General features: G+C 39.9%; 38 protein-coding genes and 2 non-coding genes across 78 annotated transcripts; 13 read left to right on the top strand and 27 right to left on the bottom strand.

Moving 5' to 3' along the window:
• Positions 1-16474: 16474 nt before the first annotated feature.
• On the bottom strand, positions 16475-27794 carry pygma (phosphorylase, glycogen, muscle A). The gene is made up of 20 exons (XM_039778469.1): positions 27552-27794; positions 25652-25753; positions 25449-25527; positions 25202-25305; positions 24856-24987; positions 24646-24757; positions 24470-24552; positions 21965-22108; positions 21674-21766; positions 21294-21440; positions 20404-20567; positions 20123-20237; positions 19930-20031; positions 19363-19510; positions 19082-19140; positions 18837-18978; positions 18452-18659; positions 17274-17408; positions 16973-17039; positions 16475-16791 (listed from the first exon to the last, which is right to left on the bottom strand). The coding sequence occupies exons 1-20, from the start codon at positions 27792-27794 to the stop codon at positions 16642-16644; spliced, it is 2529 nt and encodes an 842-aa protein (XP_039634403.1). The 3' UTR covers positions 16475-16641.
• A 12192-nt stretch (positions 27795-39986) lies between these two features.
• LOC120543925 (neurexin-2-like) lies at positions 39987-166552 on the top strand. Of its 19 annotated transcripts, none has more exons than XM_039777333.1 (23): positions 39987-40321; positions 61660-62798; positions 63792-63812; positions 69443-69472; positions 69714-69725; positions 76064-76365; positions 83932-84093; positions 88970-89399; positions 90067-90450; positions 91192-91395; positions 94092-94118; positions 98616-98735; positions 98823-99204; positions 101642-101832; positions 102599-102772; positions 103835-103954; positions 147621-147802; positions 155856-156027; positions 159002-159091; positions 160803-161131; positions 162603-162687; positions 163622-163663; positions 164462-166552. In XM_039777333.1, the coding sequence occupies exons 2-23, from the start codon at positions 62096-62098 to the stop codon at positions 164776-164778; spliced, it is 4479 nt and encodes a 1492-aa protein (XP_039633267.1). In that variant the 5' UTR covers positions 39987-40321; positions 61660-62095; the 3' UTR covers positions 164779-166552. The 19 variants fall into 19 exon arrangements, with proteins under 19 accessions (XP_039633267.1, XP_039633269.1, XP_039633268.1 ...); XM_039777335.1 differs by lacking the exon at positions 164462-166552 and adding an exon at positions 163976-164075; XM_039777334.1 differs by lacking the exon at positions 163622-163663.
• A 3600-nt stretch (positions 166553-170152) lies between these two features.
• LOC120543861 (pecanex-like protein 1) lies at positions 170153-195099 on the top strand. Its single transcript, XM_039777200.1, is given in 37 exon segments — positions 170153-171829; positions 172837-173045; positions 173147-173252; positions 173522-173561; positions 173737-173832; positions 174107-175855; positions 179603-179732; positions 180069-180238; positions 180589-180646; positions 180767-180932; positions 181015-181172; positions 181407-181560; positions 182163-182195; positions 182338-182509; positions 182800-182910; positions 183060-183173; positions 183263-183348; positions 183350-183354; positions 183804-183909; positions 184023-184115; positions 184231-184381; positions 185085-185229; positions 185641-185818; positions 186057-186165; positions 186270-186399; positions 186515-186573; positions 186671-186886; positions 188052-188305; positions 189180-189410; positions 189562-189665; positions 189762-189909; positions 189999-190229; positions 190457-190731; positions 190823-190992; positions 192487-192893; positions 193568-193661; positions 193664-195099. Coding segments are annotated over 37 exon segments (6861 nt in total). The 5' UTR covers positions 170153-171676; the 3' UTR covers positions 193714-195099.
• A 1837-nt stretch (positions 195100-196936) lies between these two features.
• zgc:165604 (uncharacterized protein LOC792578 homolog) lies at positions 196937-202647 on the bottom strand. The gene is made up of 7 exons (XM_039777199.1): positions 202336-202647; positions 201110-201264; positions 200606-200672; positions 200341-200472; positions 199007-199162; positions 197982-198104; positions 196937-197880 (listed from the first exon to the last, which is right to left on the bottom strand). The coding sequence occupies exons 1-7, from the start codon at positions 202469-202471 to the stop codon at positions 197684-197686; spliced, it is 966 nt and encodes a 321-aa protein (XP_039633133.1). The 5' UTR covers positions 202472-202647; the 3' UTR covers positions 196937-197683.
• Positions 202648-206178: 3531 nt separating this feature from the next.
• Positions 206179-206270, top strand: LOC120544786. Its single transcript, XR_005636586.1, has one exon. It is a non-coding gene; the product is annotated as a small nucleolar RNA SNORA17 (small nucleolar RNA).
• Positions 206271-206566: 296 nt separating this feature from the next.
• dlat (dihydrolipoamide S-acetyltransferase (E2 component of pyruvate dehydrogenase complex)) lies at positions 206567-214610 on the bottom strand. The gene is made up of 14 exons (XM_039778051.1): positions 214356-214610; positions 212542-212643; positions 212336-212460; positions 212087-212243; positions 211216-211342; positions 210792-210973; positions 210512-210647; positions 210316-210383; positions 209653-209766; positions 209225-209332; positions 208993-209111; positions 208231-208393; positions 207934-208070; positions 206567-207843 (listed from the first exon to the last, which is right to left on the bottom strand). The coding sequence occupies exons 1-14, from the start codon at positions 214608-214610 to the stop codon at positions 207714-207716; spliced, it is 1923 nt and encodes a 640-aa protein (XP_039633985.1). The 3' UTR covers positions 206567-207713.
• Positions 214611-215233: 623 nt separating this feature from the next.
• Positions 215234-228696, bottom strand: LOC120544596 (dixin-like). Of its 7 annotated transcripts, none has more exons than XM_039778463.1 (21): positions 228425-228696; positions 227525-227654; positions 226318-226443; positions 225742-225973; positions 225393-225485; positions 221346-221440; positions 221138-221220; positions 220434-220520; positions 220061-220114; positions 219846-219896; positions 219637-219741; positions 219412-219465; positions 219198-219269; positions 218835-218876; positions 218639-218704; positions 218136-218282; positions 217827-217890; positions 217645-217741; positions 216919-217027; positions 216670-216749; positions 215234-216587 (listed from the first exon to the last, which is right to left on the bottom strand). In XM_039778463.1, exons 1-21 carry the CDS (start codon positions 228485-228487, stop codon positions 216578-216580), a joined length of 1860 nt encoding a protein of 619 aa, XP_039634397.1. In that variant the 5' UTR covers positions 228488-228696; the 3' UTR covers positions 215234-216577. The 7 variants fall into 7 exon arrangements, with proteins under 7 accessions (XP_039634397.1, XP_039634394.1, XP_039634398.1 ...); XM_039778460.1 differs by having other exon boundaries at positions 218136-218285; positions 228425-228695; XM_039778464.1 differs by having other exon boundaries at positions 218136-218285; positions 221346-221434; positions 228425-228695.
• Positions 228697-229386: 690 nt separating this feature from the next.
• Positions 229387-255577, bottom strand: LOC120544469 (cilia- and flagella-associated protein 54-like). The gene is given in 58 exon segments (XM_039778249.1): positions 229387-229725; positions 230047-230167; positions 230377-230523; positions 232255-232412; positions 232851-233010; positions 233367-233493; positions 233623-233777; positions 233943-234109; positions 234657-234798; positions 235330-235377; positions 235735-235854; positions 235950-236036; positions 236129-236314; positions 236478-236544; positions 236655-236825; positions 237031-237118; positions 237351-237560; positions 237676-237837; positions 238186-238315; positions 238679-238814; positions 240114-240313; positions 240555-240764; positions 240886-241037; positions 241110-241282; positions 241518-241715; positions 241819-241910; positions 242373-242475; positions 242710-242836; positions 242913-243002; positions 243365-243482; positions 243715-243837; positions 244224-244346; positions 244489-244644; positions 244857-245004; positions 245105-245147; positions 245150-245222; positions 245571-245759; positions 245870-245962; positions 246064-246261; positions 246604-246737; positions 246980-247223; positions 247382-247510; positions 247711-247766; positions 247959-248100; positions 248364-248501; positions 249052-249137; positions 249549-249663; positions 249808-249920; positions 250058-250138; positions 250321-250513; positions 251293-251394; positions 251607-251720; positions 251931-252074; positions 252910-252968; positions 253173-253338; positions 253661-253810; positions 254652-254757; positions 255307-255577. Coding segments are annotated over 58 exon segments (7785 nt in total). The 5' UTR covers positions 255453-255577; the 3' UTR covers positions 229387-229549.
• A 1077-nt stretch (positions 255578-256654) lies between these two features.
• LOC120544720 (alpha-crystallin A chain-like) lies at positions 256655-258763 on the top strand. The gene is made up of 3 exons (XM_039778672.1): positions 256655-256917; positions 257276-257398; positions 257490-258763. Exons 1-3 carry the CDS (start codon positions 256738-256740, stop codon positions 257679-257681), a joined length of 495 nt encoding a protein of 164 aa, XP_039634606.1. The 5' UTR covers positions 256655-256737; the 3' UTR covers positions 257682-258763.
• A 541-nt stretch (positions 258764-259304) lies between these two features.
• mia (MIA SH3 domain containing) lies at positions 259305-260917 on the bottom strand. The gene is made up of 4 exons (XM_039777082.1): positions 260563-260917; positions 260044-260177; positions 259774-259884; positions 259305-259690 (listed from the first exon to the last, which is right to left on the bottom strand). Exons 1-4 carry the CDS (start codon positions 260678-260680, stop codon positions 259667-259669), a joined length of 387 nt encoding a protein of 128 aa, XP_039633016.1. The 5' UTR covers positions 260681-260917; the 3' UTR covers positions 259305-259666.
• Positions 260918-261198: 281 nt separating this feature from the next.
• Positions 261199-266934, top strand: bicdl2 (BICD family like cargo adaptor 2). Its single transcript, XM_039777079.1, has 10 exons — positions 261199-261327; positions 262019-262514; positions 263325-263540; positions 263790-263906; positions 264634-264780; positions 264994-265140; positions 265366-265440; positions 265857-265939; positions 266022-266136; positions 266246-266934. Exons 2-10 carry the CDS (start codon positions 262269-262271, stop codon positions 266408-266410), a joined length of 1311 nt encoding a protein of 436 aa, XP_039633013.1. The 5' UTR covers positions 261199-261327; positions 262019-262268; the 3' UTR covers positions 266411-266934.
• On the bottom strand, positions 266430-271416 carry si:dkey-71l1.1 (uncharacterized protein LOC569883 homolog). 3 transcript variants are annotated; one of them, XR_005636400.1, is made up of 11 exons: positions 271092-271413; positions 270381-270580; positions 270177-270244; positions 269973-270065; positions 269767-269868; positions 269545-269650; positions 269239-269361; positions 269035-269111; positions 268839-268941; positions 268512-268745; positions 266430-268396 (listed from the first exon to the last, which is right to left on the bottom strand). XR_005636400.1 is itself a non-coding variant. In XM_039777080.1 (10 exons), the coding sequence occupies exons 2-10, from the start codon at positions 270562-270564 to the stop codon at positions 268606-268608; spliced, it is 996 nt and encodes a 331-aa protein (XP_039633014.1). In that variant the 5' UTR covers positions 270565-270580; positions 271092-271413; the 3' UTR covers positions 266430-268605. The 3 variants fall into 3 exon arrangements, 2 of the variants coding, with proteins under 2 accessions (XP_039633014.1, XP_039633015.1); XM_039777080.1 differs by having other exon boundaries at positions 266430-268745; XM_039777081.1 differs by lacking the exon at positions 269239-269361 and having other exon boundaries at positions 266430-268745; positions 271092-271416.
• Positions 271417-271478: 62 nt separating this feature from the next.
• Positions 271479-274888, top strand: fdxacb1 (ferredoxin-fold anticodon binding domain containing 1). 2 transcript variants are annotated; one of them, XM_039777076.1, is made up of 6 exons: positions 271479-271593; positions 271801-271993; positions 272079-272235; positions 272739-272942; positions 273061-273219; positions 273305-274888. In XM_039777076.1, exons 1-6 carry the CDS (start codon positions 271531-271533, stop codon positions 274563-274565), a joined length of 2037 nt encoding a protein of 678 aa, XP_039633010.1. In that variant the 5' UTR covers positions 271479-271530; the 3' UTR covers positions 274566-274888. The 2 variants fall into 2 exon arrangements, with proteins under 2 accessions (XP_039633010.1, XP_039633011.1); XM_039777077.1 differs by having other exon boundaries at positions 271479-271993.
• A 105-nt stretch (positions 274889-274993) lies between these two features.
• Positions 274994-283222, top strand: alg9 (ALG9 alpha-1,2-mannosyltransferase). Its single transcript, XM_039777078.1, has 15 exons — positions 274994-275178; positions 276963-277098; positions 277262-277396; positions 277698-277768; positions 277926-278014; positions 278372-278507; positions 278610-278697; positions 279434-279539; positions 280630-280752; positions 281426-281580; positions 281700-281829; positions 281930-282077; positions 282187-282316; positions 282408-282538; positions 282850-283222. Exons 1-15 carry the CDS (start codon positions 275039-275041, stop codon positions 282971-282973), a joined length of 1842 nt encoding a protein of 613 aa, XP_039633012.1. The 5' UTR covers positions 274994-275038; the 3' UTR covers positions 282974-283222.
• Positions 283223-283259: 37 nt separating this feature from the next.
• On the bottom strand, positions 283260-289473 carry layna (layilin a). The gene is made up of 8 exons (XM_039777075.1): positions 289199-289473; positions 289055-289075; positions 288536-288833; positions 287590-287747; positions 287464-287508; positions 287275-287337; positions 287046-287142; positions 283260-286365 (listed from the first exon to the last, which is right to left on the bottom strand). The coding sequence occupies exons 1-8, from the start codon at positions 289272-289274 to the stop codon at positions 285660-285662; spliced, it is 1464 nt and encodes a 487-aa protein (XP_039633009.1). The 5' UTR covers positions 289275-289473; the 3' UTR covers positions 283260-285659.
• Positions 289474-293832: 4359 nt separating this feature from the next.
• LOC120543879 (complement factor B-like) lies at positions 293833-307902 on the bottom strand. The gene is made up of 18 exons (XM_039777239.1): positions 307747-307902; positions 306925-307131; positions 306660-306845; positions 306371-306547; positions 304892-304978; positions 304532-304671; positions 302750-302894; positions 302506-302634; positions 301932-302042; positions 298815-298952; positions 298093-298199; positions 297692-297824; positions 297310-297448; positions 296950-297026; positions 296670-296773; positions 296208-296337; positions 294899-294948; positions 293833-294737 (listed from the first exon to the last, which is right to left on the bottom strand). The coding sequence occupies exons 1-18, from the start codon at positions 307802-307804 to the stop codon at positions 294561-294563; spliced, it is 2295 nt and encodes a 764-aa protein (XP_039633173.1). The 5' UTR covers positions 307805-307902; the 3' UTR covers positions 293833-294560.
• A 2872-nt stretch (positions 307903-310774) lies between these two features.
• On the top strand, positions 310775-318538 carry chek1 (checkpoint kinase 1). 2 transcript variants are annotated; one of them, XM_039777237.1, is made up of 14 exons: positions 310775-310923; positions 311167-311232; positions 311644-311758; positions 312125-312233; positions 312879-312943; positions 313026-313095; positions 313188-313376; positions 314575-314679; positions 314768-314851; positions 314936-315014; positions 315103-315271; positions 316705-316836; positions 317112-317213; positions 318018-318538. In XM_039777237.1, exons 2-14 carry the CDS (start codon positions 311168-311170, stop codon positions 318111-318113), a joined length of 1380 nt encoding a protein of 459 aa, XP_039633171.1. In that variant the 5' UTR covers positions 310775-310923; position 311167; the 3' UTR covers positions 318114-318538. The 2 variants fall into 2 exon arrangements, with proteins under 2 accessions (XP_039633171.1, XP_039633172.1); XM_039777238.1 differs by having other exon boundaries at positions 311145-311232.
• A 262-nt stretch (positions 318539-318800) lies between these two features.
• LOC120544337 (hemicentin-1-like) lies at positions 318801-340588 on the bottom strand. The gene is made up of 17 exons (XM_039777986.1): positions 340570-340588; positions 340397-340528; positions 339711-339986; positions 331971-332255; positions 331639-331896; positions 331263-331553; positions 330648-330998; positions 330120-330404; positions 328999-329274; positions 325077-325361; positions 324868-325002; positions 324374-324664; positions 323752-324105; positions 322424-322546; positions 322299-322323; positions 320766-320866; positions 318801-318946 (listed from the first exon to the last, which is right to left on the bottom strand). Exons 1-17 carry the CDS (start codon positions 340586-340588, stop codon positions 318801-318803), a joined length of 3633 nt encoding a protein of 1210 aa, XP_039633920.1.
• Positions 340589-345238: 4650 nt separating this feature from the next.
• On the bottom strand, positions 345239-353166 carry LOC120543552 (V-set and immunoglobulin domain-containing protein 10-like 2). The gene is made up of 11 exons (XM_039776654.1): positions 352898-353166; positions 352423-352698; positions 351915-352190; positions 350674-350919; positions 350342-350599; positions 349966-350256; positions 349336-349689; positions 347972-348094; positions 347855-347879; positions 347622-347722; positions 345239-345743 (listed from the first exon to the last, which is right to left on the bottom strand). The coding sequence occupies exons 1-11, from the start codon at positions 353145-353147 to the stop codon at positions 345598-345600; spliced, it is 2346 nt and encodes a 781-aa protein (XP_039632588.1). The 5' UTR covers positions 353148-353166; the 3' UTR covers positions 345239-345597.
• Positions 353167-357253: 4087 nt separating this feature from the next.
• Positions 357254-375377, bottom strand: nectin1a (nectin cell adhesion molecule 1a). 2 transcript variants are annotated; one of them, XM_039778468.1, is made up of 11 exons: positions 374945-375377; positions 363264-363376; positions 362067-362325; positions 360600-360717; positions 360159-360340; positions 359946-360063; positions 359317-359468; positions 359066-359198; positions 358909-358972; positions 358456-358594; positions 358215-358327 (listed from the first exon to the last, which is right to left on the bottom strand). In XM_039778468.1, exons 1-10 carry the CDS (start codon positions 374994-374996, stop codon positions 358499-358501), a joined length of 1287 nt encoding a protein of 428 aa, XP_039634402.1. In that variant the 5' UTR covers positions 374997-375377; the 3' UTR covers positions 358215-358327; positions 358456-358498. The 2 variants fall into 2 exon arrangements, with proteins under 2 accessions (XP_039634401.1, XP_039634402.1); XM_039778467.1 differs by lacking the exon at positions 358456-358594 and having other exon boundaries at positions 357254-358327; positions 374945-375375.
• Positions 375378-383365: 7988 nt separating this feature from the next.
• Positions 383366-387899, top strand: bud13 (BUD13 homolog). Its single transcript, XM_039778153.1, has 10 exons — positions 383366-383528; positions 383691-383778; positions 384271-384355; positions 384442-384720; positions 385261-385568; positions 385660-385768; positions 385969-386107; positions 386228-386409; positions 386508-386589; positions 387483-387899. The coding sequence occupies exons 1-10, from the start codon at positions 383389-383391 to the stop codon at positions 387574-387576; spliced, it is 1506 nt and encodes a 501-aa protein (XP_039634087.1). The 5' UTR covers positions 383366-383388; the 3' UTR covers positions 387577-387899.
• Positions 387900-388664: 765 nt separating this feature from the next.
• On the top strand, positions 388665-390414 carry snrnp35 (small nuclear ribonucleoprotein 35 (U11/U12)). Its single transcript, XM_039778155.1, has one exon. The coding sequence runs from the start codon at positions 388844-388846 to the stop codon at positions 389546-389548; it is 705 nt and encodes a 234-aa protein (XP_039634089.1). The 5' UTR covers positions 388665-388843; the 3' UTR covers positions 389549-390414.
• A 1024-nt stretch (positions 390415-391438) lies between these two features.
• si:dkeyp-69c1.9 lies at positions 391439-394795 on the bottom strand. Of its 2 annotated transcripts, XM_039777689.1 has the most exons (5): positions 394469-394795; positions 394141-394313; positions 392837-392932; positions 391721-391994; positions 391439-391642 (listed from the first exon to the last, which is right to left on the bottom strand). In XM_039777689.1, exons 2-5 carry the CDS (start codon positions 394235-394237, stop codon positions 391528-391530), a joined length of 582 nt encoding a protein of 193 aa, XP_039633623.1. In that variant the 5' UTR covers positions 394238-394313; positions 394469-394795; the 3' UTR covers positions 391439-391527. The 2 variants fall into 2 exon arrangements, with proteins under 2 accessions (XP_039633623.1, XP_039633624.1); XM_039777690.1 differs by lacking the exon at positions 394469-394795 and having other exon boundaries at positions 394141-394413.
• A 1454-nt stretch (positions 394796-396249) lies between these two features.
• Positions 396250-414604, top strand: arhgap42a (Rho GTPase activating protein 42a). Its single transcript, XM_039777688.1, has 24 exons — positions 396250-396613; positions 399408-399503; positions 399593-399654; positions 402207-402278; positions 403785-403886; positions 403985-404095; positions 404615-404719; positions 405313-405442; positions 406163-406263; positions 407432-407541; positions 407661-407739; positions 407850-407889; positions 408011-408073; positions 408184-408258; positions 408392-408476; positions 408556-408614; positions 408777-408882; positions 409188-409347; positions 409439-409589; positions 409978-410694; positions 411165-411327; positions 412572-412643; positions 412829-412908; positions 413951-414604. The coding sequence occupies exons 1-24, from the start codon at positions 396460-396462 to the stop codon at positions 414037-414039; spliced, it is 2982 nt and encodes a 993-aa protein (XP_039633622.1). The 5' UTR covers positions 396250-396459; the 3' UTR covers positions 414040-414604.
• A 409-nt stretch (positions 414605-415013) lies between these two features.
• Positions 415014-426360, bottom strand: trpc6a (transient receptor potential cation channel, subfamily C, member 6a). Of its 2 annotated transcripts, XM_039777686.1 has the most exons (14): positions 425915-426358; positions 424633-424964; positions 423616-423748; positions 422601-422901; positions 421662-421847; positions 420570-420734; positions 420211-420454; positions 419904-420131; positions 419082-419346; positions 418441-418636; positions 416163-416363; positions 415899-415955; positions 415474-415549; positions 415014-415307 (listed from the first exon to the last, which is right to left on the bottom strand). In XM_039777686.1, exons 1-14 carry the CDS (start codon positions 426088-426090, stop codon positions 415141-415143), a joined length of 2727 nt encoding a protein of 908 aa, XP_039633620.1. In that variant the 5' UTR covers positions 426091-426358; the 3' UTR covers positions 415014-415140. The 2 variants fall into 2 exon arrangements, with proteins under 2 accessions (XP_039633620.1, XP_039633621.1); XM_039777687.1 differs by lacking the exon at positions 415899-415955 and having other exon boundaries at positions 425915-426360.
• Positions 426361-438581: 12221 nt separating this feature from the next.
• On the bottom strand, positions 438582-444287 carry angptl5 (angiopoietin-like 5). Its single transcript, XM_039826432.1, has 8 exons — positions 444069-444287; positions 441480-441651; positions 441208-441311; positions 441030-441123; positions 440495-440598; positions 440288-440408; positions 439167-439352; positions 438582-439021 (listed from the first exon to the last, which is right to left on the bottom strand). The coding sequence occupies exons 1-8, from the start codon at positions 444120-444122 to the stop codon at positions 438702-438704; spliced, it is 1155 nt and encodes a 384-aa protein (XP_039682366.1). The 5' UTR covers positions 444123-444287; the 3' UTR covers positions 438582-438701.
• Positions 444288-448316: 4029 nt separating this feature from the next.
• On the top strand, positions 448317-458833 carry LOC120544403 (transcriptional coactivator YAP1-like). 3 transcript variants are annotated; one of them, XM_039778105.1, is made up of 9 exons: positions 448317-448708; positions 449029-449260; positions 451292-451485; positions 452310-452464; positions 454279-454380; positions 454592-454692; positions 454886-455004; positions 455413-455513; positions 455866-458833. In XM_039778105.1, the coding sequence occupies exons 2-9, from the start codon at positions 449057-449059 to the stop codon at positions 456045-456047; spliced, it is 1158 nt and encodes a 385-aa protein (XP_039634039.1). In that variant the 5' UTR covers positions 448317-448708; positions 449029-449056; the 3' UTR covers positions 456048-458833. The 3 variants fall into 3 exon arrangements, with proteins under 3 accessions (XP_039634039.1, XP_039634041.1, XP_039634040.1); XM_039778107.1 differs by lacking the exon at positions 454279-454380 and having other exon boundaries at positions 448333-448708; XM_039778106.1 differs by lacking the exon at positions 448317-448708 and having other exon boundaries at positions 448928-449260.
• Positions 458834-459456: 623 nt separating this feature from the next.
• On the top strand, positions 459457-471270 carry birc2 (baculoviral IAP repeat containing 2). The gene is made up of 14 exons (XM_039777319.1): positions 459457-459481; positions 461218-461281; positions 462946-463891; positions 464011-464291; positions 464783-465085; positions 465420-465708; positions 466630-466729; positions 466865-466943; positions 467051-467099; positions 467410-467652; positions 467790-467888; positions 469197-469352; positions 469667-469708; positions 470097-471270. Exons 3-14 carry the CDS (start codon positions 463798-463800, stop codon positions 470288-470290), a joined length of 1929 nt encoding a protein of 642 aa, XP_039633253.1. The 5' UTR covers positions 459457-459481; positions 461218-461281; positions 462946-463797; the 3' UTR covers positions 470291-471270.
• Positions 471271-471928: 658 nt separating this feature from the next.
• Positions 471929-474459, bottom strand: rpl23a (ribosomal protein L23a). The gene is made up of 5 exons (XM_039777320.1): positions 474330-474459; positions 473092-473272; positions 472632-472808; positions 472223-472292; positions 471929-471993 (listed from the first exon to the last, which is right to left on the bottom strand). The coding sequence occupies exons 1-5, from the start codon at positions 474397-474399 to the stop codon at positions 471979-471981; spliced, it is 513 nt and encodes a 170-aa protein (XP_039633254.1). The 5' UTR covers positions 474400-474459; the 3' UTR covers positions 471929-471978.
• Positions 472972-473043, bottom strand: LOC120544780. Its single transcript, XR_005636580.1, has one exon. It is a non-coding gene; the product is annotated as a small nucleolar RNA Z17 (small nucleolar RNA).
• A 1080-nt stretch (positions 474460-475539) lies between the features above and the next one.
• Positions 475540-482155, bottom strand: ddx52 (DEAD (Asp-Glu-Ala-Asp) box polypeptide 52). 2 transcript variants are annotated; one of them, XM_039778581.1, is made up of 15 exons: positions 481987-482155; positions 481487-481739; positions 480593-480732; positions 480274-480459; positions 479812-479955; positions 479428-479539; positions 479255-479327; positions 478349-478552; positions 478170-478260; positions 477933-478055; positions 477697-477847; positions 476964-477039; positions 476394-476465; positions 475939-476256; positions 475540-475708 (listed from the first exon to the last, which is right to left on the bottom strand). In XM_039778581.1, exons 1-14 carry the CDS (start codon positions 482071-482073, stop codon positions 475944-475946), a joined length of 2025 nt encoding a protein of 674 aa, XP_039634515.1. In that variant the 5' UTR covers positions 482074-482155; the 3' UTR covers positions 475540-475708; positions 475939-475943. The 2 variants fall into 2 exon arrangements, with proteins under 2 accessions (XP_039634515.1, XP_039634514.1); XM_039778580.1 differs by having other exon boundaries at positions 475948-476256; positions 481987-482154.
• Positions 482156-482734: 579 nt separating this feature from the next.
• On the bottom strand, positions 482735-493636 carry heatr6 (HEAT repeat containing 6). 2 transcript variants are annotated; one of them, XM_039776955.1, is made up of 20 exons: positions 493323-493636; positions 491993-492100; positions 491713-491853; positions 490969-491084; positions 490609-490723; positions 490412-490513; positions 490140-490304; positions 489798-490042; positions 489338-489512; positions 489052-489258; positions 488678-488777; positions 488182-488576; positions 487928-488050; positions 487634-487720; positions 487185-487319; positions 486422-486544; positions 486176-486300; positions 485987-486083; positions 485572-485776; positions 482735-484768 (listed from the first exon to the last, which is right to left on the bottom strand). In XM_039776955.1, the coding sequence occupies exons 1-20, from the start codon at positions 493617-493619 to the stop codon at positions 484194-484196; spliced, it is 3636 nt and encodes a 1211-aa protein (XP_039632889.1). In that variant the 5' UTR covers positions 493620-493636; the 3' UTR covers positions 482735-484193. The 2 variants fall into 2 exon arrangements, with proteins under 2 accessions (XP_039632889.1, XP_039632890.1); XM_039776956.1 differs by lacking the exon at positions 487185-487319.
• A 1038-nt stretch (positions 493637-494674) lies between these two features.
• Positions 494675-496605, bottom strand: dynll2b (dynein, light chain, LC8-type 2b). The gene is made up of 3 exons (XM_039776954.1): positions 496459-496605; positions 495560-495704; positions 494675-495472 (listed from the first exon to the last, which is right to left on the bottom strand). The coding sequence occupies exons 2-3, from the start codon at positions 495689-495691 to the stop codon at positions 495335-495337; spliced, it is 270 nt and encodes an 89-aa protein (XP_039632888.1). The 5' UTR covers positions 495692-495704; positions 496459-496605; the 3' UTR covers positions 494675-495334.
• Positions 496606-498189: 1584 nt separating this feature from the next.
• srsf1b (serine and arginine rich splicing factor 1b) lies at positions 498190-502503 on the bottom strand. The gene is given in 5 exon segments (XM_039776953.1): positions 498190-499728; positions 500306-500478; positions 500576-500663; positions 500666-500780; positions 502020-502503. Coding segments are annotated over 5 exon segments (744 nt in total). The 5' UTR covers positions 502214-502503; the 3' UTR covers positions 498190-499554.
• A 516-nt stretch (positions 502504-503019) lies between these two features.
• On the bottom strand, positions 503020-508213 carry pigs (phosphatidylinositol glycan anchor biosynthesis, class S). Of its 2 annotated transcripts, none has more exons than XM_039776951.1 (12): positions 507973-508213; positions 507052-507191; positions 506812-506923; positions 506640-506729; positions 506439-506530; positions 505783-506023; positions 505518-505660; positions 505321-505435; positions 505067-505212; positions 504789-504889; positions 504492-504702; positions 503020-503715 (listed from the first exon to the last, which is right to left on the bottom strand). In XM_039776951.1, the coding sequence occupies exons 1-12, from the start codon at positions 507989-507991 to the stop codon at positions 503437-503439; spliced, it is 1689 nt and encodes a 562-aa protein (XP_039632885.1). In that variant the 5' UTR covers positions 507992-508213; the 3' UTR covers positions 503020-503436. The 2 variants fall into 2 exon arrangements, with proteins under 2 accessions (XP_039632885.1, XP_039632886.1); XM_039776952.1 differs by lacking the exon at positions 507973-508213 and adding an exon at positions 507758-507904.
• Positions 508214-510916: 2703 nt separating this feature from the next.
• Positions 510917-519224, bottom strand: aldocb (aldolase C, fructose-bisphosphate, b). The gene is made up of 9 exons (XM_039776860.1): positions 519073-519224; positions 514775-514891; positions 514368-514579; positions 513773-513827; positions 513511-513671; positions 513264-513347; positions 512970-513144; positions 512145-512344; positions 510917-512038 (listed from the first exon to the last, which is right to left on the bottom strand). The coding sequence occupies exons 2-9, from the start codon at positions 514884-514886 to the stop codon at positions 511946-511948; spliced, it is 1092 nt and encodes a 363-aa protein (XP_039632794.1). The 5' UTR covers positions 514887-514891; positions 519073-519224; the 3' UTR covers positions 510917-511945.
• Positions 519225-520147: 923 nt separating this feature from the next.
• On the bottom strand, positions 520148-528835 carry rskrb (ribosomal protein S6 kinase related b). The gene is made up of 13 exons (XM_039776859.1): positions 528522-528835; positions 527092-527382; positions 526893-526976; positions 526434-526502; positions 525824-525893; positions 524917-525024; positions 524595-524635; positions 523159-523186; positions 522790-522879; positions 522523-522611; positions 522107-522217; positions 521845-521958; positions 520148-521639 (listed from the first exon to the last, which is right to left on the bottom strand). The coding sequence occupies exons 1-13, from the start codon at positions 528549-528551 to the stop codon at positions 521403-521405; spliced, it is 1362 nt and encodes a 453-aa protein (XP_039632793.1). The 5' UTR covers positions 528552-528835; the 3' UTR covers positions 520148-521402.
• A 642-nt stretch (positions 528836-529477) lies between these two features.
• Positions 529478-536781, bottom strand: cct8 (chaperonin containing TCP1, subunit 8 (theta)). Of its 3 annotated transcripts, none has more exons than XM_039776855.1 (16): positions 536617-536781; positions 535938-536028; positions 535739-535818; positions 535315-535464; positions 534749-534929; positions 534561-534622; positions 534344-534481; positions 533815-533993; positions 533524-533590; positions 533343-533430; positions 533118-533233; positions 532755-532826; positions 532434-532598; positions 531941-532060; positions 530733-530861; positions 529478-529749 (listed from the first exon to the last, which is right to left on the bottom strand). In XM_039776855.1, exons 1-15 carry the CDS (start codon positions 536674-536676, stop codon positions 530757-530759), a joined length of 1674 nt encoding a protein of 557 aa, XP_039632789.1. In that variant the 5' UTR covers positions 536677-536781; the 3' UTR covers positions 529478-529749; positions 530733-530756. The 3 variants fall into 3 exon arrangements, with proteins under 3 accessions (XP_039632789.1, XP_039632790.1, XP_039632791.1); XM_039776856.1 differs by having other exon boundaries at positions 530737-530861; XM_039776857.1 differs by lacking the exon at positions 530733-530861 and having other exon boundaries at positions 536617-536779.
• A 2306-nt stretch (positions 536782-539087) lies between these two features.
• LOC120544627 lies at positions 539088-545239 on the bottom strand. Its single transcript, XM_039778523.1, has 5 exons — positions 545085-545239; positions 542496-542819; positions 542020-542327; positions 541819-541914; positions 539088-540139 (listed from the first exon to the last, which is right to left on the bottom strand). Exons 2-5 carry the CDS (start codon positions 542802-542804, stop codon positions 539980-539982), a joined length of 873 nt encoding a protein of 290 aa, XP_039634457.1. The 5' UTR covers positions 542805-542819; positions 545085-545239; the 3' UTR covers positions 539088-539979.
• A 1535-nt stretch (positions 545240-546774) lies between these two features.
• On the bottom strand, positions 546775-550275 carry tmigd1 (transmembrane and immunoglobulin domain containing 1). The gene is made up of 6 exons (XM_039778522.1): positions 550133-550275; positions 548967-549048; positions 548522-548812; positions 547593-547880; positions 547385-547488; positions 546775-547291 (listed from the first exon to the last, which is right to left on the bottom strand). Exons 2-6 carry the CDS (start codon positions 549025-549027, stop codon positions 547280-547282), a joined length of 756 nt encoding a protein of 251 aa, XP_039634456.1. The 5' UTR covers positions 549028-549048; positions 550133-550275; the 3' UTR covers positions 546775-547279.
• Positions 550276-550675: the final 400 nt, after the last annotated feature.

Here is a 550675-nt window from a genome sequence, read left to right as displayed (position 1 = left end):
AAAAATCTTTTTATCAACTCATATAAAGTCTTGGTGTACATGAATACATATGATAGCCTCAGAAATCAAAATAAAATCAGAATAATGTCCAAATTCAGACTGATCAAATCATCGGATCTGTAAAAGGCCTTACCTAGACCCCACTGTCCCTGAGCGTCAAGAAAAACATAAAAACATCTGAGGTCTCCATGTGTATCCCACAACAAAACATTCTTCAAACAATTTTAATACGAAACAAATATAACACAAAGTATATATCCATTGCAGCTCCTTTGCAGTGTCAAACTTCCAGTGTGATGTCGATGGAATCTGAACATTCATCACTGTATCCTTGTTCAGAGTTCTCCAGTCCATTTTATTGTCCATATTCAAGTATCTGAATCCCCTCTGCACATTACCCCATATGCTCTGGAAGAAAAGAAAACACCAACCAGTATCTTTGCAAAACAACACATAAAAGAAAATAAAAGAAAATATCAAAATTACTATGAATGGATCAGAAATAATATGAATGAATCACATATGAATCACATGAATCACATTCCATTTCCCCCCTTTGATAAATAAAAAACACTAAACAATATTTCAAAGAAATGTAAAAATGACGACAAAAGCAAATAAAAATGGATATCTTTCCATCAATACTCCTAGATTTATCCTCAAATGATAGGTTTCAAGATTACGAAAGTGTGCATTGTCTCTCTTCACTGTTTATTTAACAGATAGTGGGTGTAATAGATCTCCTTATGTTAAACACCCCTTCTTTCAACCTCATCTACTTGACATTCCTGTATAAACTGGACTGAGGTCGAAAAGTAACATGACACACAGCAATATACTAGCATAAAGCAATGTAGCCACCTTGCCACATCATAAAATTATAACCATGCATATGGTAGTCAATACTGAATTCCCAATTGCTCAATGCAAGCATTAACTGAAATTTAGACTAATACTTAAACTAACATCTCAACACATCAGTGTAACATCTTAAACTGTGAAACTTATCCTAAACTCTTCATACCAAGTCTACTCGCAAATGTAATGTGCAGAACAATCGTTCCTCTCCCTTAACATTGTTTCTGTAATTAATAAGCCAAAATTGTAATCTCTATCAAAATTCAATGAATTGCAGAGCTTCACTCTGGAGTCTTTGTAAGTTATTTTACCTTCTAACCAAGCAGGCTTCAGTAACACCACTGCAACTTATGCAGAATAGTGAAATTCAAATCAGATTTCTAAACCTCTATATAAATGACAAAAGATGCTGATCCATCATATAGCTGTGATAACTGGTTTCCGTTCGCGAATCTGTACTTAGAAAGAATAATATGAACAGATTACTGGTACACTGTAAACAACCAATTAACCAATGCAAAAACTTTTCATTTGACTAAGATATATCTGAGTGGAAGTTGTCTTATCTTTTCTCACATTATTACTGTTACTATTTTCATGCATCCCATATGGTCCTAATGACACTCGTGATACACCTTGCCCTTCTTTTTGTGTTAAAGATAAAGGTGCATTTACAAACTACATCCAAGAATGGTTTACTGATGTTAATGTCAGGCTATTTTTACTAATAGTCTCACAATTGTTTTAAGCTTATTTTTAATGAAAGTTTGAGAACAGCACTCTCAATCTGCTGTTTGTAACAACTTTACATTAATCTAATTCAAATTTATACATGAGATCACTTCCCAATAAATTATCTGTGCAGCACTCAAATAATAGAAGTATATTCAAAAGTTGCTTATGTCATTGGAGCACAAAAATAAAACGAGGAAATGTTCTTTTAACATTTCCTAACACACCAACTGAAATAACATGTTTGTCACTAATCTTGTTAGAAGCTGTCACAGGTCATTTAAAATTTAATAGAATGTATATCACCAGGTACTGACAAAATGTAAGATTTTCATACCAAGTTGCTTAATTTAGAGGCATGTCTTAACCCTTCATATAGATGTGTTCACATAGGAGTAACTCTATTTTAAAAAGTAGAAATAATTACTTCTTTAGGGTATATGTATTTTCAAAATGTGTGTGTCGGTGCATTACCTCCTTTCTATGCGTTGTTATGCGTTGATGCGTCGATGCGCCAGAGCAAATCCGGTCTCTCTCCCCTCCTTCTCTGGTCAGTCTGCAGATGTCCACGCTCATCTGTAGGAATCTGTACCAACTTGTGACTGTCCTTGTCCTCAATTGTTGGATTTCTTTCTGGCCCTTATGACACCTCCTTTCAGATCTTCTGGGCACCTCTAGAATCCTGGCTCCAGACTCCTATGAGGGTTCACCAGTCCTACAATTGGCCTTAACTGGCCCCTGAATCCTCTTCTGTAATTTCCTCTAGGATTCCATCCTGGTATATTGCAATCACGGGCAAAGTGTCCATCCTGTCCACAATTGAAACACGCTTGTGGAGATTGCATAAAATGCGGATTAAGTCTTCGAGCTCATCCTCTTCCTCTTCCTCTCCAGTTCTGCATATGTCCAGAAGCTGGCCGTGGGTATATAATAACTGGAATCACTAATGGTGGCTGTTGATTTGGTGAACACTGATTTTGCATAACCAGTGCCTGCTTCTTGTCCTTCTTATCTCCCACCAGCTGCATTCGATTGAGTTTTCTGGGAGTTTCTTGGTCTTGTTCTTTCTGCTCATGTTCCTTTCTCCTATATAGCTCTACTTGGTGAGCTATATGATCTGTATATGTACCTGTTGTCATACTTCCAAGTCCCACTACCTCTGCCAGTTTGCTTCTCACTGGGGAGGGAAGCCCCTTCTGTAATTTGGTTCGCAAAACTGACTGCTCCAGTTGACTTGCACCTGGATCGTTTCCGGTAATATTTCTCCACACCTGATAAGCTCTCGACACATAAGCTCTTGGCTTTTCTTCTCGTCCCAATGGCTCAATTAGAATATTGTCCGGATGCACATTTGTTGGATACATATTTTTCAATGCTCTCCACAGTCGACCTCTACTTGCAGCCAACAACTCAGGATCATGTACAGCAGTTCCCACATATCGATTGAGTCTAGCTTTTTGTAGAATTTCTTCCATAGCTGGAATCCCAATGAGATTAGCCAAAAGTCTCTTAATGTCTCCTATGGCATACTGTGTTCCCATCAACATTTCTTCCAACTTTGCAATCCAAGGATGTGCTCCATCTTGAAGAACAGGCAACTTATCAAGAATATCTGACATATTCTGTTCTTGAATTAGCACTGGAAGCATCTTCTTACTTGTCTTCCATTTTCTTGACTTTCTCTCCACTTTTTGGGATCCTTTTTTCAGCAATTTGTCTCTCTGTATCTTCAGCTTCTCATATTGCTCTTCCAATCGCTCCATGTCTCTTTCAATCTCTTCTATGCTAGACGTTGCAAGATGAAATCCCACAGCTCCTCTCCTCTCCAAATCTTCATCACTGTCTTCATCTATTTGTGGTGTAATTGGTAGCGATGCTGTAATGCTATGTGGAGAGGAATCCGCTGACACTGTTTCTTGATTATAAAGGTTTATTTACATCGAAGAAATCAGCATCAATTTACAAGCTCTGCAAAGCTCGGAGAGGACCTGTTTTCCCAATTCTCCAGTGGTCCTCTGGCTTTCTTTGTTTGAACATGGTATATCTATTCTTCATAACTTAGGGTGGGATCGATAACTGACCAATGGCTTCAAGCCAACTGGCCTTCTTTTCAACATCGTGGGGGCACCATTGATAATACCTTCCAGATGTCTCCAGAGAGGTGTCCTCTGAAAGTAGGGCAAGGTTCATCATGCCATCTTTGTTACCAAAAACTTAAGACAAGTTTATAAAAAGTCTGTTAGAAGTCCAGATACTACAGGACAGAAATCAGACTGGTTTGATGTGACTGAATTGACACCATTGGGATTGCATTGCTTCACTCAGTCAGTCCCTTCTGTTAAACTGGCTGGAATACAGAGCTGTGCACGACTCATAGCTGTGTAAGCAAAGAGGAAGACTTAGGGAGGACCTCCTGTAAAATATGAGTTATTGCACTCATGTAACTTTGTGGCTGAAGAAGCAGTCAGCAAGAAATATTTGAAATTTTATATTTCAAGAAATGTGTAACTAACTTCACATTACAAATTAAATGTTACAAATCATCTCAGTGGTTCCCAATGTTTGTGGTCTGAGGTACCCCCACAGTACTGTCAGATGAACTCACTTGCCCCTTCATTGATACCCAATGTATCTTCTAAATGTATAACACTCATTACTGTATAAAAGTGGATATTATTAATGTTTTCATACTTGCTGAAAGGCCAATATTTAGGTTGGTTTGGTCATCAGTCATACTATTTCATCCACTTGGACTGAAGCAGAATGGTTCAACCATTTATCCATTACTTTTAGCTAACCATTTAGCCACTTATGCAATACTGTTAGCAAATCATTTCAACTGTTAATTCAATTCAATTCAATTTTATTTATAGTATCAAATCATAACAGAGTTATCTCGAAACACTTTACAGATAGAGTAGGTCTAGACCACACTCTATAATTTACAAAGCCCCAACAATTACAGTAATTCCCTCAAGAGCAAGCATTAGCAGTAGCTATTGCGACAGTGGCGAGGAAAAACTCCCTTTAGGAAGAAACCTTGGCAGACCCAGACTCTTGGTAGGCGGTGTCTGACGGGGCCGGTTGGGGGTGTGATGAACAGTGGTGATAATAGTCACATTAAAGATAATGGAACAGTGACTTCGAAGGTAGTCGTTGTAGGTCATGTCATAGCAGGGCACATCGTGTCATACTGAGTAGTGCAGTCTCCTATACCGGATCCTGACTACTCTGTGCGTATGAACATCACAGCAGGGCGTTGTGGGATGAAACGTGGCGCTGCAGAGCATGGGTGGATGCGGCGGACGCAGCAGGACACGGCTGGACATTGCAGGGAAGAAGAAACATAAGGACTCCGGGGAGTAAACTCCCCAGAGCTAGGTTAGTAACAAGCAGTTCTGGGACAGGATGCATACAAAAGGAAACAAATGAAAACATTGATGAGAGGCTGTACTGGCCTGCCTCCCTCTACTCTCACTATATTATTGATTATATGATAAACAAATCTGATGATTACAAAGAGAAGCAGGTGGGCCGGGTTAGGCGGACGCTGCAACTCCTTAACTATAAGCTTTATCAAAGAGGAGAGTTTTCAGTTTACTCTTAAATGTGGTGACGGTGTCTGCCCCCCGAACCCAGACTGGGAGCTGGTTCCAAAGGAAAGGAGCCTGGTAGCTGAAGGCTCTGGCTCCCATTCTACTTTTAGAGACTCTAGGAACCACAAGTAACTCTGCATTCTGGGAGCGCAGTGCTCTAGTGGGACAATAAGGTACTAAGAGCTGTTCTAGATAGGATGGTGCTTGACCATTTAGGGCTTTGTAGGTCAGGAGAAGGACTTTAAAGTCAATCCTGAATTTTACAGGAAGCCAAAGCAGAGAAGCTAATACAGGTGAAATATGATCTCTTTCTTAGTTCTCATCAGAACACGTGCTGCAGCATTCTGGATCAGCTGGAGAGTTTTAAGGGACTTATTTGAGTAACCTGACAGTAGGGAATTACAATAGTCCAGCCTGGAAGTAACGAATGCATGGACTAGTTTTTCAGCATCGTTTTGAGACAGGATATTCCTAATTTTGTCAATGTTACGAAGATGAAAAAAGGCTGTTCTCGATGTTTGTTTTAGATGGGCGTTAAAGGATATATCCTGATCAAAAATAACTCCTAGATTTCTGACAGTAGTGCTGGAGGCCAGGACAACACCATCCAGAGTAGCTATATCTTTAGATAATGAAGTTCGGAGGTGTTTAGGGCCCAGCACAATAACTTCAGTTTTGTTACAGTTTAACATCAGAAAATTATAGGTCATCCAGGATTTTATATCTTTAATACATGCTTGAAGTTTAGCTAACTGACTGGTTTCATCTGGTTTGATTGATAAGTATAATTGGGTGTCGTCCGCATAGCAGTGATAGTTAATTGAGTGTTTCCTAATGATATTACCAAGAGGAAGCATATATAAGGAGAATAGAATTGGTCCAAGCACTGAGCCTTGTGGAACGCCATGGTTAACTTTAGCGTAATTGGAGGATTTATCATTAACATTAACAAATTGAGATCGATCAGAGAAATAAGACTTAAACCAGCTTAGTGCGATTCCTTTAAGTCCGACTAAGTGTTCCAATCTCTGTAACAGGATTGTATGGTCAATAGTGTCAAAAGCAGCACTAAGATCTAGTAAAACAAGTATGGAGACCTTTGTCTGCAGCAGTTAGAACGTCGTTAGTAATTTTCATTAAGTCATTAGTACTTTTAGCTACCTGTTCAAACTTCCGTGCTCACTTACATAGGGTTCAGGTGTCACAGCTGATATATTTTAATCAAATCATAATTTATTTATTTTTTCAAATTAGTTAAGCTACTCCTCAACCTTTCCTCCGATTGGGAGGGAATCACTGGCGGCGATTCCCAACAAGGGGTACGTGTTCCCCAGGAGGTACTTAGTGACTAGGTGTACATGGAAAAATTGAGTAGCTCAATTTAAAAAAGAATAGAAATTGAAACATCTAGCTTCTGCCACTATACATGGTAGTAGTAGGCTTTAAATTAAAACATCAAGCTTAAACTTATCAACTTAGCAATATCCACTTTTGTATAGGCTTAAAAATAACGTGACCAATACACAAACTGCAGTGAGACCGTGTTGAAATAACAGTGTTAAAAAATGTTTTAAATCAGTTAAAAATTGACACATTTGGAACATGACTGCTGGTGATGAAGTACTTGAGCCCATCTAATATAGCTGAGGGAGTACATATGACAAAAAGGTTGGGAACCACTATTCTAGAGGACCGCAAAACCACAAATGGCAACCTCATGGAAAAGTCAATTTTCAGCTCATTTATGACCACCAATACACCTGAGCCCCTAGAAGCCTGTGTGTTAAGTAACTGTTGGATATTAAGAATATTTTAAAGAAGTGAACTGCATTTTTCTGGCATACGTGGTCTAAACTTAACACCTTCAACCCTTAACATTTGGAACATCTTAATAATGAATGACAAAACCACTTTTATCAAGATACAGCCGTGAAGTGAAAAACTTGTTTGATGTCTCCATTATTAAATTTCTTCATACTGAATTCGGAATACTGCAAGAGAGTCATTCAAGAATCCATGTACAGACTCACAAAGAATCTACAGTGTGGGAATGTGCCAGTTAAACATTTAAAGACTGTGGTTTATTTTACTTCTGCAGTTATCTAAAGCAGATAGATGTTTGATGAGAGGTTGGACTTCAAACAGGTCCCTCATTTATTGTTCAGTAATCATTTACTTTAGTACTAAAGTTGTATTTGATTAAGCATGGCATTATTTACGGTTTTCTTGCACAGCACGGATTGCACTGGTATTGGCTGATCAACCATTTCATGTTTCACAATCATTGGTTCATTCACAGCGGTGTTGCTCTCCATTCTAACCAGTCACATCACACTTCATCTATTACTCTGCTCATAATCTCATGCCACATATTTTGTTGTTGATTTTATTCACCTTGATACTTAGTGATCCTGATTTGAGACATTCTTATAAACATGAATTTGATCCCAAATGAGTCTTTTACAATGTATTTATTTACAAGTTAATGGAGCTTTATAATAGCTTGTGAGAGTTACTGACCCCAAGTACACGGAATATCAGAGTACTGTGTGTCTCACCAGGTCCGGTTGGTTTTACTCCTTTCTCTTACCTGCCACCTGGCATCAACAGTTTCTCTAACAGGCGACTCAAAAAAACAAAAAACTACTATCCTTTAAAAAGCTTTCTATCCACAGTACAGACCACATGAGGATGTTTCCAGTTGTTTCAGTGACTGGAAAAATTCCACAATCCCCTAAATAGCAGGTGTATATTGAAAAATGTTAATAAATTCAAATAACCATAAGAGTCACAGCCCTGAAAAATGTCATGACCCTGGCAAACATCTGTGCCGACAAAACATAATTAAGGCTGTAAAACAACAACAACACCGTTGTAATTCTTTATGGTGATGTTCATTCATTGTTAAGGAGTGAAGTTCCTGGGTGGATGCACTGTACTGCAACAAAACGTGATAACAGCTGGCATTCAGACTTACTTTACTCCTCTGACTGTATCCAGTCACCAGCATAGTGGATAAGAATGCTGCCCTCACTGACATAGTGCCAAAGTCCTTTCTGCTGCGAAACTGGGTCTTGTGCGATTGGTGTTGTCTGCTGGGGCCACAGCCTTAACACTGTGTTACGGCCTCCATTTAAAGAAACAAACCAAGGCAAAAAAACAAGCTTTATTAAATAATGCAAAAATATTCCCAAAAGTAGCAAACAAAGAGAAACAAAAAAGGGACTGGAGACCCCGGCCAAAAAGAACAAAAGATGGGAAGACGCTGGACCAACCTTGCAATGGGCCGTCGCTCCCAGTGTCTCCCCCTAATTAACCTAAAAAGGGTAAACTAATCCTAGAACAAACAAAAGAGACGAATAACTGAACTACTGGTAATCTCCAGCCCAAACTAACACAAACTAAAATAACAACTCCAGCAGCTAATGGTGTGTTCTTTTTGTCTTGTAATCGCGACTTGTAGCTTGAGTGTGACGTCACATCCATGTCGAAAAAACAAATAACCGCGGGTTGTTGCATTCTTTTTGTCACAAAATACTACGAGTCGGAGAAAAGATGGATTTTTGTAACATTTTTAGTAACATTTAGGATTCTATTCACCCAGTTATTGACATATTACACAAATATATCTCACAGTTTGATGCATGAAAATTACGTTTTGATTAACGTTAACGTTAGGCTACTGCTCTGCTTTCTGCTCAAGACTCGGCTTAAAGCCATTGTTGTCATATAGCAACAGAGCGTCTCTAGCCAATTTCAGCTGCACAAGCTACAAAATAACTAATTAGGCGATATTTAACTCATAAGACTGTAGCGACATGCCTATAGGTAGCAGTATACAGTGCTATGTGTACAACTTCTTCATTTGGTTGCAACAACGACAAAAGTGCTTAAAATTGTAGAAAACCACAATGTTTACTACGTGTGATGCACGACGTAGCCATCTTTGAAAGTGAACTCGGGGTCCTCTGAGTTCAGACGACTTGACGAGTCGTATATACGACCTCGGTGGCGTTCTTTTTGCAACTTCCGGTTCGTAACTTCGGAAAACGACTCGTAGATTGACTTCGGTGGACAAAAAGAACGCAACATAAGTGTGCATGGAGGTTGGGAAACACAAACCTGCCTGTGGAGAAAAAAAGGTGAGGAGGAAACTCCTCACTAGTGTGCTGCTGGTGTGCTCTCCATGTGCCCCTGTCTTTTCACTCTCTGCCTTCTTATCACCTTCCCCACTCTACCTGAGCACTGATTATGCTCAGGTGTGCAACAGGCAGAGGGAGGAGGGCAAAACGAGGGACAGAGAGAGAGAGAAAGAGAGAAACAGAGGGAGAAAACAACACACGCACACAGGCACATGTAACAACCTGTATCCCTCGTTTTTGTTGGTGTTGCACCACTGAACTCTGCTCTACATTGTTCCATTATTTGCCTTATTTAAAGCTATCCACTTGGTACCTATAAGCCCTTCCCAAGATTTCTTTCAGAATTTTAGCAGCCTACGTTCAACATTTCTCAGCTGAGATTATTTCAGAGGAAGGGAAACCATTTCATGGTTATCTCACACACAGATAATGAAACATATTTATTGTCTTACTTAGGCTAATATAAACCTGTTATGAGGTTTATTCTGTATCTGAGGTCTATTGAGATATCGGATGAATGTTGACTTAACACTTACCTCAGCAGTCTGCAGCTTGGTCACTGCTGTCCACTAATTTGACCACAGATTTTATTTTTTCTCTTTTGATTAAAGATTTTTTTAAAGGAAAGGGGGGAGATAAAGGGGATGGCACACAGCAAAGGTGTGTATGTGTGTATTAAAACTTAAAACACACTTTGTTATGAGCCCAGGTTATAGGTCTACTGTAAGTGGATTTGTTTGCAACTTTGGCAAAATCAATAATTTACATAAAATAAAATGTTACCAAAGTATATTGACAGGGTTTGTAGACCATAGTTAAAATGGCCATTTCTTGAGTGTGATGCCTGGAAATACTATTATTACCCAATAATAATTCTCTTAGCAACAAAATGCATTATTAACTGATGTTGTTGATTTCCATTTTCCTGGCATAAGTGGTCTCAACTTGTTTGATGTCTTCATTATTAAATTTCAGCTCCTGGCTGAATACTGCAAGATAATCATTCAAGAATGTCATGTCTTGTCTCTGTGTCAAGTTTTTGTTTTAGTTTGTTTCGTGTTTTTTGTTTAGTTTTCCATTTCCTGTTTTATTTTGAAACTATGTGTTGCACCTGCGTCTCATTGGCCCCCCTGTCTTGTGTATTTACTTTCAGTCTTACCCTTAAATGTGCAGTATACTCGCCGTTCCTGACCAAGGGGGTAGGCGAGCCTCCACAAAGCGTACTTGCTATGGCGCCATTTTGATGCTATCAAGCATCCCCTGCCGTTAGCATTCCATTGACTGCCATTCATTTTGACAGCGAATAACTTTACATCTGAAGCAGGGGCGGATCTACAGGGGGGCAAGGGGGGGCAGCTGCCCCCCCACTGTAGGGCCTTGCCCCCCCAGCTGCCCCCCTAACTTTGGCATTCAAAAAACTTTGCTTGTAAAAACAAACTGCCACTATGTGCACAGGCTTCTTAAAACATTGAAACAAACAATTAATTTATATTAATTCATAATAAATAATAATTGTAGATGTAATTTTAGCCCCCTGCCCCTCAAATACTTGCACGCCCCCTGCATCAAACGAGGTACAGCTCTACACACACAGTCATGTTTTGGCCCTGCGGTGTGTTGTTTGTGTGTGTTGGTTTTCGGGGGGAGAAAGAGGGGGAGAGGGGGGGCCCTCTCCCGGGGCCTCTCAAAGTGACGGGGGGGGGAGGGGGGGGGGGGGTGTTCCGCTCTCAAAGTGAAGTCTGTTTCCCCAGGTGAAGTTAAAACACACGTTTCATCTAAAGTTAAATTTGTAATAATTATAATGTCTGCTAAAGGCGAAGTCAGTATCAACAACAGCGCGTCTGTTAGCCAAAAGTCAAATTGCTCCCTCGTGGGTTGTAAGCGCATTCTGCTGTTTGATTAGTTTGATTTCAGTAAAGACAAGAAGAGCATAATACAGAATATTACAAACTGGCATGTTTGAATTCATAACGTTTACAGAGGGTCGGCCGTGCGTGCCATTGCGTTACAACACATTACACAGTGCTTGCTGAGACCGATCATTTGTATATGATTAGTTAAGGAGTAGGCTACTATAAAATCCACTTCCTCTCACATATCACGGCAATACGGGCTGCAAAACAAATTAAACCAGGCAACATACTTTACTGTCAAACTGGGAAAACAACAAATACAACGGGATTAAGAAGGCTAGTCTAAACATAACTGATGTGTGCATGTAATAAATCTCGTCTGATGTTATGTTTTTTAGGCTACTTATTAGCTACAGGGCCATACAGTGTAATGTAATACAAGAATAACAAGAGCTTTTCACATCTTGACTTTTGCAGGCCAGAGTAGCTGGAGATATTAGCTGAAGCCTAAAAGTGGGGATATTGCCAGCCAAGAAAATCCTGAGTAGTGCACAGGAGGAAGAGGAGGAGGGAAATGAAGAAGGAGAAGACAGTAAACTGGAGAGACCAGGCAGGTCAGAGCAGGAGAAGACCACAGAAGGAGATGCAGAAATGAGTGAAAGAGAAGAGGGAAAGGAAGAATTGACTGTGAGGGATGAAGAGGAGGCTGCAGGTTCAGAGAGAGGGACAGAGGCAGAGAGTGATCAGGAGGATGAAGATGACAGAGAGGAAGAGGAGGCTGCAGTAACCCCTGGACCATATGGTTGGTTTATATTCTCCTTACATATAAATTGCAGTACAGTAACATAACATGTCCTGTGACATGATGTGTTTTCAGTTTTTGGCTATTTCCATTCTGTTGTATATGTTATAGGGTTAGATATGTAAATATTTACATATACAACAACAGTTCACTCTTCTCAAGACACTTTACAGATAGAGTAGGTCTAGACCACACTCTTTAACTTACAATGACCCAACAATTCTCCCAAGAGCAAGCATTTGGTGCAACAGAAACATCAGACATATCCAGGGTCTTGGTGGTCGCTGGTTACATACAGATGGATACAGATATAGAGAATTATGATTCATAATAATGGTAATTATAGTAACAAAAAAGATAATGGAACTATGAATAGAAATAATAGTTGTAGCAGTTTAGGGTGTAGCAGTTTAGGGCATAGCAGGGCGTTGCGGGGCGTAGTAGGGCATATCAGTTTATGTATGAGGGTTTCCATGTACCGTCTTCCCCTGCCACCCTACCAAGATCTCTTGCTACCCCTTTGCCCCCCCATGTAAAATTTTCTAGATCCGCCACTGATCTGAAGCGTTTAAAGACTCTGTTTGTTCATTGTTTATTTCTAAAGAAACACGACAATGTATAAAAGGCTCCATTACCTTGTATTTTACGTTATGACTCCATAGCAGGCATTTTTGTAAAAATAGGCTAACAATTGTGTCATGACCACGCGACTTTTGTTAAGAAATCTCTAATAGAGACGTGATCGTTCTGATTTCTGAGGAGGAAGGAGAGGCTGGGTCGAATTGAAAGTTAAGCAAAAGGTTTAATAAAACAACACGGTGAAAACGACAGTCAAAACACAATCAAACATAAAACACTGCCAGCAGCAGACTGCAGACATGCTTCCCCTTGTGGGGACACAGATTGCAGCCATGCGACATGACAAAACAATACGCTGTAAACAGCGGACTTCAACTGCTTCCCTTGCGGGGTCACAGATTGAAGCCCTGAGACCTTCCCTGGATTCCACATTTATTCCCTACACCTGGGTGGTTCCTCAAATGAAATCTTTCCCTATTGGTCAGAGGTCTCTCAGATTAAGGACACACCTCTGATTAGATTAATTCCAGGTCACAGACAAAGGTCAATTATCATGGTAGTGCTGATTATATTCAAGTTTACAGAGATACACATTTTCTTTGTTCTAAACAAGTCTGGCCCAACAGGGGGTGGCTCCCCCAAAACAGATACAATAGATCTCCATGTGTGGAGACAAGGAGCTTTCTCCTGTATGCTAAATGACTGATATGACCTCTTCTGATTCTCTAGAAGCTAGAGAAGGTGTGAGCCAGACAAATGCTGATTAGTGTAGTTACTTGATTAGATTTAGCTGCAGGCCCCATTAAACAATGTTTTCAAAACATAAGTATGGTTTTAACTTTTTACAACCTAACACTTTCTGTCCATTGTAGACAAATTACCGTACAGGCAGAAGAAGCTCGCAGGCAGTTTTGACTTGCATTAGCTGTTTAAGTTTAATTACTAATGTTTACTAGCATTTTAGTTAGCAATAATTAGCCTGCCTATGTTATCTCCTAACATATACCCACGCTCTCCATCTCTGCAAGATTGAGAATGATTGAGATTTCTCTTGGCACAGCTACCAGAAGACTTACAACTTTCAGACAGGTTGCTCACGTCACATTTACGTCGTCAAGCTCAGTTGGAGGCAGCCATCACCGGAAAAGTGCTTCTAATAGACTTCTCTCCTCTCCGTGGAAATCTACGGCGGTACTTTGTCCATTCATTTTACTGTCTATGTTCCTGACCTGGTGCACGACAGTGTGACGTCATGGGAGCGCCGTAACTATTTATACATCCATGATTTATACTCGCGCCTGGTGGTTGCAACACTAGTTGCAGTCTTCTACTGAACAGAGGTGAGGAAAGGCTACCAAATTTTGCTATTTCTACAGACTGGAAAAAGAAGAAAAAGGTAAATAGTGGTGGAACTGGCAGCAGCAGCATTGACGTCAATATCAACAGTGGCTAAGATGATTTTGGAGTCAATGGATGAGGAAGAACAGCTGCTTTTGAGCCTGCTTGCAAAGAAACGAAGAAAAAGAAGGTGTAATGTTCATCCTTTGAATAACGCCAGACATAAAATCAATGAGTTCAATATCCTCGTGAAACAAATGAGGATGGTAGATGAAGAGAAGCACTTTGAATACTTCAGAATGTCTGCACAACGATTCAATGACCTAATTCGTCGATCAAGCCTTTCATTCACCATAAAAGAACTCATCTTAACCCAGTAAGTTTACAAGAGAGACTTGCAGTCACTCTTAGAAGCTTGCCCTCAAACTCCTCTATGCTTCCTGTTTCTGACCTCTGATCTCCTACTTACCTTAGTTGAGCATTTGTGGGCCAGTTAAACAATAAAAGGCTATGGTTTATTTTACTTCTGCAGTTATCTAAAGTGGATAGATGTTTGATGAGAGGTTGGACTTCAAACAGGTCCCTCATTTATTGTTCAGTAATCATTTACTTTAGTACTCAAGTTGTATTTGCTTTAGCATGGCATTATTTACTGTTTTACTGTTCCATATTTATACTGCAGTTTAAAATACTTAAAGGTATACTGTATTGACTAATACAAAAGTAATCCCTCTCAGTCATCACTTATGACCCATTAGAAGTGTGTGGTGGTGTCTGTATCTGCAGAGACCCTGCCTTCTGCCTCTATTTTATTGTGTGTAACCCTTAGCCAACAACAGCATGCAGGGTGTGCAGCTCGTTGTCATTCCCAAACCTCCTCTTTGCCCCTCAGTGTCTCATATCGACGCACAAGTCTAACTGACATAGACACAGAGAGACAGAAAGGATGAAGCTCTGCATTCATTCATCAGGCAATGTGGCACGTTCCGCGCGTGTGGTTGTGTTTTATTTGTTTAGCGCATAATCGCTGCAAAACAATAACAAAAGAGTCTTTTATATCTCTGATTAGTGCTTTGCACAGGGCTCCATCTCTTCATTTAGATGTGGAATGTATCTGTGTGTACTGTATGTGTGCATGATGGAAAGGTGTCTTCAGATGTTTATATTGTATCATGTCTTGTTGATGATTACTGGAGGGTGACCATACCGATTATTTTTTAATCTTGTTATATGTTGATTGTTTGTGCAGGCGATGCAAGACAAATTTCTGTGTGAACAGACAAAAGTTGTATCTAATCTCTCTTTCTCTTATCTTATGTAGTCTATAGTTCACTCGACCAGGGGCCAACTTTGAACAGTCTGTTTACAAACAGTAAAGCCATAATGACTAAATGTTCTACCTTTAACCCTCGTATTATGTTAAGGTTCAATTTGACCCATTTCCGTTTTTGTGTTGCTCAAAGTACTGGTTAACCTATCTTTTTCTTCATGAAATCTTATGACATTTCCTCATTTAGGGTCATAAACTTGTCTGACCCGCAACATCATCTGTATTGTATAAAAAGACCCAAAATAAATATCTCTCTTTGATGCCCTTTATTTTGATTGCATTTATTTGCAATTTGACTGGAGGATCTTTCAGAGACCGAGGACAATGCTATTGACGATCCGGATCTTTCGAGCAACAATGTCTCTGGAGTCATTTCATGTGATATCTCGGGTGTTCCACAACACCAGAGCTGGTTGACGTGAAAGAGACAAACTAGCTGCAATCAGAGATGTAAATGATAAATGGGACGAAATTGTACCTGTCTTGTACAATCCTGGTCCCCATGTCACTGTGGACGAAAGCCTTGTTCAATTCAGGGGGCGCTGTCGCTTGCCACTGCCAAGTATGGCATCAAAATATGGGCATCCTGTGATGCCAAATCTAGCTATGCATGGCATATGCAAGTGTAAAACAAGCACCTTGTGTGAAATGCAAGAGTTACATCTGCAGAGAGCACACAGTTACACTCTGCCCATCATCTGGAGAGTAATGGAAATGTGAAAAGAATATTTTGAGAAAATGAGACAAGTTCCATGAAAAAAGATTTTGTGATGAGGAAAAAATGTTCATTAAATAATTGCTAAATATAGTTTTGGAATTAAAAATGTATTGCATTTCTCCTTTCTAAATGTTCATGTGATGTAAAATAAACTCCTTATTGGTTTTACCTGATTCTTTGACTGTTTTGAGTGTATTTACACCGTACAGGTCATTTTGACCCGTAACATCATCAATGTAATTTTTTTTCAACGTAATACGAAGGTTAAATAAATCATCTGGAAATACCTGGCTTTCCCAGAAATAGAATGGGAACAGCTAGAAAAAGTCACCCAGGCTGTCATTGTATTTAAGATTTTTATTCAGAATGGGTCTGAGTGGACATACAAGAGTTTATATTTTTGAATAAAAAAATATTACCAATAAATTCACAAAGCCCACCACTAAACTCTTTATCCACTGTAACCTGGATATTGTGAATATGCAGGTATGAAGAACGTAAACTAAGCCAGAGTCAAGAGTTTGTGTAAGACACAATGTAGTAAAGCGGAAGCATTTAATGCTAATCCCTTTTAGACACAGGTTTTTTGGGGGCTTTTACCAGACGCACAGTATCTACCATATGGGTTCTTAAGGCGTCCGTGTTGCGATACAAGCGGGGAAAGTTGGGGTGTTGTGCCATCATGTGGACAGTTTATTGCTTATCATCAGGGGCGGGGAGTTTCTCAAGTGTGGGCTCCATGCCCCAGATCTCACGAGCATACTGAGCAATGGTGCGATCACTGGAGAATTTGCCACATCCGGCAATGTTGTAAATCACCTTCTTGGTCCATTCCTTGGGGTTCTGATGAGAGGATGTAAATGATTGATAAAGTTAATCAGAGTATAATAACATCAGTAATTAATAGGATTAGTAGCTCTGAGTCCCCTTCCATTAGTGGTTTGACTCATAATATACTAATTAAAGTTCTGCTATAAATGCATAAAAGACCCACGTGGTTTATGTAGCTTTTTAATGAACATACCTTGTAAAGAGCATTGACTTTCTCCTGGCATTTGATATAGTCTTCATAGTCAGCAAAGACCTTAAATCTGTGCATAAAAGAATGCAATTAACTCAATGAATAAGCTATATAATGCAATGTGAATGCACATAGTGTTTGTGTGTGTATGTTAAGTGTACTGAATGCATGTGTGCATGCAAAAGACTGAGTTGTTTTCTTTTTTTTCTTTTCAGGCACCAGCATGCAAGTTTATACACATTATTATTTGTAAGTATGTACGCATCTGTGCGCCTCAGGCTGGTAATATTAGATGTGTCTTTACCTGTCATGATGCATCAGCATGTTGACAATTTCCTTAAACAGGTCAGGCTGCTTTGGGCTAAAGAAGCCTCCAGCAATCTGGTCAATAGCCTGTTTTAGCTCAGGCAGGCGGTTGTAGTACTCTTCGGCGTGGTAACTAAGCAGGACCAAAAATAAACAAAATGCATGTTCAAAAAAAACAGAAGCACAAGCTTGTTGCTGTTGTAACTGGCTAATTAATGAAGATGTGGTTGTCAGTGCCTATACATATATAGTATCAACAGGTCAACACAACAAGGTCGCACCTTTTAGTGTGAAAAATCTCAGCTTGGGTGGAAAAAACACTTGACGTCTGGTAAAATTGATCAACACCAAAACCTCTGTGAGAGAGTGTAAAGCTGCTGGATTGTCAGAGCATGTGGTGCTCACTACATTCATATCAAAAGGTCTTGACAGTTGGACTATCTTTGAGATATTTCACTAAATGAATCTGATAACAGGTAACACACTCGGTTCTTATATGCATATACATTACATACTGTTGTGGCACAAATGAAAAGACAGGGATGAATTCTTTTTAAGTTTGTAGAAAACATATTTGGGGACTTGCAGCTGTGTATCACCTTGCTCAAATGTGAAAATCTGTGTGGTGAAGAGGCAATATCACACGCTGAACAGGTTTTATTAGCTACAGAACAAAATACGTTTGAGGTAGAAGTGCAAAATGTAAATACGTTTGCACTTATGGAGGGCAGGGGCGAGGCTAGAAGGGGGGCATGGGGTGGCACCGGCCCCCCGTGAAATATGATTCCCCCCAATCCATTGGGCTAGAGTGCTGTCAATCTGACAATTGTGATTTCCATTGGATCAGAGTCACTTGTTCTGCCAATTTTCCCATCTCTTGTCACATGACCAATTAATGTTTCCATGATGACTATCCACAATTCTGATACCATGGAACCAGCACTGGAACAGTTTTTTTTTTTTATGTGGCAGACTGAGCTTATAGAAAATGTTTATTGTATTTGCATATACAATTTCTTTTTTAAATTAAAACAAGTGAAATTAATAATGAATGTGATGTTCTATTTAGCAGAATTACATTGTGTTGTATCCATCCAATATTTCCTAAATTTCTAAGCCCCCGGGCCCCCCATGACAGATTATTGGAATCGCCCCTGATGGAGGGTCATTCCTTACCCTTTCTTGTCAAGTGCATCAACGTCTTCCACCCTCATGCCAAAGATGAAAATGTTGTCCATGCCGGCCTCCTCGGCCATCTCAACATTGGCTCCGTCCATGGTACCAATGGTTAGAGCACCATTCAACATGAACTTCATGTTGCCGGTGCCAGAGGCCTCAGTGCCAGCTGTGGAGATCTGCTCTGACAGGTCGGATGCGGGAATGACTGAAAAGATGACATAAGTTGAGGGTTGATGACTCTAATAAGCATTTTGCGTTAAAATAAAATAAAAAAATACTGACTGGGCACAGCTGCAGAGGAGGAAATGAGCAGGATGATGAGCATGAGAACAGATACAAAGAGAGAGGAAAAAAGAGTGGGAACAAAAAAATTGGAAATTACCTCTCTCTGCCAGTGTGACTCTGTAATTCTCCAAAAAGATGACTTTGAGACGGTCCCCGACCACAGGATCATTGTTGACCACCTCGCCAATAGCTGTGATCAGGCGGATAATCATCTTGGCAGTGTGGTATCCAGGAGCAGCCTGCATGAAAGGAAAAGTTGGAGAAAGCGTGTTAAATGAATTGATCCTGAATTGTGAGGGTAAGTTTGTTTTTAAAGCCCAGTTGCTTGCTTAAACTACAAACCTTTCCTCCAATCATGATAGTTCTTGGAGTCCACTGCTTGTTAGGCTCCTTCTTGATGCCTGGCGGAGATATGAAGCGATTACAGGAGTTGCTTTAAGTGTGTGTGTGTGTGTGTCTGTTCAGGCTCTGACACAGACACGCACACACCACACACACACACACACACACACACACACACACACACGCACAGACACAATCTGCCCTGAAATCATTCTAAAAACCACAGTATTATGTGTTATTAGTATAGTTGAATTGAAAAGATTGCTCTTATGTGCTCTTACGGTTATAGTAGGTGATGATGTGCAGACAGTTCAGCAGCTGTCTCTTGTATTCATGGATTCTCTTGACTTGTAGGTCAAACATGGAGTTGGGGTTGATCTTCACCTTATAGTGCTCCTCCAAGTGGACAGCAAACTTCATCTTGTTTTCCTACTTTATCCAAACAGTGACATTATATAAAACACAACTTCAACTTGTGTGGTTAGTTGTATGTGCCAAATAAAGACACATTCAGAATTCTGGAAAAACAATTCTATAAGATACAATAGAGAAACACACAACAACATATGCCATGTGTCAAAGAAAACAAACTCTTTGACTTTCATATATTGTGCAGAGGCGGCAGTAAAATCTGTTACTGGAGGCTGTGATCACAGCTCTGCAGGTTGGTTCTGCTGCCTGATTGTATGTACAGTAAAAACATGGACTTATCTGGGCATGTTACCATTAAAAGGCAATGATTGCTTTGCGCTATTGCCAGCTATAATAAAGTCTGACTATCTAATCATGAGTATCACCTAACTCACACATAACTGTAATTGCAAAGTTGAGATCAAATAATACTTCACCTGCTTCACTTTGGCAACATCACGAATGAAAGCCTCATCATTCACGTACTTGCAGAGACCCTTCAGCTGGTCGAGGTCACGGATGAAGTCCTCACCGATTCTCTGTTAACAAAAAATGCAAAAAGAGTAAATAAAAGCTACAGGTATTCACAATGTTGTTTATGTAAAGTGTGCATGTTAAAACACAGCTAACCTCGGCGATGACCTCAGCCAGCCCGGGGTTGCACATGACCAGCCAGCGTCGAGGAGTGATGCCGTTGGTCTTGTTTTGGAACTTATGTGGCTCCATTTCATAGAAGTCCTTGAAACTGCAGGCAGTGAAGCATCACATAAATCAGAAAACACAGATGATGCAGTAGCCCATGAAATCATAAAGACCTGGGGATTAATGAAACAAATACTACAACATACATGTACTGTATTTCTGTGATTTAGCACTATAGAATATGAAAAATGTTTATTGTAGGGACATACACAGTAGCTTTGAGGATGTCAGAGTGAATCTGGGCCACGCCGTTGACAGCATGGGAACCCACAATGCACAAATGGGCCATGTTGATCTTCTTTTGTCCGCCTTCCTCAATGAGGGACATGCGGCACAGACGATTATGATCACCAGGATACTTGGCAGCAACTCTCTGCAAAGTTAAAAAGAAGCAAAACATAACTCATAGATTCTGTTTTTATTTTTGCTTGCTGAATGGTAGATTTCCATTCCCATACATATTAAAGTAGGTCAACACGGATATTCTAGAAAAATATCAAATGAGCAGCAAGAGGACAATTTCCATCAGTGTGTAATGAAACTCAGTGTATTGTTGAGCTACAGCTTACAAATCCTGCCCACCCCTTCATGTCATAAATATTTATCCGTCCATTCAGTAGGAACATGGGCTATTCATTCTGACAGATGTTGCAATTAAAAGCAAATAAAAACCATTTTGTTCTTTGATGTACAGCCTTTAGGTCCTCATGCTAATCTTTAAAGTCATTCCTTGCATCTTAATAGGTTTTTCTGTGGTCTCTTCAGACAAAATATCAAATATCAGAGTTATTGTGCTTCTTGTTTATTCTGCTTTTCTAGTCTCACGTTGTTTAATTTCAATTAAACTCTTTTTACTCTGTAAAAGTCCCACTTTAAAATTGTATCCTCACCAAAATTCGCTGATTGCACCAAGCGTTGACATCATCCACCTACCTTAACTTGTACATTGTGTTCAACCACACAGATGAAAGTACAGAGGGCAAGACTTTATTACTATATTGCAACTAAAACACAGGGAACATAACCTCTGCTGCCATAAATACACATTGTATGCAACGCATTATGGAAATGATAACATGTTGCAATGTGCGATACTAACCTCCAGGTGGCGACGGTTGATCTCATATATAATTTCCAGGTGACGAGGCAGCAGATAAGCAAACAGATCGACTGGCCAGCGCTCCAGAGCTTCAGGAAGTACGGTGTGATTGGTGTAGGCACAGGTGCGCACACAGATGTCCCATGCCTAAACACCAGCGAGAGGAAATACATACATTTACTGTGCAAGACAGTATGATGATGGCGGTAAATAGTTTATAAACTACACTAAATTGTAAAAACACTGTACCATGAAGCAAAGCAAGAAAAGTATCTTAAACACTAAAATGTGTTTGAAAATATGTTGAAAATTTGAAAGATAAAACTATGAAGCTATGAGAAATTCAGTTTGGCTGGTACACCAGTGTTGCTCTTCCTCACCTTTTCCCATTCAAGTTTCTCCTCATCAACCAGAACCCTCATCAGCTCAGGAATAGCCATGGCTGGGTGAGTGTCATTCAGCTGGATGGCAACCTGAATATGCAGAACATTATTAAATGTCAAAACAGAATTCTCCTAAAATACAATAAAACCCACCTACAGTACAACCTGTTCAACACACAGACAGTTCAACACACCAACAAAGGCAATTTAACAAAAGCACAGAGAGAACATCAGAGGGGAATCTTTTCATTTGTGACACAAACTATTTTGTTGAGTTTTTCGCCTCACCTTGTCAGGCAGTTTGCTGAAGTCTGTGCGAGCAATCTCCCTGGAGCCAAACTTAGAGACCTTGAAACGACGGATGATGTCTTGCAGGGTGGCAGACACCACAAAGTATTCCTGCTTCAGACGGAGCTCCTTTCCTTCAAAGAACTGAGGATAAAGACACATATATTTGTCTGTTTCTACTCTGCAGGCAAACATGAATAGGTTTTGTATTCATTAAACATATCCTTTAGCATATTAGTGACATGTATTCACGCATGGACAACTAAAATCTTTCCATTTTAATGAAATAATTACCCAAACCTTATGTAACAAGAAAGTGGTAGCATAGAAGTAGCTCTATATCAAATACCTGTAGTATAATTTGCATGCAGTTATAATCATTTTAGCATAACATCAAACACCCATCAATTAATATACAGTTGTATGCTAATGCAATTAATGCAATTAAATCTGTGCATACATTGTGTAACATTTCCTCCAACAATTATTTGAGATATTTATGGAAGTTGAATTCAGTTTTCTATGTTTTGACGCAGAGCAACCTTAAAAAAATAGCCAAAATAGAAGAGACCACTGATGTGATTAAGGCAAAGTTTTGTTATCAAATAGTGTGTATAGTAAGGGGATTTAAAAAAAGACAGCTCAGGAAATATTACCTTTGCCCCACCTCCTGGAAACAGAAAAAGTCTGTGTTTTAGTGGTAGTAATTTAGAAATGAATGTGTTTCTGGATTAAGGCATGACATAAAAACCGTCGGTTGCTGCTGTTATTTATCATTATTTACAATTTTGGGTCAGTGGCTGGATATATTAGCCTATTGTATAATTTTAAAATTATGTATTTTAATTGCGCTTGCTACAATCCGCATGCATGCCCAAAGTCTTGCCCTGGGGCACGTTCAATCTCAAAGCGGTGCGCACTGTTTTGCTACGGTTTCCTGAACAACATGTTTCCTCGGAACGGTGTGTGCAACAGGCTTTGAGTTATGTTTTCTCGTTTGGTGGGTGTGTCACAGGTGATACCCAATCAGCGGAAACGTGTATGTAAACTCGTGGTTAAAAAGGCAGAGCACTTGCGCACACAGAGTGTTCAACGCACCCCGTTTCAGATTTTTTTTTAAACAAAACACGTTTTGCTACGTTTTGTCGGGGCTGAACGTGCCCCCTGGCATTGAAAGTGGATGGCGCAGGCCGATTGCCCCTCTGCAATTTGTTTGGCTGTTTTCCAAGTAGTATACTTCTAGAAGGTTGTATTTCCTATAAAAGAAGATAGTAACTACGGTCACAATAAACACAATAAAAAATGATCTGCTGCAGGACAAATTTGAAAGTCAGCCGCGTATATTGTTATAAACCAAAGCTCTGGTTAAAAAAATCTCAATTAACGTAGAGTGGTTCTCCAGGACAAAATTTGCTAACTGCTAACAAGCTATAGGTTGTCAGCGTCAGAGAAGACGCTTCTTCTGCTTCCTGTGTGTTATTCGGAGGTGATGTCAAGAACGTCTCAAGCATCTTTCTGAGAGGATTACCAAACATGAGAGCAGCAGGACTAACGCTGAGAAAGTGGGCTTCCTCGGCAGAGCACATATAGCTAGCAGTTACCCAAACTGCCAGTATACAAACAGGGAATTGAGCAATGTAACAGCAAGTGGAGAACAGGTATGTGCTCAGTCACCTGTTCACCTGTGTGGAAAATGAGAAATACAATTGTGTCAAAATGTAAAATTCTGTTATTTTCTGGTTTTGCATATGTGCAAAGTAGTTCCATCTAAAAATTATTATTTCCATAATGAACTAATCTATGGGTTATTGTCAATTAGTGTCAATTAGTCTGTTAAAATAAATAAGGAAACATGTATTTGTTGCAAACCCTGATGTGGTGTCTAGATATGAAACTGAGAAATGCCACATTGGATGAAGTGGAACCTTTCTGATTTTTTATTAGTTAAAATTGTTGAAAATGTGAATTCTGATGAACTATGAGTGAATCAACTAATTGTTTCTGGGTTTTCTATATTGTTAAAAAATAAACTATGATAGAACAGCAGTCTATTGTAAAACTGACTGAACTGAATTTAAAAAAAAGCTTAATATCTGGCCCACGACTGTTTCTGCTCTCTCTTGCACAGGCATAAATTACCAGACATGACATGAGTTATAGCTCAAGCTAGATGGTTATCTCCCAAATCCTCCCTCTTGAGCCTTCAGGAAGTCAGCACATGGTGGGCAGTTCTTATGTCAGCTATAAAAGACATCTTCAGAGGAAGCTGAAAAAGCACACAGTGGCTCTAGCTGAAGACAAAGGACTAGTGGGGGTCCAAATTATGGAAATCCACCTGAATTAAGATGAGCCCTACAGTCATACAGGAGCCTTACAGTCGACAACCCCTATAACGTTCAACATTTCTTATTTCTTCTTATTTTCTCTAATCCAGGTTTACATGTGCATGGCCATCCTATGAGTGCAGTTTGGGTGGATGAAAAGATAATAGACAAATTTTCTTACATTGTCGTTGGGATACAGCACACGGGAGATGTTCTCAGCCAAGTTTCTGTCCAAAACAGCTTGAATGTAGCCACCGACATTGACTGTAAAAGAAAACAAACATAAAATCTTTTCATTCAAGCTCATTTAACAGCTGTAGCATGATTTAAAATGTTTGATGTCTGCCAGACACATACAGTCTTTTAGGTTAAAATCGCAAGGCGCCTTCGCCGACCACAGCCTCATGGTGTTGACAACGTTGTTTCTGTAGCCGGGGATAGGGGTGTCATATGGCAAAGCCAGCACTACCTGTCAATACCATCACAGGAAGAGACATAAATAAATATATCATCTCAGAAGGTGTCTATTACTATTCATATTAATGCACTTCATAATCATATTTTCACCTGAGTGTCAACCCATTTGACACCATCGGGGTGATGCTCTGTCCTGCCATAGAAGTTCACTGGACGCATGTACTCAGGACGTGCCTTTTCCCAGGGGTTGCCATAGCGCAGCCAATCATCAGCCTCCTCAACCTGGATAATAACATATATTTATATTGAGGGGAGAAACACTCATTAGTGGCTTTTGAGCTGAGCCACACATAGAAATGATAATGATCACAGGGTCATGATAATGGTAAATTAAAGAAATTCAGCAGGTGATTCCAGGTGAAAAAGAGACAGTAGCAGCTATTAATGTGCCTTAAAACAAGAATATACATTTTTACATTTGTTTTTCATTTCTAACCTGCCAGCCATTGATGATTTTTTGGTTGAAGATACCGAATTCATAGCGAATACCGTAACCATAGGCAGCCAGACCCAGTGAAGCCATAGAGTCCAGGAAACAGGCTGAGCACCAGGGACAGCACATGCAAAAAGCAAATCAACATTTGACAAGCTTTTACATAAAGTTATGCATTATTTATTTAGTCAGTCAACAGTGGTAAACATTCTTTGAATTTATCAAATATGATGGGTGAAAAGATGCTCACCGGCAAGGCGTCCCAGGCCACCATTTCCCAAGCCAGCATCTTCCTCCATGTCCTCCAGTTCCTCCATGTCCAGACCCAACTACAGAACACAACAGAACACAACATGGACTCATGAAACAGTCCTTTTGAGATGCTGCTCCTTTTACAATGGTTGGAAAAAGGACATTTTTATAAGAGATACAAATGAAGGGTCTTTGTCTTACCTGGTACATGGCCTCATCACAGGCGTTCTCCAGTGCGAGGTTCACCATGGTGTTTTGAAGGGCGCGGCCCATGTAGAACTCAAGGGAGATGTAGTACACGCGCTACAGTTTGAGAAGAAGGGGAGAAACAAATGAATATCAAAAAACTGTACAGAAAGGTCTCCACAGTAGCATGATGGGTACAAATCTGTGAAATCATATGCCAAATGTCACAATAACGTCCACCTCAGACTTCTAAAGAAATCATCAAGTAAATAATTTAGCATCATGGTTAGGAGTGCAAAGAAATGTGCCACCTGAGCCTGTGTTTAGCCTTTGCCATTTAGTTGTTATTTCCCCCCCCCCTTCAAATATGGAGGGGGCGGACACAGGCTTAGGAAGAGAGGCAGAGATGGGAGAGGAGAAGGGACTGGGGGACAGATTGCTTTGGTTGTTACATAACACCAACATTTTGGCCTGGGCAAAAATAGCTCCTGTAGAGGTAGCTATAAAGGTCAGCCTGAGCCTGATACCCTTTCATTGTGGAGTTCAAGTCTGGAGTGAAGTGTTTTTTATAGATGTCAAATAATAATTAATACAACTGACAGAGCCATATCACTGAGTAGCTAACAGGATCTTTTGAATTATATATGACTATATGTTCCAAATCGTATCAGACTTCAAACCCACTTTCTTGTCATTATGCTGATTAGATTTTTTTTTTTTTTCAAGAATGCATATGAGCATTGTGAAGAAAAAAATATTGTTGGTGTAAATTTGCAGTACATGATCTTACAACTCAATCCTGAGCTTGGATTTCCTCCCTCTTTAAGGTTAATGTTTAGGCCTTTAAGGGATTCACCTTTCAGTCTAGAACACTGGAACAAGGTGATACATTAAGGAGGTCAGAAGGATTTTGAGTTAGAAGTTGCAGCCCACCGACATCTGATCAAACAGTTTCTGAAGAGAAGTAAATGTCTCCCTACTGAGCTTAATATGTAAGGGCTTTGGCACTCAAGTTAAAGAACAATAACCCTGCAGAATAAGCCGAGAGGTGCAGGGAAATTTTCTTTTTGTCCATGTTAAGAAATGAAAAATCTTTTTATTTATTCAGTAGAGATGTTAATGATCTTGCAAGGAGATTTTTTCCCTGCAAAGTAAATGCAATTTTCACTGTCCTTCTGAACCTTCTATTGTGATTACACACAGTTTGGTGTGATATTTTCCAGCAATGGTTTGCAATTTTGCTGCTTTATTCTAGTGACGTCAGCTTCCTATTGTTGTTTTAGGGTTCTTTCTGTAGCTGTTGCTGAGATATAGCTTTTCTGATAGAGTATGTGGCTGCTTATATATAAACTTGGATCCCCTCAGAGGCAGGGAGAGGTTTAATGTTTCAACACACTATAAGAACGGCAGCATACCAGTAGAGTGCTAAGAAGCCCCGATGAAGTTTAAATGCCATGACCTTACACTGATATCAGGCTGTTGAACGTACAGTTGAAGAATATAAATCCCTTGCTCTTTGATAAAATATTTGTGAAATGTTAAAAGTTATTTTATGACGCAGTATAAGATTCAGCTCATGGCACAGAATTATATTAAAAACAATTAACTTAGTACCGGACAGGCAGTGAGGTCACAATGCAACAGACTTCCATAAATATCCGGAAGTGGTGTAAACCAGTTCTTAGATTAAATTTAGTTGCCAGTATTCCCCTGTTCTTTGTATGCGGAAAACTGATAGTGAACCAAATGTAGTTTACTTTATCACAGACACAACATGCGATACTGTTCATGCCATTATTGGCATTAAAAGAGTAACACCTTTTGAGAAATGAGCCTATCAGTTAGTTAATAAATCTCTATATTCATGGAAATTGATATTACTGTAAATCTTGGTGCTGTTATGACTTTCACTTACTTTGGGATCTTTCTCATAGTAGTGCTGCTGGGTTCTGATCCACCTGCCAATCAAGTGCTCCCGCACAGTGTTGGCAAGAGCAAAGTAGTAATCCCTTCTGGTAGCCACATTTCTGTCCTTGACCAGCGTAAAGTGGAGATGTCTGTTGAAATCTAGCTTCAATTGTGAAATGTTTTCAACGCCGGCGAGGCCTCGCACTGAAATCTGTTTCCTTCTATCATGGTCAGACAAGGGTTTAGACATGGTGGCACGAGTTGTAGCAGCTCAGGGCTCTGACTATGGCAGAGTGTAAACAGTAAGACAGCAAGCACACACCACAGGCCCGAACACACAGCAAGAGAGGCGCCCACAGCACAGGCTCAGGTTCAGCATTTTAAAGGCATCACTATAAATATTAAGTAGAGGGTGGAGCAGATTGTATAGATTAGGGAAAGAGTGGGGCATATGTTGAGGATAGAGGTTTGAACTTTTAAATCAAATATATAAGACTGGCAGCACTACATGACATCTTCATTTACTGTACATCTACAGCTTTAATAATACAATGAGGATTAGGAGCTACTCTTTAGCTTTTTTATTTGATTTACACTGGTCAAAACTTATAACTTAACACTTCAGTCAACTTGACCAAAGCAGTACAAACAATCTGAATCTCACTATTTAGCATTTGTATTCTCTGTCATACCTTGTATTTCACCGTTACATAAAGTATGGATGTGGCATTTACAAAGCTGACAACCTACAATGGCTTGAGTGATCCGGCATTATTCATTATCATCATTAAAATAAGAACATGACCTAAAATCAGAAAATGATCTTTTTCTACCTCTCTACTGCCCGCATGTGCAAAGAATTCTCTAATATTGTAGAAAGGAACACGTACTGGTGATAATATCTGGCAGCTACAGAGGCTAACTTGTTTTTCTCTCCATAGTTGGCAGGGGTACCTTGGCCAACAGATGGTAATGATATATTAGATATTTTTTTTATGTATTTTGTTGAACCTAAAAAGCAAAGCACTGCAAACATCAGCTAATTTTCATATTGTAGGATGACACTATTAAGTTTATTTATAGAGCACTATACACTCTAAACACAGCTTAGGCTGACCAAAGTGCTGTACAAAAAAGCACTAAGGTGCTGTATAAAAGAACATTAAATGTGAAAATAAAATTAAAAAACAAAGAACACACTAAGATAACAATAAGCAGCAATTTGCAAATACAGAATTATAGACATGATAACACTATATTTATAGGATTCTGCATTAGAGGGGATGTATTTTGTTTTAAGAATCCACACTGCTTTAGGACTCACTCTGCTCTGAAACCCGAACAGCAGTGTTAGAACATTTAACATTTTAATGCTACTGTATCACTTCACATGTACTTTTAAGTAGTGGTGCTGTAAGTTGTTATAAACCAGTGATCCAGAGTCTATGTAGATCACATCTGTTCAAGAGCCTGGAGCAATAACGGACACAAAAGCAGCCGCAGCAGAACTACTAAAACCCGCTCTATTTTCAGTTATCACTCTTGCGAGCCAAACTATCTAAAGTCTTGACCTTCTATAAATAGTAACTCGACCCAGTCCCAAAGGCCATGATATTTGAAAGGCATATCTTGTTAATGTCAGCAAGAGCCGGCAGACAACACTAGTGTACTACTATGAGTCGGACCACAGCATAAGGGGTAAGGCAGTGTTTGCGGAGCTCTTTTCAGTAGGATGCAGTGCTGCACTCTTATCATTATCTTGTTAAAAGGGGGGTTCTGTCTTTGGAATATAATTGGTTAAAAGCTGGATGAAAGAGTGACTGTTACTTTAATGTCAAGACTGGATTGGACTGCAATTTGGATAAATGTTGACAGAATAAGTACTGGGAGTAACATCACATCTTTCGAACCATTTGCCGCTCTGTTGTATATTTGGAAAAGATGCAACAACAAAAAAAGCTAAAATGCTACTGACACACACCACAACTGCATCATTTGAAGAATTTTTAGAACTTACACAGTATATAAATACCGTCTACACCACTTACTGTTATGTTCCTTTTAATGTTCCTGCATACCAAATGACCCCCACAACAGAGAAACCATCACACAACAGATGACAGAGATTGAAGCTGGCATGCCCCCGATTTGTCCATTATGATGAGCAAATTATGTTCTTACATGTCTACTGGCTGTTCTGTCAAATATTACATCAAGCATTTCAAGACCACACTGACTGAATGAATGCACTGCCTGATGAAAACTGTGAATAAAAGCCAACAATATTCTCGATGCGAAGGCAAATTTTCAACAACAAATGGAGTTGTTAGGACAGTTTAGCCACTGAACCACATCCATGTGCCAGCCCAATGTGACCAGTTTTTTTTATGATTTCTTTATTTTATATGTATCTGTCTTTTCAGCTCACACAGTTATTTATGATCTCTACATCATGTAATCAGGAAGACATGTGGAAGTTTAATTAATTTAGATTTTAATTTTACTCCTTGGAGAATATTAAGTCAATTAACTGTGATGTTAATGAATGCTCTGATTGTCCAACAGTGACTACAGTTATTCAGGCGCCTGTGTTGTCAGGCAGGCATTAGAAAAGGGTGTAGACAGCAACTGATTGACGAGCTATAGGCGGGTGCCAATTAGGATTTACAGTATGTGGCAATTTACAGTTTCTCACATTTTTTTTTGCATTAAACATGTGTGTTGTTTTTTCATCACACTGCTTTTTCTTATCAGATTACAAAAATAGTTAGACAGTATGTGTGCAGGCATAGCAGGGAGTAAAATAGGGAATAAAAAGGAGCTTTTGTGTTGACTTTATGTTGACATTTAAGATTGGGTGTGGAGTTTCCAAATATCTAATCATTTTCATAGCAAGCATCGTTTAGCTCTGATTGGCTACTAATTTCATTGCAAATTCGAGTTTGGTGGCATATGGCTACAATAAAAAATGTGTCTTGTTTTCTGGATCTTTTATTTATGTTAATCATATACGTAAATTAGTTTTTAAAACAAATTTTAAAATAGGTTTTGGGTTCTTAATGTATTGATCGGGTCAGTTTTTTTGTTTTAGTTTTTTGCACTAAACAACAAATGCTGAGGAGATTTTTGTTTTTCTTTACTCTTAAAAATATGAAGCTGACATTACAGTAAATCCTCCCTTCACACAGTCATAAATGTATCTGAAAGCTGTCACACAGGATAATGTGTTACATTCACAGGTGCTCATCTGGCACCTCCATGTCCTAAACATCACATTGCAATGCATCCTTTTCATAAGCATTTATTTTGTTTTATTTTTATTTTTATTGATCCTTTTTCTTTCTTTTGTCTCAGTTCATTGGTATTCTTGCATCTGGCTAGCTGGTGGTGAATTCAGCTATTTCCAGGTGAGGAAAGGAATACATTTTTCATCTCCACAACATCAGGATTCAGGTGTCATGGGATTGGCTCCAGAGGAAGCAATGCATGAAAAAAATAGAAATGAGACTTGTCAGATTGATGTGAGATCCTGTAATAAACTAATGGGAAGCACAGGGCATGTGGTTCAGTGAAAACATGCCAACATATTCTAAATAAGGTCAGATGGATATTCAGACTGTACAGCAGCTAAGCAGCCAAATAATGACATCTCAAGTTGATCTGGCTGTAGTTCTCTCTTGCCTCATTCACACATTGACTCACTGACATTGTTACACAGTCTGTTGGTGGGAAAGCTGTTTCTTCTCCTTTGCCTGAAGGAAGGGAATGAGCATCTTTGTTTACATCTCCCCAAAAAGTATGGACTTAAAGGTCCAGTGTGTAACTTGTTTAGTTGTTCATTATCAAAATCTGTGTTGCCCATTCACAAACTTGTCCTTTTTCATGAATATTTACCACCACCATCAATTCCAAGTATTCCTTTTGGCTTGAAATTTTACATTTGCATTTGCGTGAACTGGGGTAGATTCATGCGCCATCTTGAACTACGTTAGCCGGTAATGGACATACAGGATATACTGCTCCGCCTTTTGCGTTTTCGCTGTCACACGATAAACTCACAGGTGCTGCTAATGCTGCTAATGGGTATTGGTTTCTTCCCGGCCCTGGCAAGTTTGAAGAAGGAAACATGGAGGGACCACACATATTCAAAATCCAAATTTCAGGAACAGGAGTCTTCTTCTTCGCCCAGAAAAAGAAAAAGGATATGGAAAAGAGCAAGAGACCAGCTTTTTGAAGCGTGAAGGCTACCGTAGCTGTAATATGTACTTTGAACTGCGTGGTGCAAGAGAGTTGATAGCAATATATGATCTCAATGCTAGATGGGAGAAATTCCCACACAGTGGACCTTTAAGGTATTACACCTATACTTGGCACACATTCACTTCTGCACATGAGTCTGCAGCAAGCAATTGTTCCTAAACCTCAGTGTTTTCTTATTATAATGTATTACATTTAATTAAGTTACGTAGTTAAAAATATGTTCTAATAAATGGTAAAATTGGAACTTGCTCAATTAAATTTCATGCACGTGAAAGTGTTTATCTCCGTATACCCCGTAATGATTTTACAATAGTGACAGACAAGATAAGTATTTTTTTGTGGAATACAATTTTATCTCAAATGGTGGAAAAAGGCATTTGATTGCATTCACACTGAACATTTCTGTTGAATAGAGTTAAAAGGGTTTTGTGTTTGCAGAATACCAATCATCTGATTTGCATTGCATGTCTTGATGGCAATAAATCACGGCACAGCTGGTTCACAGGGACATTGTTAAGTTGCAGTGTATTACTCGGGTCAAATGTTGTTTTTTTTTCTCACTGTTGAACCTGTCAATATGGGGCCAACACAGAAGAAATGCTGTCACCTGGTGGTAAATCTGGTAATGTCAAATTGGAAACCACCAGCTTTGTTGTGTATTAAGCAGACTGGATATGACTAAAAAGCACTAAATGGTAAATGGACTGCATTTAAAGTATACAGCGCTTTTTTACCGGACAAAGCACTTTACAATGTTGCGTCTCATTCACACACACACACACACACACACACACACACACACACACACACACACACACACACGCATCAATGGTGGTAGGAGCAACTTGGGGTTTAGTGGTGCTTCATTTTACTCATGAAGTTTATCTGTGAAAACGGATGTCTAATCTCATCTATGGCTCTGAAAGAGGTTTTAAAAAAATAACCGTGCTGATGGTAAATTAAAGACTACTAAATTAATGGGAAGTGTATGATCCAGCTATCAATGTTTTCTAGGTATCAGAATATTTGATAAAGCTTACCCAACAGTCAGTCTTATTAGCACTTTTTTTTTTTAAAGGGGTGATAGAATGCAAAACCGATTTTACCCTGTCATAGTTGAATAACGACAGTTCGGTGGGACATACATAGAAGCTCAAAGTCCCACTGACACCCCTTTACTATGAAAATCTCATATTTTGAAACTGCCGCTGAAAACGGGCGAATCCCAACAAAGCTGAGTTGCTTTCGCAAGCGTCTCAAAATCCGGAACCTTAAGAGAACAGTCACGCCCCAATATTTACATAGGCTACACAACTGACCTGAGATCAGGTAGTCTTCTGAATCTAGCTAGGTCAAGCAGATCTCTGCTATTCCATTACAAAATTCACTTCTGAAACTTTTTTATGCGAGAAATCAACCATATAAAGCTCAAATATTAACATAAGTGTTAGCTAAGCTTTGTAAGACCTTGAGGAACCTATAATATTCATGCCGTGACGAAATTCAAACTGTAAATATACTTTAGTTATGCGTAAGTGAGCAAGCTGCGACATTTCTCCATTGTAATGAATGGGACATATAGCAAGCAGCTGCTCCACCTACAAAGAAGCCTTGCGTTCATAAAAATGCCTTAAAATCAAATCGGACACAACGGTTAGCTTTATAAGACATTGGGGAATGATGTTGTATAAGTGGCGTGACGAAATTCAAACTGTAAATATAATTTAGTTATGGCGACAGTGTAGCTAGCTAGCGCCGGGTATTTCCCCATTGTAATGAATGGGACATATAGCAAGCAGCTGCTTTCCTACAAAGACGCCTCGCGTTCATAAAAATGCCTTAAAATCAAATCGGACACAACGGTTAGCTTTATAATACATTGGGGAATGATGTTATATAAGTGGCGTGACGAAATTCAAACTGTAAATATAATTTAGTTATGACGAAAGTGTAGCTAGCTAGCTGCGGTATTACCCATTGTAATGAATGGGACATATAGCAAGCAGCTGCTCGTCCTACAAAGACGCCTTGCGTTCATAAAAATGCCTTAAAATCAAATCGGACACAACAGTTAGCTTTATAAGACATTGGGAAATGATGTTGTATAAGTGGCGTGACGAAATTCAAACTGTAAATATATTTAGTTATGACGAAAGTGTAGCTAGCTAGCTGCGGTATTTCCCCATTGTAATGAATGGGACATATAGCAAGCAGCTGCTCCACCTACAAAGACGCCTTGCGTTCATAAAAATGCCTTAAAATCAAATCGGACACAACGGTTAGCTTTATAAGACATTGGGGAATGATGTTGTATAAGTGCCGTGACGAAATTCAAACTGTAAATATAATTTAGTTATGACGAAAGTGTAGCTAGCTAGCTGCGGTATTTCCCCATTGTAATGAATGGGACATATAGCAAGCAGCTGCTTTCCTACAAAGACGCCTCGCGTTCATAAAAATGCCTTAAAATCAAATCGGACACAACGGTTAGCTTTATAAGACATTGGGGAATGATGTTATATAAGTGGGGACGCAAATTCAAACCGTAAATATATTAGTTATGCCGGCAGCTGGCCGCGGAGCCCGTAGTGTGCAGTATCCACAAAGGGTGACTTTGCCCTGGGTATGGAGCCCAGCAGGCTGCCGCTTTCTCGTCAGACTGTGTGGAGCTCCTAAAGTCCGACACGTCTTACCAAATTTGCAATTAGCCATCAATTTTTGTAAAACGGCCCATATTTCAGCTTTATATAGTTGATTTCTCGCTTAAAAAAGAAAAAAGTCTCAGAAGTGAATTTGGTAATGAAACATTGCAGTGTCTGGAATATGAGATTCTGTCGCTTCTCTAATGTATGTGTATTGGGGATTCGCTCAACCAATCAGCGCGCGTCTCTAATGTCTGCGTATGGCAAGTCGCTCAACCAATCAGCGCGCAGCTCATCTAAATATTCATGACCATACCATATTTGGAAGAAAAGCTCTTGTTACAAATAGGGCCAAAACATGAGTTCTCCTAATAATAGAGAAGTCATTGCACATTTTGTGATGAAACCATGTTTTGTCAGAGAAGCACAGGAAAATGTTCATTGGATATTTAAGGGAACAGACAAATACCTAGGAGTCCATATAGACAACAAACTGGACTGGATCAAGAACTCTGGAGTACTCTACAGGAAGGGCCAGAGTCGCCTATATTTTGTGAGGAGGCTAAGATCCTTGAACATCTGTCAGACAATGCTGAGGATGTTTTATAAGTCTGTGGTGTCTTGAGCTGCACTCCTTAAAGATAGTGTCAGAGAGGAGGATGCTGTCTAAAATACGCTCCATCCTAGACAACTCCTCCCACCCACCCACACAACACACTGGTCCATCTGAGGGAGGACGTCTTCTTTTGTGCGGTCGCCATGTTTATAAATGAGGCCCCTGGTCTTGGTCTTGTCTTGGTCTCAACCCCTCAAAGTCTTGGTTTTGTCTCAGTCTCCATACACTCTGTTCTGGGTGATGACTTGGTCTCAGTTTAGGTGGTCTTGAACACAACACTGCTATGAGACCTTACTTGCACCACACTACTGCTGACTTTATGTTATCTTGTTTGTTTTTAATATTAACTGCTTAATTATACTGAGCAAATTGCTTATACTGCACAGCAGAGTGCTTCAGAAGAAATGCACAAGCCACAGGAATGTTGTGAGCGGGTGGAAGAGTTGTTCTTAAGACACAACGAATAACTTAGTTTGCTGCAGAATCCCAGAAAGCACGTTCAATAACATGCATGCTTTACTTAAGTCCCAAGGGCTTTTTCATAATACAAATGTTGCTCAATATTTTATTGCAATTGTGGATAGATACAGTAGCCCTCTGCACAACAGATATGCAACTCTATTTTCTCATGTAGGCCTCAGAACTTTACTCTGCCTTAGTCCAGAACAAAAAAATCAATAATTTCCTTAGACAGGTCACTAAAACACACACACAAATGTTTGGTAAGGTGTTTTGGGGGTAGAAATACCACTAATGTTAACAATAAAAGTGTTTTGGCCAGGGTATGATTGTGTCCCAAAGGGAGGGACAAAAAGATAACAGCTGGGTGAACATTTTATGATTTAGTGGATAAAAGTAAAACACACGTTTCTGTTCTCTTTGTATTCCCATTTCATTAGTTGATTACAGCAGCCCTGAAGTGCAAACCACCACGGCAAAAGAGAAAATGCATCAGCAATTCACAAAACACAACAGCAAATCGAAAACACAACAGCAATTCACAAAACACAACAGCAAATTAGAAAACATAACCTCAATTCACAAGAGCAAAAGAGAAAACACAACGGCAATTGGTCAGACTCGAACCGGAATAAGTACATATTGGACAATGATTCTTCGTCGCTGATTGGATGCACTGTCTGGCAGTCTGCGACAAACGGAAGGAAGTACTGCTTCTTTTGATTTTTCATCAGACTGCATGCCTTGGATATTGCTGCCGCTCACTGGTCGGGGTTATATTACAGTTTGTAGTGTACAAGAAACAGCAGTACTTGCTTTTGCTGTGTTAAGCGATTTGCTGTTGTGTTGTCTGTTATGCCATTGTGTTTCACACTTCAGGGCGGCCGTAGTTGATGCTTTGTTGCACAGTAGTTCTGCTCTGCAGGTTTTGTTTAAAAACATATCACCAAAGGCCTCATAGGAACCATAAGTCTAAAAGCTTACAGACATGCTAGCGACTCTGTCAGGTGTGTGTGTGTGTCTTCTGTGTTCTAGAAAGTGTGGACCCCTCCAGTCGACTCTCCGTCAGCTCTGCAAAATGTATACGACGGCGTGTGTGTATAATTTCATTTCATCATTTAATAATTATTTATTTTAATTATTGAAGTCACACATACTTCTGAAATACACCCACACTGACAGCTTTTTGTGTTTAACACACTTTCCCCAACATGCAGTATATCATGATTAAAATCTAGTTGCAACAGAGTTGTTGGCAGCTAAAAGTGTCTGAAGTGTGGCACAAATTTCTCTTATAGACTCTATTAACAATTAATTGAGAGGGCAAACATGAAATGGTAACCAAACTCAAACTTACAATTCAAAGCATATACTGTACAGTAACTGCATAACATATTGTCTCTTAGCATCAATGTAGTCTGCACTGCCAAATCATAATACAGGGCCAATAGTCGCAGCTGAATCATCGTACAGATATTGAAATGCAGACGGCTAAGGAGAGAGGCTAAAGGTAAAATTAGATAAGATGGCCACGATGAAGACAGGAAATTCATACCCACTCGACCTCTGTGCTAAGTAGAAGCAGCAAACCATCATGGACATTTAACCTCTAAAATGTGTATGAACTATACTCTTTAGAGGAGGGTTTGAAACAATCAGCCCTCTGATGAGGACATTAATTGTTTGGATTTCAGTGCACTGTATCTGAAATGTGACTGGCAGGCAGATGTGTTGTGGACTTATTCATGCATTTCTGTTATTATGGTAATATTTAGATTTTTGTTTTTAATACCAATACATGTGGCCACAGAATATTGTTGAAATATTACTACTTGGTACACTTATGCACAAACTCACACTGTCTTTTCTGTCATATTGAAATTAAAAACATTAATAAATTGAATTCCCACCATTGTAAAATGATAGTGTTGATTTTTAGCAGTGAGGCTTTTGAAATGTAGCTGTAAATTCAGCTAACTAACCCAACTGTTCAGCCTGTTCGCTCAGGCTGAATTGTTTGCAGGCAAAAAAAAGCATTTCAGAACATTCATTTTTCATACCTCATCCTCAGATTCAAGATTGCTTTGATTTTATCTATCTCACAAGGAAGGTTTAGACCCATACTGGTTCACCTTAACAGGCTTTTAGGGGCTTTGTACGAATGAGACAACTGTCACTGATAAGTCAAATATTTTACACTGACTTCACAGCATATCCTACACGCCTGCTTATACAACAACATCCCTATAATGCCATAATGAGTCCAAACTTAACATAGACAGAGCAGCTCAGATATTAAGCTGGAACAATCATCCAAAACATATAATTTCCCCCAACGCAGGTTAAAATGGTTACTGTATGTTCTCCGGCACCAGACTTTTATTGCGCTTGCATCCCCTATTTTTTTCTGCATTTAGTAGCAAATCTTTTTGTTTATATTTTTCCTTTTAATGTGTTTTATGTCTTATTTCTTATCTTAAACATTACATTACATTTGAGCATTTTTTACAAGAGTAATAAATGTTAAGCAATGTTTGTTAGGTCCTAAAAGTTTACCATTTCAGATATTCCATTTTACATTTCCACTTCATGAGAAAAACAACTTTTTAATATAATTTCCAAAGTCCAAAACATAAATTCAATTCATGTTTTAATTGCTACAAATCTTAAAGGTCCCATGGCATAAAAATTTCACTTTATGAGGTTTTTGAATTTGGTTCGCCCATGAGAAAGAGAGAGACATCATGGCTTGCAAACAAGCAAAGTGGCAGTTGGTCAAGGCCACACCCCCACCCTCCATCTTGTCCCCCTCCTCAATAGCATTTAAAGCTACAGACACAGAAATGGTAGCATCTAGCAAACAGGATCTGTTCGGACCAATCAAATTGTCGGACAGATGATCAACAGTAACAGAATCAACCACGTCACCAAAGAACGCTTGGGTTGCACAACAGGTGGCTGCCGCAGGATAATTGAGATGTGTAGATTCCACCATTGCGTCTGTTACAGACGATATCGACAGTGCATTCATTTTAAAATCCTCAGCAGAGGAGCCTCAACAACTGCCCGAAAGCACGGTATCGTTATATGGTGGAGCTAGATAGAGAGTGAGTTAAGAGAGGGAGCGCCCAGCGGCGTTAGAACAAAGCCGTGAATCAGAGAAATAAAACGTGTTTTCGCCGATTCATCTCTAGAAATGCAACTGTAGCAAGCATGTCACTATCACTAACGTTATCCACATTCATATTTACACGCAACAAACGATATATCTAGCTTCAAAAAAGTCTAAAAGTCGGAAGTTAGAACGAATGCATTGTGCAAAGAGTGGTTGCTATGGAGACAATACACAGTGTTGAGTTATGTTTACGGTTGAGTTGAGTTCCGTTGCTCTGATTGGTTGTAGGTCCATCCAATGAATGCAGAGGCATTTTTTTTCCTGGTTCGGTTGGAACACGCCCCATAATCACAGCCCAATGGAGCGATTTCAGACTCACATTCTGACTAGAATCTGAGTAGGACCACGTCAGGCTACAGAAATGGCACAATGGGGAAAGCTCATTGTGGGACTGGCTCTAGTGGCTGCAATTCTGCACCAAGGCTGAATTTCGGGAAAGAGACTTCAGATACAGTATTTGGGGACCACTAAGGCCTATATAAAAACATCCAAAAAGCAGCATGTCATGGTACCTTTAATCTCAGCAGCATCCCCTTGTTCCATCTTCCCTGTGATTATTGTGATGGGGGAGATCCCAGGGTGGCCGTAGCATTTCCTGCATTTGTAACTCTAGGGGCTATTACAAATAGCTGACCTCACAATTACAGTTTAGCTGTTGCTCTACCAAATCCAAATTCACGTACATCACCTACCTCCTACTGGGATGATGGCAGCCAGGTCATTTCATTGATAGAATTTGAGAAGGTGTTCTTATACACTTTATTTTCTGATGAAACTAATGCAATTAGAAGAACTGAATATGACAGGCTACTGCTAGTCGAATGACATCATGGAGACACACCTTGTCAGACAGGTTAAATTACAAATTACCGTATAATGGCCGGAAGTATGAGTCATTGAAGAACCATATTGAGTTTGTCCTCAGTAACGTGGAGAGGTTTTTAACAGCATCCCAGCAGCTGGTGAATCTTGCCTCGCGCTTTGCTCAAGGACACTTCGGCAGCACGAAAAGGGTGGAGTTGACGAACCTATGTCTCCCTTACCACTAGGTCCCCATTAAATAAGATGCCACTCCTATGTTGAGATGCTTTATTCTAATATGGTACTAGGATAGCCTACCTGCTTTAGCCTATCTACCAAAGGTTACGATTCTGTGGTTAAACGCCGTTTAATCCTCCATGGCAACGCTGCTGTTAGTTTAATGGGGAGCAGGATTGGTCAACTGCAGCTGACCGCGCCCTCAACCCATATAAGCTACCTACCAAACTATTACCATCAAGTGTCGGGGGACTGACGGCTCTGCTGCTGCTGCTGCTGCTGCTGTTGCTGCTGCCGCTGCTCTCGGTGCGGCGGAGGAGAGAAAGCATATTTGTCTATACGGAGAAGCTCTGGGCTTCCCTGCCTGTCTGCCTCCATCGACACAGCAACATCTAAAAGATAAGAAGACTATCCTTTCTGAAGACAGAGGTCGCATCTTCATCTGCCGCATTCATCTCTGCTCAATTTAGGATTCCCCCCCCACACACACCTTCCTCTCTTTTGTGCTTGCGTTTGCCTGGCTGGAATAATCAAACCCCTCGCGCCGTAGCCTATACCCATGTGTCGGATCGCTGGATGATGCACAGGTAAATGACTCCGCACACCTCCTACACAGAGACGACCTTATGGATAAGGTAATTAGCTTTAACGGGTGCTGCGCTAGAAAGCTACAAGATAAGCCATACCGTATCTTTGTGTGTGTGTGTGTGTGTGTGTGTGTGTGTGTGTGTGTGTGTGTGTGTGTGTGTGTGTGTGTGTGTGTGTGTGTGTGTGTGTTTTCAATGTCTGTGGTCCGGAATTGTTTGCATTCTAGTTCGGGGGATATTGGAGCTGCTGCTCACCAATTATTGTCACTTGTGTTGAGGTGTCTTTTGGAAATGTAACTTAATGCAACCGGAGATAATGAGCTTTCATCGACCATCTTTGTTATCAGTGTTTACAGTCAGTTGAGGTGGGTGGACGAGAGGTTTCCAAATCCTACACGGTTGCAGTTGAGGTCGCTTAATTGCGTGCCGGAAGACATGTCTTGTGGTTGGGCTACAGCACCTACAGCGGTGGCTACTCCTTTGAATAAAAGCTGCAGCCCGGGTAGAACTATGGAAACGAACCACAAAACCTATTGTTTGATATCGCCAGATGCCACATGCCGGTTAGGCTAGTTTTTTATTTATTTATTTATTTTTATTTATTTTTACAGTATAGTCATATAAAAGTGAAGTTAAGGTGGTCTTTGAGTCATGCAGCATACAGGGCCCTTGTGACTGTTATGCTTGAGGTAGCCTATTTATTATTGAGAGGGATTTCATGTTCTGTGCCAAAGGATTGGGCAGTTTAAAGATAGGAAGCAGAGAGACAGGCACAGAGGGAAACAGTAGTTGAGTCAAGCAGCTGCCACATCATCTGTCTGCAACAAAAGAGGCTTTACCATCTAAATATTAACCTTTAAAATCTGAGGGGTGGGGAGGTTGTGAGCTGGAAAGAAAAGGTTTCTTACCTGTTTCTTAAAACCTGCAGCCCAGTATCCACACCCCCATAGGAAGCTGTTACCTCCATGCAGCAGATTATTTGGCGCCAGTTCAGCAGGGTTGACCACTGAGGAGGTGGCGTGGTTCAAATTAAAGCTCCAAAATACAACATGCTTTAAAAAAAGACACAAATATTAGTCAGTCCTCCACACTCTTGTGTATTATAAGTGGATACATGTGATAAGTGAACGGAGTGAGACCGTTTATTTAATTGTCGTCTATTGTTCTTGGATTGCTTAAATTGGTGTATGGACTTTCAATATTATAATATTCAAGGATGTGTTTGTTTTATTTTTTGACTGTCTACTTATAATATTGCTTGAAATAGCGATGAGTCTATGGTGGGAGGTGCCCAAGATTCTGAGCTAAACCCCTGCACATCTCACATACATACTGCTGCCCTTCCTGCACCTCTTGTAAACCTATTTGCTTTGCAAATTCTACTCCAACAGTAACACTGCACATTTTGTTACTGACTTCTCTGAGCAGGGAAACTGAAACCTCTGTATTCACAGAACAGGCTACTAGCTCAGATTTCCCAATCACCTGAATTAGGTGACCCCCTCTGCTTGGCTACTGTTGCTTACTATCTTTCAGCACCTCACTTGTGGACAGCGCACAAGTGTTGCATCTTAGATCCGCTGCACATTCTCTCATTGCCACTTGCTGTTTGGCTAAACTCTTAAAATCCCTGCCGGTTGAACTGACCGACTCATTTAAATGCTGTTGCATTCTTTAGTAAGCCACTTGGCGAGAGTCACATTGACAACAAGGAAGTCATGGCTCGCAATGCTCAAAACATGAACAACATACTTATGCAATGTTGAGCATGTCTTTTTTGTGCATATAGTGTCGTTATTGTGAAATGTTTTAGGCAGCAATACAACAGCAGGGTGTCTCACAGTCTTGGCTTTTTGTTTTCTTTTTGCTATACTGCATTTTGTATTCCCCTTGTTCATGCTTCATTTCTGTTTGCAGCTGAGTACAATTCAAGTGTTTATTTTTATTTTTCATCTGCTCTATTTTGACACAGGATACGCCTCTGCCAAGATTTTACTCACCATACAGTATTTTTGGTGCCTTCACTGCCATCTTTACCATACTTGTCTTGCTATGGTCTGACTCACAAGACATGTGTCTTCATCCTTACAATGAGATTTAAGGGTTTGGGTAGAGTTAGCATTTTTTTTTAAAGATGAAAAAAATGGCATCACTGCTTCTCCACACAACAACTAACAAAATACTACTAGCAGTAATATTGACAATAATATGTCTAATAATGTTATAGCTTTTAATAGAATTAAGCTGCATAGTACATTATGCTACTTTACATACAGCTTAATGATTGAATGTCTTTAAGCCATTATCCCGTAAAGCTGCACTCATGTGACTTTTACATTAGCATAGCAGCTGCTGAGTTTGGAAAGGAAATCGTATTTGGAATTAAGATATCTGGTACCGAGCACCAGCCAATATGCAAAGAGAGATGGATGACTGGATGACATGAAGAAGGAGACTGCTTGAAATAACGACGGGGCAGAGTTGTGTGTGTGTGTGTGTGTGTGTGTGTGTGTTTGTGTGTGTTTGTGTGTGCGTGTGCATGTGTCACAGCTCCACAGCTTCAGCATGCGTACAGAGGAAGTGGAAGGTTACAGATATTGTGTAGCATTGCGAATTGTGTCGCTTCCTCTCTATCATACCCCATCAAGGTCATATCCACAGACTGAAAGTGGTGGCCCTGGCCTTTTCCACTCCTGGCTCTGGCAGAGGAATGGGGCCCGCGGACCACTGCTGCTTCTAATCAGGGCTGACGCGTGACTCAGTTGCATGCCAGCTGCACAGCCAAACAGGGATTATGTCCCTGGATGGTGAAGACAAAAAAAAGGTCACTGTTGAGATCTTTGTCTCTCTACACCTTTGGCGAGTTTGGGTTATTTAATTGTTTGTGCATTATTTCTAACAAAATACTTAAATAACTGAACTCATGCACTCAATACCAGTCAGATAGCTGGGAGCCTTATATTCAGGGTTGTAACACCAGCAGCACACTGTTGGTTAAGTTACTATCTGGGTCATTGTGCCACTTGTTTTAAAGAGTAGATAGAAGTAAAACAGTATTAAAGCTGCAGTGCGGGGATCTTTCGTCTCCCCTCTCTGGCAGTGAGAGTAATTACACAAACACTGTTGACGCGTGCTTATGACGTATACCTGCAGGAGAGCTTGCAGCATATCACCCGTCCCTAGGAGCGCTTTCTTTTACTTTAATCCTTTCTCTGAACTCTGAGTTTTTTATAATCTGGAGCATCCCCTCCAGAAACTTTTTGTGGATGCTTCCTAGCATTTTCCGCCATAGCTTCCGCTATACTCCAAGCTGCTGCTCCATCACTCTGGTCCCTTCCCCTCCCCCCCCCCCCCCCCAAAAACAACCCCCTTCCCCCCCCTTTTTTTTTCCCCCCCCCCTCCCTTTTTTTCCCCCCCCCTTAACCCCTTTTTTTATTTTTGAAAGTCCCAGCTGTAAAGTCCGTATATGAATAAGAATAAGAAATCGGCAAATACAGTGGCAACAGTAAGGGAAAAATTGATTGATATCATTATATATCCTTGAAATAATAGTCAGTGAAATTGCCAGTTATTTTCACCACAGGTGGTAAAGTAGGTGGAATGGAACGGAAGGTGGTCTATAATTTTCTGTGAGCAGAATGCTACTCAGGATTCAGTAAATGTTGCGACATTGGAGCCTGTCATACCGAGAGACCTAGTGACAAAAATGTTCTTTGAATAGCTCAGCTGTGATTTATGAAATATGTGTATGACAAAAATGAACCAGATCAAATTTAACTTGAGACAGTACAGTCATTATGAAGAACACACAAAGTTTCTTGTGTATTTATTTCCCAGTTTATTTCATTGATGCAATGGTGCTCAACTTTAAATGTCCTTAATTGCCAATTTAATAGTTATGAAGTCACACATATGATAACTCAGAAAGCAGCACAAGACACAGACAAACTGAAATGAAGCAATGTAAGTGATCATAATCACACAATGAGTTCTTAGAGTGCAGATAAAATCCCCTGAAGGTGATATTTAAACTTAAGATACATGACCCAGCAGTTAAAGAAAGTAGCGTTGTCTTTCTGTTCCATTCATGTGTCTTTTGCACATTCAGAAGTGTTGCATTGCATTGCAAATGTAAGTATTTCAGCTCATCCATTGTTGTTACTGTGTGACAGCATGAGAAAAGGTAGCTGAAACTGCACTGTTAACCAAAATATGCCCAGGAAGCATAATCATTGCCCTTAGAGATATAAAACACAATATCACCCTGTCAGGATATACATTATGCAGTTACAGTGCTGAGAAGATGGCAACGCAACAAGGCCTAAATATTACTCCGCAGCACTGTTAGGGAAAAGCTGTTCTAATCTGTATGCTCTAGTATCATTCTGAATCTGCATTTTTACTTCAATACAAGTACAGCTGGGCGGTGTGATATAGGACTAGATATTCTCTGTAAGATTTTGCTGTACAGTAACATCATGATATACTTTGTGTGTTTTCCTCATCCCAAAGGCTAAATTACGACTAAGTGTCCCAAATTGGGGAGCTTAATTAACTGTGAAAGAACCAGTCTTCCATAAAATATCATCACATTACTGTATGTTGATAAATAAACATGTGCAATTGCCAGTTTTTTTTACTAAAACACCGTTGACATGAGAAAGGTCAAACATTCACCCCGACTGACTGTCAGCCTGTTAATATTCTTTATCTACATCACCTCAGCAACTGCTAACTTTGAAATAAATAAAAAATCCTGACTCCAGTTTGGCCAGTTGAAGCACTTTGATTGAACTTAGCTCAGATCTGTTGCCAGGGACTTCTGACGGGGCTGCCGAGGTCTTACACTATCTTAGTTTCTGATCGCTCAATGAATCTTTCTCTTTCATTCCAGACGTTACTCTCACCGGCACGGGCATTCATCTTTTTGGGGTAATATCCATGGGACTTGGTTCACAATGAAAGGTAGCTTGTGTGTGGGGAGAAATAAGAGCAGAATACCTGGTCGTAAGAGTTGAAATTGTAAGAGCTGAGGTTAAAGGAGCACAGTCCTGTGAGCTTTCCTTTCTCCTTCCTTATCATGTCACATTAAGGCGGATGGCAGATTTGCGTGAATGCAATTGATCAGTGAGTGGCATATCAGGCTGGGCGTGGATCAAGAGATTTTTAGCAGCTGCCTGGCTGTCCATCCATCACGCTGATCTCTGCTGGGCCTGAACCGGGCCTGTCACACTTAGATGGCCAACTGACTGCAGCATAGGGGGATGGTGTGGTAAACACCGGGACAGTCATTTATTTCAATTCACTCTGTGTCTGCAGGCATCCCTCATGGGGAACAGATTCATGCTAATTCGTTATAGTATGCATCGGAAATCTCATCTAATACTGCTTTGCAAAATCAATCTTATCCTTGCCCGAGGCGGCTTCATCTATAAAGGCGTTTGTCTCGTGTGTCCTACCTGTGTGAGGAGGCTCCATGCCGTATCGGTGTCAGCATTCATTGGGTCTTAGTGGAGCTCTCTGATCCCAGCCAAGGAGCTGTTACCCAAGATTAACCCAGGCTGTTATGTTGCATAGCTGCTGAATAAGGGTGTGTGTGTGTGTGTGTGTGTGTGTGTGTGTGTGTGTGTGTGTGTGTGTGTGTGTGTGTGTGTGTGTGTGTGTGTGTGTGTGTGTGTGTGTGTGTGTGTGTGTGTGTGTGTGTGTGTGTGTGTGTGTGTGTGTGTGTGTGTGTGTGTGTAAAGAAGAGAATCAGAGAATAGGATGCTTGCTTGCTTGCTCCCACTCTCCGTTTTGTCTGGTGGCATCCTCCTCAGGATGAGATGTGACAGCACTGGATGATCTAATCATGGATGTCACAGCATAGCTGCTTATTAACTGAGATTTCAAGGGCAAACATTCCCATCATTAGTAGTATACTGTATAGTCCTGAGTGATGGCTCCTGGTAATGTCACTGAAGCACAGGAGGGACTATTTGTCTCATTAATTTTTTTTGTGCATATATTGTGTTTTTATGAGGACCTAATTTATAGAACACACATTGATATGTAATGTTCAGGATGAAATCTCAGTTGCAATTTAAGTATTCTCTGAGAGTTGAAGGGGAAGGAACTGTCATTGATAGTACAGATCATTTGCTTTCATGATGGTTATGTTTTAGACTATTTGCATACTCAGAGTCCTGGAGAGGCAATCTGAAAGATCTGCACATTTATGAAGTTTCACAGTAACAGAAGGGCTTCATTGATCTTTGATATGTGTACTGTAAATGTGATTATATAATATATATTATATATGTATAAAAGATGTTATCCCACATTACGTGTCTCTGAGCTACAGCACACTGTTGTTTACCGACTTAATAAGCTCAATAAATGCTCTTAATATTTAGATTTTGTCTTCTGCATTAAAAGCTAACCTCTGCCTCGTGTTAACTGAGAAGGGAGAGCATTTTTGTAGTAATTAAAATCTATTAACAATAATCTAATTATTTTTATAATCTTTGATGATAGAAATTCATTGTGCTTGCTGTCTTTCATTCAGCCTTGCTGGTGCCATTGCTTTACAGAAATTACAGTCCATCAGTATGTTGGTCCAATACTTTTGTCCAGAGAGAAATATTTAGATTAATGAATTGACAGAAAGGTTAAAAAAGAAAAAAAAATATTTTGATAATTTCAAAAGGTAATTAAAGTGCTCATATTATGCTCATTTTCAGGTTCATAATTGCACTTAGAGGTTGTACCAGAATAGATTTATGTGGTTTAATTTTCAGAAAACACCACATATCTGTTGTACTGCACATTGCTGCAGCTCCTTTTTTCACCCTGTGTGTTGAGCTCTCTGTTTTAGCTACAGAGTGAGACCTCTCACTTCTGTACCATCTTTGTTGGGAGTCATACATGCGTAGGCCTGTCACGATAGTCAATAAATCAATTAATCGCACGATAAAAAAAATGACCTCGATAATCTTTCCGGCCGCGATAATTTCCATTTGCATGCTTGTTTGTTTTTCTCGTCTCTCTCTACCAAAGAGAATGGAGGACCACTCTCGGTTCCTTAGCGTAACGAGGAGTGAACCCTCTTGTCAGTCGCATGGTCTTTGTGGGGGCGGGACTCCTGGCGGAGAGAGAGAGAGAGAGACAGAAAACGCTAGTTGAGAGTTGAGGAAGGGTTTCCCGCAGAACTTTGCAGTTAAGGCCACGTCAAAAAACTAAAAAGTATATGAGCGATATCAACCGTGTTCCTCGGCGTCCCGTTTTCTCCCTTTCATTTCAAACCACACAGCTGACAACCTGCAGGTGAAGGCGGTGGAGACAGGCTCGGACATACAAGCGGTTTCAGGAAAGTGGCTGCATGTGTCCGACAATGCACAGAACATTAACGGTACAAGCTTACCACTGTCCGCGGACACGAAGTGTGTAAAGTATGTCAGAGGGTGTGTGTGTGTGTGTGTGTGTGTGTGTGTGTGTGTGTGTGTGTGTGTGTGTGTGTGTGTGTGTGTGTGTGTGTGTGTGTGTGTGTGTGTGTGTGTGTGTGCGCCCCACGAAGCTCCGACCTGCAGAGGAGCAGAAGCCGCACCTTCGCCAAAATGAAGACTGAAAAACAGAACTATTTTGGTACAAACATTTACTCGCCGTGTGGCAGATAGCCATATAGATAGACTGAATTTATTAATTATATATTATTTAAATTTAATATTTAGTGTTAAATAATTGTAAAATGTAGTACAGAGTCTGCAGTCTATCGCACAAAGACTCGAGGAATGCAGCAAACCTTTGACAGCCAGTAGGCTATGAATTGCCTGGTAGAACATGTCACAAACGGCAATTCCACAACTGTACATCAGCGTGAAAGACGACATACTAAAGGAGATCAAAGACATATTGTGGATATTTAAAATGTCTTCCAGTTCCAGTGTTAAATATTCTTTAGAAATAAAAGTGTATTGATCTTTGAAAAAGTGTACCTGCATTATTATGCCATTATCATTAGATGCAAATTGGTCTCTCAACGACAATATTATCGTTTATCGCAATAATTTCTGGGACAATTTATCGTCCAGCAAAATTTGTTACCATGACAGGCCTATACATGCGCAGTAGGTACTGCTAGTTTGTCAGTTGTAGTATGAGGGCGTGCCATGCTAGCAGCTAGGCGAGCATTATAACGTGTGTTACAAAGTGATGCACGTTTGTCACGGAAGTAAAGGCTGGACTACAATAGATCTGTTTGGAGCAGTTTGTGAACAGTGTTTTCTCTGTAAGTCCCTTTGGGGTGGACTTTGGGCTTTTTCACTTGGTAAACCTATAATGTGCACAAAAAGATATATAACACAATAAAGGAAAGGGGAAAAGCCAAAAAGCACAATATGAGCACTTTAATAATTTAAGTCATTTTTCAAGCAAAAAAGGCCAAAAAGCAATAGTTGCAGGTTCTCAGAAGTAGAATTTGCTGTTTTTCATAGCCCTTCATTATAGTTAATATTATATTTTTTTACTGATATTGAATGATGTCTCTTTGGGCTCTTGTGTTTGTTCACTAATTCCTTTCCTTAATAGACCAAACAATTAATCGAGAAAATAATCAGTAGCAGCAGCCCTAATTTCATTGTGGAAAAAAGGCAACTTTCTAATCCACTTGAATGAGGCAAGTTTGGCAGTGCAGCACAGGTGCCAACACAGAAGGGTCTGGTAAAAAAGAAATGCAGGGTCGCCTGGCAAAACAATTGAACCTAAACACAGCACAGTCATCCAGCAAGTCGCTGCATTGGCCAGTTAAATAAATGCAAGGGCACGCCCCTGGTAGATTACTTTGTTACGTAAACGTATAGTATTATAAACCACTGTGCAGTGTTTTGGCATCTGAGAACCCTCCAAATTCTCAAATCTGTTAATCAAACTTCCTTTATTGTATTTCATGTTTCATGCCATGAACCTGAAGCAACAACGCAGGGCTGATTTTGGTCTGAACACCCGCTTCAACAGGAAGCATTTTCCTGAAATAGCACACTGTATCATCAGAATATCAAATGCATTTTTGAGACTTTTCCCACTCATTCCTACTTTGGCTTACCTGTGTGAGATTGATAGTGTCTGACTAAATTGCGCTCCATGCCATCCTCTGCCTGCCGCACACATCACTCATGTTATTTTGTGCTGAAACAGAGTTGAGTGGGTGGCAAACGGACGTGTCTTTTTGAAAAATATAGTTGAGACAAATATTTCTGTTCAGTGAAGATCATGTTCTGTGTGTAATAAAACACTGATGTATGAGTGAATATATTCAATGTTGGCAGTCAATATGCCATGGCTGAGCCCTGTCTAATGATGTTTAGGACCCTTTGTGCCTCAGCTGAGCTCCTGCTAGCCATTACCCGACCACCACCACTGAGCATGATAAGGGTGGTTCACTGATCCTGCTGCATTGGATAGAGACTTTGATTATAGCAGGTTCATTTTGCAGTGCACAACCATATAAACTGGATGCTGCCTGCTGTCTTGTCATTTAAATCACATTTTTTGCTGTGGGAACCCAACCGAATTGGATCTCTGTGGAAAGCATTTCAAATCATATTACAGCTATAGCTATGCAGCAAACATGTGCATGCATTCTATTCTTTACTACGCCTACACTACATTTACATTTACCTAATGAGGGAACTGTGCACAGTACCATGTTTATGCTTGTAGCTAGTGTTATGTAGTTAGCTAACTAATTACCTGGCTTGCTGGTGTGTGAAAATGTCAGCTGTTACAGTGCCCTGCGTCACTGAGAAAATGGAAACTCTTGTTCTGTTGACATACACTCACTGTATAGTATATTATAGATACTTTAAATTGGTTGTTGTGTCTGTCATCAAAGCCACAGCACCATAGCTGCTCATATTTATCACACTTAAATCTACAGGTGCAGTTTTTCTTTGTATGCCTGTATCTGTGAGCTTTTCCAGCAAAACAAATTGGCAGCTTGTGAAGAAACATAAAAGGCGCACGCGTGCACGCACATGCACACACGCCAACAGCACGACCATGACCAAAATTTTTTTTAAAACTGTTTACACGATTGTTATTGTTGAATCTTTAAAATTAAAATCCATATTTTCAAAAGGCTACTTTCATGTCACTGATATAAACAATTTGTGGAGCACAAGAGAGTGCCGGTACAAACATATAATTTTCAGCACTACAGATATTAAAATGGTTATAAGTCTCTGTAAATTATGCAACATATAAATCATCAGAATAACAGCTGATGCAGAGATATGAGTAAACGGTCAAGAAGGGGATCAAGTGGATGATGAAGATGAAGATGAGGATAATGACGGCTGTGTTGATGATGAAGACTACAGGCCTGATGGAAGGGGTGATGATGCTGCTGATGCAGATGTTGATGATGCCAGTGATTATATCTCTTAATCTTGCAGCTGAACTAAAAAGCATTCCACAAATGCAAAACATCTGTGAGAATAATATGCAGAGAAAATCACGACTAAAAGCAAATGTTTATAGCTGGGTATGGTTTGACATTTTTCATTGCCGGTACTACCATGATGCTTTAGTTTGGTACCAATACCAAAATTATTTATTTTTCAATACCTTGGTTTGAAGAATATAAATATGTTTTTTCTACAAACAACCTTTTTATTTAACAAAATAGACCAGAATACCAACAGAGCAGTAGTAACGGGAAATTTCGATATGCTTATTCGCTGTCCTGCAAAGAGTTAGTGGATTATGTGCCTGCTATTTCTTAGTCTTTACCAGTTGCCTGGCAACCAGTGGAGACTTCAGGAAGTTACTGGTCCAAGAAATAGTTTGTTTCCCCTATTTCCAGTCTTTGTGTTAAGCTATGTTAGCTGACTGCTGGCTGTAGCTTCATATATATAATCATACAGATATATAAGACCTTTCCTTCAATAAATTGCTGTCTAACATTAGCAAAAGATCAAAAGATAGTACAGTATCTGATCTATCACCTCTCAACAGTTTGTTATATTTGATCCTACAAATACATTTTGTTCAGCACTCAAAAGTATTCAGTTTCAATATCAAGTCCTAAAAATCTCAATAATATTAGACCTTGTTTTTCATTTGTGAAAAATGATTCATCTTTTATCAAACAGATGCAGAAACACATGCCACTGACCATAAGTCAAGATCCCACCAGGGTAGCATCAAATCTTTCATTTCCTATAAAACAAGGACAATGGCCAGCTGCAATAACTCATACTGTAATATTGACACCACTTAAGAGTTAACACACAAAATAACCAATCCATCATCACTGATCGAACAACTCAGCCGGCTCCCTCAACCCTACCTGCCAAAGAAGATACATTCTCACCAAAAATAAATAGTAAATGTCATCTATGAGTAATTAAAGTTTAAAGTATCACACCAGTTACTATAGGGAAGTGCATGTCCATCATAAAAGATTGAGTTATTCCAATGAAGTTGCCTCCAAAAAAAGATTGAGGAAAAAGTAGAAGGAATAAAATGTAAGATTCATAAAGCCAGGAGGAGAAGAGAGTGTTGTTTGATACATTTGAAGTTGGGACACTAATGCACTGTGAAAAATATCTCACTACTAGCACTGAGAGCCTGAAACTGCAAGCCAGATGCCCACAGGAATCAGGAAACAACATCAGTATGTTCCAATTACGACCAAATAATCACACATTCCTACATGTTATGTGCAAAGTTTAAGAAAGGGAATCACAGCATACAACAGAAGTTGCGTGACAAAAGTCAAGGTGACACATAGAAGAATAGCATCGCCATTGCGGTAACAGCTGAATTTTTAGATGGAAAATCTCAGCTTTCAAACACGTAATACTTTACAGCTTCATGACTTCTCCCTCTTTAGACTCACTTTTAGTACAAACCTGTTAGATTGTTCTATGACACACACACACACACACACACACACACACACACACATATATGTTTTACATCTGTAATATTGTAATGCATATTTATAGCGAAAAAACATTTTCTATGTTGTTAGCATAACTTTGGATACATTTGCAGCACTCATATATAAATAAAAAAATAGGTAATCTAAATGGAGGAGGCAAAATAGGAGCTTGAACGTCTCACAGTTCAAGTCTTGAGATATAATTAAGTTAAAGAAAACGTCTCAGCAAGGCTGCATTCACTAAGAAGTCGCTGGCATGGAGAACACAGACAGAATTTATTCCGACCTAAAACCCAGCAACAACAGCTCACTGAGGCCGCTTTTATAGGCGCCTAGTAAACAGTCTAAGAAGCTTCAGCTGGGCTCGACTGAGGTAGCAGCTTGTTAGAGTGATCCCACACAGCTGAGCAGCCTTCTGTGGCTCCATCCTGGGTGCTGCAGGGTGGAGGGCGGGTGCTGTCCTTGTAACGGTGCTGTAGATCCCAAGGCAGTATCAGTGCCTGAGTGACAACCCCCTACTGCCTTTCGCTCGCTTATATTTGCATGTGTATCCTATTTATATGCTCTACTTTCAATGCAGCAGATTTAACTGTTTTTTTTTTAACTGCCCAGAACCTCTTGGAGCTTATAGTGTACATGTTTGAAAAATTCATTATTCATTAATTATAGTGATTGTTATATTTATATTGTTAGTGCTCTCAGTCAGCCTATTTTTTTTACGGTATATACAGTATGTCATTGTTTATCCTCATGAATTTGCAATACTGTACACACATAAAAGATATATGTGAAACATGCTTTCACGTGTGTGTACACGCTTGCTTGTTTTGTCAAATCAGCTGTCCAAAACCTAAAGATACTGTATACAGTTTAATATCATATTCAGAATGACAATGACTTGCTTGAAAAATTATATGCAAATAATTGATTTTTATAATAGTTGAATCGATTAATGCTCTGTGTAGTTTTGCAGTCCCTCCAGGATTTTGCTGCCTTTTTTGAGATTGATGCGGCCCAAAATGCCTGATTTTGCGGGAGCTTTTGTAAAAAATTTCGATAAAAGTTGCAATGTCTTTTGTATGTTTGTTGTAATGAAGTTGCGGGAGATAGTGAAAGTTGCAAAAGAGTTGTAATTTTTTTTTTTTATAGTTCTTTAAAAATAAAAAATAAACTTGTTTTGGTGAGAATAAAACTACTCTGGGCTGAGATTTCCTAGTAACCTTACCAAAAAGTCTCAGGATGGTGCAAATGTTGGTATAATATGAAAGTGGTTGGTGGATTTAAGACAAAAAAATTATAATTTATTATTGTTAGTTATTTTCCTAACCTGGCCTGGGACACACATTCACACGGTTTGATAAAGCACTTATTAGACTTTAACTTATCATTGCACTTACAATAACGAGCGCAGCTGTCAAAATTGCGAGTCGCACCAAATTTGCGGTGATTGGTTGAATTTGCGTGAATTGGCACGATCATGACATCGCGAATCCTGGTGGGACTGGTTTTGGTTTCAATCAATCTGTTACTCTACATACATTATTTGTTACTCAAGCAGGCTGCTGTATTGCTCCTCATTCAGTCCACTAATAGATAAACTATCGTGGAGTCTAATGAAAACTGCTGATTGTGGGACTTAGTGTGATGATTGAATATGGTGGTGGAGGAGAAACAAGAAGGTGGAGAGGAGTGCGGTACCTATCAACGTATTTGGCACAGCCCTCGAGGAACACAAACCGTGACCTGCCAGTGAGATCATATCACATTTATGGCATCAAGCTGCTTCACCTTGATTTTATCTCTGTGTTGGTGTGTATGGCTTTAAAAGCCTTGATGGGCTTATACCAGTAATGTCTATCTATTTATTTATTTATCAATATTTTATCTGTCTGTCTTTCCATGTGTCTTTCAGTACTGTATGTATCTACTCTGGGTACAGTACAACAATACAATACACGTACAACATGATGAAAAAAGAACACTGAGTCACTTTGAAGGTGCTTGGAAAGATTTGCATTGTCCGAACTATGCAAATCTTGAATACAATTGGCAGTTTTTTCTTTTGGAAGACAAAATGCTGACATGTTGTGGAAGTAAGGTTTGGTGGAGCATTGATAATCTTCCAGTCACTCTCTTTGTCTGCTGTACATCAGTACCTCTCAGTGTGCTGAGCTGACCCAGAGTCTCCTGAAGAGAACAACTACAGTTACTCAACTACATTCACAGTGACTACATTAGCTCTGATATTTTAAAGATTCATGACTAACTGTCTTTGTACTCTATGTTTCACCATAGAGGAGGAAAACGTAGATGCAATTAAGGGAACTGAGATGTACCCTACTGTCTCCTGGGGACCACAGATTAAATATGAAGAAGTAAATACTTTCTAAACTAATTTGGAGGCAGGACAATGTTTTATCAACGAATATTCTGAATTATCAGCAGGACTTTGAACTCTTACATGTCCTTTACACTTCCTCTCTGAAAAAAAAAGTGCATGTGTGTGTGTGTCTCTGGGTTATTTGAAGAAATCAATTCCCAGTTATGCTCCGTAATTAGTAATACATGCAACTAGACAGATGCGTAAATGATTCATAATGAGAATGCAAACAAAGCAAAAGTGGGTTTTTTTCCGTCTTTGTCAGCTCTACCATTAAAGAAAGCATAAGCTAAAAAATGTTGAAGCATTAAAAAGAAAAATGTATTAAAAAAAATTTGTTTGGAGACAAAGTTCCAAGGCAGCAACCATAAATTGCGTATGATGTCTTTAATCCAATTTTTCCATCAAAGACAACGTCTAAGTGTATGTAGGTCAGGCCCATCTTTGTTCCATACCGGGCCAAATTAGATTTAAGTTTTTAATTGGTTAATTAAAAAGTGTGTATTATTATTGCAGTCAATGTCCCTGCATATGATTAATAGTAATACGCTCTTTTCTTGTTTAACATGAAATGCTTTCAATGATTCAACGGACCATTTGTCTCTGATGTCTCACTCAGAAGACACGTCTGTTCTGTAAATCGTACAAAGGGCTGTGAACTTGAGAAGCATTAAACAGGCACACAGTTATATGACAGCAATATATCACCAATATTATAAGCACATGGAGAAAAGGACCACGACTGTTGAAATTTTTCTCATTGGCCATGTTTGTGCAACACAACTCAAAAATAATCTAACAGCATAATCTGACAGTTAAACCTAAAGTTAGCTAGTTTAGTAAACCACTTTTCTAATTTATCTAGATAAACCTTTCTAGTTTGTCTGTCTGTCATTCCGTGTGTCTAGCTGTACTGTATTTATCTACAGTGTACAAATGTTGTACAGTACAACAATACACGTACAACATGGTGAAAAAAGATTAATGAGTCAGTTTGGAAAGGCAGTTGGAAAGATTTCTTTTGCAATTTCTGCAAAGTCCAAACTATTATATTTGCCAAAAAAAAAAAATATATAGCCAAAATGCTGACTTTTTTTTGTAAACCTTTCTAGTTTATCTAGAAAAGTTTGGCAATTTTGCTCAAAGTTAGTAAGATAGGACGTATATTGTACACTGAAGAACACTGGGAAAACAGAAGTAAGTTCATAGGGCAACAACAATAACAAAGCTGGGGATGGCTCTGCTTCTTTAGGAAGTTTATTGTAAAATCTTGAGGTACAATAGCAACTGATGTAGTTCCTTGAAAGTTAATCAAGAGCTGTGTCTCACCCCATCAGACAAAATAGTTTTTTTTCTGTATTATATATCATGTAGAGATATCATTAGAAATGTGTACCTCTCTTTGTCATCTAACATCCCGAAAACATGCCCTGTTTTGCTTCAAGCATCAATCAGACTATGAGCACTAAGGTTGAGGGGGTAAAAGATTACAGAGGTGTGGTGAGAAGTCATTCCCTGCAGAACAACTTTTACTCAATGCACGTACCCATTACAGAACCATACCTTGAGTAGATTGGGCGTGCGCATTGAGCGTGGCTTTCCTGTCGTTCGCTCCTATAGACCTATTGGAATTGCTTTTATAGTCTTGCAGGCTCCATTTAGAGAATGACGAGGTATTCAACCTCCACTGGTCCTCTAATAGGAAAATTGATGAGTGGAAAGAATAGAGCTAAACAGCTGGTGAACAATAACCATGTGGTACATTGGGTACAAATGCTGCATTTGTCTACAGTACAGTGTAAGCCTAGAACCTGCTTGGGTAAACTGTAGACTGCTTCAAGACAAGAAGAACTTTAGCTCTGTCCCCAGACTCAAACAGCATACTGTAAAAGGCCTCTGTAACAAAAAATGATATTATATGTGGTATGGTTTAATCAAACAATATTTTTAAACAGCGTTATAATATTAAATTCATACAGTAACTGCCATAGTAGCACATGTAAACATTCTAACGTAATCCTGCATGTACAGATTGTTATATCAGTTCATCGTTGCTAATATCTGTCAGATTTATCAAGCGTGCATGCGGCAGAGTGAGTTTATCAATTGAGCCACTGTCCACTTCCTGTTTTGCATTCTCACCTGTTTATCCACTTGATTCTACAAAGCAATACTGTGGGATCACTCACTGACTGTGTTAACTGAAACGTTACTAAGTATCACACTACGACCCCTGTTGTTTGATGTGAGCCATGGATTCGAGCAAAAACTGTTGACTCCCATTTCCTGCAGCGTTGAGTCTGTGATTTCTACACATGCACAGTCAGTAACTGTTGAACCTGCGGGCCCTCTGTCCTTCCCCAGGGTAGCAGGTTGACTCTAAGTAGAGCATTCATGTTGAATCACTTCAGCAGTGAGATAGATAGATAGATAGTCTTTATTGTCTACTGAGGAAATTTGTTTTCACAGTCTGTACAGGGCCTCACAAATACATACGTACACATAAAGTAAACAACTTCACCCCAATCACCCTGTAATGCACAGTTCCCTCCAGTCCGTTCCACTGGCACCCCTTGCGGACAGCATACAACATATAAGTAACACTCATACACACACACATAACATTCACTGCTGGTGAGCTTCATGTAGGGATGATATGGCAGAAGATACAAAACTCTTACTGTAGCGGACCCGTCTCCAGGTCAAGGATCTGTATCTGCGTCCTGATGGAAAATCAGGTGAAAAATCAGCCCCTGTATTCTGCAGAGGCCAACAGAACTGCTTAAATTAATCATTTCAGATATTTTACAATGTTGTATACACAGCAGTGTGTATCAGGGGTGCTGGCGCGGTTTAAACAGGCACCCAATGAAATAATAATTAATTTGTGTCCCACCACCAGATTCTGACCGTGGTGGGTAATTGTTGTTTTTAATGAAGAAACAGCATGTTACCCAGTAAGGAAAGCCATTAAATGTAGAGGGGACAGTGTAACAAGCATAAAAGTAAACACCTTCATACAAGTTGGTACATAATTATTATGTGATTAATAGTGAGTCCTATGTGGAGAGGGGAGCAGCTGACCCCGGGACCACCCACAATTTGAGCTCTCTACCATATATTTCATTGGATTGTTATTACTTTTTGTATAGTCAGTATACCAGTGCCATCAATTCAATAGGCTAAACAAAAATGTTAAAGTCAGAAAATGTTGTTGACACTGCACTACACTTAAAAGTGCAGAGAAACGACATTGACGGGCTAGCATCGCAAAGCCCCTTTGGGAAACAAGCCTTTGTATGTTTAATCTGCCCTGTGTGTGTTAGCCTAATAGTCCCTGAGATATTCTGAGGGTTGGTGAAATTCCAAAGATAAAGACAAAAGTAATACAGAAGAATAAAGAATACAAACAAAACGCTCAAGTTTTAATTGGATTTCGATGTCGATGTGGCCCCTGTTCATCTACTGTGTTTCTTGTTTTGGTAATTAGACCTTATTTACCTCAGCTTTTAAACAAATCCAGGTGGCAGGCTCTGCTAGGTTAGGACTCGTTGTTAAGAATTTTGGTTTGCTGACTTGACTGTGTAAACACATTTATATAGAATATTTCACAGTTTGAAATGGTTCCCTTATTTTATCTCATGTCAGCTCATTGCGACTGAAAATAACCTTGACCTTAAACTGTTTGTTGTCTACAAATATGGTTGGTCATACTGTGCACTTGTTATATGCTGTATAATTAAGGATTCTTAGAATATTCTTAGTAATATGTCATTTATCATCATCACCCATGTGGATATCTCTGCTCCCACATTATGATGCAATTATGAGCACACATTTCTGTTAATGAGCTTCCTAATAGGAGTTGCTGCAAAACAGTCATCATGTGGCAAGGACATGAAGCTGAAAGCACCACACGCCTGCCTTTCTTTTTACATACAATAACACTGTGTTGTTTGTCTGACTCAAAGCAATCAGGTTCTGAGAAGCATATCACACACCATACCTGACCCTGGCAAATTGCAATTCATCCTGTGAAGAGGGTGTCAGCTTTTTATGACCTTCCAGGATACAGCTATTCCCATGATAAAGCCGTCTATCAGAAGGGTTTTCTCCCACCCTGGAGCTTTCTGATATTTTAAGGAGAAACTTTGATTTATTTGCTGTGATGCACTCTTTCTTGTGACATCTACCTTTAGCAAATAAACCCAACTGTGGCAGTCCCTCATCGGCAGGAGACCCAATAGAGGCTGTAATTTCCTGCAGACTCAAATGTATATTATATTTCTCTCCGTGTCAGAGATGAAATTGGGCCAAACTTGCATGAAATACTTCTGCTCCTAGTTGAGACATGCCTCTAAATGAGAGAGAACTCAGTGTAACATAACATAAAGATTACTTTTGTGAATCATTGCAAACCCCCGAGCTTTACCTAGACATTATTTACAGTAAATTGTATTTATTGTAGACTGATGGATTGAATCTGAGTGGATCAATACCTTGTATGTAAACTGCTACAATATCTGTATTCCTTTCTCTTTCTGAGGATACAGGGTGACTTTGGTACATTTTGTTAACGTCAGTCCAACATTCAGTGTAATCCAGAGGCGTCGTTAGGCCTGGCCGTCCCCGGCTACAGCCCCAAATTTTATGAATAGCCCTGGATCTCTCTCTCTTGCGACTCTCTCTCTCTCTCTCTCTCTCTCTCTTATTTTTTTTATTTTATTTTTTTACAAAAACAAGTATTCTATAATAAAAAATGCCCCAGAATGCCACATGCAAATTAAGAAAACAAGTATTTTCCAAGACACTCACATTTTTTTTGTAGAACTCATGGTAGAACTGTAACTTGTCCAGTTTATTTTTTCGAGACGAATAGAACGGGTAGCTACGTGCATGGTTCGACCATCATGCCGGATTTGTTGCTATCACCTAGCAACCGTCTCTAAGTGAGGAAAGCTGTGAAAGGTCTAATTTTCGGAGGAATCATAGCCTAATCTAATACATTGATGCCATCAACGCAAAGTTTAGGAGAGCAATACTAATGATTTAGTTTGAAGTTCCCGTGACGTGACTTTTACAGTCTGTGGTTCAGACTCAAACACAAGGAGCTCTGAAGCAGACCTGTGCGTCGCTTAGTGTCCACTCTTGCTGTAAAAATAGAGATGAGCAGTGCGCCATCCATGGTCTGTGCAGCTTCAGGTTTATAATGGGCGCGCTCTGCTGTGGAGATGCTGCGGCAGATGTGTCGCGTTTGTGCTCCGTGTATTTCTGCTGTAGTTTCGGTTTTCCACCTCCGATGTAGAGCAGCGTGCAGCCACTTCCCTAAACTTTAGCTCATTCAGAGACCAGAGTCTCAAACGGGGCTCTGTGACTGTCAGAAGGTCTGAGATCTACCTTATTAGCAGAGCAATCACGTAATGCGCAGCAGACTATGGTGCAGGCAGATTATTTTCTGAAATATAGTGAATTTATTCTTGTAATAGCCTATTATAACTTAATTTTTCGATTTGAATTGCATTCATTTTATTTAAATGGGTTCGGGCTAAGCCCCCAACCTCCTCAAGTCCTAGAAACGCCCCTGGTGTAAACCCTACGTTCTAAATCAAACTTGTGAGTTTGATCATATGTGTGATGTATGACATGCGGTATATAGGCATACTTGAGATACAATGTTGTTCCACTCTTGTGCAAATTGGTTGTATAGGATTACAGCTGCTGATATTGCTTTTGATCACTTAATTGGATCACACAATGGTATAGCTCTTTTATATGTTTTGAATAGGTTTTGGGTAGCAGTTAAGTTCTTTGGCACAGAGGCATAAACTATAAAAGGCTGTGGCTACACAGACGACTCTTGTCTGTAGAGTAAATTCATTATTTGCTTTGCACTCTGTAGAGAAGTTGTTGTTAATAATGAAAAGATACAATCATCCATTGAATACAAATGGTGTCTCTTAGAATATGTGTAGTTTCCCTGGACATAATTCCACCAGTTGTAGTTTTTAGCCTTTCTGAATGGTAATAATGAGCCAGGGCAGTTCCCCTTTTTAGCTAAGGCTAAAGACTGATGCATAACTTTATTTGTGTGCTTAGGCCTGGGAGCTGCACCCTCTTTTGTTATCACCAAGTATTGAATTTTCTATTTGTTTGTTTGTTTTTAACACAGACTTCTTCCTTTTCATCACTCCCAGCCTCTGGCCTGTATGTGTTGTTTAGCTGTAATGTCTTAGCTTTATCGCAGGGAGCGCAGAGGGCTTAAGGGGCTCAACATTACTGAAGTTAGTGAGGCCATGGGTTGTACCAAAACAGCTATGGGGGGGTTTTTAGGAAACAGACTGTTTTCCACCAGCTTTTGGAAAGTAGCACAGTTCTTAGCAAACCAGTGAGACCCTCTGTTTCCCTTTCTGGATGACATGAAGTGGGGCGCCAGGATTGAGATGCTACTTGGTCCAAGCATTGTGTTTGAGGGCCTGTTGATGGAATATTTGGGCTGCAACCATGATCATAATGACAAGCAGCAGTCAACAAGTTGTTGGAAATGATCTATAAAAATGTGAACCACTGGTGAATCGTGAATTCTTCATGACAATTAAACCTGGTAACACTTTATTTGAAAGTATCGACATAATCGTGACATGACACTATCATAACTATGACATGACACTGTCATGAACATATCATAAACGTTATAAACAAGTCATAAACGTTTATGACTTCTGTCATTAAGTGTCATTCAGTTTTTGTCATGACAAGTTGACATTGTTTGGGCTGTCTTGATTATGAAAAGTTGACATTAATCAAAGTGACATTACTAGAAGTTGTCTTGGTCATGACAAGTTGACATTAAATTTGTTACCTCTCTATCAAGCTAATTTCCATTTTTCCCTCTCTGCTATTTTAATGATTTGTAATTCATTTTTCATGTAATTCATAATGACTGTAGATTATTTATTTATTTATCTATCTATTTTTTGTACAATCAAGTGTTAGTAATCTTTCCAGCTATTCATTACACATTCTTCTTTTATGTCTTAGGATGTTGGGAGGCTGAGAAGAATGGAGGCTGTACCTAAGCTGCATGCCTAGCTTACCCATGGATAACTGACAGGAACAGTGCTGGATGGAGTCAGGAGACTGGATGGCGAAGACGAGGAAGCGCACAGTATTGTGGATCACTTGTGTTGTTTGTTCTCTTTCTCAGCCGATTCAAAGTAGATGCAAAGTGTTCTGCAATGTCCCTCATTTGTTCACTCTGTCACGTGTCGCCCATGGAGAGATGGCAAAAAGAATCAGGATAGACAGTCAAGGCTAAAAAAACTCTTTTACTGCATGTGGGAGTCTTATTTCTGCAAAATTTAAGGCGATAAAAAAAGAAGTGTAGACACTAGATAACATTTCCTCCTCACAACTCTGTTGGATTCATATTAATTAGAGACCACAGGGGAGCCAGTAGTTGTAAATAGTAGCCATCATGGGCAGGTGTAAAGGCAAGGCTTCCTCGTTACTGTTGTTAGCTGGGTTTGTGCTAACAGCAATAGCTTTGGAATATGAGGGCGTTCCTGGTCAGTGGACACGCTATGGCCAGTGGGATGCCAAATCAACAGGTGAGCTCAGCTTTATTCTGAAAACCAACATCAGCAAAGCCCTGGTGCTCTATCTGGATGATGGAGGGAACTGCGACTTCCTGGAGCTTCTGATGGCAGATGGGAGGCTCCACATGCGCTTCACCATCCATTGTGCAGAACCGGCCTCCCTGCACACCGAGACGCGAATCAACGACCTGCGCTGGCACAGAATCCTTCTCTCTCGTAATTACAGAGAGACTAGGCTGGTGGTGGACAACGAGGAGAAAGCAGCTGAGGTGAAGTCTAAGAGAAAAGAGATGGTAGTGGCCAGTGATCTCTACGTAGGGGGCATCTCACCTGATGTGCGTCTCTCTGCCCTGACGTCCAGCACTGTTAAATACGAGCCGCCATTCCAGGGCCTTATAGCCAATTTGAAACTGGGGGAGGCATTACCATTACTGTTGGATGGCCAGGCTGTTCATAGTGATTTGGAGTACATATGTGACACACACTCTCCGTGTGGCAGCAAAGGCCTGTGCTCCGTCAGCCAAGGAGAGGTCCTCTGTGACTGTGTAAATACCAGCTACAGGGGAAGGTACTGCCATGAAGGTGAGAGAATTATCCTTCCTACTATTAAATGTGTGGTCCTTCATGATCTGTTCGTCAAAGGGCTTTTTTTAATGCTAATGTACTTTTGCTACTGAAAATGTTTGCCGCCTTTATGATTAGCCTTAGCTTACACATAGTAAAATAAATGTCCCATTCAAGTATATGGTCTAAACCCTGATTACTGTAGTATCTAGAAAATAATCAATAAAGCCCAATTTAAAGTGACCCAGGTCAAAGTATACCACAGAAGTACTTAAAGGCTGCTTGGGTGTGTGAGTTCAGCTCTCTCAGCAATTATCTTCACAAGTCATGGAGGATAACAGCTGCTTAATGTGATAGACGTTTTCAACGCAGAGACATTTAACAGGCTACCAAATGAGTGCTATTTTCATATTCTGGAAAGTCTACAAAACAGTACGAACATACACTTGGCATTTTTAAATCAGCTTTGAAACGTCTTGTTACGTATGGACAAGTAAAATGGAAACAAGTGATTAATTAAAGATGTTTACCACTTTGCCAAAAGACATCAATTTTCCCTCTTATAATAATACATGTTTGGCTTGGAAGCTTGGCAACTTTCTTCCCTGGCTAAAATGAGGAGGATTCTGGCAGGCATTCCTTCATTTAACAAGTGGACTCACAATGATGCATTAGAGCAGCTATACACCCTTATATTAACCACTAATACATTGTTTTCATTAGGTATGCCTTATTGCAAAGTCATCTAAAGCGAGAAATATTCACTAACAAACCGTTGAAAGACATCAAACTTGCACTGGACTGTGACTCTTTCTGTGGTTATATGTCACAGATAAACAGATAAAGTGATATACCACTATTATTGTCAGTGATTTTAATGCTACAACTACACTACTGAACAACTGACCACACTTACATGTTTCCGTCAACATGCATGTTTGGTGGCATGGAAAGAGGCATCAAGGTTAAGCGAAACATTAAACATGTCTGTGTTTCTTTATTTTCTTGCAGCTGTCCTGAAAGAAGTAGAAGGTAAGACAGTGCATTATATAATGAGCATAACGATGAGCATAATTTGTTTTTCGTGATGCACTTATTTGCAAAGGCTAATACCACAGCATCAGTGTTTGAGAGTGTGTTCGGTTATTATGAGGTTGTTATTGTCGGTTTGGACTGCAGTTCTGACATCCAACAAATTAAGCTGAAAGGAGATATACTATCACTGGTCATGAGGTCACTGTGGAAAAAGCGCTTAATGTGTTGAATGCTCATTGTATATAAAATCATTGTGCTCAAGGTGACTGGAGAGGTCTGCAGAGTATGTGGGTGTTGCACAATATGGGGAGCATTCATATACTGCATTATAAGGAAAAAAATGACTGTACAGACATGCTTTGTGTTGTTATTTATAACTTCTGAATTTTTCCTCTCTCTTTCCTCATCTAAAATACTGTTTTAAGGTCATCATGCCATCATATGGCATTATGCTCTAAGGTCAAATATGATGGCATCCTTTGGCATAACATGGCTGATTACTGAGGCCTAGACATTCATTAAATTGTAATAGTTTTTTTTGCACAACAATGTTTTTTCATAGGTGCATTTAAAATTAGGAGCAAATCTCCTTTGGCAGGAAAAAAACATTTCTCTCTTATCGGCAGCATTTTAACTGACCACCAATATACGGGATTGGTTTCTAATGAGGTGCACATACTGAACGTGAAATCAGGATTGAAAGTGAAGAGGGAGATTGGTTTAGTCGGCATCTGAGCGAAACATCCATCTCCCCAGTAAGGACTGCTGGTTCTGGTGAAAGGGCAGCCAACAGGCTCAGGAGACCAGTGCAATGTGCACTGAACCACTGCACATTATAAATCACTGTTACTGACTCAAAAGGCACCGACCCATGCACACCTGCTCTCCGAAATCCTGCTTGTGACACTTACGTTTAGCATGCAGCAGCAAAATAGACCGAAGGTTGCAAAATGTTATTGTCTTCATGTATAGGAGCTGTGCAGAGTACAAGCAGAAGGACTTTTACGACAACCCACACAAAAACATTGGTATACATAATGTTAGATGTATATAGATTCTGTATTTAAAACAGCACATAAGTAAGACTTACGGACTGTGGTATATGGTTGTATGCTTCAGTGACAGTTAATAGGTTTCATCTCGACACTTCCAAAACAAGCATTAATCATTCTTAATAAGAGCAAAGATGGCATGGATCTGCTCACAGCAAAAAGGCAGGCATTATTAAATGACATGCTGCAAAGAGAGCAGATCAGAATGTTTATTGGATTAAAGCTTGACATAGAGACAATCCCCAATGCAGAATGCATGAAAACAACAATGACAACAGCAAAATCACTCTCACCAGATGCCTTTTTTTCTATCCTTCATACAACTCCATGTGCTATTTGGCAGCAAGTCTTTGATGTCCTTGCAGTGACAGAAATAGACGAATCCATGCGTTCGCTCCTATCCCTAGAGATGGGAAAGATGGTAACCCATATGCTATATTTGGTTTTGGCTGTGGGTTTTAAGTGGTGTGGGAATTAACTTTATTTGTCTGAGGAACTGCTTTAAGGCAGTAAACCTTGGGAAGTGCAGGTGAGTGTTCTGAGTTCCACAGTATGCAGCACGTGGGCACCCGTTGATCTGTTCGGACAAAGGCCATGGCGGGGCACGCTCTAATGCCAAAAGACTGCAGCATCCTCTGATGTTTTGTGTGCAAAAAAAAGCAGGTCTGTGAAAGAGAGATAAGGACAGCCACCTAAGATACAGAAAAGAGAGAAATCTCTCTAACACATAGGCAAACCTTACACAACTCTCTCTCTCTCTCACACACACACATACACACACACACACACGTGTCAACTGAAGCACATTGTTTTGCTTTTTCATGTGTAAGCACACAGTGATGACACACTAAGAACTACAGGGATGATAAAGCAAGTATATAAATCTAAAGAAAGCACACAGCTGGTCCTTGTGGGCTTGCATCTTTCAGCAGCATTGACCTTGGTCTAATCCCTCATTACAACAGGCTCCATAATACTGTAGTTTTCATGGAAAAACAAATTTGCCAAATCCTAATCCTCGTGCTGTGACTCTTCTTAGATGCCCGCTAATTAATGTCACAATAATAACTGAGAGGTCCTTCAACATCTGCATTTGTTTTGTTTTTTTAGTATATTTGTTTAATTAAAGTTACTTAGAAAGCAGTGTTTGTCTTGTTAGAAGTATTTCAAAAAGTCGAGGAATTATGAAAAATTAAATCAGGATTGTGCTTTTCTGTAGCCCCACAGACATTTTATTTATGGAAAGTTTCACACCCTAGAATTTGTATTATTCATGCTAGTTTCTTTCAGTGACAATAATACAGTATAAAAAAAGCCTTGATAATTGTAAAAGGTAAAAAAAAAAAAAAACTTACATAAGGATAAAATCTGTAACAAAATAGGGCAGAAAAAGGAGGCTATGAGATTTAAAGGTCAACACAATATAATGAGGAAAATCATGCATGTTATATATTGATATAATAAAAGAAATTTGGGTATGGCAAAAAGCACTATTAAGAATATCATCATAACACTCATGTATCTGTCATATTTCCCCTTGCTTTTACTGGGCCAATCCACACTGAATCACATGAGACAGAAAACTTCAACCCTCTATCATTCAGGTTTCAAACCAGCGCTAACATCGTTAATTGGGGCGTGACCAAAAGTGCAACAGGCCTGAAGGTTTGGAAACACTGAGTTGATTCATTATGGATTTACTCAAGGTCGGCAGATGTAGATGAGTAAAGGCATATGTCGCATTACTACTAAACAATTGCTGTTCTCAATCCCTTATGGAGTATCATGATAAAAAAGATCAATAACCTCACACCCACAATGTGATTCAGCCAGTTCACAGATTCCAAACAGCCCGGCTAGAACAGTGGATTGTTTTGTAAAAACATACTTGTTTTATGATGAGGCCAAGTTAAAAAGATCCTAAAAGCAACATGCTAACATTTTAGTAAAATGAGCTTCCATTCCCATGGTTATAACTCTTTGTTTGCCCTGAAACTATTCTTATACTGTTAAGGTTGCCTCTTATTAAAAAAAAAAAAAAACTGGTAGATTACTCTTAGGAAAGGCAGTTTATTTTTATCCAGGCTTTACCCTCTAATGGGACTCTACAGGTCTAGCCTGTTATCTCTGCATTTCCACACACTGAGATTTGGGTGTAACGCTTAGCCAAGTAAGAAGAGCATATTGTTGGGTGGCTGCCCCTATATGAGGGCAGCAGCAGCACCACTCTTCATCCACTTTTTCTTCAACTCCTTGAATGACAACTAGATAGTCAAAGAAGACATTGTTGGCCGAGGCACTTGTCAAGTGCTGCCTGCCCTGGCCTGTTTTGGTCACCGCATTAGTCTCCATTAGTCATGGATGCGGGTCAGTTTTTCCTCACCCCCGTGATCAACAAAAATCAGAATCATCATAGCTGTGAATCCTTTGGGTTTAAACTCCTTTCTCCAGCTCCACAGATATCACCAGAGTGAAGGGTTGGACTGGGCATTTACCAATTGACGATGGGAATGGCCTCTATCTTTGTGACTGCTTCTTGTTATTAGTTGGACTATGGTAAACCTACTCCTCCACAACATGGAGGGAGATTTTACCAGAAATGTATCTTGGTGTCTCAGCTGTTGGTGGCTTACAACCTGGCGCTGCTGGGTTTATCTTTGTCACTGTTAATAACAAACAAACTCCCCTTGTAGCCCCTTGTTGCTACTGCAATGTCCTAGTTCTGCTGAGTGATGTGCTTTCTCTTTTATAGCAGAAGCATGGGCAGAAGATACAGACACCAGCAGAAGATGAGCTCAGGTCCAGTCAGATCTTAGTACGTCTGGTGAGAATGAGATGAGTGGAGGGGGGATGTAACACTGTTTATGCCTTGTTTAAACATACGTTAGCTTGTCATGTAGAATGCGGAGCCACAGTGGGGTGCAGACGGCAGCTCTTTGTCTGCAGCGTAGACAGGGTTGTGGTTGAATCCTGTCTAAGAGGCTCAGTCACTGGCTTTGCAATGACACACTGTATCAAAAGCCTTCGTGTTGGCAGGCAAGGACCCTCCCAGGGGTAATCATTTCCATCCCACACCAAGAGCTGCAGCATGAACAGCCTTGTTCAGTGGAACGTGTGGAGGAGATTTGTACCGACCTGCCTCTTCGTAAGATTTTACCTCATGACTGAACTGGGACTTGAACTGTGAGTGAGTGACTTGCTACATGAGTCTTAGAGTGCTGATGCACTGATGAGAGCTGTTTGTGTTGGCTGGCACAGTGGGGCTTATGTACTCAGCGGAAGTGTTGCATTGTGTCATTCCCATCTATGCAATATACTAATATATTAATAACTAATATAATAATATATGTAATTTCTGGATGGCGTTTGTACATATTTGACTGTGTTTCTTTGTGTACAGGACATATACGAGGAGTGAGAGAATTAGGCTGGCAGTGAACACAAAACTGAATCAAATTTAGCTTTGATCACCACAGGGTGTGCAGGCCGACCAGCTGGACTTTTATACACCGTCACCTGCAACTGCTCAGCAAAATCATTTGATAGGCTGCAGTGTATTTTCAGTTTGCTTCCATAGATTTTATGGTAGTTTTACTATAGCTTTTCTTTTTTTTCCCAATATGAGGATTGCAATACTGTACTCATCTGCAGTCCAAGAATGCTCCATTTTACTATTTAGTTTGGAGTAAATGTCTGTCTGTCTTACTGTGTAAGCGTGTTACTCCATTAAGTCCTACAAGTGTTGGCCATTGCAGTTAGCCCCTGTGTTCAGCACAGCAACCACAGCACCACCTTCTACTTGACAGAATATGGAGGTGAGACATTGCATTTTTGTCTTGGCTGGCTGCTTTATGATAGTTTATTCAGTGAGGCTTTAACGCAGTGCAGCATCAAGTCGCAGCTCCGTTCTGATTTTTCTTCATTTCTTTCAGAAGTAAAAGGTTAGTTGTGGCAGATCATTAGCAGCTGACCTGTGACATGATGGTTGTTATGTAATCCTATCAGTGTTCCACCACTTAAACCTATAGAGCTCCATTAGATGGTAAATCCTCTGTGAAATAGAGTGATGGTCACTACAGATTTAGTGAATAAGGACTGGTATGACTTCTGCCCTTTTATAAAACACTACCATATTGAATGTTAAATAGGCTCAAATAGATCTGCCGACCACTTACATGCAAATTTCAGTGAGTCGAGACGAGTGGCAAAGCCTATAGTTCACAGTATTATATACGATTTATATATATCTGATACATCTCGAACGCTGTCTGCATCAAGTAAACATACAGTATGTGTTCCATTTAGAAAAAAGCATCTGTGTGAGCAACTACCTATAATGGTTGCACCAATCAAGATGTTTTTTTTCTCTCCTTGCCTTCCCTCTACTCCCTTGAGATGTCTGTCTGTTTTTAGTTTGATTTCCCCTTTATATTTGAGTTTGAACTTTGACATCCGTTCCTACCCCAGGATGTCTGTCACAAACTGCAGTCCAACATTGTGACAATGCTTTTGTTCTCCCAAACCTCTTTATGAACTTCCTGTTTTCGTATCCTTTTTTCTGTTCTTTCCCTCAAGGTCTGGCGCACCTGATGTTAAACCGCCAAGGTATGGGGTCTATTGGTTTGCTTTTCCTTCCCAGCCACCTGATCACAACATTTCCCTTCACCTGAAATCATTTTAGTTAACTGTGCTGCACTAATATTTCCTCTCCTCTTTTTTCATATACTTGCCTATTCGTTTTTTGCTTCCTGTCATGTTATACTCACTACTCACTCAATCTTTGTCCGTCAAACCCTTGTCCTGACCACTGACTGAGCTACTGGAACATCACCTTTGACCTCTGCAGTTTTTCGCCAAGGTAATGCATCTATGCTCAAAGCATCTCTTCGGTTTGGTTTTATGATGTTTTCAAAGGAAATAAACCGGTGTCGAAAGTAAAGATTAAAGGTTTTTCATGAGAATGATGTCTCTCAAGTACCGCACAGAAAGCTGTTTTTTGACTTTTCTTATTGATATACGTACAGAATTATTACTATACATAATATTATACAGAATTTGGATTTTCAAAATTATTTCTACATTGCAGTAGTGTTAATATGTTGCATATTCATGTAAGCACAGTTTCAAGAAAACAGTTTTCAAAGATGGAGGAGATGTTTTTACGTACAGTAGGATTCTTTAGCCAGTAAACAATTAAGAGTCAGAAAGAGAAACTACTGTGATGTCCTGTTCTTTAAAAAAAAAAGATCTAAAAATAGCTATATCGTTTTGGACACTGTTTTAAACTCAAGTACTGTATAACATCCGAATTATAGACAAGCCATGGTACTGTGATGTAAAACCTTGGGAGAAAAACTTTCATTCAATGCAATATTTTAGCTGTGTGGAAGTGTGGGGTGACACACATACATGACCAACATAAAGACATTGTTTATAATATAGAAAAGAAAATATTCATAAAATGAATTCAACCAACACTGTCGACTGTTTATCAAGTCAGGAATTTTGAAACTTAAAGATTTAGTTGACTTGCCGACATTATTAGTTATGCACAGTGCAAAAAGCAGAGTATTACCAACAGTTACAAAGGTTGTTGGTTTTTAATTCAGAGGATTAAGGGCATTTGGAAATTTAATTGTTAAGCATCAGTATGCAAAGATTACTTTAAAGCAAATGTGTACTTCAGTGGTTGGTGTCAAACTGTGTAGTTCTCTACAGAATGATTTAAAGGGTTGTATAAATATTTTTTCAGTTCAAGTAAATGTATAAAGTAAAAATACTTACACTTCATGAAGTTGTCAGGAAATCTATCTTCTTAGTTGATGGTGAATTATTGTTTATGGCTCTTGAGTGTTCATTTTTTTCACGTTACTGTAAGTATTGGCTGTTTTATTGGTTGTGTGTGTGTGTGTGTGTATGTGTATGTGTGTGTGTGGGGGGGTGGGTGGGGGGGGGTGTCTGGAGTTGTGAATTACCATGAGCAGAACAAATAAATGAAATTAAATAATATAGAGATGCACCGATTGACCGGCTGGTGAACGGAATTGGCCGATTTTCACGTGATCAGCCACGACCGGCGACCAGCTGGTCAGTCTGACATATGCCGATTTTTTGCCGGTCAAATGCTGTGAATAAATAACATTGTAAAGGCTACCATACACAATGCATAGGAATTATATATAGGCTAGCAAATAATAACAATAAACCCACTATTAATTACATTATCTTAATGCAGTGTAACTACTTCAGCATGTAAATAATGCACATAAAATACAAACGTGAGCAAGGGCGTTCAACAATCGCCATTATATCGAATCAACAGCCACATGCAACCTAGCTAGCAGGTGAAGAACACAAACAACGAAATCACCATGATGTGAAAAGTGTGAAAAATGTGAAAAAATATAGCACTTTAGATGTGTGTGAATTTCCCACACCAGGAGTAATTTATTATATTTAGTTCTATTTTATAGCAATTGATTATCTGTTAAAAGAAATTCTATGTTCTATGCAAAATGTAACATGTTCTATTACAGAAAAGATAGAAAATAAATATTTGTGTGTGCTATAGAAAAAATGAAATCGGAATCGGCTAAAATTGGTATCGGCAGGTCAAACTTAATGAAAAATCGGAAATCGGAATCGGCCTAGAAAATTGTAATCGGTGCATCTCTAAAATAATAGGTAAAACACTTTGACATTAGAAATCTACTGTATTTATGGTTTGTGTTTTCTGCCACATATTCCGAAGTTCAGACAAAAGTTACCATCCTGTCTCCATGGCAATCAATGTTGTCTCTAAACATAGAGACTAGGCTTTATGACCCACTCTGACAGTATAATACACTGCTCAAGTTCTCATCAGCACATTTCCTCTTCCGCAAAATGTTAGACTATTATCTAGAGATTAAAAAAAAAAATGTTGGTTGAATTTTGACAAAATGAAACTCGTACACGGTTTTCTAGAAAATAGTCTAAAGCATATTTTTTTGGTTATTGCTACAGCTCCTGTATTAGTGACTTCTTTTTACAGGTTCCTAGAAACTATATTCTTTCATTAGGAGATTCTGTTTTTATTTTTGACCCAATCTAGACCTAAAAGTATATATTTTATTGTTATAAGATGTCTGATGATAAATACCATAAATAGAGTTGTATGTTATCTTTGAATTACATTGTTCCCACTCCCATGGAACACAAATTGGTGAAGATAAAAAAGAGTGTGTGGCAGGACCCTGGGTGTTCTCATAAACATCTTCTGGTGTTGAGCTGATAACACTAATATTGAGGTAATTTACAGTAGATGAAAAGGCTTAAGCGAATACTTCACAGTATGATTACACCAGTTTTTCACCCACTATAAATGGTGCAGCTTGAGGCGATACATGACTGTGACATTATAGATTAAGGTCTAGATTTTTTTGGTTACTCGCTTTGGGACAAACTTGTTCATGTACAGAAGTAGTAATCAGTCTTTACAAGGCCAAAAGATAATGTTCAATTTAAGCTGCTACTTTAATTGATGGGTATGCTGACAGAATAATGCAGTTGTGTATACTGGGTATTAGAATAATGCTGCTGTATCAAATATTTAGTAAGTCGTACAGTAAGTGCGTCCCAAAGGCTGTCCACAATGTGAGCTGTCATGAAATTAGGCCTAAATGTAATTGCTCCATTTCATGCATCAATAATAAGAAGAAGTTGGTAATTGATTGTTGAATGAAGTTCAATAGAAATAAGCCTCCAAGCAATGCTCCGGCAACAGTTAGCAACCTAGTAATGTGCATGTGACTTCACTGATATACATAAGGCATCACAGTTTTATTCAGCCATTTCATGTTATTACAAACAAATGTTATTAACTTTGACAATATTCCAGCTTTAGCCTGAGGGGACACTAAAGGGAGTAGTCTGATTTAATCTGAATTGATTAAGCCACAAATAATTTCAAACCAAATATACACCACAGTTGTCCCCTCATAGTTTATAAATAAATTAAGAGCATTTCGTAGACTTTAGGAAATCCAGAAATGACTGCTTGTGTGTGTGCTTCTGTCCCAGAATGTTTTGCTAGCATGTACACTACACACAGATGTACTGTAAATGGTGAAATTATTCAGGCACAGGTGTAGCTCATTGACCACCTGGAGTCCTAATGCACGTCACTGCCTCCAGACCAACGGTAAGCTGCTGCCCCGCTATCCACATGCCCACACTGCCTGACTTACAGTATGTTTGAGTGCAACCACCCGACAAGGGACTCCTCCGCCCCTGAGCAGGAGACAAAGTCAGCAACTGCCATCTGCGACCTGGGCTTTTGGACCACTTAAAAAAAAAAAAAGGAATCAACTGCAAAGCTTAATATTAATGAGCAATCCACATGTGGTGCAGCCACTGCAGCATGGTTGCAACAGAGACTGGAATAGGTGGGCTAATAGGAAGAAGTAGCAGATAATTTATTTCCACCAGATTGCAAGACCCTCTTCCTCTGAAGTGTTTGATGTGCATCATGCAGTGACAGCAGCTAATGCATGGCTCTGGGCAGTACCTTTACAGATAATCCTTTTTGGACATGGGCATGGGGGCAACACCTCCATTTTTGTAGCTGTGCACTTCATTGGATTGGCCATGGGCAGCGCCCCAAGGACTCACCAGTATTAGTTTCCTGAATTTAGAGGGATAGGGTGCAAGTAGATAGGAGACCGGAAGAGAGGCACGGGTAGCACAAAGCAAAAGGATATGAGAAGAGAAGCAGGGGAGACATGTAGAGATTGTTGGCGCTGCCATTATATTCTGCTGAGCCTTCTTTTTCTGTTGATATGGGCATGCATTTGCATGGAGAGATAGTTTGGCTCAATTGTCTTATCAAAGGTAAAAGGTTGATGGCTCTGCCCCCAGTCAGCAGCAACATATGCAGTATACAGTGCTAAACTGCTCCAGCAGCATCTCATAGCTGGTGTAGTGACTGCAGCCAGTGTCTCTTATGGCATTTCCTCTGAGTACGAGCCAAAGTCTATCTGGTGTCAGAGCAAACAGCCATTATTGCCTTTTTCACAAGCTGGTAAACATTGTTGCTGCAGACAATGGGCATCCTCTTAGGTAAGCAGGAAAACAGAGATATGGCGCTCTGCCTTTCTAACCACCCACACACTTCCACAGGTCTGCCAGTGACGTCTTCATTGTAGAAAGCTTGGAGTGACGGAGAGCACAGGATGTGCACAGGATATGATGCAAACCCTCTTGTTATATGGACTGTATGAGAAAGCATTTCTAAGATATTAGATTAGATTGTAGCTTGCCTGTGGGGTTAGTAACTGCACATGTACAGTAAGCACTTTGCTAAATTAGGCCACAATACTTCTGGTGTCCCATAATCTTATTTTCTTAACCACTATGAGTTGCCTTCAGTGTTCACTGCACTGACTCTGCTGCTGCACTTACAGTAGGTTTATATTTCACCTACAACATCAGTCAAAAGCTGAACTTCACATTTAGGCTCAACATCAATAGCTAGTTGGTGTCTGCTCGGTAGTTGAGTAAGTACACTACTCAAACAATAGGGACTAATGGGACCACTGATCCTGTTGGCTTAGGTTGGAACCAGAGTTCAGAAGCCGACATTTCCTTTACAAAACAAACAACAGGCTTCAGGGACAGCTTATCCTTCTAGCTTGAAACCGCTTGTTCGGTATAGTTTCGAGGCTGTATCTTACAAACAAGCAAAGGAAGGGGTGTCTATACTGGCTTCAAACAGCCCATTCATCGGTTCAAGAACTGTGTTATACAATAGTTAACATTACCCCTAGCGTTCAGTGCAATTAACTGTGAAGTTTACTGTGGATTTCAACATGATTCAGATTAAAAGTGGTTGTCAGAATGTGTTCAATGTGTGCAAGGCCTTAGTAAAGTTTTACTGTTCAGTATACAACAGGGCTGAGACTAATCAATACTAATTGATGCCAAAGTTGTATGACTTTTTGACTTTTTTGTGGTGTCAAGTTCTGTTTTCAAGAGTTGGCTGCTGTCTCCACTCAGATTGTTGCATGACTTCACAGTCACAAGATTTACAACTTGCGCCGAAATTGTTTAGATTTTCCAAATTCATATGGTTTGTATGGTTTCTATGTGTAAAATATATCTGTCTATTATGTATCTATATCTTTAATATATCTTTTTATTTTATTCAAAATCTCATTTTTTCATCATTAAGCTTATTTTGGCAATAATCTTATGTTGGTAATTATCTTCTTGTTAGGTGCAATCATTATTGCATCATTGTTGAATTAACTCTCATACCATGAATGATTTTGTATAATGTGTAAAGATTTTTGACACCACATGCACATCGATAGGGTCGAAAGTGAAATTCCAAGAAATGATGAAGAAGACAAAAATATTCCTTGCTCTGGTTAAACCTGAAAACTACTTTTATTGGAACAGTCGGGAAATGTCAGATTTTTCTGTACATTTAACATCCTTACTGGAAATTCTTTGAACTGCGGGTGTTAATTAGAGGTTTAGCCAAAGCTTGACACATTTATATCATCATTTTTAAATGACATTATTGAATAAAGGATGGTATTGTTCCATACTTATTGCCAACATTTTTTATGAAAACACCAAAACCGACTCTACTTAAAATGGGAGCAAATTGTGCATTTGTTGGGGTCTAATTTCAGCTGCAGATTTGATGTGCTACTGAGTATTTACAGAACTAGAAGAAAAGTGTATGTGGGCTCGACTCACAGTAAACTACAGTGCCAATGTTCATTGGAAAATGTCACCCAGTGTAACACTGTGGCTCACTCATGTGTTTGTATAGAGGTATGCGGCACAGAGAAATATGCAACATCAGGCTTTGGCTACACAGACAGTAGGATCAGTTTATTGTTGGTTTTGGTCTTTTCATGGGATTTGTTGTCAATAAGAAAATCATTTAAAATGTACAGTGATTTTGTAGTATATGTGAATAGCTCCACAAATACGTACATGGTCTGTTCAAGTTAGTTTTGGTGATAGTGAAATATTTGTTGAATAATACTGTACTGCTTGTTGTCCACTCATTTTAGTCCCTTTTTGCTCAGCAAAGCCTTACCTATCTGGACATGTCACTATAGTAGTGAACTGCAGTAGGTAAATCAAACTTAAGCCTGATGACTCAAACAATTATCTAAGATGTTTCTCCTCCCCTCTTAGGGCAGGAGGAGTCAGTGGCCACCTTCAAAGGCAATGAGTTCTTCAGCTACAACCTGTCCCAGACTCCCATTCAGAGCAGTTTGGATGAGATCACGCTGTCCTTCCGTACCCTGCAGAGGAACGGCCTGCTGCTTCACACAGGGAGGTCAGCCGACTATGTCAACCTGTCCCTGAGGAACGGAGCGCTGTGGCTGGTCATCAACCTGGGCTCTGGTGCTTTTGAGGCCCTGGTGGAACCTGCCAAAGGGAAGTTCAACGACAATGTCTGGCATGATGTTCGAGTGACACGCAACCTACGCCAGGTGTGTATACATCCACTGCCTGTGACTTGCACCTTACTTATGCTAGTCACAAGTCAGTACATAATTATCTTTAACTTTTGGATCAGATCGGTGGTCCAAGTACTGTAATAACAGTCCCATGCAAGCAAGGTTTAGGTACTAATAGTCCTCTATCAGTGTATCACACTCACAAAGACTGTTGGCTTCTTTTGAATGTGTAATATTTCTGCTCCACTGGACCCCCTATCTTGCATCTTCCACATTCTGATACATACCACAAGCTCATATTAGGCTGTTGCCCTCTTTCTCATGAAATAGATTGTTTTGGTGGAAATCACTGAGTACTTTTATAATCAGGCAAGTTCTGTTTTTTTTCTGCACCCACAAGACTGCTGTAAAGGTCTTTCTACCTCATTGAAAGAAAGAATCAACTCATACAGCAATATCCATCACATTCATGTATCCTGCAGCAGTGCTGAAATCTCTGCAGCCTTTTGTTTTTTTCTACCTTTACAAAACACTAATTCTCGTACAGATTTTGACAAACTGCCTAACAATTGCAAATGCTACTTTGCATGAGTTCATGACAAATAGAGCAGAGCTTTTATATAATTAATTAACAGTCATTGCATGTGTCCAATATTGTACAGCTGTGCCTACTGTACTGGTCTGCAGCCAAGTACAGCTTGGCCCTAAGGTTTCATTCATTAACGTTGTCCTCTGGACAATGCATAGTGCTGAATTTCCAAACTAATTTACAGACTGCCAGGATGTGTCTGCGTTACATTAAATGTTACCCTGCTGGCTCTCTTCTTTCACTGCAGTCATTCTACAATTAGTTCCATCATACAGTACCTTAAAGATCCACTAATTAATGTTCTATTAACACTGAATAATGTTGTAATTTATGTGCAATGTGAAAGGAATTGTAGATTGTAGATAGATAGTTTGAGCTTGCAGATTGTGTTTTGTAATGTATTTAAACAGAACTCCAAATGCTAATGTTACTCTTTTTCTGGTGTGTAAACAATTATTTGCTGTTAAGATTTAACAACTTGTTCCCTTATAGAAGCCAAGAGAAATATTTGCAAATTTAAACCTGCAATAACAGATTTTTGGTGAACACAACATTGGCATATCTGTTAAGTTGATGTAGAGAACTTGTTAACAGTTGCTTTTTTACACATCCAGCAGTTAGAGAGCAACATAATCATTCATTTGGAGTTGTGTTTCTGGTCCAAGTCCAATATTCACTCTCTCGTGGTTGTGTTTTTGTTCTCCTCCAACCCTTGAGAAAAATAGCTGGCTCCACTATAAGCAGGTTTCCATCCAAATGTAGCTCACATTTTAACTGAATATTTCAGGAAAATCAGTAAAAGAAAATGTGAATGTTTGCACGTTTCTATCAACTACTGATTTGCTAATGTGAGGACTTGGATTATCGAGATAAGCAGTAGGTCGCTCCTTGTATTCACCATCTAGTTGCTAACTGTGTCTGTCTGCCAGTTGGTGCTGAACTGGTAATGTACTATGGGTTTTTAGAGCTTTTAGAGACAAGTCACACCACTGAGTCCAACAAGAGCCCTGTGAGTCATTTATAGCACAATATTAAAACCTTGAGGAAATTGGTCTTCTGAAAGCAAAAGGAGTCCAAGCATTTTTGTGCCAAATAAAGTGACCACTTAGTAAATTTACCTGAACCATAATTAACCTTAATGTGTTTCTATAGAATGAGCTTTGCCATGTGCAATGCATTTAAACGTTTGATTTCATTGCTAAAGTAGGACTCATTTTGTATCTAACACTCTCATCATCACCAATATATTCTGAATCTGTCACATTAAGCTGCATATAAAGTTGCATCCTCCTCCACATCTATTTCCTTACCCCGGCTTGCAGAAGAGCGGCAATCCAATGCTTACAACGTCACTTATGCTTTCAGAAATGCATTTGATCCCTGTGTAAATTGCTTTCCCTTTAGATAAGTTACCCCACTGACATGTAGATAGGGGAAACTGTAACTCCCAAGAGAGTGCTGGTGGAAACATTATGTTAGATCCGGTGGTGCTTTTCAGGCTAGAATTCCTCCTATTACTATCCAGCCCCCATCTGTCTTTTTATGCCTCTGCACTGGCGACAGCCTTGGCCGAAGGCCTTACGTTTTTAGGTTTCCCATACATCTGTGCCTCCCATTCTCGTAAACGCAATATGTCAGAAAGGCCTTGAGGGCATTTCTTTAAATTTGAAACAAATGTCCACTTGAACTCAAGGATGAACTGATTAGAAGTTGGAAGTCAAATGTCCAGGACACTGTGACCTCACAAAACCCGTTTTTGACAGTAACTAAAAAAATCATACGTCAATCATGACAACATTTCACATAAATGTCGAATAGTATATATGATAAAATGATGCCATTTTATATCCAAAATGTCAAAGGTCAACTTCACTTTGACATCATAATGTTCTGCAAAAAGACTTTTCTGGCCATTATTCAATGCCGTAACTCAGGAATAGACGGGGAGATTGTGACCATATTTGACATTTGGTTGGATACTGAATTGGTGACAATAATCTTGAAACTGTGGTGTTGTGTATATCTTCTGTGCTGCCGGGTAGAAGATGTGGTTTTGCTGGTATTAGACTTCAGGTGATTGTTGCACCATGTGATGTAGCTCTCTATCAGCCCTGCCTTCTCCTCTGTAAAAATAGTCTCTAAGTGAAGACAGCATGTTTCTTACCGAAAATTATTCACTGACATCTTACATGTCAATATAGTGATAACTTTAATTTCTCTAAAAATACACTTAATACCTTTTTATTACATTCCTTCACAGTCATTACTACATAAATTATACGAGTCTGGACAGATATGGATGTAAATTGCAACTTGACTGGTTGGCGGAGGCATACAACCGCAAGGTGGTAAAATAATTGGTGCTCATTCTGTTGGCTTTTCTGACCCTTAATAATCATACATCCACCTATTTATGGGCCTTTACTGTACACACTCACACACAATACACTAGCATGCACACATATTATCCTAAATATTGCATTCAATTCTCACAGTTAACTCTTGAGCTCCACTAACAGTCATAAATATATGTTTGCCTTTAATGAGCTCTGTGTAACCTCGGATGAGTAGAAACCCAGGAGAAATTAGGATGAAAGGTCAGTCTCAAATTGTTCCAGCCAGAACTGGATCCTGAATATTATCCTGCTGTGTGCTTCTTATTAATGATGTTTTTTAATTCAATAGTTACCATCACCTCTGATTTTGAAATGCCGGTAAAGTAACTATCTGGGGTGTCAGGATGTGGTGTATTACTCATTATTAGAAACTGGTTATGCTTTTGTAGATGTTGTGGAGTGAAAGAAAAAGCTGCATCAATCAGTTTCCACTATGGATGGTAAGATTCACCGATTCGCATTGGTGCGCCTACATAAAAGCGCATATAAAAAAAAAAAGTGTACACTGGATACATTTGGGGATGCATCATTTCTAACATCTTTGCACTGGTAAAATTCAATTTATTTATATAGAATTATTAGTAGAGGTCCTATGTCTTTGTTTTAGAAATGTGACCAATAATTTGATATTAAGATTTCTTCCTCCTCTCTATGACGTTAGCGAGTGTGCGGTTATGTCTTATGCGTGCCAACCATAGACTGTTAATATACAGTCTATGGTGCCAACTGCTGAGGCATGTCACAACAGTGTTCTGCTTAGTCCTGCCCACTGTGCTGTGATTGGCTAGTACTATTGACCTACTAACCCTAACCCGGTGTTTGTTTACAGCACCCTGTAACTGCCAACAATAGTTAAAAAAAATTACATTTGTAAGCAGTTATGAGAGACCTGTTTGAAAAAGGTTATTTTTATTTTGTATTGTTCAAAAAGAAACTGCTTTCTTTCTGCTCACTGCTGAGTTAGCCTACCTTCTGAAATAGCTTTAAGCACATCCATCTGCTGGCAGACAGTTATGGCTCATTGCACTATATGCTTCATTGGCATTGTTAATCCTGAGCATCTTAAACTGTTAATTGTGTAAAGTGTTATAAAAGTGTAGTGTACTGTTAACTGGAGACTGACAGAGAACACTACAAAGGAGTTGTTACAGGTCCAAGTGGTTTTGTTTTTAAGAAAGAAACAACTTAAATGAGATTCTTGCTTACTCAGTTGCAGTTCAGATTAACACCTGTAAAGTAAAAATGGCACTTTAACTATTGTTATTGTATTGTTGTGTTTGCAGGTATTCTTCTTCTTCTTCTTCTATTCATCTTCCTAAGAAATCCATGTTCCCATACAAGAAAACTCACCAAACTTTGGACACAAGTGCAGTTCTATGGCAAACTTAATCAGTGCAATTTGTGTGCTAATGGTCTGGATGGTGGCGCTACAAAAGCCGTCTAAAATTCGAAACTTTAAAAATTCATAAAAAATCAACTGCACATGCTACACCGTCACAACTTATGTCAAACTATAGCCGAAACTATACTCTGCTTTTACCCAGCAGCAATTTTTAAAAAACTGCAAAACTTCTTAAACCTATCTCCTCCCACATTTTTGGCTCTAATGACACCAAACTTTGGAAACTTTATCTCCAGACTGTTATCAACAAAAATAGTATTCAGATTTTTGACATATAAAAAACATTTAGCCTACAGTGCATTAAAACGTTTTACTGCATACAAATACTTTAATTTCTTCCAAACTAAATCTTTAATGTTCACGTGAAAAAAAATCTCAATATTTAGAGGTCACTTTAGATTTAGTTTGCCAAATTTCTGAATTTTATCTCAAAAAGTGAATTTCTAATTTTTTTTTTAATTGTGTCCTCATCCACGCCATTGCAGTCAATGCAAAATAGAGCATCTTTAAACATCAGTATTGATCTTTGTGAAAATACATTACAGGCATCTCGATGTTGTCTTAACCAAGTACACAAATTCTCTGAATTTTCTAGTGAGAAATGAATTTTTGACAGTAGTTTAAAATCCTGCATGCTCATGCATCCCTGCCCATTGTCTACTCAATGCCCTGAAGCCAGTGGAGTCATCACCCAGATAATGGCTCACTGAGATCAGTACTTGCCTTCCGACCCAGATGTTGGGACTTCAATCCCCCAGGGTTATAGGGTGACCATCTTATACCTAATCAAACATTGTGCTTTGGACACCTTCCCTGCATGTTATAGATTTTTATCACACCTGTCTGAAATGATCAGCTCATTGGTTTGTGTTCTGTGTCACGGTGTACTCTGGCATTATGCTTTGGGGATTAGACACACAGGTTTCTTACAGGAGCTGTATCTCAACAAGGTTGATACTGGTTTTCAGTGTGAGAGGTTAGGAATTCAAATCCCCTACGCACCACTCACCAACCCTCACTTAAACATTAGGCCTGTTCCTTGGCCATACTCAACGGATGAGCAGGAATGTCTCTGTTTGGCACTTTTGCTGACAGAATCTTTGTTTATTTGCTATTTTTCTCCTCTTTTACATCCACCGCCTTTTTCTTTCCCTCCTCAAAATGCTCGGACCCGACCATTGCTACAAAGAAGCTATAATTTAATTTACTGTTTGGTTAGGAAATAAAATCTCACATTGAACTGCATAGCATCATTCTTTTGCATCGCGTCAAATCACATCGTATCGTGTTGAATCGCATTGTTGAATCAAATCGGGTCGGATCACACTGCATCGCAATAGGGGATGAATTGTATGGCATCTGTAGTTGCTGCATATGTATTGTGGAAGAAAAAAAATCTTTCAAGTCCAATTATGTGGCTGGTTCAGATAAGTTATATTCACTGTGCAGTGGAGATAGAAGTTCAAAAGAAGCTGTAGAATTCTCTTTGCCCAGAGGGAGTTTTCTGGCCAGAATTGTATATTGAGGTACAGGAAACAAGAGGTAAGGTGTGGCCTGGTCAAGTCTCTCAGAAGACACTCAACTCACAAGTGTGTCTGAGTAGATTAACATAGGCTCAATACACGTCTGTTTCACAAAGCAACAGAAAAGACAATATAAGGATAAAACTATTAGGTAATACATTTTCTTCTACAGTATATTTAATGTATCAGGTAGTTGGCAATGCATCAACATGCATATTGCATTGGCCTCAGACCGGAGATGCACCTCCCTTCTTTCCAGGCATGAAAGCACTTTGGTTTTATTGATGTGCAGTTTCATCAACCCACGTCAAGCCCTGCCATTGTCCACTGTTCAAGCCAGAGATACTGAGGGCTTCACCACTAGAAAGAAATCAATTCCTGCCAGTACCAGTGAATGGTGAGGCAGGACCTTGTTTTTTGACCTGACACCTGAACATACCCTGTCAAGTCATTCTTTTGTCTCTGATCCTCTTGCTTTCAACATATCAGCGATTTGACAGAATAACCACCACAGTTTTCACAAAGTTAAGTTCCTGAGATACAATATAAGGACTTTTAAAAATCAGACCGCTTGATCATAGGTCCCAGATTTTTAATGATTTTTTTTGTGTATGCTTACTGACACCTGGCAGGGTGATTATCATCAGTATGTTGGGAATGAGGCCAGACCACTTTAGCTACCTAAGTCAAGGTCAGTTGGATCTTGGGGTGGTGTATTTTTTATCCAGATATGTAGCTCAGTGCCTCCTTCATCTTTATCATCCTTCTCTTTTAGTATAAATCATCCCATTATGTGTAATGTCAATTCTTCCCACAACATGTTATATCGCAATTGCTTAAATGCAAAATTTTCTCCATGGAATTTCCAAGTCAAAATTAAAATGAAAAATTATCATTAAATGTGTAAAATATAAGACAACTAAAGTGTGTAGTGAAGGTGCAGGGGCTGTTAATTGAGGACTGAATGAGAGAGCAGTTTCCTCTTTCTGACATATGAATTGGTCTTTGATATTTTTGCAAACTTACTGGCCTGATTTTGGCGAAAGATTTTATGCCTGACATCTTATTAGAGTGAGTACAGTTTATTAATTATCTTTTCGCAGTAGATTTTCCTGAAAATTGAATTTTCTTTTCATCACAATGAAATCATTATTGTTTTCACCTATTACCTCAAAGTGGGAGCTGTTACATTTGTAAAGGAATACGTGTCAACTGTAGGCTTATTGTCATGGCAACAAGCATATAATTTCTTCTTCTACTGTATAGCCCTATTCAGTCATTCATTTCCTTTGTCTCTGTGTACTGATAAGACTGATATGGGAATAGTCTCGTTTTGTTGCTGCCAGTACACAAGCAACATAGCTTGCCATATTGATATCTTTAATCTCAAATTAATTGAGTACAATGTAGCATTCATATTGATTTGGAGCCAAAATATCAGTAGAAAGAATATTTATGGTATATTGTCTCCACTGCAATCCTGCTAATATATCAGAATCAGGGATCATCTGAGATTAGTCAACCCTTCAAAGCTGATCTTGTAATTGCCTTCAGTATCTTACATTAAGGCAAGCTCAACTAGAATCAAGAAATGAGGTATGAAATAATTAGAAAATTTCTTTCTGTCTGACTTAAAATGTCTTGCAATTTATTTTCCCTTATATCGTCCTCTCACAATGGCTCCTCTAGGTGACGATCTTGGTGGATGGGATTCTCACCACCACCGGCTACACTCAGGAGGACTACACCATGCTGGGCTCTGATGATCTCTTCTACATAGGAGGCAGCCTAAACACAGCCGACCTACCAGGCTCCCCGGTCGGCAACAACTTCCTGGGCTGTCTAAAAGATGTGAGTACAGCTTGACCTCGGTCCCAGCAGAGGACTGGAAACACTATCCTACCCTCCTTAGATAGCACTACCCCTTCCTATAAGCAGAGCATGGTCTGCGTATAGAAAATCACCACTCACATTTGTATCGATTCTCCTGTTGTAGGGTGTTTGAAGGAGAAACATTCAGCTGCATATGCGCTGTGCAGAGCATATGCATTTATAGAGTCCTGCGGGAATCGCTTTGAGAACGTAGCACTAATATACATAAGAAACAGATGCATCTTCTCATGTTCATTCCTGAAATACCAGTCTGATCTTTTCATCACTATTTCCAGATTTTTTTACTTTTTAACAATGGCCTGTACCTGTCACATTGATTATCTTTAGCAAGTAAGCTACGATCATGTACTCAGCATCAGAATTATTATAGACAAAGTAATGAATAATGGATAAATGCAGAATTTCAGCCTGGGCTTCCAAATGTTTAATGAAGTGAGCAATCTCATAAAAATTGAATGACATGCTTTGTGCCTTAAAAGTGAGAGAAATGCATTACCAAGGATGGATTAGGAGGAGACATGACTAAAACAGGCAGTAGTTTGAATTAAAATAGTGAAGTGTAAAGTAGCATAAGCGTCAGAGTGGCAGATCGTTGTATATATATATATATTTTTTCTTGGTGGAGTCAATATCGAGCTCAAACAAATGAGTTTTCTTCTGGCAGAGACACTTACGTAAAAGGATATAAGACCATTTATTCCATAAATGCTTATAAACTGTTATTAGGCCCTCCGCTTGATCCCCATTAAATCCAGCTGCATGGGATTCAGTGGGGAGTACAATGCACCAAGGACAGAACAGACACATCACTTAGAGGATACACAAAACGCACAAGGCAAATAGACTAGAAATTGTCTGACTAAGCTAGCAACAGCAGCAGCAAGTTGGAGAAAAGTATAACAAGCAGCAGCTTCTTTAGAGTATGTGTGAGAGTTTGACATATTATAAAATCTGTCGGATAGTCTTCTTAAAAGTAGATTCATGACTTATTTGAACATTGTTGGAGATGTTGTGCTTGGCTTCAATGCTCTGCTAGAACTAGCGTGAAAAGATTTATTTTTATGTTTCAGATTTTCTTCTTGGAGTCAGTTTGAAAAAGCACTTTCACAGTTATGACACTAAAATGGAGAAGTTATTGACAAATTATTTACATCTATGAGGTTTAGCTACACTGGAGCTCTAGGGATGGCAATGTCATTTGTTCCACCAGACTGAAACATCTTGCCACCAATAAATGGATTGCCATGAAATTTAGACATTTGCGGTTCCCCAAAGGATGAATCATACAGACTTTGATCCCCCAATGTTTCCTCTCGCACCACCACGAGGTTCACATTTTGGTTTTCGCTTAACAGTTAATCAAGGTTGCTAGAGGATAAATTCCTAATGGCTTTAGTTATCCCCTGACTTTTCATCTGGCGCCATAATCAGGTCAAAATGTATTTTTGATCAATACTTTGGTATGCATGCCAGATACTTTTCCATCAGCCTCAGCTGTCCTTTGGGTTTTGTGCTAATGACAAATTTTAGCATGCTAAGCTGAAATAGTGAACATGGCAAATACTACCTGTTAAACATCAGCATGTTAGCATTGCCATTGTGAGCATGTTAACATGCTGATATTTGCATTTTGCTCAAAGCACTGCAGTGCCAAAGCACAGCCTCATTTCATTTTGAATCTTGTAGTCCACACAATATACAGATATGTAATTCTGTAATTTTAACTCCTAATATCCTGATAGCCAATAACAGCACTGTTGCACTCTAATAGTAACAGTATTCTTTTTATTTACTCATGTTGGCACAAGGTGGTGATTACTGTATGCATGTTAATCTGGGCTCATTTCACATTTAAAAAACAGCAACTTTACTCACTAATTATATTTAGTAGTGTGCCTAAATTTTTGTAAATGCCTCGGCTTTTTAGACAGTGGGGGAAAGTTGCCCCCCAAACATTTTTTTTATTTCCTACACTGGTTATAGTATTAATAGAGTACATGACAACAACATTTTAAAGCACTCAAGCGTTAACTAAATGATTTTTAAATAGAGTGTCTACTCTGCAATGTGAATATATTGAAATTAAATTTTGATGTTATTTATGGACAGGTTATTGTCCCAGCACACTGCCAATGCTGCAACCCCCGCTCTGTGGGTGGTGCGGCTGCGACTGGTTGTGGTGTTTAGACCTACTACTGCTGTGCATAGTCACACAGATGTCTTGTAGGCATGCATAGGGAGAATATGACAGGATAAAGAGTCATGAGGATAGGATGACAAACCTGAAAAGTCCCAGTAATGAAGGTGAGCAGTGGCAGAGGCAGAGCTGATCAAATAGGATCAGCTCTGCCTGTGGATCCAGGAGGCAGGTTCAGAGACGGGTCAGTCTAAGCCAGCGCTCTGAGTTTGGCGATGAAGTAGAGGAACAAAGCTCTGCGGTGAATGGAAAGAATTTCAACACACATATTCATCTTAATCCATGGGGGAGGGAGTGAATACAATATTTATTGTATAAGCAGTGCATCTATTTAGGGGGATATCTGTCTTAACTAAAAGTAGAGAGTTTGGGATATGACTAATCTCCCAAGACGTTGCATGATAAAAGATGTAAGTGCTTATGGGTGGGGAGAAGCCATCAGGTTCATCAGGTACAAGAAAAAGAATGGCCACTTTCAGACGAATGTTACGACTACAACAACTGTAGGGGAGAGATGAATTTGTCTTTGAAGTCCGCATCTTATCGGTCTGTAGAATGTGTGCCCACAGGATGTCCCACACTGCATCATTAGGTCCCTCTAATTTAATGCTTCGCTCACATGTTTTTTTAGCAGCAGAGAGAGTTGTTATTCAATTCAATTCAATTTCAATTCAGTTTTATTTATAGTTACAAATCATAACAAGAGTTATCTCAGGACACTTTACAGATAGAGAAGGTCTAGACCACACTCTATAATTTACAAAGACCCAACAATTCCAGTAATTACCCCAAGAGCAAGCATTTAGTGTCGACAGTGGCGAGGAAACCGAGGAAACCTCGGGTGGTAATGACATCTTCCTTTTAGGGAGAAACTTAGGACAGACCCAGGCTCTTGGTAGGCGGTGTCTGACGGTGCCGGTTGGAGGTGTGATGAACAGTGGCAATAATAGTCACAATAGTAGTTGTAGTAGTTCATGGTGTAGCAGGGCACTGCAGAGCATTACAGGGTGTAGCAGGACGTAGCAGGACGTAGCAGGACGTAGCAGGGCACTGCAGATTATTGTTATTCTTCACCGTTTCAGCATAAAAGACATAAGGGCTTTGTCAATCAACACTAGAGGAGTTTTATTCTTGTGTTTCGGGATATTCTGTAATCCTTGTAACATACAGGCGTCTGAATTAGTGAAATGGGATTCCACTCCCTGTATTGTCCTTTGGCTTGTGTAATAGCTGTGCAGAGGTCACAAAGTGCTTTTTTTGTAGCCATTTTTGCATTTTTGTTAGAAGTGGTGTTGCTTGTTGTAATTAATGGCCGTATATATCTGCCAATGCGCTGTCTTGATTGACTGTGTTTATTTAAAAATTGCCTGTTACACTCATTTCTCGATGGTCAGTTTCACCATCTGATTTCACTGCTTAATTAGTCACACTGAGGCAGTGTGAAGTGTGATATTGGCTCAAATTGCCTCTCAGCTCTGCTGTTAGTCCTCTGCGCAGTGTGGTGTGTCACCTCAGGCAGTCGCAGAGTGGAAGATAACAGTGGGCTTGGGGTGACTTACAACTGATACAGAATGAGACAAGGATTGCTGTCCCCTGCTGTGCATATTGATGAACCCAGAATGAAAGTAGAAAATTATACAATAACCTTACAGAGAAGCCCACACATGCATTCTATTGAAGTATGCATTCAGTATAATCAGGGTATATTGTAGTATAAGTGAATACTTAAAAAAAGCGTTTTGTATATCTCTCTGTTGCCTGTGATTTATCTATATTTTCAAATCAATAGCCATACAATCCTCAAAGACAGAGGGAGGTCTGTTCACTGCAGCCAGAGTGTATAATCAGATTTTTTTACCACAGTTTACAGGTATCTGCATCATGAGCTCAGCAGTGAAAATGAATACTCAAGCTTATGCCCTCTTACATTTACTAAATTTGCCTATTAAAATAAAGAATTGTGTTTTGTGCTTGTGAAAGATAAAGTCCACCTCTCTTCCATCCACAGCTCTTTCAGTTGTGTAGGTGCTATGTCTGTGATTCCTCCTCTCCGAATGTAATGATTATTCAACAGTCAGACCTATTGTACGTTCCTTAGTGACTCAGCTAAATGCCTAAAATGTAAATATTTGCATTTGCATCTAAATCTAAATGCATTTCCCAATGTCAAAAGCATTTAGCTCTTGCTGCCTTCTTGCTTTTGTTTGAGTACCTGTAAAATACAATGCGTACAGTTCTATATGCGCTCTCAATGTATGTTAACCGAAATAAAATGATTCATCATCTTCATCATCAATCGCTACATGGACACACAGCACGAGTCAGGAACAATCTCAAAGAGAGAGTGCGATGTGTGTCGTGTCATTTGTGGTTCATTAATTAATGCATTAACTGCCTCTGCATCCGTTTAATTAAAGGTGCCAGTTTATTGGATGTAACTCTGGATATGATTATCAGGACATTTTTTATCTGAGTTCAGGGATGATTCACTGTGTTTTCTGCTGCATGTTCTTGTGAATGTTGCTGTGTCGTATCGTATATATCTAATATGTATTGATGAGTAATATTCAACCTTTGCACTGAATTTATTGCTCTCTCCAGCTGTCATGTCATCACAACATCTCCCTCTCTTATTAGGTGGTCTACAAGAATAATGAGTTTAGACTGGAGCTGTCACGACTGGCTGAACAGCGAGACCCAAAGATCAGTATCCATGGTGACCTGATATTCAGCTGCGAGGATGTGGAAGCCCTGGAGCCGGTCACTTTCGACACACCGTCTGCCTACTTGACATTGCCCAGGTGGAACACAAAGAAGACAGGCGCCATATCTTTTGACTTCCGCACCACAGAGCCCATCGGCCTGCTGCTGTTCAGCCATGGCAGTCTGCAGGGCGTACAGTCCGACAGGAAGCCCAGGGCTGACTTCTTCGCCATGGAGCTGCTGGATGGATTTCTATACCTGGTCATGGATATGGGCTCTGGCAGCATCAAAATGAAAGCCAGTAACAAGAGGCTTGATGATGGCGAGTGGTGCCATGTGGACTTCCAGAGGAGCGGACGCAACGGTAAGAAAATTGTGTGTTTGTGAAGGCAGGGGAAGCCTTCTGTCTGCTTCTGTTACTGTGTTTCTCCAGTTTTAGCTGTGGAGCAGAAAAGGTTCCAAGCTGTGAAACCGCCATATGCCAGCATGGATCCAGTCACATCGGCACGCTCTTGCTTTTTATTCACTGCAGTGACACTTGCATGCATATTAGGTTTTAATTGCAATGATATTTTCAGTTGCTATAATCTATGTATGACATTCAGAAATCTGTGTTAACCTATTTCACAAGTGGCCAATTATACAGTCACCCACCTCAAATTGAGCCGTATTAGTACAATCCAAATGTCTGCTTTATTAGTAGAAGCCAAAATGCACTTAGTTCCTTCTATTTCTTCCTACACATTTCTATAAATACATATCCTTCCTTTTCAAGCAGGGTAATATGTCCATCTTAACTTTTCTAGTGAAGACGGTTAGTTTTAGCTCCTGCTTTTGCTCACAAAAAAAAACTCTGGCAGTACAGTTTCTTAATCCACACTCTTTAAAAACAAGCAGAGACTAAAGCCCACTTCCTCTATCTCACAGTTTGTTCTTACTTCTCACGTAGCATAACCCACACACACACACCTGTCTTCATTTTCAACAAAAACATTGTGTAAGTACAAATTGACTCACTGCCCGCCCTACAGGCTTCATCTCGGTGAACAGCCAGAGCATCCCCTTTTCTGCTAATGAAGGCAGTGAAATCCTTGACCTAGACGGGGATATGTATCTCGGAGGTTTACCTGAGGATCGCCAAGCACTCATGCTCCCCCCTGAGGTATGGAGCGCCTCCCTCAGCCTAGGCTACGTGGGCTGTGTGAGGGACCTCTTCATTGACGGACAGAGCCGTAACCTGTGGAGGCTGGCAGAGGTTCAGAGCGCCACAGGTGTCAGCAGTTTCTGCACCAGAGAGACTCATGTCAGGTGTGCAAGAGACACATGTGCCAACGGCGGACACTGCAGAGAAGGCTGGAACCGCCACATTTGTGACTGCAACGGTACCGGCTACCTAGGTCCCAGCTGTGAGAAGGGTAAGAGTTTCTGAAACGGATGGTAGTGGATGGGAAGGATAAGTAATTTTAAAATGCTGCTGCAAAGCTTTTAACACCGGTATTTTATTTATAAACGTAGCTGTGTAGTGGCTGGAATGTGCCTGCACAGATGGAAAAAAATTTAGATACAAAGAAAATTCATTCATCTGGCCTTAATGCTCTGGCCTGCCAAACAATAATAATTGAATTTACAATTGCAGTATGATATTTATTTTGTATTTAATGCATAGTAAATTACAGTATTTTCCTACGGTATAGTGATTTATTAATGAATTGTCATTATCATGAGGTTGCCAGTGCTATGGGTGGTTCATTAGAAATGCAGTGCTGGCTCTGCAGAGTGATTCGGCCTGAATCACTCTGCATTTACCATGCAGATGGTTTTCCCACAGAGAGGCCAAATTACACAGATCCATTGGCAGCTAATAGTATGAGGGATATATGAAAATCCCCCTTGTATTGCACTGTGATGGGTATAAATCCTTAAGAAATTTGATTGCTGCTGCTGTAATCTCACCGCTGTCTTCGCATGCTCCAGGCTTTTTCTGCCATCTGGTGCGACTGATGAAAACTGCAATCTAAAATGATATCATGCCGTATATCAGATAAGCTTGAATTCAGGCTTCATTCCATAAATGCCACTTTGTGTTTTTAATTTAGTGTTGTGATTTCCTCTGGGGTTCAATGTCTGCTAACGCTTCCTCTTCCTGAAATCCATAGAGGCCACCATGGTGAGCTATGATGGCAGCATGTATCTCAAGGTGGTGCTGCCAAGGACACTACACACAGAGGCCGAGGATGTGTCCCTCCGCTTCATGTCCCAGAGGGCCTTTGGCCTGCTGATGGCCACCACCTCTCAGCAGTCAGCGGACACCCTGCGTCTGGAGCTGGACGGAGGCAGAGTGAAACTCACTGTGAACCTGGGTAATGCTGCTGCGGCAAATGCGAGCAGATAATACCAGTTGACCTTTTAGGGCGTGTCACTTAGCTAGAGTTCTCATGATATTAGTTTTGTCTCAGACTCTCCCATATCCATCTTCATACACAACAACTACAGTTGCTTAAAAATATAAGCACATCAAGAAATATGTGGTGGTTGTGTCAGATTTATTCAGTGTAGTTATTTATATATATATATATATACATATATACTGTATCTCACAAAAGTGAGTACACCCCATTAAATACAAACTTACAAAATCAAACCACATTCAAAAACAGAATAGAAATTACAAAAAAGACAGCAACCACAAAAAGCCAGAATAGCCAAAGATAAATACAATGATGTGTCAGCCTATATCATAAAAAAAGCATATGGATAAGGATACCAAACTGGGTGTCACGCAGTAGGGACCTTAGCTAACTAACAGGAGAATTAAGGTGTCTAATAATTGGGCCCCAGGTACTCTCAAACTTTTTATGAAAACCATGTGTGTTGCTTCAAAGCCTATCAAGATGTATCTCTGAGACTCCCTAAACCATCTGGAGAAACAAGAAGGGCTGGTAGTCTTCCATTCCTTGGGGATTATCCTCTTTGTTACTAGCATACCAAACATAAGGGTCTGCTGTACAGTATGTGGCAGTGCAAGAGAAGCTTTGGAACAACAGAACAAGCAATTAGTGCATCAGGTTCAATCTGTTTACTATGGACATTGTGTTTATATAGAAGCCTATTGGTCTTAATCACTACACCACAATTATTAACTATTTGGCTACCAGGACGCCCCAAAATACAGTACCATATTTTGTACAGTAAGAGAATTATCACCATATCATATCAAAATATAATATAGTAGAAAACAGAACAACTGATAAACATATAACATATAAAGAATGCTGTATCTAAATTAAAAAAAAACATTTTGAAGAAGTCATTTTTTAATACAAAAGCTATGAAAAACAAGGGGTTTAATGCCTTTTTAAGCAACTATAGGTGTGTATATTCTGCCTTTCTCTCTCTCTCTCTCTTTCTTTCTCTCTCTCTCTCTCTCTCTCTCTCTCTCTCTCTCTCTCTCTCTCTTCCTCACTCCCTCCTTCTGTCTCTTTTCAGTTCATCCAGGGGTCAGGTCCCATCTGACCGTCTCGGCTCTTTCAGCCCTTCAATGGCTTGTCTGCAGTTCAAGGAGAAGGCAGTCAGAGACCAGACCCATCATTACGCTGAGATATTACCACTTAGATTGCTCACACCGTAGATGTGACCATCGTAGTAGTTCCCTCCCCTCACATTTACTGGCCTGTCCAGTTTAGAGTCGCTTCGCTGAACAGAGGGTGCCAGTGATGGACACACACTCACACACGCATACACACCTGCAGCAGAAAGTCACTCTGGTCTCTGGCTGTCTGTATCCACTGCTCTGTGATGGTTGACAGCTTGAGAGCACTCCTCAGCAGCCACATGACTTACACCAATATATTCATATACAGTTGGATTAATTGGTTTAATTATTCAGAACATGCAAATTATGAGTGGGTGAATCCATTTTGAGGCTGAATGTGAATATTGCAGATGGATTTAGAAGGCATTAGCTGTTGTAGACATGAGAAAATGTTAGCAAAGCATCACAATTGTGCTGGTGTCATTATTTTCACGGTGTAAGGTTCATTGTGGCTGCAGGTTGTGCAAATCGCCCTTTTCCTCTGTATTTAATTTGAAACAAATAGTACCATGGATACTGGATAATTTCAGTTAACAGCACTTTGAGTTCAAGAGTGAAGACGGATCAAGGTTTGGGCTTTTGAGTAGAGGTGCATTGGTACAAGACATATTAAAATACAGATTAATGACCTTCTCAATAGTATTCAGTGAAATAAATCAATCCCATTAGTGTCTGTATCACTTATGAATGCATGTAGATTGTCCTAAACAGAAATAATATAAGAGGCTTTACATGGAAAAAAATTTAAGTCTTTTCATGGAAAAAAGAAAAAAAAAAAAATACTGAGGTGATTAGATCTAACAGGAAACTACATTTATTGCAAATTCTTCATAATCCCAGTAATTGCTCTAATTTAAGTATTGTTCAGTAGCCACTCTCACCCGTTCTTTGAAGTAAATTCATTATGCTCCTTTGGGTGATAAGCTTTAAGATGCTTTATTTGGTTTCACGTGTTGAAATCTTGTTCACCTGTTCCATTTTTGTTATCTGTTTTGAACAATTTTCCTCGGAGTGGAGCATGTCCGCTGTATTATCCCAAAGCATGCATCAGTAAAACTATAAGTCGCGGTATCTGAAACAGTCAAATTCCTTTGCAGACGCCTGAATGTAAGCAGCCGTATCCGAGCCAATAACGACGCTAAAAATAATAGGCTACTGATGCACTTCCACTTCTACGGTCAATAAAACTCTTATTGAGCCCAACTTTGATCTGGTCTATTGTACTTCCAGCAGTGCCAGACACATGCTGAGCTTTTCCTTTCACTCACTGGTCCTTTTTCTGATGTTATGTACACTACAGGGAGGAAAGTGGCGGTTTAGACTCTCGAGGCTGTCCCCGGATGGTGGGCTCTGAAAAGCACTGAACTGTCTGCAGAATGTACCTTGAAGGATGTGAAATATTCTCCTCTTTTGTGCTGTTCTTTTTTTCTTTTAATCTCACCATCTCACTCTCTCTCTCACCAGATTGTATCAGGATAGACTGTAATCTCAGTAAGTGTCTCCTATGATTATTTACTGTACCATGATTTAGAGAACATGCAATGTGTAAGGTAACTGTGTAATCATATGCCTCTTGCTCTATTCCCTTATAAAACACAATTCCCCTTGTTTAGCGTTGCCGTTATGCTACTCCCAAGCATCATTACAAAGATAAGAACAGAAGACTTCACTGTTCGGCTAAATATAATTGGATCCTTTTGCTCTACACTAATGCAATCCACTTTTGTAGGTACAATTTAAACAACACATATTCTTAATAATCACTGGTGTAGTGGTTGTTGATAAGGTGGGTGTACTAATAGGTAGATGGGTAGGTTATGTAGGAGGAAGTGGGTATACTCTCCTATATATTCCATGGATTTTTGGCTGGAAAAAGAGGTGGGTATACCCCATATACCTGCGTATATCCTCCACTACACCACTGGTAATAGTCTTGTAATCAAATGTAGCTAGATTTTACATAAAGTAGCCTGCTGTTGTTCTGCCATTGAGTCTGCCATTAATTTGCTTGCAACTAATTTGCTTACATAGCTGATTGGGCACAGTTCAAGTACAATCAGCAATTATTTGCAGTGAGAAAAGCAGCACTCAGTCTCAATTTAAAGGGGGAAAATTTAGATTTTATTACTACGTAATCACACTGCAGTGGCAGAGCTGAGATTGATTTAAAGGTTAGCCTGATATCTGATCAATAGATTTAATATGAAACATGAAACATGTTTTTGAGAGAGTACAGTTTGTTGTAGACTTCCCATTTGAGAAAAGTACATGTTGTGGAAAATATATTCTTTATCTAAATTAAATCAACAGATGTCAGTTTTTATGGCAGAATTTGAATACAGTAAGTGTCTGAGTCTAACTACTCAGTCATACATCAAACGGCACTTGCTATTTTACTTTGTGATACCACAAAGATTTTAATTGTAAGAGGCATCCTGGACCATATGTGCTATAAAATCCATGATAACCAAGCTGGATAAATGTACTGTATAAAATGTCTAAAATCCTTCCACATGAGAAATTACTTTTAAAAAAATGACTGAGAACATGACAGCAAATCATCAAATACATTTTCATGAGTCATGGGATATTTAAATAAGTGCAAATCATTCCATTAATTAAAAGGCAGATAAATGCCAAAGGCAGATCTTCCTCTGTATCAACAGAATAGATTTTTCTGGTGGTGTAATGGAGTGGTACTCTAGGGTTGTACCGCGGTGATGTTTGAATTTATGATTTAGATTGTTGCTCACACCTGATAGTGAGAGACAGGCAATTTAAGTTTTGGTTCAGTGCAGTGGGAGAAAGAGATAAAAGCTATTGGCAGTGGAGAGGTGAACGACTCTCTGATATAGATCATCCATTACAGAGGAGGCTTATGAATGCTTATAAAAGTTATCACTATAATCGAGTGCCGGCTGAAAGCTTGTTTCCACCCCTCATGTATGAATAATTCCTCGATTCTCTGAAATAAAACGTTTAACTGTTAATGTTCAATTTCTCAATGATTTGCAGCCTGAATAAAAGTTATTATATTGTATTTATGCTCACCTGAGATGAAAGGAGCCCATTGCAACAACTGTTTATGTACTCTCAAACATATTTTAACATTTAAGCATGTACAATAGAAAAATCAATAACCTGCAGCCTGTGCTGTAATTTTGTCTCATGCTGATCTATTGATCTAGTATGCTAATTTACTGGCTATAAAGCAAAGGGGGACACTGTTACAGTTAAAACAGATTTAGAGCGCATATGTGAGCCTATGCAACAGTCAACTATATTGAATGGATTACATTGTTTTTCTCTGATCGAGGTGAGTAGTGTTTGTGCATTCATGGGTGTGTGAATGGTCAGACAGGAGTGAGGTGTGAACTGTCTCTGTAAACCAGTCCCAATGACCCACCTGCAGGATTCATTGCACTCAATAGAAAGTAAAATATGCAGATAAATAATTATGTAAATACCCAAGAGAATATGTTGAACATGGCTTATTAAAAGAAGCTGTAAATCCTTAATTGACTTAGATATCTGCCCAAGAAAGTGCCCTCTCTGCCAGCAGATGGCATTGTACCATCATGCACGGTCCACAGAAAATATGTACTGTATGAGCATCTCTTTGTGTGCAAAAAGAATCATCTCCCTGATCTATTATGCTGTATATATGCTACACCAGTGACCTCTGACGATCTTAATGCTGCAGATGTGATGATGGATGGCTTGTTAATGGATTTTATGGTTGATATTAGAAAATGGAGCCAAATTTAAAATTGCAGGATTATCTGCCTACACACTTTAAACGATCATCATTTAGTGAGCGCTACCATTTGGGAGAATTACAGTTAGACTCATTGTGAATTTTAAATATCCTAGTTTCAACTGCCTTTTAAAGATTGACTTACAACTTGTTTCAGATTTCTTAGGTGAGAGATCTTGCCAGTGTAGCTTATTTCTGAAGGAATCAAAGAGACAGCCCATCTGCAGCAGCTGCTTGGAAGCTGTCAGTGGGACGGTAATAGTTATAAGAACCAATGTTGCTGCAATGCTCTTGATTCATTCTCTGGAATATGGAGAATAATGTTACACAACACACTTTTGAAATGAGGCATTTGTCCTACAAAATTACAGAATTACCATAACATGCTTTGATTAACACGCACATCCTGCGTTCAAAGTCTTGGCTCGCTCATAATGCTAACCTGTATATCTGCACCATGCCTTTGAAGTTATCCTTCTTTGAGAATATGAATCAAATTAAATTTTAACTGAGGATCAAACTGGACAAAATAGACCCTTTACATGGGCAGCTTGCTCTCGAGCCTCTAGAAGCTGAGCTTGAGAAGCGAAGGCACTTTGAAAGGAGCCCGCATTTCAAAGGATTTACAGTCAGATGTCCGTGTGAATACATATTATATTCCATCATTTTACTACCCACTGCAGTGTTTGAGATAGAGCACTATCACTTATATGAAACGCAGGCTGCACATTCAGTTTTACTATATGTGCTTTGTTTTTATTTACTGAGACATTCAACATTCTTTATGACCCCACTTTCAAATCAAATACTACGACAACAAATAATATGATTAGTTGCACAAAGGATAGTAAATGTTTTGTGCTACGTCAATTTAGCATTAATGCAACACATACATAGAGATCCTCTTTTTGATTATGCACATTTTCCTTCCTTGTCAAAACCTGGAAACTACATGACGCACAATGCAACTCAACAGCCGACACTTTGGTCGGATTTGAGGTATGTTATGTTAGCAGCTATAAATGTAGCCTCAAGCGTAGACGAGGAGCGGGCTACAGAGGTCTCGTCACTTCTTTCTAATTCCACACCTCCAGATGTTCTTTTCTCCGTTCATCCTCAGCACCAATCGACACTGACTCAAGTGACATCACTTGAGGCAACTTATCAGACTTTGCATACCTCTGGAGCCACAAAGGCTTTATACAACTTTTTCACATAGAACATTAGTACTCACCCAGACCTGTGAACAAACTTCAGGCACTGACATTAGATAGCAGGAAAGCTCCTCTCTGAGAAGCACAGATAAGATAAATAGTCCCCACTAACTCTTTTCTTCTCTCATTACAGCAAATCTTGTCAGTACCTCTGTTTTCATGGTGGAGATTTACAAGATAAACATTTCTGTTTTGTGTTGGACATGACTCCAGCGAGTGGTTTGTTTTTCATTATCCAAGTAAATCAGTCAAATAAAGAGGGAGCAGGATTTGATGCAATTGATCCGTCTGGTTTGTGTAGTCGATATACAGCAGGTGGATGGTGGTATCATGCGGTGTGCTGCAAAGACACTTGATATGCAGCCCTGGACAAAGTCTCCAGTCACCATTTTTATTTCCCTCAGGATGAAGTGTTCAGAAACCAGTTGATGTTTTCCATTTATTGCCCTCTGTACGTCCCCTGTAATTCTCCTACACCCTGAGCTCAATTAGACAGACAAACCCCTAAAGGCACAGTCAGCTTAGGCATGGCCAATTAGTTTCCCAAGCGATGTCAGAACTCCTTTGAACTGCCGTGTCGGCCTGTTGCATAGGCACTGATTCGGGATGACGGTGCTGCAGTTGCAAGCTTCTGCACTGTGACCTATTTTGAAACGAGCGAAAAAAGGCAAGGGATAGTGCAGAAATTAGATACCTACCCAGTAGACATCAATCGAATCACCCTATAATTAAAAAGCATGCATCACGCTTTCAGTACAGAAATAATTTTACACATGTCGACCATTCAACCTGCAGAATAAGAGCTACTACTGCAGTTTCTTTGTTTCATTCCCTCCCTCTTCCGCTGTGTATCGAGTGAGTGCAAAGTATTGGTTGCAGGTGAATGTTGGCGGCTGCATTTGTGTGAGTGGTTCTGCAAGTGAATGAATGCACCCTAAGTAGAGAGAGCTTCATGTGGATTGGGTGTATACTGAGCTGATGTGGTATGATTGTCACTTGACGATTTCCTCCTCTTAGGCAAGGGACCAGAGGTACTCCTGGTAGGCGAGAAGCTGAATGACAATGAGTGGCACACAGTGAAGGTGTTGCGGCGTGGGAAGAATTTGCAGCTCTCTGTGGACAATGTGACAGTGGAAGGTATATAGTAGGAATAAAGGATCTTTATTCTTGCTTACAGATATTGAAAGGCATTTGAAATCTAAACTGCGTTTTTTTATTCCTTAGGCCACATGAAGGGCGCCCATACCCGCCTGGAATTCAGTAACATTGAGACGGGAGTCATGACAGAGCGGCGTTTCATCTCTGTGATGCCTTCCAACTTCATTGGCCATCTGCAAGCTCTCTCCTTCAACGGAATGCTCTATCTGGACCAGTGCAAGAACGGAGACATCTCTTACTGCGAGCTGAATGCTCGATTCGGCATGAGGCACATTGTGGCCAATCCTGTAACTTTTCTAGCGCAAGCCAGCTACTTGGCCTTCTCCACCTTGCAGGCCTACGCCTCCATGCACCTTTTCTTTCAGTTCAAGACCACCAGTCCTGATGGCCTGATACTTTTCAACTCTGGAGATGGTAGTGACTTCATCGTGGTGGAGCTGGTCAAAGGGTAAGTGCTGCAGTTTTTGGACTGAGCTGTAATCTACATAGAGGCTTGTGCTGAGGAAAGATAGAAGGGGCGATTTGGGACAGGAACAAATCCACTTCGGGATTGTTCCGTTGCCGGTGGAAATTTTGCCGTATGTCCTTCTTTTCGGCCAGATGTCCGTTACCTTCCGCTTTCTTTGTGTTGGAATTTTAAACTCTGGTGGATTTATGAGGACTATGGTTAACTGCTCCTCAGATCTCTGCAGGGTAAATCCAGACAGCTAGCTAGAGTTTCCTGTTGCACGACTAAAACAACTTTTGAACCTACACATTCCACCAAAACAAATTCCTTCCCGAGGCTATTTTGCAGAGGCATCGTGGCTCCAGACCTTAGGCCGGTTGCACACTGGACGTGTTGCGCGAGCTTTATATTTCGGCTCCCATGTTAACAGGTTAGAGCTTACACACTGCCTGCGTGAGACTTGTGCCTGCTAGAAATAGAACCGACGCCTATTTTTCACGCGAGACGCGAGCGTGTTGGAAGCGTTTCCAGGCAAAATAAAATAGGAAAATATGTTTATATGTCATTTAGACACGAATGCATATTAATAAATGACATGTTGATGTTTGAAAGCCTCTAGGTTTTGATATAAATGCAGATATATGAATGTAATTTTAAAAAAAAATCGATTTTCTAATATTGCACCTGTCAATACAGAACGAAATATTCTGTAGCCTATTTTGCCGTCAATACTGCCGACGTTGTCTTTGCTGTAATCAAATCAGTATATATTTATGTTTAACAGGTATTTCATTTTATCAATGAGAAACATACATGTGTCCAGACAGGCTAGCAGCAGCAGCGCCGTGTCAGACACGTTTCTGGTGTGTAAAGACATAGAAAAATCCACGCTGCTGACACGCAGCTGACACGCAACAGAAACGCCACGCTCACGCCACGCCGGCAGTGTGTAACCGGCCTTACTCCATAGCGCTGTGGAGGGAGGTCTGGCAATGTTTGACTATGCAAAGCTGAAGGCATATAAATAGTGCTTTTTCTACTTTTCTTCTTTATTGGGCTAAAAATTACTTAATCATTCAATCCATCAGCCTGGAGTAGCCTAGTGTAGATATACACAAAATAGCTTTAAAAGCATTTGTTCATCACAAATAACTGTGTCAAAGTGAGAGAAGCAGTTCGAGGAAGTATGAGTGCAAAAACAATAGCTGCCATTACCACAGTAGTACAGGTGCTATTCTCACACTCAGACCTACTCAAAATCATTTGGCAACAAATATGTTTGGAATGTTTTATTCATTGTAGATAATTTCCGTGACAGAGAGCGTAGCAGAGAAATGTTGTAAAAAGAGAGCAAGCAAAGCAAAAACAGTTGTTTCCCACTGTCAAACCTTGCACATAAAATATCCCAGTAAGCAATTAGTCAGCGGGACGCCTTGTTCAGCGTTGGAGCCTGCAGCAGAAGCTTGCACAGACAACACAGACGAAAAATGGCTTCCAACACTTCTGTCATTGTTCTCAGGCTGCTCAATGTTCAGTCCCTCCAGAAAAACGCGATTATGCGATCGCATAATTCAATGCATAATCAGCCAAAGTCCGCATATTCATGCCGCATTTTTTAAAATATGCCGCACTTTCGCCGCATAAATTGCCGATTTACGTGCAAAATATGCGGTACTTGAATGATTTCATAATCCCCGCATTTTTGTTGCAAAAAAGTCACATTTATCTAAGCAGAAAGTTGAAAAAATGTTGCGTTTACTTCACACAAGAGCAGCCATTTTCCCCTGTTGCCATGGGAACGTTATGAAGTGACGTAATTACGCGACGTGAACATCATCGAAAAGCAGGTGTTGGAGGGTGAATTTGACATGCACTTTGAGTCTCTTAAGCTGGTATCTTTTTCATCAAACCACAATTTTTGCAAGTTCCCGCATTTTTTGCAAGTTCCCACAATTTCATCGCATAAAATTGCATAAATATCCCGCATATTCCATCGCATTTTTTAAGAAAATGTGCCGCATAATCAAGGATTTTTGCCCGCAACAATCACAAAAAACTCCGCGTTTTTCTGGAAGGACTGAATGTTTAGTGTGAAGTGAAGCAGCTTTGTCATGGATGTTGCTTATAACTTTGATTCAAACAAGTGTAGTTTATGTTCATCAAATATAATTTCAACATGATGATATGCCTTAAGCCTTGCCGCATGTGTTTACGTTCATTCGCTGTTATTTACTTGTACATCAACAAAGAATATTTCTGACTTTGAGCCCCCACAGTGGTTATATTACAAAACAGGATAAGAGACAGAAGCACACACAGCTGGATGGCTAGAAAAGTTTTAAAAATGCTACACTATAATCACATAACAGCCTATGGTATGTGGCGAAATGATATTACATACGAAATACTGAATGTAAACATCTGCATTGTCCTGTAGGTACATTCATTATGTTTTTGACTTGGGAAATGGGCCGTCGCTAATGAAAGGAAACTCTGACAAGCCACTTAATGACAACCAGTGGCACAATGTGGTGATCTCCCGTGACAACAACAATGTGCACATCCTAAAGATTGATTCACACACTGTCACCCAACACGCCAATGGAGCCCGCAACCTGGATTTAAAAGGTAACTTACCTCAACATTCATAAGTATTTTATGAAAGGACACAATTAATACTTGCTAACACCGAGCATTCAGTGTTCATGTTCGTTCTGTAAGATTTTGCATTGTGAACCAATCACACTCCAACTCTAAAATTTGCATTAATAATAATAATATATAATTAATTTTTTTAATTTTTTGAAGGGGATGATTACAATATTTAATGTTTTTTTAGGATAAATCTTAATTTTCATTTGTTTGTTTTTTGTTCTAATATTACTCTAACAAGAATGCAGACTGTCATGTAACAGTTGTTAGGAGTCTGTTTTCTGAAGCCAGAAAACAGAAGTTTATGTTGACATTGTCAGACATGTTTAAATTCAATTATATGTTTATTATTGAGGCCACTGGGCTATATTATATTAAGTGGTATTAATAAAATGTTTGTCCATCACTTACATGATGAGGGGAGAATATTAGAAACACCTCTGAATAGTCAGGTCCCCCACCAACCATGACCTCAATGCTAAAACACATACTTGATTGAACACCTTGATGACAGTCAACACAAACTGAACATTATATGCATCTTAAAAGTAAAAAAGTTGTTTTGGATTGCATTTGATTTACAGATACTAAATAATACAGTGTATACTGCTCATGTTTGCACTCTTCCCTTTACCATGTGCATTGTCTGTGGAGCAAACCTATATTTCAGAACATACACCAACACATACTTGGTTGTGGCAAATTAAGTGGTTTTCTCTTGACCAACTCCTGTATCTAACAGGGGAGTTGTACATTGGTGGTGTTGGAAAGAGCATGTACAGCAGCCTGCCCAGGTTAATAGCATCCCGGGAAGGATACCAGGGCTGCCTGGCATCCGTGGACTTGAACGGAAGACTCCCTGACCTGCTGGCTGATGCTCTTCACAAGGTGGGAGATGTGGAGCACGGCTGTGGAGGTGAGGCCAGGAACACGCTGGGAAGTAGGAATCATTCCTGTAATCTGATTTCCTTGTATTGGAGCAGAGTGAAATTGAAGGAAATCCAAGTGACTGCTCACTGAAAACTAATTACACCAAATTTGTTATGGTATTAAACAGCTTTGTTGAATGCTCCATTACGATTGGCCAGTGAACACATTCTGTGGTTTTATCATTTCTGATTATGCACACTAATATGTAATACTATCACTCTGTAGTCAAGTCCAGCTGCTTTTGTTGAGTTCTAATCAAACAAGAAAGCACTCATTAAAGTACAGAGTTATGCCATATCATATAATCTCCCCAGGCAGCCATTGCTTTTACAGGAAACATTAGACAGGTTATTATGACAGAGTAGTTATATGAGTATACCCAAAGTTTGGGTAAAGGTCACAGAGTCTCCAAAATCAATAGATGTCTTCCTCTTTGGAGCATGACTGAGCAAAGTCAGCTTTACGCCAGTGTGAGTTATCGGTAAGGAGATTTGATGATTAGCAGATGGTTGTTGCCCGAGTGAGCTTAGGGTTTCCAAAATGTATAAACTAAATTATAAATCCTTCTCTTGAGGCTTGAGTGAAGTTAGTGAGTTTGGTTTTTAGGGAACACAGTGTCAGATCAGCAGGCAAACTGTTCCATTCTTTAGGTGCATAAATATTGAATGCCATCTCAGCGGTCTTTTAAAGTGCTCTCTGCAATCACTTTGTGATTGTGCACAGATTTTTTCTTTTTTTTGATTTTTTTAGATGAAGTGGTCACAGTGAAACAAACAGACAGACAGATATAGTCAATCACATTACCTCTGATATTGTGTGGAGGTAATTGGTAACCAGTAAACAGTTGCATGATACAATAGCTGGTTAAATAGCTGTCTTAATTCCCTTAATACAATCACTTCACATTAATATTTCTGTCAAAAGATGACTTATTGTGCAGTAATGTCTGGCCCACCGTTACATATTAATTCCCTTTGCATAGTCATAAAGATGCTTAAATAAAGTGGGAGAGAAGGCACCTGGTAAATCTGCTGTCAACACCCTGTAGGTCCCAGCACCACCTGCACAGAGGATTCCTGCCATCACCAGGGAGTGTGTCTGCAGCTGTGGGAGGGCTTCTCCTGTGACTGCACCATGACCACCTATGGGGGGCCGTTCTGCAGTGACCGTAAGTGCAAGTGTATTACGCCTGAATGGGTTGAATGGTGGGGAAAGTCTACTTAAGTTTAAATCTTTCTCTGGTCTCTTTGGGGTATATTATGATAATGATCAGAAACCACAGTTGAATGATTGGATGACAAGTGAAAATATCCGTAAAATATGAATACCTTAAAGAACATTCAGTCAGACTTATGTTGGTTTAAAGGCTGAAACAATGAGCGACAACAGATGTCATTGTAGATTACACCAAACAGTGAGCTGCTCACAGTGGGTGTCTGGGCGGCTCGATGTTCACTGGTTGGCCAGTCTTTCATTGGTATTTGGGAAAACACTGTATCCCCAAAATTTTAACTGTTCAAGAAATAAGAGAAATTCATTTTTCACATTATCTAAATCAGTGGTTCCCAGCTCATTTTGGCTTGTGGACCCCTGAAATTACACAATGTCTACTTGTGCCCTCTCTTGACAAGTTTAATGCTTTTCTTTGATTATTTCCTTTGAAGGATTTAAAAGCCCTGATAAGGCTGAATAAATATAGTATAGAAATAAAAATAGTAATTTTGTTTGTGAAATAGTATTTCACAAACAAAAGTGATGAATTCAGGGGAGTCAGGAAACTGAATTTCATCTAACTGAAATATTTCTTTCTTTCTTATTCCTTTAATGATCATGTGGCTCCTCATTTGCATGGTGACATTTCAGATGAATCTGCCCTTATAACTACAAAACCACAATAGTGACATAACTTTGACAAAAGGAAGAGCACACATGATGCTCTCAGGGATTGATTGCCCATTTCAAGCACATGTCTATAATGTGCAAGTAAATTTTCTCACTGTATTGAAATGAAACCAATTTCTGCACAACTTGGTGATGTATTGTATTTCTGACTTGAGTAATCGATGGCATGCTAATTGCAGATGACACGTTGATAACCCCACATTTCAAAAAGCTCCAGTCTGATTGCTGATCCGCCTTAAAGAGCCTTCTATGTCCAAAATAATAGACCCGACTTTTAACAAAAGCTTTTCATACTTATAATAGCAAGAGATTAACATTAAGCGCATTGGTCCAGTGGTCACGGTGAGTTAAGCTTCATTTGCTGCAGTCATTTAGAATAACTGCAAGAATTGTGCCTTTGTGATAATCATTATTGAAATGTGCTGTTATGCAGATTTGTTTTAAGAGAGAAGTCCATTAAACTCTGTAGGGGGGCTATTTGAGGATAATTTGATAGTGTGTGTAAGAAAGTAATGTTTGCAGGAATAAGATATCTGGTATTTACTGTACAGTATATGTAATTTTATAGATGAGGAGAATCTAAATATTTAAAATATGATAATATGATAATAATAATAATAATAATAATAATAATAATAATAATAATATAGTCTTTATCTATTATTATGTCTCATATAGTCTTCTCACTTACAGTTTGGTCCACATAAAGCCCTGAAAAAGTGAGCAAAAAAGTTCCAAAGCCATCCGAGAATTTAGCAAATCCAGCAAAACAATGTTTACATTTTACCACACAGCTGACTCACAACAAGCTCTTTCACAGTCTGAATATGCAAACTCTATTCTAACAAGTGCATTTCCCCATTGTGGTATGAATAAAGTATTATCTAATCTAATCTGAGTCTCAGAGTCAGTAAATTTGGCAAATTCTGCTTTGAGTGTCACGCAATTGCAAGTTGAAAAACATGTTTCCCATGTTTTTGGTTTGGCGCACAACTAGGTGGGCCAAAATATATCGTAAATGTGAATGTGCGAGGGGCCGGATTTGGCCAGCGGGCCTTGAGTTTGACACGTGTGCTCTACATTATCCCGCTTATCATACGGCTACTTACTAAAGAAATCTATAATTTTACACAAAATATTGATTTTAAAATTATTTTATTGATTTAAAATGTACAAATGCATTTCAGAAACAACAATAATACAATATAATCGGGAGGGCGGTAGAAACTGCAACACCAAAACTTTGTATCGTTGGAAATGGGATTATCAAATTACAATTTCAGAAATCACAACAGTTGCTCTCCATCATTGTTTCAATGGAGACGAGCAAAATAATTTAATAATAATAATAAGTATTTTTTATTTATTTTTTTGACAAAACTCCTACAGTACCCTATGTCTTGGATGATTAAATGCATTGATTTTGCAATGTATTATCTCTTACAACTTTGTCCACTTTTAATCACTAATATTTGTAGACAGTGAGCTTTGTTTTAATACAGTCCATGACTATCTGCACGCAGATAATAGTTCATGTCAGCTGTGTTTTGTCAAAGCAAAGCAAGAATCAAGAAAACACGTTGATCTTTATTAAACTTGATAATGATTCCCCTTGAGAGAGGTTACATGTTGGTATGCAGTTATTCAACCCCAATCCTATTTGATTTTTTATTTTCTTTCTGTAATTGCAGCTAGTTTGATGCACATCACATCATCTAAGCCTGAATTTTAAACAGCCTAAGGCTAAACTTTCATACCATTCCGTCTAACAAGGATTGCGAACATGAATGTATGTACAGTAATATTCTGTTGTCAAAGACAGAGGCAAAATCTAGCTGTTTGTAGAATATTGAATACATATCTTGTCGGTTTTCAATGATGTATGATTCAGTTTTAAATACAAAATGCTTGGACAGGAGCTGCCAACATATATTTCAAATGCTCCATGTTTATGTCCCACAAATGATCTGCGTTTACTTCTGATTACAGGGCTTTATTAAAGCAGTTCTTTAAAACAGAGTGATCTCCTCTCTTGCAATTGTATGGGAAACTCCAGGATGTATTCTTGCATTTACAAGACTGTTATTAAACAATTAACAGCAAAACAAATAACATTTTCAAGAAAAAAACCATTTCATTGCAGTATGTTTGGTTTTCATCCAGCAGCGTTCAGGGAGGACTCTCAATCATCCGGGTGGTAAATGGCATTGCTGGCCGATATCAAAGGTCAAACCAATACATCAGTCCAACGCAGAGGAAATAACAAGCCTCATTCTTCGCATTGAGCCATCATCAAAGTCATTAAAACAAATAAATAATGTGACAATAATGTGAAAACACAAACAAATATGTAGGCAGGACAATGATTTTGTAACCATCAGTATTAGTTGGTACAGCCTGTCTCATCTGTGCCACAAACTGCTGCTTGGTTTTTCTTGCCAGCACTAAAGCCTAACAATCTTATCATCCTGCCTGTGTCTGTGTCCTATTCCAGAAGGTCAGCCAAATATTCTAAGAATTAAAAAAGGAGAGTTGTGTACTTTACTGACTTACTATTTTTCAAAAATATAACCTCATAAGAAACAAACCAGAAGTGTAGAAGCTTATCAAGCAACTAAGATTCCTTAGTTTATTTGTGCTTCAGTACATTTGTATTCATATACAGGAAGCAATTTACCAAGTATGCCACAAACATCTGTGCTAATTACCTCCAGGTCATCGTTTCATCACCAAAGTCACCCAGATATACAATGATGTTCTGTGCTCAATTTCCAGAGCTTCTTTCTGTAAACATATGGGGAGTGTAATTATTGGTTAACCTCTGCAGCTACAGATGATTATTTGTCATATTCATTACTTTCTTGTGTGTGTGTGTGTGTGTGTGTGTGTGTGTGTGTGTGTGTGTGTGTGTGTGTGTGTGTGTGTGTGTGTGTGTGTGTGTGTGTGTGTGTGTGCATGTGCTTGCAAGGATTGTATGTACAGTAATATTCTGTTGTCAAAGACAGGCAAAATCTAGCTGTTTGTAGAATATTGAATACATATCTTGTCGGTTTTCAATGATGTATGATTCAGTTTTAAATACAAAATGTTTGGACAGGAGCTGCCAACATATATTTCAAATGCTCCATGTTTATGTCCCACAAATGATCTGTGTTCACTTAACAACAGGCCCTGAGAGAGACACTTAGTCTTAGTGCAGAGATCTTCAACAGGGGGTCCGGGACCCCTAGGGGGTCCTCACCGTTACTGCAGGGGGGCTGCCAAATTATTGTTCATTTCCTGAAAGTTTTTAAAAATTTTAAAAATCAGCCTATTTGTGAAAAAGGCCCCACTGAATATTGAAGGATTCAATGTATGTTTGACATTAAAAGATGATTCATAAATCATGCCCACAATTATTATTTTAATAGCTTAGTATTCTATGCACTAAAGGCTTTAGGCCGCCCTACATATTATTGAAAGACCCAGTTTAATATGCAACTTCGTTTTATACAATATATGTATTAGGGAGTCCCTGATGTGTCTCTCTCTCTCAGCTAAGGGGTCTTTGCCTTAAAAAACATTGAAGACCCCTGTCTTAGTGTATTTGACTATTCCTGTCATAACGAAATGTACAACACAAAACAATTATTTTACTTAACTTCCATTTAGCCCTTAAGAAACAGTGACAACTGTGACACATGTATTGCAATACAGTGTTAAAAGGGGAATGGGAAACCACTGATTTTAACTTATTGTGACACAACTGTTCCTGCCCCTTTTGCCCCTCATCATCTCGTCTTCCTACCCTATCACAACCATGTGAGTCCACATTAGCGTGCCACACATTTTACAAACCTATCAAATTCCACGTGACACAGCTTTACTTAACCACACTTGTACCTATCAGCTATCTGCAGAGTGGAACCCATCGTGCCATCAATTTGTAAGTCAACATTTCCTTTGAATTGTTTAATACCTACGGAAGTAATGCAGACTGTAAATTGAGCCTGTAGCCTTCAGGCATGCGGGCAAGGTACAGTTATATGGCACTAGACAGCAGCTGTCTTCCTTCTTTCTTTTGTCATATGGCAGTTAGCAAGCATTGTATCTAGTTTTCATTTTATTTGTGCCAGAAACTACAATGGTTTTCCATTTCCTCAAAGTAACTGGATGAATTTTGTATTATCAAAGGATTCTACACTGTAAAACATAGCAGAGGCTTTGTTAAACCCCTATGCAGACTATATGTACTTGTAATTGTAAAATAAAGCAAATTGTAGTCTAGATATCTAGAGCTCTCCTCTTGCTGTTGGTACTATACATTACAAATATAAGAACATTTTGAAGATGATTGTTTTTGTGAATATTAATGGTTCTTTCTGTAGATCTATAACCAAAAATTATAAGACCTCAATCAAATCCCATTTTCCCTTTGACCTTCATTTCAGGTGGAGTCATTCACGATTATGAATGTGTCCCAAAGGCGACAAGGATAATCCAGGATCAGGTTCAGACTTAATCTCGCGCCCCGGGACTGAGGCTCAAGAAAACACATTGCTGTTCATAACATGGTGGCCTACCCGAAATAGACTTGTGAGACACTTCTGAGTTGGGCCATATGAAGTCAGTGGTCTGGATCAAGCAGACATGTACAGTATGGCAACATAAATATATCTTTGTGTCCATTTAGACATACTGTTATTAAAAGATTGGAATTTGCTCTCACTTACAGTTAGTTGTGTATACAGACTTTGTAATCACAGCATACTGTACACTATGCTTAATTCCTTTGTAGTCTCAAATCTCTTAAATTACTTTGCAGACTTGCTGTAAACAGATGTAAGGATACATAAGGATTTATGATTAGAAATTGTTACCATTAAAGAGGCTATATTGTGTTTGAAAGAACAAGTATGATGAAGTGGAGGTGGACGCAGTAACCTCCCATAGCGGCATTGATTACACAGTCTCAACCACTCAAACGTCAAATTCAGTACAGCTTGTGCAAAATGATACATAAATTGAGCCTTTGAAAAACTGGCAGTCTGTAGAAATAATAATCTAAATTGGTTGAGTCAAGTTTCTTGATTATATTAAATGTTGAGCAAGTTAGGCCCATTTGACCGCAGGAGTTCATCATGAAAGAGGATTTGACCTTTCGTTGATTTTCTACAATTAACTTCAGGGGGTTCAAGTCCAAGTCATGACTGAGCTTGGCCTCCTTGCTTAATGTCACATAATGATATTGCACCTACATGTATCCTTACACAACATCTTGCACTTAACTGCTGCATTTAGAACTGAATTATTCTTCACTCAGCCACTTAATGCCATCTAGGTAGAAAGAGTTATTGTTGGTGGCCCAGTTCACCTTATTAACACCCGCTCTGAGGTGACAGTGTGCATCTGTAGAATCTGAACACCATAAGACTTCTGAGGGCAATTAAAATATGTTGTGATAAGCATTAGTTGGTTCTACTATTAACCTTTCAAACAAAGACTTTGTCGGATCACAGTCTCTGCCTCTTAAGTAACACTACCAATTGAACCACAGAGTAGTCTCTTGATAAGTGAAACATTCATAGATAGAGGCTTTCAGATTGATTACAGTAGTGGACTCCATCAAAGTCAATTACCTTTCCTAACTTTGGAAAAAGGGCTCTAATTCATCATGGATGGATGGATGGATGGATGGATGGATGGATGGATGGATGGATGGATGGATGGATGGATGGATGGATCAAAGCTGATTTTCAAATCAACATGCCTAATTAATTTATGCATATAGAAATCCTGCAGCGTTATCCAGACATCTGATAAAGTTAGATGTTAGGATTTTTCCATTAGTTGCCATCGCCATCACGTCAGCCACCTGGCTTTGTCAGCTTTGTTCAACATAGAGGTAGTGTATCCCAGAAAAAGATAATCTCTGCCAAATCTCTGCTCTGTGTGAGTCATATGGATACTCCGGGCCTGAAACTGCTGGCGCAGCTCCTCGCTGTTACATCACGGAAGTAGAAAAGCTTGAGCATTGTGAAATTGACTGGTAGAGCTTACAGGGTTATAAAAGTGAACCTGTGATTAACAGAAAGCACTGCTTTAATCTTTGCAATTCTTTTCCAAAATAAAACTCATTCAGACTCGTCTTCCCGTGAAATACACTATTCAATTCAATTCAATTCAATTTTATTTATAGTATCAAATCATAACATAAGTTATCTCGAGACACTTTACAGATAGAGTAGGTCTAGACCACACTCTATAATTTACAAAGCCCCAACAATTCCAACAATTCCAGTAATTCCCTCAAGAGCAAGCAGTGCGACAGTGGCGAGGAAAAACTCCCTCTTGGGAAGAAACCTCGGACAGACCCAGGCTCTTGGTAGGCGGTGTCTGACGAGCCGGTTGGGGGTGTGATGAACAGTGGCGATAGTAGTCACATTAATAATGGAACAGTGACTGGATGTAGCGGGAAGCTGCAGGGTTCAGCAGGACGCAGCATGACATTGCAGGGCATCGCTGAGCTCAGCAGGGAGTGCAGCAGGACCACGGCGACAGCTGCAACCAGGATCTTGGTGCCAAGGTTCTCCAAGGAAATACGCTGGGGGAAAAAAGCATAAGGACTCCGGGGAGTAAACTCCCCAGAAGCTAGGATTAGTAACAAGCATTTCTGGGACGGGCTGCACACAAATAGTAATAGTAATAGTACCAGAAATAGAAAGGGAGAGGAGAGAGCAGCTCAGTGTGTCAAAGGAAGGAAGTCCCCCGGCAGTCTAGAACTATAACAGCGTAACTATAACAGGTAACTAAGAGAGACAGGTCATAAGGAGAGGTAGCTTTTTCGGGCTTAGAACTTCCCCTGCCCGCGGATCTGGCTTGGCTGGCCTGCCTCCCCTACTTTGTTATGTATTATTAATCTAACAATTATGAAGAGAAGCAGTTGGGCCAGTTAGGTGAACACTGCAACTCCTCACTCCCTAACTATAAGCTTTATCAAATAGGAGAGTTTTAAGTTCATTCTTGAATGAGGTGACAGTTTCTGCCCCCCGAACCCAGATCGGGAGCTGGTTCCATAGGAGAGGAGCCTGATAACTAAAGGCTCTAGCTCCCATTCTACTTTTAGAGACTCTAGGTACCACCAGTAACTCTGCATTCTGGGGAGCGCGCAGTGCTCTAGTGGGACAATAGGGTATTAGGAGCTCTTCTAGATATGATGGTGCTAGACCATTTAGAGCTTTGTAGGTCAAGAGAAGGACTTTAAACTCAATCCTGGATTCAACAGGAAGCCAATGCAGAGAAGCTAATACAGGAGAAATATGATCTCTTTTCTTAGTTCTTGTGAGAACAAGCGCTGCAGCATTCTGGATCAGCTGGAGAGTCTTAAGAGACTTATTTGAGCAACCTGATAGTAAGGAATTACAATAGTCCAGCCTGGAAGTAACAAATGCATGGACTAGTTTTTCAGCGTCGTTTTGAGACAGGATATTCCTAATTTTGGCAATGTTACGAAGATGAAAAAAGGCTGTTCTTGAGGTTTATTTTAGATTGGCATTAAAGGATATATCCTGATCAAAGATAACTCCTACATTTCTAACAGTGGTGCTGGAGGCCAGGGCAATACCATCCAGAGTAGCTATATCTTTAGATAATGAAGTTCGGAGGTGTTTAGGGCCCAGCACAATAACTTCAGTTTTGTTAGGGTTTAACATCAGAAAATTATAGGTCATCCAGGATTTTATATCCTTAATGCACGCTTGAAATTTAGCTAGCTGACTGGTTTCGTCTGGTTTGATTGACAAGTATAATTGGGTGTCATCCGCATAACAGTGAAAGTTAATTGAGTGTTTTCTAATAATATTGCCTAGAGGAAGCATATATAAGGAGAATAGAATTGGTCCAAGCACTGAGCCTTGAGGAACCCCATGGCTAACTTTAGCGGCATTTGGAGGATTTATCATTAACATTCACAAATTGAGATCGATCAGAGAAATAGGACCTAAACCAACTCAGAGCAATTCCTTTAATGCCAACCAAGTGTTCCAATCTCTGTAACAGGATTGAATGGTCAATAGTGTCAAATGCAGCACTAAGATCTAGTAAAACAAGAATGGAGACAAGACCTTTGTCTGCAGCAGTTAAAAGGTCGTTAGTAATTTTCACCAGTGCCGTCTCTGTGCTATGATTCTTTCTAAATCCTGATTGAAAGTCATCAAATAAACTATTGCTATGTAGAAAATCACATAACTGATTAGCAACCACCTTCTCAAGGATCTTGGATAGAAAGGGAAGGTTAGATATAGGTCTATAGTTTGCTAAGACCTCAGGATCCAGGGTGGGTTTTTTCAGAAGAGGTTTTATCACAGCTACTTTAAATGACTGTGGTACATAACCTGTTAATAGAGACATATTGATCATATCTAGTAATGAGCTGTTAACCACAGGTAATGCTTCTTTGAGTAGTCTCGTTGGGATGGGGTCTAAGAGACAGGTAGATGGCTTAGCTGAGGATATCTTTAACATTAATTGTTGAAGGTCTATAGGATAAAAGCAGTCTAAGTATATGTCGAGACTAGTCTTTATTTCTAGCAACTCTGCGTTTAAAGGTGAACCGTTAGAAGTTGAGTGTAAAAGGTGATGAATTTTATCTCTAATTGTTGTAATTTTATCATTAAAGAAGCTCATGAAGTCATCACTACTCAGAGCTAGAGGAATAGATGGCTCAGTAGAGCTGTGGCTATCTACTACAGGTCAATGCCTGACCACTCACTGCCTTTTAACAGCTTTGTACCATATTAGCCATGAGTGGAAAACTGTTGACATTACATAGATGTGAAAAGAACACTTGAGGCAATATAGCCCACTTATTTTGGCTTCTCTGTCCTTCCAGTTTCTCACATTAAAAACACGTCTTTGTTCTCTTATGTGTTGTGTTTTAAAGGATTTTAAGGGGTTTTTATTATGTCATATAGAAATTACGATTCAGGTACCAAAAACACTAGTTTTACCAGTATTCACAGAAGAGCTACCGTATCAGTAATCAGACTGGATGTTTTTTTCAATCCATTCCAACAATGTTTGATAGAATGTTTGACACTCATACTGACACTGACGCAATGACTCATACTGTTCATTATGTTGTGCTGTTAAGGAATGAATATAATTGCATGTGCAAAGAAAAACTGATGATGCTGTTTTACCAATGGTGCAGAATTTGTGTAGACTCTGAATGAGATTTGAGTCCCAATTATGTTTAATAAATAGCAATGGTAGGGCACACAAATAGTGGAAGGGATTACTGAAATAGCTTGCTTCCACAAATTTACTAAACTGTGGTTGGTATTTAACAAAGAATGTGCTAACTGTTCTATTTCGTATAGGCTTCGCCCTCTAAGCCACGCTATGGGTTTATCCCTTCGCGCATGCACAGTCGTGAAGATTTTCTTTCCCGCTCTTGCGTGCCGCACGGGCTTCAACTACGTCCGCAATTACTGTATAAAAACAGGGCGGACCCGTTGCTCTGCTCCCACTTTTTCTTCAAGCAAGAGCAGTTATGAAGAAGGTAACGAAGACTACCAGCTCCAGCGGCGTCCGCCTCTACCCTTCCTGCGAAGCCTGCTACATCTTCGCGCCGGACCTTCACTTCTCCTGCTGTTTTCCGCTCTGCCCGCCTCTGCCTTCTAAAGAGCTTCAACGGCGGGCGGACGCTTTTCTGGCCTTTGAGACAGCTGGACGTTGCCCCCGGTGATAACCCAGCGACTGTGGGGCTGGCTGCTGAGCGGGAACGCTTGCAGAGGTTAGGCTTGCCACCTGCCGTGGTGCGCACCATTCAGAGCGCGAGAGCTCCCTCTACAACAGCGTGTTACGCGGGCGCTGTTGGTCCGCTTTCCAGCGTGCCGTGCACGGAGAGGGGTCAGACCCCATATTGTGCCCCCTGCCCGTGGCACCGACGGCTATGGAGAGAAAACGTTTTTGCGCACCCCTGGTAAAACGTTTTTGAAAGGGGTCAGACGGCAGAAACCCGCCGCGGCGTTCTCACGGCCCCCAATGGGATCTGGCCCTGGTAGTCCAAGCTCTGGGAAGCCCCCTTCGGAGCCCCTGGCACAAGCCCCTCTCAGGTTGCTGTCTCTAAAAGCGCGCTCCTCCTTGCACTGACATCAGCCAAGCGGAAGTGAGCGACTTATGTGCGCTTCGTCAGTCTCCGTCCTGTCTCTCAATCAGAGGGGGACGGAGCGCAGCCACCCTACAGCCCAAACCCTTCCTTACACCAAAAATTTTAACAAATTTCCTTTCGGTCGAGGGTTTTTCCCTCCAGGGTTTTCCCCGCCCATATAACAATCACAGTATGTTTTACGCACGGCGGACATAAGGTGGACACAGCAGCTGTTTGTTCACTACAGGGAACACTCCCAAGGGGCGGCCCTGTCGAAACAACGCCTGTCCCACTGGCTGTGCGAGGCTATCACCCAGGCCTATAACACGGAGGGGGCGGAGCCCCCCCAGGGCATTCGGGCACATTCTACACGTGCTCTGTCTGCATCGACAGCCCTGTTCAGAGGCATGTCAGTGTCCGAAATCTGTGCAGCGGCCTCTTGGGCATCTCCATGCCCTTTCATCCGCTTCTATTTGCGGGATGTGTCTGAGCCCTCCCTGACTCACTCGGTCCTCTCTTCTCACAACGACGAATGAGGCCCCGTCTGTATAATTGTATATATTATGTACATATGTATATGTTTTGTCACTATTATACAATCACGACATGTGCCGCTTTATGTTTTCTTCTGCCCCCTCACCTCCGTCTGGGAGGAACTTGGGCGTCCCATAATTATCAATCATGTATTTCCCTCATCAATCATGCACGCCTGCATTCTCGGCTTGGGCTTTCAGGCAGCTAACAGGTCGTTGCCAACTATACAACGATAGTTACCTTATTGTAACTCCAGATTCTATGAGTATAGGGGTAGTCCTCTAAGATTAGGGCCACCTGCTCCTATTGCATTAGCTGAAGAAAAAGCTGATGTTGGGAGCAGAGCAACGGGTCCGCCCTGTTTTTATACAGTAATTGCTGACGTAGTTGAAGCCCGTGCGGCACGCAAGGGCCGGAAAGAAAATCTTCACGACTGTGCATGCGCGAAGGGATAAAACCATAGCGTGGCTTAGAGGGCTACGCCTATACTCATAGAATCTGGAGTTACAATAACGTAACTATCGTTCTAACACAAAACAGGCAGAGAGGACAACAAATTAGATCTGATGTTCCTTAAAATGGGAGAAGATGGCAAGGCAAGGCAGCTTTATTTGTATAGCACATTTCAGCAACAGGGCAATTCAAAGTGCTTTACATAAAACATTAAAGAGCAGTAATAAAGAAATAAAAAATGACTAGATAAAAAGTTTCACAATTTGGGAATTAACAAGAAATCATGAAAATCAATAAATAAGATGTAATTCTCCAACTATACCAGTGCCATAGCAAATGATAGGTTTGGTATGTGTGCATGCAAATGTTTGAATGTATCTTATCTATTCTAAGGGGTCTCATAGTGAAGCCTAGCTTAGAATGTGTAAATCTATTATGAGTTTGGGTACAACTTTCACACAGAGGAATTTGAGCCAGGAATGGGAGAATCTATTAGGAGCACGTGCCATAAAAGGTGAAGTTTGAGAGTAAAACTTGTGCACTGAAATAGATGTCTCGTGCTGTGTAAGCACAAAAAGAGTTTAAAAGGTATTCACTATGATGTACATGTGGTTCATCCTTGGGCAGACGTGTCTGTATGCTCATGGTTGTCCCAGTGTCATGAAAGTTTGTTCACTGTTTGAATAAGTTTGTTCACTGTTTGAATAAAGCTGCACTTGATTTGTACTCTTCGGACTGGTCGTCATCTCTGAGGTCTCCCTACATCATTTCTGAGTCATCACCCGATATCAGCAAATACCTTTTTCCCCAGTACTAGTATTCCATTTGCATTACCTCTTCAGTGTGGAGATCAAAATAATATTAAATATTCAAACTATATTTCCTGTACACTTGATTAGTGATGTCACAGTTGAGTAGTAGTAGTTGGTATCTGAGTTCAAGCTCTCTTTTATATATATATATATATATATATATATATATATATATAATATATAAATATATATATATATATATATATATATAAAATGTGTGTGTGTACATATACTCAGCAAAAAAAGAAACATCCTGTCACTTTCAACTGCTTTTATATTCTAAGCAAACTTAACATATGCAAATATTTGCATGAACATTAAAAGATTTAACAACTAAGACATAAACTGAACAATTGTGATTAACAGAAATGGAATAATGTGTCCCTGGACAAGGGGGGGGGGGTCAAAATCAAAGTAGCCCTCAGTATCTGGTGTGGCCACCACCTGCATTAAGTACTGCAGTGCATCTCCTCCTCATGTACTGCACCAGACTGGCCAGTTCTTGCGGTTGTTGTTGCCATCCTGTCCATCCAGGTGTGATATTCGGATGTACCGATCCTATGCAGGTGTTGTTACATGTGGTCTGCCACTGCGAAGACGATCAGATGTGCTTCCTGTCTCCCTGTAGCGCTGTCTTAGGCGTCTCACAGTAGGGACATTGCAGTGTATTGCCCTGGCCACATCTGCTGTCCTCATGCCTCCTTGCACCATGCCTAAGGCACGTTCACGCAGATTAGCAGGGACCCTGGGCATCTTTCTTTTGGTGGTAGAAAGGTCTCTTTACTTTCCTAATTTTCTTTTAACTGTGACCTTAATTGCCTACCGCCTGCAAGCTGTTATTGTCTTTTCGACCGTTCAACAGGTGCATGTTCATTAATTGTTTATGGTTCATTGAACAAGCATGGAAAACATTGTTTAAACCCTTTACAATGAAGATCTCTAAAGTTATTTAGATTTTTACAAAAGTATCTTTAAAATACAGTGTCCTGAAAAAGGGCCGTTTTTTTTTTTGGCGAGTTTATATAGTGTATATATGTAAATATATCAATTACATAAACCTGTGCTTTTTCTACTAGGACAAGCCAAGATATCTGCTGTGAAAAAAATGTAATTGGCATAGCACAGTGTTACAATCAGGACAGAGGAAATACATGCCTTTTCAAAACCTGCATGAGATGCAATTAGAGTCTTTCACACCACCAAGTATTACTAATAGAGCGCTCACAAAGTCACTCAGTGTGAGCACCACTGTCTGATCTCTTCTATTCCCAGTGTTGTTTGTTGTTTAGATAGTAATGTTCTCCTCTATCGCTGCCCCACGGGTATTCCAAACAGAAAACTGTGACTGAATGGATTTCTGTTCAGCTGAAAATGTTTGAAGTGCTCATGTTTTCATTCACCTTCGTATATGACTGTTTCTCTTGGTTAATACAATAAAAAATATATTGCACGTTGCTTTAACACACTTTACTATTACCATACTTTTACGTGCTACACTGTGGGTTTCAATTATATTGCATTTTCTTTAACAAGTGGTAGCAAGGCACTAGAGTAAGCTATTACATCACGTGTGGTTAGTGACGTGTGAACATTTTGTAGATAGCAACAAAGGCAAGATTGGTGTATTTTTTTTACTTCCTGAAATTAAAGCTGTGTTGAGCAATTTTGACGCTCTGCTAATCTGCTAAAAGCAGGTATTACTCCGGATTTCCACTGAATGCAGAACGTCGGCTCCGCTGCGTGACGGCTGCGTGCTCCGCCGTCCGTCAATACCTACTAGGTCCGGATTTGTTGCGGCACGGCTGCGGCCATGACTGAGTCGCGAATTCACGTAGAATAGAACCACAAAACCAACAACAGTTGGCTTCCATCCAGAGGAGTAGAGGGGAAACAACTCTGTGCTGTGTTTTCAAGGAGTAGTGCAGGGAAATATGATCCGTCGTGAGCACGGTGTATTTAATTTTGTTTCTGTACTCGACTTCCTGTCCCGCACTATCAGCCGTGTGCTGAATTGCTGCAGAGCTCTCCGGCGTCCAGCAAAAATAGAAGCGCTGCGTATCTGCTCCGGACCACCGGAGCTGGGACGCAGTCGGAACGCAGCCGTTCTGCAGTCAATGGAAATACACACATTGACTTCAATGGAAACCTAATGACTCTGCCGCCGTTCCGCAGCCGGTGGAAATTGGGGGTTAGCTGCATGAAGCTGAGAACAGGGTTGCTGATTCACAATGGGATCCATAGTAACAGTAACCCTTTCACATTAACAGTCATTTGATTTAATTGTACTGTATATACAAAGAATTTTGCATGATGGAGCTTTACGTATGACAGAAGAAGTATTTCTCCATAGATTTAAATAATAAATACAATCATACAAGAACTATTGTATAGATTTCCTTGTATTATGGCGCAGACATTCATGGTCTTTGTGAACTTTGGCTTGCCCAATACTTTGGTTAATCCATCTAATAGTTCTTCTTTACAAGGAGATTTACTTTACAGCCTCACAGAGCTGCTAGCGTGGCTGTTGACGCTTAGTCTTGTTATTTTAAGGGTTAGGATTAAAGGTATATTTTTCACTGCAAACAGTGTAGGAACCCAGTGTTTTAATGCTCTCATTAGCCTCAAGAATTCACATCATCGGCAATCAGTAATTCATTCTCCACAAATAAACCTCAGCTCACTCTTTAAAGCCACTTGACATTACTCCCCTGACCTCTTACAACCTTTGGGTAAAGTGTCACGGATCAGGATAATTTAATGCCAGTTGATAGCTCATTAGAATGCAAACAGACACGGGCTTCGCTAAGCTATGCTTAACAGATTGGAAAATACAAGCCACACTGCCAGTTTCACTCAGATATGCGACAGGTTATTTCATGATTAGTTATGGTCTCTTATGACTCACCCTGCAAACACTGACTGCAGGAAACGGAGTTCAATCTTCTGCCAATGTCACACTGACTAACAGAGTTAGGAGACATATCCAAACCTTTATAAAACACACTACCCTCACTCACAAGGAATTCAAACAACACTTACATTGTCTGAGATTGGAAGTTACACGATACACTATAACATCACTCTGCAGCAATTTTTTAGTTCCACATCAGGCTTTAATTGGCTTTTGTCAGGTTCCTATTCTAGTATGTCAAGGCTAATACTTCTTAAATAGTGTTTATCTAAGATGTCTGTGTATGCCAGATACATTGTGAATTTAATGTATTATAAGTATTGCTGAGCTTACAGCACATAGTAATTACATTGACTACATCTTCTGCAGATCCATTTCAATACTGTATGTAAGAGTTTAAACCTGTCAGCAGGACTAACACTTTTTTCTTCTTTTTACCAAATACATGAAAACAACTACTTCTTAACTTTCTGTAAAGTGATATGATAAGCTGATTTTGTTAGAAGTCTTTCCATAGTTAGAGGTTGCAGTTTAGTATCAGTCGTCACTAATAGCACATACATTCTTTTAATTATTTTAGGAATACGAATTGTTCTAATGTGGGAAATAAAGGGAGATCTAACTTTGGTAGTTATTGTAAAACATAAGTGCATCAGTATCCTTGCATGGCTAAATCAAATACACTTGATTGTTCAGGTAAATCAATCCGCCCACTGGTCTAATTTTGCCTCATATTAGGTTTATTCAATAATACTAAAATACTTCACCTGGGAGAATTCACATATTGAGTGAGAGCACTTATTAAACTCATACTCATTTTGTGTCATATTCACACGTTGTATTAAATGCCTGCATTGTTAAAAGTAACCGACTCTTTTCTGTTGTTCTCAACAGCTCCTTCAAGCAGAAAAGACTCATTATGATCAACTGTACCAATGTGAATACTGTACCTGGTAGCGTGAAAATATCAAGAGAAAACGGCAATCATAATCAAATTACAATTTAAAACTATACAGACACTCACATCCTTTTCTGGATTTATATTTGTGAAATTGTAAGTATGAGCTAAATAATAAGAAACAATGTTAAGTTTGGAGGAGTGCAAAACGTGTGCAATTTCCAATTAAAAAAAAAATTCTCCTTTTAAAATAATTTAAAATAAATAAATATAAAAATAATACATGCAAGCCACAGCAAGTTCATAACAAGGTGCAGCAATTTAGGCTACTGGCCCCAGAAAAGATGTACCTCTGATTGGAAAGATGACACCGTTATAGTAAGTCTTGGTTCGCCTATACAGTTTTGCAGAGTATTTACTGTTTCTACATTGTTCATTAGTGTTTGCAGTATCTGTCTATCTATCCATCTATCTTTCTATCTCTCTGTGCATTCATCCACCTATATATCCATATATAATGGTATGGCTGGTTGAAAAGCTCAAATAATACACAACAAGTACTGCAAAGGGAAAGTGAGAACAAAAATACAGACAGATATATTCTCCCAGCTTTATCTCACTTTGTGTGTCAGAGGTAGACTGAGGGGAAAGCCTCTATTGCAGCATCATAAGTAAACAATAAAACTGAAAGATTCCCTCAAAAGAGCTACCAGAAAGGCTGTATATCAGTCTGAAATAGCCTTGGTGTGATGACCGATTTAAACAGCCATAGGCAGTTTCAGACTACATAATAACAAAGATAAGAGCTGGTCAGAAGAACAGAGTGTCATATCCACAGAGGATCCATTTGCATCAGAGAGAAGAGTTTCATTTTATAATAACAAGCAATTTGTTAAAGAGGGTATTTAGAAATAATATTCATATAAATACCATTTATTGAAAGAATGATTTTTCAAAATTGTTTTGTCACTAACCAAAGAAGTAACAACAATCATAATATGACTGCAGGTCAAAATAACCAAGAGCTAGATATAATTGTGGCATAAATGGTGTAAAAGTGGGGTCAGAGGCTCGCCAAGAGGCTCAGTGCTTCTGCACATTAGTGCTATGGGCGTGTAGAGATACACGATAAAGTCTAAATTGTCTCACATTGGCAGTTAGTGCCTCTGTTTATTCTTACATTTCCAGGATGATATTCCCCAAAGTGTCCCTAAGGTACTGTCCAGTTTTGGGGCTAACATTATGCAAGGCTTGATTACAAAGTGGACAGCTCCCACCCTGCTCTGACTGCCCCTCTGTGCCTCGCTCTGCATGGGAAGATGGTGGGATTCACTTGACACCCAGACCACGCAGCAGCTGAGCCTCAGATGAATGCTAGTCTATGCCGGTCCCGGGGGTTCCTAGTCCCTACTGCAGGGGCTGTGTGAGAGGAGAAAGGTTACATTCAGTTTACATCATAAAGGCTAGATGCACACACAGAGGCCTTCAGAATCGGGGTCTGCCATACTCTGGCTTCATTTCTGTTTTTCTTTCACTCTTAACACTCACAGACACAGTGACTCTCACTTATACATCATTCATTCGCAATTCTTCTCACAAAGTCAGAGCTTTTACTCTGTTTGGTGTGTGTGATGAAATTATAACCCATTGTAATGAAGAATTTAGGAAGAGAGAGTGGATGCAATGCGGTGATGCCATTGTGATTGTCTTGAGCCTGTGTCGACACTCTGGGTTGAGGATCCTCAACATCCCTTCATTTCAAACTCAACATAACATCAGCAACAACTGGTGGCATAATTGTAAATCCATGTTTCAATTTTATTACCATAATCATTGTTTATATTGGATTACATATGTCATATACTGTATAGGACTTTACCTCTAAAAATAATAACTCTGTCAGTTATTAAAACAGGTCTGTTATCAAGTTTTTAAAGCAACATGACAGAATTTACAGATCTTTAAAGCCAGATCATATCACCTTAGTTTACAGATGTATTGGAACTGCAAAATGATTTAAAACATACGCTAAACTGCATCACTAATGAGGATTAAGATAAATCTAACAGAAATATGACCAACACATAAGATACATACAGGTTAACAGACATTCAGCCAATTATAGATCATAATTTTAACTGATGTAGTGGTGATATAGTTACTTTTTAGTCCTTCTTCTCCAAGTCAGGCACCTAAGTCATTTATATAAAGAAAAATGTTGTTACAATTGCATACTATATTATGATGGTACATTTAGTACAATAAAGATTTGTTTTCCTGATGTGCCTGGTGCAAATGTCACCTTGGATTATTGCTGAACATTCTGACTCACAGGCGAAAAACAGCCTCACATGCAGTCGATACAATTGGACTGGGCTTGGCATAGCAGACAATACATAACTCTTGATATACTTCAACATAAGATAGATTTCTATACTTAAGGTCACAACTGTCATATTTTCTCTCCAGACACAGCAACTGGCTGCTACTGTCTTCAGCTGCTGAAGCTGTGTCTGTGGCCTGATAAAAGTCCATGCACTAATCCTTCACTTTCCCCAGCCCACTTCTGTAACCTATTAAAACTCACGATCCATATGAAATTGGCATTTAGCAGATTAGTTTATGGAAAGAGGACATAACAAGGCACTCAGACGGCTGAAGTGTTCTGCACAGCAGTAATAGTCAAAGCCATTGTAACTAACCCATGTAATTAGCAGACTTGTAGATAAATGAAGGGTTTTACATGTATGTCAAACTTTGTGGTGACACTAGAAGCCTACCTTGACTACTTTAAGTACACCTGATGAGGTCCATGTGATGCTGTAAATTGATTTAAAAAAATAAACAAATACTTATTTTTATGTTAATTTCAGCAAATCCAAGGCAAGTTTATATATATATATATATATAGCACTTTATTATAATTAAACTCAATGTGCTTTACAATGTGCTTGTGTAAAGACACACCCACCCAAAGACATTATGATGCAATTTGGCCTAATATTACCACATATTTATTGTTATGATTTATTACCATTATTATGATTTATTACTATGATTGCAACAAAAAGACCAAACAATATGCAGTTGATCTACCATCATGGGTCAATAGGAAGTAAGTGTAAGAAGTTTTGTCTGCAGTCTATACTGTCTGCAACATGCTGTGTGCAATATTCCCTCACCTAGGACTGCAACCACACTAACTGTATCTGCATGTACACAAGCTAGAGTTACTTTACAACAGAGCAATACTGTATGTGGGCTGGATCTATTTTTTCTTTGCATTTGATATATATGCTTTGCAAATGCACTGGTGATCTCTGTGTTCCTTTATCTCTCTCGCACACAAAAAACAAACTCTTCATTCCCTGCCTTTTATTTCTCTCTGTCTACCCCTTCTCTTTGTCACGTCCTCTCTATTCCTGGCTCACTCTCTGGTCATTGTACAACAAAAACTTTACATTTTCTTCTTTACACCCAATTCACCCTTGGGCAGTGATACGATGCTAATTTGCCTTAGTAGTTTACATGGACTATCCCAAAGCCATGTGGGCAAATACACAGTATAGATAACTACCTTAATTTGGTATTACCTTCAGCCAGATCAAATGTACAATAATATGTTAATTTATTTTGCATTTTCACTCATTGTGAAGTCCTTAGCTATTCAATAAATACACTTGATGCCCACATGACATGTATATACAGACTTATATCACTGCCCGACCTGATGACTTGATTGGAGAGAGTTTTCCATGGTTTAGGATCAGCACTATACTTCCTAACCCTAAATAAACAGGCAGTAATACAAACAGTAAATAAACTGCAAAACAAGTTAAACGTGCAGGACATAACTTTGCCAAGGCTGTGTAATCCTCTAAACCTATTATTAATACAAAAAATGTTTGCTAATTTTTACTGTGCATCTGAATCCAGATCTGCAGCAAAAGTTGCTACCTGGTTGCAATGGTATCGTGGGTGTTTGTCAGGGCATGGCTGGATGGTTGCTTACCAATCTTTAGCTCTAAAAATATATATTTTTTAAGGGTATTTCTAGATTGTTTCAGGTGGTTGCTATGGTATTATGCATGGTTGCTAGAGTGATTTTAGAGAGTACCGTTGGAGAGATTCATAGTTCACTATCCCTCTCTACTATCAGGTTTGGGATAACCCTTCATTTAGGCGAACCCTCCATGCAAATGGGTTGGGGTAAACAGAGTGTCGGTGTGGTGGCCGGAATAAGACTGAGGCAAAGACAGACTGACTTGAAAGTTTCATCACCATGGAGAGAGACACAGAGAAACTAGCAGGTTGTTTCAATAATGGTTTAACAAGCCGTTTACTTCCCCTCTGCACTTCTTCTTGGGTGAAGTTAAGTGATGTTAAGTGCAATAGAAATAAAATTTATTTTTTTGATTACTGAAGACACTGATTAACTTATCTGATGATCACACATTGCAATCAATGATTCTCAGTAAGTGCAATGTTCAGTTAGAACATCATAGTGAGTCATCACTAAATAGAATTTGTGATAACTCATTTTAAATCTTCCACTTCCCTCCGACGTATGGCATTAGGTAATATCAATTGCTGAGGGGAAGTAAAAAAGGACATGAATACAAATTAATATTGAATACTTCCTACTTCCTAACCCTCTACTTCCGGAGCCCTTGATTGAACCACATTCATTCTTATTCATTTTGATCTCAACTATACACCTGTAAAGTTTCATGAATGTTTCTTGCACGGTTGCGACGTTATCGTGGTGAAAGAAATCTGGCTGCAGACATATAAACGCCTGGCAAAGTACTCAAAACCACATCTGTGGTAGCTCCCGCTACAGTAGATGTTTCCAGGACCACATTTTCCCATGATGACACACACATACACACACACACACACACTCACACACACACACACACACAGACAGACTCACAAGGTAAAATCAATACCAGTGTCCCTGTTGCGGCTGGAGTTTATTATTTAGGGGATATTGAATGAGTGAAAGAATGAGCGAATAAATACATAGGCCAAGGTTTAACTGTTGGCCAGACCCATGGTGTTTAAATGTTTCTCCCTTGTTCTTCCTATGGCCAAGTGCAGTAATGACAGAAATAATGACCCAAGGCAACAATATTGACACAATCTTAACTCTCCAATTATTCCAGCAAAATACAAGGAATGTCATGTACAGATCTGCACCCAAACCTACTTGTTCCTTTGTCCATGGACTAACTTTCCACCTTTCAGTATTTTTTTGATATGCTGTTAACAAAACCAAAAGTAAAAGGACTAACATAACCTTGGCAGAATGAGTTATAAAAAGACTAGTTGTAATAGAGGATTTTTAGAATATAAAATATCTCTTCAGCCAGTCAGTAATAAGGTAATTTATTTAAAAGCTTTGGGACAAAGGTCAGTTTTCTGTTTACTTGGGGGGGTTACCGCTAAAAGGCCTTGCTTAGATTATAAGAAGTACAAAAAGGCCTCAAGAAGTCCACAATATGCTGGGTCATTGTTTGCAGTCCCTTAAGTTAATGCAAGACTCTTAACAATTTCAAAACATACTTGGAGCAAGTAAGGGACTGTTCGTTATTTATTTCAGGGGCCACCGGAGGAGTTTTGGGACCTTTAGCCAAAATAGACATGACCCTCCCCTCACCAGTAATAATTTTTCAATGACCCTCCAAAACGATTTGGAAAAAAGGCATGACCCTCCCCCAACAATTTATCAATACCTTCTGCACTGGTTTGCACTTGGTAAAGATATGCAGATTCCCATTGGGTTTTTACAGCAATGACATACATGACTAAACCTCTGCATTCTCATCTTACGCATCACACCGTTATGGTGTGGTGGCCATTTCAGTAGATTTACTCACTAACATTGTTGTGGAAACACAATAAGCATGGAAACTAAATGCACACTTCCTGCATTACTGCATTACTTCAAATACTAAGTTACTCTTCTACTAAACAAGTATTCACATGAAATAAAACAATAAAACATTGAGACCATTCAGCAAAGGACACTGGGGAACATTCAACACACAAACTGGTTTCTATGGACTCGTCACTAGGCTTCCTCCACTACGCCGTTTAAACAAAGTGGAATACACGTAAGTCCAAATCTACACAAAACCCGCAATCAATTAGTAAGCTGATATCAAATGTGGCATTTAGGAAATCTTTATTGCAACCTTGGCACGGTAAGATGTTCAGACTAGCAACATTCATTTTCGTTTTTTGTGTCCTGCTACTCACATCCTCAGCCAGGAAATATTTTTTTTTTACTAAAGCAGTATATGAAATCAGATGTATTACCTACCACCATTTAGTTGTTTTGTGTTATTTAAGATATTTATAAAATATCTGGTCATGCCAGACGTAATTATTCCACTCATTTTTTAAACAATGCAATTACCCGTTTCAGCCACCAGGGGGGCAGTGCTCCCCCTGCCCCACAGCAAACTCATGGGTCAGACCCATCTGGTAGCGAAGGAGGGCACATACAAACGTTGGCACTCCCGCCCCCCCCCTTCTGGACTAAAAAATGTTGGATGACCCTCCCCTCAACAAAGAATAAAAAGACATGACCCTCCCCTATTTTCCTCCAGTGGTCCATTCCATAAATACCGAACTGTCCCTAATGGGTCTCAAACAAAGAAGTAATTTAAGCAGATTATCTGGTCTAAAAACCTTGAACAAGATTTTGTGATGATCACACATTGAAGGTAATAAATGTATATATTAGTGGGTTTTACTTTAATTGAATCAGGCATGGCAAACCAAAACAATATATTATTCACAATAAGGCCCTGGCAAAAGATGGATTTCATCTAAAATTGACATCAAAATTACATCATCAGGCAATTTCTTGTGATTTAAGTAGCTACTTTAGTAAGATGAGAAGATAGCACAACTTTTCACTGTGATGGCTGACCTACTGATTTCTAAAATCTCTAGTCTGTGGATATCACACATAATCATTTATGAAGGGAATCATTAATTTATGAAGTATCATTGTGTAGTAACTTGCTAGGAAAAGAGATACTCAAAAGACATTACAAAGGAAAGAACTCTGTGTCCAATTTTCCACCATATAAAGTGAAGATTAAGGTTCTGGATAGAGATAGTATAAAAGGCACACAAAATAAAATCTCTATAGAAAATCCACAGTGTGCAAAACAAACTGAACACATTATTTTACAAGGCCTAAATGTATAATATAACAATGACTATGGAAAGGCTGGTTTGCAAATCTTGATAATTGTAGTCCAGCATGAAGTATCATCATTCTCGACGTTTTAAGGTTAAGTTTTGACACCTATGTCCATCAGAGTTGTCAACCATAGCAACAGTAAAATCCATCATGCATTTCTGCTGGCACTTTCTTTATTGTTAAAATAATGAGTTAGACAAGTAGATTGACGCAAGCCAATAACAAAGACAGGGCTTCCTCTTTGGCCAACTATCATGCTGATGCCTTTACAGGCTCAATCATAAAACTTTGGCTCCAGAGTGAAGAGGGGAAAACACCTCAGCCAAGTACAAATTGTATTGTCTTCTGTGGTGACGGCCCACTTCCCTCAAGTCCTGGCTCAGGTATTACTTTTGAATGCCATGGCTAGACCGGGAAATAGACAGTTCAAGCAGTTCCTCTCACACTCATGTCTTTTGCATCAGTCCAAAGCACAGAACATTTAGGAATTGTGGTTGGTCAAATTCAAGAGACTATTGCTCTTCTCTCTTGTTAGTGGGTCTCTCTCTCTCTCTCTCTCTCTCTCTCTCTCTCTCTCGCTTTCCAGGAGACATGCTGAGGCTAGTAAGCTCAACTAAACAAGCAAATGGAATCTATTTTTGCCGGCGCCATGTGCAGCCAACAATATGCAACCTACTGTCATATGCAGTGTCTTTTCAGTGGAGAGTGCACACAGTCTGCCAAGACACCGAAATTGCTATAAAAAAGTGGGAAATCATGTTTACTCAAGGTGTGAATCGGGAGGAGTCCAGAAGCTCGCCTTAAACCACTGAACTCTGAACCTTTTGTTTAGCCAGATGTACCTGACCTCTTTTAGAAATATGAAATCTCCATAAGTTTTCATATTGTTGTCAGGTCTGCACACAACATAATCAAACAAACTATGAAATAAGTAAGCAGTTCTGTATATGTTTCTGTTCTGCTAAATTATTTTCTGCTGATTCTGCCTCCTATACTGTTTATACATATATTTCTATCTGCCGGTGGAACCATTGTGCATTTCAGAGCCTTCATATTTTTCACTCTCTCTTCTTCCCTTGCATCGTCTAAGCCAGGCTTATTTTAGGTGTTGTCGTTTTTAGCCTAATGAAATCAACCAAACATCACAACTGCAGGCCATGCCTTTCAGAGGATGCTCGCATTATGAGTAATTAATCTGAAAGTGCTATGATTAATCCTGCTACTTTACCCCCTGGGGCGAGATGGGAAAAATCTTCTCTCACAAATCCTCCTGGGAACAAACAGTGCACATTTAGGTCTCTTAAGTCTTTCAAACGCTGCACATGTCTTCTCAGATCATGTCATTTGCAAGTTTGCAGGCCCCTTGACTTGTACTTTTTCTACATAGAAATTTAAACATGTTCTGCTCATTGTTTCTGTACTATATATTCCATACATGCAAAATAATTTGATTATGCAAATGCATAGAGATCTGCCAAAGTTCTCTATGAGTCGAGGAGGAAAGGTTTAAAATAGCCTGCAGGAAAAATATAAAAATGCAAATCAAAGGTTTATTGGACTGGATATCTGTAGAAGTCGCAAATATAAGACATTCTATTTTCAAAATCTAGAAGTCAATTGGAATTCAATCAAGAATAAAGCTCATCCTCAAATACATACCACCATACATCAAATGGGTATTTGATGTGTATCCTGTATGAGGTTTGTCTAAGAGCTGAGTGGGATGCCCAACTTATTAAATAACCAAGGACAAGACAAGGTTAAAAACACCCAGCCTCCCCCTTCTTGTTGTCCAGATAGCGTGGCTTTCATCATGTTGAGCAACCCTCAAGCACGTAAATTGATTAATGCAAGCCTTTCATTCTAGACAGCTCACACCAAGATATCATCGCTGCCTAGAAAGATGCTCACATGCTGGAGAGCCTGACACTGGCTATTAATCATTCCACTTCAACTTCTCATACCTAGTCCTCCTGGTTATGGGAATGAAATGCTGGTTTTATTTGCACATGATTGTGTGTAAGTTTGAAATAATTTCTAGTACAGCTGAGGGCAGCTGAAACTCGCTGAAGCTTTGACAGTAGAAATACAGTAAAACTGACTTTTCCACTATCAGAGGAATATTCTGAATGCTTGTCATTGCGTTCCACACCAAATGATTGTTACTGTAAATGTGTTGACATGCTATAGCCAGGAAATGCTCTGCTGTTTGACTAAGCTGGCATGCACTTCCCAAGCAATAAGATTTACTGAACAATATATAGAAGAGGAAACACATAAAGGATTTAAATCTCCCTCCAGTTGGACAGATGTGAAGAAAAAAATTCACAGCTTGTTAAAATGTATTTATGTTCATAATACCAGCAGATGAATGTCTACATGCTGCTCAGGCACTTGCCATTCTAGAGTGTTATGCACTCACCCCTCCTCTGTTCTTTTTGTTCAATCAGCCTCGCCCCCCCACCCCCCACCCCTGCTTGAGTAATGGCCTGCGTCGCCTTCTTGTCACTATGAGAGGTGGTGCTGCATGGCTTGCCTCTGTCCTCCTGTTTCCATACGTGTCCTTTCAACCGACTAGGCAATCCCAGCTGATATCTCTATCGACCGTGATTTAGCTGATATCGCTGCAGTCTCCCTTCCCCTCCCTTTACTTCTCCCCCCTGCAATCTATATCCCTCCCTGTTACTCCCATCTCCTCTACCTCCGATCCCTCCCTACTTTGTCTCTCCTTTTCCGATAATGTGTTTATCCTCACAAGTGTCAATATACTTCCAATTCAACTTGCCATCATATTTCCCAACCCCAAAAACACGAGCAGCTTAGAAATTGTCAGAATACCCCTGAACTCCAATCAGTCACAGCTAGGAATAAGTTCTGCATGGCTAAGCAGCATGAGGGCAGAGAGCTACTGAGCTCTCAAACAAAGGGGTGTCTTGTATACAGATATGAGGTGAACACATCAGGCAGAGAGCTAATTGATTAGTAGTGTTAAAAGTTATGGAATGCAATGCTGGGAAAAGGCTTTGGAGGCACTGCTTTGATTTTTTTTAAATGGATTACATACCATAGCCTAAAGCTTCCTCAGTCTAATGTAGTGAGCTGCATTATATCTTTTGACAGGTATTTGTGTTTCTTTTATCTATGCCTATTGTAGCTCTCAAGTCTTTATGTTAGGAGCACATCCATACCATACCCCTGTGTTCATTCTGTAACAGCTCTGACAGCTCACCTAAATCAGGCTCCTCCTCTGCAGTATGATTCCTACGTGTTACTGCCAGGACCTGCAAGCCTGTGCGCTGTGAATCTCTAGCATTTATTTATTCACACAGCCCATTTTCTTGCCTCACTATTTCCCTGTGTCTTTGCGTCGTGGCTGCCTGTTTTCTCTTTCGCTGTCTCTTCCTGTCTCTCCCTCCCTCCTGCTATCGCTCACAGACTCGCTTTCTCAGACGCACACACAAACACACACACACAGAGGCACATGCTGTGCCTCGCTGGATCAGAGCCTCTGACTACAGTATGCCTTCAGAAGAGCTCCTTTATCTCGCGTTCATTAGACCACAACTCCAAGCCAAGATTGTTATTGCGGGGGTCCAGACTGTCCTGGAATTTCACCCATCCGGGAGTCATTATGATACGGCGGTTCTTTTTAATTAGCATAATTTTTGCTGCAGCAGTCCAAGGCAACATCTCAGTGTCTGCCAGCCAAGCCATCTCATCTGGGGAGAATCACCTTCCCTCCTCCAGAGACAGACGCATGCAGCTGTCACGTTAACCGTTTCTCAGAGGCAGTACACCACAGATCTGGTCGAGGTAACCGGAGAGGAGAAAGGAAAAAAAGGAGCAGCAGTGAGGGGAATGCAGCAGTAGTCTTTACTGCATGAGACTGAGCAGGTGGACCGCAAGAGAAGGATCATACATGCATTTGAAATAGAAACACTCTTGTGTGGATTTCTACCACACCAGAGGTTACCATTTGCTGGATTTGCTCTGTCTGTGAGAGAGTGAATGAGGAGCTACTGAGAAATTATTTATTTATTTTCTGGAATTTCTCCTTTACTGCGCTGCTGCAGATACTGCTCCCTCTCTCCCCCTCCTCTCTCTCTCTCTCTCTCTCTCTCTCTCTCTCTCTCTCTCTCTCTCTCTAACTCTCTCTCCCCCTCCCTATCTCTGTTCTCTTCCTTTTCCCGGGCTAAAGGGGAACAAAAGCACTGGTTCCTGCATCACCTTTCATCGCTGCATCTTCACTCACGATTATTTTTTATCTCCTTGTCATTTTGCTTAATGAAATGATCCAGTTTCCCACGGAAGCGTGTTATGTCTTCTACTGCGGTGGAGGGGCACTATTCTTAGTGGGCAGGCTCAGCTGCCCTACAGCTCTACCTGTGGGTGATGGAGACTCTTATCAGAATTCTTGTCACATGAAGCTCTTTCCTGCTACTTTTCATGCCTAAATATCATGGTTGAGCAACATGCCCGTTTGAAATCACAGGCGGATTCATCTCCATTTTTTATTTGGATGTGTATCTTTTCTGCATTGTGGATACACTCTGCTCCCTTTCTGAAGAATGTGCATTTGATGGTTTTCAATGAGGTTTTAATGCTGGCTTTTCTATGCAGTAGACATCTTGTCATGACAAAATGTTAGTTGGTTGCTATTCAGTTTCTTCCACAAGAACAAGAACATTAATTGGATTGTGACTGCTTTCTCGACATCCTTTTTTTTGTTTTGTTCTTTTTCTCACAAATTCAAAGGATATTTTTCCACCATCAACCAAACTAAGGGATTATGAAAGAAATGGGCCCAGATTGTCACTGAGATGCCCTGTGGTCTTCAAGTTGAACTGTCAGAGACCAAAGCTTGGCCAAGTTGTGTGTCCTGGGCCCATGAGGATCTAATATACATGGGTAGACTCTTCGCAGCCACCCTTGTGCTTGGACAGCGGAGCAGCTGGTTATGCTGTAGCCTAGGCATGGGCCTAAGTTATTGTTCAAGACTAGCTTTCTGGTTCACCTTGCTTACTCTACTCCCCATCCAGACTGGAACAGCACGTGTGTCTTCTAGTCTCAGCACCACGCACCATGTCCACCATTTTCACAATAAGCATGGCACTGTTCCTATTGCCATCAACAGGATGCCTTTTCTTACCAGAGGGGGCCATGGTAAGACATTTCCCTCCAACATTCTCAGCTTGCTGTTTGCTGCCTCACTAATGCATCATTTTGATCATGATTTTTCTATCTGACATTTGTGGCATTTTATAGGTAAAGAGGGTTTAGTTGTTTCCATATATTGGTGGCACAATTTGTGTCGCTTTTTTGACATACAGAGGGATACTGGATCCTTCACTATCTCTATTATTTGCTGCAGCCTCTGTGCATCATTAAACTCCTTTAGCCATCAGTATCAGTAGTGGTTGCTCTTTTCCCATGTTGCTTTTCAAGATGCTTCTGCACCAGTAGAGCTGTGTATTTTGCAAATGCACATCAATAGCATGATGAATCATCATTGCAAATCTCTTAATCTTTTTCCATGTGATTCTTAATTGTTTAAGCAACGTAATGCACTCCCTGTAATGGAGCCAGTTTTGTGTCAAAGGTGATTGCTACAGTACACTGTAATTAGTGACGCATAACAATAGGCATAAAGCGATTATATGTACAGTTAGAGTGAGCGATGAAATAGAAACGATCTCTTTGGTTTTCCATGTGTGCTAAACGTATATAGAACAATCATCACAGGATTTATGCCAACCATTTTTCCACGTCTTGATAATCTGTTCTACATTGTACAATTTCAACTGGGAGATATGAAGTATTGACCTATCCTCAATAATCTGCATCAAATTGGCCACTCTACTTGAATTGGCTCCTTCAAAGCGCTGACACCAAAGTCATTGCTCCCTTTTGTTTGTACTTTGAAATTTCTGTCCAAAGACTCACTTTTATGTCCTATAAAAAGATACCTGATGGATTTGTAGTGTCTTTTTCACCGCAGCAGTGTTGTCAGTTGCAAAAGGGCTACAACTGTGATGAATTACATCTGCGCTATTATAGCCATATCATTCTGGACCAGGCTTTTACAGGCACGGCACAGCCTGTGATCAAACGGGCCTTAAAAAAAAACACTTCAAAGAACTCACTGATAAATTTTCAATTACCTCTATTGTAGATTTTTTTTACTCTAGGTTGTTCTGATATATGTGCTTCAGAGCAAGAAATTCAATTTACTGCAAATGATATAGACAGTACTTACAATTCACAAGTCATGTCCACCATGCCATAATGCACTGTGTAGAAAGCATATTCAGATTGGTTAACATTGATTGACATAATGTTCTGAGTTATGTAACCGTTATTACAGAAGCATAAACTATTTAAATAATAAATCCAACTTTGAATTTATTAACTGTCGCAAATGCCAAAATTGTGTCAACTAAGCTATAATTTTTGGACATTTGCTTTAATTTAACAGATATGCATGTGTGTCGAGGCTAGCCAAAGACTTCTGGAGGCCCCTGGGCTATGGCTATTTATAGGCCACCTACCCTGCTGCAATGCCTCACACTCCTCATCCTAAACACAGGTTATTGCATGTATTATTACACTATTCTGGTTACAGGATACAGGATATGGCACGCTCTTACACAAACACAGGCTGGTTCAAATAATGAGCACAAAACATTCAGAGTACAATATGTTTGTGGCGAGTCATCCAGGTTATAGAACAGCCAGGAGCACGAAGTAAAAAACAGGATCAGTCGCCAGTGAATTAGTACTTGGAGCTGCAATGATTATTCGATGAATTGATTAGTCAATTGCGAGATATATAATCTGCAACCATTTGGATTGTTTATGAATTGTTTAAATGATTTTAAAGTCATTTAACCAAAAATGCTAACCAATCTCTGGTTCCAGCTTCTCCAATGTGAAGAGTTTCTGAGTTTTTATATCAATTTAAACTAGTGCTGTCAAACGATTAAAATATTTAATCGCGATTAATCACATTAATGTCATAGCTAACTCGCAATTAATCGCACATTTTTATCTATTCTAAATGTCCCTTGATTTCTTTTTGTCCCATTATTTTTTCCCATTTTAATGCTCTTATCAACATGGAAAAGTGGATTGCCTTGCTTTGTGCTTTTGTCGCCTGGCTTTGAGGGGGCGGAGAATTGGCATCAGCTGTGTGCTTGGTCATCAAGTGGTATTTCAGACTGGTCGTGCTGCGATGATAGCTCAATTCACAACGACAAAACACACAGATCACTTTGGTCTTGTCAATGGAACCATTTGGCAACTTTTTAAAAGTAAACTTTCCATTCAGAATCTTATTGGCATCCATTTTGGCGTCTCACGCTCGCCATCCACTCAAAACGTAACGTTAGCCTACTACTCTTTGGCCGGCTCGCAAGCCCAAACAAGTGTGTGCGGTGTGCCTGTTGTTTTGTTTCCGGTCTAGCTAGATCCAGTGTGGTGTTGTAGTTGTTCTAACCTTACTAGTTGTTGCAACAGCATGTGAAAAAAACTACAAAGTTTGCTGGGCCAAAAAGAACGTTAATCTCACAATAAAAAAATGAACGCTGTTAAAATGGGTTTGCATTATTAATCACACGTTTAACTGACAGCACTAATTTAAACATAATCTCTTTGGGTTTTGGACTATTAGTAAGACAAAACAGGCTATTTGAAGCAACGCATTCTCATGAACAGGTCCGTATGATATCATACGAAAATGTATGCACACCCACACTATGATATCATACAAAATTAAGAGACCGCCGGCTGTTCATGTGACGCCGGCTGGCTATTAGCTCCATGACGCCGAGCGGCAGTTGCTAGTTCTTTAAGCCACTACAGATGATGCCGCCTACAGACCTCCGTTGTATCAGCGGTAAATGGTGGTTCAGTTACCTGAAAATAGGTGACTTTGAGCCGGGTACGCGAACTGCCGGTCGTTTCGGCGGACATTACTGTTAAATTTAGTCCACCAAATATGAAAATTAGGCACCAAAACGACCAGTTAAGATTAGGAAAAAGATTGTTGTTTGAATTAAAACACTCATAAGGAACACGCATTTCCAGGGTGAAAGGCTTTAGTTTTCCCCAGGAAGCGTACTTGGCTCTCTGGATTGAAAGTCCTGTATGTTAACCCCCAGCCATCCACCCTGACCACCTCCCTATGCGGCCAGCCACGTTCTTATACAGCGGCCGTCAATGTAGTGAATACAGAAAAAAAAAACATGGAATGCTTACGAATTACAGTGCTTAACTTTTCGTAGCTTTTTCAACGAATGGTTCATGATTAGGCTGTTTGAAGACATCACCTTGAATTCTAGGTAAATTGAGATGGGCATGTTAAAAAATTTTATGTCATTTTATAAACCAAATAGTTAATCACTTAATTGAGAAAATATACTGCAGATTAATCAATAATAATAATAATTTTTAAAAATTGGTGTAGTCCTAATTTGTACCTTTAAAATGTCCACCTTAACCCAAATCCAAGTACAAGACACTTTTTATGGCTCAGTGGCCATTGGTGCATGACAGTTTAGCAAAGTATGCCTTCAACATAATCACATACAACACATTTACCTCATAAAAATAATAATTCATTTATAAGATTTCTGATGAAAATCCTCTGAATTCTGATGAAAAAGCCCCCAGTTTGCATTTCATCATTGTGTACTGTAGCTCAAAATGTTTTGGCAAAATGGCTACAGTAGCAATCTGGGTATAATAATAATAAATAATCTGGGTTGTAATTAAAAAGAAATGATGTTTCCATGTGCCAAACAAAATACCCTACATGGGTGCACCAGATATTAAAAAAAATTATTAAGAATGTTAACACATTGACTGAAGGAAGCCAAATCCCAATTTGAGACACATTATGCAACGTGCTTACTGTCCTCAGTTCATATTCCAACCCTGCAGTGCCGTGACTCTGAGATTTATTTTTTATTTTGTGTGACCATCCATAACTAGTTGTGGGAATATGTTAAATGCAATGTTGTTTCAATGCAGGTGTTTTTTTTAACTTACCCTTTAACAACTACACTGCAAAAGAAAAAGCCAATAATACAACCCTCAGTGCCAAAAGCCTTGGATTTTCTCAAATGGAATGCAGGAAAGATTGCACTGTAGCTGACCCCTTATCACACCCGCATGTTCAACACATTCTGTTCTCCAGGGCCCCCATGTTGGTGTAAGAACTGTCTGGCTGTGGCAGCTAATGCTTCCAGAGAATTGTCTCAAGTGTAGGAAATGATTTAGTGAGCTTCTTTGAATGATGATATCTTTGAGCACAATTCAATATTTATTTAACAGATTGCACGTTACCCTTAGATCAATGCATTAAGTGTAAAAAACTGCTTGTCCAGTGTCTCACGGCAGTCGGACGAAACGCAATGTTTATTTCAGCTGCAGAAAGGGAAAGCAAAAGGGACAGGGGCATCAGAAGGTCTATCAGAGAGGGCTCTATTCCCTCTAGGTCACATATTACATTACCCTCAAGGATTATCATTAGGCAGGCCTGCTTGTCATTTTGAGTTTTTGCCAACACGCTGAGGGTGAAACAAGTGGACAAAGCAAAGGACAGCGTGTAAGAAAATTCAGAGACCAAGGTAACCACTGTGGTGCTCTAGATCTGCAGCAAAGCAGAACAAACAGGGGAATGTGAACCGAAGTGAAGAAAGCATTCGCTGTAATAGATAAAAGATAAACTAAGACACATAAGAAATGCAAGGGCTGCATTCTTAGCAAAATAGCCAGCAGTGGAAGAAGTACTCAGATCCTTTACCCAAAAAGTACAAGTACAGAAAGTAAAGTACAGAAGCATTATAAGTATCCAAAGTAAAAGTACTGTGATATATTAATGTCTTGATGACACATAAACACATTCACTTTAGAATTTAACTATTGGTGAGAACTTATTTTTTGTTCTCTATGACCTTGTTGTGTATTTTTTTAAAGGAATACTTCACCCTCACAAATGATCATTTGTATATTAATTACTCACCCTGTGTTACCTTGAATTCTTGAAAAGGCTTTGTTTTTCACACATACCTTCACAGTGAATAAAGAATCCAGCAACTGAGAAAATTCTTGATGAATTGGAGTAATAGGGGCCATGTCATCAAAAAGCCCATTAACTCTCACACAACTTGTGCAGTATAATCCAAGTCTTAATCCACGCTTGGACAGGGACGTGAGTAGTGCGCCTGAGCAAGCATGAGACTGTTTATGCAGAGTTTTAAATAGTAAGGTTTTAGTGAAAATGCATGTGTTTAGGAACTATTGAGCATAAGACTAACTAAGACTTGGATAATACTGCACGAGTTGTGTGATAGTTTGTAAATGGATGTTTTGATATAGCCACTATTACTTCAATTAATCAAGAATTTTCTCCATTTTTGGATTCTTCACCATAGAGGCATGTGAGAAATTCTTCAGGAATTCAAGGTAACACCGGGTGAGTAATTTATATACAAATTATCATTATGGGGGTGAAGTATTCCTTAATTAGCACATTAAGTTGCATAGTCTTCAGTGTGGTTGCAGATGTATATGGGGTGTGGTAAGAGACCTGCAGTGTCTGCTCATATAGAATATTTCAAACAGGCAACACTTGAAAGCAATCTTCTAATTAATAGTAAAGGATGGACTTGAGGTGTGTTGCATGGCAAATACAGTACATGGACGCCAACACAGAGAGGATGTTCATAGTGGTCTTTTAAAAGATGTACAGGCGTGTTACAGTCATATCTTTTTCAGTAAGTACATTACAGATTACATTGCCCTGCTGTACCATTATATTGCATTGTAAGCCTCTGCTTCCATATCAGACATCTTGTTATTTAGATTCTGACTCTATTATTGTGAAGGAACAAAGTAATCTAATTGTTCCCCATTTTTTGAAAATGTATTAAGCTACAATAGGAATATTGTTAATGTAAAATTGCACCCATTTCACCAGAAAAAGTCATGAAGTGGGGCTGCAACAGAGAACATTCCACCTACTATAAATATAACCTCATAAGTTTTTGGTCTCGTAACATGCTGAAAATCTTGCCATCTCTGAGTAAAGAAGAGACGAGCCAAGAATACAATGTATAAACGGCTTGTAAACAGTACCGCAGAAGTGCTCCATCAACACCTGCTGCAAAGTGATTCTAGAAAACCTCTATAGTTATTGTGCAAACAAAATGTAGGTCTGAGGATTGTGCAGTGAAATCACTTTACGGTACTTAAGGATATTGAAGTCCTTAAAGTTCTCAAGAAAATAATCTCTTGGTATAATTTGGTTTTGCCAAAATGCAAAACAGTATCATGAGTGTTCCTTTGTTTCCAGTATATAAGCAATATAGGGATGCCTATCACTGCTTAATATCTTTTTAGGATCTCAGAAATCTGATTTGTCATTGGGTATAAAGTCCCCTGTCGTTAATATTAAAGTTGTAATCTTTAAGGTTTCAGTCCAAGGTGAGCTGGCCACACCTGTGGTCGCCATGTTAACAAGTGTGGTTTAACACTACAGCAAACACTCCTTGAGCAGCTACCTTGTCAGAAATACAACAATTACAACCCAGTCAAACAAACTCACGTTGTTTTTTATAGATGCATTTTTGATTGATAATTACAGTTGTTTGCTTCGCAATAAAAGCTACCCTGTGTAGCTACCCTTGAATGCTTTGAATGTGAAACAGCAGTTGTAGGAAATGTTCAGGAAATGTTAACTTTGCATAAGCAGTAACTTAAAAGAAGACCCCACCATCTTAGCATTGCACTGCTATAACATTGTCAGACTCATGATGGACTTGATGTGTTTTTTTTTTTTATAAATATCAAAATCAATGCAGCAGAACCAGATATATCATCTTTCTTATTTCACACATTTAACAATTCGGTCAGATGTTTGGGTGCGTTATCCTAGTAGTAGTCTGGCTTACCCGATGTACAATGCTGGGATAAAGCCTGACATCCGGCACCATTCTCTTCCACTTCCGCTATCTGCACGTTCTATTTTGCAAGGCCACGGTCACTGCATCCATGGCTTAGCGCCGACAATTCTGTTTGGTTTAAAGAAATGCAAACAAGCCAGAGCGTTTTTTTTCCATTATCCTAGAATAATAACTTAAATAATTAAATATAATAACAGTGCAGCCAGACCATACTCCAGCACTGACACAGCGCCGTGGAGATACTGTAGGTCTGTAGCCTTGAGCTGCTAGCATCAAGCAGAGATGAAGAGCAGGCTACAGAGGTCTGGTAAACTAATTTCTTTCAAACTCCACACCCCCACATTTTTTAACTTTAAACTCTTCAGTCCCAACTGGCATTTAACATATCAGATTTAGCACAGCTCCTTCTGGAGTCAAAAAAGGCTTTATACAACAATGTTCACGTGTGGCCGTACTTCCCAAGACCTGTAATCGGGTTAGGGTTAGGGTTAGATTAAACGGTCAAATTTGCAGAGTTGCCATTTAATAAAGCTCTGACAATAAGGGAGTAAACAGTAAACAAAGAGGCTGATATTTCCGTGTGTTCATGGACATCGGAAACATTTTTCCCAGTGAACACGTCCATTAACATCACTTCCTGTGGGAATCAGAGGTGGGAAACTCGGGCTAGATTTTGCTAACAGAGTTTCCCAGTTAGTGATGCATTGTTGACAACTGACGTTTGATGTAGGTGACTTTGGTTCACTGAAAATATTTCAATGACAATAAACTGTTTATTGTGGACAAACGCCTCTGCCAAGAAACATACACAGACATAACATGTTTAAAATTATTCATAAATAGGCCTATGTATAAAAAAACAACACCTTATCCGTGTCCTTTCCCAAACAAACACCTGTCGATGTGCTGTTTGTATGCTTGCATAAGAAAACAGCAGCAAATCTTTTGTTATTGTGGCCTCCATGTTTTTACACACGCATCCCGACCATGTGAACGCTGACAGTCAGAAAAACAATGTAATCACGGGGGCAGTCCCTGTTATTCCCAGGTGGCATGAATGCACCATTAATGAGATAATATTACGCTTGATGACACGCTACATATTTTCCTGTTAATTCTTTGGCCGTGTAAAAGTGGGAATGGCGGACTCCGCCACTAAGAATGAAAACAAGTCGGCTTTATATTGACCTAATCAATGAATGTAAATACATTTGAACGACTTTTGAGGAATAAACTACAACCATATAGTATCGTAAAAATCTTAAGGATTATAACTTTATTTTTTTATTGATTTTTGAGTTTAACAGACACACCAACAACAGAAAAAGTATATATTCATATATATTTACACAAAAACATACAACAGAAAAATCCCACCCAAAACGAACAGCAGACGCTGCATTGTCTTCAAACTAAGTTCAAAGAAGTAAGCAGAAAAAAATTAAAAATAAATATATATAGTATATATATATATATATATATATATATATATATATATATATATATATATATATATATATATATATATATATATATAATAACAAACTAACTAGTACTGTACAAGAAATAAGTAAAAAAAAAAGTAGATTAAACCAAACAGTGAAGTCAGAGGAAGGAATATAGTGGTCTCCAAAGTCTCCAGAATCTGTCGGAATTATGATTGAGGTCATAAGTCAGTTTCTGGGAGAAGAGACGATATCTGTGACAACCACATACCGACCGTTGGGCTTACGGGGCAGACCACCTCAGTAATATATTTTTTTAAGCTAGAAATAAAAGAATCATCAACAGATAGTTGGTGTCCGTGTCAAAACGCTTTTCCGAAGTATGGTTTAACAGATAAAATAATAGGGATTATGTAACTGTTTACTGATAACCTCCTGGACCACAGAATTAACGTCTTTCCAAAATGTCTGGATGCGGTCACATGGCCAGAACAGGTGAATAAATGTACCCTTGTGTGTTTTACATTTATAACAAAGATTTGAACTGTGGGGAAACATTTTCTGGAGGCGAACAGGTATAAAATAAGTCCTATGGAAAAACTTAAAATTTTGTTCATGTATACAAATCAAAGTACATTTTGGGAAGATTCTATTGCAAATCTTGGTCCAATCTGCAGACCTAAATGTGACCTCCAGAACACGTTAAATGCAATGAATTTTTAATATACAATGTGCAATATTTGTGCTAATACAGTTATAGGCGGGAATATCAGGAAAGACCAGCTAATTTAGCTGACAACTGACACAAATATTCCAAATATTCTGTACAAAAATTCAGAGACATAAATCTGAAAAGCTGTAAAAATGAAGGCCACAAGTATTCTTGACATAAAGGCTGTTCTGGTGCATTTTTGGGAAATTACTTTACGACTTTTGCAGTAGGAGGAAGCATAAATGCAGTATTTCAGAATTGCATTTAAGTTCAGTTTCACCATGACCCAAATCATCTGAAGGTTGAGTGGGAGAAACTTTAACGTTATTATAGAAGAAGGGGATCATTTGAGGCGCTCTGAGCTGCAGACGTTCAATTTGAGAACTGACAGTTGGATACATCTTGCTGATCGAAAGAAAAGACAGCAATTGAACCATAATACAGCTGAAGTCTGCATGCGCCAGCTGTATCTGCAGTTATTTAAGATTCACAAAATTGTCAGTGTGGCTTTTAATTGATCCAATTCAATTGATTTGATTGATTTGATTCCTAAAGTCTCTGTTCGCTGTGATGACACTTTCTAACTTGAACACAATATTTTAACTTGAAGACCGTATGTCCTCTCTGTCAGGCTTTACACTGCACCATTCATTCTTATCATTTCACTGAGCTGTATTTAATAGACCATGGAAGATGTGTGCCTTAGATACCATAAGTCAGACGACAAATTCAAACTTAATATCTCTCCATAACTCCCCATTTCTGCAAAACTGCTCACAGTTTAGAGATGAATGTGAGTTCATATTCTTGAACCTAAATTGTGTAATTTTTTGAGTTGATTCTTAGCAAAAAAACCTTTGTTCTTTCACAAATATGTACTCATTCATGTGTAATTACTTCCACCAAGTAATCAAAGAATTCTCGTAAGCGTAGAATCTGACATTCAGAATCATTCAGAATACATAGGAACAACTCGCTTGAATGACGGCAGCCATGTAGCGCCTCCATCTTTAAAATACATTAGCCAAAGAGGGACATACCTCAGCATTTCACACTCTTACACCTATTGGCACCATGACAAATGTAAGGGGGAGATTACTCGCCAGGGAAGCGAAAAAGAGAATTAAAACGACAACGTGACAGGCAAAGCAACAAGATCAAAGTTAATATTAGAGTGGCTAGAACAGCTGCCTGTAAACGATGGAAAGAGCTAATTTCGGGTTCGGCCACCGTAGGAGGAAGGGCTAGAAAGAAATATTCAGTTGGTTATCATATACAATTTCATCGCTAGATGGGAGAAATTCTTACACAATGTAGCTTTAATCAATCAGTTTAGATTTTCCAGTAGAGTGTCCTTGTTGAACTGGCTTTGCCTAATGCCTCCACGGTGACACTTCTGTCATTTTTCCCTACTGGAGGCTGTTCAGAAATGTTTATGACTGTGAAAAACCTTGCCCATATATAACCATAGGTGCACTCAACTACAAACATCTCTGTAATCTACTAGTGTGATTCACTATCTCCAGATAATGTGATTAAATTGCTATAAGAGTATGAGTAATTTACTGTTCGTTCCACTGCTGCTGTTTGTAATGTTACAGCTAATACTAGTGGCCATTTGAATGTGATGATTCTTTTCCAGCCTCTAAAATGTCATGATCAGTATGAGAGCTAATACTCTCTCACAAACTCAGGCCACATGAATTGTCCGATTCTCTACAACAGGAGGCTCAGTGGGCGCGTTTAAACCTTTTCACATCAAAACTGTTATGTGTAATGCAAATGATCACCAGCGTCTCAGTGTATTTTGCAAGTCCTATGAGCATGTTGCCTCGTCTCTGGCGTATTCAGCTGGCTGAGAGTACAAATGAAAAGGACAGGATGTTTGAGTGGGTAGCATGCATCTTGGCTCAAACAAGGAATCCATACTGTTGAATTTGTTGCATAGACATCTAGAAAGACAACAACATCATGCTTGCTTTATAGAAATCTCTGAGCTGCATTTCCACCATCAAAATGTCTATAAAAAGCAGATGAACCTATCATATCACCATATAATTCTGCTGCTCTCTGTAATATATTAAACCAACAAAAGAGCTTTAATATGCTTACAAGTGAATGTTTACAGTGAATATGTTAACGCACCACCTATATTATATTCATGAATAATGGCAAGCATCAAGAGTATAACAATGCCTGTGTACAGTATAATTAATTATCAAGGTTCCCAGTGATATACAGCACACATTGCAGTTGAGAATCTCCAAGGGAGCCCCATTATTCGAGCACAGATGCATTGTATGGCCATGAGAGCCGGGCAGAGCACTCCCGTGAGATAGACGGCAGAGAGAGAGAGAGAGAGAGAGAGAGAGAGAGAGAGGGAGAGGAGAGAGCTGTTTCAAGGGAAAGAACTGTGATGTTTATGGTAATAATCTTAACAAGACTGATTTAGTGTCTGCTTTATTTGATGCAGGTCAGAGAAAAGAGCAGAGATAGGAGGAGACAGAAGATAGAGGCAGAAAGGTGTAATGAAATGCTTTTACGTTATGACTAATGCAGGTGTTACTGCTGTCTATAGACAGATGCTTCTGTAATTTCCTGCCGGTGCATTAGTATTCAATATTTTATGATGCACATTACAAGAGTATGTGTTACCTCCTATTCACCCTTTGACCTTTTCTTCGTGTGCTCATGTTCCTACAGAACTGCACAAAACACTACAGTTCCCATGTTCATTAGGTTGTTGTAGTGAGGTATTTCCTTGACAACAGAAAACCTTTTTCTATACATTGGAAGAAATCATTTTCTAAGTTCTTAACAGTGTTACGAAAAAATAACGTGCAATTCATGGTTTCACTTGTGCAAACCAAAAACACATGTAGCCTGTAGATAACTAGTATATCTGGTACATATCCGACTTGGCACTTACTAGCAAGGCCGTCCCTGAAATTCAATCAAATACAGACGCTTCACATCCACGAAGACCGTCAGTGTAATTAAACCCAAATTTAATTGTTATGGCGTAATACCGTCATTGCATAGTATTTTAATTCTCATACGGCCAACTTTGTATTCATACAACCATCTTGATGACGTGAAAGCTCGCAAGTTGTTAATATGGTCATTTTTCCAACTCTACCATCATCCCATATCATGTAAGTGCATTATCACATGTTAAATCATATGTAGTAGATTTTTTCACATGAGATGTCTTAGATTTCACATGTGAAATATCTGAAAATTGTTTCTGTGTATGATATGATCAAATGTGAATTGGTGGTCCACATTTAACATGTTACACATACATTCATGTGTGGTTTTTTGTAATCATTTTTGTAATCTTTTTTTTTATCATAGCTTAGTTACGATCAAAATGATCCAGTTTTATAATAGTGACATTTTACTCACTACATTGCAGAATGCAATGTGTGTAATGATCTACACCAGCTTTCAGGCATCTAAAATTGGGTACAAAAAGTTCATAAGGTTTGATTCTCCTGAGTATCCTATTTAAATTGATGTTTAAGGCTATATTGCACGGAGAAATTGGAAATGACACCAGATGTGAAATTGGGTCTCAAAATAAGGTGAATGACCACATTATGGCATGCCTGATTTTTTGTTTGGTTTCACAAGAACAAACAAATCATGAAGGGTTGTACAGTGTAATGAAATGCAGTATTATAGCCTGTGTAAAGCTCAATGTTTGATTTTTGTTGTGATTGTTGTAGTGCAACATACATTATCAGCATAATAGTATTTGATGCATGGCTGTTTTATTAGAATTTATTAAATTGTACATGGGTGCATGATGTTGTGTCCAAAAATCCATTTCAAATCTGTGTAAAAAGCAAAGAGGTCTATACTCAAGTGGAAAGAAAAGTGATTCATTGAGCAGAAATGAGGACAGACTAAGAGGCCAGAAGCAGATAACATTCACAGAAAGAAACCACTCATTGAGACTCCCTGACGTCACTAATATCACCGACTCACATTTGACTGCAAATCAAAGACGTGAAACCTCAGTGAGAAAAATTTGGTTAGAAACAAATGCCGTCCTTTCAATTAAAGTCAAAGTCAGTACAAGGTGTTTTCAAGTCTTTGGATTAAGTGTTTAATGTTAAAAAGGCATCCATCCAGAAATTGCATCCTGTCAGTAACAAGCCTGTGTGGTGAGTGCCCATTATACTGAACAGAAGAGTACTCAAGTCTTCGTACATGGTTAAAATTGAGGTTACAATTTTGTCTCAAGTGTTTTTCTGTGCTTCACTTAAGACATTCAGGAATTGAAGAAAATCTGTTGTAAAAACAACATTTAGGTCTTAGGTGTTGAAGCAAACCCAGAATAACATGTATTTGTGATGTATTATTAAAGGTACTGTATTTGTTGTTTCTCATGTAACATATTGACTATGCATCAATAGGAGCGTAATGTTTTCATCTGAGGACGGCAGTTTGTCTCTCTGTTTGCAGTCAATAACACCTGCAGTCCGAAGCCCTCGACACTGAGAAAGCTAACTTTGACTCAACTTAAACTTGCATGGACTGCATTAAATGGAATATAGCTCAGATTTTGTTGCTCTCACACAACACAAATGAAATTATATTGCTAATTCATATTTAATGAACAGTCTAAGGTGACGGAGAGGTTAGCAAGAAATCATATCACATCATGAAAAGGTGTCTAATTTACAAGCTGAGCAGCAAATGGATTTTAACACAAGCCTGCATGGTTTTTCACAGGGATTTCAGTGATTCCAGCAGGACTTGTAAATGAAGAATTAACACCAACTCATTCATCTCAAGACCTGGAATCCTTCTGAGTGCATATGAATAAATTGCATGATAAAAGTTATCATGCAAGTTGGAAGAATTTTAATCAGGTTTAGGATGATGTTTTTTCACATTAATCATTTCCTTTTTCACATTTTATATTAAGCAAATTGGAAAGTAAAATCTTAAATTATTAGGAATCCCATTTACCTGGATGTTGCATGGATGATGTACCAGCAACAACGAAGGTCAAAAGGTCAAAACATGTAAACAAGTGTGGGCGCCCCCATAAATATAAAGCACATAAACAAAATAGCTTGATAGCGCTTAATTACTGCAGATGATGTTTGACGAAGAGGTGAAGCTAGAGGTGAAGTAGAGACCAGGCGATTGATAATTACACTAAATGATAAATTTTTCATGTTAGGAAATAGTTACAATACATTATGAAATTTTAATTCAATGTCATTTATAGTGTAAAATCACAACAGGAGTTATCTCAGGACACTTTACAGATAGCGTAGGTCTAGACCACACTCTATCATGTACAAAGACCCAACAAGTCCCCCCAGAGGAAGCATGTATTGATGCTTTTATGATGGTTAATGTGAAAACCTGTTTAAAAAAAAAAGAATTATACACATTTGAAAAGCTGTATCTAATATGTCCCATCCTGTATTATGTGCTTAATTCTATGAAATCCTAAACTATGCCCTCATTTTTGGATGTCCACAGTGTCGGACCCAGCCTCAGTATTTGCAGTGAGAGCCATGTGGAATCACAATAAAACTGTTGTCATTTGGTTACATCTGTGAATGTAAAGCTTCATCATACTTTGCAAATTAGGCTACTTAACTGTGATTTAAGAGTAAAGCAAACCCTTTTAATAAATCCTGGTTTCTCTCTGCCTCCTGCATTATTTTGACAAATGAAAGATAGTGTCTGTGCAGTGGGGAGGAGGGTTAGTTGGCTGTGGTGAGAGGACAAATCTAAATCTCATCTTCATACTGGCCATGGAACTGAAAAAATATACAACAAATCTTTTTTCTCCTTCTGTCTTTTTTTCCCTAGCTGGGACCACGTACATCTTTGGGAAAGGGGGGGCTCTCATCACGTTCACCTGGGCCCCGAATGAGCGGCCGAGCACCCGAGCCGACCGGTTAGCCGTGGGCTTCAGCACTCAGCAGAAGGATGCCATCTTGGTGCGAGTAGAGAGCACCCATGGGCTCGGAGACTATCTTCAGCTGCACATAGTAAGTATGGGAAGCAGAGTTTGTGGCTTTAAGCATAACTGTCACTATTCACATGATCTTAGGCAATACTATAAATAGTTGTGCACATTCCTTTTCTGGTTTCCAAACCCATAAATCAGGAAGCTTACATTTCCAAAATGTAACAGACAATCAATGTAAGAATGACTGTGCAGAGATTGTCAGATATGTTTAGCCTTTTATTTTAAGTTCAAAATCATGTTTTGAATATTTGAGGGCAGACATAATTACCTGTACAGCAAGTCACAAATTGAATAGCACTTATGGTCTTTCCTATTGTGCTATTGAATGTATTACTCTGTGAACAGGGACACAAAGAAACGTTATATTTATAATTATAAAAGCATGTGTAAAAAAAAAAAAACAACAACCCCAAATTATATTAGATTTAGATTCAACTTTATTGTCATTGTGCAGAGTACAAGTACAAAGACAACGAGATGCAGTTTGCATCCAACCAGAAGTGCAAAAAAAGCATAAAAGTGCAACGTGATATACAAAGTCTAGACAGGTGGAGCATAGGCAGGACAAGAAATATTTTGCAGTGTTATAAGAGCAGAATACATACGGCTATGTAATATGAACAATGTATGGACAACATGTACAGATATGTGCAATGTAGCAGCAGTGGCATTATACTAGTAGTAAGAATAATATTGATATAGATTTATGCAGTGTATTAACAGAATATATAATAAGAAAAACAGAATAAATATGGCTATTCTGAATTAACCATATATACAGATATGTACAGTATGTACAGCTATGTGCAGTGTGCTTAGTAGGTTAAATTGTCACCAGGATGCAGAGCTAGAGTTCAGTAGGGTGACAACCGCAGGAAAGAAGCTTCCTCTGAACCTGCTACCTCGCGGACGGGAGTGGGGTGAACAGGCTGTGGTTGGGGTGGGAACAGTCTTTGATGATGCTGCGCGCCTTACGCAAGCATCGCTTGCCCTGTATGGTCTTGATGGAGGGGAGTGAGGAACCGGTTGGGCAGTTTTCACCACCCTCTGCAGTGCTTTCCGGTCATGGGCAGAGCAGTTGCCATACCAAACTGTGATACAGTTGGTGAGGGTGCTTTCGATGGTGCAGCGGTAGAAGTTCACTAGGATTTGAGGAGACAGGTGGACCTTCTTGAGTCTCCTCAGAAAGAAGAGACGCTGGTGAGCCTTCTTGATCAGGGTAGAGGTAAATACTTAAATCTTGTGAAAATCAGGACATTGTGAAGTGGGCAGCTAACTGGAGCAGTGGAAACTAGTCCACTCTGTCTGCAAACACAAGATAACAAACTTCCAGATCATGTTCTACCATTGTCTACATAATGCCTGAGCATATCAGTGAGCAACATTATTATGAGCAATATTTTTCCAGTTTTGGGGCTTACGCAGCTGGTGACTAACACTGAAATCATTTTAGATTTCTTCAGTTTTCATATTTAGATTGCTCTTATGCAATTTGGGATAGTACAGCTGAAAGTATAGTGTCATACAAGTATTGTCAGTAGCAATAATGTAATTTAAATGTAAATTAAAAGTGTAGAAAAGTAGAATAGACTGCAACAGTAAAAAGGATTTGGAGAAAGTTGTTTTAACCAAAATGGGGGAAATATCATACTGTCTTCCTAGATATGTTGATAAAGGCACAAAAATACTTTCTGGTATAGTACTGATGCTGCAATATTGATTAAATGAAATATTAATCTCTTATTTTTAAGTTTTATCTTGAATGTGCCTTTATTCTAACTTGGCACAGTGTTTGTCACAGCTTGTGTGATTCACTGATTAATGGCGCCTGAGTCCAAACATTGAGATAAAATAGGAACAAATAAATTATTACCACAAGATAGAGATACAATAGAGCAGTAGATGATTCAGAGATGCTTTCTGGTGATAAACACGTGTGCCTGTCAGTGGAACCAAGTGACTCCTCAGCAGCTGCCAGCAACTGTGTCTTTCCTAAAGGGAAATCAGCCTTTTTAGCATGTAGCCACAGGACAGATGTGCCATGATGAAGACCAGAGGGGAGATCTGTCAAACGTCTGTGTGTGGTGTAATAATTAAAATCACACCTGTTGTCAAAGCACAGGACAAAAATTGCAACTGGAGTTGGACTCTTATTAGCAGACACTTTGTTGTAAAGAAAGCTTCATAAACTCACAGATCCTGTCCTCAAAAGCAGAGCATTTTCTGCATATAATATTCCCGAGTTATTATTTCCAAACTGCACTGAACTGTTTTAACTATTTCTAACCTCTTAATGGCGGAAGGAGGAGTATCTCCAAATGTATTTTTGGCAAATCTACTGAGAGCATTTAAGGTATTAAATATATAAAACAAGCATGATTATCTTGCAATAGCTGAGCCCATGTACACAAATGAATCCCTGTGTTCATGCATTCACACACACAATCTGAGCGGATGGAATCGTAGCATAATTAAATCTGTGATATTAACAATAAAAAATAAAAAATAAGTTTGTATCTTCACATAAATATAACTGGTTTTGAAGTTAATATGCATTTGTTCAAAAAGCAAGACTGTGTTTTATTTTCCCGTAACAACATGTATTTACATAATCCTATCTCTCTTCTTTGGTGCACCCACACATCAAGCAATGATATTGTTTTATTTACTCTGTTTTAATATAACTCCGAAGTGGTAGGGTCTGCAATCGGGAGCTAGAGTATGAGTGTTGTGGGTCATGCTGGATTACATCAGCCCTGGCCTTTTAGAAGTCTACCAGATAAGCCCAATGTTGCAGGATGAGGTTTCCATGGCCCCAGGCTAACCTGTTAAACCAAATTTCAGGGTTTGGATGGAAAAATATATCTTATCCCCCTCGGACGGAAACAGAAATTTCACTTATCATTAATAGTGTCTTCCAATCCAATCCAGTACATATTTTGATATTAACTAATATTCTTGCATTCACTATTTCAAGTTGGTGTTTTATGATAGTTAACTGTGGCCTTCAAAAGAGGGAAGCTAAGGTAGTATAATATGGACACTGATATGAAAAAAATTTTCACGTATTTGTGCCTGGTTTAAGAATCTGGCTGCTGCATTTATCTAGACATGTTTGGTACAAATATCCTCCCCTGGATGTTTTCCTAACTGTCTCATTTAAATTGTATTTCCAGTTTAAGAAGTGTGAAACTGACCTTGCCAGGCGCCTTGGACTGTTGCTAGTAAATGCAAAGGCTGCTGCCTGCATGCAAAGCCAGCTGAAAAGATTTTCTGCCAGTATCCGCCAAGCCCTTGCACCCTGACAGATTGCTTGCTTTGACACCTTATTACTGATCGGTGGAGAGGAATCAAAAAGAGTTCAGATGGTGTTGAAGTCTTTTTTGGTTTCTCTAACTAAGCTTCATTAAAATCCCACCTTCTTGTTTTGTAGGGACCCAAATTGTCTTTTCTTGTAGTTTATTTATGCATATAATTAATTCCACATTTTATCAGTCTAGAGCTAGGCAATATGGAAAAAATCTAACTTCACGATATTGTTGACCAAATACCTTGATATCGATATTGCGACGATATTGTTGGGTTGACAATTGGTGCTTACAAAAAAATATTTACACAATGAGATTTTTGATAAATAATCATCATTAATTTGTATATAATAACTAAGTGGGTAAAGGCAAATAATAGAAAAGCTAGAACAGTCTGGTAAATTAAAAAAATTACATCACTTTACTGTAATCCAGCCATTAAAACCAGGAAAGACAACACTTGTGTCATATCACGATATTACGATATCCAAAACCTAAAACGATATCCAGTCTCACATCACAATATCAATAAAATATCGATATATTGCCCAGTCTGTTTTCTTCCTCTGCTTGCCCATTGAAGAAGAGGAAGACTGTGGAAACTAGGTGAAGACAGAGAGAAGTGGTACTCTGGTCAAAATAACACTGGCCACAAGGGAGAGTTGAAAATAGTAAAGGAAACAAATGATATATGAGTTGTATGTGCTACAGGGATTTGGGGCTTTCAGATGAGGTGCCTGAGAATAGAATTCCCTTCTTATAATCTTCCTCGGATATCAAGCTTTCCATTCAAAACCACAATGTGAGGAATAATCACAGTGGAACTTTATTAAACAGGGTAAATCATGTAATAAAGGAGTTAAAACTCTTCCTTAATAAACTACCTTAACAGTCATAATAAATGTGGGCACCTTGTAACAAACAGAGCCCTTTCATTGAATTTGAAATGCTTTTGATTAACAGATATGACTATTAGCGCAATCAAGATAAAACGTCACATTAGTCTAGCGCTAGATTGATCATTTAGAAAAGATGATGTTTTTACAGCTGCAAATGTAGTGTTTATAATTCTTCATTAAAACGGCAAAAAAGAAATCATCACATCATATATAGAAGATTGCTGTGTTACAATGGCCCCATGGTTAATTGAAACTGGAACTTTGTGGATGGAACTCCACATAAACAAGCTTTAAAGACCAATTACTCTGTACAAAAAAAACAGACCATATTCACCAGAGAGTACATTAGAGAGGCTAACACTACTTTCAAATGGTCATGTTTTTAATGAGTGACTAAAAGCTAAAACAAAAACAGAGGATTAATTGTGAAAAGTTATGACAATTAGAAAAAGCAATGTTTCACGGCAGAGCTTAAAACTACAGTAGAAAGGATGATGAAGTTAATTAATAATACAGTAAGCTGATAAGGTTTTGGTGGACCTCAGTGATTCCTTAAGTTGATTTCTTATGCATTTTTCGAATACGGAAGTCTTTCTTAATAAATATTCTGCCTCACACTATGTGGAAACGCTTCACACAAAACTCATGAATCTGTATATTTCAGGAGGGCACTTTCATATTTCAAAGGCAGAGCTCAATCTGCCTTCTGTGTGTGCTCCACATGCATTCATTTTGGGTTCCTCATTTCAAATGTATGATAGATAAGTTAGATACAAGACTGCATGCTCTGCTTGCTAAATGTTATATCTATAACACTGTTCATTTTGTGATTGCAATCAGAGTTTTTCCCCACAGCTGAAATACATTTTACAGTAATAACTAGATATTTTTTTAGATATAACTAATTTCAGAGAAAAAAAAATAGGTGCCTTTGATCATTTGGGAAATGTGTAACGGTTCAAAGGAAATAGAAAACAGCTCACAATTTAGTGTGAGGAGAAGTTTTTTTCATTATTTATAACAATCTGTCATTTTCATCCAGTAATCTGCTTTAAAAAGAAAGGAGTAGACACTTGTTTTCCACTCAGAATTAAAAACATGTTTGTATTTATGAGGTTCCTTTTATGTTACAGTATGCTATGCTGAGTTTAATGAAGAGAGAATAGGAAAGATAAGAAGTCTCTGAATTCCCAATACTATAGATGCAAGCTACCAACTGCTTCTGAGGAGAATTCTCCAGTAAAGTAGAGAGTCAATAAACGTATCAAATGCAGAGAAAGACAGTTGGCTGGTAGCAAACTGAGACAGACAGATGTGCTTGTCTTCTTAAAAGAACCATGATCTATCCACCCTGTGCTCGGTTTAAAAATGTATCAGGTCGCAGTGGTATTGCATCATAAAAGAATTGTCAATACCATAGAGCTTTTGGTTTTTCTTTTTCATCTCATTAAAATTGTATCCATATAATAATAAATCATTTTCCCAAATATGAATTAGAGGAGGCTGCAGCTGAATTTCAATCCCAGACTGAAAGCTCCGAAAGGAAACAGGGAATACTCCATTAGAGCTGATGCCAAAACAGCTAGGTGGGAGACTACGTGGCTTTTCATGAGGATATGCCTGACTAGCATTATACCCAAACACATGGGCATTAAGAAAAAAGTGACCTGGAAAGGCCAAGCTTTTGTTTACTAAAACTGGGCTGCAGCAGTGTTGCTTTGCCAGCTGTCAAAAGGTGCTTTGGGGCTGTTTGGTAATCATGCTGTAAGACTGAGTAAGCAAAACAGAAGCAACTCTTTTGTTGAAGAGTGTTCTGGCCCTGGAGATGTCAATTGTTGTCCAGAGTATATGGGTTGATTTTGACTTGAGGCCACACTACCCTGTAGTTACTTAATGAATACTCATCAGTTTGCTTCATGGGAAGAGTGATTAAATCATAGGCAAACTAATTGCTCAGCATGTGCAGGATATAAGTAAGCAAGGAATGCAATAGAGATTTCTTACAGAAAATGTAAGGAATATTAAATGTAAATAAAAAGGTGATAATATGGTTTCTTAACATTCATTTATAAAATGTGACTCAGGAGTCTCCCATCCTGCTGATTGCCACTAACCTACAGTAACACTGACTTTAGTTAACTCACAGTTTCATAGTGAGTTACTGTGAGTGGGTAGACATTTGTCATAGAGGGGTTTTATCTTCTTTTTGATTTGTGTGAATTTGATTATCCAGCTTCATGCACCATAAATCAGTCGCACATTGCCTCCTCCTGGGTTCATGACAACTTTCAAGTGATTACAGAATTCAGAAAGACAATCCAAAGAGCCATCCACCTGCTGCTAACCTTCAATATGAAGGAGATAGAGCTCCTTTATATGAAATAGGTTGAAAGTTGATTTCTCGTGCTTAAAACTTATATTATTAATTGGACGTTCAAGGTCTCCGAGGACACTTCACACTTCTAACACCAACTGTGTCAGTATGAATAATTATTTTAAATTCAAAAGGTTTCTAGAAGGATTTTACATATGATTAGGGGGTGAGAGCAAAACTTTGAGACAGGTTTTACATCCCACAATAGCAGCCACCATCAAGGAAAGAAAAGAAGTATTTCTGTCTACATATTTGAACTTCTGGTCTTTCAGTGAGTAATGCAATACTTAAAGAATGAGAGAAAGGGAACAATCAGTTATATTAATGTGTGTAATATGTCAAGAAATGTGTGGATGGTTCTGAAAGAAAAGCCAGGGAATCCAAATGTAATGCAAGACCTTTGTGCAAGACCCACTGTGGTAAATATTTATGTCTATAGGGCCAATAAATATTGTGTACACCGGGTGCCATGCAGGACCAGCAGTCTGCAGGATTTCATTTCAGTAAAACACTATACCAGCCAATTTTACTGTTTACTTCCTCTCCTCTTTCTGCTTGAAGGTGTGATATAGTGCAGCTGTGAGAGGAGAGGTTGTTTAAATAAAAACCTGCAGACTCGTGGCCCTTGATACTACACAGCTGAGTGAGGGAAGCTACACAGCCTGAAAGTCACTTATTATTAATATTGTGTATAGTAATGAGGTTTTATTTATGTGCACAACATGCTATTGTGCATGTGAGACATACTCTACAACAGGCACTCATTGCATAACCATTTGACTGCCTGTAAAATGAGTACCAATGAATTACATTGTCATTTGCTTTGTCGACCTGGTACTGTTGCACCTAACCGTCAGGCTGACAAAGGGTATTCTGTGTCAAACTGTAATGACTGACGAGCCACATTGTAGGTTTTTATGTTATTTGTATTTTACAAAGGCTATTGCTTTCTAACAGTTTGTAGATAGTCAGCAGAGTTGAAGTGTAATGTTGTGCTCCTACTGCTGCAAATTCATGTGCTGTTTCTCACGATATATCCACACATTAGCACCTTGACCTTGTGTTGCATTTAGAGAGACTGCAAAGCAGCAAATGTACAAAGGCCAGACAGGCACAGAGACCCCACACACAGTTGGTTTCCAATGTTTCTTATTAGTGCCACCCAAAGGCTGGCTTGAGAAGCAGCTTTGATCTTTGAGGAAGGTTGGTAGTAGCAGGGAGAGGCTGACGGGGAGAGAAGTTGGTCAACCAAAAGAGATGCAGAAGGATTCTGTCAAGAGTGATCCACATCAGGAAACCTGAGCTGCCTGCTGAGGGAGAACGATACTGCACCCTAAAGAAAGAACTAAACATACTGTCCATGTCACAAAAGATACGCTTGTACCACTTAGATTAGATTTCTGGCTGAAAACTAATAGTCTGCACATTTTTAATAATTATGTTATGACATTTTTTTTTCATTTGTAACATTCATTCTTTTTTCACCTGCAGGATCAAGGAAAAATTGGTGTCATCTTCAATGTGGGGACAGATGACATCGCCATTGATGAGCCTGCTGTCATGGTAAATGACGACAAGTACCATGTAGTACGCTTCACACGCAGCGGTGGCAACGCCACTCTTCAGGTGGACAACCATCCAGTCATTGAGCGTTATCCACCAGGTAAGACTGATGGGACAAACTGTGTGGTTATACGATACATAGAGAAATGGCATGGAGCATCTGGATTAGCGAGAGAGGATTGCATGTTTGCCTATCAAACCTTGAATGAGTACTTACAAAATGTACTGTTTGCAAAAAACTGATTGGCAATTTACCCCGTGGCTCATTTTAATTCAGCTTTCCCGTCTAGTTATTTCATCGCTCTATAAGCTATCTATTAAGTTGCCACACACATATAACTGGACATGCCATATTGCATAAACAATATAATAATCTGAAATTGATACATTTGCCTCAAGCTGCCTTGCTAAGTATATCTAGCAATGAAAGGATGTTCATCAGCAGCTGTCCTTTTTGCAGACAGTTTGGCAGATAGGTGGGTAAGGATGTAGCCGATGGGGAAAAGATCTTCATTTACAGTAAATTAAAGCAGCATCTTCCCTCTAAAATTGGCTTTTCATGAGGATATGCATGTGGCCCAAGCGGCATTTTGTAGATGTTTTTGGAAGATGTAATACAGTATCTGTGTTCCAAGCACAATATAAGTCTAAAATAAGTTGTTATCAATCTACCAGCCTTTGGTCTAGGTTGAACGGTGAATATGTGGCTATTAATTCAGCTGATAAATTCTTGTTGACATTAACAATTTTGTAGTGAAAGTGCTTCCATTTACATTCCGTGTAGTGTCCACTGGCGTACACTAAGCTGGCCTTTCCATGATGACTGTTTTACATAAGCAGATTGATGGATTTGGCTGAATGTATACTGTATTCTATCTGTTAAAGAGCTTAGACCAAAAAAGCACAAGTCATATGTGAGTTTTACATTTCAATGTTGTCTTTGGTGTCCAGGTAATTGTTAGATGCCAATACGTAAAATACTGTACATATATACATCATATATACGAGGATTAAAGTGTTATCTTATTTCAGGTGTGATCATGTCCTAAGCAACATATGAAATTATCAATTCCATATTTGGAAATTATATTGGTACATTTTCTTCTGGCTTATACATTTTGGAAAAGTTGAATACATTAATGGCATTGCATATTAAATGTAGACTAGATCTGCATAAGCACAAAGGCAAACAAACCAAATGAATGCATCTTGCACACACAGATTTTTACTGTCCAAGAGGTGTAAAGCTCACCAACCTTTGTACACTCATACCTAATATACACATACACCAAAAAACTCCACATACATAATGTGATCACAACCAGCTGTGCTTTAACCTGCTGTGAACCAATCAACCAATTAACCTTATTTAGAACAGGTGCACCAGCTGGCATAGCGGTAGGAAACCAAGTCCCCCCTCTGCCTCCAGCTAGTGCTCACAGCACACATACACCTGCCACTGTTGTACATAAATAAAAAATTGTGTAATGGTGATGGCCAAGAGTGTTGTGTATACACTCTATGTCAGCTTCCACTCAGTAATCAGTGTTTTTTTTAAATGACAAGGGTACTTTTGCTGAAAAGGGAGTGTATATCGCATAGTTGAGTAAAGGAGACATAACTGATTTTTTTTTTGGCTTTAAATGGGCATCAAACATATAGTATATAACATCTTCTAACATTTGTGTGAAGCAAAAACACAAGGTCACTGCCTGCAGCTCTCCAAAGGCTCAATGAATGCTTCACTTATTTTAAAACCTGCTTTATATTAAAGCTTACAGTAAAAATATTGTCTAGGTTAGCTTTCCTTTAATTGTCATGCACCGTCATGTACTGTGCCTGCTTTTCCATGTTGTGCTGTAATCCTAATCCTTTATTTATTTGTTGTCCAACAACATGGCTGACTTTAAGCTGCTATGTATTCCCTTAATCATTTGTATCTGTTTATTTACATTTTTATTCAAAAGATGTGGGTTAAACATGTTTTCAGATAACCTGTTCTTAATCTCTAAACTTTACATTAAACAAGGCACCCGACACAGTAATAGTAATTCATAAATAGTGTCAACAAGAATTTACGAGTAAAGTGAGGACCATGTGGCTAATGATCAACAGATCTTCAGTGCTAGATCAGTATAATACTGAATGAAAAGTATTTATGGCCCTTATTAACTGGGCAATTCATACTGTCAAAGTTTGTGTCAAACAGTATATTTCATGAAGTATTTTTCATTCCATTAATTACTCTTCTGTTTTGCATGTGTTAAATAGAGAGTTGAAGTCCTGCCCCACTTGAGAGCAGCTTCGGTCCTATTAGCCATGATTCCACAGTGTAGTTTTGCATAAATAAATAGAATTCATAGATCTTTCCCAAAAATGTGTTATTGGTGTTAGAGCTAAATGTTTATCCCCTACTGGACTTGTTAATAAAGTCTGCAAATATTGTATGAAGGCATATATTGTTTTTTAATTCAACAACTACAGCTCCCATGAGTTTTTTTATATAGACATGCTGTCAATATCTCATGGGAGCTGCAGTAAAATATAATGTCTATCACACAGTATATTATAAAAAATACATTGTGGAACAAAAGTGGGGTGAGACTTTGGCCCTTTATACTGCTGTTCTTTATGCTGCTGTAACTACAGAATGTGTATCACTGTCTAAATGCATCAACTGTTTTCCTGATTGTCTTTGTTGAAGTGGCTGATTTTCTTAATGCTTTCTCATGTTTACCTGAATTAACCTTTTTTATTTAATACAGTACATAAAATAATCTTACATTTGACTGTTATTGGTATACTTTAGATTATGCTTTTCTTAATAAATAGCTAAATAACTCTAACTAGCGTAGCACATTATAAATAGCCTAAACATTAATCTAATTAGCTTTAACACTGTTACTCGTAATAACTAGATAACACTAAGTAAATCCCAAGTTTCTTTTAACTCACAGCTGGGTTAAAATTGATAACTTGTTAAACCTGTTAGCTATTATAACACTGTTTCTAACCATGTGATCTTTCAACTTGCAGACTTTAACCTTTAATCTGTCTCTCCAAATTCTTTGAAGGACACTATGATAATGAACGACTGGCTATTGCCAGACAAAGAATCCCATACAGACTTGGTCGGGTAGTTGACGAGTGGCTACTCGATAAAGGTAAAAATTAATTGATTAATTAATTAATCCTTGAAATAACTACTAAATAACCTTTCCCCATGAGAGGTGTAGTGCCAGAAGACAAGGGTGACAAGGATCAAGTTGCCCAGATGTATACATACATTTTAATTGGGCTTTCTATTGGCTATGAATTTTGATTTGAAGTGGAATTCAAAATAAGTGTCAAAGCGAAGGGGTATAGCCTACTTGGCATTTATTCTTTGTCATCCTTACATCTTGTGGAAAAACTGCACCTTAACAACGATTTTAAACCGATTAATTAAAAACACATAACCCTTGTCTAACCCTCTATCGTCCCTCTTAACCACTGTGTGTAATTAGATACTGTGTGTAAATATTCTACAAAAAATCATTAAAATGCTGTGTACCAGTGAAACTAACATGTGACGTAAGTTGGCCAGGTCTCTTTCCTCCTAAACTGAACATTTTAAAATATATCTCCTGGATGTGATCCCTCCAAATTAATTTATTTTCCCTTTCTTTTTCCCTGCAACCTTGTATTGCCATACCTTGTACAACAATGTCAGTAACCACATCAGCTTCCCAAGCTTAATTTGTTTTGCTGCAATTAAACAGCCCTCACAGGCTGTTAAAGTAGATCACTGTTTGCAGCCAATAACTTTGCTAATAAGTATTCAGTGTACAGAAATCGGCCTGTTACTGTACTGCAGTCCATCTCCTCTGATTTAGCGCTGCTTCACTGAGGCTGCTGACAGTGGTGCTGTTAGATATCATTGCCCCTTTCAGGAGGTGAAACAATTGGACTAGAGGGAGCCTAGAGCAGACCATGTACCAATGGCCTAAAGGCTGATGAAGTTAGTGAAGGGTGGGACATTTTTATAATACACCCATCACTTCAAGAAGCAGTCATAAGATTTGCATCCTTGCACCATCTGTTCTTGAGTTAAGAGATAAATATATATCCTGGACAAACATCTGCTCTTTTTTCCCAACTGATGAATAAAAATAAAACACTCTCTGGTCAGTCTCTGTTGTCTTAAATGAATGTATTTATTAAAGTACTGGTACCAGTAAACATACTCCATGCATCAGATGCTGCGCAGAGTCAGCTTGCTAAGCCCCCTCACCACTAGCTTAGTTATACCAAAGCTGCCTTGAGAACAAGGTTATAAAGAGAGACATCTTCTTAAACCCCCAAATCCAGTCAGAACCAAGCATACTGTATCTCAGGAAATTGAGACAATCTTTATGACTGGACTGTCTGAACATTCTCTTACGTCAAAGGTTGCAATGCCCCTTTTTAATTAACAGAATAATTTACAGTGATTCAGCAATATAACATATATACATTTCAGTCATTTTCTACCACACCTACAGGCAGTTCGCTAACAACAGTAATAATTCAAAATGACTTCCTCTGTTCTATAAAAACACTTAGACTAAATAGGCACCTAAACATATAACCCTCCTCTGATGGTTGCAACCTGCATGTATAATGTTTAAATCTAAATCACAGACTTGCTGATAACTAACCTTCCCCTTTTAAAGTTAACATCTAATTGAGTTTTAAATAAATTACTAAGTATTAATGTTATATATAATCACTAAAGCCCACCTGGTTCAAATTGTGTTACTGTGCAAGCTCTGCCGTATGACTTCTGTATGTCTGCTCCACTATTCTCTCCCCTTTTCCACCTCTTTCTCTCTCTATGTCTCTGTCTAACTTCAGGGAGACAGTTGACCATCTTTAACAGCCAGGCAGCCATTAAAATTGGCGGTCATGACAAGAATCGGCCCTTCCAGGGTCAGATATCAGGGCTCTACTACAATGGTCTTCAGGTGCTCAAACTGGCAGCAGAAAATGATCCCAGCGTGCAGGTGGAGGGAAACCTGCGTCTTGTCGGGGACTCGCTCTCTGTGTTGACCACAGACACCACCTCTGCCACCCCGCTGGCAGTGTCTGATATGTCTACCACAATCATGGAAACCACCACCACCATGGCTACCACCACCACCCGCAGGCAGCGGTCACCCAGCTTGAGGGAGAGCATTTCAAAGGTCAGAGAGAGTATTTAAGGAATTTTTCTTTTTTAAAGAACTGGATCCTAAGTAATTGACAGCTGGAGGTTAATTGGTTTATAACTTAGATGAGGGTTGTTGTCACCACTTTTCCAGGAGCTAAGTGATGGGACAATCGGATAATAAATCTGATTCCTCGGTTCCTCTCTACACATGTAATGGCCCTTAACTTTGGAAAAAGAAAATCTAATTCCTTCTTTAAAATTGAAACGTTTTTATTTAAAGTAAAATATCAAAAATCCTTAAATTGGCTTCTTTTTCTGATTTTAAAGTCATTCAGATTTGAACAGCGGAGTCTCAGAGGAAGATGAACTCTGTGTGTATTGTGCAGGTGTTGAATTGAACATTAACAATCATCAGAAGGAAAGTTATTCTGTTTTTTTTAATCAAGACAGAAGTTGCTGTTAAAGCTTAAAATAAAAACACACCACGTGCTAGTCTCAAGCAACAATTACCTCTTTAGAAATGCATCATCACTGCACACTCAAAGGATTCTGATACAATGAAATCATTATTAAAATCTATTTTCCCTTATTGAAAATGCATTATACATAAATGCCACATGTGATAATGATTAGAAGGTTAGGTTTGATCCTATGTATCTGATCTTGAATTCATCACATAATTCTCTTTATTTCCAAGTGTGCTAGGATAATAATATAATAAAACATTCATGTTACAATATATTTTTGAACTAGCACAGCTATAATTAAAAAAAAGGTTTTAGTGAACACAGTTGAATTTCACACATTGAGCAGTCACAGCTTCTAGACTGGTGAACATACCAACCACTATTTCAAATGATTTGATTTTAATCCAAATGCTGCAAACCTGCCAAATTGAAAGGGTTTCAACAGTTGTACTTGGAGTCCTGACGTTTTCAAAGACAAATCCCCTGCCTCTCCTATTAAAAATACAGAGTGCATTTTTTCATTACATTTTCTCTTGTCCAGTTTCCCTAAAATTGCCTTCTCTGTATTTTCAATTTATCCAAGTAATCCATTTGTGAACCATTTATTCCTCGCTCTGCTCAGGTATTCTGACTCCACTGTGCACACTAACATCCAGTTTAGACATATTCACTGATTTAGTATATAATAATTTCTTTTTCAATATTTCTATAAAGGAATTGTACAAAGACCAAATTATAGAGAATTAAAGAAAACATAAAACATTTACCCTACTGAAAATTTACCCTCCACCAGCAGTACTTTGTTCGTTTGTAAACACATGAAGTTGGCCACAGGGGTGAAAGATAAAAAGCAGCTGCATATGGGCACATTTTGGATTTGTAGTCTTACTCGTGTTGCTCCAAGCAAAAACACAAAAGTGGTACAGTGCTGCATACTGCAGTTTTTCCTTAAATAGGGCAGCCAGCAAAAAAATCTAGATAATGGGAATGTGTTGTATATTTGTTGAAAACAACAACTTTTCTTCATTTTCCTTTTAGCCGCAGAACTCTGATGATATTTTGGTGGCATCAGCCGAGTGTCCAAGTGATGATGAGGACCTGGAAGAGTGTGAACCAGGAACAGGTGGGTCAGCCATGGTGAAAAAAGAAATGGGAGTAAAGCTCTCATCCAACAAGATTGTAGAAAAACCACACTGACTTCAGGCAGCCATCGTTATTTTTTAAATTTTCTATTCTCCCTCTTCAGTTTCATGTTTCTGTAGCTGTCATTTACTCAGGGGCTTGATGAATGTTGTTAAGTTAATAAATGACTATGTTAAGTCACTGAGGTAACACAATGGTGATTAAGCCTGATGAAAGCCCTTGCATTTGCAGTACTAAGTGTGTGTGTGTGTGTGTGTGTGTGTGTGTGTGTGTGGGGCAACATACCTCGGACGTTCACAAGCTGCACCTGCAATTACCGCTTATCACCATAGGTGTTGACAAAGACAACGAAACAGAGATCTTCGAGATTGTAACCTCAAGTCATGTCTGTAACTCACCAAATTGGACAAAGAAAATCTTTATGAGGAGTACTCCATACATTAAGAGTGGAACACAGTAGACAGTAGATCAGGCTTGTGACAGGAACAAGCTGTGGAACTTAGGAAGGAGTCTGCCCTTATTATGGGTGCCTCAATTATTAATATGACCTTATCAAAATTGTTTGTTGTTGACTGGCCCTGCAAAGCGTGACTCAAATAATGATGGAAGAGAACCTAGCAGCCATGAAAAAAAAGCGCAGAATCAAATGTCAACGCATGGCGTATACAATATATATACATATATACACATACATAGAGCTAAATATAGGGGTTTAGTTGGTGAGTAATCTATATCCAAACAGTGATTAAATATATACGGGACACACTGGTTGCTTTCAGTAAGCCACAATATTCCATGTGTGATTCCTTCATTAAATAACCTGTCTGTGATTTCTCTTGTCACCCCTTAACCCCTGCATACTGCATGGCGATTTAATTTACTGTTCTTTTGTCTTTTATATGCTCTTCATTCAGCTGCCGCCTTTCATGGGTCATCTTGTATGTTTATGTCTACATGTGAGCTCTTTAATGTTCTTGCTGTATTGTACTTTGTATTATGTTTTCATAATGTTACACAATCAAAATCTGCACACCCAAACATTGACTCCATTCAAGAATCGAGAACTGTACACGTCGTTCAAGAATGGTGGTTTTGATTTGTTTTTCTCTTCATGTGCCAACTATTGTATTGATATTGACTGATAAGCCAGGTCATTTTAGTTTAATTTTTCAGTAATATTCTACATAATAAACATTTTAAATTTAAAAATTTAAAATTTAAATCCTTTTCTAATATAGGATCCCCTACCTTTTCTGTTTCCTTTCTAGGAGGTGAATTAGTGTTGCCTATTATAACAGTGGATTCCCTTGAGTCCCCATCCATCGCCACCCGTTACCCCGTCATCCCTCCTCCCCCTACCCTCTTATCCCCACTTGAAACCACCAAAGAGTCCCTGATACTCCCTCCTCACCCTTCCTGCCCCCCGGACCAGGAGGGCTGTGGTGACCCTGTGGAGGTCTCAGCCTTCGGCTCTGGGGAGATGACGGAATCAGATGACGAGGACTTTTACAATAATAACTCCCCAATGGTCACTGACAGGACAGTCCTTCCTCCACCTCCCACCGCTGGTGAGGGTGGAGTCCAGAAACCCCGCCCCCTACCTCCTTATGTTCCCACCACCAACCCTGACCAGCTCCACATCCCCGCAGGCAAAATGAACACCCGTGACCAGGTGCTTCTGCCCCCTGTTCCTCCATCCTCCCGAAACACACCAGGACTAACTTACCCCCCCAATTTTCCCCATGTGCCCACAGCCAACCCCACAGCCTCTGACGAAAAGAGCCAACCCGGTGCCGTGGAGGTGATCAGGGAGTCCAGTAGCACCACGGGGATGGTGGTTGGTATTGTGGCTGCTGCTGCTCTCTGCATTCTTATCCTCCTCTATGCCATGTACAAGTACCGCAACCGGGACGAGGGCTCCTACCAGACAGACCAGAGCCACAATTTTGCCAACAATTCCACTGTGGAGGGCAACGGAGCAGTGGTCAAAGACAAAAGCACAGGAACGGCCTCTGTGGCCAAGGCAGTCACAAAAGGCAAAAAGAACAAAGACAAAGAATATTACGTCTGAGAACAGAGAAGGAGAGAAGTGTGGACTGAAACAAGAGGATAAGAGAGGATGCTGTTGTTTTGCTCCCAGATTTTGTCAGGTCGACCATCAGAGAAATTTCACAGGCCACAAAAAGCAACTGTACACAAAGCAATGCTTGCTTTCAACAGTTGCATTTTTCTCAAAAGTCAAGTTTGCCCAGCTCCTAATAGTGATAAAATCCTCATCTACAGTACAAGATCGGACTCATTCTCTGGGTCACAATATGCACCCAGTCTGCATTCACCAATTCTTTGTTAGTGTATCATTTTTTTATGTTTTCAACAAGCTTGGAAGAGGCATTCTCACTTTTGGCTTTGTATATAGCATGGTACAGTAAAGAAAGTGCTGAGAACATCCAGACAGATTTGCCTAAATGTTTCTTTGTACTTCTTTGTAATGCTCTATCTCAAGTCTCAATATCCCCGTTATGATATATGAGGCAGGACCAGCCAGATATTGAATTTTTATGGTAGGTGAGCGGAGAGCACACCAGTAGTTCTGACTACACTCGAAATGAAAGCCCTTATATTTGGATAACACATCATCTCTGCAGCCTCCATGTTATGTTATGTGGTTTTCAAACTCCCCAGTCACTCTGCCCCCATCCACAAGAGATGGTATTACAGTATGTTGCCGGTGCAGTATCGTAAATGAGGCATAATATTTAGCTCTCCTGGAAAAAAGACAGCATTTTAAAGGGATTATTAAATCACCCACAATACTCCAGCCAGTCAACCTTATAGTATGATGGATCAGAAACATTATTTATGTGAGATGTCACAGTCAGTTTTTCATGCCATTCCAAGTAGGGATAATTGTGAACAGTCAGTCTACACCAGTGAAGGTATTTCTCTGTAAACATTGCTTGTATGTACATATAGAGGTTAGCAGATTGAAAAAGCATTGTGTACGCAGGGGAACAGGCATAAAGAAGATTAAACGTCTGAGATGCTCTGCCCCCCTCACACGATATCATGACAACATTAAAAGCGCTGCCACCCCACCTTCAAAGGAATTTGGGGGAACACAGACTCACATTTGAGAATGTTTTTCTTCATGGAAAGGGAGAAGCAACCTGCCTCACCAGAGGCTTTCTCAGTCTTGATTTCATCCTTTCTCAAAACTGTCATGGGATCATTCAAAAAGCACACTGAAAATGTAAACATATCTATGAGACATACAGTAGATATTCCTTGTAAAGCAGCCAAACATGTATTGTTTTTTCTATCAGTTACTAAAAGACTATTCTATGAGATGAATAATTGAAGGTTTGTGAATTGTATTGATATTTCTCTGATATTTCGATGTATCTTGTTACCACTCCTCTTAACACGTTACATTTTAGATTGCCTTTTACTTAAATCCAGACAAAAGCACACTCCTCAAATAGCCGCAAAAATCTTTTGTTTTTGCATTATTTACGGTTCAGATTATTCAGAGAAAACACAAGGATGGAACAAACAAATGTTTGGTTTTGTTGCATTGTGCATTTTATATGTGCTGAATCTGTTACTCAATGGATCTGATAATATAAAGCCATTTTCTCTGTTGAGTTATGTCTACATTTACTTTTTCATGCTCTGTGATTTCCTGTTATTTTTTATGAAAGTGCCATTCAACATGAGCTGCTCAGCGCTCAAAAAATATTCCATTCCTCACTCATTGCTATTGTATAGTGTTCATGTGAAATGGATCTTAATATGTGTACAGAACGTGGATAAATATGAAAATACACTTGATTATATACTTTGTACACACCTGTGTCGTGTGTTGCTTTTTGTAAATTCACAAAGGATAGACAGAAAGGATATAGTTTTAAGGTCAGTGGAATCCAGAGTGGACTGGCATGAATAAGGATTTTAGGTAATAATTATGGTTTGAATCAGGTATGTAGCCACAGTTTTTCTAATATCAATGTAATGTACTAATCTATCTAGCAGTGATTATGCTTTGGCAATTTTTTTGGATAAAAGAAACGCAATGATGTAATTTTACAAAGGTCACACTTTGCTAACAAGATGCGTTAACATGTTTAACATGAGGAAACTGCGTTTCACATAAATTGCAGGTCATGATGTGTTTTAAAAATGTGTCTTACACTTGAGTTTCATCATCACCTACTCTCTTCTCTCTCTCTCTCTCTCTCTCTCTCTCTTCCTCACTTGAGCACTGTGTAGTTCTGGTGTGTTAGTGATGCCTGGTTGTCCATTATTTATTATAAAAGGAAATGTTTTAAGTGTTTTCTCTGCACCTTATACTACCTGCTGCTGTACAGTTCAGGTATATATATATATATATATATATTAATACAATTATTTTAGTGAGGCTTTCTTGGACACAGGAAGCTTAAAAAACTAAATATCAAGTAATCTCAATCCCGGTTAGGGCCACTGGGAATTCACACCACACTTGAGTAACTCAGCCTGGGCTTGGAACATTTTCAACAGTGGCGTAGTTTGAAAGACTAGCGCAGTGCCCGTTGAAAATGTGCCTGTTTGGAACGGCCGATTGCTTGGCCTGTGGTATTGCTTCTTGTAGAATTCATCAAAACCAAATTGTACCCCAAAATTTCTTACAGTAGGACCCCAAACCACTTCATATGCAACTCCGCTGTATACCCTACTACTAACTTACAGATTTACCTGACAGAGAACGCTGCAGATTCACAATGTAATCAAAAAATTATTGTGCGTGCAGTTACCTTCCCACCAAACACGCCCCCAAACACGGACAACGATGTGACTCAAAAACAGTGTCTGGTAGCCTGCCTATAAGTGGCATCACGCTCTGTCTGCCACGTGTCTCTATCTGGTTGTGCTTTGCATGTGTGGGATTCTGAAACCTCCTTAAATTCTGGAATTGTCGTTTGTTTATTCAAAGTCAAAGACAGTCCAAAGTAGTGCTACTTTGCACATTTTTGTGGGTCTAAGGTGTATGTCACATTTTAGCTGCCAAAGCACCGCTGCTTTCTTCAACCCTCTCTGTCTCTGATCCTGTGTTGTGCTCAGTCAGTGTGTAGTGTGAGAGGGGGAGTGGCCAGCAGCTAGAGTGGCAAAAGCCAATGTGTGCTTCTTTTACCGATATATATTTAACGATATTGTTTGCATTTCTAATCCAAACAACGTCAAACTTGGCACAGCACTTACTCTTGCCCATAGCAAGACACCTGTCCAGTTTGAAATCCATCGGACTAATGGTTCTAGAGATATACACACACAGACACACACACACACACACACACACACACACGCAGACGTTCCTGCAATTTATAGATAGATAGATGTGGGCGTCTAGCAGACAGAGTGTGTTAACAAAAGACGGTATCACATTACATTGTGGGAAGTAAAGGAGCCAGTGTTTTGGGAGCAGTGCTTGACCCATATTAGGGCACTAGAAAGTCAAATTTACCAAAGTTCAAATTGCTGGAGAACTCCTTTAATATGTAGAGCAAATCTAGATACTGTAACGATAGTTACGTATTGTAACTCCAGATTCTATGAGTATAGGCATAGCCCTCTAAGAATAGCAACAGCTCTTAGAGGGAAAAGCCTATACGAAATAGAACTATATTAAACATCAGCCATCACAGAGTGACATACCATACCAATAATGAAGTTGACAGTATCAGTCTATAGCACATTAATCCGTTTTTTCACAAGTGCTTGTGGTCTAGTATATGTTACATTAGTATCGTATGTATTCATTACAGCAGAAATTGTGTGAAATGCACAATACATCAAGGCACAATGTCTAATTATTTAAAAGCATTGATGTAATTTTATTAGTCCTGTCTTCTGGATTGCTTTGTCTCCTGACTTGCTAATTATTTCCAGTTAAAAAAAGAGCATTCTGCATAACATCTTCAACCATCTTTTGGATAATCTGTATGCTTGTCAGCAGGAACACGTGTTGTGTTGTTTGACTACCCCCTACTGAGAACACAAGGAACTGTATAAGATGGAGAGAAAGGTTAACTTGAGGTCCACATCACTGAGCACCAGAGTGATGTGATGTATGGGCTTTAGTTGCCCTCACTAATGCAGCCATCATTTATTCTGTTAGAACAGATGAGTTTTGTCACAAAAGACAATAATTTAGAGAGATTGAATTTCAAACCAGCAGGGCCACCCTTCCCATTAGCCTGTGTGTGCTGAGAGTGATGGGGAACAATCCTGTGGGCTAAGTGAGGTGTGGTGTCAGTGCAGGTCTAGTGTAGTCTGATCTGTGCTGACATTGGGTATCAAGGAGGGTGCTTGCACCCATTGCTGAGATGTCACAAGCCTATTTCAACAAAACAGCTATGACAAGAGAAGCCCGATGACGACCGGTATGTCACATCCACTCTAACCTACCTCTGTTTCCTTAACATCCAAGGTTTCCTTCACACTGTAAGTATTTGCCCTATAGTTAATTCTTGTTTCTGAGCTTATGTTTTACTAAACACTGCTATTTCTAAAAAAGAATATAGGCTACTTTAGGTTCAAGGTTGTTACAAACTAAAATACATTGTTGGGTCTAAGTTAAAAATGTGGCATTGGTGGGCTATAACTAAGTACATTTTCTCTAAAATTGTACTTAAGTACTGTCCTTAAGTACAATTTTGAGGTACTTGTAATTTACTTTTTACTTTAATTTAATTTAGATTTCACTATTTTTCCAGAGGGAATTGTGCTTTTTACTCACCTAGACATTTATTTGACAGCTATAGTTACTTTCCAGATTCAGATTGCCCCACTGTACCTCTCCGACCTCCTCCATGCATACACTCCTTAGACGCTGGCTTGCTCTCCATTCCCCTGTACCCCCTGAGACAGAGCCTTTAGTGTTGCAGCCCCATCCCTCTGGAACACCCTCCCTGTAGATATTCGAAATGCTACATCCTTGGACACTTTAAAAAAAACACTTGTTTACCACAGCCTACAACCTCCCTTAATATAGCCACTGTAATTCTGTAAAGTGTCCTTGGGTTTCATGAAAGGCACTTTATAAATAAAAGTTATTATATTATTATTATTATTATTATTTTGAAATATAAGACAAAACTACCTTCCCCATGACGTCAGTTTATACGGCCAATCAGCACCATGGGAACCTCTCTCTCCCTCGCTTGATCGCTCTTTGTGCGTGCGTGCATGCGTACGTACCATAGGCGTACGTACGTGCGTGTGTGTGTCAACTAGTTGTTAGCTAGCGCTAGCAACCCAGTTAGCTAGCCCGTTGAAACATTTTAACATAGGCACCGTTTATGCCAAGGAATCGCTGTTGTTCATCATGAGAGAGGACCTCCGCTCCCGCAGTAGGTCTGTCAACCTTTAAAGACAAAGAAGATGGGGGACTTTGAGAGAACAATGATAAGTTAGCCAACAGTTTTTGGACAGGCGATTGCCTTGCTTGCTAGTATCCTGAGAAGGAAAGCTCTGAGATTTTGCAAGGACTGGATGCGGAAGGAGGATATGAGGCAAGCTGGACAACTAATGCTAATTGTAAGCTCTGCTGGGATCCAACTGTGGAAAACATTTCACTGTGAGCACAATTATCAAGCTAACATTAGCTAATGACTGGCAACTAACATCCACCTAGCTAGCGATCAGCGGTTAAGCTGTTGTAGGCTGGAGGTACATTTAACGTTCCCAGCTAACGATGGGGACATAAACGTTACCCAGGTTCAAATAATGCTGGTATATGCGGCCTAGCATTAGCCGGTAACTAGCGTCAATAGTAGTGTCTAATGATGTTTAGCTAATGTTTGTCAGCCAGTTTGCAGTAATGAACTGCTGCTGTCGATTATGTTTTTATATTTACCGAGGTGATTGAAAGCGGTGCTGGTTAAGCAGGTCGAATTGTACTGATCATAAATGCATATTCGTTAGCTAGGCTAAATTGTCTGCTAGCTTGCTAATGTCAATCAGAAAACTTGATCTAGCTGGCACAGTAATGGCCTTGAAATGAGAATAGTGTGTGTTAGCTCTGTCATCCTGTCTGAAATCTGATAGATATATCAACTATGTAATGTACATCAATTTAAAAGCTTTACACTCATTTTAATCATTGTAACGTGAGTGTGTGCCAATTTAAGTCATTCTTACCTGTGCTTTTAGTGATCAGTCAAAAATTATCCAACTCATCGTTAGTAGCTGGTCAAATGATTATTACTGTGTGATCTAGGTTAGAAGTTATGAATGGTAAATGATTTTGACTCAACACAATTATAGTCTCATTTATCTTGTGATCTTGTGCTAAATTAATTCAAGATCAGCTGTAAATCAAGAGGAAACTATATAGTTTCATAATCATCATGTGGAATTTAAGGAAGTACTAAAGATACAACTAGAAACTAACTAGAAAAGACACTTTAAGGTACTTTTCTCCATAATTTATATGTACATCTGGACAGCTGACAGATTTATAATACATTTAAACTTATTTTGTGATTTACAGTGTAATTTCATGAATGGATTATTGCTCAGCCCCCTCCCCATTTAATGCAATGTTTAATATGTAGCTACATATGAGAAACAAATCAGTTTTGATCTTTCTTACAGATGAATGTTTTTTCATACATTCAGTGGGTTACCAATGTGCCAAAAAGTCACCTTCTTGATTACCAAACAAGGATTAGGCTAGAGTGTGGCAACGTTGGTGCAGGGAGAGAGCACATACTGGCACAAGAATATGCAAGGACTCTTAACCTCAACTGAGGTGTGCATATCCAAGACACAGAACTATTGTCCTTAATGACACAGTCTTGGTTAACCTGCCATCCCCAATGGAAGTGCCATCGTAGACACAAGCTACTGTGGCTCGAACTGCTGCACAGTTTTATGAGCTACAGCCTCGGAGGAAGCATTTCAGCTTTTGGTTGAACTTGAAGGTGAAGATGGGTTCCCAAGCTCTTCAGATATTGCGGCAGGGTGTGTGGGCTTCACTCACAGGAGGCTGGTATGTGGACCCACATCAGAGCACGTTCTCCAACTGCTTCCACCTCTACCTTTGGATATTTCTCCTGGCCTTCCCCTTTCTACTCTACATGGTAAGCACATTTTCACAGCAGGTTGATTGCATGTTTACCAAAAATACATGAAGGAACTGCTAAACTGCACACATCCTTATGTACAATGTTTACACAATACATGGTTGACACAAAGCATTACCTCATATTTAGTTTTCTAAGAATGCAAACTGTATGAGAGACTACACAAACATTCAAAATCAAAGGCCTTTTCCAATACTGCAGCATGTGCATAATTAGCTGGCATTTAAAAGAAAACTTAACACATTTGATATTTTTTTGTTGCCATTATTTGTATGAGCTGTGTTAACCTTCAGCAACACAAGTGGTCAGACAATCGGACGGGTTTGAAACAAATCCCCAGTTTACCCCGGCCATTAGAAGTGAAAATGAAAGGGAATGCATCAAATGTGCATTTTAATCATCTGTTGATTGTAAAATGGTGTGCATGTAAAACAGCAGTAAGTGAGGCAGGAAGAGGTCATAAAAAGTTGGAACAGTGAAGTCTGCAAGAGCTTATGTACAGTTCATTCACAACTGACAGTGTGCGTAATAACTTTAACATTTGCCTCCTAGTTCAGTGTTTTACAATGTGGGAGAACTGTGGATTTGTTTAAAATATTATTTAAAAAATATGTGGTTGCCATGTGCACTCCATAGTGTTGAATAGTTGCTGGGTGGTGTTTAATAGGAATGGACACATCTTCATAAATAACTTTAAAAAAAAATCTAAAATAACCTTTAATTGTATTAGTACATAATCATTAGAACATCTGAATGTCTAAATGTAGTGAACACATCATTGTTTTATAGTACAGTTGTCTATAAGCTTCCTAGTTGAAATGAGCAATGGGAATTTGCTTTCATTAGTACATAGCACTATGTTTAGTTTGAGGTCTTTTCTGGGATTTACAGTTTGCCAGCCATTGTCAAATAATTCCTGGCACTCACTCCTTGAAGTGGACTGCGTTGTCTCATTTTTGTATTAAGTCTGAGGTGCTGTCATTGTCTTTTTCACTCCCTCTCAGGCTCTTCCTCCTAGCTTGGTGGTTGCAGGCGTGTACTCTGCTGTAGTGGCAGTCTTTTTCACAGCCATTAAGGTGGTGAACTATCGGCTTCATACTATGTTCGACCTTGGGGAGATTGTAGAGAAGAAGCAGGCCTCACTCACAGCCGTTGCTGCAAAGACTGACGAACGAGATGAAGGTTCAGGTGCCCATGATGGGACTCAGCACAGGTAAGAAGATTTTCTGACCAATTTTGGAGAACAGTTATGAAATCACAATGCTGTGACATGCTTAATCCTTTTAATTTGCTTTATGTGTAACTTCTCCACAGGGATAGTCATGTTGGTGTAGAGATGACTGTGTTTCGGAAGGTCAACTCAACACCCCCGGTGCGCTGTAGCTCCCAGCACTCTCTGTTTGGATTGAACCAGGTGTCGGTGAGGATTACCATATTTTATAAAAGCATGCAGTCTTCATTCTTCTCCCTCCATCATTTCTCTAATTCTGCTTGTTAGAAAATGTTTAATTTCTACATTTCCTACATCAAGTATGCCTCAGTCATTTAGAACATTTTGTTGAGTTCCCCTGCCAGTCTGTTGGGCAAAGGTTTTCATAAGATCCAATGTTGTCATGGCCTTGTTGACATATATTAATATGGGTTAACCATTTTAATGCACTAACTGTTTTTGTTTTTCAAATTGTTCAGGAGTTCTTGCCCCAGCTGGAGGATACAGGAGGCACTAAGGGTAAGTATCTGAATTCTGTGTTTTTATAATGCATACCAGAATTTATTTTAAACAGTGGTATACAACGTACAATCTTGAGTCTTACAATGTCCTTCCACAATTAAATTTAAGCGTCAGATCCCTGTGAGTTTAGCCTGTGTTGAATTTTTCAGTGACCTCTTTCCTTTTACCTCAGATATCAAAGAGCTAATGCGGGAACAAGGAAACAATAATGTGATTGTTAGGTCAGCTCACCGGGAGATCCTACGCCAGAGGTCCCAGGACACCATTAGTAAGTCTTCAACTATTCAGTGACCAGAAACCAGCATCATACACGGAACACTGTCTAATCCTGCCTGTATGGTAATGAGGCACGCTCAGGAGACCAGGCTATAAGCATACCAATACTGTAGACATTCCATTATAGGCATGGCTCTTACTACTATCCATCAGGATGAATGTTAGTGCATGCATCCAAATTTATAATACTGTTATAGCCTTCCAAAATGCATTTTAATCTGATTTTGGTGCATTTCAATCTGAACTTGGTCTGTCTTACTGTACAGGGGCTCCCAGTGTGGTACAGTCCTGCATTGCTGCTGCTCTGGGAGGAGATTTCCCCCGTCTCATGGGAGTATCTGGAATGACAGCTGGATTTGGAGAACCTGAAGACTGCTTGTCTATCCCCCCTTCACCCTCCAGTCAAGAAGATGGAGGCGAGAAAGAACAGTTCCAGGAAGTGGAGGAGTTACCAGAAAAACTTTCTCAACAGAATCCTGAGGACAATGGGTTGGGGGCCTATTCTCCCCTTGGCCCCTCTGCTGAATCTGAGAGCTTGGGGGATACTCCTCTTAGCCCCCTAATAAAGAGCAGCTTAAGTGAGGAGCTGAGTGAAAATCTCCTTGGTTTGGGCCTTGACCCTGTGGCTTTTGCACCTGGGACTGCGCACCCAGGCAGCCGCAGTGGGGTAGCACTAGCTGCCGGATCTACGGACAGCTGTTTCAGTGCAGGTGGAGCCACCACAGACCGTGAGACGCTGAGCACGGTTAGCAGTTACCGCAGTGAAAAAACTGATTCCACTCAGCTGGAAAGTCCTTCATTCAGCCAGCCCCGGCCTGCAGATGGACAGGCTTCTGCCTCAGCATCACTGATAGGCTCCAACATCCCCAAGCCCTCAGAGGATCCAGCAGGGCAGGGTGGCAGTGATACTGACAACCTGTCAGACAGTGTGCTACTGCGCTCCCCTTCCAAAGAATTCTCCCTCAGCCAGGGCCTAGACAGGACACTTGTTGAAGGAGAGGATTTGTCCCCCGTACTCTGTGATATTGCACAGCCCCGTCCTCTCCAGAACTCTTCCCCTTCAAGTAGTGGCCACTCAGAGGTTTGCGATTTAGACAGAAATGTACCAGTTCCTCCTCTACCCCCACCTCGGCAGGCCAATTCAGTGCCCTCAGGGCTGGCCCTGGGTCTTGTGTGTTCTGAGCCTGCTTTGCCCATATCCTCTACCCCCTTTTTACTCTCTGACCAGCATGCGCTGCAAGCCCAGCAGGTTGTGCGCCCTAAAGACTTAAAGCTGCTGCGGGCCAGCGGCAGTAGTGTAGGACACCGGCCAGGCCGAAGGAAAGCTCCACGAAGGCGAGCTGGAGCAGGAAGCAGTAGTTTTGACTGTGGCTCTTACAGGCGTCACCACAATCATAGACAGCACAGAGATTACATCCCTGTGCGCAGCCGACTGGGTGCCAAGGCTTACAGTGAAAGTTTGTTTGAGGATTCCAGCGACGAGGACGATGGCAGTGACATGAGCGCTGGTTCTAGCCTGGGCTCTCAGCGCAGATACAGCTCGGATGATGATGACGACGACGATGATGACTCAAGTTCCTCTACCTCCTGCTATTCCCCGGACCTCGCTAACACTGGTATTACATCCCCGCTTCCCCCTGCTGCTCAACTGCCCACTCCAAGGGAAGGGGATTTACCTGAAACTGCTGGCCCCTCACATTCTCGTGCTGCTCAGCGCTCTTCTAGCACTGCTAGTGCTAAGACTCATGCAAGAGTGCTAAGTATGGATGGGGCAGGTGGAGGCCAGAGCAACACAGCGGCTTTGCCTTCTACTCTGCTTACCATGCCCTCCACCTCCACCCCTGCACCTCGCACTCTCACCATCTCAAAGTCTGATCTGGAAGCCCGCACCATGCATACTGAAGGCTTCCCTGGAACTCATCATCATCGGCTGGATTCTCTTGGAGGCTCTTGGACTGGCAACCAGATGGGCTGGAGGGCAGAAGAGCTGGTTGAAGAGGGAGCTGTGGGAGGAGGTGAGTTGGCGTAACCTTATAATCGGTGTCCATACGGTGTGTTTTTGTTCTATAACTTCCTAGTTTTTGGTGCATGGGATGGTAGAATCCTGATATGAAGCCGTGAAGTTGTGAGGCATCTTGAGAAAAAAAGATTCTGGCTGATATTGTTGACTGGAAATCATTTGTTTTCCATAATACAATATTACCATATTTTATTTTGTCTACAACAAATTAATACCAAAGAAAGTACGTCCCTTATCTCTTGCCCTGTAACAAAAAAAACCAAACCGGGTTGACCATAACAACTTCAGCTTTAAGTTGGTGGTGATTTTATATATCTAGTGATAAAGCGGAACATGACATTAGTACATGAAATTAAATTGGAAGACATACATTTGAAAAACAAGTTCAACTTTCACAGTTTTTTATTTATTTAACACAAATCAAGTGGTGGCAACGAAAGAGAGATCAAACATTTCCTTTAACATCACAACATGCATGTGTTGTGATGTGAGACAGTGGTAGTAGTAGGGACTAGTGAATTTAATGCAAGATGCCTGAAAGTCTATACAGCGTTTAATGACAAGCAGCCTTATAGTTAAAGGCTGGAAGCGGTTTTAAATGCCTCGCTGTATAAACAAAAATGTTTAAATGGTGACAACCTTGAGAGGTGGGCTGTCTTTGGCAGATGGAGGGTGTTGCGTTGCTTAAGACTGGTGCTGCTCAGTAAGCTTTGTATGTTGAAATGTGCAGATACTGGATTTAATATGGAAAAAAAGAAAAGAACCGTTCTTTTCTCTTTTGTCTTATTACTGATCTAAAGGCAGGAGAAATACAACCAGCTAAGGGGTTGCTTTGCCCCTAACACAGTACAGGTTGCTTTTTATCCCGAACCTCCCCTTAAACCTTACCACTGTGCTAGACTCTACCAGGAGCTTGCATTGCTCTGGGCAATGTTGCCTTTGTAGTAATCCAAGGAAAGCATCATGAAGGAAATTGTTCCATGAACTATGACTTCTCCTGAGTGCCTGTCCTTCAAGAGTTGGCACAACCCTAATTTAAATACCTATTGGCTTGTTTGCAAGACAATCATTTGTTTGTTGTTGAACAAACGGACTTTGCCCTGTATGCCTCTGTTGTTTTCGCTGTTGTAACACTTGTAATAATAATACCAAACTTAACATATCTTGACTTTTAAAGGTGTATTCTAAGTGCTTTTCTGACAGTTATAATAATAAATATATACCGATAAAAAGTGAGTAAATAAGAAGATTGGAAAAAAGCTGCGATAGAAACTGAGGACAAAAACGATTTATAAAATATCATGAAGCATTGTGTTACAGTATCCAGCCTCAGATTACAAAGACATTATCCCCCCTTGACTTCAGCCTTGACCAGAGTACAGTCAAAAGGACCTTTCCAAGATACAGTAGATAAAGGAAGTTACAGGAAACTTAATTTTTCTTCCATATCTATATGTATGAATACATAAAATAGATTATATCTGATACAGCTACCTGGGGACTGTAAGTACCAGATACTTCAACAGTACATCCACTTTAATTATCACTTTAAGCACAGACAGACAGGGCAGAAACTAATTCATCTGCAGTAGGGGTGGTACGGTTCCCAAAACCCACGGTTCGGTTCGTATCACGGTTTTAGGGTCACGGTTTTCTGTTCTGTACGGTTCTTGTTATTTTTTTCTTTTAATCTTTAACACTCCAGAAATATACTTCAGCATATGATATATAGCTTAATTATCCACAATGTAGGATACAGTATTAAATAATTATATAGTTATATCATCACAAACTGAATTTGACTTGACTTTAAGCACATTGGGACCATCTCTGAGGAAAACTAGGTGAGATTTTGATACAGCAAGAGGGAAGACATTGATGAGATTTCAACAAGCTTTTCATTTATTTGGCAAAAAAAGGAGAATGTGTATTGCCATCTACAGGAAATGATGTGCCTTCTTAGCACATGAAGATTGAAATATTACAGAATATCAATTGAAATAATTTGCATTTATCAAACTGCCAAGTGTAGCTCTTACAAAAATCCTTTAAAAGAAAAAGAGGAATTCTTAAAGCTATAAGTCAGAATACGTTAAACATAAAAACAGTTTACATTGTTAGTTAATTTCCTATCCTGGCCTGGGCTGGGACACACAGTCATACGGTTTGATAAAGTACTTATTGGACTTATCATTGCACTTACAATAATGAGCGTAGCTGTTAGGTCCTCCTGTACGTCTCATCTCCGTTTTTTCCTGCATCCACCGTGTGTAATGTGTGTGCGCGTGTCAGTTGCGGGGAGAACTGAGCAGCCCCGCCCGCTGCAGAGACCCGACAGGATCTAAACTCCAGCCGCTTCAGCGACTTTAGAGTGAAAAAACGTTACATAAAATTGATGTTAAAAAGTTTACAGGTTGGCAGGACGGCCTGAAATGTTTTGCACGGTCTTTCGCTGTACGTTTTGTTGGTAACTTGTCCACACCTCTTCTTTTGCGCGAAAGGGAAACACAGGGCTCAGATCAGTGTGCAGACTCTTTTTCAAGTCTATCCCTCTCATATATTCAATCTCTAAATACGCTACGAGACAGCCAGATTTAGCTAACCATCCTGAGTCCCGTCTCAAGGCAGCTAATATAGCCAGCTATCCTCTAACTTAGGTTATTTTTAGCTTAAAGTAATCTTTTTGTACATGTTGAAATTACTCGATTTCCACAACGTAGACATTTTACACATCACGCAGCCCTAACTAAACCACTTAACAAGAAATGCATAATATTTAGCACAGGAGTACTACTTAATGAAAAGAAAATGCCACAATGTCAATAAAGGATCAAATAAGGTAATGAATGAGTCCAAAATGATAGAAGTGTCAGGATCCAGGAGAATCAAACCAAAATCTAAATGTGCTGAAATAACCACATCCAATTGATTAATCAAATTTCATTATAAATTATTACAAACATTAGACCAATCAAATCACTCTAACCAAAACTGGACTATTTTTAGATTGATCTCATCAAAGTGTATATTCATGTCAGGGTTTCCAGCAGTGTATTTTAGTGTGAACAACTCTACTAATGTCAGATGAAATGAATACACTTTGATGAAAAATAATGTTAAGCTTTAAGGAGAGTGTCACCACCTCCTCCACTAACTAAAGTTAAAGTTATTTAGGGCCGGGTACCGAATTCGATACTTTTTAGGCACCGACCGCATTGCCTCTGAAGTATCGAAAAATGCCTCGTCATTCAATACCTAAGGAGTAAATCTCATCAGCGTCAGTGAGCCAATCAGTGTGCAGCATGCTTCTACACAGATCTAATGATGTCTGTGATTGGCTGTCTGACGTCACAGGTTGTAGAGACACACAGGAAAAGCTCTGTGTTACAGAGACTGGGCTCACATAGGACCTGAAAAATAAGTAATTACAGTAAACTAAAGTTATTTGGCTAATGTACTATAACCTCTAATTACTTGAGGAAATCACTGATGTAGACTCAGTGGGGGTTGCCATGCCTGGATGAATGTAGAGGAATCAGAGTTTTATTAATATTTAAGCTTTATTCAGTTAATACATACAATTTCACAATGTCTCATCAATGAGTCATTCAGGATACTTGTTTGGCAATGTCTGCTTTGCATAACTACCTTCTAAATGCAAAAGTTACAACGGCAAAAGTTAAATTCAATAATGGGCTATTGTTAGATTCCTTGCATTGATGTAACTGATAACCCTTTCCAGCCTTGGCTTCAGAGGATGGGGACAAACACGACTCAGTCAGCAGTGTTAAGAGGACCCAGGCCATCCGCAGGAGACACAATGCTGGGAGCAACCCTACACCGCCCCCTTCCACCATGGGATCCCCTCCCAGGTTAGTCGATTTAGCAGACCTGAGAGAGGGTTATAGTTGGTGCTTTGCCTTAACTGTGCCTATATTTGCCCCAATCTCTACCAAGTCTGTAGTAGTCAAAACAAGCCAGCAAGTTTACAGTTGATGGATGTAAGAATTAGTAATTCTAATTTAATTTGCGACTGTGTGGAAATATACCTGGGGATTTAACATAACATTTATATTCTAAGCAAGTTTTGGAGTCGTGAATGATAAAATACTAATTGAAGGAACATGCCAGCCTCAGCAGGACTGATAGAAATAAAAATGTAAGGCTAATGTTAGACGTTAGTTATTCAACACGTTTTGTTCCTGTAGCCTTCAGGACCTCCAGCGGGCTCGGACCTCCTCTCATTCGCGGACCCGCACACTTCCCTCAGCCTTACAGTTTGCCTCCTCACTCCTACTGCCCCGCAGTGGCATCCATGAGGCCTCCACCTTCGACGACACATCAGAGGGGGCAGTGCACTATTTCTACGATGAGAGTGGTGAGTCAGTGGCATTTAGGGAGCAGTTCAACATTTTGGGAAATGAGCTTGTTCGGTTTCATGTTGAGAGTCAAATGAGAAGAATAATACCGCTCTCATGTCTGTCCTTTTTAAATATAAAGGAAACCGTTAGCTTAGATTAATGACGGGACACAGACGCTTCTTTTCTATTTCCATCAAGTTTGCCTCTTCCCCCTATATTGTAGGTTGTTCTGTTATGTGTTGAGTTTATGCTATTAAATAAAGTTCAAAAAGTGGGGGGAACACACAAATGTATCAGCTGTTATTGCTACAAATGTGTCTGGAATATTCCTTGTTGTCATTTCAGTTTTCTGTCTTTTGTGTGACAGGAGTAAAGAGGTCCTACACGTTTGGACCTGGTGGAGGTGGTTATGAGGATCCAGTTCAGTAAGTTCTAAAGTTTTTATTACCAGGTTGCCTTTTTTTCAAGACTATGAGAGTTAATTTGCTTTTTAAAAAGTCATGACTAAAAGCTACAATTAATGCCATAATATTCCATGCTTGCAGGGAAAGGGAAAGGGAAAGGGAAAGAGAAAGGGAAAGGCAGTCCCAGTCGTCGAGCTTCACCTCCACTGAGGTCCAGGAAGGGGCCCCAGTCCTGTCCATGCTTCAGCCGAGACCTGTGGTTCTACAGGGCATGCAGGTGCGCAGGGTGCCTCTGGAAATGCCTGAGGTTAGCAGTCTTTGATGTTCGATGTGGCAGATTATTTAAGGTAGAATGTCATGTAAATAATAATGTGTCACCCCATCTCTAGTTTGATCTGGATCATGAGTCTCTACAAGAGTCCCAGGAAAACACGCTGATGATTGAGGAGAAAGCCAAACCCAAACAGTACTATCGTTTTTGGGTTCTTCCCGGAAAGTGGCTGAGGGTTCGATATGATCGACTGGCTCTTCTGGCCTTATTGGACAGGTACGCCAGACTGTTGGAGTAGAGGAAAGACAATATTCAGTTTGGTCCCTTGTTCTCCAAGACAATGCATAGCTTATTTGAATCATGTAACGTGTTGCATGTCCAGTAGTTATCATTTCAAGGTAATTATCGTAATCAGATACAGTGACATTTATGTAGAAAGCAGTGAAATAGTTGGGTCTAAACATTTTTAATAAGTTGTCAAATATCGATTTCTTTGCATTCTGTTGCCAGGAACCGCCGTGTGGGAGAGAACGTGTTTGCTGTGGTGCTGGCCAGTCTGGTGGCCTTCCTGGGGTTCCTACTGCTGCTCCAGGGCTTTTTCAGGGACATCTGGGTTTTCCAGTTCTGCCTAGTCATTGCTAGCTGCCAGTACTCTTTACTGAAGGTACCTTACTGCTAGAGTTGGATACCTTATCTGTGGATTTCATTAGCAAAATGGATCTCATCTTATTTTTACTATATATATATATATATATATATATATATATATATATATATATATATATATATATATATATATATATATATTGTACACACACTCTGAAGTAAATGCAATGACAGAAACATTTTTATTTTTATAACAAGATGGCTTCATCCCCAAAAACATTGCCAAAAAAGGCAGTGTTTGTTCTTTTAATTCTTTGATTAAAAAAAAATGTACCCATTGATGGCTGTGAAGATGACAGAAGTCAATGTGGTATGTTTTTTTGCCGTGAAGTTCAGTTTTATTTGTATCACAGCACAGCCTTCCTCAAGACTACAGAAGCCACAAAATGTAAAACATTGCTCCAATCTTTTTAAGCGATTCAGAGTTAAAAATCTGGCTTAATCAGTATAGTGTCTACCCAGCTGTATACAATATAATGTATGTATCAAATTATCCTGTGTGTGTTGTCTCCATCTGTCGGTGTGGCTTCTGTTGTTTTTTTTTAATGCAAACTGTATGTGAAACCAATGAAGCTTAAATTCCCTGCCTCTTTTTTTCAGAGTGTGCAACCAGATGCAGCTTCTCCCATGCACGTGAGTACTGGTTACACCTTTTTATATGCTAAAATGTACTTAAAGCTTTGTGCTTTAAGTACATTTTAGCATTTAAACAAGAAATGTCACCTTGTTATTGTAGTGTAATTGTGGCTTGCCTTTTCTTTTTTTTATTTAACAGGGCCATAACTGGATCATTGTGTACAGTCGGCCGGTCTACTTCTGCTTGTGCTGTGTGATGATCTGGATCTTTGACCTATCTGGACGCTCTGGCAGCCTGCAACCCTTCTCTCTCTATGGTGTCACCTTCTTCTCTGCACATTTCCTGCTCTTTATCAGGGATATGCTCATTGGTTAGTTTTCTACTCTTTACATCACTATTTTACTAGGTGTCCAGGTCACTGCTCCCACTAAGATTGTTATTACATTGGCATTGCCAATATTTATAATTAGAGTGGTAATTTAGAGAATAGCCATACAATACATGTTCATTATACCACTGCTAAAATGTTCCACAAAGTTTTAAACCCAACAGAATTTTGTTCAAGTTAATAGATTCTGTGTGTGTGCGTGTGCATGCATGCTTGCGTGCTTTATTTGATTTTTATGGCTTTTTAACATTATTTTCTTTTTTGCCCAACAGTGTTTGCCTTGTGTTTCCCGGTCATTTTCCTGTTTGGGTTGCTACCTCAGGTCAACACTTTTGTGATGTGTCTGCTGGAGCAGATCGACATGCACATTTTTGGTGGAACTGGTAAGAACGTGTTTATATAGACAGGATGATGGTGTAATACCTTGTCAGGAAATTAGATAAAATGTTACAGGAGCTTTAAGACTAGCGGTTTAGAAACTGAACATTTGTGTTTCGGTTCTACCTGGTCTTCCCTCTGTCTCTTTCCTCAGCTACTACCAGCCCCCTCTCATCTCTGTTCAGCCTCATACGCAGCGTGTTGGTGGCTGCTCTGCTGTATGGATTTTGCCTCGGTGCTATCAATGTAGGTGGAACAGAGACACACTTTTTCAGTTTCAGACATTCTGATCAGAGTAGGAATTGATGCGGACAGTCCTAAATTTGAAATTGTTTTGTTTATTTGTTTTCATTAGGCACCCCGTATTTTCGCCATGTATGTTACTGTTTGTGTCTTAATCCTACCACCTTGTCCTAAAAATGCAGTACTCGGACCCCACAATCTCTCTGGTATTTCATTTTTGTTTAAAATGTTAATATATTTTTAAGTTTTTTTTTTTACATCCATGATAGATTACCAGTTAATAATTTTAACATTTACATGTAGCCGTGACCAGTCAATGAGCACACCTGAAGAAGCTACAAGCTCAAACATGGAATGCATTTTCTTAGTGTCAAACCAGTTTTTGTTTTAATAAATGTTGCCCTTGAAGTAGTGTTTCATGGCTTGTCTACACAGGAGGTGTTTCAACTGAGTTTTTCGGTCATTTTACGCATGTATCTACACTGATTATATAATGGGCTCTGAGCGCTGCCAGAACACGAGGACCTACGCACAAAAGTGTGCCTGCTGACAAGCTGCTTTCACTACGCAGCCAGTGTAAACTTTGATGTTACACCTGAGCTTTTTGTTACATTTCTCACGACTCCTTCTTGTATGTTTTTACCTCTTACATCAGGTCACTGGTCCGGTCTAAATTATTCCCAGAGTTGGAGAACAGGACACCAGAAGAACCCCCTGTGGAGATCAAGGACCCTCTTCCTGAGAAGCTGCGTAACTCTGTGGTAAAGATCGCCGCTCAATTGCCTGCACAGACTGCAATGGGACGGTTTCACGTTTGATTTCAAAGTGTCAGTCTTTTTTTACATTCTTGTGCCTTCCGACTGTCTCTCTGTAGAAAGAGATTCTTCATTCAGACCTCGTCATGTGTCCCCTCATGGCTGTGATTACCTTCGCCATCAGTGCCAGCACCGTTTTCATCGCTCTTCAAGTTAGTTGGAGCAGAGTTTATGATCCTAATCTTACAACATATTTATCATTTTAGTGAAAAGATTTCCTTGTCTGTGTGAATTTTAATGTTCCTCTTTTTTGCTCTTGATCCACAGCCTGCTCTTAGCTTAGTGTTGTACATCCTGGCCGGAGTTGTAGGTTTCATTACACATTATCTCCTGCCTCAGCTCCGCAAGCAGCTGCCATGGTTCTGCCTGGCTCACCCTGTGCTCCGCTCCAGAGAGTACAGTCAGTTTGAAGTCCGAGGTGAGTGTCTGATTGCTCTTTTATCCTCGTTCACATTCACATACTGTACACAGAAAGAAGTGTGGGGAAGTATCTTAAAAGTATAAGAAGAAGAAGTGTGGGGAAGTATCTTAAAAGTATAAGAAGAAAACCTTCTATATGAACAACTGGAACATTAGAAGTATCCCCACTGGAAATAGCTGTGTGGAGTAAATAAAAAAACAGTAAGATTTGTTGTTGAAGTGAGTGCAACAGCACCAAATAAATAGTTTAATTTATTTCAACAACAATTACACAGCTGTATATTTCCAATATCACTGACAGACTACTCAACAAATCAACACTCAACAACATTGATAGTACTTAAGTAGCTGAATTAAAACTAAAAGAACTACAATCGAGATTAGATTTATTTGATCTCAAGGCGTTTTTGTCAGTGTAAAATAACTTCACACTGCATACATGATGAAGCAGCTGCCTCCTCCTGTACATCTTCCTTCCAGGCATCCTATGTTGATCTATTTCCAGTATTTGAAGTACTAGGGCTGTCAGAAATAGTACACCATACCGCCCATTGTATAAACATCTTGTAAAACATTTTTCAGTCGGATTTATTTGACAGCTGTGAAAAGCTTTAGGGGGAACATGAGGGGAAAAGCTTGTGTCTGGACTGTGGATCTCCTCAACAAGTGCGTAAGATCATTTTGCTTTCTGTTTGCCCCAGATGCTGCTCAATTGATGTGGTTTGAGAAGCTGTATGCGTGGCTTCAGTGTGTGGAGAAATATTTCATCTATCCGGCTGTGGTGCTTAACTCCCTAACGACAGAAGCTCGAACTGTGGGCCAGAACCATAAAGAGCTGGACATCTAGTAAGCCTTACATCATTGTGTCTCCAAACTATTTCACATCCATACATTATACTGTTTTCCAACTCCGTTCCCCGGGGATATGTGCCATTAGCTGTGTGTTGGAACCGTAGAACATAAAATGAATAGACACACTGAACCAGCACCAGGTGTAATGCTTCCTGCAGGTTGTGCTCAGTAGCACAAGATACATAAAATATATTCTGTCGTTTCCCTTTTATACCCTCTTCAACTTTTAGACCAGTCTGTATATTAGTCAATGTAATGGTGAATACATTTTCATTTGAACTGTAGCACATGTAGCCGCTTGAAGAGCTCTTTTCATTCCTTACTTTATGGTTTTAGCCGTTAGGTCAATATGTGTCACTCATTTTCGTCTCTGTCTTTTCCTCGACCCCCCACCCCCCCCACCAGCAGCCGAGCTCTCTTCATTTCAGTAGCAGGCATGAAGTTGCTGCGTACGTCCTTCTGTGCCCCGTCGCAGCAGTACGTCACGCTGTGCTTCACCACACTCTTCTTCCACTTTGACTATCCACACTTCTCAGAGACCTTCCTAATCGACTACTACTTCATGTCCATTCTCTTCAGCAAGGTCAGGATGCACACACCCTTTCATCTCAGAATTTTGATCACAAACATAATACAATTATTTTATTTTATTCTACTGTAGTAGCAGTTTATTGTGCAACAGCTTAACGTTAACGAGTAACACCCAGCTGAGAAGCAGAATTGTACTGCCCTCCCTGGTTGAAAGACACATAGTGTGTCTGTGTTGTGAATAGAGTTGTCAGTGTGTTTTTTTTTATGTTTTTGTCCTTTTGAATTCTTAGATGTGGGATCTGCTGTACAAGCTGCGCTTTGTGTTGACTTACATTGCACCCTGGCAGATCACCTGGGGCTCAGCCTTCCACGCCTTCGCTCAACCCTTTGCTGTGCCCCGTATCCTTCAGTTTCTTTGATTTTTATGTCAATAATTATGTAGTGTCCACTTTACTGTATAGTACAATCTTAAACAGAGATATCCTTAACTCATGTTACTTCAGACTCGGCTGTGCTTTTTGTTCAGGCCATCTTTTCTGCTATCTTTTCCACCCCTCTCAATCCTGTCCTGGGCAGTGCCGTGTTTGTCACCTCGTACACCAGACCTGTAAAATTCTGGGAGAGAGACTACAAGTATGTTTCTTGAAAAAAAGAATCTGTACAAATGTGAAATCACATTTCATAAAGTCCAAATATACAGTATAAAGTGTTTTCATTCAGTTCTAATGCTAGTTTGTCGTGTTTGCAGCACCAAGCGCGTCGATCATTCCAACACCAGACTTGCCACTCAGTTAGACCGCAACCCAGGTATGCCATAACTCTTCTCACAATCAAATGATCTCTTTTATGCATATTTATTTTTGTTCTGTTGCTATGGTGATGGTCTTTTTCTCTGCCCTTAAAGGTGCTGATGACAACAATCTGAACTCTATTTTCTACGAGCACCTGACGCGCTCTCTGCAGCACAGCCTGTGTGGAGACCTGCTGCTCGGCCGCTGGGGCAACTACACCACAGGCGACTGTTTCATCCTTGCCTCCGACTACCTCAACGCTCTGGTGCACATCATCGAGATCGGCAACGGCCTGGTCACCTTCCAGCTGAGGGGTCTCGAGTTCAGAGGTCAGCAGCAAGGGACGATGGGGGCTCACAATGTGTGTAGCTTGTAGAATGAGCTCAGTTAGAGTTTACCTGCTGTTTTGAACACGTCTCTTGGGTCAAGAGTTCTCACACAATAGCGTTTATTTATAGAGATCAGGCTGTTGCACAGTAGGTCAGTCAGTAGTGTAAAAAGTGGCAGCTGACAAGGTCAAGCTACTGTGCACCATGAAAAATATGGCTATCTAACGTAACCCCTCCGTATTTTATATTTTTGCCTCGACACCACTGATGGCAATGACCTGATGCATTATGTTTTCGGGATATTTGTCGGTCCGTCTGCGATGTCTTAGGAACGCCTTGAGAGAATGTTTTTTACACTCATTGTAAAATTTCACACGCATGTCTAATAGGATACCAAAATGAAGTGATGGAATTGTGTATGTTAAAGTTCAACTTCACAGTGACATCATGATGTTCTGCAAAAATGCTTTTCTGGCCATTATTCATAACTTGATTGTGATCATATTTTTACATTTGGTCGGATACTGAATTGGGTGCCCACCTTGAAACTGTGGTGATTGTATAGATCTTCTTTGCTGCCGGGTTGAAGATGTGTGTGAAGCATCCATGTTTCGCCAATTATATTCTTAAGTCTTCACTACATGTTGTTGTTGTTGTTGTTGTTGTTGTTGTTGTTGTTGTTGTTGTTATTATTATAATATATGAGTCTGGACAGACATGAATCTAAACTGCAACTTGACTTGTTGGCAGAGGCTTACAACTGCAAGGCGGTAATTGTAGTTATTTGATAATGTACTTTTTGTGCCTTTTTTTTAAAGGAAATTTAAAAGCTTAATGGCTGTGGGTATTTTAAGGTTGTTCAAGAAAGCTAAATGTGGTGTTGATGTTGTGCATCACTCTCTTAAGACGTCACTGACAATAAAGCATGGCTTTATAATCTAAAATAAAAAGTTATTTTTAAAATAGTTATATTGATGTGTATGCAGGCACAGAGGATGTTTATTCTTGTAGTCCTGTATTTAGTCCAGTCAAATAATGGAAAAGTATTCTAATTCATTTTAAATGTAAATTTACTTTGCCGAATGTTGCAGAGAATGATACTTTTTACTAGTATATACAGGAAAGCTCTTTGCTTATGCAGCTTATCTGCGTCACATCTGTACAGGTACCTACTGTCAGCAGAGGGAGGTCGAGGCCATCACAGAGGGGGTGGAAGAGGATGAGGGCTGCTGTTGCTGTGAACCTGGTCACCTTCCCCACATGTTGTCATTCAATGCTGCCTTTGGACAGCGCTGGCTGGCCTGGGAGGTGGCCGCCACCAAGTACGTACTAGAGGGCTACAGCATCAGTGACAACAATGCAGCCTCCATGTTGCAAGTATTTGACCTTCGTAAGATCCTCATCACATACTATGTCAAGGTAAGCCATTGATCAAGAGAGTTGTTCTTTTTGCTTAGTTTTCTTATATAGGGTTTCAGCGGGGTATTAAAAAGTCTCTAAAATTTCAAAATCAAAATTTTAGTCCTTAAAAAGTCTTACATTTGCTGAAGTATTGTGTTCATGGTCTTAAATCAATTAAACAGGTCTTACATTTTCCTATGTCAATGTAACGCTACCTCTAACTCTCATTGAAGTGTTCCGCAGCTCTTTGGATTGTCTTTTTTTTTTTTTTTTTTTTTTTTTTTTTTTTTTTATTCTGTGGTGTTATAAATATAATTTGCTGTATTACAACTACAAATTAAACCAACATGCAACCTATATTGCAACCAATCTAGACACCAATCCTATAATGCCAATGAGGAAATCTGAGAATTGTTTCAGACAATGTTTCCGGACTCTGACATCTGACTTTGTTTTTGATGTCGTGATATAGGTTTTAAATTGAATTCATAATGGTCTTAAAAAGTCTTAAATTTGACTTGGTGAAACCCTGTTATATCATGCTTCTTGCAAACACTTGACATGGTTGGCATGCCTCTTTTTTAGCTGCTGGAGATACAAGACTGTATTTTATAAGATTACTTTTCTATATGTCTACACTTTGTCTAGAAATGTCTGTTTAATATAATTTTTATTAAATAATTTCCTGTTCACATTGCTTTTGCATATACTGAAGGCCTGATTGAGTTCAGACCGGGGTATGACCATTCACAGTAGGACTGAACAATAAGTTTTCTATTTTGAAGATCCAATAGCAATGTAAAATGTGCACACACGTTGCATCCAAGGCTTGTACTGAAATGATAACTGAAATTGAAACCTCTAACCTTGATGTGTTTGTTCCCTTCATCAGAGCATCATCTACTATGTGAGTCGATCTTCTAAGATGGAGGAGTGGCTGACTAATGAGACAATTCAGGAGGCTCTACGGCCTTGTCTCGGGCCTAACTACGTAGACAGTGACCCCACCTTCAACCTGAACATCGATGAGGACTATGACCACAGGGCCTCCGGCATTACCCCCTCCTCATTCTGCATGGTTTACCTAGACTGGATTCAGTATTGCAACAGCAGGCGTCAAACGGTTAGACTCTCATTCACCATAGAATCCCACAATTTTAACTTGTGATCAGAATACATATTTAAAACATAATCCTGGTACAACTGGAGTAGTATTTGTGAACAAAAAAAGTAGACTATTTTACCATTTGTCCAACTTCTTTATTGTGTTGTAGCCGGTGGCTTGTGAAAGAGATTCTCCACTTGTCACCCTCTGTTTTGGGCTGTGTATCCTGGGAAGACGAGCTCTGGGAACCGCCTCCCACAGCATGTCTGCAAGGTAAAGCATACTACCCTATCTCTCACTGTGGTTATTACCACCTGTCACTACCCAGTATGCAACTGTTGTTGTTGTTGTTGTTTATCTGTTCGACAGCTTGGAGCCATTTCTCTATGGCCTCCATGCACTCTTCAAGGGAGACTTTCGCATCACGTCTCCCAGGGATGAATGGGTGTTTGCAGATATGGACCTGCTGAACAGAGTTGTGGCACCAGGAGTGCGGATGTCCCTCAAATTACATCAGGTAGAGGAAGAAGAAAACTAGCCCTGGGTTTAGAATGACCGTTTTTAATCCCTGAACTGAGACCAACCCTGTATTCTGCGTTTCCTCAGGACCACTTCACATCTCCAGATGAGTATGAGGATCCTATGGTTCTGTATGACGCCATCACTGCCAATGAGGAGAAGATGTTGATATCTCACGAGGGTGACCCCGTGTGGCGCAGCGCCATTCTAGCAAACATGCCTTCACTGCTGGCACTGCGCCACATCATGGATGACGGCAGCGACGAGTACAAGATCATCATGCTTAACAAGAGGTTCCTCAGCTTCAGAGTCATCAAGGTTACAGCTCTTACTCTTTTATTACTTGGTGTCTTGTTATCTCTGGCTTGTTTAATTAACTATTGCTGTATGGCTTTGTTGGTTATTTAATCCTATTTTTTATGAAATTCAGGTGCTTTATGTACAGGATTCTTTTCCCAGCCCTGAGCCAGATAAGGGCTTGGTTGTTTATATTCAGCCTGTCCTCCCCTGCACTCCGCTGACCTCCTTCTGCTGCGCCCCTACAGGTGAACAGAGAGTGTGTGCGTGGGCTGTGGGCGGGCCAACAGCAGGAGCTGGTTTTCCTGCGCAACCGTAACCCAGAGCGTGGTAGCATTCAAAACGCCAAGCAGGCCCTGAGAAATATGATTAACTCCTCATGCGACCAGCCGATCGGCTACCCCATCTACGTGTCCCCCCTCACCACCTCATACGCCGGGGGGCACAGCCAGCTCCGGTCAGTGTGGGGAGGCCCTGTCAGCCCACACAACATTTACACCTGGCTCATCAGTAGCTGGGACAGGTACGTGGTTTGAACTTCACCTGACACAATTCTTTCGGGGACAGTGATGCTAGTGTGAACAATCGTAAATCTAATGTATGTCCCTCTGCAGGTTACAGAAAGGCTGTGGTGCTGGCTGCAACAGCGGAGGAAACATCGAGGACTCAGACTGTGGAGGCGGCTCCACCTCCATCTCCACCAACCCAGCCGTTCACACCACCCAGAGTACACCCGCCTCCAGCCTTCCCCAGCCGCACATCACCACTGTCCAGCCCTTCATGGGTAAGACCTGAAACCAAGCACTGATGTTGTTGTTATAACAGGGTTTCCGCGGGGTCTTAAAAAGTCTAAAATTTCTAAATCTAAATTTGGAGCGGGAGATTGGTCGGAGAATCGGCGCAGCGGGTGCAGTATTACATTCACTTTATCGCACTGTTGTGACGAAAAGAGAGTTGAGCCAGAAGGCAAAGCTCTCGATCTACCGGTCAATTTTCGTTCCTACCCTCACCTATGGTCATGAAGGCTGGGTCATGACCGAAAGAACGAGATCCAGGGTACAAGCGGCCAAAATGGGTTTCCTCAGGAGGGTGGCTGGCATCTCCCTTAGAGATAGGGGTGAGAAGCTCAGTCCGTGAGGAGCTCGGAGTAGAGCCGCTACTCCTTTGCGTCAAAAGGAGCTAGTTTAGGTGGTTTGGGCATCTGGTAAGGATGCCCCCTGGGCGCCTCCCTAGGGAGGTGTTCCAGGCACGTCCAGCCGTGAGGAGGCCTCGGGGAAGACCCAGGACTAGGTGGAGGGATTATATCTCCAACCTGGCCTGGGAACACCTCGGGATCCCCCAGTCAGAGCTGGTTAATGTTAGCCTAGAAATCTAGACACACCCTAGTGGCAGCAATTTTATTTTGCAGCCAGGGGGGTCTAGGCACTCTCCGTTGGCTTGCGAGCTCGAAAAACCAAACTCTGGTCAGGCCAATCCCATCGTGTATAGAGTCGGTGGGCGGGCTTATGGCTGCTGCTGCTGGGAACAGCGGTCTTCTGGAAGACTTGGAGTTAAGCTTTTCTTTGAGAAAAGAACAAAGAACGGCACAGAAATCAGTCTTGAAAAAGGAAAATGTGTTCGGAGTTTTGCCGATCGGCTACGGCCAAAGTTGAATCTATCAACTAGCTTCGCTAACTTCTCTGCCTGGTTGTAGCGCTATCCTATTACGTGCAGAGGGAATTTAAAAGACAACCGTTTATCCCGCCCCTCGGATTGAGCTCCGTCAATGGTGAGTTCCCAGACCCAACACCTTGATGTGGGTCTGGCTTGTCAGGCTAGGTTAATGTGGCTCAGGAAAGGGAAGTTTGGGCTACCCAGTCCTTTAATGCCAATGAGGAAATTGGGGAATTGTTTCAGACAATGTCTCTGGACTGTGACGTCTGACATTGTTTTTTCTGATGTGGTGATAAAGGTCTTAAATTTTGTCCATAATGGTCTTAAAAAGTCTTACATTTTGTATTTGGTGAAACCTGTATAAACCAATATAGTAACAAAGTTATTATAGATTACTAAAATAGTTAAACTGTTCTGTTCTTTTGTTGTTTTACCCTGATGTCGTTCATACATTCAACAATGCTTGCTTCTGGTCAAAACGTTCAGCTGGCCAGTCAGATGGTGTAAATATATCAGGAGCAGTTCTTGCCTTGCCTTTTGCAAGGAATGCAAGCTGAGTAATTTAGACCTTTTTTTTAATTAAGTAAAAATGACCAAATTAAATGTTTTTTTCCTGGCATTTCAGGTACAGACAACCCCGTAGGTCCAACCCAGAGCTGGCCTCACCACCCCCAACCTCTCCCATTAGCTCTGCTTAGCCAATCAGAGGGCAGGATGGAAGCAGGACTGCTCACAACCCTTCAGCGGACATCCTCCATCCAGGGGCTCCTGTGCCAGCAGCTGTCCAGCTCCCAGCTTTCCTTTAGCAGCTCTGTGGCTCCTCCTTCTCTGCAAGGCCCAGAGCGCTTCTGCCCAGCGAGCCTCCTGGAGAACTCGGGGCACAGAGCAGGCCAGCGGGCTGGCCTCGGCCAGGGAGGCGGACTACACTATGAGAGCCACTTTGGCAAGTGGAGTTTTTCAGGCAGGAAGGGCTTTAACGGAACAGCTGCAGTGGAGGGGGAAGGAATAACAGTACAGACCATACGCACACAGGTGAGTAGGCTGCTGGTCTTTTAGTGTTCACTCATGTGTAACTTTAGTTGTTCAGCCCATAGCCAAATAAATCAATTTCATTAAAACATTAGGCAGTAGGGAAAATAATTATTAGTTTTGTGTTATTAACCATACCTGCAAACTAGTCGCTTTTCGGGTGAAAATTGCCGTTTTGAATGGGATAATGTCACCTTTTTCAGCCCTTCTGAGTTTGCTTGTATGTAATAACAGAATTTTGAGTTCTTTTTAAATACAGACTAGGACAGTAACCAACATTATGAATATCATACCTACCTACTGAATTTATATTGCATGCTTTATTTAGAGCAATCGACTGATTCATGACTCAAACTGCAAGAGTGTAGGTTTATTATAGCTGTTAGTGAATAGTTCTTGCAGTTGAGGAACACAAACAGGAAATTCGTCAGAACTATGCACTAACGCTTTGTCGAATTATGATCAAAATTGCTCAGCAATTGTTTAATTGACTGTTGATAAGCAACATTAGGTGGGCTTTTGATTTCCTGTTTGGTAAGTGGAGACTGAGAGGTGTTGGTGATAAATGTATACCTAAATCAACTTGAATGTTTTCGTGCTTCTGAAAAATTCATGTCATGTTTTTCTAGTGGAATGCTGATTTTCTTGGCTGAACGTTTTTTCTTTAAATTTTACAGCCTACTCCTGCACCCCTACAAGAGGCCATTCTGACACAAGATCCTCTGGGAGCCACTCAGACGATGGATCCCACTCTGCTGACTGCAGGGGACCCCCCCCCCGAGAGGAATCCACAGAGCTGCCTTTACTTGAGCACCTGCGCTGAGTCTGCACTGGGAGACCCCGAGTGACATGCTCGGCAGTGAAAGCACACCGCGGTCGAATCTGGACTGGGCCTGGCCCGTCCAGACCAGACTCATTCCACCTTCTGGACTCATTCCATCAACCTTAACCTCTTACAGCCCACTGCAATACTGGACGGATTTGGTTATTTACACATCACCCCTCTCCTTCTCCGCCAAAGGAGTTAAACATCTGATAGCATGCTGAACTGATGCACGTCAGATCATGAAATGATTTCAGCCAACCTGGTTTTTCCAAAGTCAGCTTTCATCATGACTTGGGATGATATACTCGTTCTTATCTTTGTTTTCTGACAAAGGCAGGTGTCTCTATGGACAACCTTTTGGTTGTAACAGTAGTGACAGGCCAGAAAGGCCAGTGCAATTATAAGGGATGTTTTGCTTGAGGATTTATTATTTTTCTATACTGGAGAATAGGGGATCGCCTCAGACTTTGGCATCTGCAGCAGCAGTTTTTATTTGCATAACCAATGAAAAAAAAATTTAAAAAAAATAGCTCCTACAGTATGTTGCTGTATGTGCAGGTGAAGGATATATGGAAACCATGATAAGCCTTGTTTTGTTTTTCCCCATTTTACCAACCTCACCGGACCTACAGTTGCGCGTCAAACAATATTTAACAGTATATTGACCAATTTCAGGAGCCTCCCCTTCTACTCCTTCCCTGCACATTATACATATTCAAAAAGGAAAAAAAACACACCCCACCAAAATGTCATCTTTGTCCTCTGGCCTATTTCCTACAGAGGTGCCTGACAACATCAACACTCAACAGTTCTGTCTTGAAGCAAGTATCAGGGGGGTGGGGGGGATGCCCCTTCCATCCCAGCCAACACGTGGTGCTTTAACTGCTAGTTTACAGTCTATTTAGGCCTGGAAACAAGTCCTGAATCTGACTAGCAACACAGTGATGTGGGTTGACTTCAGACAGAGCTGGTGTCCATTGATCAGGATCAAGCAGAGGGTGATTCCAATCTCTGAAAATTGTGTTGATCACAGACCTACAAACTGGAAGTGTTAGGAACTTAAAGCCTTTTTGATTGGGTGGAATGTCTTTTTTTCTTACTTGAAGAATAGGTGCACCAAGTTTGTTTTCTTTGGATGACCGATCAATGACACCCTCTCTGATCAGATCCACTCAGCTCATGACTTTCTCAAATAAAGGGACCCAGGCTGCTTTGTGTGGGGAGCTCTGTTTTCTTTGCCTGCAGTATGGCCCCTCCCGTTACTATACTACTGCTTCTGCATCTCCTGCTACTACTAATATACCCACTACTACTGCTGTTTCTACATTCAAATCCAGCGTTTTAGTTGGAAATAAACAAAGTTGAATAAATACTGAAAGCAAAGGTGGAATATTTATTTAATTAATATTGTCTTACAGATATCTTTAACAGGGTTTGTCAATATGGTGTGATGATGTAACGAATTGGAAATCTGCCTTCTGTCAACTGTACCCCCACCCCTCCCTCAATTTGTTTGGTGTCATCACATTTGTATCATCTCACCAATGGCTGTTTTTTAAGTCTCTAATATAACTGGAAGTATTCCTGAGAAGTCACTTTAAGTTGGTTTCTTTCCCACTCCTGCACTCTCTTGGTTCCACCACTGTGAGAAGCAAATTAAAACACAGATTGAGGTTTGAAGTAGATCACGCAAAAAGAAGCTGGCAGTCCGACCAAATGCGGCCCTAAATGTGTCTTTGTCTCCACGTGTTGTCTGCAGTGGTCGAATGATTCTGAAATAACCTTGTGCTATAGCATCAAGTGTTGACAGGAGACTTGCCTCGTATGCTAATTTTCTCACCAAATTCTAGAAGCGGTATTCCCCTTTAGGAAACTTGAAAGGAGGCCAGCGTTCTCAGGGTCTATAATGGGAAAGAAATTGACTTTTTCTGCAGGAAGACTTTTTGTTCAAAAGGAAGAAACTCGAAAGGGGGATAAAAGAATAAGTGTCACGGTAATGAGCCAGGTCGAGTACTGGGTCACGCTGACGTTACAAAACATGGCCCCCTTTACAGCATTTTTTTCCTCTCTGGGTTGATATATGTTCTGCATCCTGTTAAAGCCACATTTTGTTGAATCACTTTGACTGCAGTTCACACACACACACACACACACACACTTACTTCCAGGTCCTTAGAAAATTATAAATAAGGCACACAAAGTATAAAGGTTTTTTTTTTTTTTCCTCCTTTTTAAATCTTTTTAGCAGCCGTGACATTTCTGTCCGTCTCGGCTGTGAAGAAGCTGCGACAGGTGAAAAGTACGTTAGTATCCCTCTCAAAACAGGTTAGTAACTCCCTCGACTCAGGAAAAACAGATTTTTTGATCAGTACTGTTTTCTGTTTTTCTTTTCTCCCCATTCATCTTGTATCCAAAGCAACGCAGTATTTTTTTGCTGGGAGTATGGAAAGCACAAGTTAACGGACAGACCTGGGGGTCAATAAAAAGGGATTTCTTAATCTCTGAAACTATGTACAGCATGTTTCGTATATAAATATATATTTAAAATATAAATCTATTTTATTATTATTGGATTTTGGGTTCTTTTACATTTAATACACCATGTTGAGGTTTAGGGGAGGGACTCTTTACCCAAGGGGAGAGCTGAGTGGAGAGAGGCATTCTTCACATTGAAATGTGCAGTTTGGGAAAAATCAATTAATACTTCTTTTGCACAAAATGTATCATACACCATCCCACTTTGTTATTGTTTTAGTTGTTTTGGCAGGGGGGGTCTTTTATTTAAGAACTTTTAAGTCGATGTTCAATGTTCTGTACAGTTTTTTTTTTTTATGTGATTTATCTTTTCCTCCTATTTAAATTAAAGGTTTTTGTGTCATCGTTTGCAAATCAACTGCTGTGAGTGATTTTTCTTTTTTATCCAGGGAATCTTAAGACTTTGCATTCATTTGTACTTCTTTTGAAACCATAACCGTTATAATAACTTCGGTGATCCGTTGACTTTTTGTCTAGTGTGCATCATCAGGTCTAAAGTAGTGCTTCAGTGCTGCATATTCTAAACCGGAAAGAAAAATCTGGTTAAAAGCAAAAAAGTAGTGTTTAGCAAGCAATTAACCTTCTTAAACTCTCACTCAGTTTACAGTTATCTGAAATATGCTGCCACTGATGCAGACATACAAACCTTTAAATAAGGAAAACGCAATAATGTGATGGCAGAAACTTATACTAAACCGTTTAATGTCACCTCTTCAGATATGTACTTTCTGCGGTTTCTTTTCTCTCTTACAGAGAAAACACACCTGATGGGCTTCTTCAGTCTGTTCCTTCTTGACACGGAGCTCTTACTCTACACAGCATGTCAGGCTGATTCTGTCGGGCAGCAGCCTTCTGCTTCAGCTCACCAGCCTCCAGCTCCTTCCTGGTCTACGCAGTAGTTTTCTCTCCAGTCTGTTAAGTGTGCTGCGACAACATTCATGTCCATGCGGTACTTGTGATCAACATCCAGTACTAATTTAATGTGCTGCCACACGAGTGTGCTTCTACAAATAGGCATTTTCTTACAGATTTGATATGTAAATGTAACCATAGTGACCTACACGTCTGCAGTCATGTTTGGACCGTGCTTGTCTTTTGGTTTATTTCTGGATAAATTATTAAGCCAGGGGATCTTGAGTTTTATCATGTAACTTTATTGGCCCCCTGATTCTGAGGGAATTTGGAAAAGCATGGAAGTATGCCGTACAACTGTAGATCATTCTTGTAACTAAAATACCACACCTATTGGAAACTTGGGCATTTATTTCAAAAGTTGATGCTGTACAGTAGTATGCAGGGAGCACTGGCTAGGCTGTAATCCATTCCAAAATCCGTTATTTATATGAAACCAAGTCTTGGAAGTCTTTTGTTTGATACCCGGGTAGGAGCATGTCTTTATCTTTTTTTTTTAATTCCTGTGGATGTTGAGAAATCAAACAAACGAGCGCTTCATCAGAGAAGGAGTATACCGTATCTCATTGTAACACTCCTCTTCTTTCCCTTCCCTCCACCCCCCGTCCTGTCCAGTGCGATGGAGCCACAGCACGAGCACCAGCAGCGCCAGTAACACCAAGCTCATGGACAAGGTGAGCAGCACACCCTGCAGCATGCCTGAAGAACTGTCTGGAGCTGCAGAGAAAGACAAAACAGTCGTAGTAAAAGGAAAATCCTTCAGGTGGCTGCAGTGAAAAGAGGCCGAGAGGATTATGGGTGAACAAAGATGCACTTACTGGTGTAGATGGAGAGGTTGACGTAGCAGTTTGCTGTTCCCAGGAGGTTAGTGGCAGAGCAGCGATACAGGCCGGACGTCTGAGATGACACATTGACAATTTGGACGGAGCCTGAGAGATCTCCTGAGAGAGAGAGGAGGAGAGACGGTGACATGACTGGTGTTGAACTAATAAGAGAAGATGAAACGTATGAGCTTAAAGGTGCGGTAGGTAGGATTGCAAAGATCCAGGACTTAGCCAAAATATTAGAACATCGACAACTTCCCAGTCTCCTAAGCCCCTCCCCCCACAAGGGAGAATGAATGTGTGTGCATGAGCAGTGATTGACATGCAGTTAGACACCTCCCTGGCCCTGACTGGTGCATCTGAACAGGGAGCGGTGGATTTTTGCAAATCGCACTAGGTAGGTGGTGCCAGAGGAGCCAGATTTTTTTATTTTTTTATTACCTGCTTCATGTAGTTCTACTTGAACATAGGGTCAGTTTCAGCAAATATGACAGAAAGTTAGTTTTATAAGTCTTAACTACTGCACCTTTAATGGTGTAAATTACTTCCTACAAATCGCATGCTTAAAGGAGCACTCCACTGATTTTACACAAAAAGTTTGGTTTACTCGTCGCTTAGCCTGTGAAAACAGTTGTATAATGTCTACTGTTGTTCTGGCGGAGCTTTGTCAAGTTTAATAAAATAAGCCTGATGATGTCATAATGATGTCATCAGGGTTGCCTTGTCTTGTAAGGGGGTGAATGACTTTGTATCAGTACTGAATATGCTTGTTGTAGTGTGTCATGTTGAGGCTTTATCACACTCCAATGGAGTAAAATTCAATTCAGATTAAATACAAGTTGTCTTGTACATTATTTTATAAACAATTCCCTGACATGTTTTGCTATCTTTGAGATCTTCAGTAGCCTTTAAAAAAAGAAATAATAATAATTACCTTCACGCAAGATGATTATGATTCTGCCAAAGAGTCCTTTGCGTGCAAGTGTGTGTGTGTGTGTGAGTGAGTGTGTAGCCCTGACCCTCCATGTTGATGGGAAGTGTGATTTCCTCTGGATTCACTTTATCCCAGCGGATCTCTGGAGTCGGGACGCCTTCCGCCACCGAGCAGGACAGCGTGACACTTCCTCCCATATCAATATCTCCATCCCACTGGCACACGGGCAGCGAAGGCGGAGCTACAAAAGTAATCAGGAGATGAGTTTCTAAAAGGATGTAATGCAGTGGAACTTTTGCAAATAGATCAAAGTGTTTCAATGTTTATTTATTGATTATTGTTTATTGAAATTCTTAAGAGGATAACCCGTTTTCGAGGGGGTCCTCGAGACATAAGACAAGGACAATACAGCACATGTACATTCACACTCGCTAGAGCTCTCCCCTCATCCCATCTATGTCCCACTGTGAGTCTAACCTGAACCGAGATTGTTTTACCTTTGCAGTCGTATTTCTCTACAAGTAGTTTTTTTTAAGACTTATTTATCTGGGATTGTATCACTTAACTGTAAAATTAACAGAATAATATTTACCAATTGTTAACCAGACTAAGAGTCTCCAGACATGCTGGTGGCTGGTTAGGCTCTACAGTAAACACAGCTTTGATTTTAATGCTAACATCAGCATGCTAGATTGCGCACAATGGGAATGCAGATTTAATGTTTACTATGTTCACAATCTAAGTGTAATGTTAGTATGCTAACATTTGATAATTAGCAGTAAGGAACAGCTGAGGTTGATGAATGCCATTAGTTCTGCAGGTATTTAAACCAAAGCATTGGAAAGATTTTAATTTTGACCCGATGTTGCAACCTAGACAAAAAGTCAACGGATCACCAAAGTCATAGTCTATATCCACGACGTTCCACTTCCTGGATTGATCCGTTGCCGCCGGAAATTCTGCCGGATGTCACTCTTTACAGCCGGATGTCCGTCACCTTCTGCTTTCTTTGTGTTAGAATTTTAAACTCCGGTTGATTTATGAGGACTATGGTTAACTGTGCCTCAGATCTCTGCAGGGTAATTCAAGACAGCTAGCTAGACTATCTGTCCAATCTGAGTTTTCTGTTGCACGACTAAAACAACCTTTGAACGTACACATGGGCAATCCATTAAATGTTGAAGTATTTCAGGCTGGACAAGTGGTGGACTGAATTAACCATGACTGGAGCCATGCTGCTAGCATATGCTATATCTTAACCTGTTTGGCCCTTCTATTTGGCAGATATGCAAATCAGCCTTAAATAATAAATAGATACATCCCTAATTTACAGTATATTCAATGATGATTGCTTCAAATGTGTAAGTGCCTTTGAACAGGCTTACTCTAGCTGAACTGGACAATATGTGACACACTTACCCAGAATACTAAGCTCCAGCTCTCCTATGCCGGGATCTGCCGTCTCTGGTGGATTATTGACCATGCAGCGGTAAATTCCAGCATCTGATACACGTGTGTCATTCAGGACAAGATCTGCACTCCAGGGAATACCTGCAGTTGGTTTACATTAAAGAATTGTGTTTTTATCCTATACAAAATTCACAGAATTATTTTTGAGAACTGTCCTTGAGAAGCAAATTCAAAAACATCCCAATTCAGATGAAAAGGATTTCACTGGTCATACCTGTAAAACCCACCCTGCCAATGAGTGAGGGGTCTTCAATCACCTGTCCATGGTCGTAAACAATCACCTGGAGGTGAGAGCAGCCATTAATAAGTAGTTTCAGACCATACAAATATGGAGAAGCTTGTTGTGTTTGGTATGATGTGGCTGTTTGCATCAGAATCACAATCAAGTTTCCTTTTGGAAAGATGTCATTACTTTTACCAACAGCTCCTGCAGTGAAGTTGTAGTTGCAGAAGACAAACAACTTAAAATAAATAAATAAAATAAACGTTCTCACCAAACCTTGTTATTCACATTGCAGCAGATTCTGTTTTTTTAGGATGGTGTGTTTTACCAGCTAGGAGGTTATGATAAAATACCTGATATAGGCCATGCTTGAAATATCTGTTCAATTTGTAAGGCTTGGCGTGCGTGCGTGCGTGCGTGCGTGCGTGCGTGCGTGCGTGCGTGCGTGCGTGCGTGCGTACGTGCGTGCATGCGTGCGTGTGTTGGGATTCAGACCTGTATTGGGATTTCTGGACTGGAGAAGGGTGCCAGGGTCCAGATAACGTTGAGTCTGGAGAGGGGGCTGGAGGTGAAGAAGGAGCAAGGCAGCACAACAACATCCCCTTGAACCACCTTTAGACTGGATTCCCTCATGGTTACCCTGAGTGCAACTGTGTCGATTAACATTGTGGGAAAGGACAAACAAAAATGAGTCACATAATACGAGAGACAGTTTATTGTAGGGATTATTTCTTTAATTCCATCATGTTTTATTCCGCTTTTAACTTCCCTTCTCTGTTGACGTGCAGACTGCACCGCTCCTCCTTCATTACTGAAATAATGACCCCCCTCCTCTCTGTCATCCCCAGGCCTTTTGTGTGTGTGTGTGTGTGTGTGTGTGTGTGTGTGTGTGTGTGTGTGTGTGTGTGTGTGTGTGTGTGTGTGTGTGTGTGTATTCAGCGTGCATATTAGTTTGTTAATTACACTTGACAGCTTTGAGGGTGAGCCAACCCCGTCACAGACTGAGTGGAACAACAGTCCACTTCACTGGGATGTGTTCATGAACATAGGCCTACTGTCAATTCACGACATGTTGTCTCCATCACCAGTTTCTAAACAGCAGTCTGTATAGAGTCTTTCAAATCAAGACACTCAATATGACAAACATAGGCTTTATTTGATATAAGTCCGTATTAAATCGGGCTGATTTTCAGTAGTAGCCCACACTAAATGCAAATGTAACATTTAGTTAATTAGTTTGACGAAGCTCATCAGTCTAAAGCAAAGCCATTTTTGTACACAATTTTCCATTGCCAATTGAAAAAAAAAAGTAGGCCTACAACTAAATTGTTAATATATATATATATTTTTTTTTTACAACAGACACTTTTAGTATAGTATTTTTTTTTATCTGCAACCTCAAACGTCAAACATATCTGTCCAAAAACTCCATGGTGTACAGCTAAGTCATATCGGTCTACTTTTAACTATAAACTCTAATTGGGGTCTACACTGTCAATTATAAGGGTTTGCGTCCCTGTATTTGCAACAGAATAACACATTTAAAAAGTAAATTCTTTCTTTTCTTTTTCACAAAGTTAAATCCATGTGAAGAATTTCAGACCAGAAGCAACTATTCTTGTAGCTTTGCAGATCCCTCAAACACTTTAAACTACCAACATTTCTCATCTTGTCTTCCTGAATTTGTGTCAAAGCTTACGACAGAACACAGGTATACTCACCATTCTCCAGAGCGGTAAAACACACACACAGGGTCCACAGCACCCATCTTGCAGAAGAGCCCATAGCTGAGAGACACAGAGACAGGCAGTCCTCTCTCCCCCTGTGTACGAGCTGGTGGCCAAAATATCTAGGCATGCATAATTAATCTATTGTGCGGTGCAACCTACCCCACCCTCTATTTTCACTCTCACTTTATTCTCTCGGTCTCATCACCTCATTGTGTTTGTTCAGCCTGTTCTCATGACCTGTTCTCAACCATTCGTTTAAAAAGCTACAAAACGTTTTTTGCTGTATTATTCATTACATTGACGGCCGCTGCATAAGAACGTGGCTGGCCGCAGAAGGGGGGTGGTCGAGGTGGATGGGTGGGCGTTCTACAGGACTTTCAAGCCAGAGGAGTTCGCTTCCTGGGGAAAACTAAAGCCTTTCACCCTGGAAATGCTCTTAACTAGTCGTTTTGGTGCCTAATCTTAACTTTCGTCGCAGCAAAACACTCATATTTTGTGGACTAAATTTAAACGAAACGACCAGCAGCTCGCGGTGCTTTCTACCCGGCTCAAACTCACCTATTTTCGGGTAACTGAACCACCAACTACGCTGATACAACGAAGGTCTGTAGCGGCTTAAACAACTAGCAACTGCCGCTCGGTGTAGCTCGTAGCCACTAGCCAGCCTCCTAATTTCGTAGGATATCATAGTTTTGGTGTGCATACATTTTTGTATGATATCATACGGAACATTCATGAGAATACATTGGTTGGTTTGTTACACTAAAGTTGTCAGATAAGGATTTTAAGTCATATTAACGGCACATTTTTTTCAACATTTCTTTATGACTTTTTCTGACATACTATGACCTTTTTCAACATACGATGACTTTTTTGACATAGGCTATTATACTTTGACTTTTTTCGACAAACTACACTATGACTTTGTTCGAATATTCTGTGACTTTTTATAACATTTTTTTGACATACTATACTATTACTTTTTCATGACTTTTTATTATATTTTTCGACACACTGTGCTGTTACTTGTTCTATAGCTTAGTCTGTTAGGGGACTGGTTAGCTATTCTTAGGTTTGGAGTTTGATTCCCATGAAGTGCTCATCTTTTGTGTCCAGAGGAAAGTCACACTATACTATGACTTTTTTCGACACACTATAATATAATTTTTTTATGACTTCCATCCATCCATCCATCCATCCATCCATCGTCAACCACTTTTATGACTTATTTCAACATATTTACTTTAGTTTAGTCTGTTAGAAGACTGGTTGGAAAGTCACACTATACTATGATTTTTTTATGACTTTTTTGACATTCTATTCTGACTTTTTCATGATTTTTTTCGACATACTATACTATGACTTTTTATGTCTTTTTTTGATATAATACACAATGAACTGTTCTATATCTCAGCCTATTAGAAGATTAGTTAGGGTGTCTTAGGTTGGGAGTTTGATTCCCATCAAGTGCTTATCTTTTTTTTTTAAGTAAGATGTCCAGAGGAAAGTCACACTATGACTTCATTATGACTTTTTTGTCATACTATTCTTTGACTTTTCAACATACCATACTATGACTTTTTTCAACATACTATACTATGACGTTTTTATGTCTTTTTTCGACATACAATACTCTGACTTTTTTATGACTTTGACATACTATACTATGACTAATTTTGATATACTATAACTTTATTATACTATGACTTGTTCTTTACCTCAGTCTGTTAGAAGACAGGTTGGGGTGGCTTAGGTTGGGACTTTGATTCCCATCAAGTTCTTCTTTCTTTGTTTTGAGTCGGATGTACAGAGGAAAGTCACACTATACTATGACTTTTTTATGAATTTTTCATGATTTTTTCTACATACTATACTATGACTTTTTTTCAACATACCATACTATGACTATTGATTAATTTTATCAACATACTATACTATGATTTTTTTCGTCATACTATACTATGACTTTATCACTTTTTTAAAATACTATAGTATAGTGTGTCAAAAAAAGTCTTAAAAAAGTCATGGTATTGTATGTATGAAAAAGTTATGAAAAAGTCACAGTATGGTATGTTGAAAAAAGTCATGAACGGGGTGACCTCTAGCTCACCCAGTAAGAGCGTGCGCTGAGGCCTTTCCTGGGTTCGAAGCCGACCTGCGGCCCTTTGCTGCGTGTCATCCCCCATCTCTCTCCCACCTTTCCTATCTAGCCACTGTCACTCTGAAATAAAGGGAAAAAGCCCCCCCCCCAAAAAAAAGTCATGAACAAGTCATAGTATAGTATGTCAAAAATAGTCATAGCATAGTATTTTGTAAAAAGTCAGTTTAGTGTTGAAACAAATCAGAGTAGTGTAACTTTCCTCTGGACATCTGACTTAAAAAAAAGATAAGCACTTGATGGGAATCAAACTCCCAACCTAATACAGCCTGACCAGTTTTCTAACAGGCAGAGCTATAGAACATGTCACAATATAGTATGTCAAAAAAAAGTCATAAAAAGTCATAGTATAGTGTGACTTTCCTCTGGACATCTGACTTAAAATAAAGATAAGCACATGATGGAAATCAAACTCCCAACCTAAGACACCCCAACCTGTCTTCTAACATACTGAGCTAAAGGACAGGTCATAGTATATTTGTGAGTCACATATTTTACATTTGTAAAAAAAAAAAAGTCATAAAAACGTATAGTATAGTATGTCAAATAAAGTTATGAATAAGTCATAGTATGGTATGTTGAAAAAAGTCAAAGTATGTTGAAAAAAATCATGAAAAAGTCATAATAAAGTCAAAGTACAGTATGTTGAATAAAGTCATAGAATAGTATGTCAAAAAAGTCATAGTATAGTGTGATTTTGCTCTGGACATCCGACTCAAAAAATAGATAACTTGATGGGAATCAAATTCCCAACCGAATACACCACAACCAGTCCAAACAACAGATGTCATTGAGGTGATATAAGGTTACATGCTTTTGCCTCAAGAACCCTTTTTTACTTGACTTACTTTTTTTTTTTTTTTTTAAGATATTTCATTTCCCTTTGCACTTTTTCTGCTCAAACACTCAAATAATTTGGTTCGATAAAAAGCATTAGTGGACCACTGTTGCCAATAAGCCATGATTGGTTCAATTTGTATCTTGTGTCACCGAACCCTGTAGCATCCCAAATCAGCCCTTTCATTCTTGGAAAAAAAAAGCACTTATCTGTGCAGTGATTCAAGGCAGTTAAGGATCCAAGGTTGTCACTGGTGTGAGGCAATGTTAAAAAATTAGTTTTTGACACATCTGATGATAAGGACATTATGTAAGTTATGAGCTATATGCTAAACAAAATGCCATCACGGTTGCTTTTTGATGGATTTGCATTAAATGTATTAGTTGTCCATGACCCACATACAGTAAGTATTAGTTTTATTAAGATATAAAGTGTAAGTGAAAAAAAAAAAGGGATAAAAAAAGAAAAAACTAGTCGATCTGCCTGCCAAGTCCTCCAATGATTATCCAAATATGTTCCAGTTTAGTTTAGCTTCTCCAGTCTCAGCCTAATGTCACATTGTTGAAATTCCAAATAGCCAGTTGACCTATAAAGCAAATTTAATGAGGTCCATATGGGAATATGAAGAAACTGTTAAACACAAATGAGCATTCTGATGATTTTGGGAGTTTCTTAATGACTGTACATACATGGCTTGTTGGCAACAGTGGTCCACTAATGCTATTTATCGAACCAAATTAGTTGAGTGTTTGAGCAGAAAAAGTGCAAAGGCAAATGAAATATCTTTAAAAAGAAAAAAAAAAGATTCAAGTCAAGTAAAAAAGGCTTATCAGTGTTTTTTGCCCCCAACGGTGCCTACCAGGCAGCGCTGCCTGGAAGGCGCCGTTGGGAGGTACAGGTTAGTAAGGTTAGGGTTAGGTGCCTTGAAGGCAGCGGTCGCAGCGCTGCCTGAAAGGAGCAGTTGGGGGTAAAAAACACCATCAAGCGTAAAAGGGTTCTTGAGGCAAAAGCATGTGACCTCATATTATATCACCTCAACGACATCTGTTGTTTGGACTCCTGTCATTTTTTATCTTTCCCTTCTTTAAATTAAATACAAAGAAATGTTAAATACTGGGGCAGTCTGAGCACATTTTCAGGTGCTGTGGATTTGGTATTGTGTGTGGGACTGCATGAATCAGCATGAGAGCTGACCAAGATATTGAAAAAATATACAAACAAGGAGGTTGACTGCAGGCATAGATCTTTACTTTATCCATTTGGTATGCAGCATTAATCAAAAAGGGCTGAGCAGGTCAGTAGTTTCTTGGACTACTAGTTAAATATATATATTTTTTTTTAAATTTCCAAAATATTTCAGGATTTTTTTGTGATGACAGTTTTTATTCCTAACTGCTTTAATTTGGGCTCTTATAAAAACCCAAACCAAAGAGCATATGGCACAAGATTGACTTCTCCCAATTTATTCAAATACCAAATAACATATCCAGGACCAGCTTTGTGCATTTCAGCAGTGAAATAAAGAATATTTCAAAGGTGTTATACTTACAGACTAGAAAATAAAACATCCCCACCGAAGAGAGATAATTGACAAAACCGTTCTGTACTTCTTTTAAGAGTGTTTGTTACCACAGGTAAATTATATGATGAGGCCTCATTACAGCTCGGTTGTTTCAACCAAACAGCTCCCCACTATATACACACAGCACTGGGTTTATCCCACAGTGAAGATTATACACACAGAAGAATCAATCCACGGAAAACACACTAAACATTTCAATGTTGTGTGTGTCCACTAAACAGAAACAGGTGTGTGTGTGTGTGTGTGGATCTTGACTCTGTGGGTCTCAAAGTTAACTTACATTTAGCTCCATCCTCCAAATTCACAACCCCTTACTCAAAAGACTGGAACCAACAGATATCTGCACTTCCCATTGTCTTTATCGCATTCACACAAAAATCACAGATTAAAGTGTGTAGAAATACACACACACACCTACGTCTCTGGATAAATATGTTCTCTGGTGGACATGTAACATTTCCCTTTGTAAAACATTATCAATGTTTTAGTGACATATGACCGGCCTCTATTCTAATATAAATTGTACCTAATTCTGGTCTCTCATGAGACGGGGCCTCAATAAATAGAGTATGAGTGAGAGAAGAGCGAGAGGAAAGGAGAGAAAGAGACAGGAGGGACAGCAGGACAGACAGGTAAGCGGAGTGAGTTCTGCCTCTTCCCCTTCAGGGTAACTGGGAGTGACCTGGTGGCAGGCTGGCCAATCACAGGAGGATTCAGACCGGTTTAGACCAATCAGATCACTTCAGTGAGAGGCCTCTGCCTGTTGCTGCGGTTTAGGCAGTACAGTCCAATCACAACAGCATGGTGACAGGTTTCTCCAGGAACTTGCGGAACTCTGCCAGCCACTGCGCGCCGACCGCTCCGTCCACCACTCTGTGGTCGCAGCTCAGCGTCACCGACATCATGCTGGCCACGTCGAACCTGCAATACCCAAATTGACGCTGCATCAGATTCAAATTTAGAAATGCAGTATGTCCAACTTGTTATTAGTATTGTGGTCATGACACTGACCCTTTTTCATTATCAGCAGGCATCAGCCGTTTCTCTGAGCCCCCGACGGCGAGGATACAGGCCTGAGGGGGGTTGATTATCGCGGAGAAGTTCTTGATGCCAAACATCCCCAAATTAGAGATTGTGAATGTACCTCCCTGGAGCAAAAAAAAAAAACACATCGGAGAAGAACGTTTCAATTTGCTGGTTCACTAGATAAATAAAATATGCATAAAATTAATCATCCTACATGCCAAACTCCTGAAATTGAAAAAAAAAAAAATACTTGTACAAACAGAATCGGATTACGTGTTGTACCTGGAACTCGTGTGGCTGCAGTTTGCCTTCTCTGGCTTTGGCAGCGAGAGCCGACACATCGGAGCTGATGGCAGCCAGTCCTTTGGTGTGGGCGTTAAACACTATAGGCGTGATGAGACCGTTGGCTGTGCTCACAGCTACACTCAGGTCTACTACATGATTCCTGGAAACATTGAATTAAGTCATGATGACAGCACAGAAATTTGGTAAATTTGTTTCTAAACTGAGAGAAGAGTTGAACAAATATTAGTGCTTTGAGTGCCCCCTACTGCCACAATAGTGCAGCTACACTTTAAGAGACCAATATCGAAGAACAAGGTCACAGTGTTATTATTCCAATCTAAAAATGCTGCCGTTTTTCTTTTGTACCCCCTCTTATGTTGGTCTTTTGGTCTTTTTTTTTCCTTTAAATGACTGTATCGTGGAACAATTATACGGTGCTTGTACACTTAAGACACTTGAACAGTGATGCATTCATTCGTCTGGATGTTACCATGGATTTGAGTGACAGAATTCAAATTTAAGAATTAAAGATTTTTGTCTAACAAAATGTGAAGAAATAATTCAACCGTGACAGGTTGACTGGGTTTGAAAACTTTGGTTGATGAAGATGGATTGTTGGCAAGTAAAACTTTGTGTACTATGACCAGGTCACATCTGCGAGCCAAAGATTAGTAGGTCTAAAAACCAAGAGAACATATTTCCTGTTGACTGTATATTTTGCATGTGTTTGGATAGGCCAGTTTATGTGTTTTTACTCACTGGCGGATGACCGTGTCCATCCAGGAGGAGTTGCACTCGGGGACCTTGAGGCAGGACAGAGCGCTGGCTTTGATGATGAAGTCATTCACACTAAGCTTGATATTCTGGGCTTTCACCTCCTGCAGAGACAAGGCGAGGTTGTTCAAGAGACACAGGAAATAATTATTATTTTATTCTTAGGTCAGGGGGAAAAAATAATTTCCTGTCTGTCGGTTCACAAGCACAAACTCACAGCGTTGAGTTCTTTCCGAAGCTCGAGCACTTGGTCCATGTTGACATCTACAGAAAGATAATAGTGGGGGATCGTTTGCTTGGACTGCATCAACCTCTGAGCGATGACCTGCAGGAGAGACACATATATGCACTTCAGCTTTGATCCATAATTCATCATGGACAGGAATAAGATGTGGTAGCTGAGCCTGTGTTGATATCTGTCTTCAGGGCAAAATGTGGAAGCACGGGTCAGAGATAACAGAGCTACACTGTGAAAGCCCCTCAGGATGTTTGCCTCACAGCACTCAATAACACCAGCACCAAACCCTGCATAGAAGGAGCGTGTCATGTATTACACTGGACTGCTATCAGAGGTGTTTGAGCAGGACAGGAAGTCCTCATCGAACACACTGGACTACCAAAAGCCAGGAGTGTGTTGGCTCTCACCTTGCGGATGTTGCTGATAGGGATGTCTGTGAAGGTCCCAGCTGGTGCAGCAGGAGCTGCAGCAGGTGCAGGAGCAGCACGAGCTGCAGCTGGAGCAGGAGCAGCCGCTACGGCCTGCCAAAGGAAATGATTTAATTTGCATTTAAAAACGAATTACAAACAAACCTTGAGGCACATACAGTATGACACCAACATTTTGAGAGTTCAAAAGTAAGGTAAAAATTATATTTGTGATTATTTTGCCAGCGTGGATGATTTGAAGACCAAAACCCTTTAGCTTATTGTAATGTAATAACATCTGGAGGCACAAAAACACAAAATAAATTAAACATTTTGATGTGTCTGAAATAATTTCACACAGCTCAAGGTCTTTAAATTGCTCATTTTGTTTAACCAATAGTCCAAACTCCGAAAGAATTTAATAACATAAAACCGAAGAAAAAAACAGAAAAAGCAGCAAATTCTTGTATGTTCGAAGCTAGAAACAGAGAACGTCTGGCATTTAGACTTCATGAATGACATAATGATTAATCCATTAAACAAAATAGTTTCAGCACTACATTCTTATATTAAACACATATGAAAAATCAATTATGGAAATTGAAGTTGTTACATATGATTAAACAGGATTACACGTGCAGAAAAAGTGTGAGCGTCACTTACAGGTGCAGCCTTTGGTGGAACAAAGCTGTCAATGTCTTTCCTGGTGATGCGCCCATCAGGACCAGAGCCTGAATAGAAAATAGCACAACGTACAGTACATAAAATATTTTACCATTGTTTTCTCTAGCTCTGTATTTAAATTATTCATTTTCTACCAATGTAGATCTTAACGAATCCCTGCGTCTTGGTTACTTACCACTGACCTGTGCCAGGTCGATTCCTTTCTCAGCAGCGAGTTTCTTGGCAAGTGGGCTGGCAAACACACGACCTTTCCTGGGTGCTGCTGGGGCAGCGGCAGCAGGACTGGGTGTTGCAGCAGCTGGAGCTGCAGCCTGGAACATAAATACAAACACTCATAAATCACATTCATACCTGTACCAGCAATCTTAAACTGAATAGAGGCCAAATTCAGGAAGTTTTCGTGAGTACTTTGTTACAATGTAACTTTGAAAGTAAAAGCGGTATGTGTGTCTCACTGGTGCTGGTGCTAGAGGTGGTGTGGAAACCTCTGCCACCCCAATCTCTGCATAATTCTTGAAGGCAGCAATGTCACTCTCTTTCTCTACAATGATGCAGAGCGGCATTCCCAGGGGAACATCCCGAGTTCCCTCTGGCACCATGATTTTGGCTAAATATCCCTCCTCCTGCACCTCAAAGCCTGCACACAAACACATGAGAGGGACATGTTGGGCAAGGTGAGCTTTTCCTGTCAGGCTGTAATTCAGGATACAAGACAGTTGTGACAAGGATAGCTTCTGATATGGGACACCTGCATCACACATGGCATGATAATTTAAAAACAAGAATTTACCAGATGTTAAAAAAAACTGTAATGCTCTGTCGTGCACTGCACAGTGCAAATATGTCAGGACTGAGGTGTTTTTGTCAGTTTTTGTTTACCGATGGTCGCCTTGTCAGTCTCGATCTCAGCCAGCAGATCTCCTTCACTCAGCTTCTCTCCCACCTTCTTCTCCCAGCGCTGCACTGTTCCCATTGTCATGGTGGGAGAGAGGGCAGGAAGTGTGATCTGTAACACACACAAACGTGATAACAGAAGAAATTATGTAAGTGTGACATCCTCGGTTCGAGTCTGGATGGGGACATTTGATTGAGAAGCGTCTAACAAATTAAAGCTTCTCCCTAGCTTCTTATAATGGTCTTTCTCATTAAATGATAAAAAACACCTTTCCTACCCAAATGTAATACTGACTTCAACTGATAACAATTTGTTTTAATTCTCATTAAGGGCAAACCTACTTTCGGAATTTTTCCACAAGCTAACACCTAATACCAACATTTAAAAGTTAGCGTCAGAGACACACAAATCATTTTTCAATTCAAAACCTCCAAAGACATACTCTAATAAATGCACAGAAGATCACAAATTATGCTTAAGGTTTTGGTTTCACTCATCAAATGTAAAGCCACTATTTCTGTATACATTTTGTATGTGACTATAACATAGTCCTACTATTCTGATGGCATACATTTTTGTTTATTGAAAAACAAAATTGGTGCCGTCTATGTGTTGCTTTCAGCCTGTTCATCTCATTACTCTATACATAGTTGTTTTAAATTTTAGGATTTGCCACAGATGAAAAAGTATCACCATATAACTCCATTCTGCTGCCCTGCTCTAACATGCAGTAGACACACAATGATCTAACATTCAGACATTACTGAAAAACCCTGATAAAATTTACAGCACACTGTGACTGTAAACATAATCTACACTACTCTACACCCGACTGTAATTTGTTTATGTAAGAACCTTCATGTGTGTTGGGTAAGAGCTTCCCGGGGCTGCAGGAGGAGCAGCAGCAGCAGGAGGAGGAGGAGGAGGAGCGGAGGCAACAGGTGAAGGACCAGCACCAGCTGCTTGAAGTGACTCCAATGTTACGTCCTTAAAGGCTGGGATAAGGTCAGGGCTGCAGGGGGAAATATAAACACAGATATAAGACATATAATTACACAAAGCATAACCACATCTACACAGAAACAGAACAGGACAGAAACTTACCTGTCAACTGTGATGCAGATTACAGATCCGATAGTGACATCTCTGGTCCCTTCAGGAACCAGGATCTTTGCCAGATAGCACTCCTCCATCATCTCAAAACCTACAGTGGCCTTGTCAGTCTCCACCTACAACAACAGAAACATTTTAAAAAGTGTATAGTGACGAATTTCGTACAAGAATATGGGAACACACACACAGCTCCTAACCTCAGCTATAAGTTCGCCCTCCCTGATTTTTTCGCCCTCCTTCTTCTCCCAGCGAGCGATTGTTCCAGTCTGCATGGTGGGTGACAGTGCAGGAAGCTCCACCTGATAAACACAAAACAAATTCCAGGAGTTCAAGAATTAAGGAGTGATGAGGAAGTACCTATTTCACCTGGTGGCTAATCAAATATCAAAGAAAAAGGACATTTAATTCAACAATTCAAAGAATACACTGGGGCTTCATGATAAGGAATTGCAAATACTGGCAAATGTCAGGTGTTGTAACCTTAGTTGCTACATCATCTTGCTCAATAAATGACCCTCATACCACTTTTCACCGCATTTCACCACATCTGTGATGTTTTGCGGTAGCTTTCAAGGTCATGTAACATCCGATAGTAGATATACACAAGTGCTACCAATACAGAGACAGATACACACATAGAGGGGTTCCCAAACATCAAATCACAATTTGTTTTCATTTTTCCAGCCGTCTTATTAATAATGCGTGCATTGCGTTGTGGGACAATGGCGTACATCAACAGCAAACTGCAAAAACAACAGCAAAAATCACGTTTATTTTATAGACAAATACAGACTTTAATAGAATACTTACTTTGTCACTTTGTGACCATATTACATACTCAAAACCCGCTTAGAATTATTATGCAGTATGGAAATGACCCAAAGCACTCAACAAGTCTCTCAGAGAAATAACATCTGGATGGGCGAATCAAATCTCACGATATTCTTGACCAATAACATCAATCAACAATTTATGCTTCCACAAAATATTTTCATAATGAGATTTTAGATAAATAATCATTAATAATGTGGATATAATGACTAAGTGGGTAAAGGCAACTTACAGAAAAGCTTGAACAGCCAACAGAAAATGACATCCCTTTACTGTGATGCAGCCTTTAAAACCAGGAAAAGACAACGCTTACCATATTTCCATATTACGATATCCAAAATCTAAAACGATACTTAGTCTCATATTACAATATTGATATAATATCGAAACATTGCCCAGCCCTAATCTGCAGCATGATCGATATATATGAAATATGGGGTAAAAACAAATGCATTTTGTCAAATGTAGAGTCCTAAAATTACTACATGAACATCAAAGTTGCAGCATCATTTCTATTCACTGAGAGCAGTTCAGTTTAAGCATGTTCTGTTTACATGCATGCTGGTGTGCTACAGATTGCAATTAGAATTAAAGTCAAATCTGGATTTCTGTCAGGTGTGGTGAACCGGAGTCTGAAATACATTCAAGTGTTTTTTTTTCTTGTTTCTTTTGCAATATACCTTTCTGTTTTGGACTGGGTACCCCACTGGTGCCTATTCACACAGGAAGAAAACAGCTCTGGTGCACCAAAGGCATTGAATAACGTATAAATGTAATATAATTGAAAGTGAATCTATTTAATTCATATAAAACTGATTTTAGGCTAGATGTTATATCTCAAATGTCAATGTACCAACTTCTAATGGTTCACCTAATGACATTAAATTAATATTTTAGTATATGCTGTTGTTGAAAATTTCTGAATTAGGAGTAGCCTAACCCCCCTTGAGATGCAGCATCTGGTTTTCGAGGGGGTCCTTAATATAATTAATATCGTTAACGTTAGCTATTTGCAGAATTGACTTAACAGTTGCAACGGCTGTATTTAACAGCCATGAGTGACAAAGTGTGCTTGGTACATCACAGCGCTATCTATCTAATGCTACCTGGGGAGGTCATGCTAGCTCTAACCGTGAACATTGGTGCTATAGCAACCGGACAACTGGTCAGGTAACGTTACCTTCTGGTGCGGCGGCAGGCTGTAGTAACGCTTGCTCTGACAGCTGCCTGTCAGATGGGGTAACCGCAGCAGAGTTCCCCTGTGGCTGAAGCCGGAGCCCAAATACACGGTCCGGGACCCCGCTCCGCAGTGAAGCCGCCTCAGTGAACCGGCTCCGGGCACGGAGCGGGAGCTGAGCGTAGCAGGCCCGGTCGGGAGGGCACGGGGACAGCGGAGCCCGGCGGACGGCCTGAGCCGCAGGATGAGACGAAGCATTTCGCAGCAGTTAAAACGCTACACAGAGGTGTTAAATAATGTATGTATCTTACACCGGCATCAGATATATGCTGGCACCGGGTGTCTCTGTGCCTCGAGAACCTTATCCTCACTTTCTAATGACCTCCTCCAGTCCAAAACACAACGCTTTACGGCTCCCCTCCCAGTCCTGCCGTAGCTTCAAAGGAGGTGTCGTAAACGGTGTCCATTCAAATTTCAATCACTGAATACCAAATAAGCACCACCACTCTGAAAAACAACTAAAAACCTAATCAAATCAAAGTTGAATGAAATAAAAAGGAATAAGACATTTTACCAAAGCCTGGTGGTTTAAACTAGAAACTCTATTCAAGAGCTGTAGAAACCACACGGTGGCGGTGAATCGCAAGTACAGTGACAGTACACATTGTACTGTATGCAGCCTCCATATCCAGCGACATGAAATAAACACATTTTTAAAAGGCAGCAGAGAATATTTCACCAAAGTGTAGATGAAAATGTGGATGCATGTGCATTTTTAATGATATGAATAAAGTGCTGAAATGTCTATCGCCATTTATCAGTAAAAGCCAACTCTCCCAACCAACATACAAACTGGAACTTCTTTTCAAAAACTAAATATCTGTCTTCAAGAAAGGTCATTTTTATTTTTAACAGACAGTATCCATATTTTATAAAATATTTCAGTAAACAAAACAGTTGCTAAATAACAATCTCACCAGTAAATTGTACATTTTAAAGTACAGGCAGTTATGGCATTCAAACTGGTCTTATTTAAAAATAGACTGATGCATATTTCAGTTGGCTTATTAGTTAATAGGCAAACACATTTATCCTAAATGGGAAGATAGAAGCAGAGTGAAGGAAAACATGACAACGGTCTATCCTGATCTCTCTCTCTCTCTCACACACACACACACACACACACACACACACACACACACACACACACACACACACACACACACACACACACACACACACACACACACACACACACACACACACACACACACACACACACACACACACACACACACACACACACACACACACCATAAATAGTGGTGTTCTTTTTAACAGAAGCATTCTCAACTCACAGGAATCTCTCTTTAAACAGACAAGAGTCATACATTTCACACATTTAAGGATATAGTGAAAATATTTTTTTACACAAATGTACAAAGCAATTTCATAAAGTAAACAAAACAACAGTGCTGTTCATCTATATTTCTACATGAACATCAAAATCCCAGCATCATTTCTATTTCACTGACAGGAGTTCAGTTTGAACACATCTGTTAACATGCATGCTGGTGTGCTACAGACCACATCTGGATTTGGGTCCTATTTAGTGAAATCAATTAAATAAGTTCAACCGTTTTTTTTTCTTTACTATGTTAGGACTTCAGATGACCATCATCCTCTTTCTTTTTGTGTTATCTGTTATGTTAGTAGTAACATGTACCTGGACAATACATATTTCTACCATGTATTCTGGTAGTATTTGTTTCAAAGACTTTATTGCTACACAAGGAATGAAAAGGCTTTTTTTCCAATTCCTCAATACAGTACAAACCTCTGGCTTCAACTAGAGGAGAAGCAACAACACAACTGTGGTTTTAGAAACAGTTGAATCAAAAATAATGTTTCTGTCTAGTTTTGATGATACAGTTACAGCTTGGCTCTAATAAGCACATGATGGAAATAGCTTTCCTTTGTAAGGCACTAAGTTTTACGATATTCTAGACATCAGTTACAGATTTCCAGATCGGGTAGAGCTATCAGTGCATTTTAAGTACCAGTTGATCAACTAAAATCTCTTGCTGACAAGTCTTACAGTATTTTGCAAATAATTCAAATCCCAAGTGTCCACTTGTGCCGCTGTTGTACAGTTGTCTCGATGTGCCTCTCGGATAAGAGCGACCAGGAGCAAAAACAAAGTGTCAAGGCCCCTCAGCTTGCACCTACAATGGCCTAAGACACAAAAGATAATGTGTTACTTACCACTGAGAGTCAGGAAAATAAACAGAGAGATACATAATTAGCATGTTGTTACCTATCTTCACCACGGTCCTCTTCTACCCAGGCCACTATTTTTCCTTCCCAGCCTGGAATGATTGCTCCATCCAGAAATACCTGCACACAGGACATATTTTTTCATGTATGACTTCATCGCTCTTATGTTATAACTATACTTGCATGCCATATTTATTTATATAGTTTTACAGAGTTTGCATTCTGACTAGTTTGCCCCAAGTTTACTATTACTGTCCTATTAACTATTTATTTCCAAGCCTTCTCTTACCTCTTCTTTCACAGTGCCAAACTCAGGATCCAGGGCCTTGAAGTGGTACCTGTAGTTTCCCTCTCGATCCACAGCTGCCTTAACATCCTTTAGAGTAACCTCACCCAACCTGTACAGTGTGTACAAAGAGACTCAGCTTGACAGCTTGTGACATTTTTGTTGTTGTTTATTTGGTTTTCTACCTATGGCCGACTACCCTAAATATATGTGTTAAGATGATCAGCATCACTGTTGGCTGGCAAATTTACTTTTTTACGTTAATTAAGAAAACATATTTAAATGCAACATATTTAAATGTTTCAGAAAAAACACTTAAAGGTATAGTAAGCGATGTTAATCTAATGCACTTTTTGTCAAATTCAGCGAATATGTCCTCAGGATCGCCTAGCTCTCTATCTCCTGTGTGTGCTAAAAAGAATCTTGTGTTCCTACACAGCCCTGGCTGTGTAAATGCAAAACAAACAGAATGGTGCGCTTGAGCCAAGCAACACTATTCCATCCAATCAGCATAGATCCTGAAGGGGGGGTGGGGAGGGATTTGATTGGCAGTTGAATTCAAATATCAACAATATTCGCTCAGCATCGCTTACTGCACCTTTAACACACACACACACACACACACACACACACACACACACACACACACACACACACACACACACACACACACACACACACACACACACACACACACACACACACACACACACACACACACACACACACCTCTTCTGTATATTGATCATGGAAGGTGTTGGGGATTTTCCAGTAAAATAAAGGATTTTAGTGGAGGCAGAAGAACCACTGTGGGATTGACAAACGTCTGTAATACACAAAAGAGAAATAGTTAGTAAAAGCATTACATATTCTGTGTATTTGGGGGCGGTGTACATGTTGGAACAAATTACTTGTGCATGGCCAGGTGTCAGAGTCTGTGTGTTGGCCTCTGCGTCTTGGAGATTTCCCCCTTCCCTGCAGTATTTGGAAACATTTTGACAGCCCTTCATAATTTTAAACCAATGAAAGACTATGCTATTAAATTGATTTAAACTGTAAAATTATTAGTTCATGTTACTTTTGGCAAAATGTAAAGGTGCTCACTCATCAATCAATTACACAGTCAAATCGGATTTTAAAGTGACCATCTGCTGATAATTTAATAAGTCAGTTTTGTGCTGATAATTTAATATAAGTCAGTTTTGTGCTTGAGATCGTACCCTGTGTGTATGCAGAACATGCAGTCTGTCGATGAGTGATACTATGCCCTGCTCCAGGGTGTCCAGTGTATGGTGCTGCGGGTCGTGGTCTCTGAAGTTGTTCCTCAAACTGCGAAGTGAATCTCTGAGCAGCTGAACCTCCTCTGCCTGCTAACAGAGCACAAACACAAAAACCCTGTCAAAAACTCAAAAAGCTTATTTTATCGACAACCGCGGTATACACATTTAAAGCCTGTAGTGCTTTTTTCTTAGACTGTTCTGTCCTGCAAATACTGTATTATTAGAGCAACTGTATTCCAGGTAATTCACAGCTCATACAGTAAGCATTTCTTTAACTTACTATTCATGAACGGGGAATCTGGTGTTTCATGTGGTCAAATTATAGTATACATAACCTAAATACTGCAAGATAATGAGTGAGTGTATATCTGTGTGCTGCTTTGATAGCAAAATATAAATAGGCCCACTAACTGAACAGCCTTATCAATATAAACAATACTTACGTGTGACATAGAGGTAGCTGGATTTCCAGAGTAAGAATATCCATTGTTTTCTGTGACGGTGGGAATCTGAGAAAAAAGAAATCTGTCAGCTGTGTAATGTATATCTGAATTCACTGCTGCCTTGTGCAGACTTAATATGAAACCTAAAAGTCCACTGTTTATTATGCAGAAAGAGTCCGTAAAGAAACAGTACTACCTGCATGCTGTTTTTATGCTCCAACTCTCTTTGCAATTCATTCTGGCAGAGAGACACACAATCAGACACACACTGATATTAAGCTGCTAGATCCTAAAACTTAAAATATATCTAGTCGATGCCTTGATAGATTGAAGTAAGTCATTAATTGAATAAGTAAAGGAGGAACCGTGTAAATTTACACTTTCCTCCTGCATCAAAGTTTAAGTATTAATTTGCTGATAAAAGGGCATTTAAAAAAGTGAGTTAATGATTAACTTTTGGTCTGACATTTTCACACATAGCATTGAGCTGGACAGAAGATTTTAAATCCACTGTAGCTTGTTTAAGTTCCCTTTAAAATCCTGAAACTGGCTCACGTACCTGCTTTTTTTGACTTTCTTCAAGCTTGTGTTTAAGTTGCTGCAGAAGTCTGTCCTTCTGTCCTATCTCCTTCTGCACCCAGCCAGCCAAAGAGAAAAGGTGGGGTTCATAGTTTAGTACAAACTCAATAAACAGATGCTTTGTAAAATAAAGTCAGGATGAGTAAACTAAAGTTACAGCAAACCATTAAAGGAGAGGGATTGGAGAACCTCACCTTGCATTCGCCCCACAGCCTGTTACATTCCTCTAGCTTCCACTGTAGCTCGGCCTATTACACATTTTCATAGAGGAAAGGAAATTGCAATACACATAAGAAATATACAGTACCTACTGAAAACATTTTTGCAAACATTTTTTAACATGGTGTTTTGCAGATTTTACATTCACTATAAACAAAATAAAAATGTAATAAAATGAAATAGATTCATAGATTTTGTACGTTCTGGTTGTTTAGTTCCTCCTTCGTCATGCTGGCTCTGAGAAGCTCTTGCTTCATCTGCAGTATTGATGCCTCCTGAGTGCACAGCCTCTGCTGCTGGGCGTCCTGCACATTTACAAACCAACAGAAAGTCAATACTTTGGCCAGCAACCAGAAAAATATTCAACTGGGTAATAACATAAATAACTGCAGAGCTGACTTTGTCTTACCTTGACTCCCTGCAGGTTTCTCATCTCCTGCTTACAGCGTAACAGTTCCCTCTAAAGCAACAGCAAACAACACACTCAGAATTAAATATTAATCACAGGGTGCATTCCAGAAGTGTATTCTCTCAGTCATAAGAGATGTGTAAATGTTGCCCTAATAAAAGAACATACTGACAGTTTGAAAAGAAAACAAATGATTAAATGATGCAATTACTTACCTTCAGCTCCTGAGACTCCTCCATGCTCTGATCCAAACGACTGCGAATGACTACCTGGAAAGAGAGAGAAAAAAGGGATGTGTGAGAACCACAATGGACTTAGAAAGAAGGGAAGCTGATACCCGTGTCACCCTCTGACACACACACACACACACACACACACACACACACACACACACACACACACACACACACACACACACACACACACACACAAGTAAAGAAATGTGATCTGTGCTGAACACAAAGAGCTGTTGAAAAAAAGCAAAGAAGAGGTTGGCACAAAAAAGTGAGAGAGCAGAGAAGGGCCGAAAATGAAATCAAGATTGAAAAAAAGGATGAAAAAATAAAAATAAAAAGGAGAGACTCTCACTACCAGTTGCTGGTCAGCATTGCCTTGGTCCAAACTCAAAGACACATCCTGCTCATCCTCAGGCAGCGAACCATGCAGTAGCAGGGCCTTAAAAACACAAAGGGTATAACACCAGTTTGTACTTTGGAGTGAGGTCGCTGTGTTCAGAAAGCTTTGACTAGTTAAAGCATTAGCTGGTAGGTTGTCTATTGCATAATAAGCACAGCATTTCAATAGCCTAAAAATATTTCCATAGAAATGCCACGGTATCCTACTAGATCCCACCCTCCTCTGCACAGGTGCTGCAACCAACCAGTAGGAGTAAATAGTGGAGCAATACGGACATAATCCAGCTTTTGCAGCTCCCATACCCCAAAAACACTGCATGTGTTCTGGCCCAGTTAAGCCAGAACTTGGTCTCTACAGTGCTTTTTTCATTGTAGTTCTTTTAAAGACAGATCTCAAACGCACCTGAGAAATAATTTTTCTAAACATATTTAAGCAAAATTAAGTCAGCCAATAACGGCTATGGCAGTATTATTGGTAATGTTTATTTACCAGCTTTACATCCAATATCTTCCAAGAAAATATGAGAAAATACAGAATATGCACTCAGCTGTTAAACTTTAATATTGACGTCAACATAAGGCTGAAAAAACAAAAGGACAACAAATTTGTATTTATACACAGAGGGTTACCAGAATCAAACCTTCGTATGCATGTACCTGTAAAGCAGACACCATTTTACGTGTGTCCTGCACCTCCTTCTCCAAAGTTTCACTGAAAGAATCCTCCAACGCCGTCTCCGCTACAACATGAGATGGCTCAGTTACACGCACACAGACGTACACACACATAACTGTTATTACACGTCCAACAATAAATCTTAAGGTTTACTAATCAAATGCCGGTTGGTGGCGGGACAGAACTCACCACTGCTGTCGTGTGGTTGGTGGTCTTCCTGCTGTCTGTCTGAGTGGCTGCTGGGTGGAGCTCTTGGAGATGACAGTGGACTAACGGAGCTGAGGCTCGAGGAGGACAACATACTGATTAATCAATATATTTTAGAGAAGCTCGTGTGTGCTTGTAAACACTTACTTACATGCAGTGTAAATAAAGTATTCTATGTGCTGCTACATACTACTTTGACCTGGCTGGGTGACATCTTCATTTTTGTAATATATCTGTAGTAATATAGAATAATATTTGTAAGTAATAAAACTGTCACTCTGAATACATGTCCAACTGAAACCCCTTTCTGCACTCTATAAAAGTGACAGCAACAATGGCATTCCCCAAAATCACACTGTTTTCATAAACAACATATTAATGGAATGTTCAATATACAGTCTCTCTTTGACAGCTATTTGTAACTAATGCTCCTTTTGTTGTAATTCTGGCTCTAGATTGGTGGCTTGTAAGAGAGGAGAGGAAATGGGACAGACACAAAGAAAGCAGCATGAGAATGACACATATACTTATACATATACAAGTCCAAATTTGCCAAAAGGAGTCCTAATCTTTGCCTACTTTTGCAAATCAAAGCAGTTACAAACTGCATGGTGCCTACAGACACTACACTTAATTTACAGTCTCTTTTCACATTGCATTGTAGCACTGTAAAATTGTTATAGTTATGGAGAAAGAAGCATAAACTCACACACTTGCACAGGAATCCAAACCCACACTGCCTCATTGTGTCTGGTCTTACCATTTCATCTGGGTCCCCCCATAGTGGGCTACAAGTGGGCTAAACTGTGCATAACAGTTCCAAGGAGGCTAATTTCACCCTGCATGTGGGTCTGTGGCATCAGCATCTCAACTAACCCATGACACATGTGATTCTCCTAACTCTGACATGCCCCACCCCTCACCCCCCCAGGCTAGCTGTCGTGGCAACCAATGCAGCAGACACTGCTTAGCATCTCCCACTTAATTAAGCTGCATATGGCATCATCAGGTCGTTAAGCTCTGTTGAATCTCTATCTCTCCAAACAAAACCGCATCATCTTTCTACCAAAAATAAATGCATATACTTCTCTTTCCATCATTATAAACAGATACACACACAAAATATGAGCACCACAGAGCATAACAGGACATATGACTGGAGAAGATAAAGACTGGTTGTTTCTTTTTTTTTCTATCATCTGCCTGTGGTTTACACAGATATTTATGAAGTACCCCCCACACACACACACACACACACACACACACACACACACACACACACACACACACACACACACACACACACACACACACACACACACACACACACACACACACACACACACACACACACACACACACCAGGGTAAAGTTTGAAGTACTAAAGTCATATGCTCTGTCAAGCAGTGAGACACACACACAAATGAACCACATAATAAATTCTATTGTTTCCAAAGTGTGGAAAAGTAGGTGTTGAAGATGCAAGATAACATAAGATTACATAAATGTAACTACCCTCAAACATTTGAACTGAATTGACACACTGAACCGTACAGTATAAATAGCAAAGTAGAGTTTGTTGAGTTTGAGTTGCACAGTCTTATGTAAAAATAGATTGAGCAAAAATCTACAAACAAAAAGCAAAAGCAAGCAAAAAATGGTTACAGATTAAAAATAAGTTATGTATCTAATTTATTGGAAAACTGCAGTAAACAATGTTTAATGTTAATGTTTCAAGCCCTGATTTAAACGAGCTAACAGTTTCAGACCTCAGGTATTGAGGAAGTTTGTTCCACAGGTGGGGAGCATAGAAACTAAAAGCTGATTCACCTCGCTTGGTTTTGAACCTGGGAACACTCAGGAAACCAGTCCCAGATGACCTGAGAGGTCTGGATGCTTCATAGTGTACAAGTAAGTCAGAGATGTATATAGGCCGAGACCATTTAGTGCTTTATAGACAAGTAAAAACTTGACACACAGGAAGCCAGTGCAGTGATTTAAAGACTGGTGTAATGTGCTCCACTTTCTTGGTGTTTCTTTAGGACTCTGGCAGCAGCCTTCTGGACAAGCTGCAGCTGTCTGATTGATTTGTTTCTAAGACCTGTAAACACCATTACAATAGTCTACCCTGCTAAAAATAAAAAAATTTTTCCTGTATCTTTATAGACAAAAAATAATTTCTTCTTCGGACCAAAAAAATAAATAAAAAATTAATTTTTTCTCTGTTTAGTTGTAGGAAATTCTTGCAAATCCACTCATTTGTTCAATGTACTTATTCAACAAATGTAAGGGACTGAAGTCACTGTTATGTAGAGTTGTGTATCATCTGCATAAGTATGGTAGGAGGTGAATTTTGTTTGCTCATATTCATAATTACCAATTGACACAAAGTAGTCCCTATCTTGTAAATACAATTTGAACCAATTTAGCACAGTGCCACAAAGTCCCACCCACTTTTCTAGTCTGTCGAGCAGTATCTTACAGTCAACCGTGTTGAATGCAGCACTGAGATTCATTAATACCAAAACCAGATTTTTTTAATGCATCAGTGCTCAGTGAAAGTGTCACAGAAACTAATGCTTTTTGACACATAAAAATGAATCAGCAAATGAGGACTATACTTGTCCTTCAGGAAATATCTTTCTAATTTTACATGTTGCATTTGAGAGCACTAAGAGGCTAGTTATCTACTTTTCATCTGAAAATATATTACCCTGAATCAAATCGGCCTGTGACAGTGACAGAAAAAAATCACTATGTATGTATGTGTGTATGTATGCTGTTTTATCTCACAGTTAAAGGGGTGATAGAATGATTATATAGGGTATTTCACACTGTTCCTTAAGTTCTCCTAATGGGGTATGTAACATTGGTTGGGCTGAAAATGGCCTGGTTGATATTTTATTGGCCCTTATGCATCCCTGTGTTTTGGCCCTATTTGTAACAACAGCTTTTCTTCCAAATATGGTATGCTCATGAATATTTAGATGAGCTGCGCGCTGATTGATTGAGCGAATCCCCATACACACACATTAGAGACGAGACAGCAGGTCTCATATTCCAGACACTGCAATGTTTCTTACCAAATTCACTTCTGAGACTTTTTTATGCGAGAAATCAACTATATAAAGCTCAAATATGGGCCGTTTTACGAAAATTGATGGCTAATTGCAAATTTGGTAAGACTCGATTTTAGGAGCTGCACACAGTCTGACGAGAAAGCAACAGCCTGCTGGGCTCCATACCCAGGGCAAAGTCACCCTTTGTGGATTACTGCACTACCGGGGCTCCGCGGCCGGCTGCCGGCATAACTATAATTTCGTCACGGCACTTATATCACAGCTACCCCAAGATCTTACAAAGCTAACAGCTGTGTCCGATTTCAATTTAAGGCATTTTTATGAACGTGGTCTGTGAAGGAGGACAGGCAGGGCGGCGATGTAGCAACCCAGGCAGCACTGGCCCCTGAACTCCGACACACAGTTGGACAAAATTTGCAATTAGCCATACATTTTCGTAAAACAGCCCATATTTGAGCTTTACATAGTTGATTTCTCGTATAAAAAAGTTTCAGAAGTGAATTTTGTAATGGAATAGCAGAGATCTGCATGACCTAGCTAGATTCAGAAGACTACCTGATCTCAGGTCAGTTGTGTAGCCTATGTAAATATTGGGGCGTGACAAAGAGAGAGACTAGAGCCAAATGAGGAGGAGCTGCCGAGTTGACGTCAACTCGGCGGCTCGTTGAGATTTGCCCGTTTTCAGAGGCTGTTTCAAATTGTGAGATTTGCAGAGGAAAGAGATGTCATTGGGATTTTGAGGTTCTATGTATGTCCTATTTACCCACCAAACTGTCATTTTTCAATATGACAAGGTAAAATCGGTTTTGCATTCTATCACCCCTTTAAGGCAATATAAAGTTAGTGCAATTGCTCAAGACCATTTGATATTAAACTATAAACTATATTCAGGGATTCACACAACTGTTTAGTTATTATGAGAATTTAGCTTTTTATAAAAGCAAATTACCTGCTTGGCTGGGGATTTTCCGGCTCTCCTCTTTCATACTGCTCAACCAGTGCACGAACACACACATTCTTTTCCACATCTAACCCCCAGCCACTAAAAGATGACAAAGCAGAGGTAATTTATTCATAAATAAGAACTAGTACACAGTTTTGATATTAAATGTAAAGAGACAAGCCTTATTTTAGCAGTTCTGAGGATGGTAGTTTGGTGGTTTGTTTGTCCACCAGAGGACAGCAAAGACTACACGTTTATCTAACAAATGATTGCTGTGGCAGAGAAAATTTTGATATTACAGAAAGACAGTAACAGGGGTTTGTGTCTATGTTTATGATTATCACTGCCAGCATACCTGTGGATACGTGTGGTGCATGTAGGCTGCGAGGCATCAAGTCGTGCTGATGCCAGTGCAGCAGCAGCACCTTGTGCTAGTGCAACAGTGGAGAGAGGGTTGTGGCTGGCAGAGCTTCTTGACAAACTCCTCCCACTTACTGAAGCAGCCCTGTGATTGGCTGAGGGTTTGAAGTGGGCAGCCAGAGCCAGAATTATCCTCATTACAGATTTCAGATTACCTTCAACAATGTCTGCGAACAGAAAGGTAACATATGTCCCTCAGTAATGACCTAGACATGTACAGTATTACATTAACACACGGTATTAACATGGGATGCCAAGATAGCAGCTTTATAACGGAAAAAATGAACTTTTATTAAGATTGCACACTAGGTTGCACATAATCACTGTTTCCCTAATGCACGTGGAGAAATATGTATTCGTCACAATGCAAATATGTCATTTTGCATAAAGATTTGGGGTCGATAAAATCTTCTGATTATAATATAGGTTCAGCAACCAGAAACGTTTATGTACACCTGCTTTCGAAACGAAGAAAGACAGTAAGAAAAAAATAGAATTTTCTGTGATTTACCTCTTGCAGATATATGTGGCATGCGTATGTGTCTGGAGGAAATGAACTGCAAGACTTGCTCCACATTGTTCCTACTTTCCTCTTTGTTTTGTGGAGCAACATACACTCTTTCCAGCACTTCCCCAGCTGCCAATTTGAATGAGATTTGAGAGAGAGAGAGAAGAGAGAGAGAGAGAAAAAAATTAGAAAAAAAATTGATGACCAATATTTTTTCACACTGCACAAACCTTACAGCCCTCCTTCTTTCCCTTTCTAAATCAGTCATTTTTACATACTTTTTTAATGTATTGTATCTATTCTGTATTTATGTTCTTGACTCTAGAATTACTTTGCTTTGTTGCTTATTCCCTTTTAAATATGTTTACTGTATGCACCTACTACACCAAGGCAAATTCCTTGCAAGTGCAAACTTGATGGTAATAAATCTGATTCCGATTCAAAAACTGAGGAGCATGAACAACAACCGATTAAGTTTGTGGTTCTCTTTTAAATGTGTACGGACTATGGTGGATAATTGATAAATTAATTTAAAATATTTGCTCAATGCAGGAATAAACGGGTTTAGGCCTCACCAGTCCGGAACTCTGTTCGCTTCGGGAAACAACAACAAACTTCGAGCGTGGCAAGCTACACGCTAGAAAATTTGGATTGTGCAACAAGGCAGGCCTGCTTGGTTCTTTCGGGGAATGATTGTAAAGACTTGCAAAGAATATGTTTACGGCTAACTAGGACTTTTTGGACCGATTGGTGGGGATTGCTATGGACGAAGTACACACGGTGATACACTGGTAAGAGCAAATTACGTTTAACAATGTATCCAGCTAATTTAATGTTCCACCAAAACAAGTTCAATCCAGATATCATTTTGCAGAGCCGCCATCACTGCGTCCAGAACTTAATGCCGCCCAAGACAATTGTGAAAATTGGTTTAAAGAAATGCAAACAATCCAGAGTGTTTTTTCTCCTATCTCAGAATGTATGTTTGGAGTAGCAAGACCTTACTCCACAGCACTGTGTTGATAGGTCTGGCGAGACAAAGGCCTCACTAAAAGGCCACAACCTAAATAATTTATTTTGAAAAGGTTTCATCTTCTGACACCAACATTACTACACCACATGAGCAATTTGTGTGTGTGTGTGTGTGTGTGTGTGTGTGTGTGTGTGTGTGTGTGTGTGTGTGTGTGTGTGTGTGTAAATGTGTATTTACCAACTATCTCTATGAGTTGTGTGAGCACCACCCCATCCTGCAGATCATGCCTGAGGTTAGTGATAGGTTTCAGGCCTGGTTTCCTCTTCAACTGAGAGTTCACCCAGGAAACATAGGCTGCCAGCTGCTGCTGCAATCCATCAATCAGATACACACAAATCCAATAAACCACAGAGGAACACATACACAAACACACAGCTTAGAGTGGGGGTCAAAAAAGGCTGAGACCGTGATGTGACAAATGGGTTCCTTTGTTTATTATGTTGGGACCTATAGGTCAATGGTTGGGACAGGAGAGAGGGGGGCAGGGACAGTCTATTGTCTCACTGCCTATTAAATTTTACTTTTGTTGTAAAGGCCAATCATGTAATCCCGTGTTCAGTCCAGAGCAACATTGTTTAGCATGCTTCCCCTGTATTTCACACGGTTACGTTACTCTACCTTTACGGTCCTGTTTAGTCACGTGACAGCCCGTCGTCCGGGATACAATACAAAAAACGCACCCCATTTTGAACAGAACGTTACACTTGACCTAAACTTAAATATAATGTTTAGTTATGTACGGCTTATTAAAACACATACTAAAGCTACTTGGTTATATTATTTGCTGACAACCATTACACTTACCGTTTTGCTAGCGATTACGCCAACTAGCTACCTAACAAACTAAATTGCTTTTTTTTTTTTTTTTTTTAAACTAACGTTAACGCTGACGTTACACATTAACTTAATTGGACAAACTGCAGAAATTCGTTATTTCTACCTGAAGCTGTGGCACTTTATTGCCAGGTTGTCTAACGATTGTTAGATGGTTTGCAAATTTAACTGGCTTCCGCTTGCTAAATGATGGCTTACCTAACTTAATAAATATCAACATTAATAACGCTTGATAAACGTTACCTCATTAAAGCCCCCATGAAGAACCTCTTCCAGCAAACTTCCTCTAGAAAGTGAGGCGATCATATTTAACTCGAAAACCCATTTAAGCTAGCTAGCTGGCTAGCTTCATTGACTCGCCTGAAACAACAGACAGACCCCCGTTTCTAGCGGCTGCTGTACTCCAGCAAACGTCAACAAATCGAGACAATTGAGGGATCGGAGGAGACGGCTGCCGTTACTCTGGCTGGGAGACCGGCGTCAAGTCACCCACCCACGCTGACATACATGGCTTCCGGTTGCAAGTTTCAGAATAAAACTGCATGCATTTGACGAACACTTCCGGAATTCACACCAAAAGCTCTTGGTGTCTTGCATACAAGTAATATGTTAGCGATAAATAACCCAATGTCACACAATGGTATTTAAAGTTTTTGTTTTTTATAAAGGTATTATATAACTAAAAGGCCACCATTTAGAAGGTTCCTAATTTGATGTCATTAAGGAGGAAGCATTAGCATTATGTGAGCAAAAATGTAGCCCCACCATCCAAATTAACTTGAAATGTGTTTCACAGATGGTTTAATACAATAATTAAAACCTTTTTTTTTTTTTTACAGTCGATGATTAACACTAGATGGCAGCTAAACCCCATTTTGTAATGTTTGCATCAATGATGCCTATCATTTACAGTCTATACAGTATAGTTCCTCATACTCCTTTTCAAACATGTAAGATTTAATTTGTATTCATGATCATTTATTCATTAAGTTTGTGTTTAGGCATATGTATATTGTTCATTTAATCTTATTGTTATTTTGGTTTTTATTTTATTATATTTATTTTTTTACATATTCAAAATAAAATATAAACAATATATATACATACAACCTTTAACAATATTGGGCCTAATAAACTGTAACATTAAATTGATCTTGTGTATTATAAATAACGTAATTAGCCTTTTAACAAATACAGTACTTCAGTTCTTAATTACAAAGTTTATTACGTAATGTGTCTTTACACCAGGTTACCCACAATATTCTTGCTCAGACCAAGCATGGCCCTATACCAACTTCAGCATCCAGCTATGTCTTTCAATAGACACCAGACAGGGAGAGAACAGTGCAATCCATTATGAGTCTCATTCTACTCTGGCTTTCTGGCTGAGCATGGGTGGCTTGTAGGTCTGGAGCTGCTTGGGTTGTTCAGAGACGGAACTGGTGCTTGAGAGTCTCTTTCACTCTGGCTGGAATGATGTAAATGCTGCCTTGAAGGGGATTGTAATGACTGGGTAGAGACGGCGCTGAGATCCAGAATGTGACCTGCGGAAACAGTGCAAGAACTGGGTGTTGAGTTTATATATGTTCTGCAATTACATTTTAATATAATTAATATATTTTAATCATGGAGCTTTCAGAATTTCAGACTGTTGATTATGTTGTGTTTTAGCACCATGGTTAGAGAGATGGCAGTGTTGGCTGGTCAGTCTGTGACTTTGGTCCAGACTAAATTATCTCAACAATTACTGGATGGATTGCCATGAAATTGCAAGTGGTCTTTTGTGTTAAGTGCTAATTAGCAATTGTATTCTTCCCACAAAAATGTCAAAAAGTCTTAAAAAACCCATCATGTCCTTTATTTACCAATTCGCAAAGTGGTCTGATCCAGTATGGTGAGGTATGGTAGGTAGATGTTGTTGGGTCCAGGAGGAGAGAAAGACATTTTTCCATTATCCAACACCACACTCTGACCAAAAACACACAGCTGAAAGAAATGGAGAAAGAGCACTAAGGTTTGCCTACTTTATGAATACTGACTAGTACAAGTATATCTGTCTGTTTGTGTGTGTGTGTGTGTGTGTGTGTGTGTGTGTGTGTGTGTGTGTGTGTGTGTGTGTGTGTGTGTGTGTGTGTGTGTGTGTGTGTGTGTGTGTGTGTGTGTGTGTGTGTGTGTGTGTGCATATGTTTGTGTACCTGCTTTTTCAGTAGTTTCTGTGTCAGTTTTAGAAGTGTGGTGCTCTGTACTCCCCTTAGGTCGCTGAGCAGCAAAGTGGCCCGAGCCAGAGTCACACTGGACCCTGGTGGCATGCATGTCCGTCCTGACAGCAGGGTCACTGCTTCCTACTCACATGCATTCAGAGACAGAACACAGCAGCACTCTGAATACTTTTAATAATTACACTTTCTACCATATCATATATATGATATCATATCATATAGTTGAAGGTCCTAACAACTTTGGGTAAAACTCTTGAGATCAAACTCTCACTTATTTTATGTTGTTGCTTTAACTCACAACAATGAGGCACTCTGTAATCCAAATGGCCTTGATCTTATAGTGGTTAGTACTCTGCGTAGTAGCCGCAGCAAAAGCAGTGATCACTATTAAATCACCTCATTTACAATATTCCTCCTCCACAAACTGTAAATCAGAGTAACTATAATGGCTAGCTTGTACTCATCTTTAGCTATTACATCACTTGTCCTCTACAAACTGTCTATCAAAGTATTTTTACATCTGTAAAGAGCCAAACGATAAGTAATTGCCTTTCAACGTGTGCTAAAAGGAGTCTGAACCCTTCAGTTTCAGTCAATCACAGCTATCATAAAGCCTCCTCTGTTGTTTTGCTTGCTAATCATCTTACCTTGAAAAACAAATTTTGTCCCTGAAGGACAGAATGTGGAATTGTCATTTGTCACAGATCATTTAGGGAAACCCATACTCAGAAAATAGCAGTAGATTCGATATTCATAACAACAAGGCACTCAGTGAACCAAGTTGCTGTGATCGTATAGTGGTTAGTACTCTGCGTTGTGGCCGCAGCAACCCCAGTTAGAATCAGTGGTCACGGCAGCAATGTTATATGTTGTTGCTCTAAATTATTCTATCCTGTCCTTCATTTTACATAGTTTCAAACTGGACAGCTTATGCTAAAAGTCCTGCACACAACCCCATATTTTCAAACTGCACCACCAGTAATTTGACTGGCCTTCTCTACACTTGTCAACAAAGACTACGACTGTTTGCATGCAGTGGAGTGAGAAACAATGTGCTCCCAACAAATAGATCATGTTGGGCTAGTGGTAAATTTTTAGCTATTAAATCACTTGTCCCACATTTTCAATATTCCTCCTCCTCAAAGTAACTTTACATCTGTAAAGAGCCAAACAGTGAGTAAATAGCCTTTCAACATGTGTTAAAAGGAGTCTGAACCCTTCAGTTTCAGCATCTTTTGCTATTCAATCACTTGTTCCTCATTTCCAATATTCCTCCTCCATAAACTCTCTACATACATCAGAATTAGATGTAGAGATATCAGGAAGGATTACTTCTATACGTCCCTAACATAACCCATATCTACAAACTCCAGGAAATGGATGGAATTTGTTTGGAAGAATTGAATTCCCTTTTTCACCACACCTCACATTACAAATAAACAACTCTGTATACAACAGCAGTGTACTCAGCAGTGCACATAAATGCTAATCATTATATATTCAGTATATATTTTTAGGCTTTAGAGAAATTTAAGGTTATGGATTTTCTAAGGATATCAGAATAAGATGTGCTACTGGTTGCCTGAAAAAACTGTCAACCACAAACTGGTATAATAAGGAACCTCCCAGTCTTAAACAACAGATGGTCATAGGGATACCGTGTATGTGATGGATAAACTGAACTTTGTAAACTGTGTCACTGCAAACAATGAGGACGCTGTCATACCTGGAACCAGATAAATCCAAGGACAATATGGACAAATTCAGAAGACCAAGAAATGTCTTTCTTTTGTAAAATGTACTTATTTGTTAGTTTAAAAAGTAACAAAAAGGTGTCTGGGTGTGTGTTGGTACCTGCAGCATTGCCATACTGTCATCAATCTTGCCTCTCTGTGCTTCCAATTCCGCACCTTCGACCATCAAAAGTGCTTGAATATCGAGGTCTCGCCATCGTGCACATTCATCAAGACCCTCCTGTAACGCCCGAGCTGTCTCCTCATAGAAGTTCTTACCTTGGAAATACAATCCCCCCCACAAGTTTCCATGCGCACGCACGCACACACGGACACACACACACACACACACAAAATCCAATATTCAACATTCTATCACTGACCTATATGCAGAAGTCTACAGATTCTTTATCATTAGTTAACTGTTGGAAGGTGCTGAAAATACTTTCTATAAAATTAAAATACTTTTTTACATTTTCTAATACTCAAATATTCTGGTTACACATAATAGACCAATCATTGTTATATTAAACAATAAAAAGAAACAAAGTAAAGTAGTCCTGCATGTTTTTGTCAAGTGTAGTTAGCATAGAAGGAAAAATAATAATTTGTTTTGACATTTGTTCTCCTTATATTTCCTATTATTATTCCAACTGTTTTAGCCTACAACACACCACTCTTCTTAAAAATAAAGAGAAGCACAACACATGATCGAACCTGGGAAAAGGGCAGCAGTGCCAGGGATGTGTGCAGCCAGGCTGCGGACTAGAGCCAGGCGGCAACGCAGCCACAGAGAAACTCCAATTCTCTCACTGGCCTCAACTGCTCTGGGACAGTCTTCATCCAGGGGGTTTGACACACTGCAATCTTCAGTACCCTGTAGACAGTATATTACACATGTAAACACATGCATATACACACATCCTCAATTAAACCCCATTATACTGCCCCATTGTGGTTATGTGCATATTTTACAAGTAAATGAAAAAAGTGACTTCATCACATTTCAGCTGCTAACACACTCAGAGGTACCACTTTAATGTTGTTATCAGTAGTTTAGTTGCAGATGCTACTTTTGGTTGTAATGTTGTCATGTTCTACAGTATAATGTTTACAAAACAGTACACAGACAGGGATTTCATATGCTTGATTTTAGTTTAAAAAAAATCTACTTATTTGATTGTGCAATATTTTATTTAATATATTTAATATAATGCATTTATATCAACATACTACCCGTACACTTCCAATCCTGGTATGTGGGATCTCAGATACAGGTTTCTGAGACCCAGGTATGAGTCCTCTCATGATGACAGGAGATGTCTGCAGAAGCACCAAGGATGAAATCGCCATCTCAGAACTGAAGGAGGAAGTTAAGGGGGTTAGGATAGTCAGGAAATACAAATATGCTGGTAAACAAGCATGTAAACAAACACACACACACACACACACACACACAAAAGACAATCCCTACGTAACACCGTCGTACCTAAGTGCAGCATGTCGTTGCTGCAAGTATAGGTTGGCCTTTAGAAGATTGGACTCTATTGCCAGTTCCAGGTTTTCCATTTCGCTACAGGACTGAGATGTGAGCTGCTGCGAAATGGAGTGCAACAAGGAGGATGCTCCTTCTAGCAAAAGGAACTTCAACAGAGGAGATGACAGATAAGAGCAAGGTGACACAAACACGTTAGAAAAAAAAGTTGCTTCAATATTTAGTGTAAGGTGCAAAGAATAAATAACTCAATTTACAGTTAGTGGCAAACCCCTGAAGTAAAGATCAATTTAAAAATCCCCAGGAAGTCTTACCTTAATCCTTTCTGGAGTAAGCTTTTCCTTCTTGGTATCAAGGGTCAGCACTTTTGGCTCTCCTGTATTTAGACAGGATCTCTCATTGTCCAGTATGTCCTGTTCCACGGGTTTTGAGTTCACCGAACAACTTGTTATGCTGGCACAAGCTTCTCCTTCAACAGCATCTGAAAAACATTCCCACTGTAGGCATAACAAGCTATTTGATCCACAGTGACTCTTTTAGAATTAAATCAAATTAGTTGTATTTAAAGTGAATGTGAACACGTACACAAATACGACAAACAACATAAAAATTATAAAATAACATGGAATGGGGTTATTCTTACAGGTCAGTGTACAGACATGCAGATACATTCTTGTAATAAAGTGACAGACTCTCATTTAGCCGTTCAAGACTAAAGGTGGTTACTCATATCCGGAAATTGTAAAATGACCTTTAACTGTTTGACCAACTAAATAACCAATCTGGTAGATACATTGGTTACATTTTTCAAAGTAGCGAGGCATTTTTATTTCAAAAAGACACAGAGACATCTTAGATACTGGATATGTGGAGAACACAAAAAGGCATGTTCCTTTGTGAATTAAATATATATCAGATTTATACTCATTTGGTTTAATGCAATCCAATGAGATACATCATATGATCCAAATAATAAACCAAACAAAAATAAAAGAGAAAGAAATAAGAAAGTAATCTTGCTTACAGACCTGGCACAGGAGGGCAATGTACAGTGTTACTGAGTGCCAGGACTAGTTGAACACGAGCAAGGTTGAATCTGAGGCACAATGTGGATCCATACAGCGTGCTGACATCTGGAGCAAAGTCACAGTTCACAAGTTCCTCCAAAGCCTAACCACAAACCACAACCACGCAAACTACATTAACTATATGTATTTGATAATTTGACATATATGATGCTGAAAAAGTACAGTAGCACAGAGACAGATAACAGGTCAATATTGCATTTTTTGCCTACTGCTGGAAGGGTGTGTGTGTGTGTGTGTGTGTGTGTGTGTGTGTGTGTGTGTGTGTGTGTGTGTGTGTGTGTGTGTGTGTGTGTGCGTGCGTGTGTTTGTGTGTGTGTGTTTGTGTCAGTACATTCATATGTTTGGTTTTCAAATGAGTCAGGAAGACCAAATGGCAGGGGGATGGGTTTGGAATGAGGTGATTCTGTTATATTCTATTAAAAAAAAGAATATTGCACCTGTCCAAACTGTGGCAGTATAGTTATTCCTTTTAAGAATAATTTATCTGACAATTGTTCCACCAAATACAATGTGAGATTTAATTGTACATCTAAATTGGAATACTTGACAGAATTACACTAATGAAATCCCCCCAGATCTTCAGACAGCTAAAGAAATCCTATACAGATAGTACCTCAGAATTGTCCAGGAGAGATTTGTTGCTGTAGAACGTCTTCACAGGCTGCACAATAAGCACAATTTATAGTATATATTCAAATGTTGGCATATATTAACAAACAACATAACAATACCTTCAATATTGTGCAGAGGCAGCACTAGAACAAATATTTAATTTTACAGTCTTCCAGAAATACTGTATACTAAAATTAGGAACACATATCTCTCAAAGAGGGTGGCAGGCAAACAACCCATGTCTTCACATATTCCATGAAAGATTCAGATTTACAGTATAATAAACACAAGGTCAACATTGTAACAACATTAGATACAACAATAGAGAGATGCAACACTACCAAAATGACCAGTTTACACAGGCTAAGAGAGAAAAATGCAAAGAGGTAACATAGGTGTGTTTTACTTGGAGGTTGTCTTTGGCAATGTAGTGTCCATGAGGCAGAAAGACCCCTGTTCCTTGTGTGAGCTGAACTGCCTCCTTTACAGCTTCAGTGAACAGACACAGTTCAGTAAGGGTACGTATCTGCAGAAGACACCAACACAGACTGAAAACTCCACTAGAACTACGGCAGGAAAAACATTTACATGTATGTACATGTAGAAGACACAAATGCTGACCTTAAGTATTTTGCCCTGAACAGTGCGTTTGAAATCTCTGCAAACAGTCCCTACAAAATGTAGGTAAAGGGCTAGTATGGGCAGTAGCTGAAATTACAACCACGACATAACAAGTTAATTATTTATCTTGAGCATTGCGTTTCAAAATGAGGACAGAAAGACAATTTGTACATTTGTACCGTGATGTAGTAGCCTGTGGTGAAAAGCCAGTGGCAGACAAAGTTAAGGCTGGTTACAGTGGTGCTGAGGTGAACCCTGTGGGGTTCAGAGAAAAGGTCGACTCCAGGGAGCAGTTCATCTCCGATGTTGTGATAGGTGTACTGGAGATCAGCCTGGGGCTGAGCCAGGGAGCAACACAGCACACACTAGGGACATGGACCAGACACACACACAACCATGTCAAAATGAATGCACACAAACACCACAATAAAAGCCTCTACATTCATAATTTCCTAAATTTTGCATTTTGCAACAAAAGTAAAAACCATGTTTATGAGGAGAGAAATTAACATCCCCTGAGAGTTTTACCTTAAAGAGGTGTGCAGACATGAGACAGCACTTGGTCCGCTGGCTGATATCAGACGTTACGATATACCTGTAGATCAAAACACATCCCTCAGGAGCAGGTAGATTTTAAAAAGGTATGCTTGCAACACACGCAAAAAACATATCAAATCAATGAATGATGAACCTCATTAAACCTACTGTGCAATTTTAGCAGTGAGCCCAGCAGCCTGTAGACATCCCCAAATGCCAGCCTGTTTCAGGGTTTGTTGCAGGGAGTCACCCCCGAAGAACACAGCATCCCATTTCTCTACAGCACCTGAGCTCTGTAATGCACAATCTACAGCTTTACTCCAGTATGAGTGGGCTGCCCTGGAGATAAAACACAGGGAGGAATGAAATTATTATGAGAATGTAAGGAAAATCAGAAAAGCTTACAGACTTTTGCTGTATAATTGCAGTTAAAAGCAATATAATAAAAGGAAAAAAGGAAAAGGAAAATGTTGACTTGCTTCAACACACACACACACACACACACACACACACACACTCAACCAACCAACCAACAGATTCTAACCGTGTGTTTCCATTGTAGAACTGAAGGTTTCCCATTTCATGCAGTGCCATAATTCTGAGGGAGTCATGGTTGTTGGCCTGGAGATACTCTAAAGAAAAGTTGTATGGTGATGGGGAGATAAGAAAGAGCTTTATAACCCTGACAGCCTGGCACATACTTTATCCAGATATTCCATGCTTTTATCTTGTCATGTAGTCTGCTGGTACTCTCTATAACACTTCTAACTCAGTGTCACACCCATTGACAACTTGTTAATACATGCCTTCATTATGTAAAGTGTGCAATAGACGTCTGTATTTTAAAGTATTTTGTGCTCTTACTAATGGAGGTGAAGTATGCAGCGCTGACAGTCGACATGTGGACAGGGCTGATAGGGAGGCTGTAGAGAGCATCTGGAGAACTGTAGTCCTCCTCGGTCAGGTCGCAAGGTTGGATGTTAGGTGTAGGCATAACTATGGGACTGAAATCAACCAGGCTTGCAGAATGGGTGAGACTTCTGCTCTGACAGTGCTGTGACTGTGCCGCAAAGCCTGGAGAGAGACACGAGTAGTGTCAACCATTAGGGTCAAACGTTGTTGTGTGAGTGTGAGTGTGAGTGTGTGTGTGGGTGTGTGTGTGTCTCCAATCAATCAGCGCTGAACTCACAGGGCTTTGTGTATGCAAGAAGTAGCCGCAGTAATGAGCGACTATGCTGGAAGACCTGAAGACAATGTGGTCTTCTCTCAAGAGCTTGACGATAAAAGCTCAGTGTGTCTTCTACATCCAGAGGAACGCACACAAGGGACATGGCGTGCTGTATCTCTGCACCTTAGACACAGAACATATATGCATAATAACGTTATACATGCAAACACTGTACACACTTTCTACTTTCCACTCTATGTAACATTTTGGTAATTTTGCACAATTTACACCCTAGTATGTCATCGTTCCACCATATCTATGTTATTAGGGGTCCAAGCCCGAGAGGGCTGGGAACCGCGTTTGCAAGGCAACGTGGTTCACAGATCCAGCGGAGCTGTGGAACCCTATTGTAATTTTTTTAATATTTGGAACGTTTCAATTGTAGGGCAGCCAACATCATTTACAACTGTCTACAAACAATGTTTGTGTGATTGAAATATTTTGACATGACATGAGGCTAGCTGTTCAGACCTTTAAGGTCAACTGCTCCTCGAGAAGTGGAGTTTGTGAGTGCTGCTTTTTTGGGAATAGGTGGTTGCTGTGCAGGGTGAGGGGTCCACCCAATGAGCAGCTGGGAGCCTGCGTAGCTCCTGTAAGTTACCTGAAATATAGAAAAGAAAGCAGCACATATATACACATACAGTACAATAAACACAATGCCTAAGTGTACACAAAAGAGGTCAGCAATTTAAGCACATGAATATGTTTCTAGATTCTATGGTGTTGAAAGATGTTCAAGCTCTTAAGACATATCATCATATTTCATACATAGCCAAAAAACGCTAAGAAAAGCCTTAAAATAATTTGGGGATTTCTTTTATTTTGCATTAATAAGGTAATACAATATCCCATAGTATTTGTTAAAAAGTATTTATTTTATTGGCTTGCTTTTCCTTTTTGGGACTTTTTTGACTATAGTAGCCTACAATGCTTGAATATGTTTCTGTGTGTAGGTATGTGATACCTCCTTGCCAGTGGCCTTCTGTGTCTCGACATGGTGTGGTTGAGGGACCGCAGGTCCTCTAAAAAAATCAATCCTTTCAAGCAGCCTCCTCTGAGCATGGACTAGTAGAGGAGTTATGATCAATGCATAACGCTCCCTGGGATAGGCATACAGACGCACACACACACACACACACACACACACACACACACACACACACACACACACACACACACACACACACACACACACACACACACACACACACACACAACCATGAGCATGTACTCTGAGATAGGTTATTCTTTGATCCAGATTTGCAAAAAATATGGCAAAAAAAGTGTGAAAATCCATTTAATATGTTTATTAAAGGCACAATATGTAGGATTTTCATAAAAGAAACTATGTACAGTATATTCTCATGATAAATAATCCCTCTCAATCATCACTTATGACTTATGATCAGAAGTGTGGAGCGGTTTCTGTATCTGGAGGGACCCTGCCCTCTGCCTGTATTTTTTATTTTGCTGTGTTCGGGACGTTTCTGGGCGTCAATCTCTATAATACCGTAGCGACCAGGTGCCAGATCGTAAGCTTGCATCCAAAAAGAAGCTACCAAAATGGAGGAAACAGCGTTGAAAAGGGGCAAAACACCAACTGGTGAGCACCGTAACCCTTGTTGAGCCAGAGTGGAGGACTTGAATGAATGTTTTGTTTAAAAACCGCAACCGACAAATCCTACTCATTCTGCCTTAAAGGATAATTTCGTTTTGGTTTTCAAACTGGACCCTATTTTCCCATGCATTGGTGTCTAATGTGAACAACAATCTTTGAAATTGGTCCAGTACTGAGTGAAATCGCTGTAACCGACAGCTGCAAACTGGGCAACTGCAATGTAATCATATATGGCAAATGTCACTAAAAGGACTATCTCTGTAGGGATCCCTTTCATAATATTGTTGGACACTTAGAATAATAATCTGAGCATGTCAGTGGCACAACAAGCACTTTTTAGGGACAGAAATCCAAGGTGCGCAATTGCTCATTAATGGTACATTGTAGCTTGTTTTGCAGCGTTCTTGCTTAATACTGGACCAATTTCAAAGATTGTTGTTCCTATCAGTCACTTAGACAAAAAACATAGGAAAACAGGGTTACAAAAATCCAGGTTGAAAACACAAAAACAAAGTTACCCTTTAAAAGGTTACTCGTAGGATTTCTGTATATTATACTATAGTGAGTGTGTGCTGAGTTTTCATGGTCCTAAAAGTCTTAAAATGTAAAAGCTCCACACAAATTCCCTTTAATGATAGGGACCTGCCCCTAATCTTTACTCATCTCTGTCTCTCTTGAATGTTACTATACAAAACTATATATTATTTAATGTTAGCTCCACTTGTAGATTTATTATTGCAATATAGTCTGTGCTTTGCAGAAAGAAAATGGCCTTACTCACCGTGTGTATGAGTTGAAAACTAGGGCAAAGTGGGCCAGTCTCTCCCATTTTTGACTGTCATGGAGACGCTCCAGAGTGTGCAACACCAGGGTGCGGACCCAACGCAGGTCCACCTGGGTGCTGTTATCCAGTGGGGCTGAGAAGTGGAGACTGGACTCTAGTTCCTCCTCAGTCAAGTCGCTGTCATACAAACTCCACAGCTAGTAGGGACAAAGATGACGATGAGAGATAAAGATCAATGTCACAAACAGGACTTTGTAGCTATAATGTGTTTTTGCTCAGATGAAAAGATGCAGACTGTAGTGACAATAGCTATAATTGAAAGCCTATAGATTTCATTACACCTTTAATTGTTTTTCATACTTTATAAAAAGGATAATTATGTGAGTGAGTTTTTTTTAGACAAGCAGCTATGTGTGTGTATATCAGTATAGCACTTGCCCCGAGTCTGTTCAGCATGTCCATGATTAGGTCAGTAGCCAGCACCAGTAGTGGGGTGAAGGTGGTGTGCAGTTGGTCTGCTGTGATCAGGGAGGGAAGTTTAAGCTGAGCAGCTCTCTGTACTAGAACATTGATTCTGCAACTCTGGTCCCACACAGTCTGACACACACACTGAAATGTGGTCCAGTGGCTGCCACGATGGGCCAACACCTGGAAAATATAAAAAATAGATGCATAAAATACAATACCCAGATTTACACTGTATCGTCACATGTAATGTCAGCATTTCTGTACTTGTGTGTGAGTGTATGTCCATGTATGTGTGCAGTACCATGGCCCTTCGGAGATGTAAAGCAGCTTTGTTAAGTGAGTCCAGCAGCATCACAGCAGTGTGTCTGTGTGTCTCAATCTGCTGTTCCACAATTTGAGGGGAGTCCTCTCCCTCCTCACAACTCTCATCTGTGACAGAGTCATCCACTTTGACTGCAGGAAGAAAAAAGTGATGAAACACAGACCAGGTGACCTTTTCTTCTAATTTTTCAGAGTGTTCCTCACCCTCATTTTTGCTCCTCTTTCGGTGTGCAGCCACATACTCCCTAAGACCAGAGTGAGAGGAGTCTCTCTCAGAGACAGCCTCATATTTAGAAGACTGCTGTGGCTGTGAGTTCTTCCACACTAGGACACCAGAGTAGGCCAGAGAGAAACACAAGGGATTTAACTGCCTGTAACTGAAACAAAGTACATACAGAACGTAAATATTATAGGCACACACACACACACACACACACACACACACACATATACAGTATATATGCAATATTATTTAAGACTGACTAATGCTGCTCAGGGCCAATTAGAAACCGTACGGCCCAACCCCTTGGGCTAGTTAATGTAACTGATGTAACTGATCAATAAAAAACACAGAAAAGGTGAAGTAAGGGAGCTGGTGTCTTGTGAATAAACCTGTGCTGCAGGGCTCCTCCATGCAGCTGGTCCAGCCCCTGGTAAAGCAGTGCTAAATGGGCTTGAGCCATGCTGTAGTTGAGGTGAGACTTCCACACTCTCTCCTCACAGCACATGTTCCTCAGCTGAAGATGCTTCTTGTGGCGTTGCACCATATACGACATTATGGTTAGCAGATTCTCCACAACCTGCATTTCCCTACACATACATGGATAGAAGTCCAGTGCACATGTGGTTATGTGGACCCACACATATAACTACGCACAAACAGATGACCCCAACACACATATACATACTGTACCTGTTAGTTCTCACTCTCTGAAGCATGCTGGGGGGCATTTTCTGCTTTAGTTTCTTTCTTGTATCATCATGTGAAGGTGTGTTCTTGTTCTTCTACATAAAGCAGCACAAAATATTTGGGGTTAGGGTACATCCCTAATGTACTGTACTTACGTATGGTTGTGATGGGTGTCTACGGTATACATAAGGCACTACAATTAGGAGCAATCCACAGGGAATTTGTTGAACATATGGCTACACAGTAGGTTGGGGCTACTTTACAATATCAGAAACTAAAAAAACTAATATACAGTATCTCTTAAAACAGTTTTACATCAGTAAAAAAAGATTTATGTGGCTTCCTATAGCTCATTACGCTTGGCATGGTCAGACTCAAATGATGCCAGAGGGGCATCACCTGCGAACAGGCGAGATGCCACCTCAGCTGCTTGGTAGATCATTGCCAATAAATGGTGATGCAAAAAAAATCTTTGTATAGCACAGATGTTCAGGAAATTGTATGTCCTTGTGTATCTACATGCATGTGGTTAGTATTTGTGTGTATATTATTCTTACCTGTGGTGGTTCATTTCCTTTTGGAGCCTGAGCACTACTTCTTCTTTTACTCTGACTGTTTCCCTCCAAATATTTTGTGGACAGTCCCATCACCTCGTCACGCCTGACAAAGAGAGAACCATTCACATACTGTCAAGCTTTTATCAGCGAGGCAAAACAGCTACTATCTGTAATATAGTGCAGTATGAACCATACGTAAGTGGCTCGACACTAATGCATTGTTTCATGTTTTGACTATAACAGTATTTATTTGAGTTTGAAAGGATACAACGATTATGAAATTAAAGCTGAAATCTTTTATTTTAAATCAGCAAAGAATTGAATAGTCAAAGCATACCTGGAAAGAAATTCAAACATGCTTTGTCCCCACTTTAACACAAGGTCTGGGTGGCCTTCTTCCATGGTTCTCTGGACAAGTAGTGCCGCAAACTCAATAAAATATACCTTGCGTCTGTGCTTCATCACTATAAAAACACACAAACACAAGTGTCAATGAACAAGACTAATTATTTATTGAATAAGTATGTGTGTGCCACTCACCATCTTGATAGGCCTCCTTTAATGTGCTGTTGGAGATCAGATCATACATTATGGTGGGATCCTCACAGCCAGTCAGTGGGCGTGCAGTCTCTACAGAAAAAAACAATTGTATACAACGTGGAGTTTAGGAGAAAATACTATTTGGATCTATGTGTAACTGCAATATCATCTATTATGCTTGACAAATTTTATTAATTGTTCACAGAACAATCACAAAGTTAACCAGCTGAGAGATTCAAACAAAAATTTAATGAAATATTTTAAATTCTATTTTTTTAACTAGAATTTTTAGCTTTCTAAAAACATGTTACATGGCAGTGTTAGTTTCAGTGTTTTTTTTAATTTATTTTCATCAACTTTCATCGAGTGTGTAATATTGTTGCCAAAATGTTGAAATAAAAGCTGTATTAATAAAAGGAGAGAAAGTGTGTGTGTGTGTGTGTGTGTGTTACCATTGTCTGCAGTGAGAGCTGCTTCAGATGTGATTCTTTTCTTGTTCTTCCAATGCAGTGCCTTCAGCTGAAGGCTTATCTTTATTTCACCCTTGATTGCAGCATGATCTGTCTTAGACTACACACACACACACACACACACACACATACACACAACAGAACAGTGGCGAAAAATGTACTTCATTTGGAGTATATTTGAAATTATTTAATATTAAAACATCAGAAAAATATGTCAGTCTTTTGTAAAAATCTGAAAATACATTGGGTAATCATATTTATTTCATTTCATGATCTTAAGTCACTCAAAGAATGAGGTTAAATTATAAAATAAATCTACACTTGTTTCTTACACCCACAGCTTTATTGGCAAGTCTACTGATCTGCAGCTGGGCATCATAGACCTCTTGCAGCAGGCTGCGACCACAATCCATCACTACAGAAGCCATCTGATGCTCCCTGAGGACTCGTAATGCCTGGTCAGGAAGGATGAAGGATGAATGAATTGTAAGTCACTGTGGATGAGTGGTAACAATCACCACTATGTAAAAAGTATATATATGGTACAAACATACATACATACCTACTATGTTCTATAAAAGATAGTAGTAAAATTTCAATAAAATTGAAAACATTTTTTATTGACTTGTATTGAAGTCATTTTTGCACTGAATTATTTTAAATGTGACACTACTACAAATCGTGAAAAAAGTAGTTACGTTGCTCCACAATAAAGGCAAGTTAAGAGTTAATGCTAAGTTTTAGCATGCCACTCAAATACACGTTTTCAAGAGCACTGAAACTTGTATCGTGTGCATGCAGATAAACAGTTTAAACGGTTCATAAACACATGCAGACACACCTTGGACAGGTAGTAGGTGATGCAGGCTATCATGTGCATTAATGACTCTGAGGTGTTTCCAGTCCATTTTTGTTTGAGAAGACCTGAATTCTCCTCCAAAACTATCAAGCATTTTTTTAGCACCTGCACATCAGAACACAGGAATAGTGACCATACACACAGTTATGAATTGTTTACAGTTTGTATTATTTTAAATTGTTAACAAAGTAAAGTTGTCACTTGTATGACAAAATATTAAAACTGAAATGGATGAGGTATTGCATACCTGTACCACAGGGTTGCAAAAGATCTGATGGAAGATTAGAGGTGCCAGGAGGCCATAACATGTAACTACAGCTTGCACGGCAGCGCTACCATCATTCAACCACATTGCCAGGTCCATGGCCACCAGCATTCGCTCACACTCTGCCAGTCTGGCTTCCTGCATTCAAACACGTGCACATATAATTTATTCATGTTTAATTTATATCATTAATCTGTGTTAATACAAGCAAAAAAGGAACATAAACTTGCACATTGGGATCCCTAATAATGATAACTATCCAACACACTGTTTATGACAGTCATTCCATGTGGAAAATACATAATCACCTAACATAATGCACACCTCTCTATCCAGATCAATTTTTTTACCTGTTCCCAGATAAATGGTCCATTGTCACTGAATGAGTCACAATAGAGCGATCCTTGCTGAATGTTGATCTCCGTCTCAATGAAGATGGAAGCGAGGAACAACTGACACAGGTGAGGAGAGGAGCGTTGCAGGGTCTGGATATGTAGCCTTCAGCAAAGCGAATGGGGATAGAGTAAAAAGATATTTGCAAAAAGCAAAGAAATACAGACTCCTTGACTTGAACTGTGTGATGTGTTTCCCTCCTCACCCTGTGATAGTGAGTCTTTCCTGTGTGCTGTGGGACCTGGGGTCGGGTAGGTGTAGTGGATCCACAGTTCTCTGCATGCTCTCTTTGCTATGGCGTACTGCTCTGTTTGAAATGCCACCTATGGAAGGAGTAAAAAATGTTACAACCATAACCCTGCTTTGTCTGTGGCTCTGTGGGGAACAGTGTTAACGTATACATCGGTTTGGCATGGGCCAAAATCCCAACAATGAGCAACAGCAGTGTGAGTCATCATTATAATGCCAAAAGGCTCTCCATCTCCCCCTACACCCAAATGAGGCAACGTGTACATATGTGTGAGGGTGAAAGTGTTGGACCAAAGCCCTGCTTTTCTTCCCCAGGGGTTTTCTATCACCAGGAAAAGCACCTGGACCCAGCAAGTGATGAGAGTGGTGAGGTAACAAACTAGTACCAAGTGTCTACTAGTTTTCACTTGTGTGTAGTGTACCTGTGCCAAGTGAGCCCACGTGGAGAGCAGTGGTATCGGCAGGGATGCCAGCAGTGGGAATGTTGACCCTCCTATGTTGTTGCCCAGTAGCTTGCCCTGGCTGTTGTAGGCTGCTACAGCAAACAAATACTTCTGGTTGGGCTCCAGCCCCTCTACCCTCAGCATGCAATCATCAGATACTGCTGGTACCTGGAAACATACAAAGTCAGACCTAATATTATGGGCACACACCAGCTCATACAAGTTGGTGAACATGTATTCCACTAGACCTGACACTCTTTGACAGAGATAAATTATACCATATTTCCAGTTCCTGGCAGACTGCAGTCTCCAAGGCGGACTTTCCGGTTAATGCCCTCAGCTGCACGGCCGCAGAGTTGGTACCAGCACACCTGGAAAGAAACACGAAAAAACAAACTTATAGTATAAAAAAAAGTATAGAAATTGTGTAGGATTATTTGCTACTTGTTAGAATAGTAAATTAAAATCTCACTTGTCCCTCTAAGTTATAAGGTGCTGGGGCAAAGGTTAAGGAGTGGTCAGTGCGTGAGAGCAGGATGGGGGGAGGTGGAGGGTTTTCTTCTTTCTCCTTCATCCCTTTATCTTTGTTTTCAGCTGGAGTCTTAGGGGTGGTGGAGATATACAGTTTTCTCTCTTCCACCCCTGCTTTCTCTATCAAGGTGGAGGCCTCCTGGCAAGAGCACACGTACAAACCAGTTGTATTATGTACACTTCATGAAAGGTCACCTAAATCACCAGTCATCAGTAAAAATGGCTACATCTGAGTCCTTTTACCTATACAGTTTGTACAGAAATTAAATGTGCCATTGAGGCCTCTAAAAGTTAAAAAGTAAAAGGTTTAAATTCCAACAACTGACAACACTAGCTGGCCTCACTGTTTATTATGGCTTAAGAAACAAAATAGTATTTATTAGTTAAGACCATGTTATATTACTGTGGTGCATGTGAAAATAGCCCATTTTTACACAGTTGACTGTATCTAAGAAAGTGTGAATGTTTGTGAATGTGTAACCTCTAGCAGACTCTTGGTTTTGTTGCTGTTATTTGGCCCCATGTTGTTGTACGCCATCGAGGCTTTCTGGATCAGGAAAAGAGCTTTGGACACCTTGTTCTTGTTGATCCGATCCAACAGTTCAGACTCCGCGACTAGACACAACCAAAAAGTACCAGGACAAACCACTATATTGTTAATTAGGCATGATTTATTGGCAGACATTTAATATTTAATTAATTATCATTAACCATTAATTACTGGCAAAGATTTCAACTTCTGTTACCAAATCAGCAAGCGCTGGGTTAGGATATGCCATCATTTTTATCAATGTAAAATCGAGTACAAACTCAAAATCACCTGTGAGTAAAATTGTCAGTGTGGCAGTGAGTCTGACCTGCATTCAGCTGTAGTAACTTGAGGGAAGCCCTGTGGTGGATGATGTCTAGCTCTAGATGAAGGTCTGTGGCCAGCAGGAACATATGTGTAGACTGAGTGTGTGGAAAGGCTTTACTATCTGGTTCTGCCTTAGATTCCTCTGCTTCTTTTTCCTTCTCACTTATTTCATCTTCTTCATTTCCCTCTTCTGATGATGTCAGAGAAGATATGGAGGGAGTCGATGGAGGGAGGAGACTAAATTTCTATCCGAATAAGAGGAAAACAGGTTTTAGTAACACTAACCCACTGCAGCTACACTTTTTTTCATCTTACAATACAATGGTGAGATCCTAACTCAAAGCAACACTTGGTGTAAAATGAATAATTCTCAGACTGAGTGTTGGACAGGTTGACTTCCTACCTGAATGAAGGCAGAGTCAGTGATTGCTGAGGAATCTTGGGGCAGCAGTGTAGCTACACCCTTTGCCAGAGCTTCAAGACCTCTCTCCACCACCTCACACACCTTCTGAAGCAGCTCTGTACTTGATTTCTGCAAGCACACAAACCCACATTGGATGATGCATTTGTTGTGCAATATTTCTGAAAAACTGAGACAGAAAACTACACATTGGAGTGATATGTATGATTTGTTTTTTCATCACATCCTTACACTTTATATAATAATAAATAATTGTAATATACAGAACTATCATTTGATGCCCTGCATAGACAGTCAATCTATTCACAAACCTCAAGAAGAGAGAAATAGCGTGGTTTCACACCCTCACAGTCTGCTTCAAGAGCTCCTAGACATAAGACATGAGAACAATAATATTGTCCGACTATGTGAACATGACATGGGTGTGTCTGAGTGACCGATCAAATACCACAGTGATATTCTATAATATAAATAAATGACAGAAGATGAAGTACAAAACATGCATGATTTCAGCTGTCCTACTGACTGAAACACGGCAAATGGTAGAACTAGAACTCACCTGGATATTGATTACTGCGTTCAGCTGTACTCTCTAGCAGTATGGCTAATGTGTGGATCATATCTGCTGTCATTATGCAGTCAACAGTTGCCAGGTCACAGGCAAAGGCCACCTCACACAGCATAGACAGACACCACAGCCACTGCAAACATGTTACATACACATGAATGCATGAAAAGAAATAAGTAGGACATTTATATTAAACACACTGTAAACACTTTAGGCAAATATAAGTTAACGTATATGTTTTATTGTGTCTAAATTAATGTTACAGTTCAAGCTCAGTCCTAAATTCCCCCCAAAAAATCTATGCTGTGTAGAGGATAAAAGTAGCAATTGTATACTTTGCTCTTATCACCCTGACAGTCAACAGTTCCAGTAATGCTTACCTTTTTAAATACATACCTTGTCATAATTATCTACCTTCTCAAGGTAGTGTGTAAACTCTAGGTTATGCAGCTGATCTCTCTGGATACCCAGCTTCACTTTACCCCACAGAAATAAGACAACATCCAAAACCAGATCTCCATCTGGCTGCACCTCCTACACAAACACACATACATACAGTATTAGTGTTGGGAGTAATGCGTTACAAAAGTAATGCAATTACAGAAATGTATTGCTTTTTGCTGTAATCCAGTAATAAACGCATTACTAATAAAGGTTCACTAATATTAATCCCGTTACAAACTCAGTATCGCGCGTTACAATGCATTTTAACCCGAAATGAAGTGATTTTCACCAACACCGCAAAACATTTCGGGACCAGAGAAAAACAATCTGTGAGTAAAAAAGTAACGTTATTTCCTGTTGCTGGAATTCAATGGTTGAGATGAAATTCACAAGCTACCTGCCAAGTCATACTTCTGCGGTTATTAAAGTAAAAGTTACTCAAAAGTAAAGCAAAAGTAGTGTATAGCATTACAATTCAGAATGGCAGTAACTAGCAATCTATAATATATTACATTTTGGAAGTAACTTGCTCAACACTGTACAGTATATTGACACTAAAAATGAGCTCTACCTCTAAGTGTAATCCTAGTCCCTGGCATACCAACCCCAACACAAACACACACATAGCATAGACACTTACAGGAGCAGAGCCACAAACAGACTTGTGCAGGGTGTCTACCAGGCCAATGAACTCATCACTCATTGAGAATGAAGACTTGTGTTTGTCTGTTGGAATCATCAAATAACATAACCACATTACATTTCAGAGATAACTGAAATCAGTATTCGATATTTGTGATCAAGTAACTGAGGCTCAATGTTGAACATGCTATTAGTACCTAATCTGAATGCTAGGTAATTAACATTAAATCTTAAAGTGTGTCAGCTAATATTTGACAGGAAGTAACACGGTTAAGATACTTGACAGCAGCTTGGTAACACAGTGAAATAATCAACACAAGGAATAAAGGAAAAGAAGCCGGTTGTTCAAGGATCAATGTGGTCTAGGCAACAGCGATGAATGGCTAATAAGAATCCCTTGTGGACAGTTTATATTAAGCCATTTATCTACATAAAGGTTTAGAGGTTTAGATTATCTAATCCAGTCCATAAATGGCACAATTTTACATTTGCTACCATCAACTATGTTGTCCTCTCTAGGATGGCTCCTCTGGGAAGACAGCAGACTGTTGAAACTGTCAAGTAAAGCAAGCTCCAGCTCTGCCCTCCTGAATGACTGACCTTCCACACCCTGACACAGAGAGAGACACTCATCATTTAGAGACACAGAACATATGAAGCTCAAATTGGAAACACAAGAATACACAAGTGAGAACTGAGAGCAATGGAGTGTATTCCCCTTTTGTGAATAATGAGATGCTTGTGTTCTACTCACGGACAAAACCTGCAGTATCTCTCTGGCAAGTTCAGTGAAAGCATCTGGCTGCTTGTACTGAAACAACATCTTAATAAACCTCATCGCAGACATGATGGGCACTTTGTTTTCTCCTAGCAATACAAGACATCACATTACTTGACATGATTTCCAAAGCACTGCACAAAACAAACACCTTGCAACATGTGATAAAGTGCTGTACATGTTGATTGTAATGTGAGAAAAAAGGACAAATAAAACAGTGACTAACCTGCAATGGCTAAATCCATTAACGTGGATGTTGGTGTCAGTGCACTAAGACTCACAAGAGACTTACTAGTAGTTGTGACTCCTTCACAAACAAGAAAATAAAAGCACATCATTCAATACACAAAGTGAGCATTCCTCACCTTAAACACCCAATTAAATTGTAAGCGTTTGTAACCTTTTGCAGCACCTATAGGTTTCCTTAATCGTACACTTACTGTAATCACCGCAGAGTGTTTTTTTCTGTTGTGTGTTTCTTTTACTAACCAGATAATATACTAATGCCAGCAGACAGGAGTTCTAGGATGACCTCCTGCAGCTCTGGATCATCTGGCATCTTCGTCTGCAGCGGGCGTCTGGTGCTGTCCCAAAGTGCTTCCAAGATGCCCAAGAACTGCGCTGCACTGCTTTCAAACAGGCCCATCAGCATGCGCTCTGTTGTAGTACGAGGCCACGGCACCTACAGTAGATACAGGCAGGTATACAAGGACGCTTAAAGATGATATTTAAAGTGATGGTTCGGAGTAATTTCACCTTAGGCTGCTTTGCACCTTGACCTTGAGCCAAGCAACCCCCCATAAGCTTTTTTCCCTTGTTATAACGTTGGTCGAGTTAGCTGGTTAGCTTAGTGCAGGCGCTAATGGATCCACGTTTGTATCTCGTAAAGTACCCCACTAAAATTGCCCGGAATGAAACCAAACGTCTACAGTAGTACAAATAGTTCCTGTACTTATAAAATGAGGCATTAGAAACTTTGTAACTACACCAGAAGTATATTTAAATAACACTTGCCTGATGGATACTCCTCTTGGCTGCTCTTGGCCCTATCACGCGAGATCACGCACAGAGCACAGCATCTATTGCCGGAAAAGACTACTGGAGAAGAAGATCCAAGAAGCGAGTGAACAGCAGAAGCAGCTACTGCAGCGTGAAGCAATTGGACAAGATGCCACACAGTTGTATATATCCCAGCTGCGGTTTAAAAGCAATAGATGTGCTCTGTGCAGGATCTTGCGCGATAGCAGCCAAGAGGAGTATCCATCAGGCAAGAGTTATTTAAATATACTTCTGGTGTAGTTACAAACGCTAACTCGACCAACGTTATAACAAGGGGAAAAAAAGCTTATGGGGGGTTGTTTGGCTCGAGGTCAAGGTGCAAAGCAGCCTAGGGTGAAATTACTCCGAACCATCACTTTAACACTGAATATGATCACATGGCAGTAAAGTGCATCTTATTACATTGGGTATGTCCTTCAAGGTGCTTTTGCTTTTGATTCTGAAAATGGGTTTGTGTCTCCTTCTGGCCTCAAACACTGCACGCTTGAAAATCAGGGCAGCCAGCTAGGAAAATAAAGAGATGTGAATCACCATTTCTTTGATAAACTAAAGAAGAGCACACCAACATTGTAAAAGCAAAACAACAAACTGTTAAATTGGACATAGAAAGTCACAAGAAACGTCCTACATCTTCAGAGAGAAACGATCTGTATGTGTCTGTATTCATACACACAGTGGTGGCTGAGTTTACAGTGTGTCTAAGAGGAGTCTCCTGCCTTGATAGAGGCTTCTTTGTAAGCTCTCTGAGTCTCTCTGGTGGCAGGAACTTCATTCTGCTCCTCCAGCTTTGCTAGCTCATTGATTTTTCCAAGGGCTCTCCTGGCAAATTCCTGAAAGCATTTCAAGACACACAAACAACCCACAGATGGGCAACAGAACTTTCAGAATAATTAAAAAAATAATTGTATGTACCTTTTCTACGGGATTTTAATCTGTAGATTAAATTTCGTTAAATAATAACTTATTATATCAGCCTGTGAATAGTCTGTTAATATTGTGTGCTTGCAGGTGTCTGGTTGCAGATGATGTGTGTCTTTCACCTCTGCCTGCACAGCAGCCTGGTTGTTATAGTAACAGTAGCAGACAGCACAGTAGAGGGTGACAATCCATGGCAAATACTTAGCAGTCATCAGAGGAATGGACAGCTCTAAACTGATGCTTGCCCACAGAAGGTACTCCAGTGCCTGGACAGGATCATAAATGGTGGTATAAAGAATCATAATGGTAGGGTTCCACACAGCGAAATTTCGCTTTGCTCTCATTGAGGTTGAATGAAGACGATATTCACCCTGATTGGGTGAGATGAGAGCAAATCGCCAAGGCAAACAAAACAAAGTTGACGAAAGTTTAACTTTATTCAAATGAGGATAACTCGAGAACCAATCAGGTCCGCGTGTTTGTGTTTGGAGGACCAAGATGGCAAAGGTTATCAGAGCTGTAACGTGAAAATGTGTACGTGATTAAAATGTCTTGCGTGTTGTTTTCGCCACCACGCCACCCGAGGCAAGATTTCGCTGGCCGAAATTCGCGACGTGTTTCGCTGTGTGGAACCCTACCGTTACACACACAATTATATCTACATTATAGTTCAAACTAATTTCTGGTTATCAACACATTATTTTCTTTAGGTAAAAGTATCACTGAGTTTTAGGAGTCGCATTGCAACACACCAGAGGGAGGTTAAGGACACCAACCAATGTGCAGAAGAGAGTGAATCACTAAAAACTCAAATAATTAGCAAAAAAAAAAAAGAAAAGACCATGTTAAAACTGACTGGTTAACCACATTAACCAGTTAGGGTTTTTCCAGATCTCCCAAGGCCTCATTATCAAACATTTGCACCATGTCTGTCACACACAATTTCTCACCCTCATCCATTTTACCACTCCATTTCGAATGTATCAACCATGGCAAAAACTATCTTTTGAAAAAGCTCTTTTAAAGACTAATCAGTTGCCAAGTTGCAACCAGAAATACAGTAGTACAAGTCCCATCTATCATCTATCTATCTCTTAGTACCTCCGCACTACAATTCATCGTCATCAGGTAACGGCAGATGGTGTAGATGTGTAATGAACCTGGAAAAGGTTAGAAAGAAAAAGAGAAAGATGTTAGTTCTACAGTAAAATATCAAATACAGTAGAATCTCGTAATGTCTCACTTCATTTTAAATTCTCCTCTTGTCCTGTCTCACACTTTGACAACTCAATTTGTCCTTCCAAAATATTTTGTCAGACAAAAAGCAAATACTGGACAAAACTATATTAGTTGTATTATTATACCATTATATATTTGCCAGCACAGGTGCTCATGTTGCTGAAATGCCTGCATCATGATCCTGATGAAGTTCAGCAAATGCAGAAGTTTACAGAGTCCCTTCTGGCTGAGAATGCTGTGCCTTTTCTCTTGCTCAAATATACACAGGGCACAGCCCTGCATTGCACGGATCTACAAACACACACACACACACACACACACACACACACACACACACACACACACACACACACACACACACACACACACACACACACACACACACACACACACACACATTATGCAACTTACAGTATATACTTTATATATATCACAGTTCAGGAACAAACACCTTTAAAATATCAATGATCTTTCTCCACATGAAAAAAAACTTCTGAGTAATATAAAACAACAAAGTACAACAAGCATAGCATGCTTTTCACTTCAGTCAGACTGATAGTCAAATATATTACACAGCAACTCACTGCACACAAGCTCACATATAACAGTGTACCTTCATGGTAAAGGTATCTTGGTCTGTGTCAAACCCTTCAGGGAAGAAGCAAGCCATGAAGTGGTCCACATCTGTGATGTCAGTTATTTTCACCGAGTTGAACTGCCGCAGGTGGAGACTGTAGCCCTGCCAAAGAGCGAGCTGGTACAACTACAAACAAAGAGGAGAGAAAGGAAAGATGTAATGGCAACTGTAAATGTGTGTTGTGCAGAAGAAACCTGGGCCAATTGCCGCAGTCAGTTTTGGAAGAGTAAAAAAATAAATTGGCTAATGGGATCAACACATAACAGTAACAGTAGGGAAATGAGGAATTCTGAGGAGAGAAAAGAGGCAAGGAGTGGCAGACAACATTAAGGCACAAGTTTATGTAGAACAAACCAGCTAAATTGTGTAAGCCCAACAACCAATGAAACAATTTCTCTTTTCTATCCCAGAGAGTGCCAAGATGTATCACATTACAACACAAATTGTCATGAACCTAAAGCATTTGGCATCACCTTAAAGCTGTAGTATTTTTGGCGTTGTTGGGCAAAAAATCTATAATAATTTTTTATGATGGACTTTTAACATATTGTAATTCAAGTAGTCTGAGTGAAAACCAGACTTCTGCAACTAATCTTGGCTCTGTATTCAGGCTTCATAAAATCTTGCCATCATGGGATAATTTGGTCATAATAGGTCATTTCAGAGAAAGAATTGCAAAAGAGGGGGGAGAGGGAGAGCTGCAGCCTGCAGGAAGAGGTCTCACTCTTCTTCAAATGCTGGTGTTTATTTGTATTCTACCCACTGCAGCTTTATTTTGACTGATAAATAAATAAGCATACTATGCACATGCATCCAACACTGACCAGAGTTAAGGGACCCTGATTATGTTTTCTGATTGTGAAGCTAGAATTGAATTAGTTTTTGATGGAATGCAGCTAGTAAAGCAATAAACTAGCTACACCTGTGGAAACAAGATATTAGCAGCAGCAAGGCTACTGCGAATTACCTTAATCCCAAAGAGAAAATCTGCAATCTGCAACATGCGCTCCTGGTACAATTTCGGAGGCAATCGATGTTTGTACTTTTTCCAGATCTCCACCAAGATTTTAATCCTTAAAAATGAAAATCAAATTAAAAACAGGCTAATTTTAAATTTGATATGTAAATAATAATATGTAAATGTAAGTAATATAAAATAAATATACTCCAAAATTGTGGCCAATCCAAAGGATGTTTAGCTAGCTATGTATCAGACCTCAATCACTGTTTTAATCAACTCCACTGATAATAATTCAGAAAACCAAATTTAAAAATCTGAGGCCCTGTACAGCACCCAGAGACCCACAGCAATTAGCTAGCTAGCTAGCTAACGTTAGAGTACGTTACGCACCTGCAGTCAAAAAGAAGCCTGTCCTGACTGTTGACTAACGTTACACGTCCTGAACTAGCTAGCTAACTAAACAAATTGTTTATTAGTTAACTTTAATTAGTTTGTATTAGTTAAGTTTATTAGTCAAAACATGTTTCTTCTGGCGTAACGTTACAGCTGCCATTGGTGTAGTTATCCTAACTGTTTCGCTGACTTCAAAGTTTAACTATAGCTAGTTTTGCGCAGAGTAAACAGCATTAAGATAACGCTACGTTGGTTCTTAATATCTCACCCTTTAGCATAAGAGCCGTTGTCTTGGCTGGTCGAAGAAGCGACTCGTTTCATCAGTGTTATAAACGAGTTAATGTCTCGTTCAAAGGCTGAAACAACTGGGTTTCTTTTATCAAGTTCCCCGTAATATGAAGCCGGTAAATCCATTTCTGCGGTCACAACGGTAATTTTAACAAATTAACGAATTTCTATTATCCAACGACACTGCTCGCTACTCGGGCACATCGGGCAAGGCGCATCACCATGGTAACGACGCTAAACAGACAGGAAGCAAAGTAACTGTAGTTCTATTTAAACCACTGTCTATGATTTAAACCGGTCTAAACCATAGACTACTATTAACAGTCTATGGTCTAAACCAATATAAACCAAAACAGTCGCACTGAATGTACAATTAAATACGTTTACAAATTGATGTATCCACCCATTGTAGTTTTAAATAGTAAAAGGAGACGTTGCTAGGCAGATAGCAACTTAAACAGGTGTCTCATTTTAAGGAGGAACATCAGTGACCACCAAGGAAACGGAAACACCCAGTTAGCCTACACGATATTATGTAGATACACAAAAAACTCAAAACTATAAACAATTTAGAAAAAAAGGGAATTTAAAAAAAGGAAGACACTAACAGTGGTTGCATGCTGGTTTTAAAGTGTCTGTAGCATAGCATTGCTTGTAGGTATAGATTTAATGTGTGCAGCAATGTTGGAGACAACACAACTCTGGGAGGATGAAGCACAGACTGAAAGAAATGTGGTTGGCACAACTGTTGGATAGTTGAAAAGGACTTCATATTTTACATCTGAGCTCATAGCAAAATGATACACGCTTAGAGTGTCAACTAATGCCGTCCCATACAAACTCATCAATTCCCATTCAACCTCACATCCATTCTGCACACAAACCTAAAGCTTCTGGCACAGCAGGCTAATGCTCTGGCAGCTATTTCTCAAACAAACACACTCACAATCACACACAGACACACACAGAGATCCGGACAGGGGCATTTCCTGTGGAATGAGTATGGGGGCATCAGCAGTACTCCGAGCCAGTGTCACCTCATGACTGGGAGAAGGGAGAGACAGAGATACAGAGTTATAGAGAGAGAGAGAGAGAGAGAGAGAGAGAGAGAGAGAGAGAGAGAAACCAGTCACAGTCAGATAGATGAAACAATGAGGGAGATGGAGGGATAAACAGTTGACATCATTGTTCCAGAAAGTTCAGCCTGTTGGCAGTCACTATGCAACTGTGCATGGGAGGTTACGGAGGGGAGGGGGATACAGAGGATGTGAACAGAGACAAAGACCGGGTGGGATGGGGGGAATAGGCCTATAAATGTGGTGCAGGAGAGCACAGCAGCACCAATCTCAGGCTAACCAAGAATCCGCCTCCCTCATACCCATCGTTTTTACATTTCCTCTGGAATCTCATCATGGATATCCCCATCCAGTATCCCTGGTACCGTCGGGCCTTTCCACATCGACTTTCTGACCTCTCCTTGGCAGAACCTCTCACTGATTGGCCACTAATCTGGCCCTTCCCCTGGTCCTTCCCCTGGATACGCCCTTCATTCATGCGCTGGTTCAACTGGCCCGACAATGGACACAGTGAGGTAAAGTAAAATGTACCTGTTACCTTGAAAAAATGAAATTGTCTCATGTGAAATACCCACCATATCTCTAAAACTACTTCATCACCACAGAAATCAGTATAAATAACTAATGCACTGCAGTGTGTGGAATGATGTGACAGACTTTTAGATGCATTGAAATGCACAGACATTTTTAATACGTGAGATTTGACTTTCTGATATTATATTATTAAGAAGAATATCCTCTTCCACTGATGCCACTATGAGTCTTGCACTGAGATGACAATAACAAGCTATTGTGTCTTTTCATGCCCAGCTCTGACTCCAGGCTGCAGGCATGCAACAGAATTTGTTCCTAACAGCTGTATTGTCTGTATAGATGCGCATTGAAAAGGATCACTACATCATTCATGTGGATGTGAAGTTTTTCTCACCTGAAGAGCTGTCTGTCAATATCGGTGACGAGTTCATCACAGTACATGGCAAACATGAGGGCAGACAGGTCAGAGGGACTATAGAGATCTGCAGAAATAGTGAAACAAATTTGATTTGGTGACAAGTTATTCATATACTGACTCTAATTCTGTTTCCAGGATGACCACGGCTTTGTGTCAAGAGAGTTTCTGAGGAAATATAGGCTTCCTGCTGGAGTGTCAAGTGCTGATGTCAACGCCAGTCTGTCATTTGATGGTATCCTTACAATCACTGCACCTCGGTCATCTTCCGGCTCAGAGCGCCCTATTCCTGTTTCCTGTGAAGATGGAACAGCAAAACAGAAAATGTAGAGCAGAGTCTGACGCTCCTCACACTGTTTCACTACTAATCCTAAATGCTGCCTGTTTTTATTTTTAACCTGTTAACAGTTTTGTTGGCAGTTTAGTACACATGCAGTAGGCAGGGCATACAGGTCTAGATGTCTATAAGTGCCTTCTAACACACCAGTATCTAATTCCTAACTCACTGTTATTCCCAAGTATCTGCAAGACAATGGTGCTTTGAAATTAAAGGCTAATCGTGGAGCTTATGTAATGACAAAGTGTTGTATAGACACAGTAGGGTGAGGTGCAGGATAATGAACTTCTGAGAGTTAATTTCCCTATCACAAGCCTACAGAACTCCCTCTTTAACCCATACATCCCGATTAAAAATATTCACACCTCTGTGTATGTAAATGACACATTAAGGGCATGTAATAATTGTTTGAAAGGCATTCCCCGAATGTTATATAAGGTCTTTACTGGCCCTGCAGTTAAGTGACAAAACTGTAAACATTTGTTATTTGAACTCAAACTAACTTGCAGCACTTATTAGTTTTACAGGGAAATGCTAAAATGTCAATTTAAGGGGGTGGAAATGTAAAGACTAACTCAAAATTGTCCACTGAAGATGGTAACAGACTAAAATTGTTAAACTTAATTGCATCTACAGTACACAGTACTGTCTGAGGGTGTATGAGTAAGATGCCAACTGTGCTTTGTTTATTCTTTTAGAATAGTGTTGGTTTCAGTATGTGTGAGGAGGAGGGAGTTCTCTGGAGGCATATGCAGTCATTTTTTAGATTGTTCACTAAAAAAAAAGCCACCAAAGGACTTGGGACCAGGTGTGTGTAAAGAAGGAGGGTGAATGAGCCGTAGGGACGTAGTGGACGAGGGAGGAACTGATGTTTATCACTGGGCTCCTTTTCCACTGGGGAGCATGGCCTCTGAGCTGCTAAGGAAAGAGTGTGTGAAGATATGTGAGAGTGAATGCATAATGTGCTTGTAGATGCAAGAGTTACAGCTTTATCATTCCTTCACATTGGCAAAAACCCTCTGGCATATTAACACAGAAAACAACAAATAGAATAAATGTTGAAACTCAAAATCAATCGTGTGTGTATTTCTTTTTGTCTGAAGTGTTTCTGCTTCCAAAAGAACTTCACATAACAACACACACTACATCTGGGGAGAAGCTGATGAATCATACTTTCTTCTTTGAGTTTAAACAATAACCATACATTGTGCATAGAGGTTTTTATTTGTTTTTGTCAGGTCTAGACAATTAATAATTATTCTTTCAAAAATAGGTCCAGGTGCCTTATTTCAGTGTCATTCTTTAAAGTCCATCTTCAAAAAAGTACAAGATTAGATAGTTTGATGTAGCCTATATTGTATTAAACCCTAATGCAAAGGTAGTAGTCAGTTGTAGTTATATTACAATGTAGTTGTATTATAATTAAATGTCTGCTTCAATGCTGCCATGTGTTTTTTTTATAGTAAGTCAAATTATGAAATAGGTAATGTTTTCTATGCACAAATAAAATAAAAATTACAAACATATATTTTTAACTTGTGACAGTCAACAAGAAAAATACCGTACGTGCATTGTGCAGATTGCATTAATCAGAAAAAAGACATGCACAATTTGTCTCTTTTTAAAACACTTTATTTAACTTTTACACTTTGACAAATGCTTTTAATATCTGCAAAACAGATATAAACAGTATGATGGAGTATTACAGAGAATAAAACAGACAGTTCTAATATAAAGCACTAAGCAGCAATGGTCCTTTCTTCATCACTTTATAACCTTAATTATAAAATCACAATCTACTGTATATCTACTGTGCAGATCATGTCTTCTAAGGTATGGTATCCAGCGTGCATATGCAAACCTACATATATACTGTCTACAATGTGTAAGATCATATGATGTATCATATTTTAAGTATACTCAAAACAAGTTATGTAATGTGACACGAATGTTGTTCTCTTTATTGCTAAAGGCAACTTCAGTTACAGTAGAAGTCCCATTTCTGGAAATAAGAAGAAAGGTAGAATAAGGAGAAAGCATCACAAAATGCTCTAAAAAAATGTGTGTGTGTGTGTTTTCACCTACAGTAGTCTTGACTTCGGTGCTGGCTGGCATGAGAGGATGAGTCTCCTCCACTACGCTGCTGGGGAAGTGGCCAATGCGAGCCTCCTGCTGTCCATAATAGGAGTCTTGTACCTGCAAACAGATGATATAGTCTAAAGTTATTGACAACATCATGTTTGAGTGGAGAATGTGAGTGCTGCACATGGATGCAACACATCTTCATGACTTCCAACAAAAAATACATCTTTTGGTTAAGAACTGTATCAAAGCAAAAGCATTTTTTTCACTTACGCTGCCAGCCCAGAAGAGGTTTCCTCTGTCCTTTAGCATTGCATAGACATAGATGAGCTGCCCCTGTCTGATGGGGATAAACCTGCAGTCTCCCGGGTAGTAATCCTGCAGTGCCCGAGCTATCAAGATAGGATCTGTGCAGGAATATAGAGGGAGACTGAGGCTTCAGGCCTTTGCAGTTTATGAAATGTGTCATATTTATTTTATTTGTTGTTTATTTGAATAGGGACAGATACAAAAAAAACATAGTTTATTACATAAAGAACAATCCGATGCCTGTATCACAGTGTTTATAGCCATGGCTAATTCGCAACACCTGTCCCTAGAAGGGCTTTTAACAGTTAAAATAATAAAAGAGTCAACTTTTTACAGTGAATACAATAAAAGGTCCTGAAACCAGTTAACAGCAATAAAAATAAGTGTAGTAAATAAACACATCCACTCGTAATCACACAGATGCACACCTCACAAAGCGCAGTCACTAGCAGCAAAAACAAAGTTGGTGAGTGTGCTACTTACGGCTGCAGTCGGAGTCAGCGCAGAGTTTCTTGTCAGCGAGTTTAGGCATCTGCCTTCCAGCTTCAGAGGTTGGCAGCAAAAGCCACACTGAAAGAGCAAGCCAGAGTTTGCAAGGCATGTCTGTATGTGAATGCACCCAATGATCCAATGGTCGTGTTTTACACTTGGTGAATGTCTTGTGGGCTTTTTGTTGCCTTATGTTAGTTTGCCGTCTTTGAGAAGGAGGAGCAGTGATGGCAATCCCTTTTTCTACTCTCCCTACCCCCCTACCTCATACATGAACACACACAGAGCTCCTTTCAAACCCTTCAAGCAGGTAAACAGGATGGGGGATGAAGAGGAGGGCCAGATTAGACAGACCCCTGCTTGTGTCCTGACCTTCCCCTCTCTCCGTCTCCATCACCCTGTGTCAACCCCACTCAAGCAGCAGAGTGTAAAACGTTGTAGCAACACATTCCTCAGTTAATCTGTGTTTTCCCTACCTTGTTCAGCCACTAGATGTCACAGCATTTTACTGCAGACACACCATAGACTGTATATTATGAGACACACCTACCTCCCTCAGAGCATTTCTCACTCTTTGCTCTCTTTACCTTTCTTACTCAGGAGGTGGAGCCACTGGTTGTATTTACATACTGTATGTTTCCACTACCAAGGAAACCAGCTGAGCCTGAGCCTCTGTTGTGCAAACACTCCCAAACACACACATACACTCATCAAACAGGAAGACAACCTGTTTGGTGTGAGTTGGCTGGGAACTGTCAGGTAAGACAGACTTCAATGTTTTTTCTTTCAAAGTTGAACATGGGTTAATAAGGGTTCTGTTAGTTGACATAATGAAACTGGATTATGTTAATGTAGGAATGACTAGTTTAAATAAGATGACGATGAAGCATTGTCCCATGGTAGTGAGAGATATAAACAGGTGAGATAGCTGGTGACGTCGGACTAAAACGCAGAAATGACGGGGGAGACTGAAACTTCAGAGGGCAACTACATTGTTGTATGTAGGCATGATCCTGCAGGGACTGGAAAAAAAGATAATGTGGTAGCGGTGTCTATTTAAGCCTTATTTGGGGCAAAAGAAAATGTAAGCAGCAGGTGGATTCATATGGTGGTGATGGTGGTTTCTTAATGATTTGGATAAAACTGATTACTTTAGAGACTGTTCTAGGAACATTTAAGAGTTTGTTGTATTTGTGGGAAATTGTGGAGCACAATGCTTTGGAATTCAGGGAGGGGAGCAGAACAAAGATAATAGTGGAGATGGTATTTCGGTCAGAGTTACAAAAGCACCTGTCAGACAAAAGACCTCCTTAAAGGCCACATAGAGAATATTACTAGAAAACAAAGTCTGACACTCACACAAGTCGTCAGACATGTCCTGAATTTCACAGTTACAGTAAATACATCTGATAATAGTGTTTTTCTGTGCTATGGACTTTCTTGCCCACAGAGTTATCTGGGAAAAAGAGAACAAAGTATTTGCATGATACCAGCATTAGGACCATTGGCACCACAGTGAAGAACAAGTTTGGCAGAGACATACTGTGAAACCCACTCCAGACCAGACCATCAACAAACAGACAAGGATTCCTGATTTTACAGGGAGAAAAGGTTCATGGCAGTCAGCCTGCCACCTGTGTGATTACAAAACCTGGGATGGTGCTCTCTAACTGACTCCTACAAGCCTGCAGATATCAACAATGTTCACCCCCAGGAAAAACAGTCTCCCGTCCCCCAGCCTGGAGGACTCCTTCTTTCCTCTCTCCTCATCCTCCTCAGTGTCACTCTCCTTTGCTCTCACCTCATCCACATCCTCTCCTGGCAGAAGTGACAGCGGAGGAGGGATAGAGACGGATCTGATACTAGCTGCAGAGCTGGGACAGGCTTTACTGGAGAAGAATGAGGAGCTGTCAGCCTCTCTGGAGCAGAGGGAGAGGGAGTTGGAGGTAATGATGAAGCTGCTGTAAACAGTGTTTCTTGTGACTATGCAAATGTTCTAACGCTACTAAGAAATATAGAGTCAGGAACAAAAGAAGCACTAAAACATTGCTACCATGAACAAGCAAATGCTATTAGAGTAATTCTAGCCTGTAGAGCAATCATTATAAATGTGGAACGAATTGTAAATCTGTATTAACACTGATTTTGACCTTAGATAATGAAAATTACACTTCTTCCATCCTAATCAAGGCTGATAACAAAAACTTAAGATATTAAAACCTATTGGTCACTGCATATTACATAGACATAAAACAATTAGACAGAGGACTGCAATAAAGATGAGAACAGCACAGAAATAAGTTAATGGATGGATAGATGTATTTAGATCTTCTTATCATACATTGTAAAAGCATTGGTAGTATTTTTATTTTTGTTTTGAACACTGTTGGTTTTCTGTAAGTATTTTTACAGTAAGTTATACTTAAATGACAGTAGGAAAATGTCCAGTGTAAATAATAAAATGAATGATGGCTGAATTCCATGTAGCTGCATCAGTTTCAAGGTCCTGACATGACAAACTGGAACACTTGAATAGAACACAGCCATCATTAATGCTATTAGTAACACCTGTGCTTTTCCTATTCTGATTTTCAAAGACCAGTGTGTCACTGAATCTGATCTTGATACGAACACTTTTGCTGCCTGAAAAACTCACCTGTTGTAATATCAATTCACATTCAAAGTAACAAGGAGACAGACATGAAATAATCAATGTATTTCCATGAAACCAGTTAATGTTGTGTTTAATGTCTCAGGTTTCACAGCAGGAGAAGCACGTTCTGCACAGGAAGCTGGAAATTAATGAACTGGCATCTGGGCAAAGAGAGGCAGAGCTGACTGCAGATTTAGCTGTCTTGAGGGCTGAGCTGGAGCGACATCACAGCCAGGGGCGCGACCGGCAAAGGGATGAGAACGAGCAGCTGACTCAGTTAGCCAATCATAACCAACGCTTGGTGGAACAGCTAGCAGAGGTTGGTTTATACCACCAGTGAAAAGGCCATCTTAATGAGCTGCTAAACCACAAAAAAGTATATTATAATGCTGTGAGAATATACTGAATCTAGGTGTTTACTGTATGTGTGGGAAATGTCTGAATATGTGTGGTGTCACGTCACAGTCACGCAGACAGGAAAAATGCAGACTAGCAGGTTTATGGAGTCCCCTCTTTGTCTCATTGGACAATAGGATTTCTAAACTTTGTTGATCTTCCACCCACTTAGGCTGTAACACTGGAACATTCCTTGAGGATCGAGCTTCGTTCCCTCAGAGAAGATATGGATGACTCGTCTTTCAGCCGAAATATCAACTTCACACAATTAGAGAACATTCAAGCAGAGGTACAGTCACTTCCAAGTAAATCAATGCTAACATAACATTCTCAGTTTTAGTATGACAGGCATGATATTATGCAATCTTGAATGCTGCAGGATAGGAGGTCATACACAAAAAGCATTACATTTCAAACATGGTCCTGTCAAAGTAAGTCTCAAGTGCCTGATGGCAAGTCCAAGTCAAGTCACACCTCAGTAGCGAATTGCAGGTCTGTTACATGTCTTTTAGGTCTCTGTATATTGACCATAAAAGGCATGGCATTTAAACATGAATTAATTTGCGTTTTTATATAGATAAAACCAAATTATGCCTACTAATTACATATCCAAGGCCTGCATGTAGCTGTTTTGATTTTTTATTGTTTTGGTGTTTTACCAAATCAAAACTTGAGACTCAAAAGTTTTTCTTTTGAAGTGTCAAGTTAGGTCAAGTCTTTAGAGAGTCAAGTCCCACGTAAGTCAATTCAAAATCAAATCTAAAGATCTGTTTTGGTCTGTTTGAGTCCGTCTAAGTCTCAAGTCTACAGCTCTGTGGCTAAGCACCGATGGAGATATTAGCAGAATATTAAGTATACCCAAAAGGATTTAAAAGACTTGGGGGGCTAAATATCCATATCTCAAATCATCAAAATCAATGTATACGTCTTTGTAATTACCACTTTCTCTGACTTCTATCACTGCACAATTTAATCAGGATGTTGTGTTTATTTATCTTTCTCTTCTTCCTGTACAGAACAGAGTTTTGCTGGAGCGGCTATCGTACATAGAGGCACAACTAAAGGCTTCACAGGAGGACAGCGATAGACTCCGCATGGAGAGAGAGACACTGAGAGCCAGACTGTCAGAAACACAAACAAAACTGAGAGAGAAAGAAGCAGAGGTGAGGGTAGATGACTGACTGGTATTAAAGATGAACTGTAGCGTTGAAAGATGGAGCCGGAGGGAGAATCATGTGCTGCAGGAAATATTTAATTATCACTAACAGACGTCACTAAAGCGACAAGTTTGAAGCTCTTGATGTGTGTGTGTGTGTGTGTGTGTGTGTGTGTGCTTGTTGTGCTGTCCCTCACCGTGTGTTTGTTTGTGTATGTAGCTAGAGCAGGAGCAGGGAGTGGTGTTTGAGTTGCGAACCGTGAATCGCTCTCTACAGAAAAAAACTCTGAACTTGGGAGAAGAAATCATTCTGGACAGTACACAAACAGAACCTTTGTCTCTGCATAGTGAAATTCAGCAATCACAGGTATACACACGCACACACATACAGTCTCTCACACACACACACACACAGTAACTGTACTGACTCCATCTTTGGATAGTTTGAGACTGATACCAAGCAGTCTCCAAAATCCCAAACCTCTTTGTACCCAAATTTGCAACGAAAGCGCAAAAACCTAGTAATAAGCGTTCTGATCTTACTGACCTTTCTATATGTTGTGTTGTTGTGTGTATCTCTCCTGCTAACCAGGCCAAAGAGGCTCTTCTAGCTCACTCCACAGTCCTGCAAGCAAGAGATGAAGAGATAAAAGCGCTTACAGAGGAGGTCTGTTGAACTGTTTACAACACATACACTCTTCACAGAGACAATTTAACTTGCCGGTTGACCTAAGAAGAGTTAATGCTGTGATTTGTTGCCAGTTGCCAGGGGTTAAGTTTATGTGAAACTTAAAACTTCCACATCACATACACTGACATTTCAGTAAAGTAGGAGGCATCTTGTGTCCAGTACTCAATCTTTTGAAAGAAGAAAATATTTGTATATTTATAGATTCTTGATTTTTCAATTGAATTTGTTTGTGGAAAACTAACATCAGACACAAATTATTTTTCAAGGCAGTGTATTCCCAAGATGATCATTTATAATGTATTATTATAATTTATAGAGGTAATGGAAATGTGAGTATTTTAAATACAGTAAAATCAAATGTTATGATCATTACAATATTTCACACTTTGCAGCTGCAATCTCAAAGAGAAGAGCTGGAGTCTTTGAGGCAGGAAATCAAGCCATTTAGAAGCAGTCCTGGACAGCCAAGCTACAGGTAACGCCACACAACAACATATTTGTCTATTTCATTTGAGCCCACAGTGATATGTTTTGCTAACCATCATATCCATGTCCAGTTCCTTAGAGAGGGAATTGGCCATGGCGCGCCAGGAGAAAGAATCACTAACTCAGCAGCTTCTCAACACCATCAAACACAAGGTGGTACTGTCTCAAGAGCTGGAGGCCTGGCAGGTGAGTCTGTGTGCAGGGATAGAAAATCGTCTTTCGGCAAATCGTTTATAATAGTTTAGTTTAAAAACAGAATATTGTTTTTCCATCTGAACTTTTCATCCTGTTGCAGGAGGACATGCGGTTGGTGATCAATCAGCAGGTGCAGCAAAGGGAGGAGGAGAGACAGAGAGAAAAACAGAGAGAGAAAAACACAGTGGGACTCCAAAGAAGCAAGTCTTTAAAAGTGAAGGGAGAGGGAGGGAAAGGATTCTTCTCCTTTTTCAAAGACAAATAACAGAGAGAAATGGCAGCAGTTTAAATGAACAGAGTATCAGCCTTTATCTTTGCCATTGTGAGCTTCTGCTGCAAGATAATGTACACTGTAATGTGTTATCAGCATCAAAAAGGGAAATGTTTACAGACCTCATATTTGAATATATTTGTATATGCATGTACATTATATCAGTCATTTCAGAATTTAGGATTTTATATAAAAAATTCAAAGCCACTAGAGTCTCTATTGGGTGTTTTATAATCTGTTGGTTGAAGTCACCACAGTACCTTAAAGATGGACTTTTTTTTCTTGGCCTCTCTTGACTGTGAGTTCAGATAGAATGCAAAGAACATTTTGCAACAAAAACTATCCAGCGATCAAAGGCAAAAAATGTACTTAGCTTTCTGTCTGAATACACCTTGAGGCACAGCAAGCCAAACTGAACACAAAACAGACATATTAAGGTCTTATAACGTACAACATTTACATTCATTTGGAGTCTCTGGTGCTTCTGGACACCCAATAAACGTCCAATATTCACTCTACTTTAGCTTTGTTTTTGGCCTCTAACAATTCCTGAGAAAAATATCTGGCTCTTTAGCTTTCTAGATGCTAAACTATGTACATCAAACCAAAACTATGAGCTAAAAGGGGGCTAAAAGGCCCCTTGGTGCTGAAGGTAAGTTCAGAGGTCATTTTGTATGTTGGTTTGTCACTATGAATGACCACTTTCATATAATTACATGTAGACATTTCATCCATAGTAAATACAAAAAATGATGTGGCACTTTAAAACACAGTCTCGCTATATCTACAGAATGGCAATGTATTACATATTAATGCGGAAGAAAAAAATAACTATGATAGAAATAACATCTTTAATAAATTAAGTCCAAAAGAGAGTAACTCCCTTCCACTTCTCTCTATGCTTATATTACATAATGTATAAATAATATGCAACATGTCATATGTTAAACAGGACTGGAAATGCCCAGAAGCAGCATGAGTAGTGCAGGTTTCATTCAGGTCAGTGTTTCCAAATGTCTTAATGTATATACATACAGTACAGTCCTGGCTCAGCAGAGTCAGTGCATAGCCACTCTCACATCCCTCAGCTTGGAGGTTAGTATATACGGAGCAACACCTTTTCTCAGTCAACCGACTGTTCATGTGTGGTTTCTCACATAGTTTTATATGCTGGCAAAAATAGATGTGCACACAGTCAAACACACAATTACTTACTCATACACACAGTTTTAAGGATCACACTGGTGTTTTAGCATGATTTTACACCATTTTCTCTCTGCCGACCACTTTGTTTTTAGATTGATCCTCTAGGCATTAGGGTTAGGATAGTCTGGCTCAACAGATATACAGTGCTGGGATAAAGTCTGACATTCCTCCCCTTCCGCTATCTCCGCTATCTACTTTGCAAGGGCACAGTTGATGCAGCCGGGGCTTAGCGCCACCCAGGACGGTTGTGATTGGTTTAAAGAAATACAAACAAGCCAGAGCTTTTTCCCTTATTTCAGAGTAGATAAGCGGTGTAGCCAGACCATACTCCAGTGCTAACACAGCCCTGTGGAGATGGGTCTGGCAATGCAAGACTAGAGTTAAGGTTAGAAACAAACAGTTAGCCAACATGGACATTGAGAAAAGAATGAAATGAAAGTGAATCTGGTAATTTGTATTACCTATCCAAAACAGGTTTCCTGTTTCTAGAAGTTTATGGGTTTTTTTAGAAAATGGTCAGCAGAAAGGTCAGGTATACAAGAATTATAGTTAATGGGCTAAAAAATAAAAAACACAATTATCTTTCAATATAATCTTCATACATTACATTTCTTTACAGTATAAAACTTTTAGTTATTTTCAGTTTACAGTAGTTTGTCCCTCATCCTTTCTGTTTCCGTTGTCCAGAAGGTGATGTGCAGTTTGGTTTCAGGGGAACAGTAACACAACTCCAGTCACAGTTTTTGAGCCCCTCAAAATGTTCATCCTTTTTTCCTGTATAATCCAATCAGAAAACATCACGTCCATTTTGAAAGGTAGGTTGCAAGCTTCAATTCTGAGCTTCAACACGCAAACAATCCACAATACTTAGGTGGTTCAAGTGTTTTACCTTGGAAGATGGGTTCATTAAGAAGCCCCTGAAACAGGTCTCTTGATGGATGTCCTGACAGCGAGCTGTAACTCAAGCAGGGGTTAGTGGCGGATTATCCCACGTTGATGCCTAGGCCCACTTGCAGCTTGTCACCTCTGTGATTTACAAAGGCACCCATAATCAGGGTGGCAGGGAGCGGGGTCAGACGCTTCTCCAACACACCTCCTATTATGCACCGACTGTTTATCATACCTGGATATACACACAGAAAAAAGTTATCATATACTGTATGCTTTCTTAATAGTTTTCATTCAGCATGACTCAAAGTTGCAGAAAGAAATTTACCTCGAAAGACCATGTTGGCCTCTGGGAGTTCCATCTGGTACCCAAAGGAGGTTGTGGTCTCCTGTGTCCTGGTACTGGCTTCAAACTCCACCCCGACTTGGATCTGGTGAACACAAACACATGCATATGCCCAATTTTAATATTATGCACCAAAGGTAAATGGTGTGTTTATACAGTATGGTACCATTTTCTGTACCTGTTTGTTGGCTCTGTGATAGTAACTAGCATGGGCACCTCCTTTGCCAGCATTCAGCGTCGCTACCCAGTTGGGTCCTGAATGGAGAGACAGAAAAAAAAAGAGAAAGGCTGCTGCTAAATCAAGCAAAACAGATCAGAAAAGATACCGGCTTAATTAAATCAGGTGTTTAAAGCAGATTCACAATGAACAGCAAAATCTAACTTGAGTACTGTCCAGCCAGAGTAAGAATTCCTCCTTCCTCTGCTCGACCCCTATGGTAGACCAGCTCCCCACCTAAAACCAGCCCAGAAGACACACTCTGCAGGAAGTGTGCCACAAGAATAACTGTTCAAGCGAAACACATAAAGATACATAATAGATTAGATCAACAACAAAAAATCATAATAATGTATTTTGTTGATAAATTGACAGTTGTATTGAGTGAAAAAAAGAAGATTTGGCTGATTGCTACCATACTTTTTTCTAATATCAGAAAATGCTCTTATCATTCCATCTTTCATTTCTCACCTGACTCTCTGAGGACGTCTGGATTGGCTACTGTTACAGCGGCAGTGAAGTCATTCCCTCTGTACTCAGTTTCAAACTGCCACGTTACAAACTGGGACTGCTGTGTCTAAATCACAATCAACAATTTAAATATTAAGTTGTTTGCAGCAAACATCGTTCATTTTGTGTAAAGTGACTTGTGCAGTGACAGTGTCTGCATGGACACAGATATTAGGATCTTACCTGGAAAACTGTTCTGGCTCGTACGCGCTCAGTGACATGCAGCAGAGCATGAGCATTCAGACTGCCTGAAGAGTCCATCTCTCCGATCAATGCTGGAGCATCCTAAAAATGTGAAGAAGGATCAGTTTTACAACGTTCTATACAGCTAAGCACATTAATGATGAAGTAGTGGTAACATATTTATTATGTGATGACGCGTTCTTGACCTTGTCCTTGCTGTAATCATCAGACTGCAGATGCTCCACGTGGAAACGATAGTACGAAGGACTAACAGCACTGAGGTGGAGAGTATGACTGACCTGGAAAAAAACACATACATCATATTAAAGATAAGGCATTTTTAGATGTAAGAGACTTACACCATTATTATCTTTACAACAAATGAATCAACGTGGGTTGGTGAAAGTCACCTTGAAGAAGCTGCTCAGAGTTTTATTGAGGATCATCTTGACTCCCTCAATCTGTTGAGGAAACACATCTGGGGAGATAAGAAGAAAAACATTACTACTTCACTACTTTTGTAGTTCTATTCTACTTATGTATTGCCTGCTGCATTATCGGCACCTCTTTAACAATTGTGGGCACTCCAGTTTTTACTTTTTAGCCAGACATACCTTTGCAGCTCCTGTGGAGAGAGTGAAAGCTGCCTGGGTTGGGTAGGCGGCCATCTCTCCTTTCCCAGCGTGGTGGACTGTCCCAGTGAGCAGGATGTGCATTCCAGCGAGAAGGAGGGGGGTCCGTGGAAAAAGGCCAGTTATGATGGCCTGGACCAGAAGACAAAGCCAGAACGCTTCCCATGTGGGCGCAACACTTCCTTCAAGACGCCAAGAGACAAAAGAGAGTTGTGATGATGCTATGACCCATTCATTTTTCTCACTTGTAGCCTGTACCTGCACTATGTATAGCCTCACTATGTCATATACGAAGAGAATAGAGGCAGAGCATGAACCATGCCCTGAAACATAATTCAATGAGAAAAAAAAACACCTTTTCCCTGACAAATTGAAGTATAGAAATATAAAGGCCCGTTATTGTACAAACACCTACACTCAGAGAGAGATACAAAAGAAGTTAATGACATCAAACATGCAAGCCAAATTAATAATACACACTTATATGTTTAAATGTATCGTTCTAGTCCTTTAAATTGGTTTATATTGGATTTAAAACTTGAGTTGCAAGAATGGTTACGACTATGTGCATCATTCAAGGCTGTCTGTAATTTTCACGTGCAGGTGAAGCAATTCCGTTAGTTAGCTAGCTAGCTAGCATGACCTTAGCATCAGTAAAAACACACATAGTGCTCTGGTTGTTTCACTACGTACTTCCGTTGTTATCAGAAGACGTTAGAATCCGGAGTGGAACTGAGAATCACACATCAGAAAAAAATGTCAGGTGGAATTTTCCACAGATAAACTACTAATACGCGAAGATATTGATGGTGGGATACTCTTGACTGATGCTGCAAAGCTCCCCCCCTCCAGATGTGATGCGCCACCCTGCAAATGTGTCCCTCTGAAAACACGACGGAAATGATGTGGTCTGAAAAATTACGCTTTTACATTTACAGGCAACGCAATGGTTATATTATTAAAATAACAACTATACATTTTCACCACCTAACGTTGACTTAAAATACGTAGTTTGGTTGTTGTGGCGCTTTGAGTCCTCGGGGAAACAGCGCAAAGTCCCGGATGTTTTGTTTCTTGTCGGACTATTGTATCTGCGACACAGCGTTTAACGCAAGCTGCTGCTACAGGTGAGATGTTCAGCTTTCGTGTACTGCAGCGCCTGACAGAAGGAGAAGGTCAACGCCTTAAATCTACAGTACAGTCAATATAATTTCTGTTATTTAGCCGAGCCCACACACACATGATAACGTTACTTACTAAAATATGCAATTAATACGATTGTATTAGACCGTGAAGAAGACTGAAGGTGGTCATTGTCGCTCGAGCCTCTCTCTCTCTCTCTCTCTCTCTCTCTCTCTCTCTCTCTCTCTCTCTCTCTCTCTCTCTCTCTCTCTTTCTTTAGCACTCAATCATGAGCATATCTCCTTCACGGTCCATATTGCTGGTGGGAGAAGGGAACTTCTCATTTTCTGCATCTGCAAGCCAGTTGTACTCTGAGACGGAGACCAGCTTAACGGCAACTTGCCTGCAGCATCAGGAGGATGCACTGCGGCATGAAGGTGCTGCCGATAACATTAAGATAGTCAAGGACTCAGGTACGGGCTTGTGAGTACAGTATACATATTTTAACCGAGTTGTATTTTGTGGCACTTTTTGTACACTTTTTTTTGTGTTAACTAGGTGGAGCGGTGCTCTTCGAGGTGGACTGCACAAAGCTGGGGGAATGTGCCTCTCTCCAGGGCCGTGTATTTGATCGCGTGGTGTTTAACTTTCCTCACTGTGGGAGAAAAAGTGGGGTTAAAAAGAACAGAAACCTTCTCAAAAACTTCTTCCTCAGGTATAACTGCATCATACCATGATTCAATCTATTCGCAGCATTTTCTTTCGAACAGCCACCATGTAAAAATGTTCACACAATGTCCTCTGGTGAAAATAGAATTATAACATTCCAGTTCATTTTCCTCTTTGAAATAATTTAACCTTCCAAACTTCCATTTTTAAACCATTAATTCTCCCTTTCTCCCTCCCAAATATATGACACTTCATAACACTGGTTTTGCCATGTTTAGCTCAATAACTCCACATTATGAATAGAATTAGGTGTCATTCCTGAATTTTGTTTTTTTATACTGAGTGAAATGTGTCTGTACCAAATACTGACAACTTTCAAGTAACAAGCTGGCAATTAAATGCTTTTTCTTTACTCAGACAGTTCCTGATTTAAATCAGGTTTTTCATTTTGATTTATTTATTTAAATTCTATTATGGCTGCTTGTGTTTAGACATCATTTTCACCCATGGTGACATACTGATTACATATTTGTTTTTCTTCGCCTTCAGTTGTGTTCAGGTGTTGTCTGAAGATGGGGAGGTTCATGTTGGCTTGTGCAACGGACAGGGTGGGACACCAGCGGACCATCCGCAGCGAGAGTGGCACAATAGCTGGCAGGTAGCTGCCATGGCAGCAGAGGCACACCTAATCCTTAGTGATGTCCGTCCTTTTGAAAGTGAGAAATACCGGAGCTACAAGTGCACTGGATACAGGTAAGGAGTAAAGGTGAGTGTTACAATGTATAAATTGAAACAGCAGTGTGTGTGTGTCTGTGTGTCTGTCTGTCTGTGTGTGCTGACGCTCTCTTATAATAGTGTTGCTTTTCTACAGGAGCCAGGATAAGGGCTTTCATGTGGAGAAAGGTTTGCTCCACGTGTTTACTCGCAGCCTCCCCTACACCCCTGCTCAGGTACTTAAGGTTGAGGAGGCTGTTGAAGGGGACAGAGTCCAGTATAACATACCAGCCGAGCTCAGTAATTACATAAACAGGTACAGTAACACAGCGACTCTCATGCTGTTTGAGTAATAAGCCACCAACGCAACCACAAGCTTACTGTCTCTTCTCTTTCATCAGGGGATTTCTTTGCTCAGGTTCTGTCCACCCCGTCAGGTTGGTGCAAGATTTTCTTCTCAAAGGACTGGCTGAAAAGTGGTCTGTTTCCATGACGACAGAGACCATTCCCTTCCTCCTCACGACCAAACAGCTGCAGACGTGCTGTGACATCGACAGTACACACTGCTATTGGATCCACCTGCTTCAGAAAGACCTCATTTCTGACACTAATACCTCTACAGACAAGGAAAAAGATTGCTTGATTTTCTTGGACAGTCAGGGACGCACAGACACACAAGACTCCCTGTCAGCCACACGTGTTACCTCAGATAAAGTGGACAGGGTGAGGAGCAAAGGAGCTGAGAGCTTAAGGTCTGCATGCTCTCTTGACGTTGATCCTGAAGGGGAAAGTGGCCTTTATATGCTGCGTCCATCACTGCTCCCTCAGATGGAAAAGCTTCTAACTAAAAAAGAACAGTTGATTAACAATGCAGGGAGTCATGGGGACAACGAGGGAAATAATAAAAGTGTTGAGGTTGAAGGGCATAAGAAGGAGGGTCCCCATGGGGGCTGTAATGGTGTCACCAGCTTGTTATTTGGCATTAGTGGCCTGGTGTTCAAGAACGTGACTGTCAACCTCTGGGCTCTGCCTGCCTTTCACGAGCTCCTCCTCAGAGGTGTTTTCCCTTCGGAATGTGAGCCAGTCAAATTGCTTGGGCAAAGGCTGGAAACGCTGCTCACACCCTATGGTGTCTCCCTCGTCGCAGAACAGGGGGGTCTGCGTCTGATGGCACAGCCAATGGGTTGTGTTGGTAAGGTGTTAGCAAGCATTGCAAGTGACAAGATTAGCAATGTCAGTGTCACTGTGTCCTTAAATTTGGACCTCCTCGCTGTGCTCCTGTTCTCACTCCCCGACTGGAGGCTGCTGTGGTCACATGATCCACGATTTTTACAACACTTTGCACTCCACTCATCACCAGGGAAACCTTTCCACCCATTCTCCCTGTTCCCAGAGCACTTCAGCTTTGACATCAGCTTCTGGACAGGGCCGACATGGGAGGAGAAGAAGTTCCATGCTCTGATCCGAGAGGCCAGTCACGGGACCGTGGAGCAAGTTAAACTCATTGACACATTTTCACATCCTGACCTGAGCCAGACCAGTTACTGCTACAGACTCATCTACCACTCAAACACACATGCTCTGTCACACACAAAAGCCCTCCAGTTCCATAAAGACCTGGAATCCTTTCTTACCTCTCGGTTGCAAGTCACCATCAGGTAGCAACATTTGAATCTCTAGGAAGATCAGGGATTTAACCTCTTATTTTTTTCAGACAATATAATTACAAGTCTGTTTGTTACTGCTAAGCAAATTATAAGTGTATAATCTGCAAAACTGTACTTAAACAGTGTTTACAGTAGTTGAGGCATTGTGTGCTATGTCTTTGAAATGTATACCGGTAATTGGAATTCTGCGTATCTGTGTGTATTTTAATTGTCATTCAACAAACATGCAATTTAACATTTAACTTGTGGTCTATCGAGAATTATTAATAAATAAAACAGCCCTAAAATAAATAAATAAAAAATGTCTGTCGTAACAAGCAAAGCCAGTGTACTCCTGTAGCCTACTTAACCACAGCCAGAGTGATAGAGAAAGACATTCATGATTCATACAGTATGCGATGAGAGTTGTCAATAACCGGGCAGCGGCGAAAATGAACGAAGCCCGACTCGGGTGCAGCATCGGAAAACATGGCGGCCAAAGCGCTTCGGCAGCGAACCAGGCGAGGCAGCAGACAAGATGCAAACAACGTTAACGTCCCCGCTGAAGCCCGGCCACCGAAAGAGGAGAAAGTCGGCGATGACAGTAAAACCACAGAGACCCGGCCGGAGTGAGTATGAGCCGGGAGAAGAGACGTTAGACTCCTCGGTGCTGTGAGCTCCATCCCCGGTCTGACTGACAGCCTGAGCAAGGGAAGCTAGCTAGCTAGCTTAGCTACTTTGATACGTTAAGCAAGTTTGGAGCATAACAACACGATAACAACGATGATACCGTCCTCCTTACAAACCCACAGGACTTTGTCTTTACAGTAGTGTTAATTATAATATATGTTAAGTTGTGTTTCCGCCCCAATAAATAGTTGGTTGCATGTTTCAATAGAGCAACGTAACGCAGTTGGGTTACCTGGTCAGCTCATTCATTCCCCCATTGCTGTCACACTGCCAGATTTCTGACGGCTGCAACACATACAGTAAATTAACGTGGCTGCAACAGATACACTGTCTACAGTGGGTCAACTCGTGATCAGCATAAAGGGTTTTTCTTTAAATCAACGATTTCTGTTGTTGATACTTTGCTGAAGTCATTTGAAATATTCTAAAATTAGTTTGTAAAATGACGTGTCATAATAAAACCTAACGTGAGGATCAATGCTAAGCTGCAACTGAGCCGGCTAATGTGATGATGGGTGTGAACAAGAGGAAACACTGCCAGTGCAAATGTCGGTTATAACTGTTACCATAAACACCAGCACAAATTATTCTAAAATGCTGTTTTGACTTGTGATAATTACTCTGAACAAGCACACAGCTGTCCACATCTGGAAGTTATTTATAATGGGCATTGATAACAGAAGTCAACAACGGATTTTTCATTGTCAGGCATCTGTTATTTGATAAAAAATCTTAAGCAATCAGCTCATTGAAAACACACAACTAGAAACTACAAATTATATGGATTTTGGATTGTATGATTCAAACAGTACAGAGTGAAATACAATGTAGTATGCTGTTATGGTTGTGTTAAAACACTTAGATGTGCATAGACAACATGCTGTGTGTCTTGATGCTAGGCACTGTCTGTCTATACATCTGCATACTGTAATAATGATGATTTATCTATAGAGCAGAAAAAGAAACACAATAACCTGTAAAAAGAAAAAAATTATGTAAAATAACAATACAGCTTGAAATAATAAAATGACACTATTAATAATAATATTAGAAACAATGAAAGCCACAGTAATCATAATTGTGTCAGTCAGAAAAAGTGAGGCGCAAGACTGATTGGTAATTAGGACAAATATGAAATTCAAATTACCTTACAACAACATTTAAATAACACATTTAGGTATAATTTAAAACAAGCTAAAAAAAAAAATAGACAACAGACCACTAATTACAAAAAAAAGGGAACCAGAAGATAAATACCACATGTGTGTCTGTCTTTCAATCTTCCAAGTAACAGGCTTGTTTCTTTTCTCTGTTGTGAGCTGATATTTACTTTGTGTTCCACTAAACACTTAATTTTTGTAATTAAGGACATTAATTCTCTGTGAATTTTAATTAGCCAGCTCTGATTTGATTACCATAACTGTTGTGGATTAAAAAGCAGATGCACTGGACACATCAATCAGTTAAGCCTGTGAATGTTTAAACACATCAAGCATCAAAGGCCAGTATACAGGTTCATTAGGTTGCTTCAGATGGCTAATTACACTGTTTAAGATCTAGGTAATTGTCTGTTAAATATGCACCAAGCAGAGATGATGTACTATTTAAGTACATTGTGGTACATTTTTAATGTTTAATACATTTTGATGCTGAAATAGATTGTTATTGTTATTTTAGGGTATATAGCAATTTAGCATCTGTGTGTGTTTTTTTTTTTAAATAGGTCAGTAAGTCGTGCAGGCCAGGTATGGGCTCCAGAAGGTTCAACTGCATTTAAATGCCTGCTTTCCGCACGTTTTTGTGCAGCTTTGCTCAGCAACATCTCAGACTGCGATGAGACCTTCAACTACTGGGAGCCTGTAAGTACTTTTGTCTACTATCAGAAATCCTTAAGTACAATATGCTGTCATTTGTGACCGTTTCATGGATTTTCTTACATCAGAATCTCTTTATTGTTCCAGCAAGATACTGCTTCTTTTTCTAACTGTTAATCTGTAATTGTTGTGATGGCTGTTTTGACAGATGCACTACCTGCTGTATGGCACAGGGATGCAAACATGGGAATATTCTCCTTTGTACGCCATCAGGTCGTACGCTTACTTATGGTTACATGCTATTCCGGCTTGTTTGCATGCCCATGTTCTACAGACAAACAAGGTAAATATTCCAAACTTGTTGTCATTTCAACGTTTGTTGTGATAGTTGATATTTTTAAATGACTTCAGCCGACCTTTAGCATTTTCAGCAGCTCTATTGTTCTTCTCTTATGGGAGGGCTGTGTTTACCTTAAATTGCAGGACAAAAGTGTCCTGTATATAGGAACGTAGAATCTGTGGGAAGTTATTTAAACACATCTGCTTCTTGAAAATTTAATTTTTTAATAAAAAACGCAAAGAACTGATTAGCTATATGTTCCTACAAGGGTCACCACAAACCTTGTGCTATGATTGTGTTGCAGGTGTTGGTGTTCTACTTTGTACGATGTGTATTAGCATTCTCCTGCTGTGTCTGTGAACTCTATTTCTACAAGTGAGTTTACTATCCTCTTAAATGCAAGTGGGCATCCTAAGCGCTTTTGCTTACAAATGTTGCCGTTTATATATATTTTGCCATATAGATATACATACTGTTTATCTATATATGATATGGAAGTTAACCATTTGGTTTGTTTGTGTGTGTGACACAGGGCAGTTTGTAAGAAGTTTGGTTTGCATGTGGGCCGTCTAATGTTGGCATTCCTTGTCCTGAGCACGGGAATGTTCTGCTCGTCTGCAGGTTGGTCAGATTTAATCACTTTGTTAATCCATTTCCATCCCTTTCATCATTTCTACCCATTTTGTCAATTTTTTATAACTATTCACTTTGGTCAAATACATATATTGCAAGTCTACCTTTTTGAACTGCCTCCATCCCAGTCCTCTTTGGTGTTTACCATCCACCTTTTTCGAATAACTAATTACTGAGCCATATTTTTCTGTCCTCTTTATTGCTTAATTTAGCACACTGATCAAAAATATGGAGCAGTACAGCAGTTTGCACAGGGTGCAGTATACATTTTAGAAGGAACATTTCATATTTGTGACACATTTCTGGTCTCACTTTTTGTGATATTTTTTTGTTCTTGATCCTCAGCATTCCTGCCTTCCTCTTTCTGTATGTACACAACGCTGGTTGCCATGACTGGGTGGTTTCAGGACTCAGCACCATTAGCCATCATGGGTGTGGCTGCCGGTGCCATCGTTGGATGGCCGTTCTCTGCTCTGATTGGGTAAGGTCATATTTTGGGGCAACACTTTGCCCCAGATAGACTTGTCAAACTGTAGTATTCTTAATACCGCTTTGCAGATTTACAGATTTATTTTATTTTCAGGATTCCGATCGCCTTCGACCTGCTGGTGTTAAAGAGGCAGTGGGAAAGTTTTATCACCTGGTCAGCTGTTGCTCTGCTTCTGCTGCTGGTGAGAATATGTTTTATAGATGCATGGAAAACGAATAAGGCTTTCCATTTGCGTATCACAGGACAAAGGTGCATGTAGATGAGTTTCTCTTCTATTCAGCTGCAGTGTTTCCACAGGTCTTCTGTGGGAGAGTTAATCAATATTGCAGGAATATTATGGGATATTACATTTTCTCCTCTGTTTTTTAGTAATACTTATCTAAAACACAAATTATAAACAAAAAACAAACTTTATTCTTCACCCTGAAGGTGGTGTGTATTTTTTTACCTTTTGCTATGCATTAGCTACATCCATAAAGCCTTTAATATTGGTTTTCATGCTGTTCTGATACTATTGGATTACCCCTGCACCAAAGAGCACCTTGTTAGACTAATTTCAACCACCACCAAAAAGAAGCGCTGCTTTTCTCTGTCTTCCCAAACTTTATTCTTAATTGTCACATACATACAGTACAATGTAGTGGAACTTTATTTCTGCAATTTAACCCATCCTAACTATATAAGGAGCAGTAGACAGCTTTATACATAGAGTGTCCGGGGAGCAACTTGGAGTTTAGTGTCTTGCTGAGGGACACTGTGACATGTGGCCGGAGGAGCCTAGGATTGAACCTCTTAAACCGGTTATGGGGCGACCACTCTACCTCCGAGCCACAAGCCACCCTATACAATATTATGTTTATGTTGCTGAAGCTAAATGTAAATGGGAACATTCACTTTCCCCTCTGTTTCTTTCTCAGGTACCCCTCATGGCAGTAGACTCTTTCTTTTATGGCAAACTGGTCATTGCTCCACTCAATATTCTGCTGTATAACGTCTTCACGCCACATGGACCTGATTTGTATGGTAATATATAAGAGCACTCATCATTAATGTATCATTTTATATCATGTTGGCAAAAACAGAATTCTGACCTGATGTTGCCCACTTGGAAACACATGCTCCCTCAGTTTATTTTTAGTCTATTTTGTCTTGAAGTACTTTTCATAGTGTTTTATTTTTTTTTAACATGAACAAAATTGTCTTAATACTGTATCTTATTCATCATGTTGCACAGGGCATTCTCTTTGGAGTCTATCTGTATTGTTACAGCAACTGCAGAACAAAGAGGCTGCATGATTAAACTGCATTGTGTTGTATCAGGTTTTATTAAAGCCAACAGACAAATACAGAACATGAGGCATCATTTTTATAAGTGAACAATCTCAAATCTCACCAAGAAAACAATAGGCTACTGACATTTCATCAGTAGTTTTGGCATGTTAAGTTAAACATACCATTAACAATTATATCCTGTACAATACTGGAAGTGATTATGCATGTTTAGGGTATTTAGTATAGTGATTTTTAGGCTGATAGTTTATTATTTTAGTGACAGAATGAAGCAAATTGATCTTAAATGAAAACATGAACAATTTAAAGCTGCACTGTTTTTAGTTGACTCAAGAGGGCATACCATCATCAACACTACTATATCAAACCCTTTTGAAAGTGTTCCACTTGGTTTCAAATAGCCACAAATAGACAGTGCCACAAAATGTATAATACCTTTCGGCTAGTGTCTCTGTACCATCATTATTCAAACTCTTTGGACATTTTAATTTTCAATTTCACAATAATGACATACAGCGGTAACAGGCAATGGTGAACAAGGCATAGTTTTGCAACAGTATGTCAATGACCCTCAAATCTCTTACCCACCCACACACCAACCTGAATCAGGTCAGAGCCAGACGGAGACAAAAGTCACAGACCCACGCGTACAAACAAATACATACCAATAAGGACATACAACACACACAAAAAAAATAAGAAATGATTTGACCATCCCCTCTGTGAATTTTCCCTTTAAGTAAGATAACTACTTGTTGTCTTTCTTGTGATAGTCTGTACATGAGCTGTAATGTTTTGCATATTTTGTGTTGTTTAAATTCAGGCACAGAGCCATGGCATTTCTACTTTGCAAATGGGATCCTGAACTTCAACCTGGTGTTTGTTCTGGCACTGTTTTCTCTGCCACTCACTGCTCTCATGGAGACACTGTTACACAGGTTCAATGGTGAGGACTCATTTCACACACCAGCACAAAAAACTGACTTAATGTTGTCATCGCTCAGTATAGGTATAAAGTGCTAAGCATAAGTGAATACACCCATGCTTTTGGAATGGTTTTAGCCTAATAGCTGGTTTGATTTGCATTGAGAGATGATCTTATGGAAAGTACCCCATGCCAACTTCTAGGTATGGTGAAGGGTATGTGATGATGTGGGGCTATTTTAATTCCAAAGGCCAAGGGAACTTTATCAGGATGCGTAGTATCCTGTTTCCATGAAATAACTGGCCTTTAAAAATAAAAATCTGCCTGCCTCTATGGGAATTTAACATAGGGTTGTACTGACTTATTCCCCCTGTATTTTAAGGAAGAACATTTATTTATTTCCGATACATTATTCATTCACAAAGAAAATTGGTGTCCTGAAAGGTTGGATTTTTCCTTATTTTTTAATTAAGGCATTAAGATCAATTTCCAAAAGATGATTTTGTATTCCTCTTTTTAGTCAACTTTAGCATGGGTGTATTCACTTATGCTTAGCACTGTATATGTTGCATAATAACAAACAATAATTAATCTAATCTAACACATGTGAGGAGTTTATTTTTGCAGTGATGTTAATTTTTTACAGCAGCTCCTCTTGTGATTTCATGTACTTGTGCACACGTGTTTTCTGCAGTGCAGAACCTGGGCCGTCCATACTGGCTGACTCTGTCTCCCATGTATCTGTGGATGTTGGTTTTCTTCACCAGACCTCATAAAGAAGAACGTTTTCTATTTCCCATCTACCCTCTCATCTGCCTCAGCGGGGCAGTAGCCCTCTCCTCTCTACAGGTGTGTTACCATTTTCAAAAATTAGCTTTTGTAGCAAATTTAGTCTGTGTTAGTTGGCTTTATTTGCTTTTAGAATCTGTAAAAAATGACATGTTACAGATTGTTTTTATTTCTTGCAGAAATGTTACCACTTCCTGTTCCAGCGGTATCGACTTGAGCACTACACAGTCTCCTCCAACTGGTTGGCTCTTAGTGCAGTCGTGGTCTTCTCAGTGCTGTCACTGTCTCGCTCTGTCGCCCTCTTCAGAGGTGTGTGTACACACAGACGCTATTCTCCTAAGGAGCAGTGTCAGGCAACAAAAGCAACAGTTCAAGATGGATGCAATTAGATTTATTCCTCTGTCTACAGGCTACCACGCCCCTCTGGACCTGTACCCAGAGTTCCATCGCATCGCCAAGGATCCGACTCTTCACTCAGTCCCCGAAGGCAGACCTGTTAGTGTGTGTGTGGGCAAAGAGTGGTACCGCTTCCCAAGCAGCTTCCTGCTACCGCACAAGTCAGTATCCAGGTTTTCAACGTCTAATAAAGTATCAAATGTGTTTTTTGTCATTTCCAGGTGTGACTTTTACACTAATTTGCTGATAGTTTCTCTTCCTAATCTCCAGCTGGCAACTGCACTTCATTCAGTCTGAGTTTAAAGGGCAGCTGCCTCAGCCATACGCCTCTGGTCCTCTGGCCACTCAGAGCATCCCAGCTAATATGAATGACCAGAATCTGGAGGAGCCAACTAGATATGTAAGTCACTCACACGTGCACATGTGTTGACACATGGACACTGTACTTTATAGTAGTTGGATTTTGATTGTGACATTTTTACTCTGGGCAGGTGGATTTACGGCAGTGCCACTACGTAGTAGATCTGGACACAGATGAAGAAACGCCACTGGAGCCACGTTATTCCGCCAACAAAGAGGAGTGGAACATCATAGCCTATAAGCGTTTCCTTCAAGCCTCAAGGTATTTTCCTAAATACGTTATTTACACAGAAATATTTTAAAGAATGTCTCCTGAATCTTCAGAAGATCATAAAAATGTAAACCTTTAAATTTAAAAAAAGCTCAATGTATTTTTTATTTTTTTTTAATGAAATAAAGTCGCAGAATAGAGAATAGAAAAAATAAGAAGTATCATCTTGACATTTTAAACATGTGGTAGAACTTTAGTATAAAGCAAATTGACAGAACTGAAACTCATCTACAGTATTTTTCCTGCGTAGGTACAAAGACTAAAAAGAGACAGTTTTTTAATAAAACCCTTTTCTCTATTAGGTCATCTCCGCTCTTCAGAGCGCTCTACATCCCATTTCTATCAGATCATCACACCACCTATAGGCGCTACGTCATCTTGAAACCACGGCGGCAAAAGCAGCCTCGTAAGCGGACCCATGGCTGACCTTTGAACCTCTACCTTGGCCAAAGTGCAAAATCTTAACATAAGAAATCAATCCCTTCCCTCATGACTCATTTGAAGATATCAGACCCTTTTAAGGACATTATGTCTGCTGGGCTTGTGTGTGACTAAAGAGAAACTGTTATGTATGTATGTTATGTTATGTACAGTATGTGTTCTTGGCAGGTATCAGGTGTGTGTCTGTGTGTCTGTGTGTCTGTGTGTGTGTGTGTGTGTGTGTGTGTGTGTGTGTGTGTGTGTGTGTGTGTGTGTGTGTGTGTGTGTGTGTGTGTGTGTGTGCGTGTGCGTGTGTCTAACAGTTGAAGCAGGCCGTTAACACACAAACACATTTTCTTTTCATACTTTATTTGAAAATGTGGCCTGAATGAAAAAAAAAAATTATAATTCTGAATAATGAATCTAAGACATCTTGTAGTGTTTGCTTGTCTGCACTTGAACAGTATCTTATTGTGTGCTCTGTGAGCGGTAGAGATGAATGAAAGTGAGGGTGCGTTATTAATTTAACTTGGAATGTTAATAAAAACATGGTTGACTGCTAATACAACCTTCCTGTTTTTTTATTGGGACAGTAAAATCACTTCACCACAAGTAGACAGATTTGATTCTAATCTCATTTTATTTGAAGATTTCCTTATGTAACAAACATACAAACCACTCACTTACAGGAGAGATGTCAAGGCATTATACATTCTGAATAAATAATAATAATGTTGCTATATTTTATCATTCTCTTTGATATCATGCCTTTGCTGTGGTCAGGCTGCAGGCACTCAAATTCACTGTATGAGCCACCTTTCCACTCGCTAGCATTGTTTTGGGCTGTCTTTGATTTCCTCAATAGGAGACAGAATGCCATTTATAAATAAGGGAACAAGTGTATCAATGAAATTCAGTTCAAGTTCTGGACATCTCACAATTTAAGGCCATGTCAAAACACACTTGCAGTACATAAAAATATCCAGCCCTCGCTCAAGCAGTATTGGGTGTATTGTGTCTTAATCTGTTTGAGGTAGCCTGTTTATAGCAGGTAAATTTGTTAACAGTATTTTCAGGCATAGCAAAAATAAGGGTCCAAGACCTCAATAGGTATCCTACCAAGCTAGGGCAGCATGACAAGGCCATGCAAACTTTTTATTTTTTTTAATGAATATTTTTAATGGCCTATAATTGACAGGATAGCTTAAAGACAGGAAAGGGGAGGGAGAGAGGGGACGACATGCAGCAAAGGGCCATGGGTCGGATTCCAACCCGGGCCGCTGCCAAGGAATCAGGCTAAATGGGGCACACACTCTACCGGGTGAGCTAGAGGTTGACCCACAAGGCCATGCAAACAGGCTGCCACACAAAGTCGCTCATAATCATTCAGTCAGAGACATCTGAGACACTCCATGCTATTACTTGAGGTTTAACTTGGCTTCTTTACTCAACCTATTCTCCTGGAGTATCAACTGCCTATGAAGAACCCCAGGTTTCCTGTGTGTGCATTTTTTTTGTGGTAATTTATTAAAAGAAAGTATGTTTGAGATATGCATAGTTTAAGCATCAAGTGAAATGACGGGCCTATAGAGAGGTCCAGAGAAATGATCTAGTGTTGAGGCCTAGTCATGCAGTATGGGCTTGTGTTAAAAGAGTACTCCACCAATTTAGCATTGCGCTATAACATTGTTGGACTCACAATGGACAGTTTAAAAAAAAAAAGGATCCACACATACTTCTTTCTTGTCCAACCTTGGTGTCTACATTACCCATAATGCAACGAGATTCAGGTGTGTCATGACTAATGTAGCCTTGAGCTTCAAGCAGAGATGGGGAGCGGGCTACAGAGGTCTGGTAACCTCACTTCCTTCTAACTCCACACCCCCAGATTTCTTTCATTTTCAAACTTGCGGTCTTCAGCACCAACCGACACTGAATTAGAGACATCACTTATTTTACTAATTACTACTAATTTATTAGACTTCACGCAGCTCCTTCTGGAGCCACAAAAAGCTTTGAACAACTTTTTTTCACATAGGTGTTAGCACTCCCTAAGACCTGTAAACAATCTCAAGAAAACTTTTAAGTCTCGGTTCACCACCCTTATATAGTAAAGGTAAATGGACTTTGATTGTTCATAGAACTTCAGTAGAACAGTGTAAGATGTAGGTGTGAGGATTATTCAGAGTGACCTGGACACTGTTTTTGAAAAGATGATGCTGTTGAATTATTAAAATGTATTTATCCAATGTTGTGAGCATCACAAACAAAAGTTCATTCACCTCCATTAAATCGGGGGTGGAGTCAGAAATCTCAGGGACAGATGTCACATAACTTGAACAAATCAAACCCAAACTACCTGCATGGCTAGACGTGGCTACAGATAAGTGAGAAAATGGTTTTCTGTAATTTGGGTAAGATGATCCTTAATTCTAAATTCATATTCCTAAACAAATCTGTGTTTGATTACGACAAACTAATTGGCACACTGGTCTAGTCTATCAACGGGCTACAGGTTGAATTGTGGGGTCAGCGACAAAATATGATTTCAGCAAGTCCTTACCTGATTTATATCCCATGAAGGGCTTTATAAACATACCCTACTAACAATTACAACCAGTTACTGTACGTGCACTGTTTTTACAATCACACATATACGGCTGTACAAACAATGAAGGAGCTTTTCAGAGGATCAGTAGTTTTCTCTGTTGATCCATTCTTGTTCATTGAAGTATCTCTTTCCGACATCAAGATTCAGGCCATTTCTGTAGCAATCCAGATTTGCTTGGTAGGATTTTCGGTTTCCATAGGTTCCAAGGCTGGTTTGGTAAGTGTCTTCCTTGCCGTTGGTAATGTATGTCTGATAGAGGTCAGCCTTTACTGTATGACTTCCAGGCCTCAGTTTGGCATCATAGAGGTCACTCCCTCCTCTGGTACTTCCATCATACAATCCACGATCAGCATACACACTGCTGCCGTAATGCTCACTCTTTGTCGTACGACGACCTAGACTCCTGTCATAAAACTCTCTGTGCCCAGTGGAGCCCAGACTTCTGTCATTCAAGTCCCTTTTTCCTGGACGGCCCAAGCTGGTGTCATAGAAGTCCCGGGTGGCACGACGCCCAAGGCTGAGGTCATTGAGCTCAAAGTTGAGGAAGCAGCTCTCTGTGCTGGCAAGCGTCACAAAGCCGCTCTCTGTGTCCCGGCCCCCCAGGTTGTCGTAGTCACCTGTCGGGGTGTCAGGGGAGGAGCATAAAAAGGAGGTGTTTTTGGTGTGTGGGCGAGCTGAAACCAGGTCATCCTCCTTCTGGGATCGAATGACGTTGTAGACGTCAGTTGGAGCCGGGCTGGGGCAGAGGTCTGTCTGGCATACTTCTGATTTCTGCGTTTTCCTCTTTCTGTCTCACACACAGAAGAGAAGCATAACTAACAAGTCACCTCAAACATGAACACAACATGATACCTGATCCAGACTATACGGTGTACAAGGTGTGGAGGATGTAGGCTACTAGATACAACAGTTTCCTTTAACTTGACAATAGTTTTTGAGTCAGTGAACTGATCCTTCTAGAAAGTAGGCCTTTAGCAAAAGTAGCAAAAGCCTGATAATGTTTATTCCTTGGTGACATAGGCCTTAATTGTTGTCCAAAAACTAATGAAAACACATTAATGACCAATACACTATAGAATACAGAAAATATAGAATACCACCAAACTGATCCTTTAAGTTTATTTTTATGACACGCTGTTATAATGTGGGTTTTATATGGAACGAACATTATAACAAAATGTTAGTGTATTCATTTTGACAACTGTATTTTGGAAATATTATAATAATAATGTTATAAAAAGAAACATAATGTTGGTTCTTGGTGGCTGTAGCTAAGATAGTCCTATCAAATGGTGAACTGGGGTTTAGAAAAATGATTCTATTCAGGATATTTGTAAAATATATATTTTTCACCTTACCCTTTGCCTTGGAGAAGATTTAGAACAATCTCCTCAGTTATGACCATATTCAAGTTTGAATTACAGTCGATCAAAGTATTTAGTATTTGCGTTTGTTTAGGATCCTCACCGTCTGACAAGCAGTTTGAAGCAGCAGACTCCAATCACTGTCAGTAAGAGCAGTATCAGGGGAATCGTGGGAATGATGACGTAAACCAAATTCAGAGCTAAAAGAGACAACAGATACACATTCAGTGACTGTAATGTTAGCGGTTGATTAAAACGCATCAGAGTAATGAGTGTATAATCTTATTCTTTGCAGAAAAAGGTGTATTAATATGAATCTTGGGTCAGTCAACCTGTATTGCTGCCCTGGTTATGGTTACTTGGATTCCATGGCAGCACAGATGAAGGGAACACATCTGTAATAAAAAGCATATATACACCACTGTTGACCACACTTACTTTCAAAGTAGGCTATCCAACATGTCTTCTAAATCATATGTTGTGACATTTTTTTTTTTACCAATCATACAGAGCACATTTACTTGTTTGAGTGAAGTTGGGAGAAGGGGAAGGGTCCAGTGGCTTCTCTGTGGAGAAAATGAATCACAGTCAGAAATGTTCAAGTATTTTCAAAGTAAAAGAATGTTGAAATACTGTGTCAGCGGTACCTGCAGTGTATTTGCAGATGAAGTTGTTCTTGGTATCACAATTATCGTCGTTCCACTGGAACATATATCGCTCCCCCAGACTGGCCGAAGCGGACGGTTGGTGATACATTACCACACACGCCTCATAGCCGCATGATGGCTCATCTGAATGCCAGTTCCTACAACAAATACACACAAAGCAAATGTACAAAATCCCTTTTTTTCAAAGCTGCCCTAACAGATGTATTTACAAAACTTACATTTCCATATACAGTATAAAAAAGTAATTGGAAAAAAAAAAAGCTGATGAGACCATGACTGGGTTTCAAATACCAATGCTTTGTGTCTGTTGCACCAAGTATCGAAAGTTGTAGAGTACTAAAAGCTGGCATTGCATGTCTCGTCAGATAATTGTATTTAGTTATTCTTTAAACGTATAGTTCCTAATTATAATTTAAAAAATTGCTAGTTTTAGGATGTTTTAAAGTTACAGATGCTACAACATAAGAGGCAGGCCGATAAATCGGCCAGCCTGGCACATCAGCCTATAAAAGCCTATTGCAGATATGGCTGTTGTACATATAAGTCCTATAATATACAAGTGGTAAGAAATTGCAGTAGGCCTACAGAAATACAAAATATGTAAAAAAATGAAGGGATCTTTATCGTAAATGTTTGTTGAAAAAAACTGAAAAAAGACAGTCAGAGTTTTCAAACTCTGAAAATCAATAGAGGTATAGGCCTCATTATTTCATTTTCATCATTTTTTTTAATGGTTTTGTAGAATTTTTTTTTTTTCTATTTTCATAGCCTACCATATTTCCTTAAAGTATTTTATTTTGATACCTTTCTACAACACACAATCAGCAGTGAACATTTTGAATATATTTCACTTTTAAAATCTAAAACTAATCCTCATACCACCCTCGCTTTTGACCCCTTGACCCTCTAGATACCTCCCACCAACCTAAATGTGGACTTGCTGCCGTCCAGCCAGTAGTACTTAGAGGAGCAGTCCAAGCTGCTCTCCTCATCTCCATGGTTACGGCGGAGACCGATCCAGAAGTCTCCATCAGTTGGGCGGAGCTCTGTGATGAGCTGCTCTATGATCTTCTGCTCAGAAGCCGACTCCACGCTCAGCAGCTGCCCTCCGTCTCGTCTGCATGCGAGCTCTGCCTCTGCGAAGTTGAGCCTCCGCCAGAGCTCGGAGAAATAGGCCAGCTTGTAACATGGCCTCCCTTTCCCTGCCTTGCACACACGTTGACCTAGACCCCCACACACACACACACACACACACACACACACATACCTGATTATATGTGCACTGAATTTTCTACACGTTTCCTCAAATATCACAAGCATCGGCCAAGAAGTCTATGTCTGAGCACACACATGAAAAGACCTGACTGTGAACCTACAAATTACATAGATGTGGAAGCCTTTTATACTGTAACATTTTACATTTTAAGAGGAGTGTGTTGCCTACCTCTGGCTTCGAATATGTCCGCTTCAAGAGCCCAAGGTCCAGCATAAAGTCAGAAAGGCAGGCCATGAGGAAACCAAAGATAGATCCACAAATAAGTCAAGAGTTCATGTTTGAGCTGTGTTGTGTTGTCTTTGTGCAGCTTACCTGTAATGAGACTTGTAGCTGCAGATGGATCAAAACATAAAAGCAGGAGGTGACAGAAGATTGTCAGCAGGTCCATCTTTGTCAGCTATTCACCACCACCACTTGTATTTTGGTTCAGTCTTTTTCATTCCGATGTCTGCTCATCTGGTCATCAGTGGAGCTCAGGTGAAGAAAATCTACCTGAACCTTAAGAGGTGATCTGTTGCTTAGGGTGTAAAAAAAAAAGAAAAAGCCCTAAAAAGGATGAAATAAGTTAAAGAAGTGCTAAAGAGGAAGTCTTCTGTTCTATCTGCTGAAAGAGAGTATGTGAGACAGAAGGAGGAGCAAGAAGAGAAAAAACTGTGTGTGTTTGGGAGGGGGCTGTAATCTGTTAAGAGCAGTCTTAATGATTGGGAGAAGAGGCTGCATCGATCCCAAGACATCTAATCATGCAAGTGCTTCTCATCGTAAAAGCTGACAAGAGGCAGATTTCGCTCCTTCCTTTATTACTTAAGCTCTGGGTATTATCATTACAAAAGTGTTACATGAAAATAATCTGCTCTAACTCAATCAGGGTTACTTTAAAATATTTCTATCAGGTTCCGTCTTCAAGGTATATTGCGGTGTTCTTCCCTTATTTATTTCCGTTTCAGTACAAAGAAGGAGAGATAGTAACACAGCTGACATTTCCAAGAGGAGGGATAATCATTTTTTCTTTCCTTTATTATTAAAGCCTTTTGGTCTCAAATTTTTTATATTTCTCTGCAACATAAAATATTTAAAACAATTACAATTAAAGTTCAGACTGCCATCACTTTTGGATTCAGATGTTGCTAAATTGTAATTGGTGCATGGAAAAACACGGCCTCACCTTTTTCCAACCGAGCACAGCCCACTTCAAACCAGTGAAAAGAGCACAGACGAAAACACAAATCCAATCTGTCGATGTGTCTTTGACAAAGAAATGCTGTGTTCATGTAGGACTCCATTATTATGAATAGGCTGATGGATTAAAAAAGGTTTTCAGGACCTTTAAATGTCTAATAGGTCTAAAATGAAGTTGTTAAATTGCATATGTGAAGGACAAATGTGTCAAATGGACACCAGGCTTGCTGTTTTAAGTCTTATGCTAAGCTAAGTTAGCCAGCTGCTGGTAGAAGCTTAATTTTGTACAAACAGTAGTAGCTATAAATCTTTGCACCAACTCTCGGTAAGAAAGCGATAAGCATATTCCCAAAATTGTAATATTTATTTATTGTTAGGATTGTTAAATAAGAATTCACACAGAAGAAAATAGGCTTTGTTAAAAAAATTAATTTTACTTTAGAAACTCAGCTTGGATACGTCAAATTATTCGGATACATTTTTGACAGTACATGTTAGTAACAAGCAGAGCTGTAACGAAGTAGAACTACTTCACTACTGTACTTAAGTACTAAAAAGCTTACGTTACTGTTGTGAATTCCTCACTCTACGGAGACTGTGTAGGTTACACTGTGTGTAGTTACGGCTACGTTATCGCCTTGTGTTTCTTTTCATTACGGTGATCGCCCATTCAGAAGTCAGAGACGATGTAAGTTTGTACTCTTTATATTTAGTTATTGTTGCAGCAGATGAAACTATTCCTGAGTTGTTTGAGTCTGCAGTGAGTCCTGAATGTTAACCATTTGACCCTGTGATGTGAAGCTGCTAGTTTATCTGTATTTTGCTAGCTTGCTAACTTTCCTGTTCATCACACATTTTAAAATAAACTACTTGCAATACTTAAGTACAAACATTTTTGAATACTTTAGTACTTCCACTTAAGTGGGGTGCTTAAAAAGCACTTCTACTTCTACTCAAGTCACTTTTTTGATAGAGCACTTGTACTTTTACTCAAGTATGGGTCTCATATACTTTATACACCTCTGATAACAAGGGAGATTTCCATTAAAATACTGCTTGCTATATAATTTCATATTCAAGCATCAGGATCAGCAGAAACCATGGATGCATGTGAGCGTGACCCGCTTTTCTGAGCACAAATGGGGGAAAAGTGTATGTATGCAGTTCTTAATGGTAGTAATTTCTAAAATGGCCCATAAGGTTGATTTAGGGCTTGCAGAGAGACAGATCAGCCAGAGTTTAAACAGCAGAATGCTTCATCATGAATATGCTGTGTGTGCTAGAGTTGGGGGGTGGGGGAGGAGGGAGAGAATAGGGAGAGGGGGTTGGGGAAGTGAGGATGCCCTGGATATACTGTATTAATGGATGCTGCTCTATCCAAACACTGCTAATCAGTTTACGTGTAACAGATTTATTTCAGTCAAAGGGTTTGTTTAAATTGAAGGTGGGGTAGTGGAAGTTGGCATTAGCAAGTGATGCTCTGAAAAATAAAAGAGAAGACAGAGAGGTAACTGAGTCCCCCCCCAGAGGGATTCAATAAGGAATGGACCTCCGTTTAAATGTCCTCCTTATTTACAGCATCTGAGACTAACAGAGGCTTTTATTCAATTAAGCCTCTCCCATTCGTTCCTCCTCTTACACAGTCTGTCTTCCTCTGTCTCTGCCTCCTCCTTTTATGCCACTGACCTGCTCCCTCTCTCCCAATTAGTTAAAGGGAAACCAGATGAATGTTCCCATGGGAGGTTAGTACATCACTGACCTAACAAAGCACCACACACGCACGCACGCACGCACGCACACATGCACGCACACACACACACACACACACACACACACACACACACACACACACACACACACACACACACACACACACACACAACCTAACGATGTAGGCGTTTCACCATGCCAAAGAAACCAAACATTGATGTTGAAAATTCACCACTGTTTTTTGGTTGTTTGGACATTTAGTCAATATGCAGCAGTAAAGAGAATTGCTAAATGTACATTTTCACTGAGGCGATGCCTGACAGCATAATGGTCAACAGATCATAGTTACACAGTAAAATGACATTTGATTTGAAGCCATAAACTTGCTCTGACCACAACAAATCATTTGTAATGCAATGGCCCTGTTTGTTTTGTGGGCTGTAAAGACACAGTAATGAAAGACAAACTCAGTTAATTTCCATCTCAAAGCCAGACAAAAAAAAAAACTTAATTACTCACAAAAAAAACGTAACTTCCACTAAATTCAACATTGAATGATCCGAGCTGGCAACCTGCCAGGTGGACTGTCCGCATTGCGCAGGCCTGCACAGAGAGCTGGAAATGAGCCCTGAGTCACTGACCTGCGGGGGAGCTGATCCATAAAAGAGTTTTGATGAAACCTTTTAAGTGCTGTAGTAATTCTTTAAGTCATGCCTTTTTATATAGTTTTGGAAAAGGCCTGAGAGAAAAAAATGTTTAATCACCTGTGATTGTGAATGCATAAACCGTGTGCCATGTAAATTATGATAACATTTTTCGACTTCAAATTATATTATGTATCACTTTCTCTAAATAAAGGGTACTCATTCCATTCCTGCATAGAGATAATTAGCAATTTGGAACTTACAAAATATACAGTGTCTCACAAAAGTGAGTACACCCCTCACATTTTAGTAAATATTTCATTATATCTTTTAATGGGACAACACTGAAGAAATTACACTTTGCTACAATGTTAAGTATTAAGTGTACAGCTTGTATAACAGTGTAAATGTGCTCTCCCCTCAAAATAACTCAACACACAGCCATTAATGTCTAAACCTGGCAACAAAAGTGAGTACACCCCTATGTTAAATTCCCATAGAGGCAGGCAGATTTTTATTTTTAAAGGCCAGCTATTTCATGGATCCAGGATACTATGCATCCTGATAAAGTTCCCTTGGCCTTTGGAATTAAAATAGCCCCACATCATCACATACCCTTCACCATTCCTAGAGATTGGCATGGGGTACTTTTAGGGTTGGGCATCGTTTAGATTTTAATGATTCTGATTCCAATTCTGATTCCGATTCTTCCTTTTGATTCCGGTTCTTTGGCCGCTACAGAAACCAAAACTTGTGCATGTTAAATTTGGAACCCATGATAAGATTTGAAACCAAATCTTCCAAACGATTCCAATACTGAAACGATTCCGATGGAATCGTAATTTTTTAAACGATTCCAAGTAGGAATCGGACTCGATGTCCAACCCTAGGTACTTTCCATAAAATCATCTCTCAATGCAAATCAAACCAGCTATTAGGCTAACCGACATAAAACCATGGCAATCTCTAGGAATGGTGAAGGGTATATGATGATGTGGGGCTATTTTAATTCCAAAGGCCAAGGGAACTTTATCAGGATGCATAGTATCCTGGATCCATGAAATAACTGGCCTTTAAAAATAAGAATCTGCCTGCCTCTATGGGAATTTAACATAGGGGTGTACTCACTTTTGTTGCCAGCGGTTTAGACATTAATGGCTGTGTGTTGAGTTATTTTAAGGGGACAGCACATTTACACTGTTATACAAGCTGTACACTTAATACTTTACATTGTAGCAAAGTGTAATTACTTCAGTGGTGTCCCATTAAAAGATATAATGAAATATTTACTGAAATGTGAGGGGTGTACTCACTTTTGTGAGATACTGTATGTCTGCATTATAATGTCAATGAGTTATATTAAAATATCTTCACTTGTATATAAGCAAAACCAGTCGTTGAATAACTTCAGGAATGTTGGCTGAACCAGTGAATTTACTACCTGACAAATAAAGATACAGAAATCATATTTGATCAATATTGTCATACAGTAAACAATGGTTTTGCGACATTGGGCACAATGCTCTAACAGTCAGCAATATTAAATGATAGCTAGCATTGTATGCTCATTATGGCACAATGGTAGACACATTTAAATAGTATTGAAAGAGTTGTCTATTAGAATATGATATATAAAAATGGTCGGTATACACCAATCTTAAGCCTACACCTTTTCGGCTAATATTATTTGTTTCCCTTTTAATTTAATGCTTTATTTTCATATTTTTATATATCTTTTTGGAAAATTGTTAATAAGGACCGAAATATACGACTAATACACTAGTATTACTAAATTGTCTCACTGTCTCATTGCTAACACTGATCCAGGGTATTAACAATTTGGATGCTTTTCAAAAACATCAAGACGCAGGTTTATACTGATTATTTAACTTCTTTACATCCTGATTGACCACTGACAATACTGAATAATGATAAACTACATGACTATTTGCATGACTGTACATGATATTTTGGGAATGTGACATGCTTTTTTGTGAACATGTTTGTTTATGTATGCTTTTCATGAGAAAAATGTAATCTTTTTTATTGTGAAAGCACATGACGTCTGAGAAAACTTTAAATCAGTAGCAAAATCACATAAGCTAGTGTTTACAGAATGCCAAATTACAGTATGCAAATACATTTTAGCTTTTCAAAAACGTAAGTGGTGCGTAGTCAAGTGTGTCATTTCCAAGGATCGATTTGAGAAAAGGAACAACTCTGAAAAGATTAATATGGAAATCTCTGGCGGTCTGACGTGTATGGAGGTCACCTCCTCCCAACCCACACAAATCCGTGGTTCCCCAGCTGACCAATGCAACCTGTGAAAGAAATCTTTGGTTACTTTACAAAGTCAACAAGAACTTACATGGTCAAATTACATGACCTCATTTATTTTAATGGAGTTTTATTTTCCCTTTGTCATCAGGTGTCACTCATTTGTGATATAATATTGGACACATGGAAAAGAAAGGCTGTTTACCTGTATTGTGCGATGCTCATAGTTCTTGAACACAGCACCTCCAGAGTCACCTGTCCCAACACACAGACACACACAGACAGATACACAGACACACAGACACACACACACACACACACACACACACACACACACACACACACACACACACACACACACACACACGGTTACCTCCAAAATAAAGGGTCCCAGTTACTGGTCTGTGCCACTGTTGCACATGTTTTTGTATATAAAATGCATGTAGACTAAAATCTTCCTTGAAAGAATAACAGACCCACTTTCCGTCACGCATGAAGATTGGAAAACAAACAAGAACTTTCACTGATGACTGAGACTCAAAAGGCTAATGACACATATTTGCACATTTACAAAGGGCAGTGCCGTCCCGAGCCTTTTGGGGGCCCTAAGCAGAATTTGATTTGGGGCCCCCACTTCCACCACGCGGAGTCACCTGTGGTTGACGATTTTTGACACAAATGTCACGCTAATGTTACATTATAAATTAATACAGTGAGGTTATGTATTAATACAGTGACGGATTATGAATTACTGTCCCCCTGGGCACAGATGCATAAGGACCCTCCCCCCCTACTCTGTTTGTGCAAAATTGGGTGCAAATGGCGAGGGGGGGTCTGGGGGTGCCCCCCCCAGAACATTTTGAATTTGATAGATGTGATTTCCTGTATTCTGGTGCATTTTGGGGATGGTCAGCTGGAGAAGGGCAATACCTAAATTTGTTCAGATTCATAGCCTTTTGCTTTTTGATTATTAAGGTAGTGACTTCACGCAACTACTTGGGCTTCAGGGCCAAACAACACGTTCAATCCCACAGGACTTTATGTTTGAGTAAAATATTACATCTATTTATCCTAATGCATATTTAGATTTCTTTCCCTGACCGATAGCCCGCCCGTGTTAACCGCTTATTAACAGTTAAAAATCAGCTGACTAAGTCCAAGTCCACCCTTCTGGGAGAGTTAGCAGCCACAATGTTGCGTACATTGTTGTTGACACATGCAGCAACTTTCCCAGTCCCCAAGTCTCCACCACATCAATTAGTTTAGCTGCATGGTTGTCAGCTGTGGGTCCGCCTGACATACTTTGGTTTAGTAGGAAGTAGGGCTGGGCGATATGGCCAAAAAAAAATCCCTGATTTTTTCACAAAAAAGGTGGAAAAGCCCAAAAATAATCTTTAAAAAAAAATGTGTTTGTGAAATGACCTTTGCTTAGCTCAGCTCAGAGATGTTTATGGAATAGTAGCTCCTCATTAAGTAACGAAATAACTTTTATAAATGTAATAGAGGGAACATACCTTTACATGACATATCATCTCTAATAGGAGTCTGACCACCAGTGCACAGAAAGTTATCAGTCACAACCTCCTTTGGATCTTTCGTTGATATGCCTGGGGCCCCTAGTGCATGTTTGATGCAGTCATCTCTCTGCATTGGTGAATTGGAAAGAAGAACCATAGACTAAAGTAAATTTGAGGTTTTACGTGAATAATGAAGAAAGCACATGAGTCATGAGGAAATATATTTTAGAAAACAGGCATGCATACATACATCACTCTCTCTCTCACACACACACACACACACACACACACACACACACGCATGGACGCACCCATGCATGCATGCATGCACGCACACACACACACACACACACACACACACACACACACACACACACACACACACACACACACACACACACACACACATAGACACAGCCAATTTATAAAAACAGTACATTACTGTAATTTAAAACTCACAATGTCGCCCATCTTAGCAGTGACATTTTTGACAACTACCGTCGTCCCTTGTTTCTTATTCAGGAACGAGAGACTTTCAAGATGATTCTTCAACAGAATTTCCTCTGTATTAGGAGAACATTCAGTACATTTTACATCAGGCTCTAGAGGCCTAAATATTTTACATGAATATGAAATGTGAATTATTAGAAATAAAATCAATTTTATTTCTATAGGTGTGAGGCTTAGCGAACAATAATTTTTGGGTATTTATGATAACCAAGCTCTAGAATTACCTTACCTTGTTGCTTGCAGGTGGATTCACCAACCAGTTTTAAAGCATCACTGGTCTCCTGGGTGCAAGGTATGCAAATAGGTCTGAACGAGACACCACAAACAACATAACATGGAGAGGATGATGTTTCAAGTAAAAAACATTTAACAGAACATTTGTACCATTTTCTCAAGGGGAGAGTTTTAGCTGGTTACATGTTTGTGTGTGTGTGTGTGTGTGTGTGTGTGTGTGTGTGTGTGTGTGTGGTGTGTGTGTGTGTGTGTGTGTGTGTGTGTGTCTGTTTAATTAATAAACCCCTGGCATCAATGAAAATGTAACATCAAATCCAAGTATGAATGACGGTGTTTGAAGGACAAAAATTCTCACCTAGCAGCACTGGAGATGTTAACATCTTCCTCCAGTTGGATGAGAGCCACATCATAGTCATAGAACTCCTTCACACCCTTATTCACTTTAGCATTGATATTGTACTCCGGGTGTAATTTGAAAGATTTAATTTTTTTCTCTGTAAAAGAGACACAATCAAGTTTGTAATATTGTTGCTGTCATTAGGAGTGGATCACAGATACGTTTAGTCATAATAAGGTTTTGACTTCAAAATTATTCATTACCAAAACAAATAACGTAGCTTGATATTGTAACACTTATTTTTGTTAACAGCTAAAGCATAGGCATATGACATGTTCAGATAACTGGAGAAGAATGGCATGAGTAAACATGCAGACATTAAATAAACATTTAATATTACCTTTGCCCTGTCCATCATCAATAACAACTTTGACGTGCTCAGGTAAATCTTCAAATGTGAAGCAGTGAGCGGCAGTCAAGACAAACTTCGGGGTCACCAGAGAGCCAAGGCAGTCCCTTGGCAATCCTTGATTCTTAAATTAGGAAAATAAATATATAATATAGTTTATAACACAACACTGTAAAAAAGAAAAAGAAAAATAACAACATAGAAAACTAACTGTTTTCATGAAATCCTACAACTGATGGTCTGACTCTGCTCTGTTGTCACTAATCCACATATTCCTCAGTGGAAAAGTATATTCCACTAATTTTGGTGGGATGGTGAGATTGACATTGTCAGCCTTGTAAACGTATTCCACAGATGAATTATAAAGTTAAATGAAATACTGAAACATTCACCTTGATAGTAATGGATGCCCACCATGGATGCATTTGCCTCTTGTTGCCTTTATGTATTGATTCATAGTCCTTGTGAAGACCACATAGACCCTTAACTTCTTCTTCATCTGCATAAAAACCCAACAAATCCAACCCAATCATTGTTGCTTAAATGCAATATAAAATATATTTGTGATTTATATATCTCAGTTTAAATTAAACTCTAGGTTAAAATTAAGCATTACACGGTGACTTACAAACACAAACATTAGAAGTTATTTGGGGTTTAGTATCTTAAACAGATGACATTATAAAAAATAAACATATTAAGTTACACAAATGTCAAATGCTGGTGGCAAAATGTAATGGTAATGGATAGCGGATCACCAAAGTCATTAGGGGAACATGAATGTCTATACAAAATGTAATGGTAATAGTTTTTCAGTCTGCACCAAAGACATATACAGTATGTACTGTATATATACTGTGTATGTGGTCTATTGGGACAAATCTAAATCAAATCTGTCCATCCCTGCTAATAGTGGTGTCAAGCTAGAGGCACAGATCAAGAGTGATGGTTCTGCCTGCCCCCGTATGAAACAAGAGAACCATGTTCTTGTCTCCAGTTTTCATCATATCAAATTAGAGGGTGAAGATACATAGTTTATGTACGAATAGAAATAACATTAATGTATAACCAGATTCATTAAGCATTCTTCCTTCAATTTCAAAATATGACTTACCAATAATTTCATCAAAGGTCTCTTGTAAATTATCAATGTCCTTCATTTTGAAGTAATGCCTTTCACTGGTTGGACCTGTTGCGAGGGGCTGCAAGTCGCTATCAAAGACCTCCGCTCCAATGGCAAAAATATAAATGTCTGTATTGTAATAGAATGAAACATAGCATTAAAAATTAGGCTCTCTTTTGTTGCCATAAAACACTCGGTGGCACTTTATTCAATCAATCAATACATTTGTTAAAATACCACATGTGTTTATCTATCAATTAGTCATTTTTTATGTAATGTGTCACAAATTACCTTCTAAGAAAGTCTAATAAGATCTAACAGTGGGAAATAAAGATGAATCTCACTTTAGATTATTGTACCGTTCTGGTCTAATGTGTCACTAATTACCCATTAATAAAGATGTAACTGGGAAATAAAGATGCAATGTCCTGGCAGCTTCCATAGCTATGTTACTGCGGTCGAATAGTGACATGGCAGTAAATGCTCAGATGTCTTAACCAGTATTGGAGTAGAGCGTAGATGAAGCATGTATTATATATATATATATATATATATATATATATATATATATAAAATACATGCGCATCCAGGGAGAGCATCCAGGCTATGAGTGACTGTGTGAAGTAGCGACCAGATATGACATGACTTAACAGTAGTTTTCTTCTAATTAGCAACAAATTGCACTAAAAGGCTCTGCCCGAAATTTGGTTTCTAATAAGAGTGTAATTTGGTATAGCAGAGTCCAAGTACAGTATATTTTGGGTTTAATATGGCAATACGTGCAGTTTCTAATTAAAGCATAATTTAGGTGTATGGTGTCTGTAGGGTAATGTACTGGTATAACTGCATTAGTTTTCTGTCTAATAAAGACCACACTATTTCTAGTTTTGGTCTAATTTGATAAAAAGCACGACTCATTACGTCTTATTAAAGGGGTGATAGAATGCAAAACCGATTTTACCTTGTCATAGTTGAATAACGACAGTTCGGTGGGTAAATAGGACATACATAGAAGCTCAAAATCCCATTGACACCCCTTTACTATGAAAATCTCATATTTTGAAACTGCCGCTGAAAATGGGCGAATCTCAACAAAGCTAGAAGTTGACGTCAACATCCCAGGACCTGTATCTTTGTCACGCCCATGGATGTATTAAGAGAACGGTCACGCCCCAACATTTACATAGGCTACACAACTGACCTGAGATCAGGTAGTCTTCTGAATCTAGGTCGCGCAGATCTCTGCTATCCCATTACAAAATTCACTTCTGAAACTTTTTTATGCGAGAAATCAACAATGTAAAGCTTAAATATGGGCCGTTTTACGAAAATGTATGGCTAATTGCAAATTTTGTCCGACTGTGTGTCGGAGTACAGCAGCCGGTGTTGCCACATTGGGTTGCTACATCGCCACCCTGCCTGTCCTGCTTCACAGACCCCGGCCTGCTGTGAGCTCGATTGAGCTCTGTCACGCCCGGCAGCCCGCGGTACTCAATACCCGCGCAAACTCACCCTTTCTGGGTGACTGGACTACCAAACGCTGCTGCCCTGACAGAGCTCCAGGGCCTGCAGCTCGCTGTTCTCCCTCCCCTCTTCCTGCTAAATGGCCGGTGTGTGACTGAGAGCGCGGTAACTACTATAGTTATGCCGAAAGTGTAGCTAGCTAGCCGCAATCGTTTCCCATAGTATTGAATGGGACACATAGCTAGCTAGCTGCTCCTCCTAACAAGACCCCCGACGTTCACAAAAAATGCCTTAAATTCAAATCGGACTGTTAGCTTTTGTTAGCTTTGTAAGACCTTGGGGTAGCTGTGATATAAGTGCCGTGACGAAATTCAAACTGTAAATATATCATAGTTATGCCGGCAGCCGGCCGCAGAGCCCCGGTAGTGCAGTATCCACAAAGGGTGACTTTGCCGTGGGTATGGAGCCCAGCAGGCTGCCGCTTTCTCGTCAGACTGTGTGGAGCTCCTAAAGTCCGACACGTCTTACCAAATTTGCAATTAGCCATGAATTTTTGTAAAACGGCCCATATTTGAGCTTTATATAGTTGATTTCTAGAAAAGTCTCAGAAGTGAATTTGGTAATGAAACATTGCAGTGACTGGAATATGAGATTCTGTCGCTTCTCTTATGTGTGTGTATGGGGATTCACTCAACCAATCAGCTCGCAGCTCATCTAAATATTTATGAGCATACCATCTTTGGAAGAAAAGCTTGTTACAAATATGGCCAAAACACAGGGATGCATAAGGGCCAATAAAATATCAACGAGGCCATTTTCAGCCCAACCAATGTTACATACCCCATTAGGAGACCTTAGGGCCGGGACACATATAGCCAACGGCCGACTGTTGACAGAAAACCCCGTCGATATGATCAGTCGCGTCCCCGAGGTCCAAAAAACTGCCACAGAACAGACCAAAAAGAGGAGAGGAGACGAGACCTAATACATGTCTATAACAGCAGGCGGCGCTAATCTGTAATGTTGCCCAAGAAATGAAAACCGGCAGCTGATTGGACGGACGCGTCACATGGGTTTGTTTTCTCCGGATATTCAAAGCCTGACTGTCATGGCGGCCGTTTAGAATACGATCTCATATTGTACTAAAATAGTTCACTGAAACATGTTTCTGAGAACATTTTAAGCGAGAAATAGGCCGTGCAGTTGCCGAATCTGTCTTCATTTCAGCTCAACAAAGTTTTAGTCAGTTTAAAAGATTTTCGTCAGATTTTGAGAGACTCTAGTCACCTCATTACGCGCGTCATTTCCGGTTGAGCCCCGACGGCCCTGCCGCCGACCGAACATGTCAGGTCGGCCAAAATGAACGCCGACAGCCCCCCAGACGGACGACGGCACGGGACACACCGAACAGATTTGAGTCACTGACCTCGCCAGACTGTCCCACGGCCGATAATCGGCCTGATGTGTCCCGGCCCTTAAGGAACAGTGTGAAATACCCTATATAATCATTCTATCACCCCTTTAATGTATCATAAAAAATACTGTAAAGTGCGACCAAACATTTTGTTCAAGCTGCCAGCTACGCAGTATTGCATAGCAATGCAATGTCAGTGACATTATAGCATGTGTATAAATAAAACTCACCCAGATATTCTTCTCTTGATTGATACGATTGAGAACCTGTCTGGTTCATGTATACCATGTTCTTTATTTGTTCAACAGTGGGTGCAGGCGATCCGCCCATATTATAAGCACCTGCAATGATGTACAGAAGCTTTATACGGAACATCATTACACAACATATGATATACGTGGCACCACATTTAAAATGTAAAGCTGTTTTACTGCATTCAGTTTATATTAATTATACTTTATATAAGATGCATCTTTACATACTATACATTTAATTTAGTGCTGCTTTGAATGCACATCAATTCTAAATTAAACAAATTTGCAGGACTAATAGTTAAGTGGTGAATTGATGAATATTTAAGGAATATGGGAAATACATTTATTAGTTTTCTTGCTAAAAGTTAGATTAGAAGATTACTGTAATACTTGGTGTCCATTTTCTCATCTAACTCTTCCAAATTGTTGAATTATTTCTTTAAATAGTGTAGTTGCAGCCTGAATATTCAAATCCATAATATGCTTTTTGTGAAAGAAATTAGCAGATGCACTTCTAACGTAATTAAATATACCAAGTGGCTGAAATTACCATCTGTAAAAAAGATAAGGACGTGACGATGTTCCTTAAAACGCTCTTCTCCAACTTGTTGCTTTATAATAGCCATTCGCTCCAAGAATCTTGTAAAGACGCCATTCAGATCTGTTCCAGTGTTTCTCTCTTTGAATCAAAACACACACACACACACACACACACACACAGATCATAGATAAAACATAGATCAAGCTGTGTTCATGTTGTTTTTCAAACAATATCTCTGATTTATATTACTTACCGCCTATTTTAAAATTTCCCAATTCCGTCAGGATGGCTTTTAGTGTTATTTGTTTATCCAAAAAATCAAGAATACTGACAACTTCATAAACTTCAGAGGAGAAAAAGACTATTTCATAGTTTGGAGTCACAGTAAAGGATGCAATCTGCGGAGACATAAAGCAAATAACTTAAATACATGATGGATGAACTATGGTATTGTAACTTTTGACACAACTTTGTAAACACATGCAAACTTGTCAAACTGCTGTGAAATATTTTGTCGATGCAACACCTCCTTATGTATGAAACTGCTTATGGTTGTTATTTTGTCAATAATTAATTTATCAGCAGAAAGAGAATCCCGTAGTGTGCACTGACAACAAGCCAAGGGAACTGCGCCAAAAAACATCAGTCAAGATTATGATGTGTAATGTATAATATAATTTACTTCTAATGGGCTGTTGTGCTGGTAGCCAAATGGGGTGGTATCATGTTTGTACATGTTTTGTGCACAGTGTGCCAACTATGGTTCTAAAAGTGTGTCAGACAATGGGGCTTCATATGTTAGCTCACACCATAAACATGATACAGTTTATGACTTTAGTGAAATTCATTAGTCCAAATTAGTATTATGCCAGTCACATTGAAAAAGTTAATGCAATAAAAATGTATTGCAGTATTAAATGTATTAAAAAGTATTGCAGTAATAAAAAAGTATTGCAGTATTAAAAAAGTGTAAAAATAAAAATGTCTGTTTCAGTAGTATGGAGGCCCAAAGAGCAATAAATTACATATAAAATGTCATCATCCAATGCATCATCCTGCTTCTTTCTGTTGGCCTGCCTCTCTCTGTGCCTACTCTGCTCTCCCCCTCCCACTGCTGCTGCCAGCTGATTGAGCGCACCTGGTTACCATCCCATCATCACCATCGCCTCTCATCTGCAATCAAGACCAGTATTTCTACCCTGGCTCAACAGACCATCTCTGCTTGATCGTTGCTCCAGTCACCCTGGTGAAACTCAAAGCTAACACACTCTTTCTGAAGCGCATGTTATTTTCTGATCTGCTGCCTAAACGCTCACTCACCCTCTTTCCTCAGTTACCATCTCCATCTCTGACCGTTGTCTCCAGTCAGCTGGCTTCACCTCACGGACCCCCTCCCCCGGCACCCTGCTCCAGCCTCTCCTCGCCTCCTCTGCTCTCCAGTCCCAGTGTCTCCCCCTCTGCACCTTGGCTACAGCTTCCCCGCGCTCCCCTGTGTATCCAGCCCCAGTGCCTCTCCCGAGGCTCCCCTGAATATATCCACCCTCCAGTTTCTCTACCCAGTTCCCTCTGCTGCTTCCCCATTCCTGGCGTCTGCCTCCCCACTCCCCCTTTTCCCCAAATCACTAATAAACCTTTTTTGTTGTGAGCTCTGCATTTGAGTCTGTTCTGTTCCCCTGCATAACGAAATTCTATTTAAAAAAAATAAAGTTTTTATTTCAAAATAAAACTATAAAATTGTCTGCTTTTATTTATTAAACAACTCAATTTCTCCCAAAATATCATTTTACTTCAATATGAAATTTTTCATCACAAAATCTTTGTCTGTTACTGTAATGATTGGCTGTGGATTTGATCAGAATGAGCAGGCACATGGCTGGTTCACAGGCAGAGTATTTTTGGGGAAAGATTTCTATTGTAAGTGAGGCTATTCTGTGGCGATCACCCTCTCCAATATAAAAGCACTGTAAAACATTTAACATATAAAACTAATTTGTCTCTCATTTTTTTATCAAGAGGAAAGCTGTTTGTTTCTTACCTTTTCTATAAGTTTTGTGACAGCATTTCTTGCCTTATTGAAGTCTTTTTCTTCGATGCTCGCAGAAATATCCATTGCGATATAGATGTTAAGTGTACCATTTTTTGAAATCCTGATTTTTCTCCCCTCCTGTGTGTCATCTGAAGAATCAACAACAAAAATTGTTATTTTGCCGTACACATTTATATGCCAAATGTAAACCAAACGTGGGATAAATTATTAATATAATAATTATGATAAACATTATTATTGTAAACAAAATGATCTACCTCTTGAACAAAACATGCTGAAATAGCAAAAATGATCATATAGCATTGCTATTAGATCATGCTTATAATCAGATTAGTTACAGGAACTTACCAATGGGCTCTAAAGTGGTTAGGCTGCCTTTGATCGCACTGCCAAATTCCTGTGAAACCTCCAATGGAGTATCATAGGTGTGTTTGTCTGCAAGAAGCAAAAGCCACATAAACAGAAGTAATTGTGACAGAGTGAAGTGATACTTAAACCTACATTGTGTAATTTTTTGAGTTGATTCTTAGCAAAAAAAACTTTGTTCTTTCACAAATATGTGTTCATTCATGTGTAATTACTTCCACCAATTAATCAAAGTATTCTCGTAAGCGTAGAATCTGACATTTAGAATCATTCAGAATACATACAAGCGAGTTGCTCGAATGACGGCCGGCATGTTGCGCCTCCATCTTTAAAATACATTAGGCAAAGAGGGACATACCTCCGTGGCACCGTGACGAATGCCAGGGGGATACTACTTGCCAGGGAAGCGAAAAAGAGAATTAAAACGACAACGCGACAGGCAAAGCAACAAGACCAAAGTTAATATTGGAGTGGCTAGAAAAGCTGCGTGTAAACGATGGAAAAACTAAGAGCTAATTTCGGGTTCGGCCGCCATAGGAGTTAGAACGCGTTCGGAATGGGAAGGGCTAGAAAGTAATATTCAGTTGGTTGTCAAATACAATTTCACCACTAGATGGGAGAAATTCGCCCATCACCACAGAGACTGAGATTCAGTTATCAGAAGTTTCAGGCAGAACTTACAGGTGGGTGTCCTTTACACTGGAATAGTGACTCTTACTGAGTGCTCAGAGTGCATGTGGAGATCCAACCTGCCTAATCAATCAGTAGTAGTGGGTAGGACATGATCCCACACCAGTGTCCAGGCGGCTATGTTTTATAAGAAGCAACACTAGGAGTAAAACCAGAACTTGTTGAGAGATTACAAAATACAAGAGCTCAGAGCGAGTAAAAATTAACCAAGGGCTGGGTAATGCTTGATCAGAACCAGGCCAACTGTGTTACAGGTAGCAGCAGCAAGGACCAGCGTGTGAAGGCGATTGGCTGTTATAAATAGAAGGAAAACGGGACATTTGCAAAAAACACACAGAACTAAGATATTTTGCTTCAATAAAGTGTGCTGTGGCTGTTATACATTATTTTTGTGCTTCACATGTTCAATGTTCAATGTCCAATCTCAAGTTTGAAACATTGGATTCACCAAGGTATGGATATGAGGTGACTTTCAACATGCAATCTGTTTTTTGTAAACAGGCAGATTATTTCATCTGATCTGTTTACCACAGATACTGACTCAGCTGTACAATAAACTGACCTTTACTTGCGTACAGACTGTGATATAAAAACTGAGGGATAAGTAAATAAAACATTAGTTGCTATTGTGAATAGCCTGACTGGGAGTCAATATTCAAAGTTTTGCCATGAAAAGCTTTGCTGGGAGTCTCCCAGCAAAGCTTTTCATGGCAAAACTTTGATTAAAACACACAATGTCAACAGTAGCCTATTTGTAGGTATCTGTCTTACAGAAACATGCTGGCTCTTTGCCTGTCCAGTGGCCGTTCTCCTGACACACTCTCTCACTCGACCCCACCAAAAACAGTTCGCCATTGCAGCTGTAAGTCACTTTGTCGTCAATTCCAAATGCGTTCCCATCTCTTGTGGCGCCAGGTGGGATACCAGGATCAGCACAAGAATCCCCTGCTGTGGTAACAAGACAAAAGATAAGTCATAAAAGAGTCACAAATGAGATTGTATCCCAAACTTGAAAGGAAATCAGAGGGAGAAAGAAAGTAGCTGGCTGTTCATGACTTACTGTCACGGCTACAGATGGGAGTGAAGCCACTCCACTTCCCGTTGGATAAGCACACACGTCTGGAGGAGCCACGCAATCTGTATCCAGAGTAGCACTCATACGTGGTCTCATTGTCCACAAAGTACTTCTCCTGAGGAGGGAAGATGTTTCCATACTCCATCACATTAGGGTCGGGGCATTCAACACCTGCAAAACAAAATCTGAGTAATCATGTAGTGCAGGCAACCTATTGCTAAGTGAGAAACATTATCGTCACATCACTCACGCTTGCATCTCTGAGGGAAAAATCTTTTGGGCGCTGGTTTCCAGATGCTATTCAGCTCACATATACGGGTCAAATGCGGGTATGGATAGTAGCCCTCAGGACACTGGTAGACCAACATGCTGCCTATCTTCAGCTGCTTGGTCAGTATGTAATCACCTCCTACAATTTCCATTCTCTCCTCCGTGCAATCACACCGAACCTCATTTCCTGAAAAATAAAAGACTGTTTTAGGGAGATGTATGTACTAGAATTTCAGACTTTAGAAAGCTTGCTCCTGAGCCACATAAGCCATTACACATTATTTTCACAAGCTGAGTAGTTTAATCATTATGTAGCCTAGTAGGCTATAGCCTACTAGGCGCTTTGATGAAAACAAAATTTTGATTATTTTAAGTTGGCACTATAAGCAGGATGTATGAACATGAAAGTATCTTATATAAAGCTGGAAGAAAAGTCTAGATGATAGCTTTTAAAAATTGACGATCCATCTCACATTACCAGTTTCAGAAAGCAAACATTCTCAATGGAGACAAAATATTGGATTATGTTTTCTATTGCAATTTTACTTTAATAACTGTTTTCAGTCGCAGTTTTAAATTGCTAATTGCCGTATGAATTATTGTTATTTTGATCCCTAAACTATTACCTAATTACACATTGCTTAACTGTAGCCTAAACTATGTTACAAAAACTCAGCTTGACTTGTACAGTAAATATAAATATATGGACAACCACATGGACATTTGGAATGTCAAAATTACATATATATATATATATATATATATATATATATTTATCTTTTAGTAAGAAAAACTAGCTCACCCATACAGAGGAGACATGAAAGTGCAGCAAGCCAGCTCCAGTGGATGGAAAATCCCATGTTGAAACTTAAACCAGGGAACAGTATAAAAATAAGAGGATGTTGCAGGAGCCCTACATTTATTGTAAAGTGGGCAGTGATGTTCAGAAAGAGGGACTTGATTAACAAAGACCATCCTGGTACTTATTAACTTGATAACAAATAAAAGAAAATCAATATAATGTGTAGAAGAAAACATTTCCCAGAAATATTGACCATAGCATTAGACCTTACTGTAACGCCAGGGATATTTAAATAATTCCGTTTCAATAAACTTGACTAATGTAGAAATAAGGAAGGTACCTTTAATTAGCTACAATTAGTAATCAAAACCTCGGTTTTGTGTGTCCTGATCACACAAAATAGGCCTGACCTTAAGTAGGCCAGTTTTGGTTGTGTATTTTCCACACTGTGTACATACATGGTCACATGTTGGATAAAAAAAACTAAGTAATTGTGAAACTAACCAACTTTCATCATTTCCCAAAACCTGCAGGCAATGTTGAGCTTTGCTTATTGACACGTTGATTTAATTATTGACTGAACACTCTTACCACATACCACATTGTTTGCACTGTAGCTCTCCCTGACCCTTAGCTACTAGACCTCACTCTTCCTTCATTTGTTCAGTTACTTACTCAGACTCATTTGCAAATACTCTTTGTTTTAAAACAATCCAACCACAATTGTTTTGTGGTTTGCATCCTGTCATCTACTGGCTTGACCTGTGTGAGTTTAAATGAAACACACTAGAATATACAGTATACATATTATTGTGACAGTTGCTCCAGTAATTTCGATGACGTGAGAGTAGATGGATTAGCAGGGGCACCAGAGGTAACAGACTCACAACAGTTGCCCTCTTTTATCCAAAAATAGGTTAACTAGACTAAAACCATTCCATTCTTGGATCATGTTAATAGTTCAGGATGTGTATAAAACAAGCAGTCATTGCATATATGATTAAACACTTGTCTATATGCACCAATAAGCTCTGTCGTCCCCCCCCCGTCCCACCTCCAATGTGATAGCTGGAAATTGGTAAAAGACTCGCTGTGACTAATTTCCCATCAAAGCCACAAGACAAATAACCTCAAAGGCTAGAGGAGGGGAAAAAACACTTGAAGCACTCTGACATATAAAGTTCATCCGGATAAGCATAAATCAAGTAAATGCATACATGTTTACAAAAAGAAATAAAACATGTGGCCAGGTTGGATCAGTGGGTAGAGCAGGCGCACATATACTGAGATGTTTATGCCTCGACTCAGAGGTCCAGGGTTTGAATCTGACCTGTGACGAGTTCCTGCATGTCTTCCCCCTCTCTCTACCCTTTCTCACCTAGCTGTCCTGTCAAATTTAAAGGTGGAAAAGCCCAACAAATAATCTTTAAAAAAATTATATATATATATATATATATATATATATATTGTTGTTTTCAATGCAAAGAATATAAGGTAAACACAATAAACTTTACTACAATCTCGAAAACATAGTACAAATTAAAATACTTTATTCAACATTCAACATTGTTTTTTTATCATGATTTGTTCTCCATTGCAAAACACAGATTTGTGATAAAATAAAATCTTGTAAGTAGCCTATTAGTAAGCCCTCTTGATGTCTACGCAACAGACATTACGTTCCTACACACAGGTTGTTATAAAACAAACCAATCCCAATTGTTTTGTGGTTTGTATTCTATCAACCTGGCATTTGTAATTAAATTGATCCTATCTAAATTTAGTGAGTAACTACAATAACCTCTAAAGGGAAAACATTCTGAAAACTTGCATTGACTTGCTTTCTGTCCAAAATGTCAATTTTACACTCTACATAATCTGATAGTCAAGATTACTATGAAATGTACACATTCATGCTTCCCAGGACATAAATTGCCTCTCCTCTAGTGCCGCCCTCTGGACAAACTACACTACTGCTATTGTCTTATACAAAGGTACCCTTACTGGTTCCATCTAACAATTTGGGGCATGTGATTATATATTCTGTAGGAGCTTTACACATTATACGGAAGCGTAGTACCATGGCAGAAAAAGAAAAACGTATCAGTATTACGTTATTACGTGAAAAGTTTATTGTAATAACAAGAAGTTTTTCATGTTTTAACAATATATTATCACGTTATTACAACATACAAACTTATCAAATTATAACAATATACTATTTATCACGTTATAACGTGAAAGGATAATTTATTGTTTTAACATGACACTTTTCATGTTATAATGTGATAAATACTATATTGTAATAACAAGATCATTTTCTTGTTATAACCAGTAACTGTAAAAAAATAGGCTATAAAATGATAAGTTCATATGTTGTAATAACGTGATAATATTTTGTTAAAACAGCTTATTACAATAAACTTTTCATGATACTGATACGTTTTTCTTTTTCAGGCGTGGCAGCACTACGCTTCCATACATTTAGGCATGCACTTAAGGCCTAGCTATTTAAGCAGGGTCTCACTCGAACTTTTAACATTTCTTATCATTGCAAAAAAGGTAATTTTTGTATATTCATGAACCACTGCGTCCATTTAGGCTAAATGAAAAGACCCAGACGCAGATGTACTTATTATTTGTAAAATTACTCTACCATTTTAAATTTAGAGGATTGTGCACATGAAGGTTTTGGCATTTTATATTTGTTATTATTATTATGAGTATATTACCTTTTTATTATCCTACCTTGTGCGCATCATGAGTTTGCACGATCTACATTATATTATAATTTGATGATATACGGTAAAGAGCTACAAAAAAATCTGTCAATAATGGGAGGATTTTTTCTGTGGAAGGGTGGTTTTTAAAATGTTAGGAGGAGGCGATAATCATAGACAGTATTTAGGGTTAGGGGTTAGTAGGTTGCGATAATGCAGCACGCAAGTGCATTGACAAAGACGGAAGTAAAACCATAGACATAAGTAAAACACACGAAGAAGAAGCAAAATCAGACCGGAAACGACGATCATGGCGGAAGTTATCGCCATCGCAGTAAACAACAACGCGCCAAATTTGTGCTATCCACTGTTGTCACTGCCTAAGACACATGAAGAAGTTTGTCGAATCTTTGTGATTATACTTAGGAGACGCTGCTGGCTAAGGAAGGCTGTGCATGTAAGATAGTTATTTAACTACGAGTTGACAAAATCTTGCTTTTCAAATTATTCCGGTTGATTTAGCTCAGTGCATGTAATCACATACAACGTTACAGTTTAACAATTTGAAGGATAAAATGGTTTCGGTGGGCAGACACTGCGTAGGTGTATCTGCCTGAAGTAAAATACAATGTGCTTAAGTACTAGCCTAGAAAATACATGTTTGTTTTTCTATGACAGCCTGACAAGTTTCTGTCTTTAGCATGGCTGTGCCTTTTGTGCAAGACTGGGACCTTGTTCAGACACTGGGAGAAGGAGCCTATGGAGAGTAAGAATTATCTTTAGTAAAATCAATGGCACGTTCTTTCACATATTGTACAGACTTTTTACACAAAATTGGGTTAGGTAATTATTTATTGCAGCTGTAACAGTTTCAGTACAGTTTAGTTTGTCAGTGTGACCCTGCCCATGCGATGCAACAAATCTAACCTTAAACGTATCTTTTTACTGTACGAGTTAAAAGTAAATCTGCTGCTGCTGACCGCACATAGCACCTCCACTATTGATTTTTTTTCTTGAAATATGGACTTGCTTTACCAGTTAACACAAGAATATCTTTAATACATTAAAATGTTGAAGTCTGATTAGCAGCACACATTTTGTAACTTTTGACATCTTAAAAAGGCCTCATCAGACTTCACCTATTTCGTGATCACATCCATCTTTTTTATGGCTGCAGAGTGAAGCTGCTGGTGAACAGACAGACAGAGGAGGCGGTAGCAGTGAAGGTGATCGATACCTCTCAGGCTAAAGAGTGTGCTGAAAATGTAAAGAAGGAAGTCTGCGTCCATAAGGTAGGTCATTCACCTTTAGTACAGTTAGTATAACTTAAAGTGTGAAAGAATAAAAGAGGAATTAACACTGGGTTTAATGGCACTTCAGAGTAGTTCAAATACAAGGGATGTGCATTTGCTAGTAAGGGACATGTTGTTGAGAAATTTGCCTCTGTAATTAAGTTGTCCATTACATAGAATTTATTGTAGCACAAATGACTGTTAAAGCTTTTTAGTTTTGACAATCCCACATTGCAATTATAACCAATACATGATGCATGTTTTTACATGTTATATGCACATTCTGTTCGTTAGCTTTAACTTTTTAAACTGTTATTTAACCAGAAATGTTTAAATGTGCACTAAGTGACATTTGCTACTGTGTAGATGCTCAACCACGCCAACATCGTTCGTTTTTTTGGCCATCGGAAGGAAGGTGTAACTATGTACCTTTTCCTGGAGTACTGTACTGGAGGAGAGCTGTTCGACCGAATCGGTGAGATGGATGACTGCAGGTGGAAAACATAGGGCTACTTTCAGTGTGACCAGTAATGATTTTAAAAGTCTGATAGTGTAAAGGTTTGATTAAAGTCTCCATTATACGACTTCATCATTCAATCTTCTCTCAAAATGTAACACCTGTAATGACAAGAATCACAGGTATTTGATTTAAGACCCACAAATAAAACTCTCCAGTGATACCTAACTTTTACATGTTCTTTTCTGGGTTTAATTTACATTTATATTCATGATACAAATATTGGATTAGAAAAGTTGGCAAAACCCTCAATATAGAAAACATCCACACTAACTCAAATGGCTTTGGTTTTTATTATGAACAAAGGACATGCATTTGTTTTCCAACCCTACTCAACCCCGCCATGCATGAGTGCCCTGGTCTATGTTATGAGTAGTGATGTCTACATGTTATGGTCTTTTTTGTCTTGTTTTCTTGTTTTAATGTTGTCAAAAATACCTTGTGATTTCTGTTGCAACCTAATGTCCCCACAGGGACAATAAAACAAAAACAAAAAAACTTTATGAAAGTACTGCTGCTTTTTAGAAATTATGTTTATTTTATATGTCGTTGTGTATTTGGATGGTGGTCATTTATTCAGGTTATTAAAATGTTTTATTTCAGAGCCTGATGTGGGGATGGCGGAGAAAGATGCTCATAAATTTTTCCAGCAGCTAATGGCGGCTGTGGTGAGTGAAGCAAATCTGTGTGTTGATTTGACTTTCTGCTGCTGTGTGTACTGTTATTAAATTCTCAGATGCACTTTTGCAGGAATACCTCCACTGTGCTGGCTTCACCCACAGAGACATAAAGCCAGAGAACATTTTGCTGGATGACAAAGGTGAGTTAATACAATGTGTATCAAGGTGTAGAAGGAATAACTGTGGTTTGCTTTTGAAATAACCATCATCTGCTGTTGTCCTCTACCTTTAGATAACCTGAAGCTTACAGATTTTGGCCTGGCCACCATGTTTCGGTTCAAAGGACGAGAACGTCTTCTGAATCGACTCTGTGGGACTCTTCCTTACGTGGCTCCAGAGCTTCTCAGCCAACCAGAGTACAAAGCTCAGCCGGCAGATATCTGGGCTTGTGGGATTGTCCTCACTGCCATGCTGGCTGGAGGTACGATCACAATGTCTGTGTTTACAGGGGGTGAACACAATATCATACCAACTTCTATAGTACAATACAACACAATACATTTTGTATTCTGAAGATTATAATTTGTAACATTTGTATTACATAATGCTGCAATGCGGGGGCAGACTTTGAAAACCACTAGGTCACTGGTATAGAATTTTCGTACTATAAACCACCTGAAAAAAACAACATAAGGATAACCATACCAAACAAACGGGTAATAAGAGGTTTTGAGTGGCGACAGTGACTGTCTTACAAGATCTTAGCAGGTATGTGATTAGATCCAGGGTCTTTCTTTCATAACACACTATAGACATAGTTAACATACAATGAAAGAGTCAGGCTGGTAAGAAGACTTAAAGGTCCCAAAGAAAGGGTGCTCTTTGGATGCTTTTATATAGGCCTTAGGGTCTCCTAGTACTGTATGTGAAGTCTCTTTCCTGAAATTCAGCCTTGGTGCAGAATTACAGCCACTAGAGCCAGTCCCACAATGAGCTTTCCTTAGTATGTGCCATTGTCTGTAGCTATGGAGGAGGAGAGAGGGGGGGCAAGGTGGAGAGTGGGGGTGTGGCCTTGACCAACTGCCACTTTGTTCGTTTGAAAGCCATGATGTCTCTCTGTCATGGGCAGGCCAAATTCTCTGGGTGGGCAAAGCAGAGAAAGGGGGGGTCAAATGAAAGCTCAGATGGGCCGATCTGGAATCTTGCTCCTTATGACCTCATAAGGAGCAAGATTCCAGATCGGCCCATCTGAGCTTTCATTTTCTCAAAGGCAGAGCAGGATACCCAGGGCTCGCTATACACCTATCACCATTTCTAGCCACGTGGGGACCATAGGCAGGCTGGGGGAACTCCTATTAATGTTAAAAAACCTCATAAAGTGAAATTGTCATACCATAGGACCTTTTAAACATGTTTATTGAATTAGATATGTACATTATACAAAGAGCTGAACTATTTAAAAAATACAACACTTATCGTTAACAACACTGACCATTTTTAAGAATTCATATGTGATCTGAGCTTTGGAAAGAAATGTATCACTGTAACACATGCTGATTTGCGATTTTCCTGAGATATTTCTTCTCTTTGCGCTTTCAGGTTGTTTCAGCAGCACTGTCTGTATGCAGTACATGTGTGGAAATGTTTTGTCACTGTCTTTGTGTTGTTTCTTCTGTCAGAGTTGCCATGGGACCAGCCCAGTGAGAGCTGTCAAGAGTATTCAGACTGGCTTCAAAAGAAGACATACCTACCTCCTTGGAAGAAAATACAACCAATGCCTCTTAGTAATTCCCAAATTAAGACTTTAAATATAGTTTAATAAAAAGAAATTACATTATCTCTGAGCTTTATTTATTCAACTTTTCTCTTCAGGTTTGTTGTCCAAATTACTGCTGCCCAGTCCAGATGCACGCATCACTATTGCAGACATACAGAAAGACCGCTGGTTTACTCAAGGCAAGTTTCAATATCTGTATAAGACAATCAAATTAACTTTAACTTTAATGTTACCGGACTGATGTTTGTGTGTCTTTTCTGCAGGTGTGAAGCAACCACCTCTGGGCTCAGGAGGAAACAAACTTCTTCGACCGGATGTGGGACTCATATCCCGGGCCAACAGGTCACAGCTTTGTGTCTTTCTTATTTCAACTAAAATGTGTGTTTCTTCTTTTGCCATTAATCCTAAAACCATGTTCCTCCCTCCGCAGTGATGACAGGATGCAGTTTTCCAGCTCTCAGCCTGATTTTGCGGCAGGTGGCTGGGAAGCCATGTTGTTAATCGGCCAAAGTGATGGCCAAGTCAGCTTCTCTCAGCCGACCAAGCCGGAGCACATGTTGCTGGGTAGTCAGCTCTTGGGCACACCGGGAGCAAGTCAGGTAATTCACATACTCAGGGCTACATCAATTTGTAATTTATTTATAGGGTTGTACGATATTGACAAAATGTGATATTGCGATATCAATATTATTTTTGATATTTTTAAACGTATGTAAAATTACAAAAGTTACAGGAAAACTTATCAAAATACAGTACAGCAAGGCCAAGTTTGACCACCGCGTTCTACTTCATTTGTTCCTTTATTTTCACTTACTATTGATTTTGATTCACTGAAGGCATCAAAATATGAATGAACACATATGGTTTAAAGAGTGTGTGAAATAACTGAAAACATGTCTTATATTTTAGATTCCTCAAAGTAGCCACCCTTTGCTTTTTTTGATACAATTTAAACCCTTGGTGTTCTCTCAATGAGCTTCATGAGGTAGTCACCTGAAATGGTTTTCACTTCACAGGTGTGCTTTGTCAGGGTTAATTAGTGGAATTTTATCCCTTTATTAATAAAAAAGCAAAGGGTGGCTACTTTGAAGAATCTAAAATATAAGACAGGTTTTCAGTTATTTCACACTTTTTTGTTAAGTACATAATTCCATATGTGTTCATTCATAGTTTTGATGCCTTCAGTGAGAATCTACAATGTAAATAGTCATGAAAATAAAGAAACACATTGAATGAGAAGGTGTGTCCAAACTTTTGGCCTGTACTGTAGATTCATAACATATTAAACAAACAAGTTTTCTTACAACCCAAAGTTTATTTCTACTGACAGTCATATTGGACTGGTACAACATGAATAAATAACAACCATGTCTACAGAACAGGACATGTTGTACAGTATAAAATAAATAAATAAAGAGAACAGGACACAACTTTTCTTTGGCTTCTCTGATTCGTTTCGTTTAGCTGTCTCTATCTATTTCTTCACTTACACGGTCAATCTGTTGAAATATGCACACACGTGGTACACTCCATAGGGTTTGACACGTAGTGGACCCGTTCGCTGACGTGTACCAACATGTGCAAGTGGCACGGTAACTGGCCAATGAAACATGATCATTATAGCGTTTCAAGCGGGCTCTAAATCAACCACAACTAAGCCACACAGCCAACGGACGGGACGCAGCGCCCCACAAAATAAACAAAATATTGCATGATACTTATTGCGACACTTTCGATATAACATTGTGCAACATGATAATGCGATATAACGATATTGAGTCGGTATATCTTGCACCCCTAGATATAATATTGCGCAACGTGATATTGCAATAACGATATTGAGTCGGTATATCTTGCACCCCTATTTCTTTATACAACATATCTCCCAACGTGTGTGAATTTTCCAGCAACACAGGCTCACGAAAGAGCAGCCATGTTTTTTTTGTTTTCCTTCTGTTTTTCTATACAAGGAAAATGTACTTTTTATGAAATCCTACCTTAATGCTGACTCCTTCTTACTTTCTGTGTGTAGTCGCCGTGGCAGAGATTAGTGCGGAGAATGACGCGTTTCTTTACCACTGTGAATGCCGACGTCTCCTTATCGGCCCTGAAAGACGCCTGTGACGGCCTGTCACTTGGCTTCAAACTCACCTGCACCAAACAGGTACATCTGTGCTCAACAGTACAGGATTCAGAACATTACAGAGGTTAAATACACTCTGACTACTGGTAAATAAAAAATCTTCTGCACCACGCAGTCATGCCACACACACACACACACACACACACACACACACACACACACACACACACACACACACACACACACACACACACACACACACACACACACACACACCTGGATTTACACACAAGCCCTATCCAGCTGCTTCAGATCATAATATGCTTGACTTTAATGAACCTCTCTCTGCCTTTTAGGTGATGGTGAGCACACTGGACAAACGCAATAACAAACTCCTCTTCAAAGTCCACTTGCTAGAGATGAATCAGAGAGTGCTGCTGGACTTCAGACTGTCTAAGGTCAGTTAAATGGTATATGTAGTGTTTCTAACAAGTCAATTACCCCATTAAAATTGAGACAAAAGTTTAATTGCCACTAAAACTCAAAATTTCTGACTGCCAGCCAGTGCCTCACTAGAGCATTAGTGTTATGAATGGTCGCACCATCTTTACCTTTATCAAATCAACTGAAGGAAAAAAAAAGGCTGCTACAGTATAACCATACAGACCTCTACACACATCAGACTGCTTGCTTGTAATTCAACATTTCTCCGCTCTTGACTGAGATGGACGACAGCGCTGCATAAATTAGCCAGCTGCTTAATACCACAAAACAGCACAGTAGCCTATATTTCAGTCTGTATGCACATTTAAAAAGAACAAAACAAAAAAAACACGAATATTCAAATCCCAAAATTGAAAATCAAAAAAGCTACCTACCCATTGAACGAATATTAGAATATTTGGACCAAGCCCTAATTGAGAGATGATAAAATGGCAACTTATGCCAAGGGACATTAGGTTTTTTTCAACCAAAAAAAACAAACTAGTGTGGGTCCATGTAGCGCTGAAGATGCAGCAGGACAGTTTCCAAAACTGTTGAATCAATGATTTTATCCGTCAGTCCATATGACTTCATGTTTACACTTCTTGTTTCATATGTAAAACGTTTTAGTTTAAAGACAAAATGTACCAAAACTAAAAGACAACCATGTATGTATTTTTTCCTTTGGTCCAAACCATGTAATGTAAACTAAACAAGATAACAGTATAAACAACCTGGACCGGTAGAAGATAGATGTTGATGTGTTTCTGTTTTTCCAGGGTGACGGTCTGGAGTTTAAGCGTCTCTTTGTGAAAATAAAACAGAAGCTCGGTGACATCATCAGCACTCAGAAGATTTTACCCCCCATCACATGAGAAGCCTTTACATAGAAATGCACACTGCTATGGTCATTGGAGGGAGAACCTGTATATATTTAGCTGTTCTACTGATATTTTTAAATATATCCTGCTGTTCTCTCTCTCTGTGTGTGTGTGTGTGTGTGTGTGTGTGTGTGTGTGTGTGTGTGTGTGTGTGTGTGTGTGTGTGTGTGTGTGTGTGTGTGTGTGTGTGTGTGTGTGTGTGTGTGTGTGTGTGTGTGTGTGTGTCCTTGTTTGAAGTTAAGTGTTAAAACTTGAGTTAAATCCTTACTTAAAGGAGTTATTCAGATTAGTGTTCAAAAGTCATGATTGTCAAAGTCAGGTACACATAGGGATTAGGCAAGTGTGTGTATGTGTGATTTGTTCTGATTATGTTTTAAATGACACAGTCCAGAGTCTTGAATAAATTATTAAAAGACTAACATTGTGAGCTAAATGTTCTGCTATAAATGATGCAAATCCATTTCTTGTTAAATACCGCTCCTGTTGGCTAAACAGTATACACACATCATTAATGTAAAAATCAAAAGATCAAAGTTTTGTAGCAAAAACAATGCTTGTAAATGTAGTTGAGATCTAGGTCACATACTACATACTGTAATAATTGTCCAAACTGTCAGCAAAACTTTTAATTCCAGGTTAAATTACAACTGAAGGAGTCCGTGATATAGCCTACATGTATGATTATGAGCCTGTAGCCTTGACGGTGATGGTGACGCTGACAGGTTCATTGCTGTCTCCAGGGGGAGGGGCTTGGCTGGTGGCGGGGGTGGCACTCGCAGGTGAGGTGGTGAGGGGTGAAGCTGCCCGGGGTAAAGCCATGGTTGGACCTGGAAAAGACCAGCGACAAGGTTCAGTATCGGGTAGATGAGCATCAACATTATTAGTTCTGCTGATGGTTGAAACCGACTGCTCATAAAATCTGATGAGCTCACAAGATGACTACATGATACAAAATACTTTGAAAGCTATATGTGTTATTTTATTATAACTTGTCAATGTAAGATTGTATATGATAGTCAAAAAACTATTTACACTGCTACCCTACCCAACTCCACACTTTTCATGGAGAACAAAAAAAAATGATTTGAATCATTTGAGTTTGATGTGGTTTTTCCACGAAAAAGTTAAATTACATTGTTAAAACAATCTAAAATTTAAATATTCATTGCCAAACTTCAGACTAATCAACCAGAATTGGAAATACCCGTGTTAGTATGCTGCACCTTTTTCAAATTTTTATAAATTCCTAGCTAACTAGCCTACAAACTGACGCTAGCAGTGCACTTTTCCCTGGTGAGTACGGTGCAGGAACAGATGTTTATGTTTTTAAGTTAGATATAAAGGAGAGCTAATTGTGGTTGTTCAAAGTATGTGGCTCTTGTGTAGAAAGCTGCTGTCTGGCTCAGTGTAACCTTCTGCTTACGGTAGAACGCTGACTTTACTGCTTTATGCAAGATTTGTTTGTCTATACAACTTCTTTGTCTACGTGGATGAAAAACTAAATGTATTTTTGACGGATAAATGCAAAGATGGGGCGCCATCATGGAACCAAAAAACAAAACCTAACTGTGACGTTTACGACTGACTGGTGGGGATTGCTATGGACGAAGTACACATGGTGATACACTGGTAGGAGCAAATTACATTTAAAGTGATGGTTCGGAGTAATTTCACCCTAGGGTCCTTTGCACCATGACCTCGAGCCAAACACCCCCCCAGAAGCTTTTTTCACCTGGGTCGAACATTGGGAGAGTTAGCGTAGAGTAGTGTTATCAGCTGAATAGCATAGCGCAGGGGCTAATGGATCCAGTGATGTATCTCGTAAATGACCCCACTAATAATGCCCGAAATGATACCAAACGTCTACAGTAGTACAAATAGGTTATGCTCTCATAAAACGATGGATTGGAAAGTTTTTAAGTACACCAGAAGTGTATGTAAATAACACTTGCCTGCCGGCTTCTGCTCTTTGTTGCTATCGCCAGATGAGTGACAATATTGTTAGGCAAATTTTTACTAACCAGTGTATGAAGGCATGTTGGGTGAGTGAAATTAGAAAGCTAACGAGCAGCAGCCAGCCGTTCGGTCGCTCCGCTCGTTTGCCGAGAGAACAGCTAACAGCCTGGGAGATGCACTCAAGTTCAAGTTCCACTTTATTTATCCTTAGAAAGGAAATTTGATTTGCAGCAGGATATCTAAAAACACACATACTGGTTAACACAAGTTTTTGCCGGGCGGGGCTTTTTCTGCCTGCGAGTTCCATTTTCACTTTCACCCAGCCTACTGCATTGAACGGTCCACCTACGTAAAAACCTTCCCGTAATCACTGGCGGCGTAATTACGTCGACCAGCGTAGCGCGCGTAGGGTTCGGTTCAGTGGAAAAAATTTCTAAGGTTCATCAGAAACCGAACCCCGTCAAAAAGCCCCATATTCGGCTGAATCCAAACCCGAATCCTGGACTCGGTGCATCCTTAATGCAAACAGGATTTTTTCCTCCTATCCCAGAATGTATCTGTGGTGTAGCCAGACCTTACTACACAGTGCTGTGGGCTTAGGTCTGGCAATGGGAGCAGTGTGGTAAATCTGACATGCAAAGGCCATCTTTAGGCTTGCATGAATATGTGTTTGATGTGGGTGCATCTTGCCTGGACTGGATGATCCACCAATCTCCTCTATTCCTCCCTTTGACCTGCCTTCCAATTCATCCTCTGGGAAGTTGATGTTTTCTCTTGACTGGCTGTGCTGCCTGGACATACCAAATGAAAAAAAACTGTTTCAATGGCATGTCTGTAAACAGAATTGGCTGACAACACCATTAAACTGCACATTTTTCATTGCTGCTATTGTTGGAAAGCCTGTCCACGCCCCCTGCAGGTGGACGGCGATACTGCAGTCTGATGTCGGTTGAGTGAGCGCCACTGTGCTTTATGTCTGTTTAGAGAGGCAGCGGACTTTTTTTTTCTCCTTTTTCTTCATTCTGTCTGGTTTGTGCTTTCGTGAGGAAAACGTGAGTATTGTACATGTGGAGTTTGTTGTGTGAGTCTGACCACATGCAGGTACAATATATGCGTTAGTTTAACTGTATAGTTTAACTATTTACATCGAAGTTATGGCAGGAGTTGTCATGTAAGCCTTAATTTCCTTTCTCCACGTAAGCTAATTATCGCCGTTAATATGTGATAACGCCGGTTTATATTGTGGTATCTGGCCCTATAAGTTTAAAGTCTGTATAAAGCTCAAATGTGCGGAGTCATCAGGAGCACTGTGGTAGCGCAGTGGGTTATGATTTACCTCTCAGTGGAGTGATTTTTGCTGGGATGTTTTGAATGGAGTTCAGTGATTGGTGGCTGAGGGGGTTCAAGGGACTGTATGTTAGTTTTCAATGGACTTTTACCTTTTACTTTGCTAACTTACAGTACATGTTCCATATTATCTAACAGGTTACCTAAACATATCCAATATAAGCTGGTTTTTAGAGCAAGGGAGAGTGCATTTTTGATTGCTCTCCGGGCTCCCGGGGGCTCGTAATTGATGCTGAAAACTTGATGTAATAAATCTTATATACAATCAAGACAGCTTCAGCGAATTTCTCTTCAGACACATCTTCACTTCATCACTACTCAAGATACAACAATATCACACTTTGTGTGTGCTTTGAGTGTTTATATGATAAAGTTAACTTCTATAATATAGTGTAGGAAGTTATTGTGAAGTGAATTTCAGTTTCTGTGCTCTGTAGGCTATGTGCATTTAATTACCTCGTGATTTATTCAACCATGTCTGTGGCCTATTTATAACAGTGGTAACAGCTACAGCTAATATGTGTGCACTTTGAGTTTAAAGCTGCTGCCTTTTGTTCAGTTAGTAACTGTAGTAACCACTGTTGATTCCTATACATTTCATAATTATTAATATAGCTCCTTTATCATTGATATTATTATACTGCAGCTTAAATTGATATTCTTATTGCATTTATCTTTGTTTCTTGTAGACCACAAACTCAAACTACCAGTGCAACTCAAAATAAAGCTCTGTTAACCAGACATACTTCCTCTGGAGCCTGATTCTTTGACCGGAGTCAAGTCCATATCTGCCGCCTCAACCAGTTAAATCGTGGGAGGTCATTCCCCTCCGTTTCAGCTATTATACTGTATATAGAAAGTATTACAGATACTCACAAACCAAACAGCATGTCATGTAATCCTGGGAGAAGAAACACAGAATATTAATGCAACATAATGGGACAATGGCTTTTTTTTAAATTCAAGTCATTAGAAACTTGGTGCTTGTGTATAGGACTCACGAGGATTGTTGTTGCGGTTGCGGATTATGAATACGAGCAGCAGCGCTGTTAGGAAGGCTGCAAAGAGCATCCCGCCTATAGCTGCTCCAATCACAGCAGGGTACACGTTGTAGCGTGGTTCCGCTGCAACACATCACAGTTACAGATTGCAAAATAGTACACCTCTAAGAAAACAGTTTCTGGCATTGTGCCTCACATTGTTTTTTATTGTTTTTGCTTCTTTTAGTGGTTCTCAACCCATGTCAGCGTTGTTCTTGTACCGTGAAAGGAACCAAATTCATGACTATTTGTAAATCTTAGCTTCACTGTAAAAGCCAGTTTCTTCATACGTTTTGTCAACAAGACTTACTTTTGAAAAAGGAAATAACACATTCTTTCATAATTGTAAGTTCAATACACTGTGTGGTTTTGGTGCTGCAGCCTTACTTGGTCTGGTATGACCAGTAGCTTATGGTGGCTAATGTTGGCAAAGAATTATGCAGATTGCTGTTTGACATTACTGACATATAACATTTCATTACTCTCTTTCTTTCTTCTTTCTTTCTTTACTTCTGTTCAGCAAAAGTTACATGGGCTCCCTTTAAAGTCAACCCTGTTGAACTTAGCGTAGGTGTGCATTAACTGATGCCGTACAGGGGTTGAAAACCACTTGCCTATCCTACCCTGACACCTTACCTACAAACCCTAAACAATCCCCTGATTTGGTTAGAGCAGTCAAATCCTGCTATACATGGTACAATTAACCCAAATAATTTACAAGAAAAAGCACACAGGGCCAGTTAGAGGAAAGGTAAGGAGCAGGGCTGTTTAACTTACTGCCTGGTTGTCTGAACACCCTGCGGCTCGCGTGAAAATAGAATTGGTGCATATCTTGAGCGGAGAGCTGCTTCACACACGCTTCTTGGACACACCGTGGCCAAGCATTGACTATTGATATAAGAACATCCTGGACCGCTGAAACATCCAAGTCCTTGCTTAAGACTCACTACTATTTGTTGGCTTTCGATTCAAGTTGAGATTTGATTTTTTCCTACTGTTGGTTATTTTGTATTGTGTATTGTTTGTGTATATTATCTTTTTTTTTTTTAGCTTGTTAAGCACTTTGGTCAAAGATGGTTGTTTTTAAACATGCTGTAGAAATAAAATTGAAATTAACTGAATGGCCACGATTGCTCGTGGGGAATGCGACCCGCCTGGAACGCAGCGCAGACGTGCCTGGTGGAAATTAGGGGTAAGACATCCCTAACTCAAGCCCCTGTCTTTACTCAGTTCTCTGCCATAAATCCCGTATCTGACCACACTTTCCTCACTCTGTTCACTCATTATACCTGGAGTCTTTGCAGCAGAAGGGTGTCCGATGGTGCGGTGGTTGACAGGCATGATGCGGAACTGGTACGTAACAGTCGGTGTCAGTCTCCCTACTGTATAGATCCTGACTTCTGGGTCCTGGATGATATTAGAGTACCAGTCTGGTGGACTGATTCTCTCCTCCGTCTCCTGCTTTGAATCATTGTGGCTGCCTCTCCTTCCTGGTCGCTCTGACACCCATATGTGCTGCAGGATGAAACCTGTCCATCCTCCTCCTCCTTCGTTCTCTACCTGCCACTCCAGCGCCACCTCGTTACGCTGTCGGCTGTTGTACATCACTTTGACGAGGGTCACGTTGGGTGGCATGGGGTACCCTGTTAAAGAGACAAATACAACCAGTAAATGTGTACCCCTGTACCGCAGTAATTTCATCTCTTTAGATTTTGGTTTTGCACAGGGCCTGCTGCTGTCCCTAGGTTCCAGCTCTCTGAAGGCTGCAGCTTCATATTTCCCATACAGATGTGGTATCAATCTTCTTATCTAACTCAGCAAGTAAGCAATTGTTTTTCCCAAAATGTCAAACTATTCCTTTGAAAAGCTCTAGCAGTAAGACAACAGATATAGATAAAATATAAAACTTACTCTTGATCACTAAAGTGACATTGATTTCAGTTCCTCCCACTGCGTTGGAAGTGGAGCACCTGTACTCGCCGCTGTCTTGAGTCTCATCTGTGTCTCTCACAGTCAGATTGGCCCATGCAGATGTTTGCAGCAGTGCGTACTTTGAGGTGTCTAGGACGCCCACACCCTGATTGTTAAACCAGGTGATTTCACTGACAGGAAGGTAGTTGGCTCTCAGGTTGCAGGTGAGCTGAACGTCACTCCCCTCGTATACAGACACAACTCTGCGCTGTGTCAGCAGTACAGGAGCCTCTACAGGGGACAATGAATAAATGAATTTATTAACAAATCATATCTGCTATTTTCTTGTCAGGTGTGTCTGACAATGTGCACTGACCCAGTGTGAGCCTGCAGGTTTTGGTTTGGACCAGAAGTGGATGCTTAGCATGGCAGGTGTAGGGTTTCCGCCGGGGGGTGCCGGAGCGAAGGATCAGGATGTTGGAGTTTTTCTCCGCCTTTGGCCTGGCCATCTGGGCCCTCCCACCACAACAAGGCTTTCGGGGCCCCTCCATCCCAGGAGCAGGACAGCATCAGATACTGTTTATTGTTAGTCACGTAGGCAAAACACTCCGGCTCTGCAGGGGGAATATCTAGTGGAGGGAAAGAGGTTTAAGTGAGATGTCAACAATGAGCATAAAAAACGTCCTCTTTCTTTGTTTCTTACAAGTGCGTGTGCTGCATTCTGTTGATTGTTTGAGTGCCAGGTGGGAGCCCATGCAAGTAAACAAGCTGTTGGAGTTGAGGCCTTCAGATGGTAGCAAGACGGCAGTGTTGGTCAGTGGATTTGTTTGCTGCCCTGTGCCAGCCTCGTCTTGGCTCACTTGGTTCACGAGTCCGGTCCAGTGGAGAGAGGGGGAGGGTAATCCGCCGGGCCAAGAGCAGAGGAGTCTCAAAGCGGTATAATTCAGAGCTGCCTCGACAGAACAGGAGGGGGAGCCATCGGGTGGGTCTGCGGGGATAAGATACAGCATAAAGAGTAATATGCAAAATGGGGGCTCTTTAAGGTCAGAGAAAGTGCCTGCGGTAATACAGTGTTCAGGGTGTTTGGGACGAAACATCTTACCTAATGTATAGGAGGAAAATGCTTTTCATGAGATATCTATTCACTTGCAACTTTTTCTTGGGATAAATCTAGATAACAGATGAATGTCAAGTCAGTACAAAGCCTGTCTTCTCTAATGTGAAAGATGTGTATCTCTCTGGGGGAAACGTAGGTCAGACACATGATCTGAGTTACTAGCAGAAATGTAAAAACAAAACCGGATAGCAGAATGACAAGCAACACTTGCCTTGGCTGTGACATCACAGCAAGGTACCTGCCAGAGAGTCCCATCAACTTCCCAGACGACCCGAACAGGAGAATAGGTCTACACCATGGATGTATTATAAGAGCTGGATGCAATGTTAATGGTGGAGCCCCATTCATTCCTATGAGAATTTTTTAAGCGCATGGTGATCCCATTCTCACTAAAGCGTAGCCTATTTAATGCAAGAGAGAGAATGTAAACAAAAGGAATGGTCAAAGTTGTATTTTTCACATTTAAGTTAACATTAGAACTGCCACAACCCACACATTGAGACAATTAATGCATTTGCACGCAGAGGCGGATCTACAGGGGGGCAACGGGGGCAGCTGTACTTGTAAAATAATCCGCCAAGCTTCTCACAACATTGAAATAAACAATAAATTGACTAAAAGTGAATAATTGTAAATGTTATCTTAGGCCCCTGGCCCTCAAATAGTTAGCTATGTCCCTGCATCAAACATGCAGAGAAGTATTTACACATGGCTCACACACAGTGAGTCTGCTGCGGTGGCCCTGTATCTCGGCAAAGACCGGAGTGACTGAGCTGCCCCGAACATCTGAAGGTGAATTCAGTTTACCCTGGTGAAGTTTAAACACACCAATTTAACTTAAAGTTACATTTGGTATTAATGCAATGTATGCTAATTAGCGTTAGCCAAAAGTGAAATCGCTCCCTTGTGAGTTATAGGAGCATTCTGCCCTTTGATTAGTTAGATTTTATAGTAAAGACAATAACAGCTTAATACAAAATACTAAAAACAGTTTTTTATTTGATTAGCTAGCTAAGCCATAACATTACTATAATATCCCCTTACACTCACATATCACAGCAATGAGGCTGCACAAATTAAACCAGGTTAGATGCTTTTCTGTTGAAATGGGAATATAAAAATACGATTGGATTAAGTAGTCTAAACATAACTGTTGTGTGCATGTGATAAATCTTTTCAGATTTTGTATTTACTTATTAGCTACATGGCCCTACAGTGTAATGTAATACAAGGATGACCAGAGATTTTCACACGTTGACTCTTGCAGGCCAGAATAGCTGGAGAGATTAGCTGAAGTCTAAAAATGAAAAGTAAAGCTAAAAGTGTGGATATTGCCAGTTCTTGCGAAGAAAATTGAGAGAACCCAGCCCAAACTCCCAGCCCAAACCTTCACTGGTATAACTCCTTTCTTACAAACAGGGTTCAGTAAGTTAAAGTTAATAATAAACTTTCCTCTCCTATTACAATAAACGGCACACCTCAGGGCTGTATCAGCTCACCCGTACTATTTACAGTGTATACTGCAGACTGTACCACCAGTGTGCCCAACCAGTTTATTTTGAAATATTCTGATGATTCTGTGCTCTGCTAAACTTAAAACTAAACTATACAATCAACTCAAAGTTTGCTCTAAGATCATTGGTCAACCTGTTGCACACTCCTTTCAAACAATCCACAAGAAGAGCATGCTCAGACTTGCTAACAGCATCTCTTCTAACTCCATGCATGTTTTAAATTATGAATAGCAACTTTTGCCTTCTAACAGGCGATTTAGAGTCACTTTGGTTAGATACAACAGGCTAAATAACTCTTTTATACATCAGTCTATCCTGTTGCTAAACCAAAATCAGTTTGCTGCCAATTAAGATCTGGATCTGAGGATATTATGAACCATGTTTCTTTGCCATGGCTGTTAATATGTCTTCATTGATGTACTAATATGTGTAATTGTTGTCTTGCTCTGTGTGTATTTTTCTTTTGATTTCTTTTGAGCGGAGCTGCTCGGGAACGCAAAATTAATGTCAGTGTGAACTGACAATGAAGTTGTATCGTAGAAGTACAAAGGAGGAAGAGAAGGATGGAAATGAAGAAGAAGGCAGTAAACTGGAAAAGATCAGGATGGTCAGAGTAAGAGAAGAAGGAGACCACAGAAGGAGATGAAGAAATAAGTGAAGAAGAGGAAAAATAAGAATTGAATGTGAGGGATGAAGAGGAAGCTGCAGATTATGAAAGAGTGACAGTGGCAGGAGTGACCACCAGAAGGAGGCAGATGAAGATGACAGGGTAGACAGAGGGTAAGCCTGCAGTTACCCCTGTACAACATTGTATGTTTTTGTTCTCTTTCCATTTAAATTTCAGTACAGTAGCATAACATGTCACTCAGTAAAATAACATGTTTTCAGTTATTGGCTATTTTTGTTGTATATGTTATAGGGTTAGATATGTAAAGATTTATGAATGTGTCTAATATCAGTAATTTTGATCAAACAAAAATAAAACAAATTCTATGATAGACTAAAACTGTAAAACTGCATTAGATAATTCAATTTGCCACTCTCGTCTTTCTTTTTCATAAAAAATAATAGTTTAAAAGTATTTTTGTTTGTTTTGTTAAAGCCATTTACATACAGTATAGGGATTCCTGTGTATCATCTTCCTTTGCCACCCCATATACATTTTTCTAGATCCGCCACTGTTTGCACGCCAATATTCACTCACATGCAAGTGATATGTCTCACCCAAGACACAACACAAACGTGTTTAGTGTGCTCGTACACGGCAGTGATGTCATTGAGGAAAAAAACCTTTTTCTGGGCTTTGGAAAAGTTTAACAAAGATTAGCAACTCATGGCTTAAAAATATACTATAGAAAGAGTCATAATCGCCCGTGTTTGCAGTTCAAGGTGTCCTGGCAGCAGTTTTACAGACATCTCTTTTACAATGGTGGCCTATGGGAAAAATCCTTTCTGGGTCACAGGGTTTTTTTTCGTTGCAAGATTGTGAGTGGCCACAAGACAAAATCAGCAGAGGGGCTGAGCACTGTATGTGGGAGCCTGCTCTACACCACTGCCACACTCTGCTGTGGATGTGTGTGGAGGTGTACGGGAGGGGATGTGTGTGGGTGTGTATGAGTGCATTTGCAAGCTTTTGGGTCTGTTTTAAAGCCTTAGTGTGTACAGGAAGCTTAAAAAAATGAGAGATGGATAAGACTGAATAAAGTATGACTATTTAAAACAGAAGTAACACTGAAAACAGGAGTTTAATTGAAAGTGAAAAGATCAGGAAGTTGTGTTCAGTGTTAATAATGCTGAAAAGGCGATAAGATCTGTGTTCTCTTCGTCTTGTGCTATAAATGCCAAATCTGAATTATCATCTCAGTCTTTTATACTCCTTACTATTTGCAGCACCAAGACAGAAGAACACAGGTCAGGACTGGGTGGAGAGGTTCACAGAGGAGCAGGAGGACTGATGGCATGGTCTAAGGTCAGAGGTCACAGATCAAACTCACAGTAGACAGTCAGGCTGATGGATTTTTTGGAGCGGGTGTTGAGGTAGGTGTTCTGTGCCAAGCAGGCGTAGTCACCAGTGTGCATGCGTAGGATCTTAGTGATGGTTAACTGCGGCCCGGTGTAGACTTGGGAGTTGTTGTAGAACCAGACGTACTGACTGGCCGGATTGGACTGGGCTTGACACAGTAAAGAGACAGTCTCTCTCTCCAGGGTTGAATATCCCCGCTTTGTTATACTGTACGGAGTCACGTCTATCTGAGGGATATCCGGGCCAACTGCGGAGAAAAGACATGCACACACTCAAGATGTGAAGGACACAGACATGTTACAAACACGACTAACAGGAGACACCTCCTGCTTCATTCTCTCTTCTCACATCATCTTTACAGTCGGCCTATAACAGATCATGACCTCAGCATCTGCGATGGTAGCTACAGCACTGTCTCCGTACCTCAAATTTAGACCACTGGAGTTCAAGTATTACATACACACTAAAAGCAGGTTTGATAATGTTGTTAGTTGATGACTTATCAAAGTTATCATTCAGCCCATGGCACATGGTTACATTTTCTCTGAGTGTGACAAATGCTGAGATTGTTACCTTATTCTTTTCTGTAATTTCTGTCATATCTATAATGTTACAATAGAATTTCATGTTAAACGTGGCCAGAGCTTTAAATAATGAGGTAAACGTATTTCAGAGAAATCCCTGTGAGCAAAAACCTCAGATTTCCCAATGTTCTTAACGTTCTGCTTTCAAGGTTTTTTTCTACTCTTGGCTTGGTATCATGTAACACCTATGTTTGGGCTTCCGGAACACAGCACAGACGCGCCCGGTGGAAAATAGGGGTGAGGCTGAATACAGGTGCAGCAGCAGCCATGGGCAGTATGAGAAAAATAAAGTGCTTTTTGAACATTAAAGCATGTAATCAAACATGTTCTTGTAGAATCACAAAATACAAGTATGACTCTGAAAACAGTATATAATAGGTCTGTTGCCATGGTTTTAATTGGCATTTGAGGGTTTGTATTATACAAAGTAGAAATAAAATGGATTTCTAATTTCTATGGTTTATTTCTTTTTTTTAATTTGTAAACACCCAAACTCCCAAATACTCACAGATGGTGTCCAGCCATAACCGGTTAGAACTCTCGCTGTTGACGTTGTTGCTGGCCACACAGCGGTACCAGCCAGTGTGGTTGCGGTTGACATTCACGTTGATAACGCTGGTGTTTCCCTGTGCAAAGGCTGAGATGTTGCCGCTGCGGGTCTCATACTGCCACACATACTGGATGGGTCCAGTGCCATTTTCCAGATTGCAGCGCATCCAGATTGTAGATCCCTCCAACGGAGATACATCACTCATCAGGAGGTAAGGCTTACTGACAGGAACTGTCTTCATGACTAGGTCAAAATACATGGTATGTTTACGGACTCTGAAGAACATGTTCTTCACGTGCTTTCACAGGAAGCCCCCCCCACACACACACACACACACAAATGTCAAATTATTAATTGTTTTTTCTCCTGCATGTATTTTGATCATCTGTTTAAGACATCCCTAACTCAAGCCCCTGTCTTTGCTCAGTTCTCTGCCATAAATCCCGTATCTGACCACACTTTCCTCACTCTGTTCACTCATTATACCTGGAGTCTTTGCAGCAGAAGGGTGTCCGACGGTGCGGTGGTTGACAGGCATGATGCGGAACTGGTACGTAACAGTCGGTGTCAGTCTCCCTACTGTATAGATCCTGACTTCTGGGTCCTGGATGATGTTAGAGTACCAGTCTGGTGGACTGATCCTCTCCTCCGTCTCCTGCTTTGAATCATTGTTGCCTCTCCTTCCTGGTTGCTCTGACACCCATATGTGCTGCAGGATGAAACCTGTCCATCCTCCTCCTCCTTCGTTCTCTACCTGCCACTCCAGCTCCACCTCGTTACGCTGTTGACTGTTGTACATCACTTTGACCAGGGTCACATTGGGTGGCATGGGGTACCCTGTTAATGAGACAAATACAACCAGTAAATACTCATGTGTACCCCTGTTACACCACAATTCTTTTTACATTTTGGTTTTGCGCAGGGGCTGCTGCTGTCCCTAGGTTCCAGCTCTCTGAAGGCTGCAGCTTCATATTTCCCGTACAGTTTGGGTATCAATCTTCTTATCTAACTCAGCAAGTAAGCAAACGTTTTTCCCAAAATGTTGTCCTTTTAAAAGCTCTAGCAATAAGACGTCCGATATAGGTAAAAAATATAACTTACTGTTGATCACTAAAGTGACATTGATTTCAGTTCCTCCCGCTGCGTTGGAAGCGAAGCATCTGTACTCGCCGCTGTCTTGAGTCTCATCTGTGTCTCTCACTGTCAGATTGGCCCATGCAGATGTTTGCAGCAGTGCGTACTTTGAGGTGTCTAGGACGCCCACACCCTGATTGTTAAACCAGGTGATTTCACTGACAGGAAGGTAGTTGGCTCTCAGGTTGCAGGTGAGCTGAACGTCACTCCCCTCGTATACAGACACAACTCTGCGCTGTGCCAGCAGTACAGGAGCCTCTACAGGGGACAATGAATAAATGAATTTATTAACAAATCATATCTGCTATTTTCTTGTCAGGTGTGTCTGACAATGTGCACTGACCCAGTGTGAGCCTGCAGGTTTTGGTTTGGACCAGAAGTGGATGCTTAGCATGGCAGGTGTAGGGTTTCCCGCTGCGGGCGGTGCCGTAGCGAAGGATCAGGATGTTGGAGTTTTCTTCTCCGCCTTTGGCCTGGCCATCTGGGCCCTCCCACCACAACAAGGCTTTCGGGGCCCCTCCATCCCAGGAGCAGGACAGCATCAGATACTGTTTATTGTTAGTCACGTAGGCAAAACACTCCGGCTCTGCAGGGGGAATATCTAGTGGAGGGAAAGAGGTTTAAGTGAGATGTCAACAATGAGCATAAAAAACGTCCTCTTTCTTTGTTTCTTACGTGTGCGTGTGCTGCACTCTATTGATTGTTTGAGTGCCAGGTGGGAGCCCATGCAAGTTAACAAGCTGTTGGAGTTGAGGCCTTCAGATGGTAGCAAGACGGCAGTGTTGGTCAGTGGATTTGTTTGCTGCCCTGTGCCAGCCTCGTCTTGGCCCACTTGGTTCCCGAGTCCGGTCCAGTAGAGAGAGGGGGAGGGTAATCCGCCGGGCCAAGAGCAGAGGAGTCTCAAAGCGGTATAATTCAGAGCTGCCTCGACAGAACAGGAGGGGGAGCCATCGGGTGGGTCTGCGGGGATAAGATTCAGCGTAACGAGGCAAAATGTGCCCGTGTGTACAGGGTGTTGGCAATAAAATATCTTACTAAATTTATAGGAAGAAAATGCTTTTCATTAGATATCTATTCACTTACAACTTTTTCTTAGGATAAAGCTAGGTAACACAGATGAATGTCAAGTCAGTACAAAGCCTGTCTTCTCTAATGTGAAAGATGTGTACAAAAAGGAAATGCTCTCTATCTCTCTTGAGGGATGAGTTGTTTTAGGTCAGACACACGATCTGAGTAACAACTCAGCAAAAACAAAACAGGAGAGCATAATGACATGCGTGTGTGCATGCGTCCGTGCGCTTGCACATTTGCAAGCGCAAGCTTTTTGGTTTTGAAGTCTTAAGCCCTATTCGCACGGGATTAGTATCATCTAGGGACCTTGTGTGATTTAGAAATTACCCCCCCACATCTGCGTTTCGTGAGGCACATTCACAGGGGATAAGCGAAGCCTGCTTTTACTTGAATTTACTGAAATATCTGTACCCCGTGAGTTGGCTACCCGGAGGCGCTCGGAGGACGGCCAGGGAGAGGCTGCTGCACCACACTTGGGTCGGGGTTGTCACTACCCGATGTGAGTTGAGTGCAGATGTGAGTCGCGCATGCTCAGATTTAAATGGTTTACGGCATAATGCCAAGGGATCCGGATCCGGCTAGCGTTGTTTGCTAACGTTAGCTCAAAATGCCATTCAAGTGACAGCCTTTGTTGTGTTTGATTGCTAATTTGTAGCCATCAGTGAACAAACTTCGTTATGTAGGTCCACACATAGAAGTCTCTGGTTAGCAGGTTCTTGTAGGCTACTTCAGCCTCTAATCTAGAACTGACATCAGGGATCATTCTGTGAAAATGTGATGCCTTACGCTAAATAGTACATTACTGTATGTACTATGTAATGTACCTATCTCATTATTCTGTGGCTAACAGCAAAACAGATCTGCGTGAAGTCGCAAAGTGACGCATGCGCGACTCACATCTGCACTCGACTCACGTTGGGTAGTGACAGGGGTTACGTATCTTTTTGGGCCAGGCCCGGTAGAGGTTACCAGGGACACATACCCTATCCCCACCCCGGCGGCACCCACACAGGATCACCGTCAGCCCTTGGACAAAGCCGCGGGGAGTGCATGGACTCGGGGATGGAGAACTCTGGTCGGGCAGTGGTCCAAACTTGGTTGGCCATAAAAAAGGCGTGGTCCGCAGCCTCTCACGATCCCATATCCGTCTTCGCGAGAGGGATGAAAAGGCGCACCGGAAACAAAAACCTTGAAAAAATTACTGTATATACAACCCAGCCAAATCACAGCCGTGTCGATTCGCACAGGACTAATATTATCACAGGACCACGGTACTCAGAGAAATATGGTAGGTCATTTGCGGGGGAATTTTTACTCCACAAATTACAGACATTGCCCATTCACATGGGGTTAAGATCACAGACAACCTCCATAATTATAGTTAATTAAAACAGAAGAGGCAAATGAGGTTTCTGCGTAAAACTGAAAACAGGAGAGGGTTAATTAAAAGTGAAAAGGAAGTTGTGTTTGAGTAGGATGTTCAGTGTTAATAATGATGAAAATCAAAGGCAATAAGAGGTCACAGACCACACTCACAGTAGACAGTCAGGCTGATGGTTTTTTTAGAGTGGGTGTTGAGGTAGGTGTTCTGTGCCGAGCAGGTGTAGTCGCCAGTGTGCATGCGTAGGATCTTAGTGATGGTTAACTGCGGCCCGGTGTAGACCTGGGAGTTGTTGTAGAACCAGATGTACTGACTGGCCGGGTTGGACTGGGCTTGACACAGTAAAGAGACATTTTCTCTCTCCAGGGCTGAATATCCCCGCTCTGTTATACTGTACGGAGTCACGTCTATCTGAGGGATATCCGGGCCAACTGCGGAGAAAAGACATGCACACACTCAGATATGAAGGACACAGACATGTTACAAACATGACTAACAGGAGACACCTCCTGCTTCATTCTCTCTTCTCACATCATCTTTACAGTCTGCCTATAAGAGATCATGACCTCCGCATCCACAACTACGCTACAGCACTGTCTCCATACCTCAGATTTAGACCACTGGAATTCAAGTATTAACATATATAGTACAGTACAAGCAGGTTTGATAATGTTAGGTGATGAGTTATCATTCACCCCATGGCACGAGATTAAGATCACAAACATCCTCCTTAATTCCATCTATCCATCTTTGCCCCCTATCCGGGGTCGGGTCGCTAGGGCAGCAGCTCCAGCAGGGGACCCCAAACTTCCCTTTCCCAAGCCACATTAACCAGCTCTGCCTGGGGGAACCTGAGGCGTTCCCAGGCCAGGTTGGAGATATAATCCCTCCACCTAGTCCTGGGTCTTCCCCGAGGCCTCCTCACAGCTGGACGTGCCTGGAACACCTCCCTAGGGAGGCGCCCAGAGGGCATCCTTACCAGATGCCCAAACCTCAACTGGCTCCTTTCGACGCAAAGGAGCAGTGGCTCTACTCCGAGCTCCTCACGGATGACCCTATCTCTAAGGGAGACGCCAGCCACCCTCCTGAGGAAACCCATTTTGGCCGCTTGTACCCTGGATCTTATTCTTTTGGTCATGACCATAGGTGAGAGTAGGAACTGACCGGTAGATCGAGAGCTTTGCCTTCTGGCTCAACTCTCTTTTCATCACAACGGTGCGATAAATTTAATGTAATACCGCCCCCGCTGCACCGATTCTCCGACCAATCTCCCGCTCCATTGTCCCCTCACTTGTGAACAAGACCCCAAGGACTCATTCCCTACTTGGAGTAGGTGTCACGGGTCAGAAGTTGATTTTATTTAAGCATGCTTTTACTTGGATTTGCTGTGTTTTTACTATTTGTTGTGTTTTTATCTTTTATATTGCATGCTTTTATTTTGAAACGTGTGGTGTGTGTTTTTAATTTTGGTTTTCCTTCCACCAGTGAACATTTTAGTAATCAGGACTTAAAGACTTGCACCTGGGAGCCAGAGATGGGATTGACTGTTTTTTAGATATAAAAAGGGCAGAACAACAACAGAGCAGCAGAGAAGGAGCGAAGAAGCATTATGAGAGACACGCAGCGAAGAAGCACATGATGGAGGACACTGAGAGCAAAGAAGCACATGAGACCAACAGGAGAGCATGAAGGACATGGAGAGGATGAGGACACACGAGGGAGGATGCGGAGCACAACAGACGGAACGGAAAAGGCAGAGGAGCAGACAGAGAGGAGCAGACGGAGAGACACAGCGAGAGAGACGCATAGACCAGGAGCCCAGTGAGAACAACATTGTCCCTGGTCTGGAGGAGGCCTGAGAGTAGCTACACCGAAAAACTCAAAAACCGATCGCTAGCGGCAGCAGTGGGAGAAGGTAAAACTTCTCCCTCCCGCATAAGTCTCTTTTTAAGACCGGTGTTTGAACACCGGTGTTTGCACTTTAAAGAACGTTTGACTGGCCTAGAGTTCTCTTTACAGGCTATGCCCGAGGAGAGGAGGCGAACGACAAAGAAGCTGGTTGCCAGCGGAGACCTGTGGACATTTTAATCTCTCACTCCTGTTCTGTTGGACCATTTTTTAGCTTGATTTTAGTTGGTTGTGTTTTTAGTTTTTTAAATTCTTTTAAGGAGAAATTTTTATTGTGTTATTCTTTTAAAATAAATTGTTATTCCTCAATTGTTTTTTACTCATTGTTTAAAAAAAAATTGTTTACTGCTCTCCCCTGGTACAAAGGACCTGTTTTAATCTTTTACTTTAAATTGGAATTGTTGTAATTTTATGAGGTCCTAGGCCTCAAGCAAAAAACCTAGGTGGCGTTGTCGGCCCCGTACACAATTTTATATTTTATCCATGCACCCACGCGCTCACGCGCCCCCCTTCTTACATAGGCACTCCATCGGTTTCCTGCTGAGAACCATGGCCTCAGATTTAAAGGTGCTCATCCTCATCAGAGCCGCTTCACACTCGCCTGCGAACCGATTCAGTGCTGAAGGTCACAGGCCGATGACACCATCAGGACCACATCATCTGCAAAGAGCAGCAATGAGATCCCCAGCCCACCGAACTGCAACCCCTCCCCACCCCGACACCACGCCTCGATATCCTGTCCATAAATATTACAAACAGGATTGGTGACTAAGTGCAGCCCTGGCGGAGGCCAACCCTCACCTTAAAGAAGTCCGACTTAACACCTAGCACCCAGACGCAGCTCTCGCTTTGGTCATACAGAGATTGGATGGCCCTGAGAAGGGACCCCCTCCCCCCATACTCCCACAGCACCTCCCACCGTATCTCCCGGGGATCCAGTCATATGCCTTCTCCAGATCCACAAAACACATGTAGACCGGATGGGCATACTCCCAGGCTCTCTCCTGAATCCTTGTAAGAGTGAAGCTCTGGTCCATCCAGGACGGAATCCGCATTGTTCCTCTTCAATCCAAGGTTTGACTATTGGCCAAACCCTCCTTTCCAGGACCATGGAGTAGACTTTACCAGGGATGCTGAGAAGTGTGATACCCCTCTAATTGGCACACACCCTCTGGTCACCCTTTTTGAACAGGGGAACCACCACCCTGGTCTGCCACTCCTTTGGTACTGTCCCAGACTCCCATGCAATGTTGAAGAGGCGTGTCAACCAAGACAGCCCTTCCACACCCAGAGCTTTCAGCATTTCTGGACAGATCTCATCAATCCCCGGGGGCATTGCCACTGTGGAGTTGTTTGACTACCTCAGTGACTTCCCCCAGGGAAATTGACGATAATCCCCGATCATCCTACCGCTCTGCCTGTAACATAGAGGGCATATTATTATAATAAGTGCTCCTTCCACCGCCCTATTACCTCCTCAGTTGAGGTCAACAGCATCCCATACTTTCTGTACACAGCTTGGATGGTTCCCTGCTTCCCCCTCCTGAGGTAGCAAATGGTTTTCCAGAAGCACCTTGGTGCCGACCGAAAGTCCTTCTCCATGTCTTCTCCGAACTTCTCCCACACCTGGTGCTTTCACGGCAGAGGCTGCAGCCCTTCGGGCCCTTTGTTACCCTGCAACTGCCTCCGTAGTCCTCTGGGATAACATATCTCAGAAAGACTCCTTCTTCAGTTGGATGGCTTCCCTGACCACCGCTGTCCACCATGGTGTTTTTGGGTTACCGCCCCTTGAGGCACCCAGCACCCTAAGACCACGGCTCTCCGCCGCAGCTTCAGCAATGGAAACCTTGAACATTGTCCACTCGAGTTCAATGCCCCCAGCCTCCACAGGGATGCACGAAAAGCTCCACCGGAGGGGTAAGTTGAAAGTCTGTCGGACAGCGGCCTCCTCCAGACATTCCCAATTTACCCGCACTACCAATTTGGGCTTCCAGGTCTGTCCAGAGTCTTCCCCCACCTCATGACCCAACTCGCCACCAGATGGTGATCGGTTGACAGCTCCGCCCCTCTCTTCACCCGAGTGTCCAAAACATACGGCCTCAGATCAGATGAAATGATGATAAAATTGATCATTGACCTTTGGCCTAGGGTGCTCTGGTACCAAGTACACTTATGAGCATCCCTATGTTCGAACATGGTGTTTGTTAAAGAAAATCCATGACTAGCACAGAAGTCCAACAAAGAACAACCACTCGGATTTAGATCAGGGAGGCTGTTCCTCCCAATCACGCCTCTCCATGTGTCCATCATTGCCCACGTGCACGTTGAAGTCCCCCAGCAGGACTATGGATTCCCCCACTGGAGCCCCATGCAGGACTCCATTCAAGGTCTCCAGTGAGGCCAAATACTCCAAACTTTTGTTTGATGCATATGCACAAACAGTCAGAGTTTCCCCCCCCCACAACCCGCAGGCGTAGGGAGGCGACCCTCTTGTCCACCGTGGTAAACTCCAACGTAGCGGTGCTCAGCCAGGGGCTTGTGAGTATCCCCACACCCGCCCGGCGCCTCACACTCTGGGCAACTCCGGAGAAGAAAAGAGTCTAACCCCTATCCAGGAGTATGGTTTCAGAACCAAGACTGTGCGTAGAGGTAAGCCCCACCAGATCTAACTGGTAGCGCTCCACCTCCCGCACAAGTTCCGGCTCCTTCCCCCACAGAGAGGTGACATTCCCCAGAGCCAGCCTCTGCTGCCCGGGTCTGGTCCATTGAGGCTCCTGACCTTCACTGCCACCCGTGTGGCAGCGCACCCGACCCCAGCGGTTCCTCCCATAGGTGGTGGGCCCATGGAATGGAGAGGGAGGTGCCACGTCGCTTCTTTGGGCTGTGCCTGGACGGGCTCTGTGGCAAACCCAGCCACCAGACGCTCGTTGATGAGCCCTCCATCTGGGCCTAGCTTCAGACGGGTGCCCCGGGCTTCCTCTGGGCAGGGTAGCTCTATCTCTTCCTCGTTTTTTCATAGGGTTTTTGAACCATTTATTTGTCTGGCCCTTCACCTGAGACCTCTTTGCCATGGGAGACCCTACCAGGAGCACCAAGCTCCAGACAACACAGCCCTCAGGTTCATAGGGACACACAAACCTCTCCACCACGATAAGGTAATGGTTCCCCGGAGAGGCTCCTCCGTAATTATAATTAACTAAAACAGAAGAGGCAAAGGAGGTTTCTGCGTAACACTGAAAACAGGAGAGGGTTAATTAAAAGTGAAAAGGAAGTGTTTGAGTAGGATGTTCAGTGTTAATAATGATGAAAATCAAAGGCGATAAGAGGTCACAGATCACACTCACAGTAGACAGTCAGGCTGATGTTTTTTTTGGAGTGGGTGTTGAGGTAGGTGTTCTGTGCCGAGCAAGTGTAGTCGCCAGTGTGCATGCGTAGGATCTTAGTGATGGTTAACTGTGGCCCAGTGTAGACCTGGGAGTTGTTGTAGAACCAGACATACAGACTAGCCGGGTTGGACTGGGCTTGACACAGTAAAGAGACATTTTCTCTCTCCAGGGCTGAATATCCCCGCTCTGTTATACTGTACGGAGTCACGTCTATCTGAGGGATATCCGGGCCAACTGCGGAGAAAAGACATACACACACTCAGATATGAAGGACACAGACATGTTACAAACACGACTAACAGGAGACACCTCCTGCTTCATTCTCTCTTCTCACATCATCTTTACAGTCTGCCTATAAGAGATCATGACCGCAATGGTAGCTACAGCACTGTCTCCATACCTCAGATTTAGACCATTGGAATTGAAGTATTAGCATATACAGTACAAGCAGGTTTGATAATGTTGTTAGGTGTTGACTCAAAGTTAAGATCACAGACAACCTCCATAATTATAGTTAATTAAAACAGAAGAGACAAATGAGGTTTCTGCGTAAAACTGAAAACAGGAGAGGGTTAATTAAAAGTGAAAAGGAAGTTGTGTTTGAGTAGGATGTTCAGTGTTAATAATGATGAAAATCAAAGGCGATAAGAGGTCACAGATCAAACTCACAGTAGACAGTCAGGCTGATGGATTTTTTGGAGTGGGTGTTGAGGTAGGTGTTCTGTGCCGAGCAGGTGTAGTCGCCAGTGTGCATGCGTAGGATCTTAGTGATGGTTAACTGCGGCCCGGTGTAGACCTGGGAGTTGTTGTAGAACCAGACGTACTGACTGGCTGGGTTGGACTGGGCTTCACACAGTAAAGAGACATTTTCTCTCTCCAGGGCTGAATATCCTCGCTCTGTTATACTGTATGGACTCACGTCTATCTGAGGGATATCCGGGCCAACTGCGGAGAAAAGACATGCACACACTCAAGATATGAAAAGACATGTTACAAACACAACTAACAGGAGACACCTCCTGCTTCATTCTCTCTTCTCACATGAACTTTTCAGTCCGCCTATAAGAGATCATGAGCTCAGTGTCCGCAATGTCACTGTCTCCGTACCTCAAATTTAGACCACTGGAAATCAAGTATTAACATATACAGTACAAGCAGGTTTGATAATGTTGTTAGGTGATGACTCAAAGTTATTCATCGCATGGCACATGGTTACATTTTCTCTGAGTGTGACAAATGCTAAAGCTGCATGTCCTCGCAATTTATTGATTACTCACACATCAAATGCCAAAGAAGGAAAGTAAAAGATATCAGTGCATAAAAAGATACACCCAAATCCTACCCCAAATACTCACACATAGTGTCCAGCCATAACGGGTTAGAGCTCTCGCTGTTGACGTCATTGCTGGCCACACAGCGGTACCAGCCGGTGTGGTTGCGATTGACGTTGGTCACGTTGATAACGCTGGTGTTTCCCTGTGCAAAGGCTGAGATGTTGCCGCTGCGGGTCTCATACTGCCACACATACTGGATTGGTCCAGTGCCATTTTCCAGATTGCAGCGCATCCACATTGTAGATCCCTCCACCGGAGATACATCACTCATCAGGAGGTAAGGCTTACTGACGGGAACTGTATTAAAGACAAAGTCACACAGGTACGTTTACAATCTCTGAAGAACATTGTTCTTCATCTACTTTCACATGAAAAGACCCCCACCCCACACAAGCACACACACCCTTGGCTACGCCCCTGCCTGAAGAAGTTAAGTGTTTCAGAGTGCAGGTAGTCTTACCTCGGACAGTGAGGTGCACATAGTAGTAGAAGACTTTGGGCTCCTGTTCTATGTCATAGAAAGCCTGGCAGGTGAACAGGCCGTGTGCAGCCAGAGGCAGGTTTTCGATACCCACAGCTGCACTGTTCGAGTTGACCGTGAGCTGTCCAAGCGTCTGGGCCAGCTGCTGGATCCTCTGTCCTTTCCCCAAATCATACACCACAGCTCTTATAGCTTCAGTTCCAGGCATGGTGAAGCTCCATATGTACATGTCAGGTAAGGTGGGACCGCATTCCAGGATCACCGTTTTGCCCACCACTCCATACACACTGGTGTCCTGGTACACCACCTCCCATTTGGGATTTATCTCCACCGCTGGAAGAGGGAGAGGATACACTGACATGCAAGCCAACCTGTGTGTGTGTGTGTGTGTGTGTGTGTGTGTGTGTGTGTGTGTGTGTGTGTGTGTGTGTGTGTGTGTGTGTGTGTGTGTTGTGTGTGTGTGTGTGCACGTGCACGTGTGTGTGAAGGAAAACGAGATGGTGGTGTTATGTGCCCTGCCAGTGTTAAGTTACAGGATTGATTACACAAGTTTCAGACACACTTTAATAGTTCAATAAGGGATTCCAAAACAGATAATGAATTAATCAAATTATTCTACCAGCCCCGTTCAATTTGTCAACCATCTTTGGCTTTCTTAGCTATTTCTCATTTTGAACTGTTCCACTGTTATGCATTACATTAGAAGATAACTCCTCACACACAGTAAAACAAAACATTTCAAAACATAAGCAGTACAGAAACGGTAATGACACTATTTTTTTTTTCACCGAAGAATGCTGACAATTCTTTGATTTTAACTGTAAAAAACTCTTGGCTACAAATTAGTGTAATCCTGTGATACAATTTTGTTTGTTTTTATATACATTTATAAAAAAGAATATTGTCAATATATTGTTATGAAACTATCAACCTCCAATAGCAAGTATTTGTTTGCTATACCAATCTTACATTTAAACAGAATTACAGATTCTACTGAAAGTCTATAAATGATAAAGAAGTTTTATCTTAATATGTTCATCAAACATTCAAATCATGTTATATGGAAAACCAATTTCTAACTGCAACTCAGATATGTGCAAATTAATCTAAAGACATTGGAAAACCCTTACCATATGTGATAACGTTGACCAGGTTGGTAGGTAGAAATAAAAAGACCAGCCCTAGCAGTTGGGCCACCATGGTATCATGATGATCCTGAGTCCAACAACCACTTTACTCCAAAAAATTTAGCAGAATTGATAAAAAAAAGGTCAAGCTCGGACTACACAAACTGCTTGTTAAAGGCTTCTCTAAACGGATTTGAGCTAAATTATTATTTTCCTTACTCTCTATCCCTCTATCCTTCTTTCTTTCTCCTGCAGGGTTAGAATAACACAGTGTTTCTGTGCTCATCAATTATATAAGACAGACGCATGGGTGGATAGATTAGCCTTCCACATACACATGCACTTATGAACACACTGAACATAACATTCCTTCACACAGGTCTTTCATGTTTATCTGCACTTAAATCTTTTTTTCATATTCATTGTGAGCACATTTTTACAGTTTCACCCTGTTCAAACTGTGGTGTTGCGTGTGACAAAAAGTGGGAATGCTGATGATTACTTCATACAGTTATAAACAGTCATCTTTTCTTCCAGCATTACAGTGGGTTCACCCAAGAAATGAGGGGTTACAAGTGGTTTATTTTGTCTAGGATCTTATTTTGCCATTTGTTTCATTACAAGTTTAGAGACAAAAAGGTCTTATATATTACACAAACAACAAATAGCTATATTTCCCTCTATTTCTAGTCATCTTGAGCAACTTGTAAAAAAAAAAATGTAAAATAGATTTAGAAATCTGGCATCTTCCAGAAGTGGTCTGTGTTTCCTCCCAGCAACATGCTCTGACCACGACACACTGCAGGACAACATTTACAGATCTAAAGTTGCTGGACCTGCACATACACAATTTCATTATACTCATCTATTCATATTCAGTGTTTTTAAGGACTCCTAATGTGAGTGATGTGTTTATAAAAGAGAAAAACTGTTAAGGAATTAAGTGGAGCCATAAGTATGTAATATGAGGCCTGCATCATGAATGAAAGCAGGACAGAGATCAGTTTTCCTCACTTTGTAGAGACAGAAATGCAGCAGAGTCTAAACTGACACCGAGTCAGCCACATATCAAGAAGGGCTTAGTTTATCAACCATATTCAAAATAACTGCAATAGAGTGAAATTACATAAATATGAATATAATAGGAGGATGTAGTCAAAATATTTCTCTTAAGTTTATCACACTAGAATGCAGTGTGAAGTCCTTTTTATATTCAGATTTAATTCACTTTAATGGCACAACATGCTGTATGCATGCAACTAATATTTTAAATAGGAATGTCATGTTTGTTACTTGTATTTATATATAAGCCTTTTTAAAGTTTTCTGAAGCTCAATGACTTTTACCCTTTGAGAAATAGCTTAACATATAAAACCTTTCATTATAGTGATTTTTGATGTAACTTGCCCTACTTCAGATCTGCTTGAGTATATGTAGGAAGAAGTAAAGAAAACGGCAACATTCTGCTTTTGTGAAATGTCACCAAAAAAAAAAAATATATATATATATATATATATATATATATATATATATATATATATATATATATATATATACCTTATGAGTGAGAGAATGAAGAGAGGCAGTACTGCTTGCCATTTGCTTTTCTGGATTCATGACCCATGGCCTGCTACCTGAATCTATGTTGTCTGTTACTGTTGTGCCTGTCATCAAGGACAAAGCTGGCAAGGTTGGGAGTTTGGATAATTATAGACCAATAGCCCCAGCCAGTGTGATATCTAAAGTACTGGAAAGGATTTTGCTTGATCGTCTATGTCCTTATATTGGCACCACTGACAATCAATTTGGCTTCAAAGCTAAGCATGGTACTGATTTGTGTATCTATGCCTTGAAGGAGGCAACACAGGGGTACATAAGGCAGAATTAATCTATGCTAATTGGGTTTATTGATGCTTCCAAGGCCTTTGACAGTCAATCGTCATAAGCTATTTGAAAAACTGAGGCAAAGGGTTGCCCCTGACAGCTTTATAAGAATCCTGTCTTACTGGTATGCCAACCAGAGTATGCAGGTTAAATGGGGTAATACAGTCTCTGCCTCCTTTGGGGTAAGTAATGGGGTACATCAGAGGAGGCTACTCTCACCAGCACTCTTCAACTTGTACATGGATGAGTTATCCAACCAATTGACAAGATGCAAAACTGGCTGTATGATTGGTAACACCTTGGTTAATCATTTTATGTATGCTGATGATCTGGCCATTTTCTCTCCCAGCAGTGCTGGTTTTCAGCAGCTACTGAATATCTGCTCTGAATATGGGGTGAAATATGATGTGTTGTATAATGCCAAAAAGAGTGCTGTCTTGATATGTAGGACAAAAGTGGACAAAGATCTTTGTTTTCCAGACTTTTATCTGTCAGGACAAGTGATGAGTGTCTGTAATAAAATTAAATATCTGGGTCACTACATTACAGATCAGTTATCTGTTGATGATGATACAGGCAGCGTCGCATATTATATGCCCAAGCTAACATGTTGGTAAAAAACTTCCACATGAGCACGGATGACGTCAAAATTAGTCTGTTTAAAGTATATTGCACTCCTTTGTATACTGCTCCCTTATGGACTAAGTTTAAAAGGCAAGCATGCAGAAGCTTAAGGTTGCTTATAATGACTGTATGAGGATACTGCTCAACAAACCCAGGTGCTCTAGTGCAAGTGACCTGTTTTGTAAAGCAGGGGTCAGCACCTTCCAGGCATTATGAGGAGTCTTATCTACAAATTCATTTGTCGCCTGAACGTCTCCCAGAACAGCATTGTTATGCTGCTAGTAAATCCTAGGTTTAGTGCCATACGATACCAATCATCACTATGGAAACACTGGTATAAGTGTCTTTTATAGAAATGCAATATTGTTGTTTCTTTTGTTTTTATTTCTCTGTATATGTTTATCTTTCTCTTTTTAATGTATGTTGTATGTCATGTCTGTGTCTTCTGAATGGACCGACCTTGAGTATGGAAATAAAGTTGATGATGATATATATATATGTGTATGTATATATATGTATATATATATATATATATATATATAAAAATATAAATATATTTTAATTAGTTTAAAAAAGAGTACCCAAGAAATAAGTGCACTTTTGATGTCTATGTGTGCATGTGCCTGCACATAGGGATTAGGCAAGTGTATGTTCTGATTTTGTTTGAAATTATACAGTCCAGACTCTTAAATAAATTATTAAAAGACCAACATTGTGATTGATGCATATAATGAAGATGAACACAGATTCAAAAAAGAATAATTTTAGGGTTTAATATGAGGTGACTCCAATGTTCAGTATCCATGCAAATATAAAAGTGAAATTGTTTGATAAGGAAGCAACAGGTGCTGTTCAAGCCCTGTAGGTACCTGCTACAACAAAAAGGGGTTCTTGTTAAAAAAAAAACACTCCTGTTGGCTAAGCATTAATGTAAAAATCAAAAGATCAAAGTGTTGTAAAAGATATGCTTGTAACTGTAAATGTAGTTGAGTTGAGATCTAGGTCACATACTACATACTGTAATAATTGTTCTAACTGTCAGCAAAACTTTTAATTCCAGGTTAAATTACAACTGAAGGAGTCCGTGATATAGCCTACATGTATGATTATGAGCCTGTAGCCTTGACGGTGATGGTGACGCTGACAGGTTCATTGTCGTCTCCAGGGGGAGGGGCTTGGCTGGTGGCGGGGGTGGCACTCGCAGGTGAGGTGGTGAGGGGTGAAGCTGCCCGGGGTAAAGCCATGGTTGGACCTGGAAAAGACCAGCGACAAGGTTCAGTATCGGGTAGATGAGCAACAACATTATTAGTTCTGCTGATGGTTGAAACCGACTGCTCATAAAATCTGATGAGCTAACAAGATGACTACATGATACAAAATACTTTGAAAGCTATATGTGTTATTTTATTATAACTTGTCAATGTAAGATTGTATATGAAACTCAAAGGAACAACTTTCACTGCTACCCTCTACACATTTTATGGCATACAAAAAAATACTTGAATTATATGGTATAATGGACCTTTTACGGCAGACATTTTGACTTGTCATAGTAGGAAAAGCACAGCTGAAATTGATTTTGACAAAAATCAAGTGTCCCAGTAAGCTATTTCAGTGAGTCAGCATGCACAATACCAGGACCTCTCCTAAGTGGAATGCAGCCATCATTAATGGTTTTGAATACACCTGTGCTTTTCCTACTATGACATGTCAACATGTCTGCCGTGAAAAAGGTCTATATGGTTTTTCCACAAAAAAGTTAAATTACCTTGTTAAAAAATATTGGAATTAAATCTACTCCTCCCTCAGGAAAATCCATATTCTAATATGCAAATATTTATTTCAAAAGTTTGAGCAAGGAATTACTACTACTAAACTTTACCCCTTTAGCAAATGAATGTGAAAACAGCCTTCTCGTGTAAATTGCCAAACTTCAGCCTAATCAACCAAAAGGGTTAGTGTGCTGCACCTTTAAATGTAACAAATTATTCACTAGGAGTTAGCTTTATGAATTTGATAAATTCCTAGATAACTTGCCTACAAACTGACGTTAGCGGTGCACTTTTCCCTGATGAATACGGTGTAGGAATAGGGTAAAAAAAAAATTTCAACCTGGCCCCTATTTCCCCATGCATTTGTGTCTAATAGACTGACAAAAATCTTTGAAAGTGGTCCAGTATTGAGCAAGAATGCAGTGACCGGCCCTCGCAGGACTGCAATGCAATCATTTCTGTAGCCTACTCCAAAACAACAGACTCCCGGGACGCCTTTTTCCGACTTGTGTTCCTCTCTTTACACCGCTGTCTTTGGACAAAAAGTCACCTCTTGAGGTCGATAATGTTGTCAGATACTTTTAATAACAATCTGAGCAGCTGTCAGTGGCAAAAACAAACACTTTTAGTGGACAAAAATCAAGGGTGCACAATTGCCCCACTAGGTTACATTGCAGCCCCGTTCGCAAGGGTCTGTCACTGCATTCTCGCTCAATACTGGACCAATTTCAAAGACTTTTGTTCACATCAGTCTATTAGACACAAATGCATGAGGAAATGGAATCCAGGTTGAAAAAAAACTAAATTATCCTTTAAGTTAGATAAGGAGAGCTAATGTAGTTGTTTTTCAAAGTGTTGTGTAGAAAGCTGCTGTCTGACTCAGTGTGACCGTCTACTTAGAACGCTGACTTAACTGCTTTATGCAAGATTTGATTGGCTGTTCTTCATCTAGGTAGATGGAGAACTAAATGTATTTTCAACGGATCAATGCAAAGACAGGGGCGCCATTATGGAACCAAGATATAAACTGTTTTGGTTTCCAATTTCTCTATCAAAAAAACATGGATTTGCTATGGGAAACAACAACAAACTTTTGAGCTAGAAAGCCGCACGCTGAAAATGGTACCTTGCGTCCGGAACTTGGCGCTGCCCAAGACGGTTGTGATTGGTTTAAAGAAATGCAAACAGGTTTTTTTTCTTCTCCTACCCCAGAACGTATCTGTGGTGTAGCCAGACCTTACTACATAGTGCTGTGGACTTAGGTCTGGCAATGTGAGACTAGCATTGTGGTAAATCTGACATGCTAAGCCCATCTTTAGGCTTGCTTGAATATGTGTTTTGATGTGGGTGCATCTTGCCTGGACTGGATGATCCACCAATCTCCTCTATTCCTCCCTCTGACCTGCCTTCCAATTCATCCTCTGGGAAGTTGATGTTTTCTCTTGACTGGCTGTGCTGCCTGGACATACCAAATGAAAAAAAACTGTTTTAATGGCATGCCTGTACACAGAATTGAATGACAACACCATTAAACTGCAAATTTTTCTTTGCTGCTATTATACTGTATATAGAAAGTATTACAGATACTCACAAACCAAACAGCATGTCATGTAATCCTGGGAGAAGAAACACAGAACATTAATGCAACATAATTGGACCCTTTTTTAATTCATTTATTAGAAACTTGGTGCTTGTGTATAGGACTCACGAGGATTGTTGTTGCGGTTGCGGATTATGAACACGAGCAGCAGCGCTGTTAGGAAGGCTGCAAAGAGCATCCCGCCTATAGCTGCTCCAATCACAGCAGGGTACACGTTGTAGCGTGGTTCCGCTGCAACACATCACAGTTACAGATTGCAAAATAGTACACCTCTAAGAAAACTGTTTCTGCACTTGATAAGTGTCTCACATCTTTTCATATTTTCAGCTACCTTTAGTGGTTCTCAACCCATGTCAGCGTTGTTCTTGTAACGTGAAATGAACCTATTTCATGATTATTTGTAAATGTTAGGCTCACTGTAAAAGCCAGAGTACAGGAAGCTTGAGCGTTTCTTCATACGATTTGTTGACAAAATAATTATGTACAGCAAGACTGTAGCTTTTGAAAGAGGAAATAACACATTCTTTCATAATTGTAAGTTTATTACACTGTGTGGTTTTGCTGCTGCAGCCTTACTTGGTCTGGTATGACCAGTAACAGTAGTAGTAAATTTTTTTCACTTGTGGTTCTGCTACACTTTGTTTAAAGGGATACTTCACCGATTTAGCATTAAGCTTTGTATCAGTAGAAACCCGGTAGTATTTTCAAATGACCATGCTTCCCTCCCTCATGTCCCCCTGAGACAAGAGATCTCTGTATTGTAGGTCTGGAAAAAATCTTCCGATGAAGGAAAATATGATTTTTGAAGCATTTACCATTATCTTGTACTTGTCATTTCTAGTCGCTGTTCAGCAAAAGTTACATAGGCTTGCTTTAAAGTCAACCCTGTTAAACTGAGTGTAGGTGTGCATTAACTGATGCCATACAGGGGTTGAAAACCACTGGCCTATCCTACCCTGACACCTTACCTACAAACCCTAAACAATCCCCTGGCTTGGGCAGAGCACTCAAATCCTGATATACAGTACATTAACACAAATAATTTACAAGAAGAAGCACACAGGGCCAGTTAGAGGAAAAGTAAAGAGCACGGCAGGGAAGGAGGTAAACAGGAAGGGAGTGGAAGGTGTGAAGCTGTGAGGTGTGTGTAATTGTTTGTCTGTGTTTTTTGTTTGTGTATGAGTCTTTCACCTAAGTGGATAACAAAAAAAGAAAAAGAAAAATGTTAGACTGTCATCAAAGTCATTTTAACAGCAATCACAGCAAGACACCAGCATCCGTAATCTTTGAATAATCACCTAACTCACCTGTCACTTTTTTTAAATGTCACATTATAATTGTTTTTCTCCTGCCCGTTTTATTTATCATCTGTTTGTTAAGACATCCCTAACTCAAGCCCCTGTCTTTACTCAGTTCTCTGCCATAAATCCCGTATCTAACCACACTTTCCTCACTCTGTTCACTCATTATACCTGGAGTCTTTGCAGCAGAAGGGTGTCCGAAGGTACGGTGGTTGACAGGCATGATGCGGAACTGGTACGTAACAGTCGGTGTCAGTCTCCCTACTGTATAGATCCTGACTTCTGGGTCCTGGATGATATTAGAGTGCCAGTCTGGTGGACTGATTCTCTCCTCCATCTCCTGCTTTGAATCATTGTTGCTGCCTCTCCTTCCTGGTTGCTCTGACACCCATATGTGCTGCAGGATGAAACCTGTCCATCCTCCTCCTCCTTCGTTCTCTACCTGCCACTCCAGCTCCACCTCGTTACGCTGTCGGCTGTTGTACATCACTTTGACTAGGGTCACATTGGGTGGCATGGGGTACCCTGTTAAAGAGACAAATACAACCAATAAATAGTCTATGTGTACCCCCATACCACCACAATTTGATATTTTTACATTTTGGTTTTGCACAGGGCCTGCTGCTGTCCCTAGGTTCCAGCTCTCTGAAGGCTGCAGCTTCATATTTCCCGTACAGATGTGGTATCAATCTTCTTATCTAACTCTGCAAGTAAGCAATTGTTTTTCCCAAAATGTCAAACCTAGTCCTTTGAAAAGCTCTGGTAGTAAGACAACAGGTATAGGTAAAATATAAAACTTACTGTTGATCACTAAAGTGACATTGATTTCAGTTCCTCCCACTGCGTTGGAAGTGGAGCACCTGTACTCGCCGCTGTCTTGAGTCTCATCTGTGTCTCTCACTGTCAGATTGGCCCATGCAGATGTTTGCAGCAGTGCGTACTTTGAGGTGTCTAGGACGCCCACACCCTGATTGTTAAACCAGGTGATTTCACTGACAGGAAGGTAGTTGGCTCTCAGGTTGCAGGTGAGCTGAACGTCACTCCCCTCGTATACAGACACAACTCTGCGCTGTGTCAGCAGTACAGGAGCCTCTACAGGGGACAATGAATAAATGAATTTATTAACAAATCATATCTGCTATTTTCTTGTCAGGTGTGTCTGACAATGTGCACTGACCCAGTGTGAGCCTGCAGGTTTTGGTTTGGGCCAGAAGTGGATGCTTAGCATGGCAGGTGTAGGTTTTCCCGCTGCTGGCGGTGCCGTAGCGAAGGATCAGGATGTTGGAGTTTTCTTCTCCGCCTTTGGCCTGGCCATCTGGGCCCTCCCACCACACCAAGGCTTTCGGGGCCCCTCCATCCCAGGAGCAGGACAGCATCAGATACTGTTTATTGTTAGTCACATAGGGAAAACACTCTGGCTCTGCAGGGGGAATATCTAGTGGAGGGAAAGAGGTTTAAGTGAGATGTCAACAATGAGCATAAAAAACTTCCTCTTTCTTTGTTTCTTACGTGTGCGTGTGCTGCATTCTGTTGATTGTTTGAGTGCCAGGTGGGAGCCCATGCAAGTAAACAAGCTGTTGGAGTTGAGGCCTTCAGATGGTAGCAAGACGGCAGTGTTTGTGTTGGCAGTGTTCCCGAGTCCGGTCCAGTGGAGAGAGGGGGAGGGTAATCCGCCGGGCCAAGAGCAGATGAGTCTCAAAGCGGTATAATTCAGAGCTGCCTCGACAGAACAGGATGGGGAGCCATCGGGTGGGTCTGCGAGGATAAGATACAGCGTAACAAGGCAATGATGTGCCAAATGGGGGTTCTGTAAGGTCAGAAAAAGCACCTGTGGTGCTACAGTATTCATGGTGTTGGGTATGAAACATCTCACCAAAATTATAGGAGAAAAATGCTTTTCATTAAATATCTATTTACTTACCACCTTCTCTTGTGGTAAAGCTAGGTAACACAAATGAATGTCAAGTCAGTACAAAGCCTGTCTTCTCTAATGTGAAAGATGTGTACAAAAAGGAAATGCTCTCTATCTCTCTTGGGGGATGAGTTGTTTTAGGTCAGACACACGATCTGAGTAACAAGCAGAAATGCATAAACTCAGCAAAAACAAAACAGGAGAGCATAATGACATGTATCATCGGCCTTCTAGCCAACCAACACTTGCCATGGCTGTGACATCATAGCAAGGTACCTGCCAGAGAGTCCCATCAACTTCCCAGACGACCTGAACAGGAAAATAGGTCTGCAGCACTTCCACACTCTGCTGTGTGTGTGTGTGTGTGTGTGTGTGTGTGTGTGTGTGTGTGTGTGTGTGTGTGTGTGTGTGTGTGTGTGTGTGTGTGTGTGTGTATGTATGAGTGTGTTTGCAAGCTTTTGGGTCTGTTTTAAAGTCTTAGTGAGTACAGGAAGCTTGAAATATGAGAGATGAAAAAGACTGTAGAAGAAGTATGAATGATTAAAACAGAAGAAGCAAAGGAGGTTTCTGCGTAACACTGAAAACAGGAGTTTAATTGAAAGTGAAAAGATCAGGGACTTGTGTTCAGTGTTAATAATGCTGAAAATCAAAGGCGATACAATTTTTGTTTTCTTGTTGTCTTGTGCTATAAATGCCAAATCTGAATTATCATCTCAGTCTTTTACACTCCTTGCTTTTTGCAGCACCAAGACAGAAGAACTCAGGTCAGGACTGGGTGGAGAGGTTCACAGAGGACTGATGGCATGGTCTAAGGTCAGACATCACAGATCACACTCACAGTAGACAGTCAGGCTGATGGTTTTTTTGGAGCGGGTGTTGAGGTAGGTGTTCTGTGCCAAGCAGGCGTAGTCACCAGTGTGCATGCGTAGGATCTTAGTGATGGTTAACTGCGGTCCGGTGTAGACCTGGGAGTTGTTGTAGAACCAGACGTACTGACTGGCCGGATTGGACTGGGCTTGACACAGTAAAGAGACAGTCTCTCTCTCCAGGGCTGAATATCCTCGCTCTGTTATACTGTACGGAGTCACGTCTATCTGAGGGATATCCGGGCCAACTGCGGAGAAAAGACATGCACACACTCAAGATGTGAAGGACACGGACATGTTACAAACATTACTAACTAAGGAGACACCTCCTTCTTCATTTCTTCACTGCAGCGATTGGAAGTATTCTCACATAATCTTTACAGTTTAAAGTAGATTTCTAAATCCATTTTATTCTATGGTTTATATTTTTTATTAAATTTGACAAGACCCAAACCCTACCCCAAACTCCCAAATACTCACAGATGGTGTCCAGCCATAACCGGTTAGAGCTCTCGCTGTTGACGGCATTACTGGCCACACAGCGGTACCAGCCGGTGTGGTTGCGATTGATGTTGGTCACGTTGATAATGTTGGTGTTTCCCTGTGCAAAGGCTGAGATGTTGCCGCTGCGGGTCTCATACTGCCACACATACTGGATTGGTCCAGTGCCATTTTCCAGATTGCAGCGCATCCACATTGTAGATCCCTCCACCGGAGATACATCACTCATCAGGAGGTAAGGCTTACTGACGGGAACTGTATTTAAGACACGGTCACACATTTAAGTATGTTTACGATCTCTGAAGAACATTGTTCTTCATCTACTTTTCACACACACACACACACACACACACACACACACACACACACACACACACACACACACACACACACACACCCTTAGCTACACCCCTGCCTGAAGTAGGTAAGTGTTTCAGAGTGCAGGTAGTCTTACCTCGGACAGTGAGGTGCACATAGTAGTAGAAGACTTTGGGCTCGTGTTCTATGTCATAGAAAGCCTGGCAGGTGAACAGGCCGTGTGCAGCCAGAGGCAGGTTTTCGATACTCACAGCTGCACTGTTCGAGATGACCGTGAGCTGTCCAAGCGTCTGGGCCAGCTGCTGGATCCTCTGTCCTTTCCCCAAATCATACACCACAGCTCTTATAGCTTCAGTTCCAGGCATGGTGAAGCTCCATATGTACATGTCAGGTAAGGTGGGACCGCATTCCAGGATCACCCCCCTCCCATACACACTGGTGTCCTGGTACACCACCTCCCATTTGGGATTTATCTCCAGGCAAAGGGAATACACTGATGAAGTAGTGGTATTGTGTATGTGTGTGTGTGTGTGTGTGTGTGTGTGTGTGTGTGTGTGTGTGTGTGTGTGTGTGTGTGTGTGTGTGTGTGTGTGTGTGTGTGTGTGTGTGTGTGTGTGTGTGTGTGTGTGTGTGTTTGTGTGCCTTGCCAGTGTTCAGTTACAGGATTGCTTACACTGTTAAGTTTCAGACACACTTTAATAGTTTAGTAAGGGATTCCAAAACAGATAACCGGATCAGTCAAATTATTCTTCCTGTCTGCGTTCAATTCATCAACTATCTTTTGCTTTCTTAGCTATTCTCATTATCTGTTACCTCCAAATTGACTTTCAGTGGGCTGTTCCACTGTTAGAATTAGAACCTGACTGATAAATTGGTCAGGCCGATATATCCATCCATATAAGCTCACGGCAGATATATTGGGATCAGTGTATGTTTTATGGACCAATAAGTGATAACAAATTGCAGTACAGAAATGTCAAAAAATTTTATATTTAGAAACAGTAATGCCACTATATTTTTTTCACCAAAGAACACTGACAATGTTTGTATTTTAACTGTAAAATTTCACACTGTAGAAATTATGGTCACAAATTTGTGTGATCCTTTTCAAACAATTCTGTTTGTTTTTATATGCATTTATAAAAAAAAGAATATTGTCAATATATTGTTATGAAAGTATCAACCTACAATATCAAGTATCTGCTGTGCCATACTTCCAATCTTAAATTTGAATTACAACAGATTCTACTGAAAGTCTATAAATGATAAAGAATTTTTGTCTTAATATGTTCATCAAACATTCAAATCGTGTTGTATGGAAAACCAATTTCTAACTGCAACACAGATAAGTGCAAATTAATCTAAAGACATGGGAAAACCCTTACCATATGTGATAAAGTTGACCAGGTTGGTAGGTAGAAATAAAAAGACCAGCCCTAGCAGTTGGGCCACCATGGTATCATGATGAGCCTGAGTCCAACAACCACTTTACTCCAAAAAATGTAGCAGAGATGATAAAAAGGTCAAGCTCTCGGGACCACAAAAACTGCTTGTTAAAGGCTTCCCTCAGATGCCCGGTTGTGTCTTTTCTTTTTCTGACCAGAAGTTTCTTGGAGAATCCAGTTGCATGCACTGAGTTCATTAGACTGAGAGTAGGAAGGGACGTAGGGTAACTAAACTGATTTGGGCTAAATTATTCATGTGTTTTTCCTTTCTCTCTATCCCTCTATCCTTCTTTCTTTCTCCTGCGGGGTTAGAATAACACGGTGATACTGTGCTCATAAATTATACAAGACAGATGCATGGGTGGACAGATTACACTCCACACACACACATGCACACACCTGAACACTGAACATGAGAATTCCTCCACATAGGCCTTTCATGTTTATCTGCACTTAAACCACATTTTCACCCTGTTCAAACTGTGGTGTGTGTGATAAAAAGTGGGAATGCTGATGATTACTAGTCATGTTTAAAATAGGGGGATTAAAAAGGGTTTATATTGTCTAAGATCTTCTTTCGCCCTAAATTTCAGTACAAGTTTAACAAATAGGTCTTATAGACCAAACAACAAAAACCTATATTTCCCTCTATTTCTAGTGATCTTTGGCAACGTTAATGGAACGCTCCAGATTTTAATTTAAGAGTCACATAAGGACCAGAGAGCAGAGTAAACGCTACTGATAGGATTAGGATTAAATAGATTTAGAAATCTGGCATCTTTCAGCAGTGGTCTGTTTCCTCCCAGCAACATGCTCTGACCACGACACTCTGCAGGCCACAATTTAAAGATCTAAAGTTGCTGACAAAGAGATGCTGGACCTGCACATACACAATCTCATCCCCGGAACAACTTTTCTTAGTCAGTGTTTTTAAAGAATGCTAATGTGAGTGATGTGTTTAGAAAAGAGGACAAGAGGAGGAGGAACTGTTAAGTGAAGCCATAAGTATGTAATATGAGGCATCATGAATGAATGCAGGACAGAGATCAGTTTTCCTCACTTTGCAGAGACAGAAATGCAGCAGAGTCTAAACCGACACTGAGTCAGCCACATATCAAGAAGGGCTTAGTTTATCAACCATATTCATATAAAAAAATAACAGCAATAGATTGAAATTACATAAAGATGAATACATGATTGGTTGGAATAGGAGGATTTAGTCAAAAATATCTCTATTCACACTGAAATGCAGTGTGAAGTCCTTTTTTATTTCATTTTAAAGCCATAGCATGCCTTCATATGTAATGTCTTTGTATTTAAAAAATAAATATTCACTTTAAAATGAAAAGTACATGCACATTATAAATCATGAATGACTCTTTGAGTTTCCTAAGTCTCTTCTGAGCTTCAAGTTAAATGGCAACAGTTATCAGACATGCATATATATATATATATATATATATATATATATATATATATATATATATATATATATATATATATATATATATATATATATAAACTGTTTGGTGTAGAGTGCTATAGGAAATTGATTGGTTTCATGCACAAAAAAAATGTGAAAGCAAGACACAACTAGCAGCCTTCTGATAGTGAACCAATTGCTCTCCGAGGCTTTGACTATAAAGCTCACTGTGCAATGGAAAGATGCAGCTGAAGAGAAAAGGATATGTAAAGAGAGAAGCTCAGCTCGTGCATACTGAGCTAGCCGCTGAAGCTAAAGCTGAACATCAAGGCTGGACAGTCTGTGAATGCCCCATGAGAGCTGGAAGCAGTTGATCTGTAGTTCTAGTTTGCTCGGGGAGTTGGGAATTCATTTCATCAGCACACAAAGAGCAGCCTGTGACTGACAGAAAATATAAATGATATTAGATTTGGAACACAAAACAAACATTCTTTGGATTGTTTTAAGCCAGTAGGGTGTGAAAAAAGCTGTAAACAACACTGACATTTTACCTCCTTATAAAGTTTATATGGCGAAGTTGTTATGTATGTATATCCAGCAGTTATGGAGCAAAAAGCATTTATTTGGAGTCATGTTTGTGTCCAACTGGTGAATTTAAATCCAATATTCAGTCTCCTATTATTTATTTTTTTATTGTAGATCTTTTTTTGCTTAACTTTACACTGAGATTTAACCAAACATTAAATGTATAAACCAAAGAACCAAAACAATGAGCTGAAAGAAGCTATAACGCTCCATACAGCTGAGGGAATTGCAGAGTCAGTGGGTTCATTAATACCTCTTTCACATACAAGTCATGTGATCCATTGCTATTTAAAAATATTTATTATAGACTTTTTAAAGTTCTCTGAAGCTCCCATAATGACTTTTACTCATTGAGAAATAGTAGCCAAACATAAAACCTTTTTATTATAGTGTCTATGTAACCTGCACTACTTTAGATCCTGTTGAGCATCAAATGTATATGAAATAGTTATTTTTAAACTGCAACACACTAGTTTGTTTCTTAAACACGTAATCTGTACCGACTAGAGGTAACTATGAACAGTAAACAGAGAAGTATTCAGGATGGTGCAGGCTGCATTGCAGAGAGGGAAGTTCACCTCAGGCCATGTACGATGATGATTAAAAAAATCAATGAAAGATCACTGTAGACTGTGTGATGTGATGCCATAACTAGGTCAGGGCGTAACAGATTATGAAAAAATGGTAACTATAGTACTGAATAAGACTATGAGTCTCCAGACGATTAGCATACTGTAGATATTTAGCATGTATGATGTTTACCATATTCACCATTTTAGTTAAGTGTGTTAGCATGCAAACCTTTGCTTATTAGCACATGATTAATACAAACCTTTCATAGCAATCTATCAAATACTTAAGTTATTTCAATCCGGACCAAAATGGTGGACTGAACAACAAACATGTCTTCATCTGTGCTGTGGAAATAAAGGCCTAAAAATGGCCTAAAAAAATAAAAAAAATAGCCTATATATTCAGAATAAAGAAAGAGAAGAAGTGTTTGTATGGTTTTGTGTTTTTCAGTCACTGTTGATACAAGTTTACATGATCAATTTTTATTTAAATGCTAAAAATTGAAGGCTTGTCCAACAACCAGTGTCAATGAATACTATAATCCACAGATACCACAAATAAAAACATACATTTCACATACCAACAAAATTGTTCAGTAAATAAAAATGTTTTTTTTAAAGATTTTTTTCTTTGCAAGAAAAACATAAACAATACAAAATGCCAGCACAGTAAATAAGAACAGGAGGTAAAACCAAAAGGTGAGGTCTGCTGTTTCTCAGTAAATGGATTGTCAGTGAGTATGATGCAGGATAAAGAGAGTGGGCATTAGAGATAAAATAGGAAATTATAATCTTTTTTTTTCCTTTCTTTTTTTTTTACAAAATGATACCATAGAGGATAAAGTAAGGGATCAACCACATTGGACATCAAGAGATAATCCAATGAAATGTAATACATCCATGCATATACATTTTTCAAATGACAGTCAAATCATCTTAAACTTGACATTCCTCTATTCTAAACACCTAAAACATGGTTCAACAGTCTTCCCTTTTCAAATAATAGATAACACAATAAAAGAGAAAATGTTTCAAAACTGGACTTAATTCCAAGTCCAACAATAAAAGCTGCATTGTTCTTTGACCTCCAGTGCTGTCCACAATGATGCAAGGTTAACCACATTTTCCCAGCCTTCTCTTAGGAAAGGTTAGAGTTTATATTGCGTCATTTCATCTGAGCTCGCTTTACAGGTTTTAGTTTTTGACGAAGTGTCGGTTCAGACGTACTGCTCTTTGGGAAAAGTGTACGCCACCACTCCCGGGGGAGGTGAAGCCAGGCCTGATACCGAGGGGTACTTAAAGATGGCCGTGGTGTGTGAAGGAGGAAGAGGAGGAGAGGAGGTGTTTTTTGGCGTGTTGGTGCCACTGCTGCTGGTTGCAGTGGTTGGTTGTGAGGAGTTATAGGGGTGTTGGGGCAAAAATGAGAGAGGAGGCTTGATGGGAGGGGAGTAGGGCTCTGGGTAGTCCTCTTTGTTGCAGGCCAGTCTGTAGCTTACATAATCAGCTGTGTTTGGAAGCTCTTCATAAAACCGCCCTGGGTGCTGTGGAGAAATGAGAGACACATTAAAGATGTATCAAAATTAGAAACAATACACATACTCCCTACCAGATATACTGATCGTGCACACTGTGTAGTATGTACTTAAGGGTACCCTGTAAAGTTACTGACCTCCTAGTAGTGCTAGTATGGACTGTCTCTGTTCCCTTAACGGTCAGCACTGTTCAGACGGTTTGGAACTGGCCAACATGGCAAGTTCACATTCATGCAAAGCACTCCCTGAGCAAATCCTCTGATCACACAGATTCCTCTAAAATGAAGTGATTTTAGCAAACATTTTGCAGTTATAAATGCTGTTATAACCGAGCCTTTACATACATTCTTATACATAACAAAGTACAGAGCTTCCAATACGTTCCACATAAAGAACAGTGTAATGATAGCTAGAGAGTACAGTGCATATATTCTAACATCTATATCTAAATCACAGCTGATCTCTAGTAAGAGCTGCATAGAATCTCGCTGCAAATGCCGTGATAATAAACAAGTTAATGCACAAAATCTCCACTTAAGCCTACTGGCAACTCTTTGAACATGTGATTACAAACACAACACAAAGGTTACCTGGATATCATCTGCTGGTCTTTTCCTTAATGGTTGGGACAGTTTTCTGGACGGAGTGTCATTTCTGATCAAAGAGAATAAAAGTTAGACGATTAGGATGGTAATAGAGGATACAAAGCATGTTGGGACAATAGAGGGCTAATGACTGTATACATACGAGGAGTCGCCTTTTCTACTTCTTATTTTGAGCACCAGGACTGTGACAGTAATGCCCATGAGCACTCCAGCAGCCAGTAATAAGGCGACTACGCTGATGACATCACCCGTTGCTATCTGCGGTAGAGGCTTTTCTACAGAAAAAACACACAAACATCAATAAAAAATCAAAAAGACACATTCTTTGTTCACAGTAGCTTTGGGGTACAGTAAGTGTCAAATCAAATGACCCCAGACTCCAGGTAAACGTACCTGTAATGCTGACCTCCACAGAGCCCGATCGTGTCCCGATGCTGTTGGTTGCATCACACACATAGGTGCCTTGCAGGTCGTACGTGACCGGCCCTTTAAGGGTAAGGACGTTGTCTCGGATCTCAGCATTGCTCGGTAAGGAGCCATTACTCCTGCAAAAAATACAGAAAATAAAACTTAAAAAAGAAGTGCACACAAGTTGTGAAACTAAGAGTCTCATCAATCAACATTTTGTCCATGTGAATAACTTTCATTTAAACATGCAGTGCCCTAAACATTTGCGACCTCTGCTTGTTTGTTTTATGATCTACTCAAACACAGGATAGGCACAATTTCCACATAAAAATGTGTACTTTTGGAGAAATTCTGTGACTTATCCCATTTCAACAAGACAGTATTAACAAAACAGAACAGACAAAAACAAAGGAAAGCAGATGGTGTGTCGTTTGGCTTACGTGTACGTTTGTTGGCAGTAGAAAAGAAAAGTAAACTTGATATTTGCATGTAGAATGAGCAAACAAATGTTGCTCGGAGGGATAGACCACAACCTCCTTGATCCATTGTAATAAGGTGATCTTACTTTGAATAGTAAATTTGAGTGAAACATAAACAAACAGAGTTGTACTCACAGTCTCCACTGATACAGAGAGACGGCCGGGTTGGCATCAGCTTGGCAGGTCAGCTGGACATTCTCTCGGTTCAGGTACCAGTTTCCATCAAACCCATCCACTGAAACGTCTGGCTCATCTGGTACAAAAACGAACACAAACAAATAACAGAAAGTGAGCTTGTAATAGTGTTAATATTTTACCTGTATAGTTATGAGCTTGAAAAAGACTTACACTGAATATCGAGGGTGACGCTGTCAGTGAAGACCTCCTCGTTATAGGTGGTGACGCAGGTGAGCGTCTCCTTGTGTGTTTCTCTGCTGGGCACCAAAATGTAGTCACTCTGGACAGTGAACGTACCGTCTGAGTTCCTGTACTCCCGGTTGGTCACTTCTCCCGGCACCCTCGTCTCCCACCTACTCAGATCAATGTGGAATCAGGGTCACGACATAGAGATACATCACTGTAGGCTGACTTGTAGTTAAGTGGGAGTTAAACAACTAAGGCAAACAAGGTCAGTACACATGCTGTAATAAAACTTTAAAAAGGGAGGGTGAAAAGAGAGAAAATACCCGTCCACTAAAGCACAAAGCACATATATACACAGTGTGTATATATGTGCTTTAGTGGACGGGTAGTACACACTCACACACACACACACACACACACACACACCTGATCGTACTGGGTGGTTTTCCATTGGCAGAGATGCAGGTGGCCACCGGTGTTTTCACATTGGATGAACGAGCCACCAGCGTCGGCGTGGACAGAGTCATCTGAGTTGTTGGGCGAACTGTGTGAATGAAAATAAACACAAGCATTGAGTTAATCTAGCATAGCATGTTTTTAAAGCATGATAATATTGTATAATGTTTAACTTACGGCAGCCTATTCAAAGGGCAGACAGGTAAAAGCTATAACTTGACTCTACAGAAAATATGAACAGCAGTCACCTCATTAATAACTTCTTGTTGAAGTTAATTCTTGTCCTTGGAAACAGTAGTTTGATAAAAAAATAAATAAAAAAAAATCCTAAACAATTTCCTCAAAGCAGAACATTGCTAAATCAATGAGTGGGATTACCTTATGTGTCATTCAACACCTTAAAGGAAGAGTTAGGCATTTTGGGAAATTTGCTTTATGCCGAGAGTTAAATGAGAAGATCGAACCACTCTTGTGTGTGTACGCTCAGTAGGCGATTTAAGTGGGGATGCCATCCCCCTTGTCAGCAAAATGACCAAGATGCATGCCCACTATGTACAATATGTAATTTTCTGCCACTAGCTGTCTCCATGCAGGTCTCTCAATCAAAACACAGACTTTTTGATGATGAACGTGCAGTTGTATGGGATCATAGGAGTTGTTGTTTTCACAACCACAATTGCCGATGAAAATGTATCTGTTTACAGACTAGTTAAGGTATTAAAGTTGTTTTCACATTACATTTAGTAACATCTATTAATCTTATGTCATTTTAATGAAATAGCTGCAGTGTTTCCCACATAACTTAATTACTTAGATTCTATTTGGGGTGGTAGCTGACAGGTTAGCATGCAAGCAAGCTAACAAAACCCCAGTATCACAAAATATTTTACATGTCGGTGTTATCTCTCAGCTTTTTCTGCACCGGGGGAAAGGGGTTTGTGGTACCCCCCCGTCGCTGGGAGACTTAATTCGCCAGTGGGGGTGAGGGTTGAACATTGATGGAAACATTTAAGATAATATACAAATAAATAAAATACATAACATATGTGTAGTCATTGTTAGACATTTTAATGCAGAAATATTACGTATTATATATTTCTCTGACTAAGGGTTTGTGCAAGTTATCACAAACTCTATGGCCCCGACCATGGCTCTGAAATAGCAGTAGCCTAAATGGGCTGTGTATTTATAAATGCATGGCGCTGTCCGTGGTGCTGAAGTAGCAGACAGATTTTCAATTGCGACTTCCTGTCCTTCTGTCAGTTTCGTCTTGGATCTTTTATATTCTCTTAACTATATAGTTAGGTGGGTGGTTTTCTTAGCTTATCATAAAGACTGGAAACAAGGGGAAACTGCTGAGGTTTACATGCCTTTACATTTAACATCTCCATCATATGTATTTTACTTGAGGATAAGATCATCACAAATCTGCCTTACCATAGACAGTGAGGTTTACAGAGTTTTCTCGGTTCCCTGCAGGGAACGTGGTGTATTCACAGATGTAGGTGAACTCGTCAGAAAGGCGGAGCGAGGAAAAAGTGATGGTGGTGTCTTCCAGAGTCGGAGTCCGCCGCCTCACTGCTGCATTCTTGAAAGTGACACGGTCTCTGTAGGGCGGGGCCACAGACACACCCAGGGAGGGATTTGCGATTGCCACGTTCTGTTTAGTGCCATTCACCAGTTTCTGCCATGTTACCTTAAGAAAGAAGGATATATTCAAATTGAAGAAGTAAATGATGAGGGGAAGTGTAAAAGAGCTCTGATATGAACCATACAACTGTTATATTAGTTATGCAATTTTGAGTAGGCAATGGTTTTAGCCAATTAACTAAGAGGCATATTGCATATTTATCATTATTAATTTCCATTTTCAAAAGCAAACCACAAGAATGGCAGCCAGTGGTTTACGTTATTGCATTATGGGATTCATTATTGTTAAGTGGTAATGCAGTTCAGAGCAGGGACTTTTCTTAATTGTAATGCTTTACTGAAATAAAAATGACTTCCTGGATGAATTTGGAAATTGTAGCCAGTAATAAATAATATAGTTAATTGAGTTATACAGGCAAAACTGCTGGAATGGTCCCTTATAGTGATTTCGAAAGAAAAATGTATTGTTTTAAAATATCTGTTCACATTCAAATTAGGGCTGTCAAGCGATTAATTTTTTTAATCTCCTTTCACAGAGACTGGCTAATAACAAGGTTTTTTAGATAAGCAGAACATGTTTACATGCACTGAAGTAAACTGGTCACTGTCGAATATTTGAATCAGATTTCTCACTTACCACATGCTTGAACCACAACTGGCTGATTCTAACTATATTAATGATGATGCTGCAACCTGAATAGTTTCTTTGGCCGATTGGGGGCAAATGAAATAAGTTGTGACCGCAACATTGACATACCATAAACTTTTATGTTGATATGGCAAAAGTTGTCAGTAAACCAAGTCTCCACCTGATGAATGTAAGTTTAATATTCACTAGCTGTGTTTTTGGTCTCTACCAACTTCTAAGGGAAATATCTGTCTCTTTTGATGCCAAATGTGTCCTGGGTATGAATGATATTATTTGTATTTTATGTTTCAATCTGATTACACATGGGTGTAATCCACAGGTGGACGACTGAATACCTGTGAGATTTTGACAGGCGGAGAGCTGTTGATGAACCGACAACGGAGATCCACCTTTGAGCCGACATACCCCCACTTCCCATCATCCATTTCCACAGTCTGGCCATTCTTTCCTGGATGAGAAACACAAGAGGTAAAGACATTAACACACTTTCACCCGTGTACACACAAATACACACAAGTTAACAGCATCAGACTGACATGCTCTTAGCGGTTCACTGTCAGCAGCATGATGGGCTGAGCTCAGCTGTCAAAGGTAATCCATTTCAGCAGCGTGAGAGGTGAGCTGAGGTCAAAGGTTGTGGATTAGAGTGAGGTATAAATAAGCACAATTTGTTTGGTTACTGTTCCCACTGACTTTTTGATCCCCTTCAACAACTCCACAGCATGTAAACTGGTTCACTATGTGAGTCACGTGTGTTTACTTGTGTTTGTCAGATAACTTTAAATGACATCCTGTTTAATCAGGTCGGTTCATAAAGAATAAATGTGTTATTCATGATGCAGGATGAGGAATAATGATGGTACACTGAACAAAACAGCTCAGAACAATGGTTGCTCTCATTCTCATACACACACACACACACACACACACACACACAACACACACACACCACACACACACACACACACACACACACACACACACACACACACACACAGACAAACCTTTCATGCTAAATATCCATCAATGTACCTCAGTCACAGCCATCTTTGATTAAAATATCAAAAGTCTTACCATCGGTATTATTACGATATCCATTACTAACTTTTTTATGAAGAAATCATTTATTTATTTTTTTATAGTTAATCAATTTAAAATCCCCTCTTCCTCTTCACGTGCCAGCAGCTTAATAGTAGGCCTATATATAATATAATAATATATATAATAAAAGATAAGTGCTCAAGAGATGGAAATGCATCCAGACATGCCAACCGCTGCCAATTTATTTGTCATGAGAAGAATAACTTTGCCTTAAAGTTCTACAGATATAAATGATCTCACCATCAAGTAATCAGTTTCGATTACTTTGTGTGTTTCTTTCCTTTACAGGGGAAAAGACAACATTTAACCTATTTCATCAACATGTATCTTGAAACATTTACTTGAAATGGGCTGTTTTACAAAAGCAGAATTTATAAATCCAGGATAACTGATAAAGTGAGGCTTAACCTAGTCTAATCTGTGCATCCTGGCTTGGTGCGTTTCATGATGGCCAAGCCAAGCTGAGGAGGAGCGACTAAATTGTGCCAGGCTGAAGTAATTCGGATATGCACGGCTTTCCTTAACAGACCGTGAGGTCGATTACAGATTTACTGATGCTACAATGGAGAATACGCATTGTACATACTTTATACAGAGTAAGCAACAGCTTCTTGTGGAAGTATGATAATGTGAAACACATTATTTGTAAAAAAGAAAAAAAGAAACACGGCCGCTGTAATGAAACAGCGAGAGAAAGCGTGGCAGACGATCGCAAACCGACTGAATGCGTTACTAATAGCCTACAAATTTCCATGCACACTATACACATGAATGTAACAAAGTATATTCATCAGTTATTTCCCCCCAGCAAAATATAAGGTCAAAAACCATTTGGGTGTCCTCTCCCTGTTGTTACATGAATGTACAGTAGCCTACAACACTATATAATTACTGGTCCAGTGAACTAAGTCTATAATTTAGGAGGATTGTACAATTAGGATATGTTCTTAAAATTGCAAAATCCTCCCAAATTATAGTCCCAGTTTACTGGACAACACAAATTGTGTGCTAAGAATGCCAAATACAATGCACATGGAAGAGGAAGAGGAACAAGCATGACCCTTTATTGTTAAAGAATTCTAAGTTTCTAATTATCTCAACAACTGCTGTAATATTTTCATCAAACTTCTAACAACAATATGAACAGCAGTCTTCATACAGCAATATAACAGTAACAATGTCGCATGAATAATTATAAAAAATAATGGCCACATCTTTAAATAATAACAGTACTTAATGCAGGCTGATAATAATAAGGTAAAAACCGAGTCAAGGCTAAATTGAGCCAGGATAACTGGGAAATCCCGGCTTAATCCGCTATCTAGGTTTTGTGAAATAGCCCGGTAAATACAGACTCATAATAACAAAACAAAATCTTTGTAACATATAATCAACATACACATTGACTTCTTAAATGATGGTCATGTCATTTTATTTACCTCCCAAGATCTATTTGGAATCCTCTTTTAAAAAAAGACAATTGTCACCCCAAAGTAAGCATCTTATTTCCCAACAGGAAATGAAAGACAAATATAGAGTAGGTTAATGTAAGTGTGTGTGTGTGTGTGTGTGTGTGTGTGTGTGTGTGTGTGTGTGTGTGTGTGTGTGTGTGTGTGTGTGTGTGTGTGTGTGTGTGTGTGTGTGTGTGTGTGTGTGTGTGTGTGTGACAAACCAGCAAAAAATGTTGGTCACTCTATAAATGTCATTATTGAAACAGCAATTTCTGACATTACTGTAAAGCAAGTCCTACTCTAGCTGGTTACTTTTACCTTTCTCAAACATGTAATGCCACAAACCAGATGACTGGAAATTGTAATACATGAATACAATGCTGAATTAGACATTGTGAATGTAACCCATACCCAGGGGTGATTTCCATGTTTGAAGTATTGTATTTTTTTAAACATATAAACGAGGGGCCATTGTTCATGGTTCATTATGTAATCCAATATTTCCATGTTATTAATGGATGAATATTGATCGTTCCATCAGTTTTCTAGTCTAGTATCTATCACAGAGTCTAACAATCAAAAACACCCCAGGCTAACAGCGCTGACATCAAAACTAAAGCTGTTCATCTCTCTGACAATGTCCTCTTGTTAACCAGGAAGTAATGCTTTAACCCATTTACAGTATTTTGGTATCCTACAGTTATATTTCTGTCAGAGCTGTGTAAGAGCTTCATTAATAGCACATAAATAATATATTTATATAACCTAAGAATAACGATTTTTTTTTACATACCAATATTTTTTGTGGCGATTTTCTAGAGGTTTGTTGAACTTAATGTGCACAGACTGAAATCAAGCAGGGGTCAGTGCTACTTTTGTTCTGACATGTTATCATATTTTTTCATGTTTTCCTGTAGTTAAGTATAAACTGTAATACATTATTTTCCTTGTTCTCTTTTCCAACTGGACACAATATTTGAAGTAGGCTAAAAGTTACATGCAGCGTATAGTTGAACAGTTTTGAGACTGCACTCTTAAATGCCCCAAAACAACGTTACATTTAAATTAACAACTGCCAGCTGGCGGGTTGCATTTTGGGTAATGTACGTGGCAGGTTTTGAAAAAAGGAGGAATGTGTGAAATAATAGTGTGTTTTTTCTGCTGCATCAATTTCTTTTCTTTCTTTTTTTTTAATTGTCCATCCTGAGTCCAACAATGTTATAGAAGTGCAATACTAAATCGTTCAATTGTTTAATTTGGATGACTTGACATCCAAAATTCCTGACAACACCATCACTTTATGTAGTTATTTCTGAATGACATACTAAAAACCTTCAACAATGAGCTGTGCAAGAACAGAAAGCCAATCAGCTCTGAAATACAGAGAAGAATGAAGGTCTTTGCAAATCTCACAAACAGTTGGATTCATGTACTTATAAATTACAATGAATTAAAAGTATTATTACTTGAAGCGGTCTTAAGACTCTGACACACCAACCCGACGGAATACAATGAAGCGACGCCGACTTCAGCGTACGTTCTGCGAGTGTGCGAGACATAATACGTCTCCATAACAGCAGGCAGCGCTAATCTGTATTGTTGCCCAAAAAATTAAAACCGGCAGCTAATTGGACGAACGCATCACGTGGGTCTGGCTTCTCACGAATTTCAAAACCAACCATAATGGTGGCTCGTTCGGAATACGATCTAGTATTTTACGAAAATCGTTCACCGAAACGTATTTCTGAAAACATTTTAAGCGAGAAATAGGCCGTGCAGTTGCTGAATCTGAATTTCAGATCGATGGTCAGTTTAAAAGATTTTCCTCAGATTTTGAGAGGCGTTCGTCACACTCATCCCGTTCGTCATTTCCGGTAATTGGTCATTGAGTCTGACTGCCCACTGGCCGATTCAACAAGTTAAATCGGCCCAAATGAACGCCGACGGCTCCTCCAACTGACGACGGCACGGAACACACCAAACAGACTCGGGTCACCGACCTCGCCAGACTGTCCGACGGCCGATAATCGGGTTGGTGTGTCAGCGCCTTTAAAGTTTAGTTCTGACAACAGTAAACGAACGCTATAAACAATACTGTTTATTCTGCGAAGCTTGAATGTCACTCTGTGCTCTGCAATAGGTTTGCTCTGGTGCCACCTAAGACCTGCTTGAAATAATATGTTGATGATTTCACCGGTTTCATAGGTTACATTGAGCTATAAAACCGGCATCTCATTCATAACCACAATAATTCAAATTCAACTGTTGGTAAACTGAATTATGAGATTTAGTTCAAATTGATTTATGAAACAAAAGATTTACAAATTCCCAGAAAAAAAGGCACAGCATGTTAGTGTGCTTATCTAGTTTCCCATCACCTAAATGATGAAAACACGATTAGAATAGAATGATTAGAGTGTATTAATTCCCTACTTTATTATATTTGTTTTGGCTTGTCTCATAATATAAATCTGCAGAAAAAGCATTTAATATGCAAACATGTATTTTGTAAATGGTTCATTTGTGCATGTTCTATGCATGCAAACACGCACGCAAAATCTTCAAAATACAGATAGACCTCTGCACTGCTGACAATCATCAAAAATATGACCAACATCATCACATGATGTCAAGTACAAACCTGAGCCACATTTTTTTGTTATATTAATACGTTTAATAGTTTTGTATTAGAGAAGGAGTTCACTGCGCCACACGTGCCCACTTTTTAAACCATTGTGTGTGTTTGTGTGGGTCATTGGAGGGAGGGAAGAGAGCCAGCAGTGGGAGTAGATTACAGCATTTAGGATATTAAAGTGCATCTGCACCATAGTACATTTGCTGCTGTACATGAGGCTAACAATTATAAAAATGTTTTTGCGGAAGTATTTTATAGATTAAGTTCTAAGAAATTTGTTTATGCAGGTTTTTAAAACTCCATACCTATAAGAAAGACATTCAGTGGTTTAAGGTTTTTTCACCAGTAATAATGTTGTCAAGATAAACATTTAAAAAGTGTTTTTCTAAAATGTATCAAATGCTTCATAGAAGTATCTTGTTTATGTCTGATTCTGACTATGCCATAATACTACAACAATACACTTGTGTGATTCATGTTAAACAGAGAATTTTATTTAAGAGAAGATTTGCTGTTTTCTGTGATAATTTGTGGCAGAAATGTATGATGACATCTCTTAAAGGAATAGTTTTCTTTTCTTTTGGGAAAGACGCTGAAAAGACTGATACCACCCTCACGTCAGTAGGATAAATTTGTAGTTAGAGCCAGCATCTGCTAGCTTAGCTTAGCACAAAGACTGGAAACAGGTCGCCTGGCTCTTTCCAACATTAACATAATTTGCATATTAGCAAGAGTGGTATTAACCCCTCATCCATCTTATATCCATAGTCAATGTGGAAAAACATAAAAACATGCTCAGTAAATACAGAAAAGCCACAAGTCAGTTTGTAATATTTTTATCGCTTTAGTACTATTATCACATAGTTGTACAAAAGCGATAAAAAAACTGTCAAATGTATCAAAATACTTTTACTCATTTCTAAACCCTATCCTTTACACACACACACACACATACACACACGCACACACTCACACATACATACTGAGAGTCCCCCCTGAGTAATATTGCTGAGCTGATTAGGGGCTTTAGGTAAGGGCAGAATAGACAGACAGCCTACCTTTCTGACACAAACACCCCCACCCCCACTCTACTACTACTACTACTACTACTACACACACACACACACACACACACACACACACACACACACACACACACACGCACCCAGACACTTTCATATCTTGTTGGTCCCACATCTCTTTCACCTTCCTCTTTTCTGCTGTGTCTATTCCAAGTCCATTCACATTCTTCTATTGTTTAGACAATAGGAAATTATCTCACCAGCCCACTGGCAAGAGACGACCATGGGAACGTAACAAAACAATAGCGATATTGTTTCATACTTGAATGGGCAACATGCAAAAACAGCAAGAGCATCACAGCGTGGTGTTGGGCTTTTTCTTTCACATCCTGAATGGATATCCTCCATCATTCTCATTATGTGACGAGCCATTTGTAACCTTTTGTCGTATTGTGTGAGAGTTCAACAGAGGGTCAGTGAAAGGTTTTGCTGTAGGCTTTTTGGTAAAGGGTTTACAGATTTGGGCAAACACCAATAACAAAATAAAAGATATGATACTTTTTTCCCCTTAATTAAACAGAAAATCCTCAAGAGTGCTGGTCACTCAGATACAAGAGTACAGCAACCTAAATGGCAGTAACAACTCAAGAGCTGTTACAATAATAAAGATCATCACATTCAACTGCAAACTAGATCTACATTTAGCAACAAGAAAGGCCACAGATACTAAAAAACTACACTGGATCATTGGAAGTACATTTTCAGGATAATTGTGTGTTGCCGTTCTCAAACTGTTCACTACTGAAACAACAAATGCTGCTTCATGCTGAATATGGCAAGTAAAGATTTACAAAGAAGATGTTTACGGCATTTACTCCCTAACTAGGACTTTTTGGACCGATTGGTGGGGATGATGGACGAAGTACACACGGCAATACACTGGTAAAATCAAATTACGTTTAACCATGTATCCAGCTAATTCAAATAGCGTGGGTTACTGTACTGTGTGAACAGCTAACTCTGTTTAATATTGTATGTGGTGTTTTCTTTTGCAGGGTGCAAATGTTCCACTATAACAAGTTCCTTCCCGAGACTATTTTGCAGAACCACCGTCGCTGCGTACGGAGCTGAAGACGATTGTGATTGGTTTGAAGAACTGCAAACAACCCAGAGCGTTTATTTCTCCTATCGCAGAATGTACACTGTAACAAATTTCCCCATTAAATTACAGTAAAGATCTGGCAGCTACATTTACCTGCTCTTTACTGTAGTTTTACAGTGTGCTTACTGTAATTTATAACAACAGTTTATTACTGTAAAAACTTTTACGGTACTGTGCTGTATAAATAAGCTTTACAGTAAAATACTGGCAACTAACAGTTACCTGCTCTTTACGGTAATTCTACAGTGTACCTACCTACTTTTTTATGGTCCTCTGCTGTATAAATAGAAAGTTTTACGGTAAGATGATGTCATCTGTTTGTTTGCCATTATACTGTTATTTCAGTGTTCCTATCTCCATTATCAACGTATTACTATAACATGCATTTTAAAAGTACTATTGAATGTGATCTTCACAGTATAACACGGCTAACACAACACTGGCTGTATTAGGCATTTATTTAAGCCAATGAACAATCAAACACAACTCATACATATAAAGATAATGACATTTGGGAAAAATCCATTAAAACATTACTCAGGCTTATATTGCCATATTAAAATACATTTGTTAAAAAAACACATTAAGATACAACATGTCATTTAATAGAACAACAAATCAACAGCTGGTCTGGAACTGCACAATTTGACTGAACAGAACTTAACTGAAAAACATGAACATCTTGTGTGGCGATGGGTTGTCGACTACATGAATCCCCACTCAAAGTCCAATATGTTTTTGTTGAGGGTTGCCATATGGGGATTCACACTAGCTGCCTTTTTATGGACCAGGCTCCCGTCCTCTTTGACACCACCTTCCCCTGGGTTGCCTTTGTTTAACTGTCGGGGTTGATTCCAAGGAAGCGCATAAAATGTAATAACAGAGAAAGCTTGTAAGATATCAGGTTTGGTGGGTTAGGATTATTTACACTTAATACAGAACCACATCATATTCACTAAATAAACATTCAACAATGTTTTCTCATGAAAATGACCTCTGTGTCTTATAATCATGAGAAAATTATATAACTTGTAGAAATTATTTTATAATAATGAGCAACTAAATATAACTACAACAGACAAGTTGTTAACATTATGACAGTATTTGAGTCGTTTACTTCAAATTCATTTTGAACCATTAGGAGACATTGGTGGTTTTGAAGCAATGGATAACTTTGCAAGCAGTGTTAAGCAGACAGATTTTTAGGACTTTGGTCTTACTAAACTACAAATATAAAATACAAACAAGAATGCTATTCTTAAATTATTTTAGAACAGTATTTGCATCTAAAATAAATATAGTAAAAATAATGTTCTGACATCAAATGATAATTCCATATACTAATACATGTACCAATGCATCCCGATTTGTCACAACAAGGACGAAATAAAAGCAAATTAAACAACTGGTACGACACTGGTAACACAGTTTAGCTAGCCTACTAGCTAACAATAACTTAACAACCAGTTAATACAATGCAAATTCAACCCACAATGACAAACCAGGGTACAGCTGCATTTGATAAGAACACAAATACCTTGTTAAATTACCTTTAGCAGCAGGATGGCTGAGGATGTGCGATGTGTAGTATGTGAGCCAAGTAGGTGACAACCTCTGTGGTGGTCCAGCAGAGTCCCTCACAATCAGGGAAAAATATCTCTCATTTCTCTCTTTCTCTTCTTATTTTTTGTACTTCTTTGTATTAAATCTCTGGTGTAACATTATATTTTTCCACGAAGTGGTGGGGACTTGATGCCAATGTATACCGTTAAATTGTACAGCCAAATGCCAAATGCCTCAACATTAAGAGTATTCCACTGTATTTAGGAAGAATGGCCAATTACTGTAAGAAAAACCCTGTATTTTTACGGTAATTTGTTACAGTATCTGTGGTGTAGCCAGACCTTACTCCACAGCACTGTCGAGATAGGTCTGGCATTGCGAGATTACAAAAAAACTGACCTCATGCGACAGACGAGAAAATGAAAAAACAGAGAGAGAAAGATTAACTGTTTAATCTTAAAGCCATCAAATCTGTGATTGATCGGGGATTACACACTGGGTTTGTGTCTTTGGCCTTGTGACTTACAATATAGGGAAACCTGAAGCACAGTAAAGGCCAACTGACACACAGACACACAAAAACGCACACAATGCTTGGACTAAAACCTCACTGTTGCATAACTATGTGCAGCCTGAAAGTGACAGAGGTTTAACTGGTACACCACTACCTGTGACTATTTTCCATAGCAGCTATTTTTTGTTGTTGCTCTAAACCAATATATTGCAGTGTGAAAGCAAAGAACAGCTTTACCAACAATGGAAACTGACTCTTGGCCAAATTATGTGTGCTGCTCTCAATTTTTTTTGCCTGATTGAAATGGTGAAAACACTTTTTCTCCCTTCATTTTCGGCTAAATCGATTATAATCTCTCATTGTTTTTGATTGGGATCTGTGTGCACACGCATGGATACGTGTGCATGTTTGTGTGGATGTGTAATCTCTGTGGCACTGCAGGAACGTGGAGTGTGCAGTTGGCCAGTGTTCAGCGGGCAGCTCACAGGATTATGATGACTGTTGCTGCTGCGTCTGTGTTTTGGGACATGAGAGGAGAATAAAAACCTAAGAGAGAGAGAGAGGAGATAGATAGAAATATAGAATATCTCAACTGATGGAGAGACAATAAAGGGGAAAAAAAGACTTTAAATTGGCCGACTTTGGAGAGGGAGGTGGAGAATGAAGAGACAAACAAAAGAGGAAATGGACAGAAGGTCTGAGTGCTTGTGCTGGATTATTTCTGTGGGGTAGCGTCTGTGTGTTCCAGCTGCAGACAGTGGATTATGCAAAAAATTCATGAGGATGCCTGTCTGTCAGTCTCAGCCTGTGTGTCTTTCTGTAGTGGAGAACTGCAAACTTACATGTGAAAACATACCAGTGATTGCCTGTCACAGCACTCACATCAACCTGCCGGGGCACCCAACAGATTCTGACAGACTCTGAGTCTGAAGTGTTCTGAGTCTGCACCAGCCAGTATAAGACACACACACACACACACACTGCAGCAACAGTCAGCAGGCTAGGACTTGGCAGCTATCATGTTGTTATACCCTTCCTGCTCCCTGTGAAGCTCTAATCCACTGCTCTGTCCTTCAACATGACAATCCCACACATGGCGTGGCCTCACACTTAGTAAAAACACATACACACATGTATGCACACCAGCAAATTACTGCTCAACTATAGCACATGGGGGGTTTACCACTAACTTAGTGAAAAAAGCAATCACAGCAGCTAAACACATCCATATGCTGCCACAATGACTTTTGTCATTATATATACATGTATATATATATATATATATATTATTTTATTACACAGCCACAAGTCTACTGTTAGCTATATGGCCCCAGCTTAGTGTGGTTACACAGCTGCAACTGTTACAATGAGGCAAGAGTTGGTCCATACATTCATTCATGCATTCATTCATTCATTCATTCATTCATTCATTCATTCATTTATTTATTCATTAATTTGCGTGCGTGCGTGCGCACACACATACACGCACACACACACACACGCACGCACACAAACACGCACACATGCAAACACGCACACACACACATAACACTGTAAGATGTGGGGATACATCTGCAGGGACGGCTACATATCAGTGTGATCACCCCCAGTGAACCTGCCAGGCGAGTTTAGTTGACAACTGTATATGAGCTTGTTGAAATGGTCTGATTTGACTTCTGCATTGATCAGGAGTAAATGACTAAATGATAAACTTAATTTAGTTGCAGAGAATACATCAGATAGTACTGTCAGAGGTGCATTGATGAAAGTTAAAATGAAAATGAATAAATCTATAGCAAACAGTATATAAAGAAATAACTTAATTTTAACAATCACAAGCAGGCACCCCTTACATTGAGTTTATAAATTGTAACTAATGGCTTATAAAATAGTTGAGAAATTGAGAAAATAGTAATATTACTGATACTTCACAGATTAGTCGTAATAAGAACTCTGTTATAAGGTTGTGAAAAATCTTACTAACATCACAACTTGGCAGCCCAAACGTTGTTCATATAAATGGCTTATAGATCTATAAAACAATAGTAAATGTTTTATTAATAATTACTTAATCAATGAAAACACATTAACCCTTTATCAAGAGTGACTCCTAGCTTTTAATTTTACTACCTGTAGCCTACTGGGTGGTGATAAGTCTTTAAATAAGCACTTATATGATATGTAACAATAATGTAAAATATACAAGACGCTATTAACACTGTATATTCATATAAATACAAAATGATTTATCAAATAAAAGCATAAATTAAAAACATGTTTTAAACGGCCAAGCTCATAACGATACAGGATACGGTTATGAAGCAACCACCAATTTAAAATGCAAACATTAGCCTATGTTTTATAGCCTATGATGATTTTTCTACTTTAACTGTATCCGTGTTCCTCTAGACTACTTTTCGACTCCTCGCTGTGTCTGTACCTCCTTCTTTGTGATTGGTAGGCTATAGATTAGATACAGAGAAAGTATGTATTATAGCAGGACTCGCATCACCAGTGTCACATCACTAATATTTATTTAACAGTGCTGAGAAATGCAGAGCAGCCTACCTGGAATGAGACAAGTTGTTATCAGGAATATCCAAAGTCCAGTGCTGTCCATGCCCAAACCACCTTTGCCAGCTTCTCGCTGTGGTTAAATTCTCAGGATGCACTTGTTTTACGCCTCCTGCCTCCCAGGCTGAACACACGGCAGCGGGTTCAGCTTCAGGTCTGTTTGTCAGGGTCCAGTCAGGTTTCCATGTATGCGACAAACACACTCCTCTAATTCACAAAACAAAGATTTGTCAAACTTAATTCCGCACCCTGTGGCACTTTTTCTTTCTCCCACTATAATTCCAACTTCCCTGTGGGAGGTAGCAGAGCTGGTTCAGTCTCTGTCCGGCTGAGGCTTGGCGGGGATAAAGCAGCTTAACGCGTGGGCAGATTATTTCCGAGATAGCCTACCCCCAGTCCCGACCGGCAACTTTCTATCACTGTGAGGGCTGAGCTGAGTGAGCAAGCTGCCGGGCAGCTAGTGTGCTCATTTAGTTAAAAAAAAAAAAATAGCCGCAGTCAGGGTATTTTAAATCAGCAGACTCAATAGATGCAATTAGGGGCCCAGACAGGGACGTACATGATACAGGAATTAGCTCCCAGTGGCTCTAGCCCCCCACCCGTTTAAGGGATCTCAAAATAACACACCTTTATGTTTACAGTGTAGGCTATTCACATATATAAGCCTGAAATCAGAATAATACCATGTTGAATAAGCGATAGTGAGAGTTTGAAGGCCACATGTAAGACCATAATGGCACAAAGATGAGTTTTGTTATATATTTCACTAATTATTCATTCGAGAGCACAATTTAATAAAGTGGCTATCTGTAACTTTCAGTTTGTGTTGATTCTAGCGGCCGCTTTGGACAAAACCGGTAGTGTATTTTCCACACCTGCTGAATAGACATATTACATAGCTGAGGGCCTATATTAAGAAATCTACCTTTTACCTGGCTGGATACTCAAACACAGGTTTTTCCAATGTTACGCCGAAATCTGTGACCTATCACAATGTGTGTCTGTGAGATGTTGTAGAGCTGGTCTACCTGCCGTAAATCATTTTCTGAATTTACCAGACTTTTGTAACTGTTCTATTATTTGCCTTTACCCACTTAGTCATTAAATACACATTACTGATGATTATTTATCAAAAATCTCATTGTGTAAATATTTTGTTAAAGCATCAATAGTCCATCCATCCATCCATCTTCGTCCGCTTATCCGATGTCGGGTCGCGGGGGGAGCAGCTCCAGCAGGGGACCCGAAACTTCCCTTTCCCGAGCCACATTAACCAGCTCCGACTGGGGGATCCCGAGGCGTTCCCAGGCCAGGTTGGAGATATAATCCCTCCACCTAGTCCTGGGTCTTCCCCGAGGCCTCCTCCCAGCTGGACGTGCCTGGAACACCTCCCTAGGGAGGCGCCCAGGGGGCATCCTTACCAGACGCCCGAACCTGCCGAACATCAATAGTCAACACTACAATATCGTTGTGGTATCGATATCGAGGTATTTGGTCAAAAATATCGTGATATTTGATTTTCTCCATATCGCCCAGCTCTAATGGACTCTTCAGAAGAGGTCATTATCTTCCCTTGATTTCCTGCCAGCGAAAGTCGCCGGATGACACCAGTTTCTGAACATAGCCATACTGAGAAATACAGAGAGAGTTTTGTGGAGCTGATAGTTAATGTAACTTTTAGTTTGTGATGATTCCAGCGGCCCCTTAATTGGTAGTGTTTTTACCACACCTGCTGTTGTAAAGGTTTTTTCTTTACAATACTGCATTACCAACTGTATTACTTAGTTAGCATTACCGGGAGGTCAGATAGTTGCGATGAATGTTTTGCTCAGACAGAAAATCCTTCATTTACAATAAGAGAATACGTAACAGGTGCATTGTTGCATTTCAAGTGTTGCATAAGGTAACTAAGCCTGGATGTATCGTGAGCTAAACCGGGCAACGCTTCACTGTCACTGTGTCATGAGCCAAAGCATTAAGAGTTTGTTGTAGCAACCAACGTAATAATAACTTTGATTCAAATTCAAATTCGCACATTTCATGAAACCCAAGGACACTTTACACAAGTACAGGGGGACAAGGGAAAAGAAAATAGTAAGCCAACTGAAACAAGGCCTAAAAGGAATAACACATACGTGCTAAATGGAAGGGGGACGTAATTTAATGTTGGCTACTGACATACAACCACATCGCGCAATGTAAAGTTTTTGAATGAAATAGATATATTACATACCTGAGGGCCAATTCAGGGATGTTTTTGAATCATTTAAAGTCCCATTATTGTCTTCATCTGTTGAAAGACCGACTGAGTGTGACTCGGTTTTGCTCTTTGTCTTAGTTGTTCTTCATTTAATTTCCTTCTTTTCTGTAAAGGCCCTGCCCCAGTATCAGCCATAACTACAGCAGATATCTTCTAAAATAAAGTTTAAATACAATTAGGCCTATATAAATCTCCTGCTGCCTTTAACTAGCATACTCACTAACACAGGCTTTTCCGGTGTTTCGCCAAAATCTGTGACTCATCAGAATGTGTGCTCTGTAGAGCGGTCTACCTGTCGTAAATCATTTGGTGACTTCGCAGGAAAAATCGGACCCGGGCAAAGGCATTAATATAAACTATATGAAAATAGTGTTCTTTTCACTGTTAATCTCATTTGCTGTTACAGGTCGTTTATGATCATCAGATGAAAAATTATACAGTTTCAGAAACATTTAAAAGTTACATATAGTAACTTTAATTAGCTTTGTAGCAACTCATTTGGCAATGGCTTGAATGTAATGGACGTTCATTAATATAAAAAAGTTACGCACTTAAGCTTTAACATGCTTATTTTAGACAACATGACTTCAGAAAAAAAGATTTTTAGTAATGACTACTAATGTAAACTTGATTTGTTTAGTGCATCAACTCACTGCTCTGTGTTAATACAACTTGACCTGTTAAGTTTCACCTTGTGTAAAAACTTAAACAGTTTTAAGCAATGGGTTTCCCTGCAAATTTCTAGCAAAGTCAACTAATTCGGGATAACAGAGTAGTTACTTTAAATTGTGGACACAAATAGAGCTGCAAAGATTAACTGATTAATCGATTAGTTGTCAACTATTAAATTAATCGGCAACTATTTTGATAGCTGATTCTGTTTCAGTCTTTTTTTTTTTTTTATTCTCTGATTCCAGGTTCTTAAATATGAATATTTTCTTTACGAAACTGTTTTCTTTCTTTACTTTATGACAGCAAACTGAATTTCTTTGAGTTGTGAACAAAACAAGACATTTGAGGACATCATCTTGGTCTTTGGGAAACACTGATCAACATTTTTCACAATGTTCTGACATTTTATAGCCCAAACAACTAATTGATTAATCGAAGAAATAATCAACAGATTAATCGACAATGAAAATAATTGTAAATTGCAGCCCTAGACACAAATTATATATTTTTTCACTAAGACACCTCCCGGTCTCTAAAGATAACAAATTAATTAATGAAAATAGCATGCAAGATAAATGGTAAAGCTGACACTTGTAGCTCTTTGTAGACTAATGGGCCTATAGAATATGCTGAAATATCCAGCAATGTTGCACACAGACATGCATTGAACTGTTTAAATGCAATGGCAACATCAAGTGTGTAAACTGTAAGAGTTTGACGTTCATGCGCTGAAAACTACTGGTGAAAGGACATATGATTGCTAGTTGATTAGGCCTAACCTGTGTGTCGGGGGTTAAGATGAGGCAACCATTGCAGGCAGGTGAGAAATGACAGAAACTGAAACTGGAAAATTGCAGAACACACTGGGAGTAGAACGGAACAGCCTGAGGCTTTGTCTGAATGTGCCTGAAGATAAAAAAGAAAAAGATTATGTAGGCGGTGGCACCATGGCACGTCTGTCTGATAAGCTAAAGTGAAATCCAGGAATTCATTTTCCATCAAAACATGTTGCTAATGGCAAATAGTTACATGTAGATCAACAAAATGTCTTTATATTTATCATTTTTTACATCATTTAGTTTTAGTTTTATTTTTAGTATTTTGTTTGCCCTACATTGTCAAGAGGAATGGATTACAGTAATTAGGCCTTTTGTCAATTTTCACTAACATTATCCTCTAAACAAGGTACCTGTCCAGATGTTTTCCTGCCTCCTGCACGGAGCATGCTGGTAACGGCACAGTACTCTGTGACTATGTAGTGGGGGAAGGCAGTGAATAAGTATTCATTAGTTTACCTACAAAATGTTTCACTTTATTTAGACTACTTTCCACATATACTTTTGTTATATACGTTGTTGTAATATTTAGCTCTCTCACTCTCAAAAAAGTGGACCGTCATTGGATGACTTTGCTCATATGCATCCACATACAGGAACCACTAAACTTCACATGGTGTACTGTACCACTGGCACCTTGTGATGCAGGCTATGAATCTGCTTCCAACTTATTTCATGAAATTCCTATTATTGGCCTTAGGGTGGAGACACTGAGCCATTTTACATGAGTCATTTGGCATGACAGTGCTAGAAATTTCTAGTGGGTCACAAATTCATCCTGTGGATCCTGTGCATTAATACTGTACAAACAGGAAGTCAGTAAAATGACATATCTCTTTATATTTTCTTGAAACATAATATAAAGTGGTCAATCTTTTCAACACAGTAAGTGCAGAGTTGTGTGCTTGTTAGACAGAGCACATTACAATAACCACTCTATGTTCTAATCTCTGTGCAAGTCATTTATAATGTATAAGAGCAGCTTTAAAAGTGGAAACGTGAGGGAGACTACAACATAGAGAGACATGAAGGGGACATCAGGACAGAAGTGGAACTACGGAAATGAGACAAAGGTGAGGAGAGGACCAGAGAGGAAAGGGAACAAGGTCATAACAAGCTGCTGGTGAAAATGATGATGCTGACAGAGTTTTGCAGTCCTCCTTGTGTCCTCCACCAGGCACTGCAGAGGATACAGACGAATCAGCGCTCTCTGGTCCACCCTTATCCCTCCCACTATCTTTCTCTCCACCTCCCTCTATCGCTCCCACCTCGTCTCAGAAGTGTGATGCTCTGCGGTGCTGCACACTGAAGTCACCAGCTGTTTATCCCCCAGCCGGATAAGAGCACGCAGGCAGGAGCTGCTACATCATCCAGCCCTGAAAGTAGGTAAGACTACTCAAAGATGTTCAGCTGCAGCTTGGGGAACAGATAAGAGCACTAGTGTCAAATCAGGGACACAAAGAATATGCTAGAACATTAGGTACGCAGGGCATGATAAAAGAAACTACGTATGTGCAGAGATGTGTAAACGTTAGTCTATAACTTAACATTAAAAACTCATGTAATATTGGACTTTGGATACTGACAAATGCAAAACTATGTCAAGGGCACTGGAGAAATGTGAGGAAAAGTATAACAAACAGGCAATAAAACAGGAAAGAGAAAATATCTGTGCCTTTCACTCTGAATCATGTCCAGTCATTGGATTGGACCACAGGTGGGCTCAAGTCAAGTTCTGGAGGCAACCAGAGGACAATTACAGCAGTTTAGATCAGAGCATCTCAACCTTGTCGGCTTGTGACCCATGAGTCATGTTTGCTAAACCAAAAGATTTTGTATTTCTTAATTAATTACCCTTAGTATCTTTTTGTTCTATTTTTGTCTCTGTACATGACCTCACCCAGAATGACCTCACAACCATCTGGAGAGCGCAACCTGCTGGTTGAGAAGCACTGATTTAAATGGATCATAACTCAATTTGGTGTGTCACTGCAAAACAAAAGAGTGTTTACATTTCCTTTTAATTGATGCTTTGTAATTTGCTTTTTTCTTCTTGTTTTCAAAGTTGGATGGGTGCTTTTTCATCATGCTCAAGTCTCTGTTTGTATTTGGAGTGCTGGGAGGTAAGAATTGCGTATTATTACTAATTATTTCTTTTCTTGTATCTGGAGACTTTTGTGAAAAAGGCTTATAATAAAGTTTGCTATTAAATATATCTTTTCACATGCTCTCATCCACTCTGTGTTTCTCATAATGCTTGTCTTTTTTTTTCCCCAGTGTTGCTGATTCCAGCAAAGTGTGATCTGATATCCGTGTGTGTTGAAGATGACAACGACCTGAGAGTAGACTGTCTGATTGAGCCCAAGCCCAACAAGATCAACAGCTATGAGTTCTCTTGGTCCTCTGGAACCAAAGAGTCCCTTATTAACACCAATGTGTCTGGTTCATCAGCAGAGGGCCAGTTCAAAGAAAAAAGCTATGTGGAGGAGCTGGAGCCTCGCGGCTACAGAATGACCCTGGCCGAATTCACAGACAAACTCCCACACAACACCACCTACATGTGCAAAATATCTGGGGAGGTTGCCAGCGTCAAAGTAGAGAGAGGTAGGTGGATTGACTGTGTATGTGTGTGTGTGTGTGTGTGTGTGTGTGTGTGTGTGTGTGTGTGCGTCGTGCGCGCGTGCATGCGTGTGTGCTATAATATTTATGTCCCTGTAAATTGTTCCCTTCAAGTGGACTTAAATAAATTGTTAAAATGTGTAAGTGTGTGTGTGTGTGTGTGTGTGTGTGTTTTGTCAAGTGTTGCATCCCACTTTTCTTTTCTCCCTCTGCAGAACAACTTGTCCCGTGTTCAGCTGTGAGCATGTTTCTGATGAGCTCCTGCTCCTGGATCGTTTGTCTGCTACTCTTCTCCTATCAAACGCACAGCTAAAAAAAATATGCAGGATTGTGCTGGCACACCCACATCTAACCACGCAGCGTCAATAACACCCACATGTTGATACAGTAAGATATCAATAGCTTGCAACTTTGTCTCTCCTTCTATTGTTTTCCTCCCAAGAGCACTGAAATAGTATTACAATGTTTTCATAACTCTCTATGACCAGAAAGAAGGAATTTTTAGAGATGTGCTTTTTGCTGCAGAGGCACACATAGCTGTATGTGTATGTAACTTGTCATGTAAATATGACTTTGGAAACTGTATTTGTTTTCAATAAAGAGATGCTATTTAGAGTGAGACATTGACTTGTTGTGAATTCAGTGTTCATAATAGTGGGCCAGAACTGTGACACAGATGGAAATAACAGGAGATTTCACTGCTTTTTAAAGCTGTGTTGTGCACACAAGCTCCATCATTTTGGAGAAAAGTGTTACTAATGTTAATGATGACAACATGATTAGAATTACAACTTATGCATTTTATGTTTTAATGTAGGGTGGTAAGTGTACAGGTTAGACCTACAGTATAAAAAAGTATACAAACCCCATGGAAATGTTCATGTCTTTTTGTTTCACAATGTTAAATCAAAGTAGATTTAATGTGTTATTGTTCCTAAACTGATATACTGAAAAAGACCCTTTAATGTAAAAGTGAAAATATCTACAAAGTGATTTGAATTAATTCCAAAAATAGAATACATAATACTAATCTGCATAAGTATTGATCACCTTTAATAAGACCTAAATCATACTGGGTGTAGCCAATTGGTTTTAGAAGTCACTAATTAGATAAATTGTGATCACTTGTGTGTTGGCATGGGAGATTACTTTATTAATATATGCCTGTATCTTTAAGTAAGTATTGTGACACAAACCTCCACTGTGAGGACAAAGTTACACTCAAGGCAACTTTTGAAAATAAGGTGGAGTATAATCAAATCAACCATTAAGATAAAATAAGATAAGATAGACTTTATTAATCCCACTCTGGGGAAATTCCTTTGCTACAGCAGCTCAAAAGAAAAACAATGTACACACAACAGAATACCACAAATACACATTAAGTAGACGTTGGTGAAAATATATATGAAGTATAAGAAATAGAAAAAGAATAGAATTAGTTATATAATTTGTTATAATAATAATAATAATAATAATAATAATAATAATAATAGTAATATATCAAACATATTTACACAATAAACCTTCTATAAACAGACAGTATGAACACAGATATACAGGTGAGTAAGGTGCGGATGAATAGAAATGAAATATTGCACAGTTGGAGGTGACACAGAAAAAATATACATTAAGTATAAGAAATAGAAGAAAGAAAAGAGTATGACACAGCCGTAAAACAAGTGAACATGCAAGTTAGTTAGGTAGGGTGTTATGTTATATTGCCATAATCTCACTTTTCCTGACAGTGTAGCTACCCACGCCCACTTTATTACAAAAATGTTCAATTTCAGATCAGTGGTCATAAATCTCACTCACTCACTCACTCACACACACACACACACACACACACACACACACACACACACACACACACACACACACACACTTTTGCCGGTTACATTTAAAATCCAAAGAGGCAAAAAGAGTGTTATCTGACATTACATGATATGACATAAACCCTTAGCAGAGCTTCTCGTCTGGTATTTGACCGAGTTGGCTGAAAATTGCGTTCTTGACCCTCTGTGCTATCCGTAGTTTCCGATAACATAATGATGGCCGCTTCATATGGCAGCAGTGGACCAGAGCTATCTAAAGCTGAGTACCTAAAACGTTATTTATCCGCCGACGAAGATGCAAAGAAGTCAAAGGGGAAGCTTAAAAAGAAACGACGTAAGGTTCCTGAAAAAGGGTGAGTCGGCGGAAACGTTTTAATTAAGCTGTTAGACAGGGTGTGTGTTTTAAGCTAACGTTAGCTGAGGTCGCTGTTGCTGTTTAGCGCCACTCGTTGTAATAAACTTAGTTTTTGAGTGGAACGTTTGTGTACTTAACTCACTTTTACTTCTTATCAAAGACTTAAAATAGTAGACGATGACATAGACTGGAAACAGATGGCCATAGAGGAGAAGGAGATTGAAGAAGACGAAGAGGAAGCTCCAGTGGTAAGAACTTTACGTTAGCTATCTCCATCTAGCTGGCTAGCCTGTGCCCATTCATTCATACAGATAGAACGTTATATTATTTGTTCTCGTGCAGCGATTAGCCCGCTAACTTCTTCATGTGCCCCTGATAAACATGCCATGTACTTTCATTGTATACACGTATTTCTGTAATTTTCTAAGGGGAATCATGGGATTATACAAAAACAATGTTTTTTTTGGTAGGTTTATCTTGGTTTAGCTGTATGTAGAAAATTGCATCGCTTTGTTTAAAGAGAAGCAATGTCATATCATAGATAGGAGTGGGCGATATGGATAAAAAAACACCTGTCATGGTATACGTAATTTTAAATTAACTTACAACACTGTCGAAAATGCTCTCACACAAGCATATGTATAAAGAGATAGATGGCATGGCAAAGTCTATGATGGTTGTTAAATGTTCATATCGCTGAACACTCTCCAAACTTCCTCTCTTGTGTTTTGTCTACTGAGATTGCTGAGATGATTGACGATCGACCAGAGGAAGTGAAACAGCTGGAAGCCTTCAGAACCAGCAATAGATGGAAAGTGATTGGAGGTAATTGGTATTTGTGAACGAAGTAAATATAATTTTTTTCTCTAGGCTGAACAAGCTTATTTACTTTAAGTCTCCTCTACAAATAGCTGATGAAAATGAAGACACCGAAGAGGGGGAAGGAGGAGAGTATCAACATCAACGTAGTTGCCATGACTCCCTAGACGCATCGCCCCAAAGAAGAGGTCGTCATGACTCTCCAGACATATCCCCTCCCAGAAGAGGTCGCCATGACTCCCCAGACACATCCCCCCCAAGGAGGGGTCATCATGACTCTCCAGAGATATCTCCTCCCAGAAGTGGTCGCCATGACTCTCCAGGCTTGTCCCCTTCTAGGTCAGGGAAATCGGGGAAGTCACAAAGTAAAGGTGAGAAAGGTGATCAAAAGTGATTTTTGAGGCTGAACCTGGTCTCTTTCTGCATAGGGCAAGGTCATACTAGTAAAGACATAAACATCACAACAACCAGAAAACCTTGCAATATTGGTATACAGTATATCACAATATTATTTAATGCTAATATATTGGAAAATACCTATTAAGTAGTTGATGTCCATCACATTTGATTGCTTGATAGTGGAAGGTCAAACTGAAACATATTTTTCATTTTGCTGGAACTCTAAATATTTCAGAAGTCACTATGAGAAGACTATTACTTAGTAATTTTTATGAGGTCTTAATCTAGAAAGCAGTATTGTATATTAGGATTCATAGTGTTAAAATCCAATAAAATTGGTACAGTGAAATGTGCTAAATGATAAATCAAAAATATCGATATACTGGCCAGTGTTTTTACTGCCATCCCCTCACAGTCCAACTGGCCTAACAACCTCTTCCACACTAGAAAAGTAATTTTGGTGTTTAGTTATATTAAAAACTACACTAAACAATTCCTTATTACTTTGTCAGATTCATCCCCTGGCAGAAGAAAGCCCAGATCATCATTATCAAGTAAAAAACTTTCTGAACCTGATCCTCATCGGTCACAACTGGCAAAGAGGGCTCAGAACAAGCATGATTCAGACTCTGACCAGTCACCTCCTCGAAAAAAGCCCCTAAAAGGAGAAGCTTCAGACTCCGACCAATCGCCTCCAAGGAGGCACTCAAAAACAAAACGAGGCTCTGATTCTGATCAGTTGCCACCCAGGAGGCGGCCGCGGAGTGGAAAGGACTCGGATGAAGATCTGTCACCACCTCGTAGGCCTGGCCAGTCACAGGTGAGCAAATAGAAGCTCAAAGAGTGATATGAAATCATATTTGCCAAAAACAATTCTGTGTACGAAATGCCTTTTTCTGTTTTCTTCTCAGGGTCCGAGGATGCTTTCTGGTGGGAAGGCAGGTCTGGTTTCTGTAGATGTTTTAAGGAAGGAGCAGGAGGAGAACCGACGCAGAGAAAAAATCAACCAGCCACTGGAAGGTTGGCTGCTTTCCTTTTTAAGATGCTTTTCCTTCACAGCTGTTGATGGCAGAACTCACAGGACTTTCTATCTCATATGATCTACATGATCTATGCATACTTCAAATGTCTTTGTCATAGTTGTGATTAGTTCTTGTGAAGTTGAATGATGCAGTCCTCTTTCAGATGACATTTCATACCTATTTTCCTGTTATGACTAGATCAATCCCGCAATGCCAAGACGGTGTTCCGAGACAAGAGTGGTAAAAGGAGGGATTTGGATACAGAGAGGGAAGAACAGAAGAGGAAAGCTGGAGAAAAAGCAGCAAAGGATGAGAAATATGCTCAGTGGGGGAAAGGGTGAGTCTGCATAAGATTTTCACACATTATGAGAAGGCAGTGTGATTGTGACCACATCAGAATTTGAAATGTGTTGTGTGCAGACTGGTTTCCATGGTTACAGTCAACATGTGTTTATAGGTTGGCCCAGGGCCAGATGCATCAGCAGAAACTTGAAGATGCCGTGCATGAAGCCCAGAAGCCGCTGGCACGTAACCGCGATGACGAGGATCTTGACCGCATGTTGAGAGAGCAGGAAAGGGATGGAGATCCGATGGCTGCGATGCTGAGGCGGAAAAAAGACCGCAATACGAAGACACAAGGTTACATATGTGTACCTTGTTCCCTAAATTAACTGATGCAAAATGGTTGTTACCACTTACATTATATGTTTTAAATCATCATCATTTTTGATTTGCAGACAAACCTCGATATAAAGGCCCACCACCACCTCCAAACCGCTTTAATATTCTACCAGGCCATCGCTGGGATGGAGTTGACAGGTACAGTGTGTGCTTCAGTCTGTGATTGAGTGACTAAAAGGAATGCATTTGTAATGTGATGAATGTTACCTTGTGTCCTTTTTTAACTTTGACACTATTCTCTTACATATCATGTGTGTACAATAATCCTGATCACAATATTGGCCTCTACCAGGGATGCCACGGTGAGGAAATAATACCACCGGTTAATAAACTTGTGACTGTGTTACCGATTACACCGGACATTTTACAAGAAAACATATTTGTCAATGATGCTCAATATCTGTAGGGCGCTTACTTTGATCTCTGGCTTTTCCGGTCAAGCTTTCGCTGCAGGTGCCTATGGCCAAAGATTTTCTGTTCGAGGCCACTCTAGCCAAATGTTGCATCCGGTTGGTGCTATCTTTAAAGTTTACAGATTCCCTTATTAAGGTTATCAGGTTCCCTGTTAGCACTGGGTTTAAATCTGAAATATTGCCAAATAGGCCCTTTTGCTTTTCACTTTGAACCAAATTGTCTGACACTCTCCTTACTCTTGATGTGATAAGTGAACTTCTGCTACTCTGTGCTGCAACTCTGTTTCTGCACGGAGAAGACACTTCAAGTTTATAATTGTAGCTTTGTTGTCTGACTAGTATTGATAACACTCTTAGTATTTAAAAAATTGCTGCTATGCAAAAAGAACTAAATGGTTTTATTTATATAATTAAAATAAAGCAAAATGATGGCGTGGGCGGCGGGCAAATTATGTAACTGTGTATGCCTGAACATTGTTTAACATCAACTACCGCAGCAAGCCTAGCCTCTACATTAAATATAACCAGATAGGGAGGTTTTCTCTGGTGAATCAAAGATGGAGTTGAGGGTGTGCTTGCAGAATTAACAGTGCAACTTGATTTATGTGTGTCTCGCAGGTCAAATGGTTTTGAACAGAAACGCTACTCACGAATGGCGGATAAAAAAGCCGTCCAGGAGGAAGCATATAAATGGAGTGTGGAGGACATGTAATGGCAATCGGAAACTGCTAGATAAGGAGCGGAGCTGAAGAGCAGGACAACTCCTCCATAGAATTAGAGAGAAGACAGAATATCTAATCCATCTACTCAACAAAACTGACATTTTGAAAATAGACTGAGAAAGATTTGTTCTCTTCTCAAAGCTGTTTGATAATGTACAATGGACACTGGATTATAACAAAGTAATAAACCACAAAAATAGTTGTACATAGCAGTGAAGTGAAAGCATCTCTATTATTTTGTAATAATTAAGTCGATGTGGAGCCAAAAACCAGTGTGTTTTTCACTGTTTTATTAAATGATGTTTTTGTAACATGTTGTGCCCTGTGTTACATAAGTGTTTACATACAGCAATGCAATTTACATGAATAAAGTTTACATTTAGTCATTTCATATTATGGAGCTGAACAAAATATAAAATAGTTTTGGAAGTATTTTGTTATTTTAGTTACTGGATAGGATTACTTGGTAGAAACTGAGGACATTTAAACATTTTACTTTTATATAGTAAGTGAACCTTTAGTGTGGATTGTTTGGTCAAACTACTTTTTTTTTTCAAGGTCAAAAATGAACTTCCACGCTTAACTGATATGAACAGGTCCTAACAGCTATAACAGTAAGTAAGTAGTAAGAACAGTTTATTTATATATCGCTTATCACAGACCGTCCCAAAGTGCTTTATTGACTGATGAGTAAAAACGTATTTCATTTAATCAACCTATGGGTATTTTTATTAATTGTTAATTATGAGATGTAATATTTTTATTATGCCAATATATATTTTAAAATACAGAAATGACAGTGAGTGTGTTTGTTCAAAGTAAAAGAGCTGAGTTTGACCAACCGACCTGCCTGATAAATGTAGGGCACTGAAAATTGGGGATGGTGTAAGCTATTTATTTTTGGTTACTTTAATTCTATATACTTATCAACATAAATTGTAAATACGTGTACATCTATATTTACACATAGTTATAAAACAGGACAATTATTTATAATCTACAACATTGCCTATTTAGAAAGTATCTAAACCTTAATCGAGTAAGTAGGAACCTTTTTAAACGTGACCGACTAGAACTCGTTTCACTACGGAATGTTTTTGTTGATGCACGCACAACTGCAGACTACGAACATTCAACATCTATGGGGGACACTCAGAAGCTGGTTATCCATTAATGTAGCGAAATAACCGCCTGGAAACTGTCGTTGAAACTCATGTATTGAAGAAGGAGACGTTTGTAACTTAATTTGGGGTAACAATGGTTGACTGGAGTCCGATAGCGAAGGTGTACGACCCGCTGAAAGCTGGGAGCATCGACGGCACGGACGTGGAGCCCCATGACCGGGCGGTATGGCGAGCTATGGGTGCCCGCTATAAGCCCAACAAAGGCGTTGTTGGAGACCCACTGCTCACCCTGTTTGTGTACCGTCTGAACCCCCAAACAACAGAGGACAAACTGCACCAAGTGTTCTCCAAGTACGGAGACATTCAGCGGCTCCGGCTGGTCCGGGACATCGTCACGGGCTTCTCCAAAGGATACGCCTTCATTGAGTACAAGGAGGAGCGGTCTGTTGTCCGGGCACGCCGGGACGCCAACAAACTGGTGGTTGACCAGCACGAAGTGGCTGTGGATTTTGAACAAGAGAGGGCTCTCAAGGGATGGGTCCCCCGACGGCTAGGCGGCGGTCAGGGGGGGAAGAAAGAGTCCGGACAGCTGCGGTTCGGCGGCAGGGACAGGCCTTTCCGTAAACCCATTAACCTCGGGGTCGGTTCCGTGCAGGAACGGGGAGGCGGTGGAGGAGGGAGGGAGTGGGATAGACCAGGGGCGAGAGACAGGGAGGACCGGGACCGACACAGAGAGACCGATTGGGGCAGCAGAGGTAGGAGAGATGACCGGGACAGAGCCAGGGAGAGGGATGACCGCAGACAGGGAGACAGGAGCAGGCCTCGGGACAGGAGATGAAGGCCATTTACAAAACAGGAGATAATTCAAAAGTACTGATCTTACCAGGTTCAAAGACAGTCTGTTAAAGAAGTTTTGATCCACAGTCCTGCAGCCTACCTCAAATTGAGACATTTAGGTGTGCACAAAAGGACATTGGGACTGGTGATTTGCACACATTGGACTGGACAATGAAAAGAATAAGCATTTCAATTACAGATGACTTTCTTGTGTTATTAGTTCGGTTTGGGTTTGGAATGACAAGCTTCCTGGTTGGTCTTTGTCAGATTATACTGTATGGTAACGACATGTCAAGGTGGAGCTGTCATTTTCAGCTGGCACTCGAGTATTTTAGTAATTCTCAGGGAAATCCGACTTAGTACCGTACATGCTTTTGTAGTGTACATTAAGCAGCAAAAAAAGTGTAATAATTCACCTGTTTGCACGGTACATTACAATGATAGACTTAGTGTTTCACAATTTTGATGTTGTCCAGCAAGGATAGCCTAATGTGAAGTCTTACCAGCAGTAAATAACCAAGAATTTAAAAGCATAATCTGCAACTAAAAGGACAAAATGGCATTATACATACTACAAAGTACCTGTAAATCCAATTGAATCTGTTTACGCATTTTCTCTTTATAAGTATGAAGATTCCATTTCTGTTTTGAAATCTGAGGTAATGCTTAATTCGGTGTTGAAACACTGTAAGATTTCTGAAGGAGGGCAGTTAAACAATGTAGTGTCTCTCTATGTCCTACATGTTTTTACTGATGAAGATTTTTGGAGTATCATACTTGGTAAAAAGCCACTGATGAGGGTTTGTGCAACACTGACTATATAAAAGGGAAGAAACCCAAATAAACCAAATATCATTTTAACACAAATGTGTCACTTTCCTTTTTCAAAAACTTAGTAGGATTTTCCTCTATTGTTATTATGGGTTGCATTTTGCTCTGTGAAAGAAGCCATTACATTTATTTTCTTCTATTGTCTATATAGCTTTGCTACTTGAAAGTTTTCTGTGCAATTCTAATGCAAGACATATAGCTTCAAAAAGGTCAGTAATTTAATTTATAAAAGTTGCAACGCCATTATTTACCATTACAACTTATTTTGCTGTTTGGTAGCCAATTGAGTTGGCTTGTTTTGTTTTTCAGACATTTTCAAAAGCACTAATTTGTGATTGAACTTGTCAAGATCTGTTTACAAGCAAAACAGAACAAGAAATGCATACAATCATAAACAGACAAGCAGATCTTTGAATGTAGTTTGATTTAAAAGTTATCTGTTGCTGTGACTTGTGCTGAAGTCTCAGCTTGTTTGATCCCTGGTCCTGCCTATTTAAGCAGATCATGTTTCAGTTATGAGTCACTGGGTGGATTGTTTTCTCTCAAGCTGACCACAAGTCGGTCTGAATTCATCAATATGAAATGTTAAAGGTCTGGTTTTACCATTAGTTCATTAGGTGTTATCCAGGAACTCCATGCACTGGACACATCATCAGTCCATTAGCTCATCAGATTGACCTGCTGCTGGGAAATTCATCACTTGTTACCTGAGAAGAAGCTAAACCTGAGAAAAGAGTTTGTGCTGAATATAATTGAGTCCTTAGTAACTGATGTAACAGAGTAAACAAAAGCAACTAAAGAATCTGATCGCACCTTAGCGCATTTTGAAGAAAGTATATATTTCCAGACAGACACACAATGTGCTGGATGTGGTTAGTGAAGGAGAACTCAACACCTCTGACTTCAATTTCACTTAAATTATGTCTAAACTGAGGAGTTAGGTTAAAAATGTTAGTGTTATTTATAAGAAGACTGTGGAAGTGATTCAAAGACTCACACATAACACAAAATCCCACAAAACTGTTTTTCACTGGTTTATAAAATCATGTTTATTACTGTGTGAACTATGATTATAACAAGCTAGGGTTGATAGACATTTGATAAAATTAGACATTTGCTGCAGTTGACTTATTTTTGACATTCTTTTATTTATTTTTTCATGTTTGGTTTCCCAGTCGAGGCCGCTCTCAGCCTCCGAGCACACATGGGACTCATGATGGGCCAACCAGGGTAATTCTCTCTTTGCACTGTGCTAAAGTCGATCCTGTGAACCAAAACACATGGACACTGATGAGCTGCTCTCTACATTCAGCTAGACTGATGTCAACAAACTCACTCTCACCTAAAGGCAGGGTTGATGCCGATGTTGTCTGGCTGTGGGAAGGCAGGTGTTCGCCTTCTGCAGCAGGAGGACGGAGGAGGGAAGTCCTTCTGATACTGAGACTGCATCTTTGTCGTATCTCTTTCGTTTGTCCCTGCTGTCTGATCATGGTTGCCTTCTTGATCGTCCTCCCCTGGTTTCCAGCCCCTGCTGCTGTTTTCTCTTCCTGTTTGTCTCGAGGATGTGGGATGAGAACGGAGGGACTCCTGCTGTGTGTTCAGGGCGATATGGTCTCCTGAAGGGTAACCATCATGTTGGTAAGGGTTTAATTTCATACACATTAATTAAACATCCCATGAAACATACCATATTTCTGTCTATGGAGGCAACATCTGGAAACATATTAAGGCCTTGGTAAAACTCTTTTAACTGTTGCTTGTCCCAAAAGATTCATTGGCAGACTTTTCCACCTCTACAAGTCTTCTACTTTTTTAATCAAAGGCTTATAATTCAGGCTTAACGATTTCCCTTAATATATCTACTGTCATATGTTATTTTATGTAAATTTAGTTATGCCTGGTGCAAGTCATCTTCTTCCAGCGTCATTCAGTGGCACCATATTATACTAGTCTTCTTTCATTTCAATAAATGCTCTGTTTTTGAATATTAAATTGTTATACAATTTTAATTAAGACCCTATATCACTTCTACGAGCAATTTTGACTTACATTTACATTAAGACTGAAGGCTACAAAATGTATTTAGGTCAGTAGGATCCAAATTTGCTTTGCTTCAGTAACAGCATTTTTACATTTAACCTTATATGGATGTTTTCTTTTATATTTGAATTATGAATGACTTTTTATTAGTATTAGTATCACATTATAATGACAGTATGACTGGTTAAACCTTTAAATAAAAGAACTCAGAAAATCACTTTTCTACTCTCTGCCCTCACACACAGAGCCAAGATCTTTTTCCAAAACACAAATATATCCATTAAACATATCACACTGCTTGGCATGCCTGTTTTCGGCACTGTATGGCTCATATGTCCACACATACACAACTCACTCACTGCTTATCTTAAAACAGATAAAATTAGTTCACTCTCAAGGTTGAGATAAGACTGCAGACCTTTGCCTCTGTCATGTTGTGAGACGGGTCTGAAGCAGAAAGCTTCTTGTGATGTGGTCTCCATCTTAGCAGGAGTGTCCGGGTAGAGGAGAAATCCTGGGGAAGTCAGGACATACCAGAGAGGGTAAAAAAAGTGTGCTTTAAAAGTGCCTGATTACAGGGAATAATTAGGCACTTAAGTTTAGTTATTGTTTTCAAATTCCTTTCTTTTTAACAAAATTTTGAGTTATGAAGTAATTCAACACATTACAGCTTAACATTTCCTGAAATCCTTCCAATCTGGTATTTTTATTTTTTAGTTTGAGCTGGAGAACCCCCAAGCCATTAGGTTATCCTTGTTAAAGGTCCCATGGCATGAACATTTCACTTTATGAGGTTTTTTAACATTAATATGCGTTCCCCCAGCCTGCCTATGGTCCCCCAGTGGCTAGAAATGGTGATAGGTGTAAACCGAGCCCTGGGTATCCTGCTCTGCCTTTGAGAAAATGAAAGCTCAGATGGGCCGATCTGGAATCTTCTCCTTATAAGGAGCAAGGTTACCTCCCCTTCCTCTGCTTTGCCCGCCCAGAGAATTTGGCCCACCCATGAGAGAGAGACATCATGGCTTTCAGACGAGCAAAGTGGCAGTTGGTCAAGGCCACACACCCACCCTCCACCTTGCACCCCCCTCTCTCCTCCTCAATAGCTACAGACACAGAAATGGCACATCCTAAGGAAAGCTCATTGTGGGACTGGCTCTAGTGGCTGTAATTCTGCACCAAGACTGAATTTTGGGAAAGAGACTTCAGATACAGTATTAGGGGCCACTGAGGTCTATATAAAAGCATCCAAAGAGCACCATGTCATGGGACCTTTAAATATGGTGATGTCAGTTGTGGCTCCTTTAGGCCCATTTACTTTGAACACCATAAAAATAACTGTGATGACAATTATGCTCAATCATTCACCCTGAACCGATATCTGTGAAGAGGATACAATGTTTTATATTTGTCTATGATAGTGACCTAAAGTTGAAGCAAAACTGCATAAATAGTGGTACTTTTGGATGTTTATAGTAGGAACTACATACTCTTCTATTTACTCAAACCTTTCATTGTTCCAGTTTTTTTTTTCTTCTTGTCATTAAGGCCATCATTTTTTCAAATCCATTCAGTAAACCACAACACACTATGAGGAGCACTTATTAATATATAATATATTTGAGCAACAAAATCACATTAAAACATAATAGTTTTGGTCTTTTAAAGTTGAGAATGAGTTATCTCAGAACATCACTAACTCCGATGTTTGCAGCAAACCTTTACCTGCCACTGTCGGCAGTTCCCCCCTGTAGGGTCGACTACGCAGAAATAATTCATGGTGGTGGCGGGGATTTCGCAAGTCGGCATTTTTGATGAACATTTTGTCTGCTGGCTCCTGGCTGTGGTCTTGGCACCACCAGCTGCTCTGAAGCTTTTGGTGTCTGCTACAACAAATGCTGTAAAAAATTACCACAGGTTTGGTGTACTCAGTATTTGTAGAAAGTAGAAAAAGTGTTGCAAGCCTTACAAATATCACACTTTGTATTTCAAATAACAACCCGTATAACGCCTTTAAACAGCTGTGAGGAGAGTAACTGAATGTGTTGCTTACCTTACATTTAGAAAAAAACAAGTTGTGGTACAATTCTGCAGTGTTTCCCTATGCTGTCTGCATTTCTCTGTACTGTCTGTATGTGTGTAAGGCTATACACAGAGCTACTTAAAGCTTGTTTACTGAAGTAGTCATGGTGTTTAATTCTTCTCCAGTGAGTGATAGATACAGTAGTCCCCAACTGAGTCAATAAAGCAGCTGGGCCACCAACAGAGAGCTGAAACGTGGTCCAGTATGAAAGGTTTTGAAGTAATGGTAGGGCTGATTTGAGGGGGGACAAAAAATAGAGACACTTCTCAGCAAGCTATGAGTGCTAAGATAAGCCTTTTTTCCAAGGTAAAATGTCATGTCTTGCATCAGTCTCTCAGACTCAAGTAAGATGTACAGTAACAAGTATAATGATAAATTTGCAGTTGTGCTTAGTCAGTCACATCACACTGTCAAAAAAGAAAACATGTTGTCTATTCAGTGGTTGCCCTGGAGCATTTGGCCAGCACTCAGCAATGGGCTGTGCCTCCCAGTGCTAAGCTGGCATACATCCCAACGATCTTTCCTTCACAATTGAGGGCCTGTTTTAGCCTGTAACTTTTCTGTAGGGAACCTTATGCTTGTATACTTGTACATAAATCATTTAACCTAATATATTCCAAAGTATTCTGTGATGAATATTCCTGCAAACCTACAAGTCACTTTAGTCTATTAGACTACTAAAGTAGGCCTATGTGTGCTGTGGGGTTAAGGAGGTAAGACATAGTTTTAACTTTATCCGTCGTATACTTTCAGGATTTTTAGTGGATATTTTCACCAGAGTATGTAAGTCATTTTTAATTACATCCTACTGTATAGCAACATCTAATAATTAGATAAAAGGTAAATTCCTATTTTATTCATGAATAGAAACTTCATCAAAACGTCAAAATGTTCTGCTACTTAAGGTTATATGTGCTTCTATTCAAAAATGTCATATTTCTACTTTAAGATGTTAAAAAAAAAAAATCCCACAGAAATGAATCTGTTGAATTGTCAGTTGGTCATAATTTAAACTCCTATAAAATTTATACACTTCAAGTATTTCACTTCTACGGAACCTGACACGTTTCTTTTATAACTCAATATTTGACTGACAGTTCAGTTCTTGCACTACAACTGATTTGTCAATTCCTTTCAGAACTTTCAACTGACAAGTCAACCATATTTAGCATTTGCACTTAAATTAAAACTTCAACTCTTTTCAGTAGGCTACTTTTCTTTGAGCTGCCATTTAGGCTTCTTTCAGTACTGTCACTTCAACCTCTACCAGCTGCCTCAACTTCATGTGCGACATAATTTCAGTCTTCAACTTGAACTAGGCTATGGGCCTACTGCCATCCAAAGAAATGTCAAAACATTTAATTATTAATGATGTTGCTATTATTAATATTATATATATATATATATATATATATATATATATATATATATATATATATATATATATATGATGAATCTCGCAAACTTTGCACTGATTTCAGCATGCGCCAGCAGGAGTCTCCCGTTCCCATAGTAACAGGCCTTCAGTTAGAGCCGTATGTAGAAGGAGTTAGCGACACAGTCTTTGCCGACCGCTTCCATACGTCCAACAGTCAGCTCTAGCTACTGCTTTGATTCCGCGACTGGTGGTCTTTCCTGTATCGACTCAAAGGCCATAAAGAAGTCAAAGCGACGTTGTATCTGAACATATTGATTTTAAAAGGCGAGAGAAGCAGCAGTAGAGCTCGTCGCGTAGCACAGCCAAACTCTCTCTGTCAGGGCCTCTGGTGTGTTTCAGTGTCCGGAAGTTCTGAGGGGAAAAAAAGTGAGAAAGGCATGAAAAAAAGGAGCTGGAAGAATCTTCTGACCAATTTTCTCCGAGCCCATTGAAACACTGTTTTCTCTCTTAAATCGCACCGAGGAGACAGTTAACGTGTCTTACTTTAGTTATCTAACAATTAGCTGTGTGCATTAATTTATTGATGGGTCTGCCGACGCTGGAGTTTAGTGATTCTTTTCTGGACAGTCCGGAGTTCAGAGAGCGACTGCACTGCCATGAGATAGAGCTGGAGCGCACCAACAGGTTTATAAAAGACCTCATCAAAGATGGAAACATGCTCGTATCTGCCCTCAGAAGTAAGTTCACGATGATTAATAACTGGGTTTCGGGGTAAAAAGTAAGTGCGTGTTAACTTTACTGATTGTTAGTGTTAGTACTCAACCAGATGCACGGTCTGCTGCCTGATAGCCTAACCTGGGCATTAGGTATATGGCAAGGCCATCCAGACTCAAACAGAGCCAGTGTAGTGAGTTTAGCGCATACAGTGCAAATAAAGAGGTTTAGCCTACATTAGACTTTAATAGCTTAATACATTGAATTGTGATTGGGTGGTATGACCAGCACAATAAGATAGGTAGTTAGTTACAGTGTTATAGGATATAGAGTCAAAATCGTCATACAAGAGTAGATGTTTTACTTATCTTAACATTATAGGCTATAGCTTACTTACATTTCCTTGACTGGTTTTATATCCTTTTTGCGATTTGAAGATAGAGTTTTTAACCTAGGGATGAGTCAAATTAAGAATGAATGTTCCTATTTGCTTTACCATCATCATAGCTGTTCATTATTGTATTATCCATAGCCTTTCAGGGACCCCAAAACCTGCATATTTATTATGTCAACTGTTTATTTAAAATGTATTAAAGCACAGAATCCACCAGGCCTGCAACTCACAGTCATTTTCATTATCAATTCATCTGTAGGTTATTTTGTGCGTAATCAAATCATAATTTTGGCTAAATCCCATTTATGCCCATATATCACCTTGGCCTCTAAGGTTTGATTGCTTGTTTTGTCTGACTAATAGTACAAAACCCTAATATAGTCAATACAATTATGTAAAACAGCTCATATTTTTAGAGGCATGAAACAGCATATGTTAAGCATTTTTTATTTATAAATGACTTAAATGTAAACCAATCCTCAACATTGTTGTCGATTCCTTTTCTTTACATTAACTGATTCATTAATTGACTAATGATTTTCAGCTCTAGTGTCAACTGACATGATGAGGCCCTTAAAGAGGATGCTGCTTATTACCTGAGCTTGAGTCCCTGTCTTGATCTGCTGATTATTATTAGTAAGTTTGGTTCCATCTATAACTGTTGCACAGTTTAATGGTGGCTGTCATAATATATAATCAGCTAATGAAGACTTTCAAAAAGCAGGCACCTCCCATTTGTTTTTAGCTTCTTTTGATCATCTCCAGTTTAAGCTCAGACACACTTACGCTTTGTAGCTGCATTCAGGTCCTTTGGCATGTCTTACTGTACAGTACACTGGCACATCAAACACCAGAGCCACCACAATATGATATTACCAGGATACAATGCTGTTGCTATTTGTGATATGCTGACATTTATTACCGTTACTGACTGTAAAGCCTTTTGAAAATCTGGTAGTTTTCATTGTGTTCATCTCACATCAGTGTTTTTAGTGCAGCAAATGGGATAGATAGATAGATAGATAGATAGATAGATAGATAGATAGATAGATAGATAGATAGATAGATAGATAGATAGATAGATAGATGTACTATATTAAAACTGGGAAATTACTGTATTACAGCAGCAGGTATAAGAAACACAACATCCACACAGAATAACAAGAAATAATAATAATTAAAGTAAAAATACAAGAACACCTACTCAAACTTGAAAAAAATGACAAAACAATGTACAACATATATACAAGTAGAGAATAAAAATATACAACCAGCATACATAGTATGAAAATATAGAAAAATATGTAGTCTAAGTAGGACATGAGTGTGCAATTTGTGCTTAGTGCAGTAGTGTAATAAATGAGGTAATGACAGTGTTATCTCACACTCAGCGGTGAAATGTTGTAGAGTTTTATGGTTTGTTGTATAAATGATTTTTCTGTAGTGGTCCATGCAACACTGAAGCTGTCGGAATCACAGAAATCACGTAAACTCGCAGTAGGTAGACTGCTGTATGTAAGATATTTGAACACATTTTATATATTAAGAATTAAGGGACCAATTATTTTTTTACCCTATAAATGTCAGGTGTATTTCCATGAATAATTGAAGTGCTTGACTTACTTATGGCAAATAAACCTTTTCTGTCTTCCTGCTGATGAAAATGTTAAATTACAGCCCTACTTTTTCCTCAAACAGCTTTGATGTTACCTTTTACATAATCAGAAGACATTAATAATACTTTGGCCCACATCTTGTGCTTTTAGATAACAATATGGAAACCACATAAGTGAAGTTTTCAGCATAGGATAAAGCAGTTTACAGTGCTTTTGTGTTTCATGCATTGAACTTTACCCTAGTTTTATAAGGCTATGGCTTTACCACAGTTCTTTTTCCTGATTTCCAGACAGGAATCTGCTATGAACTGCTACTAAATGACATGTCAATGGTTTTATTGTCAGTGTATAATGCAATGGTGTAATTGAAATAGTGCATTACAGCAGCTGGCATGCAGACTAGTGTTATAAGTGTGTGAGTGAGAGAATGCAGCCTTGTGGTGCCAAGTGTTCATGCACCTCAAAGAATAAACCATGGTATAAAACTTTATTGTTGGAGTGTTGTTTGGACATGTAAACACTATGGCTGTGGAGTACTTTGTTGCAGGGTGTGGCCGTTTGTTAGATCCAACTTTGACACCTCATGTCTTGGCAGTGGATGATATGCAAGAGGCTCGTAGCAAATACATTAATAGTTTATTACAGGAGGGAATAAGTGGTGCTGCTTGTAGCCTGAAGGGGAATTGGAGTTTTACATTGTGTTGGACCAATGATGGCAGCATGCTCATGCCAAGAGCATTATTGTGCATTATGTGGAAATAGCCAGCTTTCAATGACTAAAAGATCTTCATTCTGTTTTTTTCCCAGGTCTTTCTCTTGCTGTTCAAAGGTTCTCTCAGTCTCTGCAGGAGTTTCAATTTGAATGTATTGGAGATGCTGAGACTGATGATGAGATCAGTATAGGTAAAATGAAAACCTCACCAATGATCTAGAAAACAAGATATTGAGACAGCAAAATATATAAAATAAAAAGTGTAAATTTTATTTTGCAGCTCAGTCCTTAAAGGAGTTCTCTCAGCTCTTGAGCACAGTGGAAGAGGAGAGAAAACGACTGGTAAGAAAACATGTCTTTGTGTGTTTGTGAGTATGTGAAAGAGAGCGAGAGAATAGAAAATTGAGGACATTCTGATGTTTGGGATCTTCCATTTTAAATTGAGGGCTAGTGGTATAATAAATAGGTCAACTTACTCTATGCATTAGTTGCATTGTATTTTACACAATGTAAAGCTTTGTTCTTATTAATTATTGAGAGTTAGCAAACGTTTTCTGTAGGTATTTATGTCCATTTAAAAAACTGTCTAACAGCAACTTTATTTGCCTCTGTACACCATCCTTCTCTATATAATCAACATCAATAAAATGGTTGTGATTTATATTGATTCCATCAGGAATAGAAACCAAAAACATCTGAAGGGCTTTAGAAAGAAATTATACAGAAGCAATTCTCCGTGTTCAAAACATCTTGCTCTGATCTGAATACAACGTGAGACCAAAAGCCCATCTAAACCAAATTGTTATTATCAAAGTCTGAACCAATATTTTCCAGGATTTCAGTTTGGAAGTTACAGTCTTTGTCAGGCACATTCACTGTCTGATCTGGTTTTCCCACATATCTGATTGACACATTTGTTGTGAACTTTGTGCCAGCGGTAGTGTGTGCTCCATGGCGATTCAGAAAAACATCTTTGACTTACAGACCCTCCATCAGCCTTTATGTGGGAGTGAAGGGGAGTTTGTCACAGTCCATGTGCAGGCAAACCTCTGCGCATGTGCAATGTATGTGCATAGTATGCTACCTTATGAATAGCGCTGTGTGTGTGTGTGTGGGGTGCATGCATGTGTGTGTGTGTGTGTGGCTTTGTGGCTATGTGCATGGTCTTGTTAGAGAGGAACCATGTGGAACCTATTCTGCCAATTCCCCTGTGAGACTGTGAGCAGAGGCCTGACTGCCTGGGAAAGTCCATAAAAGCGTCCTGTGTGTGTGTGTGTGTGTGTGTGTGTGTGTGTGTGTGTGTGTGTGTGTGTGTGTGTGTGTGTGTGTGTGTGTGTGTGTGTGTGTGTGTGTGTGTGTGTGTGTGTGTGTGTGTGTGTGTTTGTGTGTGTGTGTTAGTGTGTGTGTCTGCTCTCTCTCTTTCTTTCTTTCTCTGTGTGTGTGTGTGTGTGTGTTTTAATTGTATGATTTTCCACTGCAACGCTGCAGATAGGTCTGAACTTCCACTAATACCGTCATTATTGAGTTAAAGGGCAATCTCAGCAAATGGGTTCCTCTGAAATACCTACCTTTTCAACCTGAAAGGACTATTATTATGATTTGACAATGCCCTTCAGTCTCTTAGTGTTCAGTTTCATCCTGCATATTGTAATGTGAGGAAAAAAGAGGAAAGGAGACCTTTCTTTGGGTACTGGTGTGGTATTAAACCTAAGTGAAGTGAAAGTAAAGTCATGGTGCAGGGCTGGGAAACTATTTAGAGTCTAATTCTTAAATCAGCTAGACAGAACAAAGCAAGACATGACTGAGACTTGCATTATTTAGACTCATGACTAAATAGGGCCGAGACCTTGTAGAGCTCTGATAACTGCCTTCCTTACTGCTTGACTCAAGTCTCAACATCAACAGCAAGTTTATCATACATGCTGTAAGACCAGCTGCAAAAATATTACCAGATTTGTATCATGATTGATTATTATAAATGATGATATTCCATCAGCCTCCGCTGTAGTTTGTGTTTAGTGCTAATTAGCAAACGCTAACACATTAATAAGATGTGAACATGGTAAACATTATACCTGCTTTGCATCAGCATGTTAGCTGTAAACTATTGTGCCATTGTGAGCATGTTAGCATGCTAATGTTAGCATTTAGCTCAAAGCACCACATTGTGCCTAAATGCAGCCTAACTGAGCCGTTAGCATGGCTATAAACTCTTATTGTGTGACTTGGATAACAACCATGAGCAAAGTCCAAAAAAAGCTCAATGATTATGCTCATAATGTTGGATAATAATTAAGCAGGTCCTTGAGTTGTTCATAAAGTGACTCTAACTGAGGTTTGTACAGGTTGTTACCATATTCTGTATATAAAACTAAAAAATATGTATCTGTACAGTCTATGGGTGTTACTATGATATTTTTGGTATGTAACCAGGAAATAAATAAACCACAGGTACAATATATCAATTGAGAGATATTTAATTCTTGAAATCGGCTGTTTTAGTTTGAATCCTTTTACCTAGCACAGATATTCACAAACAACAAATGTGTGAAGTTGGCAATAGATTAACATCATTTGAAACATTTTGAAATCCCCTGAATGCAGGAGATTCTAGATGAAGGACTGAATTTTACCTCTTTGTCAGTATTTCATGTCAACATCTACTCTAAAATGTAGCAGAAATTTAAAGAAAGTTGTCTCTTTGGCACACAATTGTCACAAAAACAAAAGAAAGCATTTATTGAGCAATCTGATTTGACAAAACCAATTTTAAGTAAAAAAATAGCTGAAGCCACTACAGAAGCCTTAATGGAACAATGACTGAGCTGTTGTCTGTCTTAGTATTTACTGTTATGAAACATTGAGCTAACTGTTGTGTGTTTTTCCTCTCTCAGATCCAGAACGCAGATGACGTGTTGATCTCACCGCTCGAGAGGTTTCGTAAGGAGCAGATTGGAGCTGTTAAGGTACATCTGCGATTGTTAGAATCACAGCTTAACACAAGCTGATTAGATTATTAACACAAAGTAACACTGAACCAGTAAATTGTTTTTGCTTTGACTCAAAAGTGATGTTTAAAACATCAAACTGCTGATGTTTCAACAAGGCCAGTACTTGATGTCTGTATGCGTTAATTATCTAACACTGTAGGTGGTGATCAGACAGATCATCCTGCTCTGGTCTAGTTCCAGTCAGTCTCCCAGTCAGTGGTCAGAGAATCCAATTTGTTCTGATAAACGATGGATCACAGTCAAGTGTCAGTAAGAAGGTCATGGGAACGGACGCTGTGAGGGAAGACAGAGCGCACGTCACAGACAGACAGTTAAACTCACTGAGGCTGTATAAACACAAAGTGAGCTGGGTGTCTGGTTTCAGCAGCTGTCTCAAGTCTTGTAATTCAGTTTATCTTATTTTCTTTTCATTCTCTCTCAGACCAAAAGAAAGGATAGCAGTGGCATGCAGTAGTCAGAGTTTCAAAAAATAGAACTAGTCACAGCTATGACTAACCCTGAAAGTGAAATCACAGCTCATTTCTGGGTGTTGATCGAAGTGACTCCTCAGCCTGTAGAATTTGGCAAGAGTGTGTGACCAGCACATCCTCACACTGATGTTGTTGAGCAAGAAAGAGTGGTTGGACATGTGGAGTTTGCAACTGCAGCTGTTCTGGAAAATAGCTGTTATCCTAAATATTTTGGCAGTGTCTCTTCATTTAGATTATTAATGGTCTCTCTGTAGCAACCTCACTGTGGCCTCACTGATTTGTGGCATTTTGGTATTTTCCGCACCGCTAGCAGCAATGCTCTCTGGAGGGCAATGCCAGTCTGTCGGTCTGATGGTCAGTTGGTCGGACCATGAGAGTGGGCCAGACTGGAATAACTTTACAACTATTGGGTGGATGCCATTACATTTGGTACAGACATTCATGATCCCCAGAGGATAAATCTTACTGACTTTGGGATCCCTTAATTTTTGACAATGAGTTTCACATTTGTGATTCAGACTAAAATATCTTGATAATTATTAGATGGATTTCCATGAAATTTGCTACACATGTTCAAGGTTCCAATACTTACTTAGCAGTAAAAAAAAACACTATACCCGCTTAACATCAGCATGTTAGCATTATCATTGTGAGTATGTTAGTACGCTGATCTTAGCGTTAAGATTAGCGTTAAGTACATGGCTGTAGACTGTTGCTGTAGTCTTGTTGTTTATTTATTTACTAATTAGGTAGTTGGACTTTGAAGTAGGACATATTGTAATTGAACTTGTATTAAAAACAACAGCTCCAATGAATGAGACGTACTGTAAATGACTTGGGAAAGGGAGATATACTCAAGTGTGAAATTCTCTCTGTTTTATGTAAACAAAATATGTGAATTTAAAGACCTTTATAAGCAGATGTAAAAATTCCCAAGTTTGCTTTTATTTTTTGGTAATGTCCTCTCTACGTACATCCCTGTCTTCTTCAGGAGGAAAAAAAGCAGTTTGACAAGGAGACAGAAAAGTACTACTCTGTTCTGGAGAAACACCTCAGCCTGTCCTCCAAAAAGAAGGAATCACAGCTACACGAGGTAAATCATTAGACTCCTAAAAATGTACACCAAGTTCCTCCCACATGTGTTAGGTAAGAAAAAATACTGGATGGGTGTTGTTTCTGTTTTTGTTGCAGGCTGATTCACAGATGAGTAAGGACAGGCAGGTTTTTTACGATGCATCGTTGCAGTATGTGTTTAAGATCCAAGAAGTGCAAGAGAGAAAGAAGTTTGAATTTGTTGAGCCGGTGAGTTCACATATATACATCATGTTTAAATGCAACTTTAGCACAATTTAACTGAGCTGCTGGGCCTTCACAGCTCTGACCAGGAGACAATTTTTCATCACTATTGTATTATTATATATGTAAACAATGAAGTAAAAATTAAGTCATAATTGCAGCCAAGTCAATAAGGATTGTGAGTGTGCGTACTAACATAATCATGAAAAAACAGAAAGAAAACACACATTACACACTGTTTGGCCACTGATAAAAACGTTTTAATGATAGATATCAGTAAAGCCCACTTCCTGTTGCTGTAGAAGCACTTCCTGCATGGAGAGAGGGAAACTCTTTGTTGTAAAGTAAATAAGGGCAGCAAACCAAAAAACAGGCAAAGTTTGGGGATTTTTTCTCCTATAGAGGCCATTTTGATTGATTGCACAGATGACAAACAATCATTCTTTTGTAATCCTTTCATTATAGTCTACACTCCCAAGCCCCCAGCTAACATTTTTCCTGCGGATTTCTCCCTCTGATCTTCAGTTATTAGCCTTCCTGCAGGGTTTGTTTACATTCTACCATGAGGGCTACGAGCTGGCCAGTGAGTTTGAACCCTACAAGCAGCAGCTTCAGTTCAACCTGCAGAATGTAAGTGTGTATGTGTGCAAGCCTCTAGACCAAATGTGGACCTGATATCACTTGCTTTATCTGGTCTACCTGCCTCTTTAGCCATTAAGAGAAAGTATTTTATAGTTAGTTTTGATGTATCTGGCAACATCTGTCCCAGAGCGGTAACCTTACACACCTGATACTCCTTACATGTTGAAACACACAATGTGAACTATTTTCAGCCACAATAGAACAAGGCCTGGTCTAATACACATATTTTATATTGCCGTTCACACTTTTTGACAGATTTACCTGGAAAAAGTCAAAGTTAAATTGAAGCTTAATCTGCGTTCCATTAGGTTCAGACTGCAAAAATTCACCAGGCACTTTGAATCCTTTCAAAGTTTGGGGTCTCAGATGTTTTTTTGATAAAAGCAAGTACTTTTTAAATGCAAATGACAAATCAATGTACTGCTTGGATAAACAAATCAGATAAGAATATAATTACTAGTAACTTCCTCAGCTGGACTCTGTAACCATTCCCTGATTGACTTTTTCAAAGATTTTGTATGTTTCATATAAATATGGACGCAAGCCTCCTTTCAGTGCAGTTTCTTTTGTATGTTGATAAGGCTCGCAATAACTTTGAAAGTACACGTGCCGAGGTTGAGAGGCTGATGAAGAGGATCCGGTCTGCAGAAGAAGACTTCAAAGCTCCGAGCTGCTTTACCATGGAGGGATATCTGTATATACAGGAGAAACGTGAGCTACACAAATCTTATTTTCTCCTCTCTTAGTCTCTCTCTCTCTCTCTCTCTCTCTCACTTAAAGGTCCCATGGCATGAAAATTTCACTTTATGAGGTTTTTTAACATTAATATGCGTTCCCCCAGCCTGCCTATGGTCCCCAATTGGCTTAAAATGGTGATAGGTGTAAACCGAGCCCTGAGTATCCTACTCTGCCTTTGAGAAAATGAAAGCTCAGATGAGCCGTTCTGGAATCTTCTCCTTATGAGGTCATAACAAGCAAGGTTACCTCCCCTTTCTCTGCTTTGCCCGCCCAGAGAATTTGGCCAACCCATGGGAGAGAGACATCATGGCTTTCAAACGAGAAAAGTGGCAGTTGGTTAAGGCCACACCCCCACCCTCCACCTTGCACCGCCCTCTCTCCTCCTCAATAGCTAGAGACACAAAAATGGCACATCCTAAGGAAAGCTCATTGTGGGACTGGCTCTAGTGGCTGTAATTCTGCACCAAGGCTGAATTTCGGGAAAGAGACTTCAGATATAGTATTAGGGGACCACTAAGGTCTATATAAAAGCCTCCAAAGAGCACCATGTCATGGGACCTTTAATGCATATGCATATGTAATGCATATGCAATGAATAAAAAGTAAATGCCAGAATTACCCAATCAGACTTTCTTTTGTTAAAACACATTTGTACACAAATGCACCTGCATGAATGTGTGTCATGTATTATAGGTCCATTGGGCAGTGTGTGGACCAGATACTACTGTACTTATGAAAAAGGCTCCAAGATGTTTACCATGAGCAACACAGAGGCCAGACCAGCCAGCAGACAGGTGAGCTGGTAGCACAGATGAATAACCGCACGTTAAATGTTTTAGCCCATTTAATACAAATCGTTACGCATTAAAATCTACTATGAAAATCAGATTATACAACTCTGAGTTACATTATTGTCATTATATGGTGATGTAGTTTTAACCATGAAACAAAATTCTGTGTAGCAGCTTCCCACAAGCACTCGAATTCCAGAGCAAGAAAGCTTTCAAAACAGTCTCTACTAACTGCAGTATCTTGTTACCGGTAAATAGCTGTTAATTCAACTTCGACAAAAGACATAGATTACTTACTACAAGCTAGTGTCAAGTTTTTGTAAGTAAATATTTATGGTGTTTTTACGCAAATTGAAAAGTAGGAAGTATAAAGTTGATGGGCTAAAGCCAAGGGGATAAGCCTCTCTTCAGAACTCGAACCTCGTATGGCACCATTTTGATGCTTCCCAACGCTCACCTGCCATTCATTTTGACGTCACTTTGACAGCGAATAACTTTACATCTGAAGCTTTTAAAGACTTTATTTGTCCATTGTTTATTTCTAAAGAAACACGACAAAGGCTCCATTACCTTGTATTTCACGTTATGGCTCCGTAACAGACGTTTTTGTAAAAATAGGCTAACGATTGTGTCATAACCACGCGACTTACTGTCGCATAGTAGAGGAATTACCGTATAGTACAGGAGAAGCTCGCAGGCAGTTTCGACTTACATTGTCTGTTTAAGTTTAATTACTAATGTTAACTAGCATTTTAGTTAGCAATAATTAGCCTGTGCCCATGTTATCTCCTTACATATACCTACGCTCTCCGTCTCTGCAAGATTGGGAATGATTGAGATTTCTCTTGGCACAGCTACCAGAAGACTTACAACTTTCAGACAGGTTGCTCACGTCACATTTACGTTGTCTCTCTCAGTTGGAGGCTACGCAGTAACGCTCAGCGGTCACCGGAAAAGTGCTTCTAATATCCTTCCAGAGCAACGGGATCTGTTTGTCCAGTTTATATACTGTCTATGGCTAAAGCATGCAAAACACTAAAATCGTCCTAAAAGTAAAAAATTGATCTAAAAAAAAAAAAAGGTCCTAAAAGTAGTCACTTTGTGAGGGTCCTTACAAGACTTTAATACCACATGTCAAGTGCATTTTGCAAACACATTTCTCTGTTAACAGAACGGCGTGGTGAATGGCACACCTGAGATGTTCAGGCTGCGCTCGTGTGTCAGAAGGAAGACGGAGTCAATCGACAAGCGCTTCTGCTTCGACATCGAGGTGGTGGAGAGGTGAGAGGGGAAAGATAACTGAGAAAATGTGTTTCCATAACACATGACTATCTGTGGAATAAATACATTATGGTATGCTGTTGGATTGTGCTCGGGTAAAATGATCTCTTTCCCTGCAGACATGGCGTCATCACCCTGCAAGCGCTCTCTGAGGCCAACCGGCGGCTATGGATGGAGGCAATGGATGGAAAAGAACCTGTATGAATATATCTACCATTAAATAAACGATAACAATGATAAAGTAACACCATTGTCTAAAATGTCATACTTGTCATACTAACACATGCTATTTTTCTGTCTTTGTTCAGATATACACTCTGCCTTCTTTGCTCAGTAAAAAGGAGGAGAGTAAGTATCCTAATTTATACTGTTCTTTGATTTAATTTTAAAAGATTCTATTAATTAACACATATTAATATGTCTTGCAATGTATCAGATACTGAGGTAAAAATGTGTCGGTTTCTTACAGCATTTCTCAATGAGGCAGGCTTCAACTTTGTCAAGAAGTGTATTGAGCTGGTTGAAACAAGAGGTATTCCTAGTCCTTAAAATGTTTATATGAGAATAATAATTCGAATCAGTATTTATTTTACACACATTGATTTATCAAGTATGTTAAAACATGTCTGTATGTATGTGTAGGCCTTAGCACCCTGGGACTGTACAGGACTGGAGGAGTCAACTCCAAAGTGCAGCGGTTGATGACGAGTGTGTTTGGTAAGAAACGCCCCACTTTTTTCTGTACAATAGTATTTTTCTGCATTGGGGAGCTAAATTCCAACATAATGAGTAGCAGGTGCATTTAAATCCATCACTACAGCTACATCATTTATGATCTACTTTCCTGTAGCATCCACAGCTCCTTTTGACATGCAGCTGGATGCAGACACCTGGGACAACAAGACTATAACCAGCGGCCTCAAGAATTATTTCAGGTGAAATACAGAACAGAGCAGTTTTTTTGAGTAACACTTCTCATGAATTATGAATTCATGATTTCTAATGTGTGTGCAGGTGCCTGGCAGAACCAGTACTGACCTACAGACTGCATAAAGAATTCATCAAGGCTGCAAGTAAGATCCCTTACTGCTTTTTCAAAATGACACAGAGTATGATAGACACAATGGTTATTTCAACAGTGTTTGCATTGATATTTGCTACCTCATCCATTGTATGTCATGCACATTATTTCACCACTGAATCATATCTCTCTGTGCTCTTTCCTTGTTTCACAGAGTATGATGACCAGAAGTATAGAGTGAGAGCGATTCATGCTCTTGTATACAAACTGCCGGAAAAAAACAGAGCAATGTTGGATGTCTTGACCAACCACCTTCTCAAGTATGTACATATTTAAACATACTGTGCTATAATTGTACAGTGCCTTTCGACTGAGAACATTTTATTTTGAAAATGCAATAACCCGTGATCTTTTTCTAGAATTATGCAAATACTCATTTCTTATTTACTTCCTATTTCCGATATTCTGTTAGACAATTAGACAAGAACATCAGCCTCACACCATGGAACACACCTGTGTGTGTGTGTGTGTGTGTGTGTGTGTGTGTGTGTGTGTGTGTGTGTGTGTGTGTGTGTGTGTGTGTGTGTGTGTGTGTGTGTGTGTGTGTGTGTGTGTGTGTGCGCAGGGTGTCCTCTCACAGTGACCAGAACATGATGACTGTGTCCAACCTTGGAATGATCTTCGGCCCCACTTTATTGAGGTCGCAGGAGGAGACGGTGGCCGCCATGATGAACATCAAGTTTCAGAACATCGTGGTGGAGATTCTCATTGAAAACCACCCCAAGGTACGCTTACAAATACACACACACATATACATGCACACACATGCATAAACATACAGTACACACACCTAACAGACATGTGTATTCCTGCCAGATTTTTGGTGAGGCCCCAGACCTGTCGCTGCCGTTACCTCAGGCTCCGTCCTCTCGGTCGACTCCTCGGAGGAACAAGGCCATCTGTCTGTCTTCGGGAAAGAGGAAGGCCCGTCTTTACCCTCCTGCTCTCTGCCTGGCAGACAACGACAGTGAGTCTCTCTACATACAACCCATTATTAAGGATTTAATCAGTGGTTTTCAAGCTTTTTGGCTTGTAACACTTTACAAAAAATATGTCTGTAAAAAAAGGAGCAGTTCCACCAAAGACTGATTTCCCATCAGATGGTTTAATTTAAATAGCTGTTCAAGGCCCAAATATGTAAAACTATCAAACATTTCCTAAAAAAAGATTAGAAAATAGTAAAAAAAAGTAATACAGTTTTTTTAATCATCTCACAACCCATCTGATTTGACTGCTTGACTGTAATATATACACAAATGAGTTAATGGCCTATTAAAATAGAGGTGGGATGGACTAACCTTGATGTTGTTATTCAGTCTTTTTATTATGTGTCTTGTTTCCATTTCTCCCTCCAGGTGACACCTTCAGTAGCAGCCCCAGCACGACTCCGATGGGCAGCCAGGAGTCTCTGTCCTCACACTCCTCTGAGAAGAACGGATTGTCTCAGACCTCTCCTCCGTCCTCTCCTGCTGCTGAGCCCGACCCGTCTTCCACAGCACCGGCATCTGCTCCTGCGGCTTCCTCCTGCTCCCCGTCCCACAGCTCCTCAAGCAGGAAGGATTGGAAACACCCGACAGACAGCACCGCCTCCCCTCACCTTACGCCTTCCTCTTCCTGGACTGCCTCCCAGCTCACTCCGGCCCAGCAGACTTCCTCTGTGTCCTCCTCTATGTCCTCTTTACTCTCCACAGAGAGGAGTCTGTCAGTCAAAGGAAACTCGACTGCCTCCTTATCATCTGTAAAAGAGTCAAGATCTCCTTCCATCGTCTCCAGGTCCACCGCCTCAATCCAGCACTCTTCAGTGGAGCGCGCCTCCTCCCTTAGGCAGGGTCGACCCGTTCAGAGATTGTCTTCTGTCTCCTCTCTGAAGAGCACTTATTCAGTTGATCAAAGACATGCATCCAGCACCTCCTCCACTGTCACAGAAACCAGAGTGACGGACTCTACCTCTCCTTCTCCGCAGCAAAAAAAACCTTACAGGACTGCCTCCTCCTCCTCTTCCTCCTCCTCTTCATTATTCCCCTACCAGCTTTCCACATCTTCCTCTCTCACTTCCCTACACATCTCTGAGGGTGCGTACATCTCTGTAGGACTGAAGTGGGATGACAGAATGAAAAGTTGTAGTCACTTCCCTTAGGGCTGTGCGATAGGGAGAAAATCAAATATCACGATATTTTTGACCAAATACCTCGAAATCGATACTGCAACGATGTTGACTATTGGTGCTTTCACAAAATATTTACACAATGAGATTTTTGATAAATAGTCATCAGTAATGTGGATACAATGACTAAGTGGGTAAAGGCAAATAATAGAACAGTTACATCAGTCTGGGAAGTTCAGAAAATGACATCACTTTACTGTAATGCAGCCTTTCAAACTAGGAAAAGACAACACTTATGTCATATTACAATATAACGATATCCAAAATCTAAGACGATATCTAGTCTCATATCACAATATCGATATAATATCGATATATTGCCCAGCTCTAACTTCCCTGATTTATGTTCAGTTCTAATCTCTTGTGTTTCTATCGCAGATTACAAAAGCTGTCATGGATCGGTACAGAGTCTCATGTCGCTGGACCCGCAAGAGCCAACACACAAACGTAAACCTTCACATATCCGCTGTGGCTCCGATCTGACCGTGAAACACTCTGTAGCCGCCACATCCAGCAACGGTTACCAGAGGCCTGGATCAGTGTGAGTGTCTGTAAAATTGATTTTATATCTCAGAGATAAAGATACTCTAGTCAATCAGCACTTTATCTTGTGCTTTAGTTTGGTGGAGTGGCACTGTATGGAGAGGTCAAATTTGTAAATGTCAAACATTATACAAAATAAGTTCAACTGACATGAAAATCAACACAAATCAAATCAGGAATCCCTGTGAATTTTGCTGGTTGGCTTAACATCTAATGCCTGGCTCACACTACAGGAGTTTTAGGCCGATTTATGCCCGATTTATCCCTCCTCAGAATCTGAGAAAAAATCTTGTCGAGGACCTTGATCGGTTCCGATGTTCGGCGCAGATTATCTGGTAATGTGAGGCGTTCACAGATCGAATCTTGCACCTCCCGATCTGCTCACAGACACATCGGGGCCGCCCCGATAATATCAAAAATGTTTGATATCTAGGATTATAATTGGGCGTGAAATGACTATGATTACGTCAGTACTTCCACAATAGCCAATGAGAGACAGGTCTGCAAGGAGACGGAAGTGACGGAAACTTTTGAAAATGTCCGCGAAAGCAGCTGTAGTACGGGTCCGGTGGACAACTGAGTTGGAAGAAAGGCTGGTGAAGATGTGGCAACAGCACAAGTGCCTGTTTAATGTATCATCAAAAGAGTATCATAATCGGAATGAAGAGAAGAGCTGAGGAGAGATCGCTTCAGATTTGGACCTACCGGTTGAGTGTACAAAGTTGCTAGCGTACTAGCTAATGTAAACATTAGATCTAGGTCAATGATCATCTGCTACATTCAGGTCTAACAAAAGATGCACAGACACAGTATCCATTTTGTTTATATGCGCTTCCCCGTGAGATCGCGTCACGTGAGGTGCTAAATCTGGCAAGATAATCTTAAGAATATCTTGTAGTGTGTGATGCTCCACTATTTTCAAATCTTGTAGTGTGAGCATGTTTAAGATTTGAGGGAAGAAAATCTGCAAAGATTCTCCTCAAGTGTGTGCTGCAACCAGTTTCAAAATTCTCCTGTAGTGTGAGCCAGGCTTTGGGGATCCTTTTTTTTCTCCACGACTTTTAACTGTTGTTTTTAATTGGTCTGATTCCAGGAACTTGTTTCCGATTGGCTCTTGTCTGCATTATTTAAGAAGAAAACGGTTTAGCTGTTTTAGTGACAGTGATTTACTCTCATGGTAACAACTGGAGATTATCTCAGGAAATGTATTCAGAGCTAACATTTCTGTTTTGTGTGTTACAGATTATCAATCAGACTACCGCAGCATGAAAGTTCAGTATTCTCCTCAGCATTAGACATATGTTCCTCAGGAAGGTATGTTGATTTTAAGGTTTGTTTGAGAATCCACCTTTCTAGTCTTGAAAGCTATTACTTGTCAGTACTTCATATCAAGTCATTGAAGCCTGAAATCTATACAAGCAAAACATATTGTTATATATATATATATATATATAATCCTCCTTAATTCTATTTTTAACTGATTCCATTTTTTCTACTAGGGATGCAAAAGCTCTTTACTCCTGTGAGGCAGAGCACAGCCATGAGCTCAGTTTTCCACAGGGGGCGGTGTTCTCAAATGGTAAGATTACAGTTTTAATTTGCCTGAGGGATCTTTGGTTACATTTATACCTGATATTAATGTGATCTGTATCTGCTTCGTTATCTGGATAGTGACATCTGACATCTGATACATGGGTCTCTGCAATTACACCTGGTATTTAAATAGAATGCATTTAAATACCAGGTGTAAATGGGGATACTCGCTGTTCAGAAGCCACATTTTTAAGAGTGTGTTTTGATTTATTTTTCAAATGTAATTTGAAGATCATTCTCCATGATTGCTGCTGGTGCCACCAGAACTTCCCCCGGATGTCCGTTACCTTCTGCTTTCTTTGTGTTGGCATTTTAAACTCCGGTGGATTTATGAGGACTATGGTTAACTGCTCCTCAGATCTCTGCAGGGTGAATCCAGACAGATAGCTAGACTATCTGTCCAATCTGAGTTTTCTGTTGCACGAGTACGACTAAAACAACTTTTGAACGTACACACGTTAAACCAAAAGAAGTTCCTTCCTGCGGCTATTTTGCAGAGGCACTGTGGCTCTCTGCGCCACCCAAGACTATTGTGATTGTTTTTTTTATCTGTCAGTGTTTCTCTCAAAATCTTAAGTTACTTATATAGAACATTTTTACCTGCTTCTAATAATATAACACAGATGTTAATCGACTTGTTCGAAGGATTAACATAACTAAAATGAATACTCTTCTTTGTGAGATTATTTTCATGTTTAGAAACACCGTGATCTAGGCTACAACTTACTATAAATGTATATGGGTCTGAGTGATGCTTGGCTGCTCAACATGTCTTTATATGAATGATGCAGCAGTGGGACACTTGCAGTTTACTGTTAAAGTGGGTTGTTTATTTTGGGAGTGTACAGATCAGTGTACATCTGCGCTATGCGAACACAACCAGCAGCAAACTCAATTAAGTCTAACATTTGCTTAGAGGTTGTGTATGGGTTTGGATTATGGGTGCCTATGTGAGTCATTATATACGTTAAAAAAAGGATTGTTTTATACATAAAGGACTTGCTGACTTGAGTTGCTTGTGTCTGCAGTGTACCCGTCTGTGGAACCAGGTTGGCTTCAGGCGACGTACAATGGCAGAACAGGCCTCATACCTGACAACTACATCACATACATGTGACAGACCCGATGATGTCATCCCCACATCACCCAATAACACAAAGATCTAACTTATACTTTAGGTATCTACAATGCATACAATAATACTCTGTGCTGCTAAGCAAAGATATAATATATTCATCATGTAACTGTGACTGTTATCATTGAACTACTGGGGCTTGATATGACTGATGCACGTACTGTATGTACGGTCTATCTGAATACTATATGTGAACCATGTTAGTTGTTATTAACCAGTTTATAATATTGTATTTGTTAAAATCTGTATGTATTGTCTGATTTTTCCTCCATTCATACATGACGGCGTAACTTAATCGGCGTTATCAGCTCTTCTTTTATGTTAGGTTCAACGCTAAACACTTATGAAATATGTCTGTAAGTGGAAACAGTATTTTTCAATCGATTTTGATAATTTATGTGTAAATTATCATATAAATGTTATAACTGTGTGTCCAGAGATGAAATGTTCACACCTGTGCCTGAAACACAATGAACTAGTGGATTAAGACTGAAGCTTGCAATAACACCTTCCTTCATACTGTCTAAATAAAAGACAAATACTTGTATTTGTAGATTCAGCTTATGTTTCTTATTATTTTGTGTTTTTATTATGCATATTATGCATTTTCCTCCAAACAATATGAGTTCACCACAGTTTTCACCAATATATCCTTGTTCTACCGTATGCCACTGTGCAAGACAAATCCTTATTTATATTACAAATATGAGGGTAAGCACTGTAAATTATTTTTGGCAAGGTGCAGGCTTTTTCTTGTACTTTCAATTGCTGGAAGAAGAAAAGCAATCTGCAAATTGTACTGCATATACTGCATATAATTCTTCAAACTTGTATAGTGATGGACTGTATTTTTGGTAGGTGAGGGAGAACAAAATGGTCCCGTTGTCTTCTCTTAAAAAGATCTGCACCCTACAACTGTACTTTGTTTCCATATAAACATAAAAACGACACAATCATGCAATCAGCAAGCTACATTTTAATATTATATTCACATACATACATTCCTATGTTTTGTCACTAGCATAGTGTATCTACCTTCAATGATAGAGAAGAGGCACTTTAAACTCTTTGAGCTGTGCAGTTTTATATATAAGTCGGGGCGACTGGCAGTGCTACTGAAGCTGCTGAAGGTGTGCTGATCTCTCCCAGCCTCCTCAGCAGTCCGTCCAGTGTCTCCAAGTTCTGTGATTTCTCCTCCAGCAGCTCATATCGCAGACTGGAGATGTCCTGCTTAATCTCTTTTAGCTCACCTGAAGAAAAATACACAAAGGCATAAATGTAAAGTTTTCATTTCAAAATGGAAAATAAAAGATTCGGAGAAAAAATACTATATGACAAGAGTAGCTTTATTTCCAAATTGAATATAACAATTTAAACAAGTTAAGTTCAGTTTCAGCCTCATTGTGTTGATTTTACCTTCAGTGATCTCGTCACTCTCTTTGTCTGCTTGGGCTTTGATGATGTAGCGCTTTATCAGACGCTTCATGATCATCTGCAACCAGAGATGGGAAAAGTGCTCAAAATCTTTGAATGGGTAGAATTTACAATACTATAACTGGACAAAGCTAGATGTAAAATAGTCCCACATTCAATTATTTCATATTTAATAAATATATTTTATTTATATAAAAGGTTTAAAATCCAGAAGTACTACGGTAATTCTTTCAGAAAATTATTGTATTACTGTATTAACGTGAGAAGTATTTTTGGAAATGCAACAGTGTAGTTTACTGCTGGGTAGTTATAGTACAACAACGTACCTTATGAGCTTTTCCTTTCTTTTGTATATAAAGGGTTAAAAATTATGTTTTTGTCTGAAATTGAAACACAAAAGTGCATACCTGATATCTGGATGAGCTGATGGAAGCACCAAATCCTGAATTTTTGCCTACTCCAAGCTGGAAAATTACACTGAAATTAACTTTATTGAACAGAATTGTGAATATTATATATAATTTATTTTTTATTATTTTTATTTATTTTTTATATATATATTTTTTTAAATAAACTTTTCTACAGGTCTGAGGTGGAACCTGTGGTGCAGCAGTAAAACCACTGGGAGGTGCTCAGGCTCTGCCTTTACACATGTCCATATTGTGTGGTACCTGGTTGAGCTGTGTCTCAGTCTTCTCCTCACTGTGTCTTGCCACATACTGCAGGAGCAGGGACTTGATGGCTGTAGCCAGTCCCAGCATAGATTTTGGACTGGGGACCAGGTTAAAGGGCACAGGGAGCGTCCTTCCCTCCTCAAAGTAGGAGAACCAAAGTTTTGCCCGAGCAAACTTCCATTCAACATCAGCATCATCCTAAAGCAAAGGGGGAAGCAAAAAGAAAGGAAGGAAACAAACAAGTTGAAAAGAGTAAAACACACCACCATAGCTACTTGAGTTTGAAGGGAATAGCTTGACATTGTGGGAAATACACTTCTTGCTCCCCTGTTTCCAGTCTTTGTGCTAAGCTAAGCTAATCAGCTGCTGGCTGTAGCTTCATATTTAACATACAGACTTAAGAGTGCAATTAATCTTCGTATTTAACTCTCAGCAAGAAAGTGAATAAGCGTATTTCCCAAAAAAAAACATAAAACATGTTTTTGATGAGATTTTGTACATAGAATAGGGTCCATGTTTACATGTGATTCATAATTAGAGTGCATACCTTAACCTACATCTGAAGTCTTAAATCTTAATGCAGACCTACTGAACAAGCCTAAACTAGAGTGTTGTGGTTTACCCATAAGAATATGTGCCAAATATGTACACTGTAAACCCAGATTTAGTTGTAATTAAACTTTTTAATGGTCACTACTTATTCTTTCATGTTTTGTTAAAAACCATATTCATTACTAAATCACATTAGTTGTTTGTAATAATCAGCTTAAGTATGCAGTACACAGATCATATTAAGCAGAGATAACTAAGGATGTAAAGTTTCTGTATGGGAGGGGCGGGGTCATTTGAACTGTCCTGTGCTAAAACGATGCAAAGGCTCATGGGGGGAAAAAAATATGTTCTGAATGGTTTCTGTCCTAGTTAAAGTGTGTTTTAATAATGTTTTGTTAATGTTTTGGGTGTGCATTTATGTTATCTGGGTTTTAGTTTTGTGTCGTTGTTTAGATATATTTATTGTTGCACCATGACCGAGACCCGGGTGGGGTTTGATCGGGTCTGGGCAGTGCAAAGGCTGGTACATTTGAAGATTGGAATCTTAATGAGTTTTGTATTTATTTCATATTTTTTGGGTTGAACATTTTGAAGACATTGTTTATAATATTATAAAAACATGAAGGACAATTAGCATTAATAGGAAAATATTATTAGTATAAGTAGTTTAATGTTGCGTAGTTTCTGTCTCACCCATGAGGAATTCTTCAATAGAATTTCTTCAAAACGTTCAAAACTGTCAGCGCATCCACATATAAATAGATACAAGCCTTCCGTGATCGCGCACCACCCCCACCCCTCCTCCACGCAGTTGCTAGTAGCCAAGGAGGACACGGAGGATTAAAAAAACATGATGGACTCTTCAGAAGAGGTAATTATCTTCACTCTATTTTTTTTTTTTTGAGTTTTGTGGAGCCAATAGTCAATGGCTTGAATGTAACGGACATTCATTATTATAAAAATGTTACGCACTAAAGCTTTAACATTATTTTGATTTCAGAAAAAAATAATTTATGTTTACTAATGCTTTTTAGTAATGACTACTAATGTAAACTGGATTTGTCTAGGGCATCAACTTAATACCGCTCAGTGTTAATACAACTTGATCTGTTAAAGGTGCAATATGTAATACTTACTGCTAGTGTTTAAAATAGTTACTGCAGTACAAATTCAAAATACTGGAGAGAGAGTTGTCTCCCCCGCTCCCTCCTCCCCAGACTCGAAGTTCACGTTGGTTGCCAGGCTGAGACTGCAGCATCCACAACAATGTTGCTAGACGCTTGTCTCACATAGCCAGACATTACTTCACAGCACAGCGGAGTAGCTAACACACTTTTTCGGCTTAAAATTACGGTAGGAACCGCTAAAAACCCAACAACCTCGCCATCCTCTCCACCCAACAGACAATCACACACTTCCTCGGCTTAGAATTATGGTAGGAACGGCTAAAAATAACACTACCTTGCCATCCTCTCCACCCGACGGAACACACTTTATTGGCTTAGAATTACGGCAACAATTGCTAAACACACTGCAAACTCCCAGCCCTCCCTGCCCCCCTCTCTTGGCCGTTGTCGGCTACGGCCGCTGAAAAGGTTAGACATTGTTTTTTTTAAGTTGCACCGTGTGTAAAAAGTTAGACGGAAGTCAACTAATTTAGGATAACACTGCACTGTCAATATTTGTGAGCTTGTACATGATGATTTAGTTTTTGATTACGAACCTCAATCTCCTGGAAGGAACTATTAATCATGGCGATGAGCATGTTGAGCAGCACTATAACCATGGTAACGTTGTAAACCCCGTACAGCACGTAACCAATGTTCTCGATGAATTTGTGTCCGTTATTGATCACGACAGACTTGACCTCAGACAGTCCAAATATAGCCCAGAACAACGTCTTGAAGCTCTCCTCCAGGCTAGATGCATGCACAGAGAAGGAAATAGAGGGAGATGAGAGAAAACCATTAATCATCTGAATGAAGCCTAAGTATGTACAAAGGACTTTATTTCTGTTACATTGCTGGGTAGGAAAAGAAAAGAAAAACTGTGTATATGATGTGATTATATATATTTTGTACATTTTTCAATAAAAAAATTATCACAAAAAATCATCTGAATGAAGATGTTAAAAATGCTCAGAAAAAGAAGGTTTCTAGGTCATTGTTGGGCACTGTTTTGAAGTATATTTGTCAGTGGATTTAATTAAATATGCTCTATTATAAGTGATTATTAGAATGTGAATTATGCTTTTATAACATCCATGTTTTCAAAAAAGCCAACCTTGATCAAGATTGTTCAAATAATAGAAAGGAAGATAGGAAATTCTTAAAGCATGTTTAAACAAATGTGGGTGTCTCTCACGTGGTGAATGCGTCATTCTGCTTCGCCCCCAGGTAATAAGAGTACAGGTTGAACATGCCGATCATGAACGCCAGAAAGACCAAGATAAAGATGACCATGAACTTGAAGATGTCCTTCACAGTCCTCCCTAGAGAGATCTGCAGTGGACCAAAGCTCTCATTGGCTGGGAGGATGTACGCGATCCGAGAGAAGCTCAGCACCACTGCCACCGCGTAGAGGCCCTCCGATACCAGCTGGGGATCTGACGGTAACCAGTAGATTCGTGCTGCAAAAAGAGTGTGAATCAGTCAGTAAACTTTTGTACACTTCTACAAGTTTATTAAATTGGGTACATTAGGACACCATAGTAGCCATTTCACAAAGAATGTATGCAACAAAGCCATTGGAACACAACTTATTATGAATATAGGAATGAAAAAGTCTTTTTGGGGATATTTCTCAAATCTTTGCTTTTATTGTGAAATGTTGGATAGTTATACCTCTTCTAACTTCCAACCATGATTAAATACACATGTGCAATCTGTGACTGAGAGATTACAAGTCTACACAAGACTATGTGTATTTTAAGGAGTCACATGCCAAAAATGTTGGGAACCACTGAACTAAGCAACTGTTTGCCTTCAAACAAGCTATTTTTGTAAATGTGATTAGTCTAAAATGGGTCTGTTTTATCCTGTTCCCAGTAAAAACAGGGAAATTCAGGCAGACGTAACTAGTGTCTCAGCAGAATATATGCTCTTATATGTACCACCTCATGCTAATTTACTGGAACAATTTATACATTATGGTATGTAAAATGTGACCATGTGTTAGCTTGCTCACCCAGTGTGAAGTAGTGTATCTCAGGAGGAAGTGTGACATTAATCAGTGTTGTGTAGTGTGTGTGTACATAGGTCTGGGCTAAGTCAGCATGTCGTAGAGTGGAGAAGCGGCAGCTGAAGGAGGCGAGGAAGATCGCCAGCATCCCAAAGTCCAGGAAGTTCCACGGTTCCACCAGGTACTCCCCAGGCCCTAGACTCCAGATCTCCTTCACCTCAGCCCAGATCATACCTGCAGCGGCACAGGTCGCATAATTTAATACATAGGCACATGGCACAATTTTCCTCCATCGTGATCGTCTAATGCTCACCTATGACCCATGAAATGATGAAGATCTCCATCCATGTGAAGGGTGTCGTGGTCATGCGGTAGAGCAGCAACGGGTCAGAGTTTAGGTTGACGCCTTCTGGGAGATGATGGTGGGTCATGTTTGGCAAAAGGATGGTGCCTGCGAAACGGTCGGCAGCATTCAGGATCAAAAGACCCAGAAAAATTGTGAAGGACGAGGCATGAGCGACAAACTTCATGAAGGGGCTACGCATCACTTTCCCCATCTGAGCGAGAGAGATAAAACAACAGGAGGATAAAAGAAAACGCCCTGCAGGGAATTAAATGTCTAGTATTTGGGAAGTCCTGTGAGTGACATTTGTGAGCATAAAGGTTACATACTCTGCTGCACGGAGCAATCCAGTAGGCCACAGCCAGTCCAGGCAGTCCTATAGCCACCGCCAGCACCACCAGCAGTTTGACAGCAGTGGTTTGTTGTCTCAGGCCGGGCATATTCTCATACCAGATACTCAGCAGCTGCTGCTGGCAGTTTGGATGAGCCACAAACTAAAGGAAAATACATTACAGGAATATAAAGGGTGGTGACAGGATGAGAGAACAGGAAAGCGGTTTCAAGCTACTCTCTCAAGTCTCAATCTCCACTCTCTCCATGCCATATCCTCTGCCTTTTTGAACTGAGTAAACTTTTTTCCTACCTGCCTGTCTGTGACATGTGTTTTTGGGTATGGAGGACCAAAGCTACCATTATAGTAAATAAATGACTCAATAACTGATTTAAGGAAATAATAATAAAAAATGTAGAAATGGAAATTTCTCACTTATCAAATCAATGTGCAGGTTGATTTGAAAATTTTTAATATTAAATATATATCATTAACATATTTGGTTCAAGTGTGTCTGTTTTCTTAGTCATAGAAATCACTTTCATTCATCGATTGTTTTTTTTTTTTTATGAAGTTTGTTAACATCATTGATATAGCTTGATGTAGCTGAGAGCTGAACCCCTTTTGAAAACGTTTTATCCATTCAAAGATTTTGCAACACCAAGACTGCTCAGCTGCCACACTGTTCCATTTTTAAATTCAAGAATATGACAAATACACATCATCCCTGTGACTACATTACTGTAATGCACTCTTACAACTTGTCTTCTGAGATTGCTTTTTAACAGAGTGAAATCGCTGCTTTTTCGACAGCAGACTCGCACCTTAAATCTCAGGGTCTGCTTGAATTCATCAGGAATGTAGAGTTTTTATTCGTTGCCACAGCTGCATTACTACATAACGTTGACGAAGAAGAAAAAAGTGATAAAATGTTCACTGTGATTTTTTAAGTTTTAATTACAAGATGTAAAATAAGTAGCTGATCAGAATGTTGGAAATCAATATAAACATGATGGATAATATTCCTTATATGACGGAAAAACACTTGCTTTTTCTCTTTGTGTCATCACCGGTTTGTGAGCTAACTGACCTTTTTGAGTTCGTATTTGATGGCTAATTTGAGCCTTGTGAGGGAGGGGCGACCTGGTAGATCATAGCTGTCTTCAGAGTCAGTTTCTCCGCTCAGTATGGCATCCACCTCCTCCGTGCTGCGACACAGATCCAGAAGGCCCACCACATAGTTCTTACATTGGCTCGACAGACAACAGTAGTCGTTCTATGAACACAATGAGGAAAACCGAATTTGTCATTTGTTACTATTTTATTTGCACTTTAACCTTAATTTTACACAATACATACACAAAAATCCATAGATGCCATTATTTTGTGGGGAATTGTTTCTAGGTTTTAGAGGAAATGTGGTCATCACTTTAAGAAGCAATAGCACCAACACTGGTGTAAGATAGAGGCTGCCAGTCATTTTGGCTATAGTCACATTCGCTTATATAACTATACCAAGATTTCAAATTTAATTTGACAGTGATATTCCCCTGACAAAAGCTCTGGAAAAGTTTGCAGATCTCAAAACTTAATCAAAGTTATTATAGTGAGACATGGCTTTATACCAAGGCTACATGAATTATTTGTGTGAGCAGTGCATTTGGATTGTGCCATGTATTTCTTGTACAGTACCTGTAGTATACTATCTTACTGTAAGGCCAGTATTAATTATAGTTGTTGTATGTGTGTGTCAGACCAACAATGTCAACAGTGACTGCAAGATCAAGACCCCCATCTGTTTCTGCTTCCTCTCTCTAAGGGCTCATAAAATGTTCTTGTGTTTACTGGCAGCTTTTACTGCCAGCTGGTTGGCAGCGACATCATGGTAAATATAGTTTTTGTGTAGCCTACTTGACGATGAGCTGGTTTTCAGGGCACGTTTACAGTAGCACTGACAGGATCATGTGCACTGTGATTACAGAAACTGAGTGTGGTGATGATTCTGCAGGAACTTTAATAACATTTGTACCTTAAATTCCTTCTCAATATTAGCCAGCATGGCTAGCTCATTGCTAAGCTCCAGGGCAGCCAGCACTGGGTCCTCATTGGACAGGGAGAGGTAAGCAGGACTAGCGAGTCCTCTGTAGGCATTGATCCTTGATCGCGAGTGGCTGAAGGAGTCAAACTGCTGCTGGTAGTTACAGGAGTCACAGCCACAGAAGTAATCATGAGGAGGATCGATGCGAGCTCCTTTACTCAGGAGGGTGTGAACTATCTCGTACTCCTGGCAGTGCGCTGCAAGGATTACGGGAGTAACGTCGTGAGAGAACCTGTGGGAGCATACACAAACATAATGATCATATACATTTACATAGATCATGTGGCATCAGCTAATTAGCATCACCACTTGCTCATTCACCAGCTGTTTGGCCACCGGCTGACTAGTAATGTCCAATCATATACATGCAGGTGTACCCTTTTGACAATGCTGTTTGCTACCACAGCTCCCTCCACCACTTCAACCTCCTCCTTTTGGTAACTTTATTTTATTACTAAGATTGAATATCCGTGTACGTGTTTGTAAAAGGAAAAGTACAAAGAATTACTTATTTGGTGAGGGATAAATATCACTCTCATTTCTGTGCAGTAAATACTAAACTACCATTAGCTGGCTAACTTAGCTTAGCACAAATAATTGAGGGGGGTAGGGGGGGGGGGCTCTAAGAAGCTCACTAAGTAATAGGTTAAATGCCATTAGTTTGAACTGTACCAAAACCAAAGTGTAAAAACAACAATTTACTGTTTTATGGTTATGTGTCAAAGTATTTCTTTTTGCCAGGCAACCAGTGAAGACTTCAGGAAATCAATGGACGTAAGTCGTTGACTCTGTTGCATGCAACAATCACAAAACAGCCCTTTAAACAGTCAGGGGCATCCGGGAGGCCCCACATGTCAGGAATTTTAGATATTTATTGCACCAGTGCTGCTGTTACACTGCTGTCAGAGGGCACAACATTTTTAATGACGCATTGTAACTGCCTTACCTTGTCCCATCCTCATCATAAGCATAAAAGTCATCTAACATTTCGGCTTGAGCAGGGCTCGCTGTCAGACGATGGGCATCTCTAAACGCCGGGTGGCATAAGAGGGCCTCTGTGATACGGACATAACCTTTACCTATCACACACACACACACACACACACACACACACACACACACACACACACACACACACACACAACACACAAACACAGAACAAAGCAGTTGTTGATAGATATTTAACAAGATAATGTTTTGTGTGATGACTTTATATAAACATAAAGTAACAACCTTAAAGCTTTACCTTCCCAAAAGTGGTGCTTTAAAGTAATAAACTCAAACAGTGCCAAAGAGCAAACTTACCAAACTCATGTTACTCACCAGCACCTTACAGCCAAATAAACTGGAGGTTTATGTTTCTAACAATTAAGCTGAGTGGCTCAACAGTAAAATAGGATATATAATGTTAACTTCTGTGCTGTTTAGGAACTATGCTTTACAACTGAGAAATCTTTTATTTGAAGATGTGCATGTATGTGTATAGCTTGTTAGCTTGCTAATCTGTAGCCTATCTGGTCAGCCCTGTCTTTTTGAAACACTTGTAATTAAAATTTTATTGTATAGGAAATTGAGTTTAACCGAATACTTTATTTTGAAGAATTAAGGTGAGCATGTTTGTACTCATGCAATGTTTAGGTAGCCTAACATAAATTGACTCTATTACAGTAAGCTATTTTGTGGCCAAACTAAGAACTGTTTTCTGTGTCACAGTTCCCTCAATTTTGACTTTATTTACCTTTATTTTGATTACCACTATCTTCCATGATGCTCTGAATTGACATGTTATCTTTAGACTTTATGAGATTTGGTGGAATCATAAATTGAATTAAAACTGTAAGGCATGATACACAATCAGTGATAAGTTAGGTGATAGTAAGGGAGCACTGCACATCAGCTTCCTGCCATGTATAATTAACCCTTTAATGTATGTTTGGCCTTAGTACACACAAATGCATCTTACTGATGGCTAACAGGAGGGCGTCACCCACTCTGGCCAAATCTGCCCTCCCCAGCAGCAGCTCCGTCACCTCCAGATGTTCGTTGGCTACAGCCAGCTGCAATGCATTCTGGCCCATGTAGTCCACAGCATTGACGTTCAAGTCGGGCACATGGAGCAGCATGCGCCGCACCTCTGGTATGTTGCCGTATTCAGCTGCCTCCAGGAAACGCTGCTCAACCTCTGACGGGCTGATTGAGGGAGCAGAGAACATGTAGGCTGGACCACGAAGAGCCTGGCGTCGTTTAACAGCACTGAGAGGAGCCATGAGCTGTCTCTCAGAGCTGCTGTGGCTGCTATAGAGTCAGGAGACATAACAAATATATATTATACTCTGATTTCTAACAGAAAGACATAATTCGTCAAAGTCAAACAACTTTACTTTACTTTTGTAGTATTAGATACTGATTTCACAGTTTAGATTTTAAACATTACTCTAAAGAAACTGAAATCTTACAGTAACTTCCCTGCAACAACCTGCAACCCAACCCCTGTAACGAACCATGTTTGGATAAAAATCTAAAAATAGATACCAATAGAGGTAAAGTGTACAAGTTTAAATGGAAATGTTGTGCGTTCAAGCTTGATTTCGCATCCATGTACAAAAGCTACAAAAACAGTTCTACTGTGCTGTGATTTTTGGGAAGACAGTGGAGGGAGATCACATCACATCTAGTACTCCTAATGACATTATGCTGATGGACCATTTACAGTATTGACTTACAGAAATCTCATTTTCCAGGTAACTGCAAGTAAAGTAAGTATAGCACTAGCACCAGTTTAATTAAAATAACATCTTTTTCATATAAATAATTATCTGATACAGGCTCATTTTCCTGCATTCAGATGTCTCATACAGTGACCCCTTAAACATGCTGTATAAGAGTATCCTTTAAGAATTTCAAGGACTATTATTGGATACTGTGTAACATCACAAACGTTAAAAATGTAATTTTGTCCTCCATCAACTTGTTTTTAGTTACCATGTATAATATAATAACTGTACACTGTCACTAACTCTTTAGGTATTTCATTGCCTAATCCAATGCCTCTTGATCAGTTTGTCAGTAGGCATGATAATCAAATATGCGGTTTAAATAAATATTGTAAAAAAAAAAATATACAAAATGTTATCCATAATTCTACTATTATTTTAACAAAACCTGCAGATAAAGGTGAACACAAAAACACACATGCCCACTACATGCACATCTGGCTTAGTAGGGGATGTCAGTAAAAGACTCACCTGAGGCATCGTCCAGAGCAACAGTTTTCCTCTCCAAAGTCATCGTACATCAGAAGGTTATCACGGCTCCGAGCCCTGGGGCTGTCGGTATAACCTGCAGGTCGGCTGTTGTGATGAACTACTGGCGGTCTGTTGTTCATTCTGGAGGTGATTAACAATAGAGGGTCCTGCTTCATAAGACGGAGTAATCAAGTGTCTGTGGTATGTCTCTCTTTCTTTCTGTCTCCCTCCCCCCTCTGTTTCTCTGTGTCCTTGAGAAAGAATGCATCCTTCTGGGTCCCACTACACTTTTATTTACAGGGCTCGTTGAACTATACAGATGTTGAGGGCAGCTCAGTGTTATGACTGAACACACTGAGGGTTGCTGGTGATATTTGGCTATATTTGTCTTACTGTAGTTGTTTCAGCTAAATCTACTTCCTGATTTTCACTGAAATTACTCCCTGCATTAGTTTTGAGAATACAGGTTAATTTGCAAAGATTAGGTAGATAAACAAGAACAGAATATTCTCAAAATGTTGTGCTTTGCCAACAGTTGCTCAGGCTGTAAAATGCTATTTTAAACTGCAGTGTTTATACATGTGGAGTTTTGTCTGTGTGTGTGTGTGTGTGTGTGTGTGTGTGTGTGTGTGTGTGTGTGTGTGTGTGTGTGTGTGTGTGTGTGTGTGTGTGTGTGTGTGTGTGTGTGTGTGTGTGTGTGTGTGTGTGTGTGTGTGTGTGTTTTGCAGGAGTAACTGATGGCTGATGAACAGCAGATGAGATTCCTCAGGGTTTAAATTCCCAGTAGGCTTTGCTTCCTGTGTTCTCCCACTCTCTACTGATCCCCGTCCAGTGTGGGAAAACGACTTCCCACCCTGCGCACACATACAAACATGTAAACAAATATATGTGTATGTGTTCTTCTTCATTGTCCTTGGTTAGCTTTTTCACTCATTTTTTTACTTCTCCCTCTCTGTTTTTAATCTGAATTTCACATAAAACACCCCATTACATCACGCCAATGTTTCAACATTCAACAAACTGATAAAGCAGTCTCTGATGTACAATAGTAGCACTGAAAATTGCCTTTTAAGGCCATGATTGCTGAAGATTAGTCACTTTAGACGTTTCATGGCGCAACAGCATCACATTTCATGGGGAGGATGGCAGGGTGATAAGGGGGTAAACTCTGACAAATGTCACCATCGTGAGTTTTTGTTAATACTTCCTCCTCAGAACAGAACAGACCCCAGATCTGGATGTAAACACTGTCAACTCAAACATACACACTCTTATTCGCTTATTTGGGGGCAATGTCACTTTCTGTGTGTGTGTGTGTGTGTGTGTGTGTGTGTGTGTGTGTGTGTGTGTGTGTGTGTGTGTGTGTGTGTGTGTGTGTGTGTGTGTGTGTGTGTGTGTGTGTGTGTGTGTGCCTGAGATTCTGGTGATAACACTGTAGGAGCTCTGGCTCTTTGTGTGGTCCTTTATTTGTATATTTCTAGGGTTAATGAACGCACTCACACACACACACACACACACACACACACACACACACACACACACACAAACAAGCATGCAGAAATAAGAAGAAATAAGGAGATCGGGGATTGGATGGGGATTAGCCACAAGTGAGCATCTGGGTCAGTGAGAAAAACTGTGGCAGTAACAGGATGCATGTCAGCCACAGTGGTTGAATGTAACTATAGAATATGTATTCAAGTAATGCACATAAGTACAGGTTCATGTACTTGTACTTTGCTTGAGTATTTACATTTTTTGACAGCCGTACACTTTACATATTTTGCAGATACATATATAGATGTAGATATAGGTTTAAACAGCAGGCATTTTAACTTGTCATAGTAGTAGCAAAAGCACAGGTGTTACTGCAATTAACGATGGCTCCACTCTCAAGTGTTCCAGTAAGCCATCATAGTGTGACAGTGAGCCAACATGCACAATTCGACAATTTACAATTTTCTCTTGTGCTTTTCCTACTGTGACATATAAAATGTCTTCTGTTAAAAATACTTTTTTACCCATCATAAAAAAGAAAAGTAAACAAAACATGAAGGAATTCCGCAACATAACCTTTATTCTTTTTGTTTATTTTATGATTACATGATAGTGACTTCCAACTATATTAATTTGGTCCAACTGTACTGTTTAACTTATAGTGAACAAATAACTACACACAATCTAAAATATCAGCCTTATACTTTATTGTCCATACTAATGTGTCTATCAGGTCACATGACATGATTTTACAATGCGCTGTCCCACTCCTCCAACAACAACAATTCGGGATAAAAGAAAACAAGCAAACAAAAATAATAACAATAATAATAATAAATACATTTACTCTTACCAGAACAGTAGTGACATTAATATATAATCCTCAAGTATAGTACAAGTACTTGAGTAAATGTACTACGTTATATTTCATCACCGTACATAATTGATGTGTGGGTAACATATTGTAATATAACACTCACAGGGGCCATTTTTCTGCATTGAGTACTTTTACTTTTGATACTTAAAGTACATTAGGCTAATGTTTTACTTTTACTTAAAATTAATGCATATATACTGTATATAATATATACATATATATTAATTTATTCATCAGCAAGAATGATAACAGATGAAGATTCTATCAGAACACAGAGTTCTATGACATCACAGTTGTGTTCTTTAGACACAGCAGAGCTCTCATTTCAGATTCCAGTGTAGCTCTCCACAGTGAACAGAGTGTCTGTACCAAACTACACGTTTTTAACAAGAGAAAACACTGACTAAACCTTAAGATCTCAAGCAGAAAAACAAAACGAGTGGAAGGGGCAAAACAAGTAAACCCAGCTCATTCTGATGCCTAAAGCCAGACAGGTAAGTAAGTTGAATGCACTTTACTGAAGCATTAGCAATAAGTTAGTTTAGAGTTAACAGATAATGCAATAATATACAAATATTAAATTAAGGGGTAATAAATAGAAGAAAAAAATACATGATGATACATCAACATACATAATTGTTGTACTACATTCGACTAAAGTTCGATTTAGTTCTCTAGTTTTCAACATGAAAATATAATCCAACAATGATTGTCTAACTGTTTTTCCACATGATTATGTACTGAGTAGCCTATATTATACAGCTAATACTTTAACTTCAGTAAAATTCTGAATGCATAAACATTGTTGCACGTTCACCTTGATGTAAGAAAAGGATCCAAATATTTCGGTGACACTATACAAACTACACACTATGAAGCCTTAGTTATGTATCAGTAAAAACTTAAGTCATCAATAACATCAATTACAAACCAGTTATTTAGTATTTGTCAATGGTTCACAAGATCATTAAGAAAGTGTATGTACATGGTTACAAAACTATTTAGACGTACATTTATGCATGTATTTACACATTTAGACATGTACTAATGGTCTGTTAGTGTGTTAATATATGTTTTATAAACATTTATTAATACTGCAATTCATGATTAATTCAGGTAGTTAGAAAGCATTTACAAGCTGTTAGTTAAGTATTTTGTGTGACCTCATCTAAAGTGAGAAACACTTATTGATACTGCAATTCATGATTAATTCAGGTAGTTACTCGTGCTAGTTAAGTATTTTGTGTAAACTCATCTAAAGTGAGAACTATCTATGCCTCACAAATAATTTATAAATGAGATTGAGGGCACTTTCTTAATGATCTTGTGAACCATTAACAACTTGTAAATAACTGGTTTGTAATTGATGTAATACTTAATTTAGAAAGGTGAATCCATTATTCATAAAGTATGAAAGTACATTAATTAAACGCATTATAGATGAGGTTATTAATAAAGAATAAAACATGTATAACGGTGTTTATGAATTACATACTAATGTTAAATAATGTAGAAACAATGCTTTATAAAATGATTAATTAAATATTTACTGATACTTAACTAATATTGTTACTAATATTACTTTTTGGCACTGCTTACATTTTTTACTGTTTGTGTTTCTCCATCAGAATACAACTTCAAGTACCATGGACAAAGAAACAGAGAACATGGAAGAGTTCACTGACATCCTCGTCTCCGAGGTCATCGAACAGGCTGCTGCGAACCTCGGCGAGCTTATGCTGTCAATCAGACACTGGGATGCAGGGGAACGCATCACATCTGAGAATGACAAAGACGAATCCTCTGCTGGTTGTCTCACCCAACAGAAGGTGCAGCAACACCTGCATAGGTTTTTTGCTAAGCGGCAACTGTTTGCTGAACATCGTGGAGACGTTCTAGAGGACAAAGAGGTCACCTGCCCCAGCACCTCTCCAAACACGTCCAAAGAAAAAATAATGACAAACTCCTCTTCTTGGAGGTCATGCCAAAGCGGTCCGTATCCAGAGAGCCTGGAGAAAGAGGCAAAAGCAGCCAAAATGCTCATCTCCCAAGTGATTGACGATCATCGTCAGCAGTCCATTGAGGCACTGAGGAAACTTCATACCACTGATTCTGCCAGCCTAACCGAGAAACCAGCTGGCAAGTCATTTGTCAAAAAGCTAAAATCGGCGTGGAAGAGCCGCTTTGGCAGGAGAAAGAGCAAGAGAGGCAAACCTGTTTCAGAGCAACATGTAGACCCGGCCAACCAGGACAGTGCAGATTCTTCCAAACAAGACCTGAGATCCACCTGTCTAGAGCTGGTTGAGAAAGAAGAGGACTCTATAGAGACAGAGATGAGGAATCTCCCATCTCCAGCCTCCAGCAGCTCATTTCCATCACCCAATCAGGTAGATGAGGACGCTCAGCCAGAGAGCCACCACATGGCCGAAACTGCAACAGTTTTCCAGAAAGAGCTGACAAGTTGGAAATCCACAGACTCTTGTGATGGGGTTCTGAGGGCTGCTGCCGACACTGAGGGGGAGGTATATACCCCTGACCTGGCTGACAGCTGCTGTCAGGCCTTTCAGGAAACCTCCAGTCATACTTCCATGGCCCAGACAGTTCAAGCTTTGCCTATTGAAGGCCAGGAAGAGGCAGTGAGCACACCACATACCACTGATTCTGCCAGCAACACAAAAAAAACAGCTGGCAAGTCATATGTCAAAAAGCTAAAGTCAACTTGGAAGAGACGTTTTGGCAGGAGGAAGAGCAAGAAAGTCAAAGAGGTTTCAGAGCAACATGTAGACCCGGCCAACCAGGACAGTGCAGATTCTTCCAAACAAGACCTGAGATCCACCTGTCTAGAGCTGGTTGAGAAAGAAGAGGACTCTGTGATGAGGAATCTCCCATCTCCAGCCTCCAGCAGCTCATTTCCATCACCCAATCAGGTAGATGAGGACGCTCAGCCAGAGAGCCACCAGATGGCCGAAACTGCAACAGTTTTCCAGAAAGAGCTGACAAGTTGGAAATCCACAGACTCTCGTGATGGGGTTCTGAGGGCTGCTGCCGACACTGATGGGGAGGTAACTACCCCTGACCTGGCAGACAGCTGCTGTCAGGCCTTTCAGGAAACCTCTAGTCATACTTCCATGGCCCAGACAGTTCAAGCTTTGCCTATTGAAGGCCAGGAAGAGGCAGTGAGCACACCACATACCACTGATTCTGCCAGCAACACAAAAAAAACAGCACGCAAGTCATATGTCAAAACGCTAAAGTCAACTTGGAAGAGACGTTTTGGCAGGAGGAAGAGCAAGAAAGTCAAAGAGGTTTCAGAGCAACATGTAGACCAGGCCAACCAGGACAGTGCAGATTCTTCCAAACAAGACCTGAGATCCACCTGTCTAGAGCTGGTTGAGAAAGAAGAGGACTCTGTGATGAGGAATCTCCCATCTCCAGCCTCCAGCAGCTCATTTCCATCACCCAATCAGGTAGATGAGGACGTTCAGCCAGAGAGCCACCAGATGGCCGAAACTGCAACAGTTTTCCAGAAAGAGCTGACAAGTTGGAAATCCACAGACTCTCGTGATGGGGTTCTGAGGGCTGCTGCCGACACTGATGGGGAGGTAACTACCCCTGACCTGGCAGACAGATGCTGTCAGGCCTTTCAGAAAACCTCTAGTCATACTTCCATGGCCCAGACAGTTCAAGCTTTGCCTATTGAAGGCCAGGAAGAGGCAGTGAGCACACCACATACCACTGATTCTGCCAGCAACACAAAAAAAACAGCTGGCAAGTCATATGTCAAAACGCTAAAGTCAACTTGGAAGAGACGTTTTGGCAGGAGGAAGAGCAAGAAAGTCAAAGAGGTTTCAGAGCAACATGTAGACCAGGCCAACCAGGACAGTGCAGATTCTTCCAAACAAGACCTGAGAGCCACCTGTCTAGAGCTGGTTGAGAAAGAAGAGGACTCTGTGATGAGGAATCTCCCATCTCCAGCCTCCAGCAGCTCATTTCCATCACCCGATCAGGTAGATGAGGACGCTCAGCCAGAGAGCCACCAGATGGCCGAAACTGCAACAGTTTTCCAGAAAGAGCTGACAAGTTGGAAATCCACAGACTCTCGTGATGGGGTTCTGAGGGCCGCTGCCGACACTGATGGGGAGGTAACTACCCCTGACCTGGCAGACAGATGCTGTCAGGCCTTTCAGAAAACCTCTAGTCATACTTCCATGGCCCAGACAGTTCAAGCTTTGCCTATTGAAGGCCAGGAAGAGGCAGTGAGCACACCACATACCACTGATTCTGCCAGCAACACAAAAAAAACAGCTGGCAAGTCATATGTCAAAACGCTAAAGTCAACTTGGAAGAGACGTTTTGGCAGGAGGAAGAGCAAGAAAGTCAAACCTGTTTCAGAGCAACATGTACACCAGGCCAACCAGGACAGTGCAGATTCTTCCAAACAAGACCTGAGATCCACTTGTCTAGAGCTGGTTGAGAAAGAAGAGGACTCTGTGATGAGGAATCTCCCATCTCCAGCCTCCAGCAGCTCATTTCCATCACCCAATCAGGTAGATGAGGACGCTCAGCCAGAGAGCCACCAGATGGCCAAAACTGCAACAGTTTTCCAGAAAGAGCTGACAAGTTGGAAATCCACAGACTCTCGTGATGGGGTTCTGAGGGCTGCTGCCGACACTGATGGGAAGGTAACTACCCCTGACCTGGCAGACAGCTGCTGTCAGGCCTTTCAGGAAACCTCTAGTCATACTTCCATGGCCCAGACAGTTCAAGCTTTGCCTATTGAAGGCCAGGAAGAGGCAGTGAGCACACCACATACCACTGATTCTGCCAGCAACACAAAAAAAACAGCTGGCAAGTCATATGTCAAAACGCTAAAGTCAACTTGGACGAGACGTTTTGGCAGGAGGAAGAGCAACAGAGTCAAACCTGTTTCAGAGCAACATGTACACCAGGACAGCCAGGACAGTGCAGCTTCTTCCAAACAAGACCTGAGATCCACCTGTCTAGAGCTGGTTGAGAAAGAAGAGAACTCTGTGATGAGGAATATCCCATCTCCAGCCTCCAGCAGCTCATTTCCATCACCCAATCAGGTAGATGAGGACACTCAGCCAGAGAGCCATCTGTTGGTTGAAACTGCAACAGTGTTCCAGGAAGAGCTGAGAAGTTGGAAATCCACAGACTCTTGTGATAGGGTTCTGAGGGCCGTTGCAGACACTGAGGGCAATGTATCTACCTCTGACCTGGTGGACAGCTGCTGTCAGGCCTTTCAGAAAACCTCCAGTCATACTTCCCCGGCCCAGACAGTTCAAGTCTTGCCTATTGCAAGCCAGGAGGAGACAGTGAGCACACCAGATACCTCTAATTCTGCCAGCAAAACAAAAAAAACAGCTGGCAAGTCATTTGTCAAAAAGCTAAAATCAGCGTGGAAGAGCCGCTTTGGCAGGAGAAAGAGCAAGAGAGGCAAATCTGTTTCAGAGCAACATGTAGACCCGGCCAACCAGGACAGTGCAGATTCTTCCAAACAAGACCTGAGATCCACCTGTCTAGAGCTGGTTGAGAAAGAAGAGGACTCTATAGAGAGTGTGATGAGGAATCTCCCATCTCCAGCCTCCAGCAGCTCATTTCCATCACCCAATCAGGTAGATGAGGACGCTCAGCCAGAGAGCCACCAGATGGCCGAAACTGCAACAGTTTTCCAGAAAGAGCTGACAAGTTGGAAATCCACAGACTCTCGTGATGGGGTTCTGAGGGCTGCTGCCGACAATGAGGGGGAGGTATATACCCCTGACCTGGCGGACAGCTGCTGTCAGGCATTTCAGGAAACCTCCAGTCATACTTCCATGGCCCAGACATTTCAAGCCTTGCTCATTGAAGGCCAGGAAGAATATAAAAAGACTGAGACTGGTAGACAGACTACACAAAGTCCTCTAAATCAAAAGATCTCAGAGAAAGAGGCAGAAGGTTTCAGAGAAAGTGAGGATGTCTGGATCCCTGAGACAGGATCAACCTTCAGACTCTCCACCAGGCCAGTGGAGAGCAGGAGGGCGACTTCATCTGCTTTCTGTTCGTTCACAACCTCAGCCATGTTTGAGGTAGCGAACACGATTGACGGCCAAGTAATTGAGAAGGCCATTAGGACACTAGAGTCCATTGATTCTGATGGCAAAGCTGAGAGTCCAGCCAGCAAGACATTTTTCAAAAACATAATGACAACATGGAAGAAACGCTTTGGTAAAAAGCAGCATAAAACGATTACGACAGTTTCAGACTGTCATAAGGGTCAGAAAGAGCAGGATGAGGCTCCTGCTGAGCACCAAATGTCTTTTGGTCTACAGCAATTATTTGCTGAGCCCCTTGAAGTGAAACCTTCAGAGGCTGACAATGACCTGGTCATGACAATATATTTACCTCCAGAAAAATCAGAAGAGGATGGATATTCTGCATTTTCCCAGGAGGAAAATAAAGCAGCAGCAGACCAGCAACTAGTCCTGGATTCTTCCACAATTTCAGCTATAATAAGGAGATTCTTCCAGAGTCTCAGTGAAGAGTAAGTTATTCATATCCCCCTGAAACTCTAGTGGATACTTGAATGTCTGACATGTGTGTGCTTTTTTTTCCATGTTTAACCTTTTGTTTCTGTTCTTTTGTAGGCAATGGAGGGAAGTAAGCGAAGGTGTTTACAATCAACATGTAAAGGAGCAGCTGATTTACATGTGCACGGATGTGCTGAGGTTCATCTCAGACTCAGTCATTAAAATTGTCTTACAGTCAATGTCTCAGTTGTCTGCCACATCTGGAACCTTAACTCTGAGGAGACCCTTGTCCTTGAAGAATTTGATGGAGTATTTAAACTACAACTTTCAGAATAGTTTGGAAAGCTCCTTCAGTCAGGCTCTCTGTGAAATAATTGGTGCTGACACACCTGTAAGGATTTCGCCCAAATTCACAGAGGCCATAGTGGGAGAGGTCATTGAAGAGGTTAATTCTGCCATATCAGTGGCCATACAAGCCTCATTGGATGGAGGATCCTCCAGTGCCACTGTTACCGCCAGATGCCAGATGACAAAGGACAGAGCAGCCAAGAAGACTTTGGCAGGAGCTATTGCAACTATGAAATCCTTTCTCACAGGACGAGGCACTGCAGTCAAGAGAAGGATTCAGACAAAGAGCGGTTTAGAGCCTGACGTTAAAGAGGTGTCCACCAAGAAAAAAGAGTCACTGTGGAAGAGGTTTTTCAGAGGAAGGCAGAGAAAAGTCCAACCGGTTGCAGTGGAAGATTTGAACGTAGCTGCCATGTCAGCCAGCGCTGACTTGACATCTATGTACACTCTAGAGAAACAACAGCTTTCATGGTTTCCTCGAGAGTCCTCCACATCCTCTCCCAGTGCTGCCCTAAAGACAGACCTGTGGTCAACTCCACTAGAGTTGGTAGACTACGTGGAGGTTGAGGACATGGCACCAGAAGACGCCAGAAATGTTATCTCATCTCTGTCTTCTATCAGCTCAATTCCACTAGATCATCATCAAGACGAGATGAGCGCTTCTTCTCAGTCTCCGTCCGATGATTCTGGTGACAAGGAAACCTTCATTCAAATCTCTGCCAGTCGGTGTCTCAATGTCAAAGGAATCAAGGCTAAGGAGAGAAACGGCTTCTGCAGCTTTTTCTGCAACATCTTCTCAAAGGTAAGGATGCATTTACATGGAATTTATAATCAGTGCAACCACATCAAAAGAAAGAATACGTTTGACCAGATCCAATGAGATAAGATGTCAGATGTTCTGTCACATAGAATAGACCAGCGTAGACACTATGAAGGCTTCATGATGAGCTGTCAAAAGCATCTGGACTTCTTGTGTGTTCTTGAAGGTGTTTCATCCCTTGTCTAAGAAGCCTCAGTTCTTCATTTTCTTCTATTACTGATCTAAAAGCATAATCCTTATATTTCAAAGTTTGTTCTTCTTTGTGCCTCTCTGCTTTGTGACTTTTGAACTTATTAAGCCTGTTCCGGACCAAACAAGTCTAGTTGTCTTTGACTTAGAGACATCCTCTCACTGTCATATTTTTGTTGAACTGTAGCCTTTTATTTTACTGTTGTGTTGATGTGTTGTTTTTTTATCACGTAAAAATAGAAGGAGAAGAAGGAGGAGAAGAAGCAGGACGAGAGATAAAGACTCCTCTGTGGATGCAGCTGTTTTGCTCCCCCCCTCCCCCCCTATCTTTTAAATAAACATTAAAAGGTTTACCTTAGGTAGACATACTGCAGACTGTTTTTCAGTAGTTTTCACTTTATGCTGTATGTATACTTAAATATTTATGGTACAAGGAACATGAACTTTTCCTGTATCAGTCTGATACATAGACAGTTAAATAAATGGACACAGCGACGCCATAGACTTTAACGTAGAGCAGTGAAGTCAATTAGAAGCACTTTTCCAGTGCTGGCTGAGCGTTACTGCGCAGCCTCAAACAGAGCTTGACGACATAGATGTGACGTGAGCAACCTGTCTGAAAGTTGTACGTTTTCTGGTAGCTGTGCCAAGAGAAATCTCAATCATTCCCAATCTTGCCAAATACCGAAGTATTTCCAATCCATCAAAACGTTGCTGAAATATTTTGTTCCGATGCTTTTATGGACTCTCTATGGGCTTTTCCCTTGACTCTATGCCTCCACCTCCCCCAGATTGCCTGCGAGCTTCTCCTGACTATACGATAATTTGTCTACTGTGCGACATAAAGTCGTGTGGTTATGACACAATCGTTAGCCTATTTTTACAAAAACTGCTACGGGGCCAAAACGTGAGATACAAGGTAATGTAGCCTTTTATACATTGTTGTGTTTCTTTAAAAATAAATAATGGACAAATAGAGTCTTTAAACACTTCAGATATAAAGTTATTCGCTTTCAAAGTGACGCCAAAATGAATGGCAGTCAATGGAATGTTAGCGGCAGGTGATGGCTTGTTAGCCTTAGAATCTCCCCATAGGAGGTACGCTTTCCGGATGCTCGCTTACCCCCTTTGTTTGATATCGTGCTAGCGTTCCTTGGGGCTGCAGTGTTCATTACAGTCACAATATGTCCAATGTTTACCTGGAGAGGAGGTAATGCTTGATAAATGAGGCTTGTGACGGTTGGAGCACTTTAAAGCTTGAATGGACATAACACTCTCCTGGTTGAATCATCAGTACAAAAGATGAACAACTGTGTTAGAAAAGATCTGGTTCTTTGATAAATAAATAAAAAGTAAAAGCTACACATCTGTGGAATCCAATCCAACCTGTGGAGATGACAACTGAAGCAGAGAAGTCAAATATGACTCCTAAGGTGCATTTCAGTAAGAAAAGGTAACACACTTTTTGTTAAGAGAGATTCACAGCACCGCCTACTGGAAAGGGTTGGTAGTTCAGGAGTGTCAATTTCACCTGCTGCTGCCAGTCTCCTTTTAACAAAGATTGCTGATGCATTCAGAGTTTCTGCTTTTCATACGTACCCTCTATGATTTGTTAACAAGAAATTGGGGTGTGCCTGCACTGAGCTGGGGTTTCTCCTGCTTTGATAAAAGTGATGGCCTTCCCACTCTAACGAGGACTTTTGGTTTAGATGAGACCTCAGAGGATAAGGCCTTTAGCATCAAAAGAATCACTTCCTCTGGGTTTTCAACTCTCAAGGATTGGTATGTTGACTTCTAACGTCATTCTTGGAATAGACACAATTACATAAACACATATATACAGTTTTTGGTACCACTTTCTAATAAGCCACCCTTTTTAGGGTTTGTAAGCTGTAACTTGTGGTTTTATTAAGGGGTAATAAATCATTCACCTGGAGACTTGTGACTTATAAAACATAACTTGGCAACCCAAAAGTTGTTCTTATTAATACGTGATCAATACAGCAGTAGTAAATTATTTATTAACCATTAATAAAGCCATCAGTTACAACTTAACAACATTTTATAAAGGGTGCCTTAAAAGAAAATTTTACTCATTTTTATTGTTTGTCTTGTTTTTCCTCAACTCCTTCAAGAACACGACAGAAGCTTCTGGTGTATATGCATCATATATAAAAAGTATTTATTATAATAATTTACAATAATATTTTAGACTGTGTTAAAGAGATTGTTAATTGATTTAGTGTACATTGTTTTCTACTCTTCTGATTACGTTGGTGTTGTTGTGTTGTTTGCATTATAATTCCAGGTATATTTATTCTCAAAAGTCAACGCAAAATCACCTTAAAGGGATATTTTCAGAACAGGTAATTGGTTACTATGAGGTGAAAGAATGAAAATAAGACATCCTTTCATCCTTCATCCTGTTTTATTAAAACTTCAGGTTGTACAAAGATGCAGTGCAACTTTTACAATATGTGTTTTCTTCCCCTCTCCCTCTGCTTCTCCTCCTCAACCTCCTCCTCTCTGTCAATTATTGGTTGCAATCCTCCTGACCTTCATCGTGACGGATTTGATGACATGAGGGACTCCATTCTGTCTCCAGGTGTCCCACAGGATGTGTGTCCTCTGTCCCTGGTTCTGCTCTTCATCTTCGGGAGAGCCGTTAAGGTTTGCCAGGCCGCACTGGTTGAACCACCATCCTGTCTGGTTGTGCTGAATGCTGCAGCTCTCCACCGTGCGGTTGTCGATGGAGCAGGAAGGATTACAGCCGTCGTTGTCCACGTCTGAGGCGCTGAATGGAGCCGTGTCCTGGTTCTGATCCTGGTCGTAGCCACGGAACGCATCACCTGTTCAAAAACAGAAATGCACACCGGCATACAGATGTGCACATGTTGAGTGTGAACATATACACAGTGCATGGATCATTATTTTGAGTTTGTGGAAAGAAAAAGCAACATTTGTCCCTTACTTGTTGTAATTTTTAAGTCTCACCTGCGCTGCCTGCATATCTGCCCAGGTGTATACTGAAGAACTGGGTTTCACTGTCCAGGTGGAAATCATCATATGATGCATAAGAGGTGACGTCATCATGGGACACCAGAGCAATGTGAAGTTGGAACCGAGTATCTTTCTGGTTTACTATATGAAATACCTTCCTCAAACCCAACCAGTGTTCTCCTACTCACACACACACACACACACACACACACACACACACACACGCATGCATGCACACACACACACACACACACACACACACACACCACACACACACACACATCAAAAAGAGAGAATGTGCAGTCATCATTGGCAAATGCAAAATTAATTTCTAACATTTGCAGTCTTTGTTCAAAGTAAGACAGCTGTACATTGCATAAGAATTCCCTAAATAATTTTTTTTTGCAAGATATATAACAAGCTAGACACTTCACGGTTGAAAAACATTTATATAATTTCACATTATATAAGAAGTTGAAACATGTTACTGGCATTATAAAACTTTCTGAGGAGTTGGTCTTAACATGCAGCAAGTTCATGAAAAGTAAAACAATCATGCTCAACAATAATGAAATAACCGATCAAAGCACTGTGCTAATGGAAAAGTTAATGTTACAGCATACAGTTTGGGGAAGGCTCATGACAATGCCCCTGTGCACAAAACCAGGTCTATAAAGACACAGTTTTCCCAGTTTGGTGTGGAAGAACTTAACTGGCCTGCACAGAGGTCTGACCTCAACTATATGTAAAATCTATGAACTGTCTGGAACACCAACTCTGAGCTTAACACCGAACATTACTAATTCATCTTGTGGATGAATGGGAACTAACCTTTTCAGTCAGGTTCCAAAATCTTGTCGAAAGTCTTTTTAGAAGAAGACTGTTCAACAATCACAAATTGGTAATACTATTCGCCATGTAGTGTATGTTTTAATGTGCATCTTACAAACAGTCAACTTGGTCTGCATTTTTAACTGATGTTCTTGAGCAGTCAGCTGGCACACCTGGTATACGTAGCTGTTGTTCCAAACACTTCAGCCTCCTCTTTATGTTGGTATTAAAGCTTTAAAACAGGAAACATGCTTCTGTCAGTTTCTAAAGTAATTTCATACAACCTGCAAGGTTTCCAAAGCCATCAACATAATCAGCCCAGGGTCGTTTGAAGTCAGTTAGTCCATCAGTCCTCCGTTGCATCACCGTCCATCCGCCTCCCATGTAATCCATTTCACAGAAAACCTGCAGCACAGGTGTTTTGAGTGGTGAGTGATTATTGAGTGACAGATGGTGAATGACTTACAGTATTAGTATTAGTGTACATCTACCTCAAATGAAGAGTCTGTATTCTCTGGGTGGACAATGTAAATACCACTGGGGATCTTGGGGACGACTGACAAAAGATTGTCCTTGATATCGCTGCAGTCTTGTCCTAATTAAAGCAAACATACTCTCTTCTGTCATCACAAAGAAAATGATTGTTCACTAATGGATGCATACCTAAGGATGTAGTCTGTATTTCTGTAACACATTTAACATTATTGACCAGTGGAAACCATGTATTTGGTGATTTAATCATTCATATATAATGAAAACTGAAATGTTCCTTTATTGGTAGAGAATTTTCTCCTACTTCTATAAGACCAGTTTAATCTCAATAACACCTTGTCATGTTGTCATGAAAAAACCTTTTTACACATCAAGATCAGTGTACTCATCATGAGAATGTGTTACAAAACTGGAGGTGTGGAATTTGAAAGACCTGGCCGTTTACCGAGCAGGAAGGATCTAACAAAGCAATACTATTGATTGCATTATGGGACTTGTATATTGTGACATCGCACGTGTTTGTGTGTGAGTTACCATGGGATTGCACAGGTTTGATGGAGTACATCTCAGTGTTGCTTCTCTGAACTTCGGAGCTGAGCGTCTGTACTTTGGTCATCAGCTCTGTGACCTGCAAATGTGACACTACTGTACATGCAGCCAGCCAATCAAACGCTTAGAAACTTTAAGAGAGAAAAAAAAGATGCCACTTTACCTGACTGCTAAGGATGTCCAGGGCTCTCTGCTGCTCCTCCATCACATCCCGAATCAGCTTACGGGTGTTGCGTCCAAATGCCAACAGAGACTGCTGTAACTGGCCTATATATAGGACACACACACACACACACACGCACGCACACACACACACACACACATACACACACACACACACACACACACACACACACACACACACACACACATTCTGAACAACAGATAATGATGATAGATGTAACAATAACACAAGGAAAGAGAAAGACATTTTACCACAGATTGAATGTTTCTCATCTCGTAGCAGCTTGACAGTGATGTCACACGGGATGGAGCATGTGTCCCGACCTTTGGCCCCTCCAGGAAGTTTCTGGCCTTTGACAGAAGCATCAGAAAAGTCCTCATTGACTGTTTCTGATTGGTTAAAGTCACTGCTCTTTCCTGTGTCCTGGCAATCAAGAGAGAACTACAGTGAGAGTTAAAATCCACAGGTATAAATCTGTTTTGTGTAACTAGCCTGGGATAGACACAGCGTCTTGAAGTGGATACATGCTGGTGCTAGTTGGAGCCGTGCTTAACACTGAGCCACTGTGCCTTCACATACATAGTATGGTATGTCGAAAAAAGTCATTAAAAAGTTACAGTATGGTATGTCGAAAAAAATGATAATAATAGGTCCATGTCAGTAAAAGTGTGATAAGGAGAAAGGCAGATGCTGTGGATAATAGTATTCTTAATTTGAAGGTTATAGAACTTATTCAGAATTATATTATAAGGTTTCTTTTGGAGACAGCTCCATCTTCGAAGTCTCTGCTGAGCTTGCACATACCTTTATTGTGTGATAAGGAGAAAGATTGTGCCTTGATCATCATGATCTGCAGTGCAGATTCAGAGTATGAAGAAAGGACACAGACAGAATCAGGAATTGAGGACAAAGAGACAGGAATTGAGGAGACAGAGAGAGTAAATAAGGACAAAGATAACATAATAATTTTGATAAGGTCCCCAACAGGAGGCCTCTCCTTTGACGCTTTGAGCTGTACCGGGGGTTGCCATTTTTCTAGATCAGAGCAATAGCCCCTCCAAATGTCTGTGCCCGTCCCTGGTCCTAGTACAGTATGTTGAAAAAAGTAATAAAAAAGTCAAAGTATAGTATGTCAAAAAAAAAGTGATAAAAAAGTCATAGTATAATATGTCAAAAATTGTCATAGTATGGTATGTCGAAAAAGTGATGAAAAAGTTATTGTAATGTACAGTCGAAAAAAAGCGATAAAAAAGACATATTATAGTATGTCAAAAAAGTAATGAAAAAGTCAAGGTATAGTATGTCAAAGAAGTCTGGAAGAACATGCAAACTCCACAAAAAAGGGCCAGCCCGTCTGGGAATCGAACCTAGGTGAAGGTCTGCAGTGCCTACTTTCTGGTGCTAGCCACCATTAAACCAAATAACTCATGTGGAAAACAGTCATAGACTAGTATATCGAAAAAAGTGATAAAAAAGTAATAGTATATTGTGTTGAAAAAAGTGATAAAAACGTGATAGTATAGTATGTTGAAAAAAGTGATGGTAAAGTATGTCGAAAAAAAGCGATACAAAGAATATTATGTTGAAAAAAGTAATAGTATAGTATGTTGATAAAGTAATTAAAAATCCATGGTATAGTATGTCGAAAAAAGTGATAAAAAAAGTCATAGTATAGTATGTCGAAAAAGGTAATAGTATAGTATGTAAAAAACAAGTCATAGTATAGTATGTTGATAAAGTAATTAAAAATTCATGGTATAGTATGTCGAAAAAAAGTGATAAAAAAGTCATAGTATAGTATGTCGAAAGAAATCATAAAAAAGTCAACATATAGTATATCAAAAAAAGTGATTAAAAAAAGTGATATAGTATGTCTAAAAAGGGGTAAAGTGATAGTATAGTATGTTGGAAAAAGTCATAAAAAAGTCATAGTATAGTATGTCAAAAATATTCATAGTATGTCGAAAAACAGTGATAGTATAGCATGTTATAGAAAGTCTGGAAGAACATGCAAACTCCACAAAAAAAGGGCCAGAGCAGACTGGTAAATTGGTGATAACACAAAAACTGTAAAATATATCAAAAAGCTGAATCATTTTCTAATAGCTGAAGGTTTTGTGAATAGTTTAAAGTTTGAATGACATCTGTAGGTGAAAGTAGGTGAGAGGAGTAGCATTTAGTGGAAATAGCCTGAAGAGGATTTAAAGATTACTCCATTGACTTACAATGTAAAAAGAAAAAAGCTTAATATTTTAAAAAGTATAAATGGTGGTGAAAAGTTGAATACAGGCCCAAATGTCCCTAAAGAGCTGAACCTTTTGATATTTGAATGGTTTTTGTATGCAGAAGTAGTAGGCGACCGAAAATCGTACAGAGAATTGGATAACAATTAAGCTTCAATTAAGTCCTGAAAGTTTTATAAAAATAAACACCTGCTATCTCCACGCAAAACAACAAAGAATTTTCTAAAATCAACATTTCATAATCCTAGTCGATCAACTATTCTTTCTTGTTTGAAGAAACAGGTACTCAGAACAAGATTTTAGGACTTATTGACAGTAATGTCTTTATAAAACATTTTTGCACACACACACACACATACACACACAAACAAACACTCACACACACACACTATTTTGATGGCTATTCTAATGTTAAAATAACTAATAAAAGAAAGAAAATTCATGATTCATGATCTATCTATGGTGCCTAACTCTAAACCCCTTGATCTCCTTGATTGCATTAGCATTTATTGAAGCAATTTATGATCAAACAATAATACAATAATTCCTGATGACTGACTAAAGTTGAAAATATTTTGACAAGCATAGCATACATACTGTGGAGGAAAGCAGATGAGGCACAAGCAGCAGCAGGACAGTTGCTGTCCACATTATGTGTGTGTCGTCTGACTGTGATTATTTCCTGAATTCCGTCACAAGCAGCCACTCCTTCATTTATGCTTTATTTTTCCACTGAGTCTGCTCTTTTCCCTCACATGTCCCTATTTCTACCAAGTCTTGTCTGCATTCCCTCCAGTTATCAAACTTCTCCCTGCTTCCTATCTGACTACCTCCCTCTCTCCACCTCCATCAGTCACTCCCATTTCTTCTTGTAAATTCCCATGACAACATCCCCTGTAAGAGCAGGTCAAATTTGTAAATGGGATGGTGATAAAAGTCTGGATATGTTTCTGACAAGTAACTGAATGTGCTGATTCCAGATTTGTGGTAAAGAGTGATTACCTTCCCCCTCAGTGTGTTTATTACCAGGCATTGCTATTTTACAGGTTATATCCTGCCACTAGCATGAGAAACAGATGTGGGGAAAGGGAAATGGGCAGCTTGTTTTAATGTAGGAACACTTTCTCTCTGCTTGTGTCTTTGCATAGGAGCTGAAGGTAGGGTGCAGTGAAGGAAGGGTGTCTGAGCCTCTTGTGATCATATTTCCCCCCTCTTCTCTCTCTCTCTGACCACTGACTCATACATCTAAAAACAGCCTCCCAGAGGACCAGACCAATTACTTCTGTTAACTGGGCAGTTAAGAAGTAATGCAACTGAAAAGAGCAACATCACATTCCAGTCAGGGTCCAGCTGGAGCCGGCCGGCCAGCCTGTCGCTTCCCTGAAAATCTTTGCTGTGAGAGCCAAAGAAAAGCTTTGCTGTTGTTCTGAACCTGTATGAGTTTACAGCCATGGTCAGTGAGAGGAATGTGAAAAGCCTGGTGCTGCAGCCTCGGGGCCCCCACATCTGTCCTATGTTACATGAGCATTGTAAAGCAGTATATGCATGTGAATGATACATAATATCAAACGACTGTTTGGCCTCTCTTTATCATAGACTCTTTATGTGTCCTTGTAAATGTATGATACATTAAAAAACAGTTTTATAGTTGAAAGAAATGACATGTTGAGAAATTCACTTGTTCACTTTCTTCTGAGATGATTGATACAACTCTAATGTCCATATGCTTAATATAAAGCTAGTGGTGGGAGACAGTTAGCTTAGCATAAAGACTAGAAGCAGGGGGAAACAGCAATGTCCTAAGCTAACCAAATCTACCTTCCATCACCCCTAAAGCTCACTAGTTATTAGTTATATCTTGTTTTTTGTAATCAGTACAAAAACCAAAGGGTCTGTTTTGACCTGGTAATATAATCCGATCTGAGTGATCCTAACTCAAGTGGACAGCTCTAAGCATGTGTGTTTACACCTGACAGTGGAATGTGTCTCCAAATGCGTGACTTGTGATTGGATCTCTCTTCCCCGCTCTATATGCAAATAACTATGTACATCATTTGTATTGATTTCGACATTACTCTCCGGAGTTCAGTCCCAAGCTTCTAAATTAATACTTGAGTATGAAATTATTTGTTTGTTAAATTAGACCAAATGTCCATTCTAGCTGCTTTGTTTGGGGTGTGAATAGGCACCAGATAAGGGCTCTGATTAAAACACAGAGGGGATATGATTTTGTTTGTAGAAAAACAACAAAAGAAATCCTGCAGAGATATTATCACAAGACCAGAGAAATAGTTACATCTCCTCCACAACATCTGCTTCTCCTCCACTGCAGTAAAACTGCAGTTGCATTGTTTTTGTGAATCATTTTGAAAGTAATGAAAAACAAAATGTGTTGCATGTGTTAAGGCATGACAGTGCCATCTGCTGCGCTTTAGTTTGTATTACATTACAAATATTCTTATGTTGACCTTTTGCCTGTTGCCCATGGTGCATCTGAATTCTCCATACACATAAACAACAGTTAATTTTGATACAAATAGTAGGGGAGTCCAGGGATGGTTGTAATAAAGGGATGGTTGTATTAGCACTACTTTCTCTAATAATAATAATAATAATAATTTGATATAGCGCCTTTCATGAAACCCAAGGACACTTTACAGAATTACAGTGGCTATATTAAGGGAGGTTGTAGGCTGTGGTAAACAAGTGGTGTTTCAGGAGTTTTCTTTTTTTAAATGTCCAGGGATGTAACATTTCAAATATCTACAGGGAGGGTGTTCCAGAGGGATGGGGCTGCAACACTAAAGGCTCTGTCTCCAAAGGTACAGAGTCTGGTGTGGGGAATGAGCAGGTCAGCGTCTAAGGACCACAGGTTTCAGGGTGGGGTGTATTTATGGAGGAGATACAGTGGAGCCAGAGCATGGAGGGATTTGTAGGTGAGAAGGAGGATTTTATATTTGATGCAGGACTTAATTGGGAGCCAGTAAAGGTGGATGAGGGTTGCGGTGATGTGCTGCTAAGAAGGGAGGAGATTAGAGTCATGAGATCAATTTCATATATGACCACTTGCTTCCTGACCTTGCATGTGAAATGTCTTCACTGTGTAAAGAGGTGTGCAGATTTTCACAGCCAAAACACAGTTTTTCAGGAAATAATTTGTTGGACTAAGTCTGTATTTTGATTAGCACTGATACTATTGATGTTAAAATTATGTAACTTGTATTGAATAAGAGAATAGTCTCTTAGGTAAAATGTGGGGTATTTAATCTATGCTAATTTCTAATCACAATGCTGCTACAGCTAGCTAAACAATGGCTGAGGGATGAGGATGGTTGTAACACATTTTTAAAAAGTGTTAGAACTTACCCCTAATAACAAAGATGTACACAAAGTGCAAATGTTCTAGAAGAAAGTTCTTCTAAAGTTTTTAAAGTATTAGCAACAGTTTATTATTGTGGATTACAGTCATTCTTAAAGTGATTTAAAAGTCAGCAGTGAATTTTTTCTTTAGTTTGCGAACCACTTGGCAAAGTTATGGTGTGGTCTCATCGCATTTTTAATTCTTCATTCTTATTTCTCCAGGTTGTGTTACAACTTACCCTGGTGGGCCAGGCTGTAACAATGGAACTCCCTATTTGACATCAATATATTACAGTAATTCTGCGATGTTGAGAACATTGCTATTTCTATTAGACAAGTAGGGGTACTTTGTGTCAAAATTAGAGCTTGAACACAAAACTTCAGGAAGTTATAGGTGCTGAGACAAAAAGTGTTACAACCATCCTCAGTCTCCTCTACATATTGTCACATTGATGACGACTGGACATTAAAAACATGCCTGTTTAATGAGGCAGTCCTCATACATTTATTTAGCTATAGTCTGTAATATATTGGTGTATGCAAAAAGCACTGTTGTAGTGAGGTTAGTACAATTATCAAATGCAATTTGTTATATAGAAGAAAATAAATATCTTGAATAAAAATGAGAGTTGAGACTCAAAAACATAGTTTTACTCTTATAAAATAAATCTGGAATCTGCTGCTGGTAAAAAAAAAAAAAAAGAGGAGATGAATAGCTATACAGATTCCCGCTAATATAAAGATACCAATAATGAAAGGCTATTTCCCTTTAAAAATGACAAATTTCACCAATTATTTAGACAAATAAATGACTTAGTTATTCACAATTCATTTTAGTTAATCTCTTTATCCATTGAGTAAAAAGTGGCCTAGTGTATACCGTATGTAGCTACAAGTAAAATATTTAATTTTTTATTGTCTGAATAAAAATCCATTAATATTTTTAAAAGGCATTTTTTTAGACTCTCCATGTTCACTTTATCTTATATTAAATCTGGTGGATTATAATAATAACTGAAAGAGTTATTGCATGCACAGTAGATAATAACACCAGCACAGACAGACATTTTTTCTTGAATTCAATCTGTTGGCCAGCTGAGCTCCGGCTCACTGTGTGCATGTTTTCCACTAGAGGGCAGGACGCTGTGGCTGCGGCTGCAGGCTCCGGCTGGGTTGGCCTCATCAGGGGCGGATGTTTTCTCAGTGCAACTTCCCAAACTCCCCTCCCCAACCCCCCAAAACCGGACCCGAAACATTACAGTCTCATTTCTCCTCTCATATCATCTTTGGTTGTCTCTTGTCACCTCTGTCTACACTTGGACCTCTGCCTCTTTCCTCCAGCAGGAGAAAACCGCACTAACTGGAAACTGCACAGAGAGGAATTAAAGCATGGCCAAAGACTATAGTTGACTAATTTCCGTGCATTTTCAGGGCTGACAGTGACTTGTTTGCTGCAGTTGGAGCTGGAAATAAGACAACAATAAATAACTTGTTTTCTAAGCCTTGTGTTGATGGTTTATGTCTGCTCAGGGTAAAAATATTTTTCCCTGCAACTGCGGCAGCTTTAAACCCTGCAACCCCGCCCCTCAGCACTCATCACATGAATCTGGACTCAACAGTGGATGTGAAAAAGTTTGGAGGTCTCGCTGAAATCACTTTTCTCCAACTACTTTCACATATATGTGCTTTGTTTTTTTTACTTGATGAGGCTTTTAGGTCAAAGTTTGCATCGGAAATCAGTGGCCGTCTGAGAGTTTTTGAGAGTGATTTCTCCAATTTATTTTTTCCCTGCAGGAATACGGAGAGAGAGAGAGAGAGAGAGAGAGAGAGAGAGAGAGAGAGAGAGAGAGAGAGGGGAACGGTCTGGCTGCTTGAAGGTATGTGGGAGGCATGTAACGTGTTGTACGCTGCTGAGATTGTTTTTTTGTCAGCGATCTCTGCTTTAAATGGCGCTAATTCGATTTCTTTACCCGATGATTGAGTTTCTTTTCATAGCTGATTAACTTCCGAGATGTTACAGTTTGAAACAGACAGACAAGGACACAAAAGTTCAAATGGGGTGGGGAGGGTGGGTGGGTGGAGGGGGGGGTTAAAAGTGTAAACAAATCCGATCATAACTCCAGCACCCAGACACATCTAGTATTAACGGGCCTGGCGTTTATTCTCTGTTTGTTTGTGCGATTGAATTTTTCGACAGATTTGTTTCGACACCAAACTTTGGCGACATGGACGCGCATCGCGGCGCGCCTCCGGCCGGGCAGCAGATCGTGCACGTCCGCGGGGACTCGCAGACGGAGCTGGAGGCCCTCTTTAGCGCCGTGATGAACCCCAGCAAGTCGGCCAGACAGCCACCCTCTCTGCCCATGAGGATGAGGAAACTGCCGGACTCCTTCTTCAGGCAGCCGGATTCCCGAGGCCACTCCAGACAAGTACTAATAACTGCTGCTAACTGCATGCTGGTTTACCGAGCAAACACTCGCGTGACCACTCACCACAAACTGCAGTAGCCCTGCAATACAGAGTGACCAGAATAAAATAAATCCTCTGTAATACAATCCAATACTACCTGCTGTGACAGTAGGCCTAGTTAGGATATGGTGTTGCGATAAAATATATAAATATAAGGAACGATGGTGTCCCATCAATATTTTGTCCACCTCCGTTATAGCCTACCTGAGACGGACAAAATATTAGCAACACAATCCAATAGTCCTGAAATTGATCAATTAGTGAATCGAGAGAATTAATAGATTTACATTATGGCTGAAACTAACAATTGTTTTCATTATTGCTAAATCTGCTGATTATTTTCTTGATTATTTGATTGTTTGTTGGGTTTATAAAATAGTGCCCATTACAATTTCCCACAGCCCAAGGGGAGGTCTGCTTTTATTCGACCAGCAGTTTAAAACCCAAATATATTCAACTGACTATCATGTATGACTATAAAAAGCACTTGAGAAGCTGGAACCAGCTAATTTCTAGTATTGCTTATTTTCTTGAAAACTGACTAAAACGATAATTTGATTATCAAAATAGTTGCAGTTGCAGATGATCGAGATTTAGCACCTGAATGTCTTTGAGTTTTGACAGTTCATCAGACAAAACAAGCACTTTGAAGAAGTCACCTGCCTTAGGCTTGGGGAAATTGTGGTGGACATTTAATGACATTTAATAGGCTGAACAACCAATTTAAAAAAAATAATCAATTGATATTTACAGGCCTAATCTGTCTGTCATCAGTGAACATTAGAAGTTCCACAAAGGTACCATTAACTGCAGGGCTGCTTTACTAGATAGTCTTACATTTCTCTGGGCACTGGTTCTGTTGAGACTATAAAATATGTTGTGGATGTTTGAGTGAGGGTTTAGTTTTGACCACTATATTCTAATACAGTTTTCCTGAATTGGGCATGTCGTTTTTGTACTTCTAAGACTTTCCTTCTTGCCACAGTAAACACTGTTGTTTTATTGACCGATGCACCAGCTGTTTAGGCAGCAATTATCCAATATGCCAGATATTGCCTCATATACTCAACACATATCATACGCATACATTCTAAGCACTTAGTTGAATCAACTGCTGTCTCTCAATCCCATCAAAAACGGAACTTTTTTAGGTCCATCAAAATGGCTTTTATTACAGAGTTATTGTATTTTAAGGTGTTTCCAAAAAAGAGTTTTCCCCAAGAAACCCACTCTTATAAATTAGCATAAAAATTGATTAATTCGGGGCAGTAAGAGCGTGCGCCCCATGTAGGCTGAGTCCTTTGCAGCGGCGCAGGTTCGAATCGGACCTGCTGCCCTTTGCTGCGTGTCATTCCCCATCTCTCTCCCCCTTTCCTGTCTATCCACTGTTACTATCTAATAAAGGCAGCATGGTGGCCCAATGGTTAGCACTGTGGCCTCACAGCAAGAAGGTTCTGGGTTTGAATCCAGGTCGTTCCGGGGCCTTTCTGTGTGGAGTTTGCATGTTCTCCCCATGTTTGTGTGGGTTTCCTCTGGTTGCTCCGGTTTCCCCCACCATCTAAAACATGTACTAGGTTCTCCAGTCAGTGCCCTTGATCAAGTGCCCTTGATCTGGAGGCGCCGGGACCCCGGCGCTGTGATTGGCTGCCCACTGCTCCCTTGAGGGATGGGTTAAATGCAGAGAATGAATTTCGCTACATGTATGTGTATGTGACAATAAAGTACCTTTACTTTAAAGTGAAAAGCCCCCAAAAAATAATCTTAAAAAAAAAATTTGATTAATTCATAAAACAATGAAAACTTACAAAAATAAATAAAACATATCTAAAGTAAAGCTGCCAGTTTTACTGTTTTTCCTCACAATGTTTTTGCATTTTGTTTTTGCATTTTGTTTTTGCACCTTGTCTCTCTCTGGTTACCATCTAAACCTTTTCTTCCTGCTGGTTTATGTTTCGTCAAGGGAGTTGTTAACCCTGCTTGTTTCTCGTCAGGCCAGTTCAGATGGAGGTGTGTGCGGCTCCCTCACTCCTCATCACGTCCGCGCCCATTCCTCCCCTGCCTCCCTCCCAGTCAACTCACTCTCCACTCAAGCAGCAGATGTAGCAGCGATCATACCTGACGACGTGCCACTCCCCCACGGTTGGGAAATGGCCAAAACGCCTACTGGCCAACGTTATTTCCTCAAGTAAGATCTAACTTCTGTTTATCAATGTGTTTGATCTGTCACACCGCAGGTTACTTGAAGGGTTTCTACTTAGAAAGACCCAAAGATTCAGCCCCACCTTGTTCTAACATCTACATCGGCACTCAACCTGTTTATAGCTGCAACTACTGATTATTTTTAGTTGGTCAGAAAATAGTGTGAAATACTCCTCACAGTTTCCCAAAGCTCAAGGCAATGTCTTCAAGTTCTTGCTGATTGTCCAGAAATCAAAGAGGTTCAATGGATATTCAAATCTAAAGCTGCAAATCTTCACATTTGAGAAGCTGAGATCACCATGTTGTCTGCATTTTTACTAGATGAATGACAATGATGATTCAAGATAATTCAAATTATCAAAATGTTATCTAGATCATTAAACTGATTAATTAACCAATCATTCCTGCACTAATACTATTTTAAATGCACTGGGAGAAGTTTCTTTAGACTTTTACTAGATTTCTGTCCTATTACAGAAATATCCTTCTTGAATATTTTGCTCAAGAAGGAATATAATTAAAAGTGAAGGGAAACGATAAAAAAGGCATGTAGCAGTGCAGATATAACCAGGACTCAAAGTAATCAGTTGCATGCAAACAGAAAATGTTCCAACTAGTTTTGCAACCCGCGTGGTTTCAGTCAGTTTCATTCATGAGAGCACATGGCCTGACAGCTCACACTCCTGTCAAAGACTACTGGTAGTACAGGTAAAGCAAGTCTGAGGTTAAAACGTGCCTGAAGCTTCTTATTCATCAGGTTGCAGTGGTTTAACCGATAAAGATATGTTTAGACTTGTTGTGTGTTTGCAGTCACCTGGATAAGACAACCACTTGGCACGATCCTCGACTTTCGCAGCTTCAGTCGGCTGCAGCTCAGCATCCCATCTCTGGCACTCCGGTCCACGCCCACTCTCTCAGCAACCCAGCACCCACTACACAACCACAAAACATCAATCCAGAGACAGGTATCACTCTGCTTTTACTCCCCTCTCACCAGCCAGTTTAAAAAGCACAGACCTGCTTTTCATAGTTCAACTCCATCAACAGTGGGCCAGGTCTTTGCTGGGTGTGATTTCTTCAGGATTTTTCTTTTGGTCTCTACATCCATGGCTCTGGTGACTTTGGTGGCAATTATCACATTCATACTCACCCTAATGATGGAAACAGCTGTAAAACATGAGAGCATCCCACTAAATTGGGAGAAATCATAATTCTTAGAAAAGCTGTGGCGAAAGCAATTCAAACAGTTTATTCAAACAGGTGTTTTTCTTATTTAGATGCAGCCTTTATAGCTACATAGCTATTGTTGTCTTTGAATAAATACCACTAGTTTCAAACTTTTTAAAGGGTCGGTTTACCCAATTTACAAAAAGCATTTTCTTAAAACAGTATTTTTTATTTATTTATGCTTTCATAAAACAGAAACAATAGAGAGCTGAAAAGAAATGTGAGAAGACAGAGATGGGGGATGACATGAAACAAAGGTCCCTGGCCTGTCAGGATGCAATCACATGGTCAGCATCTTAAATGATAGGTTCACAATTTTTCATTGTCTTAAAACAATAGTCAGTTGCCCATATGGACATTGAAACAGGTTTTGCTTGTTGTAATAATTCCTCCTGCTCATACTGGATAGTAGTAGATCCTTTACTTAAGTGATGAGGGACAAATTCACAGTCCTAGTTCTTTGCAAAAACATATTCAAACGTTTATCTGAAGGTAAGATAAGGGTAAGCTATCCAAATTAGCCAAAACATGTGGATATCTTTCATAGTTACTGTCTTTTTAGTTCAAAATTCTACAGTATTGTTACTGTTCCTCCACTGCAGCTCAACAAGGAAACAATTGCTGTTTTGCCGGGGGTACTTTTTCTGTGGATTTTCACGGACACTGGAGGCATATCAGGAAGGAATTTCATCATATCCATTATGAACAGGTGGAATGATTACAGCAACCAAAAACTGTTAAAATGTACACATTGGCACCTAAATATTGTTTAAAGACAAATTTCATTAAATCAGCTATAATCAATATTACAGAAAGTTGTCATCCAACTCTGCAGTTCCCCTCAGCTCTACCGAGCAGTTTAGCATCTTTCAGCTCGTTGTTTTGGTTTCAAGCCTGCAACCTCACTATCTTGGTTTACTCTCACTGTTCCGAAACCTTGTTTTTCAGATGCAGCAGGCCACAAATAAATCAATGCCAAAAAGTTTGAATAAAAAAAAAGTGTTTTTCCAGAAACAATGTTCCGGTCACTCTGGATAATCCACAGGCCTCGCTGTGAACAGTTTTCATTGAAGCTCCTTCTACTCAAGAAATAGTCCCAATGCAAACCTTTCATAATATGTGTAATTAATAATTAAAAAAAATAATATGTGGATTATCCAGAAGAATGGAGACAGTGGTTCTGTAAAGAGATGTTGCTGTTGAATTTTGTAATTGTAATTTGGCTGAACGGACCCTTTAAGAGTAAAACATTTTGAATCCTTTTTTTTTCTATAAAGAGCAGAATTGCATACTTTATGTTAATTTACTGTGGTTTTTACAGTCTCACCCACTGCATTCAGGCAAGATGCATAGTTTAGTAAAGTTTTACTCTACGCAATATACTACACTACTTACCCACTAACATTCACTTCTATTAAAAAAAAATCTCTACAAACTAGAAGCCACACAGATATTAAAGGACGTGGGCTAGAATTTTTCTTTTCTACTCTCAACACTCCATGCACTCCATCCACCATTTGCCTTCTCACTGTGTACTTTCACTGCTGTTCAGGTCCACTGCCTGAAGGCTGGGAGAAGGCTGTGACTGCAGATGGAGAGGTGTACTACATCGATCACATAAATAAGACCACCGCATGGGTCGACCCGCGTCTAGGTAGCACACTATCAAATTTGTGTCTCCTGAATTGACAATTCTTGTTTGTCAATGAGAAGCATTTTGTTCCAATGTCCACCATCAGAAGTTGCTGTTTGGCAACTAAAATAAGAAAGATCGCCAAGTTTCCCTCATATATGTCATTGCTGAAATGTTTAAACTTGTGGAAATATTTACTTAACTGTCAAAATGTTCTTTTTTTATGTTCCAGCCCAGAAGATGAACCCTGGCATCCTTGGCTTGGCACTGCAGCAAAGGCAGGAAAAGGAAAGGCTCAGATGCAAACAAGGCCTCCCTCAACAAATCACACAGGTCAGAGGTTAAATAAAACTACTTGGATGTGCCGCCCAAAAACTCTGGCATTTCTGGTTGTTATCAACCAGTAATACCAGTTGTATTAGGCTGTATATTCAGTTCAGATTTAACAGTCATTAAATCCTTGTTTCATATAAACACAGTTTTGCATGACATTATACAAGCATGTGTGTGTGTGTTTGTGCTGAAGGAGGCAGGAGGAAGGAACCAGATGCCCGGTGGGATGGACCATGACAGGAACACACAGACACTTGTCCCTTCTCTGGATGTCAGGATCAGAGCCTCGAACCACGAACCCACACTTAATGGGTGACTTCATGTTTAATATTATTTTCATGTATTGTAGATCTCGTTTTATTGTAGTGTTTATTGTCACAGAGCTGTGGTCATTCATTATTCATAACCTTTACTTAAAGTAAAAACAGTAACACAGTGTAGAAATAATCAATGAAAAGCTACTTTTCTTGAGTAAAAGTAATCTAAAGAATATACACTTTCACACTGTTACCCTAATAGTATATCTTTCAATCTCGCTGCCAGCAGTTTTCATAAAAAATCGGTTAGAAAGCTGTGCCAGTGAAAACTAAGAATTATTGTTATTGTAAGTGTACCGTCCGTTTAATGCAGAGTTTTTTTTTTTACAGTTTTTTAACAGATGATGTTAGATATAAAGGAATGTTAACGTGTGTGTGTGTGTGTGTGTGTGTTCTTGTGCAGCGCTCACTCTCGCAACGAGAGCACTGACAGTGGCCTGAGCGTAAGCAGCTTACCCCGCACATCGGACCACATGTTGAGCTCTGTGGATCACATGGACACTGGTAATACATGTACACACACAAACATGCACACAAAGTGATCATCCCTCTATAAACAGCGCACACATTAATTATAACCCAGTGATAATGCCATGATATTGGTTTATTTAGCTCTCATACTTTAATGTATTTATCTTATAACTTAGAACAAGGGGACTCCTTTAGAAATTGGTTGTAAAATTAGACTTTTGCACTGGCCTTCCAGTAGTTATAAGGTATAAATCATAGTGAAAAAATAATTTCTTGTCAGTCCCTGATTTTGAGAAAATGCCAATCCAAATTCCTCCCAGCTCACTGGACATATTTACTTCTCAACAGTTCAGTCATTTTTATATTCTTCTCTGACTTATTCTAGGTGATTCCGGCGACACCTCCTCAATGACCCTACAGGAGTCGATGCCTGTGCTCCCGATGTCTGAGGGCGAGGAGCTAATGCCTTGCATCCCCGAGGGTCTCAGTTCAGACCTTCTGATGGATATGGAGACTGTTCTCTCTGGGTCGCATATGGACAGAGACAGCCTGCTCACCTGGCTATAGACACACCCAGCCACTGCCCCAAATAGGGTTTGACATCAAATCTTCAAACATGACTTGAGAGAATTCTGAAGAATCTTTGGCTTCAAAAGTGGTACAGAACAACATTACTGAGAGAATATGCTACTGCTGTGTGATGGATACCTAACACTACTCGCACCCTGAGGAATGAAAAACCTGACTCTCACAGAAGGTGGTAAGCTGCTGGTGTTCTCTTTTTTGTCCTGGTTTTACAGAGATTCATGACTGAGCATCCATATTTTTAAAACACTCCTTTCTTTTTAGTCATCAACTTCAGATGATGCTCTCCATGTCTTTGGTGAAGTGAGTCACAGCTAATTTTAGAGTACAGCTTTCTTTTATTATCCCCATTTGGGTAATCGTAATTGTGGCAAACATTTAAAAACACAATTTAATGTCAATGAAGTCTGCATGTCACAGTTACATAAATGTAAAAAATTATGCGTTCTAATTACATAAAAGTTACTCAAACGATCATATCCACATTGCCCTCGGTAACCTGATATAGTTTGTGGGATAAAAGAGCAACATGTGGTGCTACTACCTCTGTTGTTCTTAAGAAGCGCCAGGTCTGAGAGCAAGAGATGAATCAAAGAATTTATCTGGATTTACACTACATTGGTTACATAAAACCAAAAATCCCTGCTCGAAATAATCAAATCTCACATTACCACTGCTACACAGAAACATCAGGGGGGAGAGGACGCACCCTTGTGGTAAGCCAGCAGAAGAACACTAACAAGATTTTTTACTCTCAAACTTATAGTTACACAAGCCAAAAAACAGTATTATAACCCTCATCGGAGTCACTTACAAGTCTGTGTGGAATACCTTTGAGGTTTTTCGGAATTAAGTTAAGGAGGATACTCTTTATCTTTGGTCAAAGCCTTCACATTTAGAGAAATAAAGGGCTTAGTCTTAACTTTGTGCACTAAAACTACAATAAAGTGTATTTTTAGGATCTCTCTTTACAGAAAGGAACGCTGGAATATAAAGAGGATGTCTACAGTAACTGAACGTATGTTCGTATAATGCAATCCAACACAATACAGCGTCTCCCCCAGGAAAGGCATGATACATTTATTTAGTAGATGAAGGCCAAAACCACAGCCACACTAGATATATGGCATTGCTGTGTGAAATAGCTTATCTGCTCTTTTTCTCTTGAGTTGGATTTTATAAAAGTGGCTTAATTTTATTAACCAGCCTACCACCACTCTTAAAACCCTGCAGGAAAACCCTGCTATAAAATCATGAAGTTGCTAATATTCAGTTTTTGTTAATACTGTTATAATTTTTGTTGTTTGTATTGGATTGCATTTTATTGTCAAGTGTTCCAGTCATTTTGTCCACTCCAGCATTGAATATAAGCTTCACAAAGGTAGTATTTATTGGAGATTTGTTTTATTGGATTGCATGATATTGTACAGTTGTAATATTATTATGTGCACCCCTTGTTTAAGAAATGATGCCACATAGTTGCCATCAGGGCTTGGACGTTATCTCTCCTTTGTCTGCAGCAGAGATTTTAGTTCTGAGCAGCTCCTACACTGGCCCAAAACATAAAAGAAAAATATTCAATTATTAACTTGTCTCACTTTTCCCACTATTGGTTTATACATTCCGAATAATTTCCTTGTTCACACCTTAAGCATCTATTCATTCAGTGGCATCATAGGTTGTTTTTTTTTCCACAGAAAGACAAACAACCATTAACTGTCTCTGCCAAGTTTTTAAGTTTTAGCTCCTAAACTAGAACTAATACAGTACAACATTAGAATAATCTTTTTTGAGTATTCTCTAGCAAATGCAATCTTTCATTTTAACCCATTAATGGGTAAAAATGTTGAATATCACAAAACACAGTAAAATCAAATCCCTTTTATGTAAGCTTTTAAGATTCTGCTAATACATTTTCATATTGTATGGATACGTATGGATTAGATGCCTGGAACAGTAGAAAAAAACACATTCAAGTATCTTTAGCAGAGCAGCATGATTTTGTTAAATAATTAGCAGCGACGTAAAATGTATTTGTTGTAAATACACTAAAAACTGCATAATCACTGGTAAAATAAATAATCCTGTAATAGTCAGTGACATTAAGATACCAGTTTGCTACCACTCAATAGAGTAAAAGGACCCTGTTGTGCCTTCTCAGAAAAGAAACATACTAATTGCAGATGCTGTGTTCTTGATATATTTTGTTCTAACTGCAAGTGCCATCTGGTGCTGTAATACAGAAGGCAATCATCAATAAGGGGAGCTCTTTAATTCTCAGCTTTTAGTTAAACTATATGATAAGTATATAATTTTTTTTATCCTCTGGGTTGTTTCTGCAGTGCGTTTTATATTTTATCTGAATTTGAAGCTGTTCATTATTGGTGAGAGCATTTCTTCTAACCAGCTTCCTTTTGATTATATACAGTATTTAGAGGTAAAGTCTTCATTCACAACATCTCCAAATAGAGAGCAACCTAGTCACCTAATCTTTTCTAAATTAAAGTACCATGGGCCTAGAGTGACTTACTGTTCATAATGCAACACACTACCTATAGCCTTTTATTTATCTTAGCATGCATGACACTTGCTATCTGTTTTACATATAATAATGTTTATTATCCTATTTACAGAGAGTTTGGAGGCAATCAGACTTGTTTTGTACCTTTGTATGCATGTGCTTTATATATATATATATTTCTTCTTACTCTCTCTGTAATCATTTTAAAGGAGTTTCAGTTTAATAAACTTTTAAATACACCTGGCAAGTAGTAGTTTCTCGTGATGTGTCTATTTTGGATTGTCAATTTTATTGTTGTAAAACTACACCTTAATGTCTTTTTGGATGACCGGTTTCTATTGTGTTTGTATTTCTATTTACACTGTATGTTACTTTAACTTTATTGTTGGGTATGGCAAGAAGTGGCACTCTGCTAATGAAGATTTGTGTTGGACTTTTTATAACATGCAACATTTCATACTGTACATTTATGAAATCTAAACAATAGCATCCTGCATCTAAGCATAATGTCATAAAAAAAATTCATGAAAAACCCTTCTTTGAATATGAAAATACTTGAAAAAATAATAAGCTAAAAGGTGAGGTTTTTAAGCACTCAATGATGGAAAATTGTCTGAAAATCACCCGAGGGGGAGACACTTCTGAAGAAATAACAGGTACTTGACATAAAGAGAGGTAGGCTGGGACAACTTTTGACACCCACCCAGATCAGAAAGGTCACTAAAATGCACTCCCCTAAAAAAAATATATATATACACTCCCCTATGATGTGCTTGCTGATTTGTCATAGGGGAGTGTTTATTGCAGGAAGGAAGTTAGGGGAAGTACGACTAGACTAACCCATTGGAATGACCTGACTCATTAGTCTAACCATCTGACTCGTCTTGTACAATACGTAAGTATTTTGTCTTATGAGAATATTCTTTGTACTATTATTTTAACTTTGATAATCTTGGATATCTTAGGTTTTTGACTTTGAAAGAATATTAGTGTTGTTGCTATAGTAAAGACAGTTTCATATGTTTTGTTTATATAAATATGATCAGTGTTAGCTTTGTTTGTAATATATCAAAAATATCCACATTTATTGTACATCTTTATTTTTGTATGTGCCCTCAAATGCATAGTTGATATAAATGTACTGTATGTACAGTGGTGGAAAGTAAGTAAGTACATTTACTCAAGTACTGTACTTAAGTACATTTTTGTATTACTTAAGTAGTTCAGTTTAATGCTACTTTATACTTCCACTTTACAATGTGTCAGAGGGGAATATTGTACTGTTTACTCCACTACATTTTCTGACAGCTGGAGTTACTAGTCCACAGATTTAGATTTTATAAAGAAAACATATGATCAGTTTATAAAATATGATACTGTGCTATATAGATTAAACTATCCAACAGGAAAGTGGTAAAAATGTGCTCCACCTCAACCAGCTGTACCATTTAAATGCTGATTATTTATTAAAGAATCTGTAAATATATTTCAATAATTTCATATATAATAATAATAATAATAATAATAATAATAATAAAAAAAAAAATAAAAAAAAAAAAAATAAAAATAAATATGGAAAAAAATCTAATATCATGATATTGTTGACCAAATACGTCAATATCGATATTGCGGCAATATTGTAGGGTTGACAATTGGTGCTTACAAAAAAATATTTACACAATGAGATTTTTGATAAATAATCATCATTAATGTGTATATAATAACTAAGTGGGTAAAGGCAAATAATAGAAAATCTTGAACAGTCTGGTAAATTAAAAAAAGTACATAACTTTACTGTAATCGAGCCATTAAAATCAGGGACAGATAACACTTGTGTCATATCATGATATTACGATATCCAAAATCTAAGACGATATCCAGTCTCATATCACAATATCGATATAATATCGATATATTGCCCAGCTCTAATAATAATATAACTCCCTGAAAGGGATAATTCCGCTCAACAGGTACTTTGACTTTAATACCCTAATTTAAGTAGCCTACATTTTGCTGTTAATACTTATGTAACAGAGTATGTTTACACATTGTTACTGCTACTTTTACTTAAGTACAAGATATGTAGGCTATTAGTATTCTCCCGTATGTGATATTAATATTTTTAGGTAATTATCTGTTCACATACAGGTTTAAGATTTGTTTATTCATAAATTGCCGTATTACAGCTTTCTGCAGGTTGCTGGATGTTTTGATTTCAAATAAATAACATTGATTTGATGATCAGAGAAGCCACATATAAAATATATAATATATAAATCATTACACGTTGCTCAATAAATCCACACACCTCTTTACAAAATATATGGGTTCGACAGGGCCAAAATAAGGTAGTTTTTAGAGCAATTGTGACTTTCTTCTAATTTCGGGGTTTAATTAATTAATTAGCCTATTACATAGCTTCCTTAGTGTGTGCAATAATGTCCCAGTCATCCAGTAGGTGATGTAACAACAAAAGCATTCCTGGCACCTATCGTGCTGATTATTGATTTATGTGTGGTATGTAAACCACCTGAACATCGGGACTTTTTAACCTCATAGCACGCTGTTGGAACTGAGGGATTTACCTGAGGGTTTTTTCTGTTCCATTTTCATTTCACCAATAACCGGAAGGACAAAGAGGCGGGTGGTGTCTATGACTACAAGCTCCGGGACTTTCCGTACCGACTGCGAAACGGTGAGTATGTCATAGGACTGGAAAGGTCTTGCTGTCTTAGGTATTGTCTCGTGTGTTTGCGTCACTTAAACCACATAGTTTTATTTTCCTTTTTAAATGCTGCCGCACAGATTAAGAAACAGGAACGCGGAGTAAAGTCTGTTGTTAGCCTGGCCATAGATATATGGATATAACGTCATGGTTATTAGCAGCCGCTACCGTTAGCAAGCTAATGTCTGTTTTACTTGTCATGATGTCTGTGGGGCGTTATAACATAATTTGGCAACTGTTAGCTAACTGTATGTTTTAATGAATGTTTTACTGTCGAAATCAATTTCAAATTAATCTAAACCCTCCTAAATAGTCAACGACGTAGCTAACGTTAGCTAAAGCAGAAATAAACCACAATATAACGACAGCTAAAACAGGAAATGTCTGGAACCCTGAAAGCCAGTTTTCTTTTTCATAGGAAGGCCATCCACAGATACAGTTAACCCTAAGATTCTTGTGCCACATGTATGTTTAAAATTAAAGTATGATTTATAAAATCATGCCAACAATTATTGTTTTAATAGCTTGGTATTCTATGCAAAACTATATATATATATAAGGATTATAAAGGCTTTAGGCCGCCCTACACGTTATTGTAGGCCCAGTTTAATATGCAACTTCATTTTATACAATATATGTAGTAGGGGGTCCCTGCTCCGTGTCTCTTTTAGTTAAGGGGTCCTTGGCTTAAAAAACGTTGAAGGCTCCTGGTATAAAGAATCTTTGGTTAGGTCAATGAACCTCTCTGGTTAGGTTTAGGCAAAAGGAGTGTGATTGGTTAGGGTTAGTGTAAGCCAATCAGAGGCAGAGTAGGGTGGGACATGCCTTCTCCATCCTGGGAAAAAAATCCCTGTAACTTAATGACAAATTGAGGAAAGTACCTAGCACATCCTGCTGGAAGAAAATACCAGTAATGTAGCAGTAAAACAAATATTAGTTATCTTTCCTATAGTCTCGCTTTGCCAGACCTTCCTCCACCGCTGTGGAGGAGGGTTTAGTGAGTCCACACAGCATTCCGGCGTGGGAAGAAAACATGCTGTGGTTCATTGGTATTTCTTTAAACCAAACACAATCGTCCTGGGCGCCGCACGGAGCCGTTGCAAAACAGCCTCGGGAAGGAACTTGTTTTGGTGGAACATGTACGTTTAAAGGGTGTTTTAGTTGTACAACAGAAAACTCAGATTGGACAGATAGTCTAGCTAGCTGTCTGGATTTACCCTGCAGAGATCGGAGGAGCAGTTGACCATAGTCCTCATAAATCCACCGGAGTTTAAAATTCCACAAACACAAAGAAAGCGGAAGGAAATGGACATTGGCGAAAAGACATGCATCCAGTGGAATTTCCTGCGGCAACGGAGGCTATAGACTATCTTTCCTATGAAAGTCTTAAGTTAAGTGTTTAATTCACGAGTTGGTCATAGCCTTACCACCTTTTACTTACGAAAGGATTAATTTAGCTAAATAATCAATTGGTCGATAAACAGGAAATTGATTGGCAGCTCTGTCAAAGGGGCACCACTGATTTTCTACATAAAAGTCAGTTCACTTGTCATAAAGAGTACTGCATTTCTAGACCTACATGAACACAATTCAATGTTTTTGTGTCTTTGTTTTGTCCCCCTATATTTCTACAGGTCCTGCTATCATTAAACTAAAGAGCAGCGTCCATTATCCTTGCCAAAGAAGGATTTTATTTTTTATATTGGGTTTCTGGTAATCAATTATGGCGGCTTAAACACCTACAAAAGGGATGTCTAAGATGGGGGGAGGGGTTTGAGAGCACATATCCCTTGGTCTGTGTGTGTGCATGCTTGAGACATTTATTTAATTTCTAATGTTGGTACACATAATCACATACCATAAGTTTAAGTTTGAATGGTTAGATATGTCTGTGCTAAATATACAAGATAATAAAGTGTGTACTGATCCTGGGTGATCTGACCTCAGTGTAATATGATTATTGATGTGAGGATGCATTTAAATTACTTTTTTAAATAGCCCCATCCTTTTTTTTTTTACTGCGCATGATGTGTTTTGTTGAATTTACATCCACTGGGAATACAACTGAAGAAGAAACATTGAAGTTTCAGCAGTTCAATGTTCAGAGGTAGTACTCTCTACTAGGTACAAGTAAAATGGATCCAGGTGTAAAGTATAGGCTATACTGTATAGGGAATGGGCATCTCATGCAGTTTGTGTCCAATACTGTGTGACAGTGGGTGCTGGGTGAACTTGTTTCTTCTGCACTAAGTTTCACACTTAGCAAAACCTCACTTTCTTTTTTACTGTCTCTTGACTGTTTCTGTTTTTTGATTTGAGATAACCCCCCACCCCCTCTGCCCCCTGATATATATTACGCTACTAATTTCTGTTGCAGTTTGAGTGAGTGTATCGGTGTGAGAAAGCAAGACCATGGGTTGTCTCAAACCCCTCTCCCTTTGAAGGACATCTCTTTTGCCTTCATATTTCTAAACTTAAATTCAAAAATGGAAACTCTTGTTCAACTCAAAAACAACCCGTTTTTGATGGGGTTGTGTCGCAATGGGCCTCCACCTGACCTACAATATGATAACTCTTCAGGTACCAGTCTCTTTTATTCTCTTTATCAGATATATATTTAAGATTATTTTTGTATCTAACCTTCTGATATGTTCCAATCTCAAGGAAATGTGTCAGTATGATGTCGTTTTCATCCCCAGAGCTCTTCCGCATCTCTACCTTTGCTCGATTCCCAGCTTCGGGAGTCACAGAGCGAAGTCTGGCAAGGGCAGGTTGGTTCTACACCGGTGTGGGCGACCGAGTGCAGTGTTTCAGGTGTAACGTGACGGCAGAGGGTTGGCAGGCCGGAGACTGTCCAACAGAGAAACACAGACAACTCTCTCCTTCCTGCTCCTTCATCCAGAGCCTCCCATCTACAGCCAACCTGCTCTCCTCCTCTCACTCCGCCTTCTCCCCACTCCGCATTGCCCCAGCCATACCAGTAAGATCACTACAAGTTTCTTAAAAATAAGAGATCTATATCTCTTCCGACTACACCTCGGGTAAACATAAAAACCAAAAAAAATCTTGAACCTGCACTTTCATATGGCTCTTTGTAGCTTTGCTTATTTAAAGCTAATGTACTTGCACTTACTACTTGTTGTCTGGAGTTTGAACCTTCAGAGTTGAAATCACTTAATTGTAAGTCGCTTTGGATAAAAGCGTCACCTAAATGACATGTAATGTAATGTACAATGACAAGATATATTGTGTAGAAGAAAGTTAACCCCTATATCTTGGAAAATCATAGCTTAAAAATAGTTAATGACATAGTTTTGTTTTTGAGGACAGAATCTGTAATTGATATATCAGAGAGCAACAAGTATACTCCAAAGTGCTTTTATATAAAATGATTTGACTACTGTAGTTGCCTTTTTAGTAGCGTTTAACTACCTGAGTAGATTCGTAATATTTTGCGGCTTTTACTTCTAGATTTCTGGTCCAGGCCCAGCTGCTCCTAACTCAACAGTAAGCCAAGGGGAAGAGCCAGTTGGCTACCTAAATATGGGATTTACTGCTCCACCCCCCTCCAGCCCACTCAGCTCTCGTGGTGTAGAGGACATGTCACACCAGAGACCAACATGCCACAACCCCAGCATGCGCAGAGAGCAGGACCGCCTGGACTCCTTCCATCCCTGGACGCTCTCCATCATAACTCCTGCTGAGCTTGCCAAGGCGGGCTTCTACTACCTGGGCCAAGGCGACCGAGTGGCCTGCTTCAGCTGTGGAGGACAGGTGTGTATCATCACAGGGAAACGAACCGGGCTGCACTCAGGAAGAATGTTTACATGTGTGAGTACACAGGGTGCAGTGTAATTATCTCTGGGCTGTAACTCAAGGTGATTCAGAGGGTCTTGAGAGACCAAGCTAACCAGCTCTGTGCCCCCTTCTCAGTCACATTCAAAAACACATATTTTAGAGTTCCTATTAATTTAGACTGGGTTGATTATCATCAGAAGTGGGTATCAGACTAAAGTACATCCACCTTACAACCACAGGTAGCACCAATCAGGTGTGGTCATTTCTTGAGGTTACTTTCAATGACTGAAGTTTTTGTTTGTATTTCCAGTTGAGTAACTGGGAGCCAGGTGACAGAGCTGTATCCGAGCACCAGAGGCATTATCCAAACTGTCGCTTTGTGCGGGGGGACAGAGCTGACAACGTGTCGCTGGCCGGAGCTGCCGTATCTGCATCTGGAGGAGTAACTTCTCAACTGTCTTCAGGAGCCCCAACCCTCAGTAATGTGTCCAACCCTGCCATGCAGCAGAGCGATGAGAGGCTGCTCACTTTTGTCAACTGGCCATCTCGTATCCCTGTCAGGCCTGACCAGCTGGCTAAAGCTGGCTTCTACTATGTGGGTACGGACAATATCAAAGAGAAAAGCTTATCAGAGCTTTTCCTTATCAGACAGTGACCTGATGAGGAGAAGCATGTAGCAGCTAGAAGGACGGCGAATGTTGGACTTTATCAGGTGGCCAAAACTCCAAATGAAAGATAATCTGGATCCATGTCTTCAATATCCACTTTGTATAGTGATAATAAGGAGACAGAAAAAAATCTTTTATTTGGCTTTGATTTTGTTAAAAACATAATTTTTTTTCTCTCGCATATATTAATTCAGAAAAAACATTTGTCCCTTCTCTGGGAAAAAGCCCAAATCTTACTAAGTTTAAAATCAGTTGAGGACCAAAACAAAAGCTATGCCCCCAAAAGTCTAATTTATTGTATTTTATTTTATAGCAAATACTTGTAGAGGGCAGAGGATGTATTTATATTTTTCTAAAACAAAAATAATACTCAAATTGAAATCTTAAAGCTGTCATTTAAAAGGTCCTAAAAGTCTTACAAAGAATTGACTCATAAGGTGCAGATGAAAAGTTGAAATGAAATGATTTATTTTCCCTTTTTTCGCAATTAACAGTAAGTTTTAATACCAGTAAGAGGCTGTTTTTTCCTTCTGTTTGGGGGGTGTCCACTGCAGACAGGTATTTTTCAGTATCAGTATGTGTCCAGTTTTTCATTTGAGCAGGAAAGTCCTGATAGAAATCTTTTGAGGAACACCTGGTTATAAACATGACCTCATGTTAATACTTAATATAGCATTCAAATGCGGTCAGTTCACTACCAAAGGTTTCAAGCAAAAGAGGAAGTGAAAGATGAAAAACAGACATGTATTCAGATGACTACTTATCAGTTAACAGTCATCTTTATTTTTCTCTTTTTATGAACCCCCCGCTAAAACATCAAGTCACACTGAAAGCTCTCTGTTTTCCCTAAAGGTCGTAACGATGATGTCAAGTGTTTCTGCTGCGATGGAGGCCTGCGATGCTGGGAGTCCGGAGATGATCCTTGGGTGGAACATGCTAAATGGTTTCCCCGGTAAATGCCGTTGTTCGAAATTTTGTTTTATTGTTGATTTTCTTATTTAGAGTCTAAATGTGTCAGCCAGAGAGCCCTTTTGTACTGTAGTAAAAGTATAAACGTTTGTATTATTGTACCTGTGGTTAATTGCAGGTGTGAATACTTGCTCCAGGAAAAGGGACAAGAGTTTGTTCACCAGATCCAGGCTCGCTTCCCTCGGCTGTTTGAGCAGGTCAGTAGAGCGCAGCATAGAAATATGTTAGTGGTTCAAATACTGTATTTGGCATAGAACAAGTCATTTAGATAAAAGTGCTTATTTTTCTGTTTTCTCACCAAAAGCTTTTAACAAACGGAGACAGCAGCTCCAGAGAGTTTGTGGATCCACCTGGTGAGTTATTTGAAATTCGGTGAAATTATTTGTAGTTTCCCAGTCGAAATGGAGTTTATTGAAATGTTATTATACAATATAAAAGGGTTTAAAGAGTTGCAGATGGATTGGAAACTTTTCTGAATAGGATAACAAGTTAGGAAGTCATATCACCAAGCCTGACATTTAACTTTTGCCATTTCTTAATTTCCATTGTCTTAAGATGTGTGATATGTGCATCTTTGTTTTTTGTGTCTATGAGGACTCTACTGCGAACCAAATCTACCTCTGGTACAAATAAAGTAACTTGAACTTGATTTCTCTTTCTCAGTGGTTCACCTCGGTCCAGGGGAGGAGCGATCCGAGGACGCTGTCATGATGAACACCCCTGTGATTAAGTCGGCTTTAGAGATGGGCTTTGAGCGTAGTCTAGTCAAGCAAACAGTCCAGAGCAAGATCCTGACCAGCGGAGAGAACTACAGGACCGTCCAGGAGCTGGTTTTAGACCTGCTGAGTGCCGAGGACCAGAAAAGGGAGGAGGAGCGAGAGATGCTGGCGGAGGCTATGGCATCAGGTACAGCTGGCGGTGTCTCTGCGATGTATTGTGCATGAAAATGAACAAGCATGAATACCAGTGTTAGCTGTGCTATCAGCTGCTCTCAGGCCAGTGAACATTTGAATACATTTCTTTTGTTTTCATTTTTGTTTCAGATGGTTTCACGTTTGTGAAGAGACACCAGGCAGCGTTGATCCAGCGTCTGAAGAGTGTGGAGCCAGTGCTGGAGCATTTAAGAGAGCAAAATATGTTATGTAAGTTTCTCTTTTCTTTCTGTGTTGTGAGATTTGAATACCTGTTAGCACCTTCCACTATTAGAAATGACAGGTAATTAGTTGCTTTGGGGTGCAGGATTTAGTGTTTCAACAGCTGAGATTGAACTATTTCTGATCATTACTGAAAATTATAAGTGTAGAAAAAAAAGTGCAATGAGGTAACTAAATGATTAATGATTCTTGGTTTATTGAATTAAATAAAGTGATGTCAAGAGTTTTCCCATGAGCCTGTTCAGGTTGCATGTTGTAACAAGCAGTCCGTGTAATTTTCAGTATAGTCAGTCATTTCAATGAAATGAATGACTATACTGAAAATTCAAAAAAAAGTTCAGTGGTTAATAATAATTTAATATATACTCACCTAAAGGAATATTAGGAACACCTGTAAGATTTCTCATTAATGCAATTATCTAATCAACCAAACACATGGCATCAATGCATTTATGGGTGTGGTCCAGGTCTAGACAATCTCCTAAACTCCAAACTGAATGTCAGAATGGGAAAGAAAGGTGATCTAAGCATTTGGCTCGTCTGAGTATTTCACAATCTGCTCAGTTACTGGGATTTTCACACACAACCATTTCTAGGGTTTACAAAGAATGGTCTGGAAAAAGGAAAAACATCCAGTATGCGGCAGTTCTCTGGGCGAAAATGCCTTGTTGATGCTAGAGGTCAGAGGAGAATGGGCCGACTGATTCCAGCTGATAGAAGATCAACTTTGACTCAAATAACCACTCGTTACAACCGAGGTATCATGCAGCAATTTGTGAAGCCACAACACGCACAACCTTGAGGCGGATGGGCTACACCAGCAGAAGACCCCACCGGGTACCACTCATCTCCACTAAAAATAGGAAAATGAGGCTACAATTTGCACGAGGTTTCTTGAACGTGACAATGAGTTTACTGTACTAAAATGGCCCCCACAGCCACCAGATCTCAACCCAATAGAACATCTTTGGGATGTGGTGGAACGGGAGCTTCGTGCCCTGGATGTGCATCCCACAAATCTCCATCAACTGCAAGATGCTATCCTATCAACATGGGCCAACATTTCTAAAGAATGTTTCCAGCACTTTGTTGAATCAATGCCACGGAGAATTAAGGCAGATCTGAAGGCGAAAGGGGGTCAAACACGGTATTAGTATGGTGTTCCTAATAATCCTTTAGGGGAGTGTAGATGCTCATCAAAATTAATAATCATGACTGACAATCTATTACTCAGCTGTAGCATCTAGACGTCAGAAACCTCTGGATTGTAAGTAACTCTTCCCTGTTAACCTGCAGCTACCGAGGAGTATAGCGGTCTTAAGGCTCAGACGTCGCCTCAGCAGCAAACCGCCAGGCTGATAGAGCTCGTCCTCAACAAGGGAAACGCTGCAGCCGAGGTCTTCCGCAACTGGATCCAGAAAAACGACGTACACTTGCTCAGAGATCTCATGGGTACGTCTGTCCCGCCACACCACACATTTTCTGATTGCACTTAAAACATGTTTGATATATTTGGCTACTAAAGGTTCAGTGTGTATTCAGATAACTTGTACAGAAACCATCAACCTGGACAAAACTTGAAACCAATAATACTGTTCGAACTGGAGCTTAGTGGTTTACTTAAGTCCAGACGGCATCCACAGCACAAAGCATGTTGTTCCGTCCTGAAAAGCCCTAAAGATTTAGCATAAGACAGTTCTTATTTAGAGTATATTGTTTATTAACCTAAGCCTGAGCTAACTACATGTTGTCTTTCACATTTTCAGCCCAATCAAACGAAGCTGCATCACCAAGCCAAGATCTTTCAGGTATAAAGACACACCTGAGCCGTAGGCAGGATTTACTATCACGCCAATTGAATGTTTTTTGCTTAATTGTTTTAACTGTGAAGCACTTTTGTAACTTCTATTTTAGTCATCAATCGAAACTTAATTTCAACCCCATGATGTGAAATTCCTAAATGTTACATGAAACAATTTCTTTGTCGGGTTTGCAATGCAGTATTTTCTGCATGAACTGCCGGTATAGCCATTAATAGTTTGGAGCGATTTTAATTTAGAGATTACCAGTAATGTAACCTGTCTGAATACTGTGGGTCATTTGTCACAATCTAAAGATTGACAAATAAGACGAGCAAAAATGTAGACCAACATGTTGGAAGACGGAAAATAAATGGCAATCTCTTTTTCTTTGCAGACCTCCCCATGGAGGAGCAGCTGCGGCGCCTGCAGGAGGAGCGTACCTGCAAGGTTTGTATGGATAAAGAAGTCAACATCGTCTTCATCCCATGTGGACACCTGGTGGTGTGCAAAGAATGTGCACCATCACTGCGAAAGTGCCCAATCTGCAGAGGCCTAGTTAAAGGCACGGTCCGAACCTTCCTCTCATAACCAGGAGTGGCATTTGTGTAGAATTTAAGCAATATGACAAATTTATATTTATTGGAAAGTGCAGGAGGTTTGTTGTGCATCTTTTTTTGCCCCCTATGTGATTTCTGTCTGAATTTAATCCCAAAATACATTCAAGATGTCACCAGGTTTCTACATAATCTAAACAAACCTAATCTGATAGAGATGACAGAATACATTCAGTTGCAATGTTCTGTACAAGACTGTTTAATATCTTGATTTAATCTTAACGCTTCTGCTGGCATCTATTACTAAGGCTGGGTGATATTTTTGAAACCAGTATCATACTGTATCTGTATCATGTTATCTGTTAATACCACAATATGGAAAAAGTACAACAAATATAATCAATGTTCAATCCAATGAACTTTGTTCCATTGTTACTCATTACATTCATCTCAACTCTCCAAATGTAAAACAAAATTGAATTTTAATGACATGAGATTGTATTCTAACTGCAGCCCTGCAGTAAATATCAGCTTGATGGTTTAAATTTTTTTTTTTTATATTCAGATGCATCAATGACAGTCATTATGCCTTTAGTGTGTTGGATAATGGCAACAACTACATTAAATCATGATTACAGAAGAAGCTACATAAACTACAAAGGACTTTGTGACCTGAGGTGTTGATTCATGTTCCGTAAAACTAATCACTACAGTTAGGAAGTCTCAACTTAAGCAAGTTAAAATAATTGGTCACAAGTAGTCCCTGCGATGGAAAAAATAACCAAATTACATCAACTAAAGATTAAACTCACATTAACTTTACTGCAAGACTTCGGTTTAAGTTTAAAAATTCTTATCACACTTTAACTACTTACAAAGTATAAGGCATATTCTTTCTGTACCACCCAATTTTTTTAACTGAACTGACTTCAGTGCATTACAGTGTACCCTCTCCAATGTAACTACAGCTATTTTTTTCCCATTTTAAATAAAACCTGGATATATTCTGTGCTATGTTGAAGTGTACTAGTCCCTTTTTTCAGACTGGTCAGTATATAAGTCCTGCATTAACCCCTGAGCTTTCACACCAGAAATTGGCAACATTGATAGCTGTCAGTTTAGCAGTTTACACTTATTTATTCAGTGAATGTAGGGAACAATAATAAACCTGGAACCATGTGCTCTATATCTTCCACTCCAAGCATGCCTTTTCACCAAATCCAATATAACGGTTACCTTTTAGCAGTTTGTAGTATACATAACATTAGTAAGGTTTACCCTTAAAACCACTACTAGGGCTTAAGTAACAGCAGCAGTAAAAATAAAACAGTAAACACAAGATGCTAACACTATAGAATAGTATAAGTTTGATTAAATGTCAAACTCACTAGCTTCTGGTCACCAGAGCATCACAACTTGATTGTCAACCTTTCAGTGCAGGACAGAAAAAAATAAACCTTAATTGGTCAATCACACATTAAAAAAACCAAACAAACTACGCATAATTCACGTTTTTTATATATATATCTATCTATCTATCTATCTATCTATCTATCTATCATTCTGAAAAATGTAAACTCAATGACCGTGGTGGTAAAAGCATGTAAAACCTCATTTACTGTATGTGCCCATGTGTAAAGACAACTCACAAACACCAAGGACACTGAATCAGTTGTAGTTTATACAAATATTTATTCTTCCACAAGTCTCTTCTGCCACAGTTTAGATGATGCCAATCTGTAGAGAAGAACAGGACATGAATTACACTGTTCACCAACAGAGTGAATACATCTGTACCTGCACTATCTGGCATCAGTGGTTCCTTTGAATGCATCATGGACATTCAGATATAATAAAAGTTTACATCACTTGCACAGCATTGACAACTTCTGAAAGTAAATACAACCATTATGTTGAACTAGCTTTCAAAAGCCCATTTCACCCTGTTAAATGATTGAAGACTCACCTTGTTAGCAACATCCAACGCATCGTAATCTGGTGCGAGACGAACGTACGCCTTCTTCTCACCGTCAGGCCTGAACAACGAAAAGGAAGGTGGAAAGTAAAATCTATGCTATGAATTTTATATTTACAATGGGAGAATCAAGTTGTTTGAGGACCTATGTTGACCACATTTTGGACCAATATTCTAACCGCAAATTATGTTTATTATGTCATATGTTTGGAATCACCCACTAAAACTGACTCCAACAACATAAACTTTAAACAAATATAATTACAGAGTCAATATACCACTGATCAATGTTCTGGCTTGAATTATGAACAGTATATTTAAAAAGGAGTGCACAAAGTCATTTACCCAGTATTCCACCCAGACAACATACATTTAGCTCAGCGTGGGTTAAGATTTCTACCTGATGAGTGTGTTGACTTTGGCGACGTCGATGTCGTACAGCTTCTTGACAGCGTGTTTAATCTGGTGTTTGTTCGCCTTGACGTCCACAATAAACACAAGTGTGTTGTTGTCCTCAATCTTCTTCATGGCGGACTCTGTTGTCAAGGGGAACTTGATGATGGCATAGTGATCCAACCTTCAGAAAAGATTTAAATTAGGCCAAAAGAAACAAAACACCAGAGCATCACACTTTTCTGGTCAAAGTCTATGAAACAGACCTGTTAATATCTACAAGTATTTCACAAAACCTACAAAAATGCATCTGATTGTTCTAATGTAAAACTAAATATTCAAAGTCCGGTGCATCAGTAGTTTATAAAGCTGGAATCATGCTTCTTCATACTTTGATCGCTTTTACCATCATATGCACCAGGTTTAATCCCTGCATTTTTCAGCAGCATGCAGTCACTGTAACTCACTTGTTCCTGCGAGGAGCACTCTTGCGGGGATACTTGGGCTGCCTGCGCAGACGAAGTGTTTTAGGGCGACGGAAGGTAGGAGAAGTCCTGATTTTCTTCTTCCTCTGGCTGTGTACACCCTTGAGCACAGCCTTTTTGGCCTTCAGAGCCTTTGACTTGGCCTCAGTCTTGGCAGGGACAGCTTAAATAGAGAAATACCATTTGTTAGACTTTTGGTCAGCTGTTCATGCAGTTTGTCATTTGGTTATATGCCAAAAGACACTTGGATTTGTTGAAAACAGCATCATCAATTCTCAAGTATTTGCTGTGTTGTACTCCACTAAAATGAGTCCTTAGACTAGGTTCATAGCTGACTAGAGTTTGCTATTCCCTTTAAGACGTGTCACTGAGTAAAGCTACATTTACACCGACAAGCTGAGACATTAAAACAATCTTTACTTCTTTATGAAGCTAACGTACAGTTGACATGTCTAACGTTCAGTGGTGTAACCTAATCGGACCACTAAAGCACATTTTCCTGAACAAATACGTATTTAAAAATTAAATACTGGCAACAAATTCATACACACATCTATTTCCATATGTAACGTTAGCTATATAGTGGCCGTTGCCTCGGATATGTTGTGTGATTGTAGCATGAAGATACAAGTGATCAACGTTTGCTAATGAATACATGAACTTGAAATACCGCACCTCTTAATCTTAGCTACGTTACAGAACTACGGTTATCTCCATCTAACGAAAATTGCCAAGATGTTAGACATTGGTTTGTTTCCTTGCAATACAACTGCAACTTGGCTGTTAACTATCACGTGTAACGTTAGCTAATGAAAAAGCACCGCTGAGGTGCAGCAAGTGCTAACGTCACTAAAATAGCCTACCTACCAACTTATTATATAACAAGCGCTACTAAGACATTGCCTAGCTAAAACGCGCTCACAATAAACTGCAGCCGAGGAAGGAATCACGACAGAGTAATAGCTGTAACGATAGATAGACACACGGTTGTGGTGAGCAAACGCTAACATGCTTATATTAGCTTAGCATCACGTTCTGGCATTCATGCAGGAGAGACGATCTGCGTTATCTACATATTTAGAGAGTTGACAGCAATATCCTGAGATTACTTAAACCACTGTCAGTTTATCCTTAAATTTCGGGCTCATCTAATTAACCTTAAAGGCGATATAATCGTGAATTATACGAATTATTCATTCAAAATGATTACATTGACAAACCTTCCTTCTTCACCTTCGGTGCCATGTTGAGAAAGGAAGACTGAACAGGGTTTCCTGCAGTATAATGCATGGGCGAGATCTCACAGCCGATGTATCGCGAGAGCTAAGAAAGTTCCTCTGTCTCATACATCCATACAGCCCTAATTTTAGTGTCTAATATACATCCATGCTCTCTCTGGAATCCACTCTTACTGCAGATGAGGCCTTATTTTTACTGTCTATGAATAAGGCCCAATAAACTCTTTGTTAAACTCTCTGAATATCAATCAAATTTGGAGTGATAATCTTTTGTTTTTGGTGGCGGGGCTACATTTTTTTGTACAGGAATAATAATATAACAGCATGTGATGATGTTAAAACAAGAAGGCTGTGAAAGCTTACATTTGTTATTCTTTGTTAGATATGGCACTGTATATGAACACCATGTATTGTTTTTTGTTTGTTTGTTTGTTTGTTTGTTAATGAAAAATAGTCAATCTGAAGCAAACCTGGCTACCAGATAGCTTTCTTCACTTCAGATTGCCACACCAGGTTTTTATTCTTCTATGAGTGAACCATCATAAGCTTTAAAATGGATTAATAGCATTCCATGCTAGTGGTTGAAAGATGAGTTGTTCTCAGTTAGTTTACATTTTTTTACTTTCCCCACCCCAAAGTAAAGCATAGCAAGGTACCATTTTGAAATACAAAATCATTTAGCTAATTATATTACTTTATCCATATGACAGATATACTGCACGTATGAAAAATCTGTAAATTGTAAAATCATCCAACTAACTTCCATTAAGCAAACATATAAAGTAAAACTGATCCTTTCAATAGTCTGAATATTACTCTAATCAGGTCAGTGGAGGGTACAATTGTGATGATTAAAGAATCTTAAGGGAACTTGTTTCCCCGTATCTCTCACATGTGCCTTCCATTTGTTTTCTTTTTCTTTTCTTTTTTTTATGGCATATTATACAATGACTTTATGACATACAATACTATGACATTTTTTTACTTAAAAAAACTTAATGACTTACTACTATACTACAGAAAACCTTAAAACTTGAAACTGAATGCCCTATCTTGTTCAGTGTACATGAGTCTAGCTTGTCTCATTGTCTCATTAAAGCCTTCTTTTCTCTTGAAGATTGTTTGTTAAAATGTTCAGTCAACGTCACAAGTTGCAGGTGAGCAAATGAACAAATGTATACACATATGAATATATATTTATAAACAGTTTATTTCATACTCTGATAATACAAAGAAAGTGTGAAAATAAGCAGTAAATCAGACAGAAACATTCAAATTAAAATCCACGTCCATCTTCATATCAGTCTACTTGTACCACTCTCATCTATTGCTCTTGTGGCTTATTTTTCTTCCCCTTTTTCCTGGTGGACAGAGTTGGAAAAGAAAAGAAAATTGTGTCATGTCATATCTCTGAAGCACACTGTCAGATAAAAAGTCACCTGTTATAGCATAAAACAGATCTAGTTACATTATGTTAGCCACATTGATTTGGTTCTGGTTGAGAGCCTTTTAATTGCATAATCATACATCAATACATGACAGTTTTTGGAAATTAAATATACAGAAAAGTCCCTCCCCCCCACACACACACCTTACTTACTTTTTTAACTTGGCCCCAGAGGAATTCGATCCCGTCTTCTCAGACGCCTTTTTGTGTTTTTCTCTGCCCCCTTCTTTCTGTGTTTTATTTCTTCTCTTCAGCTCCTGTCCTTTTGTCGTCTTTTCTCCTTTCTGCATCTGCACTGCGGTTTGAGATCCATTTTCTTCTTTCTGCTTACCGCCTGCTGCCTCCTTCTCTCCTTTCTGTCCTTTATTTGGAGCTTTGCCTTTTTTCTTCATTAAGAAGCGAGGGGTTGTGCAGATGGTGCTTCTCGTGGGAGGTTTCTTCTCAAGTCTCCGCTTCACTTTGCTAAACAGACAAATACAGATGGACTTTTACAACCATTTTACCTAAACTTATTGATTTAGCAAGAAAGAAAAGAGCAAAAATGTCTTTGAACGTGTTGGTTATCGTGAAACTTCAATATCGTCATCCATCTGCTTTACCTGTGTATCTTCTTGAAGCCAATCATGTAGTCGGGTACGGGACAGCCAGCTTGTTTTATCACGTTGGCGATGCTGTTAGAAAGACATGTAAAGATAAATATCATAAGAGTAAATTGTAGAACACTTAAAATTTTGGGAGCTTGCAATACTAAGCGCCCAGGCCCCCTCACTTTTCACCTTTGTATGCTGCTTTTGTCCTGAACCTATACATCTGATAATCTGTCTGCCCTACCAAATTTTTTTAAAGATTATTTCTTGGGCTTTTCCGCCTTTAATTTTTGACAGGACAGCTAGGCGAGAAAGGGGGAAGACATGCAGGAAATCGTCACAGGTCGGATTCGAACCCTAGACCTCTGCGTCGAGGTATAAACCTCTTAGAATATGTGCGCCTGCTCTACCCACTGAGCATGAACATGGCCACTGCCCTACCAAATTTGATGTGTCATGAGCACAGCCAGACATTTATACAAACTAATTTTCCAGAGTCACAAACACAAAAACAGCTGTTCATGTTTATTAATATATACTGCATATAAGGAAAATCAGTTTGCACTTTTTGTATCCACATACCTGCGCAGCAGTGGCTTGTCATTTTCTGTGAAGAAGGTGATGGCCTTCCCCTGATGTCCAGCTCTACCAGTCCGACCTGAGGAGCAGCAAACAGAATGATACATGAGGGGGGGGGGGAATGAGCAGACAGGGAGAGAAAGAGGAGAAATACCTGATAGGAAACAACACATCAGTTGCAGTAAGGCTGCAACTGATAATGTATGTTACTGATTAAGCTTTTTTGTTATTATTCGATTAATCATTTCGCTTGTAAAATATACCATAGTGACATATGCCCAACACAAGCTGCCAGATTCCGCCAAACTTTTTCAAAACCTAAAAAATTCACAAGGATATCAAATGAACAAAACAAGCACATCTTCAAGTTTGTGGAGCTGTTACTACGTAATAAATAATAATTCACCGTTATCAAAATAATGACTTATTTATTCATTCAATTTTATTTGTCAAATCATAACAGAAGTTATTTGGGACACTTCAGAGTAGGTCTGGACCACACTATAATTTACAGAGACACAATTCCACCCAAGGGCAAGCAGTTGAGAGGAAAAACTACCTTTTAACAGGCAGAAACCTCAGACAGAAGCTGACTCTTGGTGGACGGCCATCTGAGACACAGAATCACATTCAAGTCCACTAACTAATCAGATAATGGTTTTAGCCCAATAAATACACAATTATCTTATCATAAAATGATTGATTATATATATATATAAAAAAAAAAAAAACTAACCAATTCGGTGGATGTACTCCACAGAGCTGGTGGGGAAGTCATAGTTCAGCACGAGGTTGACTCCTTTAAAGTCGATTCCTCTGGCGAGCAGAGCCGTGCAGATCAACACCCAAATTTTACCAGACCGGAAACTGTTCACTACGTTGTCCCTCTGAAACAGAACGGAGGAGGGTGAATACAAGGTTGCACTTCAGGGACACAGAGAGGACCCATAACACAGTGTATTAAGTGCGTACCTGCTGCTGCGTGCGGTCTGCGTGGATCACGTCTACATTGATGCCTTCGTACACCAACTCGTGGAAAAGCTCCCGTGCTCGGTCTATAGACTGCACAAACACCAGCATGGGAGGCAGGAAACCCTGAAAATGGCGAGGACATCCACGTGTACAGAAATAGAGCCCGTATTAATACATTAATCAAACAAACTCAATTATTTACAAGCTTGAAAAGTAACCTCTCTGGAGTGTCCTTACTTTTTTGATGATATCCCTCATGGCCACCAGTTTGCCGTTCTCCGTCCCAACAAACAGCAGATCCTGTTCCACAGAGTCAACTGCCGTATTTCTGAGATGATGATAAATTCATTTTTCCAATGTGAGAAAAAGATTTTAGAAATCCATCAAAGTTTGGAGTTCTACAAGTAGATAATTACCTGTGTCCAATGTTGACAGACACCAGGTTGTCTAGGTTCAGACGGCACCACTGCTCTACATCTGGCGTGCAGGTGGCGCTGAAGAAAGCCCTGCGCACCTTCGAACCAGAACAGGCCAGAAAGACTGCGGCGAGCTGCTCCCTGAAGCCCGTCTTACCGCCCTCAAACAGCTTATCAGACTCATCGACAACCAGCCACTCCACACTGAACACCAACAAAAAAACAACAATTTTTTTCACAGTGGAGACAGAGACAGGAAACAAGAGGAGAGAGCGAGAGAGGGGTATGTCATGCAACAAAAGGTCCCCCGCCGGAATCAAACAATGGATGTTGTGATTATATGGTATGCGTCTCAACCTGTGGAGCACCTAGACCCTGTACCACAAAGCCAGATTAAAGCGATGCTTACTCCATCACTGCAGCAACTGAGATAACTTTGTGATAATTGGGAATAAAAAATATATCCTTTGTTGTCTTGTGGGAAAAAGAATCCACACAATCAATTAAGAGAGACAGACTCAATTAAACATGGTACAGGCTTCAGGACCCTACCATTAAAGGGTAACCTGTGGAGTTTTTGACCTGTAATCGCTATCAAATGGAACTATTTATTTTTGTCGTTGGTCTAACCGTTTTATTTCACTAGTGCAGGCGCATATGGGTAACGATACACAATGCTGCCAACGAATGCAAACTAGTAAACATGCACGTAAACACTGTAGGTTTGCAAATGTTTTATGGGGAAGCAAAATGTATTCAACACATTTTTTAGACCTCAAGGATTCACACAACTGAGTTAGGGTAAGTAACAGTGAATGGAAACGTAACTTTGTCAGTGTGCAAGAAACCTTTACGGGGCACCTTTAAGAAAAAACAATATTCAGAGAGCAGCAAATTCAGTGTTACCTGCTGAGGTCGAGAGCTGGAGGATCCTGCTTGAGAAGGAAGACAAGTCTGTTTGGAGTACTGACGAGTATATCTGCACAGAAATGTAGGAGGTAAACCGTGAGGTAAAGGCAATTCAGATTTCAGATATAAATTTTTCTATGAAGACATTTTCTTCATTTTCCATGTCTTACCGTATTTTTTGTTTGACTGCGGGCCATATTTCTTGGCTGCCAGAGAGGCTTTGTCCATGATGTGAACTCTAAATCCTACTCCCTCCGACAGGCGGAGCAGCTCTCTGTAGGTCTAAACACAACACAACAAAACGGACTGAAGATGCATGCAAATGTGTGTATGATTATTTAACCAAAAAAACAACATAAGCAGTAGCTGGATCTCCCACTTTATTCAATAGGGATTAAAACCTGGAAGCTAATGTCTTCACATCTCCTTCCTTGATATGAATAAATATGCCGATATCACGATATAACAATCTGGACAGAACAGCCTGATAATGGAAAGTGAAACTGGAATCTTCTAATAAAAGCTGTGTGTGTGCGTGTGTGTGTGTTGTGTACCTGGTTGGCCAGTTCTCTGGTCGGGGAGATGACCACAGCTCTGAAGCCCCGGTTGGCCGGCTGCTGCAGGTGGGCGAGCAGCGGGAGACAGAAAGCCAAAGTCTTCCCTGATCCTGTGGGAGCGCAGGCCAGGAGCTCCCGACCCTGACAGAGAAACCAGACACAATCCTCACATTGTAATTGTAATTTATTTATTTAAAGAGGGACAGTGCACAAAAAACATTAATAGATGTCTTGTGCCAGGTTGTAGCAAATTGCTAGTTTCCGCCCGTAGTCCCTGGTCAGGTAGATGGCGCAATACAGACTAAGTATTTACAGTATACAATACAGACACATAAAGTCATAAAAATGTACAGACATTATTGTCCCCCTATCCCACCCCCATCTAGAGCTAAAACATAACCACAGTTTGTGCGCTATTTACAAACAACTGAATGTGCGTGTGTGTGCGCGTGTACTCACATGCATCATGAGCGGTATCGCCTGCATCTGTACTGGCGTCGGGGAGCTCAGCCCTGCGTCTTTGAGGTTCTGAAGGACACGTGGGTTGAGACGATACTCGGACTGGAGCTCCTCAAATGTGCACACAGGGTTGGGTACATCGCAGCCGTGCACATTTATACGGTGTTGAGAGCGAATACGATTCACCTAAAAACAAATAGAGAGAAAAGGATTTCACGCAGGATAGAGGGAAGAGTAAGAGTACACATTTCATTTGTCAGAATCAAAAAACAATATCTTTATAATTTTCCTGTGCTGTGACTTGTGCACGCATGAGGACCTTTTCCTGATGAAGATGCTTCAGCCTCTTCAGCGAGGATTTCTCCTTCGCGTCACTCGGCAGGTTTTGAATCTTTCTGTCCAATGCGGAGGTCCAGGTGATGCCGCTTCCCTCCTCGTCTTTCAGCGCTCCACCACCAGCTTCAGTCAGACAGAGGACAGCAAACAGAAGTGAGTCTCGAACCCTGGACAGCTACATAACGTTCGTTTTAAATGTCATCACATACCACTGTTGATTTTAAACAGTGGCCACAACGGACTAATACAGAGATGGTACAACTACCTCTCTATAAACAGTATGGCAAAATCTCTTGAGAGTTGACACATGTATATCATCTGTCATTACACATCATCATCATCAGACCCCAAACCTGGAATTGCTATATTAAGAATAGTCGTTATTCATAAACAGACACAAATTCACTAGTCATTTTTTATGTTTAGCAGCCAACTGTCTCTCCAACACTTACTTTGAGGTTTAATATGGCACATCACACTAGGGCTGAAACTAGTTATAATTATTTATTATTGATATATCAACCAATTATTTTCGAGATTACTCAATTAAATTGTTAAGTACAAAATATATATTTTAAAGTAAAAAATACCCATCACAAATCTTCACATTTTAGAAGCTTACTAAACGACATAATTTTTTTAACAGTACAATTCAGATACGTTTCTGTATTAACTGTTTTACCAGGGCCACTTTCTGTCTCACTACATCACACAATACAGACATTACACATTGACATAAATTTCATTTTTGAACTTTTTATGTATATGTATCACCCAGGATATGCATGTAAAAAAACATCTGGAAATAACCACAGTCAGCTGCTAATCAATTGTTAATGCCTAAATTGGTCAACAGCAAACCGCCACATTTTTTTACCTTCCACCTCCACCTTGTTGCTTTTCTTCTTTTTCTTTTTCGTCCTCACGTCTTTCTCCCTTTGCTTCCTTTTGCCTCCTGCACCAGAATCTCCACTTTCACATCCCACCTCATATTCCTCTCCATCACCATCATCCTTCTCCTCCTCCAGTCCTATTGAACTGCTCTGGGATCCATTGGTTGGTCCTCTTCCAAAGTAATCGATCGCAGAGAGAGCATCTAAAGACGCTTCCCCTCCGTGAGACTTGGCGACCTGTAAAATAAGACACGGGTACATTCACTATCAGTGTATAATACACTTGTGTGACATATTGTCCAACCACTCACCAAATAATGCGACGTTAAAGCACCCAACAAAAAAATATATATCCAAAAAACAAGCATTGCAGCACATTTTCTGGTACAAATCAGGCTTAGCCAAAATATATCAAACCGTGGCTCGTTCTGTTATCAATCACAAATTTTCGTCCGGTATATCACCAGCTACACGTGCCCTTTACCTTAAACCGAGCGGCGTCTTGACCAAACTTCTTCAGGTCAAATTTTGCTCCAGCTCCGAGTTTCCGAAACAACTCGAAAGCGTCCATTCCTCCAGCAGCGTGGTGGCCTGTCGGTCCGGTCGGTCCGCATCATCCAGGCATCACTAGTCAACATCCGGATCATCCACCAGCAGCTCTGAAGATTGGTGCCCCCTGCTGGTTGCGTTCAACACCACCAATGTTATTAAGTTATTTTAACAGTCTATGGTCAATACCAGTCATTTCCTGTAATTTACCGAATAAACGGTGTAGCTTGTGCAACTGATGAAATCATTATAAATCACACAGAATCAGAGCACCAACCACTCACTCAAGTGCAAATAAAACTGAAATTATACATTATAGATTATTACATCTTCATACCTGCTTTATGATGTGCCAACTAAGAGCACATCACTGCAATTATTTATTAAGTTAAAACTAGCCTTTGTGTGAATACAGTTATAGACTTCATCTGTCTCTTTCACTTTCCATCGAAGCAACCACGACTTAAATATATTTCTATTCATATGAGACCTTAGATAAGATAATTGTATCATTTTGTGAAATATGTTATAGGGGAGGAATTGGCAACTTTTCAGGTTAGATAGTGACCGGTTTATGTACAAGATCTTACTTTAATACTTTAGTGTTTTAAATCTAAAATTAACTTCAGGAAAACAGCACGTTGCAAGACAGAGCAGATCAAATATTTCTCAGACACTGACACTTATTGTATGTCCACTCTTGTGTTTAATAACTCTGAAACCACACTTTGGGAAATCACTGCCACGTGGAAGTCGTTTGTTAGTTCAGTCAGTGTCCTCATTGCTGTGTTAACAAAGACAATGTAGTGTACTTCATGACTAATGATTGAAATAATTATGGCTGCACAATGTTATTTAGATCAATAAAACTGTATTAAGATTAATTTCATATATAAAATATATTTCAATATGACAGATGTATGTAATAAACAAAAACAAATTGATGTTTAGGCAATCGACCATGTCTCACTGTTATGCATTAAATCAGACAAAACTCTCTACACCTCCATAAAATCATTTTCCATATCTTAACTATGGACAACACAATTCTGTTAAACAATAACACAATATGTTCATCACAACATGATTACACTGAAAAGTTACATTTGTCCATTAATTTGTTCTCAGAATATAATATCACTACGTCTTTGTATATCAGATGTTTATTTATAAAAGAGTGCAAGTGCAATTAGATAAATAAAAGGATATAAAAGCCAATGCAAACTTCAAAATATCTTTAAATGTACATAAGAAAAAAACAAATGGTCTTAAGTTTTTCAAAACAGTCTTGTGGTTCCTTGTGATGTCCTAAAATCTGGTTCTTACGAAGCTGGTTATATAATCTTCGCCTTCAGTCAACGGTTAGTTCAAGGTTGGATGTCTCTCCTTCGATTGTCTGCCTGCTCTGATCCATGCAACCTGAGAGAGCAGTCCTGGTGACCTCAGACGGTTTTCTTTGGTTGCTTTCACACCTGAGCAGTTTGGTCCGTTTTAATAAAAACCTGGAGCGTTTCGTCGGATAGTCCGGTCCGTTTGGGGTGGTGTGAAAGCTCATTTAAACTTTGGTCAGTTTGAAAAGGGAGAGGGGTGGTTTAGGGTTAGGTCTATGTTCGCTTCAAAGTGAACTAGAAATTGGTAAGAATGCAATCCGACCTAAATATTGAAAGTGAACCAAAAACAAAATTTCAACTTGTGGACTTGTATCTGATTTAAGGGATGATAACTTTCAAATTCATAACCGATTATGTAGATAAATTGCTCGTCGTCTGTAACAACCCATCACAATCTCTCTCTCATCAGGGCCCGCCCTCTCCTTCACTCCGTGGCTTATCAGCTGCTTATATTGTTTGCCTTCTGCTAAAAAACAATAAAGCAAAACCAGAAAACACAAGACGTTACAAATTTGATATTGCTCCATTATTTCTGAGACCAGAAGTCTCGTCCAATTTCATTCAGACTTTCTGTCCAATAGACCAGCGACCGTGTGACATTTGTTTACGATGTTTGGTAAGTCTGACAGTGCAGTGTAAACACAAAACCAAACCAAATGTTGCAACTTCACCCCTGATTCGCACCCAGTCTACCCAACTACAGGTGTGAAAGCGACCTTAAACCAAGCGCTGCAGCTGGAAATGAGACTCTTTACGGCCCTTCACAGGTCTTTAGCAAATCTTCCAGGAAATGAACCACCACCTCTTTACCTCTCTCCTCCTCTCCCCATCCCTCCCCTTCAGCCTTCAACTCCTTCAGTCTGATCAGGGTCTCCTGAAGACCTCCGACTCTCTGCTGAGGGGTAAAACTGTACCCCACCGCATCTTTTTCTCCTTCTGCCCCCTCTCCTCCTCCTTCCTCCGCTCTGAGATATTTGATCAAATGCTCTTTGATGCCCCTCCCCTCCTCCCCGGCCAGCGATGCCCCAAGGGCGGGCATGTCCTGTGACTGGCTGACGCTGAGCAGGTGTAGAAGAGCTTGTGAGAGCGTGTGTCGCAGGCTGGCACTGTAGCGGTACTCTAAGAAGTCGTTTGTGTCTTCGCTGTTCTCAAGAGCTGTGGCCAGGGAACGCCACACACAGCTGAACTGCTTTAAGTCCCCGTAGCAGCCGCGCTTGGCAGGAACTGCCAGGGCAGCGGCAGACTTGATCCGCACCTTGAAGTTCTTACAGGAAGTAACAACATGACAGAGAGAGGAGAATGCGTCACAAGACCACGGAGCTGAGTCTAAGAGGAAGAAAGAGACAGAAATGAACTGTTATGTTTGACATGTAGGCTTCAATAAAACAAAACAAAAATTCAGATCAGTCATAAACATTTAGGCAAACAGGCTTATATCCTTTCTTGCGAAGAGTTAAATGAGAAGATCAATACCATTCTCAAATCTTTATGCTGAATATGAAGCCAACACCAGCAAGCAGTTATCTTAGCTTGGCATTAAGACTGGAAACGGCTAACCCGGCTTTGTCCTAGCAGCACCTCTAGAGCTCACTGATTAACAGGGTTTGTATCTGCAGTTTGGCATTTAATCTGTACAAAAAACTAAATGTAAAACCAACAGTTTGTGGTTATACAGGAGAGTTACATGCTGGAACTATTTCTTCGCCGAACGCAATGATAAGTAGTATTTTTGTCACCGTGAGGTTGCTAGGCAACTAGTAGAGACTCCAGGAAGTCACTGTGTCAGGTCAAGAATTTGTTACACAGCATCAGATCTTTGTTAAATAAATAGTTCAACATCTTTCTGAAATACACCTGTTTTGCCGTTTCCAGTCTTTATGCTAAGCTAAGCTAGCCATCTTCTTGCTTCATATTTAACGAAAAGATAAGAGAGCGGTGAACATCTTCATCATTATCTCCAGCTTTCAGCAAGCAAGCAAATAAGTATAGTTCCCAAAATATGGAACTATTCCTTTAAATCCTGGTTGAAGCATGGTCAGAGAGTCAGGTCAATGACCCGTGTTGACCAATTCATACCGAGGGCAAACAAGGTGAACGTCCTTGGAAAAAGCAAATGAATGAACACTTACCGAGCGGAAGGGCTGGGTTTCTGAAAGCATTTCCCAAGGCGTAACAGGCATTCCATCTGACCTTCATAGTGGCCTCTGATTGGACAGTTTTAACCAGAGCAAGGACGGCATCTTCCAGCGGGCGTTGGAACGCAGATCGGCTCAGCTGACTTTGACGCAGGAAATGAAGCAGATTCCCGAGTGCTCGCACTGCGTTAGACTTCACCTGGGGGTGAATGAGGTTATACTAAGCAAGTTGGCATTAATGTAATAACATGATTAGGTTGATTGCCCATTCTCGCTACCTATATGACTGAACTGTGTCCCAAACAGATCCATTTTGAAACTACTTCATAGCAGAACAAAATGTGGCAAGACTTAACAAATTGGAATGTTTGTGCCTTGCTCTTGTGTGTAAAAGAGTGAGAGCTCTCACCCTGTCTTTGTCGGCTGATGCTCGGGTGGCTGCCTGCAACATCTTGAGAAGCAGCATGTCGGACAACTCTTCCTGGAAGTCCACACCTACGCTCTCCCTGATAAAGAAACCGGAGATAAACAGATTACAAAAATACAATCTCTGACAACAGACTATATACCTTGAATTATTATATCCATGTTTTCTTACATATTAACAATAAGTGTGTCTGTGAGGTTGCCTAGGGACCAGGCAGCCTTGGCACGGACATTTGGAGATCGATCATCAAGTGCAGCGAGGATAGTGTTTGCTGTATCCGCCACGAACATCACATCCTGAACAGAGAAAAAGAGGGAAAAAAATAAATAAATCTCAACCTGTATAACAGATCCTTGTGGGTCAGCAACATGTTGCATGGTGTTCAATATGCTCATAGTTGCTGGTCAGTGTCCCTACCTCTCTGAGACAGGGGAACAGTATGTAGACTCCCAAAGCCCTGACGGCTGCAGTCTTCACCAGATAGTTTTCACTGTAGGTCAGCCCGAGCAGCACGGTGATGCACATCAGCTGCGTCTTTTCCTTGAAAACATCATCACACATCACACCTACAGCTCCATTAAAAGGTCCACTGTGTGGGAATTTCTACCATCTAGCGTTGAGATCATATATCGCAATCAATTCTCCCGCGCCACGCAGTTCAAAGTACGTATTACAGCTACGGTAGCCTTCACGCTTTTTTCTGATGATGCCGGTCTCTTGCTCTTTTCAATATCCTTTTTCTTTTTCTGGGCGAAGAAGAAGACTCCTGTTCCTGAAATTTGGATTTTGAATACGTGTGGTCCTCCATGTTTCCTTCTTCAAACTTGCCAGGGCCGGGAAGCTACGATACCCATTAGCAGCATTAGCAGCACCTGTGAGTTTAATGTGTGACAGCAAAAACGCAAAAGGCGGAGCAGTATGTCCTGTATGTCCCTTACCGGCCAACGTATTTCAAGATGGCGCATGAATATGGAGCGTCTACCCCAGTTCACGCGAATGCAAATGTAAAATTTCAAGCCAACAGGAATACTTGGAATTGATGGTGGTGGTAAATATTCATGAAAAAGGACAAGTTTGTGAACGGGCAACACAGATTTTGATAATGAACAACTAAAAACGTTACACACTGGAGCTTTAAGCTCAGCGTTAGTTGTGTAGAAACAATCCAAGTGAAACTCACAGGCAGCTGTGCGAAGGCCTGCGGCAGAATGGAGGGGAGCGTGTCGCAGGCGCTCGTCTGCAGTGTGGGATGTTGTTCGTTCTGTAGCGCTCCGTTCAGAGGACCACTCAAGACTTCTGACCAAAAGAGCACCACCTATATCGTGCAAATATATGTATGAAAACGCATTAATATATCACAGTTAATTAATATTGATATAAACCAAATTTTAGGGGGGGGCGGTGTTTAACTGTTCCTTAAAAAGGGACATTAAAACTACGTTCTCCTTTCTCAAGTTAATGTTTTCAGAAAACAAACAATGGCAACACACAGCAATAGGACATAAGAAACATTCTCTCAAAACAGGTAAACCCTGATACAGAATAAGATGGATGGATGGATAGATAGATAGATAGATACTTCATTGATCCCCAAGGGGAAATTCAAGTTTAAAGACAGTTTGTACTTACTTGGCTTACGGGGACCCTCAAGCTCTCAGGCACGTTGTTCTCTGGTCTGTACTGCTGGATTATTCCTGTCCCTAACTCCTCTAGTAACTAAATAAAAGACAATAACATACATATTAGTGCACAGGTCGGATTCTGTCTCGAGCTGTCATTTCACATCCAATTTTCTAAATTCATATTTACACCATTTGTATTGCTGAAGCTTGGACATACGTGCAGATAAGAGGAAAAAAAGCAAGAGACACACAACAGCGGAAGTCATTTACAGATGGCGTAGGAGAAACTTGAAGGTGTTACCTTTGCTCCATGCAGTTGTATGGAGGGGTCTGTCTCCCCAAGGCAGCGAGCGCTCACCTGCCCAATCTCACACAAACATGCTTGAGCTAGAGAGAAGTAGCCACGCACCAGGTGGGACATGACCTGAAACACACAGGACACACTTCAGATTTCACACTTCAAAAAACACCTTCAGATTTTTTTTTTTTTTTTTTTTAGAAATGTCTGTTTGGGGCTTTCTTTTGTCACTTTCTGTTTCATCCATTATCTATCACCTGTAGAGCTTCTAGTCGGACAGGGGAGGGCTCTAAAGCAGCACCCCCTCCTGTTCCCGCTCCCTCGCTGTCTGATTGGTCCTCTCTGGGCTGAGTCACCAGCGACACACACAGCTGCAGCAGCCACGGCGGGGCGGTGTCCTCCTCCCCCGGCGTGCGAGGATTGTGAGGGGAGTGGGTGTGTGAGCTCTGCAGGGAGGGTTTGACTGGTGTGCGAGAGGGCGAGGACACTCCGTCTCTTTGTCTCCAGCTGAGAGCCGAGTCCTGTGGCGTGAATGAGCCACTGCTGCTGCTGCCCTCCGGCTGTCGGAGGAGAAGCTGCACCTCAGGGAGAGGAGCCTGAGTCGTCACCAGAGCGCCATAAAGTGTCAGGACGGACACGCGAACGTTCACATCTGAAGACAGAGAGCGGTTGTATTAAAAGAAGCCTGTGTTCCTAACCTGTTCTCGTAAATCCTTGTGTGCAGGTCACTGAGTGCACAGACGAAATACAGACCTCTGTGGCGCACGTAGGGACGCATCTGCTTCCAGAGCGGGCTGAGCAGACCAGGTCTGAGACGGTGGTAGGGAGCGTTTGCCACCAGGTAGGCCAGGCACTAACAGACAGGATAAGCCATTAGAAGCAGATATCACTCCCCAACTACATGTGTGCACGTTTGAAAACATGTTCCAGGCTTAACTTGACTTTTACACGAGCTGTACATGTAAGCTCAACATTGAACTATCACACATTGCATAACAGAAAATCAATTTTAATCCAAACAATCATTCTTTGTTCAGACACTGGGCAAGAAGAGAGAACAAAGTAGCCAGAAAACAGAAGGAAAAGCTTTCAGAAGGTTGATCACAAAACTGTGCTTGTTAATGTACCTTTATGACCTGTGTGAGCGTCTGAGGGGAGGTCTCGGCCAGCAGAGCCAGACTGAGAGCGCGGTGCAGTTCTCTGACGGAGGTAGCCAGCGAGAAGGAGAAAGGGGTGTAAGATGTACGAGGAGACGCCGTATCTTCAGCCACAGCCAGGAACTGACGGGAGCCATCCAGCATGGCCGACAACACCTGAAGCGCAGACGCACGCACCTGGAGGGAGAGGATACAGACGGATGCTACAGCCATACATTTCAAGGAGACTTGTAACATGAGTGAGGCCGTGTTGTACCTTTGGAGAGGGGTCCTTCCGGATAATTGTGAGGAGAGTGAGAGGCGGCAGCCCACCAACAGGAGAGTCAGGGATGAAGGAGGACCAGTACCCGTACAGAGTCCTCTTCTCTACAGCTTTCACCACCGCTAGCAGACAGTGCAGTGCTCCCTGACGCACACGACCATGGTAAAGCCTAAGAGAGAAAGATGCTGCAGGATGATTTCGCAGTTCATGCAGCATTAGGAGGAAAACACTTTTCCATCCACTTTATAAAACTTTAAACCTTTCACAAAGCATACAGTTAATTGTGTTTCTCAAATATAAAAGTGCTTTTTCAAGACATATGCTTGTAGCAATGAATGCAGTGGGGGGAAAACCATCAACTTACAGTAAAAAAACAAAAAAAAACAGGCATGCTTGAACCAAAAAAAATGAGATAGTTGTGACATGGATGGACATTGGCAGTGTTCTTCTGTACCTTAATTTGCTCTGTGCACTGCCTTCTGGGTCAGAAAACTCTGAGTCAGAACTTGTTTTTTTCCAGGACGGGTAGAGAGACGGGCCAGAGGGTTTCGACAAGGACTCAACTTCACCTCTGCCTCCCTCTCTTCCACCTCCTTTCTGAAGTTCAGGTACTGGATCTCGATCATCTTCCTCTCCATCATCACCCCTGCTCTCAGTGCTTGTCTTCTTTCCCTTTCCCCTGGATTTCCTCTTTTTATTCTGGAGGAGAAACATGAAAAACATTTCAGCCAAAAAAATTGTGTTTCATCACTGATTTTGAAACGTCTCTTACTACAAAAATGAAGACTTGTCTTACCCCTGAGGTTTTGCCTGGCAGAGCGGAATCCTTTTGTGATTCAATGGGTTTTGGTGGTTCGACAGGTTTTGATGCAGAGAGACCTTCGTACTGAGGAAGAGGTGATGGGTAAAGAACAGCCGGCCATTCAACACTCACACCTGGAGTTCCCTGGAACAAGAGCCTCTGCAGAAAACATGTACAGGTCTCAAAATGATTACTACAATAGATTACCGTCATGTTTGTTTTTTTTTTTTTTTTTTTAAAAAGGGCAAAATCTGCAAATGTTGTACCTTAAGTGCAGCCAGTACAGATCCAACCTCCTCTCCTCCACCAAATTTCCACTTCCCACCTGAGAGACAACACTGGAGTCCCTTCAGTGCTGCCTGGATCACCTACACACAGAACACAAGGGCAGGCATAGATCAACTACAATTACATGTATTTTTCCCCATAGAAATGTTCTTTACATTATGCCAATTATCTGTACCATGCAGTAGAAGAGTTCATCCGTGTTGGGAGGTTTGGGTGACTGCAGTGTTTTCAGGAAGACTCTGAAAGATACACTTCTGTATTGATCATCCAAAGGTGGCTGACCAGGGATCCTGGAGAGAAACAACCGAGCCAACCACAGTATTTACAGGCTGTGAACACAACACTGACTTATCATCATCTTTTAGGTTGATATGGAACCCTAACTCAAAGCTTTAAAGCTAGCTCTTTAGCTCTTCAGAAACAAATTCAGACACACCATGTCCATGTTTCATAGTCTACAAAGTGGGCGCACATTACACACAGACAAAAATGCACCATGGCTACTGGCTAAATGTATCCGCATACTAAAGCCTACCTGAGGCAGATGTTGGCCATACAGGTAAGAGCAACACGGCGTAACTCCATATTTGGCTGAGATGGAGAACTATACAGCAAGAGGACTCCATCTTCACCCAGCAAGTCATTGAGGTGCTATGAATGAGAAAAATCGCAATGTACAGCATCTCACAGAAATGAGTACACCCCTCACATTTTAGTAAATATTTCATTATGTCTTTTAATGGGACAACACTGAAGAAATTACACTTTGCTACAATGTTAAGTATTAAGTGTACAGCTTGAATAACAGTGTAAATGTGCTGTCCCCTCAAAATAACTCAACACACAGCCATTCAGGTCTAAACCGCTGGCAACAAAAGTGAGAACACCCCTATGTTAAATTCCCATAGAGGCAGGCAGATGTTTATTTTTAAAGGCCAATTATTTCATGGAGCCAGGATACTATGCATCCTGATAAAGTTCCCTTCACCTTAGGAATTAAAATAGCCCCACATCATCATATACCCTTCACCATTCCTAGAGATTGGCATGGTTTTATGTCAGTTAGCCTAATAGCTGGTTTGATTTGCATTGAGAGATGATTTTATGGAAAGTACCCCATGCAAATCTCTAGGTAGAGTGAAGGGTATGTGATGATGTGGGGCTATTTTAATTCCAAAGGTGAAGGGAACTTTATCAGGGGGGTGTACTCACTTTTGTGAGATACTGTATATATTCAGCAGTTAACATACACTTTTACAAAGCTTGTACAAATATCTACCTGGTGGCACTGAGGTCCATTCCCATACACTATTGTGGAGAGTGCCAAGAGGACATCTGAGTGTGTCCATGTACTGCACACTTTCAGCGCACCGGCGGTATAATTCACCAATACATCCAAGGTCCGCTCGTCCATTATTACCTTAAGAAACATTGAGAAGAGAAAGTAAGAAAAAAAAAGTACAGAACATTTCAGGGGAGGACATATGCAGTCATGGTCAGTACATGAGTAGATATGCACAGTAGTAAAAGGTCTACTGTTACTTAAAGCTAGTGGTTACCTTTAGCTGATTGAGTAGATGATGTACTAGCTGGCAGAGTTTGATGACTAAATGTTCTTGACTCAGTGGCACAAGACAGCTGACATGTTTCAGCAGGGTGCACACATCCTGAAATGGAAATTAATACACTCAGCACAACCAAGAATATCTTCCACAGCCACAAACAAATAATCCTGGATATCACATATGCTCATTTAGTTCATTAAGTAGAAGCTTGATACAAAAAGAAAAGGCAAACTTTAAAGAACATTTACGTGAGAGCAAAACTCGATTGCACTTTGTTTTTGCTGGGGTGTTGTTAAATGGTTGCTAGGACACTATATAGGTTGCTAACGAGTAACAAGGTGGCTGTTAGTTGTTATCAGGGGCGAGGATCAGACCCTAATGAGAATGTGACACGGATACAGTGCCTTGCAAAGCGTTAACACCCCCCCCGATAATCTCTGAGGTAGCTACTGAACGTCAGCTACTGTTTTCTGACACTATTAACACTATGATGGAACTAAACCTGACACTTTATAAGTCACAATAACAACGACCAATTTGAAACAATGTTCTAAAATTCAGCACTTTTAGTTTCTTATGTTTCAATTTGGCTTTTAATCTGCGCCATGAAATGACCAACTTGTTCTCTGGGGACTACCGACGTTAAACTTCACAACCGCACTCCTGCTCTCCCTCTGACAGATCAGATACTACGTTTCTGTTAAAGGTAATTGTTTGACCCCTGTCATTAACAGACAAGTTCCCAAAATCTCACTTGAAGCACTAAAATGTATTTAAAAAAAATAAATAAAATATGTTTAGGGGGGCTGAGATGAAATTTAGAGGGGCTTGAGCCCCCCTAAAAAGGGTCTAAAATCACCCATGGTTGTTATAATGTTATGTATGCCATAGATATAAAACACAAGTGGTTGCTAGGGTGTTCTGTACAGTTGATATGGCAGTACTATGCATAGACATAATATATTATGTCTATGGTACTATGTGCTATGATGTTCTCTGTGGTTGCTAGGGCAATGGGTGGCTGCTAAGGTGTACTGCATGGCAGCTAGGTGGTTGCCAGGGTGTTTAGCATCTTTGGGTGTATCATGACGTGGTTATGTTGATACTGGTCAGCATAGACATATCTATGCTGGTCAGTTGCTTGTAAGTACTGCATGGTTGGCAGGATGCTTTCACAAGCTAAAGAAGAAACAAATTACCACATTCATTTTGATCACACATCTGATTTCAGTAGTATTCATTAGTGTGTCGTTTTGCATTTTCAGTATCACAAGTTTAAGTTGAATACAGTCGTCACTACAAGACCAAAGAGAGCAGGAGTTACCTCTGGTCGGATGTTGATATTGGGGTCAAAGGTTTTGTTGTAGTTTTCGGACAGTAGCTGGTCAAACAGCAGGTTGAGCTCCTCTCTTAACTGGCCAGAGTCTGCTCGCAGAGCTCGGAGTTTTGCTGCGCAGCGGGAAAACTGTTTCTCGACGTCCGACGGTGAGCCGAGCCGCCAACCGTCCATCCCGAGCGGAGTGAACGGGGCGGCCTCCGCTGACAAAGCCACCGGAGAGAAAACAGGTACATCACTACGGCTCATAAAGGCCGGTGCTAACAACCCCGTTTGTGCCGCCATATTTGTGACCGCGGAAGTATTTCCCTTGCTTGGTGGATCTTGCCCCTCCTTTGAAGCTTGATATCCAAATGTCCGGCTCATTACTGCCCCCTACAGTGTAAACCAGGAACATCGCCTCCCTCTGAAACATGAAGAAACTACCATAAATGAATGAAGCAACATCAGTATGTAAAAATACACACAGAAAAAGTCCTCCATCCAACAATTGTAGTGCAGTAATTGAGTATCAAAAGAAGTAATCATTTTCACAACTTACACCTTTTACATATTTATGTAATATTTGATTATTTTGTATTCATTTTCTTGAGTTTTTCATGTTTGTATAGAGATGGGCACTAAACTAGTCGTGGCATTGGTCCATGCTTTATATCTCTAACATAAATATTTACTGATGCATTCATGCATATGCATTTAAAGGTGCAGCTAGCAGTGAAGCTAGCTCTATGGAGGTCTGGCAATGCGATACTTAAAAAGGTATGGTAGAGCTAATTCTTAGATAGTTTATCATTATTTATAGGTTAGTTTAACCTTTAAATCAGTTTTTGGATACAACTTCTAATCAGAAATAATTTTTAACTGTGGATGTCAGGTAAGCGTAGGAGTAAAGACTACAATACAATTAATTTTTATGTAGTGGAGTATTGTATAAAAGTATCTTAAATTATAGTTTTGTTAACTTCATAATTCCTTCTGCTGCATGTTCCCAGTTCATTTCCCTTAACACTTTCCCTAATGCTGGTAAATACAATTTCAGAAGCTACACTTTTCTCAAAAGCTTTCCACCAGCGTTGAATGTTCCTGAATGTTGAAGTCTCAATTCGTGGAGGCGAGCAGACATGGATGTCCATCTACCGGTTCCAATAGAGCACCGGTTCCAATAGAGCAGTAAGTCCCCTGCATCTGGAAACTTAATTCTGTATACATGTGAGAAACCAGTCTGTTTGCAGCCTCAAGAACATAAGTGTGTATCATTGTTCACAATGTCACGATCGGAACATCTGGACATTTGATTTTAGTACATAGTGAAGCAAAGTCAAGGAATGCATAGACACAAGTCACATTTTGAACCAATTTACTGTGTCAAAGTTGTTTTGTGCTCAACATGTTGAAAATATCACAATACCAAACTGCACACTAATTCACATTCCAGAGATACAGCACTAACATTGTAAAGATTCACAACGGAAGTGGAAACAGGAATGTTCAAGCATGTACAAAACCTTCAATCTCTTGGCATGTAATTTTCTTTATTAAGTGTAAGCAACAGCCTTGCAACAGTCTTAGAATTTATATTCAATCTCAGTAAACACTGAAAATTAAAAAGGCATTTCAACAAAAAAAAATGTCTGTTGCTCATTCCATGAAAAATAAGTTATTATACAACATATCCATATGAAACAATGTCCGTGCGTCAATGCACAGCAAAAAATAATATCCGGAAATTAGTCATGTAACCTGTCAGATGTGAAAATGCTGACCGAGTGCTGGAATGGGGAGTAGCTTGAAGAATGTCACATCGAATCACAAGTCCAGGCACAACTACAGCGCCATCCACAGATGGTGGTAGTGTTGTGGGTGGCAAACAATAACAGACTGAAGCAAGCAGGAAACCAGGAGGTAGGCATGTCAGCAGAAAAGTGGTTGCAAATGTACAGCATGGCACAAAAGTATTAAGGGCTGAATTAAAAGTAGTTTTCGGAGGGCATGTTTGGATTTCAGCCCGACTTGAACAGCAGAATGGCCACTTGGCCCAGGTAGAAGTAGATGAAATGCTTCGTCTCGTGCGTCACGTAGCTCCCAAAATTCCTCCCAACAATGCAATGCCATGTGGGGTTGTACTTCTTGTCAAACTCCTGGAGGGGAGACAAGAATTGCAATAGCATAGATGATAACATAAACCAGTTTCATTTACATGCTTGTACTAATTTGATATTATGTACCTTTTTGACATAGGCAGCAATATCCTTCTCAATGTTGTACTTCTCCATAGCCTGCATGGCACAGTCCACTGCATCCTGCTGCATTTCATCAGACATGTCTGCATTCTTTATCACTGCCTTCTTGTCAGACATGTTGGCTTTTTGACTGCACAGGAAAAAATTTTTTTTATAATATATATATACATATATACATATATATATATATACACATATACATACATACATACATACATACATACACACACACATTTTCCACATAGTTATTACTAATTCTAGTGCAAACAGTGAGCCTTGTTCCATTTTCATGACTACAACACAGCTGCCACCATTTGCTTAAATAAAACAAATAGTCATTAGTTATGAGGCTACTTCTATCCAATCCAATGAACTGGATAGAAGGCCTCAAGAAGCAGGATTACCAAATCAACTAGCTAGAGAACTTGGGAGGGAAAACCGTGATCGTCCTCTGAAAGAGTTGTTCTGGATTACATTGAGTGCAGTTATATGGACAACTCAGTAATTTATGTTTTAGGAGACAGACACAATGGGTCCTGATTGAGAGTATCACAGTAAACCATAAAAGAAGGTTGCTGACATGACATACCTGCAACTGCATTGTGCAGCTGACAGCATTAGAACTTTGATTTACACTGCTTGTGAAGCAACACTTAACTATTTTCGCACATATTCAAACACAAGTTAACGTCACATACTGTAATTCAACTACATTTGTCAGGTTTACAGATAACAATGCAAAGAAAGTGCCATTCATTCAGGACAAATACAGATGTTCAGACGAGATTAGCACGCCAGCAAGAGAAGCCTCAGTATTCCCTCTCTGCTGGCAGTGTGCACAGGTTGTATTAGCAATAAACACAGAATTATGGAGCAACACTTACCGTCTCTCAGCGAAGTTAAATTGTTTAGAGTTGTGCGTTACGGGTAGCTACACAGTTCTTCGTTCATTTATGCAAAGAAAGCGTGCGTCTCTGCTCCGCCCTCAACATCGCATTCGCTATCTGATTGGCTGGAGGGAAGCCTCCACCCTGGTGACGGCGCTTTTCACTGGCAGACAGGGACTGCATCTTATTTCCACCCAGAATGCACTGTTTTCAACCCCAATCCCTCCCTCCCATCGGAGAAAGTGATTGATCCAGGTGATCGGGTTGATCGATGGTATTGATCTGCATTATACCTTGGGAGAGCTTGCAACGCAGAATAAGATTAGACCCAAACAGGGGAGGAAAGGCACGAGTTGATGTGCATTTTAAGTGTATCAAATTGGTGCCAGTTGTAACAGGGACAGTCTCTGAACTGTAAGAAGATATTCTGAGGCATACCAGACAATTCCACAAAAACCCTTCAGTCTAGTCAGATAGGTGATAAGTGTCTTGTCTGTAATTTCGTGTTCCTTCATCTCACTGCAACCTTTTAGATGGACAGTTTAATCCATAGTAGATAGTAGATACAAAAAAGAGAAACACAATGATACTGATGGGTCCAATAAAATATATTTAACTTTCATTGAAGAGAACAATACTTAGCATAATCAAAACTCATCTTCTGCAGCATAAGACTGAAAAAAGGTCACAAACCCTTATCACACCCCAGCCTTCCCTACCTGTCAATGGCCGCCCACTATTTCCCACTCTAGATCATGGATGTATAAAGAGATACTGATAGAAAATGTTGTTTGCTATACAGATTGTGAATCCCCTTCAGGCAAATTTTTGATTTGTGATTATAGGGACATATAAATGAAGTTGATTTGACTATGTTGTTCCTGTTCTGCTGTAGTCCTATGTCTATTATTGTGTAAGTTAATTGAGAGAAACAAAAAACAATCAAAATCCTTGTACAGTATGCGTTTACATGCTTAAACAATAAAACAGATTCTGATAGAACACAAAGTTCTAGCCACAACAGGTAGACAATGCTTGAAATATGGATGTTGTTGCAAAGAAGCTACACATTCTAAAACATGGATGCTTCACACACAGCTTCAACCCGACAGCAAAGAAGATCTATACATCACCAGTTTCAAGGTGGGAACCCAATTCAGTATCCGAACAAATGTGAACACAATCTCCCCGTCTTTCCCTGAGTTTGGCATTGAATAATGGCCAGAATAGTGTTTTTGCATTAACAATATGATGTCACAGTGAAGTTTGCCTTTTGGAAATAACATCACATTGATTTATCCTATTGACATTTGTGTGAAATCTTTCACATAATTAGTGTATTGATAACATTTGTGCCAGATGTAATGAAATTCTCTCCAGGCATTCCTGATATCACATTCACAAGAACAGGATGGACGTGGTCTTTTACTCCACTTCATTCATTTGACAGCTGGAGATACTAGTTACTTTGGATATTCTGATTTCACATACAAAAACACTCGTTTAGAAAATGTAACCCATTGTTATAAGGCACCTAGTCAGATACACTCACCTTTGTACTGGTTAACAAAAACAACACACTGAAAGCATTATGAGGCATCAAGTCCTCCAGAAACAATTGGTATTACATACAGCCTGTTCATGTATTGTGCATGTGTACAGGCATTATTGTGTCCAACCTTTTGTTGGATTAGACATGCTGGGAAAGAAAAACACAAAACACTTAACTTGTGTTATTGAAAGTTTTATTAAAAGAGAATAAAGCTTTAGGATACTGGAGATTGTACTTAAGAAAATCAGAAATCATCCTCTGCAGCAAAAGACTGACCTAAGAAAAAGATACAAACCGCATTAAGGTCACATTCCCTTGTCGTATCCCAGTCCTCCCTCTTCCCTCCCTCCTCCACGGTAATGGTCGCCCACTATTTACCACTCTCCTTAAGCGTGTGGATCCATCCTGCACCTCCCAGCCCTCCTCCTGGTTTTGAGCGGAGCTTTGCTCTTCTTTTATAATTTTGAAAAACAAAAATCTGAAAAATATCACTCCTCACAGTGCCGTCAGTAACTGTGTCTCTGAGATCCCACACAAAATGGAAAAAAAAATTAATTTGGATTATTTGAAAGCCAATTTAGTTTTGTATATTTCAGAATTTCCGGTTTGATGGGGTTATGTGGACAGGGCCGGGGGTCAGGATCCTCTCCCGGGAAAATGCTCCCATGCTCCTGATCCATGTATCCATCCTGAAGCCTAATCCTAATCCTGATCTGATCCTGAATCCTGATCCGGCTCCGAAATGGGGGGACAATGAGCCCAGTCCAAACCTTCAGAATACCAGCAGAACCAAAGAGAAGGAGGCAAGTTAGAATCACACCTTCAGAAAATACTAAAATAAAAATGTCAAATGCATCTACCAGGGAGTTTACTTTGAGACAAACAGGGAACACCATCTATAATCAGTGCCCAAAAACTAAAATTTACTTTGAAGACTAAAAGACAAGCAAAAGCAAAAAAAACACAAGCTTTGGGTCTCCAAATACAAAGTGGTATACAGAACCTGTTACAACTGAAAACATTCAACAGCGGCACTCTATTGTCAAGTGTACAGTATGTAAAAAAAACTGAACAGCCTTATAATGCAGATTTCACAGTTGACAAGGCACAGCCATCATACCATTGGTGCCATATTTGACTCCTCCTCCTGTTTATCTTAATATGAACTGTTTCCTCTGTTCCCATCCTATCCTGTTCCTCTGAACTCTACAGAGAGACACACAAGAGGGTCAAAGAACAGTAGTATATGCTTAAAAGAAGTAAAAACGTTCCAAACGAAACAAAGCGGAGAACAAGTAGGAGAAGAGTATAGAGGGGTGAGAGATGGTTAGCAGAAAACTGATTTTGATGAGAAGGGGAAAAGGAAGAACGACAGAGTGAAACGGGGCCTTGTAAAAAATAAAAAATAAAATAAAACTGCAACAAAAAGTGGGGGAATAGGGAACACACAAGTAGACATGAGACATGAGATGATCCGTGGGGAGTATACAGGATTTGTTGAGTGATGTGAAGATTTCCTCTCTGCTTTAGTTAAGGTGGATCTAGGTGCGGGAGCGGGAACGGGAGCGGGAGCGGGAGCGGCGAGGAGAGTAACGCGGAGACCCTCTGCTGCGGCGTGACCCGCTCTTGCTTCGACTTCGGCTACGAGAGCGAGAACGACCATAGCTGGGGCTGCGAGGACCGTCCACCTTCACACGAATGTAGGCCGTCTCTCCCTGCGCACACACGCAAACACAAAGACACAGCTAAGCATACGTAACCATGCACAAGTTAATAAAGAAGACTTGGGTAGACCGAGGAAACAAATACCTACAGTCACAATAAATGTTTTGGGGATCATATCAGCGCTCAATACTGCATTTGTACATATAGTGTGCTTATTAGATGCAGTTTCAAAATTAACACGTTAACCTTTGAATTTGTAATGGCCATGCATACATGCAAAGACGATCATCAACTCCATTAATAGTTAAATTGGACATAATCTTAAGACTTCCTCTGGGATAGCTGCTTAACTTACAAAACATCTATTTTGTGGTTCATTAGTTAAGCCTTCACTTGGACCAAAATATATCAATGCATGTTTGGTAAAAATAAAAATAAATTAAAAAAAACAATAAATCATTGAAGCTTATTTTTACCAATGTTACCATCATTGTCAACATCACTCAGGCATAGCTAGAATTACAATGCAATGTAACATTACATAATCATTCAAACTTAACATTGGCCTTAGTCCCTTCCACAGCCGTTCCTTATTACGTTTGCTTGAGGCTGAACCCCTTTACGTACCTCATGAGAGCGAAACTTGGTGTTATCCAATTGACGGACAGCGTAGGTCATGTCTTCTTTGCGTACAAACTCCACCACCCCGGTGCCATCACGGTACACATCAGCATAACATACATCCCCTGCTTCTCGCATGTGATCCTTCAGGTCCTGCCAGCTTCCACTGGAAGGAAGACCTGAGAGGAAAAGGTGATGTAAGACTCATGTTAATCTATACACTAATGTAAATAAATAGATAAGCATAACCTGCAGAGGGAGGAACACATCACCCACCTGACACAACAACCCTGTACTCTGAACGTCGGGAAGGCGGGCCATGCCTTCCCCTTTGGGGTCCCATTGGTCCTCCTCCTCCTCCTCCCCACCACCACCACCACCTCCTCCTCCTCCTCCCCGTCCACTTCTAGGAAACTCAACGCGCAGGCGGTAGCCATCGTAGTCATAACCATCGCGGCCGTAGACAGCATCCTCAGAATCCCTGCGACATCCGAAAGTTACAAATCATCAATACTAGTTTTACAGTACTAATACCTCACTAGTTAATGACCCCAGATATGAGTTAATCTGATTGGTTTGTTTTGGTCGAGTATGTTGGTTGTGTACATTATCTTACAACTACTGGCCTATACTGATGGAACCTGGAGGAAAAATGCATCTTGCTAAATTAGTGTATGTCCATAGAAATAAAATGGATAGAAGGGTTATTGAACTGTTTGCCGTGGTCATTCGATGAGGATCGAACAACAAAATGGCGATTGTTCTTAGTGGTCATGGTGACAACACGTGTTAGTGGGGCCGTAAACTGAGTCGCAACTCGCTGGGAGCTTAATACATCCACGGCTGGAAGGAGAGCGGCCCGACAATTGATGTATTATGGGTACACACAGCTCAAGGGAGACGTTATCCGAAGCTGCGGGGAGAGGAGACACAGTTAGACCCAGCGGAACGTTGGACCCAGCCCGCGACTCATTCTCTGGAACCAATGAAACAATAAATCTACCTTAACAAGGGAAATCTGTGGTGGGAAACATGAAACGTGACTCTTTAATTAGAAGCATAGCAGCATTAATTAGGTCTATCTATACATAAGAAATAAGGTACTGTAATGTCATGCGTCTTGTTTGTCTGACCACAAAGATGTTCAATTTACCATGTCGGACAAGAAAAGGCAACATGTTCACATTTGAGAAGCTGGAACCAGAGATGTTGAAAATGTTCTTGAATGATTAATAAATAAATTTTCTGTCGATCAACTAATCGCTGCAGCTTTAAATGCTACACCGCCTGTGTAGTAGGCATTTTATTATTGGCCTTGTTGGGCAAAAATTCCATAATCTTTCAGCATATATTGTAATGTGGTTTTAGTAAAAACTAGACTTCTGCATCTCCTCTTGGCTCCGTTCTCAGGCGTTCCTATTGGCTTTTCTGCGAATGCATTGCCCGTGAGACAAAGAGCTGCAGGAAGAGGTCTCACTCTACTTCAAATTCTCGAGTTTTTTTGCATTCCACCCACTGAATCTTTAACGTACCTCTTTTAAACTGTTTTAACATGTAAACCCTCAATGAAGGTAGCATTGACTGCACATATACCTAATACATTGGCAACTGAGTGTATGTGCCTGTTTGAGTGTATGCCAGCTATATCTTTCGAAAGCGCGTGTGCGTGTAAGCCATCTAACGGTATAGCGTTGAGATGTGGCGGGAGAATGCAACTCACCTCGGGTCCTCGAACTGCACGAAGGCAAACGGTGGTCCTCCTCTTCGGTTTTTCAGATCAATATCACGAATGGCTCCATATTTGTAAAATAAGTCTTCGACGTCCTTTGAGCGGATGTCGGGAGGGAGATTCCCCACATATATCCGACAGTCGTTGCTCCCTGCTGGTCCTCGAACGATACCTCCGCCAGACATGTTAGCACAAAACTAGCTAACAATAACAGTTAACGTTAGCTAAGGAAGTTAGCAAGCTGGCTAAACAGGTCCCCTCCGGCCGAACACACGATAAAATTACGCTTAGGTAGTTCACTTAATACAATATACTACCGGCGAATTACTCGTCAACAATTTAACTGACGTTACAGCAGAAATCCTTCGAGGTAAATGACTAAACAATCAAATTACACGAGCTAAAAGTTGCAAGTCGCGACTGACGCCTTCCTCCAACAAAGCACTCTTCTTCAGTGGTGTGGTGGCTCACAACTAGCTTTAAATGTGCGCACACCGCCACCTACCGCACTGGAGTTAGTCATCCTACAAAATATATGTATAACACAATGTCACCTCAAGGTCCATTCAGCAGCTGTTGTGGAGCTTTCGATCAAGTGATCATCAGCGGACAAAAATGGAAATTTGGTCCTCTACAATTCCAAAACAACTGGGGAAATTCCATCTGCTAATGAAAATTATGTACTATGACCAAAAACAGTTACCAAATAAAGCTTAAGGTGAGATTGTTTTGTCAACAGTATGTATAATTTTTGTCCCTTTCCCCATTAACACAAAAAGTTGTGAATATATCCAAAAGACATTGAGGATAAAATAGGATCAGTCAGTGACCCAGGTGTAGTATCAACACAAATGCATTGTGACCACTTTAAAGGACAACACAGTCAGTGCTCTGGTTTGTCTAGCAAGACAAACAATCTCAAGACCACTGAATTACAAACAACTCAGTGAGATGCAATTGAAAGCTCCTGAAAAAAATATTTAGGTAGACCTTGTGTTTGTTTAATTTTAATGGACAAAATTGGTGTAAATTGCTTTAGGAGTGCTTGCCAAATGTAATAATATAAAATCAGGTATTCTTATATTTCTTGCTAACCCAAGAGCGACCACGAGTTAAGTCTTTATTTGTTAATAACTTAGAATAGAAAGTGGAATTCAAATATAAAAACTTATTCACATTTACAACAATTCAAGCTTTCCAGTATACAGTGTCACACAGCCCGGCAGCCATTCATTAACATTTTAAGATAAACAATTCCTTACATGAAACAATAAAAATCATATGTGACTATTTTGTAAATTCCACACTCCATGCTGCAAATGAGTTTCTTCATGCGTACCTTTGCACCTAAATGTCAAGGCCACTGACAAAACAGTTTTTTTTTGTTTAGATCTTCTCCAAGTGTTTCTCAGTCCTTCTTGGCTTGCTTCTCTCTGCGTTTCTGTCTAACCTCAGACACTATCTTGAGCAGTGACAGCAGAATAGGTACACACATGGGAAGGAAGAGTGGTATGTAGATAGCAAACTTCTGGTCATCAGGAAAGTAGAGAAGGTGGAGAAGTGAAGGGTCAAAGAATGCCCTCTCCGATGCCATTATGGCCTCTTTACTGTACTGCAGAGCAAAGCCGAGGTTCCCAGCCTCCAATTCAGCCACAGCCAGCTGCAGAGATATGACAGCACTGGACACCTTAGGGACAGCAACAACAATCACAGGTTAGATACAACTGATGAAATTATATGAAAGGGAATAGTACAATTACAACTTATTTTAGAGTCTAAATACCCAGGGGGAGTAAACTTTTTGGTTCTCTCATCAAACAGTAGCAAGTTTCATATCCTTGATGTCCTTTGCAATTAATATGGAAGCTGCCATAGTAGTTTTAGTAGCAGTTAAATTAATGTTTTTCACATTGACCAAAGAAATATGTTTGGGGTTGTAGTTATAAAAGTACCTAAAATACTTTAATAACAATATGCAGAGTCCCAGTCTAGTGTTCCCTAGAGGATGCAGTGTTCATTTCAGCCAAGCCAAGACAAGACAAGGCTGTTCTAGGAGCCCAATCAGTAATGGAGCTAAAAATGAATGTTTCATTCCAAAAAATTAAGTTATTTCTATGAATCAACTTACGGGTACAGCCACATCTATCTCATCCATGCTTATCACCTTTTTTGTTGATTTGTCAATGACATGCCTATTCTTACTTACCACCTACTAAGCTCTGACTGGTCAATAGTTTCTCTAATTGGGAGAAACAGCTGTCAATGAGCACAACACCAGACCTGTTTGAATCACTTCACAAATCTGAGATGTGGAGAGTGATTCAGAGGTCTGGAACCAGGCTAGTCAAATACCATTTTAGTGTTCAAATGCCCTAGAACAGAGCCCTATATGGCCAGATATGTACACCCACCCAAATAGGCAACATAGAAACCTACTGATTAATGCAGGTGTATGCATATTACCTGTTCAGCAATGTTGTCATTGATAACAATGTTGCCTATCTGGTCCAGCAGCTGTGCCAGTGAGGTGATGGTGGTGGTTGCTGTTGCAACATTTTCCACACTCCGACTCCACATGAGACGGTCCAGCTCCCAATCAGCTAGTCCTGTACTGCCGCACGGCGCCATCAGGAAGCCAGGGGGAGCGGTAGACGACTGCACACCCAGCAACAGTCTGACAGGTACAGGAAAGTGGTACAGGAAAGTTACCTTGTGTCTACAGGAAAAGCAACCCCTGTTGTTTTGAAGGTGTCCACTTACCGAAGCTGTGCAAGGAAGACTCCCATGACTTTGGCCATGTTGATGTTGATGTCAACAGGCAACACAGCCTCTGGTCTATAGAAACCATTAACATTATAGACCTATAAAAACATGGATAAGATTTTTTGTTGATCAGTACCCAAAACAAGAAATAAAGAGTGCAAAAATACTGCACAGCTAACAAATTATTTATATTTGACATATTCAATCATACCAAGTTATAACTATTAATAGTATTTAAATTACTGTCACCCAGTGTTGCCCTTAAATTACCTTACCATAATTCCCCCCCAACGTGGAGAGTGAAACGCATTAGAAGGCACTTCCTGTTTCTTGTTGTCATGAATGTAAAGAGGGGAATGGTGGGCATCCGGGACGTACAGAAGAAAATTCAACACCGGGTTGGAAGATGCAGCATTTGAGCCTAAAAATCAAATGCAAAAAAACCTAGCTATAAATACACCAGAACAAGCTACATCACATTTATTTTTTTGGCAAAAACTTGAAAAACATTCAGTGGGTTTTCTTTTACCCAGTCTAGCCTCCACAGGGTTAATGACATGTGCAAGGCTATCAGAGTTCAGTGTGTAGGCGCTGCTGCTGCTGTCAAAGCGTGGGTTGACACCGAGCACGGCGTAGTATAAGGTCTATAAGGAGAATATATTTATTAACATGCAGTAGCTGAGCATCTTGTCTTTGTGCACATTCACACACTTGCACGCAAAGTACCTGAGAGTCAAGGCTGAAGTTGGCCACAGGGGCTAGTTTTGTAAGCAAAGGTTGGATGTAGGTCTGTACGGCACCCTCTATGTCCCAGTTTAGCCGGTGTGACTTGGGGTCTGGGTTTAACAGACTGAATGTTATCTCATAACCTAAAGAGAAGTTTAGAATACGCATAAAACAAAAGGAAAGTGTTACATAGATGAAGAATTTACTGACTGGAAATAGAAACTAAGTTGGTCCACTTTATGGCTGTGCTGAAACAAAGACCAACCTGGGCTGGATTTAAAGGCTCTCATACTGTCAGCGATGCTCTCTTTGTTGCCAGGGCTGAGACGAACTCTGTCACTGAGGGCGGCGGTGATGTCGGTGTGGCTAAAAGACATCACCTGCAGCACCTGCTTGATCCGAGGCTCCAGATGAGCCAGCAATTGCTCTAGTGTCCTGCCCACTCTCATCTGGGCACCAATACGCAGCAGGGCTGTCCTTCGCTGACCGATATATACGTCCACGTCCTAAGAAGCGTCAAGGTACACATTAGTACAGTACTGGGTATTGTAATAGCTTCTACTTGTGCAGACTGACAAAAAGGACACATCATTTTGTTTAAAAGCTGTGCACAAGGTACTGTATTTAGACATTTAAGAGTTAGACTCTAAGCAGTAATGACAGAATATATTGGATGGATTATAGTGAAAATGCTACTTGACTCCACAGAGATCCATTAGCTCATAAAAGCTAATTTCACTATTAAATCAAAGCATTAAACTACACACAGTCTTTAATGAACTCTTTTAACATATAACCACATACACACTTATAAAAAAACAAGGAAATAATGACTAGAAAAAGGTTAACAGTAGCCAAAAAATACTCTTTAAAACTAAATACAGGGGGGGGGGAAAGAAAATCAAAAAGTTGAGTTTTAACCTCAGGCAACAGTGAAGATGACTCTGGGATCACATACACAACTAAAGAGCCACACGGACTCTCACTTAGCGTGTGCAGAGAAAGATCTGCCTCTAAAGGAGAAGAGATAGAGAGACATTACAACCTGTGGTCCCACTGAGATAATAAATGTTAGCATCTGAAGATCTTAAAGTTGGATTTCACAGGCAGACAGCGTCTCACCTGCAGCAGTGGGCTGGTCCAGCGCGTCCTCCTCCATGATTGTAGCTGTGCGGTACCTTATCTCATACCTGTACCTCAAAGCTGTGTTCTCTGGAAACAAGAATTTTAGACAAGAATTAACTTGCTTCATATTTTGTAACCATAGTACAGACAGCCTTAAATATTAAATCACCATCTACGGTGTGTTCCTCATCCTGTGTCTGTGTCAGTGGGACCTTCTTCTGCTGTTCTGGCGTCACCGTTCCACGTGCAAACACCACCTCCACATCAGCACTCAACTGTAGCTACACAAAGAAAGACATAAGGAGGGGAAAATTATTAAAAGAAATGTGTATGAGACATATAGAATGTACAGATAAAATGGGCCACAAGATGGAGGTCATGTATTTAATAGCATAAAGCACAAACAAACCTGCATATTAGCCAACTCATTTATCTGACTGACAGGCAACCAGGCGCGGTATGTTTCAGTTGTTCGCCACCACAGAGGGACTCCCACCATGATGACCACTGCTGCTATGGACAGAGCAGCAAGTTGACCACGTCTGCGCTCTGAGAGAGAAAACAAAGACAGTCAGACAGATAAGCCTCAAGGCATTACTGTGTGTGTATAGATAGATAGATAGATAGATAGATAGATAGATAGATAGATAGATAGATGTGTGTGTGTGTGTGTGTATATATATATATATATATATATATATATACACATATCTCTGTCAACTGCCTGAGAGTTTGCCATGCCGTTTATACCGTGGTTGCTGTCCCTGTATTACCACGGTTGTGTTAGGGCCACTGTGAGCACCAAATCAATACACAGGACTGTTTTATTATTTGCATCAATGTGACGAATACCTTGATTTGTCACTAGATACACATATTGATATCTTAAAGTACAATCAACGTTACATTTATATCCATGGCAGAGGATTGACCATTGATTCAATTACATATAACGTTATATGTTTCATAAGAGACTAAGCTAGCTAGCTAGATGTTACATGGCAGACCTAACGTTAATCAAGACTTCCTTAAACTAATTAGCTAGATGCAAAGATTTAGCTAGCTAGCTAACGAATTCCAATGTTGTAGCTAGTTAATTGTGAAATAAAACACACAAACTGATAGATGAGAGAGGGCATCATTGCTGCAACTGCTGGTGCGGCTAACTAGCTATTAGCTTCAGCGGGTCTGGAGAAAACAGCCTCGTGCTAGGGTCGCTACAAATGTTGTACGTGTGAAATGCGCTCTAACAAACTGCTGTAAACTGCTGCCTTTATGTAGTAAGGAAATAATTCATACAATATTCAGTTATGAAGCTAGCGTTACTCACCCACTTCCGTGATAGCCATTTCTGTCAATGAACCGAATGGGTGCGCTTGATATGAGGACCGTTTTAACCGTTGTTAAAAACAAAACGGGCGATTTACTTGGCTGTAAAAAACAACAAGTCGTGGTCCAGATACATAGCTACAATTTTATTTAATGTAACCAAATATTTTACTATAAAACTCTATGTCTGTCTGTCCCAAACTCCGAGAAGGCACGTTTGTTTGAGACGTAGCTAGTAAGGAGCAGTAACCGTCGGCCCACCCGGTGAAAATTTTAAACGCACAAAAACATTGCGTGAAATTGGCAAACAGTGTGGTGGTAGTGGTGGCTTGAATGTTGGCAACATTTTTTTTTTTCAATTAGCTAAAAAGTCCAAATAAACACTTGTATTTCTGCATGAATACAAGGCACCCGAAAAATAGAAACCTTATGTCACCTTACTTATGTTAATTATTTAGTAGCAGCGCTTGTCCCTATCTCATTACCACCACTGAGGTGCCCTTGAGCAAGGCCCTTAACCCTAACCGCTCCAGTGGAGCTGGCCAGCTGATCGGACTGTGGTTGTACTGGGCAGCTTCCAGGTATGAATGTGTAACTGTGTGAATGTGACAGGTCGTTGCAAATGAGAATTTGTTCTCAATCGACTTACCTGGATAAATAAAGGTTAAATAAAAAAATAGTGTTGTTAAGAATATACATTTTGAGGCGTACTGATTGGTCTGCATTATACTGAGCAGCGTTTTCATTATTTTGTCCACTCTGTGTACAAGTAAAGGAGCAAAAATATTAGAAGCATTCAACATTCCAATGCAATCCAATACATAGCAGCAAAATGTAATTACACATTTCGTGATATTTATTACAGGTCTGTTTATTATTATTGTGTAGGCCTATGTAATGGTGAAAATGTATAAATATAGAGATTGACAGATAAATAATAGAAAATATAGGACTAATGCTACGGTTCACAAACCTTATTAATCTTAGAAAAGTGAACAGTATCTAAAAGCATTTAATCAGTTTTGATTCATTAAATGTTATGCATTCATGGAGAGCAAGGCTGTAATTTTCAGCGACACCCTGTGCACTGATGAAAGCAAGACGTGCACATTCACACTGGAAGCTGCCCAGTACAACCACACATGTTGACACCTATTTTATACAGACACTGAGCAGCTTTACTGTAGAAGTCAGGAGGTAGGGGCATTGCTCAAGGGCTCATGGGTGGCATTAAGGGGCAGGCACTGCTCTTTCACTTTGCCTATCCAAATTCATTAAGCTGATCTCAGGATCATACTTGTTACTTTTTGGCCTTACCTTTAAGCCACTATTGCAAGATTTAGAAGGATTAAGTCTCCTTTATGGGTTGAAAAAGAAAATGATCGTACTTCTTAAACTTAATGGACTATTTAAAAACCCTCTTGGATCAGTTGGAAAATGCATTGACAGAAACAGGGCTGTTTTTCTGACTTGACTTTTTAGAGATACGTGGTTCTCACAGGAAAGAGATGCTACAAACATGATTATCTTATAAAATAGGATGCTTTGCTGTAGATTAAACTACCTACCACTATATAAAGTAGTTGAGCACAAACTTAAACATCTACAGCAGTAAAATGCAACATACACATTAATCCAGGAGTAATATGAATTCAGGGAACGTTTCCGCAAAATATTTTTACTTTTGATACTTAATGTAAATTGCTGATAATAGTTACATACATTGTTTTGAATGCAGGACCTACACTTTTCACAATGTGGTATTGCTACTTTAACTTTAGTAAAGATTCTAAGCGATCTGAATACTACTTCCACCCATAGGTGTAATTTACCAATAATCTAAACTGGCCAATGCAAAAAAAACTATTAGAATTTCCTTTACATAAATAAAGACATTTTCACCATAACTTAATGCAAAAAATGCACACATTGTTGCAATTCACCAGAATCCAGGAAATGAAGATTCAACTCCTCCAGTGTTGAACCCAAAGTTAAGCCCTTGCGCTTGTAAGAATTTATTCTAAAATGTGACCGATGACCGGTCTGGCCCTAAAAAAGCCAGACTTAATCTGACTCCAATTCTATGGTCACTGAATAGTGTTTGTTTACTGGTAGATCAGAGAAAATAGACTCAGGATTCAAAATAAGACTCAAGATTCCTCCAGTTAAAGTTAATAACAAGCTTTAGTGAATGATATTGCAAAATACAATAAACTTGTGCACAAGGATAAGATTACTTCAAGACAAAATAGCCTATCGCTACAACCACTTTCTCTGCTTCCTTCATGGTGCTGTTATGGTGCTCCTTAACAATATGTAACACACTGCATGAAAACATGATCTTGACTTCTCCCAGTCTCAGCTCAAAAGAGACAAGTGGCTATTGATGGATTTGAACATCTGTATGTTTTTAATCTCCTGCAAACTTAAGGAGTTTTCATGAGAGCCAGGTCATTTTCATACTCTGTGTCACAAATCACACGCTTGCAAAACACTGACCATTGTTGTCTCACCCTGTTCATCTGGGAAAGGAATCCTCCTTTTGGTTCAAGTTATTAATTAATTAGCTTTTTCGAGCAACTGCTACATCTTCAATTTTAATAATGTCTTATCCTTTCCCAAGACCAGATGACTTCCTCAAGGCCCATAAGAACAGGGAGAGAGAATGTCATGAAATCTGAGGTCTTACATTATATTCTTAACAAAATAATCCTACACGCTCCACCACTGTATTTAAATAACTAGAAGTAAATTGGCTGGATGAACACGGTGTGGGGAGAGATCTAGGCTTACAACACTATATAAAGTGATACAAGAAGGCTATTCCAACCTCTTACGACAAGGTGTCAGGAATGCAGAATCAAATTACATCCAAAGAAAAATTATTGGGATAGACACTATAAGAATAGCAGCAATATAATAATGTCACACAATGAGATCTCATGTAGTTTTTAACGTTTATTTTTAGTTTATCTCCACTATTTGACACACCAAGTGCTTTAAGAACAATATTAACATCACAAACATCACAGTATCCCAACAGCAGTGAGTGTTTCCCCACTGCTAACCCCACATATTGGTCCACAATATGTCAATAGAAACCATCTCCTCTTCCTGTGGGGCGGGCTGGAGGAATCAGGAAGGTGGGGGGGTGTGGGGGGGAGTGGGAACACACAAGCATCACATAATATCGACACCTTCACACAACTAAATACATTAATTACTGTATGTAATTGCAACATAATGTTATACTGACAATAGACACACAAGAGGTTTCTCTGATTAGTGGCGATTAGAAGCGTGTAGTTAACAAAAAGGTTAGGATGAATCCTGGTGAGAGTCTACTGACCTCTGCTGGAGCTAAGGCTTTCTGAAAGTACAACAGGCTCCCCGCACTTTTGGACAGTCGCAAGTCAACGTCCTTACATTTGTCTTGTCCCCTGTCCCTTAAAGTATGTACTGATGCCAATAATAATTGGTTGGTCCCACTGTCATGGAGGATGTTAGTATAGCGCTTTGAGGATGAGCCAATACTGCGTTTTGACCGAAGCAAACAGACACAAACACACACCTCCCTGCTTGGGAGTGGCTCAAGGTTTATCATGTGCGAGAGAAAGGGAGACAGCACCGGGTGTGAAGAGGGCAGCAGTTGAGAAGAGGCATGAGTTAAATACTGTCTTTCTATCTTGATCTATTGTTAACATTTTGCAGCCTCTTAACTGCAGATCTCTGACACGGCATAACATAGTTTTCCACTTCAGTCATAAATTGTCTCAAAGCAGTTTTGATTTGTTTGGTTAAATAAAACCCATTGTGTTTTTTTTAAATACACATATCTAATCATGTAATTTTAATAACTCTGACAACTCTAAGGTACAGTAGACAGCGCAGGCCTGTGATTGATGGAGGAGTGAGGAGGAATAGCAGAGCAGATATAAGACTATAACTAGGCCACAGTTGAATGTGGTAGATGTTTAGTAGGCGTGATTAGCTACGTAGAGGGATTGTCCTGCGGCGGCACCACTTCCAGAAGACTCGTACTTGCCGAGCGCAGCCAGACTGTTTGCCTAAAGAAGAAGAAGAAAAATTAATTTATTAACAATTGACAATGATGCATAAAGTAACTTTGTTTCATTTTACTCTGCGAAGGATGGGTCTGATGTCTGTTCTGACCTGAGCACGTTTCAAGAACTCCTCAGCAGCAGCCTTCTCGTTGCTCAGCTCTCCTCTCCATGCGCTCAGAGCAGAGGCCTGCAGGGCGCGGCCATAGGAGAAAGTCAGGGCCCAGGGCTTGGCGAGTGGACAGTTGTTAATGGCGTTGAGGTTCACGCTGGCTTCTTCTTCGGACTGGCCACCTGACAAGAATGTCACTCCTGAGAAAAACAAACAAACAATAGAAACAAGCAAATACACAAGTTATTTATCATCATATCATCTTTAACATTTAACCCTCAAATCTCTATGAATGGTAATTATCTGGCTTTCTTAATATTTGAGGGTGGGACAAACAAAGAATTAATCTGGCAATATATAACAATACATACTCTTGCAATACATTATGTTGTAACATTTTATTTTAAGGGTCCGTAAATCCCTAATAATGTCCTAATAATTTCTTATGTCATTTTTATTACTAAAATAAATTTTAAAGTTAGTGCAACTAACTAAATACTAGCTAAAATTACAGTCTGAGAATTTTGTCTCCATTTTGCCTAAAATCTGTATTCAATTATTTCCAGGAAACTATACTGAATATATTAATAATAATGGACCTTCAAAATTAAGTATTTATAAAATACATTAATGATACTATAGCAGCAAGTGTATTTTTAGAATTATATATTAGTAATGTAGTTGTTTTCAGTTAATATTTTCCCTGTGTCAAAATATATTTACACAGATTTGACTTAGTGTGAGATATACATGCACACGTCCCTTACATATCGTACAGATCCCAGCCAATTCACTTTTCTTTCTTATATCTATCTGCGTTCTGACCTGTGACAGCTGGAGGCACGGTGCGGCGCAGGGCGGTGACGGTAGCCATTGCGATTTCCTCGTTGCTGTACTTGGTGGGGCAGGAGTGTCCTGCTGTGACCATGTTGGGTTTCAGCAGTGTCCCTTCCAGGTACACGTGGTGGTCTGACAGAGCCTTGTACACTGCAGCTAGGACCTAGCAGCAGGAGAGAGACACATGTATGTCAAAGTACAGTGAGGGCATTGTAGTGAAATAAAAACTTTAAAAGGACGTATACAGTGGTTTGTGTTATATATAGTCCTCAGTAAATTCACCTTCTCAGTGACGTACTGGCAACGCTTCAGGTCATGGTCTCCATCAGGAAGGATCTCAGGTTCCACAATGGGAACAATACCATTCTAGGAGACATTACAAAGTATAAGTTCAAGGCAAATTCACACATTCTAACAGATACACTAGGAGTTTATCATAATGCCCAGTAGTGTACTCAACTCCCTAAGGAGGGAAAAATATCTTTTTTTTAACCTAACTAAATAAAATTTTCAGTAATCGCACACCAACCTGCTGGCAGATGCTGGCATATCGTGCCAGAACATTAGCATTCTCAAAGATAGCCAGCTCAGACGGCGTGGTGTCGCTGATCTTCAGTACGCTGCGCCACTTGGCGAAGTCTGCACCGTCCTTCTTGTACTGCGCACAGCGCTCAGACAGCCCGTCCAGACCTACACTCCAACACATACACAGATACATCCATCAGAAACACAGCAGGGGTTTTGTAATGTTTGGAAAGGCTTTGAGAGTGTGTTTTCCTAATGCCACCTACCCTGAGTGGTGGTCTCTCCATTTGTTCCTGCGAGGGGCACAACACCTTTGTCCACCTAGAAAGAAGGAAGCAGAAATTGTTTAAAATAATGTTGTATGCATGTGATATTACACTAAAATGTAAATTCATATTCTTCAGTGCACCAATTTTTGCTTGTATAAAGTGACATACTTGGTTTTCTTCATCATGTAGAGCATCCGATACAAAAATCGCATGGAATTTCACTCTTTAACTGAACACAACTTTCCTGATCTGCCGTTACTGGTGGGTGGGTCTGTGTGTGTCTAAATATGCTGAAAACAAGTCTGTGTTTTCATATACAGTGTGGGAGCCTTTCTAGTTTTACCAGCCAAACAAATGACTAGATTTCTGCCTGCTGAACTGAAATATTTGACTGCTGTATAATATCGACACCGTGGCTGTGGGGACACAGAGGCAAAGCAAACCACCACAAATTTAGGCTAAGCTTCCAAGCCTCAAGTTCTTATGTTTTAGGAGACTGAGATTAAACCCACTACTTTCTGGCTAAAGACGTCTAACTTTGGAGGGTTAAATATGACCTAAGTTATTTACTACAACATTGAGCTTTGTGTACCTTGATGCCAACAACAATGTCACGGTCTTTGATGAGCTTGGCGAAGGAAGTGCCATCGTCTGTGTTTTGGTACAGGGTTTCATGGAAGAAGATGACCCCTCCGATACAGCTGTCCATGCGCTCGTCGGCTGTGAAGAGCAGCTGGCGATAGCGACGCCTGTTCTCCTCTGTGTTCTCAACCCCGATGGGGTTCAAACGTTTCCCCATGCTGCCTGTAAACCACACGCACACGCACACACACACACACACACACACCACAAGTTTAGACAGACGTGATGAACAGTATTGATTTTGTGATTCTCATATCAATCTATTTTTTGCAAAAACACACACACACACACACACACACACACACACACAACACACAACACACAACACACAACACACAACACACAACACACACATACCGGTAGATTCATCAGCTGCAAGGATGCCTTTTCCTGGAGCTACTATCCTCTGAGCGATTTCCTGCAACTCTTTCTTCTGCTCAGTACTCAGTGCGGGATACTGGTGAGTCATGGTGGCTGAAAGAGAGAGAAAGCTATGAAGAGGTCACATTGATTCACGGTGTGTCGACCTTGACGACCGCCCAGCACTGGCCTAATTTTTTTGTCCCTGTATTGTCTTCAACATGGCTACCTCGCTGCTCTTCTCAGTCAGGGAAGGAGGATAGGTGAAGGTGACAGGTCCTATAAGATGGCATCTGAAAGTCACACAATCCATGGACACTGTGTGTATGTGATGAAACAAATAACTATAAACAAAAGATGTGCTTCCTGATAGAAAATACGAGCCAGATATAAAACAGACAGAAATTGACATGGGGTTGAATATGACCGTGTTAGCTCAAAGAAGAAAATACTCTTTGATATGTTGTCTGGCCATATTGGTGGCAGCAGCGCTGTCACGATGTGCACACGTCAAACCAGACTTTTTTTGTTCCCTATTCCCTTCTTCACTCTGTTGTAAATAAGCAGTTGCATAATCCCTCCCCACCCCACATGAAGCACAGAAGACAGAGAGGGAGCGATTATGTAACAGGGCTCCTATATATACTCTGCTGCCAGTCCTCATTATAGCTTTAGACTGGATGCGCGCGGCTCGTTTCCCTCTCCTCAGCAACACTCAGCCATCTCCTGTTTTCCCTTAATGTCATTAGGTCTCTCTTTGTGCATTACACATATACATGCCTTTTATTTCTTTGCCTTGATTAATATATGACTTGTTTTTATCACCATATCTAGTTTCCTTCAACACGATGACAACAAGATGAACAGGATTTGTAAATTCCCATTTTCCCACATCACAAAAAACACATCACTCCCACTAATGCAGGCTGTGCCAGAGAACAAGCTGTGACTTCTCTTTCTGGTCGATTGCACCGGCTGCCAAGCCACTCCCAGTGAATGAGGTCACTAGTTATAGCTTTGTTCGATACCTAAAGTACTCCGGCCTGTGCCATAATATTGGATCAGCTATACATGAAAATCGGTTTGATGGGTGGAAGCTACTCTTTTAGTGACAAATTAAAAATAAATACTACTAGTAGGAGGGTTTTGTGTAACTCAACAATACACTGACTACTGGATTCCCAACGGAGGCTGATTTGCTGTGGTAGGACACTGTCTAACATTCCCTATATCCTCGGTGTTAATCCTCAGCTTATAGCTATGAGATAACAACCTTTAGAGCGCACACACAGGCCTCTCACTGAAAACAGTGTGCAGTTACCACAACACAACTGTCAAGCACGGCTCATTGCTAAGAGTTAAATTATACATGAAGCTGAAATGAAAGAGGCCAGGCCAGCAGGGGACAATACATCCCTTGAGGGGTACAGTTAGGCCAGGAGTATAAAGTGCATGCAGATCTTTCCAGTAAATAAAAGAGGGTATTTATACTTGATAAAGGCCAACCCAAGGGCAAAGGCATGATGTGTGGGACTTCAGTATGTTTATGTATGCACAGCCCTGCTCCACTGTTAGCCAGACAAACTCGTGCTCAGCAAATACCTGCTATCTTTTGTTAAGCACCTGCGTGCTTCAACAATAGCGTGGTTGGGTTTCTGCTGAGGAAACATTGGTGATGTGAAATCTACATTTTATGCAATGTTTGGTCAAACACAATGTATCAATGTAAATTTCCGCTTGCCCACTTGCTCAAGGGCACTTCAGCAGCTCAAACACAGAAATGCTTGTTTGAAGAATCATCTTCTTAATCAGCAAAAATGCTCCCTGCTGCAAAAGTGTAACTCTGATTATGATTATGATTAGTAGCAAACTTCTGATGCCACTATCACACACTACCACTGGTAAAAAGGTTTATCTACCAGGCAGTGCCACACGGTGTGCAGGGGTTATCTTCTCATCATGGACATTACTGCATGATTTAAAATGACAGGCAGTATATTTTGGTCACTAAAAAAAGCTTTTTCCATTAAATGAGGCTGTCTTAATAGGATGAAATTCGTGAAATTAGATGAGATGGCGAGACAGCTGAGATTAATATTATTTAGCAGACTTAACTGTCTCTCCATCGTGTCCCTCTGTGATCTCGTTCCATCCTGTTGCACAGTGGTCAGCCACAACCACACCAACACCATTTCTGCACTGCGACATCAAGGTGCAACAGCCAACTCCCTATTGTGGCGTAATCCATAACCACTCAAAACTGTGATCCCTGCATGTTAAATAATACTACTACTCAATAAATGTCAAATGCAGTGCACAGCCATCATACTGCAAACCAGACAGTCATGCAGTACATCAATCAATCATTTTCTGTTAAACTGATGCTGCGTAGGCTCACTTACCAACCCAGGATGCAGCTAGAGACCACAAATACATACATATCAAACGAAATCCAAAATCTAAAGAAATCATGATTAAACCGGTATTTTTTTAACCATTGCTGCAAATATTAAACTTGCAGCTTGTATGCTATATTGCCATATTATGTATAAGGCTGTAGGCAGGGACTGGCACATTTAACATTTATGGATGGAGGTGAAGCGAGGATAAGAGCATTTGAAGAGAAAATAGGATGCATTTCTTGTTGCTAGGTGTTGTTGCCTTTTCTGTATCATTATCACCATCTGGCGGTTTCCCATCATTGTTTTTCTTCTCTACATTGCAAGCTGCATGAGCTTTAAGGAGGTGAAATGGCTCCTGCAGGGCAGCACTAGTCAAAAGTAAGAAGCCTGCTTGGAGTGCGCACTTTGCAGGCCTCTGCACTGATGCACGTTCCTGTGTTTGTTTCTATCCTCAGGCCTTGATCCAGGAGAGCTAGCAGGAGCACTGTTTGCCATGCAGCTCAACACAAGAATGTACTGACGTCAAGGCAAGGCTGCATGCATTGCAGTTCCGAAAAAGGTTGAAACTCATGAAAATGTGAAGATTAGACTAGATTTTTTTTTTAGATGAACTTTTTTTTTAATCTTCAATTTGCATGACAAATTGAACAGAGAAGGAAAACAGATGATCATGGTTAAAGGAACGATAGAGATTATTTTTTACATTTGATTACAATAAAATGTGTTGATGTAAAACTACTAATTAACATTCAACTAAATCATAACATGTCATGTACACTACGTTCTAGTATTATGCTTATGAAATGTACATCCATTCTGATTGTACAAATAGCCTACATTCCTGTATGAACCACCATGTTATTTCTATACTCTAGAGCTAAAACGATTAGTCAATTAATCAATTAGTATATCAACAGAAAATTATTGAGCAACTAACAACTATTATGTTAATCGATAAATCATTTAAATTCACTGCTTCCAGCCTGTCAAATGTGACTATTATATGGGTTACTTAGCCATATTTGATGGTAAACCTGTATTGGCATTTTTTCAAGAAAATAAATCAGAAAAACCTTTAGTTGCAGCTCTAATAATATTATCTTTTTTATGACTGCGACTAACTAATCTATAGGTCTGTAAATCGCTTGGTCTATAAAATGTAAAACAGTCCAAACCCCAAATATATTCAGTTTGAAACACAACACATATTCACGTTTGAATGAAAAGTGAACATAACTGAATCACAATATGTGATCTAGTGTAAGCTTAGCTATAGAGTTAATTGTGATTGTACGATAGTATTAATATTTGAAGCTAGATTAGCTTTTTAATTTTATTTTTTGTATAGGCCTATAGCCTATTTAGTATGGCCTACTCCTCCTCAGCCCGCCCCGCCTCCCATCACATCAGAGGTCTACGTGCTCAGGGGCAGCTACACACTGACAGGTACTGACACAGCTACAATACCGGGATAATGACCAAAATTTACACACATTAAACCTATCAAATAAAAGGATGTGTTGATTTAGCCGATGGCAGACGCAACAGGCTCTTCTCTGTCCAGTTTCATCCTTGAAGGTCATAATTGTGCGCCCTTCCTGTTGCGTATTTCGACCGTGGGTGGAAATAACCATACAGTCTATGGAAATAACAGCTTTAAATACAAATTCCTAAAAGAGGGGGAAACTTTGACGGCGTTCGAGCTACAGGTAACGTTACTAATCATTTAATGGCGATCTAGCTAGGAAGATAAAGTTAGCTTTAGGTTGTAGAGCAGCATCACATCCCCTTCCTCATTATTATTATTATTATTATTATTTATTTATTTATTATCAATGACACATGAAAATCGTCTGAAGCTGTCTTATTGATCAAATCAGGGTTCATTCTTACCGGCTGTTGGGTGTCTGGACGCAGAGAGAGAAGATGAGCCGAGTGCAGAGGATGCGATGTGATCTTCTGTTTCACTGCTGCAGCGCAACGTGACCCTTTACAAAACCTCGAGCTGGGGGTGGGGCTGTCATCAGGGCGTCATTTGATGCAACGACGCTGAATACCTTACGCGCATGCGCCGGATAGCATCATAGCTCAGTGAGATTGCAGCATGATTCTGCATCTTTGTAGAAAATTCATAGATGCCACCTACGTCACTACCAAATAGTAAAAATCTGGAAAAGGTGTGAAAAGTTTTTAGTCTAGAGCTTTTTTTTCAGTTTGAAGCTAATGGAGAGAAAAACAACAGCTAATTGATTATCATACATTGCCATGCCTCAAATTAAACAGCCTCAAAATCATTTCCTAATGACAGGATTTTTATAGGTACAACAGGTTTGCCATATTTTTTTCTGAAATATATATGAGGTCCAAATCAGAGAATCCATAAAACAAAATACCCAGATACTTATAGAGGCATAGATGTGTAGCCTATCTCTTCCAATTCTCTGACCTTCAGAAACTGAATCTGTTTTTTATAGACCTGAGCAGAAATTAAAATTAACTAGGATCTGTAGGCTACTCTACTCTTGTGCAGTGATGTCTACCTTCTGATAATCTAAGTTTATTTATTTCCTTTGTTTTCAATACAAAAGTGCAATGGCACCATATCAAATAAAACTGTATTAAAGAAAATCTGTGTGTTGATTTTATATACTGTGCTGTAAAACAAGGCATCATATTGTATATGCTGATTCTAAAATATGAATCTGTGAAGAGACTAGAAACTAAAGCTGTCAAATACATGTAGTGGAGTAAAACATACAATACTTCCCTCTGAAATGTAGTAAAGTAGAAGTAAACATTATCAATTGTTCTTACACACTTAGGTAAATGTCCACTGCTGGATACTTTACAAAATGTCATAGGCATGCTATCTTTCTGCAGAAACAATGTGGTGTAACTGATAGAAAAAGTGAAGCAAGGTCTCTCTTTCTTCAAGCCATCTCACACAAAGAACATCCAACTCAGCAGGTCCCTGTACTGTAAGAGTTTAATATTCCATCTGTGCTACATGGTAATTACAAAAATACATTGTAACATAACATATAACATCAAATAGCATCCAAAATAGTCATATAAAGTTTATAAAGAGAAATTTATACATTTTTGGTGACAAAAAAGCAAGCTCAGGATCACACATGTGAGGCATTCTGGGTACACATCACAGCATACTTTACAAAATCATAATATAATCTGATGATCAGGTAAGTGCATGAAGGTGTGGTTACTGGCTAGGGTTACGGCAGCCTTTGACAATAGAAAGATCCCTGTGTCTATCAAAATGTTAACTAGAGGTAAACAATACTGTTCATTCAACCGTCCCAGCTCAGATCTGTACAGCTGGTTGCCATCTTGGAGTCAAAACCAAGGCTGACTTGGGAAAAACCAGCAAGTGCTCCCCTGAGTGGCAGGTTATAAATGATTCAAACTAGAGCCGACGTTGAAGGCATACACATCTTTATCTGATGTTATGCTTGCATGACTTTAAATAGTACAGGAGAGGAGAGACACTTCTGCTGCTATAGAATTTAGGCAGTAAAGGACAACTTAGGGAAAGGTTATATCGCAGCATTAATGAAGGTACAGAATAGGTTTAATCCCAGCATCATCAATCAAAAAATGAGGCAAGGAGTTTCTTTCATCCCCTTCCACCAAAACAGTTTCATAATCATGCAACATGAAAATAAAGGCAGAAGTTCAGAAATACACTCATTTTGTTGAGGAGTTTTGGATGGAGTTCTACTTAACTACATATAACTTACTGTAAAAAAGAAGAAGAAAAAGAAGTCATCTTTGCCATGTGGGGTGAGTTTGATAGGAATGTATTAACAGGGCAGCCATGACCAGTCACTTGTAACTGAAAGTAGATGAACAATAGCACAATCTTTCTTGCACAACTTTTGAGCAAATATAGTGAAAAAGGTGCTCAATGGAGAAAGGCAAATAAGTAAAAAAAGAAAAGAATAGTGTTCAGTAAATCCCCCCAAAAAACAACATAAAACTTGCCAATAAATGTGGGGAAGTGGTTTTCTAAAATGTTACTCAAATGAAGCATTCCTTTCTAAACTATAGGTCAAATCATAATCAGCTATTTTGGCTTTTACTAAATAAGACATTTTAGAAGGCGCAGCACACCTGTGTGTAAGAGTGAATGAGTGTGCAGACATACATACACGTAGGCCTTTACTTTTAGTGTGTTAGTAACCTTACTGTAAACTCAAAGTCAGTCACACAAACACTTCTCCGTGTGGGCTTTTTTCCTGAGCAGGCTGCAGTGGGAATGATGGGCCGGGGAATGGTGCAGCCGTGTGGGTTTGTGTGTTGGCATCCAGCTGCGTGTCCGGTGTGGTGGGAGGGCTGAGGAACGAGTCGTAGTCAAAGCCTTTGAGAGGTTGCAGAGACAAAGTGAGGCCTCGTCGAGCTTTGGCAGCTCGGTCTGGTCTTTCTCTTAGCTCCAGAATCACCTGGACAGTGACAAGAAAACAATCACTTTGCTTTACCTGCATTATTGAACATTTCTTCAATAACTGGGCTCATGTTTCCAGTTTTTTTATTTTTTTCCTTTGGGGCTGTCTAAAACCTCTTTGGAGGGCGCCAACAATTTCTCTATGCAGGAAAAACCCTGGTTTCAACAACCAAACTGGCTACATCCAGACATTCATCAGTTACCTCCACAGGCTGGCGCTGCAGCAGGGTGAGGTCAAAAGTTGTTCCACGGAAGAAGGTTTGGCGTTTGAAGCGATCAAGGGTCCTCAGCCGGCGGGAGGGAGTCTTGCACAAAAGCTGGACAGAGAAACGTGTGTAGGTCATAATATGCAATCAAACTGGCCAAACTGAGTAGTCAGTATATACTGGTGCATGTAGTCAAATAGTCTAAAGTGTAGATCTAAATGTCTTGAAGCAATATGATTACACATCTTTGTGTAATTACCTCTGTTATTAGCAAGGCCAGTGGGGAGCTGAGGCTCAGGGGCGTTTCATAGGGAAAACTTCTCACTTTCCTCAGCATACTGCAGTGGTCTGGTTCTGGAGGCATGGGGAACTGAGGAGAGTTTGAGATACACGAGGAGAAATAATTCAGTGTGTTTCAATTTTCAGAATTCCAGATTTTAGACTTTTACATGGCAAAACATAAGGCTGCTAATGACTAGATTTAAGAAAACATATAATATTTTGAGTCCTTTAAATTTAGATCATCGAATGTAAAATAACCTCATGAAGAAAGCATCAAATGTATTCTTAACAATCTTCTTTTACAGCAAAATCTCAGCTACGTCAGTGAATGATTGAGAGTAATATCTGCTCATCATGCAGGACATGCCGAGCCTACCGGCAACAAGATCTCACCTTCCCAGTAACCAATGCGAAAAGCAGAATTCCCAACGACCACCAATCAGCTGCGTGGTTGTAGGGTCCGCCACTCAGCACCTCTGGGGCTGCAGAGCAGACAGAGCACGCTCACAGCACTGGATGTACTATATCTTTGTTCATTTACATGCATATATTCACTGCCCAGTATAATAGATTAAAATAATGCACAAAAACATTAGTCTGTTAATATGTCCTCAGCATCTGCAGATCACTGCTCTGCAGATGTAGTGGAATATTTCTCACCCATATATTGGATGGTTCCACAAATGGTAAAAGCTCTTCCTCCTCTCTCCAGGCGACGGGACAGACCAAAGTCAGCTAAGCGAAGGTGTCCTAGAACAGACCATTTTCTTTACATCATTATGTGCACATGACATGAGATGAATCTTACTGATGCAGTTACAACTGGTGTAAAACAGCAAAATACTCCAATCCTAATCTGATCTCATTAGCAAATGTAATTGGATACAAATTTGGACTGTTCCATCTCAGTGTAAACAGATACTGTTTGCATTAATGTGCATTGAATGACAGATGTGCACAGTCAGGATGTTTTCTGGAAGGTTCTCCTACACACTAGAGCTATGCTGCTCTCTGCTGGTTTTTACTCACCGTTGTCTGTCAGCAGGATATTCTCCATCTACAAAAAACAGTACCAAAAAGACTGAATTAGACACCCATCCATATTGACCAATATACTAAGTCAGCTATATTGAGAAAGATTATATTGTAGCAGATTTAAGAAAAGTCATAACAAGTAATCTGTATAATATACTATATTTTAACTGCATTGATACATTTCAATAGAATTCTACTTTTTCTACTATAAATGAATCAAAGGAAAACTTAAAATCTAATAAGTTTATCACAAGAATGCATCAATGGACTGATTAACAAACAGTAATTAACAATGTGTGTTGACAGATGAGGAAACATTTCATGCAAAGGAGTAGTTCTACTCTGAAATGGTAGAAAACATTTAAAGGTCCCATGACATGGTGCTCTTTGGATGCTTTTATATAGACCTTAGTGGTCCCGTAATACTGTATCTGAAGTCTCTTTCCCGAAATTCAGCCTTGGTGTAGAATTACAGCCACTAGAGCCAGCCCCACAAAGAGCTTTCCTTAGTATGTGCCATTTCTGTGTCTGTAGCTATTGAGGAGGAGAGGGGGGGGGGCAAGGTGGAGGGTGGGGGTGTGGCCTTGACCAACTGACACTTTGCTCGTTTGAAAGCCATGATGTCTCTCTCTCATGGGTGGGCCAAATTCTCTGGGCGGGCAAAGCAGAGAAAGGGGAGGTAACCTTACTCCTTATGACCTCATAAGGAGCAAGATTCCAGAACGGCCCATCTGAGCTTTCATTTTCTCAAAGGCAGAGCAGGATACCCAGGGCTCGGTTTACACCTATCACCATTTCTAGGTACTGGGGGACCATAGGCAGGCTGGGGGAACGCATATTAATGTTAAAAAACCTCATAAAGTGAAATTGTCATGCCATGGGACCTTAAAAGTATAAAACATTCGGTCAGTAAAGGATTTTACTGGGAACCACACATTTTGATGTTTCGTACGTACGTGTTTAGTAATAAAACAAATGTTGATTTTTAACAATGACGATGCACAAATACTGCTGAGTAGGTTGTTTACAAATGAAACATGGATGTAGGGCAGTTACTTGGAGAAAGCCTGAGAGACAAGGAAAAAAGGCCTGTAGCATTTCTTTTCTTTCTCGTGCTATGTGGTGCACAATTTAATTGAACTTTAGCAAGTTGCTGTTATGTAGATGTGTATTCATTCTGTTATGATTGATGTTTTGCATTTGGTTTTGTATCCATGTTACTGGATGATGTCTCGTAGTCTCATTCTGGATGGCCAAATATTTAACACGACGGAAATAAAAAATATTTTTTATTACTTGTTAAGAAAGAACTGATGTTACCCACAATCTTTATTAAAAATGAATACTTTTGTTTGCATTGTTGTACCATTAATCAGAATAAATGGTCTGTCATTTTGGTCCAAAACTTGTGAATTACCTCCCTCTCTTACCTTCACATCTCTGTGGATAATCCCAAAGTCGTGCAGAAAGCCTGCGAAAAACCAACAAAGAAGAACAAAACTATAAAACTCAACTAAACTAAACTAAAATATTTAAAATCCTACTGGCATATTTAAAGCCCAATGGCACTGCTTTGTTGCTGTGGGAGATCCTTTGAGAGCTCATCTAATTTGAATGAGTCCTCTTTTTTATAATTACTTACAATTAAATACTGTTAGCTAGGGAAACTTTCCTGTAGTCACCTCTGATTTAATTAGGATATTTGAGGAGAAATAGGAGGTGTTTAATATGTCAATATTGCAGCATACTCACCGAGTGCACATCCCAACTCTGCTGCAAACACTCGCACTGTGTCCTCCGAGAACTGACCAATCATCTGCCAGTAGGTGTACAGGTCTCCTGTGCTGCAGTAGTCACACACTGTGGGGGTACAGACGGCATTAAAACATGCCTCTGTCATGAAATGTGAGGTGTGAGGGGTAGTGAAAGTCAGCGGGATATGGAGCACACACTAGTAAAAGAAATTAGGAAACGGGAGTGTAATATGGAAGTGTGTGTAAAACTGTAGTCTGTTTTGAAGAAAAAAAAGGTAAAAAGTGGGTTGGGGTGAAAAGTAAATAGGTTTGTGTCTTGGATAATGGATCCCTCTTCTTGGAGACAAGGAGCCACCCCTCTGTTATACAGGGTAGCTTTATATGGTCTTGATTTGCTCCAAATATGTCCCGTATCTACATATATGGCTTAATGATTCAGCGATGATTTACTGTTTAAGCAAGCCGCGCCATCCTCCATTTTGAATGTGAAAAGTGTGTCGTGCTGCAGCAGCGTTTAACATCTGGTCCCCGGGCTTTGCTCTCTTTTCACAGGGTGTGAGGTAGCTAACAAACTGGGTCACACTTTCTGAGTCAGTGGCTGAATTGTAAAAAAAAAAAAAAAGGGTAAAAGCTCTGGAGGATAGGAAAAGGGGAGCAGATATAGGACACACAGGCGGTGGTAGATTGGGGTTGTAGGGGTTAAAGTAGCTAGGAAAAACAACCAGACAAAAAATACTTAGTTGGAATCTCAATCTTCTGGGAATCATGTTCTAGGTGTTAGGTCAGGGATTGTGGGTAGATTCAGGACAAGACTATCAGTGTTGAAGTGAGAAAGGGCAGAGTGAGGTTTTTTTTGGGTAGTGGATCTGGGTTGGATTTGGGTTACTGGTCTCTGGCTAACTCACTAATGTAGAGGTGGCGCTGAGTCTGCCAGCAGTCCTGGAGGTCATGGACAAATGGGTGGCGAACCTGACGCTGCGGGCAAATGTCCAAGATCAACCTGAAAAATCTCAATTTTGGCCACCGATCAAAGAGAGGTCCATACTTTTCTCTTCATTGGGTCTAACTAGTAGTCTGAAATATGACTTCACTTACAACTTCAGCTGTTGTTGGTAAAATTAAAATACTCAAAATGGCCATGTTTGGAAATCGACATTAAACTGGTTAATCACACATGCATCATTTTTGACAGAAGAGCGAATAAAAATACCTAAAAAGTGTATCACCTCCTGACAGACAGCTTGGAGAGCCTATTGTTGTTTTTACTTAGGATATAAGTCAATACATCATAAAGGCATATCCATCATGAGCTTTTCCTAAGTATGCAAAATATTGATTATTGTATGAAAAGTGGCTAAGATATACTGATGACTGATGACTTTGGGTGCTGCATTTACTATTTAAAAAAAAAAAAGTCCTTTCAAAGGCACATATTAATGTCTTAAAACTTTCAAGATGTCATTTTTTACTAAAAATCTACAAACTGATTTTCAAGGCCCTGTTCTTTATACCCACCTGGACAATAACTTCTTCTTTTGACTGCTCCAACACCCCGAGTCTTAGAATCTCCGATTTAGGTATAACCTGTTGGCCGATAAAAATAAAGAGACAAAACAAAGCTACACAGGACTGGAATGATTTTTACATGCACACAAATATTTAAAAGCTTCAATGAATTAAGTTAAAATGAAATGCCCTGATTTGGTTGTAATTTTTATGATTAAAAATAAGCTTTACAAATGTTTTGCCTGCATAAAAACATTCTGTATTTCTTTTACTTTCATTTTTACAGTCCTGCAAATAGTCCCTTCGCATACTAAGTCAAAACAGTATTAAGTCAAAACCAACCTCATACTGTCTTTCAACTTGCACATACCATATTATTTTCATGAATGAATAAACTGGCCGTTCATTTGTGGCTTTGATCAATCAAATAAACACATTTGAAATGTGAGATTCAGGCACAAGACTCACTTTGACAGCATATGTTTTCTGTTCGGTCTTGTCCTTCACTTTCAGAATGGGTCCAAACGACCCTTTGGCGATGTAACTCAACACCTGGTGGAGTGAAAAACAGTGACAGAGGCAGAGAGAGGAACAGGCGCAAAGACAGAGACATTAGCCATATCCAGCCTTAAACATTATTGGTGTCTATGTTGAAATTATGGTCTACCTGAAAGTGTTTGTGCCCAGGCACAGTTCTGTGGGGGAATTCGGGCAGGAACATGGTAATGAACCCCGGCAGGCTCCACTCTGCTCTTAGCTTGCCTGGGCCGACTCCCGCCAACCTCAGGACATGCTCTGGGATGTCGGGGGCTTTGCCTTGGAGCATGCGACGCTGGCCCAGATGCAGGGCAGATGGTGCCAGGCGACAGAGGCCTGGTGAGATAGACAGACCCATGCTGGAGAGGAAGCCACGCCATCCAGATGAGAAGTCTTCATCCTCCTGCCCTTCAGCGGGCCTCTGTAGGGGACACATGGGGTTGTGGGATGCAACATAAGAAGCATTATGGTACAGGTTAGTAGATGGTGTTGCAGGTGTAACACAACATTACTGATGAAGTGTGAACATGTTTAGCCAAATCCACAGTGTTTGGGGCTGTTTTATGAAATCAACACTTATCAAGGCAGGCGTGAAAGCAACTTTCTTCTTTTACTTGACCCTTTTAGAATTCATATCATAGCCCAGAAACTCAAAAGCCAACAATGCTGGTATAAGATATGCATGACAAAGGCCTTTTAAAAAATATATTCTGAATATGATATATCAGTCACCGATTTCTTTCACTTCTGAGAATCGCCTGTGGCTGCAAGGCAAGGCAACTGTGGGAGGAGAATTGCAATCGCTAACTCCTACAAAACATTTACTACTATATGATTGTTGATTGCATTTGCTAATTTATCAGTTTAACCTCACTTTGTGACCTTGTGCAAACCCCCTGAAAAGCATCAATGGAATGCAGTGGCCAACACATTCGTTTCACTTAAACATTCCTGCTGTCATCTGTGATTTAACAATCTGCAGTCACCCGGTCACCTCCCCCCACCCCTGACTGCACAACAGATCTGCTGCTCTGTGGTGCAAGATGTGTGTAATGAACCATGCAGGATGTTATTATCAGCATGAGCTAAATGAAGGGACACGCCACTCAGCAGAGATTAACGCCATCAATGCGACATCCGCATGACATCTGACAAAAGAACGCGCAATGTTAAGGTTTAATGTGGACATAAAATATATAGTTATAAAACTATAATGCGTTCAATTGCCAATATGTCAGATGGCAATACCGGAAGCGGGTAAGATTTCGCCTTCAAAGTAAAATCGTTAATATTATAGGTACTTTTGAAGACAGAAGAACATATTTTAACAGTGATAACTTATAATACAAACTACGAGTTTATCAAATAGCCTAACTACGCAAATTGGTTACACTTTATTTCAATGTAGCTAGTGCTAACACATAACCATACAGGATTGGCAGTCGCTGCTGCCTGGTGATTTCGGGAACCAAATCATCGCCATGGAAACAGGGAACCCCCACCCCCGCTGCGTGCGTCACACCTTCGCAACCAATTTCAATCCTGTTTCAATCGACTCACCTTCCTGTTTTTACTGCCGTCGGCCCCCATCAGTGTGACAGGACATGAGCACTGGAAACTCACGTAACACGTATGCTCCTCATCCAGGCACCTCACATTGAACTGCGCGCCTTCACGGTAGCCTATCAACAGTTTTATGCACAACACACAGGTTAATTTACTGGTTGACGACGATAACAATACTCTTTACCAACAATCTGCATTTAAACAGGCTATCCGGAGCAAAAGGTGATAGATATGGCGACATAAAACAAGTTAATCCCGAGTATGGGTAACGTCAGCGCAAATCCGCCCACATATTCGCCATCCAATGAGACTGCAATCTGGTGGAGTTCAGCTCCCCCCGTCTGCTCTCTGTGATCAGAGCCGCAGACATCAATTCTACATGCAAGTGATCATTTCTGTTTGCGTCATTGACAAAGCGAGACTATAATATATATATATATACATGTATATATACACATGTATATACACATGTATATACACGTGTATATACATGTATATATACATATATATATATATACACATATACATACACATATACATATATACATACACATATACATATATACACACACACACATACACACACACACACACATACATACATACACACGTGTGAATGATAGGTCTTTAATCGACATTCAATTCTTCAGTTCACTTGTTCTAAAAATAAACCAGCGCATGCATAATTTCTGCTGCCTCAACATGTTTAGAGCAAACCCACAGGGAGACATCAAAAGGTAAATGTGTGCATGTTGGTAGCTCAAGCAAGGAGTCCAGCACGGTGCTGAATTATGAGCTCCAAGGGAAGGTGTCTTGTACAGATCTGGGACATAATGGCACCTAGATCATCCTAACTTGACTTCCTTTCCCTCATGATTGAATGACAAGAAAACTCAAATCAAGACAAGATTAACACAATAAAGTAAAAAAAAAAAATCTAAACCAAGACATGACAGCCCAAGTGCCTTTTATTTGGGACTAAGAACAAATAAAGCAGACAGTGCATACATTTTACTTTCACATATTTGTTAACCATGTGTGGTCGTTTCTACAAAATAAACCAAACTGTTGAGCTTTAAATAAACAAGTACAAAATGTGTTTTTAATCCATGTGGGAGCATTCAGGAGCATCAGCTGGACAGCATCACATTCAGTCATCATCATCGAAGTCCTTCTTGCCCTGTGGAGGTTTGGGTCCCCCTGCTGGTTTAGCCATGATGATCTGAAAGGAGAATCAACAGCAGTCAGTCCTTTCTGGCTTGAAATCAAGAGCACCAAGATCCACGCAGCAGCCTGTAGGCTCTGAAACATGCCCATTACACAGCAGTAAGCATGGGAAAAAAAACTCCTTAATATTTAAATTCTTTGATTCAACTTATGTTCACAAATAATGACTATGGGCTATATTTTCAAAGTAAAATCTCATTTAAAGCCCTACAGATGGAGGGCAATATATGGGGATGAATTATTCATGGGCTAATATGGGCATACATTGTGCTACAATGGAAAAATGCAATTCATGCTTTCAAGATGAAAAAAAGAAAGATCAAACTCCCTTCCAGATAGTTTCAATGCTGGGACTAATTACAGCATTTGAGGCACTCCGTACTGGGGCAAAGTTAATGATCACAATCATCCGTATTTTTATTTTTTTAAAGTGGTGTAAATAATCTCAGACTCTGTTGGTACCTGGGGAAGAGGGCTGAGATTTAGACACCCCAGGTTTATTTCTGATGAAGTAGAATAGCTTCACAGTAATTTGGAGGAAAATGCCTTCCAGACAACAACTTCACTTCCAGCCACTTCAGCCTCCGGAGCCCTGTATCTCATCTCATTTACATGATCCCTTTATATTGAATTATGTTACATGCAACATCTTTAAATTCTGCACTTGCCTGAGGACGTTCACTGAAATAAAGAGGTCATGAAGGCATGCAGCATGCTAACAAACCATACTGTATCTGTTTTGTGCAAGTTTAGTCTCAAAGTGATTTTAGTCTGCTGTCAGTGACACACTTGGTATTATTAAACACCCGAGAAGTGGCTAAATGCTGTTGCTATACCACTTGTCTGCATTGAGTTCTGTAGTACACATGGTGTTAGTAGTGACAGGCAAAAGAACTAACATTTCACAACGTCAGGTTCCTGTGAGCGAGTGAGTACATCCGTGTGAGTCAAAAACCACACACACATTCCAGGACCTACTGACGGAGGGGGTGTGTGCGCCCTCTAATGGTGAGTTTCAAAATTATCAGGCGCTTCCCAATCGTCCTTGTCCCAATGGCCTCTCTGCTTGGGAGCCTTGGGTCCCCCTGAAGGCTTAGCCATGATGATCTGCATCGCACATATATACACACACTCTAACGTCAACTACCTGGAGACTATTCATTCACATAGGCCTCCCCAATAACACTTCACCTGCTGAATTTAAGAAAATCATTAGCTTTATATTAATTATAAACCTCCAAAATAAAACTGAATAGAAACTATTTTACACAAGTCATCTGCCTTTTGCGTATATAAACCTCCAAAATGAGACTGGAAAATGTTAAACCCGAATTCTTTGTGAAGGAACAAATAAATCTCTTGAATGTAAAGACATGACTCCTCACCAACTTGAGTGAGTTGCACCTGAATCCGCTCCACACCCCTGATCATGATAGGGCTTTGTTTAATTTTTTAATTTTTCAGTTTGACAATAGAAAATAATAAATTGATAAAAAGGATGACATTCTATATTTTTCAACAAATCCCATGAAAACAAAAAAAACAACAATGAATTGATCCTACTAAAAAGGGGCATTGTCTGTGTAGTCAAAGCCTGATCTAAGCAATTCCTGTGCTTTAGAATATTAAATTAAAATAATTTAATATGTACAATATTAATTCATATTAAAAAAACATGAATATAGTTGAACTGGTAGACATGCTCCTTGTTATAATGAATGTGAGCACTGTAGTTTAATTTCAATCAACAATACATACACTAGCCTGCTGCTATAGTAATCAAAAATACAAATGTGGTAATGTAGTAATCCGTGGCAGAAAATATTCCCCAACAAATGTACTATTCACTTTGGTCTGTGGCATGTTTGCTAAAAACTACAGTGCTCAGCTGTTTGAGGAAATTATTTTGCCTTGTTAAAAAATTAATTGTTTTTAAAGACTTGGGTCTTCATTAGCAATTAATGGGCATGGGCTGAGTTCCACAGAGAGTGTAGGGAAGTTGGAAAGTATCGAGAGACTGACGCTTTGTTGTTTCAGTCTTTTCATACAATTTGTTGACAGTAAGAAAAACATTAAATAATACCTGCCTTGTCCTTAAAGAAGTTTAGATGTGAAAAGTTGCGTAAGTAAAATATTTTTCTTTGTGTCTAAATTTGATCATCTGTTTTGCGAGTATTTGTACAAACCTGGTCAACTCTCAGTACTGTGATGGCAGCGTTGGTAGCCAGTTTGACGCCCCAGTATTTGACCAGGTAAGGCTCCAGAATGCCAGCTTCAAGCATGTCCTTCACAGCGGGGCCTTCTCCCTAAAGACATCATCACATCATCAGTCATCAGAACTCAACAGAAACATGTACTGTAGTTCAATATATCACAAAATAAATTGCTCTGCATTAAGGAAAACAGAGGTAGTATGACATTTTGTACTTGCACGCATTTTTTAACTATAGGAGCCACAAGTAAAATGGGCACGATTGAGCACAATAACATTGTTGCTTGTAGCTACATTGTTGAATGTTAAATGCCACCATGGACTCTTACCCTTACTTTATTTTAAATGCCTGAGTTACAGCATTGGCGTTTTTCTTCGCAAAATGTGCATTGACAGACAATTAAGTCAGTTTGACGTTATTTCATTTTTTAACATTTGTTCAGAACCTTTTATGAACACATACACACCTCAATGTCAAAGCCCATGTTTTTGTGTCCCTCATGATGCGCAGAGTACAGTTTAGAGAGGAGCTCACTCCCCTTCACACCAGAGTTCTCAGCCAGTGCTCGTGGAAAAGCCTCAAAGGCTTCAGCGAACTTCTTAATGGCATACTGGTCCAGACCAGGGCAGGACTACAGAGAGGGGGGAAATAAACTCATGTTTATGCAATTCCATCATCTGATGATGCAGTAAAGAAAAAAAAAAAAAGAAAAAAAAGGGCCAAACCAAGAGGAGAGGCATTAGTTTGAACCTGGTGATCTTCTGTTTATTTACTCAAGTGTGCATACCTCTCCATATGAGGTGATCCGTTTGGCCAGCTCAATCTCAGTGGCTCCTGCTCCAGGTACCAGTCGCTTGTCCTAGAGACGGTGAGTAACACAGAAACTGTAGATGTTGTGCAGGTCAAGCAGTAAATAAAATAAGTTAATAGTCACTTTTACTGTTGAGATTCATTGATACTTATTGTAAAACAATGTGTGCGTTGACAAATGGCAAACAACTTTAAATAATTAGTACTTGAGAGAAATACGAGGAGAAACTCTTCAAATGTGGAATGTTTATCTTTTCTGCGAACAAAAAAAAATTACTGTAATTTTATTTCCTTTAACTAAAGTTGAAAAATCCTACAGTGGTTTATGGTGTAGACTTACCCTGACCAGAACCTTGAAGGTGTTGACTCCATCATCTACAGCCCTCTCAATGTCATCCATCAGGTTGTCAGTGGAGCCTCGGATCACCACCGTTGAGATGAGGCCGTCTTCTTTCTCTGTTCAAAGAAATCAAGACCAAAACTATACGTTGAGCCTAAAACTCATATGGAGCAAAGATCAGGTATAAAATTAAGAGACGCGAGGCCGGAGCAAAGAACGATTTACCGTGTTTGAAGACCACCACCTGAGTGTCCCCCACCTCTGTCAGGTACACGTTGTCACAGTGACCCATCTCGTCTGGAGTTGGAGGAGTCTAAGGAAGCAGAAAAAAGCCATTATACATAATATAAATGGTGCATTTTTATTATGGTTCATATACCTAAACCATAAACCTAACAACACTCACCATCCTGGGCAGTGCTACAGCTCCAACAGTCTTGCATAACCTCCTGAGGTCCCACTTGGAGTTAAGCCTGATGGGGGAAGGAGGATTTAAGTACAAGTGCACCGTGATAAAAAGGTATACTTACATAAAGACGTTGTAATACCACTACATACAGGCATCTGTCATTTCCCTCTATGTGGTTGTGGTGGAAGACATAAAAGGTTTCATTTTGAAGGAGAAAACTGTCATAGTATCTCAGAGCACTTGATAATTAACACTTATTTGGATTGTCAGAGGTCATCTGGGTCTTACCTGACCACCATGAGGTTGTACTTGTTGGCATAGTGCAGCGCCATGTCAGCCACTTTCCCCCCAGTCACCACCACATTGGCACCAGCCTCCTTGATGGCCTTCACCTGAGCCTCCATCATATCTTCCTCTCCCTTACTGAAGTCCATGAGCTCCTTTGCATTATTTATCAGTACTGTGCCCTATGAGACAGATAGGACTATTGTTAGCACCCAAGATCAGAACCTTTATATCAACTTTATAAACCCCTGAAAATAGGCCCGGACAGCATGCACAACACCAGCACCCTGAAACTGAAGCTGCTAAATGGCATTCAGCCAACATTAATTATATTATTTACACTTGAGATTTTCTTCATGTGACATGCCAAAACATCTTGTGAGAAAAAAAAATAAAAAATCCAGATCCTAAAGCCAATTATTTTAGGCCAAATGTATTATAATGTGAAACTGACTCAAACCTAAGTCAACCAGTGTATGTTAAACCATAAAACTTTAGCTCAATTAATTTTAGTTCTCGTGGGTCTGATTACCTTGGTCTCGGTCATCATGCAGTCAAAGGGGCAGGAGTAGATGGCAATGTTGGCGTCTTTAACTGATGTGACATCTCCCTCTGCTTCCTTCTTAAAAACCATGCCATGTAACACGGTGGATGATGTCACTCCACAACCCTGAAAACACCATATACATTAATCTAGAGGCAAACAACACACACAAGACTAAATATTTTCAATGGATAATGCTGCTTACCATAATCTTGCATACTCTGACGTTATCAACAGTGAAATTGCCGGACTCTGGGAAGATGGACACTATAGCACAAACCAATAAAGAAACAAAAAACTTAAGAGACTTACAAAATGAATCCTACCATTAAGATAATTATGTTTGACAGCAGACAGCTGGTTTGGTTTAGGTTGTCTAAATTGCTGACTAACCACAGGCCTGGGCAATGAGGTTAGAGAGGAAGTCTTCGTTGCCATACTGTTTACTCATGACTGCTGTACGGATGAGAGACGCTGCCTCCTTAACATCATGGAGGTTCTCGGCTGAGGAACATACGCAGTCGGACATGATCTCTAGAGTCTTTTTACAAGCTTTCTCATAGCCTTCAATCACCTGTCAAAAAGAGGAAAGGAGACACTGAGCAAATGCAGGGATTCATTTCTTTGGGATGCAATTTTTTTTTTTATGTGTAAACTATTATATAAAAAACCAGCTCTAAAAAGCATTACGGCATCAGCCTGATATTGATTTATTGCCAATATTAAGCTGATTTGCATTAAGGACTTTTTTTCTTACTCAAAATACCAACAAGAAAATAGAGTGTTTTCTCTAAAAACAAACAAAACAAAACAGCTTCAGAAGACGAGCAACAACATACTGGTACAGAGTACATTGTGGGCAGAGAAGAAAGTCAAAGTATTTTCATCAAAAGACCTTGGCGTCATATCATCACAATCTACACAGATGATGATGATGATGGATGACTACATTTGTTTACCTCGGACACTGACAGGCCCATCCTGAGCAGCTCTTCAGCCAGCTCCAGCAGAGCTCCAGCAAACACCAGGACAAAGTTTGTACCGTCTCCAACCTCCTGCTCTTGCATGTGGGATGCCATCACAATCATTTTGGCAGCTGGGTGCTGCACCTATAAAAACAAATGGCATTTACAAAAACTGTTATTAAACATTATTTAATTTATAAATAATTCCTGTATGCAATATGTTGCACAACAAGTATTTAGTTTCATTTAGTTTTGTTGGATTTCTGGGTGATTCTATGGGGATTATAGTATAGGTAAAACTAAGCCTTGGCTTCAGCCTATTCCTTTTTCGGTTAATCACGGTGGCAAATTGTGGGAAATAATTGTTTCTTTCATGTATGTTAACCGAAATAAAATTATTCATCGAAGGTTTCCTCACCTCAAGCTCTCTGAGAATCGTGGCTGCGTCATTGGTGACAAACAGCTTTTCCAGGTGATTGATGACCATTTTGTTCATACCTGAAAAGGCAACAACGTCACAGTTTAGCCATCACAGATTTTGTTGTCTCGCCAATAAAAGGTTTTAATAGGTCAAAGCTCGAACAAAGTCTTTATACAAATATATTACTGTTGTTTACCGTTTGGTCCATATGCGGTGCGTGTGGTCTGAGAAAGCTCCTTACAGGCTCTGATGTTACGAAAGACGGCCTCTTCAAGTCCTGAATAGTGCTGCATCAGAGAACATAACTCAACTACTGTGACTTTCCAAAGAGAGATGCATTTCATTAGTGTACATGTCAGACAAATAGTTATTGGTATGCACAATAACTAACGTTAACAGAAAACAAATCGTATCAAAATCATTACATTGTAATGGATCTATTTGAATAATCATGGGAATATGAGGTTTAATCAATACGAAACGTTATGGACGATAAGCATCTTGGACAGCACCACCAACAGATGTAAGATGAGTTAAAGCTAACCCAAAACAGGAAGCATCAGCATCCATGGAAGAACCGTGGGGACAATCAAAGCCTTAGCTCTGACAGTTAACTGGGTGTGACTGCTGGTCTGACAGTCACCTATCACTGCAGCTAAAACACTGCATGTTTAAGAGCAAGAGAAGACACTGCGACGCAGCCTTTTGTCCATCCCAACAACCCCGGGTGCAGACGACCCGAGCGGCCTGCCTTGCTTCTAGAACGCTCCCTCATGACTGGGAACCAGCGTGCTAACTCACGCTAGCTAGCATGCTAGTTCACAACCATTCACTCAAAGCTACCAAACCACTCCAACAAACTGATTTAACCTCACCTTGGCGCCATCCTTCAACATTTGGGCAAAGCCCGGAGCTTTGGGAACGTGCAGAGCCATTTTCGGATGTTTAGCAGCCCCGGTATCTTTGAGAAAGTAGCCGCGGCGTGTGTTCAGCTCTGGGTACAAAGCCGGAGAGACAGAGCAGGAGCGATTTCAACGAGGCGTGGGACTGAAGACGGGTAACAACAAGGGTCAAACCGAGCGATTTTCGTTTCAACTGCTGTGACCATGGTCTACCACTTGGGAGAGCTGTTGCCTTAGAAATGTTAGATAAAATAAATAAATAATTGTATACTTCTGATCCTTTATTTACTTGTAAAAACAAAAAACAACTACCATGTAAAAATACCCTAATATATAAAAACAAATAATAATAGTAGAAGTTCATAAGAATTATTTTCAAAATACATTTGTAAAGTATCAAAAGTAAAACTAGTCAATGTTAGACTTCATCACTTTTATTATTATCATTGAGGCATTAAAATGCACTTTCATTTGAAAATTAGTCACTGTAATTTGGGGGTGTTAAAAAAAAAAGTGTAAATAAATAGTAGTGGAATGAAACGAAAACCGAAGGGTTTTTTTAAATTTTTTTTAAAAAAAATAAATTATTTTTTTCAAATATATTTTTATTAATCAGTTTACTTTACATATGGATAACATGTTTTCAGTTTTTGGTCAGTTTAAAATTTATATTGAACCAAAGGATGTGTTGTAAATGTATCCAATGAAATTCAAACAATATTTTTTTTTAATCAAGAACAGTAATACAACCATCACTAGAAAAAAAATCCCACTCTATCACATTTCTCAACATTTCTAAATCCACAATTGATTAATATTTGTAGGATTGTGTAAAATATTGCCATGGCATAAAAGAGAAATGTCTTCTAATGTCACACTGCAAAGCACTCAAGTTTCAAAATTCTATCAAATTGTGAGTTTATTTTTTAAAAGATGTTCAAGGCCTGTGACTTCCACTACTGGTTCCGATGTGCAGAGGATCCGGTTCTAGCAGTATGAATATGTTACATGCATAATAAATATCACTGACAAGAATAGGTTCCACATTGTTTAATTTGAGACAATATAGACAATTATTGTGTTGCTATAACAAAAAGGACACAACTTTTGGGATGTTGAAGCTTACAGGTTTTCATTTTGTTTTCATTTTGAGGATGTTTGTTTGAAAGTCACAACACTAAAAACCTAAAATATAATTTTCAAGTCACCAACCGTTAAGGTATAAGTCGAATTTCATTGAACAAACCACCCAATGAAAACAGTATTTTTTCAAAAATAAAAACTCACTTCCTCAACTTATGCACAACAGAGTTTCAAAGCATTTTATATGTTGTAAAGAACGGAAAATGGTCATTTGCTGAAGGAGGTCATATTTACTGAAATCAAAAGCTATTTCAATCAAACACATCTTAACAGGGCAAGTTACAGGTTAACATAGGACCCCCTTCTTTGATATCACCTTCACAATTCTTGCATCCATTGAACTTGTGAGTTTATGGAGAGTTTCTGCTTGAATTTCTTTGCAGGATGTCAGAATAGCCTCCCAGAGCTGCGGTTTTGATGCAAACTGCCTCCCAATGACCATCGTCATAGATCTTTTGCTTGAGGATGCTCCAAAGGTTCTCAATAGGGTTGAGGTCAGGGGTGGATGGGGGCCACACAATGAGTTTCTCTCCTTTTATGCCCATAGCAACCTATGACACAGAGGTATTCTTTGCAGCATGAGATGGTGCATTGTCATGCATCAAGATAATTTTTCTACGGAAGGCATGGTTCTTCTTTTTGTACCATGGAAGAAAGTGGTCCAGAAACTCTACATACTTTGCCGAGGTCACTGTCACAGCTTCAGGGACCCTAAAGGGGACTACCAGCTCTCTCCCCATGATTCAGGTCCTAAACATGACTCCGCCAGCTCCTTCCTGACGTCGCAGCCTTATTGGGACATGGTAGCCATCCACCAACCATCCAGGATTGCACAGCACTCATCAGTAAACAAGACTGTTTGAAAATTAGTCTTCAGTATTTCTAGGCCCAGTGCAACCGTTTCTGCTTGTGAGCATTGGTTAGGGGTGGCAGAATAGTAGGTTTATGCACAACTGCAAGCCTCTGGAGGATCCTACACCTTGAGGTTCGCGGGACTAGCAGCTTCAAATACCGGTTTTCTACGTTGTAATTGCATTTTAGCAGCTGCTCTCTTAATCCAATGAATTTGTCTGGCAGAACCCTTCCTCATTAGGACTTTATCTGCACAAACCTGTGTGCTCTGAATCAGCCACAAATCTCTTCATTGTAACTTGCCCTGTTAAGATTTGTTTGATTGAAATAGCTTTTGATTTCAGTAAATATGACCTCCTAATGCTACAAATTCAACAAATGACCATTTTCAGTTCTTTACAACCTATAACATGCTTTGAAACTCTGTTGTGCATAATAATTTGGAACAGTGCATTTTGAGTTTTTTTATTTTTGAAAAAAAATACCATTTTCATTGGGTTGTTTGTTCAATGAAATTCAACTTATACCCTAACGGTTGGTGACTTGAAAATGGGGTATATGTATGTATATATATATATGTATGTATATATATATATATATATATATATATAAAAAAATGTGTGTGTCATTTTCAAGTCACCAACCGTGTGTGTGTGTGTTTATATCTATCATTTGCATCAACTATTTAGGAAAATCAGTGTAAAATATCATTTGCATAATTATTTGGAACATCGTGTATATAAAAAAGTCCCCTTAATGGAAAATACACTTTACAAGTTGTACATAATCAAATGTCATTTAAAAAAAAAAAACAGTAAAACAATTTTTTGTTACATTATTGCATACATATAAAGTAGAAGAAAAACGCATCTCCCCTTTGTCAGTAACGTTAGTGTTAGTTCTGCAGATACAATTTTGGTCTTGTGCAGCATTTCTTTTAAAGTAAATATTAGAAACACGCAAAATGTTTCTATGCAGAAAGTGACAATACAAACTACAATATTAGTATCTTGAAAATGTAAATAAAAAAACTAAGACATTTGGTTGTAGTAGCTATGACAAGTACATAACACCACAATACAGAAATCCCTTTGGTAGCTACAATGAGGATATATTACCAAGAACCAGCTAACCTGAGATGTAAACACACAAAGATTACTTGAATGTTGCCAACTACACACAACATACAGTAAATAAAAAAAGGTGGCAAGCTGCCATGTAACAGTCTCCCAGTATCATGACAACACTACATGTAAATGTAACAATGATACCTCAATAATGATAAATGTGAAACATGGCTACAAAAAGGTCCCGTGTTTTACATACAGACATGCATGTAGTTCAGTTGGGTTTGCGAACAGTGTTCACAGCTGTGTGGGCCCAACTTCCCAGTGTGTTTGAGAGGTTTGTGGCTCGATGCGTGAGGTTTGAGCGACTGAGTTTACCGCTGGGGTCCAACTTTCTCATCACTGCTCCTCCAGAATGTTCCCTTGTGCTTGTCCTGCAGGGGGAGAGAGAGAACAATTACTGCAGAAAGAATACACAGAGGGAGAGAGTAATGAAAGTGTCTGCAGGCGACTTGGTTTTAAGACTGTATTCATGTCAATGAGAAATAGAAAAATAAAACAAATGCATAATTTATTTACTTATCTCCTCATCTCCTCTTTCTAAGTCTATCTTAAATTGCTAATATTATTGTCATTTTCAGGTTCATAATTGTATTTACATGGTTTTAATTTTTTTTTTTATAACGTGTGTTACAAAGTGACGCACGCTTGTCACGGAAGCAAAAGCTGGAACACTTTGGTTCACTTTGTGAACACTGTTTTAAGCCAATAAGTGTAATATGAGCACTAAATTATTTTTTTTCTAATTGTTTGTGCACTTTTTTGTTTTAGTTACCATTAATGTGAAAGGACTTTGAGCTATATTTATTAATTAAAAAGGGGCTATATTGTTATTTCCAAAATGAGAAAATTAAAAGAATTGTTGACCTATCAGGAGACAAGGTTTCTCAATGGTACATCTAGAAACAAGACTCTTCTCAAGCAGTGCTTCAGTAGTATTATTTATGTTCATGTTAAGTCCATTTAAAACCTTGAATTTGGAAAACATAAATTCAGATAGACAGAGCTGATAATGTGACAAAACAAGACAATATGTAAAGCAAAGAGTAGTAAAGGAGGAAGGAAGTGTGAGTCTGATAGAGAAGAAGAGCATCCTTCGCTTGGACAACGAAGTTATTCATCAATCATAAAAAAAAAGAAGCTTTTCATTGCAACAGGTCACAGACTTTAACAATGTCATACTGTACATAGAGCGGTCCATGCATCGAAACACAGACACCATGCTAGCTCTGCCATGCGCTTTCATGTCAAAGAATGAGTTACACTTGGAGCATATGCTTCCACAAAAATGTTTGGATATTTAGATTTACCTTCTTCCCTACTCCACAATTAGGGAATAGTTGAACTGCCTGTTGTAGGAAAAAACAAATGTGTGTTTTATCACCAAAGGAAAAGCCTTTCATACAGTGACAAGAAGCATGCATGTAATACACACTGATAACAGACAAGGTCACTGTCCATATGCCTCGGTTTTTCACAGTGCATTTCGTCCTTTATGGGCGGGTCCGATTCAACATTTTGAATGTCAACACAGGAAGTGATGCAAATACACTCCAACCTCTCTCAAGCACATTTTTGTCAATTGCTCTGGCTCCAATTCCCACACCCATACTCTCTCCCCATGCTCGCCCCCTCCTCATCTGAATACCAGAAACAGTTTCAAATCTAGCCGGGAAGAATGTGTCTGGGGGGAGGGGAAGGAAGTCTGGAGACCCACAAGCTGTGTTGGGATTCTTTGGGTGGGAGGGTAAAGAGGGTGATCATGCACCTCTGTAGTCTCCTTTTTGCAAAATATGAATGAATAACAGAAAATGGACCGAAGGCTTCTTCAAATACGCGAAACACTCTCATTCACCTATTAAACGCATGCTTTCAATCACACATACAGAAAATGTATTTCACCCACCTTCGACCCACTATTTATTAATCACAACGAGAAAATAACTAATAAAACACTGAAAATGTAAATAAAACATCTAACTATTACAAAAATTAAAAGATGGAAACAGATATACTGATCAAAATGTTAAAACCCAAAACAAAGATCCTTTACCCGTTGTCTCTGCCAATAATATCGTCAAAGGCCTTGGACAGATGTTTGAGCCTCCTGATTCCACTGGACACCGACTCCAAATCTCGGTCAAACTTTCTGTTACAGCAAAGAAACAAAAAAACTCAAAAACCACATAAATCAAAGAAGCAAACAAAGACTAATACAATTTGGAAAACATTGACTGAAAAACAGGAGACTCACAGCCTCTGGTTCTGTGTGTTGGGGGAGGCAAAGGGACTTCGTAATGCAGCCATGCGGACAAGCTGCCGCCTGCCTCCTCCTGTTTTCACCCCTCGGACACCAGCCTCAGGAGTCCTCCTTCCCCTAGAGCCTGGGGTACGTCCAGGTGTGACTGCTGATCTGGGGGTGCGTCTGGGAGTCGCAGCCCGGCTAGGCGTACGTCTTGGGGTGCGAGAAATTGATGCGCTAGCTTCTTCCCCATCACATGTCTGACCCGGGGTCGCTACCAAACACTCCTCACGCGCGAACTCTCTGGTCCTCTGCAGCCTCTGGGTAGGGGAGAAAAGGAAACAAGGGAAGAGAGAGATGGTGAGGAGGGAACAAAACAGCCTACAATTTGCTTGATTATCATATATGTATATCATAAACAGAATTAACAAGAGATGTACAAAAGTTTTGGACTTAATCGACCCACTTAATCGACTTAATCCATCTACCTGATATACTCCAGTAATGGAGTTCCGAGCACTGCGGGTAAGTTTGCGGACTGTGTTGGGCTTTGGCTGCTCCTTCTGGGTCTCCCATGTTGGATTTTCTGGGAGAGAGTTGGTCTGGACCGAACGTAGCGGAAGCCGCTTGCGCAAAGACATTCGCAGAGAGTTAAGTGAAGACGAAGAGCGAAGCTTGCGGAAACGGTCGGGGGCTTCTGGGGAGCTCTCTGCACCGTCCGACTCATCCAAGACTGTATGTGCCCGCCACACTCCCACCACAGCTTTACCTACTCCATCCATCACTGAAGACGCCATGCTGACTGAGCTTACCTGCAAAAGGGGAGGGGAGTTATAACTGAACAGCAGAGTGAGTGACTGTGTGAGTGTATGTATGTATGTATGTATGTATATAAACATTTTTAATTACGTCTGCACAACAGGGTTGCACAATATTGACAAAATGTGATATTGCGATATCGATTATGAATATTGCAATATTGATATTAATCTTGATATTTTTAAACCTATGTAAAATTACAATAGTTATAGGAAAACGCATCAAAATAGATTCATAACAAATACAAAACAATGTTTATTTCAACTGACGGTCATATTGGACTGGTACAACATGAATAAATAAATAAGGACCATGTCTACAGAACAGGACATGTTTTACTGGTTGTACAGTATAAAATAAAGAGAACAGGACACGACTTTTCTTTCACTTCTCTGATGCGTTCCATTTTGTTGTCTATCTATTTCCTCACTTACACGGTCACTCTGTTGAAATATGCACACACGTGGTACACTCCATAAGGTTTGTCACGTAGTGGACCCGTGCGCTGACGTGTACCAACATGTGCAAGTGGCACGGTAACTGGCCAATGAAACATGATCATTATAGCGTTTCAAGCGGGCTCTAAATCAACCACAACTAAGCCACACAGCCAACGGACGGGACGCAGCGCTCCACAAAATAAACAAAATATTGCGACACTTTCGATATAATATTGTGCAACGTGATATTGCTATAACGATATTAAGTCGATATATCATGCACCCATACTGCATCTTTTTTTTTTTTTTTTTTTTTTAAATCGACTGCCATATCAACTGGCGCAATAAACACATTACAAAAGGCTGTGACATATTGTGAAAGATGCTCCGATTTTTTGTGTTAGTTGAAAAAAACAAAACAGAAAGAAAATCAGAAAACAGCACTTTATAATAACTTATTCTTTTTTACTGATGCCTTTTATATTCAATTCAATGTTCAATTTGCTCAATAAAAAGAAGGTAGGAAATTATTTCCTTTCGATTGTTTCAAATTCAATTTGTTGTATTTTAGCAGAATACTGAAAGCAGCAGAAATGCAGAACTGAGTACACTTTAGTATCTGTTTATTTGTCGCGAGTAATATCGTTATCTCGATATATTTAAACATGTTATGGCATATTTTCCTTAGTATATTGTGCAGCCCTATTTTAATAGCAGATTTTAAAATAACTGTCCTTTACACAGGTGTGGGGTTAAATGACAATGTGCTGCCTGGACAATAACTCCAGATCCCCAGCAGATTTTCTGTTACATATAGCAGTCTGCAACAACTTTGATAATCAACTAATTCTTTTTCAAGCAAAAATGACTCTGGTTCCACCTTCTCAAATGTCAGGATTCGTTGATCTCCTTTTAGGCTAAATGCTATTAGTATGTAAATTAAATGAGATTTGGACTGTTGGTATATGATATTTTAAAACATCACACTCAGCTCTTGGAAAATATATTGGGGTATTTTATGAATCAGTAGATGAATTGTCGATAACAATTGTTAGTTGCAGGCATAGAAGACAATTCCGCAACAGGACAAAATTCAAATAAAATAATGTTATATATAAATATTTAAGTTCACTTATAATAACATTCGAAATAAAAGAAAGCATTAAGTCACATTAGGTATAACGTTACTAGAAGTAAATAAGAGAAATTTTAACATTGAAACCGAGATAAACAAGTTTAACTCTTCACAATCTAGAGCTCATGCGTTAGCTAGCTAAGTGTAACGTTTACTGGCATTTAAAGAAATCACTGCAGTTATTTGGTAACGGTACTGACCAAAAATGTGAAACATGTTGATAAACAAAGGACGGGAAATGAGCCGTAACCACGCGTAAAGTCAAGCAGCAGTTAATCGTGTTGGTGAAAGTTTGGTGGCTATTGTTTGTTCAGGATTTCTAGCTTTGCAGACTGCCCCCACTTCTGATTATCTTCTTACCAAAGTAACGTTTACGTTACCATCTGAAACAGAGCCAGAGGAGCAAATAACAGCGACTTAACACCTGTGCGTCAAATGGGAACGATAATGAAGTTACAAGATTAACACTTCTAACAAACGTTTTAAAGAACCAGTGGCAAATGATTATTACTCACGAACAACAAAACTGGGCTGTGTTTGCGAAAGCATCGTTAGCTTATCTGCAGTAACGTTAATGTTAGCTAACTAACGTAGCACACCTCAATTTACACTAAATAAAGTCTATGTTAAATAACTGATGCTGAATACGAGCTATTCAACAGTCTACCGTAACACTAGCTCACCTGAAAGTACCAGTTGTGAGATTCGACTACTTCAGCTGCCTCTTGCTGTTGTTTCTTTCTTCCACTGTTTGAATTTGGCGGTGGACCGCAGACCGCACGCAGACACACATCACCACGCCCTTCACGCAAAGTCCCCCGAATGACGTAACACGTCACGTCTGGGCGTGCTTGTCAACACGAATTGCAAAAAATGTGCTTCAAAATATAAATTGACACCTTGATTGTTAACAACACATTTTTATGTCTTAAATCTTCTTATTTTGAAGTCCACGTTTTACATCAAAAATGTAAAGGGTCACAAAGAAAACCAATTTTGAAAAAATACTGAAATTACACTCCTTTGGGACAAACAAATCAGAAAGCCAGAGACTATAATCATCCACAATGTCATTACCTGTTTTGAAATTCTATCCCTGTAAAATCGAGATTCATTTCTGTAATATCCCTGCAAATTATCATCACTATTTTCATCATCACCGCCTTTCTGAAATATATCTAGCTACATCATGCATTGCCACCCCCCCCCCCCCATTACAGTTCTTTCAGCCATCTAATGTAATCCAATACAACAGTCCAGCAATAAAGCTTTGTGAGGTTTATAATGTTCAGATGTTGACTTGGCGTAAGATGTTGATTTGTTGCCATACCAGGTGGTTGATTCAACTTGTAGTTGTAATATTTTGTCCACTTCATTTACATAAGGTATACAGAACATGACAAACACATCTTAATATAACGCAGTTCAATATAACAGAGCCTACATGTCATGATGCTATCCATATGTTATTGAATTATATAATGATATGTGGGATTGGAATAGATTCAAAATCTTAAAGGAATTACCTGGTAAAGATTAAATTAAATAAATACCTATTGACATCGACAGAACAAGGACAACAGGTCACAAAACAATGATACTTATTTGCCACTTGCTGTGAGGTTTGTCTTTTTCTCATGTGTCATTAGTTGCATGTTAACACAAAAATCAGGATAGAATAGGCAGAGTTTAAAGCAGAGTGACCAGCAGATGTCACTACAGACCTGCATGTCAAACAGTTTTAAGCACAGTGTTTTGAGATCCACCTACTGTATTTTGTTTTAGTCTGTGGTGATTTAATAAAGGCATCAATAAGCCTGTGCTTCGACTTTTCTTTAACCTTTATTCTATTTTGTATTGTAAAACAATTTGTGATGGACCTGTGTTTTACAAAAACTATTTTATTAGCAAGCAAACCAGAGGTTTGTGCAACATTTACATTCTCATTTTGGCATGTAATTAGCACATAGAGAGATTATTACTTATTACTGACCTCTGGACACAATTTTTGCAAACTGCAAAGCCTGACACTTGAAACGACCAAATAAGTAAATTCTTGACTACAGATTCAATGGTGCTGGCATAGTCTCAGATTACCTGACCTATCCCCACATTAACCACTTAACTGTGCACACCTGTGCATTCTTGTCAAACATGTTACCTCATTTGGTATTGCACTGTTTTATGTGAACCTGTTAAATGTTTCTCTATTGGTAATAGCGCAACGATCCAGACCTTGACCCTCATGTAATGCAAGTCCTTGTCCTTTATTCTCAATAAGAGTAAATGTATAACGTGATTTTAACAAGTCTTGGTTGTATTGTTGAGTCAGGAGTTAAAGTTCAGTGCAAATGTGGAAACCAAAGACCAAGGTGACGAAAACAAAAGCACTTTTATTGCAAAGATAACAAGAAACTGTGGAAGCTGTAGTGCATCACACTGAAAATTAACAAGTTTAAGGATGATCTTAAGGTCATATTGCAAACTTCATAGATCGCTCGGCCATAATCAACAGATGATACAATGGATAGCATGCTACGTTTTGTTGTTTGATTTTATAGAACATTTTGGGAAAAATGCTTATTTGCTTAATTGCAGAGAGAAGAACCTAATGTTGGTACGATAAATATGAAGCTACTGCCAGCAGCCGGTAAGCTAACCATCTGCTGAATGTACAATATGTTACCCAATATTTAACAGACCGATAGAAGAGTTGTATTGGTCGTCAAACTCTCAGCATGAAAGCAAATAAGCAAATATTTGAATGTCAAATATGATAAAATGGTAATCACAGTCATCAATCACAAAAAAAGTCATGATGTCTTCATGGCTTCTCTCATTTGTTGAAGTAGAGAAGATCGGTTATTGTGAGCATAACCTACTTGCAGCACTGTCAAAAGAGAAATGGAAGCATTAGGAGGTTCAGTTTGTAATGAGTCAGGGTCAGTCTTTGTTGTGTATGTAAGTGTGTTTTGCATGTTACCTTTGTAATTTTGTTCCACCGTGAAGCAATCGCAAGAACTGCAGTAAGGCACACCACCACTAGGCCTGCTATCATGGGCATTAGTGGTATCTTCAAGGTCTTTTCTACAGATGAGGGGGAAGACAATGATCACCCCACTTTTTCTTACTTTATATCACTGACTGATTTATTATTTTGTGTGTTGGTGGCACTGATTGTGTGAACTGACCTGTTACTGCAACAATGAATTGCTTGCTGCGTCCTCCATAGATGGGAGACTTTGCTGTGCACTGATATATGCCTTCATGCATGCTTTTCTCCACTTTGTTGGCTGTTATCCGGCTTTTAAAGCCGTCATTGGTCACCGAGAAGCCACCTGCTAATAGATCCACTGTGCTCCCATTTAGTGTCCAAGACACGGAAAACACAGGTGGATTGGCCCAGATATCACACTGCAGGACTAGCACTGCCCCTTCTTCTACTGCAACCTCCTCTGACCCAGAGAGCTGTGGAGGATCTGAAGAGGAACATTTTCAATTGTATTTTGTAGCCAGCAGTTTTAACAATGCTAACAGTATGCTTTTATAGATGGCAATGTCAGTTTGTTGGTTGGCCCACCACTTTGTACCACTTTGGTCCTGACTGAAATATTTTAACAACTATTATAGAAGGATTGCCATGCTTTTTTTGTACAGACATTCATAATTCCAAGAAGATGCATTCTAATAACATTCCCTCTAAACCTAGATGAAGAACATGGTAAAAAGTGTTAAGCAAAAGCATGTTAGCTGATGTTAGCATTTAGCTCAAAGCACCACTGTGTCTAAGCGCAGCCTCACAAAGCTGCTAGAGTGGCTGTAGACTCTGTAGACTATATTATACAAAGTGAAATCTTGAGCTGATAGTGGCACTAGAAGAAAAGTCAGTGGATCACCAAAGTCAGTGGGGGGAGCATGAATATTTATACAAAATTTCACGGCAGTCCATTTAATAGTTGTTAGGATACTTCAGTGTTGACCAAAGTGGTGGACTGACAGACTGACATTGCCATCCCTTGCATGGCTTAAAATACAGTTAACCCAAAAGCTTTATTTAAGTTATCAGTTACAAGTAGTATAATTATTAACATAATTCCAACATTCATTTAAAGTGACTCACATGTGACATTCAGGGTGACTGAGGCAGTAACTGTGTCATTTTTGCTCAGGTGGCAGGTGAAAGTGGCACCATTGTCTTCATTGATGATGGGTGTAACACACACACTGCTGCGACCCTTTTTATTTTCTTCTGTCAGACTGACGACCTTGCCATTCCTCATCCATACCAACTCTTCATCAGCCTGAGTCTCATGGCCGCCGTCAGACTGACAAACCAGAGACACAGTCTTCTCCAGCTCTGTCTGTATAACACCCTCACTGTTGACTCCTGGGACGGACTGGATCTTGACACCTTAAGAAAAAAGGGGGGAGAAGGTGAGACTTTAAGGGACAGCTGAGTGAAGCAGTGACAGCTTAGATTGCGCACAACAAAATCTTTTATTGGAATAATTAAACTAAAAGAGGCCAGTTCAATTCTTGGTGACCAGACTTGCAAACCGGCTTACCTAATGTCTGGGTTGCACAGTAAAGGAGTAAATGGAAAAGAAGGGGTCTGATCAACTTCATTTTACCTGTCCTCGGATAGACCTGCAAGGGAGGGAAAGATCATTGAAAAGAGAATTAATAAAGAGTTTATTAAAAATTCTCATTTAATTTAAATTATCAAAAGTTCAGCAGTTTTCAACACAAAAATATAAAGAAGCTCCAGACATGTAGCAGTGACAGACTCTGACATTTGTTTGCATTAATTAAATCTACAGTATATAATGTTTTTATATTGCCGTGTGTTTCTTTTCTTAATGCCTTCCAGCATTTTTAATTGTTGTTTTTATTCTCAGTTGTTTTTCTTCACCTTGTTAAGCTACCAACATCTGTCACACAAACAACAATTAATCGTTTGTGTTTTTACCCACAGTATACATTTCCAATTTACTTCTTCCTTTCAGTCGATCTAAATTTCTTTGCAGGCCAAACCTTTCTCCCTTGCCCTAAACAATCAAATTATTCAATAGGCTTAGAGAATACTTGATTAAAGAATCCAAATGTTGTGCATGAGTGATGAATCAAGATGATAATGGATTGTTTTCAAGCATTAGTTTAAGAGTACAAAGTCTGAAAATGCTTTGCAAGGCATTTTGTTTTTTGTGAAATCCTGCCATTTCATAGAGTTTTGCTATGCTTTTATATATTACACACAAGCACATTTGGTACAGTTCTACTCATGAATTGCATTTGTTGAATCCAGTTTAGAATATCTGTAATATCATAATATCAAACCTTAAGCAGGAAAATCAATGTTACCAGCTAATTGTGTCCAAGAATGCAAAACCAATTTATTGTTAGATTATGTTCTCCCCAGTGTTTTACAAGACTTTGAAGACTGCATTTTGTAACAGTTGCCTGTTAGATCTGCTGTAAAATCATCCTTTTGGATAAAAGTGTTGCAGTCCATTTTTCGTAAAAGGGACAGTTTGTACTTGTTCACACTTATTAAAGTTAAAAGCAAGAATATATGATTGTGGTTTGCTTAAAAGAAATAATAAGAGTTATTAATTGTTTTTAGAGGCAAGTCATACCAGCAACAGAGTATCAATGCTCTCTGGGTTTACCCTTAAAATAAACATGAAATATGTGAATAAAATGTATGATAGCGCATACAGTTACCCCTTACCTGACAATAATTATTTCTTCTTATTTCTTGTCTGGGTTTTCTTTATTCTCCCTGTAAACATGAGAATGTGGAGGATTGTTCTAATCTCCAGCTCTTATGCTTCACATCCACACGAGGACACTCTTATAACTTTCTTCACTGTTTCTCAATGACTTTCTCATCATTCTACTTTCCTGTTCGTGCCAACACCCTTTCAATCCTCCCACCCCTGATTTTTTTTTATTTTTTATTGTTTCATACTTATAATGTGCAAACACAAGGAAAGTCTTTTATTGGCTATAGTCATTATAATGGCACTAAAACATCTTGGGTGTGGATTTAAGCATTCAAATGCACATCTTAAGGGTTCTTTACATTTTTGTTTTGAATAATTAAAGGTTGTTAAAGGCCACAAGACATTGATAATATTTTTGACAGTATAGGCCTATACATTTGTTGATGAAGCAAGTCACTGTCTGCCAATTTTCTATGTATGTTACGTCCCTACTATGTCTAGGGGCGGAGGACATGAACAATTAAATAAAACCCGGGAGAAAACCAAGG

This window comes from Perca fluviatilis, chromosome 16 (genome assembly GCF_010015445.1).
Source record: "Perca fluviatilis chromosome 16, GENO_Pfluv_1.0, whole genome shotgun sequence".
NCBI lineage: Eukaryota > Metazoa > Chordata > Actinopteri > Perciformes > Percidae > Perca > Perca fluviatilis.
This window is presented reverse-complemented; position numbering and strand designations above follow the sequence as displayed.

Excerpts from the sequence above, each read along its gene's own strand:
- pygma (XM_039778469.1), bottom strand. The coding sequence starts at position 27,794 with ATGTCTAAACCCTTGTCTGACCATGATAGAAGGAAACAGATTTCAGTG. Across the intron at positions 24,553-24,645 it reads CGATTTTAACCTAAAAGACT|TCAATGTCGGTGGCTACATT; the intron begins GTATGTGTCTGG and ends TTTCTTTTACAG. Across the intron at positions 17,409-18,451 it reads GATGCACTTGACAAGAAAGG|TTACCACGCCGAAGAGTACT; the intron begins GTAAGGAATGAC and ends GGTCCTGCTTAG.
- LOC120543925 (XM_039777324.1), top strand. The coding sequence starts at position 62,096 with ATGGGCAGGTGTAAAGGCAAGGCTTCCTCGTTACTGTTGTTAGCTGGG. Across the intron at positions 102,773-103,834 it reads TGTGGAGCACGGCTGTGGAG|GTCCCAGCACCACCTGCACA; the intron begins GTGAGGCCAGGA and ends AACACCCTGTAG. Across the intron at positions 159,092-160,802 it reads CGAGTGGCTACTCGATAAAG|GGAGACAGTTGACCATCTTT; the intron begins GTAAAAATTAAT and ends GTCTAACTTCAG.
- zgc:165604 (XM_039777199.1), bottom strand. The coding sequence starts at position 202,471 with ATGCCTAGATATTTTGGCCACCAGCTCGTACACAGGGGGAGAGAGGAC. Across the intron at positions 201,265-202,335 it reads TTTTACCGCTCTGGAGAATG|TTGCACTCAGGGTAACCATG; the intron begins GTGAGTATACCT and ends TAATCGACACAG. Across the intron at positions 200,473-200,605 it reads TGGCAGGGTGGGTTTTACAG|GTATTCCCTGGAGTGCAGAT; the intron begins GTATGACCAGTG and ends AACCAACTGCAG.
- dlat (XM_039778051.1), bottom strand. The coding sequence starts at position 214,610 with ATGCTTCGTCTCATCCTGCGGCTCAGGCCGTCCGCCGGGCTCCGCTGT. Across the intron at positions 209,112-209,224 it reads TTCGGAAAGAACTCAACGCT|GAGGTGAAAGCCCAGAATAT; the intron begins GTGAGTTTGTGC and ends TTGTCTCTGCAG. Across the intron at positions 208,394-208,992 it reads ATGGACACGGTCATCCGCCA|GAATCATGTAGTAGACCTGA; the intron begins GTGAGTAAAAAC and ends CAATGTTTCCAG.
- LOC120544596 (XM_039778460.1), bottom strand. The coding sequence starts at position 228,487 with ATGATCGCCTCACTTTCTAGAGGAAGTTTGCTGGAAGAGGTTCTTCAT. Across the intron at positions 225,486-225,741 it reads TGCACCACACGTATCCACAG|TGGCTGGGGGTTAGATGTGG; the intron begins GTATGCTGGCAG and ends GTCATCTTTTAG. Across the intron at positions 218,877-219,197 it reads AAGAAAGTCAAAAAAAGCAG|AATGAATTGCAAAGAGAGTT; the intron begins GTACGTGAGCCA and ends TCTCTCTGCCAG.
- LOC120544720 (XM_039778672.1), top strand. The coding sequence starts at position 256,738 with ATGGATATCCCCATCCAGTATCCCTGGTACCGTCGGGCCTTTCCACAT. Across the intron at positions 256,918-257,275 it reads CCGACAATGGACACAGTGAG|ATGCGCATTGAAAAGGATCA; the intron begins GTAAAGTAAAAT and ends TTGTCTGTATAG. Across the intron at positions 257,399-257,489 it reads GCAAACATGAGGGCAGACAG|GATGACCACGGCTTTGTGTC; the intron begins GTCAGAGGGACT and ends TTCTGTTTCCAG.
- mia (XM_039777082.1), bottom strand. The coding sequence starts at position 260,680 with ATGCCTTGCAAACTCTGGCTTGCTCTTTCAGTGTGGCTTTTGCTGCCA. Across the intron at positions 260,178-260,562 it reads CGCTGACTCCGACTGCAGCC|ATCCTATCTTGATAGCTCGG; the intron begins GTAAGTAGCACA and ends ATTCCTGCACAG. Across the intron at positions 259,885-260,043 it reads ACCTCTTCTGGGCTGGCAGC|GTACAAGACTCCTATTATGG; the intron begins GTAAGTGAAAAA and ends ATCTGTTTGCAG.
- bicdl2 (XM_039777079.1), top strand. The coding sequence starts at position 262,269 with ATGTTCACCCCCAGGAAAAACAGTCTCCCGTCCCCCAGCCTGGAGGAC. Across the intron at positions 262,515-263,324 it reads AGAGGGAGAGGGAGTTGGAG|GTTTCACAGCAGGAGAAGCA; the intron begins GTAATGATGAAG and ends TTAATGTCTCAG. Across the intron at positions 263,907-264,633 it reads TAGAGAACATTCAAGCAGAG|AACAGAGTTTTGCTGGAGCG; the intron begins GTACAGTCACTT and ends CTTCCTGTACAG.
- si:dkey-71l1.1 (XM_039777080.1), bottom strand. The coding sequence starts at position 270,564 with ATGGGAAGCGTTCTGGCTTTGTCTTCTGGTCCAGGCCATCATAACTGG. Across the intron at positions 270,245-270,380 it reads TCTCCACAGGAGCTGCAAAG|ATGTGTTTCCTCAACAGATT; the intron begins GTATGTCTGGCT and ends TTATCTCCCCAG. Across the intron at positions 268,942-269,034 it reads ATCACAGAGCCAACAAACAG|ATCCAAGTCGGGGTGGAGTT; the intron begins GTACAGAAAATG and ends TGTGTTCACCAG.
- fdxacb1 (XM_039777076.1), top strand. The coding sequence starts at position 271,531 with ATGTTCAGCTTTCGTGTACTGCAGCGCCTGACAGAAGGAGAAGGTCAA. Across the intron at positions 271,594-271,800 it reads GTCAACGCCTTAAATCTACA|CACTCAATCATGAGCATATC; the intron begins GTACAGTCAATA and ends CTCTTTCTTTAG. Across the intron at positions 273,220-273,304 it reads CTCAGTAATTACATAAACAG|GGGATTTCTTTGCTCAGGTT; the intron begins GTACAGTAACAC and ends CTCTTTCATCAG.
- alg9 (XM_039777078.1), top strand. The coding sequence starts at position 275,039 with ATGGCGGCCAAAGCGCTTCGGCAGCGAACCAGGCGAGGCAGCAGACAA. Across the intron at positions 277,397-277,697 it reads ATGTTCTACAGACAAACAAG|GTGTTGGTGTTCTACTTTGT; the intron begins GTAAATATTCCA and ends ATTGTGTTGCAG. Across the intron at positions 282,317-282,407 it reads TGGAGGAGCCAACTAGATAT|GTGGATTTACGGCAGTGCCA; the intron begins GTAAGTCACTCA and ends TACTCTGGGCAG.
- layna (XM_039777075.1), bottom strand. The coding sequence starts at position 289,274 with ATGGACCTGCTGACAATCTTCTGTCACCTCCTGCTTTTATGTTTTGAT. Across the intron at positions 287,748-288,535 it reads GGCAGCAAGTCCACATTTAG|GAACTGGCATTCAGATGAGC; the intron begins GTTGGTGGGAGG and ends TATTTGTTGTAG. Across the intron at positions 287,509-287,589 it reads CATCTGCAAATACACTGCAG|AGAAGCCACTGGACCCTTCC; the intron begins GTACCGCTGACA and ends TTTTCTCCACAG.
- LOC120543879 (XM_039777239.1), bottom strand. The coding sequence starts at position 307,804 with ATGGGATTTTCCATCCACTGGAGCTGGCTTGCTGCACTTTCATGTCTC. Across the intron at positions 304,979-306,370 it reads CAAAGAGCCAGCATGTTTCT|ACAAACACACCTATGATACT; the intron begins GTAAGACAGATA and ends TGCTTCTTGCAG. Across the intron at positions 302,043-302,505 it reads CCTTATCTTTTTTACAGATG|GTGCTTATAATATGGGCGGA; the intron begins GTAATTTCAGCC and ends ACATCATTGCAG.
- chek1 (XM_039777237.1), top strand. The coding sequence starts at position 311,168 with ATGGCTGTGCCTTTTGTGCAAGACTGGGACCTTGTTCAGACACTGGGA. Across the intron at positions 314,852-314,935 it reads AGACCGCTGGTTTACTCAAG|GTGTGAAGCAACCACCTCTG; the intron begins GCAAGTTTCAAT and ends TCTTTTCTGCAG. Across the intron at positions 315,272-316,704 it reads GCACACCGGGAGCAAGTCAG|TCGCCGTGGCAGAGATTAGT; the intron begins GTAATTCACATA and ends TTCTGTGTGTAG.
- LOC120544337 (XM_039777986.1), bottom strand. Across the intron at positions 330,999-331,262 it reads TGTCACTTTAGTGATCAACA|GGTACCCCATGCCACCCAAT; the intron begins GTAAGTTATATT and ends TCTCATTAACAG. Across the intron at positions 325,362-328,998 it reads CATCAGCCTGACTGTCTACT|ACCCACCCGATGGCTCCCCC; the intron begins GTGAGTTTGATC and ends TTATCCCCGCAG.
- LOC120543552 (XM_039776654.1), bottom strand. The coding sequence starts at position 353,147 with ATGTACATATGGAGCTTCACCATGCCTGGAACTGAAGCTATAAGAGCT. Across the intron at positions 350,600-350,673 it reads AGAATGCAGCACACGCACAC|ATATTCCCCCTGCAGAGCCA; the intron begins GTAAGAAACAAA and ends TCCCTCCACTAG. Across the intron at positions 345,744-347,621 it reads TGGTGGATCATCCAGTCCAG|GTCCAACCATGGCTTTACCC; the intron begins GCAAGATGCACC and ends GGTCTTTTCCAG.
- nectin1a (XM_039778467.1), bottom strand. The coding sequence starts at position 374,996 with ATGGACAGCACTGGACTTTGGATATTCCTGATAACAACTTGTCTCATT. Across the intron at positions 362,326-363,263 it reads CGCCTGTCAAAATCTCACAG|GTAACATGGCAGAAACTGGT; the intron begins GTATTCAGTCGT and ends TTCTTTCTTAAG. Across the intron at positions 360,718-362,066 it reads TGTAAACCTCACTGTCTATG|TTCGCCCAACAACTCAGATG; the intron begins GTAAGGCAGATT and ends TCATTCACACAG.
- bud13 (XM_039778153.1), top strand. The coding sequence starts at position 383,389 with ATGATGGCCGCTTCATATGGCAGCAGTGGACCAGAGCTATCTAAAGCT. Across the intron at positions 383,779-384,270 it reads ACGAAGAGGAAGCTCCAGTG|ATTGCTGAGATGATTGACGA; the intron begins GTAAGAACTTTA and ends TTGTCTACTGAG. Across the intron at positions 384,721-385,260 it reads GGGGAAGTCACAAAGTAAAG|ATTCATCCCCTGGCAGAAGA; the intron begins GTGAGAAAGGTG and ends TTACTTTGTCAG.
- snrnp35 (XM_039778155.1), top strand. The coding sequence starts at position 388,844 with ATGGTTGACTGGAGTCCGATAGCGAAGGTGTACGACCCGCTGAAAGCT.
- si:dkeyp-69c1.9 (XM_039777689.1), bottom strand. The coding sequence starts at position 394,237 with ATGTTCATCAAAAATGCCGACTTGCGAAATCCCCGCCACCACCATGAA. Across the intron at positions 392,933-394,140 it reads GGAACTGCCGACAGTGGCAG|GATTTCTCCTCTACCCGGAC; the intron begins GTAAAGGTTTGC and ends TGACTTCCCCAG. Across the intron at positions 391,995-392,836 it reads ACAACATGACAGAGGCAAAG|GAGACCATATCGCCCTGAAC; the intron begins GTCTGCAGTCTT and ends GTTACCCTTCAG.
- arhgap42a (XM_039777688.1), top strand. The coding sequence starts at position 396,460 with ATGGGTCTGCCGACGCTGGAGTTTAGTGATTCTTTTCTGGACAGTCCG. Across the intron at positions 402,279-403,784 it reads AGCAGATTGGAGCTGTTAAG|GAGGAAAAAAAGCAGTTTGA; the intron begins GTACATCTGCGA and ends TGTCTTCTTCAG. Across the intron at positions 407,542-407,660 it reads GACATCGAGGTGGTGGAGAG|ACATGGCGTCATCACCCTGC; the intron begins GTGAGAGGGGAA and ends CTTTCCCTGCAG.
- trpc6a (XM_039777686.1), bottom strand. The coding sequence starts at position 426,090 with ATGAAGCAGGACCCTCTATTGTTAATCACCTCCAGAATGAACAACAGA. Across the intron at positions 420,735-421,661 it reads TCAAATACGAACTCAAAAAG|TTTGTGGCTCATCCAAACTG; the intron begins GTCAGTTAGCTC and ends ATTTTCCTTTAG. Across the intron at positions 415,308-415,473 it reads GAGTGACGAGATCACTGAAG|GTGAGCTAAAAGAGATTAAG; the intron begins GTAAAATCAACA and ends ATTTTTCTTCAG.
- angptl5 (XM_039826432.1), bottom strand. The coding sequence starts at position 444,122 with ATGTGGACAGCAACTGTCCTGCTGCTGCTTGTGCCTCATCTGCTTTCC. Across the intron at positions 441,652-444,068 it reads CTCATCTGCTTTCCTCCACA|GACACAGGAAAGAGCAGTGA; the intron begins GTATGTATGCTA and ends CTTGATTGCCAG. Across the intron at positions 441,124-441,207 it reads TGGACATCCTTAGCAGTCAG|GTCACAGAGCTGATGACCAA; the intron begins GTAAAGTGGCAT and ends TCACATTTGCAG.
- LOC120544403 (XM_039778105.1), top strand. The coding sequence starts at position 449,057 with ATGGACGCGCATCGCGGCGCGCCTCCGGCCGGGCAGCAGATCGTGCAC. Across the intron at positions 449,261-451,291 it reads CCCGAGGCCACTCCAGACAA|GCCAGTTCAGATGGAGGTGT; the intron begins GTACTAATAACT and ends GTTTCTCGTCAG. Across the intron at positions 454,693-454,885 it reads TCCCTCAACAAATCACACAG|GAGGCAGGAGGAAGGAACCA; the intron begins GTCAGAGGTTAA and ends TTTGTGCTGAAG.
- birc2 (XM_039777319.1), top strand. The coding sequence starts at position 463,798 with ATGGAAACTCTTGTTCAACTCAAAAACAACCCGTTTTTGATGGGGTTG. Across the intron at positions 463,892-464,010 it reads ACAATATGATAACTCTTCAG|AGCTCTTCCGCATCTCTACC; the intron begins GTACCAGTCTCT and ends TTTCATCCCCAG. Across the intron at positions 466,944-467,050 it reads TCCCTCGGCTGTTTGAGCAG|CTTTTAACAAACGGAGACAG; the intron begins GTCAGTAGAGCG and ends TCTCACCAAAAG.
- rpl23a (XM_039777320.1), bottom strand. The coding sequence starts at position 474,399 with ATGCATTATACTGCAGGAAACCCTGTTCAGTCTTCCTTTCTCAACATG. Across the intron at positions 473,273-474,329 it reads ACCGAAGGTGAAGAAGGAAG|CTGTCCCTGCCAAGACTGAG; the intron begins GTTTGTCAATGT and ends TCTCTATTTAAG. Across the intron at positions 472,293-472,631 it reads AAAGTCAACACACTCATCAG|GCCTGACGGTGAGAAGAAGG; the intron begins GTAGAAATCTTA and ends TTCGTTGTTCAG.
- ddx52 (XM_039778580.1), bottom strand. The coding sequence starts at position 482,073 with ATGGACGCTTTCGAGTTGTTTCGGAAACTCGGAGCTGGAGCAAAATTT. Across the intron at positions 481,740-481,986 it reads AAGACGCCGCTCGGTTTAAG|GTCGCCAAGTCTCACGGAGG; the intron begins GTAAAGGGCACG and ends CTTATTTTACAG. Across the intron at positions 478,261-478,348 it reads TCTGTCAACATTGGACACAG|AAATACGGCAGTTGACTCTG; the intron begins GTAATTATCTAC and ends TCATCATCTCAG.
- heatr6 (XM_039776955.1), bottom strand. The coding sequence starts at position 493,619 with ATGGCGGCACAAACGGGGTTGTTAGCACCGGCCTTTATGAGCCGTAGT. Across the intron at positions 489,259-489,337 it reads GGAAGGACCCCTCTCCAAAG|GTGCGTGCGTCTGCGCTTCA; the intron begins GTACAACACGGC and ends CTCTCCCTCCAG. Across the intron at positions 485,777-485,986 it reads CATCAGCCGACAAAGACAGG|GTGAAGTCTAACGCAGTGCG; the intron begins GTGAGAGCTCTC and ends ATTCACCCCCAG.
- dynll2b (XM_039776954.1), bottom strand. The coding sequence starts at position 495,691 with ATGTCTGACAAGAAGGCAGTGATAAAGAATGCAGACATGTCTGATGAA. Across the intron at positions 495,473-495,559 it reads TTGCTGCCTATGTCAAAAAG|GAGTTTGACAAGAAGTACAA; the intron begins GTACATAATATC and ends TCTCCCCTCCAG.
- pigs (XM_039776951.1), bottom strand. Across the intron at positions 506,024-506,438 it reads CATCTTCACTGTTGCCTGAG|GACGTGGACGTATATATCGG; the intron begins GTTAAAACTCAA and ends GACGCTTCTTAG. Across the intron at positions 505,661-505,782 it reads AGCCTTTAAATCCAGCCCAG|GTTATGAGATAACATTCAGT; the intron begins GTTGGTCTTTGT and ends ACTTCTCTTTAG.
- aldocb (XM_039776860.1), bottom strand. The coding sequence starts at position 514,886 with ATGACTCACCAGTATCCCGCACTGAGTACTGAGCAGAAGAAAGAGTTG. Across the intron at positions 513,672-513,772 it reads TGGAGAGACCACCACTCAGG|GTCTGGACGGGCTGTCTGAG; the intron begins GTAGGTGGCATT and ends GTTGGAGTGTAG. Across the intron at positions 512,039-512,144 it reads AGTTCTTGAAACGTGCTCAG|GCAAACAGTCTGGCTGCGCT; the intron begins GTCAGAACAGAC and ends CTTCTTCTTTAG.
- rskrb (XM_039776859.1), bottom strand. The coding sequence starts at position 528,551 with ATGGGGGCCGACGGCAGTAAAAACAGGAAG. Across the intron at positions 527,383-528,521 it reads ACGGCAGTAAAAACAGGAAG|AGGCCCGCTGAAGGGCAGGA; the intron begins GTGAGTCGATTG and ends TGTCCCCTACAG. Across the intron at positions 523,187-524,594 it reads TTATCCACAGAGATGTGAAG|ATGGAGAATATCCTGCTGAC; the intron begins GTAAGAGAGGGA and ends TGTTTTTTGTAG.
- cct8 (XM_039776855.1), bottom strand. The coding sequence starts at position 536,676 with ATGGCTCTGCACGTTCCCAAAGCTCCGGGCTTTGCCCAAATGTTGAAG. Across the intron at positions 534,482-534,560 it reads TCAGAGTATGCAAGATTATG|GGTTGTGGAGTGACATCATC; the intron begins GTAAGCAGCATT and ends TGGTGTTTTCAG. Across the intron at positions 533,234-533,342 it reads GGTGGTGGTCTTCAAACACG|AGAAAGAAGACGGCCTCATC; the intron begins GTAAATCGTTCT and ends TTCTTTGAACAG.
- LOC120544627 (XM_039778523.1), bottom strand. The coding sequence starts at position 542,804 with ATGGCGTCTTCAGTGATGGATGGAGTAGGTAAAGCTGTGGTGGGAGTG. Across the intron at positions 542,328-542,495 it reads CCATTACTGGAGTATATCAG|AGGCTGCAGAGGACCAGAGA; the intron begins GTAGATGGATTA and ends TCCCCTACCCAG. Across the intron at positions 541,915-542,019 it reads AACACACAGAACCAGAGGCT|AAAGTTTGACCGAGATTTGG; the intron begins GTGAGTCTCCTG and ends TTGCTGTAACAG.
- tmigd1 (XM_039778522.1), bottom strand. The coding sequence starts at position 549,027 with ATGAAGTTGATCAGACCCCTTCTTTTCCATTTACTCCTTTACTGTGCA. Across the intron at positions 547,881-548,521 it reads AGTCACCCTGAATGTCACAT|ATCCTCCACAGCTCTCTGGG; the intron begins GTGAGTCACTTT and ends GTTCCTCTTCAG. Across the intron at positions 547,489-547,592 it reads ATTCATTGTTGCAGTAACAG|AAAAGACCTTGAAGATACCA; the intron begins GTCAGTTCACAC and ends CCTCATCTGTAG.